Consider the following 576716-nt stretch of genomic DNA (forward strand, 5'->3'; position numbering starts at 1 on the left):
ACCAGTGTGCCTCCAGCTGTTGCAAAAGTAGTTTTGCAACAGCTGGAGGTTTGCCCCTCCATGTGAATGTACAGGGTACATTCACATGGAAAGGTTTACAGTAAGTTTCCTGCTTCAAATTTGAGCTACGGCAAATTTTCTGCCGCAACGCAAACTCCTAGCGGGAAGCTGACTGTAAACCCGTCTGTGCGAATGTACCCTAAAAACACTACACTAATGCATAATAAAGGGTAAAACACTACATATACACCCCCTTACACTGTCCCACCCCAATAAAAATGAAAAATGTATTGCAGTGTTTCCAAAACGGATCCTCTAGCTGTTGCAAAACAACCACTCCCAGCATTTCTGGACAGCCACTGACTGTCCAGGCATGCTGGGACTATAGCAATAGCTGGAGGCACCCTGTTTGGGAATCACTGGCGTAGAATATCCCTATGTCCACCCCTTTGCAATCCCTATTTTAGTTCTCAAATGCGCATGGTGTTCTCTCACTTTGGAGCCCTGTCATATTTCAAGGAAACAGTTTAGGGCCACATAGGGGGTATTTCCGTACTCAGAAGAAATTTAGTTACAAGTTTTGGGGGACTTTTTCTCCTTTTAACCCTTATGAAAAGGAAAAGTTGGGGTCTACATCAGCCGGTTAGTGTCAATTTTTTTTTTTTACACTAACATGCTGGTGTTGCCCCACTAGAGGTAAAAGGGAAAAAAAAGACCCCCAAAATTTGTAACGCAATTTCTCCTGAGTACGGAAATTCCCCAGATGTGGACGTGTACATTTGAGGCCTTAATTGGTGATTTGCATAGGGGTGGCTGATTTTACAGCGGTTCTAACATAAACGCAAAAAAAATAAATACCCACATGTAACCCCATTTTGGAAACTACACCCCTCATGGAACGTAACAAGGGGTATAGTGAGCCTGAACAACCCACAGATGTTTGACAAATTTTTGTTAAAGTTGGATGGGAAAATGAAAAAAAAAAAAGTTTTTTTTACTAAAATGCTGGTGTCACCCTAAATGTTTCATTTTCAGAGGAAAAAAGCCCCCCAAAATTTGTAACCCCATTTTTTCTGAGTAAGAACATATCCCATATGTGGATGTAAAGTGCTCTGCTGGCGAACTACAACGCTCAGAAGAGATGGAGCGCCGTTGGGCTTTTGAAGAGAAAATGTGTCCGGACTTGAAGGCCACGTGTGTTTACAAAGCCCCCTTAGTGCCAGAACAATGGACCCCCGACACATGTGACCCCATTTTGGAAACCACACCCCTCATGGAATGTTATGAGTGGTACAGTGAGCATTTATGCCTCACAGGTGTCTGACAGATTTTTGGAACAGTGGTCCGTGAAAATGAAATATGTAATTTTTCGTTTGCACAGCCCATTGTTCCAAAGATCTGTCAAATGCCAGTGGGGTGTAAATGCTCACTGCACCCCTTATTACATTTTGTGAAGGGTGTAGTTGCCAAAATGGGGTCACATGTGGGGGGGGGTGCACTCTCTCTCTATAAGCTCAATGGTTCTCCTTCTCTTCTGAGCATTGTAGTGCGCCAGCAAAGCACTTGACGTCCACACATGGGGTATTTCCATACTCAGAAGAAATGTGGTTACAAATTTGTGGGGCATTTTCTCCTATTACCCCGTGTAGAAATGTAAAATTTGTGGAAAAAACTGCATTTAGTGAAAAAATAAATAAAATTAATTTACACTTCCAAATTTAATGAAAAGTTGTCAAACACCTGTGGGGTGTTTAAGCTCATGGGACCCCTTGTTAAGTTCCCTGAGGGGTGTAGTTTCCAAAATAGTATGCCATGTGGAAGTTTTCTTGCTGTTCTGGCACAATAGGGGCTTCCTAAATGTGACATGCCCCCCAAAAAACATTTCTTTCCATTCTGAGCCCTCTAGTGCACCCACAGAACGCTTCACATACACATATGAGATATTTCCTTATTCGAGAGAATTTGGGTTACAAATTTTAGGAAGATTTCTCTCCTTTTACCCCTTGTAAAAATTCAAAAACTGAGTCTACAAGAACATGCGAGTGTAAAAAATGAAGATTTTGAATTTTCTCCTCCACTTTGCTGCTATTCCTGTGAAACACCTAAAGGGTTAACACACTTACTGAATGTCATTTTGAATATGTTGAGGGGTGCAGTTTTTATATTGGGGTCATTTGTGGGGTTTTTCCAATATAAAGGCCCCTCAAATCCACTTCAAAGCTGAACTGTTCCCTGAAGAATTCTGATTTTGAAAATGTTGTGAAAAATTGGAAAATTGCTGCTGAACTTTGAAGCCCTCTGATGTCTTTCAAAAGTAAAACATGTCAACTTTATTATGCAATCATAAAGAAGACATATTGTATATGTGAACCAATATATAATTTATGTCCATTTTCCTTATAAGCAGAGTTTTAAAGTAAAACAAAATGCAACATTTTCTAATTTTTCATAAAATTTTCTTTTTCATAAAATTTTTTCACCAAGAAATGATGTAAGTATCGACATAATTTTACCACAACCATAAAGTAGAATATGTCACGAAAAAACTATCTCGAAATCATAATGAAAAGTAAAAGCATCCCAGAGTTATTAATCCTTAAAGTGACAGTGGTCAGATTTGCAAAAAAAGGGCTGTGTCCTTAAGGTGAAAATGAGCTGTGTCCTTAAGGAGTTAAATGCTTTATTTTTGTCATTTATTGCCCCCTTAACGTTCTTATTCATCCATATTGGTTTTCTTTTATTTCTGACCCTTTTATTCCCATAAGGTATATACCTCTTACAGTGAGAATTTAAGATATTTTTTTAAAAGTCTCACATTTAGTGTCAGTATTCTTGTTTTTGAGGACATTATCCCAATTTATATTGTTAAAGGCTTCTCTGAGTTGATCAAACTTTGTCATCTTAAAATTAATTGTTTTTGTGGCCCCTCGAGAGATTCCCATATTGAAGAACAAGTTATAATGTATTATATTATGATCACTATTTCCTAGGTGTCCTTCTACTTGCACATTAGTTACTCTGTCAGGTCTGTTGGTTAATATTAAGTCTAGTAGGGCACCCCCTCTGGTCGGGCCCTGCACCATTTGGGACAGATAATTGTCTTCAACTATAGTCACAGGACTCAGTCTCCCAGTTTATATCAGGATAGTTAAAGGAGAACTCCAGAATATAAAAATTGTCCCCCATACTGCCGGCAGTAAAAAAATAAAGATGTACATACCTTCCTCCACTCCCCCAGGGCCTCCGGTAACCGTCTCCAGTCTCCGCTTCGATCCTCTTCCTGGTTGCTGGTGACCTCTTCCTGCGGCAGTGTGACGTTTTCGGCCCTGGGAGCAGGTGCCGGTGTAGCAAAGAATTGTGTGTCTTGAAGCGTTCTCACATTGACGCTCAGCCTATCGCCGGCTGAGTCGGGACTTCACTGCGGCTGGTGATTGGCAGTATGACTCGCCGACCACCAGCAACCAGGAAGAGGATTGTGGCGGAGAGCGGAGCAGTTACCCGAGGCCCCGGGGGAGCAGAGGAAGGTATGTACATCTTTATTTTATTACTTCTGGCAGTATGGGGGACAATTTTTATATTCTGGAATTCTCCTTTAAAGTCCCCCATTATTATCACCTCATTTTGATTTGCTGCCTTGTTTATTTGCCTCAGTAATTGATCTTCCCTCCAGTTACAATATTAATTGGTTCTAGGACGACCACTGTATGTTTTAACCATTGTATGTTGAATTGTATGTTGAGACCATAACTCTATGGAAACCTGGTAATTGTTTCTGAAGCCCCAATATGTCATCTAAAAATAGGAAAAAGTGAGGATTAAAGAAAAATAAGTAGATAACTAATATAGATAAAGCAAATTCTTACATATAAAAGTAAGAAAGATCTGCTGGAAGTTGTAATCACTGTCTATTTAGAGGACAGGAGCTTCTTCAAGGTCCTGTACAGAACACACAATGTCCTAAAAAAGTACGGTAACTTAGAGCCGCCCTCACCTGGAGCAGCTGTCTCTGGCACAGGTAAAGAGTAGTACAGAACATGCAATACCTCCCTGTACTGTAGGGGGCGCTGCCAGGCAGCCAGTCAGTGCGTGCACTTCAGTAATACAGGGGTTTTACCAGTTAAATGTCCATTCTGATTGGTCGGTTATTACGGGTATAGACATGTTTTGCTGATCTGGGCTGTCCGTTGCATTGTATGCTGAGTCTGGTTTCAAGTTACAATGGTCCAGAAAGGTCCATTGTATGTTGAAACTTCTGTATGTTGAGGCCATTGTAACTTGAGGGATCACTGTATATCTCTCAGTACAAATGCATTGGAAATATTTTTCAATATGCACTGTCAGAATGAAAACGTTTTTATATGTTGTACATCTTGGAAAAACATTAATCTTTCTTATATACTTTATAAGAAAGTGTTGTCTCCTTCCTTTTCATAGAAATAATAGCTCATCAAAAGACCAGCAGCATAATCTTTGTCCCAGCTGAAGCACAGGCATGGACAAATTCCAGAAAATGAGGGTGGGACTAGCACTCATCTGTGCTCATTCCTGTCCTGTCTATCAGACTCCTGTCTGACAACAGAGAGCAGGGGGTTACAGAGCAGCCTACAGTGATGGGAGGAAGAGACCTGGCACAGCAGACTCAGGGAGGAAGTGAATGCATGGCGAGTGAGGGTGGGCTCATTGCCTGCCTCAAACATGCCCCTTCCTGAGCAGTGGATGTCAGAATGAGTGAGCAGCAGGACAGAGGCATTAGTGAGACAAATACTAGACACATAAAAAGATATGTAATGCATCTGCATGACCTAGTGAATAACATATATAAGCAATATTTTTCTCTGATATGTCACATAATGTATCAGTTTAGACCCAATTTTTCTTCATGGTAAAACCCTTAAATACTGTTAAAGCTGAATATGTGATTTTCTACAGCAGTAGATTTACAAAAATGGATACAGATCACAATATACATTTTTACATTTATTTACCTTTTATTCAGTAGCTGTACTACTCCAATGAAGGCAAATGTGTCCGGATGAATAGTGGAAACAGTATAAAATTGTGAATTTTTTAAATCTGGTCTATGTACAAAAACAAAAAATATACAGTATTATTATCAAGTGCAGTGGTCTTCAACCTGTGGACCTCCAGATGTTGCAAAACTACAACTCCCAGCATGCCCGGACAGCCGTTGGCTGCATTGGATGCATTGCTCATCATTAAAGGGGTACTCCGCCCCTAGACATCTTATCCCCTATCCAAAGGGGATAGGGGATAAGATGTCAGATCGCCACGGTGCCGCTGCTGGGGACCCCCGGGATCCCCGCTGCGGCACCCCGCTATCATTACAGCACAGAGCGAGTTCGCTCTGTGCGTAATGACGGGCGATACAGGGGACGGAGCCGCGTGACATCATGGCTCCACCCCTCGTGACATGACGGCCCGTCCCCTTAATGCAAGTCTATGGCAGGGGGCGTGACGACCGCCGCGCCCCCTCCCATAGACTTGTATTGAAAGGGGCGGGCCGTGACATTGCGAGGGGCGGAGCCATGACAAAACGATGCTCCGGCCCCTGTATTGTGCGTCATTACGTGCAGAGCGAACTCGCTCTATGCTGTAATGATAGCGCAGTGCCGCAGCGGGGATCCCGGGGCTCCCCAGCAGCGGCACCGCGGCGATCTGACATCTTATCCCCTATCCTTTGGATAGGGTATAAGATGTCTAGGGGCGGAGTACCCCTTTAAGTATTTTTCTAGCATTACTGGAGCGAGCTGCACTTATCCAGATATGTGATTTCAGTGTAGAAAGCTGCTGACCCGTCCCCAGCCCATCCACCCCTCAGTCTTTAGCAGAGATGTTACATTGCTCTTTTGACCCTGATTTGATTATCAATCAACCTGACTGGAGTTTGGTCCCAGTTTCTCCTGGCTTAGCATTTTAGTCTAAACAAGTGCTTGGATCTAAAAGCAGGAAGAAAAAAAAAAAAAAAAACTGTGACCACTCGCTAGATGAAAAAAGGGCCTTATATTTGTAGTTAATCAACCAAGTAGTCACAGAGGCATGTACAGGAATCTCACCGGATATACAGAGAATAGAAGAATAAATACAGCAGATTGATTTGTGATTGCTTTATTGTAAAGTGCTGTGAAATCTGTTGTCGCTGTAGAAATAATAATAATTATTAATATTTACCGTATTTTTCGCCCTATAGGACCCACCGGCCTATAAGACACACGCAATTTTAAAGGAGGAAAATCTTGAATACAATGTAAAGTATAGGACAGTGATCTTCAACCAGCGGACCTCCAGATGTTGCAAAACTACAACTCCCAGCATGCCCGGACTGGTATAGGAGGTAATACTCACGTGTCCCCGCCGCTCCGGACCCGTCACCGCTCATCACCGCTGCCCTGGATGTCGCCCTCCATCGCTGTCGCCGCATCCCCGGGTGTCCCCGTCGCTCTGGAACATCTCTGCTGCCCGGTATCCTCGCTGTCCGTCGCCGCCATCACGCGACGACGTGATGACAACGAAGGAGAGTGCTGGCCATGCAGGGGATCCCGGCACGGAGCAGACACCAAGGAGGCAGGTAAGGTCCCTCCCGGTGCAGCCGGGTTAGTGTCACTTTCCCTTTAGACGTGGCAGTCAGCTTTGATCGCCACGTCTGAAGGGTTAATACAGGGCATCACCGCGATCGGTGATGTCCTGTATTAGCCGCGGGTCCCGGCCTTTGATGGCCGCTGGGACTGACCTGATAGGACAGGGGTTTAATGTGTATTCGCCGTATAAGACGAACCAACTTTTCCCCCCCAGTTTTGGGGAAGAAAAAGTGCGTCTTTTTACGGTATACATTTTCTTACATCATGTTGCAATGTAGGGTTAAAGAGAAGCAAATCCATTAGAACATTATAGGTGGTCAAAATTGGGCAGTTTCAAACATACATACTTTATTAAAATAGTTTGAGATTTTTTTTAAGCGGTACAATTATAGAAAAGCATATAACATGGGTATCATTTTAATTGTATTGACCCACAGAATAAAGAAAACATGTCATTTTTACCATAAAGTGTACAGCGTGAAAACAAAACCTTCCAAAATTTGCTAATTTGCGGTTTTCTTTTCAATTTTCCCACATAAATAATATTTTTTGGGTTGTGCCATACATTTTATGGTAAAATAAGTGATTTCATCACAAAGTAAAATTGGTGATGCAAAAAACAAGCCCTCATACAGGTCTTTTTAGATTTTTAGATTTTTAGAAGGCGAGGAGGAAAAAACAAAAATGCAAAAATAAAATTGTCCTTAAGGGGTTAAGGCTAAATGGAAAGGTGGCCAAGATTACAGAAACTATTGAATTAGTCTTCTCATTGTTTTCATTGCACTATAGAAGTGAATTTGCGTAAGAGAAACATCAAAGCTAACTGCACTGTGCAGTTTCTGTAGTGCCCAGTGTATGAAACAGCACAGCTTGCTTTGCTTCTCTGTTTCCATAACTTTCCTTCACTTTTATGATAATTTCCTAAATAGCGGAAAACAACGAGCTTGGCTGTTTTCGTAACCTCTCAGTTTAGTCTGTGTCTGAATTGGCATCAGGAAACTGCCTTTTCAAACAGGACAGGGTTAGGGGACCCCTGTTCTTTGATAGGTATGGATCTTAAAGGTGGCACCCACATCGATTAGACTTATAAAATATCTTGTGAATATGCCATATATGTCTTACCCTGTAAGTATATGTATAATACACATCTCAAATACCTATTAGAAGAACAAGGATCATCTAACCCCTGCTCTGCATGTCAAGCCTACATGACTGTCTCCTATAACACTTTAGCTTAGTGAACCATACACTTTTACAGCTACTTTTAGAGATCTTCTTCTCTATACTGCCATTGCTGGTCACTTTGCCTTGCAGAACAAGGGTTAAGGCATCCTATTCTCCTCATAGGTGGAATCATCACCTAATACACATTCATTGCAAAAATCTCATGCAGACAATGGACACAGACAACAGAGGACCCTTGTGCAAAACTGCATGGTTCCCCTTTGATTTCCAACATCCAACTGACAAAGTTCTCATTGTTTATTATAGCTCTGTTGACTCTGCCTAACCCTCACAAATGTGTCTGATAGACTGGAAACCATTAGGCTACATTCGTACTATGGAATTTCCACCCTCCCGGAGCAGCAGTCTTCAATGAGATTCTACTGCACCATGCACACTGCAGAATTACAGGCTATGTTGATAGAATGAATACTTCTCTATGAGAAAAACCGTGTGGACAGCATTGCAGTCAATGGGGATGGTGCATGTCTGCGCAGTTCTGGTGCTAATGGATTTCGGCAGCGCCCACTACAGACAGAGTCTCTGCCTGGAATATCTCCAGGCAGAGTCTGTAGTGTGAATGTAGCCTAAGTAAGTCATAGGAAAATTGAGTGCAGTTCTTTACATCTGGTAGTTAGTTTTGTAAGGTAGCAGTGTCCCTATTGGGCACCTGTCTAACTACACACATGGGTATGGATATGCCATAAATGTCTAAAAGGAAAAACTTCTTTGAGGCTATTTTTTCCCAATTTTTTGCCAAAATGGAAAAAAAAAACATTGCAGTCAGATGTTAGTTGAAAGTCAATAGGGATTTATGAAACTCCAAACCCACTTGACATTTTTTAAATCATCTCACAAAAAAAGTGCATCTTGGGAGTGCTCAATGACAGTGTAGTTGTGGTGTTTTTTTTTTTCATCAGAAAAAGAAAGAAAAAAAATCAAGTGGAAACTAAGGGCTTGTTCTCTTTGTTCACCATCATACTTTGGTATATGGAGCTCCATAGGCAAGTCCTTCGGAATGACGGGAGTTTAGAGGTAAAAAAAATTGTGCATGCACTTTTTTCTCCACTAAACTCTGGTAAACTACCGGATCCCTGACAGCCCCATTCAAGTCAATGGGACCCATCAAGACCCAGAGGTGACCCAGTGTTGTCAGTTGTGCTCCGATCCATTTTGGGGCTATTCGGTGCAAAAAGAAAGAGCTGAAAGGACCCAGAATGGTATGGAGCACAATGGCAATGTGAACCAAAAAACTTTTCAGTAAACTAATACAGTGAAGTAAAATAATCCAGAAGATCTCTCTGCTTGTAAAAATATTGCACCCTGTAGAAGCACTGAAAAAATGCTTCTTCCTAGGAGGATGCCAAATGTTTGCACTATTTTTTTCCAGTAAACTACCAGATCCCTGACATACCCCATTCAAATTAATGGGCTCCTTGAAGACCCGGTGGTGACCCAGTGGTGTCAGTTGTGCTTGGGTCTGTTTTAGGGTCATTCAGCGCAAAAAGAAAGAGCCACACAGACCCAGGACAGAGCAATGTATACCTAGTCTTAGCTTAAAAAAATGTTAAAAAATAAAAAACTAACAAACCCTTTTCCGTAAACAATTATAGTAAAGTAAAAGGATGCCAAATATCTGCACTATTTCTTTTTTTTTTTCCGGTAAACTACCGGATCCCTAACGTACCCCATCCAAATCAATGTGATCCGTCGAGACCCGGTGGTGACCCAGTGGTGACAGTTGTGTGCCAACCAGTTTTTGGCCCATTTGGACCCAGAATGGGATGGAGCACAACAACAATGTGAACCTAGCCTTCGCCTATCAAAAATTAAAAAAATCCTAATCAAAACTTTTTAGTTAACGAATACACTAAAGAAAATGTTTCCAGGAGATCTCTCTTCTTGTAAAAATGTTGTGCCTGGTAGATGGACTCCGGCACTGCTTCTTCTTAGGAGGATGCCAAATCTATGCACTATTTTTTTTCTCTGGTAAACTACTGGATCCCGACAGACCCCATAAAAATTAATGGGATCGGACAAGACCCAGTGCTGTCAAACAGACCCAGCATGGGACAGAGCACAATGGCAATGTAAACCTAACCGTAGGTCCTGTATTTACGGACAGCAATGCACTTCCGAGCGGAATCAGCAGAATCATTAAACGGGTCAATATTCTGTGGATGCCAGAATAGGGATTTCTGTTTCTGCCGCATGTGAACAGTCCTTCCGTAGAAGGACTCCGACACTGACAAAATGCTCCATCCTAGAAGGAATGTCAACTCTATGCACTATTTTTTTCTCCGGTTAAGTTCCTGATCCCTGACAGACCCCATTGAAATAAATGGGACTCTGCTGCAGCGGAATTTCCAAGCAGAATATTCCTGTGGAATTAGGCTTGAAAATTCCATCATGTGAACATGGTTTTATCCTAACAAATACTTACAAAGCCTAACAAGAAACTTTTCAGTAAAAAAAAGTAAAATGATCCCAGAAGATCTCTCTGCTTGTAAAAATGTTGCACCCCATAGAAGGATTCCAGCACTGACAAAATCAAAATGTCTCTTCTTTGGGTGGGTTCACACTACGGTTTGTCTCCACGGTTTTCTATCAGGTATTTTAGTCAAAACCGTATTCCTCAAAACCGGACCAAACTGTATGCAACCATGTGCTTAAAAAGAACCCAGTTTTTGACCATATACGGTTTGAAAATTGCGTGTCTGGTTGCATGCGGTTTCATACGGTTTTAACAATTACATCAAATCCGGTTTTAAGATTTTTGTTATTTTTTTAAATAAAGTGTCAATTGTTCTATTTAGAATACTTTATAATCGAAATGTGCATGTGCAAAGTTAAAAACCATATAGGGAAAACAGGATTGAACCATAGACACATACGGTTCACTACACTACTCATTGACTTCCATGTTATAAATCCATATACGGTTAAATTACGGTTTTTCACCCGGACCAAAAACTGTGGTAGAACATGGTTTAGAGTACGGGGGAGGATGTATTACAAACAAACTGCATGCAACCGGATGCATCAAGTTGCATACAGTTTCCAATGCATTGTCAATGGAAACGATTTCAGATATGCTTGCAAACAGTTTCAAATATGAAACCGTACATGGAAACCCTGGGGACAAACCGTGGTGTCAAATCTGTGCACTTTTTTTTTCCTCTGGTAAACTACCTGATCCCCATCAGACCCCATTCAAATCAATGGGATCTGTTGAGACCTGGTGGCGACTAAGTTGAGTCAATTGTGCTCAAATCTGTTTTGGGGCCGTTCGGCGCAGCAGTGTCCCGAACAGACCCAGAACGGAGAGGAGCACAACAGCAATGTGAAGCTGGTCTTAGCTTAAAAAAAAAAAAAAACATACAAAAGTCTAACGAAAACTTTTCAGTAAACTAATACAGTAAATTAATGTATAATGATTCCAGAAGATCTCTCTGCTCGTAACATTTTTTACCCTGTAGAAGGGCTCCGGCGCTGACAAAATGCTTCTTCCTAAGAGGATGTCAAATCTATGCACTATGTTTTTCTCTGGTAAACTACCTGATCCCCGTCAGACCCCATTCAAATCAATGGGATCTGTTGAGACTTGGTGGTAATTGTGCTCCAACCCATTTTGGGGCAGTTCGGCGCAGTGGTGTCCCGAAAGGATCCAGAACAGAACGGAGCACAACGGCAATGTGAACCTGGTCTTAGCTGAAAAAAAATAAACTTACAAGAGCCTTATGAAAACTTTTCAGTAAACTAATACAGTAAAGTAATGTATAATGATTCCAAAAGATCTCTCTGCTCGTAAAAATGTTGCACCCTGTAGAAGGGCTCCAGTGCTGTCAAAATGCTTCTTCCTAAGCGGATGCCAAATCTATGCACTATTTTTTTCTCTGGTAAACTACCGGATCCCCATCAGACCCAATTCCAATCAATGGGATCCGTTGAGACCTGGTGGTGACTCAGTGGATTCGATTGTGCTCCGACCCATTTTGGGGTCGTTCGGCATGAGGGTGTCCTGAACGGACCTGGAATGGAACGGAGCACAATGGCAATGTGAACTTAGGCTTTTGTAAGTTTTTTAATTTTATTTAAGCTAAGACTAAGTTCACATCGCCGTTGTGCTCCATTTCATTCCGGGTCCGTTCGGGACACCCCCACGCTAAACGGCCCCAAAATGGGTCAGAGCACAATTGACTCCACTGGGTCACCCCCAAGTCTCAACTGATGCCATTGATTTGAACGGGGTCTGACGAAGATCCGGAAGTTTACCAGAGAAAAAAATTGTGAATAGATTTGGCATCCTCTTAGGAAGAAGCATTTTGTCAGCACCGGAGCCCTTCTACAGGGTGCCACATTTTTACGAGCAGAGAGATCTTCTGGAATCATTATACATTACTTTACTGTATTAGTTTACTGAAAAGTTTTCTTTAGGCTTTTGTAAGTTTTTTTTAATTTTATTTAAGCTACGACTAACGAAAACTTTTCAGTAAACTAATACAGTAAAGTAAAGTAACGTATAATGATTTCAGAAGATCTCTCTGCTTGTAAAAATGTTGCACCCTGTAGAAGGGCTCCAGTGCTGTCAAAATGCTTCTTCCTAAGCGGATGCCAAATCTATGCACTATTTTTTTCTCTGGTAAACTACCGGATCCCCGTCAGACCCAATTCCAATCAATGGGATCCGTTGAGACCTGGTGGTGACTCAGTGGATTCGATTGTGCTCCGACCCATTTTGGGGTCGTTCGGCACGAGGGTGTCCTGAACGGACCTGGAATGGAACGGAGCACAACGGCAATGTGAACTTAGGCTTTTGTACGTTTTTTAATTTTATTTAAGCTAAGACTAAGTTCACATCGCCGTTGTGCTCCGTTCCATTCCGGGTCCGTTCGGGACACCCCCACGCCAAACGGCCCCAAAATGGGTCAGAGCACAATTGACTCCACTGGGTCACCCCCAAGTCTCAACGGATGCCATTGATTTGAATGGGGTCTGACGAAGATTCGGAAGTTTACCAGAGAAAAAAATAGTGAATAGATTTGGCATCCTCTTAGGAAGAAGCATTTTGTCAGCACCGGAGCCCTTCTACAAGGTGCAACATTTTTACGAGAAGAGAGATCTTCTGGAATCATTATACATTACTTTACCGTATTAGTTTACTAAAAAGTTTTCGTTAGGCTTTTGTAAGTTTTTTTTTTTATTATTTATTTAAGCTAAGACTAACGAAAACTTTTCAGTAAACTAATACAGTAAAGTAAAGTAACGTATAATGATTCCAGAAGATCTCTCTGCTTGTAAAAATGTTGCACCCTGCAGAAGGATTCCAGCACTGACAAAATGCTTCTTCCGATGAAGATGCCAAATCTTTGGTTTGCTATGACCTGTTACATAAAGCCTTGGGATTGGCTGCTATGGGATGGAATGGAGAGAAATCAATAGCACTGGGATGGAGCTGGTTACTGCAGAGTACTTCAGGCACTCACAAGCTTCGCTCATTACGAGAGAACAGGCTGAGCCTGACATGACTTCCTCCAACAGCAAGTGAGCACAGGCTGCAAGACACAGGGAGATGTGAAGAACACACTGTCAGCTCCACCAGGATCACAGCTCCGGACGCTGCCTACCCTGCACTCACGTGTTTCTTTTTTTTTTGGCCATTTCTACCTGTGCCTTCACATCTGTATCTCATTATTAATATATATATTTTTTATTCTTCTTCCTGGATATCATGCACTCAATGCTGTACTCAAACGTACTCCTCGTGCTGCTCAACGCCATCCTCTGGGTGCACGGCTATTCCGATACGCGCGTAGTGAGCGGTGAGTAACGCGACAGCATGTGCTCTGCAAACTTTGCACGTGTGCTTGCCGAAGTTTGCCTGTGGTTGGCTTATTATGGCTCAATATTTAGAATTTTTGTAATACGTTTACAAACAAATATCTACAATAGTGTCTCCCTACTTGATACACTATTGGGGGATCGACCCTTTAATTAAGGAGGGAAAATATTGTAAGGGGTGATTCTTCCTCGTGTAAATCCTTTGTAAAAATGAACAATGTTATGGAAAATAAGATGATTGGGAGTTAGGAAATATATCTCGCTCTTATGGAATTGTTGTCATTTGATTTCTCCCTTTTCTTATGGGATCGGGGGGTAGGGTGGGCCGGTTGTAGGGAAAAAATAGGAAATGTGGAAGAGGAATGTTTTGTTGGTTTATACAGTAATGTAGTGAAAAATTGAAGATCGGATGTGTAACACTAATGTCTATATCTTAATCAGCATTGACTCCAGCTGTTGCAAAACTACAACTCCCAGCATGCCCGGACAGCCTTTGGCTGTCCGGACATGCTGTGAGTCGTAGTTTTGCAACAGCTGGAGCCACCCTGGGTGGGAACCACTTGTCTACAACTCTGCCTTTGCTATATATATATATATATATATATATATATATATATATATATATATATTAGTGTATATATATGTGTATATATATATATATATATATATATATATATATATATATATATATATATCCTCACCCAGTCAGCTACCCTAAACCCTAGCCCTGCTATGTCTATGTGTATGAGTTCACGCCATATGATGGCACAGTCATAATTTTGTTACAATGTTTAGTCCAGTCTTCTGAATGGTTACTTGATACTGTTCTGAACGCGCAAAACTGTTACATTCAGCGTGGTTGGATCTCTGTAGCTGCAGATGTACAGTAGTGACTCTCCAGCTGTGGAAGACTACAACTCTCTACATGCACTGACAGCCAGAGACATTATTAGGTGTCAGTCTGCAGAAGTATCCCATAAGTGCGGTGTTCCCCAACCTGTAGCTCTCCAGCTGTTGTTGGAAGACTACAACTCTTATCATGCCTGATAGCCAAAGGCATGGCTATGTCAGTGTAGTTACAAATGTATCTCAAAATAATTTTTCACCAACTTGCGGTTCTCCAGCTGTTTCCAGACTACAACTCTCATCATGCACTGACAGCCAAAGACATAAGTAGGTCTCTCAATCTGCAGATGTACCCCATAAGTGCTGTGTTCCCCAACCTGTAGCTCTCCGGCTGTTGCAAGACTACAACACTTATCATGCATTGACAGCCAAAGGCATGGTTGAGTCTCTCTTCTTGCAGATGTATCTTTAATGCAGTATCCCCCATACTGCAGGACTTCAACTTATGGAAAAACCACAACTCTCATCATGCTTTGACAGCTGAATGCATGGTTGAGTCTCTGTGCTTGCAGTGGTCTCCAAACCTGTGGCTCTACAGCTGTTGCAAACTACAACTCCCACCATGTAACAGCTGGAGATACACAGATTGGGGAACACTGCACTGTCAAACTAGGGATATATATATATATATATATATATATATATATATATATATATATATATATATACACATTATTTATAGATCCAAGGTAAAGTTGTAGACCAGTGGTTCCCAACCAGGGCGCCTCCAGCTGTTCGGAAATATCACAAAATTTACCCCACATTGAATTAAATGGGGATTCTGCTGTCCCATTCTCATCTGCAAAAACATTGTTCCTGTCTTTAAATTTTGCAGAATTTTGGGCAGAATCCCATTGGATTCTGGATATGGGCAACATTTTGTGTTTTTAGCTCAAAGAAATTCCTAAAAAATTCTAAAGCAGAATGGAATTTGTGCAGAATAGCAGAATTTCCGCCATGTGAACATAGCCCAGACCCATCTGCAGGTACCAAGAACCAACCATTATTTTTCCTGCCAAGGCATGATGGGAGTTGTAGTTTTGCAACCGCTGCAGAGTCACAAGTCAAAAAGAACTGCACTATGGGGATAAATCTACAGGTACAAGAGATCCCACCATGAAGTTGACGGTCAGGACATGATGGGAGTTGTAGCAACAGCTAGAGAGGCTGGGGGACATTGCAATAATAGTAGCAGTAGTTGTCTACACACTTTTATGTAGTTACAATATCTTGGTGAGGGATTGCTAAAGTTATGAACTTCAGAAAGTTGAGACAAGCAGGGACTAGACCAGTGTTTCCCAACCCATGTGCCTCCAGCTGTTGCAAAACTACAACTCCGAACATGCCCGGACAGCCGAAGGCTCTCTGGGCATGTTGGGAGTTGTTGTTTTTCAGCAGCTGGAGGCACATGGGTTGGGAAACACTGGACTAGACCCTTCCCAAGTACAGTGATCCCTCAACTTACAATGGCCTCAACATACAATAGTTTCAACATACAATGGTCTTTTCTGGACCATTGTAACTTGAAACCAGACTCAACATACAATGTACAGACAGTCCAGATCTGTGAAACGTGTCAATGGCTGGAAGAACTGACCAGAATGGGCATTCTTCCAGCATTCTGAAGTGTATGCACTGACTGATGGCTGGTAGCGCCCCCTACAGTACAGGGAGGTATTACATGTTCTGTATTCTATACCTGTACCAGGGTTACTGCTCCTTTGGACAACAGGTGAGGGCGGCTCCATCTTACTTTTTTAGGACATTGCATGTACTGTACAGGACCCGGAAGAAGCTCCTGTCCTCTACATAGACCAGTGTTTCCCAAGCAGGGTGCCCCCAGCTGTTGCAAAACTACAACTCCCAGCATGCCCGGACAGCCTTTGGCTGTCCGGGCATGCTGGGAGTTGTAGTTTTGCAACAGCTGGAGGCTCCCTGCTTGGGAAACACTGACATAGACAGTGATTTACAGCTCCCAGCAGATCTTTCTTACTTTTATATGGAAGGATTTGCTTCATCTATATTAGTTATCTATTATTTTTCTTTAATTCTCACTTTTTCCTATTTTTGGATGATATTTTGGTGGCTTCAGAACCAATTACCAGGTTTCCATAGAGTTCTGGTTTCAACATACAATGGTCATCCTGGAACCAATTAATATTGTAACTTGAGGGACCATTGTACTATATCAGTCGCTTGTGTCAGATGCAGTGGTTTTACACAGGACTGCACTAGCAATGCAGCAAATGACAAACTCGTTCTGCTACATCTGTATACCAATGCTTTACTTCTTCTTTAAGGACTTTTATAGCACCGTCCTTAGTTTTAATACTGTACGTAACAGGTAGCAGCTAAAAGTCAAGAGAGTTAGATATCAAATTGAACTCAAGACTAAAGATGAAGCTAGTCAGCTCTGCTACATCTGTGCTGGGAGTAGTTGAGGAGATATAGCGACTTCATTAATAAACTGCAGAATCCAGCAGAACTGTCAGGCGACGTCTGCTCCAATATTAAAATAAATTTGGCAGCTGCGGGCAGCTCTCTCCGCATAATGTATAGGTAAGAATTGGCCATTGTAATGATCTGTTGGCTATCGTCGTATGCTGAGTGGGTGGAGGGCTCGGGGCAAATGACCAAATTCTCCATTCTGCAGATCTATAGTAAACTGCTGCCAAAAGGGCTGCAGCGTAATGACATTTGTAATACTCTATGCTGATGGTACTATTTATGTTGTCACAATATTGGGGGAGATTTATCAAAATCTGTGCAGAGGAAAAGTTGCCCAGTTGCCCATAGCAACCAATCAAATCGCTTCTTCTTCAATTCTAACAAGGCCTATGAAAAATGAAGAAGCTCTCCACAGGTTTTGATAAGTCTCCCCCATTGGTTTTACCTGGCAACAAATGACCGCAGGTAATGTTTCCATCCAGGTGGAGTAAAGAATGACATCTTCTGGGTCAAGTCTTAGGTTCACACTGTGGAATTTCTGGGCAGAATTTCTGTCAGAGATCTAGCCGGCGGTACTAGGACCGCGTGGACTACATTGTTGTTCCCATAGATGGCAATGCATTTCTGAGCAGATCTCCCAAAAGATCCACCCAGAAATGCATTGCAGTCTATGGGGGCAGCAATGCAGTCTGCTCGGTCCTAGCACCGCCGGCTCGATCTCCGGCAGGAATTCTGTCCAGAAATTCTGCAGTGTGAACCTATCCTTAGGCTGGGTTCTGGTGCAGCAGAATCCTGAAGAAATTCTGGTGCAGCAGAATCCCATTGCTGGCAATTTGATTCCACACTGCGGAATTTCCTGCTAATCCATTAGCGGAATCCGCCTGGAACACATTGCCGTCTATAGGGACTAATTCAGTCGGTGCTGGTCGCACTCAGAATCTCCGACTTTGTCTTAGGCTACATTCACATCACAATTTTAACATACGGTTTTGTATCAGTCCCCTCCCCCCCCCCCAAAAAAAAAAAAAAAAAACGGGAAACAAAAAAACTGACAAAGCCGCATGTAATTTTATGTATATGGTTTTTATAATCCTTTCCACAGCCACCCGGGACTCCTTCAGCATCCCCCGGCAGCGGAAGTCTGCCAGTGGTGACTCTGCTGTAGCGCTTGTACTACTACTGCTATCATGGAACAGAGTCTGTTCCTTGTTGGGAGTTGTAGTACAGGGGTTGAGGGAACGATCACATCGGGTCTCACTCCTGAGACCGGCTGCAATCCTAACTTATAAACCAGGGAAGTGAGCAGCATGCCGCTCAGCTCCCCAGCCGGCCAGTCATGTGATTAATAGAACATCTCTGCACTGTAACTTCATAATCCCTGCCAGGAGCCCTGATTGGCCGGCACTGACTGGCCAATCATGGCTCTCAGCAGGGAATATGAAATTACAGTGATGTGATTTTATATTACTGGGAGCCGGTGGGGAAACAGAGCACAGTGCCGCTTGCTTCCCTGGCAAGAGCCGTCCTTCCTACTACTACTCACATTATGGAACAGACTCTGTTTCATGATGGGAGTAATAGTACAAGTGCTACTGCAGAGTTACCACAGCCGCAGGCAAACTACTGCAGTCGGGGGATGTGCAGAACCAGTCCCTCAGGGCTGCGGTACTACTACTACCATCATGGAACAGAGTCTGGGAGTAGTAGTAGTAGCACATTACTGAGGGATGGCTCCTGCACATTACTCAGCTGCAGGAGTCCCGGGCAGCAGTGTAAGTTTTTGTTTAGTTGATCAGTGAACACGGTTTGCTATACGGTTGTATGCGGTTTTCAAGTAGAAAACCATATACAATTGTATAGCAAAAACATGATGCGAATGCACCCTTTTAGGGTATGTTCATATGTGCGTATTTTGCGGCAGATTCTTTGCAGCTGATTTGCAACCCATTGAAGTCGAATCTACAGCAGATCTGCAGCAAAAAACATGCACTTGTGAATTGACCCTTAAAGTCAAGGGGTAGCAAAATCCTCTACAGAAAATCTCCAGCAAAATCTGCACATGAATATAGCCTAAGGGTACGTTCACATGGATGGATTGCCTATGGAATTTTGGGAGCATATTTTGCTACCATGTGTCAGCAGAAATTCTGCTATAGAGAAAGCTTTGCAGACTTTTCTTCAGACCTATTGAAGTCAATGGTAGCAAAATCCGCTACAGCAAATACGCTAAGGAAATTCCGCAGGTAATCTGTCCTTCTGAACGTACCCTAAGGGTGCGTTCAAACGAACATACTTCCTTGCAGCATGTTTCCCGCTGCGAGTCTGAAAAGGGTGAGCACTCCGCTGCCAATTCGCTACGCTTGTGTGAATGAGCCCTAAGGGTACATTAACACATAACTTATTTGGATTTTGATACCATTGACTTCAATGGGTTAGCGGAAAGTCCACAATAGTTACATATTAGCAGATTTTCCACAGACACATTGAAGTCAATGGTATCAAAATCTGCTGTGCATTATATATGTGTGAATGTACCCTTAAAGGAAATGTGCAGTGAAAAGAACTTATCCCCTATCCACAGGATAGGGGATGAGTGTCTGATCGCGTGTGGTCCGAACACTGGGACCCCCAAGATCTCCGGCAAGGGGCCCTGGCTCTGCCGCGGCTTTCACTTGCAGGAGGCATGTCGGCCGCAGCATGACGTTGTGGCCAACACGCCACCTCCATGTATCTCTATAGGAGAGGCAGGGATCCAGGGTTCATGCCTCCCCACCTCTTCCATAGAGCTGTATGGAGGAGGGGGCATTTCCATTGAGCTTGACTCTACGGGCATTAGCCGGTACACAGCACGCAATGCCAGGGGCCCCATTCGGGAGATGGCGGGGGTAAGGAGTTTCACATATATATGTGGTGTCCCGGTACCGTATCCTATCAGGTACCTGCGTGTGTGGGTCCCCTCAGCCAGAGTCCCTAGGATGTCGGGGTCCCCATTGTCAAGTTCACCCCTAGTCACCTCTCATCCAGATAGTTATTGCTCCAATAGCTTACTTAGGAAGCATGTAAATGTTATATAAATGCCCTATAAATAGTTAATTACCTGTCTACAATAACTGTCTACCTCTCAGCAGAGAGCACTGTGGTCAGACAGAAAAGAAATACACTTCCTCCGTAGTATAATTAGGTAGGATTTTTTTTTATAGAAGTAATTTACAAATCTGTTCAATTGTTTTTTTCCACTGGAGTACCACTGTAACACCAAACAAAAAAGTTAAAAAGTAAAACCAATGATAAATTCTCCCTATAAACTTTAAGAGAATGGATGTACCGTGACATGCAAAGCAACCAAGAAAGGGAAGGTTTGAAGAAGAGGGCAGGTCAAAGAGGTGCCATGTTTACTGTATTATAGGGAACCTATTACATTAAAGAGACAGTCTAATCTGCAGGGATCATGTTATAGAACAGGAGTTACAGGAGTAACAGATTAATATGTAGTTTGGGGGGGAAAGTTCATGTAAATCCCACCATAAACTGAGTAGGACTGTCCAAATGACTAAGAGCAGAGATTTCTATGAATACATGACAAGTTATCCTAAATCTTTTCCCATCAAACTGTATATTCTATTCAGCTTTTCCTACGCTTTAACATTCACACACCCTGACTGTACACTGTCATACTATGATAGTCACTCCCATTATTAAAATGAGGTCCCCCCCTATCTGACTGATTCCCTCAATTGCCAGACACTCATTTCTCAGGAGTGGAAGGGCCTATCAAGATGTTGTAAAAAGCTGTGTGATCAGAGAACCCTAAGCTATTTTATACAATTTTTGGGGGTTTGAATGTTCTCATTAAAAGGGGATTGGTATCAGGGTTGATGTTCCTGGAGCAATACGTCTAATGGGAAAGGATTTAGGTAGACTGGAAAAATGGTCAGAACTCTGACAACTGAAATTAAATGTAGATAAGTGCAAGATAGTGCACCTTTGGCCTAGAAACCAAGGGCATGGTAAAAACTATGTTATACAGACCTAACTCTCAGTATCTGAGAAAATGTGGGTCTTTATTTCAGAAGACTCAAAGGTAGGTGTAACACCCCATAGGTGTTGACCCACTGTGCCACAAGAGGCAGCTGGCCAGGCAGAATGGGTAAACTGATAATAAAGACGTTGCTTATATATATATATATATATATATATATATATATATATGTGGAATCAACATGGTAAAGGAGGAAAGGAGATTTAATAGGCAAAAAACTACCACAAGAGCTTCATATTAGAGGGAAAAGGTTTCTACAGTGATATCAGGAAGTGTTACTTTACTGAGACAGCCTTATGCATGATAGCCTTGTTCTCTTGAAGGTAGCCTGCTGCCAGGGGCCACTGCTTTAGCAAAAACTCAGAAGGGGATGGATGCATGGAATATCCTTCCTGCAGAAGTGGCCGCTGCAAATACAGTGAAGGATTTTAAGCTTCCATGGGATAAGCATAAGGCTATCCTTCATATAAGATAGAAATAAGCATAAGGCTATCCTTCATATAAGATAGAGCTAGGCATAAGGCTATCCTTCATATAAGATAGAGATAGGTATAAGGCTATCCTTCATATAAGATAGGGATAGGTATAAGGCTATCCTTCATATAAGATAGAGATAGACATAAGGCTATCCTTCATATAAGATAGAGATAGGTATAAGGCTATACTTCATATAAGATAGAGATAGGCATAAGGCTATCCTTTATATAAGATAGGGATAGGCATAAGGCTATCCTTCATATAAACATTATAAGGCTATCCTTCATATAAGATAGGGATAGGCATAAGGCTATCCTTCATATAAGATAGAGATAGGCATAAGACTATCCTTCATATAAGATGGAGATAGGTATAAGGCTATCCTTCATATAAGATAGAGATAGGCATAAGGCTGTCCTTCATATAAGATAGAGATAGGTATAAGGCTATACTTCATATAAGATAGAGATAGGCATAAGGCTATCCTTCATATAAGATAGAGATAGGTATAAGGCTATCCTTCATATAAGATAGAGATAGGCATAAGGCTATCCTTCATATAAGATAGAGATAGGCATAAGGCTATCCTTCATATAAGATAGAGATAGACATAAGGCTATCCTTCATATAACATAGGGATAGGTATAAGGCTATCCTTCATATAAGATAGAGATAGGTATAGGGCTATCCTTCATATTAGATAGGGATAGGTATAAGGCTATACTTCATGTAAGAGAGACATAGGCATAAGGCTATCCTTCATATAAGATAGAGATAGGCATAATGCTATCCTTCATATAAGATAGAGATAGGAATAGGGCTATCCTTCATATAAGTGTGGTGTTCCGGTACCGTATTGCATACCGTACCTTGTATGGTGATCCCCAAAGTCAGAGTTACTATGTTCAGGTAGGGTCCCCCAGGTGGGACAGCCCCTAATCGCCTCCTCCTTCTCTAATGTTTTTGTGTACATATTTAATAATGGGTATATTTAATATAATGCATTTTAGTATACTTACCTTTGTAGCGTCGCAGGACCTTTGGTCATGTGACTATGTTAATTCCTCTATGGTATGTTGGAGGACCTTCGGAGGTCCTTGGGTCACATGAATACCCATACCCCTTTGTAAAGATGATTGACAGAAATACTGGACCAATCAGCTTAAGGCCAGCCCCTGCCCATATAAGGGAGCTGTAGCCAATGATCGCTCTCTTGGGTTGCTGCTCTCGTGGATGCCGGACTATCAGGACGGATCTGCGCAACTTACAAAGACACTCTAGGCCTGAAGCCTGCCAGCCTCAGCCTCAATCAAACCGTGAGTCCTAAACTAAATCCCTGCTAAAGCTAGCGTGACTGCTGGACCTCAACTAAATCCCCTAAATCCAGCGGAACAGCGCAAATCAGTCTCTAAAACGCTTAAGGTCCCAACCACTGTCAATCTCTAAGAGACTTTACATGTCTCTAAGAGACTGTTCTGGTTATGAAGCTTGAATAAAATCTTCAGTAAAAGTTCCGAAAACTCTCCTTTTGTGGACATTCAACTATTGCATACCTCCCTATCGCTCTTGGGAAGGGTGGCGGTAGGACAAGCATTGCAGAGGAGCCCACACCCTGACGTCACGAATAGAAAGGGTTAATCAGACACCCTTTAAAGGGTTCCTGCCTATTGCACATATATCCCTAACCCCCTCCCTGCTTTAAATTTTTTTTTACTATATTAAAACTAACTTTTTGTCTGCATGGTAGCGTGCTCACTACCACATCACTGATGCCTGCAGGGGGAGACTTCCACCCTTAGTTCATCTACACAGGGTGCCTCCAGCTGTTTTACCACTACAACTCCATCTATTGGCTGTCAGGGCATGCTGGGAGTTGTAGTAGTGAAACAGCTGGAGGCACCCAGTGTAGATGAACCATAACTTAGTGCCATGCGGCGCTACGCCCGCCGCCGCATACCCCGTTCCCTCCGTCACACACCCACACACACCCCCGCATATCCAGTTCCCCCTGTCACAAACACATCCCCCCCTCCTTCTGATGCTTACTGATACTGCAGAGTCCGGCAGCGGGCGTGCAGGGGCAGCGGTGGTGACGACTTGTGCGGGAGGAGTGGCCTCCCAGCTAGTGGCCAGGGAGCCAATGCGCTCGCTCCCGCCTGTCTGATTGACAGGCAGGGAGCGAGCACAGTGTAAATGAATAAAGACTGATTGCCCGGCCGCAATCAGTCCGAATTCAGGCGTGATGTTACGCCAAGCTGCAGCCGGTCGCTAGGAGGGAGACCCCTAGTGGCCGGTTTTCAAACGTAAAATTCACCCTCAAAATGAAAAAAGAAATAATGAAAATATATTACAGATATGTTGTAGTACATAAGTACTACAACATATCAAAAAATAAAGTTGGTGACAGTGCCCATTTAATTACCGCACAGCTACAACCCATATTCCCTACACCAACCAGGCTATCACATAAGATAGAGATAGGCATAGGGCTATCCTTCAAATAAGATAGAGATAAGCATAAGGCTATCCTTCATATAAGATAGGGCCACATACTATTCATAGTATTCAGGATATTGGGAAGACTAGATGGGCCAAAGTGTTGTTATCTGCTGACATATTTCATGTTTCTATGTCCTCTATTTGGAGGGGGTGTTCACTTTAAAATTAGTGGAGGTCCCCGGCCATTCAACTATGCAATGAACTGCATGACAGCCTTATTCTCTTGAAGGTAGCCTGCTGCAGTTCTCTGGCCAGGGGCCCCTGCTTTAGGAAAAAGGGGACCCAGCTCAACACATGTTTTCCCCCAATTATCACAATGGGTGATGTCCCAGAGGCTGAAAAATCTAATGAAATTGGAAAACCCCTTTATCATGACACAGACTGTCTACCATCAGAGGCTAGATATGTCCAAACATAGAAGGCTGAAAAGCCATGTTTTGGCTAAGATCATCCTGAAGCAATGGCTGCAAACCCGATGGTAGATTTGTTGTGAAATACAATACAAGATAGGTGGTTACTTTGTCTTACTCTATGGTCATGTGCAGAGGCGTAGCTTGTAGCTTCTGGGCCCCATATGCCAGTTATAATACTGGTCTCTTATGGGGCAGCTTTGCTTTGGTGCCCCCTTAGGCACCAGGGTCCCGGGGCGACTGCTACCTCAACTACCTCTATAGCTACGCCCCTGGTCATATGCTGATGGTTTTAACAGATTTGTTGCAGATTTCGGCTGTTGACTATTGAAGTTAAATGGGAAAATCCACAGCAAATCGGAATCAGTTCTTTCTGGCATGGAAGTTCTGATTCCGGCATTCGCAGAAAGAATCCTCAAGTCTATTCTTTCTGCAGAGTTCAGTAAGGAAATGCTTTGCCGTCTATGAGATGGCACATTTCTGAGCGGTCCTAGCACCCGCTGGGTAGTCAAATATGTGGAATGTCTGCACCTGTTTTTCGTGTGGACATTCCGCTAATTTTATTTTTTGCCCATTTTGGCCATAGCCTTAAAAAAATTCAAAGACAAATTAAACTCTGCTACAACACTTTATTATTGTGTTCTATTGCTTTTTTTGGTCTAAATCTGCACATTTTATGAAATTTTGCGCTAATTGTATTTTTTTTCCGTTTCTTTTTTTACAAGTTCTAAATGCCATAATTTTGACCTTTTTTCCGCAAATGGTGCAAAATAACCCGCAAATCTGGACCACCTCCTGACCAGGTAAAAAGAAAATGACTTCACCTTTGGCATTTTTGCAGGCGGATTTAATTCTTTTTTGGACTTTAGCAATCCAAAAAAGTGATGGAGATACATTTTTTTTTTATACAATTTCGTAGGGTACCATAAAAAAAAAATAATAATAAAAAAGATTTTTAACGAAATGCATCTTTTTTATTACAACATTTTTATTAATTTTTAAACAGAGATCAATTTATGTTTTCTGGCAGGGCACTAAAAATGTAGCCAACAATAATAAAAATGTAGTGTGTGTGTTTTCCCTTTTTTTTCTTAATTTTTTACATTTGTTAGGTAGTATTCCTACTCCCAGCATGAAACACACTATTCCATGATGGGAGTAATAGTACCTGTACTTATTGACAGAACGCCCAGGGTCTGTTTAGATTCTTCTGCATAATGTATATATGCAGCCAGCCTCTCTTCTATGGTCCCCTGCACTGTCGTATGTATACACCTATTCAGATAGATGCAGAGAGCTGTGATTGGCCAGATGGATCCAGCCAATCACAATTCTCTGTGTATATATACGTCATTGCAGGGGACCATAGAAGAGCGGCCGGTCGCATCTATACATTATACAGGAGAATCACAGCGGGTGTCAGGAGTGACATCTGCTGTGATCTTACCTTAACTGCAGGTACCACTGCTCCCAACATGGAACACACTCTGCTCAGTGCTGGGAGCTGTAGTACCTGCATTAATAGACAGATCGCAACAGGTGTCAGGAGTTGCACTCGCTGCGATCTGTCTATTAATGCAGGCACTACAGCTCCCAGCATGGAGCAGAGTGTGCTCCATGTTGGGAGTAGTAGTACCTGCAGTTAAGGACAGATCACAGCGGGTATCACTCCTGACACCCAATGTGATCATCCTATCTATTGCAGAGATGTGGAGCGGCTCTATACAGCACATCTCTGCACTATACTCTGGCCAGAGGTGTGAATAGAACATCGCTCATTCATATTTCCCTCTGAGAGAGGTGATTGATTGCAACCATCCGGCCAATCACCACTCTGGGCGGAAAATATGAATGAGTGATATTCTATTAACATCATTGGCCGGCCCGGAGTACAGAGCAGAGATGTGAGCGATGTATAGAGCCGCTCCACATCTCTGCTATATTATGGACAATTGCATCAGGCGATATGTCTATTAGTACAGGTACTACTACTCCCATCATGGGACAGTCTGTTCCATGCTGGGAGTAGTAGTACTACCTAAAAAATAATAAAAAATAGAAAAAGGAAAAAAAGTGAAACACACACACTATATTAACAATTAATAAAAATTTTGTTATCCCCCCAAAAATGTGTTAAAATAAATATTTTCCCATTCCTACTGCTTCCTTTTATTTATTTATTTATTTTTTGGTACTCAACACATTTTGAAAAAGAAAAAAAAAAAACGCCAAAGGGGCCAAAAATGCAATTTCCACTCAAATGCAAAAACGCCGGAAAAAACGTCAGACACTGGAAATTGCTCTGACGTTTATCCTGGTGTTTTTTTCTGTGAAAAAAATGCAGGAAAAAAATAAGTAGTGGAATCCTAGCCTTAGAAGCAGGATAAACATGATCTTAACCCCTTAAGGACCGGAGGTTTTTCCGTTTTTGCATTTTCGTTTTTTGCTCCTTGCCTTTAAAAAATCATAACTCTTTCAAATTTACACCTAAAAATCCATATGATGGCTTATTTTTTGCGCCACCAATTCTAATTTGTAATGACGTCAGTCATTTTGCCCAAAAATCTATGGTGAAGCGGGAAAAAAAATCATTGTGCGACAAAATTGAAAAAAAAAACGCTGTTTTGTAATTTTGGGGGCTTCCGTTTCTACGTAGTACATTTTTCGGTAAAAATGACACCTGATATGTATTTTGTAGATCCATACGATTAAAATGATACCCTACTTATATAGGTTTGATTTTGTCGGACTTCTGGAAAAAATCATAACTACATGCAGGAAAATTAATACGTTTAAAATTGTCATCTTCTGACCCCTATAACTTTTTTATTTTTCCGTGTATGGGGCGGTATGAGGGCTCATTTTTTGCGCCGTGATCTGAAGTTTTTAACGGTACCATTTTTGCATTGATAGGACTTATTGATCACTTTTTATCCATTTTTAAATGATATAAAAAGTGACCAAAAATGCACTATTTTGGACTTTGGAATTTTTTTGCGCGCACGCCATTGACCGAGCGGTTTAATTAATGATATATTTTTATAATTCGGACATTTCCGCACGCGGTGATACCACATATGTTTATTTTTATTTTTATTTACACTGTGTTTTTTTTTTTATTGGAAAAGGGGGGTGATTCAAACTTTTAATAGGGGAGGAGTTAAATGATCTTTATTCACTTTTTTTTTCACTTTTTTTTTGCAGTGTTATAGGTCCCATAGGGACCTATAACACTGCACACACTGATCTTCTATGTTGATCACTGGTTTCTCATAAGAAACCAGTGATCAACGATTCTGCCGGATGACTGCTCATGCCTGGATCTCAGGCACTGAGCAGTCATTCGGCGATCGGACAGCGAGGAGGCAGGAAGGGGCCCTCCCGCTGTCCTGTCAGCTGTTCGGGATGCCACGATTAGCCGCGGCTATCCTGAACAGCCCGACTGAGCCAGCCGGGAACTTTCACTTTCACTTTTAGCCGCGCGGCTCAGCTTTGAGCGCGCGGCTAAAGGGTTAATAGCGCGCGGCGCCGCGATCGGCGCTGCGCGCTATTAGAGGTGGGTCCCGGCTTCACTATGACGCCGGGCCCGCCATGATATGACGCGGGGTTACTGTGTTACCCCGCGTTATATCAGAAGAGCAGTACCAAGGACGTACCGGTACGTCCTTGGTCCTTAAGGGGTTAAAATGGAGTAGAAAATGATCTTGGTGCAGATCTGCGCGAAATGTATCATGGTCACTGTGACAATATGATAAATTTGGAGCTGCACCGCCCAAAAAAAACATCTAGATAAACCACAAAAATTATCTAGCCAAGACCATTTTTCATAAATAACCCCCTGTGTCTCTGTGATCTCAATATCTGCTTACTGGCATTAAAGGGGTACTCCGGTTGGAAACTTTTTTTTTTTTTTAAATCAACTGGTGCCAGAAAGTTAAACAGATATGTAAATTACTTCTATTAAAAAAAATCATAATCCTTCCAGTACTTATTAGCTGCTGAATAATACAGAGGAAATTATTTTCTTTTTGGAACACAGAGCTCTCTGCTGACATCACGAGCACAGTGCTCTCTGCTGACATCTCTGTCCATTTTAAGAACTGTCCAGGGTAGGAGAAAATCCCCATAGCAAACATATGCTGCTCTGGACAGTTCCTAAAATGGACAGAGATGTCAGCAGAGAGCACTGTGCTCGTGATGTCAGCAGAGAGCTCTGGGTAATGACACACAAAACGTTCCGCATGCTCCCCGCTGTCTGTGTCACTCCCTGACCTGTAGATGTCTCTTTGCAACTAAAGATTAAAGAGTCCCTGTTTGATGGTGAGTGCCGTCTTCTAGTCTTCTTTATGTCCGGATTCAGTTGTCACTTTGGCATGGCCAACACCATAAACGTTGTATGGAGATCCTACCCCATCTCTGGGACTTAGACCCCTCCTGACCCCTGGGTGCAGCACTGGTTAGGTATATGCATGTAACCCTCTACACTGAAGCCTATGTGAGTTGTGGAGACCACCAGGTTAACAAATGGTTTCTCCACTTGCTCTCGGCTGGATACGATGAGCGGCCATTAGGTAGTGAGTGATGGAGGCCCTTCAGGAGGCCCCAATGCACATTTCTTCCCTACATTCTAGTCCTGGCTTCAAGTGTGGGTAAGTAAGGAACTTAGAGGACTTCTGTTATAGTAGCAATAGTTCAGATGAGTGAATCCTGGAGCTGTATAATTCTACCCAGAAGATGACTTTTCAGTTTGGACCACCTTATACAAAGTTCTGCCTTTGCATAAATGCAATTATACATATATTACAATCCTATCCTAAGAACCAGAGCCTCAATAGTAAACCGGCAGATCCCATATGTTCAAGCTGGGTAATCTGAAGATTGGATCTGCCAAGCTCACAATTCTGCTCATAACATATTGCATCTCAGAATATTCATTCCTATGATGAGTATTATTTGTGCACATGAATATATCTTCCCTTTCCATGTAGGTTATTTCAGATCCCAACACCTGAGTATTCGGAGTGAATAAACACCATTACATTAACTCCTGTGGCTGCAGATGTAGCATTCAGCACATCCAAGCCAAATCCATTTATGATCTGAGCTGAGTTTAAGAGCGGAGATTATTTTGGTGGCTTGCGGGGACTGTATTTCTGTACGTACAGTACAAGCTGCATCGCTTACCTGTTTTTTTTAATAGCATGTGGATTGAATAAATCTCCTATTTGCAGATCAACATTTTTCGGTGTCTCCTGTAGGCAGTTGTAGGGTGGTAATGTAAATCCGCTCTATTCTTCCACCTCGACTGCAGTGCTCGCCCATGACATCATAAAGAATGAGAAGTGATGATAATGCACTTTGTAGAGATGCAATTACTTTAAGTATATATTGGGCAGGAAAGATGCAAGCTAATCTTGTTAGCCGCCATTTAACGACCAGTGTATTAATCATAGCCATTATACCGTAATGACTGCTGTTTACTGCGTTCTATCTGCTTTTTTTTTTTGAGACGGCTGCTATTTGTATGAACGCTTGCTAATCCTTTTACTTGTGTATCACACAGCTATAGCAGACGCTCTCTAATGCTATGGTTCCAAAGAAAGGCTTATTCACTGGCGTAAATTGTTACTGTCCCGTGTTTGGAAACTACATTTATTAATGATTATGTATATTCCTCCAGATAGAAAGCGAACAGGTCTCTGGGTGAGGCAAGTGATGCGAGACAATCCACCAAAATATTGGCACCATGGACATCTTAAAGGGGTACTCCCGTGGAAAACTTTTTTTTTTTTTTTTTTTTAAATCAACTGGTGCCATAAAGTTAAATAGATTTGTAAATTACTTCTATTAAAATATCTTAATCCTTCCAGTACTTTTTAGGGGCTATATACTACAGAGGAAATGCTTTACTTTTTGGATTTCTCTGATGTCATGACCACAGTGCTCTCTGCTGACCTCTGCTGTCCATTTTAGGAACTGTTCAGAGCAGCATATGTTTGCTATGGGGATTTTCTCCTGGTCTGGACAGTTCCTAAAATGGACAACAGAGGTCAGCAGAGAGCACTGTGGTCATGACATCAGAGAAATCTAAAAAGTTTTAATAGAAGTAATTTACAAATCTGTTTAATTTTCTGGCACCAGTTTATAATAAAAAAAAAAAAAAAAAAAAAGATTTCCATGGGAGTACCCCTTTAAAGGAGCTGTCCAGTGAAAAACAACTTATCCCTATCCATAGGACAGGGTATAAGTGTCTGATCACCAGGGGTTCCGAATACTTAGATCCCCCCATGATCTTCAGAACAGGGCCCCGACTCTCTGCACATCCTTTTTTGTTGTTGGACCAATAGAACTTTGTAAGAACACCCTTCATTTTAACAGAAAATATACTGTAAAACTGTAAAAAGGTGAGGGGAAGCCCTATGTTGTAGTTTCTGTACAATATTACAGAATATACTGTTTATTGAGCATGCAGACTTTATAGAGGGGAATCTCTTATTTTAGACTACTCTTCTTTAGTCAAAACAGTCACTTCAAAGATGCCACTTTCACAATGTCGCTATATTCATTGTCCATTGGACTGCTGGAGATATCCAAGCCCAGAGTAGAGATGGTGTAATAGGGGAGGAGACCTTTTTGATGACTGGGACTTGTGTTCCTTGCCTGTGTCCCACTGGTCACTGTGGCTCAAGGGCTTCCACAGGGACTACCCACTCATGGTGGGCTAGAACAGTGACAATGGAGCTATGCAGTGTCTACACAGATGGCAATTGAGATGGTCTTGGTGTTCAGGTGCAGGAAATAGGCCAGAAAATGTAATAACTTAACCCCTCAATGACCACGGACGTAAATGTACGTCCTGGTTTGGTGGGACTTCCCACACCAGGACGTACATTTACATCCTGTGTATGACCGCGGGCATCAGAAGGGCAGGACCAGCCCGGGGACCAGCCCGTAATGGCCGACATCCGCGATCGCGCAGATGTCTGCCATTAACCCCTCCGATGCCATGATCAATACAGATCACGGCATCTGCGGCATTGTGGCACTTTGATTGGATGATCGGATCGCCCGCAGTGCTGCCGCGGGGATACGATCATCCAGCATGACAGCCGGAGGTCCCCTCACCTGGCTCCGGCCATCTCCCGGGGTCTTCTGCTCTGGTCTGCGATCGAGCAGACCACTGAGCAGTGCTGTGTCTTATACCTAGCACTGCACAGTATTAGCAATCAAAGGAATAATAATAAACATATTTAATAAACATATTTGGTATCGCCGCGTGTGTAAATGTCTGAACTATGAAAATATAATGTTAATGATCCTGTACGGTGAATGGCGTAAACGTAAAAAATTTAAAATTCCAAAAATACTACTTTTTTGTCACATTTTATAAAAAAAAAAAATAATAAAAAAATATCTAAAAGTTTTATATATGCAAATGTGGTATCTAAAAAAAAGTACAGATGACGGCGGAAAAAATGAGCCCTCATACCGCCCTATATACGGAAAAATGAAAACGTTATAGGTGGTCAAAATAGGGCGATTTTAGATTACTGATTTTGTACAAAAAGTTTAAGATTTTTTTTAAGCGGTACGAAAATAAAAAAGTATCTAGCCATGGGTATCATTTTAATTGTATAGACCCACAGAATAAAGAACACATGTCATTTTTACTGTAAAGTGTACAGTATGAAAACAAAACCCTCCAAAATGTGCAAAATTTTGGTTTTCATTTAAATTTCCCCCCTAAAAAATTTTTTTGGGGGGTTCACCGTACATTTTATGGTAAAATGAGAGGTTTCATTACAAAGTAAAATTTGTCACTCAAACAACAAGCCCTTATATGGGTCTTTAGATGGAAATATAAAAGAGTTATGGATTTTAGAAGGCGAGGAGGAAAAAATGAAAATGCAAAAATAAAATTGGCCTGGTTCTTAAGGTGAGAATGGGCTCGGTCATTAAAGGAGTACTCCGGCGCGCACTTTTTTCCTTTTATCCCGTCCAGGCTGCAAAATTAAAGAAAATACATTTTCTCTTACCTGCCAACGAGCCCTCGGAGCTCCGGTACACTCCGGTACAGGTGTTCGGTCCCCGGGCTGTATTCTTCTTACTTCCTGTTAGCCCGGCACGTCACACGGAGCTTCAGCCTATCACCGGCCGCAGCGATGTCCCGCCTTGGCTGGTGATAGGCTGAAGCTCCGTGTGACGTGCTGGGCTAACAGGAAGTAAGAAGAATACAGCCCGGGGACCGAACACCTGTACCGGAGTGTACCGGAGCTTCGGGGGCTCGTTGGCAGGTAAGAGAAAGTGTGTTTTCTTTTATTTTGCAGCCCGGACGGGATAAAAGGAAAAAAAGGGGTTAAAGGGGTACTCCGGTGAAAAACTTCTTATTTTTTTCCCTGCTCAGCAGGAAGTTGTATTTCTTCCTGGAGTTCTTTTCTGTCTGACCACAGTACTCTCTGCTGACACCTCTGTCCATGTCAGGAACTGTCCAGAGTACACCGTACAAGAAAATCCCCATAGCAAACTTCTCCTGCTCTGGACAGTTCCTGATACGGACAGAGGTGTCAGTAGAGAGCACTGTGGTCAGACTGAAAATAATTCCAGAAAGAAATACAACTTCCTCTGGAGCTTACAGCAGCTGATACATACTGGAAGGATTAAGATTTTTAATAGAAATAATTTACAAATCTGTGCAAAACTTTCTGGCACCAGTTGATTTTAAAAGATTTGTTTCCCCTCGGAGTACCCCTTTAACATTTCTCAGTTTTACAGGGAAAAACATTTCCACAAACAGAGGCACAGTTTCTTGAACAACATATACATGGTTAAAAGCTGGAGTAGCGTAGCCCACAAAGCTCCTGTGTACTAGAGTTCCTGAGATTTGTTCTCCTTAATCTAGCCCCTTTGGTTGTTGCAAGAAGTATTTATTCACACGTGATACTGTGGTTCCTAATAGTGGGGTCTGGATCTTGAGGGTTTGTACATTGGCAGCCACATGGTACAAAGCCTTGCCAGGAGCTCACTGAGGTCCTAGTGACTATCTTAGATAGGACCAGGTTGAAGTAATGTCCAGGACAAGTTTACAGCTGGTGCAAGTACCCAAATTATCCTGGACTTTGGACAAGGACTTACACAGAGAGAGAGGTTATTATTATATCTCCACCAGACTGTACTCGGAAAGGATCGGAGCTAGATGTATGTGTGTATGCATCAACTATGCTTGGTAGAACTGTAGTTAAGGTGTAAAACTGTGAAAATATTTTAAAACAAAATAAATAACATAAACATATGTCCTTTAAAGGGGTACTCCTGTGAAATTTTTTTTTTAAATCAACTGGTGCCAGAAATGTAAACAGATTTGTAAATTACATTGATAAAAAAAAATCTTAATTCTTCCAGTACTTATCAGCTTCTGTATAATACAGAGGAAGTTATTTTCTTTTTTCATTTCTTTTCTGTCTGTCCACAGTGCTCTCTGCTGACACCTCTGTCCATGTCAGGAACTGTCCAGAGCAGGAGAGGTTTGCTATGGGAAATTGTTCCTGCTCTGGACAGTTTCTGACATGGACAGAGGTGTCAGCAGAGAGCACCATAGACTATCTCTGTATAATACAGCAGCTGATAAGTACTTGAAGGATTAAGATTTTTAAATACATTTAATTTACACATCTGTTTAACTTTCTGGCACCAGTTGATTTAAAAAAAAAAAAAAAAAGTTTTTTACAGGAGTACCCCCTTTAACCCCTTAACGCAGAATAGCAGGTATACCCATCGGCTTCTGAAGTACGTTCGCGCAGAGCGAAGGGTATACCAGCCGTTCACATATTTGCAGCTGCTGCTGCATCCCGGGGGCTGAACTTTTCACCTCCGGTTGTCTCCGGCAGGTCAGAAGTTCTGCTTAACCCCTTCGCGCAGAGCTTCGCATTTACATGATGGACAACGGAATACCTTCGCACATTCCACCGTATAAAGGCGCCATTCATTAAGTGTGCATTCCCGCGGCGCTGATGCCATTTGATTAACCTGATCAGCGATCGGGTGTGCAGGAGTGGCGATCCGGAGGTCCGGCAGCGGCGATGGCGGGTACATGGCGATGGCGGGGGTAAGGCCCCCCCCAATCGCCATGCACCCGTCGTCGCCGCGGCCGGACCTCCGCCCACATGTGGAAGTCCAGGGAGAGTGGGGCACAATGGGGTGAGAGGGAAGTCCTTGCTTACGCGGGGCGGCATGTGGGGATCCGGCAGGCTGCGGAGGAATCTGACTGGCCGGTCAGTGGTCAACGGTGGCCCTCAAGAGCATGCAAAAACTACAACTCCCAGCATGTCTAGACAGTCTGGGCATGCTGGGAGTTGTAGTTTTGCAACATCTAGAGGACCACTGTTTGGAGACCACTGTGTAGCAGGAAACTCACTGCAAACCCGTCAGTGCGAATGTACCCTAAAAACACTACACTACACTACACTAACACATAATAAAGGGTAAAACACTACATATACACCCCCTTACACTGCCCCCCCCCCAATAAAAATAAAAAACATTGTACGGCAGTTTATCCAAAACAGAGCCTCCAGCTGTTGCAAAACAACAACTCCCAGCATTGCTGGACAGCCTCTGACTGTCCAGGCATGCTGGGAGTTAAGCAACAGCTGGAGGCACCCTGTTTGGGAATCACTGGCGTAGAATACCCCTACGTCCACCCCTATGCAATCCCTATTTTAGTCCTCAAATGCGCATGGCGCTCTCTCACTTCGGAGCCCTGTCGTATTTCAGGGAAACAGTTTAAGGCCACATATAGGGTATTTCCGTGCTTGGGAGGAATCGTGTTACAAATTTTGGGGGGCTTTTTCTCCTTTTACCCATTATGAAAAGGAAAAGTTGGGGTCTACATAAGCCGGTTAGTGTAAAAAAAACAAACATTTTTTTTACACTAACATGCTGGTGTTGCCCCATACTTTTTATTTTCACAAGAGGTAAAAGGTAAAAAAAGACCCCCAAAATTTGTAACACATATTTCTCCTGAGTACCGAAATACCCTATATGTGGGCGTAAAATGCTCTGCGGACGCGCAACAAGGCTCAGGAGTGAGAGCGCACTATGTACATTTGAGGCCTAAATTGGTGATTTGCACAGGGGTGGTTGATTTTACAGCGGTTCTGACATAAACGCAAAAAAAATAAATACCCATTTTGGATACTACATCCCTCACAGAACGTATTAAGGGGTACAGTGAGGCTGAACACCCCACGGGTGTTTGACAAATTTTTGTTAAAGTTAGATGAGACAATGAAGAAAAACATTTTTCTTCACTAAAATGCTGGTGCTACCCAAAATTTTTCATTTTCACAAGGGAAAATAGGAAAAAAGCCCCCCAAATTTTGTAACCCCATTTCTTCTGAGTAAGAACATACCCCATATGTGGATGTAAAGTGCTCTGAGGGTAAACTACAATGCTCAGAAGAGAAGGAGCGCCATTGGGCTTTTGGAGAGAAAATTTGTCCGGAATTGAAGACCACGTGTGTTTACAAAGCCCCCATAGTGCCAGAACTATGGACCCCCCCACATTTGACCCAATTTTGGAAACTACACCCCTCATGGAATTTGATAAGGGGTACAGTGAGCATTTACGCCCCACAGGTGTCTGACAGATTTTTGGAACAGTAGACATTTTATTTTTCATTTGCACAGCCCACTGTTCCAAGTATCTGTCAAATGCCAGTGGGGTGTAAATGCTCACTGCACCCCTTATTAAATTCTGTGAGGGGGGTAGTTTCCAAAATGGGGTCACATGTGGGGGGGTCCACTGTTCTGGCACCACAGGGGGCTTTGTAAATGCACAAGGCCCCCGACTTCTATTCCAACCAAATTATTTCTCCATAAGCTCAATGGCGCTCCTTCTCTTCTGAGCATTGTAGTGCGCCAGCAGAGCACTTGACGTCTACACGTGGGGTATTTCCATACTTAGAGGAAATGGGGTTACAAATTTTGGGGGGGAATTTTCTTCTATTACCCCTTGTAGAAATTTGGGGAAAAACATGCATTTTAGTGAGAAAAAAATTCATTTACACATCCAACTTTAACTAAAAGTCGTCAAACACCTGTGGGGTTTAAAGGCTCACTGGACCCCTTGTTACGTTCCCTGAGGGGTGTAGTTTCCAAAATAGTATGCCACATGGGGGTTTTCTTACTGTTCTGGCACCATAGGGGCTTCCTAAATGTGACATGCCCCCCAAAAACTATTTCAGAAAAACTCAAAAAACAAAAACTCCAAAATCCAATTGTTGCTCCTTCCCTTCTGAGCCCTCTAGTGCACCCAGAGAACATTTCATATACACATATGAGGTATTTCCTTACTCGAGAGAAATTGGGTTACAAATTTTAGGAAGATTTTTCTCCTTTTACCACTTGTAAAAATTCAAAAACTGGGTCTACAAGAACATGCGAGTGTAAAAAAATGAAGATTTTGAATTTTCTCCTTCACTTTGCTGCCATTCCTGAATATCATTTTAAATACTTTGAGGGGTGCAGTTTTTATAATGGGGTCATTTGTGGGGTATTTTTTAATATGAAGGCCCCTCAAATCCACTTAAAAACTGAACTGGTCCCTGAAAAGTTCTGATTTTGAAAATGTTGTGAAAAATTGCTGCTATACTTTGAAGCCCTCTGATGTCTTCCAAAAGTAAAACATGTCAACTTTATGATGCAATTATAAAGTGGACATATTGTATATGTGAATCAATATATAATTTATTTGGGATGTCCATTTTCCTTATAACCAGAGAGTTTCAAATTTTAAAAAATGCTAAATTTTCAAATTTTTCATCAAATTTGGGAATTTTTCACCAAGAAATTATGCAAGTATCGACAAAATTTTACCACTAACATAAAGTAGAATATGTCACGAAAAAACTATCTCGGAATCAGAATGAAAGGTAAAAGCATCCCAGAGTTATTAATGCTTAAAGTGACAGTGTTCAGATTTGCAAAAAAGGCCTGCATCCTTAAGGTGAAAATGATCTGCATCCTCAAGGGGTTAAGCATGTTGTTGGCTTCTAACTGGATGGATGAGCAAATATGAGGTTTTCCTCCAGCTATTTAGGTTCATTCAGTTTAGAAGAAGCAATGGCCATAAGAGGTCCTCACATAAAGCCACCAGCATATGGTCTAGTGGTGACATTGGGGTCTTTTTGGTTACAGACGTTCATTTAGTAGGAGTTCATCTACCAACAATCTGGTGCCTTAGACTGAATGCTTTACTTTGTAGATGCCAATATTTTTTGTCTAAACAGCACAGTAATGATTTGTAGCCATATCTTGTCAGGTAAATCATTGTCAATAGTAAAAAGAATAATAATAATGATTGGGGAAGTACACAAGGCTGACAACATTTCCTTAGTAAATGTTAGTAGGCTTTAACACTGATTTACTGTTTGTAACACCTCAGCCAGAAAACTTTTTGCAGATAAAAATTTTACTTAAATTAAAGAGTACCTGTCATGATCTTGTCAAATGTTATAATCCTCCCAGTTCACTGCCCCCATCATGATAAACCTCCCCCTGCCTTTATTTTTATAATTGTTTAGTTTTCTAACTTGCTATTGCACTGTATTTTCTGCTCAACCTCAGTCAGATTCACAGACTGGGAAGGGGCATTACCGAGCAGGCGTGACATCATCTGAAGCCATACAGGGGAGAACTTCCTCCCTCACTCTGCTACACACAGCCCAGAGCAGCTCAGTGTGAGATGAGCTATAATTTGCTGAGGCTGCACACACACCCTCAGCATTCCAGATTGCATTTCCAGGCCAGCAGGAGTCCATAGTCTGTACAAGAGATGGGGAGAAATGTGATCTGGACAAATAGAGAGACACCTAGTGGCAGTTTTTTTTAAACACAAATAAAACATAAAAAACTTTTTTTTTTTTAAACAAAGTACATTAGAAAGATTTTTATTTACCATAAGGAGTGCAATAGCAAAAATGTGTTTTTAAGAGAGTGCCCATTTAACCTTTGCTAATCTGAGAGGTCATTATTTATTCAAATCCTTTCAGTTTTAAATAAATATTAAGAAAAAAGGATACTGGGCTAATATACCAGGGTGCATTGTGGACCATTCTCTGAACACAGAAAAGGGTGGCCACAGAAACGTCATATACCCTTTACCTCACCTTTACCATTTAGGGTTACCAACACCATGCCTAAATGTCCCCAGAAAGGAACTGACACATTGTATAAATGTACCCTCAATTTATCCTGATCTAATTATTGTAATCCTATATTTGCAACCTACTAACAAACCCAATAACATGATATATATTTCAGCCTAATTGGCATCCTGGTACCCTCATCAGACATTCTGCCCATACATAGCATGTAAAGTTTTGGGGACCTGTTGCCTATTTCTCATCTCATGGGCTTCAAGTTATAACTCAGTTGTATAGTGAGACAATGGACATTATGGGGAATGTTCCCATTAATGCCAGGCAGCAAGCCATTCTGCATTAGGTGATAAGGGGATTTTAGTACATACCTGTCAGCTATCTGGAGTTTGGTCTCATAAACTACACATCCCATAGTTCCATGCTTGTAAGTGTGAAGTTACATTCCTCCCTGCCACCCATTGCAGCACAAATGAGCTGCATCCATTCAAAAGACCCAGTGTTTTCTAATCAGGATCCCTACAGCTGTTGCAAAATAATCTCTTTCCCACCCAACGGTCGCTCCACCCATTGAAGCAGGACTGGCTTCCTTTGCACAACTGCCTAGTGATGTCAGGTCTCAAAGCACTGCATCCTGGGAAATCCCGAGTCCTGAGTAATTTTGTATGCTGTTAATAATAAATATTGGGAAGAAAATCACAAAAGAATTGCGAGACCACTGTCACACATAGGTACAGACACTATATTATAAACTACAGTAACTTTACAGCCCCTGTAGCATAATCAAATTTAAAAAGAATCACGGAATACCCCTTTAATCAAGTATCAGTACAATATATAGTAATGATATTTACCACTCCTCACTTAAGTGCCAATATTTTGCTGGAAATCTTGGGCAATTTTTTTTTTTTTTTGGATTGCTGTGTAACCTGATCCTCCCTCCTGCTCAGTATTTGGCCAAGGCTAGATGGTCTTGGGTTGCAATCTTCCTGTCTCATCCTCCACATTAGGTTGCATTGGTGACCAGAGCCTCCCGATGATGTCAGGCTTATCTGAAGGTAGGTTCCTCCATATGGACACTGCCTATGATTGAGGTATAATCTCTTTAGGTTCAATTTGCCTCTTGGTTTTAGGTTTGATCTGTCGATCCAGTACTAGTACCTCTAGTCCTGTTTTCTGATCTTGCTTTACTCCTGACTACATTTTCAGATTCTCCTCTTCTTTATTTTGGCTGCTACTCCAGTCCAGTTTATAATCCTTGCTGTCCATGCATGGCAGTACCGCTACCAATCTAAGACTATGTTGAAGACCACGACCTAGGGTTCCACCTGCATCAAAGTCCACTTGCCCTCAAGGAGGGTTAAAGAGGTTGTCCAAAGAAGCCTGTCCCAGTAATTGACTGAGTGGCAATTGATGTATTCTGCCTACCCCGGTTTCCTCCTTTCTCCTCCTTCTGCTTCTGGGGCCCAATACATCCCATTGCCAATCTCTATCTGAGGTGGTACACAAGTGATTGGCTGAGCGGCAATTGACATATTGACCCTAGCACCTGGAAGAGGAGAGCACCAAAGATGATGAGCAGCCTTATCAGAGGCAGCGGGGGAGTGTGGACAGTATGTACAGCTTTGTTTTCTATAACATACATCCAATGCATCTTTAAAAAAAAAAAAAAAAAAGCCCCCTTCCATTAGGCAACCCCTTTAAGGGTAAAAAACGAAGGGATCCCTTAGACTCTCCACCCTAGTCTAACCAGCGTAAATCTGACTGGGACTTCATGGGTCAGCTATAAGTAGATAAACAATGACAAGTTAAATGGGCACGGTCAGATACAATAAGTTTTTATATTTTATAAAATATGCAAAAATAATATGTTTTGCAATTGTTTTCATCAGAAAATTTTCAGTATTTCATATTGAAAAAGCCAGTGAAAAAAGTGGCGACTAGGGGTCCCCCTGCTTCCTAGGACAAATATCAGTGCTGCATTATCCAGTGGTCATCGACATGTTATGGACACAATAATGAGTGATTGACAGGGCTGCAGGCAGGTCCAGAGCTGCTGTACTTGCTCCTGGCCCTCTGTGAGTCAGAGCAGAGTGAGGGAGGGGGAGGAGTCATCACAGTGAGAAGAGAAGGACACGCCTCATGCCTCTGCAAGGACAGAAACCTCAATGAGCAATGATGGCAAGTAAATAAAGGTAATTCTGAGAGAAATATTGGTCATAGACATAGAAATAAAGGTACTTAAAAAAATTACATCGTTGTCCTTTGATCAAAATAATCTAGTTTTGCCATCTATGACACAGGCACTAAAAATGTATAATATTATTTATTATTATGTAATTCCTCATAGGTCCTTAGTTCAAATAATCCTAGGTGCCCATACAGAACAAGAAAATACAGAACATGTATGTGTGAGCCTCCCCCCCCTCTGGGGGTTGGCACTGAGGAGAGTTCTGTGTTAGTCAGTTATATTTACCCCACTTATTCAATAAACTATATTTGAAATGTTTCTTTTTTCAGCCTTTGTATAAAATCTGACAGGCAGGTGCGCCAAGAGCAGTATCGTGATGACTAACATACAGTGCACAAAGCAGAGGTTCACTTGACTTGATGTATCAGAACCCGCTGTCAGCAGTAATGCAATAGCTTTTATCAAAATGATGAGAATGATGTGAAAAGATCCCTTCTTGTTTTCATGTATGGAGACTATGAATACATCTCTTTATAATGCGGAAATTGAGAAATCTCTTCACACCATTCACAATGCTGATAATACAGTTTGTGGACAATTTCACCATCCCCACAGAGAGTTTGTAATAACAGAAAGATATGATATATATATATATATATATATATATATATATATATATATATATATATATATATATTCTGCATATCACTATTTTATCTTTCAAATTCTAATAATTTAAAACCTAATGGAATAGCACTGTATGATAATTGTTTGTATTGTTTTTAGGGTAGGGTCACACATATTTACAGCATCTTATACACATTTTGCTATGAGCAGACACACAGGGCTTTCCTGCTGCAGCCCTGTGTGTGCAGTAAGGTTTGGAGGTGGGCCCGCCTCCAAACCTTACTGCACACACAGGCCTCTGGCAGGAAAGCCCTGTGTATTTGCTCATAGCAAAATTCACAGCGTATTTCCCACAGCCCTGTGTATTTTTCACCACGTGAAATACGCTTCGTATATACTATGTGTGACCCTAATCTTAAAAATATATCTAATTCAACTTTAAACTATCCAGCACCACGGTAATTAATTTGGGGAATTTCACAAATTTTACTAATTTACTGTAAAATGTTGCTACTTTTCCCATCTCTTGCCAAATTTGGAAAATGTTGAGAAAATCAGGAGTGGTTTCCAAGGAGATGTATTTTAGACTTATTTATTAAGAAATAGATGAAGATGGTGAACATTTTTATGTGCATCTACAGTCTGTCTGCTCATAGCAGGAATGTTAAAATGCACCAAATTTCTTAAGCAGCATGGTATACTTAAGATACCAAACTTCATCATGAGTCACTCCTGCTCTTTAATTTAGATTGGCGTAAATATTCCATTATTGTTACCCTTCGTAATACGTAGAAGAAGTAGTGAATTAGTACACAATCTATGAGGACAGGTCTTGAAGATGAAGCTTTAAAGGGGTTATCCACCATAAGGTGATTTTAGTACGTACCTGGCAGACAGCAGTGGACATGCTTAGGAAGGATCTGCGCTTGTCTTGGGGCTAAATGGCTATGTTGTGAGATTACCATAACACTGTAGCTAGCTTTTTCTGAACTGGTATTTCCTGTTTGAGTTTTCTTCTTTGCCTACAAATCCCATAATTCCATTTTCCTCCCTCCCACACATCAGCCACCCTACCCATTGAAACATAACTGAGCTGCTTCCATTCAAAAGACCTGTGGTTTTCAATCAGGGTGCCTACAGCTGTTGCATTAGTTGCAGATTGATCTCTCTCCAACCTAGCAATCACTCCACCCATTGAAGCAGACAGGCTCCCTGTCATCAGCTGACTTGTGAGGTCAGGTCTCGGCCACATTGCAACCTGGGTAAAATCTGAGACAACAGTCATTTTGTATGCTGTTAAAAATAAATATTGGGTTGAAAATCAAATAAGAATTGTGAGAAAACCGTCACACTCCGGTACAGACACTATATTATGAACTAAACTAACTTTACAGCCCCTGTATCATAGTCATATAAAAAAAAGTTCCTGGAATACCCCTTTAAAGAGATTCTCCACCCCTAGACATCTTATCCCCTAGCCAAAGGATCTCGGCTTTGGCACCCCAGACATCCGGTGCACAGAGCAATCTTCGCTCCGTGCCGGATGACTGGTGATGTGGGGCGGAGGCTTGTGATGTCATGACCATGCCCCACTCATGATGTCACAGCCACACACCCTCAATTCAAGTCTATGGGAGGGGGTGTGACGGCCGTCACGCCCCCTTCCATAGACTTGCATTGAGTTGGCATGGCCGTGATGTCAAGAGCCTCTGGAGCTGCACCCGACACTCTAAACAGATGCTGGGTGCAGCAGGAAGATCGCGGAGGTCCCCAGCGGCAGGACCACTGCGATCAGACATCTTATCCCCTATCCTTTGGATAGGGGATAAGATGTCTAGGGGCGGAGTACCCCTTTAACTTCTTTTAAGAACAAATACGAAGCTGATCATTGTGGATCTGGCTTCAGAGGCCCCTGGTGATTCTGCAGTAACAAGAAGCAATCAAAAAGCCCCCTCTACGCCAAAATGGTACCAATACTGCAGATCACAGCGTAAAAAAAAAAAATCCCTCATAAAGCCCTGTAGCCCGAATAATTAACAGATTTTAAACTATTTTTGTTTCCATTTGTTAACAGTAGTAAATCAAACAATATGTAAATTGTAAATTTGGTGTAAATCAGGACAATGTATAGAGCAGAAACATGTTTGAGTATAGGAAGGAAACAAGTAAGGTGAAGCATTCCTCTGTGCAAAGTTGTACAAAGACCTTACTGCTCTTAAAGGGGTACTGCAGACAGAATTAAAGGGGTACTCCCCCAAAAACATTTTATCCCCTATCCAAAGGATAGGGGATAAAATGTCTGATCGTAGAGATACCACCAGCCACCGGAACACGAAAGCTTGGAGCTTCCGAGTTTGTGCTGCCACACCATTCCCCCTCCATTCATGTCTATTGGAGGGGGCATGATGGCTAGTATGTAGACGTCCTTCCTCCTCCTATAGACATGGCAGCTGTAGTCGCCAGTCATCTGGCACGGAGTGTAGTTCGCTCTGAGCACGGATGACTGGGGTGCCATGCCGGAAACCCCACGATCAGACATATTATTGCCTATCCTTTGGATAGGGGATAAGATGTTTTTCAGCGAAGTACCCCTTTAACTTATCCACTATCCACAGGATAGAGGATAAGTAGCTGATCGCTGGGGGTCTTTCCGCTGGGGTCCCCCACGATAGTATAAAGGGAACATGCAGCTTAACTAGATCCACCGAGCCTTAGTGCCCCACCACACCTAATGCATTTCGAAAGCTTACTATAAAATATGGTGATGCACAAACTATGTTAAAAAAAAAAAAAACAATATCGCCAGAGTCACATATTTAAAGTGCCCTAGGTCTGTGACCTTGAACCCTTAAATGGTGTTTATAACTGTATCATAAATTGCACAGCACTCTTAGCCTGTAAATATTTTTATCTATATATATAAAACTCAACGTGTGTGTGTGTGTGTATGTGTGTATGTATATATGGTAAGGCCTGCGCAGCTGGCCTGTAATTGTGGGAGGAGCGGGATGACCATAAGAACCCACGGCGCTCCCCTTCCAATGACGCCGTGGGTTCTTCGCTACGTCAGCTGACTCCGCATCAGCTGACCGGAAGTGGTCAGACGTCTTCCTCCACGCTCGGATCTTCGCTGGTGAGTAGCTGGGGACGCCGGGGGATGTGCCGTTAGGCTGCCTGGTCGCGCAGGCGACCGGTGGACAGCCCGGCTTTCCCCCAGGTATCCCCGGCACATTACTGTGTGCTCCTTAAACGTTCGGGATGTGGTCCCGGTATCCTGGCGGCAGGCCTCATCTGCCCGCCCCCATGCCTGAAGATCCTCATTCTCCCTGCTCCTGTCAGCCGCCCTCTGTACCTACGCCGCGTTCCACCACTCCCCCCCCCCCACCTCCCGCACTATCACGCACTACGGGGTGTTCATGGCAGTTACGTCACAGGCGCAGCACAACAGGTCCCCCGAGACTGCTGTGGACACCTTAGGGTGGCAGGGAAGTCAACCTTCCAGGTCCCTTTCCGGCATAGCAACACCTCCTCATATATGACCACTGTCACCGTAAGTGTTAGTATACTGGCCATACTGAACATCTACCGCACTCACCCCTCGACTATGTTCAAGCCGCAGGTTATCAGCACTTGCTACCATACTTCACTTAGCTCAGCTTACGGAGCAATTTTAGTTTATTGCTAGTATTCCCATTCGCATGTCGTATACATACGCATTCAATCTTACGCGCCCTGTCATACTTACCGTTCGTAGATATTAAGCTATCATGTTCCATATGATTAGTCTTACGCCTATAGATGCTTATGCTAGTTTATCCAGTATGACGTTCATGAGTCTTTGTTTTAATAGGTTCATCGCCTACGTCTCTACGCAGCAAACCAAGCCAGTTAGTTCGGTAGGTTAGATTCATGTACGTCCATATTTCACTTGACTAGAGTTCATTGGTTGGCCATGTGTTTGCAGGTTCAAGTTGTTGCCAGTTTTTCTGGACCTTGGGGTTCTCTGACTCTGTGTTTTAAGCTCATCTGCTGTTCCGCCATTTAGGCAAGCGCTGAGTTTCCTCAGGTTGAATCTTTGGTGTACCTTCCGGGCAGTATAGCAGTTTATAAATCACACTATAAGCAGTCAGTAGCCTCTAGTCACCCCCCTTTTTACGCACATGTGTTGGTGTTGTACATAGCTCCCTATTAGCGCGGCAGCCTTCTGTCCACTTCTCTCATATCGGTATGATAGTTGCACGAGATTACTGTCCGTGGCAGTAGCCATCTAGTCACTTCCTTCATGTGTGCACTTTGTCATCAGGTGGTGTCGTGGCATATTTGGTAGTTTCCCGGATATAATTCTTAGTTGGTATTCTTCTCCGGCCGGGCACGCATTTCTGGTTGTTCCATCAGGCAGTTCGTGATATCTGCCTCAGGTATGTAGTCAGCCTGGTACTAAGAGGTTACATTGGTGATATATGTGATATGCTATAACTAAGTTTCTTCGCAGTAATCAGATCCTGCTTAAATTCTGCTGCCACCCGGTTCATAACCCATCCTCGCCCATTGTCAGCATCATCCACTAGGTTGGTATAGTGGTATCTTCCCACGTACCTGAAACAGTACTAACCCTGTCTCTTCCATTTAGTTCCCTGGCCTTCACGTTGCCTGTATCCTTTCTTAGACTCCGGAACTTAGTTCACAGGGACATAAGGTGTGTATTTCCTTGGGTTAGGGTCATACAGAGCAGAGTTGGTCATCCCAGATTTTAAGGTGTGTAATTTTCCCTTTAGGCTCAGTCGGGTAAGAGTTGTACATTATTATCCAAGTGATCACCTCATGAACCTGACACGTCTTCAGGTTGTGATTACTTGTATTGTCGGTGCACCTCTTTCACAGTGTAGTCACGTTTTTAAAAATGTAATTCATGGTGTTCTGGGTTGTTATGGTACTCGTATAACGTTTTGCACTTGCCACCGGGCACATACTCATCTAGGCCCAGTTACGCATACAATTCTCATCCGACACGTCTTCGGATACTTTCCCTCTGTCCTTGTTTAGACGGTCAGGTATGTTATAGGTAAGGTGTGGTGTCATGGTGGTCAACTTCTTAGTTAAATCTAGTTGTAGCTTGTTGCAAGCAGGTTATTTAGTATCGGTTTGGGTTATTTTCCAGAATGTCGCACGCATCTGTCATTGACGATTCCGCTTCGGTACTGGAGAACGCAGCCAGAGGTTCCGATCAAGCTAGTGTCCCTTCCCTGAGAACATGGACTATTCCCAAATTGACGGCAGAGCTGGTCAGAAGGGGCATCCCCTTCCCAGCTTCTGCCCGCAAGGCGGAATTGTACAGGATCCTCACTGCAGAGTCCGCCGGGCACAGCAGTGAAGAAATTTCCATGTCCACTATTCAAACTTCACTTACACAGTTGCATGCCATGATCATTAACCTAACCTCTGACATGAGCAACATGGAAAACAGGATGGATGCCATGGAGTCCAGAAATACAGGGTATGCCCTCTTTTCCAGGCATATTCTTTACGCCGCAGTTATGGCACACTTCAGACTGCTTAGTTGAGGTAAGAGTTGGTTGATAGGTTATTGGTAACAGTTGGTTGATAGGTTATTACTAGGGTTTTACGCATATCAGTCATGTAGCAACGACCACAAATGTATGTATGTATGTATGTTCCACAAAAACTTTCAAACGGCTAAAGATATTAACATGAAACTTGGCACACGTTACTTATATGTCAACAACAAACATAGGATAGGTGATTTAACCCTTACTCACCCCCATTTGCCAGGGGCGGGGCTTATGTTTAAAGTCCCCTGCAAGTCAATGGGAAATATATGTTACTGCATAACTTCCAAACGGCTGGAGATATTTCGATAATACTTGGTCACATGTTACTTATATGTCCACTTAAAATATAGGATAGTTAATTTAACCCTTAACTACCCCCATTTGTGAGGGTCAGGTTTTTTTTTTTAAAGTCCCATGCAAATCAATGGGAAATGTATGTTCCCATCTAATTTCCGTTAGGCTGGAGCTATTTCATTACCTGGTACACATATTACGAGTCAGGATATGAGGACGGGATGGGAGGTCGGGATAGGAGGACGGGATATGAGGACGAGATATGAGGTCGGGATAGGAGGTCGGGTAGGATGTCGGGATAGGAGGTCGGGATAGGAGTACAAGATAGGAGGACGAGATATGAGGACAGGATAGGAGGTCTGGATAGGAGGTTGGGATAGGAGGTCGAGATAGAAGGATGGGATAGGAGGTCAAGATAGGAGCTCGAGATATGAAGACGGGAAAGGAGGTCGGGATAGGAGGATGGGATAGGAGGTCAGGATAGGAGGTCGAGATAGGAGGATGGGATAGGAGGTCAAGATAGGAGGTCAAGATATGAGGACGGGAAAGGAGGTCAGGATAGGAGGACGGGATAGGAGGTCGAGATAGGAGGTCAGGATAGGATGTCAGGATAGAAGGTCGGGATAGGAGGACAAGATAGGAGGATGGGATATGAGGACGGGATAGGAGGTCTGGATAGGAGGTCAGGATAGGAGGTCGAGATAGGAGGATGGGATAGGAGGTCAAGATAGGAGGTCAAGATATGAGGATGGGAAAGGAGGTCAGGATAGGAGGACAGGATAGGAAGTTGAGATAGGAGGTCGAGATAGGAGGACGGGATAGGAGGTCGGGATAGGAGGTCAGGTTAGAAGGTCGGATAGGAGCTCGAGATTGGAGGACGGGATAGGAAGTCGGGATAGGAGGCCGAGATAGGAGGATGGCATAGGAGGTCAAGATAGGAGGTCGAGATATGAGGACGGGAAAGGAGGTCGGGATACGAGGTTGAGATACGAGGTTGAGATAGGAGGTCGAGATAGGAGGACGAGATAAGAGGTTGGGATAGGAGGTCAGGCTAGAAGGTCGGGATAGGAGCTCGAGATTGGAGGACGGGATAGGAGGTCGAGATAGGAGGTCGGGATAGGAGGTCGAGGACGGGATAGCAGGACGGGATAGGAGGACGGGATAGGAGGACGGGATAGGAGGTTGGGATAGGAGGTCGGGATAGGAGGTCGGGTAGGATGTCGGGATAGGAGGTCGGGATAGGAGGATAAGATAGGAGGACGAGATATGAGGACAGGATAGGAGGTCTGGATAGGAGGTTGGGATAGGAGGTCGAGATAGAAGGACGGGATAGGAGGTCAAGATAGGAGCTCGAGATATGAGGACGGGAAAGGAGGTCGGGATAGGAGGATGGGATAGGAGGTCAGGATAGGAGGTCGAGATAGGAGGATGGGATAGGAGGTCAAGATAGGAGGTCAAGATATGAGGACGGGAAAGGAGGTCAGGATAGGAGGACGGGATAGGAGGTCGAGATAGGAGGTCAGGATAGGATGTCAGGATAGAAGGTCGGGATAGGAGGACAAGATAGGAGGACGGGATATGAGGACGGGATAGGAGGTCTGGATAGGAGGTCAGGATAGGAGGTCGAGATAGGAGGATGGGATAGGAGGTCAAGATAGGAGGTCAAGATATGAGGATGGGAAAGGAGGTCAGGATAGGAGGACAGGATAGGAGGTTGAGATAGGAGGTCGAGATAGGAGGACGGGATAGGAGGTCGGGATAGGAGGTCAGGTTAGAAGGTCGGATAGGAGCTTGAGATTGAAGGACGGGATAGGAGGTCGGGATAGGAGGTCGAGATAGGAGGATGGCATAGGAGGTCGAGATAGGAGGTCGAGATATGAGGACGGGAAAGGAGGTCGGGATACGAGGTTGAGATAGGAGGTCGAGATAGGAGGACGAGATAAGAGGTTGGGATAGGAGGTCAGGCTAGAAGGTCGGGATAGGAGCTCGAGATTGGAGGACGGGATAGGAGGTCGAGATAGGAGGTCGGGATAGGAGGTCGAGGACGGGATAGCAGGACGGGATAGGAGGACGGGATAGGAGGACGGGATAGGAGGTCGGGATAGGAGGTCGGGATAGGAGGACGGGATAGGAGGACGGTATTGGAGGTCAGGACAGGAGGTCGAGATAGGAGGTCGGGATAGGAGGTCGGGAGGTGGGGTCGGGATATGACAACAATATATGAGGACTGCATATGAAGTCAAAAGCTTCCTCCTTTGTTTATTTTCCTCCCCAAAAATTATTAGGAAGGAAAAACCGGGCAACGCCGGGTACTCAGCTAGTAAATACATAAAACACACTTCACATATAAATATATATATATATATATATATATATATATATATATATATATATATCACTCTAGCATGGAACAATGCTAGTAGACCCCATAGGACACTGCGAAAGGGCCTTTATATTGCTCTTGCAAAAATCCCAATGCTCTGTGTGTATCAACCCTGGCTTCAGAAATATCACACTCTTGATATTTAAGTTATTATATATGCTGTTTAAGTTTTATATTGTTGTCTATTTTTATACTGTAGACATGGACTGTATTAATGTGATATAGAGTCATTTCATCAGCATTAAAAAAAATCCAAATGGACAGCTGGTATGACGGAAGGAGAATCATCTGTGGTAACCAATCATAAACCATTCTGAAAAATTGGATAAATGAATTTGACTAATAAGAACTAGAAAACCCAATTACTGGAGTAGTATGGATGAGATCCCAGGTAATTAGTCATAAATTCTATTAGGATCTTTGGACAAACCTATTACTGAACATATAAACATGAATGACTGCAAAGAGGGGCTCAATCAAATAAAGACAAGTACATGTAGAAACAATATGTGACGCACAAGACAGAAAATATAAGATTAAAGAATAAGTATCTGTGCCAGAGGATAAAGGATGAAAACACACACCCAATAAAAGGCAAATGATAAGACATTGCAGGAATATACCTACCATTTGTATACAAAATACTGTATACTTATATAATTCTTATATTATTCTATAGTAAACCTTGGCACTCAGCTGGCACTAGCTATGGGAGCACTCTTATATTATTCTACAGTGAACCTTGGCACTCAGCTGGCACTAGCTATGGGGGCACTCTTATATTATTCTATAGTAAACCTTTGCACTCAGCTGGCACTAGCTATGGGGGCACTCTTATATTATTCTATAGTAAACCTTGGCACTCAGCTGGCACTAGCTATGGGGGAACTTTTCTTATATTATTCTATAGTAAACCTTGGCACTCAGCTGGCACTAGCTATGGGGGCACTCTTCTTATATTATTCTATAGTAAACCTTGGCACTCAGCTGGCACTAGCTATGGGGGCACTCTTCTTATATTATTCTATAGTAAACCTTGGCACTCAGCTGGCACTAGCTATGGGGGCAATCTTCTTATATTATTCTATTGTAAACCTTGGCACTCAGTTGGCTCTAGCTATGGGGGCAATCTTCTTATATTATTATATAGTAAACCTTGGCACTCAGCTGGCACTAGATATGGGGGCATTCTTCTTATATTATTCTATAGTAAACCTTGGCACTCAGCTGGCACTAGCTATGGGGGGGGGGGGCACTCTTCTTATATTATTCTATAGTAAACCTTGGCACTCAGCTGGCTCTAGCTATGGGGGCAATCTTATATTATTCTATAATAAACCTTGGCACTCAGCTGGCTCTAGCTATGGGGGCAATCTTCTTATATTATTCTATAATAAACCTTGGCACTCGGCTGGCACTAGCTATGGGGGGGGGGCGCTCTCTTCTATCTTTGATTGCACTATTAATGCATGTATTCGGATGCTGCTGTTATAGTAGGTACTATAGATATTATGGACCTACAGTTTGTGTTCTGTACAGTATTATTTATTTGTACAGTATTGGAGAGATATACATGTACAGATGTATCCACCGTTACCTTTCATCGAATTTAGCTAAAAAGGTTATCCAGCCCCCAAAAAGTATCCCTATCCACCGATTAAAGGATAAGCATCTGATCGCCAGTGTTCGACTGTAGGAGTGGTAGAAGGCAGGAAATCTATGCACTTTCTATGGGAGCACCAGAGATATCCGAGTGCTGACAATGCGCCCAATACACCCAATACAACATCACAAACTCAGGTTTTTGTTCTAAGCTAAACATATTGAGACACATATAAGCCATTTGTACAATATGACAGCATGTTTATAGTGACATTAGGGGAGATTTATCGAAACCTGTGCAAAGGAAAAGTTGACAAGTTGCCCAGAGCAACCAATCAGATCACTTCTTTAATTTTTCAGAGGCCTTTTCAAAAATGAAACAAATTAATTGGTTGCTATGGGTAACTGGCCAACTTTTCCTCTGCACAGGTATTGATAAATCCCCGCCATTATTATTTAACTTTACAATAAAATCACTGTTTCCATGTTTATTTGGCAGTGGTCTGTACAGTATGATAGAAATGTACAGTAAAGTACATACAAGTACAGTACTTGTGCTTTACCTGTAAAATGACAATGGCTACATTACTGTACCTGTACCAGCTAGAAGGGCTGTGGTACAGTTGGCAGCAGATACATTGATATGCATGACAATATCAATGAACCCTTTTAAAAAAAATGCTGCATACATCCCTGAACACATACCAATAGGAAACCTAAAATTCACTGTACAGTCAGTAATTTAGCCCCAAGAGGATGCAGGACATACATGTACTTCCTGCTGTTTGCATGATCAATGAAGCAAGCGCAGGAGCTTACAGCAGCCGGGGACCTGCCGCTAATGGTGGTCAGCAGCAATCACGCCATTACCTCTTCAGATGCTGTGATCAATGCAGAATCTAAAGCATTAGGGGTACTTGTGAGTGATCGCGGGGGTCTGATTAGTCAAGATGGGGGCCAGAGGTCTCCTTTCCTGCTCTGCGCCGCTCAGGGGATCCTCAAGTATAGTCTGCCTCCTGGCAAATCCCCAAGATCAAGTGGATTACCGAGATTACTGATCAGTGCTATGCCTTTGCATAGCGCTGAACAGTGATAACAATCAAAAGATGGCTAGAAACAGCACATTATGGGGACTTGAAAAATAAAAAAAATAAAGTAATAAAAAGTTTTAAAAAATGTGAATAAACCCCCCCCCCCCCCCCAACTTAAATCACCCTTTTTCCCATTATACAAAAAAATAAATAAATAAATAAACTGATTTGGTTTTGCCATGTGTGTCTGAACTATTAAAATATAATGTTAATGAACCTGTATAATGACTGGCGTAAACATTAAGAACTATTTTTTTTGATGATGTCACATCCCAGAAAAATTTTTAAATAAAATGTGATCAAAAAGTCACATATATGCAAAAGGAGTATCGATTAAACCTTAAAATGTTAACGAAAAGAAAACATGAGCCTTTTTATACAGAAAATTTTAAATTTACTTACTTTGTTTTAACCTCTTAAGGATGCAGGGCGTACCTGTACACCCTGTGCCCGGTCCCGGTATATAACGCAGGGTCCTGCCGTGACCCTGCGTCATACCGGGTCGGTCCCGGCGGCTAACAATAGCCGGTGCCCTGGGCTAATAGCGTGCTGCACGCTATTAACCCTTTAGACACGGCATCTAAAATGAAAGTAAAAGCTTTGCAGCAGCTCAGTCGGGCTGATCGGGACCATCGCGATAAAATTGCGATGTCCCGATCACCTAGCACACGAGCGGAGGTCCCCTCACCTGTCTCTGTCGCGTCTGATCGGTGATTGATTGCTCCAAGCCTGAGATTCAACCGCCTATAACACTGATCAATGCAAAGCTATAGCTTTGCAGTGAACAATGTAAAAGATCAGTGTGTGCAGTGTTATAGGCAGTGATTCTAAAAGTGATGCCTGTAATCTGCATGTCATACTGAATTATTTCACTACCCCAGCACACTCCATATGCGTGTTAGAACAAAGCAAAGTGTTCTACACCCCTATTGAGGCTCTCTCTAGGCCAGAAATAGCTGTTTTAATATAGATTTGCCGCAAATAAATTCGCATCGAACCACATTTTTTCAGAAAATTTGTTGAATCGGGTGAATCACATTTTTCAAAAGTTCGCTCATCTCTAGTCCCCATATCTATTCCTCATTTCTAATCCTCATATTCTGTGCTCAGGTGGGGCTGAGTTGTGGTAAAGATATTGTAAGCTGAAAATTAAATTGGTGTTGCTTAAAGAGTGGGCGTGTCTTTGCAAGATGAGGCATGAAATGCGGGGAGGGTGTGGCTTGCCAGCCGGACTGACACATTCACCAAGAGATGCAGAGTGGAGTTTGTGGAGTAAGGCACCAAAAGTCCTATATTCTTGCAATGGACTTCAAATTAAAACTTGACATCCTTCACATATGAGGGTAGGTGTAACACTCACATTTCAGAAGACAGGAATAATGGTGGATGTGGATCTGCTGGACCTGTGTGGCAGATGACTCGGACCGTACCAGGGAGTGGAGTCTAAGGTGCCGCTGGTTTTCACCAGAGCCCGCCACAAAGCGGGATGGACTTGCTGCGGAAGGCAGCACCCAGGTCGCTACACCTGGCACGGCTTGACCACACAGGCGGCTGAGGAGATGCGAGGCACATGAGGGATAAGGCAGCTCATAGTCTGGAGAGCAGAAGGTCAGGGCAGGCGACACACTAGCGTAGTCAGGACATAGCAGGAGTTCAGTAGGCAGGCGGCAGAGGAGCAATGTCAAAGTCACAAAGCAAGGGATCAGATACATGGCAAGGCTTAATTTATCTATCCTATGTTTGTTGTTGACATATAACTTTGTGTATCAAGTTTCATGTTAATATCTTTAGCCATTTGGTCGTGATGCTGGAACATACACACACACACACACACACATACACACACACACATATGCACACACATATGCACACACATATGCACACATACACACACAAACATACATTGTCCCTCATTTACTAAGAGTGGAGTGTAGGTTTCTTTGTGGATTTTAATTCCCTACAATTTATTTTCCACGGTATTTACTAAGGTTTCCCTACAGTTTCCACTTTCCCTACACTTTGCTTTTTTTACACATGCTCTGATCTGTCTGGTTTTCCACAGCTGAAATCCACTACATTTTCTGTGGAAACCTTAGTAAATATGTTGGGATTTTGTGAAAATGTCGGGAACGCACCCCTTTTCTGTGACCATGCCCCCTTTCCCCGACGGTCACGCCTCTTTTTTGGGTTTTCTTAGCAAAATGGAGAGTTGGGTGGGGTTTTTTCAATTCAGGCGCAATTTCAGGTGCAAATTCTGGCGCAGACAGAATTTCAGGCGCAAATTCTGGCGCAGACAGAATTTCAGGCGCAATGCGCCCGAAACTGGCGCACTACCCAACAAAACATGTCGGATTTGCAATAGTAAATGAGGGCCATTGAGTTTTATATATTATATATATATATATATATATATATATATAAATATATATATACATACACATAGATTAAAGATGTTATTACAAAGTGAAATTGACCTTGCAAAAAACAAGTCCTTATGTGGGTCTGTGGATGAAAAATGCCCACAGGGTCCTAAAGGCCAAATGGGCTGTGTCCTTTAGGGGTTACAATAAATAAATGTTACATACGTTAGTAGTACCTATAGGGGAAGATCATATGATATTTATTGTCCTCAGATATTGTTTGCTCTTTAGCTCAGCTCTATTAGGGCAAAACTTTGATCTGTGACTACAGCTTAGCTCGGGTGTCTACAGCATGAAGAGCTGATTACTATTACAGTAAGGCGGGGATCACACAGAAATTACACATGGAAATTCCGGTGTAGCAGAGTCCCATTGCTGTCAGTGGTATTTGGCTGCACCATTCAAACTCCTACACATTTCCCGGACTGAGTTTCCGTTGCTGAACGAATGATCTCGGTCATTCTTTTGGCATAGTCCGCTTGGCATGCATTGCCGTCTGAATTAGTCGGTGCTGGTTACATTTACAATCTCCAGGCGGAATTTTTCCAGCTGGAGATCTTGTAGTGTGATCCTAGCGAAAGGGTGGGAGGATTAAAAAAGTGCAGTATACTAAATGCTAAAAAAAATATATACTGAGGTGATTAGACCTTAATAATAGGGCGGCTGGGGGGGGGGGGGGACACTTTTTCTTAGGATATTTAACTCAATATAATTAGTCTAAAACTTGGAAAGAACCCCAATTATTACCCACAGTACTTGCCCTAATATTTCTATGCCTGTCTTAGTTGCTCACCTGCCTCTATTTCTTATTTCTCATCAATATGCAATGAAGTTACACCCAAGAGACATGAGATATCAAACATTTTGCAATGAGGTGATTGAACATAAATGTGGCATATTTGCTATGCTTTCTATGCTCTTGGGTACAAGAATCAGCATACTAAAATTGATGTAATCATGCTTTCAGAATACACATGTATTTAGGGTTACCAAATAGAACATGATAAGCAATTGTAAAATATATGTGGTTGGAAAACTAATTTTTATGCTCCTGAAGATATTGCTCAATGTAACTCATTCATAGATGGAAAGCCACAGCATGCCTTTACTGATCTAGAGTAGAGAAATATAAAGAGTAGGAGCAATGCAAGGGTCTACTCACATCCATATTGAATGCTATCTATGAAGCCTCCATTGCAGGTCCAATCATATTTAAGGGGAAAACATATATATATATATATATATATATATATATATATATATATATATATATTAAATCAACTGGTGCCAGAAAGTTAAACAAATTTGTAAATTATTTCTATTAAAAAATCTTAATCCTTCCTGTACTTATCAGCTGCTGTATGCTCCACAGGAAGTTCTTTTCTTTTTGAATTTCCTTTCTGTCTGACCACAGTGCTCTCTGCTGACACCTCTGTCCATGTCAGAAACTGGCTAGAGCAGGAACAAATCCCCATAGCAAACCTATCCTGCTCTGGACAGTTCCTGACATGGACAGAGGTATCAGCAGAGAGCACTGTGGTCAGACTGGAAGGAAATTAAAAAAGAAAATAACTTCCTGTGGCGCACACAGCAGCTGATGAGTACTTGAAGGGTTAATATTTTTTGATAGAAGGCATTTACAAACCTTTTTAACTTTCTGGCACCTGTTGATTTAAAAAACAAAATTTCGACCGGAGTACTCCTTTAATGGGGAAACAATAAATACCTTGATAGAACTCAATGGACTCTTTATATTATAGATTGATAAGGTCCATTGGACGTCATTGTCTTCCATTGTGTGACATATCTGCAACTGCTTGCACTTCACAACACAGGTGTTAATTCAGTCTTCCATGATATGTGGTACATTGGTGCCAGGTACTAACTTCTGGTGTAGCAATGACTTAACAATGTCTATTATTGGGGTACACAAGATCTTGGTTTGCTATGGATTGAGTTTAATTTATTTGTAGCTCCCTATTCTAGTATTATCTAGCAGTGTCCATCCTTTCGTTGATGTAGAGTTAACCACCGCCATGTTACAATGTTTTGTACATCAAAAAAGTTTGTATATTTGTAAGAATGACCTAGACCTAGAAAGTACAGTGTATATATAGGTCTGGGCTTCATCCAACCTATAAAAATTGAAAGGGTGCAGTTGCCTGTGGATGTGACACGCAGCGTTTACAACACCATCAACGTAAAGGTTTAGAGCCGTACTTGATACTGCTGTAGATTGGTGGAAAAGGTTTACAGCAGTTTCCCAATGGGTATTAACTATTGTAAAAGCTGAAACTGAAGTGGTACAGCACAAAGACACTTGTCTGTGACATTTCAACGCTCCCTTGGTACCCATTGTCTACTGACCTTGACGCACAATGTATTTTATGGCGGCCTTCATTTGCACTATAGGCCTTCAACTGTAAACAGTTGTTCTGTATTACTAAATGGATAAATTATTTCCTAACTGCACTTAAAACGTGAACTTTTTTGCTCCCCTATAATGGGTCCTAGAGATGGTTAACAATAAGTTGACTCTATAGAGTAATAAGCATATCAGACAAAGCCCATGGACAAGACTTACTCTGTTATTTCTATTTTTAATCAATATGACCCAATGCAAATTTCATGCAAAGTGGAGCTCCCAAGAAGTGCTATTCCTTTTTTACAATCCAGGTTTCCCACCCTCTGGTTCTACCCTATTTGAAAAATGTACACCATTTAAAGGGACTTTGTCGGCTAATATTTATGATATGAGCAGAAAACATTGTCATATAGGTGACAAGACAATGACATCAAACACACCTGTGTTAGTAGTTCCGCATATAAGAAATCAGAAAAAAACCCTCCTGAAACACCCCCTCCCTTCTCATTCATCCCCTGTTGCTGTACTCTATGTCAGAATAAAGATTTTCCCTGATTTATAAATATACCTGGTGACTAGTGCTCTGTTCTTTCTGTTAGTTTCTATACCTAGTCTTGATGAGTTTGTTACAACTTATAAAATAATACAAGAGAGATGGGAGCGCAACTTAACATAAGGCAGGATGCTACTAAGTGTGTCAAGCTTAGACAGAAAAAATATTTTTGTAGGCACTATATCATAACAGCCCAAAGGCCAAAATCAAACATAAACACCGAACACAGAGGCCAAAATTGTGGTATAAAACATAGCAATTCTTTATTAATAATCTATTAAAAACATAGAAAAAATGGTATATTAAAGCAGAATACACATACAAATAGAACAAGGTGAGTATATCATAAATAGGTAAAGTGCACTAGGATGTAAGGATCAGTGTCAACATGATAATGAGACACTCACAATGTGCACGCATAGAGTGTATCGGGTACACTGCATATAACTATTGACAATGCATATAGCTGGGAGTATACAGCAATCAGCGAAAACGCGTTTGGGGTAAGGAGAGGTATCTTGTATGTGGGTGCATGGCCTGATTTGTTAATTCTAATACAATTTTCTATCCTTGAGAAGTCTATTATTGCTGCATACCTTTAGCCATATGTACTGTTAATAGTTACATGCAGTGTGTTTGATATACATTGCTGTATACTCCCACCTATATGCATTGTCAATAGTTATATGCAGTGTGCCCGATACACTCTATGCGTGCACATTGTGAGTGTCTCATTATCATGTTGACACTGATCCTTGTATCCTAGTGCCCTTTACCTATTTATGATATACTCACCTTGTTCTATTTGTATGTGTATTCTGCTTTTATATACCATTTTTTCTATGTTTTTAATAGATGATTAATAAAGAATCGCTATGTTTTATACCACAATTTTGGCCTCTGTGTTCGGTGTTTAAGTGTGTCAAGCTCAAACATTATCCAAGGTAAAGAAAAAGAAGAACACTATTAATCATAACACGCCAAAATCCAAAAAATTATAAAGATATTAGCAATTCCACCTTAAAAAAAAAAACACACTTAACCCCTTAAGGACCAGGCGATTTTACACCTTAGGACCAGAGCATTTTTCGAACATCTGACCACTGTCACTTTAAACATTAATAACTCTGGAATGCTTTTAGTTATCATTCTGATTCCGAGATAGTTTTTTCGGGACATATTCTACTTTAACATGGGGGTAAATTTTTGTGGTAACTTGCATCCTTTCTTGGTGAAAAATCCCAAAATTTGATGAAAAAATTTAAAATTTTGCACTTTTCTAACTTTGAAGCTCTCTGCTTGTAAGGAAAATGGATATTAAAAAAAAAATTTTGGATTCACATAAACAATATGTCTACTTTATGTTTGCATCATAAAATTGACAAGTTTTTACTTTTGGAAGACACCAGAGGGCTTCAAAGTTCAGAAGCAATTTTCCAATTTTTCACAAAATTTTCAAACTCGCTATTTTTCAGGGACCAGTTTAGGGTTGAAGTGGATTTTAAGGGTCTTCGTATTAGAAATACCCCATAAAAGACCCGATTATCAAAACTGCACCCCCCAAAGTATTCAAAATGACATTCAGTCAGGGTTTTAACCCTTTAGGTGTTTCACAGGAATAGCAGCAAAGTGAAGGAGAAAATTCACAATCTTCATTTTTTACACTTGCATATTCTTGTAGACCCAATTTTTTAATTTTTACAAGGGGTAAAAGGAGAAAATGTATACTTGTATTTGTAGCCCAATTTCTCTCGAGTAAGCACATACCTCATATGTCTATGTAAAGTGTTCGGCGGGCGCAGTAGAGGGCTCAGAAGCGAAGGAGCGACAAGGGGATTTTGGAGAAAAAACACATGGCATACCATTTTGGAAACTAGACCCCTTGAGGAACGTAACAAGGAATAAAGTGAGCCTTAATACCCCACAAGGGTTTCACGACTTTTACATATGTAAAAAAAAAAAAATGTTTCACTAAAATGTGTGTTTCCCCCCAAATTTCACATTTTTGCAAGGGTTAATAGCAGTAAATACCCCCCAAAATTTGTAACCCCGTTTCTTCTGAGTATGGAAATACCCCATGTGTGGACGTCAAGTGCCCTGTGGTCGAACTACAATGTTCAGAAGAGGAGGAGCGCCATTGAGCTTTTGAAGAGTGAATTTGTTTGCAATGGTAGTCAGGGGCCGTGTGCGTTTACAAAGCCATAGACCCGTAATGACCCGGAATCTCGCAAATCGCAAGTGTGAATTAACTTGCGATTTGCGCCAATGGCCGACATGGGGGGGTCTGATGACCCCCCCTGGGCATTTGAGCGGGGTGACTGCTGATCGATATCCGCAGTCACCCCGTTCCGGTCCCCACCCGGCGCGCGGCAGGGACCGAAATTCCCACGGACGAACGCGTACGTCCTTGGTCCTTAACTACCAAGATGCTTAGACGTACACGTACATCCATGGTCCTTAAGGGGTTAAAGCTAGCTCAAAACAGAGCAAAACTGCAACATGAGGGAGCACTGTTGCTTACCCTCTAAGATATAACATGTCTCACAAATAAGCAAATGTAAATGTGACAAGCTGGGCTGCAATGGCTTGAGATGGTGGCGTGTGGGGTCTCCATAACAACCAACAGTTCAAGACGCCAGGGTAGCATTGACTTCCATGCTCTAAGGTTAGATAGTTTTGTTGGCCAGGCGCTGGGAACAATAATGACCACAGATGCAGTGTTACAGAAAACTATATTTTACTGAGGCAGGAATGATTGTAATCCTTAACAGTACAGATCGAGCAGGGGACATGCAGAGTAACCCGTAGGAGCATTTTGCCTTGCTGAGACTTGTAGTGGATTTACTTCCTACACTTGACTGACTTAGGTATTGAAGACTTTAAACTTGGAACATTAGACTTTTAGCTGGAGACATCTAATGCAGGCTAGGGTTCTGCAAAATGTCCAATTAAAGCTACACCGCCAGGGTATGAACTAGCTTTTGGGATACAGCTTCCAGAGGCTTTCTACTGATTTTATTCTGGACTAGCACTGTGTGACCCATCCACTCACCAACTCCTGTTACCCATAGCTAGTAATTACCGACTCCTCCTATGCGGGGAACACCTGCAATGGGTGGTACCTAATACTGGGCAGCCACAGCACATACCTTAAGCCCATTCTAATGTTAAGTAGAGAAAACAGATATATTCATGTAGACTATAGCTTTATGTGCCAACGTAAATTTCCACAAAGTAGATATAAAATAATGATTTTCTTCAGGCTTAAAGGGGTATTCCAGGCAAAAACTTTTTTTTTATATATATCAACTGGCTCCGGGAAGTTAAACAGATTTGTAAATTACTTCTATTAAAAAATCTTAATCCTTCCAATAGTTATTAGCTTCTGAAGTTGAGTTGCTGTTTTCTGTCTAACTACTTTCTGATGACTCACGTCCTGGGAGCTGTCCAGCTCCTCTGGGGATATTCTCCCATCATGCAAGGGATATTCTCCCATCATGCACAGCTCCCGTGACGTGACATCATCATTGATGTCACGATGCCGGCTGGCAGGAGGTGGATCCTCTGTGCCAGAGAGGGATTGGCGTGGACCGTGCTAGTGGACCGGTTCTAAGTCACTACTGGTATTCACCAGAGCCCGCCGCAAAGCGGGATGGTCTTGCTGCGGCGGTAGTAACCAGGTCGTATCCACTAGCAACGGCTCAACCTCTCTGACTGCTGAAGATAGGCGCGGTACAAGGGAGTAGACAAAAGCAAGGTCGGACGTAGCAGAAGGTCGGGGCAGGCAGCAAGGATCGTAGTCAGGGGCAACGGCAGGAGGTCTGGAACACAGGCTAGGAACACACAAGGGAACGCTTTCACTAGGCACGATGACAACAAGATCCGGCGAGGGAGTGCAGGGGAAGTGAGGTATACATAGGGAGTGCACAGGTGAACACACTAATTAGAACCACTGCGCCAATCAGCGGCGCAGTGGCCCTTTAAATCGCAGAGACCCGGCGCGCGCGCCCTAGGGAGCGGGGCCGCGCGCGCCGGGACAGGACCGACGGAGAGCGAGTCAGGTACGGGAGCCAGGGTGCGCATCGCGAGCGGGCGCCACCCGCATCGCGAATCGCATCCCGGCTGGAGGCGGTATCGCAGCGCACCCGGTCAGTGGATCTGACCGGGGCGCTGCAGTAGCGAGGGTGTAGCGAGCGCTCCGGGGAGGAGCGGGGACCCGGAGCGCTCGGCGTAACAGTACCCCCCCCTTGGGTCTCCCCCTCTTCTTGGAGCCTGAGAACCTGAGGACCAGACTTTTATCTAGGATATTGTCCTCAGGTTCCCAGGATCTCTCTTCAGGACCACAGCCCTCCCAGTCAACCAAAAAAAAGGTTTTTCCTCTGACCTTTTTGGAGGCCAGTATCTCCTTTACGGGAAAGATGTCCGAAGAACCGGAGACAGGAGTGGGAGAAATAAGTTTAGGAGAGAAACGGTTGATGATGAGTGGTTTAAGAAGAGAGACAAGAAAGGCATTAGGAATACGAAGAGAAGGAGGAAGAAGAAGTTTGTAAGAGACAGGATTAATTTGGCACAAGATTTTGAAAGGACCAAGATAGCGTGGTCCCAATTTGTAGCTGGGAACACGGAAGCGGACATATTTAGCGGAGAGCCATACCTTGTCTCCGGGAGAAAAAATGGGGGGAGCTCTTCTTTTCTTATCAGCAAACTTCTTCATGCGTGATGAAGCCTGTAAGAGAGAATTTTGGGTCTCTTTCCATATGGTGGAAAGATCACGAGTTATTTCATCCACCGCGGGCAAACCAGAGGGCAAGGGAGTAGGGAGGGGGGGAAGAGGGTGACGGCCGTACACCACGAAAAATGGGGATTTGGAAGAAGATTCAGAGACTCTGAAGTTGTACGAGAATTCGGCCCATGGAAGAAGATCTGCCCAGTCATCCTGGCGGGAGGAAACAAAATGCCGTAAATAATCACCCAGGACCTGGTTAATTCTTTCTACTTGCCCATTGGATTGAGGATGATAAGCAGAAGAAAAGTTTAATTTAATCTTGAGTTGTTTACAGAGAGCCCTCCAGAATTTAGACACGAATTGGACGCCTCTATCCGAGACGATCTGCGTGGGCAACCCGTGAAGACGAAAAATGTGTACAAAAAATTGTTTTGCCAACTGAGGCGCTGAAGGAAGACCAGGAAGAGGAATAAAATGTGCCATCTTGGAAAATCGATCAACGACCACCCAAACAACAGTGTTGCCACGGGATGGGGGTAAGTCTGTAATAAAGTCCATACCAATCAGAGACCAAGGCTGTTCGGGGACAGGCAGAGGATGAAGAAGACCAGCAGGCTTCTGGCGAGGAGTCTTATCCCGGGCACAGACAGTGCAGGCCCGCACAAAATCAACAACATCCGTCTCCAGAGTCGGCCACCAATAGAAACGAGAGATGAGTTGCAAGGATTTCTTGATGCCCGCATGGCCTGCGAGATGGGAGGAGTGACCCCATTTGAGGATTCCGAGGCGTTGGCGTGGAGAGACGAAGGTCTTCCCTGGAGGAGTTTGCCTGATGGAGGCTGGAGAAGTGGAGATAAGGCAGTCAGGAGGAATGATGTGTTGCGGAGAGAGCTCTACTTCCGAGGCATCCGAGGAACGAGAGAGAGCATCGGCTCTAATGTTCTTATCGGCAGGGCGAAAGTGAATTTCAAAATTAAACCGGGCAAAGAACAGAGACCACCTGGCCTGGCGAGGGTTCAGCCGTTGGGCAGACTGGAGATAGGAGAGATTCTTGTGATCGGTGTAAATAATAACTGGAAATTTTGATCCCTCCAGCAGATGCCTCCATTCCTCAAGTGCTAATTTAATGGCCAGTAGCTCTCGATCCCCGATGGAGTAGTTCCTCTCCGCCGGAGAGAAGGTCCTAGAAAAAACCCCACAAGTAACAGCATGCCCAGAAGAATTTTTTTGTAGAAGAACCGCTCCAGCTCCTACTGAGGAGGCATCAACCTCCAATAGGAAGGGTTTAGATGGGTCAGGTCTGGAGAGCACGGGAGCAGAAAAAAAGGCAGACTTGAGCCGTTTAAAGGCGTCTTCCGCTTGAGGAGGCCATGACTTAGGATTGGCATTCTTCTTGGTTAAAGCCACGATAGGAGCCACAATGGTGGAAAAATGTGGAATAAATTGTCTGTAATAATTGGCGAACCCCAAAAAACGTTGGATAGCACGGAGTCCGGAGGGGCGTGGCCAATCTAAGACGGCAGAGAGTTTGTCTGGGTCCATTTGTAGTCCCTGGCCAGAGACCAAGTATCCTAGGAAAGGAAGAGATTGACATTCAAACAGACATTTCTCCATTTTGGCATAAAGTTGATTGTCTCGAAGTCTCTGAAGAACCATGCGGACATGCTGGCGGTGTTCTTCTAGGTTGGCAGAAAAAATCAGAATATCGTCCAGATACACAACAACACAGGAATATAAGAGATCACGAAAAATTTCATTAACAAAGTCTTGGAAGACGGCAGGGGTGTTGCACAGGCCAAAGGGCATGACCAGATACTCAAAGTGTCCATCTCTAGTGTTAAATGCCGTTTTCCATTCATCCCCCTCCCTGATGCGGATGAGATTATAAGCACCTCTTAAGTCCAGTTTGGTAAAGATGTGGGCACCTTGGAGGCGATCAAAGAGTTCAGAGATAAGAGGTAGAGGGTAGCGGTTTTTTACCGTGATTTTATTAAGTCCACGGTAGTCAATGCAAGGACGTAGGGAGCCATCTTTTTTGGACACAAAGAAAAATCCAGCTCCGGCAGGAGAGGAGGATTTGCGGATAAACCCCTTTTTTAAATTTTCCTGGATGTACTCAGACATAGCAAGAGTCTCTGGGGCGGACAGAGGATAAATTCTGCCCCGGGGTGGAGTAGTGCCCGGTAGGAGGTCAATAGGACAGTCATAAGGCCTGTGAGGAGGTAGAATATGAGCTTGTTTTTTGCAAAATACGTCAGCATAGTCCATATAGGCCTTAGGGAGACCGGTTACAGGGGGAACCACAGGGTCACGGCAGGGAGTAATGGGAACCGGTTTAAGGCAGTCCTTGAAACAAGAGGTACCCCAGCTCTTGATCTCCCCTGTGGACCAATCCAGGGTTGGGGAATGGCGTTGAAGCCACGGTAGTCCAAGGAGAATTTCAGAAGTGCAATTGGGGAGGACCAAAAACTCAATTTTTTCATGATGAGGACCGATGCACATAAGGAGGGGCTCCGTGCGGTAACGTATGGTACAGTCCAATCTTTCATTGTTAACGCAATTGATGTAGAGGGGTCTGGCGAGACTGGTCACCGGGATGTTGAACCTGTTGGTGAGAGAGGCCAAAATAAAATTTCCTGCAGATCCGGAATCCAAGAAGGCCATAGTAGAGAAGGAGAAGGTAGAGGCAGATATCCGCACAGGCACAGTAAGACGTGGAGAAGCAGAGTTGACATCAAGGACTGTCTCACTTTTGTGCGGAGTCTGCGTACGTCTTTCCAGGCGGGGAGGACGGATAGGACAATCCTTCAGGAAGTGTTCGGTACCGGCACAGTACAGGCAAAGATTCTCCATGCGGCGTCGTGTCCTCTCTTGAGGTGTCAAGCGAGACCGGTCAACTTGCATAGCCTCCACGGCGGGAGGCACAGGAACGGATTGCAGAGGACCAGAGGAGAGAGGAGCCGGGGAGAAAAAACGCCTAGAGCGAACAAAGTCCATATCCTGGCGGAGCTCCTGACGCCTTTCGGAAAAACGCATGTCAATGCGAGTGGCTAGATGAATGAGATCATGCAGGTTAGCAGGAATTTCTCGTGCGGCCAGAACATCTTTAATGTTGCTGGATAGGCCTTTTTAAAAGGTCGCGCAGAGGGCCTCATTATTCCAGGATAGTTCAGAAGCAAGAGTACGGAATTGTATGGCGTACTCGCCAACGGAAGAATTACTCTGGACCAGGTTCAGCAGGGCAGTCTCAGCAGAAGAGGCTCGGGCAGGTTCCTCAAAGACACTTCGAATTTCCGAGAAGAAGGAGTGTACAGAGGCAGTGACGGGGTCATTGCGGTCCCAGAGCGGTGTGGCCCATGACAGAGCTTTCCCAGAGAGCAGGCTGACTACGAAAGCCACCTTAGACCTTTCAGTAGGAAACTGGTCCGACATCATCTCCAAGTGCAGGGAACATTGTGAAAGAAAGCCACGGCAAAACTTAGAGTCCCCATCAAATTTATCCGGCAAGGATAGTCGTAGGCTGGAAGCGGCCACTCGCTGCGGAGGAGGTGCAGGAGCTGGCGGAGGAGATGATTGCTGAAGCTGTGGTAGTAGCTGCTGTAGCATCACGGTCAGTTGAGACAGCTGGTGGCCTTGTTGCGCTATCTGTTGCGACTGCTGGGCGACCACCGTGGTGAGGTCGGCGACAACTGGCAGAGGAACTTCAGCGGGATCCATGGCCGGATCTACTGTCACGATGCCGGCTGGCAGGAGGTGGATCCTCTGTGCCAGAGAGGGATTGGCGTGGACCGTGCTAGTGGACCGGTTCTAAGTCACTACTGGTATTCACCAGAGCCCGCCGCAAAGCGGGATGGTCTTGCTGCGGCGGTAGTAACCAGGTCGTATCCACTAGCAACGGCTCAACCTCTCTGACTGCTGAAGATAGGCGCGGTACAAGGGAGTAGACAAAAGCAAGGTCGGACGTAGCAGAAGGTCGGGGCAGGCAGCAAGGATCGTAGTCAGGGGCAACGGCAGGAGGTCTGGAACACAGGCTAGGAACACACAAGGGAACGCTTTCACTAGGCACGATGGCAACAAGATCTGGCGAGGGAGTGCAGGGGAAGTGAGGTATACATAGGGAGTGCACAGGTGAACACACTAATTAGAACCACTGCGCCAATCAGCGGCGCAGTGGCCCTTTAAATCGCAGAGACCCGGCGCGCGCGCGCCCTAGGGAGCGGGGCCGCGCGCGCCGGGACAGGACCGACGGAGAGCGAGTCAGGTACGGGAGCCGGGGTGCGCATCGCGAGCGGGCGCCACCCGCATCGCGAATCGCATCCCGGCTGGAGGCGGTATCGCAGCGCACCCGGTCAGTGGATCTGACCGGGGCGCTGCAGTAGCGAGGGTGTAGCGAGCGCTCCGGGGAGGAGCGGGGACCCGGAGCGCTCGGCGTAACAATTGAACAGTTAGACAGAAAACTTCAGAAGCTAATAACTATTGGAAGGATTAAGATTTTTTAATAGAAGTAATTTACAAATCTGTTTAACTTTCCGGAGCCAGTTGATATATAAAAAAAAGTTTTTGCCTGGAATACCCCTTTAAGTGTCAAGAAGGCGGAGCTGAGCTGCTTCAGTACTGCAGTATTGTTTAGGATTTGGAGACAGGGCTAAGTGCCTTGTGTGTCAATCAACCATGACAGGGAGGGGAGTAGGACACAGGAGGCAAGTGATGCAATGGCACTTAGGCAGCTCAGCCCCACCTCCTTGACACTAGGGCTCAGGGAGAAAACCATAATTTTGTTTATTGTGGCCAACCCATCAACGCCAACAAAGGTATGTTTGATATCATCATCCTCTATCTGATGGTGCTTTTAGCTCAATCCATTTTAAAGGTATTTGGCACCCTGTGTTAGAAAGATGTCACTCTCCTAGAGGTTGATGGGCAGGAGACAGTTGGATAAGGAGATTCCCTGATGCCACAGAACAGGTGTACATTACTGCCCACTGGGGGTGACAGATTACTGAACTAGCTAGAAGGAGTGCAATGTCCAGCACAGATGGATCAGATCAGAGCAGTTTATTGTAAAATATAACTTATTAGAAGGACATAGTGGACAAAGGTGGCACGTTTAGGCTCGCCAACTGGGTCTTATTCTTAGTCTTAGATTACTGAACTGTAGCATGGGAAAGAAAAAAGAAGACTGTAGGGAGGCAGGATGGCAAGCAAAAACAAGTCACAAGGCAAAAAGCTTATGGTTCTCTGCTCTGTTATCATGATGATTTATAACTGTATCTGCATCCTGAAGATGCAAACATAACTGAAAGTGGCGCTGGGGCATGTGTCCTGAATCCCAGAGTGGACTCTCTTTCTCTGCAGGGCCTGATCACAGTTGCACTCTCTGAGCCTGTACTTAGGCTTCTTTATCTAAAAATAAAGCAGCTAATTTATATTTTTCGACCTCCGTTGCCATCTAGAGGCCTGTGTTAGGAATCTGACATTTTGAGACAAAGACTGCAGCTAAGTAGTATCATAAAATGCACTGTGTGGACAAACACGTTCCATTCCATCAGTGAAGAGCCGTTCGGCTTTCTATTTCTTGTAAATGACCTTTCCTGTTGACACAGTTCTGTTCCTTTTATGCTTTTTCCACCTGCCTCCTCCTGTTTTTAATCTAACTTCTTCACTTCGAACAACACATTTTGGATTTCCATTTATGTAAATTCTCATCGGCAACCTCCATTAACTTTCTTCTGAGGTGATTAGTCACAGCTGTGCTCAATCCTATATTAATGTAGTGTTACACATTAAATTTCATGAGGTAATGTACAACCTAACCTCGAGAAGGCTCGCTATCAGCTTGAATCAATTATTTTACTACGTACCCCCCGCTTCTGTGGAGCGCGATAGGCCGCCATGTTTTATACGCAATTGCCTCCGGTGAGTAGTCTGTCACAAATGAGCTGAGTCATAAAGTTCAAGAAAAAAAAAAAAAAGGAAAGCGAAAAGGACTAGACGCATCTAATGTGGATTGTAAAGCGCCAGAGATGGACGGCCAAATATTATAAAAATGTTGTAATTGGACAAGGAGCTAATTTATGGAGAAGAATCCATTTTGGTCAATCAATGTTTAATATACAGTATGGAGCAGACGCCAGAGATGCGGACATCTTTTCCACTTAAAAGCTACTGTAAAACTGCCATGACTAAGACTCTTGGCTCGCGAGGCACTGTCATATAACACATTGAGGATCTTTCCCAGATAGAGATTTTTGGCGACGGGTGTACGGTCTCATTTGCAGAAATTCAGAGGCTCATAATTATTCTGGTCATATTTACAATAATTGGCAAAAAAAGTGCTGAGGGAATCGCTTCATTCCTGGACGCGTCGCATCTGTCTTACGTCATGTTCTTGGCAGCAAGATTTATGGAAGACTGGAAGTGCTGCACTTATATATGCTAAGATTAACAACCCTGCCTAAACAAATTGCAAGCTTTTAAAGGGGTTTTCCACTTTCAGTTGTACACGCCTCATTACGATACATATTACATTGATGTATCCTTCGGACCCCTCCTGTATTAACTCTAACTTATATCTTCTACATGGCCAATTGCATTAACACTATTGTATATGTAGTTTGGTAGTGTAAACAGAGGAGTATTATCAGACAGGAGAGAGCACAGAGGAGTTCTATCAGACAGGAGAGAGCACATATGAGTCCTGTCAGACAGGAGAGAGCACTGAGGAGTACTATCAGACAGGAGAGAGAACAGAGGAGTACTATCAGACAGGAGGGAGCACAGAGGAGTACTATCACACTGGAGAGAGCACAGAGGAGTCCTGTCAGCCAGAAGAGAGCAGAGAGAAGTGCTATCACACAGGAAAGAGCACAGAGGAGTGCTATCAGACAGGAGAGAGCACAGATGAGTACTATCAGACAGGAGGGAACACAAAGGAGTCCTATCAGACAGGAGAGAGCACAGAGGAGTCCTTTCAGACAGGAGAGAGCACTGAGGAGTACTATCAGACAGGAGAGAACACAGAGGACTGCTATCAGACAGGAGGGAGCACAGAGGAGTACTATCAGAAAGGAGTAAGGACAGAGGAGTACTATCAGAAAGGAGGGAGCACAGAGGAGTACTATAAGACAGGAGAGAGCAGAGAGGAGTACTATCAGACCGGAGAGAGCACAGAGGAGTACTATCAGACAGGAGGGAGCACAAAGGAGTCCTATCAGACAGGAGAGAGCACAGAGGAGTCCTATCGGACAGGAAAGAGCACATAGGAGTACTGTCAGACAAGAGAGAGCACAGAGGAGTCCTTTCAGACAGGAGAGAGCACTGAGGAGTACTATCAGACAGGAGAGAGGACAGAGGAGTACTATCAGACAGGAGGGAGCACAGAGGAATACTATCAGACAGGAGAGAACACAGAGGAGTCCTGTCAGACAAGAGAGAGCACAGAGGAGTGCTATCATACAGGAAAGAGCACAGAGGAGTGCTATCAGACAGGAGATAACACAGAGGAGTCCTATCAGACAGGAGAGAGCACAGAAGACTGCTATCAGACAGGAGGGAGCACAGAGGAGTACTATCAGACAGGAGAGAGGACAGAGGAGTACTATCAGACAGGAGGGAGCACAGAGGAGTACTATCAGACAGGAGAGAGCAGAGAGGAGTGCTATCAGACAGGAGATAGCACAGAGGAGTACTATCAGACAGGAGAGAGCACAGAGGAGTCCTATAAGGCTGGGTTCACACTACGTTTTCTCCCATACGGGAGCGCATACGGCAGGGGGGAGCTAAAACCTCGCGCTCCCGTATGCCTTCGTATGCGCTCCCGTATGTCATTCATTTCAATGAGCCGGCCGGAGTGAAATGTTCGGTCCGGTCGGCTCATTTTTGCGCCGTATGCGCTTTTACAACCGGACCTCAAACCGTGGTTGACCACGGTTTGAGGTCTGGTTGTAAAAGCGCATACGGCGCAAAAATGAGCCGACCGGACCGAACGTTTCACTACGGCCGGCTCATTGAAATGAATGACATACGGGAGCGCATACGAAGGCATACAGGAGCGCAAGGTTTTAGCTCCCCCCTGCCGTATGCGCTCCCATATGGGAGAAAATGTAGTGTGAACCCAGCCTAAGACAGGAGAAAGCACAGAGCAGTGCTAGCCCACCCTCACTTACTAGACTTTGTCCATAACTGTGCTTCAGCTTGGACAAAGTTTGGTAGCAACACAGGAACAAGGAAGGTAAGAGAAAGTGTATTTTTTTTTTTTTTTTTTTTAACTAACCCTCTCCCTGAACAGAATTTTTCCCCAGACCCCTTTAAGTATTACACATTTCTCCCTGAAATCAATGGGTTATCTGGGAAATGTGTGGATGTAGCAGGAATTGTTAAGTAGTAGACTAATACTTGTAAGTGCTTTCTAGCTGACTAATGTACCTTTACCCCCCCCTGTATTAACTCAATCTTCATCCCTAATAGGATATAAAACCTTTTTTTTACTGATTTTCTGAATTTTAAGAATGACACATAATATGCAGAAATCCATTAACTAAGAAATTAAGTAACTTACTGATCGCGTTATTTGTGAAGTCCTAACTTGAAAAAAAGAAGTTGGAACTCCCCTTTAAGGACACCAATTGCACTGATATTTAAGCATACTGCCTAAAAAATATAATATCTGCTGATATAATCCTCCAAAAATAATAATGCTGCAGTATTAAATGTGAAGCCAATGCATTATGGATGCCGGTTATTTATTACTGTTGTCATTAAATCCTAATATAATGTAATTAAATGCATCTAGTTAGCTGTGTGAGCCATCTGATGCTGAATCACTGCGGCATCACTCATTCCTGGACTGTCTACAGATAATGATGAGAAGTGCAGTCATGGCCATCAATCTTATGGTATTACACTCAATAAAATGCCTCTGCTTTGTATTAAACATATTGTTAAACGGTGTTTTGCGAAGCAAAACTTGTTCACCGCCATTACATTTAATAGTATGTCTACATAAAGGCCACATGTCCTCTCTGTATATATGAAGATTTTCCGCATATCTACGTGGGTGACAAAGTTCAAGAGCACTTCCACTCAAGTGTTTATTTTCTCCATAGGGGGCAGTATTATATTAGATAAAAAATAAAAAAATAACCATGTGCAGTTAGGCTTCTCTAGTCAGGGGCTTGTATTGTCAATATAGGGATATGTCGGCACTTCCGTGGAATCTGCGGTGGTGCACAAGGTAGGAATCTGTGGTGGTGCACTTCTGTGGAATCTGCAGTGGTGCACGAGGCAAAGCCACAGGTAAAAGAAAGATGATACCCAGCACTCACCAGTGATGCACAGTGAAGATGTATTATGCCATGTATTATGCCATAGTGTATTATGCCATAGTGTAGTAGGCAGACAGCTGAGGAAGGTTCCCATGCTGAAACGCGTCCTTGTACTACACTTTGGCAAAATAAATCTTCACTGTGCATCACTGGTGAGTGCTGGGTATCTATCATCTTTCTTCTACCATAAGCTTGTATTGGAACCAGAAATTAGAAAGTAATATACAGTATGTGCATAAAACAGTTATCATGTCTGTAATGTCCATCATGTTCTATACTGTACTACTACTACTACTCCTACTATTACCCCTACACAGCCACACATCTCCTGCGTTGACCACCATATTCAGCTGCCACTGGGAACCCTACCTTGTACAGGGTAAATAGAAAAAAAAAATAAACCCATGAGACCTTAGAGTACAATACATGACTTGTCAGGGCCATCAGGGCACTTTCAATTCGGACTAAATACTGTACAATATATTTAGACAAAACTAATTTTTCTAACTGCAGATTCTAATAAACCGGACCAAACCAACTTTTTGGTGTTTCTTTCATCTCTTGATGAATACAAAACATAGTAATGCTTTTGAAGTGGCTCACTAAAGTCTTCTATGCTTTCCTATACAATTACAGAATGTGGAAGAGGGGGATAGGGGGCACTGATTTAAATGTTTCCATGATTTGGTTAATAATAGTAGTAACCTACATGATATACTGTCTTTTCCTGTCTATTACTCTACCTGTGGTAGATCCTTGCCGATTGTCTCACAGCTGATCCATCTGGATCCTCTAATCCTAAATCCCAGCCCTGAAATATTTTTGTCTGTAAAAAGAAAAATAAATCCTGACTTGTGCAGTTCTTTCTGAATTATAGTGTATGATCTGAGCATTTAAACTCAGTACTATTCCTTGTATATCTTTGATACCATGTTCTAGTATAATTCCTACTTTCTGCTAGAACAGTTAGTCCAGGGTTTACATAGGGACATTGCAAGGACATTGAGGCTTAGTTTGGCTGCTGTTATGTTCAGAGGAAGATCTAGAGAAAAGATCAGGGACAGCAAGTTAAGGACAGTTGTTGTTTTTGCCTTTGATCAACATACAGTGATCCCTCAACTTACAATGGCCTCAACATACAATAGTTTCAACATACAATGGTCTTTTCTGGACCATTGTAACTTGAAACCAGACTCAACGTACAATGCTATGGAATCTGTAAAATGTCAATGGCTGGAAGAACCGACCAATCAGAATGGGCATTCAATGGTAAAACCCCTGTATCCCTAAAGTGCATGCACTGACTGGTGTCTGGTAGCGCCCCCTACAGTACAGGGAGGTATCACATGTTCTATACTGCTTTTAACCTATGCCATGGTTAGCTGCTCCTTTGGACACCAAGTAAGGGCGGCTCCATTTTACTTTTTTTTTTTAGGACATTTCGTGTACTGTACAGGACCCTGAAGAAGCTCTTGTCCTCTACATAGACCAGTGTTTCCCAATGAGGGTGCCTCCAGCTGTTGCAAAACTACAACTCCCAGCTTGCTCGGACAGCCAAAGGCTGTCCGGGCATGCTGGGAGTTGTAGTTTTGCAACAGCTGGAGGCACCCTGGTTGGAAAACACTGAAATAGACAGTGTAAGGACTTGCTTTATCTATATTAGTTATCTACTTATTTTTCTTTAATCCTCACATTTTTCTATTTTTGGATGACATTTTGGTGGCTTCAGAACCAATTACCAGGTTTCCATAGAGTTAAGGTCTCAACATACAATGGTTTCAACATACAATGGTCGTCCTGGAACCAATTAATATTGTAACATGAGGGACTTCTGTATTCTGCTATATACCTATCATTGTCATCAGCATCATCATTCCTTTTTTCCATCATCCATTCCATTATCTGTTCCATTCGGCTATTAGTGAATTACTATTTTTGTTCTTGTTATTTGTCAGTTTTGATAAGTGCTTTGCATGTATTTTTTCTGACAAATTTTCCTGCTCTACTGTAAGTCCTGTGGGTATCTGAGTACTGCAAATCACCATACTCTCAGTGTTGTATTCCATATACATTTTTGATGTCATCATTATTGCATTCCCTTTTTAATATTAAGCCTAGTCAATGTATATCCATGTCGAAACATATTTGGCACAAAGTATGAAGGGCTGCAGTGAATTGCATTTCCACAAGGAACTGTATTATTCTAAAAGATTTGCGCTACAGTAGAAGGATTCCATTGTTTTCAGATCTAATTTTGCAGAGTATTTCTCTCTAGACCGCATAGTGGTTTGGTGTACTTCCAGAAGTCAAACCATTTATATTTGATAAGACACTAGAGATCTCTTCTCGGTTTATTGGTTAAAGTAATTCTGACAAGAAATTTTATGCACGGATGGTCGACGGTCTTTAACGTATAAGTGAAGAAAGCTCAATTTTAATTTTTCATCACTGCGATTTTCATAATTGAAGTTTATATAAATGAGGCATGAAATCTTTAAATAGGTTTTTGCAAGGTGTATTGTCCACTTCCAAAAGGTACAATGGAAATGATGCACTAAAGATACGGCAAACCGTAACAACAGCTCAGATATCACATTTCCTATTATATTATGTTTCATAACAATATACCGGTACTTTTTCAGTGTACTAGAGCTGACAATTTTTTTCCTGCTTCATCTGTTTGACACTGTATTCAGGATAAAGTTGTGAGATATATATATATATATATATATATATATATATATATATATATATATTGAAAGATCTTTATCGGGTTATATAAAAATTGAGGTTAACCCCAAATTTTATATAGGAGGAGACCAATTTTAAAGGTGTTATCCCACACCACAGGAACTTGTCACAAAGTCCACTTTTGATGCTGCAGCATTCCAGAGTAGAATTTTCTACAGAGGACAGGGTTATCTCAACCTCCAAATCGTTTTAACACCCAGTTACCAGCTGTCTTCAGCAACTGTGCTGATCTGGACTTGTTTGAAAAACCAGACAGCAGAATGAAATACCCCACTGCCAATCCTGCCTTTTATTTACCAAGGGAAAATATAACAATCCCCAACAATTATTCCTATCACTGTCTCAACATAATATAATGTATTATAGCCAAGGTGTGGGGATTCATGGGAGAAACAAAAACTTTATTTACCCCTCCTGTCACTCCCAGTCCAGTGCTGCTCTGCTTAGGAGTCCCCAATGAATGTATACGATGATGTCTTGTATACTGCGCAGCAGTGTTTACATGACACTAGGGAATAGTGATCATAATATAATACATTATAACTTGTTCTTCAATAAGGGAATCTCTTGAGGGGGCCACAAAAACAATGAACTTTAGAAAGGCAAAGTTCGATCAACTCAGAGAAGCCCTTAAAGGAGTATTCTAGTGCAGACTATTCCTCCTCCATTGTGCAAGGGCTGTAAAAAAGTAGAAAACAAACTTTCACTCACCTTCGTGTGTTCCCCCGGAGTGCTTCTACAGCTGATCAGTCCACCGGACCCGTCTTCTGCCTTCTTCCTGTGCATGGATCGACACATGGCGCTCAGCCTATCACCGGCCACAGCGATGTCCCACCTTGGCCGGTGATAGGGTGAACACCGTATGACGATCCGTGCACAGGAAGAAGGCAGAAGAATGGATCAGAGGACTGATCAGCTGTAGAAGCGCTCCGGGGGAATGCAGGAAGGTGAGGGAAAGTTTGTTTTCTATTTTTTTTTCAGCCCGGGCATAACAGAGGAGGAATAGTCTGCACTAGAATACTCCTTTAACAATATAAATTGTGATAATGTCTTTAAAAACAAGAAAACTGCCACTAAATGGGAGTCTTTTAAAAATATCTTAAATTCTCAATGTAAGATGTATATACCTTATGGGAATAAAAGGGTCAGAAATAAAAGAAAACCAATATGGATAAATAAAAATGTTAAGGGGGCAAAAAATGACAAACATAAAGCATTTAAACTACTAAAACAGGACAACAGTGAGGAAGCATTAAAAAGCTATAGAGAAAAAATGTAAAATATGTAAAAAAAAAAAACTGATAAAAGCCGCAAAAATAGAGACAGAAAGACTCATTGCCAAAGAGTAAAACTAACCCCAAAATGTTTTTTAACTATGTAAAACGCAAAAAGATTAAAAATGAAAATGTTGGCCCTTTAAAAAATTATGAAGAAGAAATTATAAACGGGGATCAAGAAAAAGCAAATATATTAAACACATACTTCTCCACTGTATTCACTGAGGAAAATTAAATGGCAGGTTAAATACAGCGGGATAAGGTAAACTCCCCAGTACAGGTCACCTGTCTAACCCAGGAAGAAGTACAGTGCCGCCTACCAAAAATCAAGATAGATAAATTGCCAGGTCCTGATGGCATTTGCCCCTTTGTTCTAAAGGATAGTATTACAGAGAGGGTCAGATAGCTGTGTGTTGCCTCATACATTGCAACAAGCTGCCTCAACTTCATAAACCTTAGCAGAGGAGGCAGGAATAATTTTTCAGCGCAATTCTCTGTCTTTGTTCCACAACAAATCATCTGCTGGTTATACTAGTCTGAATACGGTATAAAACATAGCAGTCCATTCCTAATAGTCTTTGACAGAGTGCAAATTTGTGTTTAGTTTAGTACACAGGTTTTTTGTGCTGCAGTACTGTTGTGTAATGCTGGTGTTGTGCAAAAATATGCTTTTTAAGTCTACTGTACCGGATTTTTCTGCCCTCATAAGTGCATAATACCAAATACGTACATCTAAAAAGTGTACTATTTTGTACCTGTTAATCTGTCAAGGGCCTAGATACTGTAAAAGTCCAGGCAAAAGTAATCACCGGCTGGTGGTTTACAAAAATACGTATTTTAAGTGTACTGTTCCGCATTTTTCTGCCCTCATAAGTGCATACCACATACGTACATCTAAGTAGTATACTATTTTGTACCTGTTAATCTATCAGGGGCCTACATATTATGAAAGTCCAGGCAAAAGTAATCACCGGCTGGTGTTTTAATAAAATAATTTTTTTTAAGCGTTACTATACAACATTTTTCTGCCCTTATAAGTGCATACCTGATACCACATACCTACATCTAAGTAGTGTACTATTTTGTACCTGTTAATCTGTCAAGGGCCTACATACTGTGATAGTCCAGGCAAAAGTACTCACTGGCTGGTGTTGTACTCAGGTACTTTTTCAAGTGTACTGTAGCACATTCAGCTTCTGCGCCATTGGATGAGCGGGCACATTCTGTTGTCTCCTGGACATGGCTTTGCTGATGGATTGTTGGCTGAATGACTGACTCGAAGTAGGAGGAGCAGGAACATCTGGAGCGACAGAAGATCGGTATGACACACAGCTCCCTTCAGCTGAGGTGGTGGAGCCTTGGCTGGCTGAAAGAGGGAGCGGCGTGCCACTGGGGGATGCAGCTGGCTGGACCACCACATCGGAGCCACGGTTCTCCCAGGCCACTTTCTTGTAACGCTGTATATAATGACGTAGGGCTGTGGTGCCAACATTTGGAACCTGGCCATGCTTCACCTTCTGCCGACACATCTTGCATGTGGCCAGGTTATCCTCCTCCAGATGCTTGATGAAAAACTACCACACCGCCGAATAGCTGATTTCCCCCCCCCCAACAGTCTGCACTGATTGACTGCTACGGCCTCCAACTCCAGGAACCCCTGTTTCACTACCTCCCGGGAAGGTAGGCTGCCGCGAAGCAGGTGGTCTACCCAGGGCATGTTTGGCTCCAGACATTCTTTCTGCCACCATGCTGACTGCCAACCATGCTACCACCTTGCTGGCTCAGCTGCTGCCTCACGAGCAACCAGCAACCCTCTTCTCCTGATGATGATGATGATAAAGCCCCTTCTGCACCCGGCTCCCAAGTGTGATCCGCTTCATCATCATCATCGAGTTGTGACTGCATGTCACTGATGTCTTCCTCAGCTGTGTCTGCTTCAGGAGCCTGAATGCTCACAACACCCCCTCCCACGCCACTCTCCTCATCACTACTTGGATGCCTACTGTAGGAAGTGGCAGATTTCTCCTCCAATTCTTGGATGGGCAGTAGCTGCTGACTGTCCTCTAGATCGTCCTCACTAAATAGTGGAGCTGAACCCACAGCATAAGATACTTCTGTGGGGGAGGGAACAGCATAGAACAGAGGCAATGGGAGGATAGGGACTGCTTGCAGGCCATGCCAACTGAGGGTTGTGTCTGAGGAACCCACTGACTGTTGACTGGAGACGTCAGATGTCACTTGTGATGAAGTGAATGACCGTGTTAACCAATCAATGACGGCAGATGGGCTGCTGGTCGAGACACGACTGCTAGCTCAGGCCTCTCACGGGAGCTCAGGCCTCTCGCTGCGACTCCTGCTGCCACTCGCCCCTAGTCTGCTGCAACCTCTGCCTGGTAAATTTAGACCTCTGCCACTCCTCTGTGCACTTCTCTGCCTGACAGTGCGTATATGAGAGGAGTACAATACACTCCACTACGCTTAAAAAGGTATTTGTGTACAACACCAGCCGGTGAGTACTTTTTTCTGGCCTTTCACAGTATCTAGGCCCTTGAGACCTCAACAGGAACAAAATAGTACACCACTTAGATGTACATATGTGGTATGCACCTATGAGGGGAGGACAATGTGCTATAGTAAGCTTAAAAAAGTATGTGTGTACAACACCAGCCGGTGAATACTTTTGCCTGGCCTTTCTCAGTATCTAGGCCCTTGAGAATTTAACAGGAACAAAATAGTACACCACTTAGATGTAGGTATGTGGTATGCACTTATGAGGGGAAAAGAATGCGCTACAGTACACTTAAAAATGTATTTGTGCACAACACCAGCAGTACACACCAGTGCTGCAGCAAACAGTCGCTCTGTTCTGCACCCAAAATTGCACTTTCTCTCTCAATCTCACTCCCTTACCTATCAGTGCTTCTAGGCAGGATTTGTGCTTGAGCTGAATTTCTGCTGTTCTGTGCAACACACTGTGCAACACTCTGCTCTCTGTCCCTCTCTGTAATAGAACGCTGTAGACAGTGACTGGGAGGTAAATCGCTGCAGTAAGTGTGATTTTCTGTGCAACACACACTGCTCTCTGTCCCTCTCTCTCTGCAACAGAACGCTGACTTGACTAGGAGGGGAATCGCTGCAAGAAAAAAGGTTTTTCAACACACAGTGCTGTCTGTCTCCATCTATCTCTCTGCAGTGAAAGGCTGAAGTAGCAGCCACAATATGGCTGCTGATTAAATAGTGCTGTGACATCACAGGGGTGACTAGCTGCTGATAGGCTGCATACTGCATGTGATTCAGGGTCATCCCGTCTACCCTTGTTCCGGCCTTCCAAGGATTTCTTTCCTCATTTCATCACATGTGGATCTGCCATTTTAGATGCACTGGAGCCTGAACCGCACTAAATGGAGCATAATTAAGCGATTCACACAAATTGCAGCGATATTCACATTCGTTGTGAATCAAATTTTCCTGAAATTCGTAACTAATTCGGATTCGTCAGATTCCATTTGCTCCACCCGAGTTATTATCCCCCTACTGGTAGTGGGCAGATAGTTAAAGTTAATGCTCTGTTAAAAGGGTCTGGGAAAAGGACCATTACCCTCTTTTTCCAAAGAAGAGTGATGGTTCAGGCTTAAACTGAGTATTAACTAGAGAACCTGTTATCAGGGTGTTTTACACCCTAAACTGGTTAAAACCCAGTTGTAAGTTTATTCATAAACCACGAGAGGAACTACACAACATAAAGTTCTAAGGAAAGATGCTTCATACATAAAGCATACCTATCATTTCAGGTTACTTTGTGTGTTTACATGAGGAGCAGCACTATTTCTGGCCATCTTATAACTTGTATATGGTATTCTTCAGTAGATTTCTGCTCTGCAGGCTTCATCTATAATTTGCAGTTCTCCCAGAGCTGGTGGGCAGAACTCCCTCCTCCTCCATAGACTTGCATTGCCTGTCTTGCAGACACAGGACAATACAATTGCTTGAAATACAATCTCATTGGAGAGGGGTAAGAGGAAAATAGCTTGATTACAGGAAAAAGAAACATTTTTGTCTGATAAGATATATTACAAAATATCTTGTGTTTACTTGTACTATGGATCTATTCAAAGTTTGTTCAAATGACAGTCTCTTTTTAATGGATAATACAATTATTTGCAGATTTTTTGTACCAACTGAAATTGCCAAGTAAAATAATGTTGCACCTTCTCCTCATCTGCACCCACCCATTGCCTGCACCCATAACAACAAGGGAACTGGACACCTGTCATTAACAGCACACAGGGGCACACCCTAAGGTATCCCACCTACATTAACAGGCCCACCATTGCAAAATCCTGTATGTGAGATGGTGGCAACATCACGCGTAGCACTTTTGATGCCCGAGTAGTACCACAGTTCCCAGCCAGCCTAGTGCAATAACATCACCCCCAGCTCGCCACAGTTATGCTGGTGATTGTATTAGACTATAATATTTTGCACATACTGGAAAACACATTGGAGCAAATTGTCTTTACCGCCCATTGGTTGGCTTGCCTTACACCAAGAGTCAGTGGAAATTTTTTGCAATTTGCACTGTGTCCGATTTCAAGGAATGTCTGTTTCCATCAAGCCAGACTTCTGGCCTATTGAGTATCACCACCCTCCCATATACTTAAAGGGGTTCTCCGGCCCTACGACATCTCATCCCCTATCCAAAGCATAGGGGATAAGATGTCTGATCGCAGGGGTCCCGCCGCTGGGGACCTCCGCAATCTTTCATGCAGCACCCACCTGTCTCAGCTGCACGGAGCGATGATAGTGCCGGGTTTGAAGGCTCAGGACCATGGGGCTGGAGTATTGTGACATCACGACTCTGCCCCCTTGTGACGTCACGCACCGCCCCCTCAATGCAAGTCTATGGGAGGGGGCGTGATGGCAAGGGGGCGTGGTCAGACATCTTATTCCCTATCCTTTGGATAGGGGATAAGATGTCTTAGGGCCTGAGTACCCCTTTAATATACTGTTCACATTTTTGGGGGTTTGTGTGTCTCAGGATATTCCTTTCTTACTACCATAAAGAACAGTTTTTATTTTTTTTTTGGTTCTACGTAATGTACTTATTTTTCCTGTGACTGTATAAATCAAGCATGAAAATGTAGATTTGTACAATCTGATCATATAAACATATCTATTATTTTTGGATATTTTATACATACTTCTCCCTAAAGCTAAACATAAAACAGCTCTTGAATCTCAGCATGTGCGGTATACTTTGTAAGATGTTAGACCTCTTTATGACAAAGTTAATATTCTTAGAAGCCGTATCAAAGAATTGAATGTTTGTCAGATATAAGGTTCACCCCGAGGAAACTAGAGATAGCACGCAGCTTTCAATTCACAACACTGCAGGCCAATGAAATATGTATATATCACCATCAACATTACTAAGAAAGATATTCTGATATGAGTTTCAACGTTAATTGGAAATTTTAAGTATACATAAAAACATTTATCATATATCACATCATGTTTATAATGTGTGTTCTTTAAAGGTGTTTCTCCATAATGATGGAATGTCACGTCTCACAACAACCACTGTCCCTGCCTACGTGGACGATCCATCCTAAACAGTGAACTTGTTGATGGTCCCTACAATTTTTAAAGGGGTTCTCTACCCCTAGACATCTTATCCCTTATCCAAAGGATAGGGGAAAAGATGTCTGATCGCGGGGGTCCTGTGCCGGATGCCGGATCAGGCGCCAGAGGCTCGTGACGCCCCCTCCCATAGACTTGCATTGAGGGGCATGGTCGTGACGTCACAAGTCTCTGGAGCCACAGCTGGCGTTCTAAACGAACACTGGGTGGTGCAGGGAAATCGCGAGGGGTCCCAGCAGCGGGGCACCCACAATAAGATGTCTAGGGGCGGAGTGCATGAGACGTCAGGAAAGTCAGACAGGCCAGGCCAGCAACATATGGGCAGGGTAGTATCAAAAGTAAAGAGAGAAAGAGATTAATAACCTAGAGGGAAGCCCAGCGCAAAATCAAAAGTCAAACCAGGAGGATATCACGGAACAAACTCAACAGACAAAGGCAAGACCAGGTTACAAGCAGAGGTCAGGTCCCATCACAGAAAAATGACTGTGACAAGAATGCTGGTGAAGGCAAAATCCACAATAATGGCCACAGGCAAAAGACACAGAGCAGTTTAAATATCCCGCCGCTTGGTAGTGTTAGTGCCAGCACCATAGCTGATTGGCTGGCACTCACACCTCCTCATTGGCTAGTCCAGCCACGTCAGGGCTGCCTCCAAGATGACGAGGGACACATCGACCACCGGAGAGATAATCATAGCCAGCGATGGAGCAGGGCCAGGTAAGTTTGTTCCAGATAAATGTTTGGTGGGGTACTTACTGCTTTGATTGCCAGTGATCCCGATTCACAAGAATTGGGGTTCTGAGTGACCCTGTTTGTGCCACATACTTGACTGCTACTCTTAAAACCCTTCTAATCACAAGATCCAGGGATTGCTGAAGTGATTTTTATACATTTTGTTAGTTTATACCATTTTCCACAGTTTGAAGGTGATTTTATGGCATTGGGAAACATCTTTTAATAATATAATTCTTACTGTCTGCAGACACCTTTAGGGGGAGCTGAGGAGCTTACAGAAAACTGCTTTAAGGTGGGGTCAAAAGTAGTGCACCTGCAGCGTATCTCATGCTGCGGATACACCAACGCCAGTCACTGGAGCAAGCTCCCAGGGGGCTCGCTGTAGTGACTGCATCAGTGCATCCGCAGTGTGAAATACACATGTGCTACGAGTGACCTTACCTTTATCGTTGAGTTCAATGAGAGTATTAAACTGTTTATTTTATTGTAACAATGCTTTTGGGGTCATGTAATATTTTAGTCAGTGTTTCTAGCCAAAACCAGGAGTGCATCTGTTTCTATATTTTGAACCCGCCCCTGGTATTGGCTACAAATACTGACCAGAACACGGCAAAAAGGCTATACAGCATAATCGCAATAAATCTATATAGTAGGTTTTTTACAGTAATATTTGATAGTTTAGTGTGATACATTTTATATATTGTTTGGCAGTAACTATTGTTGGGCGTAAATATTCGCATTTCGATTTTTATCGTGAATATCGCAAATTCGCAAATATTACAAATATTCACTATTTTACGCATATGTGAATATTCACATATTCCTTCTTTTCACTTGTGGGCCAATAAATATGATGCAAATACACTTGTCAGAGGTTATCAACAACATTCCTAGCAACCAATAGTAAAGTTGTCCCCCCCCCTCACTGTTTTCTTCCTCGAATACGCGAATATGCGAATATGGGAATATAACGAATATGTGAAATTCAAGAATATAGGACGAATATTTGTCTATATATTCGTGAAATATCGCAAATTCAAATATGGGCAATGCCGTTCATGACTAGCAGTCACTATGTTTTGCTATATGGGACAATACTTCCTATGGTTCACTATGGCTTCCTATGGCTGTAGTAATACACTCTAATGTTCACACGTCGAATCCACATTGAAATTCCGAACGAAGATTCTGCTCCAGCAGAATCCCCTTGAATTGTGCACACAGCAGAATTTCCGTGCCAGATGTTTCCAGCAGGGAAATTCTGTTTTCGGTGTCCACAGAAAGAATGAACTGTGTCCGGAATGTCTGCACTCAGATTTTGCGTGCAGACATTCCGTCATGTGAACATAGCCTTAGTTGACAGTGTTTCAATATTACAGTTATTTTCTTGTACATGTGAAACTCCACAAGCTTCTTCATAGTTTGTAATCAATGTCTAAGCAGAAGGTAAAATACTAAAAGTGTCTAAACCTCATTACAATTTGTCAAGATAAAAAAGTGTATGAGGGCAACTATTTGCCTATTCTAGCGCTGCAACCTTAGTCCCCAATATCTTGGCAGGAATCTCAGGGAGATAGATAACAGTAATGAGAATAACCCTTGGGTCATTCTCACTGCTGTGGTCTCCCAATTCACAAAACCTTGCACAGCGTGTATTGCTATGACTGCCAGGGGCAACCCCACTGTTTCTCCTGTAGCCTTGGTATTGATATACAACCTTTAGTATGCCAAGCATGAATAATATTGCGGCAGTAGAGACAAAATAGTTAGATTTCACTGTTGAGCATGTCATTTGAAATAGATAGATGCCCTTTCATGAACACGCATGCATGCGATACCAATTGATCAGGAGTATTCAGGTGTAGTCTCTTGGAAGCTAGAATCAATAGTAGTCAGGATAGCGCTGCATTGTTTTTTAGTGGAGAATTTCAATGTTATTTACGGGAGAACAAGAAAGAGAAGAAGTTTTATCTTTTTTTTGAACAAGGGCATCATCCTAAAGAAGATAACGCCAGGGCTAAAGTGTGTAAAGCATGGTATTACATGGCATTGCAATATGTTAGTTCTGCATTCAAGATTATTGATGATCATTAAATTGATTTACTGTAAAAATGTTGGGCACAGCTAATCACAGGTTAACGCAAATATGGATCCTACATAGAATCTATTATTGCCCTAACACAAAACGGGGAAACGACTGGACTCCATATACCATATGTGGTGGGGGTGCACTGAAATGAGAAAATATTGGAATGATGTTGTCACGATACCGGCTGGCAGGAGGTGGATCCTCTGTGCCAGAGAGGGATTGGCGTGGACCGTGCTAGTGGACCGGTTCTAAGTCACTACTAGTTTTCACCAGAGCCCGCCGCAAAGCGGGATGGTCTTGCTGCGGCGGTAGTGACCAGGTCGTATCCACTAGCAACGGCTCAACCTCTCTGACTGCTGAAGATAGGCGCGGTACAAGGGAGTAGACAGAAGCAAGGTCGGACGTAGCAGAAGGTCGGGGCAGGCAGCAAGGATCGTAGTCAGGGGCAACGGCAGGAGGTCTGGAACACAGGCTAGGAACACACAAGGAAACGCTTTCACTGGCACAATGGCAACAAGATCCGGCGAGGGAGTGCAGGGGAAGTGAGGTATAAATAGGGAGTGCACAGGTGAACACACTAATTAGAACCACTGCGCCAATCAGCGGCGCAGTGGCCCTTTAAATCGCAGAGACCCGGCGCGCGCGCGCCCTAGGGAGCGGGGCCGCGCGCGCCGGGACAGGACCGACGGAGAGCGAGTCAGGTACGGGAGCCGGGGTGCGCATCGCGAGCGGGCGCCACCCGCATCGCGAATCGCATCCCGGCTGGAGGCAGTATCGCAGCGCACCGGGTCAGTGGATCTGACCGGAGCGCTGCAGTAGCGAGAGTGTAGCGAGCGCTCCGGGGAGGAGCGGGGACCCGGAGCGCTCGGCGTAACAGTACCCCCCCCCTTGGGTCTCCCCCTCTTCTTAGAGCCTGAGAACCTGAGGAGCAGACTTTTGTCTAGGATATTGTCCTCAGGTTCCCAGGATCTCTCTTCAGGACCACAACCCTCCCAATCGACTAAAAAAAAAGTTTTCCCTCTGACCTTCTTGGAGGCCAGTATCTCCTTTACGGAGAAGATGTCCGAGGAGCCGGAAACAGGAGTGGGAGAAACAAGTTTGGGAGAGAAACGGTTGATGATGAGTGGTTTAAGAAGAGAAACGTGAAAGGCATTAGGAATACGAAGAGAAGGAGGAAGAAGAAGTTTGTAAGAGACAGGATTAATCTGGCACAAAATTTTGAAAGGACCAAGATAGCGTGGTCCCAATTTGTAGCTAGGGACACGGAAGCGGACATATTTAGCGGAGAGCCATACCTTGTCTCCAGGAGAAAAAATGGGGGGAGCTCTTCTTTTTTTATCAGCAAACTTCTTCATGCGTGATGAAGCCTGTAAGAGAGAATTTTGGGTCTCTTTCCATATGGTGGAAAGATCACAAGTTATTTCATCCACAGCGGGCAAACCAGAGGGCAAGGGAGTAGGGAGGGGGGGAAGAGGGTGACGGCCGTACACCACGAAAAATGGGGATTTGGAGGAAGATTCAGAGATTCTGAAGTTATACGAGAATTCTGCCCATGGTAGAAGATCTGCCCAGTCATCCTGGCGGGAGGAAACAAAATGCCGTAAATAATCACCCAAGACCTGGTTAATTCTTTCTACTTGCCCATTGGATTGAGGATGATATGCAGAAGAAAAGTTTAATTTAATTTTGAGTTGTTTACAGAGAGCCCTCCAGAATTTTGACACGAATTGGACGCCTCTATCCGAGACGATCTGCGTGGGCAACCCGTGAAGACGAAAAATGTGTACAAAAAATTGTTTTGCCAACTGAGGCGCTGAAGGAAGACCAGGAAGAGGGATGAAATGTGCCATTTTGGAGAATCGATCAACGACCACCCAAACAACAGTGTTGCCACGGGATGGGGGTAAGTCTGTAATAAAGTCCATACCAATCAGAGACCAAGGCTGTTCGGGGACAGGCAGAGGATGAAGAAGACCAGCGGGCTTCTGGCGAGGAGTCTTATCCCGGGCACAGACAGTGCAGGCTCGCACAAAATCCACGACATCCGTCTCCAGAGTCGGCCACCAATAGAAACGAGAGATGAGTTGCACGGATTTCTTGATGCCCGCATGACCTGCGAGATGGGAGGAGTGACCCCATTTGAGGATTCCGAGGCGTTGGCGTGGAGAGACGAAGGTCTTCCCTGGAGGAGTTTGCCTGATGGAGGCTGGAGAAGTGGAGATCAGGCAGTCAGGAGGAATGATGTGTTGCGGAGAGACCTCTACTTCCGAGGCATCCGAGGAACGAGAGAGAGCATCGGCCCTAATGTTCTTATCGGCAGGCCGAAAGTGAATTTCAAAATTAAATCGGGCAAAAAACAGAGACCACCTGGCCTGGCGAGGATTCAGCCGTTGGGCAGACTGGAGATAGGAGAGGTTCTTGTGATCGGTGTAAATAATAACTGGAAATCTTGATCCCTCCAGCAGATGCCTCCATTCCTCAAGTGCTAATTTAATGGCTAGAAGCTCTCGATCCCCGATGGAGTCGTTCCTCTCCGCCGGAGAGAAGGTCCTAGAAAAAAAACCACAAGTAACAGCATGCCCGGAAGAATTTTTTTGTAGAAGGACCGCTCCAGCTCCTACTGAGGAGGCATCAACCTCCAATAGGAAGGGTTTAGATGGGTCAGGTCTGGAGAGCACGGGAGCCGAAGAAAAGGCAGACTTGAGCTGTTTAAAGGCGTCTTCCGCTTGAGGAGGCCATGACTTAGGATTGGCATTCTTTTTGGTTAAAGCCACGATAGGAGCCACAATGGTAGAAAAATGTGGAATAAATTGTCTGTAATAATTGGCGAACCCCAAAAAACGTTGGATAGCACGGAGTCCGGAGGGGCGTGGCCAATCTAAGACGGCAGAGAGTTTGTCTGGATCCATTTGTAGTCCCTGGCCAGAGACCAAGTATCCTAGGAAAGGAAGAGATTGGCATTCAAACAGACATTTCTCCATCTTGGCATAAAGTTGATTGTCACGAAGTCTCTGAAGAACCATACGGACGTGCTGGCGGTGTTCTTCTAGATTGGCAGAAAAAATCAGGATATCGTCCAGATATACAACAACACAGGAGTATAAGAGGTCACGAAAAATTTCATTAACAAAGTCTTGGAAGACGGCAGGGGCGTTGCACAGGCCAAAGGGCATGACCAGATACTCAAAGTGTCCATCTCTAGTGTTAAATGCCGTTTTCCATTCATCCCCCTCTCTGATGCGGATGAGATTATAAGCACCTCTTAAGTCCAGTTTGGTAAAGATGTGGGCACCTTGGAGGCGATCAAAGAGTTCAGAGATGAGAGGTAGGGGGTAGCGGTTCTTTACCGTGATTTTATTAAGACCGCGGTAGTCAATGCAAGGACGTAGGGAGCCATCTTTTTTGGACACAAAGAAAAATCCGGCTCCGGCAGGAGAGGAGGATTTGCGGATAAAGCCCTTTTTTAAATTTTCCTGGATGTACTCAGACATAGCAAGAGTCTCTGGGGCAGAGAGAGGATAAATTCTGCCCCGGGGTGGAGTAGTGCCCGGGAGGAGGTCAATAGGACAGTCATAAGGCCTGTGAGGAGGTAGAGTCTCAGCTTGTTTTTTGCAAAAAACATCCGCAAAGTCCATATAGGCCTTAGGGAGACCGGTTACAGGGGGAACCACAGAGTCACAGCAAGGAGTACTGGGAACCGGTTTAAGGCAGTCCTTGAAACAAGAGGGGCCCCAACTCTTGATCTCTCCAGTGGACCAATCCAGGGTTGGGGAATGGTGTTGAAGCCAGGGTAGTCCAAGGAGAATTTCGGAAGTGCAATTGGGGAGGACCAAAAACTCAATTTTCTCGTGATGAGGTCCGATGCACATTAGGAGGGGCTCCGTGCGGAGACGTATGGTACAGTCCAATCTTTCATTGTTAACACAATTGATGTAGAGGGGTCTGGCGAGACTGGTCACCGGGATGTTGAACCTGTTGATGAGAGAGGCCAGAATAAAATTTCCTGCAGATCCGGAATCCAAGAAGGCCATAGTAGAGAAGGAGAAGGTAGAGGCAGATATCCGCACAGGCACAGTAAGACGTGGCGAAGCAGAGTTGACATCAAGGACTGTCTCACCTTTGTGCGGAGTCAGCGTACGTCTTTCCAGGCGAGGAGGACGGATAGGACAATCCTTCAGGAAGTGTTCGGTACCGGCACAGTACAGGCAGAGATTCTCCATGCGGCGTCGTGTCCTCTCTTGAGGTGTCAGGCGAGACCGGTCGACCTGCATAGTCTCCACGGCGGGAGGCACAGGAACGGATTGCAGGGGACCAGAGGAGAGAGGAGCCGGGGAGAGAAAACGCCTCGTGCGAACAAAGTCCATATCCTGGCGGAGCTCCTGACGCCTTTCGGAAAAACGCATGTCAATGCGAGTGGCTAGATGAATGAGTTCATGTAGGTTAGCAGGGATTTCTCGTGCGGCCAGAACATCTTTAATGTTGCTGGATAGGCCTTTTTTAAAGGTCGCGCAGAGGGCCTCATTATTCCAGGATAGTTCTGAAGCAAGAGTACGGAATTGTACGGCGTACTCGCCAACGGAAGAATTACCCTGGACCAGGTTCAACAGGGCAGTCTCAGCAGAAGAGGCTCGGGCAGGTTCCTCAAAGACACTTCGAATTTCTGAGAAGAAGGAGTGTACAGAGGCAGTGACGGGGTCATTGCGGTCCCAGAGCGGTGTGGCCCATGACAGAGCTTTTCCAGACAGAAGGCTGACTACGAAAGCCACCTTAGACCTTTCAGTAGGAAACTGGTCCGACATCATCTCCAAGTGCAGGGAACATTGGGAAAGAAAGCCACGGCAAAATTTAGAGTCCCCATCAAATTTATCCGGCAAGGATAGTCGTAGGCCTGGAGCGGCCACTCGCTGCGGAGGAGGTGCAGGAGCTGGCGGAGGAGATGATTGCTGAAGCTGTGGTAGTAGCTGCTGTAGCATCACGGTCAGTTGAGACAGCTGGTGGCCTTGTTGCGCTATCTGTTGTGACTGCTGGGCGACCACCGTGGTGAGGTCGGCGACAACTGGCAGAGGAACGTCAGCGGGATCCATGGCCGGATCTACTGTCACGATACCGGCTGGCAGGAGGTGGATCCTCTGTGCCAGTGAGGGATTGGCGTGGACCGTGCTAGTGGACCGGTTCTAAGTCACTACTGGTTTTCACCAGAGCCCGCCGCAAAGCGGGATGGTCTTGCTGCGGCGGTAGTGACCAGGTCGTATCCACTAGCAACGGCTCAACCTCTCTGACTGCTGAAGATAGGCGCGGTACAAGGGAGTAGACAGAAGCAAGGTCGGACGTAGCAGAAGGTCGGGGCAGGCAGCAAGGATCGTAGTCAGGGGCAACGGCAGGAGGTCTGGAACACAGGCTAGGAACACACAAGGAAACGCTTTCACTGGCACAATGGCAACAAGATCCGGCGAGGGAGTGCAGGGGAAGTGAGGTATAAATAGGGAGTGCACAGGTGAACACACTAATTAGAACCACTGCGCCAATCAGCGGCGCAGTGGCCCTTTAAATCGCAGAGACCCGGCGCGCGCGCGCCCTAGGGAGCGGGGCCACGCGCGCCGGGACAGGACCGACGGAGAGCGAGTCAGGTACGGGAGCCGGGGTGCGCATCGCGAGCGGGCGCCACCCGCATCGCGAATCGCATCCCGGCTGGAGGTGGTATCGCAGCGCACCGGGTCAGTGGATCTGACCGGAGCGCTGCAGTAGCGAGAGTGTAGCGAGCGCTCCGGGGAGGAGCGGGGACCCGGAGCGCTCGGCGTAACAGATGTATACATGGAAATTGGTAGGAAGGTGGGAGGGGAGATTAAGATATGCCTAAAGATGGCCATGCTTGGTGGAGAAGGGGAAAATCAGGATCAAAGAAAAGAAAGTAGACATAAGGTAACCAGAACTCTCTTTTATGCTAGATTGCTGATAGCAAGAAGGTAGATATCCCCTAGGCCCCCGGACGTTAAAGCTTGATCAGAAATATCCACGTATTTAGAAACATATGCAAATGAAAGGACTGGAAGGGGAAACTAGGAGAGGTTTAGCTTTTTAAATTTAATTTAAAAAAATTTTTCTTTCTTTTTTTTTTTCTTCTTTTTTTTCACACTTCACTGCAGCAAGGGGGAGGGAATGGGGGTGTAGGGCGGGAAGGGAGGGTTACATTTTTGGTTTTGGTAATCTAACCAATAACGATAAAACAAATATGAAAAAAAATGTATATCTATATAAAAAATTATTGATAGTATGTGGGGGACTGGCGTACATAGGGGTAGCAAGAATGTATGATAGGGATGTCAATAACACAATGGGCTGAGTGATGGAGATACTGGGGAAGCAATATGTAGACCATGGGCAGCCCATGGAATAATACCAGTATATCAGGTAATCTAGGGCAGTGAAAGGGTTAATGTCAGTATCTCCGGTGGTCTTGGTCAGTCAAATGATTAAAGGGGTACTCCGGTGACAAACATTTTTTTTTCATATCAACTGGCTCCAGAAAGTTAAACAGATTTGTGAATTACTTCTGTTAAAAAATCTTTATCCTTCCAGTAATCAGCTGCTGAAGTTGAGTTTTTCTTTTCTGTCTGACCACAGTGATCTCTACTGACACCTCTGTCTGTCTCAGGAACTGTCCAGAGCAGAAGAGGTTTGCTATGGGGATTTGCTCCTGCTCTGGACAGCTCCTGACACAGACTGAGGTGTCAGCAGAGAGCACTGTGGTTAGATGGAAAAGAACAACTCAACTTCAGCAGCTGATAAGTACTGGTAGGATTAAGATTTTTTAATAGAAGTGATTTACAAATCTGTTTAACTTTCTGGAGCCAGTTGATATGAAAAAAAATACTTTTTCACCGGAATACCCCTTTACAGGAGTTATCCACTGTAAAGTGATTTTAGTATGTGCCTGCCAGACAGTAACAGACATGCTCAGGAAGGATCTGTGCTAGTCTTGGGGCTAAATGGCTATGTTGTGAGATCACCATAATGCTGTGGCTGTCTTTTTTGCGAACTGGGTATTTCCTGTTGGCGTTCATTCTCTCAAACTACAAATGCCATAGTTCCTTGTTTGTGTGAGGTCACTTTTCTCCCTCCCACACATTGATACACAAATGAGCTGCATTCCGTTTAAAAAAAAAACATTGTTTTCTGACCAGAGTGCCTCCAGCTGTTGCAAAAATATAATTAGTTGCAGATTTCTCCCACCCATTGAAGCAGGACAGGCTCCCTTTACACAAGTGACTAGTGATGTCATTTTTCGGCCACAGTGCAACCTGGGAAAACCTGGGACATGAGTAATGTCAAAGGTACATACACTATATGATGAACTACACTACAGCCCCTGTAGCACAGTCAAATAAAAAAATCCTGGAATACCCCTTTAATTTCCCTAAGATCCCTGGTGGAGGGAAGTGGAAAGGTGCATACCCGGGGCTAATTCACCTCTTCAGGCTCTAGCATTGTCCTAGCTGCAACAGGAGGCTGAACACTGATGGTGCAGCTTCCTGCTTTCTCCCTGAATTGATCATAGAAATGAGGGTAGGGAGGGCATAGAGAATACCGAACAACTGTAGCTATATGACTGCACATTCCTTATTGTGATTTAAGAGCACTCAAACAGATCATTTCTGGAAGTTTCCAAATGAAGGCTTATCATCTGAATACCAGTGGGGTGCCAAAACATGACACCCCTGCTGATCAGCTGTTAAGCAGAGCCATTGTGTAAATCTAGATGCTTCTGGGTGTCCAAATGCTCATTCTCACTCCTTGTTCTCATTCCCATTCTCATATCCCATCCTCCTTCCCATTTGCATATCCTGTTCTCATATCCCATCCACATATCCTGTCCTTATATTTCATCCTCATATCCTGACTTAATTTCCCAACTCATACTCGACCTCATAATCCCTCCTCAAATCCCATCACCCGCACTAACTTTTCTTTACACCTTCCTGCCGGACAGTCAACAGGATGTTTAAAAGTCCCGGACAATCTCATCAGCCCCAGAGTAACATGATTATGAGATGTACCAGCAGTCTGAAAGACTTGCATAGGACTTCAGGGAAAACTCCCCACCCTCGCATAAAGGGGGTTAATTTATCTCTACTATATTTTTAGTTGACATATAAGTAACATGTGTTCTGAATTTCATTGACATTTCTCCAAGTGATGCAGGAATATATATGTATAGATGTCACCCATGTGAAATTATTTTATTCTGACTTTTATTCCGTATTTTTGCTATAGGTCGGAAGGTTTGCTATGCAGAATATAAGCATCCATGCTACAAAATTGCTTATTTTCAAGACTTAGCAGCACGTGTTGGCTACCATCAGGCCCGTCAGGTGTGTGAAGGGGAAGGAGGCCATCTTCTGAGCATTGAAAGTGAAGCCGAGCAAAAACTCATCCAGAGAATGCTACAAAATCTTACAAATTCAGGTTCTGGAAAATCTGATGGGGATTTCTGGATTGGACTGTCAAGAAATCGAGAATCCATGGCTTCTTCTGGAGCTTGTCCAGATCTCTATAAATGGGATGATGGTAGCCCCTCCCAATTCAGGTAAGAAAGCCAAAGATCTTTATAGTGTAGCATAGAGCATAATGTAGATGTTCTTGCATATGCCTTGTGCCTACCTGTTTGAGCTGTTGTGGCTGGCATGAGTTTGAAGCCATACTGGATGCAATTCCACAGTCAAATGTAGCCAGCATTAGGAATGTATTCATGAGGGTGTGGCATTTGATCATTGCACCTGGTAATTAATCAGGCTGCTGCATCAGAAGATGACCCAGGTAAACTCATTGAACTCAGTTCACATTGTGTGCAGTGTAGATTATGCATTTTCTTATTTAAAGTGCATATTGAATAAGAATTGTTATCATGAGATTAAATAGATTTGACCTATAAGTACCACCGAGGTGTTTTATGTAGATTTGACGTTTTTAGATTGATAGATTTTTTTACCGCATTTTTTACACATCTTCACTTCATTTTGGCTGCTGCTGCAATTTTTAGAAATTGCTAAAATGGGGAATTTAGGGAAATCGGAGCAAAAAGCAGAAACATGATGGGCCTCATTTACTAAGCCAAACCCAACAGTTTTTATCTGGTTTTGTGGACTAAATTTAGGTGAACACCTGTGTGACACTTTTTGTGACATGTTTGGACAAAAAATAGTCAACATTCTCACAAATCACTTGGAAAGTTGGAGAAAACCCTACAAAGGGGCGTAGCGTAATCCGACATTTTTCAAAAATCACTCAGTTTTTGTCCAAAACCTGCCGAAAGGCTAGAATTTCACTGAGATTTTTGGCCTGCATTAGGATGCAGTAGGGATGTAAAAAATTTATTTAACTAAAAGTTTTTTTTTTATAACAAAATTTAAATAATTTTTTTTATAAAGTGTGCGTGCGTTTAACTTTTTTTTCTCTTTTTTAATTACATTTTTTAGGTAGTAATACTACTCCCAGCATGGAACACACTGTTCCATGATGGGAGTAGTAGTACCTGTACTAATAGACATATCGCCCCAGGTGTCAGTCGTGACACCTGATGCGATCGTCCATAATATAGCAGTGATGCGGAGCGGCTCTATACAGCGCTCACATCTCTGCACTATACTCCGGCCAGTGATGTGAATAGAACATTGCTCATTCATATTTTCCGCCCAGAGTGGTGATTGGCCGGATGGTTGCAGCCAATCACAGCTCTCAGTGGGAAATATGAATGTCAGTGGCCGGCCGGAGTATAGTGCAGAGATGCGAGCGCTGTATAGAGCCGCTCCATCTCTGCAATAGATAGGATGATCGCAGCGGGTGTCAGGAGTGACATCCACTGTGATGTGTCCTTAACTGCAAGTACTACTACTCCCAACATGGAGAACACTTTGCTCCATGCTGGGAGCTGTAGTACCTGCAATAATAGACAGATCGCAGCGAGTGTAAATTCTGACACCTGTTGCGATCTGTCTATTAATGCAGGTACTACAGCTCACAGCATGGAGGAGAGTGTGCTCCATGTTGTGAGTAGTAGTACTTGTAGTTAAGAATAGATGACACCCGCTGTAATCCTCCTGTATAATTTATAAATGCGGGCAGCCGCTCTTCTATGGTCCCCTGCACGGCCGTATATATACACATATTCATATTTCCCACAGAGTTGTGATTGGCTGGAACCATCTGACCAATCACAACTCTCTGCGGGAAATATGAATATGTGTATATATACGTCAGTGCAGGGGACCATAGAAGAGTGGCCGCATCTATACATTATAAAGGAGGATCACAACAGGCGATCTGTCTATTAGTACAGGTACTACTACTCCCATCATGGAACAGTGTGTTCCATGCTGGGAGTAGTAGTACTACCTAAAAAAAGTTGGAAAAAAAGGGAAAAACACGCACACACTACATTTGTATTATTGTCGGCTACATTTTTAGTGCTTTACCCGCCCACATAAATTGATCCCTGTTTAAAAATTTATAAAAATTTAGTAATAAAAAAGAAAAATTCTGTTTAATACAATTTTTTCCATCACTGCTGTATCTTTTTTATTATTGTTTTTTAATGGTACCCTACGAAATTTTAATAAAAAAGGTATCTCCATCGCTTTTTTGGATCACTAAAGTCCAGAAAAGAATAAAAACCGCTGGCAAAAATGCCAAAGTTAATACCAACATGGTGTTTGTCTTTGCATTTTTGCTCTCCCATAGACTGCTATGAGAGGAAAACGCCACAATTTCTATGCAAAAACGCCAAATTAGGTTTTGTCGGGCATTTTGAAAAACCAGCCTCTGAGCCCAAAATTTATGAAAAACGCCAAAAGGATTAATAAAATGCCAAACTGAAAAACACCAAGTGGATTTGGCATTTTGCAGTTTACTATTGACATGCAGCTAACATCTGGAGTTTTTTACGGCGTTTTTGCAAAAAAAAAAAAACCTCAGTGGAATTCCAGCCAAAAAGCAGAGAAGAGTGAATTTTGAAAATCCGACTGCCAGAGGCTGGTGCAAAAACAGGTAAAATGGTCAGTTTTTCCCCCAGCATGGTTCTTATGGGCAATATGCATAAACTAGGTAAACCAAATTAAAAAGACAGGTTCACATAACTCAAATTTTATCGGAACTTATATTCCTGACTTGATAGGATATATGAACAAATATGTAATTTTATACCTTAAACGTGTGGAAATGTTACTGCTTACTTTGATGTTTGCATTGTTACATGGTAGTACATTCTAACTTTATCTGTGATTTATTCAATATTTATTATACAACTTAATTTGTAGGATTGCTAACATAATGTCTCTTGCCTCAGATTTTCACAGACCTGAGGAGCCACTGTTGTTTATTTCCATATTTATTTTGTACCTTCCGGTGTGGACAAAAAAAAACCTTGTGTGCCCAAAAAAAGGACATCTTAGTAAATAACACACGAAAAAAGAAGAGGACAACAAAATTAAAATAAAAAATGACAGACAAAAACCTACACTCTTAGTAAATCAGGGCCAATATGTGAACACATCCTTTGGGGGAGTGTATTTGATCCTGTAGTTCATAGGAAGTGATTTTTTTCTTCTTTGTGTGGGTCAGGATGGTGATCACATGACCCAGGTACAGTAATGGATGCAGCTGTGCTGGAATAAAACAAATGTCGATGTATGACTAGTGTTGGTGAGTGTGCTTATGGGCAGAAAAAAAAATAGCAAAAACCTGGAGTGCACTGACTAAGTTTGTCTTCTTCCTACACCAGTGTTTCCCAACCAGTGAGCCTCCAGCTGTTGCAAAACTACCACTCCCAGCATGCCCGGACAGCCAAAGGCTGTCCGGCCATGCTGGGAGTGGTAGATTTGCAACAGATGGAGGCAGGCTGGTTGGGAAACACTACCTTATACATTCTGACACCGTCTACTTTTAGTGATGACCTCATCAGGACACTGTATTGAGTAGGACAGGGGTGGTGCTGTAGTTGGAAGAAATTAGCTCTGTTTTTTTTTATTTTTTATTCCTGAAGAACCCCTTTAAGCATATTGACGGGGATTTATTAAAACCTGTCCAGAGGAAAAGTTGACCAGTTGCCCATAGCAACCAATCAGATTGCTTCTTTCATTTTTCAGAGGCCTTTTAAAAATGAAAGAAGCAATCTGATTGGTTGCTATGGACAACTGGTAAACTTTAATTTATTACAGGCTAAAGACAAATATCTAAAGATGTCAGCATATAGCTGCCATTACATTGTCCATAGATTATGAGGTTAAAGGGGTACTCTGGTGATCGAATTCTATGTAAAATACACTCAGGGAGCGGGTAAGAAAAAGTCATTAACCAGAGTACCCCTTTAAACTCTTCCCCTTGTGCTCCCCTCATTGTTCTCCTCCTATGGCTTTTGTAATTGTAAACACTCTCTTAGCTATACGGGGACCGGATCCGGCTGGGGGGAGTTAAAACCTGACACTCCCGTATTTTAGCCTGACCTGGCCCCCTTCTCATTAATTTGACCGGAGTCACTGTTTGGCTCATTTTTGCCCCGTATCCGGTTTTGTGACTGGACTGAAAACCATGGTATGCTGCTGGGATACAGGACCTTTGGAGGTCCTTGGGTCATGTGTTACCCACAAATCTTTGTAATGGTGATTGACACAAGTATGGACCAATTAGCACTAGTCCAGCCCCTGCCCATATAAGGGAGCTGCGTCCAATTATCGCTCTCTTGGGTTGCTGCCCTCTTGGATGCTGGACTAACAGGATGGTTCTGCGCAACTTTCAAAGACACGCTGGGCCTGAAAAACCTGCCGGCCTCAGCTGAACCAAAACTGTGAGTTCAAATCTAAATCTCCGCTAATGCTAGCGTGACTACTGGACCGCAACTAAACCCCTAAATCTAGTAGAACAGCGCATAGAACTAAAAGACTCTAAATGTTAAAGTCCCAACCTTTGTCAATCTCCAAGGAAAGCAGTTGTTATGCTTAGAGACTGTTCTGTTATTGAAGGTTGCAGAAATTCTTCAGTAAAAGTTAATCCTGTTTCAGAAAACTCTGTGGTTCTGGACAATCTATTATTTTATACCTCCCTATCGCTCTTGGGAAGGGTGGCGATAGGACAAGCGTTACTGAGGAGCCCTCAACCTGGCATCATGAATAGCAAGGGTTAACATACACCCTTTAACTACAGCACAGCTACGCTCCCCATACCCTACATCCCCTAGGCTATCACATGAGAATTACATGGAAGATGCAGACCTCTCACCAGCAGATGGCAGACAGCATTACATACAGTGGTCTAATAGGAGAGGAAGTAGGAGGGAAAGATTCACACACTAGAGCAGCAAGTGACCAGAGGTTGGCACCGATTGCTTTAAGTGCCCAGCATTTTCATCCCTTTAATTATTCCAAAGGGTCAGAAGAGTCACAGTTCCTCTTAACATTTCATCATCGGGCCTGTTGGAGGGTGTATGGCAGTGTTTCCCAACCAGGGTGCCTCCAGCTGTTGCAAAACTACAACTCTGAACATGCCCGGACAGCCAAGGGCTGTCCGGGCATGCTGGGAGTTGTATCTCCACATGCTGCTGACTGGAGCAGAACTGTTCTGCTGTGCCAATCCCTATCCTAGTTATTATAAAGGAAAATGATCAGAGATGGTGCGTGTATATCAGAGATATATATGAATGTAAGTGTATATGTGTGAGTGTATTTGTGTCACAGTGTGTTTTTTTTTTTATGTATGCATGTAATGGCTCTAAATGGCATAAAATTCCCTTGTCCTTGACTACTGTCTTTCTTATAAATCAGGATGAACAATGCTGTTTTTTTGTTTTTCCTCCACAGGGCTGTAAATATGTACACAAAACAAACAAAAAAAACTTTTTTATTTTTATTTTTTTACATTGCAATAGTTCCTATAAATGTTATACAACAACAGTTTAGTACATCAGGGCTTGACAAATTTGTTATGAATCTAGGAGTCAGCAAAAAGTTAATATCCAGGATGCAGCTCATCATGTAACGTCACATAACTATGCAGTGGGACGTTATGTGATGTTATATTAGTGCCCCTCATCTCTTCCTGTGTTACAGTTATTGGTGCCCCTCATCTCTTCCTATATTACAGTCATTAGCCCCTCATCTCTTCCTGTGTTACAGTTATTGGTGCCCCTCATCTCTTCCTGTGGTACAGTCATTTGTCCCTCATCTCTTCCTGTGTTACAGTTATTGGTGCCCCTCATCTCTTCCTATATTACAGTCATTAGTCCCTCATCTCTTCCTGTGTTACAATCATTAGTGTCCCCTCATCTCTTCCTGTGTCACAGTCATTAGTGCTGTCTCATCTCTTCCTGTGTTAGTTATTAGTGCCCCTCATCTCTTCCTGAGTTACAGTTATTGGTGCCCCTCATCTCTTCCTGTGTTACAATTATTGGTGCCCCTCATCTCTTCCTGTGTTACAGTTATTGGTGCCCCTCATCTCTTCCTGTGTTACAGTTATTGGTGCCCCTCATCTCTTCCTGTGTTACAGTTATTGGTGCCCCTCATCTCTTCCTGTGTTACAGTTATTAGTGCTGTCTCATCTCTTCCTGTGTTACAGTCATTAGTCCCTCATCTCTTCCTGTGTTACAGTTATTAGTGCCCCTCATCTCTTCTGCCCCTCATCTCTTCCTATATTACAGTCATTAGTCCCTCATCTCTTCCTGTGTTACAATCATTAGTGTCCCCTCATCTCTTCCTGTGTCACAGTCATTAGTGTTCCTATCTCTCCCCTGTGTCAGTCATTGGTGTCCCCTCATTTCTCACTGTATCACAGTCATTATTGTCCCCTCATCTCTCCTGTGTCACAGTCATTAATGCCCCTTCTCTCTCCCTGTGTCTTTACTGTCCTCTCATCTCCCTGTCATTAGTGTTCCCTTCATGTCCCCCTGTGTCACAGTCATTAGTGTCCCTTCATCTCTCCCCTTTTGTGAAAGTCATTAGTGCCCCCTTATCGCTCCCTGATTTACAGTCATTAGTGTCCTCTCATCTCCCTTATTTCACGGTCATCAGTGTCCTCTCATCTCTCCCCTATGTCACAGTCATTAGTGTCCCCTTCATCTCTTCTTATGTCATAATCATTAGTGTCCCCTTATCTCCCCATCTCCTGTTTGTTACAGTGCTTACTGTCCCCTCATATCCCTCCATTACTGTCCTCTCATCCCTCCTCTATGTCACAGTCATTAGAGTACCTCTCATCTCTTCCTGTTTCATAATCATTTGCGCCCCCTTATCTCCCCCTGTGTGTAACAGTCATTACTGTTCCCTCATCTCCCCCTGTTTGTCTCAGTCATTACTGTTCCCTCATCTCCCCCTGTGTGTCACAGTCATTACTGTTCCCTCATTTCCCCCGTTTGTCACAGTCATTACTGTTCCCTCATCTCCCCCCTGTTTGTCATAGTCATTACTGTTCCCTCATCTCCCCCTGTGTCATAGTTATTACTGTCCTCTCATCTCCCCCTGTGTGTCACAGTCATTACTGTTCCCTCATTTCCCCCATTTGTCACAGTCATTACTGTTCCCTCATCTCCCCCTGTTTGTCACAGTCATTACTCTTCCCTCATCTCCCCCTGTGTGTCACAGTCATTACTCTTCCCTCATCTCCCCCTGTGTGTCACAGTCATTACTGTTCCCTCATTTCCCCCGTTTGTCACAGTCATTACTGTTCCCTCATCTCCCCCTGTTTGTCACAGTCATTACTGTTCCCTCATCTCCCCCTGTGTGTCACAGTCATTACTGTTCCCTCATTTCCCCCGTTTGTCACAGTCATTACTGTTCCCTCATCTCCCCCTGTTTGTTACAGTCATTACTGTTCCCTCATCTCCCCCTGTGTGTCACAGTCATTACTGTTCCCTCATTTCCCCCGTTTGTCACAGTCATTACTGTTCCCTCATCTCCCCCTGTTTGTTACAGTCATTACTGTTCCCTCATCTCCCCCTGTGTGTCACAGTCATTACTGTTCCCTGATTTCCCCTGTTTGTCACAGTCATTACTGTTCCCTCATCTCCCCCCCTGTTTGTCATAGTCATTACTGTTCCCTCATCTCCCCGTGTGTCATCGTTATTACTGTCCTCTCATATCTCCCTGTGTGTCACAGTCATAAGTGTTCTCTCATCTTTAAGAAAAAAAAAACAAAAACAAAAAAAAACCAACCAAACAAACATACTGTTTCACTTACCTCCACCTCCGTTCCCAAACTAATCCACTGTTTTACCTCTGATGTTCAGCATCAAATGTCTTTGGTCGGCACTCTGGTGTTCACCAGTGTCACCTGCTGTACGCTGCTCCTGTAACATGGGAGTGCCGACTGCGGGGAGAGCAGGGGATCAGTGCAAGAACGAGATGGAGGTAATTAAAAAAGTTTTTAGGACGGACACTCCTTATTGAAAAGTACTGTATCACATCTAGTGAGCACAACAACTACTCTCAACATGAATTCAATTCTTCCATGTACATCAGTGGTCTCCAAACTATGGACCTTCAGATATTACAAAACTACAACTCCCATCATGCCCGGACACCCAACGGCTGGGAGTTGTAATTTTGCAACATATGTCGTGACATTATTAGATGGGAATATTCTTTTATGTAACATATAATTTTCTGATGAAACTTTCTTTCTAGTAATATATGAGATAAAGTAGTTGTGTATTTTGGCAGGAACTGGTATGCGGACGAGCCGTCTTGCGGCAGTGAAGCGTGCGTGGTCATGTATCATCAGCCAACAGCAAATCCTGGTATTGGAGGTCCATATCTTTACCAATGGAATGATGACCGGTGTAATATGAAGCACAATTTTATATGTAAATACCCTCCAGGTAGGGGAATTACCAGTTTTTTTTTATTTTAGAATGCTTCTTATATTTAACTTGTTTTTTTTTTCTTTTGTCCTTTACACTATTTTGTCCATTTTATGTGTATGTTTTCTGGTCTTGTATACTATAAATACAGATAATTTGTTATATTATAAAAAGTTCTGTGGCTTACTAAGATACTTAAAGGAAAACTGTCAGCTTGCTCCCCCCCCACGCTAACCAGCGGTACTGGCTGATGGGGGAGGGGAGCTGATCAGTTTGATGCTTACCATGCCCAAATCCGCTGTGCCGTTCGGCTGTAATCTTCTATATTTGGTATATACCAATGAGGCGATAACTGGCACTGAGGGGATTAGTGGCACTCTGACGTCAGTGCCGCTGGCCGCTGCGCTGCTCAGATCATCAATATTCCTCCCCTCTCACTTCATTACAGAGCGGGGAGAAGAGGGAGAGGCGGAGAGAGGGGAGGAATATTGATGAGCTGGGCGGCGATGCGGCCGGCGGTATGGACGTCAGAGTGCCAATTAGCCCGGTTGGTGCCACCTGGCACCTCATTAGCATATACCATAAATAGAAGATTACGGCGTGGCGGATCCAGGCACGGTAAGCATCAAACTGATCAGCGTCCCCAGCACTACCAGCCAGTACAGCTGGTGAGTGCGGGGGGATAAAGCTGACAGTTTTCCTTTAAAGGGGTGCTCCAGAGGTAAAAAAAAGAAGGTTTTGTTTCTTCCGAAGTACCCCTTTAATATGGAGAATGTCAGGGGACCTACTTCTATGGCCCAACCAACCCCAGAAAAGAAGTGGAGCATCAAAGCAACATGGCAGTATGAATGGGGAAGGGGAGGGGGGGGGGCACCCGTCCTACTATAAAGCAGGAAAAATAAGCATTGTACACATCACCATTTTTCTCACTAAATACTGTTTCTTTGGGACAACAATACCTGCTGATTCCAGTTCTTTTTGAAGCTCTTCACAAGTGTCCTCGGCTCTTGGACAACTATTCTGATCATTCTCTCTCCTCTGTCAATCTTGTGAGGAGAACCTAGTGAAGGCAAATTTATGGTGAAATGATTGTCTTTCCTCTTCTGTATTATGTCCGCAAACAGTGCTTACTGGAGCATTCAGAAGATTAGAAATGCGCCTGTAACCAATGCCATGGTAATTTTTACAACAATTAGGTTGTGAAGGTCCTGAAACAACTCTTTGCATTAATCCATCATGAGATGTATCTTGTGTAACACCTTGGCAATGTGACCTTTTTGTAGCCATCATTAGGGACTGAACCGGCTGATTTTAATTTGCACTGACAAGGGGCTGGATTGCTTTTTAACTACTGATAGATTTCAGCTGTCCTCTTGGTTTTCCAGGCCTTTTTGCACCTCCCTTTCTTCCTGTGTTCCATACTTTGTTTCTGGTGTTATTTTTACATTATAACACATAACTTAATTTATGAGCTCATTTGTTTTGGTTTATTTGTAGGTATGGATAACTTGGGTTGTTACCAACATCTGGTGAAAATTTGATGTCAAATGTTACCAATATGGGCAGCCTATACATGGCTTCTGTTTATAATAGCATTTCTGAATTCATTTTTGAAAGGAAAGTTTTACAATCTGTCAGATCCCTTTGAGCCAGTGGGGTGCAGTCAGGGTTATGGTATTTTTGACTACAAGAAACAAGATAAAGACTGTACTGTCAAAGATATCAGAAAACTTGGCAGAACCCAAGGGATCCCATTAATGTGAGTGTACACAGAACTTAACTGTCGTGTGAAGGTCAGTTGATGCCATTTTCAGACAGGGCTCTTTACCTCTTAGTAACTTATACTGTGACGCACATAACATTTAGTGCAATACACGTTATATATCAGATGGCTTTCTATAGTGATGACTGACACCTCAGTCCCTGTTCTCAGTGGTCAGCACAAAACCATTTTATCACATAAGATTAAATTTTGATTATCATATTTCAGTCCTGTAAACATTGGCAAAAACTCTTTAACCCCATAGTGTTTTGGGCTATAAATTGGTGGTTAATTTTTTTAGCCGTACAAGACTATATCATTTGTGGAAATTCAGCCCCTGGGACCCCTATAAGGCAGCAGTTCAAAGGTGATGAGTGGCTGCAGTACTAGGCACAACCACACCTGCATTATGTGGCACTGTGTCTGGATAAGTACAGTGGTCCCTCAACATACGACGGTAATCCGTTCCAAACGGACCATCGTTTGTTGAAACCATCGTATGTTGAGGGATCCATGCAATGTAAAGTATACGACAGTGGTCTACAAGCCAACGGCTGTCCGGGCATGCCGGGTGTTGTAGTTTTGCAAAATCTGGAGGTCCGCAGGTTGTAGATCACTGTTAGAGAAAGTTGTACTCACCTGTCCCCGCCGCTCCGGACCGTCACCGCTCGTCACCGCTGACCGGGATTTCGCCGTCCATCGCTGTCACCGTGTCCCCGAGGTGTCCCCGACGCTCCGGCAAGGCCTCTGCTTCCCCGGCAACCACGCTCTCCATCGCCACCATCACGTCACTACACACGCCGCTCCTATTGGATGACGGGACGGCGTGTGCAGCGACGTGATGACTATGATGGAGAGCACCGACGATGCAGAGGATCCCGAAGAGGATGCGCCGGAGCCCCGAGGACAGATGAGTGACCATCACCGGAGCCCACGGGGCACCGTAAATGGCTATCCGGTGGCAGCTGAAGCAGTCAGCGCTGTCGGATAGCCGTTTATGCGATGGCCCGACATAAAAAAGTATCGTATGTTCATGCTGCCTTCAACATGCGATGGCCTCTGAGAGGCCATCGCATGTTGAAATTATCGTATGTCGGGGCCATGGTATGTCGAGGGGTCACTGTAATTAGAAACATGGAATGTGTCGGCAGATAAGAACCATTTGGCCCATCTAGTCTGCCAAAAATTCTGAATACTATGAATAGTCCCTGGCCCTATCTTATATGAAGAATAGCCTTATACCTATCCCACACATACCACCTCTACAGGAAGTATATTCCATGCATCCACTACTTTCTCAGTAAAATAATACTTCCCGATATTATTGCAGAAACATTTACTCTCTAATGTAAAACTATGTCCTCTCGTGATTGTCTTAAAAATAACTGCAACATCCAATCAAGCACTGTGACTCCATTGTGTTGATTTTTGGGTGCCCCAGGGGTTGGACTTCCATCAGTCATGTATTGATGGCCTTTTTGAAAACTGTCCATTAATTTAAAGCCCTGATCAGCTCTAATGCCAGAAATGCTATGCTGTCCTTAAGTGGCTTTCTCCAAAAAGTCAGTGTTTTACTCCAACTAAAAGTCTTGGAAACTGACTGGGAATGCATTCCAAGCCAGAGATCTCTCCAGAAGGAAAGAACGCCCATCTGCAGGCAGCTGTTTCAGGGTTTTGCCCCTCATCAGTACAGAGCAGTGTAAATTACCCTTGCACTACTTTTTTTTTCTTTGCAGTTCTTTTCTTTTTAAATTTATTTTCTGCCTGACCACAGTGCTCTCTGCTGACACCTCTGTCAGTCTCAGGAACTGTCAAGAGCGGGAGAAAATCCCCATAGCAAACCTATCCTGCTCTTGACAGTTCCTTAGACAGACAGAGGGGTCAGCAGAGAGCACTGTGGTCAGACAGAAAATACATTTAAAAAGAAAAGAACTGCCTGTGGAGCATACAGCAGCTGATAAATATTGGAAGGATTAAGAGTAGAAGTATAATTTGGAAATCTGTTTAATTTTCTGGCACCAGTTGATTTAAAAAAAATGCTTTTCACTGGAGTACCCCTTTAACTAAAACAAAAATAAAATAGGTCATCCATTTTTTTTAAATTTGTATTATATTTTATAAACATAACCCGTTACCTATTTAGCTCCACAATAAATTTATAGGACCTGTAGTACAAAGCTCAGTCCCTGCATGGGGAGCCGTCTGCGCTCTCGGCACGCTCATTGTAATCCAGTTTATTTGGCATGACACAGTAAGTGTAAGAGAAATGAGTGCTTGTTACACGGAGCTAACTGAGTTCTACACCTCTTGGGCCATTCTCTTTTCTTTAACAGAAAATATCCTAGAGAAAGAATTAGGAGACAGAGCAGAGCCAGATTATGGTAAGAAACTAAAAGCCTTCCAGTTATACAGCAAGTATCCAGTGATTCACCAGGCGAAAGGATAACTCAATTATTCTGGACATATTTATGGCTGAATATAAAGATGGAGAAGTAATCTCATAGAGGATAATAATTGTGCATGGTTTTGAATGTTCCCTTCTGGTTTGTTATAATTGAATTTCCAGACTTGATGTAATGTGACGGCGAATCCAGATTTTTTTTTTATAGCTTGTTTATATAGTCAGGCCTTATGAGATCAGATGTGTAAAATAAATAAATAAATATATATATATATATATATATATATATATATATATATATATATATATATATACACACACACACACACACAAACATTATCAAAAGTAGGATTTATGGTGAGATCCACCACATATGGGCCTGATGTCTTCTGGTAAAAGAATTTACCTACAAGTCAATATACAGTAGCCCAGTTCATCATTTGAGAAGTTACATGCCTTCTGAAAAGTTGTGTTAAATGGGTACTCCGCCCCTAGACATATTTTCCCCTATCCAAAGGATAGGGAATAAGATGTCTGATCGAGGGGGTCCCGCCACTGGGGACCCCCGCAATCTCGGCTGCAGCGCCCCAGATATCCGGTGCATGGAGCGAACATTGCAGGGCGGAGGCTTGTGATGTCACAGCCATGCCCCCTCAATGCAAGTCTATGGGAGGGGGCATCACGCCCCCTCCCATAGACTTGCATTGAGGGGGCGTGACTAGGATCCCACGAGCGGGCGCAGCCGTGACATCACAAGCTTCTGATGTTGCACCCGATGCTCTAAACAGGGTGCAGCAGGGAGATCGCGGGGGTCCCCAGCAGTGGGACCCCTGCAATCAGACATCAATTGGAATCCTTTACATAATTTGCACAAAGGTAAAGGTAGATACAACAATATCATTAATTCTCTACCACAATGACTGTTACCAAACTGGTTTACGTAATTCTCCCCAGTACATATGCATGTCCACCTACAACAAGAATGTTTTTGTTACCATTGCATGCACAGGACATATCATTAGTAAGATCAGATATCTGTTGTGAAATTACCTGTAAGAAATAGACCCTACCGGCAGGACTTTGCATTTAAAGTCATCTTCAAATGCACTGGGATCCCATCCATCAACTTTGCTTTAGAAGCAGTGGAGGCCTCTTCCTGTGTACAGTGGCTAGAGGAGCTCATGAGTGCACATCAGGCTCCCTGCCCTGACTTATCTCGGCCCATTCATCATGTCTGACAATTGCAGTCATAGAAGCTAGGAGCTCTGAGACACAAAAGCAAATGACCTGCCTTTGACCCCAGCCAGTCCACCAGTAATCCAGGAAGTGTGATCGGACAGCAGTAGCAGAGAGAGATAATCAGGGGAGATGAAACAACCCCTTCAACTACTGTCCAGGAGTGACCTCTAATAATTATAACCCTAAATACTTTCCCTCACCCTTACTACACAGCATGTGGATATAGATGACTGACTACACATGGAGAAGGACCTGTGGCTACTCCTATACTTGAGATGTACCTATATGAAATAAATCATCATTTGTCAAATTGTTGATCATTTGCACATCTCTCTAAGACTCTGTTGACCTCTACATTACATCGCGGATTCCATCATATTCTTCCAAACCACAGTACTATTACTCTGAACGCAACAATGCAGATGTGAACAGAGCTTAATAACAATCGAACTACTGCTGCTATTAATGCTATGACTACTACTAATAATATACTATGTTTTCTGACTTCCAGACCCGCTGTCTCCTGTGACAACAGATATAACATTTGCTACGGGCAAACCAGAGGACTCCTCTCATGTATACGTGGCTGAAACAGGTGATTTGTTTCCATTAACTTCAAACAGCTCAGCTGAAATTCATTTGTGTGGGTAAAATGCTTTCTTCATTTTCCAATAAGAGCAGCAGCATGCAGTAAATATTCCAGTAATATAGTTGTCAGGCTGAAGAAAAGCAGCAGTGTGCGCTGTATCTCCGAGCGGTAATTAAGGCTGTGATAGCGGACGATCATTTATTAATTATCAATACTTTTAAGGGCTGGAATAAATATTCTTCTACTGCTGTTTAAGCAGAGAGCATTAGATACGAGCAGCAAACTGTGGCGTGGAACAATTGAGTGGGAAGGTCGATTGTTAATATTTTTGTTTGCTTTTTTTTTCTCTTTTTATCTTCTAGGAATTATGCCAAACCTAATCTATGTTATTATACCCACCATACCGCTTCTGCTGCTGATACTGGTGGCTTTGGGGACCTGCTGTTTCCAAATGCTACATAAAAGGTACAGACTGTCGCCTCACTAATTTTTGCTCGCACTGTTGTAAATCAATTCCCTCTTGGAACTTGAGGTGTTTTAGGTCATCGTAATTTAAGTCAGAATCCGATAATTGGGATGGAGGCAATGGCCATAAATTAGGGCTCTGAAAGGGAGGATCTTTACTGGAAGCTTCTTATTCTGAAATAAATGGATTCAGGATTATATTTGAATTAAATATCATTTATACTATAAATCTGTAAGGGAACAATGAGTAGAATACAATGAATACAGTGAAGATGTTGTGTTTTGCGCTACGAGGAAGGATAGAAAAAAAGTATCTATCTATCTCATATCTATCTACCGTATATACTCGAGTATAAGCTGACCCGAAAATAAGCTGAGGCCCCTAATTTCACCCCAAAAACCCAGGAAAAGTTATTGACTCGACTATAAGCCTAGGGTGGGAAATATATCATCCCCCCATGCAATCATCCAGATCCCCGTCATCATTAGTGTTGAGCGGCATAGACCATATTCGAATTCGCGAATATTCGCTAATAAATGGACGAATATTCGTCATATATTCGCGAATATTCGCATATTCGTTATATTCTCGCTTTATTTTCGCAAAATTAACATATGTGAATATTAGCATATACAAAATTAGCATATGCGAAAATTAGCATATGCGAATTTTCGCATATGCGAAGTTTCGCACGCCAGTCTCACACAGTAGTATTACAGCCTTCTTTACACCACACAAGCTGGAAGCAGAGAGGGGTGATCACTGTGATGTGTACTGTGAAAAAAAAAAAAAAAAAAAAAAAAAAAACGAATATTCGTAATTACGAATATATAGCGCTATATTCGCGAAATTCGCGAATTCGCGAATATGCGATATTCGCGAATAATATTTGAATTGCGAATATTCGTGAGCAACACTAGTCACCATCCAGATCCCCGTCATCATCCAGACCCCCGTCATCATCCAGACCCCCATCATCTACCCCCCCTTCATTATCCCCCCATGTCATCATCCCCCTGTCATCATCCAGACCCCCGTCATTAACACCCCCTCATCATCACCCTGTCATTATCACCCCCGTCATCATCACCCTGTCACATCATCACCCCCGTCATCATTCTCCCCCCCTTCATCATCACTGCCTGTCAATCCCTTCATCAGTGGTCTTCAACCTGCGGACCTCCAGATGTTGCAAAACTACAACTCCCAGCATGCCCGGACAGCCATCGGCTGTCCGGGCATGCTGGGAGTTGTAGTTTTGAAACATCTGGAGGTCCGCAGGTTGAAGACCACTGCGGCCTTCATCATCATCCAGACTCCCCTTTAGTTTTCTACTCACCTCCCCTTGGTGGGAAGGAAGGGTGAGTTGGTCCGGGCCATCTATGCTACAGGGACCTTCCGGTGGGGTGGGCTGTCCATTTTCACCAGGAGGCCCTCTTCTCCGCTCCGGGCCGGCCCCAGACTAGTGACGTCGCCTTGACGACTTGACATTCATGCGCAGGTACATCTGCTGCGCACGGACGTCCCTGTGCGTCGTTGTCAAGGCAACATCACTAGTCCGGGGGCCGACCAGGAGCGGAGAAGATGGCCTTCCGGTGAAAATGGACAGCCTGGAATGACTAACCCTCCCCACCGAACGGTCCCTGCAGCATAGATGGCCCGGACCAGCTCGCCCTTCCTTCCCAATGAGGGGAGGTGAGTAGAAAACTAAAGGGGGGTCTGGATGATGACAAAGGCCGCAATGGTCTTCAACCTGCGGACCTCCAGATGTTTCAAAAATACAACTCCCAGCATGCACGGACAGCCGATGGCTGTCCGGGCATGCTGGGAGTTGTAGTTTTGCAACATCTGGAGGTCCACAGGTTGAAGACCATTGACAGGCGGAGAGTTCACTCGAGTATAAGCCAAGGGGGGCGTTTTCAGCACGAAAAATCGTGCTGAAAAAGTCGGCTTATACTCGAGTTTATACAGTATCTATCTATCTCATATCTACCGTGTTTCCCCGAAAATAAACCCTACCCCGAAAGTAAGCCCTAGCAGTATTTTCAGGGTGGGCTGCAATATAAGCCCTACCCCCTGAAAATAAGACCTAGGCCAGGGGTGATCAACTGGCGGACCATGGTCCAGATCTGGACCGTGGCCGCCACTAATGCCCACAGACCCGACTCCCCCCCCCCCGCCCTCCTTTGGCTGGTCCCATATCTCAGTGTTTTCCAACCAGGGTGCCTCCAGCTGTGGCCAAACTACAACTCCGGGCATGCTGGGAGTTGGCCACAGCTGGAGGCACCCTGGTTGGGAAACACTGCCATATCTAACTATCTATCCTACACCTTCATACCGTACGGAAGCTGCAGCGGGACCTCCTTCTGTTGCTTAGCAGTCGGGGGCAGGGACGCTGTCACTTTAAAACATCGGCGCGTATGCACGGACAACGTCACGGACGTGTCCCTGCCCCTGGCTGCTAAGCAACAGAAGGAGGTCCCGCCGCCGAGAGCTGCAGCTTCCGTACGGCATGAAGGTGTAAGGTATGGTAGTTTATTATGGCAGAGGGGTGGGGGGCACTGTAGGAGTGTGGAGGACGACGGGGGAAGGGGTGGATGGGGGGCTGTAGCAGTGTGGAGGATGGGGGGGGCTATAGCAGTGTGGAGGATGGGGGGGCTGTAGCAGTATGGATGATGGGGGGGCTGTAGCAGTGTGGAGGATGGGGGGCTGTAGAAGTGTGGAGGATGGGGGGCTGTGGGAGGATGGGGGCTGTAGCAGTGTGAAGGATGGGGGCTGTGGGAGGCTGTAGCAGTGTGGAAGATGGGGGGGGTGCGGCATCCTGCACACTGCTACAGCCCCCCATCCTCCACACTGCTACAGCCCCCCCATCCTCCACACTGCTACAGCCCCCATCCTCCACACTGCTACAGCCCCCCATCCTCCCACAGCCCCCCATCCTCCACACTCCTGCAGCCCCCCATAAATAAATAAGTCCTACCCTAAAAATAAGCCCTAGCGTGTTTTTTTGGGGACTAAAATTAATATAAGACCCGGGCTTATTTTCGGAGAAACACGGTATCTAACTATATTCCATAGTAACATATGTTAAAAGGTTTAAAAAAACACAAGAGTCCATCTTGTTCAACCTAGAACCCCATGAGACTGATGTCATTTGCCCCATGACAGAGGAAACATTCCTTCCCGACTCCAATATGACATCAGAATAAATCCCTGGATCAACGCTGTATTCCCATAAATCTAGTATCCATAACCTGTAATATTATATTTTTCCAGAAAAACATCCAGGCCCCTCTTGAACTTGTTTATTGAATCAGACATCACAACATCATGTGGCAGAGAGCTCCATAGTCTCACTTCTCTTACAGTAAAGAATCTCTGCCTGTGAGGATGGTGAAACCTTCTTTCCTCTAGACGTAGAGGATGCCCCCTTGTCATGGTTATCGGCCTAGGTATGAAAAGATCACTAGAAAGATCTCTATACTGTCCATTCATAGGTTTGTACATTGTAATCAAATTGTCCCTCACGCCTCTTTTCTTCAGACTTAATAACCTCAAGCTTAATAACTAGGGATGAGCGAATCGAATCTGACAAATCTTAATTTGTTACGAATTTCAAAAAAATTCTAATTGCAACAAATGTGAATATCGCCGTGATTCGATATCGCTTTATTAAACTTAATTTAGTGCGGTCCAGGCACCAGGGCATCTAAAATGTCGGATCCACATGTGACATGGGTCAATGAATCCTGGGTAGGCGAGAACAAGGGTCGGCGGGATGACCCTGAATCACATGCAGCATGCAGCCTATCAGCAGCCAGTCACCCCTGTGATGCCACAGCCCTATATAATCAGCAGCCATCTTGCAGCCAGTCACTTCAGCCTTTTGTTGGAGAGAGAGAGTGTGACAGACAGCAGTGTGTGTTGCACAGAAAAGCATTTTTACAGCAGCAATTCACCTCCCAGTCACATCAGCATTCTATTGCAGAGAGGGACAGAGAGCAGTGTGTTGCACAGAAAACATTTTTTACAGCAGCGATTCACCTCAAGCCCAAATCCAGCCTAAAACCACTGATAGGAAAGGGAGTGAGACTGAGAGAGTGAGTGCAGTTTTGGGTGTAGTACACAGCGACTGTGTGCTGCAGCACTGGTGTGTACAACAACTGAAAATCTAATAGTAGCCAGCCAGTTAGGGTGAGCAGAGCACTAAAAGCATATTGTACTCTATTAAGTGTAACCTGTGCGTACATCTAAGTGGTGTACCATTTTGTTCCTGTTAAAGTCTTAAAGGCCTAGATACTGTGAAAGGCCAGGCAAAAGTACACACCTGCTGGTGTTGTAGACAAATACTGTTTTAAGCGTACTGGAGCGCATTGTCCTCCCCTCATAATTGCATACCACATACGTACATCAAAGTGGTGTATTATTTTGTTCCTATTAAAGTCTTAACCTCTTAAGGACCAAGGACGTACCGGAGCATCCTGAGTCCTTTCCCTTTCTATAACGTGGGGCCACGTCATAACGCATCAGGCCTGGCCTCTAACAACGGCCGGGACCTGTGGCTAATAGCACTGTGAATACTGTGAAAGGCCAGCCAAAAGAACACACCTGATGGTGTTGTAGACAAATACTGTTTTAAGCGTAGTGGAACATATTGTACTCCCCTCATATACGCTCTAAGTATGTGAGGCAGAGAAGTGCCAAGACGTGCACATAAGAGTGACAGAGGCCTAAATTCATCAGGCAGAGGTCGCAGCAGATTAGGGGCGAGTGGCAGCAGGAGTCGCAGCGAGAGGCCTGAGCTTATAGTATCAGGTTGCGGTCGTGTCTCTACCAGCAACCCATCTGCCGTCATCAATTGGTTAACACGGTCATCCACGTCATCACAAGTGACATCAGACACCCCCAGTCAACAGTCGATGGTTCCTCAGACACAACCCTCAGTTGGCATGACCCGGAAGCAGTCCCTGTCCTCCCATTGCCTCTCTCCTGTGCTGTTCCCTCCCCCCACAGAAGTATCTTATGCTGTGGGTTCAGCTCCCCAATTTAGTGAGGACGATCTAATAGAAGACAGTCAGAAGCTACTGCCTAACCAAGAAGTGGAGGAGACATCCGCCACTTCCTCTGCCTGGAGGACAAGTAGTGATGAGCAGAGTGTCGTGGGAGGTGGTATTTTGAGCATTCAGGCTCCTGAAGCAAACACTATTGAGGAACCTAAAGAGGACATCAGTGACGTGCAGACACAACTCGATGATGATGAAGCTGATCACACTTGGGAGATGGGTGCAGAAGGGGCTTCATCATCATCAGGAAAAGAGGGTTGCAGGTTGCCTGTGAGGCAGCAGCTGAGCCTGCAAGGTGGTAGCATGGTTGGCAGTCAGCATGGTGGCAGAAGTGAAATGTCTGGAGCCAAACATGCCCGGGAAAGACCACCTGCTTCACGGCAGCCTACCTTCCCGGAAGGTAATGGAAAAGGGATTCCTAGAGTCGGATGCAGTAGTAGTCAATCAGTGCGGACTGTTCCTGGGAAAATCAGCTACTTGGCGGTGTGGCTGTTTTTCATCAAGCATCCTGAGGATGTTAACATAGCAACATGCAAGATGTGTCGGATGAAGGTGAAATGTGGCAGGGTCCCAATGTTGGCACCACAGCCCTGCGTCAACATATGCAGCGTCACCATAAAGCGGCCTGGGAGAACCGTGACTCCAATGTGGTGGTCCAGCCTGCTGCCTCACACAGTGGCACGCCGCTCCCTGGTTCAGCCAGCCAAGGCTCCACCACTTCAGCCAAAAGGAGCTGTGTCATACCCATCTTCTGTCGCTCCAGATGCTCCTGCTCCTCCTACTTCGTCATCATTCCGCCAGCAATCCATTGGCAAAGCCATGTCCAAGAGACAACAGTGTGCGCCCACTCATCCAATGGTGCAGAAGCTGAATGTGCTCTTGTCCAAGTTTCTGGTGCTGCAGTCCCTCCGTTTTCAAGTGGTGGACTATGCACCTTTCAGAGAACTGATGGCTTGTGCCGAGCCGAGGGGGAGTGTCTCAAGCCATCATTTCTTTGCAAAGAAGGCAATACCCGCCCTGCACATTTTTGTGGAACAGAAGCTGGGTCAGTCCTTGAGCCTTTCCGTGTGTACCAAAGTGCACGGCATCACCGACATCTGGAGCTGTAACTATGGTCAGGGACAATACATGTCCTTTACAGCCCACTGGATAAATGTGGTTCCTGCACAGGCACAACAGCAACTTGGACAGGTCACGCCGCTTCCTCCTCCACGCTCTCAGGCCTTTGGTCCTGTGATAGTGTGCGACTCCACCTCCTCATCCTTCACCGTGTCCTCAGCCTCCACTGCACGGACAAGTCTCAGTGCCCCCCCCCCAGCATAGCATGTGTGCAGGGCACGGCGGTGTCATGTTGCTCTTGGTGACTGACAATGGGAAGAACATCTTGTCTGCGCTGCGACAAGGAAGCCTGAGAAATGCGCCCTGCATTGCACGTGTTCAATCAGGATGTCTATCAGATGGGGGAAACACTTCAGGAACTGCTTGACAACCAAACAATGGGAAGGAAACTTTTCATGCACTTCAGCCACTCGTACACAGCAAAGCACACCCTCCTTGAGCTGCAGCGTCAGAACGGTATCCCACAACATAGTCTGATTTGCGAAATTCCACACGTTGGAATTCAACCCTCCATATGTTGGACTGAACAAAGAAAAGCCATCACTTCAATGTCAACCAGTGGCAGCTCATACGCAACACCTGCTGTTTGCTCAGGCCCTTTGAGGAAGCCACATTATTAGTCAGTCACCAGGTTTTCGGTATGAACAATGTCATTCCACTGCTTAATTTACTACAACATGTGTTGGAAACAATGGCTGGTCAGGGTACTGGAGATGTGGCGCCTACATCTCACGGCCACATGAGCTCTGTAAGGGCTGTACTGTAGGAGGAATGGGAGGGGCACAGTGGAGCACAGTATATGTTTCACAAGATGGGCAGTTTTTCTAGGAGAGGAGGAGCAGGCGCAGCCAAGGGAGCTAGAGGGTTATAAGGAAGGCGAGACAGAGGACCCAGACACACCGTGGAAGTAGGCAGTGGAGATGGAGGCAGGGAGTCCCTCCAAGTCACTTCCACAAATGGCACAATGTATGCTCACTTGCTTGCATAGTGGACGCCGAATTGTCACCATTCGGCAGTGGGATGACTTTTGGCTCTCCACCTTATTGGTCCCTCGCTACTGGCACAAAATAGGGGCCTTTTTTACACCCACTAAGAGGGAGGACAAACTGACCTACTACAGAGAGATCCTACGTAGTCAGTTGGCCGATGTCTATCTGCGCCATCGTCGATACTCTCACAGGTCTGACTTGGGGGGGCCCTCTGTGCTCACATTCCACTGCCATGGCTGCTGCGGTGGGGTGGCAGAAGCAGTACCAGCTCAATCAGCAGCAGCTAATGAGTAGCTTTCTTCACCTGCATAGTGAAGCAACTCATCAGCAGCAGGTAGACCTGGAGTAGGACCTAAACCAGCAGGTGGTGGCATACCTTGACATGACCATGACAACACACCTTAAAGATCTGCTTGATTTCTGGGCAGCCAAACTTGATTTGTGGCCGCAACTAGCAGAGTTTGCCCTGGAAAAGCTGTCCTGCCTGGCCAGTAGTGTGCCACCTGAGAGCGGGTGTTTAGTGCAGCAGGGGCCATGGTAACCCCAAGGAGAACTCGTCTGTCCACGAAAAATATGGAGAGACTAACCTTTGTGAAGATGAATCAGGCATGGATCAGCCAGGATTTCCACCCACCAATGCCTGATGCATCAGAGTAAATTGACCATGGTGCCACACCAACACTTCACAAATAGTGATAGTGCTAAACATATTTAAGGTGCTGCTCCCCAGTTACAGACATTTCTCCGCATCAGAACACAGCCGATACCTCCACTCTGGGTCATTCAGCCACTATATGGTCTCCTCATGCTGCCGCCACCTCCACGCTGTGAAATTCAGGCACTATATGGTCTCCTCATGCTGCCACCACCTCCACGCTGGGTCATTCAGCCACTATATGGTCTTCTCATGCTGCTGCCAACTCCAGGCTGTGTCATTCAACCACTATATGGTCTCTTCATGCTGCCGCCACCTCCACACTGTGTTATTCAGCCACTATATGGTCTCCTTATGCTGCTGCCACCTCCACGCTTGGTCATTCAGCAACTATATGGTCTCCTCATGCGGCCGCAAACTCCAGGCTGTGTCATTCAGCAACTATATGGTCTCCTCATGCTGCTGCCACTTCCACGCTGTATCAATTAGCCACTATATGGTCTGCTCATGCTTCTGCCACCTCCACACGTTGTGACATTCAGCCACTATATGCTCTCTTCATGCTGCTTCCACCTCCACGCTGTGTCATTCAGCCACTATATGGTCTCCTCATACTGCCGCCAACTCCAGGCTGTGTAATTCAGGCTTTATATGGTCTCCTCATGCTGCAGCCACCTCCACGCTGTGTCATTCTGCCACTATATGGTCTCTTCATCCTGCCGCCACCTCAACGGTGTATCATTAAGCCACTATATGGCCTCCTCATGCGGCCGCCAACTCCACACTTGGTCATTCATCCACTATATTGTCTCTTTATACTGCCGCCACCTCCACACTGTGTCATTCAGCCACTATATGGTCTCCTCATGCTGCTGCCACCTCCACGCTTGGTCATTCGGCCACTTTATGGTCTCCTCATGCTGCTGCCTACTCCAGGTTGTGTCATTCAGCCACTATATGGTCTCCTCATGCTGCTGCCACCTCCACGCTGTTTCATTCAGCCACTATATGGTCTCCTCATGCTGCAACCACCTCCACGCTGTGTCATTCAGCCACTATATGGTATCCTCATGCTGCCTCCAACTCCAGGCTGTGTCATTCAGCCACCATATGGTCTCCTCATGCTGCCGCCAACTCCAAGCTGTGTCATTCAACCACTATATGGTCTCCTCATGCCGCCGCCACCTCCATGCCATGTCATTCAGCCACTATATGGTCTCTTTATACTGATGCCACCTCCAAGCTCTGGCATTGTGCCGCTTTGCAACAGTGATTCTAATAGTGACACCGCTGATCTGCATGTCATACTGAATAACAGTATTATTTCACTAACCCAGCACACACCCTATGAATGTTACAGCAAGGCAAAGTGTTCTATACCCCTTTTGAGGCTCTCCATAGGTCAGAAATAGCCGTTTTTAATAGCGATTGACCGCAAAAAATTCGGACTGAAACAAATCTTTTTGGAAAATTGGGCAAATCGGCTGAATCAAATTTTTCAAAAATGTGCTCATCTCTATTGATAACCTGTCTTGGTCCTTTAATCCTCCATTCCATTAATTATCTTGTAATCTTGGCCAGCTCCAGCCATCCTTTTCTCTGGTCTGCCTTCTCGCAGACCAGAGGAGTAGACTGCCAGACTGCTGATAGTACTGATCAGTGCTATGCTTATGCATAGCACTGAACAGTACTAGCAATCTATTGATTACTATAAATAGGCCGCTATGGGGACATGAAAAAAAATGTTTATTTTTTTATTTTTATTTAAATGTGAATAAGCCCCTACCCCAATTAAAAATACAACCCCCTCCCCTTTTCCCCTTTTTACAAAAAAAAGTGTAAAGAAAATTTTAACATATTTGGTATCGCTGTGTGTGTTAATGTCTGAGCTATTAAAATATAATGTTTTAGATCCCGAACGGTTAGCAGTATAAATGAAAAAATAAATAAATTAAAAAAATGGCTGCATTTTGATCACAGCGCATCTCAGAAAAATGAAATAAAAGTAAACAAAAAGTCACATGTACACAAAAGTGGAAACAATAAAGTCTACAGATCAAAGCACAAAAATAAGCCCTTATACAGCCCTGTATATGTAAAAATTTAAAAGTTATAGGTGGTCAGAAATCATGTAACCATGGGTATCATTTTAATCATATTGACCCGCAGAATAAAGAAAACTACAGCATAAGAACAAAAACTTCCAAGAGTTGCAAAAGTTTAAATTTCCCCTTTAAATTATAGCTTTTTGGTTGCACTATATTTTTTATGGTAACATGAAATTACTATTATTAATTACAAAGTAGAATTGGTGGCACAGAAAACAAGCCCATATATGGGTCTATGGAATGAAAAATAAAGAGTAGGAAAAGCAAAAATTTAAAAATGAAGTTGGCTGTGTCCTCAAGGGGTTAAATATAAGAAATTAGGGTCTGTCTAGCATGGTACTTAAAGCAAAACTCTCATCAGTGTCACCGCATTAACCTGTTGGTACAGATGTTTAGTGCAGGTCACACTCATGGCAACAATACTTACCTGTCCTTGTTCTGTGGTCCTGTTGTCCCCCTATCTTCCTTCATATCTTTCGCATACCAGTGGCGGGCTTGGGGCATGGGTGGAGCTTCTTGAAGTCACCGCTGCTGTTTCCCCAAACCTGCTCACAGCGGGTACCGGCAGAGAAGCAGCAGTAGTGAAATCAGGAAGCTCTGCCCATGCCCCAAGCCCACCTTCAGAATGTGGAAGATATGAAGGAAGATAGGAAGACAACGGGACCACAGAACATGGACAAGTAAGCATGGTTGTCATCAGTGTCACCCGCACTAAACCCCTGTACCAACAAGTTAGGGTGGTGACACTGATGACTTTTTTTTTTTAATTCCTACAAAACTCTAGGGTAGTATCTGTTGTTCTGTCTACACCTACATCTTCTGTTCCCCTATGTCTTCACATGTACCAGTCTTTCTCTAATAAACCCTGTATTCCTTGATTCCCATACAGAGGCACTGATTCAGTGATTTGTCTCTAGCCCCGCCTGCCTTTTTCAGTATCATCCCTGTAATATTTCATCTCTTTGTATCGGTTTTCTAACTTTTAGCAAAGAACGTTCAAAGACCAGCCCGACTCAATCTACCCTGTGGATTTCCAAAGCCCCGAGGAGCGATATCACTATGGAAGTTTAAGAAAACAATGACTCATATCACCACAATGCAAGAAACAAAAAATGTATCACAATGTATTTTCTGGATCACTAAACTTTAAAGCATCAGCTTGGAATGACTTGCTATCTCAGCAGCATCAGTATTCTGTTCAGCAAGAAGAACTATTGGCTCCCCCTTGAGGCACATTTTAAGAACACTTTTGTAAAACTCATGTTTGATTCATCATAAACCGGAATCTGAGTCTTGCTCCATTTAGAATGAAGAAGCCTATGCTTATTTTGCTGGTTAAAAATCTTCTACAACCATGCGGCCGAGGAAACGGACAAGTCCTCTTTCAATTTATACGTAGAAATGTTCGGTATGTTTGACACAGTTTGCAAAGAGAATGGTCGATTTTATTATCATGGTCCTTCTGTATTGTACTTTTTGATGAACATTAAAGTCTATTGCTATGAATGTGTATTATAAAAAGCAACAACCCTAATTTATCTTTGCATAAAGATTTGATAGAAACATTGTGTTTGCATGTGTCTACCTGTTTTATCATTGCAGTATATGACGACACATTACAGCGCAAATCTAGGGAATGCATTAGGGGGGATTTATTATTTATGTAAAAAATTGCACAATTTATTTATTTTTTTAATTTACACAGTTTTTTTTAGCCAGGCGGATTTATCATCTGCACAGATTTTTATGCAGTGCACAACCTGCAGCACAACTGTGTGCTTTCCCAGTTGCTACGCAAAATTTCTTACATGGCGCATGTCACATCTTAAATCTGTGCAAATGACAGGAAGACCCTGGATAGTGCAAAGAACAGTGAAAAGCTCACACACACAGTCCTTCACCAGCCAGTCACTGGAATATATTTGCGCAAAAATTATTTTTGTTCAAATGAAAAAGTCAACACACCAACCAGTGCATCGGCTAACCAAACCAAGAAAAATGACTTAACTAGTGCAGACAATATAAAAATAGCTCTAAATTAGATGATAATTGTGACACAAGTTGGTGCGCAAGAAAAAAAAACACACTGTATGTGCAATTTTGCAGACACGCCCTAGTTGTTAAATTACCCATCTGTCTAATTTAAGAAATTGTGCACAGAACATAATAAATCACATGAATTTTTAAGGATACACACAAGGGGAAAAAATATGCAACAGCAAACTTACCACATGCTTGTATTCTTGCAAATACTTCATTCATGTTCTGTGCACATATACAGATGTCTTTTTTTACCCCTTTTTTGGGCCATATTGAATTACTCCATTTGCTCCCAGTTCCTTCTCTACTAAGTGTCACCATATAATGCGCAGTGACAGGGACGTTTGAAGGAATTTGGGGGCCCCAAGCAAAATAGACATGGAGGCCCCCTCCACCCCCTCCCCACCTTACGCACGCAAAGCCTACAAAGCCTCTGAAATGCAAAACTCTGTGCACCTCATATATATATATATATATATATATATATATATATATATATATATATATATTAATAATGCCCCTACATATAATAATTATAACCCGTCCTGTTCCCCCCACATAATAATATTGGCCTCTGTCCTGTGCCCCTCGCACATAATGCCTCTTGCGCTGTGCCCCTCACATTTGATGCCCCCTTGGGGGCATTATACGTGAGGGGCACAGGACATGGGGCATTATATGTGAAAGACACAGGACAGGGGTTATTATAAGTGAGGGGCACATGTCAGGGGGGCATTATATGTGAGGGGCATATGACAGGGGGGCATTATAAGTCAGGGGCACATGTCAGTGGGGCATTATATGGGCACATGACGGGGGGGCCGTGTCATGTGCCCCCCACATATAATGCCCCCTGTCTTGTGCCCCTCACATATAATGCCCGCCTGACATGTGCCCCTGACTTATAATTCCCACGTTATCTGGCCATCACTTATAATTTGCCCTTTTCTGTGCACCCCCCCCCCTGTTTTACTAATGACTCTGTACCATAGCGCCCGAGCAGCTCTCTCCAGCTGTCACCTTTCTCACACGCTGCTCTGTTCTTGCAGTGTGAGCCGCAGGGACGTGATATCCGGGCGCAGGTGTGATGCTGTGATGTCATCACGCGGCCTGCTGGAGATGGTGTCCCCGCTGCTTACACTGCATGAATGGAGCAGCGTGTGAGAAAGGTGAGGGAATGGTGGAGCGGGACAGCTTACAGCTCCTGCTCCACCATGCTATAGGACAGGAGGGGCAACAATCTCTGGATATCTGGATCCACCACTGGCCGGAGGCAGAGCGGCAGAGCGAGCTGCTGAACCGGGATAGGGGCAGGAGGACAGCCTGGCAGAACAAGCTTCGCCTCTGCTCGGGGCCCCGGGCCAGCTCAGGGCCCCAATCAATTGCTTGGTTTGCCTGTCCTGTAGTGACAGGCCTGTGCAGTGATGACCAGAGCTGAAAAGAGGAGTCTACAGAAAAGGAGCCAGGAGTGAGGGGAGGGGAATATCAACCAGGGTCTGATCTGGGATCTAAATTTTGGGGGCTTTATCGCAACTCTAATAACAAATGGTCTCTTAGATCACTTTTGTGGCTAATACGGCCAATCAGAATCTTCCTCTATTTTTCAGAGCCCTTTTTGAAAATTATGACGCAATATGATTGGTTGCTCCACTTTTCCTCTGCAGGTTTTGATAAATTTCCCCCCAAGTTTTCACTATATAACATTTAGACAGTTTTAGTATATCTGGGTCAAAATTCATCAACATGAACATGAATATATGTTATGGAGACCACAAAACATCATAGGAAGGGTTACCCCTAACAACATTGCATTGTATCCTGTAGTGTCATGGATCCTATGATTACATTAGTGCTATAAGATATTCTTTTCTTTTGTCTTTGTTTATCTAAACTCCTTTAAGCTTATTGGGAACTTCATCTCCAGGAGATAAAGTTAATTGGAGCCATATTGATTCGGTATAAGCCGGCGGTACTAAGGACTGCATCTACTTTCCATTTTACATTACATATTGGGAAAAACGTGGGAAACCAGATAACCAGAAAAGTTTTATTATACAGATACCGAGGACATATTTAACTATTTATTTTGAGGTCTAGGTCTGGGAAATAATGAATTCCTGACATTCTTTGGACATTCTTATTGTCGTATGATGGCACATTATGCCAAATGTCAAACTTAGCACTGCTACTTATGTATAGTACTGTATGTTAATATGAAAGCCCAGCAGTGAAACACTGGCCCTCATTTACTAAGAGTGGAGGGTTTTATTCCGGAGTTTTTTCAATATCACTCATCTTTTTTTTTTCAGGCTTATTTACTATTCTGTCGCACATAACGGTTATTTTTCTGTCGCACGTTTATTTGTGTCGCACTAGTCAATTGTGTCGCACAAACTCTGAGCTAAAGAAATTGGTTGTGTGGGTCAAAATGGTTTAGACTTGTTTGTTTAAAAATGTTTCCATGAATCAAAAGTATTCATGTGTTATCATTTTTCAAACATTACAACAATTATCCTTGTTTATCAGCTTGGGTGTTAAATAAATTTAAACCTAATATTGCAAATGTGTTAATAAGAAAAAAATATATAAACATTAACTATCACAAAAGCATTCAATATTTTATTCATAAAAGTGTTGAACTGTACAAAATGTTTTCAGGTTATAAAACAAGTTACTTTCACAAAAACACAATGGTAAACAGTCCCTTGCTTGAAATCACTCCATTTTTGGAATTTCACTCTTGGCTGTCGGTTATTGTGTGAGGCAAACTCACACTATTTCTCGAGTGATTGTGGAAGTACTCCAAGTATTTTTTTATTTTTGTATAAAACCCCCATTTTTGTATAAAACTCCCATTTCCGAGTGAAAAAAAACCACTCCGTGTTTTCTAAAGTGTCAGCTGTGCGACTAAAATGTGGTCACATAAATAGCCGCACAGATGTTGCGACTAAAATTTAGGCGCCATTAATGAGAAAATGAGGGCCACTGTGTATACTGCTAGATACAAACAAATTCTCAATTGTTTGAGCACTACCATTTATAAGAAGTAGCAGTCAACTGGTTCAGTTGTAGTCACAATTCTTATGTGAGCTTTGCCCTGTAGCAGCATACAAAATGAGTATTGTCTCAGCTTTTCACAGGTTGCTGTGCAGCCCAATAAATTACATCACTAGTCAAGTGTTGAATGGGAGCCTTTCTGTATTTCAGAGGGTGGAGCAACCGCTGGGTGAGAGGTAGATCATTCTCCACAGGGCTGCAGGGCATAGTAGTTTCAATCACAGCATGCATGCATGAGTGCTAAGCTGTGCTGAAGTGGGGGGATGGATGATGGGAGAGAGGGAGAAAAGGGACCTCACATTTACAAACAAGGGATCCTGGTAATTGTAGTTGGAAAGAGGGGACTCCAAAATGAAATAGCCATTTCACAAAAAGAAAACAGCAGCTTTATGGTGGACTCAAAACATAGCCATTTAGCCACAAGACAAGCACTGATCCTTCCTAAGCATTTCCATTAATGTCTGGAAGGTAAGTACTCAAATTTCCTTATATTGGATAACCCCTTTAAGCCTGATGACAGCCTCTGGGGCCCTACCCATAAACTTCAAAGCTCAGATAGGACACTATCCATTCATTACCTGATCACATTAGCAGTTCCCTGCAGAATGTCCACTATAAAGGCACAGAAACATAAAAACATAGAAACATAGAATGTGTTGACAGAACCATATGGCCGATAGGAGCACAGAGGAGACCTATCAGACAGGAGAGATCATGGAGGAGTGCTATCAGACAGGATAGAGCACAAAGGAGTACGATCAAAGAGGATAGAGCACAGAGGAGTACTATCAGACCGGAGAGAGCAGAGAGGAGTACTCTCAGACAGGTGAGAGCACAGAGGAGTACTATTAGACCGGAAAGATCATGGAGGAGTGCCACCATACAGAAGAGAGCACAGAGAAGCACTATCAAAGAGGAGAGAGCACAGAGGAGTACTATCAGACAGGAGAGAGCACAGAGGAGTGCTATCAGACTGGAGAGAGTACAGAGGAGTGCTATCAGACAGGAGAGAGCACAGAGGAGTACTATCAGATAGAAGAGAGCACAGAGGAGTACTATCAGACAGGAGATAGCACAGAGGAGTGCTATAAGACAGGATAGAACACAGAGGAGTACTATCAGACAGGAGAGAGCACAGAGGAGTACTATCAGACAGGAGAGAGCACAGAGGAGTACTATCAGACAGGAGAGAGCACAGAGGAGTACTATCAGACAAGAGAGAGCTCAGAGGAGTACTGTCAGACAGGAGAGAGCACAGAGGAGTACTATTAGACAGGAGAGATCATGGAGGAGTGCTACCAGACAAGAGAGAGCACAGATGCGTACTATAAAAGAGGAGAGAGCACAGAGGAGTACTGTCAGACAGGAGAGATCATGGAGGAGTCCTATCAGACATGAGAGATCATGGAGGAGAACTATCAAAGAGGAGAGAGTACAGAGGAGTACTATCAGACCGGAGAGAGCAGAGAGGAGTACTATCAGACAGGAGAGAGCACAGAGGAGTGCCATCAGACAGGAGAGAGCACAGAGGAGTGCTATCAGACAGGAGAGAGCACAGAGGAGTACTATCAGACAGGAGAGAGCACAGAGGAGTACTATCAGACAGGAGAGAGCACAGAGGAGTACTATCAGACAAGAGAGAGCTCAGAGGAGTACTGTCAGACAGGAGAGAGCACAGAGGAGTACTATTAGACAGGAGAGATCATGGAGGAGTGCTACCAGACAAGAGAGAGCACAGATGAGTACTATAAAAGAGGAGAGAGCACAGAGGAGTACTGTCAGACAGGAGAGATCATGGAGGAGTGCTATCAGACAGGAGATAGCACAGAGGAGTCCTATCAGACATGAGAGATCATGGAGGAGAACTATCAAAGAGGAGAGAGTACAGAGGAGTACTATCAACCGGAGAGAGCAGAGAGGAGTACTATCAGACAGGAGAGAGCACAGAGGAGTGCCATCAGACAGGAGAGAGCACAGAGGAGTGCTATCAGACAGGAGAGAGCACAGAGGAGTACTATCAGACAGGAGAGAGCACAGAGGAGTACTATCAGACAGGAGAGAGCACAGAGGAGTACTATCAGACAAGAGAGAGCTCAGAGGAGTACTGTCAGACAGGAGAGAGCACAGAGGAATACTATTAGACAGGAGAGATCATGGAGGAGTGCTACCAGACAAGAGAGAGCACAGATGAGTACTATAAAAGAGGAGAGAGCACAGAGGAGTACTGTCAGACAGGAGAGATCATGGAGGAGTGCTATCAGACAGGAGATAGCACAGAGGAGTCCTATCAGACATGAGAGATCATGGAGGAGTACTATTAAAGAGGAGAGAGCACAGAGGAGTACTATCAGGCCGGAGAGAGCAGAGAGGAGTGCTATCAGACAGGAGAGAGCACAGAGGAGTACTATCAGACAGTAGAGAGCACAGAGGAGTACTATCAGACTGGAGAGAGCACAGAGGATTTCACAAAAAAAAAAAGCAGCAGCTTTATGGTGGACTCACAACATAGACATTTAGCCACAAGACAAGCACTGATCCTTCCTAAGCATTTCCATTAATGTCTGGAAGGTAAGTACTAAAATTTCCTTATATTGGATAACCCCTTTAAGCCTGATGACAGCCTCTGGGGCCCTACCCATAACCTCCAAAGCTCAGATAGGACACTATCCATTCATTACCTGATCACATTAGCAGTTCCCTGCAGAATGTCCACTATAAAGGCACAGGAACATAAAAACATAGAAACATAGAATGTGTCGACAGAACCATATGGCCCATAGGAGCACAGATGAGTCCTATCAGACAGAAGAGATCATGGAGGAGTGCTATCAGACAGGATATAGCACAAATGAGTACGGTCAAAGAGGATAGAGCACAGAGAAGTACTATCAGACCAGAGAGAGCAGAGAGGAATGCTATCAGACAGAAGAGAGCACAGAGGAGTACTATCAGACAGGAGAGAGCACAGAGGAGTATTGTCAGACAGGAGAGAGCACAGAGGAGTACTATTAAACCGGAGAGATCATGGAGGAGTGCCACCATACAGGAGAGAGCACAGAGAAGTACTATCAAAGAGGAGAGAGCACAGAGGAGTGCTATCAGACAGGAGAGAGCACAGAGGAGTACTATCAGATAGAAGAGAGCACAGAGGAGTACTATCAGACAGGATATAGCACAGAGGAGTGCTATAAGACAGGAGAGAGCACAGAGGAGGGCTATAAGACAGGAGAGAACACAGAGGAGTACTATCAGACAGGAGAGAGCACAGAGGAGTACTATCAGACAGGAGAGAGCACAGAGGAGTACTATCAGACAAGAGAGAGCACAGAGGAGTGCTATCAGACAGGAGAGAGCACAGAGGAGTACTATCAAACAGGAGAGAGCACAGAGGAGTACTATCAGACAGGATATAGCACAGAGGAGTGCTATAAGACAGGAGAGAGCACAGAGGAGGGCTATAAGACAGGAGAGAACACAGAGGAGTACTATCAGACAGGAGAGATCACGGAGGAGTGCTACCAGACAAGAGAGAGAACAAATGAGCACTATCAAAGAGGAGAGAGCACAGAGGAGTACTGTCAGACAGGAGAGATCATGGAGGAGTGCTATCAGACAGGAGATAGCACAGAGGAGTCCTATCAGACATGAGAGATCATGGAGGAGAACTATCAAAGAGGAGAGAGTACAGAGGAGTACTATCAGACCGGAGAGAGCAGAGAGGAGTACTATCAGACAGGAGAGAGCACAGAGGAGTGCCATCAGAGAGGAGAGAGCACAGAGGAGTGCTATCAGACTGGAGAGAGCACAGAGGAGTACTATCAGACAGGATAGAGCACAGAGGAGTACTATCAGACAGGAGAGAGCACAGAGGAGTACTATCAGACAAGAGAGAGCTCAGAGGAGTACTGTCAGACAGGAGAGAGCACAGAGGAGTACTATTAGACAGGAGAGATCATGGAGGAGTGCTACCAGACAAGAGAGAGCACAGATGAGTACTATAAAAGAGGAGAGAGCACAGAGGAGTACTGTCAGACAGGAGAGATCATGGAGGAGTGCTATCAGACAGGAGATAGCACAGAGGAGTCCTATCAGACATGAGAGATCATGGAGGAGTACTATTAAAGAGGAGAGAGCACAGAGGAGTACTATCAGGCCGGAGAGAGCAGAGAGGAGTGCTATCAGACAGGAGAGAGCACAGAGGAGTACTATCAGACAGTAGAGAGCACAGAGGAGTACTATCAGACTGGAGGGAGCACAGAGGATTTCACAAAAAAAAAAAAGCAGCAGCTTTATGGTGGACTCACAACATAGACATTTAGCCACAAGACAAGCACTGATCCTTCCTAAGCATTTCCATTAATGTCTGGAAGGTAAGTACTAACATTTCCTTATATTGGATAACCCCTTTAAGCCTGATGACAGCCTCTGGGGCCCTACCCATAACCTCCAAAGCTCAGATAGGACACTATCCATTCATTACCTGATCACATTAGCAGTTCCCTGCAGAATGTCCACTATAAAGGCACAGGAACATAAAAACATAGAAACATAGAATGTGTCGACAGAACCATATGGCCCATAGGAGCACAGAGGAGTCCTATCAGACAGGAGAGATCATGGAGGAGTGCTATCAGACAGGAGATAGCACAGAGGAGTCCTATCAGACATGAGAGATCATGGAGGAGAACTATCAAAGAGGAGAGAGTACAGAGGAGTACTATCAGACCGGAGAGAGCAGAGAGGAGTACTATCAGACAGGAGAGAGCACAGAGGAGTGCCATCAGAGAGGAGAGAGCACAGAGGAGTGCTATCAGACAGGAGAGAGCACAGAGGAGTACTATCAGACAGGAGAGAGCACAGAGGAGTACTATCAGACAGGAGAGAGCACAGAGGAGTACTATCAGACAAGAGAGAGCTCAGAGGAGTACTGTCAGACAGGAGAGAGCACAGAGGAGTACTATTAGACAGGAGAGATCATGGAGGAGTGCTACCAGACAAGAGAGAGCACAGATGAGTACTATAAAAGAGGAGAGAGCACAGAGGAGTACTGTCAGACAGGAGAGATCATGGAGGAGTGCTATCAGACAGGAGATAGCACAGAGGAGTCCTATCAGACATGAGAGATCATGGAGGAGTACTATTAAAGAGGAGAGAGCACAGAGGAGTACTATCAGGCCGGAGAGAGCAGAGAGGAGTGCTATCAGACAGGAGAGAGCACAGAGGAGTACTATCAGACAGTAGAGAGCACAGAGGAGTACTATCAGACTGGAGGGAGCACAGAGGATTTCACACAAAAAAAAAAGCAGCAGCTTTATGGTGGACTCACAACATAGACATTTAGCCACAAGACAAGCACTGATCCTTCCTAAGCATTTCCATTAATGTCTGGAAGGTAAGTACTAAAATTTCCTTATATTGGATAACCCCTTTAAGCCTGATGACAGCCTCTAGGGCCCTACCCATAACCTCCAAAGCTCAGATAGGACACTATCCATTCATTACCTGATCACATTAGCAGTTCCCTGCAGAATGTCCACTATAAAGGCACAGGAACATAAAAACATAGAAACATAGAATGTGTCGACAGAACCATATGGCCCATAGGAGCACAGAGGAGTCCTATCAGACAGGAGAGATCATGGAGGAGTGCTATCAGACAGGATATAGCACAAATGAGTACGGTCAAAGAGGATAGAGCACAGAGAAGTACTATCAGACCAGAGAGAGCAGAGAGGAATGCTATCAGACAGAAGAGAGCACAGAGGAGTACTATCAGACAGGAGAGAGCACAGAGGAGTACTGTCAGACAGGAGAGAGCACAGAGGAGTACTATTAGACCGGAGAGATCATGGAGGAGTGCCACCATACAGGAGAGAGCACAGAGAAGTACTATCAAAGAGGAGAGAGCACAGAGGAGTGCTATCAGACAGGAGAGAGCACAGAGGAGTACTATCAGACCGGAGAGAACAGAGAGGAGTGCTATCAGACAGGAGAGAGCACAGAGGAGTACTATCAGACAGGAGAGAGCACAGAGGAGTACCATCAGACAGGAGAGAGCACAGAGGAGTACTATCAGAAAGGAGAAAGCACAGAGGAGTACTGTCAGACATGAGAGATCATGGAGGAGTGCTATCAGGCAGGAGTTATCAAAGAGGAGTCCTATCAGACAGGAGAGATCACAGAGGAGTACTATCAGACAGGAGAGAGCCCAGAGGAGTACTATCAGATAGGAGAGAGCACAGAGGAGTTCTATCAGACAGGAAAGAGCACAGAGGAGTTCTATCAGACCGGAGAGAGCACAGAGGAGTACTATTAGACTGAAAAGAGCACAGAAAAGTACTAGTCCCGCCTTCACTTACTGGAATTTGACCATGTGCCTCTGCTGGGACAGAAATCATGCTGCAGCCTGACAGGATTATGGGGGAGATTTATCAAAACCTGTCCAGAGGAAAAGTTGCTGAGTTGCCCATAGCAACCAATCAGATCGCTTCTTTCATTTTTAAAAAGGCCTCTGGAAAATGGAAGAAGCGATCTGATTGGTTGCTATGGGCAACTCAGCAACTTTTCCTCTGGACAGGTTTTGATAAATCTCCCCCTATATTCTTGATGATATAGGGACCCCTAGTGGTCATATTTTATAAGCCATGATTTCTATAAAAAGGAAATAACATTTTCTAATGATGTATACTAGAAATGTTAATGTTTTGCCAAGATGTACAACATATAAAAAGTATTAGTATCTGACAGTGTCCAGTTAAGTGACCTGCAACCTCCGTGACTCCTATAGATACGTGCTAAAGTTTACAATATACAATAATAGTCCAACTCAGAAGTAAATAAAAATTCAAGAACGAACAACATAGACCTGTAAAATTATGGAACCCAGCAAATAAAAACTTTATTTTTCTTATGTGTCGCCTGGTTAGTATCTAGATTAAAGTGCAAATTACACTTTTAATTGGATTTATATTCTTCATATCAACAAAAGCATTCAAATCCTGTTATTATCCTCCACCCCTAAATTCTAAAATCATAGGGTTACTAGTATTCTAGTAGTAGTATTATTCCTCAATTTAGTATGTGTGGTAACAGGGGGTTGTTACCCTAGGGGCAGATGGCATAAACCCCTTGCATTTATGATGCCAGGGCATGGTTTATTCTCAATACCACCCGAAGATATTCCGCTAGATCCTGGACTAGGTTCGGGGGCAATAATGACTCAGACTCCAAGTTACGGATAACGGTAGCTTTACTGAGGGTAGACAGTTGGTAAAGTCTATACAGTTCAGCCAGGGCCCGCGTAGATGACCAGTGATTCAGAGACCTTAGGGGCTTGCTGGGACTTGTAGTAGAGATGGTCAATTTAATGTTGGCCATGTTGACTTGACAAATGATGACTGTGACTGACTTGACTGATGACTGGCAAAACTGAGACTGTGGCTTACTTGTAGCTGCTTGTGGCTGCAGACTGTACTTGAGGCCTTCTATGACTCTGGACACTCTCTAGGACTCGACTTGACCTCAGCAAAGACTTGTAAGGAAAGAGAGAGAGCTAGCTCCACCCTGGGCTTATCTGGGGGAGACCATCAGGGAGCCCATAGGCCACCCTTGGGATCACCCGGTCACTGGTAGCACCTGGGCAACAATCACACGACAAGTCACAAAGTGACAACGCTTTCTGAACACATTACATGGTATAATACATTCAAAATATATTTACATGGGATGACAGATGCAAGGGGGGCCTGGGCACACTTTAGGGAGGCTGCCTGACAGGGCAGCAAGGGTACGGGGTAACACCTCCCGTACTGGACCACCACATATGCAGATAATTATCTACAGATAATGTGAGATAATTGTGGGCTTAGTCATAGACGAAATTTTTTTAATGTTTTTTCATGTGTAAGAAATGCTGTACAGTCAGCATAGTCATGATATGAATATAACAGCTGACAATTACATCGCAAATTGACAAAGTAGCAATTTTTTTAGAAAACGTGCTATATCTGGTGTCCAAGTATTTATTGTTTTTAGTTCTGAATGCGTATCCACTGGCCAGCCTTCCAGTTGCGTTCGAACGTTTAGTTCCGAATGCTGTGCGCGTGCTGCGGGGGTCGACCACGCCCCCTCGTCCCATCATGCCATGCCCCCTCAATGCAAGTCTATGGAAGGGGGCGTGGTGTCTGTCACACCCCCTCCCATAGACTTGTATTGAGGGGGTGTGGTTTGACAGCACAAGGTGGCGTGGCCAACCCCCACAGCCCCACGGCAATCGGAAATAAATGTTCGAACGCAACCGGAAGGCTGGCCAGTGGATGCCCCTTTGGGTTTGAGATGACCACTGCATATGTTCTATGGGCTTTCAATAGAACAACTGCATACAGTATATACATATACAACTATACAATAAGAATGTAAGATCACAAAACAAAATCACAGTAGGTTTTTCTACTGAGGTTTTTTTGTACATAAATACAAGCATGCAAGGTGGCTTTTTGTTTTGGCCAATTTGCTGAATTATTCGAAAAAATTTGGTTAGATCCGAATTTATTTGTTGCAAATTTCTATTGAAAATGGCTATTTTGGGGCTATAGAGAGCATCAATACGGGTATATACCACTTTGCCTTTCTATAACACGCATAGAGAGTGTGCTGGGGTAGTAAAATAATACTATTATTCAGTATGACATGCAAATGATATGCATCGCTATTAGAATCACTGCAGCAGAGCAGCACAATGATGAGACCAAAGGGCAGCACAATGAAAGAGCCTGGAAGTGGCAGAAGCATGACGAGACCATAGGGCGGCATAATGACAGAGCCTGGAGGTGACAGCAGTCTATGTAGGCCACAGAGCAGCACAACGACAGAGTCGGGAGGTGGCAGCAGCCCATGTAGGCTGCAGAGCGGCACAATGACAGAGCCTGGTGGTGGCGGCAGCAGCAGGAGGAGATCATATGGCGGCAAAATGACAGAGCCCAGAGGTGGCAGCAGCAGCATCAGGAGTCCAGAAAGTGACCCGGTGACAGAGTGGGGCAGTGGTTGGCAATACCAGTACCCGCTGATGAAGGTGGGTAAAATAAGAAGCACTTGTCATCAGATGTGTGGCATCAGGCGGGTGGCAGGATCAGAATAGTAGCTGGGGCAGGTAGGCGGAAGAAACCGATCTCTTTTGTCAAAGTGTTGGTGTGGCACCATGGATAATCTAGTCTAATGCATCAGGAATTGGTGAGTGGAAATCCTGGCTGATCCAAGCCTGATTCATCTTGACAAAGGTCAGTCTCTCCACATTTTTGGTGGACAGGCATGTTTTCCTTTGGGTTATTATGGCCCACTCTGATGCCACACTACTGGCCGGGCAGGACAGCTTTTCAAGGGCAAACTCAGCTAGTTGCGGCCACCAATCCAGTTTGGCTGCCTAGAAGTCCAGCGGATCTTCAATGTGGGTTAGCAGGGTCATGTCTAAGTATGCCACCACCTGCTGTTTCAGGTCCTGCTCAAGGTCTAACTGCTGATGATGATTGGTAGCTTCACTATGCAGGTGAAGAATGCTACTCATCAGCGACTGTAGACTCAGGCTGGTGCTGCTGCTGGTATGGAGCTGGTACTGCTCCTGCCACCTCACCCCTCCCCAGCAGCCATGGCAGTGGAAGGTGAGCGCAAAGGGCCCCCCCGAGTCAGAACTGTGAGAGGATGGACGATGGCCTACGTAGTAGGTCAGTTGGTCCTCCCTCTCAGTGGGTGTAAAAAAGGCCCCCTCCAACAAGGATTAGAGCCAGAAGTCATCCCGCTGACAAAATGGTGACAATTCAGCAGACACTACGCAAGCTAGTGAGCATGCATTATGCCATTTGTGCCAGTGACTCATAGCGACTCCCTGCCTCCATCTCCACTGCATACTGCCACGGTGTGTCTGGGTCCTCTGTCTCGTCTTCCTCGTCACCCTCTAGCTCCTCTGGCAGCTCCTGTTCCTTCTCTCCTGTCAGCTGAGTAAGAAAACCACCCATTTTGCTACCCATTGCCTGTGCTCCACTGTCCCCTATCTCCTCCTCCTCTTTCAGTTAAGCCCCCACAGGGCTGACAAATACAGTAGCTTCCCCAAAGGTGACATGTGTGAGCTGCCACTGGTTGACATCAAAGTTATACAGGGGAGTACCCCTATCCTCTGGGATCATCAAGTAATCATTGATGGCCTTTCTCTGTTAGTATAGTTGGTTGAACATATGGAGGGTGGAATTTCAATGGGTGGAAACATCACATATCAGACTATGTTGGGGAATGCCTTTCTGATGCTGCAGCTCAAGGATAGTGGGCTTAGCGGTGTTCGAGTGGCTGAAGAGCATGCAAAGTTTCCTGGCTATTTTTAGGATGTCTTGCAGATGGGTGGAAGACTTAAAGGACATCTGTAGTGCTCTGACCTTTATCCCCTATCTGAAGGATAGGGGATAAGTTTTAGATAGTGGGGGCTCCGAGCTATGGGGCCCCCCGCGATCTCCTGTACAGGGCCGCGGCAATGTAAAGGAAAGGGGGCGTTTTGTCCCCACATGACGTGGCAGCTGGCACTCCCCTCCATGTATCTCTATAGGATTCATGGAGGGACATGCCGGCTGCCGCATCATGTGGGGACGGAACTCCCCCTTTCCTGTACATTGCCTCTGCTCCGTACAGGAGATCGCGGGGGGGCCCCAGCGGTCAGACCCCCCGCAATCTAAAACTTATAAAGTTCAGAGCACTACAGATGTCCTTTAAGGAACCACTTGACGACCAAATTGAACATGTGTGCCATGCAGGGTGCATGGTTCAGGCTTTCTTGACGCAGCGCAGACAAGATGTTCTTCCCATTGTCAGTTCCCATGTCTCCCATTTTCAGTTGTCATGGAGGAAGACATGATTTGATTTCTTGACGAATCATTTTGAGCAGTTCCTCCCCTGTGTGACTCAGTTCGCCAAGGAAAACGAGGTGAAGAACAGCGTGACACCGCCGAGCCCTGCACACTTGGTATGCTGGAGGGGCACTGTGACTTGTCCGTGCAGTGGCGGCTGTGGACATGGTGGAGGATAAGGATTCAGAGTCGAACATTGTCGCAGGACCAACGGCGTGAGAGCAAGTAGGCGGAAGTGGTGTGACCTGGCCAAGTTACAGGTATGGCTGCGCGGGAACCACTTTCACCCATTAGGCTTTAAAGGACATGCATTGTCCCTGACCGTAGCAACAGCTCCACGCGTCAGGGCTGCCATGCACTTTAGTACACAGCGACAGGCTCAAGGATTGGGCCACCTTCTGTTCTTCATATTTTTGCGGGGCTGGTGTTGCCTTTTTAAAAAAAAAAAGAAATTAGGGCTTGGGACTCTCCACCTCTGCTTGGCACAAGCCATCAGTTGTCTGAAAGGTGCAGAGTCCACCATTTGAAAAGGGAGGGAGTGCAGCACCAGCAACTTGGACAGGAGCACATTCAGCTTCTGCACTTCTGTCTCTTAGAAATCGCTTCAGTGATGGATTGTTGCCGGAATGACTGACGAGAAGTAGGAGGAGCAGGAGCATCTGGACCATCAGAAGATGGGAATGAGAGATAGCTCCCTTTGGCTGAGGTGGTGGATCCTTCGCTGGCTGAAACAGGGAGCGGCGTGCCACTGGGTAATGCCCCGGTTTCTGCAGCAGGCTGGACCACCGCATCAGAAAACGGTTCTCCCAGGCCGCTTTATGGTGACGGCTGCTGGGTAGCTGGTCGAGACTCAACCGCTAGCTGATACTGGGAGCTCAGACCTCTCGCTGTGACTCCTGCTGACACGTGCCCTACTCTGCTGCGACCTCTTCCTGATAAATTTAGGCCTTTGCCACTCCTCTGTGCACGGCCTGGCACTTCTCTGCCTGACATACTTGTAGAATAGTGGTGTGCGTATATATTTTACATTTTACAGAGCAATACGCCCCTAAACGGTTGCAACAGAAACTTGCGGAACACTCAGTGTGTGTATGTAGATCCCTGCTTTTAAACTAACAGGCCACTATATGCTTTATACAGTAGACATGTACAACAGCGGAGTGCTTATATACTTTACTTTTTTTTTAGAGTAATACGCCCCAGTACAGTTGCACCAGAAATAAGCGTAACAATCTAGTGCGTAAGTATTTTAGTGGTTTTACACTTACTTCCCTCTATTAGCTTTAACCAGAAAAAAACATAGAACTGCGGAGTGCGTATATATTTCAATTTATTTAGAGTAATACGCCCCAGTACAGTTGTACCATAAATAAGCGTAACAATCTAGGGCGTAAGTATTTTAGTGCTTCTACACTTACTGCCCTCTATTAGCTTTAACCAGAAAAACGTAGAACTACGGAGTGCGTATATATTTCCCTTTTTTTAGAGTAATACGCCCCAGTACGGTTGTACCATAAATAAGCGTAACAATCTAGTGCGTAAGTATTGCAGTGCTTCTACACTTACTGCCCTCTATTAGCTTTAACCAGAAAAAACGTAGAACTACGGAGTGCGTATATATTTCCCTTTTTTTTTAGAGTAATATGCCCCAGTACGGTTGTACCAGAAATAAGCGTAACAATCTAGCGCGTAAGTATTTTAGTGCTTCTACACTTACTGCCCTCTATTAGCTTTAACCAGAAAAACGTAGAACTACGGAGTGCGTATATATTTCCCTTTTTTTAGAGTAATACGCCCCAGTACGGTTGTACCAGAAATAAGCGTAACAATCTAGCGCGTAAGTATTTTAGTGCTTCTACACTTACTGCCCTCTATTAGCTTTAACCAGAAAAAAATTTGAATTGCAAAGTGCGTATATATTTCACCTTTTTTTTAGAGTAATACGCCCCAGTACGTATGCGGAGTGCATATATTTTTCATTTTGTTTTTTGAGTAATACACCCCAGTATGGTTGCACCAGAAATAATCATACTCTCTCTCTCTCTCTCTCTCTCTCTCTCTGAACTGTCCCTGCCTACACTATGGTTGCTTGCAGTCTTTGAATGGGGATTGCTCCCAGTTCTGAACTCTATTGGCTGATCTGCATTGCCAGTAACGGTGATTAGTGACCACACAGTGTCTGCTCTCTCTCTAGCCAGAATGAATCCGGGCTTGAAGTTAATGGATGCACCACTGTAAATATCTGCATTGTCAGTAACGCTAGTTAGTGCGCACACACAGTTTCTGCTCTCTCAGCAAATAGGGAAATGCATGTCTTTGGCAATGGCTGCTGAATATATAGAGCTGCGAAATCACAGGGCAGGCTGGCTGCTGATAGGCTACATGCCGCCATGTGATTCAGGGTGATCCCGCCTACCCACCTTCCCACTTTCCCAGACTTCCTTGCCCCATGTCCTCACATGTGTAGCCGCTATTTTAGCCCCCTGGCCTGCACAAAATGGTGAATGAAGTGATTCATTACCACAAAGCACGAGGAAATTCTAATTTGTTGCGAATAGAATTTTTCATGAAATTTGGAATGAATTTGACTTTGTCATCTCTAGTGGCTTCTATTGGACGGAGGGAGCCCAGTTCTGGCCCTATCTTTCTTGCTGCTTGGAATGTGGGTAGGGCTCCCCACCCTAGAGGAACTGCATTATTAGACAAGCTAGGGGTTGAGGAGTTGGCTCAAGAGTCATAGAAAGAGGATGCATGGGAAAACAAACACCAAGTCCTTCTGACAAAGCAAGGCACTGTAAATAGGACCTAATTTTGATTTATCCTCTGGTCCCCTTCTCCTCTATTTATGACACTAGCATCTAAAGAACTATGGGTTTCATATAGATACAACTTTACCAACTATAGACCACTACTACAAGAGGACATGGTTTCTGCAGTAATATGAGGCTTCCTGCAGAAGTGGTAGCTGCAAATACAGTGAAGAAGTTTAAGCTTGTATGGGATAGGCATATATAAGATAGGGATAGACATAAGGCTATCCTTCATATAAAATAGAGATAGGCATATGGCTATCCTTCATATAAAATAGGGCCAGGGACGATTGATAGGATTCAGATTATTGGGCAGACTAGATGGGCCAAATAGTTCTTATCTGCCCACATATTGTATGCTTCTATGAATGACTCTTCAGTCTACAGCAGCAGGAGAGGAGAGCAGGCTGTCAGCGAAAGATGGACTCTCCAGAGAAAAGACAAGGGCAGTTTTATACCATCTATGGATTCCCGATTGCTGTACACATAGTACTCAATAAGAGCTGTGTACACAGCTTTGACATCAGCATTTAAAGTGTTAATAGCCTACCATGACAGTCACCACATGTTGGCTATTAGTGGCAGCCCTCCGCTACTGAAATCAGCTCGGGGTAGCCAGGTATGGAGCAGGCTTGAGTCAGGAGCCCACTGCAGACACCCTTAGTGGCACTACAGATTGAAACCTTCATGGATCACTTAGCGTAGCACAAATGTAAATTTTACATATGCTACATCTGTACCTTATGTATTTATTTTTTCCCATACTTACTTTGGGATCTTAACTCGTTAAGGACACATGACGTACCGGTACGTTATGTGTCTGCTCCCGATCTATAACGCGGCCGGGACCCGTGATCGCGGTGCCGCATGCTATTAACCCTTTCGACGAGGGCGTTCAAAGTGAAAGTGAAAGCATGCTGGTTAGCTCAGGGAGCTGTTCGGGATAGCCGCGGCAAAATCGTGGCATCCCGAACAGCTTACAGGACAGCTGTAGGATCCCTACCTGCCTCCTCGCTGTCCGATCCCTACCTGCCTCCTGACTCCTCAGTGCCTGAGATCCAGGCATGAGCAGTCAAGCGGCAGAGTCATCGGTCACTTGTTTCCTATGAGAAACCAGTGATCAATGTAATAGATCAGTGTGTGCAGTGTTATAGGTCCCTATGGGAGCTATAACACTGCAAAAAAAAAAGTGAAAAAAAAAGTGAATAAAGATCATTTAACCCCTTCCCTATTAAAACTTTGAATCACTCCCCTTTTCCCATAAAAATAAAAACACAGTGTAAATAAAAATAAACATATATGGTATTGCCGTGTGCGGAAATGTCCAAATTCTAAAAATATATAATTAATGAAACCTCACGGTCAATGGCGTACGCGCAAAAAAAATCCAAAGTCCAAAATAGTGCATTTTTGGTCACTTTTTATATAACGAAAAAATGAATAAAAAGCAATCAATAAGTCCCATCAATGCAAAAATGGTACCACTGAAAACTTCAGATCACGGCGCAAAAAATGAGCCCTCATACTTCCCCATACACAGAAAAATTTAAAAGTTATAGGGGTCAGAATATGACAATTTTAAACGTATTAATTTTCCTGCATGTAGTTATGATTTTTTCCAGAAGTACGACAAAATCAAACCTATATAAGTAGGACATCATTTTAATTGTATATAACTACAAAATAAAGATAAGGTGTCATTTTTACCGAAAAATTTACTACGTGGAAACGGAAGCCCCCAAAATTTACAAAACAGCGTATTTTTTTTTTCAATTTTGTCTCACAAAGATTTTTTTTTCCGTTTCATCGTAGATTTTTGTGCAAAATGACTGATGTCATTACAAAGTAGAATTGGTGGCGCACAAAATAAGCCATCATATGGATTTTTAGGTGCAAAATTGAAAGAGTTATGATTTTTTAAAGGTAAGGAGGAAAAAACGAAAATGCAAAAACGGAAAAACCCTCGGTCCTTAAGGGGTTAAAGTAATCTTAGTTTAGAATAGTTAAACAAAAATAGAGAAACAGAAAAATAGCCGCATGTCCACTGTTTGTATTTTGATCTACTTGCTTCTCAGTATAATTTCTAACATTTTGATCAAAAAGTACAAGCCCACTCGCCACGTCAAGGCCACCTAGTCAGAATGGGTCCCTAACCTAGCACTGTTATAGCGCTAGGCGGCGACCACTGCCTCTGCAACACCAAGCCTAAAGGGGGAACGACCCAGCAGCTAGGCAGTTTAGAATAGACATCACAACTTATGCTCTTATAACCCGATGTTCAAGGATTCAGGGATAAAGCTCACATATATCAATCCCCACAATGGCCATTTAGGAGGAGCAATTTAATCTATGTGTCCAGGTTTGTATATGCTCCATTGTATCAGGTTGTTCCATTGTAACACGTCCAACATAATGTGTGTAGGAACCAACCCAAAACTGACATGTCCCAAATTGTGTGAACAAATATCCTGCACATTCAGAAAGGTGAAGCATTGTGAAATATTATTCAGCGTGAATGTTTCCTTTAACATTGTGGAATTATTACAGAACAAATATATTTTGTGAATAACTGAACAGATTGAACTTGAGGTTTTCACAAGGGCACAGCACATTCAATATACCGCATGTCTGTTACAAGTGGCTCCGCGGCCAGACATGCTGGCCGCAGGTGCACGTCTACCCCACCGCCCCGTGCTGTCTCCAGCAGGGGGGGGCACTTCTGTCACCTTACCGGGCTCTGCTCTCAGCCTCCCGGACGGTGGACATGCTCTCCGCTGCGTTCCTCCACCTTCCTGTGCCACATTATTCCTACGCTGCCTGAGGGGACTAGTCGTACCAGGGGTAGCTACCTGGGTGCCGCCTGCCGCAGCAAGACCTTCCTGGCGGCTCTGGTGAAAACCAGTGGCACCTTAAACTCTGCTTCCTGGTATGGCCCACGCCATAAACTTAGTGGATCCACTTAACCACAGCCGTAACAGTAAGATCCAGCCATGGATCCGCTGAGGTGCCTCTGCAGGATGTTCCACACCTCTCTTCTATTGTGGCCCAGGAGTCTCAGCAACTTGTGCAACAAGCGCAGCAGCTAAATCAACTGTCTGCAATTATGCAGCAGCTCCCTACAGTCCAGCAGCAGCAACTACAACAGCAGCGACCAGCTCCAATGCTTCCCTTGGACCCAAACTTCGTTTAAACTGCCGATAAAGTATGAAGGAGACCCTAAATTGTGCATCAGTACTCCATGCATGTCAAACTCATGGCCGTTCAGTTTATGACTGAGTGTACCAAGGTGGCTTTTGTGGTTAGTCTGCTCTCAGGCAATGCTCTGGCCTGGGCCACTCCTCTCTGGGACAGAAGCGGCCCGGTGACTACAAACCTGCAAGCTTTCCTTGCAGAATTCTGCAGCGTCTTTGAAGAGCCTGCTCAGTCTTCCTCTGCCGAAAATGCTCTTCTGAACCTCCACCAAGGGGATTCTTCTGTTGGCGAGTATGCTGTCAAATTTTGTACCCTGGCCACTGAACTTGATTGGAATAATGTAGTCCTTTATGCCACCTTCAAAAAAGGTCTTTACAGCAGGGTCAAAGATGCTTTGGCCGCACGGGATCCTCCTTCCACCTTGGGTGAGCTTATTCTTCAATCCACTCGTATTGATGTGCGCTTCGCCAAGAGGCAAGAGGAAATTTGTCTTGAGCGTGAACCTGCTCAAACTCTTTGTTTCCCTTGACTGGCACTAGTGTTCCAGGGGACTCCTCTGTCACCTGCCGAACCTCCTGTTGAAGAAGCTATAAAAGTGGACCCCGTTCATCTGTCACAGCATGAGAGGTCCCACCGACTTGAGGAAAATCTTTGCCTTTATTGTGCCAGTCTGGAACATTTTCTCAAAGACTGTCCTCTTCGTCCTTCTCGTCCAGGAAACACACGCACCTAGGGTACGTTGGAGAGGCATCCCTAGGTGAGAATATCTCCTCTCCTCATGTGTCTATGCTGGTCCAAATCTATACCTCTTCTGGGACTTCGTTTCATGCCTCTGCTTTCTTGGACTTTCATCAATGCATCCTTGTTCCACAAGTATTGTCTTCCAGTGTCACAGCTCTGCAAACCCCTATACATTTCCTCCATCAACGGTGAAAGTTTGAACTTCGCGGTACAATACAGCACAGATCCTTTGACCATGCATGTTTTACGGGGTTTTACACAAGGAGACAATCGTGTTCAATGTGCTTTCTTTTTATTCTTCTGTGATTCTCTTGGGTTTACCTTGGTTGCATTTTCCCACACCGGTTCTCAATTGGCAAACAGGAGAAATTTCTCGCTGGGGTCAAGGCTGTCAGAAACACTGCCTGTTGGCACCACAATTGAAGCGCTCTCTTTCTTCATTCACCTTGTTCTCTGCCAGGTCTGCCCTCTATTTTTCAGGACCTTGCTGATGTTTTTTGCGAGAAACAAGCCGTCTTCCTCCACATCGACCATATGATTGTCCTATTGAGCTTTTGCCTGGAACCACACCTCCCCGGGGAATAATCTATCCTCTCTCAGTGCCAGAAACACAAGCTATGTCTCAGTATATTAAGGAGAACCTCCAGAAAGGTTTTATTTGGAAATCCTCCTCTCCTGCCGGTGCTAGACTCTTTTTTGTGGAGAAGGAGGGCAGTTATCTTTGCCCAGGCATTGACTACCGTGGTCTAAAATTACCATCAAGAATCAGTATCCTTTACCTCTCATTTCTGAGCTCTTCGACCGTCTGCGGGGCGCCAAGCTCTTCACCAAATTGGACCTGTGAGGAGCATATAATTTAATCAGGATTCGAGAGGGAGACAAGTGGAAGACGGCTTTTAATACACGTGATGGACACTTCTTAGTGATGCCGTTTGGACTCTGTGATGCCTCAGCTGTCTTCCAAGAATTTGTAAATGACATCTTCCAGGATATTCTTTACACTTGTGTGTCGTGGTTTATCTTGATGACATCTTGATCTTTTCTCCCAACTTGGAGGTGCATCGCACTCATGTGCGCCAGGTCTTACGTCGCCTGCGGAATAATCATCTTTATGCCAAACTCAAGAAATGACTCTTAGAAAATTTGAGTCTTCCATTCCTGGGTTACATTGTCTCTAGCCAAGGCCTTCAGATGGATCCATGTTGTCTTCGGTACTCAATTGGCCATGATCTTCTGGCCTACGGGCCATACAACATTTTCTTGGATTCGCCAACTATTATTGACAATTCACTCCACATTTCTCCTCCTTGATTGCTCTGATTGTGGCTCTCGCCAACAAAAACTGTAATTCCAAGTTTTGGTCCACAGAAGCTGAAAAGTCTTTTACCCAATTGAAGTCTGCCATTGCTTCTGCACCTGTTCTGTCTAGACCCGACCCAGAAAAGCCATTCTATCTTGAAGTAGATGCCTCATCAGTAGGAGCCTGCGCCATCGTAACTCAAAAGTCCTCCACGGGTAAGATGGTGACTTGTGGTTTCTTTTCTAAGACATTCTCTCCTGCTGAGAGGAACTATTCTATTGGAGATTTGGAACTCTTGGCAAATAAGCTTGCCTTAGAGGAGTGGTGTCACTTATTGGAAGGATCTACTCATCCTGTCAGTATCTACATGGACAATAAAAATCTTTTATATCTTCAGTCTGCACAGCGTCTCAACCCCCGGCAGGCCAGATGATCTCTTTTCTTTTCCCGGTTTAACTTCTTTATTCATTTTCAACGTGCGGACAAGAATGTTAGAGCTGATGCTCTCTCTAGAGCTTCTGATGTAAAAGGTTTGGACTCTACCCCTTGGCATATTCTTCCTCCTGAACGAATGATTACAGTGGCGCCTGTTGGTTTTCAGCAACTTTCTCCAGGGAAGTCTTTTGCGTCTGAGACGCAAAGTCTTTTGCGTCTGAGACGCAAAGTGTTGTTTTGGGGCCATTCTTCTTTACTAGCCGGACATGCTGGAGTACTGAAGTCCATTCAAGTGATCTCCCGTCATTACTGGTGGTCAAATCTGGAGCGTGAGGTCACTGATTTTTTACGTTCCTGTACGACCTGTGCCCGTGACAAGACTCCTCAGCTCAAGCCTGCGGGACATTTACTTTCTTTGCCTATCCTGGAGTGCCCTTGGTCACACATTGCTATGGGCTTTGTTTCGATCTGCCTCCCTCCTGTAACAACACAGTCATTAGGGTGGTCGTTGATCGTTTTTCCAAGATGGCTCTTTTTGTTTTCTTCCCTTGACTTCCTTCTGCTCCACAACTGGCGGATCAACTCCTTCGGCATATCTTTAGTTGGCATGGCAAACTTTGCCTCTGATCATGGGATTGGCTTGTTTGCAAATTCTAGTGGGCTCTCTGCTCTCATCTCAAGATCAAGCTTGACTTCTCTTACGCATACCACCCCCAGTCCAACGGACAGGTAGAGAGGGTGAATCAGATTCTCAGAGATTGTCTTCATCATTTTGTTTCTGCTTGGCAATACGATTGGGCCAACCTGCTTCCTTGGGCTGAGTTTTCATATAACCATCGGGACTCTGAAGCTACTGAAACTTCCCTGTTCTTCATTGTCTATGGCCATCACCCTCATCATCCTCTTCCTCTAACTGTTCCTTCAAAATTTCCTGCTGTGGATATTCTGTTACGGAACTTTTCTTCCATTTGGCAAGAAACTCAGCACTCTTTAATTCTTGCATCCTCCCGCATGAAGTCGCAGACTGACAAGACAAGAAGACCTCCTCCGATCTTTTAACCTGGAGACAAAGTCTGGTTGTCCACCAAGTATATTCATTTTAAGATTCCCAGCTACAAACTGGGTCCCCGCTTTTTGGGCCCTTTCAAAGTCATGCAATGCATTAATCCTGTGTCTTACAAACTCCATCTGCCTCCTTCTCTACGCATTCAGAACTCATTTCAGGTCTCTCTCCTCAAACCCTTTATTCTTAATCATTTTACTCATGGGGATGTCTCTTTCACTCCTGTCTTTAGTTCCTCTGACATCTTTGAAGTTAAGGAGATATTGTCCACCAAGATCGTCAGAGGAAAACACTTCTTCTTGGTGGATTGGAAGGGGTTCGGGCCTGAAGAAAAGTCTTGGAAACCTGAGGAGAACATACTGGACTAAGGTCTGATTCATCTTTTCCTGTGGCCCAAAAAGAGGGGGAGACCTGGGGGAGGGGGTACTGTTACAAGTGGCTCCGTGGCCAGACATGCTCCACTGCCCCGTGTTGTCTCCAGCACTGGCGGCACTGCTATCAGCTTACCGGGCTCTGCCCGCAGTCTCTGGGCCAGCGGACACGCTCCCCGCTGCGTTCCCGGCTCTATCACTGCCGACGCATGCGTACCCGCCTCTTAGGGCATGTGCACGCCGGCTCTCTGAGAATGAATGGACCAGCGCACCAATAATTGACCCTATAAGTAATTCTCACTTCCCCTTGATCCCTGCCGGATCTTTGTGCCTAGTTAGCCTAAGAGAAAGTGTTTCCTGTGTATTGCCTTGCCATGTATCTGACCCCTTGCTACGAATTCTGACCTTGCTCCTTTGCCGCCTGCCTGCTGACCTTCTTGCTACATGATCTGACCTTGCTTCTTGCCACCTGCCCTGACCTCCTGCCTGTCCTAACTATGTCTGTGCCTCTACCTTCCTGCCACATTATTCCTTGGCTGCCTGATGGGACAAGTCGTACCAAGGGTAGTGACCTGAGTGCTGCCTGCTGCAGCAAGACCATCCCGCTTTGCAGCGGGCTCTGGTGAAAATCAGTGGCACCTTAGACTTCGCTCCCTGGTACTGCCCACGACATCAACCCCACAAGTAAGTGGATCCACCTAACCACAGCCGTAACAATGTCCCTCTTATCATAGAAATGCTGAAACTGCGCTTTTAGTAAAAGAATGCTGGGAAAAAATTCTCCTGGAATTACTTTCCTACATTAAAACCTAAATTCTTTAGCCTAATAATTACCATAGACCGGAAATAAGTTGCTGGGAAAATACATTGTGAAATAATTCTATTTCAAGATTGTTCCTTAGTATATTGGTTCTCATGAAGGCAATGGAGTAGACTTGCTCATAGCAACCAATCAGATGGCTTCTTGCCTTTTTAAAAAGAAATGCTGGAATCTGATTGGTTGCTATAGGTAACTGCTCCCCTGTTCTTTTTCTCCAATATCTTTTTAAATTGAGATTGGAGTATTTTTTTTAACCATTAAGTGATCTTCTGAAGGGGGATTGATGCTCATGAGAATAACTAACCCTTAATGTTATAATGTATGGAGGGCAACATTTTTTTTCAAGCTTTATCCATCCAGGGCAATAATTCAGGTCATGATGGACCATTAGATTAAGTTTATGCCTTTGCATCTGGCACTTGTTGCTACATCACTGAATAAACACCAGTCTACATAGACCAATATCCCCCATGCGTGCTATGTACTGTACTGCAAACTGTATAAGAGGTTAGAGTGCAGTTAGATCCAGTGACTCACAGGTAATGACCTCTTGCTGTCGTTCCTTTTTCTTTACTCTCTATCTGGCTCAGACCACAATGGAGACTTCTTCCAACCACGACTCATCTCCACAGAATCTGCCAGACAACAAGCATCTTCTGCACTTTTCCAACACATTCACTACCTTTTCCCTTCGTCGTATGGCACCCCAAACAAACATTTTATAGGGATATAATCTACCATAACTTCTTTTCCCTGTCTCTTACATTGATATTAAGATTTATGGGTGTTTTGATGTACTCAGAGTAAAATTTGTGCACCTAATAAGGCTGCTACAATCCCAAATTATAGGCATCATAGGGTACCTGTGGTCTCTGACCTTAAAAGTGATGTTTTTACCTAAAGCAGATGGGACATTCAAAGTGTATCGATCGTTAGCAAAACATTTTTATATAATGTACATAATACCATATTATACATATGTGTGTAATGTACATTGGTAAAAAAAAATGTGAATATTTTTCCTTTTCTACCTTTTCCCTCAGTGCCCAAAATAATGTTTCCCTTAAAGGGATACTCCAGTGAAAAACTTTTTTTTTTTTTTTAAATCAACTGGTGCCAGAAAGTGTATCAGATTTGTAAATTACTTCTATTAAAAAAATCTTAATCCTTCTAGTACTTATTAGATGCTGAATACTACAGAGGAAATTATTTTCTTTTTGGAACACAGAGCTCACTGCTGACATCATGACCACAGTGCTCTTTGCTGACATCTCTGTCCATTTTAGAACCTGTCCAGAGCAGCATATGTTTGCTATGGGGATTTTCTTCTTCTCTGGACAGTTCTTAAACTGGACAGAGATGTCAGCAGAGAGCACTGTGGTCATGATGTAAACAGAGAGCTCTGTGTTCCAAAAAGAAAAAAAAATTCTCTGTAGTATTCAGCAACTAATAGGTACTAGAATGATTAAGATTTTTTAACAGAAGTCATTTACAAATCTGTTCAACTTTCTGGAACCAGTTGATTTAAAAAAAAAAAAGTTTTCCACCGGAGTACCCCTTTAATGCCCTGTGTAGTATAAGGGACTAGATAAGTGTGCTGGTGGGAAGGGTAGGGGAATTAGGTTGTGGGTATCCCCCCTCCACATTAGATAGATACCTTCAGTAGATAGGTAGGGGATCCCCCTATTGGCAGAACCCCAATATATATATATATATATATATATATATATATATATATATATGTAGTTAGGGTAAGGTAGGTAATCCACAACCCCCCTATAGGTAGATGCCACAGATAGGTTAGATAGATAGAAAATTCCCCAGAAGGTAACTATCCCCCCCCCCACCACCCCCCATTAGGTTGATGTCCCAGGTAAGTAGATAGGTAGTAGATGCTCCAAATAGGTAGAAAGATAGTAGATGTCCTGCTTGTCCTCAGTGCACAGAGCCCTACTTGTCCTTAGTGTACAGAGCCCATCTTGTCTTTAGTGCACAGAGCCCTGTTTGTCCTCATTGTACAGAGCCCTGCTTGTCCTCATTGTACAGAGCCCTAATTGTCCTCATTGTACAGAGCCCATCTTGTCTTTAGTGCACAGATCCATGCTTGTCCTCAGTGTGCAGAGCCCTGCTTGTCATCAGTGTACAGAGCCCTGCTTGTCCTCAGTGTACAGAGCCCTGCTTGTCTTTAGTACACAGAGCCCTGCTTGTCCTCAGTGTACAGAGCCCTGCTTGTCCTCAATATACAGAGCCCTGCTTGTCTTTAGTACACAGAGCCCTGCTTGTCCTCAATGTACATAGCCCTGTTTGTCCTTAGTGGACAGAGCCCTGCTTGTCCTCAGTGTACAGAGCCCTGCTTGTCTTTAGTACACAGAGCCCTGCTTGTCCTCAATGTACAGAGCCCTGCTTCTCTTTAGTCCACAGAGCTCTGCTTGTCCTCAATGTACATAGCCCTGTTTCTCCTTAGTGGACAGAGCCCTGCTTGTCCTCAATGTACAGAGCCCTGCTTGTCCTCAGTGTACAGAGCCCTGCTTATCTTTAGTACACAGAGCCCTGCTTGTCCTCAATGTACATAGCCCTGCTTGTCCTTAGTGTACAGAGCCCTGCTTGTCCTCAGTGTACAGAGCCCTGCTTGTCCTCAGTGTACAGAGCCCTGCTTATCTTTAGTACACAGAGCCCTGCTTGTCCTCAATGTACATAGCCCTGCTTGTCCTTAGTGTACAGAGCCCTGCTTGTCCTCAGTGTACAAAGCCCTGCTTGTCCTCAGTGTACAGAGCCCTGCTTGTCCTCAGTCCACAGAGCCGGGCTTGTCCTCAGTGTACAGAATCCTGCTTGTCCTCAGTGTACAGAGCCCTGCTTGTCCTCAGTGTACAGAGCCCTACTTGCCCTCAGTGTATAGAGCCCCGCTTGTTCTCAGTGTTTAGAGCCCTGTTTGCCCTCAATGTACAGAGCCCTGTTTGTCCTCAGTGCACAGAGCCCTGTTTGTTCTCAGTGTACAGAGCCCTGTTTGTTCTCAGTGTACAGAGCCCTGCTTGTCCTCACTGTACAGAGCCCTGCTTGTCCTCAGTGTATAGAGCCCTGCTTGCCCTCAGAGTCCTCCTTGTCCTCAGTAAAAAGAGCCCTGATGTTCCACCCACACTTCCTGCATTTGGCCTTCTCACAGAGACACACAGGCAATACCTGCAGGGACAAAAATATGCACATTTTTTTTTGCCATTGTGTATTACAAATATACATAAAATGTTATTGTCTACATTATATAAAAAGTTTTTACTAATGACAGGTACACTCTCTAAGTAGGTAACCAAAGAGGGGCCCTAGTGGCCCAGTATTATCAGGGTATACAGGGACAGGGACACATAATACCAGTCCAATCTGTGTTTCTTGTTAAAAACAGATTGGGGGAATTGTTAAAAAGAACACTCCACTTATGGTCCAAAATCTTCCAAAATTCAGCTATATACAGAGAAAAAAGAGAAATTTCCAAAATTACAATGGGCCACACTATTTCAGCTCAGTCTTTCCACAATGTGCAGTGTTGGCTAACCATCACTTCTAAGAATAGACGTGATATAGCATGTATCCAAGTCAAACATGCAACCAGCAGTTAATATAAAATAGCTAAAAAGTTAAAGGAAATACACTCAACAAAAAGACTCAATGCTAAATTTCTATCCTTTTCTTAAACTCCCATACACATATCTGTGTAGTTTTTAATGACATTTTAGATTTCTTAAACTAGCTGGATACCATCCAATATCCTTCCTGTCAGTAGTAGTTGAAGTCTGACTATTATACTAATTTAGTTAAATTTCTTGGAAAAATTGTGACATTATTAGGCATTACAATACAACCAATGCGCACAATACATGCAGAAAGCTCCACTATGAGACTAAATTGCACCATTTCCCATATGTTATTTTCGATACTAACAGCTTTGGAATTGGTTTCAGATCTTAATGGAACACTTTTATAGTACAACTAAAATTCCATTACTTAAAACTTATATCCAGTTACATGTGCAAAATGTGTAAAAAATACAATGTTATATTCATACTGCTAGTGAGTTGTCAAAGAAGAAGGGAACATAAATGAACACGATGAAAGGAACTGGATGTCTCATTGTGGACCGAATTGCAGAACATATTAACTCATTGTTGTAGATGATTGACTTTAAAGGGGTACTTCGTATGGAAAAAAAAAATTATATTTTAAAATCAACCGGTGCCAGAAAGTTATAAAGATTTGTATATTACTTCTATTTAAAAAAAATCCTCCATTCCTGTACTTATCAGCTGCAGTATGCTCCAGAAGACGTTTTGTAGTTCTTTCCAGTCTGACCACGGTGCTCTCTGCTGACATCTCTGTCTGTGTCAGGAACTGTCCATAGCAAACCTCTCCTGTTCTGGACAGTCGCTGACACAGACAGAGGTGGCAGCAGAGAGCACCGTAGTCAGACTGGAAAGAACTACACAGCTCCTCTGTAGCATACAGCAGTTGATAAGTACTGGAAGGATCAGGATTTTTAAATAGAAGTCATTTACAAATCTGTTTAACTTTCTGGCAATAGGTGATTTTTTTTCCTCCCCACCGGAGTACCCCTTTAAGAAAATTATTACTTCAAAAACATTTAGTGTGACATAGAGCTGTGATGAATTAGCCAAAATACTTGAAGAGGTACTCCGGTGCTTAGACAGCTGTCACGCCCCCTCCCATAGGCTGCATTGAGGGGGCAGAGTGTGATGATCCGTCCCCGTGATCGACAGTAATTAGACCCAGAGCGAACACGCTCCGGGGACTGATTCTAACGGGGTGCGGTGTGCAAGATCACGGGGGGCCCCAGTGGTGGGACCCACGCGATCAGGCATCTTATCCCCTATCCTTTAGATAGGGGATAAGATGTCTAAGCGCCGGAGTACCCCTTTAAGGTCATTCGAGCCTTCCTAGGAGAGCAATACAGAACCCAGTAAGGGTCATTAAAATTCTATAGTCCACACATGACTTCAGCTTTTACTTGGCTACAGTGACTACAAGGAATCCAAGCACTCAGGCCCTCACAGTGTATCCCGGCAGCAAATCCCCTACAGCACCCCCTTTGGAGAAATAAAACATTACTTCTCCTTGGCTACAGTGTGGAATTAAGAAGCAGAAAACAGAAGAGGACAATACCTTCTGTGGGCTAGTGGTACCCAAATGAGACTCTCACCTGAAGTAAACCTTGGGTTCAGGCATGTGACCCCTGTAGTTGGGGTATATGGAAGATCCGGGGTTAATGGATGTGGTCCGAATGGTGTGATAAAGCATCAAGTATAGTAGTATATTGAAGAAAAAAGAAGATGGCACTGCAGTGGCACTACCGCAGCACCATCTTGTTTTTCCTTTGATATCCCTTTGGATACAGTAACTTTTCAGAGTCCCAGCACTTAGACCCTCACAGTGTATCCTGGCAGTAAGTGTTCAAATCCCCCACAGTGCCACCTTAGGGAAAATGAAGCATTACTCAAAGTAATAGGTTGGCCATGTATAATAATGCAGAGCCCTCCAGACTGAGAAACGATGGGACTCTCTTTGTAACAGCCTTTTACTGTGTCTAATAGATCTCTAAATAAGGCTGGGTTCACACTACGATTCGACCATACGGTCACCGGATCCGGATTCATCTGAATGAGCCGACCGGAGTCAGACAGTGACACCGGTTGCCTCATTTTTGCCTGTATCCAGTGTTTTATCCTTACCTAAAACTGTATCCAGTGTTTTATCCTTACCTAAAACTGTTTCCAGTGTTTTATCCTTACCTAAAACTGTTTCCAGTGTTTTATCCTTACCTAAAACTGTTTCCAGTGTTTTATCCTTACCTAAAACTGTATCCAGTGTTTTATCCTTACCTAAAACTGTATCCAGTGTTTTATCCTTACCTAAAACTGTTTCCAGTGTTTTATCCTTACCTAAACCTATAACATGGTTTTAGGTCCAGTAACAAAACCAGATATGGGGCAAAAATTAGTCTATCTGACTCCGGCTGGGAGAGTGAAAACCGGGCACTCTCGCATCCCAGCCAAACCTGGTGACCATATGGTCAAATTGTAGTGTGAACCCAGCCTAAATAATCTCCCTTGATAAACTTTTCTAATGTAGTACAGTATTTGAACATAGGTTCTCTAAACCAGAAATCACTTGAAATCAACATAACTTAGCACAAAGGAAGCCAATTTTTTGTAGGTCGTGTTTACCTATGCAGGAGTCAGTTTGCAGGTGCTTATTGTTCAAAGATTTTAAAATAGTAAAATGTAAATCATGTGACATAACTAAATAGATAAAACGTATTGCTATAATTCTTAGCAAAAACAAATATTCCATCCTCGTATTAATATCAGATCATGCCATGTCCGAATTGTTCGATAAGAGCTTAAATAAAACAGATAAAGTAACCGACCTCTAGAAGAGAACATCTGTTTCATAGAAAGACATTTTGGATCAATATAAATGTCAAGGAGAACAAAGCAGCTCTTCTCTTCAGCTCTAGTGGCTGCCGGGATTGTTATAGGATGGTAAATGCTCAATTCAAGGTTTTTTCTCTGCACATAATTTTCCTCTGTCCTTTACAAGTTCTCTAATCAATTATCAAATATCTATCTATTTATCTATCTCATATCTATCTATCTATCTATCTATCTCATATCTATCTATCTACCTCATATCCATCTATCCATCTATCTATCATCTATCTGTTTGTCTGTCTAATATCTATCTATCTATCTGTCTATCTCATATCTATCTATCTATCTATCTATCTCACATCTATCATATCTATCTATCTATCTATCTCATATCTATCTATCTATCTATCATCTATCTGTCTGTCTGTCTAATATCTATCTATCTATCTAGACACAGTCCAAATAGAAACAGCACATCCAGAAAAATAGTAAGAATATAGTAGGTTGCAAGTGTGTCTGGAACTTCGGTCTCCCCAATTCCCAGTCCAAATAGTACAAATAGATACAGCACACCACAAAATTGCAATCACAGTGAACAGTTTATTCCATGATGTATCAAAGAAAATGTTTCGGTGACCTCACGCCACTATCTATCTATCTATCTATCTACCTCATATCTATCTATCTATTTATCTATCTATCTACCTCATATCTATCTATCTATCTATCTATCTATCTATCTATCTATCTGTCAAATATCTATCTATCTATCTCATATCTATCTTTCTTTCAGCAACAGCAAATAGATAAAGACAGCACTTCAAAAAGAAGATGGGCTGTCCGCATTCCTGGAACCTGGGTCCACTGGTTCCTCAATCCAGAGAAATAAAGATGATGCAGCACTCCACAAATATGCAAAAGGTGGTTGTTTATTCCATCATGTGCAAAGACTTGTGTCTTTGCACATGATGGAATAAACAACCACCTTTTGCATATTTGTGGAGTGCTGCATCATCTTTATTTATCTTTCTTTCTATCTATCTAACCATCTACATATCTATCTACCTATCGTATATCTGTGCTATTCTATCTATCATACATGTATATCTATTTGTTTGGACCATAACCATAGGGACACAAGCTTTTCTGTGTTCCCAAAGTTTTGAATAATGTGGCTGTCAAAAGATCCTAGAAAACAAAGGATATGCCATAACTAAATAATGGGTGGGTGAAGATATAGGGTCAAAGATGGAGCAAAATTTAATTTAACAGTCTGATAAATTTTAACTTCTTTCCTCAGTCTTCCCAGGAGCAACCACACTATACCCCAGACACATCCACTTTGAGACACATTTGCATGAACCCCACCTTAATGTAATTCATATTATGCTGGAGGGACACACACAGTCCTGCATTTGTAACTTGGCCAACAAGGCCAAGGCCTAGGGGCACACATTATCAGGGTGTGGAGGCTGAGGACAGGATCATCTTTTTTTAAATTTTTATCTTTGATGAGTGTGTGACATTACTTCTCCGGAAGGGGGTCGGCCTCACACTCACACATAGGAAGGATTTGCAACAATCTGATCATACCACCAGCTCAGCATCATCCAATAAAGGAGGCAGATAAGTCTTCAATCACCATTACGGTAAACCTGCCAAACCGTAACGGTGGTGGTATGGTGGTGGATGGATGCTAAGTGTCACCAAAGCTCCTGGCTTTGGTGAGGCAAGAGCCGATATTTTTCAATGTCTGTACTGCAAGGCAGTCTGGCACTATGTTGTAGTATTGCTTTAAGGCTATTCCGGGACGGCTCTTACCGGGAATGGCCAAGTGCAGGGTGGGGGTCATCCCCCCGCAATCCAGGCCAGGGGGATTTGACCATTTGCAGCTCACAGTACATGTGGAAGCTGTGTCTCGAGTTCTTCCCTCTGGAAGCCCTAAGAGTGGAAGCTGCTAAACCGCCTAGCTGGAGGCTAGGAAAAGTCTTGCTTAGGGCCGCAGGGCATGAACTCTGGTGTGAACAAACACCAAGGAAATTCAGGTGGACTTTATTGTGTTTTCCTTTTGTTCTGAGTTTAAAGTCTGTTTTCTGTATGCTGAAGTGTGAATAAAACACTGGACTTTGATTTAAGAACACTGTCTCCTTACCTCAATACTGCAACTGCAACTAATTGCAAGAGCGAGACATCACATTATATATATATATATATATATATATATATATATATATATATATATATATATATGTATTGAGGCCGCCCCCTACTGGAGAAGTGTGGCCCATGTGTATAAACTATAACAAAAATAATGTTGGTATAGCATCAATTGCTAAAACAACATAATATTTGTCATAGTTTATACACAAGGGAGGTTTTGTGGTGTTTTTTTGACATTAGGGGTTTTTGTGTTTTTTACCTTATATCTTTACTAAAGGTTATATTTTTAAGAAGTATGTCTCTATCCCAGTTTTTTAAGGTGTCAAACAGATACATGGTGTCATGGTGCATAGCAGTCGTTCTAAAATAAAGTAATTCTAGGGCTATTCTAGGAGCTATTGAGCACCATTTGTACATAGGGAAAACCGATAAATTGCATCAAGATTTTATTTGTCTTGACTGAGAAGTGTATACATACCTGTCTTTTTATTTAAAAAAATATTTTTTTATAGGTTTTCACATAGTAACATAGAAATCAGATATACTAAAGGGGTACTCCGGTCCTAGACATCTTATCCCCTATCCAAAGGATAGGGGATAAGATCTCTAATCACGGGGGTCCAACCTCTGGCATCCAGACATCCGGTGCACGGAGCAAACTTCGCTCTGTACGGATGACTGGCAATGCTGGGCAGAGGCTTGTGACATCATGGTCATGCCCCACTTGTGACGTCATGGCCATGCCCCCTCAATGCAAGTATATGGGAAGGGGTGTCCCTCCCATAGACTTGAATTGAGGGGACGAGGTCGTGACGTCACAAGCCTCCGGTGCTCCGGAACTGCACTCAACGTTCTTTTAGAGCAGAGAGATCGTGGGGGGTCCCAGCGGTGGTACCCCCACAATCAGACATCTTATCCCGTATCCTTTGGATGTCTAAGGGCTAAACCCCTTCAATGTGAAAGGAAGTGATGAGCAATAACATATACTATACTAGTACTCTATAGTATATACTAGTAGTGTACAATAAACATAGTGATGTCTAAGATCTTAAACTTCCTTTGGAAGACTGAAAACATAATGCCACATTCCGCAGGTCTAATGTGACATACCTGTCTTAGATGGAACAACAATAAAGAAATAAAGTTTTAGGGATCCCTGGAGCTATGGGATTTTCTTCACATTCTTACCTGTTTCCCAAGAATACATTCTCTTCAGCCTGCAGCTTGGCACTTCACTTACTAGCCTCTTTGTACACTGTCTTCATCTACCTACTTGATTCCACCTCCTACCTCAGTTTAGTCCATGCCTTCTGTGGGAACCAACTAATGGATCCTTGTCCTCTCTACTAAAGATGTGAGTGGGGAATTGTAAGTTTCCTTACAGTTTATGCTTCCTGTTCAGTGTGAAGATTCCTTTTTGTCATAGTTTAGAGTGGCATGGAAACAACAAAGAGAACAGGGACTACTATTATTTTGACAGGAGTCCCTATTCCTGATAGTAAATAGCAAAGGTCTATGTATATGTACTTACTGTCTGTTCATGACAAGGCGGGACAATCTGTACCTGACCCAACGAGTGTAGGGCAGAAGCTGAATCGGCTGTAAAATCCAATATAAATTTGATGGCTGATCTGGACAAAACCTTTTAAATCAAATCTCTATAGGTTTGCTCATTGTTATTTCAGATTAAGAAGCATACTTTACATAGGGACACCTGAAAATCTAAAGGCCATTGTACATACAATACATGGAGAGGAACTGGAAATGGAATAAATAATGGCAGCGAGATTAAATAGGTAGCAACATATATTGATACCTAGGATATATTTAGCATGTATTGGGAAATCTTTACTGGGAACCAGTGGGTTGCTTTAAGTAAGTTTGGCAAATTGCAAAGTGAACTTCTTTGCACTTGGACTCAGGATATTTCAAACAATGGCTTCAGTATGATTGTTGTGAGATAACTGAATTGAGTAGAAAAGAAAGAAATGTTCTCATTCCTACTCAATTTAGGGCCAAAGTAAGTTCATGTAAGTCTCCATCTTTGAAGTGACTACTTTGTACTTTAGGTCCATGAACAATAACTTCAAAGTGAATCGCTGTCAGAGGTGACCAAGGCAAGAACACGACTTAACAGATTTATAAAAAACTTGATGACTAAATAAAGTCTAGTAGAAGTAACAAAATATACACAACTCTATTCAAATAGTAAAGAAACATAACACAATAGTAATTAACACATGGAATAGGATATAACATAACACATCACAACAAATACTGTATTTCCCCATGTCTTTAAGATGGGTCTGTTGGGAACATGCTGAATATGGTGCCGCTAGAAACACCTCTAGAAATGGCTTATTTGTGCCATATTATGAGCCCTATAACTATTTTGTTTGTACTCTAACTTCAATTTATGGCCAACAAGAATAACATTTTATTTAATATATCTTATGTTTAAAGGGGTACTCTGGTGGAAAACTATTTTTTCATATTAACTGTTCAGAGCAGGAGCGTATCCCCATAGCTAACATCTCCAGCTCCAGAAAAGAACATCATAACTTCCTCTGGATCATACAGCAGCTGATAAGTACTGAAATGATTAAGATTTTTTATAGAAGTAATTTACAAATCTGTTTAACCTTCTGGAGCCAGTTGATAGGAAAAATAAATGTTTTCCACTGGAGTACCCCTTTAATGTTATCAAGGGCATGCATACTATAAAAGCATAAAAGCAGACCATATGACTGCTAAAGAGTCATTGAAGAAATGAGGACCAGTGCCAATAAAGATAAATAAGAGATAAATAAGGGAAAGATAGATAAATAAAGAGAAAGAGAGAAAGAAGAAGAAGAGAAAGAGAGAGAGACAGCGAGAGAGAATATAAAGATACTGGAAAGATGAATAAAGGAATTATCGTAATGCAACTTTGGTAACACTAATATTACAGTAAACATGCAATAAAATATATGGAACCATTCATGATAAGCTACTACCTCAAGGGTGTCAGAATGAATCAATATGGGCATCAGTGAAGATGTATCAATGAAGAGATATCAATAATGTGATATTAATGAACATAATAAAACCTATATACCTACAAAATTATAAGCAGGGAAATAAATCATTGCAAATTGATTATTTTGTAGGAATGAAAAATGGACAATATTCTTGAAATTTCGCAAAGCTATCTTTACAGAACAGAAATTATCAGCATTTTGAAAGGTCTCAATGGTCTTAACATTGTACATATTCAGGAAAGGAAGAGAGAAAGAAAATCTGATTTAAACAATAGACAACTTTTGATGAAGGAGTCACCTTAAAGGGGTTATGCAATGTAAGGTGGCTTTAGGAATTAAGTGTCATAAAGTAATGGGCATGCTTACCAAGGATCTGTGCTTGTGTTGGTGGTAAATGGCCATGTCCTGTCTCCCCAATCATGCTGCTGGCTTGTTTTTGGGAACTGGCTACTTCCCATTTCTGTAGCCTCCCTCAGACTACAATCCCCAGGATCCTTTGTTTTAAGGTGGGAGGTGACTCATTTCCCTTTCAACACATTGGTTGTCCCACCCATTGCAGCACAGACATGCTCTTTTTTGATCACATGACCTGCCCAACATCACCTGACACACAAGCTGTGGATCTGTGTGAAGATGAATGCAAACACATGTGCGCTGCTAACATCATCAGGGGGCTGGTTTTACACATGACAGACAAAGCAGCCAAGACCCCTTTTAGCTCCTGACTTGTGATGTACATGACAGGGTGCCTCCAGCTGTTGCAAATTTACAGCTCCCAACATGCCCAATCAGCCAAAGGCTGCTCAGGCTTGCTGGAAGCTGTAGTTTTGCAACAACTGGAGCACCCTGATTGGGAAACATTGCTTTATAGGGGTGTATTGGGATTTGTGGTAGTGTTGCTCGTGAATATTCGCGATTCAAATTTTATTCGCGAATATCGCATATTCGCGAATTTGCGAATATTCGCGAAAATAGCGCTATATATTCGTAATTACGAATATTCATTTTTTTATTATTTTTTATTTTTATTATTTTCACAGTACACATCACAGTGATCATCCCTCTCTGCTTACAGCTTATGTGGTGTAAGAAGGCTCTAATACTACTGTGTGAGACCGGTGTGCGAATTTGCGCATATACGAAAATTTGCATATGCTAATTTTCGCATTTGCTAATTTTCGCTTATGCAAATTTTTGTGTATGCGAATTTTCGCATATGTTAATTTCCGCACACGCAAATATTCGCATATGCGAAAATAAAACGAGAATATTACGAATATGCGAATATTCGCGAATATGACGAATATTCGTACATATATTCGCAAATATTTGCGAATTCGAATATGACCTATGCCGCTCAACACTAAATTGTGGTCATTTGAATGTTAGACAGAGACATTTATTTATTTTACTTTTTATATCCTAATCCTAATGTTTTTTTTATCCTAATCATTTTTCATTTCTACATTAATGAATTTATAAGAACTTATTCCCTTTTGTAGATCATTTTATAGATAATTTTGCTGGATTGACAATGAAGTTGTGACAAAACATACTGGGAAAAAGTTTTGAGTTTAACCAATGTGAATTCATCTATTCAATTCACAGATTTTAACAAAAATGTATCTAATATTTTAGTGGATTGCATATGACTGTCAAACTTTAAAGGAGTCCTCCGGGATATGAAAACCCTAAGGATAGGGGATAAGTTACAGATCATAGGGAGGGGGGGTCCAACCGCTGGGGCCCCCGGGATCTCCCATACGTGGACCCCGTCTTTGCCATAATAGCCAGAGAATTCCAAATGCAGCGCTCCGGCTCTCCCATAGAGATGTATTAAAAATCTTAATCCTTCCAGTACGTATTAGATGCTAAATACTACAGAGGAAATTTTTTTCTTTTTTGAACACAGTGCTCTCTGCTGCCATCACGAGCACAGTGCCCTCTGCTGACATATGTTTGAGCAGCATATGTTTGCTATCGGGATTTTCTCCTACTCTGGATGGTTCTTAAAATGGACTGAGATGTCAGCAGAGAGCACTGTGGTCATGATTCAGCAGAGAGCTCTGTGTTCCAAAAAGAACAGAATTTCCTCTGTAGTATTAAGCAGCTAACAAGTACTGGAAGGATTAAGATTTTTTAATAGAAGTAATTTACAAATCTGTTTAACTTTCTGGCACCAGTTGATTTAAAAAAAAAAAAAAAAAAAAAGTTTTCCACCGGAGTACCCCTTTAAGCATTCATGGGATAAGCATAAGGTTATCCTTCATATAAGATAGGGCAAAGGACTATTGATATGATTAAGATTATTGGGCAGACTCCTCTGTCCTCTCTCTTGTATTATAGTTCTCCTCTGTGCTCTCTCCTGTCAGTATTCCTCTGTGTTCTCTCCTGTCTTATAGTACTCCTCTGTGCTCTCTCCTGTCTTATAGCACTCCACTGTGCTCTCGCCTGTCTCAAAGTACTCCTCTGTGTTCTCTCCTATCTGATAGTACTCCTCTATGCTCTCTCCTGTCAGATAGTACTCATCTCTGCTCTCTCCAGTCTGATAGTACTCCTCTGTGCTCCCTCCTCTTTGATAGTACTCCTCTGTGCTCTCTCCTGTCTGGTAGCACTCCTCAATTATCTTTCCTGTCTAATAGTACTCATCTGTGCTCTCTCCTGTCTGACAGTACTCCTCTGTCCTTTCTCCTGTCTGATAGTACTCCTCTGTGCTCTTTTCTGTCTGATAGCATTCCTCTCTGCTCTCTCCAGTCTGATAGGACTCCTCTGTGCTCTCTCCTCTTTGATCATACTCCTCTGTGCTCTCTCCTGTCTGATACCACTTCTCCATGATCTCTCCTGTCTGATAGGACTCCTCTGTGCTCTCTCCTGTCTGAAAGTACTCATCTGTGCTCTCTCCTCTCTGATAGTAATCCTCTGTGCTCTCCCCTCTTTGACAGTACTCCTTTGTGTTCTCTCCTGTCCTGTCTATCAGACTCCTGTCTAACAACATAGAGGAGGTGGTTACAGAGCAGCCTGCTCCGCTTAAATTCCGGGAATGCTTTTTTATTTTTATTGTAGATGCCGCAATCAACTTAGATTGTGGCATCTAATGGGTTAATGCTGGGCATTACTAGAGTCGGTGATGTCCGCCATTAGACATGGGTCCTGGCTGTTGATAGCTGCCGGGACCACCTTGCTGTAATGCGGGGTTGACTCGTGAGCCAGCGTCAAAGCAGGGGAGCGGGTGCTGGGCATCTTTAACAGGATAAGCATAGAATTCCCTTTCATCACTTTAAGGTTGACTTCTCTCAAGGGCTTTTTCTTTTGTAGGATGAGGTAAAGTTTTCATTTGTTGACAATGGGCCTCATGTACTATTGCAGTTGCGTGTAAATATTGGTGAAAAAAGTATGGGGAAATGCATTTCACTTTATGTCATGTTTTTCCTGTAATTTCCCCATTGTGGCAAAACCAATTATGTTACCTGTACCAATTATTGCATTTTTTATTTTATTGGGCAGACTAGATGGGCCAAATGGTTCTTATCTGCCGACACATTATATGTTTCTATGTTTCTTTCCACACATAAGATGACTGCTGAAAAAAGTCAAGAAATAAAGGCAAAAGTAATTACTTTTACATTGGGACTTGATAACACATATTTTTAAATATTAATGGGCTGTCTCCATTGTCACCATTAAGCATAACAAAGACTCCTTTCATGAGTGTCTACAAAATTACAGTTCTCCTGCCATTACCTGTGTGCTTTCTGCCAAATTATTAGTTTTACGAAATTGGCAATGTTCTTCATTTTTCCATTCAAAAGTGAAGTGACTTCACAGTCATATCAATCATTCACGCCTCAGAATGACTCTTAACAAGGGAACAGAAAGTCTCTGATTGCAATCAAAAAGTTTTCACTAGTTACAGCAGTTGCCAAAATATTCTTCAGAATTGAACAAAAAGGAGAGAAGGGAAACATTTTTGGAACCAGGTGTTGAAAATAGAGATGAGCAAACTTACAGTAATTTGATTCGTCACCAACATGGTCCTGTCTGACTACAGCATCAGCTTTGTCCCAGCTGAAGCACAGACTGGGACAAAGTCCAATAAGTAAGGGTGAGACTAGCATTCCCCTGTGCTCACTCCTGTCCTGTCAATCAGACTGCAGCATTAAAACAGAGAGGAGGGATCATAGAGCAGCTTGCAGTGATAGGACAAAGAGATCCAGCCCAGCTTACTCAGGGAGAAAGTAAATGTGTGAGTGAGGACGGGCGGGCTCAGTGCTTGCCTTGGACACACCCTTTCCTGAGCAGTGGATGTCAGTATGAGTGAGCAGAAAAATGGAGGGATTTGTAAGCCAAATGCAGAAGCTAGAAACCTAAAAAAAAGACATGTTAAATATCTGTATGACCTAGTAACATTTAAAAGCATTATTTTGGCATTATTTAAATTTTTTGGAAAGGAAAAAATAAATTGTGCTGGTGAATGGTATTTGGCAACCACCCCAGACATAATGTGGCTTGAGCCTAGTGTCCTCAAACCCATAGGAGTTCTCCTTTGAACGTATGTATCAAACTCATTTGATTGGGCAGTTGTTTACTATGGTTGCCTCTGCTAGTTATATTTGGATTACACAGTCCCATGCATCTCTAATAGCAAAAGCAACGTCCCATGGACTATCGTATGTACCACAAACTTTTTTAACTTGCACGCAAATCACACCTTACGCCTTAAGAGTAGGGTAACGTGCCATATTTTGCTGCATATTTAAATTGAGCAAAAATAATTTCTAATTACATTCCTGCAAGGGCACAGGGAAAGTCACTAAAGGACTATTATGTCACCATTGTCTCTACCTTACTGAAGTGTATGCTGTAGGTGACGCCCGCCAAGGGCGATTGGTTCTTCCTTACCAAGTGCAAAGGAAAGGAAGGAATAGTCATGTAGTGGGGTCAGAACCAAATGGGCATGCCAGTAACAAAATCCGAACCAAAAGTGTGTAGTAGGAAGAGACAAGGTCAGAGCCAGGAGGTAATATTAGGTGCAAAGTCTATTCAGAAAGGATCAGGGGGAGGAGTTTGTCTTTATGAGTAATCGAGTCTGAAGGCCGCATTGTGGGAGGATATACGGGAGGGAAACCATAATAGGGAGTCATTATGGGTAGAAATATATGTAGATAAAAAAATTCTGATAGGGGTTTGCTATAAGCCACCAAACATAATGGAAGAGGCAGAAGATCAATTACTGAGGCAAATAAACAAGGCAGCAAATCAGAATGATGTTATAATAATGGGGGATTTTAACTATCCTGATATAAACTGGGAGACTGATACCTGTGAATCTCATATAGGAAACAGGTTTCTGACTATAGCTAAAGACAATTACCTGTCCCAAATGGTGCAGGGCCCGACCAGAGGGGGCGCCCTACTAGACTTAATATTAACCAACAGACCTGACAGAGCAACTAATGTCTAAGTAGAAAGACACCAAGGAAATAGTGATCATAATATAATACATTATAACTTGTTCTTCAATATGGGAATGTCTCGAGGGGCCACAAAAACAATGAACTTTAGGAAGGCAAAGTTCGATCAACTCAGAGAAGCCCTTAACAATATAAAATAGGATTATGTCCTCAAAAACAAGAATACTGACACTAAATGGGACACTAAATGACTCCACAGATGCAGGCACTGGGCAGAAAAGCGTCATGGTCGCGGTGGAGCAACGGATGGTGGGGGGGTGACTCCGTCATGGCACGCCCCTTGTGAGTGGCACCCGGGGCGGGCCGCCCCCGACCCCCCCCCCTCCTTGGTACGCCACTGATTGATGGGCTGCAAGTTATATACCATAATTAGAACTTCCCCTTGACATTTTGTTAAATATTTGTCTAATTCATTTCAATAGGCATATCTTTTTTTCTATTTTTTTCTATTTCAAATGAAAACAAAATATTGTAATATAATATTTTTATTACATTTTAAAAGCATATAATTTTTTTTACTATACCAAAATATACAATATTTGATTTGAAGCATGTCTTCAAACTATATTTCAGAATATGTGCTTATGGAAATATAGAAATTTCAAGCTGACAGCTCTGCTTATTAAGACACAAAAATAACTGCAAATACATTGTTAGCAAAATAATTAATGCTGAAACTTTTTACTACAAAATGATTGATATTGTACAATTCTACATAATTGATTAATTGCCTCTAAATGATAAAATTATATATCCAGTCTGAAAAAGTAGTCACTCGGGCATACACTCCAGGTCGATTTGGTTGGGCACATCCAATGCCAAATGAGGTCACACCTACCAAAATCCACTGATTTTCCACTTGACACATAAGGGGTCCTCCAGAGTCACCCTAAAATGACAAAGAGACCAGGTAATTAATTAAATGTAAAATATATATCCACTGCTCAAAAAAAGTAAAGGGAACACTTAAACAATACAATGCAACTCCAAGTCAATCACACTTCTGTGAAATCACACTGTCCACTCAGGAAGCAATACTGAGACAATCAATTTCACATGCTGTTGTACAAATGGAACAGACAACAGGTGAAAATTATAAGCAATTAGTAAGAAACCCCCAATAAAGGAGTGGTTCTGCAGGTGGGGACCAGAGACCACTTCTCAGTTCCTATGCTTCCTGGCTGATGTTTTGGTCACTTTTGAATGCCGGCGGTGCTTTCACTCTAGTGGTAGCATGAGACGGAGTCTACAACCCACACAAGTGGCTCAGGTAGTGCTGCTCATCCAGGATGGCACATCAATGCGAGCTGTGGCAAGAAGGTTTGCTGTGTCTGTCAGCGTAGTGTCCAGAGCATGGAGGCGCTACCAGGAGACAGGCCAGTACATCAGGAGATTGTGAGGAGGCCGTAGGAGGGCAACAACCCAGCAGCAGGACCACTTCCTCCTGCCTTTGTGCAAGGAGGAGCAGGAGGAACACTGCCAGAGCCCTGCAAAATGACCTCCAGCAGTCCACAAATGTGTCCACTCAAATGGTCAGAAACAGACTCCATGAGGGTGGTATGAGAGACCGACATCAACAGGTGGGGGTTGTGCTTACAGCGCGACACCATGCAGGATGTTTGGCATTTGCCAGAGAACACCAAGATTGGCAAATTTGCCACTGGCACCCTGTGCTCTTCACAGATGAAAGCAGGTTCACATTGAGAACGTGACAGACGTGAAAGAGTCTGAAGACGCCATGGAGAACATTTTGCTGCCTGCAATATCCTCCAGCATGACTGGTTTGGTAGTGGGTCAGTAATGGTGTGGGGTGGCATTTCTTTGGGGGGGCCGCACGGCCCTCCATGTGCCTGCCAGAGATAGCCTGACTGCCATTAGGTACCGAGATGAGATCCTCAGACCCCTTGTGAGACCATATGCTGGTGCGGTTGGCCCTGGGTTCCTCCTAATGCAAGACAATCCTAGACCTCATGTGGCTGGAGCGTGCAAGCAGTTCCTGCAAGAGGAAGGCATTGATGCTATGGACTGGCCCGCCCTTTTTCCAGACCTGAATCTGATTGAGCACATCTGGGACATCATGTCTCGCTCCATCCACTAATGCCATATTGCTCCACAGACTGTCCAGGTTTTGGCGGATGCTTTAGTCCAGGTCTGGGAGGACATCCCTTAGGAGACCATCCACCACCTCATCAGGAGCATGCCCAGGCATTGTAGGGAGGTCATACGGGCACGTGGAGGCCACACACACTACTGAGCCTCATTTTGACTTGTTTTAAGGACATTATATCAAAGTTGGATCAGCCTGTAGTGTGGTTTTCCACTTAGATTTTGAGTGTGACTCCCTTTCCAGACCTCCATGGGTTGATAAATTTGATTTCCATTGATAATTTTTTGTGTGATTTTGTTGTCAGCACATTCAACTATGTAAAGACGAAAGTATTTCCTACGATTAGTTCATTCATTTAGATCTAGGATGTGTTATCTTAGTGTTCCTTTTATTTTTTTAACCCCTTAGGGACCGAGCTCATTTTGACCCTAAGGACCAGAGCATTTTTTTGCAATTCTGACCACTGTCACTTTAAGCATTAATAACTCTGGGATGCTTGTACTTATGAGAATATTTTTTCGTGACATATTCTACTTTATGTTACTTGTAAATTTTCGTCGATACTTGCATCATTTATAGGTTAAGAATTCCAAAATTTCATGAAAAATTTGGCATCAGAAATTACACATGTTTTTACTTTTTGAAGACATCAGAGGGCTTCAAAGTATAGCAGCAATTTTCCAATTTTTCAAGTAAATTTCTAAATCTGAATTTTTCAGGGACCAGTTTAGTTTTGAAGTGAATTTGAGGGTCTTTATGTTAGAAATACCCCATAATGGACCCCATTATGAAAACTGCACCCCTCATCATATTCAAAATGACATTCAGAAAGTTTGTTAACCCTTTAGGTGTTTCACAGGAATAGCAGCAAAGTGGAGGCAAAAATTCAAAATCATTTTTTACACTAACATGTTCTTGTAGACCCAAAATTTTTATTTTTACAAGGGGTAAAAGGAGAAAAAGCCCCCCAAAACATTTAATCCAATTTCTCTTGAGTAAGGAAATACCTCATATGTGGATGGAAAGGGCTTTTTGGGTGCCCTAGAGGGCTCAGAAGAGAAGGAGCGACAATGGGATTTTGGAGAGCGAATTTTGCTGAAATAGTTTTTGGGGGACATGTCGCATTTAGGAAGCCCCTATGGTGCCAGAACAGCACAAAACACCCGACATGGTACACTATTTGGGAAACTACACCCCTCAAGGAACGTAACAAGTGGTACAGTGAGCCTTAACACCCCACAGGTGTTTGACGACTTTGCGCTGAAGTTGGACATGAAAATATATATATTATTTTTTAACTAAAATGCTAATGTTACCCCAAATTATTCATTTTCACAAGGGGTAATAGGTGAATATGTCCCCCAAAGTTTTAAACACCATTTCTCTCGAGTAAGTAAATACCTCATATGTGGATGTAAAGTGATCTGCGGGTGCACTAGAGGGCTCAGAAGGGAAGGAGCGACATTGGGCTTTTGGAAAGCAAATTTTGCTGAAATGGTTTTTGGGGTGCATGTCACATTTAGGAAGACCCCATGGTGCCAGAACAGAGAAAAACACCCCACATGGCACACTATTTTGGGAAACTACACCTCTCGAGAAACATAACAAAGGGTGCAGTGAGCATTTACTCCCCACTGGCATTTGACAGATCTTTGTAACAGTGGGCTGTGCAAAGGAAAAATAAAATTTTTAATTTTCACGGACCAGTGTTTCAAATATCTGTCAGTCACCTTTGGGGTGTTAAGGCTCACTATACCCCTTGTTACATTCCATGAGGGGTGTAGTTTCCAAAATGGGGTCACATGTGGGTATTTATTTTTATTGTGTTCATGTCAGGACCGCTGTAACCAGCAGCCACCCCTGTGCAAATCACCAGTTTAGGCCTCAAATGTACATAGTGCGCTCTCAATCCTGAGCCTTGTTGTGCGCCCGCAGAGCATTTTACGCTCACATATGGGGTATTTCCGTACTTGGGAGAAATTATGTTACAAATTTTGTGGGTTTTATTTCCTTTTACCTCTTATGAAAATGAAAAGTATGGGGCAACACCAGCATGTTAGTGTAAAAAAATATTTTTTTTTTACACTAAAAGGCTGGTGTAGACCCCAACTTTACCTTTTCACAAGGGGTAAAAGCCCCCCAAATTTGTAGCACAATTTCTCCCGAGTACGGAGATACCCCATATGTGGCCCTTAACTGTTGCCTTGAAATACGACAGGGCTGGTTGGGATTAGGAAGCACCGAGTTAGGTAACAGACTACTGCAGTGTTTCCGCACCAATGTCTGTTTCCTAACTCAGTGTTTCCCAACCCATGTGCCTCCAGCTGTTGCAAGACTACAACTCCCAGCATGCATGGTCTGTCAGTGCATGCTAGGTGTTATAGTTTTGCAACAGCAGGAGGCACACGGGTTGGTAAACACTGAGTTAGGAAACAGAAAATGTTTACCAACCAGTGCGCCTCCAGCTGTTGCAATACTACAACTCCCAGCATGCCCAGACAGCCGAAGGGCATGTTGGGAGCTGTAGTTATGCAACATCTGGAGGAGAACAGTTTGGAGACCACTGTGTAGTGGTCTCCAAACTGTAGCCCTCCAGATGTAGCAAGACTTCAACTCCAAGCATGCCCAGGCATGCTGGGAGTTTTAGATCTGCAACATCTGAAGGGCCAGATGTTGCTGAACTACAACTCCCAGCATGCCTGGACAGTCTCAGAATGCTTTGAATTGACATCTGGAGCACTGCAGTTTGGACACCACTGTATAGTGGTCTCCAAACAGTGCCCTTCCAGATGTTGCAAAACTACAACTCCCAGCATGCTGGGATTGTCCAAGCATGCTGGAAGTTGTAATTCGGCAACATCTGAAGGGCCAGATGTTGCTGAGCTACAACTCCCAGCATGCCTGGACAGTCTGGGCATGCTGAGAGTTGTAGTTTTGCAACAACTGGAAGGACAGTGGTCTCCAAACTGTGGCCCTCCAGATGTTGCAAAACTACAACTCCCAGCATGCCCAGACAGCCAAAGGCTGTTTGGGAATGCTGGGAGTTGTAGTTTTGAAACTCCTAGATGCAGCAGTGAAGATCACTTTACGGCAATCTTCACTGCTGCATCTGGGAAACCTCTGCCGCTGCCTCCACTTGCCTGCGCCTCCTCTCAGCCACCGTTCCATGGTCCCTGGTCCCCGTTTGAAGCCAGGTAACCGGCACACCGCCGCCATCTTCCCCCGCTCTGCCCCGACATCCATCCCTGCGATTTGCCGATCATTCCTGAGCGGCCAATCGCAGAGGATAGGAGGAGGTGGCACCCCTGCCACCTCACTCCTAACCTTTAGGATGATCGGGGCTGTCTCCGATCATCCCTATTTTCCAGGCTATGGGGTCATCAGAGACCCGATCAGCCCGGAATCGCTGCAAATCGCCAATCTGAATTGATCAGGACTTAGTATTGATCAGGACTTAGTAAAAATATATTCATGTAAACATAGACATAATGTAAAGTAACATTTCTGCATTTCTCGTACTTTTGTTTTTCATTAGTATTGTGGATCAATGGCACTTTGGATGATGGTACTTTTGAAAAAAAAAAGTGTTGAGAGGGATTTTCTCAATATGTCAAGTGCCTAATTCGGGAAAATAATGTGGTATAACCATATAGTGGTATTTTTTATTTATTTATTGATGTATTATGAGGCACTGATAGAAATGGTGGTTGGGATTTCTATATTTTCCAGGTACCTGTTGCATATGAGCACTAGGTTTCAGGAAGCCCATATCTTAACTCAGGCAAAGCTGGGTGAGATATGGGAAATCCAGGAAATAGTTAAAATTCCAGGTAAGACTTAAATGGGCACTGTAAGAGACAAAAACTTTTGATATGTATTTCATACTGAAAAAGCCAGTCAAACAACTGCCCCCCCCCCTGCCTGCTTGGACACATACTAGTCCTGCTGTGTCCATACATCATTACCTATGTCATGGAGACACTTCCTTGATTGACAGCTATGAGCGCAGGGCTCACAGCTAGAGGAAAAATCCTCCCACTGTCAGCTTGTGTCCCGCTACTGTCAGTGAGGACAAGCTTGGAGTTGTAGTTTTGCTAATGCTAGGTAAGATGTGAGCAGACAGCATACTGAGGGAGGGGGCGGAGACCTGCACAGTGAGGCCACACCCCTCCCTTTGAGAGGAATTCAGACTAGTGAACTAAATAAAAAGTGTAATAAAAAAATAAATAAAGGTGCTGAACACATAAAAATTAGATGTCCATGGTCAGGATTAGGTACTGAGTGATATATTTAAAAAAAGAAAAATTTGTTGGATCTGACTGGTACCCTTTAATTTTCTAGAGAATATGATAAATCCTGTTATCGGGCCTTGATTTTTATAAGATGAAAACCAGGTTTTAGTGGTGAGGCCTTTCATACCCTTCCTGGGCGGAGCATGTATATGCGCTAAGGGGGGGAACAAATTTAAATGCGCTGCGGGGGGCAAGACATGTACCTCCCAGTGATTCTATATATCTTTCCCCACCACAGCGCTTCTATTTGAAAACCCCGCCGGGAGCCTTGAATGGCTCCTCAGCACTGGCCATTCAGGGCTCCCATCGGGGAATTTAAAAATAAAAGTAAAATACATCGTACATTGCAGGGGAGTGAGCGGGAGGCTCCCCTGTTTAATAACTTATAATTGCATCGTGTCTCAGAAGTGAGACCCAGTGCAATCAATCCCTCAGCCCCTGTACTACAACCGCCATCATGGAACAGAGTCTGTTGCAAAACTACAAGTACCGGCATGCACAGACCGTGCATGCTGGGAGTTGTACTTTTGCAACAGCTGGAGGCACACTGGTTGGGAAACACTGAGATTTCACACCAGTGAGCCTCCAACTGTTGCAATACTACAACTCCCAGCATGCTACAACTGTCAATGCATGCTGGGAGTTGTAGTTTTGCACTATCTGGAGGCAAACTGGTGCAGAACCACTTAGTTTGTCTATTACCTATCTCGGTGTTTCCCAAACAGTTTGCCCCCAGCTGCTGCAAAACTATAAGTCCCAGCATGTATCAACGGACTGTGCGTGCTGGGAGTTTTAGTTTTAACTCCCAGCATGCCCTTTAGCTGTGCATGCTGGGAGTTTTAATAATGCAACAGCAGTTGGCACACAGGCCTCTTCTCCTGCTGCTGCCGCTGGATCACTGCAAATGTAGATCCCGCCACCCCCTCCAGATCTTGAAGCCTCCGGACCACGGATCCCACTGCCTTCGGACCTCAACACCTACGGACCCCGGACCCCGCCTCTGAGGTGAGGCCTGCGCCGCTCACCCAACACCCGACCCTAGCAGGAGCTGTGATTGCTCGGTCTCGGCCGACCAATCACAGCGATTGTGAAGTGGCACCAGTGCCACTTCACTCCTGCTGGGGAAGGGTGATTGGTGGTATGTCAGACACCACCAATCACCCTTATTTTCTGGGTCACCAGTTCACCGGTGACCCGATTGACCCCCCTGGGCGATATGTTGGAGTGACTGCTGTTAGATAACAGCAGCCATCCCTGCCCGATCACCGCATTCAGAGATGCAGTGATCCAGGAACACAGCGCTGTAAATGTGCGGTGCTGTGCGCTGTCCTTAAAGGGTTAAGGACCATTTTTTTAATTTTATTTTTTTATTAATTTATTTTTTTATTAATTGTACATTATTCTTTTTTGGAGCACTCATTCTCAAAGTCCTAAAGCTTTTATAGAGTCACCTACACACCCATATACATTTTTTTTAACCCCTTAAGGACCAAGTTCATTTCGACCTTTAAGACCAGGCCATTTTTATTTTTGCATTTTCGTTTTTCCTTCCTCAGATATAGCTTGCCCCACCAGTTTTTTTCCAGGGCTTGCAAGCTTGGCGCATAGCTCAACAAAAATGGCACAGAATTGTAACTATTTGGCACAAACAATTTAAAAAGTGGCGCAATTTTTTTTAACCATATATAAAATAAGGGGGGTCTTTGAGAGTCCAAAGTAAATTAATAATTAATGTAAAAGAAAAAGGAGATGAAAAATACATCAATCTTTGAATATGCCTGCCATAGTTTTCTGTGAAATTACTGGTCTAAAACAATGAGACAACTAGCGCACGTGTTCATGATCACTTTATGTACCACAGTGGATCACCATATTTGGCGGCCATATTGGATTGCACAATATTCTGCAAACATAGTTTTCTCTAAAATAACTGGTCAAAACAGTATGAAAATTAGCGCACATGTCCGTGGTCACTTTCTGTGCCTCAAGTAGTCACCAGATTTGCACAATATTTAGCATGCATAGTGTTCTCTGAACTTGATGGACAGAACAATGTGAAAATTAGCACACACGTTCATGATCACTTTCTGTGTCATATTTATTAACATGGATTGGCCACCATATTGGATTTCACCATATTTTGCAAGCATACTTTTCTCTTAAATTACTGGTCAGAACAATGTGAAAATTAGCAGACATGTCCACGATCACCTTCTTCACCATAGGGGGTCAAGGTAATCCTGTGCTATAACCCGGCTGTGCTGCTTGGACACCTGTATTGCTGCTTGCAGCTATATTTTTGTATTTGTTGTTGCCTGTAGCTAAAGGCTTCATTTGTTTTGTTACTGAAAAATAAAAGCAGGGGAAGCCTGGTTTAGAGGGAACCTGATATCAGTGTCTCCCACACTAGTCTGTTGGTACAGGCTGGTAGTGTAGGTGACACTGATGATAATCATACTCACCTATCCCTGATACCATGGTACCATTCACCCATTCATTTCTTCATTTGGGCGGGAGGCTTGGCACTCCAGGAGCATGCTGGCGTTGGGCAGTGTTTTCCGACCAGGCGACCTCTAGCCGTACCAAACTACATCTCCCAGCATGCCTGGACAGCCGAAGGCTGTCCAGGCATGCTGGGAGTTGTAGTTTTGCAACGGCTGGAGGCATCCTGGCTGGGAAACGCTGTTCTAGGAACCAGGGACGTGCACAGACATTTTGGGGGGGGGGGCAGGGTCTGAACTAGAAAAAAAAAAATGGCCACTTGTTATAATTATTTATATAAATGCCCTTATAATGATGTCAGACTGTTCAGGGCACTTATGGGAAGAACGTCAAAAGGGCAGGGGCTCAAGCCCCCTTTCTAGACAACCTGTGCACGTTCCTGCTCGGAGCTATTAAACTAAACTCTACTCATTTCTGCTGCATTTATAAATGTAAAAGTTACTCGATAGAACATTTCTGTACAGTCACGGTGACAAATGTCCAAATGCCTCCAAAACATTATTATTAACTCGAATAGGTACAATTACGGGATTTATGTTACTCTGTACACCAAACATTGCGGGAAAACATGTTCAACACCTCCTTATACTAAATGACTGCCATAAATTGAATACTTTACATTGTAGGGTATTCTTATATTGTTCCTCGTCGGTCTAAGCCATAAGGTATGATAGTATCTTTGAGAAACTATTCTTCACAAACTGAATCTACCGCAAAGATCTCCAATATTTCTTTTTCTTTTTTATCTTTATATATATAAATATATATATATATATATATATATATATATATATATATATATATATAAAAGGAGCTATTTTTGTTGTGAATACTGTGAGGTCATTATCGGGAGGTTTAGAAAGCACATTATAGTTATGCTAATTTTCATTCATTGTTATGCATTGTAAGGCTCCCAGTATTCTGTTACCAAGATGAAATCAATTGTCATTGACTTGCAGGCCTCCAGGGACGCAGGCGCTGCTATAAGGGCTAGCTGTGCATTTTTTGGGTATTAGCTGAGATTAACTTACTGTACATTTACTGCCTGTAATTGATTGGCGGTATGGTTGCCTGCAGAAGCTTATATGTTTTCGGACTTTTTGTCATGTAAATGAAGTTGCATTCCAATCACACACATACATAGATAAATATAAATATATATATATATATATATATATATATATATATATATATACACACAGGGTGGGCCATTTATATGGATGCACCTTAATAAAATGGGAATGGTTGGTGATATTAACTTCCTGTTTGTGGCACATTAGTATATGTGAGGGGGAAAACTTTTCAAGATGGGTGGTGACCATGACGGCCATTTTGAAGTCAGACATTTTGAATCCAACTTTTGCTTTTTCAATAGGAAGAGGGTCATGTGACACATCAAACTTATTGGGAATTTCACAACAAAAACAATGATGTGCTTGGTTTTAACGTAACTTTATTCTTTCATGAGTTATTCACAAGTTTCTGACCACTTATAAAATGTGGTCAGAAATATGCAATATGCAATATGCAATATGCACTTCAGCCACTCGTACACCGCAAAGCATACCCTCCTTGAGCTGCGGCGTCAGAACGGTATCCTACAACATAGTCTGCTTTGTGATGTTGCCACACATTGGAATTCCACCCTCCATATGCTGGACCGAGGGTTATGAGGAAGGCGAGACAGAGGACCAAGACACACCGTGGCAGTATGCAGTGGAGAAGGAGGCAGGGAGTCCCTCCGAGTCACTTGCACAAATGGCACGATGCATGCTCACCTGCTTGCGTGGTGACAGCCAAATTGTCACCATTTGGCAGCGAGATGACTTCTGGATTTCCACATTGGAACCTCGCTACTGCCACAAAATAGGGGCATTTTTTACACCCACTGATGACAAAATGAACTACTACAGAGGCACTCTATGTAGTCAGTTGGCCGATGCCTATCGGCGCCATCGTCCATCCTCTTGCAGGTCTGAATTGGGGGGCCCCCTGTGCTCACCTTCCACTGCCATGGCTGCTGGGGAGGGGAGGGGTGGCAGGAGCAGTATCAGCTCCATAAGCAGCAGCCTGAGTCTACAGTCGCTGATGAGTAGCTTTCTTCACCCGCATAGTAAAGCAACTCATCAGCAGCAGGTAGACCTGGAGCAGGACCTGAACCAGCAGGAGGTGGCATACCTTGACATGCCCATGCTAACACACCTTGAAGATCCGCTGGACTTCTAGGCAGCCAAACCTGATTTGTGGCCACAACTAGCAGTGTGCCATCAGAGCGGGTGTTTAGTGCGGCAGGGGCCATAGTCACCCCAAGGAGAACTCATCTATCCATGAAAAATGTGGAGAGACTGACTTTTGTGAAGATGAATCAGGCATGGATCAGTCAGGATTTCCAACTACCAATGCCTGATGCATGAGAGTAGATTCACCATGGTGCTACACCAACACTTCACAATTATGGATAGTGTCAAACAGATTTAAGGCGCTGCTCCCCAGTTACAAACATTCCTCTGCATCAGACCCTTTTTTTTAACCCACCTTCATCACCGGGTACTGGTATTGCCACCCACCGCACCACCCTGTCACGGGTCACTTTCAGGACTCCTGATGCTTCCGCTGCCTCCTCCTCCAGGTGTCTCAATTAGCCACTATATGGTCTCTTCTCATGTGGCAGCCAACTCCAGGCTGTGTCATTCAGCCACTATATGGTCTCCTCATGCTTCAGCCACCTCCAGGCTGTGCCATTCATCTAGTATATGATTTGCTGATTCTTCAGCCAGCTCCAGTCTGTCATTCAGCAACTACATGGTTTAGTGATGCTGCTGGGCCTTGGACATTACCTATAAATGTTTATGGTATCACGAGGTACCATACATCTTCAATGTAAATTTCAAAATTCATCTTTTATTCTTATAGATTGTGAGGCCCTATTGTCTCCTCATATGCCACCAACTCCAGACTGTGCCATTCAGACATCATATGGTCTCCCCATGCTGTCACAAACTCCAGGCAGTCATTCAGCCACTATATGGTCTCCTACTACTGATGTCACCTCCAGGCTCTGTCATTGCTCTGCCATGTGACTCCTTGTTAGATTTTGTCCTTTGTACCTACACGCCAGAGCCAGGGACACTAAAACTTGGGAGTTAAAAGTTCAATTTCAAAACCCTCAATTTCAATTTAAAAATTTTAAATTTCTATTTAAAATTCTTAAATTTCAATGGTCTCCTCATGCGTCAGCCACCTCCAGGCTTTGCCATTCAGCCACTATAAGGTCTCCTCCTTCTGATGCCACCTCTAGGCTCTGTCATTGTGCTGCCATTTGACATGTGACTCCTTGTTAGATTTGGTCCTTTGTACCCAGACGCCGGGGCCCCGGACACTAAAACTTGGGAGTTAAAAGTTAAATTTCAAAACTCTCAATTTCAATTCAAAAATCTTACATTTCTATTTAAAATTCTTAAATTTCAATTGCCTCCTCATGCTTCAGTCAACTCCAGGCTGTGTCATTCAGGCAATATATGGTTTACTGATACTGCTGGGCCTGGGTCTAGGAATAAAAATGTTGGAATGGTAACACTAGGTACCCAAAATCTTTGGTTTAATCTTTGGTTTGAATTCATCTTTTAATCTTAGGGATTGCAAAGCCCTTGTGTCTACTCATGCTGCTTCCAACTCCTGGCTGTGCCATTCAGACACTATATGATCTCCTCATGCTTCAGCCAACTCCAGGCTGTGCCATTCAGCCACTATATGGTCTCCTCATGCTTCAGCCACCTCCAGGCTGTGCCGTTCAGACACTATACGATCTCCTCATGCTTCAGCCAGCTCTAGGATGTGTCATTCAGCCACTATATGGTCTCCTCATGCTGCCAACACCTCCATGTTGTGTCATTCAGCCACCATATCGTCTCCTCATGCTTCAGCCTCATCCAAGCTGTGTCATTCAGCCACTATATGGTCTCCTCATGCTGCCAACACCCGCACGCTGTGTCATTCAGCCACTATATTGTCTCCTCATGCTGCCAACACCTCCACGCTCTGTCATTCAGCCACTATATGGTCTCCTCATACTGATGCCACCTCCAGGCTCTGTCATTGTGCCGCTCTGCGGCAGGGATTCAAAAGCGATACCTGTAATCTGCATGTTATTCTGAATAACGATATTTTCCTATTTCCCTACCCCAGCAAACTCCATATGCATGTTAGAACATAGCAACGTGTTCTACACCCCTATTGAGGCTCTCTGTAGGCCAGAAATAGCGTTTTTAATATAGATTTGCGAATAAATGCGGATCGAACCAAATTTTTCCGAAAAATTCAGCGAATCGGACGAATCGAATTTCTTAAAAGTTTGCACATCTCTATTGTATGGGCACTGGTAATGATAAAATATTATGTGAGATGCTTCATCCAGAATTTTCTGTGATTTACAATTTGGCACACAAATCGACAATTTTGGCGCAAAGAAATTTAGTATGGCGGTATAAAAATTTGGGGCATGAAACTGCTTTTGGCACGAAAGAAACAAACAAACAAAAGTGGCATGAAAATGAACTCTCACATATTTTCATACTTTTAAAGCAGCACAAGAGACCTTTGAACATGTGAGGAAAAAAAAGTGTGATTAAAAAATGGCTGATAAAATTAAGAGATAATTAATCCATCATAAAATAAAAATTAAGCTGTCATAAAAAATAAATAAGCACTAAGATCTAAGATCTGTTTCAGAGTTCAGTAGCAACAGAGTTCAATTGAGTTCAATTGTATCAATAGTGGCAAGAGATGTAGTTGCCGGCTCCGATTTCAACAAAGTTCGATGCAGTTCAATTAAGAGAAGTGGCTACCAACTTTACAAGAATTTATCAAAGAAAGGTGCCGCTGACTGAAAATTTCCTACAGTGCACTGTGGGATTAATAGTATGGAAAAGTTTTGATACCTTGTTTCAAACAAGGAAACAAGGTATCAAAACTTTTCCATACTATTAATCCCACAGTGCACTGTAGGAAATTTTCAATCAGCGGCACCTTTCTTTGATAAATTCTTGTAAAGTTGGTAGCCACTTCTCTTAATTGAACTGCATCGAACTTTGTTGAAATTGGAGCCGGCAACTACATCTCTTGCCACTATTGATACAATTGAACTCAATTTAACTTTGTTGCTACTGAACTCTGAAACAGATCTTAGTGCTTATTTATTTTTTATAACAGCTTAATTTTTATTATTATGATGGATTAATTATCTCTTAATTTTATCAGCCATTTTTTAATCATTTTTATTTCTTGGTATACCTGGAGCAAGGGCCCTGCCCGGGTATACTTTACTATTGTCTAATAAATTTTATTTATATTTTTACTGTTTATTCTCAGTTTTTTTTTATTTTTTATTCTTATATATATTATTTATTATTTATTTCATCTGTGGATGGTCGCTCTGTGCGCATACCTGCTGGTCCATGCGTATGTCCATATGGTCTATGTGTGGGTGGGTTGCTGTGCGCATAGACTGACACATCCAACTTTTGTACATTTTTGTTATTTATTTATATTCTATTAATTTTCTATGACACTTATATTTTCTTCATCATATCCTTTACACATAATCTCTTTTTTGTCCTCCTCTTTCTACCACTTCCTTTCCCCTTTCTTGCCTTTTTTACTTTCCCATCTTCCTCTTGTCCTTTTTTTTTCTGCTATCCCTAGAGGACTGGTATACATCCTTTGTATTCTTTTGCTGCCCAATTAAAAAAATGGCCCACAAGGGCCAAAGCACAACTCAGGAGAAGGGCCATGAACCCCCTCTCCTGAAGATAGGCACCACCCTTAGAACAATATGTATGCATATATATGTATCTTAAGAAACTCCAGCCGATGAGATGAAAAAATGTCAGGGCAAAAACTTGATGATAGGTACGAGTATATAATACAGTCTACAATTGGGATATAGTAACAAAAACCACAGAAATTGCACAGATCCCTAGGCAATAGTTAGTATATGTAAACAATATGTACGTGTAACAAATACCACAGAAATGGCACAAATCCCTGTTACATCTGTCTGACTCAGTAAAGCTGCCGTTGTTCCGCAACTTGGTGTCAGAGTCATTATTTGCCTAGCCCAGGATCCAGCGGTATTCCTACAGGTGGTGTAGAGGATAAACCAAGTCCTGGCATCGCGAACACAAGAGGTTAATGCCATCTGCCCCTATCTAGGGTAATTCCATCTGCCCTCATCACACCCTTACCGCAACTGACACCTCCGTGTCACGACAGATCTCATTGATTTAAAAGGAGTCCGTCAGGTTTTTGATTGGGCGACGAACCTCCATTTGCCGGAGCACAACGGCCGTGTGAACGAGCACTTAGTTTGAATTCATTCTGAGCTGTTATACTCCAGTGCTGAATTCACAGTTCTGCTGGTTGTTGTTGGAAACTAAATAAAAAAAAACAAATTTGACTGATACCCTTCTCACAGCTAAACCCCCACAATGCTCCAGGAGTATTCATTGTTGTTACTATTTTTCTTCATTGAAACTAAAATATACTGATAGGTCAATGACCACCTTTAGCTCTACTGTTTACAATGCTTTAGGGCCTGTTCATACTTCAGAGATTTTCATGGACTTTCCAAGAGGAAATTTTAGGCAGATTCAGCTTGCAGGAGGCTCCTATGGATTTCAATGGGATTTCCACTGTGGAAATGCTGCAATCTGGATTTCAACAAAGGAATGAACATGTTTATTCTTTTGGTGCAATTCTGCGGGAAATGGCATTTTTTTTCTAAGATTAAAGATTAAGTTCTGCAAAATTCTGCATGGAATAACTCTGAGCGAAAACTGTGTAATGTAAACAGGACCTTCTTGTTTGTCTTTATTTTATAATGTGTTAAGGAATAATAGTGTAGCATGTGGTATGATGTATAGTGCAGGGAGACCCGTTCTGTATGTCGTACTGTTGCGTTATATACAGTAATTTTATTAATCTCTTGTGCGCTGCTTTCTAGCCTATGCTGCATCACACTACATAGTATGTATATTTATGATGAAATCTGACTCACGCCCCCTCCGATAGACTTGTATTGCGGGGCGGGACATTACATCACAAGGGGGTGGAGTCATGATGTCACAATACTTCGGCCCCGTAGTCGTGACCCAGCAGACTCTGAGGCTGCAGCGTTGCGTGAAGCTCCCAGAGGTGGGTGCTGCATGTGAGAAAGCGGGAGTCCCCAGCGGCGGGACCCCCGCAATCCTTTGGATAGGGGATAAGATGTCTTAGGGCCAGAGTACCCCTTTAAGTATAGATGATCACTTATGTGTCCGATTATGTCTGATCCCGTAAACATATTGTCACAGCTTTTAGAAATAGTACTTCTTGTGCCATTTCATTACCACCTTGTGCCATTTCATCAGCACCTTGTGCCATTATTTGAGCCCCTGTGGCATTTCAGAGGTTTGCGTGTCTGCACGGGATTTTGTGAGACCCGCTGCATGCATGTTCTGTGACTGCCCACTTCCACCCACAACAACCTCATTACCACCCGCATGTTTATTTTTAATTGTATCCCGTAGGACCCGCAGAATCCCAATCCCAATTCAGGGCTCTATTATAATGGTCCAGAAAAGACAATTTTACTGTATGTTGAACATATTGTAACCTGACATATTGTAAACATGAGTTTCATTTGAGATCTATGGAATAGGTTACCCCTTATGATTGCTTATACCTGGCATGTATCGATTCCTCCTTCATCATACCCTGCACAGATCATGGCATTGCTGATATTATATTCTGGCATTTGCTGTTGACATTTGCCATTGGATATGAGGGGAACTTTAGCCTCCTGTAATATATTTGGAACGGGACCTGATGAGAAATAGGAGAAATAAAACAGTTAAGAATTAATTTCTCAGCCATAAAAATTCAAGGTGGGAAGCCTGGTCACATGTATCATTGCAGGCAATGCGGATAATTTAATTTCAAGCTGTCCATCTCTACACAACGTATCCATCGAATCAGCATTTCCCAGCGGTTGTGCTTTTAAATTGGTGGCCTGATTGTGAAGCGGGTCAGTAATTACCGGCATTTTATTATCATGGATGTAATAAACAGTGCCGCTTTATAGGGTTATTAAAATATCATTCCTCACATAAATTCTGATTTAGAAATACAGCATAATAAACTCCATTGCCATGTTGATGAGATTGTTAGTGGGAGGGCTTTTTTTTTTTCTTTACTTTTTTTTTGTTTTGTTGACTAGAAATGTTTATAGACATAATGCAAGGAAATAGAATTCGGACAATAGACATTCTTGCTGCATTGCAGGCCGGCCTTCTCACCTCTCCTGGATTTATGCACTGTTTCAAATGGATTTATATAAGTCTTAAACGAAAAAAAATGCATTTGTAGATATTCCTTTAAAATCTCACATACTGCATGTCTTAGGCCTGGTTCCGCTAAAGGAAATTCAGTTGGGAATTCCGCTGCATAAAGGGTGGTGGTAACATCCAGGTGAATGGGTTTTCGTAAACCCGGAGTTTCCAAAAGAAAATTTCAGTAAAACTGCTTAGTGCTCTGGCAGAATCCACTCTGCAGACATTGCCGTCTATGGGGAAAGGCAATCTCTGCTCAGTTTTAGCTCCCACCAATTTACTCGGCGCTGGAAGCACTCGGAATCTCAGCCAGGCCGGAAATTCCGAAGTGTAAACTTGGCCTGCATTAATTTTTTATCAGATTCCACTCAGATTCCACTGCCTTTCAGCAACCTCCTTTGAAGTGAAAAATCAGTAAAAGAGGGATAACATGAAAAGGGAGTTATAATAGGAGTAGCAGTGTGGCTTCTTACTTGCTGTACCAGGAACGGATCCGGCTGGGAGATGGGAAAACTGGGCACTCCCGTATCCCAGTCGGCCACGGCCCCACGTCATTCATTTGAATGAGCCGACCAGAGTCAGATAGTTACTCCGGTCGGCTCATTTTTGCCCTGTATCCGGCTTTGTGACCAGACTTAAAACCGCAGTATACTATGGTTTTAAAGGGGTACTCCGCTGATAGTGGAGGATAGGGAATAAGATGTCTGATCTCGGGGGCCCGCTGCTGGGGACCCCCGTGATCCCCCATGCAGAAGCCAATACCTCAGCATCCCGGAGCTTAGTTTTCTCCGAGGCTGATGACTGGCGGTACAGGGGACGGGGCATCATGACGTCACCACCCGCCCCCTCGTGATGCCATGCCCCGCCCCCTCAATACAAGTCTATGGGAGGGGGCATGACGCCCCTTCCATAGACTTGCATTGAGGGGGGCGGACGTGACATCACAAGGGGGTGGGGCCGTGACGTCACAATGCCCTGTCCCCTGCACCGCCAGTCATCAGCCTCGGAGAAAACTAAGCTCCTGGCTGCTGAGGTACCAGACTGCTGCATGGGGGATCGCGGGGATACCCAGCGGTGGACACCCGCGATTAGATATCTTATCCCCTAACCTTTTGGAGTACCCCTTTAAGTACGTTCACAAAACCAGATACAGGGCAAAGATGAGCCAGCCAGAGTTACAGTCTGACTCCGGTCGGCTCATTCAAATTAATGAGATGCAGGCTGGGTCCAACTGGGATATGGGAGCGCCGGTTTTCCCATCTCCCAGCCAGATCCGGTCCTCGTAAGTAAGAATCTAGAGCAGTATTCTCCAAACTGTGGCAAAACTACAACTCCCAGCATGCCTGGACAGCCAACGGCTGTCCAGGCATGCTGGGAATTGTAGTTTTGCTACATCTGGAGGGCCACAGTTTGAAGACCACTGCCCAAGAATATAGACTCTATATGGTAGCACTGTAAGTTCACACTAAGGAGCATCATGTATCAACATATGGTACTGCCTTGAGGCAACAGATTATCCCCTACACAGCATGTGTTGGAATATGCCCTACCATTTTTCTTAAAGGAAATCTGTCAACCGTGTCAACTGCACTAACCTGTTGGTACCAGGTGACATTGATGACAACGGTACTCACCTTGTCCCGTTTCGTGGTGGGGATCTTCGATAATCTCTTCCATTAACTCCGCTCCGGGCACCCTTTGGGGCACTGGCAGAGCTTACTGACATCACCGCTGCTGTTCTCTCACAGCGGGACCCAGCAGGGAGCAGCAGCGGTGATGTCACTAAGCTCCACCCATGCCCCAAGCCGGCTGCTGGGACTGGAGCTAACGGAGAATGTTACTGAAGATCCTGCCACAGAATGGGACAAGGTGAGTACCATTGTCATCAGTGTCATCTGCACTATCTGTCGGTACACTGGTGAGGATAAGCAAAAGGCCAATCTATTAAATTCCCTCTTTTCTACAAGATTTACGCAAGAAAATACAATAACCAATGATAGAATTAGAGCAAATGTAAATTCTCAACTAAATATCACCTGCTTAGCCAAGCAAGACATGTAGTGCTGCCTAAAAGGAGAACAATCATGCAGGACAACTTACTCCTTAAAGGGGTACAACACCCCTAGACATCTTATCCCCTATCCAAAGGATAGGGTATAGGATGTCTGATCGCGGGGGTCCCACCGCTGGGGAGGGGACCCCTGCAATATAGCATGCAGCACCCACCTGTTACTGCTCCGGAAGTGCTGGAGGGTCTGGCTCCCGACCACGGGGACAGAAGATCGTGACTCCGCCCCGTGTGATGTCGCGCCCCACCCCCTCAATGCAAGTCTATGGGAAGGGACGTGACAGCCAAGGGAAATATTAAAATACAAGATACGTGTTGGTGAGGTCACATGACTTTTTGCCTCACCGGTAGAGCAGCCCAAAAGGACAATTTTCTGCTGAAACAAGTTTAATATTATTCAGAAAACAAAAGCGGAAATTATTTTGACAGTTATTTATGCAGATATAGAAAGTTTTCTATTAAACAAAGGTAGGATACCAAAAAAAAAAAAAAAAAGTGATAATTTATAAATATAGCTCCAGGCAGTACAATATCATTAGAGGTGTAGAGCCGTGTGTGACAAGAGTTCAAACGTGTTAAGACAGAAGTGCAATAAATATCAATTTGACAAGTAAGATTTAAAAAAATAAAGAAATATATATATATATATATATATATATATATATATATATATATATATATTTTTTATTATTTTTTTTTTCTGTATAAACTGATAAACCCCTTTCTTTTTATTACAGTACAGTATTTTCCAATCAGGGCGCCTTCAGCTGTTGCAAAACTACAACTTCCAGCCCGGACAGTCTTTCGCAACGCGTTGTATACATGGTTAAAGGGGTACTCCCATGAAAAACTTGTTTATTTAAATCAACTGGTGCCAGAAAGTTAAACAGATTTGTAAATTTCTTCTATTAAAAAAATCTTAATCCTTCCAGTACTTATTAGCTGCTCAATACTACAGAGGAAATTCTTCTCTTTTTGGAACACAGTGCTCTCTGCTGACATCTCTAACCATTTTAGGAACTGTCCAGAGCAGCATATGTTTGCAAAGGGGATTTTCTCCTAATCTGGACTGTTCTTAAAATGGACAGAGATGTCAGCAGAGAGCACTGTGCTCGTGATGTCAGCAGAGAGCGCTGTGTTCCAAAAAGAAAATAATTTCCTCTGTAGTATTCAGCAGCTAATAAGTACTGAAAGGATTAAGATTTTTTTTAATAGATGTCATTTACAAATTTGTTTAACTTTCTGGCACCAGTTGATTTAAAAAAAAAAAAAATCCACCAAAGTACCCCTCAAAATCTTCATTCTTACCATCCCTGAGGGACAGAGGGGTAAGGATATATGATTAAAAAGTCTCCCCCACCGGCCCTGTAAGTAATACCTGAGCGGGGAGCTATACTTACCTAGTCCCGGTCTTCTCTGCTTTAATCATGCCTTTTAGCATGATTGACAGCCTTTATCACTGCTTTGCTTTCTAAGCAAATGGAGCAGAGCGATGACATGGGCCGTGCTTGAGCTGTCAATCATTTAATTTATATCCTCACAATCAATTTTTCTAATCTGTTGACAACAAAACTTAATCTGATGACAACCATACTTACCTGGTCCTGTTCCATGCTCCGGCCCTCCTGCTATCTTCCTCCGTTGTTTTTGTTTCAGGACCGACTTAGAGCATGGCTGGAGCTTCCTGATATCACCGCTGCTGTTTGCTAGCAGTTGGACCCAGCAGTGAAGTTGCAGCAGTGACGTCAGGAAGCTCCGCCCATGTTCCAAGTCAGCACTGGAATGAAAACACCGGAAAAAGATAGCGACAGAATGGGAGCATGAAACAAGTCCAGGTAAGTATAGTTGGCAATTTGTTGGCAATTCTCTGCATTAACCTTTTGGTACAGAAAGGTAGTGCAGGTGACACTGATGACAGATTTTCTTTAATGCTGGCAGAGAATTGCCATAATCTAATTTTTTTATATTGAAAAAATTTATTGATTTCATACACATTTAGAAATTACCTTGGCTTTCGGTCCGTCCCCAGCCAGCAATGGAACAGTTCAGTTCTGGTGGAAATATGTCCTGGCTCTCAGGCAGGCATATTGGTTGTATATAATCTGTAAACATTGTATATAAAAGTTAGACACAAAGGGTGTCACCCAAATAAATGGAATTCAGGAATCTAAAATCTGTGCTCATTGTCTGTGACATAACAACTTAGTATTATGGCAAACTTGTAGGCATTTAACAGACAAACACAACAAGTAAAGTTTTAAATATATATATATATATATATATATATATATATATATATATATATATATATAATATAAGAAAAGATACAGCTCACCATCTCTGTAGTGGTTAGCACAGACTTGTCTGTTTTAGGTGCACGAGATAGCATACGCTGCTGCAGCGCGGACAAATAGCATAGAAAAGTCCAAGTAGGAGTGACTCCACCAAGGAAGAGGATATCCAACACTCAATGGAATAGAAAAATTTTAAAAATCCATCTTTATTGTTGCTATATATTGAAACATGTCCGGTGGACTCAGACACATAAAAAAAACAATGTTTCTTTTCCTCTTTCAACTTTGAAAAAGGAAACTAAACGCGTCAGTTTTTATGTGTCTGATTCCGTCGGACATGTTTTAATATGGAGCAACAATAAAGATGGATTTTTTTTTTACTTTTCTGTTCCGTTTTTCTTTTCCATTAAGTGCTGGATATCCTCCTCCTTGTTGGAGTCACTCCTACTTGAACTTTTCTAAGTAAAGTTTTACTTAAAATTCAGATGTCTTAATTCTCCTTTTTTATTTAGTTTTGTAGGTTATAGAGTACTTGTCACCGACATTTTTTTATATGTTGTTTATTATCCTCTAATGAACAACTTATCAATTACATTCCTATTTTTTTTTAAAGTTTATTTATACAATTTTTTTGCTTTCTAAAAAATGGCCTCTAGGGTCTCCCTACATGTCCCGGCCGCAAGTCTTGTGCCGGCCTGGCATGAGTCTGAACTCTGTCAGTACAGCCGGGACACTGAGAAGCACAATGCAGATCCCTGCCTGTCAATCACGCAGGCGGGAGCAAGCACTGTCCCCGCAGCATGGCATGCTCCTGACATGGCCGGCCGTGTCAGCAGGCTCCACCCCATTGCCGGCTGTATGTCAGTGTAGCACAGTGCTGCACAGAAGAGTGCAGCATAGAGGAAGAAGGGCAGAAGTGAAGCCAGGCACTCCCCATTCCTCCCTCACACAGGCACAGAGCTGTGAGCAACAAGACAGGGCTGAAATAAGGGTTGACAAAAAATAAAAGCTGGATTAGTGTCAGGAAGAGTCAGGGACAGATCGGGGGGGGGGGGAATTAGGTACAAATAGTTCATGATAGGTACTCTTTAAATATATCAATTCAGAAATGACAATGCCACAGATGAGGTGTAAACAGACTCACCTACTGTTCAGTTTGCATGCAACATTTCGGAGGACTGCCCCTTAGTCATGAGAAAATTAACATAAAGTCTGAATTGTGAGTAAAACTTTACTTGTTGTGTCTATCTATTAAATGCCTAAATGTTTGTCATGATAGCCCTACCTCTTGGATTTATCTCTGAGGGTTTTAACAGAATCCGATAGCGCTCTGACCTCTACCTAATCAAATTGTACAGTACACATCTGCTTTTCTACTCATATTAAAACTTTTCTTCATCTCTATTTTTGTAATCCTGCATAACGCCTGTAATGTTAGTGCTCCTCCTATTAGTTAACTTTCCTTCCCTGCTTCGGTCCCACTTCCTGACCACATGACTGTCTGCATCTCATAGTACTGCTATCTAGTTCAGAAGTCACTTTTCATATGCATCTCTCACAACGAGAGTGTTATTCAGGTGCATAGGGAAAAGGACTTACAGTCCATACAGCCATAGCTGTGAGAAGTGGACAGTCACAATATGACTTGTAGCCATAAAACGAAGCTGCTCAATAAGAGAAACATCACTGTGATTCAAGGGGTTATCTGGCGAGGAGAGTGGGTTCTAACTATGCCCATTGTGTGGGATATAAAGAAAATAAGTGTGTACTTACCTCTAGCGCTCCTGTGATACCTTTGGTGTCCTGATCTAGTCCCCGGGTGAGATCGTCTTCCTGAGCTGCAGAAAGACTGTTGGGCCCAACAGTCTTGCTGCAGCTCAGGAAGGCGATCGCATTGGGGGACTAGAGCAGGACACTGGAGGTATCACAGAAGCGAGAGCAGTAAGTACACACTTATTTTCTTTTTATCCCACACAATGGGCATAGTTAGGAATTCCCCCTTCTCCACTCCCGCCAGATAACCCCTTTAACTATATTGTGTTACTGCCGGACAGTAAAGAACAAAATTATAGGACTTTTCTTTTAAATTCCGGATTTGTTGTTCATTTTTATGAAAAGGGAAATTATACCGCATCACTGAGCAGATTTTTTATTCTAGGAATCAGATACAATTTGATAACAATACTGGTAAGAGAATATAAATTAATTCTTAACAATAGATAAGGACAACTATGGTATTTATGTATACGTAGATAGATAGATAGATAGATAGATTATAATTTGGGCTATGCCCGTATGCATCTTTCTATTGCGTAGACTTTATTATACAGTGGTCTGTAGAAAAAGAAATTGTAAGCTTTCCAGCAACTAAGCCAAATCTGCAAGAACTGCTGAGAAGAATACAGACACTAGGCAACCATGCTGAAGAGGTGCTCAGTGCACTGAGATACACAGGTGAAGCAAGTCAACAAAGCACAGTCTAGAGCGAGAATGTTATGACCTTCTGACACCATAAGTGTTTGTGTGTATCGGCCATGAAAACTAATCCTATTCTCACACTGTGTGGCCGTCATAAACCAACCTCCGCAAAACAATTTCTAGAAATATAGATTTTTGTGGCTCGGCTGTTTGAGCTATTCAGATTCAGTGCTCCAAGACCGAAATATGCGTTCCAGCTGTATGTTCACCCTATCATCAGGCACATATACAGTACTTTTTTCTATTTCAATCTATGAAGCTTTCAATTTATCATAGTATAACAAATGTATTGTTCACAGATTATAATTCTCTATGATGTAGGATTTATCTCTATTTTTAGTTGTCTTTCTCCAAGGTAATAGTTTCAGACCTCCTGAGCCACACCAGAGAGGCAGCGGGAGATCAGGGAGGTAAACAAGTGGCTCAGAAGCTGGTGTAGGAAGGAGGAGTTTTGGCTCAAGGAGAACTGGGCCGACCTCTCTGGATACCGGCTCTACCGTAGGGACGGGCTGCACCTCAATGGGGAGGGTGCAGCTGTGCTTGGGGAGAAGATGGCTAGAAGGGTGGAGGAGTGTTTAAACTAGGGACTGGGGGGAGGGAACCTACAACATAGAGCGGGAAGATAGTGTAGATAGAGAGGGGGGACTTATTAATGTACCTGGGAGTGGAGCGGAGGGAAGGGTTAGAATAGTTACTAGGGATAGGCTTCATAGGAAGAAAAAATATACACCATTGAATTGCATGTTGACTAATGCCTGTAGTGACCAGTGTCGGGCAGCTGCTGCCAAGGCAAATAAAATCATGGGGTGCATCAATAGGGGCATAGATGCCCATGACAAGGAAATAATTCTACCGCTGTACAAATCCCTAGTTAGACCACACATAGAATACTGTGTACAGTACTGGGCACCAGTGTACAAGAAAGATATAGTGGAGCCTGAGAGGGTTCAAAGACGGGCAACCAGAGTTATACGGGGAATGGGAGGACTACAGTACCCAGAAAGATTATTCGAATTAGGGTTATTTAGTTTAGTAAAGGAGGCTTAGGGGCGACCTAATAACTATGTATAAATATATTAGGGGACCTTACAGAGATCTCCCCCATGATCTATTTATACCCAGGACTGTATCAATAACAAGGGGGCATCCTTTATATCTGTAGGAAAGAAGGTTTCTACACCAGCACAGACAGGGATTGTCACAGTGAGACTGTGGAATTCTCTGCCAGAGGAGGTGGTCATGGTGAACTCTGTAAAATAATTTAAAAGGGGTCTGGATGCATTTTTCAAGAATAATAACATTACACGTTATGGATTCTAGATCTTTATGGACAGAAGGTTGATCCAGGGATTTATTCTGATGCCATATTTGGAGTCGGGAAGGAATTATTACCTCTAGTATGAGGATTTTTTTGCCTTCCTCTGGATCAACTCAGTAGGGACTGATTAGGGATAAAGTTTGAACTTGATGGATTATGGTCTTTTTTCGACCTTATGAACTATGTTAATGTTTTTGGGCTTCTTTTTATCTGGTAGTAATATATTTAGCCTGTCGGGGCATGCCAATGGGCAAAAGAGCTTTGATAGAAGGAACCAAACGTGTAACTGGATTTACTCTATAATATTATCAGGGCTGCTTCAAGTATTTTTGCCACTCTTGGCAAAACCTCATGTTGCCGATAGCGAGGAGCTCCATGCAGCCATAACACCATAGCCCGCCACATGTCATTACCTCCTCCTCCTATGCCTACGCTATTTAACACACTTAGGCTTTAGGCTCTGGATTTACTTGGCGGGATGCAGGTCATAGCTGCCTGAAGAGCGCTGACAAAATCCTAGGTGCCAGCAGCAAATTATCCGTCGCGACCAGTAGGGGCATTTATCATTGTCTTTAGAGCTGTTTTTGTGTGTGAATCTGTCTCTATTTAGGCGCAGCGCTGCACCTCAGGCTATTTTGTGTGCCTTTTCCATTTACACCTTTTTTTAAAAAGAGCGTACAGGCCAGATGTTAAGGGTTAGTCTTGTGCAGTGGTAATGAATTTATCAACTGTGACTTTTGCAAAAAAGTCACAAAACCCCCAATGACCCAAAATTCTACTCCAGCCCAGTTTTTTGGTGTATGTGGAGAGTGACATTTCAGAAAATGTGTATCCTCCACAAAATGTATCACATGCCCTGCGACCATGTAATAAATGTCATAAATAAATAATACATGTAATAAAGTCACGCAAAAATTAAATAAATAAATAAATAAACTAATGAACTAAATCACACACATCTTATGTCCCCCCTGGTCTCCCTGGGATTTGTCGAGCCCTGCACTTTGCACATGACTTGCTCACTGCATACACTATATACACAGCATGCACACTGCATCCACTAACTTTCACTACTCCTCTCTTGTTTTAGGATCTTGCAGGGCCTTAATCATGTTACTGTGTGTGATGTCACCAAAGGGCCTGCACTCTTCAGGTATGTCACAGATGACAGTAAGTGCAGTAATTTTTTGCCATTTTTGCAGTGATTTACCGTATATACTTGAGTATAAGCCGACCCGAATATAAACGGAGGCCCCTAATTTCAACCCAAAAACCCAGGAAAAGTTATTGACTCGACTAAAAGCCTAGGGTGGGAATTACATCATCCCCCCATGTCATCATCCCCCCTGTCATCATCCAGACCCCCGTCATTAACACCCCCTCATCATCACCCTGTCATTATCACCCTGTCATTTTCACCCCCGTCATCTTCACCCTGTCATCATCACCCTGTCATCATCCCCCCGTCATCATCCAGACCCCCGCCATCATCCCCCTCTTCATCATCACCGCCTGTCAATCCCTTCAATTCAGTGGTCTTCAACCTGCGAACCTCCAGATGTTGCAAAACTACAACTCCCAGCATGTCCGGACACCCATCTGTGCTGCAGGGACCGTCCGGTGGGGAGGATAGGGGATAAAATGTCTAGGGGTGGAGCACCCCTTTAATAGGGCATGTGGCTGTGTGAGCTTGTATGTGTTAACATCCCACACTGGTTGCTGACATACAGTCATAGTATGAAACCACTCAAATTTGCATAGAGCAAATGGTTTCATAAAGGATCCCACAGGGTTCATGTTACTTACTATATAGATTTTATCCAAGTTTCTTATCAAAAATCAGCTAGTAGACTACAGTCGACCTCATACAATCCTATAGGTCTGACTACTTACCATCTTTACAACTAAGGGGGTACTTCACCTGAAACGCATCACTTGCTGTCCTGATGTGTCCTATATAGTCATATGTCTATGTCAGTGTTTCCCAACCAGGGTGGCTTCAGCTATTGCAAAACTACAACTCCCATTATGCTGGGAGTTCTAGTTTTGCAGCAGCTGGAACCACCTTGGTTGGAAAACACAGGTCTATATGATGGAGTAAACTTTAAAGATCATTCTTCTTTATTCTACTCATTGACCGACCTGTATAATTAACTTGTAGCTCTAAGTGCATCATGATGATATCACTATCTTTAGTGCGGCGGTTGTAATGTGGATTGATGACAATCTGATCGATTAATCGGCTTTCTGTTTGCGGATAGGTCAGGTTGGCGCTATTGTGCATTCCCAGTACGGCTTTCCAATTGGCTGGGATTAAATTCCTCCTGCAGATAAAAAAAAATAAAAAAACAATAAATAAACTAATTAAATAAATAAATATTAAATAAATAAATAAATATATAAATAAATAAATATTAAATAATTAAATAAGTAAATATATACATATTGAGTTCCTCCTGCAGATTCCAAAATTAAATAAATGTGTAAATAATTAAATAAATGTGTAAATAAATAAATATTAAATTCCTTCTGCTGATCACATTTTTTTAAAAATAAATAATAAATAAATATAAAATTCCTCCTGCAGATCACAAAATATAAATAAATAAATATAAATATATGTATATTAAATCCTGTGGATCATAAAAAAATAAATAAATAAATAGATAAATAAATGTAAATAAATAAATATTAATTTCTCCTGCGGATCACAATAAATAAATAAATATATATATATATATATATATATATATATATATATATATATATATATATATATATAAATAGATGCTTGATAAAGGCTATTGTTGCCGAAACGTTGTAACTTTTGGGGTGAATAAAGAAACCAGCTTATGAAGATCCTTGACCTATTGGTGCTGTGATTCCTGGACTTTGCATATATAAATAGATGAATATAAATAAATAAAATTACAGGACATATGACAAGTCTGACAGATTCCCTGTGTCTTATTTGTGCTCATCTCTGACCTCTTAAGCAGTACACCTAATTTGCGCTTTGTCTCGGATTAGGCGAGATGGTTTATTATAAATTGGAAAGTGCTTAATGTTTCCTCGCTGCGCCACAGGACACCCATTCCCTAACATAGAATTATCAGCAGATTCCTTGATTCCAGCCAGAAAACTATAAATTATAACAGTAGTGGGAACAACAATACAATTATGAAGGGGCTATTAACGTAATTATTATGATTCCTTAAACAGCTAAGTTAAAAATCTTGAGTCAATTAGTCATCGGCCCCATGACGCCAATGATTAGTATGTTCCATTCTAGAAACAATTGGTTTGAGAGATCGGTTCTTGGCACCTCAGTTTTGCAGGAGGAAAGGCTAAGTGCAGTAAACATTGCAGCTTGATATCTGCTTGGGAACCAAATGGGAAATCATTTGCATATCTAAAAAAAAAAAAGGCTTTATCTACTAACCACACATTTCCTGCAAATCGGTATTATATGTTAACCAAACACATGAATATAAATGACCTGAGCTCAGATTGGTCCAATAGTGTCTGTCGGAATATTAAAGTTCCTATACTGGATAAGTGAATACTAAGTGCCTGTCACATAGGCTGAGATTTTCTTTAATGGAGTATTATAGGTTCTAAACATGTCGTTTATAAACTTTTATTTTTTATATGACTGTGAACTTTCCTCTATATAGATGACTTTTTTCTTTATTCGTTTATAGTGAATCTGTCATGAGACTTACAGTATGTAAGAGCAAAATAGTACAGGGACAGGTCAGCTCTCCTATTACCCAAGATGTTGCAGAAAAATATAGCGGTGTTTGACTAATAAGAGTGGTGGGAAAATACAGCAGACACATGTTTTAGGAGTCCAGTGTATTCATGAGGACCGTGCTCCCTTATCTTTACGTCTGCTCAGTATGCAAATATAATGAAACCAGCCATAAATCTTTGCTAAAAGGGGCAGAACAGGCCAAAAATGGTAAAAGGAGTACACCAGACTATAAACAATAATAGTGTATCCTAGCTCTCACCTTGTCTCGCGCTCCAAGGTGCACAGATATCTGGGAGTAAACGGGGAGAAGGAACGTCCAAATGGTATACCAAGATATCGCCAGCAACTTTGGGCTTTAGTAAAATCTCTGTTTATTAGAAACTTATAAAATTCACACATCCAGCATCCATCAGATCAAGTATAAAAAGGTCTGACACGTTTCAACAAAAGCTTTAAAGGGGTTATCCACCATTAGGTGATTTTAGTATGTACCTGGCAGACATTAATGGACATGCTTAGGAAGGATCTGCGCTTGTCTTGGGGCTAAATGGCTATGTTGTGAGATTACCATAACACTGTGGCTAGCTTTTTGTGAACTGGTATTTCCTGTTTGAGTTTTCTTCTTTTGCCTTCAAATCCCATAATTCCCTTTTCCTCCCTCACACACACACATCAACCACCCCACCCATTGAAACATAAATGAGCTGCATCCATTCAAAAGACCAGTGGTTTTCAATCAGGATGCCTACAGCTGTTGCATTAGTTGCAGATTGATCTCTCTCCCACCAAGCGATCACTCCACTCATTGAAGCAGACAGTCTCCCTGTCATCAGCTGACTAGTGAGTCAGGTTTCGGCAGCATTGCAACCTGGGAACAACAGTCATTTTTTAAATATTGGGGTGAAAATCAAAGAAGAATTGTGAGAAAACTGTCACACACAGGTACAGCCACTATATTATGAACTACACTAACTTTACAGCCCCTGTAGCATAGTCAAATAAAAAAAAATCCTGGAAGATTTCTTTAATCAAGGACCGATGGTCTATGATTAAAGATTGTGGCCAAATGCGTGACTAATGATCTATGATTAAAGATTTTGGCAAAATGTACGACCAAAGGGGTATGATTAAGGCTTATGCTGAAATGCGTGACCATTGGTCTATGTTTAAGGCTTTTTTTTGGAAATGCTTGACATTTAGTGTATGATTAAAGCTTTTTGACAAAAGGCATGACCAATAGGAAATGATTAAGGCTTTTTCCAAAATATGTGACCAATGGTCTATGATTAAGACTTTTGCTGAAATGAGTGACTAATGATCTATAATTAAGGCTGTTGCCAAAACACTTAAACAATGGGATATAAATAAGGCTTTTGCTGAAACGTGTTACCAGTAGTCCATTATTAAGGCTTTTGCCGAAATGCGTGACCAATGGTCTATGATTAAGGCTTTTTCTGAAACTCATTACCAACCATCTATGATTAAGGCTTTTGGCGAAACTCATGACAAATGGTTTGTGATTAAGGTTTTTGGCGAAATGCATGACCAATGGTCTATGATTAAAGCTTTTGCCGAAAAGCGTTACCAGTGGTGTATGATTAAGACTTATGCCAAAATGCCTTACCTATGGTATATGATTAAGGCTTTAACTGAAACCAGTCAGACCTTTTTACACTTCTGATGGATTTTGGATTTGATTATAATAGTTTCTAATAAAGAGATAATTTACTAAAATTTTACTAAAATTTTACATTGCTGGAGGTATTTTGCTATACTATTTGGACCTGGGTTTCCAAACCAGTGTGTCTTCAGTTATTGCAAAACTACAATTCTTAGCATGCACGGACAGCAAAAGACTGTCAGGGCATACTGGGAGTTGTAGTTTTGCAACAGCTGGAGACACACTGGTTGGAAAAATACTGATTTAGAAAATAAACATTAATGTGTCTCTTACAACCCAAATGCCATCAAGTCTTTTGTGCAATCTTGGCTAAGAGGAGAGCGGACCTGTCCCTTTTCTATAATCTCCTTATATAGGGCAGAATACTTTGATGACAGACCTGCTTTATTTTTATCATACAGAAGCATATAAATCTGTAAATCAGGAAAGTTTGTAATATATTTTCTTTATCATAGCTGCAATTTTCTGAGCAGATCTGTTTGTACCTAAACCTGTCACCATTCCTGATATTGTTAAAAAAAATAACTTTGCCATAAAATGAAAATGACAAAATACAGAGTTCTAGAAAATGCTACTTCAGAAAAAGCTTTTACTAAAATAGACATGTCCTCCTCATGGGCTCTGGCAGATTTGGGCTCCATAGAATTGTACAGAGATATAAAACAACATCCATAGATCTCTGTTGGTCCATGTTGTACCTCCAGATATCCTTGAACTTATGTAGCGGCATGCAGAGGTTTTAACCTACCGGACTTTAAGGCCTTGTTCACACAGCAGACTTTCCGAACAGAAAGAGTCCCATTCTTTTCAGTGGGATTCTGCCTCAACGTGCACACAAAGGAGTTTCCATGGCGGAAACATCTGCCGCAAAAATTCAGATTCCGGCCTCCACAGAAAGAATTAACAATGTTAGGCCAATGATGAAGAGGGTGTTTCCCTCGAAACGTGTAATCTGTACCCCACATTTTATTATTTTTATCTAATAAAGTGGTCCCTGCCAAGGGATCAATGTTTGCATACTCCTGTCTCCATTGAAATTCTTGGACAAGCATCCGCAGTGCCAGGGCGATAGGTTTTCTTCTTCCCGTTTTCTCTGAAACATCCCCAGGATTGGAATATTCCGGCTTTCTGTGAGCTCCCGGCTTCAGCAGCAGATCTCATCTTATGGTACCCTATACAATAGGGTGACAGGTGCATTTATTCATCTCTTGAGGTGAGCGGCGAGCCACTAGAAGCGTCAGCAGCCCCGACATCTAGTTTCTCTCTCTCTTACTGGGGGTAATACACGAGGCGCCATCTGTGCGGTCTCTTTTTTTCTTTACTCATCTCGATTGTTAGGCCATGTCGGTGCCACTGCCTTTCTAATGGTGCCCGGTCCCTTCACCTGGTTCATAAGAAAGGCAGTGGCGGGGATTGTATCAGGAGAGTACACTGTCCTAATTCTATGTATAATTTTTTTTATTTTTTATGCAGAGACTCTCCACTAAAAACAAAAAATAAATTACTGGACATCCACTATAAAGGCAATTGGTCATCTTTTCATGCTGCTTTAACTGGTGGTCCCTGGGGGCTTCTGCCTAGCCAGCAGGCCTTTATTGATATATCTCTTTCTTTATCCAAATAGGAAGAGATCTATCAGTTAAGGCAGGTGGGGCAGGGAGAGGCCACTGGGGAATCAAATCACAAAAAAACCCTAAGGGTAAGCCAGGCATCAAAAATAAAAATAAATCACAAAAAAACTCCAGGGCAAGAAGGCTCAAGGGCAAAAAAGACGACTTTATCAGAAACTACCCCTAAAACATAATTTTTATTGTTAACTATATATGCTTTGTCAGACAGGAAGGGTTAACAGATGCTCAGTACATACAATCACTTAAAGGGGTACTGCAGCTAGAATTAGATCAGCTACTTCTCCCCTATCCTATGCATAGGGTATAAGTTAATTTTGGCTGCAGTGTTTCTTTAAGAAAGATTTTTTAGGAGTTATGTCAATTCTTTCTGAGGAATCTGCTTAGAAATGCATTGCTGTGTATGGACGCGGAGCATATAAGTGCATGTTTTGCCAGCGCCTGCTGTCTGCGGAATCTCTGCCTGGAAATTTTCAGGCCGGATACAAGCAAATGCTTGTTCGTTGGCTGACTTAAAGGAAAACGGTTATTCTATTCACCCACACGAAACCCAATACACTAAGTTATAAAGCAGGTGAACAGGAGACCGATGCAGGGTCTCTGACTAACATACGTACCTTCAGTCTGGCGCCCGGTCCCTCATAAGGTCCGCTTCTTTCTTCGGCGAATTGCGCACTGGAGGAGGGCCCACCAGGTGAATTTGAATATTCATGGGCGCTGGTCACATGAGCGCTCAGTAGGTGCCGTTTTCCTTTAAGTTTGGATGTACACTGATAACAATTAATTTAAAGGAGCTGTACAAATGATCCAGTAATGGTTTTTATTGACAGGTATGCTTAAACTCTATGCTTGGATCAGGCTCCTTTCACACTGCCGTCAGAAGATAGCGGGAGAAAGATTTGTGCTTGCAACATCTTTTCTCCCGCTATCTTCCTTCGGAATAACAGCCACAATAACAGACGTCAGAGAATCCCATTCAAGGGAATGCATCCTCTGTGCCATTTATGACTCCCGTTGGGCTCCATCACGGTCGTTAAATGAAAGAGAGAGCCTTAACGGCTGTTTTCTCACCAGTCTATCACATGTAAGCATAAAAAAGGCAAAACAACTGAAAACTAAAGCTTACCCATAGACACAATGAGCAGCAGACACCAGCCACTCGTTGTCAACCAATGAAGCTCCACATACTTGTCTTCCATTAAAGTAAAGAGACACAAGCCAAGGCCATGCCCCTACTTCAGCATTGGTGCCACCTACTATTTTGGAAAGGTTCACTCTTCTTCTTCTTCCACATTCTAAAGGAAAATTTGTTGAAATATTAGTGCCCAGCTACATAAATATGAATTAGCTTTAGTTGCATTGGCAAAGGGTTATTTAAAGCAGATCCACCTACAGAACATTATTTCAAGCTTTAGAGGTCCATTTAGTATCTTGTGGAACTTTCTCTGTTAAAGGGGCTGTACAGCGATTTATTTTTACTAGGCCATAATGGGCTAAAAACATTTAAAAAATGTGTACCAGCCTGTCTTGATCTTAGACATTAGAAGTGCCAGGTATTGTTTATTGTATAGTGTAATGTTTGTTGTAAAATTTAATAAAAATATATATATAAAAAAAAAAAGTGCCATTGAAAAGACAGTGGCAATGTGTTGCATCAGGAGGGTGCAATTTTTTATTTGCTATGCAGAGCACTTTAAAAAAAGAAAATAAATAAAATTTAAATTTAAATAAATTACTGAACAGCCACTTTAAAGGAATTGACCGTCTTTTCATTCTGCATGAACTGGTGGTCCCAGGGGTACCTTATGATTGATAAATCTCTTTATTTATCCAAATGGGAAGAGATCTATCAATCAAGGCAGGTGGGGGCAGGGAGAGGCCACTGGGAAATCAAATCACAAAAATCCCTAAGGGTAAGCCAGGGACCACAACTAAAAATAAATCACAAAAAAACCCAGGCCAAAGAAGCCCTGTGGTAAATAGACCCCTTTATCAGAAACTACCCCTAAAACATAACTTTTAATGTTAATGATATATCTTTCACTGGACAGGAAGGAGTTCATTTTTATTAATTTTTTATTTTTATTTTTCAAATTAACTGGTTCCAGAAAGTTATACAGATTTGTAAATGACTTCTATTAAAAAAAATCTTAATCTTTCCAGTACTTATCAGGTGCTGTATGTTCCAAAGGAAGTTGAATTCTTTGTTGCTGTTCTTTTCAGTCTGACCACAGAGCTCTTTGCTGACAACTTTCCAGAGCAGGAGGGGATTTCTGTGGGTATTTGCTCCTGCTCTGAACCGTTCCTGACATGGACAGAGGTGTCAGCAGAGAGCACTGTGGTCAGACAGAAAAGAACAACAAAAAATTCCTCTGTAGTATACAGCAGCTGATAAGTACTGCAAAGATTAAAGGGGTATTCCAGGCAAAACCTTTTTTTATATATATCAACTGGCTCCGGAAAGTTAAACAGATTTGTAAATTGCTTCTATTAAAAAATCTTAATCCTTCCAATAGTTATTAGCTTCTGAAGTTTTCTGTCTAACTGCTCGATGATGATGTCACGTCCCGGGAGCTGTGCATGATGGGAGAATATCCCCACAGGAACTGCACAGCTCCCGGGACGTGAGTCATCAGAGAGCAGTTAGACAGAAAACAACAACTCAACTTCAGAAGCTAATAACTATTGGAAGGATTAATATTTTTTAATAGAAGTAATTTACAAATCTGTTTAACTTTCCGGAGCCAGTTGATATATATATATAAAAAAAATTTGGCCTGGAATACCCCTTTAAGATTTTTATATAGAAGTAATTTACAAATCTGTTTTACTTTCTGGCACCAGTTGATTTGAATTTTTTTTTCTCCCACCCTAGTACCCCTTTAACATGTGACATAAAATCACTTAACAAAGAATATCAGGAGGTTCACTCATTGTTATTTGTATCCTTTCTTATCTACAGCTCATATATATGACCAGAGGTTTCCATGGTAAAAGATAACAAACCCTCTGTAGTCATCTCTTTTAACTTTTAACTTTCATCAGTCCTCCACATTACATTACATTTCGTAGGTTCGTAAGATGAGACAGATACAGTAGGTGGCTATCTAACTGCAGGATCAGACTACACAAGGTTTGTTTGTTGTCTGTTTCTGTGGAAACTTATGACCATGTAAAGACAAAATTACTGAACATTTTTAAGCAAATTTGCGCAAATTTTAATATTAGATGCATTCATGCAATACATTATATTTGGTTTTGTAGAGTATATATAACCTTATAAAGTATACATCTTATATATTTTTTATGGTGGGTGGTTTTATGCTGTTGCAGTCAAATATTGAATACCAGGCTGTCAGAGATTGCTGGACTCCCAAGAGAAGACAGGAACAGTTTCCACGGCCCCTTGTGTTAGGCCATCATAGAAACATACTGAGCGGTAGGCTGTATGCTTCCTGTTCAGTAAACACTCACTGTGCTGCACACAGAACACCTGACCCAGTGAGTGTCAGAGGGTAAGTGGTGATGGTAACAGCACCACCACTTACCTCCAGGTAGCACACTATGTGGTGGTTTATGTCCAGGTGGAACTGTGCGCCTGGTCCAGTAAATGCAAAATAAATGTATGCCTGCTGCTCAGTGAGTACAGCAGCAGGGACATCTGTCTTTTACAGGAGTCCCTGCACCATGTACAAATTTGCTTAAAGCAAATCCCTCCAAATTCATATTGAAATAAAACAGAACAAATGTGTTACATTTAAAATTGATTCACTCATCTCTAGATGCATATATTGTACATAAGATGGTTTGCAAAGTTGCTCATGTTTTCTTTTATATGCACTGGAATGATAACATTGGTTGGCCATTGTTGATATCCTTAAAAGGGTACTCCACTTCTAGAAATGTTATACCCTTTCCAAAAAGCTGTCATGCCCCTACCGCATTTGAAACCCTGGCAGAGCTGACCCGGAGATTGCAGATGGGGGGTCCCAGCAGTTCACCCACCCATCAGACATGCTATGTTGTATCCTTTGGATGGAGTTCCCTTTTAAGGGAAATATATAGCAGATTATTCATTATAGTCTGGTTTTATATTGCTAGATAGGATCCAATGTACTAGCTATTCTCATGGACATAGAACCATAATATAGACATGCACATACCCGTAGACATGCAAGTAAGTAATACCTACCTCTGGGGTTGCACTCAATGTAAATAACACTATCCTTATCACAAGAGTTACTGTAATAGAAAAAAAAGATAAATTGATAAGTGTTAATATCTCTTTAGAGAATGAAATGACCATATTCTTGTTCCTCACTTAAAATATCTGTTGAATCCCTGATGCTGTATTACATGATTTATCATCGGCTGCAGTAAAGAGTGGTTAGCAAGCCACTTGTATTTTTGCATTCACCCACTTTACTTAATCGGTTATTCTTTGTGACTAAGTATTAAAATAAATCACTGATAAAAACAAGAAACAGAAGAACTGAAGAAAAATGCAAACAATCTAATAACATACTTTACAAACTCTGCACATTGATGTGACGTTCTGAAGCCACCATGTTGTGGCAGCACATTACAGGGACTGAAGATGCAATTCAGAAGGTTTCCTCTACTGCATTACTGAAAACAGATTATCATTTATTATATATATTCATTGCCTCCTACCAGTCTCTTTCTCCTGAAGTCAATCAATCATTCCTGTTATGGCTCATTACAGTTCTTTAAAAACATAGCCGTATGAAGCCATACTGTTCTACCTATAGAAGTTGACCACACTGCAAGATACAACAGCTCAGATGTATGTAAATATTTGTGAAAAATAGACACATATATATATATATATATATATATATATATATATATATATATATATTTTTTTTTTTTTTTTTTTTTTCCCCTTCAAAACATAAAGGGGTACTCTGGCGCTTAGACATCTTATCCACTATCCAAAGGATAGGGGATAAGATGCCTGATCGCTGGGGTCCTGCCGCTGGGGACCCCTGTGATCTTGCACGCCGCACCCCATTAAAATCAGTCCCCGGAGCATGTTCGCTCCGGGTCTGATTTCTGTCGATCACGGGGCCGGAGCATTGTGATGTCAAGGCACCGCCCCCGTGTTATGTCACGCTCCGCCCCCCTCAATGCAAGCCTATGGGAGGGGGCATGACAGCTGTCATGCCCCCTCCCATGGGCTTCCATTGAGGGGGCGGAGCGTGATGTCACACGGGGGTGGCGCCTTGACGTCACAATGCTCCGGCCCCATGATTGACAGTAATCAGACACGGAGCGAACACGCTCCGGGGACTGATTTTAACAGGGTGCGTCGTGCACGATCACGGGGGTCCCCAGCAGTGGGACCCCCGCGATCAGGCATCTTATCCCTTACCCTTATGTCTAAGCGCCGGAGTACCCCTTTAATGACAAGCTGAGTAAATTTAGCTTCTCACAGGAATTCATCTCCTTTTTGATCCAGAAAAAATGTGGAGACCTGAAGTCTAAGAAACTCTGCATAGGTGTGAATAGTTACGAAGTACTGCTGATTAGGGATAAAAATAATTTATTTGCCAGCCCACGGTGGGACGAACAATATTTCCAACTATTAAATATGGTACTAGAAAGGCATATCCGGAGCTTTTATTATATATGGCTAGAGTTTCCTTTACAATCCCTTCAAAATGAGTCCTCACATGACCCATGTGCATTGATCCCTGCCCGAACTGTATCCACTGGGTAAACCTTACCCAATAGGGGAGCCATGTCAAGTATCCCCACAAAGAGCAGTTTATAGAGAACCCATATATTATGTGGGTGCCTGGTTTGTGGTGGAAGATTGAGGTGTCTTCCCATTTCCAGGACCTAAATTTGTAAATGAGGAAATAATATGCCACAGAAAATAATATTGCTCTTATTTCTTCTCCATGTTCCGTCCAGAGATCGACCCGGGGTTCTCATCTGCCAGAAATCTGTGGTGTGCTTATATAGGGGATCAAGTCTAACTTGCTATAAGGCATCATTCCTCCCCAAAAAAAGTCCCCTGGAATAGAATTCAATACTTTCTGTAAATTAAGTTTCTATATTTTTCCATTTTTATTTCAGATTGGATGGAAGGTGGTGGCAGTGATTTATTAAGTTTTAACATATGGGTGGTGTTAAAGAAGGATTTTTTTTAGAATTATTTGTGGTCTAGTGCATACAAATAGGGATTTTATAGATTTGCCCTACTACCTACATTACGTCATTCGTTACACCTACTGTGCCTTGGTTTTTTAGTGCCACACTTTATTGGATGCAATGTATGTCTTTAGGGACTCCAGGTAAGTCAGTATAAGCTCTATAAACATAACTATGAGAACCTATAGGGAACACATTATCTGATGGGTATAAATAAACAAAGGTACAACCAAAGGTATGGGGATAACCAACCAAAGCCAATAACAAAAGCTTAAGGTTGAATCTCCATTGTATCCACAGAATAGAGGATGACTAGTTTATTGGTGGGATCTGGAAATTATGTAAACAGCTAGCTTGAGGGCCTATGCTGTTTTCACAACTTCTGCTAAATTAAATGGGAGATCAGCAAATTGCATAATGTTTTCACTTTGGCTGTTGCAAGCAGACTGAAAGAAAGGCTAGGAGCTAAAATTAAAACCTGTGTATGGTGTCAAAAAGCATAATAAAGCAACTATCTAGTTTAATGTTATTAGCCAAAGTGCACAGAAATGTCCTTTTAGCTGTGTTGTTTGGCTTGTAGCTGTGACATCTTGTTACAGGCTGTGAATCCAGAGAGCTCCTATCCCTCCTCCACACCCCCTCCTGTCTGCTGGGATGAGATCTATGATATGAAGGGGAGCATGTTTTACTGCTCATTATATTTATGACTCATTAGATAAGGTAGCAGTGAGCCTGTTATAAAACTACTATGAATGAGAATGGCTTCCTGCTGCCTTATCTAAGTCATATATTTTAATAGTAGTAATAGGGTAGTAACGGAAACTCCATACTTAACATCACTGGTCTTGTCCTGAGCAGACAGGAGGGAAAGAGGGAGCAGGGGCGGAAGCTCTGCATTCAGAGAGTGTGACATGATGTCACAGCTACAAGCCAGATTGCTCAGCTAATATGGAAGATCTGTGCACTATGGCTAACACAATTATATTAGTAAGTTGTTTTATGATACTTTTTGATACCATACCCTGTTTCTTTTCTTTTGCTAAACTATGCAACAACAACATGAAATACGGAAACATTTATGCATGTCAAATGCATAACAGAATTTAGTCAAGAAGGGTGCTCTTCACAACAGAGATGTTTCACAGTATTATTATCTTTCCCTAAGTCTCATTTAAGTAATTAAGTGGTTAATAATGCTACAGTTTTTACCGCTGCCGATAGACATGAAGCCACTGAGATAGACATGATGTCCTTTAGTTTCTCTTAATACACATTAAACTGTCCATAAACACTGCTGACAGCTACCTCTTGCATTTCTGTAAGGCATGTTATCTGTATATACAGGGAGGGGGATAAGTAGCTGACAAACATGTCTATTGTCACCAAAACATGGGTTGATTAAGGTATAAATCCAATTTGTTTGATCCCTGTTTCCCCAGTGGGAGATGTTGATAAGTCACAGACATCTGATTGTTTAAAGCTGGCCATACACATAAAATAGGTTCCAGCTAAAAGCTGCTAGACTTTAGAGATGCTAGACTCATTTATACAGCTATAATTCTTTAGTAATAAAAAGAAAATAAGTTGCCAGAAACCTCTGACAGTGGCTGATCTCCCGTGGGAACAAGTAATCGGCATGTTAAAAATGTCAACAAAATCTAAATTCAAAATCCCCAACATACGCTGGCAGGGAAGATTGAATAGACACTCATAAACATTGGATCAGTGGTCAATCTCATCAAAATGTTGTGGTTTTACCAATATATATTCTTTTTTTTATCATCACCTTATGAATAATATTGTAATATTCTAACGTCTTTGGACAACATTGGATCTATATGATTTCTAGAGCCTTTTATGCCTCTGGATTGACAGACTTATGCGAGTCATTATTATATGGATAGAAAAAGGTACCTGATTATGAGTAATCAGTTTACCATGGCAGAATTAACCACTATCATTAAAATACATATGTAATTCATGTCATCATCTTCACCTGCTTTCTAAAGTTAATTTGGTTTCCAGCAGCAGTTTGTAGCTTTTGCCATAGTCACAGTTCCATGCCAGGATTTGTTTTATCTGGTTTGAGGAGTTTCTCAGCCTATTGTAAGGTGAACTCAGGTGTCTGATGATGGGAGGTCCAACCAATGGGATCCCCCAAAATCTCCAGCCGTGTGCTCCGGTGTTCTGAGGATTTTTGTTCAGAACATTGGCTCTCCTCCTGCACGGAGTAGCAGCGGTTGACATGCCGCCTCAATGCACTGTCTATGGAAGAGCCGGAGATATATGAGTACAGCGCTCTTGTATCTCTGGCTTTTCCAAATCCTGTGGATCTGAAATAAGAACAAAAGTACCTGAGGTCCCCTGTAAGGATTTAATTGCTTTTAGGTTCTGGCTATTTTGTCTTTTTTTGCCATTTTCTTTTTGCGTGTTTTTGTCTTGTCCAGTCTGTCTTTATGTGGAGCATTTTAACATCTGAAATTGGAGAGTATTTCTGATGAAGTGCAGAGGTTGTAGGTGCTCTGGTCTTGCTGTAGTTAGATTGCTCCTCATTTACACTGTTGTTCTGTTTATATGATGTATTCCACCATCTGTTTATTGTTTGCATATTGTAATGCATAAGACTACTACTGCAATTGTCTCCTGTCATCCTATGGTGAGTTGCTATTTACTGTTTGTTGTTCCTGACATTGATATGTGATTGCATGAATTCCTAGAATGACTGTCTTCTCGTTTCCCTTTATGCCTACCATGAGTCCTGTTGGCATCTGAGTTCTGGAAGCTATTATTAGAATCTAGAAAAGGTGGTTACAACAGGTGAAGCCTGGTTCAGCAGTTTAGCAACCTGTCAATGTTGTTACATGTTAACATGAAAATACATGCTGCCAGATTATTACCTCTTATAGTCCTCATTGAATATATCCCATCTCTGTTTGGTAGAATAAGACTTATTGAGGCAGCAGAACACACAACTCTAAGTATAGTGATGTCGCGAACATAAAATTTTCGGTTCACGAACGGCGAACGCGAACTTCCGCAAATGATCGCGAACCGGGTGAACCGCCATTGACTTCCATGGGCAGGTGAATTTTAAAACCCACAGGGACTCTTTCTGGCCACAATAGTGATTTAAAAGTTGTTTCAAGGGGACTAATACATGGACTGTGGCGTGCTGGAGGGGGATCCATGGCAAAACTCCCATGGAAAATTACATAGTTGATGCAGAGTCTGGTTTTAATCCATAAAGGGCATAAATCACCTTTTATTCCTAAATTCTTTGGAATAACGTGCTTTAGCCCCCTTTAGGCAGCACATAGTTAGAGCCCCCTTTAGGCAGCACATAGATTCCCCCATATTAGGCAGCACATAGTTAGAGCTTTCCTTTAGGCAGCACATAGAGCCGCCTTTAGGCAGCACATATTTAGATCCCGCCTTTAGGCAGCACATAGATTCCCCCATGTTAGGCAGCACATAGTTAGATCCCCCCTTTAGGTAGCACATAGATTCCCCCATATTAGGCAGCACATAGTTAGAGCCCCCTTTTAGGCAGCACTGGTTTTATTTCACAGCCAAAAAAGGTATTTTTTATTTTTTATTTGAACAACTGTCACACCAAATGTGATTTGCACTAGTGTGACAATGAGCAAAAAAGGTTGCCAGCGGAGTTCCCCTTCTAAGCAGAGATCCCCAACCAGGGTGCCTCCAGCAGTTGCAAGACACACGGATTGAACTTATAGCCCTTTTAATACTGTAGTTAGTTGCTTGAAGGAACTTAAGTTTTACACTGGCGTACCCCAGCCTCCAGCTGTTGCAAGACACACGGACTGATATTTGAGCCCTAAAAAGGGCTTTTTTGGGTGCTGTCCTTAAAGCAGATGTTAGACTAGTGCTTTAGGAGTAAAGTGGACCCCGAATACACCACCTAGCAGCAACCTAGCTATAGATTTCCCTATTACAGCAGGAGCAGCTTCTCTGTCCCTCCACTTTCTAAGTCTGCAGCATGCCGAATGAAGGTAAAATAGCGTCCGTGCAGGAGGTAGGAGGGTCTGGAAGGGAGGGACTGCTGCTGATTGGCTGTAATGTGTCTGCTGACTCTGACTCACAGGGTCAAAGTTTACCGCAATGTTAAAGTATAGGGGGTAAATCGAACTTCACACATGTTCGCCCGGCGATGCAAACGCGAACATGCTAAGTTCGCTGGGAACTGTTCGCCGGCGAACAATTTGCGGCATCTCTATCTAAGTAGCTGCTTATTGCATTTCTTGCATTGAAAAGGTTTATGGGGGGGACGTTATACTTCTGCACACAGGAATATCATACTGTAAATAATTTACTTAAACTCGTGAACAGTTTATATCAGACTGCACATCAATTTAATGTGCAACATTAAGCGAGAATAAAGTAAAATGACAAATAATTTTCCTTTTTATGCAAGAAAAAAATTCTAATACAATATCCCAGATGTGTGTGCGTGTATATATATATATATATATATATATATATATATATATATATATACACATACAATGCTCAAAAAATAGAGGGTACACTTAATCAACACAATGTAACTCCAAGTCAATGACACTTCTGTGAAATCACACTGTCCACTCAGGAAGCAACACTTATTGACAATCAATTTCACATGCTGTTGTGCAAATGGAACAGGCAACAGGTGTAAATTATAAGCAATTAGCAAAGGAGTGGTTCTGCAGGTGAAGACCACTTCTCAGTTCCTATGCTTCCTGGCTGATGTTTTGGTCACTTTTGAATACTGGCAGTGCTTTCACTCTAGTGGTAGCATGAGATGGCGTCTCCAACCCACACAAGTTACTCAGGCAGCTCATTCAGGATGGCACATCAATGTGAGCTGTGGCAAGAAGGTTTGCTGTGTCTGTCAGCGTAGTGTCCAAAGCATGGGGAACTACCAGGAGACAGGCCAGTACATAGGAGATGTGGAGGAGGCCATAGGAGGGCAACAACCCAGCAGCAGGACCGCTACCTCCACCTTTGTGCAAGGAGGAGCAGGAGGAGCACTGCCAGAGCCCTGCAAAATGACCTCCAGCAGACCACAAAAGTGCATGTGTCCACTCAAACTGTCAGAAACATACTCCATGAGGGTGGTAGGAGAGCCCAACATCCATAGGTGGGGGTTGTGCTTAAAGCCTAACACCGTGCAGGTGCATTGCCCGACGCCCGGGATTTAGCCCTACTTCGTGCAAGCAGCGCTAAATGCTGGTGTAATGAAGAAAACTGTGCCCTGTAGCGGAATGTGACCCTCCGCACAGGGACACAGTTTTCTGCTTTGCATGCCGCTCCCTCTCATTACATTCCCACTACCCTCCCTCAACTGTGTCCCTATGCGGAGGGTCACATACCGCTTCATGGCACAGTTTTCTTCATTACACCGGAAGGCTTCCCTTACCCCGACCTCCTCCGCGTCTCCGGTTGGCTGGCGGCCCGAGTCTGAAGAGGGAGGTCGCACATGTAACGTACCTCCGCAGACCCGCACAGGACGTCAGTGACGTCACTCGTCGGGCCGCCGCCAGAGAGAAAAGAAGCGCAGCGCAGGTCAGGTAATGTTGTGTATGTGTGGGTGTCTGTGTGTGTGTGTGCATGTGTGGTTGTCTGTGTGTGTGTGTGTGTGTGTGCGCATGTGTGGTTGTCTGTGTGTGTGAGTCGGTGGGGGGAGGGGGGATGGGGGAACGACAATGCTACCAAATTTGGGGAACCTCTTACTACCTAATGTGGGGAAACTGCTTCTTCCTAATGTGGGGCTATACTGCACCTAATGTGGGGAGCTATACTGCACCTAATGTGGGGAGCTATACTGCCAACCTGATGTGGGGGAGCTATACTGCACCTAATGTGGGGAGCTATACTGCACCTAATGTTGGGAACTATACTGCACCTAATGTGGAGAACTATACTGCACCTAATGTAGGGGAACTATACTGCACCTAATGTGGGGAGCTATACTGCACCTGATGTGGAGAACTATACTGCACCTAATGTGGGGAGCTATACTGCACATGATGTGGGGAGCTATACTGCACCTAATGTGAGGAGCTATACTGCACCTAATGTGGGGAACTATGCTGCACCTAATGTGGGGAGATATACTGCACCTAATGTGGGGAACTATGCTGCACCTAATGTGGGGAACTATACTGCCAACCTAATGTGGGGGAGCTATACTGCACCTAATGTGGGGAGCTATACTGCACCTAATGTGGGGAACTATACTGCACCTAATGTGGGGAACTATACTGCACCTTATGTGGGGGAACATTATACTGCACCTAATGTGGGGGAGCTATACTGCACCTAATGTGGGGAGCTATACTGCACCTAATGTGGGGAACTATACTGCACCTAATGTGGGGAACTATATTGCACCTAATGTGGAGAACTATACTACACCTAATGTGAGGGAGCATACTGCACCTAATGTGGGGGAACATTATACTGCACCTAATGTGGGGGAGCTATACTGACAACCTAATGTGGGGGAGCTATACTGCACCTAATGTGGGGAGCTATACTGCACCTAATGTGGGGAACTATACTGCACCTAATGTGGGGAACTATTCTGCCCCTAATGTGGGGGAACAGTATACTGCACCTAATGTGGGGGAGCTATACTGCACCTAATGTGGGGAACTATACTGCACCTAATGTGGGGAACTATACTGCACCTAATGTGGGGGAACTATACTGCACCTAATGTGGGGGAACATTATATTGCACCTAATGTGGGGGAGCTATACTGCACCTAATGTAGGGGACTATACTGCACCTAATGAGGGGGAGCTATACTGCACCTAATGTGGGGGACTATACTGCACCTAATGTGGGAAGCTATACTGCACCTAATGTGGGGGACTATACTGCACCTAATGTGGGGAGCTATACTGCACCTAATATGGGGGAACTATACTGCACCTAATGTGGGGAACTATACTGCACCTAACGTGGGGAACTATACTGCACCTAACGTGGGGAGCTATACTGCACCTAATGTGGGGAGCTATACTGCACCTAATGTGGGGGAACTATACTGCATCTGATTAAGGGGAACATAGGACTGATTAAGGGCCAGGGGAATGATTAAATATTAAAAAAATATATTTGTTACAAATATTTTTTTCCTCTTTGTGTATGTTTATGGGGTAATAAGGGGGGGAGAGTGGTGCCACAAGGTCAGCTCGCACAGGGCGCCTGAACACCTAAGGCTGGTCCTGGCAGGTTGTTTGGCATTTGCCAGAGAACACCAAGATTGGCAAATTCGCTAATGGCATCCTGTGCTCTTCATAGATGAAAGCAGGTTCACACTGAGCATGTGACAGACGTGATAGAGTCTGGAGATGCCGTGGAGAATGTTCTGTGCCTGCAACATCCTCCAGCATGACCGGTTTGGCAGTGGGTCAGTAATGTTGTGGTGTGGCATTTCTTTGGGGGGTCGCACAGCCCTCCATGTGCTTGCCAGAGGTAGCCTGACTGCCATTTGGTACCGAGATGAGATCCTCAGACCCCTTGTGAGACCATATGCTGGTGCGGTTAGCCCTGGGTTCCTTCTAATGCCAAACAATGCTAGACCTTATGTGGCTGGAGTGTGTCAGCAGTTCCTGCAAGAGGAAGGCATTGATGCTATGGACTGGCCCACCCATTCCCCAGACCAGAATCTGATTGAGCACATCTGGGACATCATGTCTCACTCCATCCACCAATGCCACGTTGCCCCAGACTGTCCAGGAGTTGACAAATGCTTTAGTCCAGGTCTGGGAGGACACCCTCAGATGACCATCCGCCACCTCATCAGGAACATGCCCAAGCATTTTAGGGAGGTCCTAAGGGCACGTGGAGGCCACACACACTACTGAGCCTCATTTTGACTTGTTTTAAGGACATAAGTTGGATCAGCCTGTAGTGTGGTTTTCCACTTTGATTTTGAGTGTGACTCAATATCTAGACCTCCATGGGTTGATAAATTTGATTTCCATTGATATTTTTGTGTGATTTTGTTGTCAGCACATTCAACTAAAGTATTTCATACGATTAGTTCATTAGTTCATTCATTCAGATCTAGGATGTGTTATCTTAGTGTTCCCTTGATTTTTTTGAGCAGTATATATATAGATTATATAAAACTATCTATATACCATATATATATATATATATATATATATATATATATATATATATATATACACATATATCTATTTCTCTATTTGGATGGACTTTGATCAGGTTTGGACACTGGCACCATAATCATACTATACTAAGCAGTGCTGCAACTATTTTTTTTCTAAAATATATATATATATATATATATATATATATATATATATATATTCATTTATTTTTTTACAGGCATTTAATCTTTAATAAATAGCACCCTTTCATTTTCATATTTACATTATCCAGATACATATCAGATTATCAGTAAATTCTCAATATACTGAGATGCCTATGCACATTGGTTCCTGTAGGGGATACATCTGCAAATCCCCAGAACCTTCTCTGTTCTAGGAACCACAATATGTACCGAGACTCTCATTCCTTCCTTTGCCCAGTTTCTCACAGATTCTACAACACGTTGCAAAAATCTCATAAAAAACAATAATTCAGCACATCCTCTTGCCAGAAGTAGCTCAGTTTACACCCTACCGCCACCCATTCCGACATTCAGGCAGAATTTCCAGACAGCATACGCCCAGCTTTACCAGGCAGGATTCAGCTCTACTACATCTGGATATCTGAATTTACTGATATTCCATGTGAGACGCCATCCGAAATAACATGCTTTATTATATTGGCCACTAGAGATCAGTAGATCCTAAAGAATATGTCTGCATTATGGCTCGACATTAGAGCGGCTTACACAGAGGTTAAACTACGGCACAATGCAAAGCATGTATTGTATTCCCACATGTATTGAGAATGCTGCAATGTTATTGCAGAATAGAAAGTAAACGCAGGAGGCGAAAAGAAAGCAACGGTAATCAATAGGCTGTTCACACATACACAGGAGTCTGTGCCAGGGCCTTCCCATTGTAAAAAATAAATAAATAAATATATAAAAAACAAATCAGACAGATAAGACTTACGTAGAAACACAACTATAGTCAGGATGATAATAACAACAGCACAAAACATAAATAAACACAATCAAATAAATAAATAAATATAGGCAAATAGAATAAATAGATACACAAACAATAATAAAAATAATAAAAAAAAATACAGCCTGTAATGAACATAAAGGAAGTTTTTAGTTAGGCTGGGTTCACTTATGCCCAGCATCTGGCTCAGTGAACCCAGTTTTAAATCTCAACGCAACTGATGCTACAACTGTTGACCGTGCATCAGTTGTTTAGCAATTGGCATCCATTATTTCTGAATGCTGGACAGGAGAATGCAGCAAGATGCGTTCCCCTGCTGGTGACAGTCCGGTGTCTCCAACAACCGGCGTCCAAATTAATACGTTGAAGGATTGTGAATTGACCTATTTAAATGAATGGGATCAGTTCCACCATCAATTTCCCCCCGGTGCACGTGGGAGGGAAACACTGCCAAACAACTAAGGCTGGGTTCACATATTTCCGGCATAGGTGAACTCAGCTTAGATCTCGATTTAACTAATACCACAACTGATGACAAGTTGTCATCAGTTGTATGACATCCGGCGTCCATTGTTTCTGCACGATGGACAGGGGAACACAGCAAGCTGCATTCCCCTGTCTCATGCTGTCCGTCGGGTCCAACCATCCTGCATCAAAATTGGGATGCTGAATGATTGTGAACTTTTTCCATTCAAATGAATGAGACCAGTTCTAGTATCAGTTTCCCTCTGGTGCACGCCTGAGGGAAACTATGCTGGACAACTGACATCTGTGACCCAGCCTAATATATATATATATATATATATATATATAATGTGATGACTCGCTCTTGCAGATAGGTGTGGATGCAGTATTGAGGTAAGGAGACAGCATTTTTAAATCAAAGTCCAGTGTTTTATTCACACTTGAGCATACAGCAAAACAGTCTTTAAACTCAGAACAAAGGAAAACATAACAAAGTCCACCTGTATTTCCTTGGTGTTTGTTCACACCTGAGTTTGTGCCCTGTGGCACAAAGCTAAATTTTTCCAAGCCTCCAGCTAGGCTGTTCAGCAGCTTCCACTCTAGGAGCAACTAGAGGGAAGGACTCCACACACACCTTTCTCTTGCTCTGTGAGCTGCAAATAGCAAATCCCCCTCAGCTGGTGAGGCTGCCTAGCTTTAAGGCCAACAAAAGGCGGCCTGGATTGAGGGGAATGACCCCCACCCTGCACTTGGTCATTCCCAGTAAAAGCCATCCTGGAGTACAGACACTGAATAAATAACGGCTCTTACTTCACCAAAGCCAGGATCCTTGGTGACACATAGCGTCCATCGACCACCATACCCTTCACCTTCTCACAATATATATATATATATATATATATATATATATGACTAATGTACTAATATTGCCTGTAATATTCCCTGTAATGAAACAGGGAAGCACCAAGAATTCGCTATGTCTCAGAAGATAGTGATTCAACGGCATTAGTTGGGGGAATTTGATTTTGCTAACACAATTTGTTGTGTTAATCTCCTCCCTTTTCTCTCTTATCAGCAGATAATTGAGCTAAATGGAAATAGCTGTACAGCGCCCAAACTTAATACACACATCATCTTAACAAAATCAATTTTCGTAATAAACCGAGCGCACTCGCTTTTTTTTTTTCCCGCCAGGGCCATGTGAAAGCCGACGGATTTCAGTGAACAATGGGCTCTAAATCGAAAAAAAAAAATAAAAAAAAATTGACAAGTTTGTCACACTGATCTGGATGGGCAGGTTTCCATGGCGACAGATAAAGCAACCATAGTCCTATCTACAGTAACGTCGATTTAAAAAAAATAAAAAATGATGATCCTTTGAACAATTGATAGATTAAATTACTAGAGGAGAAAAGATAAAAAGGCTTCATGCTCCAGATCTTAAACTCGGAAAGCTTATAATATAGTGAGCTATAAAAAAAAAGGTTTTATATCCTATCATATATAGCATGCATAGAACAAATCTTATTTGGGTTTTATTGGAAATGCTGAACATGGTTTCTCTAGGAGAATAGCAAGAGACAAAGTTTTTAAATAATAAAAAAAATGAAAATATTTGTACAGTTGTTTCTCAACTTAAAATGACCTCAGGTTACAATATTTTTGGTCTTTTCTGGATCATTGTAACTTAAAACCATACACAATATACAATGCCACAGACATTCCAGATCGGGGAAACTTTTCAATGGCTGGAAGAACTGATCGATCAGAATGGGCATTCACTGGTAAAACTCCTGTATTACTGAAGTGCATACACTGACTGGTGTCTGGTAGCGCCCCCTACAGAACATGTTCATTACTACTCTTTACCTGTGCCAGGGTTAGCTGCTCCTTTGGACACCAGGTGGGGCTCCATTTTTTTTTATTTTTATTTTTTTTTGGCACACTATGTGTACTGTACAGAACCCAGAAGAAGCTCCTGTCCTCTACATAGACAGTGATTTACAGCTCCCAGCAGATCTTTATAACTTTTATATGTAAGGATTTGCTTTATCTATATTAGTTATCTACTTACTTTTATTTAATTCTCACTTTTTCCTTTTTTTTGGATGACATTTTGGTGGCTTCAGAACCAATTACCAGGTTTCCATAGATTTATGGTCTCAGCATACAATAGTTTCAACATACAATGATCGTCATGGAACCAATTAATATTGTAACTTTAGGGACCACTGTACAAGGAAGGAAGTCTAAGGAAGGACTCCAGCACTCCCATAGGAAGATAAAAAATGTATAAATGCTTTATTTAATCATTCTTAAAATAATGTCCTGGTGGATTACAAAAATTGAATAAAAACTGACGCATTTCGTAAAGTCTTTTCTTGCCTTGGAAAAGACTTTACGAAACGCGTCGGTTTTTATTCAATTTTCGTAATCCACCAGGACATTATTTTAGGAAAGATTAAATAGAACATTTATACATTTTTTTTATCTTCCTATGGGAGTGCCGGAGTCCTTTCTTAGTCTTCCTTCTTGAATAGCTACCACATATGGCTGTGTGTTTCGGATTCGACACGTCTGTCAGCAAGCAGGGTGAGCTAAATATCCATTTATTTTTTCTTACTGTACAAAGAAACCTTTGTGAGACTTCTATCCAAAATTGCACTGAATGGTCTTCTTGAACAGGGCCAATGTACATGGGATATAGGGGTGAAAAATATGTCAAAGAATAAGCTGGTGTAAAACAGAGGCTATCTGCTCAAAGAGGGCATCTGCCAAAGTCAGGCTTGTGTTTTGTATCCGGGGACCAGAGAAAAGAAAATATTTTGGTATTGCTTTGCTATCTTCTTGGTGCTATATGGAATCCACCGTTGTCCTTTAGAGATGAACCCTAGGCTGGTTATGAATCATGGTCCAAGCCTCTGCAAAATAGGAACTTCATGTAGCCCACGATCACTATGCATGTTGGCCAGCTATCTCACATGTATAGGGTGCCCTCACTTTTTCCACAAGGCATAGAAGATAAGCCAAATAAGCCATTGCTAGAGGTGTCTGACAGTGTCAAAGATGACCAATTATTTATTAAAGGAAAACTGTCAGATATTTTCTCCCTCACTATCCACAGTACTGATGGATAGTGCGGGAGACACTGATTAAAACGAGCCCTACCTTACCCAGATCCGCCCGTCCGTTCGCCCGCAATTGTGGTTTTCTTCTATGTGTATATTTTGCTGTAACTGGCACGGGCTTCTGCACTGACATCAGCACCGCTTATGAATATTCATCCCCCCTCCCTCCAGTTCTCCCTCTCTTCGCCGCTCCTAACTGGAGGGAGGGGAATGGATATTTATAAGCGGGGTTGATGTCAGTGCAGAAGCCCCACCTGTGCCAGTTACAGCAAGATATACACATGGAATAAAACCACAATTGCGGGTGAACAGCCGGGCGGATCCGGGTAAGGTAGGGCTCGTTTTAATCAGCGTCTCTCGCACTATCCACCAGTACTGTGGATAGTGCGGGAGAAAATATCTGACAGTTTTCCTTTAAATGAGTGCTTCCCTTGAAAACATTTTTTTTTAAATCAACTGGTGCCAGAAAGGTAAACAGATTTGTAAATTACTTCTATTTGAAAATCTTAATCCTTCCAGTACTTTCAAACAACAGACTGCACACCAATTAGGTCCTGTACACGACCGATCTATTCAAAATGACCTCTAAACCAATAATCAATAATTAATAACACCAGCTGACCTACACCAGTGATAAGAGGTGGCTTAAAACATAACTTTTAATTGTTATTCTCAAATAAAAGATTCATATAGTACAAATAGTGCCGTTCTGTGCATGTACCCAATGATCCTTATACCAGAGTAATACTGCTAAAAGAAGAAATCAATATTCCTTCACTGCGAGAGTGCGCGCCGCCGCTATACTCTATAGAAGTCACGGAACAGGCAGCCAATTGGAGGTGTTGAGATAGGCCCACATTGGCACCAGACTCTAGGAGATATATCCATATGGCTTTCTGTTGATAATTTTATATATCTAAGTACTGCAAACAAGAGGCCATCGCATGATATGCGCATTGGCATGCTGTGGCCCCTTGTGTGAGTCCGTTCAGGTGAAACTTATCCTGACGGTCTTCTGAGATTGACTCCTATGTTATCTCCCCTGATGACGTCGCTGAAAAAGGCGATAGAAACGCGTTGGGTATATCAGTCACCACTTTGGGAGTATTTGTATGTTGAATGACCACTAGTTGGTTAGTTGGATGTGCTTGTATAACACTATAGCACTCCCTACTTGGATATTACTAATGAAGGAATATTGATTTCTTCTTTTAGCAGTATTACTCTGGTATAAGGATCATTGGGTACATGCACAGAACGGCACTATTTGTACTATATGAATCTTTTATTTGAGAATAACAATTAAAAGTTATGTTTTAAGCCACCTCTTATTACTGGTGTAGGTCAGCTGGTGTTATTAATTATTAATCCTTCCAGTACTTATCAGCTGCTGTGTGCTCCACAGGAAGTTCTTTTCTTTTTGTAATACATTCCGTGAAAGATATGAAGAAGAAGAGGGCACTCACCCAAATCTGATAAATCAAGTAGATTTATTCATGGCAAACAGTGCAGCGTGTGAGACAAAGACAGGACGGACGGGTTCAGCCTGTGTTCACCTGCTGAACCCGTCCGTCCTGTCTTTGTCTCACACGCTGCACTGTTTGCCATGAATAAATCTACTTGATTCATCAGATTTGGGTGAGTGCCCTCTTCTTCTTCATATCTTCCACGGAATATATTTCATGAATTGTATCTACAAGAGTGAGCACCACACACTGATAGTGTGTTTCAGATAGTAGCGGTGAAGCGCACGCCACGCTGTAGAGTGGGATTAGTACCAGGAGACTACAGCTGTTGTCCAAGTGTTTGTTTCTTTTTTGCTATATTGTTGGTCTTTTCTTTTTGAATTTCCTTTCTGTCTGACCACAGTTCTCTCTGCTGACACCTCTGTCCATTTTAGGAACTGTCCAGAGCAGGAGAGGTTTGCTATGGGGATTTGCTCCTACTATGGACAGTTCCTAAAATGGACAGAGGTGTCAGGAGAGAGCACTGTGGTCAGACAGAAAGTATATTCAAAAAGAAAATAATTTCCAGAGGAGCATAACGCAGCTGATAAGTACTGGAAGTATTAAGATTTTTAAATAGAAGTAATTTACAAATTTGTTTAACTTTCTGGCGCAAGATGATTTAAAAAAAAAAAAATGTTTTCCAGTAGAGTACCCCTTTAAAAATTGGATGGCAGTGATCTCCAAACTGTGGACCTTCAGATGTTGCAAAACTACAACTCCCAGTGCTGCGAGTTGGAGTTTTGCAACATCTGGAAGTCTAAAGTTCAGAGACCACATCGTATGGAATCTTTGATCAAGACAAGCTCTGTATAATCAACTTGGAAAATTACGGTATTTGACAATTCCCTAGTATATTCTGGTAGATTATATAAATGACATTTCTATTGATAAACTCAACTGGATGAGTAATATTCTATCGTTACGCTGAAAATGGCTTCCTGGTTGCAGATTTCAGGATGTGGATAATATCAAGTTCAAACAGTTTGCCTCTTGGGGCTCTAATAAAATGTTAGACAGCAATGCTGAAACTAGCCGTCCTATTTATAAGTAAGGAAACAACAACAGTAGCAGCTATTGCAGGGAAAACATTAGCTCTAAGGCCTTAAAGGGGCACTCCAGTGGAAAACATTTTTTTTTTTAATGAACTGATGGCAGAAAGTTATACATATTTGTAAATGACCGTATTTTTCGTCCTATAGGACGCACCGGCGTATAAGACGCACCCAATTTATAGGTGCAAAATCTAAAAAAATTAAGATTTTGAACCCAATAGTGGTCTTCAACCTGCGGACCTCCAGATGTTGCAAAACTACAACTCCCAGCATGCCCGGACAGCCGTTGGCTGTCCGGGCATGCTGGGAGTTGTAGTTTTGCAACATCTGGAGATCCGCAGATTGAAAACCACTGCATAGGAGGTAATACTCACGTGTCCCCGCCGCTCCGGACCCGTCACTGCTGCCCTGGATGTCGCTCCATCGCTGCCGCCGTGTCCCCGTCGCTCCGGAACATCTCTGCTGCCGGCCGGGTATCCTCGCTATTCGTCACCGCCATCACGTCGTTACGCACGCCGACGCACGTACGCGACGATGTGGTGACGAGGAAGGAGAGCGCCGGCCATACAGGGGATCCCTGAAGGGAGAAGACACCGAGGAGGCAGGTAAGGTCCCTCCCGGTGTCCTGTAAGCACTAACACGGCTATTCAGTTGGACTGTTCGGGACCGCCGCGGTGAAATCGCCGGGTTAGTGTCACTTTCCCTTCAGACACAGCGGTCAGATTTGATCGCCACGTCTGAAGGGTTAATACAGGGCATCACCGCGATCGGTGATGTCCTGTATTAGCCGCGGGTCCCGGCCGTTGATGGCCGCAGGGACCGCCGCGATAGTGGTGTATTCGCCGTATAAGACGCACCGACTTTTTCCCCCCAGTTTTGGGGAAGAAAAAGTGCGTCTTATACGGCGAAAAATACGGTACTTGTATATAAAAAAAAACGTAATCCTTCAAGTACTTATCAGTTGCTGTATGCTCCAGAGGATGTTGTGTAGTTGTTTTCTGTCTGACCACAGTGCTCTCTGCTGCCACCTCTGCCCGTGTTAAAAACTGTCCAGAGCAGGAGAAGTTTGCTATGGGGATTTGCTTCTGTTCCTGACATGGACAGAGGTGTCAGCAGAGAGCACTGTGGACAGACAGAAAAGAACTATACAACATCTTCTGTAGTATTTAGCAACTGATAAGTACTGAAAGGATTAAGACCTTTACAGTATATAGAAGTAATTTACAAATGTGTTTAACTTTTTTGGTACCAATATATTTAAAAAAAAATGTTTTCCACCGGAGGACCCCTTTAACCCCTTCATGACCCAGCCCATTTTCACCTTCAGGACCTGGGCATTTTTTGAACATCTGACCACTGTCACTTTAAACATTAACAAACATCCAGCTGTTGCAAAACTACAACTCCGAGCATGCCCTTTGGCTGTCCGTGCATGCTGGGAGTTGTAGTTTTGCAACAGCTGGAGTCACACTGGTTGCGAAACACTGAGTTAGATAACAAACTGGTGTTTCGCAACCAGTGTGCCTTCAGCTGTTGCAAAAACTACAAATCTCAGCATGCAGTTACAGCAGAAGGGCATGGTGGGACTTGTAGTTATGCAACAGCTAGAGGCATACTGCTACAACTCCCAGCATGCCCTTTGGCTGTCCGTGAATGCTGGGGGTTGTAGTTATCTAACAGCTGAAGGGACACTGGTTGCAAAACACTTGAAAGTTTATTACTTAACATAGTGTTTCCAAACCAGTGTGCCTCCAGTTGTTGCAAAACTACAACTCCCAGCATGCCCAGACTGCCCAGGCATGCTGGAAGTTGTAGTTCGGCAATATCTGAAGGATCAGATGTTGCCGAACTACAACTTCCAGCATGCTTGGGCAGTCTGGTGTGCTGAGAGTTGTAGTTTTGCAACATCTGGAGGTCCACAGTTTGGAGACCACTGTATAATGGTCTCCAATCTGTTCTCTTCCAGATGTTACAGAACTACAACTCCCAGCATGCCTGGACAGACTGAGCATGCTGAGATTTGTAGTTTTGCAACATCTGGAAGAGCACAGATTGGAAACCATTATACAGTGGTCTCCAAACTGTGGACCTCCAGATGTTGCAAAACTACAACTCCCAACATGCACAGAAAGCCAAAGGCTGTCTAGGCATGCTGGGAGTTGCAGTTTTGAAACTCCCAGAGGCAGCGGTGAGATCTCTTTATGGCGATCTCACTGCTGCCAATCAAGATGCCGCCCTGCTGCTGCAAACTCACTGCGGGGACGCACCACCGCCTGACCGCCTGGAGGACACGGCTCGTGCCGGGACCGCTCGGGACACCGCATTGCCGGGTAAGTGATGCCGGGGGACGGGTAAGGGACACTTAGCAGAGCGGTGTGTGTCCCGATCCCCGTGATTGGGACTCACACACCCCGCTGCTAAGTATTCTGATAGTGAAACGCTGCTATCAGCTAGTCAGATTTGACTAGCTGATAGCAACGATCGCTGGAGGGGGGGGATGAAACCCCCCGTGGTTGCATGGTAAGATGGCTGGCTATCAGTGATAGCCACCATCTTTCCGGGCGCTGCGGGATGCCGCGAGTAGTGGCAAAAATGTTCATGAAGTACCTGGTATGTCATGGGTCGGGAACACCTTCCCACTCATGACGTACAGGTATGTCATAGGTCGGGAAGGGGTTAAAGGAAATTTACTTTATTTTATTTTTATTTTTTAACCAATTAAACCATATACTGATACATTTTTGTAGATTGTTTTTATTCTATTTTCTGCTTGTGATTATGGGGGCAGCCATCTTTCCGTAACTGCTTTTCACAGCATTAAGAGATAACCTTAAAGGGGTTCTCCACCGTAAGGTGATTTTAGTGCGTAGCTGGCAAACAGTAATGGACATGCTTATGAAGGATGTGCACTTGTTTTGGGGCTATGTCATGAGATTACCTTAACACTGTGGCTAGCTGTTTGTGAACTGGTATTTCCTGTTTGACTTTTCTTTTTTTGACTACAAATCCCATAATTCCATCTTCCTCCCTCCCACACATCAGCCACCCTACCCATTGAAACATAAATGAGCTGCATCCATTCAAATCAGTGTGGTTTTCAATCAGGGTGCCTACAGCTATTGCAGATTAATCTTTCTCCCACCAAGCGATCCCTCCACCCATTGAAGCAGACAGTCTCCCTGTTATAAGCTGACTAGTGATTCAGGTCTCGGCCGCATTGCAACCTGGCAAAACAGTCATTTTGTATGCTGTTAAAAATAAATATTGGAGTGAAAAATCACAGAAGAATTGTGAGAAAAACGTCACACACAGGTACAGACACTATATTATAAACTACACTAACTTCATAGCCCCTGTAGCATAGTCAAATAAAAAAAAATCCTGGAATACCCCTCTAACAGCTGCCACATTAGGACATTAGGACCTGTAGTCTTAAGCTTTCCTAACACTGTCTTAATGTCCTATGATACAGAGAGAGGGTGTGGAATTTATCACTGCATCTGGTCATCTATAAGGCTGCTGGTGCTGAAGTTCAGCCAGGTCAACTGAATGAACTTGCGAGTTAGTTGAGGTCAGTTCACATAATGTGTAATTTTGATGAGTTATTTTTTATTCTCTTTTACTATTTTAGAGAAATATTGCTATGAGGTGAAAGAGATTTGAACTATAATCACAAGTGATGTGTTTGTTGAATATATTAAGTTTTTAGGCTGTATTTACATGTTAAATTTTTATAAATTTTGCTGTATTTGTTAGCTGTGCTAAAAATGATTTTCCAAAAGTAAAAATGACTTTTTTTTTACCTTGATTTGTACTATTGCAGTAAAATGGCACAATTTTGATGGAATATTAGGAAATTAAGGCAAATTCTCAAGCAATTCAGGGGAGGTGTGTAGTTACAATAGCTACTTTATTTATATAACATACCTATTCCATAGTGTTGTACACTCACTTTTTGTCCCCGTCTACATTAAGGCTCTAAATAAACCTATTAGTATATTTTTGAGTGTGGGAAAAAACCCTCGTTAGCACAGGGAGAACATACAAACTCATTGCAGATGTTCTTCTTGGTGGGATATGAACCTAAAAGCAAAAGTGAAAAGCAACAGTGCTAACCACTGAGGTACCATGCTGGCAGCAGCATACAGATAGAGCTGGGATGGGAGGGGTCTGGAAGCAAGCAGGAGCAATCTGATAGATGATGATGTCATCTTGTAGATAATAGCAAGTCAGCCGACCTGCGACTGACCATTGACTTATTAAAGACTGTCATTTTCTGTGGGTCAGGCTAGTGAACATATGACCCAGTTACAGTAATGACATGTATGGATTCAGCTGTTCTGGAATAAAGCAGATGATGCTGAAGGACTAGTGATGTTGATGGCAGAAAATACATTTGTGCCATCCTCCATTGCTTTTCATCTTACACAGGTATTCAAGAGGAAATAAGACCCCTACTAAAGGGGTGCTCCAGTTTTCTTAACATTTTGTTCAGAATGCTCAGAGCCAGAGGCCGTGATCGTGATGTCACGGCCATGCCCCCTCCATTCAGGTCGATGGGAGGGGGCGAGTCGGCTGACATAAATGGAGGGGGCATGGCCGTGACGTCACAACCACTGCTGCAGAAACCCGGCATTTGTTTAGAGCACCGGGTGCTGTGGGTAGGGGGATAAGATTGCTAGCAGCGGAGGTCCCCTTTAAATCATGTGTATATCACTACTTTGAAAACAAACATGTGCAACTCAGTGTTGACAGGTGAAATTGCTGCAAGGACATTTACAGACCAAGCAAAAAGCCTCATGCGTGTTACAGGGACTTAGTTTGTATCAACAAGTTGATATGGGCTGAGTCTGAATGGCAATAAATTGATATAAATGGGTACATACACAATTGTAGACCTGCATTCTAAAGTGCATTGTTATTAATTTACAATATATGTAGGAATTGTAAGGACATTTACAAAGCATTATAGGGTATTCATAAGGACAAGCACACATTTACTGCCTTTTCTAGCTACTAAAAAGTGTTTTATATCTATGTAAGTGGTATACAATTGGAACACACTAAAAATATTCTTAGGGAAAAAGAATACTTACTGTGTGGCTCCCAAGGAGTAAAGTGGTAATTCTGTGCATCATCATTTAACTCTTTCCATCCTGGTATGGGTGCAGAGCGCTCAGCCCAGTGACTAGGTAAGGAGAAGGGCAGTAAGCAGCAATCTATTTAGATCATCCCATAATATTTGGCCCCAGAAGAGTCAAGCAGCGTTTCACAGCATCACTACTTAACAATAGGCAGGATTGTCGCTTAATTTGCTTCTGGCTGACTGAGCAATGTATGCCTCCTGCTCAGACCAAGCTGGGCCAGCGGCTGTATAGCCATGCACCCAACTCAGGAGTCGTCTGCTCTTGAGCGGTAAACCACTGTTTTAATTACGGGAGTGCAGGCTCTTATACAGTAATCAGCAGTGCACTTTGCACTCATGTTTAGTGTAAGACTGGCGGGGGTAAGTGATGTTGCGATGCATCGCCCCTTAGCTCTTTACAATCTGTGGGCCAGGCACTCTGCACTCAACCCATGGAGTGTAGAACCCACACATTTAGTGCAAGTTCAGTAGCATGTCTGCTACCCATGTTAATGGGTAGTAAATCAGCTGCAGTTTCACACTGCTAAATTCGCTGCACGGAGACTGTAGCTTATGCAGTACGTGTAAATGTTCCATAAATAAGCAAACACTTGATTGCTTGTACAATACACTGCAATTCTATAGTGTTGCAGTGCACTGTATCTTCCTGGATCTCTTAGTACACACTCCATCTTAACTGAATGGCACCCCAGAATCATGTTGCAAAAGGTAGGCAATTGAATGACAAAGGGCCCACCCTCCACTGTTTAACCACCTATCAACCCACTGACTGCAGCATAGCCACACCCCCTGGAAAACATGTGACTTATTACATATTGTCTCTGGTTGCATGGAATGCCAGGAAAAGTCAGAGACAACAGTAAAATAAATACACTTGCACTACACCACTTCCAGGTGAGGGTCTTTTTCATTAAAATGTGACAAAGCGGAGCACAGAGGTAATAAGAGGTTTATTGGGTAGTCTAGATGGGCTAAATGGTTCTTATCTGCCGACACATTCTATGTTTCTATAAAATTATATTACACAGTATTATAACTTGGCATCATAGGCTCAAAGGCTGACAAAATAAAATCCTGGTTCAACCCCTTAGAGAGTTGTTTTGGGTAAAAAAGAAAAAAAATCCTGGTTCAACCCCATAAAACTGTACCTCAATCGTTTCTATGACCAGATCGTAGTTTTCTGAGTTTAACACAGTAAGAAGCATGGCATTCTATGATAAAACATAGGGTTGCCAAATTTTCGTTTATTTTTATTTTAACCTAAGATATGTTGAAAGGTTTTCAAAGCTGCCATTCCCTATATACTATCCACGCTCAGAAAATAGAAAAAATCTGACTTCTTTCTGCAATATACAAACAAATAAATAATGACCAATGGAGGCCTCGTCGTCTTTGAGGGGGAGAGCAATCTAAAACTCTTGTCCCTTTCTTCGACCCACCCAAAATGAATCTAAATGTAGCTTTTCGTAATTTCATTTAAACATTTTTTCTTTATTCATCTGGTAAGAAACAATGAACAATAAAAGTACAAAATAAAGGCAACATATCATTATTATTTTATGCTATAGAACAGTTGTTCTCTGTGTAAAAAAAATAAGATGACAGAATAGTGTAGGCTGTTATATTTGCATAATAGCATAAAATAATGTAAAACATATTCAGAGGTAAATAAGGAAAAAGAATTATGATGGAAAAATATAAGGGAAAAAATGGGGAAGGGGGCACATTACTGTGACACTTGGGGATAGTTTAGCATCAAAGTCTCATCTATGCATGTGGCACAACATCACTACTTAAAACATAGCTAACCATCAAGGGCAAATTATACTTTTATTAAGGTCCCTCCTCAGAACTCTGACATAAGTAACATAGTAACATAGTTAAACAAAGACCAGAGTCCATCAAGTTCAACCTATAACCCTAATGAGTCCCTACTGAGTTGATCCAAAGGAAGGCAAAAAACCCTCATACTAGAGGTAAGAATTCCTTCCTTCCAAATATGGCAGTCAGAATAAATCCCTGGATCAACGTTCTGTGCCTATAAATCTAGTATCCATAACCTGTAATGTTTTTACTCTCCAAAAATACATCCAGACCCTTTTGAGCTATTTTACAGAGTTCACCATGACCACCTCCTCCGGAAGAGAATTCCACAGTCTGACTGCTCTTACAGTAAAGAACCCCCGTCCGTGTTGGTGAAGAAACCTTCTTTCCTCCAGATGTAGAGGATACCGCCTTGTTATAGATACAGTCCTGGGTAGATCATGGGAGAGATCTCTGTACTGCCCCCTTATATATTTATACATAGTTATTAGGTCTCCCCTAAGCCTTCTTTTTTCTAAACTAAATAATCCTAATACTGATAATCTTTCTGGGTACTGTTACCCTGGTTGCCCGTCTTTGAACCCTCTCCAGCTCCACTATATTTTTCTTGTACACTGGTGCCCAGTACTGTACACAGTATTTTATGTGTGGTCTGACTAGTGATTTGTACAGCGGTAGAATTATTTCCTTGTCGTGGACATCTATGCCCCTATTGATGCACCCCATGATTTTATTTGCCTTGGCAGCAGATGCCCGACGCTGGTCACTACAGATACATTTACTGTTAACTCTCTGCTTCTTGAGATGCCTTTTGGATGCCAGTTCTCTTGGGATGCACTACCTTACTGTCTCTTAGGCTGGGTTCACATATGTCTAGCATCCAGCATAGGTGAACTCAGCCTAAATCTCAGCGCAACTGGTGCCGCAACTGATGACAACCTGCATCAGTTTTTATCAGTTGTCTGGTCTGCTCGATCTCAGACCAGAGCAGAAGACCCCTTGAGTGGGCCGGAGGCAGGTGAGGGGACCTCTGGCCACCATACTGCATTATCGGATCCCCGCGGCAGCTCTGCGGGCAATCCGATCATCCATCTTAGTGACTGTACTGCTGCAGATGCCGTGATCTTTATTGATCATGGCATCTGAGGGGTTAATGGCACACATCAGCAGGACCCCAGCGATCAGACATCTTATCCTTTGGATAGGGGATAAGATGTCTACGGATGGAGTACCCTTAACCCCTTCCCGACCTATGACATACCTGTACGTCATGGGTGGCAAGGTGTTCCCGACCCATGACATACAGGTACGTCATGGACATTACTGCCGCTACTCGCGGCATCCCGCAGCGCCCGGAAAGATGGTGGCTATCACTGATAGCCAGCCATCTTACCGTGCGACCACGGGGGGTTTCGTCCCCCACCCCCCCCAGCGATCGCTGCTATCAGCTGGTCAAATCTGACTAGCTGATAGCAGCGTTTCGCTATGAAAATACTTAGCAGCGCGGTGTGTGAGTTCCGATCACGGGGATCGGGACACACACCGCTCTGCTAAGTGTCCCTGACCCGTCCCCCGGCGTCACTTACCCGTCGGAGCGGTGTCCCGAGCGGTCCCGGCGTCCTCCATGCGGTCCCGGCGGCGCTGCGTCCCGGAGGTTAGTTTCCGGCAGCAGCAGGGCGGCATCTTCATTGGCAGCAGTGAGATCGCCGTAAAGCGATCTCACTGCTGCCTCTGGGAGTTTCAAAACTGCAACTCCCAGCATGCCCAGAAAGCCTTTGGCTTTCTGGGCATGCTGGGAGTTGTAGTTTTGCAACATCTGGAGGTCCACAGTTTGGAGACCACTGTATAATGGTCTCCAATCTGTGCTCTTCCAGATGTTGCAAAACTACAAATCTTAGCATGCTCAGTCTGTCCAGGCATGCTGGGAGTTGTAGTTCTCTAACATCTGGAAGAGCACAGATTGGAGACCATTATACAGTGGTCTCCAAACTGTGGACCTCCAGATGTTGCAAAACTACAACTCCCAGCATGCCCAGACTGCCCAAGCATGCTGGAAGTTGTAGTTCGGCAACATCTGATCCTTCAGATATTGCCGAACTACAACTTCCAGCATGCCTTGGCAGTCTGGGCATGCTGGGAGTTGTAGTTTTGCAACATCTGGAGGTCCACAGTAGTTTTGCAACAACTGGAGGCACACTAGTTGGGAAACATTGTCCGTTTCCTACCTCAGTGCCTCCAGCTGTTGCAATTGTTGCAAAACTATAACTCCCAGCATGCACTGACAGACCATGCATGCTGGGAGTTGTAGTTTTGCAACAGCTGAAGGCACACTGGTTTGGAAACACTAAGTTTGGTTGCAAAACAATTGAAAGTTTATTACTTAACTTAGTGTTTCCAAACCAGTGTTCCTCCAGCTGTTGCAAAACTACAACTCCCAGCATGCACGGACAGCCAAAGGGCATGCTCGGAGTTTGCAACAGCTGGATGTTTGCCCCCTCCCCCCAATGTGAATGTACGGGGTACACTCACATGGCCGGAGGTTTACAGTGAGTGCTGCAAGTTTGAGATGGCGCAAATTTTGGGCTGCAGCTCAAACTTCCAGCGGCAAACTTGCTGTGAACCTCTGCCCATGTGACTGTACCCTAAAAACACTACACTAACACTAACCTAAAATAAAAAGTAAAAAACACTACATATACACATACCCCTACACAGCCCCCCTCCCCCCAAAAAATGAAAAACGTCTGGTACGCTACTGTTTCCAAAACGGAGCCTCCAGCTGTTGCAAAATAATAACTCCCAGTATTGCCGGACAGCCATTGACTGTCCAGGCATGCTGGGAGTTTTGCAACAGCTGGAGGCACCCTGTTTGGGAATCACTGGCGTAGAATACCCCTATGTCCACCCCTATGCAAATCCCTAATTCAGGCCTCAAATGCGCATGGCGCTCTCTCACTTTGGAGCCCTGTCGTATTTCAGGGCAACAGTTTTGGGACACATATGGGGTATCGCTGTACTCGGGAGAAATTGCCTTACAAATTTTGGGGGGCTTTTTCTTCTTTAACCCCTTATGAAAAGGTGAAGTTGGGGTCTACACCAGCATGTTAGTGTAAAAAAATAAATTTTTTACACTGACATGCTGGTGTTGCCCTATACTTTTCATTTTCACAAGAGGTAAAAGGGAAAAAAGACCCTCTAAATTTGTAACGCAATTTCTCCTGAGTACGGAGATACCCCATATGTGGACGCAACTTGCTCTGGGGGCGCACAACAAGGCCCAGAAGGGAGAGTGCACCATGTACATTTGAGGCGATTTGCACAGGGGTGGCTGATTGTTACAGCAGTTCTGACAAACGCAAAACAATAAATATCCACATGTGACCCCATTTTGGAAACTACACCCCTCACGGAATGTAATAAGGGGTGCAGTGAGCATTTACACCCCACTGGTGTATGACAGATTTTTGGAACAGTGGTCTGTGAAAATGAAAAATAAAATTTTTGATTTGCACAGTCCACTGTTTCAAATATCTGTCAGTGGGGTGTAACGCCAGTGGGGTGTAAATGCTCACTGCACCCCTTATTAAATTCCATGAGGGGTATAGTTTCCAAAATGGGGTCACATGTGGGGGGGGTCCACTGTTCTGGCACCATAGGGGCTTCCTAAATGGGACATGCCCCCCAAAAACCCTTTCAGAAAAACTCACCCAACAAAATACCATTGTCGCTCCTTCCCTTCTGAGGCCTCTACTGCGCCCGCCGAACACTTTACATACGCATATGAGGTATTTCCTTAATCAAGAGAAATTGGGTTACCAATTTTAGGGTGATTTCTCTCCTTTTACCCCTTGTAAAAATTCAAAAATTGGGTCTACAAGAAAATGCGAGTGTAAAAAATGAAGATTTAGAATTTTCTCCTTCACTTTGCTGCTATTCCTGTGAAACACCTAAAGGGTTAAAACACTTACTGAATGTCATTTTGAATACTTTGGGGGGTGCAGTTCTTATAATGGGGTCATTTATGGGGTATTTCTAATATGAAGATCCTTAAAATCCACTTCCAACCTGAACTGGGCCCTGAAAAATTACGATTTTGAAAATCTTGAGAAAAATTGGAAAATTGCTGCGGAACTTTGAAGCCCTCTGGTGTCTTCCAAAAGTAAAAACTTGTCAATTTTTTTATGCAAACACAAAGTAGACATATTGTATATGTGAATCAATATGTAATTTATTTGGAATATCCATTTTCCTTACAAGCAGAGACTTTCAAAGTTAGAAAAATGCTAAATTTTCAAAATTTTCATGAAATTTTTAGATTTTTTACCAAGAAAGGATACAAATATCAGTGAAATTTTACCGATAACATAAAGTAGAATATGTCATGAAAAAACAATCTCGGAATCAGAATGATAAGTAAAAGCATTCCAAAGTTATTAATGTTTAAAGTGACAGTGGTCAGATTTTCAAAAAATGCCCAGGTCATGAAGGTGAAAATGGGCTGGGTCATGAAGGGGTTAAAGGGGTCCTCCGGTGAAAACCTTTTTTCTTTTAAATCAACTGGTGGCAGAAAGTTAAACATATTTGTAAATTACTTCTATTAAAAAATATTAATCCTTCCAGTACTTATTAGCTGCTGAATGCTACAGAGGAAATTCCTTTCTTTTTGGAACACTGATGACATCACGAGCACAGTGCTCTCTGCTGATATCTCTGTCCTTTCTAGCAACCATGCAGATGTATGCAGATGTATGCAGATGTATGCAGATGTATGCTAAGAGCAGCATGGTGGCTCAGTGGTTAGCACTGCTGCCTTGCAGTGCTGGGGACTTGGGTTCAAATACCCCTAAGGACAACAATAAATACAGTGGTATTATTATTGTTATAATAATGTCAGCAGAGAGAACTGTGCTCGTGATGTCATCAGGGAGCATTTCAAAAAGAAAAGAATTTCCTCTGTAGTATTCAGCAGCTAATAAGTACAGGAAGGATTAAGATTTTTTAATAGAAGTAATTCACAAATATGTTTAACTTTCTGCCACCAGCTGATTTAAAAGAAAAAAGGTTTTCACCGGAGTACCCCTTTAAGGATACATAGATTGAAGCCATATTAGAGTGAAATACCATGTACTAAATACTTTATATGCATTTTCTGGATCTTTGTAGTATTGGAGTTGGTTATTATCCTCCACAGATGCGTCCACCAAAATCTTTTCACAATTTTTCACAATACAAATTCACCACATTCTCATAACATGTTGGCAAAACCTCAACAGGTTGCAATACAAACACTGGCTGATCAAGTATAAATAGACACATGCAGCATAAATAACTCCCGACAGAGTAACAAGAAACATTTTTCCCCCCAGAGTTAGTAATCTTGTGCCATTCATCTCAGGCCATATTAAGCCAAGAGGAGGGACACATTTGTATACTTTATTGATTTTACTCAATACAATATTTTCTAATTTTGTTTGTTTTTGGATGACTTGACCTTTAAGGAAACAATTGTTATTCGATAGAAGAAACCTTCCCGCTTATCTCTTCTGTATAGTCGCCCATCTATTTATAGATAATTACATATGTAAACGAAGACACAAAAATCCCAACCAATCTACAAGTCTTTTTCCCAAATCATTTGTGAGTCAAATGCAATTCATGATAAGATATGCAAAGAATAAAATATGCAAATGTGTCCCATTGTTTATGATTTATAAGCTCAGATCGGCAGCATTGTTCTAAAGCACATGCCGTAGGAAGACACGGTACAATGACATGTACAGTGGAAGAAAAGATTTGATTTTTAACGTATTATATTATGTCTGTTCTAAGAATATCACATAAGTGTGTCACATTTGTTTAAAGGAGACAATTGAATGATAGATTCCCAAGGCAGAAAAGAAACAGAGAGAAAGAACCTTTTTGTGATCAAAATTGTACAAGATATTTATAGGTATCGTGATATTTGAAATGATATCTAAAAGTTAATAAAAAAGAACATGGTCGAGGTTGAAGCTATTAAATTAGTGGTTGTTAAACAGACTGGCAGCGCTCTATGCTGTTTCTGTGTTGCACTACTATGAGCATTGATACATGTAGTACAGTGTGCATCGCTGCTCATTTCTGTTAGTGAGTGCCATGTGTAATGCATACAGTATTTGTGCATCACCACTAAGTCAGCGATGATGCATACAGTATAATGGGCATTGCTGCTCATTTTACATTCACTGGGCCAGTGTGAGAGCACCCAGCCTGTTGAATGTATTGTACAGTAAAGTGAGTGTCGATACATACTGCTGCCACCCACTTCACAGTTGGGCCTTGCATGCTGCTCTATGTGATGTCGCAACCCCCACTGTGGGAACCCAGCATTCTAAACATAGAATGCTTGGTGCTGCATGGAGATTTCTAGGGGCAGAGTACCCCTTTAACTATTATATCTATTCATTTGGACATTTAGGTAACATTAAAGGGGTACTCTGGTGAAAACTTTTTTTCTTTTAAATCAACTGGTGGCAGAAAGTTAAACATATTTGTAAATTACTTCTATTAAGAAAATATTAATCCTTCCTGTACTTATTAGCTGCTGAATACTACAGAGGAAATTATTTTCTTTTTGGAATGCTCCCTGATGACATCACGAGCACAGTTCTCTCTGCTGACATTATTATAATAATAACAATAACACTTTATTTATTGTTGTCCTTAGTGGAATTTGAACCCAAGTCCCCAGCACTGCTAACCACTGAGCCACCATGCTGCTCTTAGCACACATCTGCATACATCTGCATGGTTGCTAAAAAGGACAGAGATGTCAGCAGAGAGCACTGTGCTAGTGATGTCATCAGTGTTCCAAAAAGAAAGGAATTTCCTCTGTAGCATTCAGCAGCTAATAAGTACTGAAAGGATTAAGATTTTTTAATAGAAGTAATTTACAAATATGTTTAACTTTCTGCCACCAGTTGATTTAAAAGAAAAAAGGTTTTTACCGGAGTACCCCTTTGATGTATACCCAGCCAGTGCAAGGGTTATGAAGTCAGCATAAAGTGCTCTACATATGCAGTGGGGAGGAATCGTTAATTTCTAACGATGATTTGTTTTCCCTTAGTCCTAACAGTAGCACAGATGGGGTATTCTACCCCCCGCGAATTGGTAGGACAGATGGAATTTTTATTGATTAATAAACTAATTAACAAAACACACCCACAATACCCTGTATAAAGGAGGGGTCACCCTCTGTCCCCTTGTGTTGTAACAAGAAGAACTGAGACCTAAAGAAAATAATAATAATAATAATACTAGGGAGGGAAAGTTGTGCTACTGTTAGGACTAAGGAAAAACAAATTATCGTTAGAAATTAACGATTCCCTTATGTCCTAACCAGTAGCACAGATGGGGATATGGCAAGCAGAATACCCTATGAGGGAGGGTTCTCATGCCTGGCGGCAGATAATACTGACCGTCCAAAGGAAGAGTAATCGGCAACTCTACTATCAAGCCTGTAGTGGGTGATAAAGGTGGAGAGTGAACTCCAGGATGCAGCCTTGCATATGTGTTCCAAGGGAACTAAATTCCTTTCCGCAAAGGAAGTAGATACAGACCTGGTAGAATGAGCTCTTACGAACTCAGGAGGCTCCATGTTCTGAGATACCATAGCTTCACAAATGGCATTTTTTACCCATCTACTGATGGAAGGTTTAGAGGCTTTGTGACCCTTCCGGGCCCCTGCAAAAAGGATTAGAAGATTTTCTTCCTTCCTAAACAGCATAAATCTCTCTAAGTAGATCCGGAGACATCTCGAAATATCGAGGCAATGCAGGCCTCTTTCTTCGTCAGTGGATGGACGTGGAGCTAGGACTGGAAGAGAAATTATTTGAATATGTTCTGGAAAGATGGTACTTTAGGGATAAAGGATGGAATAAATCTCAGTAGTACCCTATCTGGCAAGAATTTTGTATAGGGTTCAAACGCAGAGAGCGCTTGTAATTCACCAATTCTCTTGGCAGATGTTATAGCCAGTAAAAATGTTGTTTTAATGGTAACAAACCTCATGTCCACGTCCTCCATAGGCTCAAAGGGAGGAGATGACAGTCCCTTGAGTACGACTGATAAATCCCAAGTGGGAACTGATTGTATAATTGTAGGTTTCAACCTTGAGGCCCCTCTCAAGAATGTTTTGATCAGTGGGTCTTGAGATAAAGGCTTATTAATGTAAGCAGAAATGGCCGAAACTTGGACCTTGAGAGTAGAAGGAGACAAATTCTTGTCTAGTCCATCTTGGAGAAAGCTGAGAATGGTAGGAGCAGCTATATCTCTTCCAACTTGCTTTTTGGAGCACCAAGATTGGAAAATTGTCCAAATTCTTTTGTATGTTTTATTGGTTGACTCCGCTCTGGAGTGTGAAAGTGTTTTCAAGACCGCACTGGAAAGCCCTTCTAAATGTGGAAGGGACTGATCAACCTCCAGGCTGTCAGGTTGAACATTTGAAGATTCGAGCAGCTGTGCGTGTCCCCCGACACTAATGCTTGCTCTGGGGGAAGCCTCCAATATTGTCCCCGACTCATCTGAAAGAGTTGGGTGAACCAAGCTCTCTTGGGCCAAAATGGGATTATGGCTATGACGGATGCTTGGTCTTGCCTGATCTTCATCAATACCCTTGGGATCAAGGAAATTGGAGGGAAGATGTAGGCCAGCCTGAACCTCCACGGGATTGAGAAAGCATCTATTGCCACCGGGTTGTCTTCCCTGTAAAGGGAACAGAACCTCTCCAACTTGGAGTTGAACCTCGTTGCCATGAGGTCTATCTCTGGCACACCCCACCTGAGCGTTATCTCTCTGAATATGTCTGGGTGGAGAGACCACTCTGCGGTTAGGAGTCCTCTGCTCAGGCGGTCGGCTATCATATTGAGGGATCCTCGAATATGAACCGCGTACAGGTGGGTGAGGTTCCTTTCTGCCCAATCCAAGATCAGACCCACCTCTCTGAGGAGGTTTTGTGACCGAGTGCCTCCCTGCTTGTTGATGTACATCACAGCCGTCATGCTGTCGGATTGGATCTTGACAGCTTTCCCTTGGAGGACAGAAGCAAAGTGCAGCAATGCTAGCCTGATTGCACGAATCTCCAGGAGATTGGAGGTTAATAGTTTGTCCTGAGGAGACCAAGCACCTTGCACTGTCAGATCCTGAAGATGCGCTCCCCAACCCACAAGGGATGCGTCGGTAGTAAGTATGATCCAAGAGGGTTGGATCAGGGACCGGCCGTCCTCTAGGTGAGACCACCAGCTCAGAGAAGAACGGGTTGCGCAAGACAGGGAGTGACACCTGTTCAGGCCGGATGGCCGGTGATTCCAAATGGCAAGAACCTCTGCTTGGAGAGGGCGAAGATGCCAAAGAGCCCAAGGTACCGCATCTGCGGTAGCGGACATAAGTCCCAACATCCGCATGAGAGTGCGAATGGACACTTTCCGGGATATTAAAAGATGTTGAGCCGATTCTTGAACCCGGAGTTTTCTCTCGGGAGTGAGGTAGAGTGTCATTGAGATTGTATCGACTATGAAGCCAAGGAATCTCACTGATGTTGTCGGGAGGAAATTGGACTTGGCCCAATTGACTATCCAACCCAACTGATGAAGGAAGGATACGGCTAGCTGGAGATGTTGGGACAGGATCGTTTGCGATGGAGCTCTGAGGAGCCAATCGTCTAGGTAGGGAACAATGCTGAGCCCCTGGAGCCTTAAAGCAGCTACCACTGCCACCACAACCTTGGTAAATGTGTGAGGGGCAGAAGAGATCCCAAACGGGAGGGCTACAAACTGGAGGTGTTTTAGAACTCCCCCTACCTGAACAGCGATCCTTAAATACTTCCTGGATGCAGGATGAATAGGGATATGGAGGTAAGCATCCTTTAAGTCCAGGGTGGCCAGGTAATCTCCTGGCGAGATAAGGTTGACCACAGACTGAATGGTTTCCATGCGAAAGCGTTTGTGCTTTACAAACTGATTGAAAAATCTTAGATCTATAATCATCCGCCAGTCTCCTGTTAGCTTGGGAACAAGGAAGACTGGGGAATAGATCCCTGCCCCCAAATCCGGTGTAGGAACTTCCTCCAGGGCACCTTTCTGGATATACTCCAGAATGTAAGACTCTAGAACCAACTGCTTGACTGGGGGAAGAACTCTTGTTTGCACATACCGGGAAGGAGGAATTGATACAAGATCTATTGAATAACCAACTGAAATTATTCTCAGGACCCAAGGATCCTGAATAAGTAGAGTCCAGGCATCTAAAAAATGATGTAGGCGGCCGCCTACAGGAATATGGGGGGCAGGATGGGAAACTGGAAAGGTCAACCCGGCAGGGAACCCAGAGCTTCCTAGAAGCCCATAGTCAGAGTCTTCTCTCCTTGGGACCACGGGAGCGCTTACCTCCCCGGCGTTGATTACCCCACTCCTTCTGGGGTCTAGGTTGGGCAGCTGATCTGTCCCCAAAACGCCTGCCCCGACCGCAAAAGGACTGCTGAGGAAGGGACTTTCCCTTTTTGTCAGACAGGCCCTCCATTATGCGGTCCAACTCTTTACCAAACAAAATGCCGGGTTCATAGGGCATACTACAAAGAGTATGCTTGGAGGAGTTGTCAGCCTTCCACGGCTTTAACCAGAGAGGACGTCGTCCGGTGGAAGACAAGGCCATAGTCTTAGAAGCCAGTTTTAGCTGCTGGATAGCAGCATCGCAAAGAAAATCCATGGCCAGATTGGCCGTTTTGAAGGAGGCCAAAATTTCGTCTCTAGGGACCCCCTGGTCTAAATCCGCCTGAATGGAGGAGAGGCGAGTCTTCAGGAAGTTTGCCACTTCTGAACTGCCAATAGAGACTGAAGCTGAAGCAGCTGCTGTCGAGTAAGAGCACCTAAAAGCGCAATCAGCCTTTCTGTCCATTGGATCCTGGAGGGAAGACCCATCCTCTGAAGGAACCAAGGTTCTCTTGGACATTTTAGCAACCGCTATGTCCACTTTGGGAACAGGGCCCCATGAAGCCAGCTGATCTTCCCTAATGGGAAACATGGTCTTGAAATGTTTGGACAAGACCGGGCCTTTTTCAGGCTTTTTCCATTCTGTCTTAAGTACAGACAATAGGGTCTCGTCCGCTTTAAAGGCCCTAGGCCCCTTAGAGGCGGAGGAGGAAGCTTCCCCGGGATCAAAATCCTGGTCCCCCGACCTGATGGATCTCAAAAGTCGCTGGGTTTTTTCCAGCGGAAAAAAATAAGAAATGGTCTCTTCCTCATCGGAAGAGGATGATGTAGGATCTTCTTTATCCGGTCCCATAGATACATCCATTCTAGGGGGAGAGGCCGGTCTGGGACGTTTCTGAGCAACCGCTTGCTTTAATTCCTTAATGGATGCATGCATAGCAGACATATTCGTGGAAACCCACACATACATATCTTGCACAGTAGGTTCCGCCAGCTGGGAGGGTAGAGTCTTGGTCCTACAAGGTGGACATCTAGAAAATTCATAAGAATCTTCTAGGGGAACACTACAATCATGACAAGTGAGGTGTTTCCGCTTGGAGGTCCTTTTCCCAGGACCTTCACGGTCAGCGGAGCCTGCCGTAGACATAATCTGAGGAAGATATTGATATTATTATTAAGCAAGCTCAGAGAAAAAAATACTCATAAAATCTAAAGCAATGAAGAGACTACCGAAAAGCAGCCAAGGCGCGAGTGAAAAATAAGTCACAATACTTTCCACAAGGACAGTACAGACCTAAGATCACAATCTAAAAAAAGACAGATACGTGGACAAGCCAATGCATCTGAGCTCAAGGAGACTGAGCTGTACTCTCGAAGGGATTAAATACCCTTCAAAATTGGCGCCTAGAGGAAGCTCCGCCCACTAGGGCGGAGCAACCTGAAAATAATTTATTTTAATAAAAAAATCTATATCTAAATGTAATATCTAAAAAGTGTCTGGGAGAGATTAATCCCCACGCCTGGGGAAACGATATTTACATTGGAAAAGTTGTTCTTTTCTCTTTTTTTTTTTGAAAGGAGGGGAAGTGACGTAAGACACCGCTGACGTCACTTCCGCCGGCCCGAGATGCGGTGCTTAGCCGCACATAGAAAGGAAGAAAGAGCCGGGCCGGTAGGCGGAAAACCTCAGAGCCAGGTCGGCTTCAGAGGGATAGCCATGGAGAGAGCCTGCTCGAAGGTGAGCAGAGCTAACTATAATTTTTTCCCTACAGCCGCAGAAGGCTGTTCAAGGGGAGCCAGTAACTGGCAGTGAAAAAAGAGAGAACACCTCCTAAGCACGGAGGGTCACCATCTGTCCCACTGTCCGGGAGGACAGAAAAAAACACAAGGGGACAGAGGGTGACCCCTCCTTTATACAGGGTATTGTGGGTGTGTTTTGTTAATTAGTTTATTAATCAATAAAAATTCCATCTGTCCTACCAGTTCGCAGTAGAATACCCCATCTGTGCTACTGGTTAGGACGTAAGGGAAACTAACACTCCTGTCAGTGAATATCAACCACAGCTCAGTAGTCAAAGGCTTCCTCTCTAGGTCCATCATCAGCCCCGCAATGCAATCACAGGATGTTGATGGGTTTCCAAGACAGCTTGGGGGATAAAGAAGACACCTACATCTGCCTTTTGAAAAAGTATTGCAGTGTAGTATTAAAGCAATCACAACTGCATGATCACGTCCCTGGACATAAAAAAATAAAAAAAAATTAAAAATAAATAGAAAGGAAAATGTCTAAAAATGTTTTTATAATATATATATATATATATATATATATATATATATATATATATATATACATATATATGAATAATCTCCTTTAACAATATGTTTCATACTGTTAAAAATGTGAAACATTACATATTATTGGTATCACCAGAAACAAAGCATCCAATAATATAAAGTATTGGTGGTATTGCTGATTTTTATTTACATTTTTTTTTTTAAATGAAACTCTATATTGTTATTAAAAAATATTTCTCAGCCCACACAAGGACAAATCATGTTATGGCTGCGACCATGGAAACATTATGGCTCTCAGAATACAATGATATATAAATACTGTAGCTGCATCTTCAGCATGCAGTCTGGGTAGATTGATATATATATATATATATATATATATATATATATATATATATATAGTTTTAGGGGAAAATATTCATTATTACTTGCAATTAGTGTTGCTCTCGAATATTCGCAATTCAAATTTTAATTGCGAATATCGCATATTCGCGCATTTGTGAATATTGCGAATATAGCACTATATATTCGTAATTACGAATATTCGTTTTTTTTTGCATATGCAAAAATGTATGTGCATATTCGTGAATATTGAGCCCTCCCTTCTTTAACCCCTTAAGGACCAAGGACGTACCGGTACGTCCTTGGTCCTGCTCTCCTGATATAACGCGGGGTTACACAGTAACCCGCGCCATATCATGGCGGCCCTGGCGTCATAGTGAAGCCGGGACCCCGCCTCTAATAGCGCGCAGCGCCGATCGCAGCGCTGCGCGCTATTAACCCTTTAGCCGCGCGCTCAGAGCTGAGCCGCGCGGCTAAAAGTGAAAGTGAAAGTTGCCGGCTAGCTCAGTCGGGCTGTTCGGGATAGCCGCGGCTAATCGCGGCATCCTGAACAGCTGACAGGACAGCGGGAGGGCCCCTACCTGCCTCCTCGCTGTCCGATCGCCGAATGACTGCTCAGTGCCTGAGATCCAGGCATGAGCAGTCATGCGGCAGAATCGTTGATCACTGGTTTCTTATGAGAAACCAGTGATCAATGATGAAGATCAGTGTGTGCAGTGTAATAAGTCCCTATGGGACCTATAACACTGCACAAAAAAAAGTGAAAAAAAAGTGAATAAAGATCATTTACCTCCTCCCCTATTAAAAGTTTGAATCACCCCCCTTTTCCAATAAAAAAAAAACACAGTGTAAATAAAAATAAACATATATGGTATCACCGCATGTGGAAATGTCCAAATTATAAAAATATATCATTAATTAAACCGCTCGGTCAATGGCGTGCGTGCAAAAAAATTCCAAAGTCCAAAATAGTGCATTTTTGGTCACTTTTTATATCATTTAAAAATGAATAAAAAGCGATTAATAAGTCCTATAAATGCACAAATGGTACCGTTAAAAACTTTAGATCACGGCACAAAAAATGAGCCCTCATACTGCCCCATACAGGGAAAAATAAAAAATGTATAGGGGTCAGAAGATGACAATTTTAAACGTATTAATTTTCCTGCATGTAGTTATGATTTTTTCCAGAAGTCCGACAAAATCAAACCTATATAAGTAGGAAATCCTTTTAATCGTATGGACCTACAGAATAAAGATAAGGTGTCATTTTTACCGAAAAATGTACTACGTAGAAACGGAATCCCCCAAAAGTTACAAAACGGCGTTTTTTTTTTTTCAATTTTGTCGCACAATGATTTTTTCTTCCGTTTCACCGTAGATTTTTGGTCAAAATTACAAATTACAAAGTAGAATTGGTGGCGCAAAAAATAAGCCATCATATGGATTTTTAGGTGCAAAATTGAAAGAGTTATGATTTTTTAAATGCAAGGAGCAAAAAACGAAAATGCAAAAACGGAAAAAACCCCGGTCCTTAAGGGGTTAATGGTATAGGGAACTATGACTAGTACATTAACTCTGTGATTTTTTGCCCGTTGAAACCAATAGGCCCGTTGTGGTCTAGGGGGATCTCATGGCATGTAAAACAGTAATATAAGCAGGACTGTCTTGGCAGCACAGTGGGAGACCACCATTGGTTCGAGTCCCGGGGTCAAACAAAGTGTTACAGTGTTGTGGTTAAACATTACTTTCCTGGAAAAGCTGCTGCGTTGCCCATAAAAACCAATCAGATTGATTTCTTCATTTTCAGAGGCCTTTTCAAAAATGAAAGAAGCTATCTGATTGGTTGCTATGGGCAACTGCACAACTCTTCCTCTACACTGGTTTTGATGAATCTCCCTCTATTCGTCCATATATTTGCGAAATTCGAATATGGCCTATGCCGCTGATCACTACTTGCAATTAACTCATTTAAATTAAAGTGGGCTGAGGAGTCCAGTCCTTGTCCTAGTAAGTGAGGAGTGTTAGTCATAGTCCTAGTAAGTGATTGACACTGTCTATTTACACCAAACCGTCATTTTATTAGACACACCCATGTAGTAATGAGTAGGGCCTCCTTTGGCCTTCAGAATGCAGAAACTTGTCTTTGCACATATTCCACTAGAGATTTTCTCTAAGCATATTGGCCCATGTTCACAGTAGCACTTCTTGCCGTACTTGAGATGCTAATATGCTATGAACTACCCCTTCTACCTCATTCCAGATAAAGATAAAGATTTGAGGACTGAGACTGCCACACAAGAAAAGAACATTTGCTGTTAAAGGGGTACTCCCCTGCCCCAGCGTTCGGAACATTTTCTTCCTAACGCTTGGAGCGGGCAGTGGGGGTCGTGACATCACATCCACGCCCCCTCATGATGTCAAGCCATGCCCCCTCAGTGCAAGTCTATGGGAGGGGGCGTGGCAGCTGCCACGCCCCCTACCATAGACTTGCATTGAGGGGGCATGGTGTGACATCACGAGGGGCGTGGCCATGACATCACGACCTCCTTCGCCCCCACCCAGCATTCTAAACGAACGCTGGCTGCTGCAGAGAGATCATGGGGTTCTCAGCTGTGGGACCCCTGCAATCAGACTTCTTATCTCCTATCCTTTGGATAGGGGATAAAATGTCTAGGGGCGGAGTACCCCTTTAAGTTCCTGGAACCAATGTGTGGGACATGGAGCATTGTCCTGCTGACAGTGTTCTTCTGCCAAATAATTAGCAGCTGCCAGGAAAGGATGAACTTGGTCGGCCCCAAAGTCCAAACGTGCACCCATGGATAGAAAAAGACCCAGGATGCACCATTTCACCACCTCCATCAGGTTCACTATTACAAAACCTCCACCAACCTCTCCTGCTGCAAGTACCAAATTGTGATCTGCCCAACAGCATGACACAGCAGATATCTGGATTCACTTGACCAGGTGATGCCTTTTTTTTTTACTGCTAAGTTACCCAATTTTTCAGAACTTTTCCCTACTAGACTATTGCCTTTCTCATTCCCTTAGACATCAATAGCCCATCTTTTGCGAAGATTTGTATGATCAGACATTTTACTTGGAGCACACACATTTTGTTTAGCTGTAATATTACTGATGATGTACTGTCTGTTCATAAGAATGATTCTTGATGTCCTCCTCTGACCTTTTTTGCCCACAATTTGTCCTCAGGATCCCCTTTCGCTGTATGTTTTTACTCGATTACACTATTCTAAGGTATACTCTTATAAAAATCTCACAATGTCAGCTGTTTTCAAAATCCTTAAACAGTTTTCAGGATGAGGCCTTATTTAAAATTGCTCAGATCAATCGATTTTTCCATTATAATGTTTTTTTTTTTACTGAAACTAATCCCTGACTTTATTTTATGCTGCAATCCAGGACCACAAGTTCCGTGGTCCCGACAAAGGGGTGGTGTTTCAAATTCAGTATAATGCTAAGTTCCCACTTGTTTTTACTGGCTTTTTTTTTACCTGAAAAAAATACCACAAAAACTTCCTCGTTATTTTTCATTCCCCAGGTGCATTTTTTTGTGGTGTTTTTTTTTTTTTTTTCATAAATAGTGGGTATTAGTTTTGAAATTTTTTCTTTGGCATATTTTCCCCTTGCATTTTTATGACGACTTATGTGATTCTTTCATCATGTGATTCAAGGATTTCTACTAAAGAAATGGGGGGGGGGGGGGGGGGGAGAAAAAACGCCAATGCTAAACCCAATTTGCATTATTTTTGTTCCCATAGACTTCAATGGAAGAAAAATACAAATATTTTGTCAAAAAAAAAAATGCTTAACATGCTGCAATTTTGGAAAACTGAGGCTGAGCCCAAAACCACATAAAAATGTCAAAGATGAATGAAAAAACAACAGAAGAAAAATACCAATTAGCCTCTGCATCAATTTCACAAACACACATGCCCCAAAAAAAGAAAAAAAAAATTAGAAACCTAGCCTAAGGGTGTAGGATTCAACTCTTCTTGCTGACCATAGAGCAGAATTTCAGGTGTCAAAAGAGGATGGCTAAATGTATTACAGAGGTAAAGCATACCGTATATACTCGAGTATAAGCCGACCCGAATATAAGCCGAGGCCCCTAATTTCACCCCAAAATCCCAGGAAAAGTTATTGACTCGAGTATAAGCCTAGGGTGGGAAATACATCATCCCCCCCTGTCATCATCCAGACCCTCATCATCATCACCCTGTCATCATCCCCCTTTCATCATCAACGCCTGTCATCATCCCCCCTTCATCATCCCCTTGTCATCATCCCACACCCCCTTCATCATCCCCTTGTCATCATCCCACCCCCCCCTTCATCATCCTCTTGTCATCATCCCCTTGTCATCATCCCCACCCCCCTTCATCATCCCCACCCCCCTTCATCATCCCCTTGTCATCATCCTCTTGTCATCATCCTCTTGTGAACTATCCGCCCTCAGTGGTCTTCAACCAGCGGACCTCCAGAGGTTTCAAAACGACAACTCCCAGCAAGCCCGGGCCGCCATCGGCTGTCTGGGCTTGCTGGGAGTTGTAGTTTTGAAACCTCTGGAGGTCCGCAGGTTGAAGACCACTGCGCCCTTCGACATCATCCAGCCCCCTCTCACCCCCTTTAGTTCTGTACAGTACTCGCCTCCGCTCGGCGCTGGTCCGGTGCTGCAGAACTGTCTGGTGAGGAGGTCGTCCGGTGGGATACTGGTTCCGGGCTGCCATCTTCACCGGGGGCGCCTCTTCTCCGCGCTGCGGGCCCGGAATAGAGACGTTGCCTTGACGATGACGCAGAAGGACGTTGGTAATGAACGTACCTCTGCGTCGTCGTCAAGGTAACGTGACTATTCTGGGGCCGGGCCCGAAGCGCGGAGAAGAGGCCTCCCGGTGAAGATGGCAGCCTGGAACCACTATCCCACCGGACGACCTCCCCATCGGACAGTCCTGCAGCACCGGACCAGCGCCGGTCCGCAGGTTGAAGACCACTGAGGGTGGAGAGTTCACTTGAGTATAAGCCGGGGGGGAGTGTTTTCAGCACGAAAAATCGTGCTGAAAAACTCAGCTTATACTCGAGTATATACGGTAATTTAAAACTTCATTGCATTCTGTAGCTGATGATCCAAAACAGTAAAAGAATAAATATATCCACAAAAATAACAAAATCATACAATGTAGAGCAAGAACTAGTGAAATACAGTACATGAAGAATAAAGACTAGAAACAGCACCAGCAAAAGACAAAACATTTACAGCACTAATCTATGCTACAGTTGTTCTATTAATACATTCCTGGGTAACCTATGACTTGCTTACATTAGTAATTCATTGTTGGAACATACAGTATCATAAAATAAGGCACTTGGTGACCCTACATCTGAAGACATCTTATTTAAAGAAACTACAAAACAAAAGGCATAAAAGCATTTAAAGTGTTGGGTCAAAATGGCCACAGCAGGATTCATCCACATACAGTTTTTAAAAGCAAATGAAATCTATAGAAATCCTTTAACAGGATATAACTTTTCTAAATACATTAAAAAAATAATATATATCTATATATATATATATATATATATATATATATATATATATATATATATATATAGTTAGAGATGAGCGAATCGAAGAATTTCTGAATTTCCTGAAAAATTCGATTCATAACGAATCCGAATATTGCCGCGATTCGATGAAACAAATCGCTTCATTAAACTCCATTTAGTGCGGTCCAAGCTTCAGGGCATCTAAAATGGTAGCTCTGCGTCTGAGGACATGGGGCAAGGAACTCTGGGAAGGCGGGTAGGCGGGATCACCCTGAATCACATGCAGCCTATCAGCAGCCAGTCACCCCTGTGATGTCACAAACCTATATAATCGGCAGCCATTGCTACAGCATTTCAGCGATTTATTGCAGAGAGAGCAGTGTGTGTGCTCCACAGAAAAACAGCTTTATAGCAGCGATTCACAACAAGCCCAAATCACTACAGAAAAGTAGTGACAGGGAAGGGAGAGAGAAAGTAGACTTTTGGGTGTACAACACATTGATTCTGTACTGCTGCACTGGGGTGTACAACAACTTTAAAGCTAATATGGACCAGGGTGAGTAGGGTGAGTACTAAAAGTCATAGTCACCTGCTTTTAGTGCCTAATACAGGTTGCATAGTGGAGTGTATTGTCCTCTCATAAGTGTAACCTGTGAGTACATTGGAGGTTGTATACAATTTTTTTTCCTATTAAACTAATTTGGGCCTAGTTACTATGAAAGGCCAGCCAAAGCTACATACTTGTTTTTGTAGCCTAATATCGTTTTAAGCATAGTGGAGCGTATTGTTCTCCTCTCGTAAGTGTAAACTGTACGTACACCTACGTGGTGTACGATTTTTTTCCTGTTAAACTAATTTGAGCCAGTAACTGAGAAAGGCTAGCCAAAGCTACATACCTATTTTTGCGCCACTGTGCGGCAGTGATTCTAATAGCGATACCTGTAATCTGCATGTCATACTGAATAACAGTATTATTTCACTAACACAGCACACTGCTAATGCGTGTTACGACAAGGCAAAGTGTTCTACACCCCTATTGAGGCTCTCTGTAGCCCGGAAATAGCTGTTTTTAATAGTAATTTGCTGCAAATAAATTTGGATCGAACCAAATTTTTTCGCAAAATTTGGCGAATCGGCCGAATCGAATTCGCTCATCTCTATACAGTGATCCCCTGACTTACAATGGCCCTGACATACGATCATTTCCACTGTATATAGTATCTATGACAATTTTGTTCTAGTTTATAAAAAAGAGGGGAGGATGTCATACTTACAAGGTCATGAGAATTCAGTTCCTACCTGGGTTGAAAGCTTAGGCTGCCATCAGTGGCTTCAGTTAATTTTACATAATGCCCATTTGCACTTGTCTGGATGGCCGCTGTTGTGTTTACAGTCCTACAATAAATGTTTTTTGTTAGTAAATCAGAGATAAATAATAATCCATACAAAGTAGAGTACAACTGGCACTACTGCCTCCTGTTACTCGGATGCTTAAATGACTCTTACAATCTTACAGCCCGCCCAGCTGATGCTGTGTTATTGCGCACTCTGCTGCTCTGCTCCACGCTACACTCAATTTCCAGACTCTCAGAGCAGAGCGCTCATTCCCCCAAAGGCTCTCACGTCATGGAAGGAGACTTTCTGGGAAGTGAATATTCCAGCGAGCCGGCTCCCTGTCTTCATTGTGCGCTGGAGCGCTATATAATTAAAAGAAAAAAAGCTGTAGAATTGGTGCGGATTTGGAGTGGAACTGGTGCGGAAATTCCACATGCGAAAATTCATAAGTGTGGGGGTCTATAGGGCTTTTATCTGGAGCGGAATTCCGCCCGTGTAAATAGACCCCAACGGAGACCTAAATAGACAAGAGAGGCCACATTGATTTAAATAGAGACAGCAGTCATAAGTCCCATTTTCTCTACAAAAGTGAAGCCTGTATTTTTGGCAACTTATATGTTCAATGCATAGCATAAATGTGTCAGAATGAACACTCCTTAAAAATGTATACAAAATGAAGAAATATAAAAGATAAGAAAAATAAATGGAAGGTAGGAATTATGTCAAGATGTGCTCAAATGTGCGTATCTCACACTGCTCAAAAAAGTTAAGGGAACACTAAGATAACACATCCTAGATCTGAATGAATGAACTATTCATATGAAATACATAGTTGGGACAGGGACATAATACTCCCCCTTTATAAAGCATTGGTACGGCCTCACCTGGAATATGCTGTTCAGTTTTGGTCGCCTGTTCATAAAAGGGACACTGCGGAGTTGGAAAGGGTGCAGAGACGCGCGACTAAACTAATATGGGGCATGGAACATCTTAGCTATGAGGAGCGATTAAAGGAGTTACAATTGTTTAGTCTTGAGAAGAGACGTTTAAGGGGGGATATGATAAACGTATATAAGTATATTAATGGCCCATACAAAAAATATGGAGAAAAACTGTTCCAGGTTAAACCCCCCCAAAGGACGAGGGGGCACTCCCTCCGTCTGGAGAAGAAAAAGTTTAGTCTCAAGGGGCGACACGCCTTCTTTACCGTGAGGACTGTGAATTTATGGAACGGTCTACCTCAGGAACTGGTCACAGCAGGAACAATTAACAGCTTTAAAACAGGATTAGATACATTCCTGGAACAAAATAAGATTAATGCTTATGAAGAAATATAAAATCTCATCCCTTCCCCAATATCGCGCCACACCCCTACCCCTTAATTCCCTGGTTGAACTTGATGGACATATGTATTTTTTCGACCGTACTAACTATGTAACTATGAATGTGCTGACAACAAAATCACACAAAAATTTACAATGGAAATCAAATTTATCAACCCATGGAGGTCTGGATATGGAATCAAACTCAAGATCAAAGTGGAAAACCACACTACAGGCTGATCCAACTTTGATGTAATGTCCTTAAAACAAGTCATAATAAGGCTCAATGTGTAGTGTGTATGGCTCCACGTGCCCGTATGACCTCCCTACAATGCCTGGGCATTTTCCTGATGAGTTGACGGATGGTCTCCTGAGGGATGTCCTCCCAGACCTGGACTAAAGCATCCACCAACTCCTGGAAAGTCTGTGGTGCAAAGTGGCGTTGGTGGATGGAGCAAGACATGATGTCCCAGATGTGCCCAATCCATAGTATCAATGTCTTCCTCTTGCAGGAACTGCTGACACACTTCAGCCACATGAGGTCTAGCATTGTCTTGCATTAGGAGGAACCCAGGGCCAACTGCACCAGCATATCGTCTCACACGGGGTCTGAGCCTCTCATCTCAATACCTAATGGCAGTCAGGCTACCTCTGGCAAAGCACATGGAGGGCTGTGCAGCCCCCAAAAGAAATGCCACTACACATCATTACTGACCCACCACCAAACCGGTCATGCTAGAGGATGTTGCAGGCATCAGAATGTTCTCCACGGCGATTCCAGACTCGTCACGTCTGTCATATGTGCTCGGTGTGAACCTGCTTTCATCTGTGAAGAACACAGGGTGCCAGTGGATCTTGGTGTTCCCTGGCAAATGCCAAATTTCCTGCACGGTCTTGGGCTATAAGCACAACCCCCACCTGTGGACATCGGGCCCTCATACCACCCTCATGGAGTCTGTTTCTGACCGTTTGAGTGGACACATGCACATTTGTGGCCTGCTGGAGGTGATTTTGCAGGGCTCTGGCAATGCTCCTCCAGAGGCGGAGGTAGCGGTCCTGCTGCTGGGTTGTTGCCCTCCTATGGCCTCCTCCACGTCTCGTGATGTACTGGCCTGTCTCCTGGTAGTGCATCCATGCTCTGGACACTATGCTGACAGACACAACAAACCTTCTTGCCACAGCTCGCATTGATGTGCCATCCTGGATGCGCATCACTACCCTAGCCACTTGTGTGGGTTGTAGACTCTGTCTCATGCTACCTCAAGAGTGAAAGCACCGCCAGCAATCAAAAGTGACCAAAACATCAGCCAGGAAGCATAGAAACTGATAAGTGGTCAGTGGTCACCACCTGCAGGACCACTCCTTTATTGGGGGGGGGGTGTCTTGCTAATTGCCTATAATTTCCACCTGTTGTCTGTTGCATTTGCACAACAGCATGTGAAATTGATTGTCAATCAGTGTTGCTTTCTGAGTGGACAGTGTGATTTCTTAGAAATGTGATTAACTTGGAGTTACATTGTGTTGTTTAAGTGTTCCCTTTATTTTTTGACCAGCGGGGCTGTCTAGAATAAGATGGCCCCTAGAGATCAAGCCAGGTTACTGGGAGGTTAGTGAGAGGGGTTTTTCAGAATTACATAAATGTGGCTGCTAGAAGAAGCAATAGCGAAACACGTGTCGGGGTAACGTGCAGCTTTGTCTGCTGTGTACAATGTTTACTTGAATGCACTTTCCCCTAGTAGCTGCAGTTTTTCTTTTGTCTATAAATATAAGTATTGTTATTAATGCCCATATCTCTGTGTGTTACTGCTGGCTTTTAACTACACTAAGTAATGCATTATGCAGACCACACTGCACTGTGAATGCCTTATATATTTCTTAAATTTCAATGGGTTTGGATTTGTATGTGTATTTAACCCCTTAAGGGTATGTTCACATGGATGGATCCGCAGCATATTTTACGCTGTGGATCTGCCGACAATGGATCCCTACATTGTGCCTTAAGTTGTGCCTGCTCGTAGCAGTGATCCTTTGCTACCAGCAGACATGCTACATTGTGCGAGTTGCCGTGCTCATGCACAGTGTACTCGCACACATCGCGGCCACTCCCCCTGCTCCCTGAGCTAGGCCGAGAGCAACCGCGATGTGTGTGAGTATACTGCGCATGCGCGCGGCGACTCGCACATCACAGCGTGTCTGCTCGCTCGTAGCGGCAAATTGCCACTGTAAGCAGGAACAGATGGAGGCACAATGTAGGGGTCCATTGTCGGTGGATCCGTCCATGTGAACGTACCCTTAGGATGCACAGATTGTCATCAGTTGTGGCATCAGTTGCGTCGAGATGTATGCTAAGTTCACCTATGCTGGATGCCGGACATGCACCGGAGGGAAAGTGATGCTAGAACTGATCCCATTCATTTGAATGGGAAAGTTCACAATCATCCAGTGTCTCACTTTTGACGCCGAATGGTTGGACACGCCGTCCAGAAACAATGGACTTCAGATGTCACACAACTGATGACAACTTGTCATCAGTTGTGGCATCAATTGCGTTCACCTATGCCGGATGCCGGACATATGTGGACCCAGCCTAATTGTTGTTTTTTATATCTCATTCACGTGGAAAAAAAGCAATAAAAAGAATATTATAAATTCACATCATTACCATTATTGTTGCAGGTGACCTATAGGAAAGTTACAGAAAAGTTAAGTAACATTAAATAGGGCTGATCTGGGGTTTGTGACTCAGATTTTCTTAAATATCCAAGATGATTTGCCTACAGCTAAACTGTGCCTTGTGAACATACCCATCCAGTTAGCTGTGAGGTCACATATCTGACAGAGGAGTGGAGAGAAATAACATTCACTTCCAAGAATAACCAGCAGAATTTTAATAGTAGCTCTGTATGTGAATGGGCAAAACAGCAGGACATAACTATTTATGACCAAAAACCCAGTGAAGCAAAGTCTGTACAAAGCTGCTCAAAATGTTATTTAGATTTTGACTGCTTTTAAAGCAGAAATATCCCTTAAACTCTATAAACTCTCCTCAATGACTCTAATATAGAAAAAGATTACCCCTCGCGATCTTCGTGCACTCACCCCGGTGTTCTGAACATTAGGTTCAGAACGCTGGGTTCGGTTGGCCGCGGTCATAACATCATATCACACCCCTTGTGATGTCACGCCACGCCCCCTCTATAGAAGGGGGCCTGACAGTGCTGGGGCTGTTTCTTCTTATGTTTTCAATTCCAAATTAGAAGTACAGCTTCCGGCTGGCAGATCTCAAGCAGATGTGCCATAACGCTCAACACTATCTTTGCCAATATAGCAATTTAATTCAGGTAGCCTAGATCTGCAGCTTTCAGCGAATGCCAAGACAACAGCACATAAAAGCCCAAGGATAGAGAAACATAGGCAATTGAAGTGCACAACTTTATTTGATTAAATATTCAGTGTTTACTTGTGCTTACTATCAGCTGGGATTTCATGTAAACCAATAAAACTGAAGTTTTCCTATTACTGGTTATATATATATATATATATATATATATATATATATATATTATACACGCAAACACACACACACACACACACACACATATATATATATATATATATATATATATATATATATATATACTCTCGGTTTTTCTACCAAAATTATAAATATTGCTTTAAGTGTTTTAAACAGTAAGTTTATTTTTCTAACTATATTTGTGGAATTTTCGTTCACCTTCGAACAATATTTTTGAAGTATTCAAACAAAAGTTTTTTTCTTAATTATGGCCGGGATCAACTTAGTGTGTAGACTGGCAGAAGAATTGATTAAATAGGATAACTAGCGCAGGCTTGAGGTTATTTTCGATTTGCAAAATATATTCCAAATAATGGCTTTTTCAGCAAGAAGGTTGAATTTTGCTGGGAGCTCTGCCTTGTCACTAATCCTACTGTAGTGCGGCTCTTGAAGATAATACCACATCGGCTCATGTAAGCTCAGGTGTAAAAAAAAAAAAAAGTTTAATTTAAATGGAATGACCACTATTCTACCTAGCTAATAAGCAGCAAGATAGCTTGACATTTACTCAAAAACTCATAATATGTCCTATCCGAGGCTCAGAGATATGACACATTGGCAATGGCGTACATTTATTTATCTACATTACTTTATTGGGTAAAATTATATATCGCACATATCTAGTATTTTTCTTAAAAATAATTTATCTTGGGAATTTTCTACTGTTTTACAGACACCGGTTAGCCTCCTTTTATGTTTTTATAAATTTATTGCCACCGAACCTCCGGCTTCTGTGAAATAATGAAAGGGATTTAATGCTGAAGTTATTGGAGTCAGTTTATCAGAATTATTTATCTGAGTATTAAAGAATTGAAATCCTGCAAGAGCTGAGAAGTGTTTAGAGGCCGTCTGTATATTCTAAAGGGAAGAAACTGAACACAATGCACCTTTATATATTAATCATTTATATATTAATCATTTATATTGCTCTTATAGTCCTGCTTCACAGGGCATCTATATGCTCCGACGGGACAAACGGACAAGAGTTCTTTTAATGATTCAGCCCCATTAGAGTTACAGGGGATACATCACTACAATATTTATTATATTGATCAGGTTTTATTCAATCATTGCTGGTATATTAATGTAACTGACCAGAATATAATCCTGAAACATTAACCCTAACCATTGAACCATTCTAGTAGATAAATAAGTTACATTTGCTGTTCGTACAAGCTCAATAATTAGCTTTGCTGTTTAGACTGTCACATAACCAACAGAGTCATCTCATTATCATTTAAAGGGGTACACTGGTGGAAATCATTTGTTTTTTTTTAATCAACTGGTGCCAGAAAGTTAAACAGATTTGTAAATTACTTCTATTTAAAAATCTTAATCTTTCCAGTACTTATTAGCTGCTGTACACTACAGAGGAAGTTCTTTTATTTTTTTTAATTTCCTTTCTGTCTGACCACAGTGCTCTCTGCTGACACCTCTGTCCATGTCAGGAACTGTCCAGAGCAGGAGCAAATCCCCATAGCAAACCTCTTCTGCTCAGACAATTCCTGACATGGACACAGGTGTCAGCAGAGAGCTCTGTGGTCAGACAGAATAGAAATTCAAAAATAAAAGAACTTGCTCTGTAGTATACAGCAGATGATAAGTACTGCAAGGATTAAGATTTCATACTAGAAGTTATTTACAAATCTGTTTAACTTTCTTGCACCAGTTGATTTAAAGGGGTACTTCGGTGAAAAACTGTTTTGTTTTGGGTTTTTTTTCAAATCAACTGATGCCAGAAAGTTAAGCAGATCTGTAAATTGTGAATTCGGGTAGAAAAACAGACATGGTGCACATCTACAATCTTGTATAATGATCTGATTGCTTCTCAGCATAATATCAAAAACTAACAGGTTGTTAGTATACATTTTTGATCAAAAAGTACAAGCCCACTCGCCACGTCAAGGCCACCTATCCAAAGTGGGTCCCTAACGTCCCTAGCATAAAATGGCGCAGCACCGGGCGGCGACCACCACCGCCGTGACACCAATGCCCACAGGGGGGGAACGACCCACCGGCAGAGTGGCCCCAATGCCACTCAAACCAGTCTACTGTAAATTACTTCTATTAAAAAATCTTAATCCTTCCAGGACTTATCAGCTGCCGTATGCTCCACAGGAAGTTGTATTTCTGGAGTTGTTTTCTGTCTGACCACAGTGCTTTCTGCTGTCCATACCTCTGTCCATATCAGGAACTGTCCAGAGGAGATCCAACAGATCCTGTATACTACACCACACAGGAGAGACGACAGATACTCTATATTGCACTACTTAGTAAATTTGACAGGTATTCAGTATCCCAGCACATAGGAGAGCTGAAAAGTCCTCTGTCTGTTTTCTTATTAGTTTGGCCAAAAAAAAGACTATAGGCATACACAGTGTCATATCAATTGTCAAAACAACATGTTATAGCTTATAATGTTTTTTTTTCTAAAACTAGCTTTATCCTGGCTCCTGATAAACCATATGCTTTGTCTTACTGTAACCAGCATGCTCACTCGCTGTTATTGGTCTCCGTTTCATATGCTACACTGTGAATACCTGCATCCCACATGGAAACAGCTGGAGGTATGATCTAGAGAAAAAAGTGACAACTTAAAATTGCACATTCTGCTAGTAAAAAAAAAAGACTCTCAAGGGAAAAGGTAATTCTGGTTCTACAAAATATTCTTAAGTTGTAAAATCTTAAAGGTATTCTGTCAGCTCTATTTTCTGCTAAGAGCTGCATGGTACATGGTTGGATAACTGTTTGGGTACAAAGAAAAGCAGTTCCTTTCCTGGAGCTGATGGTGGTTGCAGAATTTATGAAGTTGTCTTCTCATTTCTCAGCCAAGTGTCAAGGAGGCGGGGTCGGTGATTTGAAGTGCTACAGCCTGGTATATCTTTCACTTTTTTGACTGACATACAGGGCAATGTACATCAACCACTGAAAAGTAAAGGTGAGTAGAAGGCATGCCAGGCTGTGGCAGCTTTCCTCCACCTCCTTGGCACTATGCTGAGAAAGAAAAAGGCGATATCATAAGTATGGCAACCTCCATCAGCTCCACGAAAGGTACAGTTTTCTTTAATATCCTAACAGCTATCCAATGGTGTCTACAACTTTTAGCTGCAGATACAGCTAACAGATTCCCTAAAATATTTATAGTAAATGGATTTAAAAACGTTTTGGGAATTTTTTTGATCGGTATTTGGTTACTTTAATAATTACAATAATAATCTTTATATAGTTCCATCATAATTTGTGGCCCTTTACTTTTATAGATAAAATAAGACATTACTGATGCATGAGGCCAGGTAGAAAGTGGTAGAAAAACCAGGTAGAAAGTGGTAGAAAGTTAAAGTGTATAAACATCCAGTTATTCCTACCAAAAAACAAAACAAAAAAAAAAACAAAAAACCTTTATAGATGATAGTGCAGTTTTGGATTGTGAAGATTGTTAGTAGATCTAAGAGCCTGAATAGGATGAGAGATAGAGATGAAGTAAGGCTGGGTTCACATATATCGGGTGTCCGGCAGAGTTTCCCTCCGCCAGGCATCGGAGGGAAACCAATGCTAGAACTGATCCAATTCATTTGAATGGGACAGTTCATTATAATCATCCAGTGTCTCAATTTTGACGCTGAATGGTCAAACAGTTGTGTGGTATCCGACGTCCATTGTTTCTGGACAGCGGACAGGGGAACGCAGAAAGATGTATTCCCTTGTCCACTGTTCAGAAACAATGAACGCTGGATACCATACAACTGATGACAATTTTATTAAGAAAATGTATCTCATCCATATGTATGTATGTACCTGTCTATCTCATATTATTTTATCTATCTATCTCATATCTATCTATCTATCCATCCATCTCATATCTATCATCTAGCTATCTATCTCATATCTATCTATCTATAATTTCTTTCTTTTTTTTTTCTTTCTTACTTTCTTTATTCTATCATATCTATCTATCTCATATCTATTTATCTCATATGTATCATCTATCTATCTATAATTTCTTTCTTTTTTTCTTTTTTTCTTTCTTACTTTCTTTATTCTATCTATCATATCTATTTCTCATATCTATATATCTATCATATCTATCTCATATCTATCTCATATCTATTTATCTATATATCTACGGTATTTATCTTTCTACCCCATATCTTTCTTTCTTTCTTCTATCTTTTTTCTCATATCTATCTATCTAATCACAATAGCTAATCTAACTAATCATCTAGTTTCTAAATTATTATAAATGGATTTCCCTAAGTAATCGCATTCTTACAATAATGTCCAGTAACCATCTAAAAGGGTAAATCTTCAAATAACTTAATATTTAATGTCAGTGTAAAAAGATAATGTATCCGTAAAGAGTGCATGAAACATTTTCAAACCGTACAACTTTGCTTATGAACAAAGTGATTTCCCTTGGTTACATTTGAAATAAATGGCTTGGAGCAGTACAAAATCCTAAAATACAATGTTAAGAAGACTCCTGAAGGTCAAATAATAAGAATTCACATAAGACATATTACTAATAGGAAAGATTAGTTGGAATATTAACAATTAATGAATAATAACGGGTCTGTAGTTTTACTGATGTTTAATTCCCTTTCAAGCTCTCTCATTTTTTGTCAATTAAGTTTTTCTGTAATTAAATATTAAAAAGCAGGGAAAAAAATAAAGAAAGGAGTTAATTACATATTTAGATCAAGAAATATGTTAATTTTCTCAATTAATCACAAAATGTCCATTTAAAGCCGACTAAATCGACTGGCTGCTACTGATATTTCTCTAGTCTTCCTGAGCGAGAGAAGATGAAAAGAAATGTAAAAAGTTAAATGACTCGAGGGGGTCGGTAACATTAATATTACTTAAAATAGTTTATTGTAGAAAAAATTATGTATCAGTAGTGTACAAGAAGTCATTTTGAAGAAAATTTAATTAATGGAGAGATGGAGCGATTATTTATTGACGCTATTAAATAAATTAAAATATGTATCTTTTTTATACTTTTATACTTTAAATAATAATATATTGAATCTGAAGTAATAAAACCAAAATTAGTTATTTGCTTCAGCATCCAGATGACCCCCCGATATGCAGAGTTTGACAGACAAAAATTATCAGCTGTTCTTATGGCTGAGAGAGGCATAGTGGTGCTGTACATTGGGGTCGACGGCTTGTTGCCAGAGCGAACTATAAGTAGAGCGACACATGGAGGGCATTTTCTTGACAGTGAGCATGTAAAGAATGTAAAAGAGAGGAGAGGAGAAACCACCGACCATGCCTGTGATATTTCTGTGCCCTATCCAACACATCCACATACAGTGACCCCCCAATCTACAATGGCCCCGACATACGATAATTTCAACATGCGATGGCCTTTTGGACCATGTTATGACCCTGCACTTACCCAGAACAGGGCTGCTTTTTCCACATGTATCTATCTATCTATCTACAAATTTAGACAAAGCATCAGTACAGATGTGGGTGCCAGCAGGTATGTGGCCTTAACGGAGTATTTTTATTATTTGATTGTGCTACAGGGGCTGTAAAGTTTAGTTCATAATATAGTGTCTGTACCTGTGTGTGATGGTGATCTCACAATTCTTAAGTGATCTTTGCAACAATGTTTATTTTTAACAGCATACAAAATTTCATCTCAGGTTGCGGTCCGAGACATTACATCACTAGTCAGGTGTTCAGAGGGAGCCTGTCTTTGCTTCAATGGGTGGAGCGATCGCTGGGTGAAAGGAGATCATTCTGCAGTAAATTGTAGTTTTGCATGGAAGGTAGCACACCTGTGCTTCAATGAATGGGGTGGCTGATGTGTGGAAGGGAGAAAAGTGACCTCACACCTACAAATAAGGTATTATGGGATGTATGGAAGTTTGGCGGAGGGATTTTCAACAGGAAATAGCCATTTCACAAAAAGATAGCCACAGCATTATGGTATTTAAATGCTATTTAACCCAAAGACAAGCATGGATCTTTAAGAAGCATGTCCATTCCTGTCTGGCAGGTGCATACTGAAATATTTCCTCAGCAAAATAAACACGGGTGCAGGTTGGTACAACCAGGGCAAGGCTCCCAAGTAGACAAAGGAATTCAGCAGCACTCGGATTTCAGATGAGTTGGTGTTAGGCTTTATTCATAAAAAGAAAGCAACATTTTGACCATCTGACATGTTCTTTGTCAAGCAAGTGACAAGTGTACAAGTGTCTCTTTAAATAGGAAGTGCTACAGTGACATCATCATACAAATTCTTACATTTAGATATCAAAACAATGCAATCTACAGTGATCACAAACTCCATACAAAACAATCAGTGCATTAAAATCACATAGGACACCATAAGGGTGAAAGACTACAAGAGATTGCATAATCCATATAATTGTGGTGTCCCGGTACTGAACTTGGTCCCGTACCTTTGTCGTAAGTCCCCACAGTTAGAGTTCCTCCATGCTTTTGGGGCTCTCTTGGTGGGTTAACCCCTAGTCGCCTCATAATGCTATTCAAAAATGTATATATTTAATATATTTTCTCATAGTGTAATACATGTACGGGACCTTAGGTCATGTGATCTCTAGTAAATTGTGTTATGCTAAGGTTCAAGGACCTTTGGGTCATGTGTTATGTCCATAATGATTTAGGTCAGGACTGACAGGTTTGCTAAATCAATGAGCTTTGATCCTGCCCCCTTCATATATAAGGGGCTGCTGCCACTTAATTTGCTCTCTTAGTTCCTGGTTGCAAAGCAAGCAACAGGTCTTTTCCAAGCTCTCTTACCTCCTGGAGATTGAAGAAAGCACATCCGTATCATCTACTACAATTCAAGCTAGACGTGAAGCCTATTCCTTCAGCAGCCACGAAACCTGAGTTAATCCAGCTCAACATCTACAAATCCTGTGTGACTACTAAACCCAAATTAACCCCTAAATTCAGTAGCACAGTGGCTAGCAAAATCCAAGCTCATTCTACTACAAAGTCCCAGAAAACCTGTGAGGAGCCTGTACCACGGTCCTCTTGTAAAAGACTGTATATTATCTGCACTTGCATAAAATCTGCAGTAAAGTTATTCCGAGCTTACTTCAACTCCTGCTGTGGACAATCCTTTATTCCTACCTATCGTTCCTGGGACAGGTGGTGGTAGGACATATACATAGAGGAAGCCCGCACCCTGGAGTCACGACAATCAAGGGTTAATGCTACACCCTGCATCACTACTCTGCAACACCCCTGTACACCCTACACCCCTACAGCTCACCACATAAACATGATCAGATAAATAGTGTATTATGTGAACAATGGACGTAAAAACACACTGCATAATGTATTACTGCTCATATCCGTATCTGGTGAGTGTGGCCTCTTTAGTATATATCTCCTCCTTGTTTTTACGCCCACTGTTCACACAATGCACTATTTATATGATCATGTTTATATGGATTATGTAATCTCTTGTAGTCTTTCACCCTTATGGCGTCCTATGTGATTTTAATGCACTGATTGTTTTATATGGAGTTTGTGATCACTGTAGATTGCATTGTTTTGATATCTAAATGTAAGGGTGTCTTTTGGTCCTCACCGAACCCTGTAGTGACGTCACTGCACAGCCGGAACCATCCGGCAAACTCCTAAACTGGAGGTACCACGGTTGAGACGCTACCGGCCGGGGCGTACTCTCACGACTCTGTAAAAACCTCCGTTCCTCCAACAAGTGCCAGCAAGCACTAAGAATATCATCGCATCGCAGGATTTCGCAGGCACGGAACAACTTCAGGAAACCTCAGGTACTACGCACATACCGGACTTGGATATATACATTCGCACACACACCGATGCGCATTTTGTTTATGACTAACCCACACTGAAAGCTCTGGGTACATACTGCCGCACATAGTGTATGTCACTTTATCAAATTGAGGATCATTTTACTATACCACAGAATCACATCGCAGCAAAGTGATACAAACTGCACATTCTGTTGTGAGATATATGTACTCTTGCCCCCATATAAAACAAGCTAGGAACACTAGGGGAGCTATACACTGCCAGTGCAATATGATATATGTATTTTACCATTTGTCTCCTACCTAGGTTCCTTTATCAACACTATCTTATGCACTTTTCCGCCAGCTCTGCGCTATACTATGCACCTTATGCACAATGTTTGCCCCTCCTTTTAAGCAAATATTTGACAATTTTATACCTTTATGCCACTCTTTGACACAATTATATATATTTTTCCAGCCAATGAAAAAACACCCAGTCACGTATGAACTTTACTATCAGCTGTCGACTGTAACACCATTTCCAAGTATGCTATAGTTCCTCTGTCATAAGTCCCACTCAGCGCTTTTTGTTTTCTTTATATATAGTATATATCTCTTTTGTATGAGATACAGGGACTCATACGCACAATATAGCAGCAGTTTGGGCACACCGTTTCTTATTACCCGTGCTAGTGTTATATACTATTTCGTAAATGTAAGAATTTGGATGATGATGTCACTGTAGCACTTCCTAGTTAAAGGGACACTTGTTACTTGCTTGACAAACACCATGTGAGATGGTCAAAACGTCACTTTCTCTTGATGAAGAAAACCTAACACCAACTCATCTGAAATCCGAGTGCTGCTAAATTCCTTTGTCTATCTATCTATCTATCTAGACAAAGAATAAGTCAGCCAGCACTTTAGTTGATACCAAACTATTATATGGACCTGGCCTACAGGTGCACGCTACTAGGCTAGATATACAGCAACAGAAGAATGCAGCAGCACACTGCCAGCACAAGGATATAGGTGCAACATGAATATGCAGTTAAAACATGGAGAGCTATACAGCTATGGTGTAATAGATGCAAATGTGAAACTATGAAATAGTGAGGCACTTAGCTCGCAAATTTGTCTCCGCCGGCGGTCAAATAGCTTGGACCGTCCCACCGCGATAAGGTAGCCTCCTGGGACGGACCCTACACTGTGAATATGCCTCTGTGTGAACAGTTCAGTAAGCATGGCAGGATCTGGAACATCCAAGCCACCTTATATACACCTGATAGAGGTGGGTGGGGTGCAAGGCCAACATGGAGGTAGCCACTCCCCAGTATGTGCAATACAGACAAAGAATAAGTCAGCCAGCACTTTAGTTGATACCAAACTATTATATGGACCTGGCCTACAGGTGCACGCTACTAGGCTAGATATACAGCAACAGTATAGTTTGGTATCATAGTTTGGTATCAACTAAAGTGCTGGCTGACTTATTCTTTGTCTGTATTGCACATACGGGGGAGTGGCTACCTCCATGTTGGCCTTGCACCCCACCCACCTCTATCAGGTGTATATAAGGTGGCTTGGATGTTCCAGATCCTGCCATGCTTACTGAACTGTTCACACAGAGGCATATTCACAGTGTAGGGTCCGTCCCAGGAGGCTACTGTCACGATTCGGCTTACGGGTTGTGGATCCGCTGTGTCAGCGAGGGATTGGCGTGGACCGTGCTAGTGGACCGGTTCTAAGAGGCTACTGGTTTTCACCAGAGCCCACCGCAAAGCGGGATGGTCTTGCTGCGGCAGTAGCAACCAGGTCGTATCCACTAGCAACGGCTCAACCTCGCTGACTGCTGAGAAGGCGTGGGACAGAAGGACTAGGCAGAGGCAAGGTCAGACGTAGCAGAAGGTCGGGGGCAGGCGGCAAGGTTCGTAGTCAGGATGGATAGCAGAAGTTCAGGTACACAGGCTTTGGACACACTAAACGCTTTCACTGGCACAAGGCAACAAGATCCGGCAAGGGAGTGCAAGGGAGGAGATCAGATATAGCCAGGGAGCAGGTGGAAGCCAATTAAGCTAATTGGGCCAGGCACCAATCATTGGTGCACTGGCCCTTTAAGTCTCAGAGAGCTGGCGCGCGCGCGCCCTAGAGAGCGGAGCCGCGCGCGCCAGCACAAGACAGCAGGGGACCGGGACGGGTAAGTGACCTGGGATGCGATTCGCGAGCGGGCGCGTCCCGCTGTGCGAATCGCATCCCCGACGGCCATGACAGTGCAGCGCTCCCGGTCAGCGGGACTGACCGGGGCGCTGCAGGGAGAAAGACGCCGTGAGCGCTCCGGGGAGGAGCGGGGACCCGGAGCGCTAGGCGTAACAGTACCCCCCCCCCTTAGGTCTCCCCTTTTTTTTGTCCGGTAACTGCCTCCCCTGGGATGAGGACACCGGGAAAGAATGGAGGGTTTCCTCAACGGGAGGCAGTGCAGCAGGAGTTGGAATGGGGAGGGAGGGCAGAAGGTGAAGCTTGGCACGGGGCAGGGTGACACAAGGACGGGAGCCATGAGGAGGCACAGAGGCTTGCCTGACGGGACTGGGAGGGGGGGAGAGGCACTTCCTATGGCAGGCAGAGTCCCAGTTCTTGATCTCCCCGGTGGTCCAATCAAGGGAGGGGGAATGAAGCCGGAGCCATGGCAGACCGAGGAGGACCTCAGAGGTACAGTTGGGTAGGACGAAGAGCTCAATCACTTCGCGATGGGGTCCGATACACATCAGGAGGGGTTCTGTGCGGTAACGCACAGTGCAATCCAGTCTGGCTCCATTGACCGCGGAAATGTAGAGCGGCTTGACGAGACGGGTCACCGGGATGCGGAATTTATTCACAAAAGACTCCAAAATAAAATTCCCGGAGGCACCAGAGTCCAAGCAGGCCAGGGCTGAGAGGGAGGAGTTGGCTGAAGGAGAAATCCGCACGGGCACCGTGAGACGTGGAGAAGCAGACTTAGAACCAAGAGACGCCACACCCACGTGAGCTGGGTGCGTGCGTGCGTTTCCCAGACGTGGAGGACGGATAGGGCAATCCACCAAGAAGTGCTCGGTACTGGCACAGTACAGACAGAGATTTTCTTCCCTACGGCGATTCCTCTCTTCCTGGGTCAGGCGAGACCGATCCACTTGCATGGCCTCCTCGGCGGGAGGCCCAGGCGTAGACTGCAAAGGATGCTGTGGGAGAGGTGCCCAGAGATCTAAGTCTTTTTCCTGGCGGAGCTCTTGGTGTCGCTCAGAAAAACGCATGTCAATGCGGGTAGCCAAATGGATGAGTTCTTGGAGGTTGGCAGGAATCTCTCGTGCGGCCAGCACATCCTTGATGCGACTGGATAGGCCTTTTTTAAAGGTCGCGCAGAGAGCCTCATTATTCCAGGATAGTTCTGAAGCAAGAGTACGGAATTGTACGGCGTACTCGCCAACGGAAGAATTACCCTGGACCAGGTTCAGCAGGGCAGTCTCGGCAGAAGAAGCTCGGGCTGGCTCCTCGAAGACACTCCGGACTTCAGCGAAGAAGGCCTGGACTGTGGCTGTGGCAGGATCATTGCGGTCCCAGAGCGGTGTGGCCCGAGACAAGGCCTTTCCTGAAAGAAGGCTTACTACGAACGCCACCTTAGACCGTTCTGTAGGAAACAAGTCCGACAACATCTCCATATGCAGGGAACACTGAGACAAAAATCCACGGCAGAGTTTAGAGTCCCCATCAAATTTGTCCGGCAGGGACAAGCGGAGGCTAGGAGCGGCCACTCGCTGCGGAGGAGGTGCAGGAGCTGGCGGGGGAGATGGTTGCTGCTGTAGCAGAGGCAGAAGTTGCTGTAACGTGGCGGTCAACTGCGACAGCTGCTGTCCTTGTTGGGCAATTTGCTGCGATTGCTGAGCGACCACCGTGGTAAGGTCAGCGAGACTTGGCAGCGGCACCTCAGCGGGATCCATGGCTGGATCTACTGTCACGATTCGGCTTACGGGTTGTGGATCCGCTGTGTCAGCGAGGGATTGGCGTGGACCGTGCTAGTGGACCGGTTCTAAGAGGCTACTGGTTTTCACCAGAGCCCGCCGCAAAGCGGGATGGTCTTGCTGCGGCAGTAGCAACCAGGTCGTATCCACTAGCAACGGCTCAACCTCGCTGACTGCTGAGAAGGCGTGGGACAGAAGGACTAGGCAGAGGCAAGGTCAGACGTAGCAGAAGGTCGGGGGCAGGCGGCAAGGTTCGTAGTCAGGATGGATAGCAGAAGTTCAGGTACACAGGCTTTGGACACACTAAACGCTTTCACTGGCACAAGGCAACAAGATCCGGCAAGGGAGTGCAAGGGAGGAGATCAGATATAGCCAGGGAGCAGGTGGAAGCCAATTAAGCTAATTGGGCCAGGCACCAATCATTGGTGCACTGGCCCTTTAAGTCTCAGAGAGCTGGCGCGCGCGCGCCCTAGAGAGCGGAGCCGCGCGCGCCAGCACAAGACAGCAGGGGACCGGGACGGGTAAGTGACCTGGGATGCGATTCGCGAGCGGGCGCGTCCCGCTGTGCGAATCGCATCCCCGATGGCCATGACAGTGCAGCGCTCCCGGTCAGCGGGACTGACCGGGGCGCTGCAGGGAGAAAGACGCCGTGAGCGCTCCGGGGAGGAGCGGGGACCCGGAGCGCTAGGCGTAACAGCTACCTTATCGCGGTGGGACGGTCCAAGCTATTTGACCGCCGGCGGAGACAAATTTGCGAGCTAAGTGCCTCACTATTTCATAGTTTCACATTTGCATCTATTACACCATAGCTGTATAGCTCTCCATGTTTTAACTGCATATTCATGTTGCACCTATATCCTTGTGCTGGCAGTGTGCTGCTGCATTCTTCTGTTGCTGTATATCTAGCCTAGTAGCGTGCACCTGTAGGCCAGGTCCATATAATAGTTTGGTATCAACTAAAGTGCTGGCTGACTTATTCTTTGTCTGTATTGCACATACGGGGGAGTGGCTACCTCCATGTTGGCCATGCACCCCACCCACCTCTATCAGGTGTATATAAGGTGGCTTGGATGTTCCAGATCCTGCCATGCTTACTGAACTGTTCACACAGAGGCATATTCACAGTGTAGGGTCCGTCCCAGGAGGCTACCTTATCGCGGTGGGACGGTCCAAGCTATTTGACCGCCGGCGGAGACAAATTTGCGAGCTAAGTGCCTCACTATTTCATAGTTTCACATTTGCATCTATTACACCATAGCTGTATAGCTCTCCATGTTTTAACTGCATATTCATGTTGCACCTATATCCTTGTGCTGGCAGTGTGCTGCTGCATTCTTCTGTTGCTGTATATCTAGCCTAGTAGCGTGCACCTGTAGGCCAGGTCCATATAATAGTTTGGTATCAACTAAAGTGCTGGCTGACTTATTCTTTGTCTGTATTGCACATACGGGGGAGTGGCTACCTCCATGTTGGCCTTGCACCCCACCCACCTCTATCAGGTGTATATAAGGTGGCTTGGATGTTCCAGATCCTGCCATGCTTACTGAACTGTTCACACAGAGGCATATTCACAGTGTAGGGTCCGTCCCAGGAGGCTACCTTATCGCGGTGGGACGGTCCAAGCTATTTGACCGCCGGCAGAGACAAATTTGCGAGCTAAGTGCCTCACTATTTCATAGTTTCACATTTGCATCTATTACACCATAGCTGTATAGCTCTCCATGTTTTATCTGCATGTTCATGTTTCACCTATATCCTTGTGCTGGCAGTGTGCTGCTGCATTCTTCTGTTGCTGTATATCTATCTATCTATCTATCTATCTATCTATCTATCAATCTATCCCATATCTATCTATCTCATATCTATCTATCTATCTCATATCTATCTATCTATCTATCTATCAATCTATCTCATATCTATCTATCTATTTCATATCTATCTATCTATCCCATATCTATCTATCTATCTATCTATCTCATAACTATCTATCTATCTATCTATCTCATATCTATCTATCTATCTCATATCTATCTATCAATCTATCTCATATCTATCTATTTCATATCTATCTATCTATCTATCTATCCCATATCTATTTATCTATCTATCTCATAACTATCTATCTATCTATCTCATATCTATCTATCTCATATCTATCTATCTATCTTATATCTATCTATCTACAACCCAAAGAAGAAGAGCAGCACTCCTAATGTTGTGCAGGGGTGCCCGCTGTAACTTGGTCCTGGCTTAGAACCTCCAGTGATATAAACAGATACACAGCGGCAACTCCAGTAGGTGAAAAAGTTGGTTTCTTTATTCACATAATGTGATGCAACGTTTAGGCTTGCTCATCAAGCCATTTTCAAGCTTGAAAATGGCTTGGTGAGCAAGCCGAAACGTCGTATCACATTATGTGAATAAAGAAACAAACTTTTTCACCTACTGAAGTTGCCGCTGCGTATCTGTTTGTATCTTTCTATCTCATATCTATCTATCTCATATTTATCCATCTATTTCATATCTATCTATCTCATATCTATCTATCTCATATTTATCCATCTATTTCATATCTATCTATCTATCTATCTATCTCATATTTATCCATCTATTTCATATCTATCTATCTATCTCATATTTATCTATCCTATATCTATCTATCTATACACAGTTTATTATTTAAAAAAAAAATCATAGAAATAGACCTGAGGCCTTTATAAGGAGATATAATTTTAGCAGACTTACTATTACGAATGTACAAAAATGTTGGTGCAATTTGCACTCAAAACTGGCGCATATGACTTTTCCCAAAATAGTGTTTATTAGTATAGATTTTTTCATGTGATTCAAGAATTACTATTAAAGAATGTGGGGAAAAACACCAGAAAAGATGCTCGCATACATCTACACATGTGTTTTTTTGCTTGTGTACATGTATGTGAGCATCTTTTTTTTGGGAGAAAGAACATCACAAAATCAGAGAAAAAAATACATTATATGCTGCCATATTGAACTGTTGACACTGAGCACAAAAAAATGCACCAAAGGGAGAAAAAAAACACACAACATAAAAGAAAATACAATATGGGTGTCACGATGCCGGCTGGCAGGTAGTGGACCCTCTGTGCCAGAGAGGGATTGGCGTGGACCGTGCTAGTGGACCGGTTCTAAGCCACTACTGGTTTTCACCAGAGCCCGCCGCAAAGCGGGATGGTCTTGCTGCGGCGGTAGTGACCAGGTCGTATCCACTAGCAACGGCTCACCTCTCTGGCTGCTGAAGATAGGCGCGGTACAAGGGAGTAGGCAGAAGCAAGGTCGGACGTAGCAGAAGGTCGGGGCAGGCAGCAAGGATCGTAGTCAGGGGCAACGGCAGAAGGTCTGGAAACACAGGCAAGGAACACACAAGGAACGCTTTCACTGGCACTAAGGCAACAAGATCCGGCAAGGGAGTGCAAGGGAAGTGAGGTAATATAGGGAAGTGCACAGGTGAAAACCCTAATGGGAACCACTGCGCCAATCAGCGGCGCAGTGGCCCTTTAAATCGCAGAGACCCGGCGCGCGCGCGCCCTAGGGAGCGGGGCCGCGCGCGCCGGGACAGAACAGACGGGGAGCGAGTCAGGTAGGGGAGCCGGGGTGCGCATCGCGAGCGGGCGCTACCCGCATCGCGAATCGCATCCCGGCTGGCAGCGGGATCGCAGCGCCCCGGGTCAGAGGACGTGACCGGAGCGCTGCAGCGGAGGGAGTGAAGCGAGCGCTCCGGGGAGGAGCGGGGACCCGGAGCGCTCGGCGTAACAGTACCCCCCCCCTTGGGTCTCCCCCTCTTCTTGGAGCCTGAGAACCTGAGGAGCAGACTTTTGTCAAGGATGTTGTCCTCAGGTTCCCAGGATCTCTCTTCAGGACCACAACCCTCCCAGTCTACTAAAAAAAAATTTTTCCCTCTGACCTTTTTGGCAGCCAAAATTTCCTTGACCGAGAAGACGTCCGAGGAGCCGGAAACAGGAGTGGGAGGAACAGATTTGGGAGAAAAACGGTTGAGGATGAGTGGTTTGAGAAGAGAGACGTGAAAGGCATTAGGGATACGAAGAGAAGGAGGAAGAAGAAGTTTATAAGAGACAGGATTAATTTGACACAAAATTTTGAAAGGACCAAGATAGCGTGGTCCCAACTTGTAGCTAGGGACACGGAAGCGGACATATTTAGCGGAGAGCCATACCTTGTCTCCAGGGGAAAAAACGGGGGGAGCTCTTCTTTTCTTATCCGCGAACCTCTTCATGCGTGAAGAAGCCTGTAAGAGAGAATTTTGGGTCTCTCTCCATATAATGGAAAGGTCACGAGAAATTTCATCCACAGCGGGCAGACCAGAGGGCAAGGGGGTAGGGAGGGGGGGAAGAGGGTGACGGCCGTACACCACGAAAAATGGGGATTTGGAGGAAGATTCAGAGACCCTGAAGTTATACGAGAATTCGGCCCATGGAAGGAGATCTGCCCAGTCATCCTGGCGGGAGGAAACAAAATGTCGCAAATAATCACCCAGGATCTGGTTAATTCTTTCTACTTGTCCATTGGACTGGGGATGATATGCAGAGGAAAAATTTAATTTAATCTTGAGTTGTTTACAGAGAGCCCTCCAGAATTTAGACACGAATTGGACCCCTCTATCCGAGACAATCTGCGTAGGCAACCCGTGAAGACGAAAAATGTGTACAAAAAATTGTTTAGCCAACTGAGGCGCAGAAGGAAGACCAGGAAGAGGGATGAAATGTGCCATTTTGGAGAATCGATCAACGACCACCCAAATAACGGTGTTGCCACGGGAAGGGGGTAAATCAGTAATGAAATCCATACCAATCAGAGACCAAGGCTGTTCGGGGACAGGCAGAGGATGAAGAAAACCAGCGGGCTTCTGGCGAGGAGTCTTATCCCGGGCACAGATAGTGCAGGCTCGCACAAAGTCCCCAACATCCGTCTCCAGAGTCGGCCACCAATAGAAGCGGGAGATGAGTTGCACAGATTTCTTGATGCCCGCATGACCTGCGAGATGGGAGGAGTGACCCCATTTGAGGATTCCGAGGCGTTGGCGTGGAGAAACAAAGGTCTTTCCTGGAGGAGTCTGCCTGATGGAGGCAGGAGAAGTGGAGATCAGGCAGTCAGGTGGAATGATGTGTTGCGGAGGGAGATCAACTTCTGAGGCATCCGAGGAACGAGAGAGAGCATCGGCCCTAATGTTCTTATCGGCAGGACGAAAGTGAATCTCAAAATTAAATCGGGCAAAGAACAGAGACCACCGGGCCTGGCGAGGATTCAGCCGTTGGGCAGACTGGAGGTAGGAGAGGTTCTTGTGGTCGGTGTAGATAATAACAGGAAATCTTGATCCCTCCAGCAGATGCCTCCATTCCTCAAGTGCTAATTTAATGGCTAGAAGCTCTCGATCCCCGATGGAGTAGTTCCTCTCCGCTGGAGAGAAGGTCCTAGAGAAAAAACCACAAGTGACAGCATGCCCGGAAGAATTTTTTTGTAGAAGAACAGCTCCAGCTCCCACTGAGGAGGCATCAACCTCCAATAGGAAGGGTTTGGAAGGGTCAGGTCTGGAGAGCACGGGAGCCGAAGAAAAGGCAGACTTGAGTCGTTTAAAGGAGTCTTCTGCTTGAGGAGGCCAGGACTTGGGATCAGCATTTTTTTTGGTTAAAGCCACGATAGGAGCCACAATGGTAGAAAAATGTGGAATAAATTGCCTGTAATAATTGGCGAACCCCAAAAAGCGTTGGATAGCACGGAGTCCGGAGGGGCGTGGCCAATCTAAGACGGCAGAGAGTTTGTCTGGATCCATCTGTAGTCCCTGGCCAGAGACCAAATATCCTAGAAAAGGAAGAGATTGGCATTCAAACAGACATTTCTCAATTTTGGCATAGAGTTGGTTGTCACGAAGTCTCTGAAGAACCATACGGACATGCTGGCGGTGTTCTTCTAGATTGGCAGAAAAAATTAGGATATCGTCCAGATATACAACAACACAGGAGTATAACAGATCACGAAAAATTTCATTGACAAAGTCTTGGAAGACGGCAGGGGCATTGCACAGTCCAAAGGGCATGACCAGATACTCAAAGTGTCCATCTCTGGTGTTAAATGCCGTTTTCCACTCGTCCCCCTCTCTGATGCGGATGAGGTTATAGGCGCCTCTTAAGTCCAATTTAGTGAAGATGTGGGCACCTTGGAGGCGATCAAAGAGTTCAGAGATGAGGGGTAAGGGGTAGCGGTTCTTAACCGTGATTTTATTAAGACCGCGGTAGTCAATGCAAGGACGTAGGGAGCCATCTTTTTTGGACACAAAGAAAAATCCGGCTCCGGCAGGAGAGGAGGATTTACGGATAAAGCCCTTTTTTAGATTCTCCTGGACGTATTCGGACATGGCAAGAGTCTCTGGGGCAGAGAGAGGATAAATTCTGCCCCGGGGTGGAGTAGTACCCGGGAGGAGGTCGATAGGGCAATCATAAGGCCTGTGAGGAGGTAGAGTCTCAGCTTGTTTTTTGCAGAAAACATCCGCGAAGTCCATATAGGCCTTAGGGAGACCGGTTACTGGAGGAACCACAGAGTTACGGCAAGGGTTACTGGGAACCGGTTTTAGACAGTTCTTGGAACAAGAGGACCCCCAACTCTTGATCTCCCCAGTGGACCAATCCAGGGTTGGGGAATGAAGTTGAAGCCAGGGAAGTCCAAGGAGAATCTCCGAGGTGCAATTGGGGAGGACCAAAAGTTCAATCCTCTCATGATGAGATCCGATGCTCATAAGAAGGGGCTCCGTGCGGAAACGTATGGTACAGTCCAATCTTTCATTATTTACACAATTGATGTAGAGGGGTCTGGCGAGACTGGTCACCGGGATGTTGAACCTGTTGACGAGAGAGGCCAAAATAAAATTTCCTGCAGATCCAGAGTCCAAGAAGGCCACTGTAGAGAAGGAGAAGGCAGAGGCAGACATCCGCACTGGCACAGTAAGACGTGGAGAAGCAGAGTAGACATCAAGGACTGTCTCACCTTTGTGCGGAGTCAGCGTACGTCTTTCCAGGCGGGGAGGACGGATAGGACAATCCCTCAGGAAGTGTTCGGTACTAGCACAGTACAGGCAGAGGTTCTCCATACGGCGTCGTGTCCTCTCTTGAGGTGTCAGGCGAGACCGGTCGACCTGCATAGCCTCCACGGCGGGAGGCACAGGAACAGATTGCAGGGGACCAGAGGAGAGAGGAGCCGAGGAGACGAAACGCCTCGTGCGAACAGAGTCCATATCTTGGCGGAGTTCCTGACGCCTTTCAGAAAAACGCATGTCAATGCGAGTGGCTAGGTGAATAAGTTCATGTAGATTAGCAGGAATTTCTCGTGCGGCCAGAACATCTTTAATGTTGCTGGATAGGCCTTTTTTGAAGGTCGCGCAGAGGGCCTCATTATTCCAGGACAATTCTGAAGCAAGTGTACGGAATTGTACGGCATACTCGCCAACGGAAGAATTACCCTGGACCAGGTTCAACAGGGCAGTCTCAGCAGAAGAGGCTCGGGCAGGTTCCTCAAAGACACTTCGGATTTCCGAGAAGAAGGAGTGTACAGAGGCAGTGACGGGGTCATTGCGGTCCCAGAGCGGTGTGGCCCATGACAGGGCTTTTCCGGACAGAAGACTGACTACGAAAGCCACCTTAGACCTTTCAGTGGGAAACAGGTCCGACATCATCTCCAGATGCAGGGAACATTGGGAAAGAAAGCCACGGCAAAACTTAGAGTCCCCATCAAATTTATCCGGCAAGGATAAGCGTATCCCAGGAGCGGCCACTCGCTGCGGAGGAGGTGCAGGAGCTGGCGGAGGAGATGACTGCTGAAGCTGTGGTAGCAACTGTTGTAGCATAACGGTCAGTTGAGACAGCTGTTGGCCTTGTTGCGCTATCTGTTGTGACTGCTGGGCGACCACCGTGGTGAGGTCAGCGACAACTGGCAGAGGAACTTCAGCGGGATCCATGGCCGGATCTACTGTCACGATGCCGGCTGGCAGGTAGTGGACCCTCTGTGCCAGAGAGGGATTGGCGTGGACCGTGCTAGTGGACCGGTTCTAAGCCACTACTGGTTTTCACCAGAGCCCGCCGCAAAGCGGGATGGTCTTGCTGCGGCGGTAGTGACCAGGTCGTATCCACTAGCAACGGCTCACCTCTCTGGCTGCTGAAGATAGGCGCGGTACAAGGGAGTAGGCAGAAGCAAGGTCGGACGTAGCAGAAGGTCGGGGCAGGCAGCAAGGATCGTAGTCAGGGGCAACGGCAGAAGGTCTGGAAACACAGGCAAGGAACACACAAGGAACGCTTTCACTGGCACTAAGGCAACAAGATCCGGCAAGGGAGTGCAAGGGAAGTGAGGTAATATAGGGAAGTGCACAGGTGAAAACCCTAATGGGAACCACTGCGCCAATCAGCGGCGCAGTGGCCCTTTAAATCGCAGAGACCCGGCGCGCGCGCGCCCTAGGGAGCGGGGCCGCGCGCGCCGGGACAGAACAGACGGGGAGCGAGTCAGGTAGGGGAGCCGGGGTGCGCATCGCGAGCGGGCGCTACCCGCATCGCGAATCGCATCCCGGCTGGCAGCGGGATCGCAGCGCCCCGGGTCAGAGGACGTGACCGGAGCGCTGCAGCGGAGGGAGTGAAGCGAGCGCTCCGGGGAGGAGCGGGGACCCGGAGCGCTCGGCGTAACAATGGGTATGACATTTCATGTTGTCCTACTAGCTAGCATGAGTCATAAGCGTTTTTTGGCGGAAAAAAAAAAAGCCAAAGTGGTAAGCATGGCGTTTATAAAGCAAACAAATAAAAAAAATTGTATGTCTAATTCTAGCCAAATAGTCACAGTAAATATATAAATCTGATAATTTATTGGTTAAGCATTTCTTCATTAATTTATTCCGTAATTATGTTTCGTTGTAATAAAACACATTTGGATATGTTTTTTTGCAATTTTCGCAGCTATTTCTATTCATTGGAAATGTATTTTAGTTTGTTTTCTTGATGCTGAGGCAGAAAGCACAAAGGAGTTTGTAATTGCAATAAAGTAGAGAATAAAAAGCAAACACTGAAATTAATGTTGCCATAGCAATATTTCCAAAACTGACTATATCTATGTTTATATGGTGGACATTATTATCGTGACGCCACGACTCTGCCCCGTCGTGCCATCACACCCTGCCCTCTCAATGCAAGTCTATGGGAGGGGGCGTAACGGCCATCATGCCCCTCCCATAGACTTGCAATGAGGGGGTGGGGCGTGACATCACGAGGGGGCAGACAGAATCGTGACATCACGATAATCTTTCCCCGTGGTTAAGAGGCAAAAGACTGTGAACCTCCAGCGCTTCCGGCAGTACTTACAGGTGGGTGATGCATGCTAGATTGCGGGGGTCCCCAGCGGTGGGACCCCTGCAATCAGACATCTTATGCCCTATCCTTTGGATAGGAGATAAGATGTCTTGGGCCCGGAGTACCTCTTTAAGTCTTCATGGTAAACTAAATGAGAACACTCAATGCCAGTCTTCTGCATCTTAAAGGGGTACTCCGGTGGAAAACTTTTTTTTTTTTAAATCAACTGGTGCCAGATAGTTAAACAGATTAGTAAATTACTTCTATTAAAAATCTTAATCATTCCAATAGTTATTAGCTGCTGAATACTACAGAGGAAATTATTTTCTTTTTGGAACACAGAGCTCTCTGCTGACATCATGACCACAGTGCTCTCTGCTGACATCTCTGTCCATTTTAGGAACTGTCCAAAGCAGCATATGTTTGCTATGGGTATTTTCTTCTACTCTGGACAGTTCTTAAAATGGACAGAGATGTCAGCAGAGAGCACTGTGGTCATGATGTCAGCAGAGAGCTCTGTGTTCCAAAAAGAAAATAATTTCCTCTGTAGTATTCAGCAGCTAATAAGTACTAGAAGAATTAAGATTTTTTTAATAGAAGTAATTTACACATGTGTTTAACTTTCTGGCATCAGTTGATTTAAAAAAAAAAAAAAAAAAAAAGGTTTTCCACTCGAGTACCCCTTTAAGCTTACAGGATACTGTCTGAAATAGTGCATGATGTTTAGACAAAAAGGTAAGGTATAATTTTACACTAGAGAAAAGAAAGTAAAGGTTTGGGTGATATTTTGCTTTTGATAGAGTTGACATGTTTATTTCAAGGTATAAGTTATTATTTTTGAAAAAACTGAATTTGGTTCAGAGAAAAACTACCGTATTTCATCTCAAAATTCAAAAAAATTCCTTTCCTGTCTAAACCACTGTACATAATATGTTGGCCCTGATTAACTAAGTGTTGTTTTCTTTGTAGCTTTTTTTTTTTTCTAAAATATATTTTTTTCACAGCATTTACTAATGTTTCCCTACATTTTGCACTTTTTCACACATGCTCTGAGCTGTGGAGGTTTCCTCTGAAAGCTGAAATCCACCACATTCTCTGTAGAAACTTTAGTAAATATGTTGGGATTTTCCAAAAATGATAGGGACACCCCCCTTTTTGGCAACCTTGCCCCCTATTCCTGATGGCCAGGCCCTTTTTGGTTTTTCTCAGTGAAATTGAGAGTTGGTCAGTTTTTTTTTTTTTTTTATTCTAGCGCAGACAGAATTTCTGGCGCAGGGCGCCAGAATTTACAATGATAAATCAGGGCCATTGTATCTTCTGTAAGAGACACAAGAAACCAGGTTACTGGTATTGTAGATTGCTAAAGGGGTACTCAAGAGGGGTTAAAAAAATGTAAATCAACTAGAGCCACAAAGTTATACAAATTTGTAAATGACTTTAATGTAAAAAACTCAAACCTTCCAGTACGTACCTGTTTAGACAATAAAATAATGCTTTTGCATTTTAAAATTAAATTGTTGTTTTCTCATACACATTTCCACTATATATCCCTATATATTCCACACATACTCACTATTCACTACATGTATGTCCTTATACAATTGCATAATTTATTTTGGTTCAGGCATCTCCCTTTTACCATACCAGAAGACAACAGGGAAATTCAAGAAACCATTTGCATTTGTGCAAAAGATAAACTGTCTTAAATGACTTTCACCACATTTTTTTATATGTTTTACACACATTTTTGGGTCTTACTTTAGAAGGGATGTGACTTAATGGGAATTGGGCATTAATACCAAAACTTTTAAATGAAACCAGACCCCCAAAGTGAGTTGTATACCAACAAACCCCAAGACTTAGCTTGCTCTTAGACGAGACTCCAACATTAATTCTCATCCCTGACCCCTACTGTAACAGGTGTGTCTGGCTCTGGCAGCAGTTTCAACCCCTCCTGAATTGGGCTGCAGCATTGATCATTGCAGTGACTACACTTGGGTCAATCAGGAGGTGTGGACGATGAGCCAATGACATCTGGCCTTGGTGTCTACACCTTTTTGAAGTGGGCTATTATAACCTTAGATTGTCCTCTACACATTGCCTGTGATAGAGGTTCTTCCTTGCACTGGTTCTGTATCTATTGTGTTACTCTGTATCCTGCATTTACTACTTTAGCTTATGATCTGACTACCCTTCTTCCTTCTGATTCTGCACCTCACCACTATCTTGGTTTTGACTTGACTTGGTTGACTTCTCTTTATTGGTTTGTGGTGGTCTGTCCCAAGAGGACTGGCCTCCAAAAGAGAGTTCAAGAAGCTTAGTGTGAACCAGTGTTCTGAAGAGGGACCTCAGTAAAATAATAACTTGCCCTGGAAGGTTAACTAGAGTTAAAGAAGCTACATAGTGCGCCATGCATGGACTCAACATTTAAATTTCTGCTGTCATCTTAAAGCTGAATAAAGTGCTTTGTTTGGATTGCCATTTGTTTCTAAGCTACTTACTGTATTTAACACTCAGCACCACTAAACACCTCTGTAGAGTAGTAGTGTGGATGATGCAATTTTGGTTCCATCACAACAAATCTCCTTTCTTCCGGCCTTGTTGCACTTAAGTAATATAGCTGCCCAATTTGTCTGCTTCACATTTAGTAAAGTCAAACTATGGATGTGCTGATCAAGTAAGGCTCTATTATCTCCTCAATCTTCATATCAATAACTTCCTTAACTAAAAAGGAGCAGGTTCACTGGACACTGTGCAGCCTGCACTGGCTGATTAATAAGGAAGCTGACTATTTTACTTTTTAGCGCTCGCTTTGCAATGCAGAGGAGAGGGAGGGGCATTGCCTGTCTCCTTCTCTCTCTCTTTCTGTCTGTAATGTGGCTCCTGCCCTCCTCTCTTGAGGATTTGATAGCAATGTCCTCTTCCCCTGAGGATTTGATAGAAATGCCCTTCTCCCTTGAGGTTTCGTGAGCTAGAAATTGTGCCATGCAGCCTGTGAACTGCTACAAATCTCATGTGGATTTCTATAGATAACAAGATAAAAAGCCAAATCAAGGAGAAATATGTCAGAATGACAGTATTGACTTAGCTGACAGTTAAGCTATCTGCAGGTATGGAGATGACATATGTATCCTGGGTTGGTGCTTCCTCAGTGGAGTATGCAGCTTTCACTGACTGTGCTGGTTAGTGGAGGAGCAGAGTAAAGTCCCTCCTGACTACTGCTCTACCAATTATGATTCATTTTGCACTGCAGAGAAAACGGAAAAGCATTGCCATCCCTTCACCCCTTTAAATACATTAGTTATATTACTAGTGATTCAAACAAGAAGCTGAAATTAGGGTTTGGAGTATACTTTAGGAACCAATCAACTACATATATATTTCAAATATACTGACCTATGACTCCCTGTATAGTCAGATCCAGCAGACATTCACCTCTATATGTCTCCTAATTCATTACATTATTTTGGTATATTAGTAAAGCAGGACAGATAAAGACAGATTGGCTGCAGGGTCAGATAAGGCGGTATTTGTTGTTACCATGGAGATTCAACGAATTTCACAGCAGTTACAGACAAAAAACAGTAGGAAATTTTTAATGAAGACTATTTGTAAAGCTGCTCCTTTTTATTTAAGATACAGTGATTTAATTTAATACAACATGAGTCTGGTAGATAAATACTTCCTAGTAGCAATAAAGTATGACTCTGCTAGAGAACAACAACCGTGATGATGAAAATGATGTCATTTTACCTTGATGTCTTCTAAAAGACTAAAAGAAATCTATGAAGGGGAATAAAACTCTTGAAATATCACATATACTACAGCACTACAGCAGCACCAAAATATTACTATATCAATATATTGGGCGAAAGAAATTTAGTGCATATATATATATATATATATATATATATATATATATATATATATTCTGTATGTTTTTGACATCTTGCTTGTTGCCTGAAAGCATTGCCTCGGGTAGCCTCAAAGGCACAGTCCGTGAGTAGAATTTAACTCACGCTAAGCTGATATATCCTTCAGTATGTTAGTAGCAAATGATCCATGAACATGGGCTATTCCTAAATTGGATATTATCACCTTATGACCCAATTGCTAACATTCTAATGTAACAAGTCTAAAAAAAAAAAGCAATATACTCAGAAGAAGCAGCTGGGAGGCATTTACATGAGTGCACCACATCTTTAAAACAAATGGCTTTTTATCAATTTCCTTAATACTGAGGCAGATCATCCTACTTTTTTTTATCATTACAGCACCCATTGATAAGTAGCAAAGTTGTAGAAAGGTGATTTGCAAGCTCTCCAGGGCTCGGATTTTTTTTTTTTTTTTTTTTTTTACAAGAGCCTCTTAAGCTAGAAAAATTTTTCATAGGGTCTTGTCTCTGGTTGAAATACATGGCAGAATTAAAAATGTGTCTCAATTTACCTATTATGTATTTCCTAAGGACCGGAGGTTTTTCCGTTTTTGCATTTTCGTTTTTTGCTCCTTGCCTTTAAAAAATCATAACTCTTTCAAATTTACACCTAAAAATCCATATGATGGCTTATTTTTTGCGCCACCAATTCTACTTTGTAATGACGTCAGTCATTTTGCCCAAAAATCTATGGTGAAGCGGGAAAAAAAATCATTGTGCGACAAAATTGAAAAAAAAACGCTGTTTTGTAACTTTTGGGGGCTTCCGTTTCTACGTAGTACATTTTTCGGTAAAAATGACACCTGATATGTATTCTGTAGGTCCATACGATTAAAATGATACCCTACTTATATAGGTTTGATTTTGTCGGACTTCTGGAAAAAATCATAACTACATGCTGGAAAATTAATACGTTTAAAATTGTCATCTTCTGACCCCTATAACTTTTTTATTTTTCCGTGTATGGGGCGGTATGAGGGCTCATTTTTTGCGCCGTGATCTGAAGTTTTTAACGGTACCATTTTTGCAGTGATAGGACTTATTGATCACTTTTTATTCATTTTTAAATGATATAAAAAGTGACCAAAAATGCACTATTTTGGACTTTGGAATTTTTTTGCGCGCACGCCATTGACCGAGCGGTTTAATTAATGATATATTTTTATAATTCGGACATTTCCGCACGCGGTGATACCACATATGTTTATTTTTATTTTTATTTACACTGTGTTTTTTTTTTTTATTGGAAAAGGGGGGTGATTCAAACTTTTAATAGGGGAGGAGTTAAATGATCTTTATTCACTTTTTTTTTTCACTTTTTTTTTTGCAGTGTTATAGGTCCCATAGGGACCTATAACACTGCACACACTGATCTTCTATGTTGATCACTGGTTTCTCATAAGAAACCAGTGATCAACGATTCTGCCGGATGACTGCTCATGCCTGGATCTCAGGCACTGAGCAGTCATTCGGCGATCGGACAGCGAGGAGGCAGGAAGGGGCCCTCCCGCTGTCCTGTCAGCTGTTCGGGATGCCGCGATTAGCCGCGGCTATCCCGAACAGCTCGACTGAGCTAGTCGGGAACTTTCACTTTCACTTTTAGCCGCGCGGCTCAGCTTTGAGCGCGCGGCTAAAGGGTTAATAGCGCGCGGCGCCGCGATCGGTGCTGCGCGCTATTAGAGGCGGGTCCCGGCTTCACTATGACGCCGGGCCCGCCATGATATGACGCGGGGTTACTGTGTAACCCCGCGTTATATCAGAAGAGCAGGACCAAGGACGTACCGGTACGTCCTTGGTCCTTAAGGGGTTAAAAGGTTGCTGAATCAGAAATTAAATCAGAAATAAATAAATAAAAATCTCCAGGCTTACTGGCTATACAAGTGCTGATCCTGTTCACGTGCTCATCCCCTTAAGGACCCGGGGCTTTTCCGTTTTTGCATTTTCGTTTTTTCCTCCTTACCTTTAAAAAATCATAACAGCGTAATTTATTTACACTGTATTTTTTTTTTCAATGGAAAAAGGGGAGTGATTCAAACTTTTATTAGGGAAGGTGTTAAATGATCTTTATTCACTTTTTTTCCCCACTTTTTTTTTTTTGCAATGCTATAGCTCCCATAGGGGGACTATAACACTGCACACACTGATCTTTTACATTCTCATAGGAAACCATTGATCAATGATTCTGCTTGACTGCTCATGCCTGGATCTCAGGCACTGAGCAGTTATTCGGCGATTGTACACCAGGAGGCAAGGTAAGGGACCCTCCTGCTGTGTTACAGCTGTTTGGGATGGTGCGATTTCGCCGCGGACATCTTGAACAGCCCCCTGAGCTAACCGGCAATGATTTACTTTCACTTTAGATGCAGCATTTAACTTTGAGCGCCGCATCTAAAGGGTTAATAACACACGGCACCGCGATCAGTGCCGTGCGCAATTAGCCACAGGTCCCAGCCGTTGTTAGAGGCCGGGCCCGACCCACCGTTGCCCCGCGTTATAGAACGGGAGCAGACTCATGACTTACCGTTATGTCATGGGTCCTTAAGGGGTTAAAGGGAATATGTTATCAGTGTCCCCCTGCACTAACCTGTTTAGCTGTAACCGATCAGCTGAGTGGACAGTGGGAGAGCCCTTATCTGCCTCCTCGCCTTCCAGTCGGTGCTCTGATGCTCCCAGCCAGCCATGGCAGGCTGGAACAGCAGAGCACCAATAACACTGATCAATGCTGAGCCAAATGATTGCATTTCATAGTCCCCTATAGGGACAAAAAAATAAAAAATAAGAGTGTAAAAAAAAAAAAAGTTAAGAAATGTGAATAAGCCCTCCCTAATAAAAGTTTGATTCACCTCCCATTTACTATTTTTTAAATAAAATAATGTAGTAAAAAATTATCATAATAATTTGTGGTACTGCCGTGTGCGTTAATGTCCGAACTATAAAAATATAACGTTAAACCGCACGGTTCATGTGTACAAGTAAAAATATACTGAAGTCCAAAATTTGCACTTTTTTGGTCACTTCATATACCATAACAAAAATAATAAAAGTGATCAAAAAGACCAACGTGTAGTTGTAATATTTTTAAGTAGTAAAATAAAATGAAACCTACATATATTGGGTATCTTTGTAATCATATAGACCTACAGAATAAAGACAAGAAGTAATTTTTACCGAAAAGTTCACTGCGTAGAAACGGAAGCCCCAAAATTTCCAAAATGACCTATAATGTCTGTTTATTTGTTTTTGTATTTTTCTGTTTAGGCGTGTATTCACACATTGGGTTGTTCTGAGCAGTTTGCTATTCTCCCTGGATTGGGGGATAGTTAATGTTCTTAACCAATAAGAACTCAGGTGTTGTTATTTATACCAGAGTTCCTTCTCCTGCATTATCTGCTGGTTATTTGTGCAATATGCTAGTATGATGTCTGTTTTATGATGCACCTTGCTTTTGTCTGTCTAGTATTTATCTGAGTTTTAGCCATGGTTATTCATGTTTGATATAGCTTTTAGTCTGCTTGGTTTTATAGGACATCTGTTGGTTTTTAAGATTATATATGTCCTTTCTGCTTAGTTTGTGTTCACACTGTGAGTCTAGTCTAGTGTTACCTGTGCTCTGTATGTTATATTCCTGTTTGGTATCCTGGAGTCTATTCAGACTCATACGGTTCTAGTCTTGCTTGTAACCTGTGCTCTGTATGTATTAATTCCTGTTTGGTATCCTGGAGTCAATTCTGACTCATCCAGTTTCCAGTCTAGTGTTCTATATATTATAATTCCAGTTTGGTATCTTTGAGTCTATTAAGACTCCTCCGGTTTTGGTTTAGTGAGTATTCTGAACACATGGTGTGCCCCGCTGGCTAGTAGTCTATTTGGATTTTGTATTGCTGTCTACTCCTTTTGTGGAGTGGGGAGTCCACTTCAGTGTCCCAGTGTGAACAGTGTCTTATGTTAGTTCTCTATATTCTGCCCTGTTTGTATAATTATATTATATCTGGTTGTCTGGTAGTTTTCCCGTTTCTGTTTCTGGCCTGTGACCGACTATGTATATTATTTGTTTTTACACCACTGCACTTTAGCGCAGGGAGGGACCAGCTCCAAGTTATTTATCCACTGTTGGATGGGCAAGTAGGCAGGGAGAGTATATATAGGGACAGCTTAGGGCTCACTCTCCCTGTCCACCCAGTCAGTCATGACATGGCCTTTATTTAAATTTCATCCCACAAATAAGTTTTTTTTTGTTTCTCTGTAGATTATGTTATAATAAAGTAAATTATGTGATTACAAAGTACAAATGGTGACACAAAAATCAAGCCCTTACATGTAGGTGCAAAAGTGAAAGCATTATGATTTTTAGAAGGGGAGGAGGAAAACACCAAAGTGCAAAAATGAAAATTGGCCAGATACTTAAGGCCAAAATGGGCTGAGTCCTTAAGGGGTTAAAAGGTCACTGTTGTTTCAACAATCTTGGCATAACTCAATAATACAGGCGAAAAGAAACCTTTGTAATATATCTTTCTCCTCTTATCAAGCTGATTACCTATCCACCACCTTTCTACACCTTCATTCACTCTGTAAAAAAAAAGTTACATGCTGCCCATACAAGTCACTGGACAGGGAAGGGGTACAAAGTGAAATGGGAGGGGTACTGGTTCAGACAGTAAGAATTGCTGCTAAATGTACAGGAGCATGGACTCTTGTCAAGGTGACTCTTGTTTTTAAACCTGTCCGGCAAGGCATAAAAAGTGTCTAAAATACATAGGTCTAGCACATGATATGTATTCCACTTTTAGGATTAAAATTGAGCGAGAATTCCGGTGTATTTAGCTTAGTAAATCACACCCATTGTTTTATGAATGAAAACCATGAAACAATACAGACATTTCCAATAAGATAACAAATGCATTTCTCTTACTCTAAAACTTCTCACTTACTTAGCTGCTGAATCATTCTAAAAGGACTGCACCTTGTACAAGACAATGGAACAACATATGAAATAAGGATTTATGAGGCTTTTTAGGCATGAGACACCTACAGAATTGGGAATGCTGTACTGAGTGGTATAGACAATTTTTTATAAACTGACCTGAAAAAAAAAATATATATCAAAAACACATGGCACAAGGTGATTATATAACCATAAAGAAATATTTTTCAAGCTGGAACTAAACAACCTACTTTTTTCTATTTAAAAGTAAGTGCATTTGTTTACTACAGCCAGATTACAATATGGAGTCCCTTGAGGGTCATCAAGTTTTAATAGATCCAGCTAATTCTAGATTCCTTTCTCCTGGCATTCTATTTTTGTATCTTTCTACATTAGTTTGCCTCATCTTCTAATGTGACTGCTCCTAACTGATTTTCTATATTTGTAAGACCATGACATTTTCTTAAAGGGGTATTCTGGGATTTTCTTTTATTTAACTATGCTACAGGGGCTGTAAAGTTAGTGTAGTTCATAATATAATGTCTGTACTTGTATTTGATGGCTGGTCTCACAATTCTTATGTGATATTTGCCCCAATGTGAATTTTTTGCATTTTAGGCTTTTCCCAGATTGCATTGCAGCCCAAGACATTACATCGCTAGTCAGGAGTTGAAAGGGAGCATGGCAGTGCTTCAATGGGTGGAGTGAATTCTGGGTGGGAGAGAGATCATTTTCAACAGGGTGTCAGACATATTGGGCTAAGTCCAACATGTAAGACTCCATTTTGTCTCTGACAAATCATCTCTAAATGAAGTTTAAACTGCTCCTTCAGATATCACTTGAAAAAAAAACATTACATTGTGTAACTTGAATTATGCTTACATCAATTCTAGCACGTTCCCAATTCTAAAGGTTACGGCCAAATTTCATGGTAAATGAGACCAGGAGGCCGCTATGGTCTAACAAAGCCAAAATATATGACTGTTGTTGACATACTGGTGGAGATCACACGTCTCATTATTTCTGTGTGGTCACTGGTAATTTATCCTGTAGATGGGCACTATCTGCAGGGGAATTAGCACAGTGCTGTCATGGGGGTCTTCCTCTGTCCTGGGGAGGCCATATATACCCATTGGTTAAGAAGTCTGTACCACGGGGTCTACTGGATTGACAGCAAGAGATCATAAAAGCACCTGGGAACAGGAAGTAAGGCGGTCAATGGGAACAGAGGACACCAAAAGATGTCATGAGGTAGTAAGCCACCCGCCCCAAGGGGGGGGGGGTTTACATGCCAAGATGAGGGCCCTAAGAGACTGTCCCAGGTGCTGCTGTGTGTCCTGGAAAGATACCCAGTAACCAGTAACATAGTTACGTATTATGTCTTTCCCTCTTTTCTTTGTTCCTATAAACAATACCTATGTTGTTACATGCAACTGGTAACAACAAGTTAACTTCTTAGATGGTAAGAATCAGCGTTAATACGTGGATGTCATTGTGGCAATTGAGATGGCAAATAGATATATTAAATCTCCATTTAGAGATTGTAGTATGTTTAGTATATATAGATATAATACAGTTATTCAGTATGGCATGCAGATTACAGGCATCACTATTAGAATCACTGCCGCAGAACGTTTGGATGTGGCAGCTAAGAGACCATATGGCGGCAAAATTGAAGAGAATAATGAGAATTTTTACGTAATTTTTATTTAATTTAATTTGAATTTATTAACATTTTTTGAGTTCCCATTCTCGTGAGCATCGAACTGGCGGTCCAGGTGAGATACCTCCTGTTTCAGCCCATAGTGCAAATGTTTCATTTAATTAGTTATGATTCATTGTTATCGCTCTATCGATTTTTTGAAATTTAAATTTAAGATTTAATAATAAAATGTGTGGTTACAAAAGACCAAATCCAACAAGGAGTCACATGTCACATGGCGACACAATGACAGAGCCTAGAGGTGACAGCAGCATAAGGAGACCATCATTTGGCAGAATGACACAGCCTGGAATTGGCCGCAGCCAGAGGAGACCATATAGTGGCTGAATGACACAGCCTGGAGTTGGCCTAAATTCTTGGAGTTGGCCTAAATTCTTCAGCTAGAGGTTGCAGCAGAGTTAGGGTGTATGCCAGCCGGAGTCGCAGCGAGAGGTCTGAGCTCCCGGTGTCAGCTAGAAGTCATGTCGCGACCAGCAAACCAGCAGCTGTGATTGATCGTTCACTCGGTTATCCATTTCATCTCAAGTGACATTCGACACCCCCAGTCAACAGTCGGTGGGTTCCTCACACTCAACCCTCAATTGGCATGGCCCTCATATGGCTGCTGCCACCTCCAGGCTCTGCCATTGTGCTGCTCTATGGTCTCCTCATGCTATTGCTACCACCTCCAGGTTCTGTCATTGTGCCGCAATATGGTCTCCTCATGCTGATGCTGCCACCTCCAGGCTCTCTCATTCTGCTGCTCTATGGTCTCCTCATGCTATTGCTACCACCTCCACGCTCTGTCATTGTGCTGCCATATGGTCTCCTCATGCTGATGCTACCACCTCCAGGATCTGTCATTGTGCCGCCATATGGTCTCTTCATGCTGATGCTACCACCTCCAGGATCTGTCATTGTGCCACCATATGGTCTCCTCATGCTGATGCTGCCACCTCCAGGCTCTCTAATTGTGCTGCTCTATGGTCTCTTCATGCTGATGCTGCCACCTCCAGGCTCTATAATTGTGCTGCTCTATGGTCTCCTCATGCTGATGCTGCCACCTCCAGGCTCTATAATTGTGCTGCTCTATGGTCTCCTCATGCTGATGCTACCACCTCCAGGCTCTCTCATTGTGCTGCCATGGATACTGCAACACATAATTAAGGTGCTGGTCCCCAGTTTCAGAAATTCCTTGCCCTAGGGTCACTTTCATGACTCCTGATGCCACCTCCAGGCTGTGTCATTCAGCCACTATATGGTATCCTTATGCTTCAGCCACCTCAAGGCTGTGCCATTCATGGCACAGCCTTGATGTGGCTGAAGCATAAGGATACCATATAGTGGCTGAATGACACAGCCTGGAGGTGGCATCAGGAGTCATGAAAGTGACCCTAGGGCAATGGTCTCCATATATTAACTGTATATTGTAGGAAACATGTGGGTATCCTTGAATTACTCTTCCAGCATTATTGCCATGTTGATACCAGACCAGTAATAAAAGGAATATTGCCAAGGACTAGCAGAAACAGGGAACTGTGGATACTGACCATCGGCTGTTGGAATTGACTGACTATCCCTGGTAGTAAATTTACCATTTTGAAGTTCTTCAGTTCCAGTAGGCTTTAAGTTGTTCATTCTTTGTTGTGGTTCTTCAGTTGCAGAATTGAGTTGTATCATGTTTTCCTGTTCCTCCGATGAGCTATTGTCACTTGAACTCACAATACTCATATTGTCATCTAATAAGGACCCTTTTCTTCAGAGAATGTATCTATCATTTTATTATTTTGAATGTCAGGTGGTATTGTGACAATTTTTGTGACGCACTGGGGTCTCCTCATGCTTCAACCAACTCCAGGCTGTGCCATTCAGACACTATATGGTATCCTCCTACTGATGCCACCTCAAGGCTCTGTCATTGTGCTGACATGTGACATGGGACTCCTTGTTAGATTAGGTTCTTTGTACCCACACGCCGGTTCCTGGGCCACTAAAAATTGGGAGTTAAAACTTCCATTTCAAAGTCCTCAATTTCAATTTCAAAATCTTAGATTTCTATTTAAAATTCTTGTATTTCAATGGTCTTCTCATGCTTTAGCCACCTTCAGGCTGTACCATTCAGACACTAAATGGGCTCCTTATGCTTTCCCCACCTCCAGGCTGTGTCATTCAGCAATTTTATTGTTTTCTGATGCTACTGGGACTGGGACTGGGATATTAACTCCAAATATGTTCTGGTAGCACTAGCTAACATAAATGCTTAATTGAGATTTCAAGATTGATCTTTCAATGTAAGGGGTTATGAAACCCTCTTGGGTACTGCTGATGCCTGCTCCTGACTGCTCCTGTGTCTTTCAGGAATTACTTGGTTTACTGATGCTTGTGGGTTTGGGCCTTACATTTTTGGATGTTAAGCACAAGCTAAATACATGCTTAATAGAAATGTCAACATTGATCTTTCAATGTAAGGGGATATGAAACCCTCTGGTGTACTGCTGATGCCTGCTCCTGACTTCTTCTGCGTCTTTCAGGAATTACTTGGCTTACTGATGCTTCTGGGCTTGGGCCTTACATTTTTGGATGTTTAGCATGAGCTAAATACATGCTTAATAGAAATTTCAACATTGATCTTTCAATGTAAGGGGTTATGAAACCATCATGGGTACTGCTGATGCCTGCTCCTGACTGTGTGTTTCAGGAACTACTTGGCTTAGTGATGCTTCTGGGCTTGGGCCTTACATTTTTGGATGTTTGGCGCTAGCTTAAATACATGCTTAATTGAGATGTCAACATTGATCTTTCAATCTTTGGGGTTATGAAATCCTCTTGTGTACTGCTGATACCTTTTCCTGACTGTGTCTTTCAGGAACTACTTGGCTTACTGATGCTTCTGGGCTTGGGTCTAGGTAATTTCCCAGCAGCATGAGGAGACCACATAGTGGCTGAATGACACAACATGGAGGTGGCGGAAGCATGAGGAGACCATATAGCCTCAATAGGGGTGTAGAACACTTTTTCTTGTCCTAACACGCATAGGGAGTGTGCTGTGTTAGTGAAATAATGCTGTTATTCAGTATGGCATGCAGATTACAGGCATCGCTATTAGAATCACTGCCACAGAGCATCTGGATGTGGCAGCAGAGAGACCATATGGCATCAATATTTAAAAGAATAAAGAGAATTTTTATGTAATTTGAATTTAATTAAATTTGAATTCATAAAAAATTTTGAGTTCCCATTCTGGTGAGCATCGAGCTGGCAGTCCTCCGCCAGGCGAGATACCTCCTGTTTCAGCCCCTGCCTCTCAGCACCCCCCTGACTGTTAAAGTGCGAATGTTTCATTTAATTAGTTATGGTTCATAGTTATCACTCTATCGATTTTTTGAAATTTAAATTTAAGATTTAATAATAAAATGTGTGGTTACAAGAGACCGAATCCAACAAGGAGTCACATGTCACATGACGACACAATGACAGAGCCTAGAGGTGACAGCAGCATAAGGAGACCATAATTTGGCAGAATGACACAGCCTGGAATTGGCGGCAGCAAGAGGAGACCATATAGTGGCTGAATGGCACAGCCTGGAGTTGGCGGCAGCATGAGGAGACCATAAAGCCTCACAATCCATAAGATAAAAAGATGAATTTTCAAATTTAAATTGAAGATTTATGGTAGTTAGTGCTACCATAAAAATGTTTAGGTAATGTCCCAGCAGCATGAGGAGACCATATATTGGCTGAATGACACAGCCTGGAGTTGGCGACAGCATGAGGAGGCAATAGGGCTTCACAATCCCTTAGATTAAAAGATGGATTTTCTAATTTAAATTGAACATTTATGGTAGTCAGTGCTACTATAAAAACTTTTAGGTAATGTCCCAGCAGCATGAGGAGACCATATATTGGCTGAATGACACGGCCTGGAGTTGGCGGCAGCATGAGGAGGAGACCACAGTACCTCACAATCCCTAAGATCAAAAGATGAATTTTCAAATTTAAATTAAAGGTTCATGGTAGCTAGTGCTTCCATAAAAATGTTTAGGTAATGTCCCAGCAGCATGAGAAGACCATAAAGTGGCTGAATGACACAGCCTGGAGATGGTGAGAGCATGAGGAGACAATAAGGCTTCATAATCCCTAAGATTAAAAGAAGAATTTTCAAATTTAAATTGAAGATTTATGGTAGCTAGTGCTACCTTAAATATTTTTAAGTAATGTACAAGCAGCATAAGGAGACCATATAGTGGTTGAAAGACACAGCCTGGAGTTTATGGCAGCATGAGGAGACCATATATGTTACGCCAAGCGCTCCGGGTCCCCGCTCCTCCCCGGAGCGCTCGCTACACTCTCCTCACTGCAGCGCTCCGGTCAGATCCACTGACCCGGGGCGCTGCGATACCGCCTCCAGCCGGGATGCGATTCGCGATGCGGGTAGCGCCCGCTCGCGATGCGCACCCCGGCTCCCGTACCTGACTCGCTCTCCGTCAGTCCTGTCCCGGCGCGCGCGGCCCCGCTCCCTAGGGCGCGCGCGCGCCGGGTCTTTGCGATTTAAAGGGCCACTGCGCCGCTGATTGGCGCAGTGGTTCCAATTAGTGTTATCACCTGTGCACTTCCCTATATCACCTCACTTCCCCTGCACTTCCTTGCCGGATCTTGTTGCCATCGTGCCAGTGAAAGCGTTTCCTTGTATGTTCCTAGCCTGTGTTCCAGACCTCCTGCCGTTGCCCCTGACTACGATCCTTGCTGCCTGCCCCGACCTTCTGCTACGTCCGACCTTGCTTCTGTCTACTCCCTTGTACCGCGCCTATCTTCAGCAGCCAGAGAGGTTGAGCCGTTGCTAGTGGATACGACCTGGTCACTACCGCCGCAGCAAGACCATCCCGCTTTGCGGCGGGCTCTGGTGAAAACCAGTAGTGACTTAGAACCGATCCACTAGCACGGTCCACGCCAATCCCTCTCTGGCACAGAGGATCCACTACCTGCCAGCCGGCATCGTGACAATATAGTAGCTGAATGACACAGCCTGGAGTTTTCAGCAGCATGAGGAGTTCATATGGTGGCTGAATGACACAGCCTGGAGTTTGCGGCAGAATGAGGAGAATATATGGTGGCTAAATGACACAGCCTGGAGGTGGTGACAGCATAAGGAGACCATTTGGTGGCTAAATGACACAGCCTGGAGTTTGTGGCAGCATGAGGAGACCATATAGTAGCTGAATGACACAGCCTGGAGTTTGTGGCAGCATGAGGAGAACATATGGTGACAGAATGACACAGCCTGGAGGTGGCACAGCAGCATCAGGAGACCAGAAAGTGACTCGGTGACAGAGTGGTGCTGTGGGTGGCAATACCAGTACCTGGTGACGAAGGTGGGTGAAAAAAGGTCTGATGCATAGGAATGTTTGTAACGAGGGAGCAGCACCTTAAATATGTGTTGCACTACCCATATTTGTGAAGTGTTGATGTGGCACCATGGTCAATCTATTCTGATGCATCAGGCATTGGTGGTTGGAAATCTTGGCTGATCCATGTCTGATTCATCTTCACAAAGGTTAGTTTCTCCACATTTTTCGTGTACAGACGAGTTCTCCTTGGGGTGACTATGGCCCCGACGCACTAAACACCCACTCTGATGGCACACTAGAGGCCAGGCAGGACAGCTTTTCCAGAGCAAACTCTGCTAGTTTCAGCCACAAATCAAGTTTGGCTGGCCAGAAGTCCAGCGGCTCTTCAAAAAGTGTGTTGGCATGGGCATGTCAAGGTATGCGACCACCTGCTAGTTCAGGTCCTGCTCCAGGTCTACCTGCTGCTGATGAGTTGCTTCACTATGCAGGTGAAGAAAGGTACTCATCAGCGACTGTAGACTCAGGCTGCTGCTGATGGACCTGGTACTGCTCCTGCCACCCCACCCCTCCCCAGCAGCCATGGCAGTGAAAGATGAGCACAGAGGGCCCCCTGAGTGAGACCTGCTAGAGGATGGATGATGGCGTCTCTATGCAACGGCCAACTGACTACGTAGGATGTCTCTGTAGTAGGTCAGTTTGTCCTTCTTCCCAGTGGGTGTAAAAAAGGCCCCCATTTTGTGCCGGTAGCTAGGGTCCAATAAGGCGGAGAGCCAGAAGTCATCCCTCTGCCGAATGGTGACAATTCGGCAGTCACTATACAAGCAACTGAGCATGCATCGTACCATTTGTGCTAATTACTCAGGGGGACTCCCTGCCTCCATCTCCACTGCATACTGACACGTTGTGTCTGGGTCCTCTGTCTCGCCTTCCTCATAACCCTCTAGTTCCTCTGGATACTCCAGCTCCTCCTCTCCTGTCAGATGACTAGAAAAACCTCCCATTTTGCGAAACCTAAACTGTGTTCAACCGTGCCCCTCCCCCTTCCTTCTCCTCCTCCACTTAAGCCCCCACCGGGGTCATCTGAGATGTAGGTTCCACATCTCCAGTACCCTGACCAGCCATCGTTTCCAACATGTGTTGTAGGAAATGAAGCAGTGGAATGACCTTGTTCATCCCGTAATCCTGGCGACTGACTAATAATGTGGCTTTCTCATAGGAAACCATTGATCAATGATTCTGCCGCTTGACTGTTCTTGCCTGGATCTCAGGCACTTAGCAGTCATTCGGTGATTGGACAGCGAGGAGGCAGGTAGGGACCATCCGGCTGTCCTGTAAGCTATTTGGGATTCCGCGATTTCATTGCGGCGATCCCGAACAGCTACCTGAGCTAACCGGCATTACTGTACTTTCACTTTAGATGTGGTGTTCAACTGTGAACACCGCGTCTAAAGGGTTAGTAGAGTGCGGCACCACAATCAGTGCCGCACGATAGTGGGTCCCGGCCGTTGTTAGAGGGCGGCCCGACCCACGCCGTCGCCCCACGTTTTAAAACGGGAGTAGACTCATGACGTACTGGTACGTCATGGGTCCTTAAGGGGTTAATAAAGGAAATAACATTTTCCGATTTTATTAGTGTATTGCAAACATTCCTCCATAGTCTGTATACCCGCATCATGAGGGATGCGGATATACGGGCTTTCGACGTCAATTGATGCCAAGGAGTAATGAGGGCTCCAATCGAACTATTTCAAACAATGAATTCAATCTCCTATGTCTCTTAAAAAAGAAGGAATTTCTTTTATTATTGGGGACACCAGCCAGTCCAGGTAACTGGATTTGGCTTCAGTCACTGAGCCGATCCCCGCCATGATCGAGCGCTCAGGGGTCGGCTCAGTGGCTTATGGATTTTTGGGAGAATGTATCAATGGAGAAATTTCGGTTGCGATGGGATTAATTTTTCTGCATTTTTTTCGGAAATCACTCCCTTGTCTAAGTGATTACATAATAAAACCCTTAATTTTTCTTTTATTTTATGAGTTGGATTGTGGGTTAAATTCTCATAAAAAGTGTTATCATGAAGTTGTCTTTCGGCTTCAAGATCGTGGCCAGCCTCATACCAAATGACCATCGCTTCTCCCTTGTCAGATTTTGATATTAAAATGTCGGGATTGAACATTAGGTTTTTTAGTGCTGAGCAATTCCTCTTTAGATAGATTAGGAATGGGGGAAGGATAAACCAAGGCTTTTATATCTTTTAACACATTCTTGCTGAAAATATCAAGGGGGCTTCCCGGAGCAACTGGAGGATTAAAAGATCTTTTTTTTGCCTCCTAAAAAATGGGGTCGAGGACATGTCCTCATCAGTATTATGAGCATGGGTCAAATCCCCAGAAAGTTCTGCAAGAATATGGTGTACAATCTACTTCATACTGTGTAAATTATTTTACAATAGTGAAACGCAAAGGGTCTATTTTGCATGGATCATCTCCCTCACAATTCACTGCTTGAACATCTTTATTTGTGTAAAAAAATTTTTTTTTAGATTTAATCTACGAATGGCTTTAAAGAAATCTATCTCGAAGTCCTCATATTTGAAGGGCTCTGTTAAGCCGTAATTTAGTCCCTTTTCCAACGCTGACAAACAGGGTGTAGATAAATGTATGTCCGTTAAATTCACAAACAATGATTCCCTCTTTATTGATTCCAGGAGACACTCTTTTTCCTTTTCCACAATGGAATCTTCGCTGATCTCTTCTCCTCTGTTTTTCCTCCTCCTTTTACAGCCCCTCGTCTTTTCCTCCTAAAAAAACGGGATTAGCATTCATCGGATTAGCAATGGTTTCTTTTGTGTTACTGACTTTGTCCGATCCACTAGATTCAGATTCCGTAGTTAGGAAATCTGTAGTCAACTTTTTTTGTGCGTGGTATTTTCTGTGGCCTCTATTCACATACTGATTTTTTCCACGGCGTTTCCTAGAGATTTCATTTCCTGAAGTAACTTTAGCCCTGGTGAATATTGCTTTAGTTTCAAAGTATTTTTTGTCTTGCATATATTTGTCTCGTTTAATTTCTTTTAAAGGGGTACTCCGGCCCTAAGATATCTTATCCCCTATCCAAAGGATAGGGGATAAGATGTCTGACCGTGGGGGTCCCGCCGCTCGGGACCCCCGCAATCTTGCATTCGGCACCCACCTCCCATAGACTATTGTCTTCATCACAAGCAGCAAGGAACTCTGGGTTGTTTGCAAATTGGGATGGGTGCTTCTAAATGCAAAGCCCTCTAGGTGTGCGTTTACACTCTGCATAAGCTATTAAAGATTGTATTGTCCAGAATAATGGGGTTTCTTTTTCTGCAAGTGACTGAACTTTGTATTGCGAGGTTTTAGTACTTAATACTTGCCATTCGTCCTGTGTCTCACATGCAGTAAAAAACACCCTTGCCTGTGTTCTACCTGTGCTGATAGCTGTGTCTATGGACGCATTGGTGATTTCCAAGTCCATTTTGCTAGGGGTGTTCCAACCGCATGCCTCAGACATGTGTAGGTGAGAGATCCAACAACAAGCGCATGATGAGAGTAAAAAGAAACGTTTGGCACCGCTAGCTACTCCTCCATTATGCAATGTAAATAGACAGCGTTTAGCAAGTGTGTTGGTCTGTGTGTAATATCGATCGAGGCGGTGCTCTTATCCCAGAAGAACAAGACTTCATCATATGTAAGCAATAGAGGACATGCAGGTAATTCACTCACCACCAGTCTTGATCGAAGAAATAAATTGAGGCTTTATTGAATTCAGAGCATGTGTCATCATCATCATCAACAACAAGTGTCTGCACGTCACTTATGTCCTCCTCAGGTTCCTCAACAGTGTCTGCTTCAGGACCCTGAACACAGGCTACACCACCTCCCACATCCCTCTCCTAATCACTACTTGCCCACCTAGCGGAGGAAGCGGCGGATGTCTCCTCCACTTCTTGGCTGGGCAGTAGCTGCTGATTGTCCTCTATTAGATTGTCCACACTAAATAGTGGAGCTGAACGCACAGAATAAGATACTTATGTAGGGGAGGGAATAGCATAGGACAGAGGCAATGGGAGGACAGGGACTGCTACCGGGCCATGCCAAGTGAGGGTTGTGTCTGAGGAATCCACCGACTGTTGACTGGGGGTGTCAGATGTCACTTGTGATGAAGTGGATGACCGTGTTAACCAATCAATGACGGCAGACGGGTTGCTAGCTGATACCAGGAGATCAGGCCTCTCGCTGCGACTCCTGCTGCCACTCGCCTCTAGTCTGCTGCGACCTCTGCCTGCGCCTGATGAATTTAGGCCTCTGCCACTCCTCTGTGCATGTCCTGGCACTTCTCTGCCTGACATACTTATTGGGTATATGAGGGGAGTACAATACGCTTCACTATGCTTAAAACATTATTTGTCTAGAACAGCAGCAGGTGTGTACTTTTGGCTGTCCTTTCACAGTATCCAGGCCATTGAGACTTTAACACAAACAAAATAGTACACCACTTAGATGTACATATTTGGTATGCCATTATAAGGGAATAAAAATGCACCACAGTATGCTTAAAAAGGATTTGTTTACAACACAAGCCAGTGAGTACTTTTGCCTGGCCTTTCACAGTATCTAGGCCCTTGAGACTTTAACAGGAATAAGATAATACACCACTTAGATGTACGTATGTGCTATGCACTTATGAAGGCAGAAAAATGTGCTACAGTATGCTTAAAAACATGTTTGTGCACAACACCAGCAGTATACACCAGTGCTGCAGCACACAATCGCTATGTACTACACCCAAAAATGTACAGCTCTGTAATAGTACACTGTAGATGCTGAATCACTGCTGTAAAAAGCTTCTGTGCAACACACAGCGCAGTCTGTCCCTATCTTTCTCTCTGCAGTGAAAGGCTGAAGTAACTGGCCGCAATATGGCTGCCGATTATATAGGGCTGTGACATCACAGGGGTGACTGGTTGCTGATAGGCTGCATTCTGCATGTGACTCAGGGTCATCCCGCCTACCCTTGTTCACGCCTTCCCAGGATTCCTTGCCCCATGTCCTCACATGTGTATCTGCCATTTTAGATGCCCTGGAACCTGGACCGCACTAAATAGAGTTTAATGAAGCGATTCGCGTGATAAAATCTCAGCGATATTCACATTAGTGTTGAATCAAATTTTTCATGAAATTCGTAACAGGTTTGGATTTGTCACATTCGATTCGCTCATCCCTAGTTATATTGATTTAGGATACATATATGTATAACCTTTGTCTTTATATACTCATTTTGTTTATTGATCATAACCAATAAATCTGCATAGTTAATAATACCTATGTGTTATTTCATGATATTGCAATACATACCACCATAGTGTAAATCAATGAGCTTTAAAATATTCTGGGTAAATATTCAGGCCCAGAGATATGAATTGCATTATAGATAAGATAAGATCACATATATTAAATTACTGGTGGCTGCAGGTCATGATGTCACAATGACATAATGACTGCCCACCATAGCGGGATAGACACAACATTCATATGGGGGTCATCCTGTGGGGGGAACTAATCCTATGTTGAAAGCCTAATTGGCTGCATTTGTGGGAGTGGTGTGGGATATAAAACCACACCTCTCCAACAGGTAGGGGCGTGTATATCGTTGGCAGTAGTTCTCTTGTAGGCTACTGTATTAGGTCTCACGTTCCCGGAGAGTTAGTTGGTGGTTTCTGTGTCGGTCCTATCCCCCGTCCTCTATGAGGTTTTTAAGGTAAGCGCCGGTTCCCGGCTTCTATGTGTCCTGTTTATCCCCAACCCCACTGCTCCCTGTCAACGTTGTTCTGGGGCAGGGTACTGCTCTCCTCGCCAAGGCCGCCCTCCCCCCACGTTCCCGGACCCTCCTGCCGGCTTTGCTGCCGCTCCCGGGAGTCCAGGAGTCCCTGGTCAACAGCAGGGCTCCGCCCCAACCTGGTTCTCCTTCGGCCTGGTGGCGCCGCCGGCCAGGGGCGGGGAGGCATCTTCATGCTGGTCCCGCTGCTCCGTTCCCTCACGTCGCTCGCTGGCTCCGGTCGGCGCCGCCTCACGTCACTCACCGAGGGGAGGCCGGCACGGGTGCCGATCGGTGTATTCGTCCCACCGGGCCTCGCGCTCCTTCCCCTCTCCAGTCTCACGGTGTGTCCTAGACATGGCGGGGAGACGGGAGGGGAGGGTCACGACTACACACTGCACGGGGGAGGGGAGGGTCAGGGAGCAGCCCGGTCTTCAGGCCTGGCGGTGGCAGGCGTTCGCCGCCGGGCCCAGGGAAAAAAATAAATAAATATATATATATATATGTATATTGTACATAAAGGGGAGGAGTTTTTGTTTTGGGGTATTGCTGCATATGGGGGTCTCCCCTGGGAGACAGGGCATGTAAAAGACTATAAAACAAGAGGGTAAAAGGCATGCATGCGCTCTCCTGGGGCAGCACATAAAAAATCCAGGGTGCCACTTCTCGCCTGGGCCACCTGCACAGGGCCTCAGTGAGTTCAGTGAGCGCAGGGCTTCACGCCAACTCAAAACACAGGTCTCCATGATCTCCGTAGCAACGGGCCCACAACTCATGAATGCTCCACGTTGTTGCTCAGTTCCCATGGCTACCAGACCTCACCAGTGGCTCCCTTCAGCTCAAGGCAGGGAGAGAATTGCGTACTCACACAGTACCACTCGTAATTTCCTTTTTCACGGTCGCTACTGGAGACCGCACATCTACTATGCTTCCAAAATGGCCAAGGCTCTCGCGTTGTCCCTACAGCTCAGAACAGCAACAGGTCAGTTCCCGTGTCTAGTAGCTAGGTGAAGTTGAGTTAGTCGCAAATTCATTAGTTTTTCTTTTCCCCACCGGCACCCTTCACTGGCCCGGATAGGTTTGGCCTGAGGTATGTCCCATCGCTCGGACATTGAGGATGCCCTCTCCATTCCAGAGACCCCCACCAGGGCTTCGGACCGGGGCAGCATGCCGTCATACCGAGTATGGACCATTCCCAGGTTGATGGAGGAGTTAAGGAGAAGGGACATCCCCTTCCCAGCCTCAGCCAGGTGAACTATATAACCTCCTCACTGCCGACCAAGCCCCCAGGGGCAGTCAAGAAGCTGTCCAGGCTCAGGCGTCAAGCGCCTCGCTGTCCCAGCTTCATACTATGATGGCAGACGTCCTAGCGTCAGTCGCTGGCTTCCAAGCCAGACTGAACCTTATGGACACCTCCAAGAGTAGTGTATCTGCTCCCACTACAGCAGCTCCCATGGCTTGTACCTCACAGGCTACGCCTACAGGTACACCACAACTCCCACCCAACATCACCCCGGCGCATCTCATCCCGGCGCCCATTAAAAAGAGATCCTAGAGGGCAAGGATGTCAACCTTGCGTCCCTCCTGATCGCTACGACAGACATCAAGGACACCAAGACTGTCGCCTGTGGTGAGCTGGCGGTGACATTCAAAAGCAAGGACGCCAGGCTCAACAGGTCCTTGAACGTCACCGAATTTGTCCTTGCATTTGGCCTCTTTAGGGACGTCATCTGCTCGCACAGCCCTAGCCGCAGGGTCGAGTTAGACCTGTATCTGCACAGAGTTATCCAGATGGCTCATAAATACGGGGGCACTACGTTTTATGATTACCAAAAATCCTTCTCGGCCAAAGCAGCTGCAGCTTACGCCGAATTCAACTATACAACTAACTGGGGGGTCGTTGATACGGAGCTCTATTGCGATCACTTCGCAGGCATGAAAGCTCCGTCCTGCGCTGTGTGCGGACTCACCTCCCACTCAGCCAACTGGTGTCCTAGGAGCAGCGACCCAGGGGAGCCTAGCTCCAGCAGGGGCCCCAGCCCCCACCCACACCTCTGCTCCTCAGAGGAACACAGGCGCTCTAGACAGGCTGGGCAGGCCGGTGAGGTCTCTGCAACAACTTCATTTTCTCCTCCTGTCAATACAGCAACTGCAGACTCCTGCACATATGTCTCACCTGTTACAGAGCTCATCCCAGCTCAATCTGCTCCCAGAAGGGCTCTCAGACGTGACTAGACGTGGTGCAGGTCCTGGCCGGGGTCCTCGCCTTTCACCCTGATCCCAACTGGGTCAGTTGGTTGGTGGCTGGGTTCTGTGACGGATTCCACACAGGCTTGGTTGCCCTCCCACAGTGTACCTATGAATGTCACAATTTGGTGTCAGCCCTTGCTGACACAGAGGCGGTGTCCAGTCTGATCATGTCAGAGCTGGAAAAAGGATTCATGATCGGTCCTTTTGACACGCCTCCTTTCTGCACTTGGAGAGTCAGCCCGCTGGGGCTCGCTACCGGGAAGTTCAATAATAAAAAGAGGTTAATATACGATCTCTCAGCTCCTTATTCGTCTGTCATACCCAGCATCAATGCTTTAATTCCGTCAGAGGAATTCTCAATGAAGTATTCATCCATTGACCAGGCCATACAAATCATCCTGCAGTTAGCGAGGTACACCTGGTTGTCAAAAGCAGACATAACCGATGCTTTTAAATTACTCCCTATTAGGCCAGACCTCTGGCAGTGGCATGGCTTTAAATGGCTAAACAAATATTACTTTGCCACCAAACTCACTTTTGGCGCAAAGAGTAGCCCTTGGCTTTTCGATCAGTTGGCCACAGCCCTTCACTGGGCACTCCAAAATGTCACCAACTGCCAACACACCATACATCATTTGGACGATTTCTTGCTGCTTGAACACCCCAAACATACTCCAAGTAACCTTTCCTCACTGCTGGCTTTGTTCAAAGAGATTGGCGTCCCTGTCGCTCCACACAAAACAGAGGGTCCCTCCACCCAGCTTGTCTTCTTGTGTATCATCCTGGATACCGGGAACATGCAAGCGAGACTACCATAGGACAAACTGGCCAGAATCCGGGAGCGACTACACAGCCTCTCCAGGTGTCGTACGGTCTCTAGGGTCGAGCTTCAAAGCCTCCTGGGAATGATGGCTTTAGCCATGAGGATTATCCCTCAGGGGAGAGCATTCATTTCCAGGCTCCTGGACCTTCTCCCCTCAGTCTCTGGCCAGAGGCAGACTATTCACATTGACAATGAAGCCATGGCAGATCTACTTATGGGGGACCAGTTTTTAGACAAATTGAATGGGGTGTCTTTCTTTACTCCTGGAGCATCAGAACTGTCCCCCACTGTGCGGTCCGATGCTTCTGCACTCGGGTTCACAGCTATACACGAGAATCAGTGGCTGGCAGGTCCTTGGCCTCCAGAGATCGGCAACATTCCCGGTTTCAAAGAAACCTCTGCACTGTTCGAGATATATCGCATTGTAGTGACCGCTGCAGTGTGGGCACGGTTTTGGAGTAACACGACTGTTCGCTTCATATGCGACAACACGGCCACAGTCGATATACTAAACAAAGGGCGCTCTAAGTCCCCCCACATCATGCGCTTCGTCAGGAAGTTCGTGTTGCTAGGACTCGAGCACAACTTCCACTTCTCAGTCGAACATATTGAGGGCAGGTTAAATGCTGACGTGTTCAAGAAGCTGGGTCGTTGGAGTTCTGCTTGCTTTGATGTGCCCGACCCTTCAATGGAAATGGCAAATGTTTTTAAGATACTGGCTCTGTAAACTAAATAAAATCAAGTTGCACCCTATTTCTGACTTTTTGCCCTCTATAGGCGTACCCACGGTCGCGGTACTTTGGGCACACTTCAACTGCTGTTTCCTTACTTCTTCTTATGTTCCAGGTTCCATAGGAATTCAAGGTTAGGTCGGTAAGTCATCCAAATCATGTTTTCTCCTTAGGTTATTCATTCACGGCTCTTTGAGCAACGACCACAAGTTGAAAGCCTAATTGGCTGCATTTGTGGGAGTGGCGTGGGATATAAAACCACACCTCTCCCACAGGTAGGGGCGTGTGTCGTTGGCAACACCCACCCTACCCTCCCTTTTTTCCTTCTTTCGAGACATACACTATCATAAACCCATGAAATCAAATCATATTAGGGTATGCCCTCTATAGGCGTACCCACGGTCGCGGTACTTTGGGCACATTCAACCGCTGTTTCCTTACTTCTTCTTATGTTCCAGGTTCCATAGGAATTCAAGGTTAGGTCGGTAAGTCATCCTAATCATGTTTTCTCCTTAGGTTATTCATTCACAGCTCTTCGAGCCACGACCACAAATTCAGGGAGTTACCCACAGGGATGATTTACATACGTATAGGGGTCTCACTGCATAATCTATCTATCTATATATCTATCTATCTAGTGGATTCTAAGCTTATTGTTTCCCTATCATTATATGTATATATATATATATATATATATATATATATATATATACATATAGCAACAGAAGAAGGAAAGCAGCACTTCCAGGCAATCAAATGGTAGTCAAATGGGGTCCAACACGCATCCAAAACAGCAAGGCGACTGCGGCACACAAATTCGTGAAAAAATATAGTTGTGTATATTCCATGAACAAGAGCGACGTTTCGGTGTTCCCACAACACCATTCTCAAGCTAAATAACAGTGATCCAACAGGATATTTATACATACAAGTGCAAATCAATTACAATCAATCAGTGTACATAATCATACAAAATACAAATTCAATTAATACAAAAGCATAATAAAGTGCAAGAACACGTACATAAAATTGTTAAAAATGTGATAAGGGGTATATAAAATACCCAGATATAGTGATTAATATAATAAAATTACCACACACTTGTGTAGTATGATTAAAAACAGAGAATGGTCTTATGATAATCAATTACAAACATGTGTGCTTATTAATATAAATTAATACTTATGTTTGGAGAAGGCGGGATGTTCAAGACACTCCACATGCATATAAGTGTATGTCCGCCATATCAGCATGGGTGATTATACATTGCGGCTGCGCCGCATTCTATGTAACTATAGTAACAGATGTTGTGAGGAAATGTGACCAATCAGATGGCGCCCCGTCTCCTTTCCCACAGTGCTTCTGTGGCGGTCACCTGATCGGTTATGCTTTTGTATTAATTGAATTTGTATTTTGTATGATTATGTACACTGATTGATTGTAATTGATTTGCAATTGTATGTATAAATATCCTGTTGGATCACTGGTATTTAGTTTGAGAATGGTGTTGTGAGAACACCGAAACGCCGCTCTTGTTCATGGAATAAACAAAACGTTATTTTTTCACGAATTTGTGTGCCGCAGTCGCCTTGCTGTTTTGTATATATATATATATATATATATATATATATATCTATATCTATATATACCGTATTTATCGGGGTATACCACGCACCGGCTTATAACACGCATCCTCATTTTACCAAGGATATTTGGGTAATATCCTTGGTAAAATGAGGGTGCGTATGTGTGTGCATGCGTATACACTGTTTCTGACCCCGCAGAAGCCCCCAGGAAAGGCAGGGGGAGAGAGGCCGTCGCTGCCCGCTTCTATCCCCCTGCCTTTCCTGGGGTCTAGAGCCCTGCTGCCGCCGCTTCTCTCCCGCTGGCTATCTGCGCCGCTGCCCGTTCTCTCCCCCTGGCTATCGGTGCCGCTGCCCCATTGCCGGCGCCGATAGCCAGGGGGAGAGAAGCGGCGCCAGCAATGGGGCAGCGGCGCCGATAGCCAGGGGGAGAGAAGGGGCAGCGGCACCCATTGCCGGCGCCGCTGCCCCGTTGCCTCCCCCATCCCCGGTTGTATAATTACCTTGTTGCCGGGGTAGGGTACACGCTGCTTCAGGCCTCCAGTGTGCGTCCCCTGCGTCGTTGCTGTGCACTGCACGGCGCAATGACGAGTGACGTCATTGCGTCTCGCAGCGCATAGCAACAACGCAGGGGACGCACACCGGAGGCCTAAAGCAGCGCGGACCCGACCCCGGCAACAGGTAATTATACAACCGGGGATGGGGGAGGCAACAGGGCAGCCGCTGGGCCTTCTCTCCATCTGTCTGTCAGCGCTGGCAATGGTGCAGCGGCACCGATAGCCAGGGGAGAGAATAGGCAGCGGCACCGATAGCCAGGGGGATAGAAGTGCCGGCAGCAGGGCTCTAGACCCCAGGACAGGCAGGGGCAGAGAAGCCGGCAGCGACGGCAGGTCTCTGCACCTGCAAAGCCGCTGCAGTTCATTGATTTAAAGCGCCCGCTTTAAATCATTGAACTGCAGCGGCTTATCTGCGTATAACACGCAGATAGACAAAATTTTAGCCTAAAAAGTGCGTGTTATACGCCGATAAATACGGTATATATATATATATATATATATATATATATATATATATATATATAATGACTCAAATGTATTTTATAATTGATTTAAACACGTGGATCACATGCACATAGGACTCTAAAAAAAAATGTTGTATATAAATTCTTTATAATTCTTTATTTTTTTCTTTCCCATAGACTCTAGAAACTCCATCCAAACCTGATCTCCTCAAATGACTAATGACTATGCATAAATAAATAATGAATATGTATAAATGACTAATGAGATAAATAGAGCTGGGTTGTAGTAGAAAGCGTAGCCATGCAGAGTAAGAAGGATGGTAAGAAAGGCAAAGACCAGACCCCAGCTAGATGAATCTCAGAATTTTTACAATTCAAAATGCAGCCCTTCCAGACAGCTTGACATGGTAATGATCCTGTTCAAAGAGGCCACTGTCATTAGGCAGTACTACTACCATTAAGGGGCATACTTGGTCTGCAACAACATTAAGATAGGTGGAACATATCAAAGTGACATCCACATAAAAGCCAGGGGATGTCAGAATATCCCACTGCCTCTACTGACTGGCTTTCTTTCTCAGACTGCATCTTGGAGCCTTCTCAACAAGTGTGCCCATCTAAATTACTCTTCCATTACTCATTTGTCCAGTTCTGATGCTCGTGTGCCCATTGCAGCCACTTTAGGAAGCACAAAAGGGTCAGCATGGACACTCCAACCAGTCTGTAGCTATGCAGCCCCATACACAGGAACTGAATTATTTTTGACACCTTTCTATAATAGCAACAAGCATTAACTTTGTCAAAAATCCATTCTCCAGTAACTCTTGTGTACGCTACAACCAGATGGACCAGCCCTCGCACATCCAATCATATAGACCAGCCCTCGCACATCCAACCAGATAGACCAGTCCTCGCACATCCAACCATATAGACCAGCCCTCGCACATCCAACCAGATAGACCAGCCTTCACACATCCAACCAGCTAGACCAGCCTTTGCTCTTTCACCTCATCAATGAGACTCAGATAATGGGTTCTGTGGTTGGTTTGTTGTCCTTGCTTCTGGTATGGAGTAACCATTGGCTTCTATGAACAACCCCCAAGACCTTCTGCTTTAGAGATGCTTTGGCACTTAAATATTCTTCTTTTAACCCATCAGCTTCAAGAACGGACTGTTTATTTGCTGTCTTATATATTCCAATACTTGATCGGTGCCAATGTCATGATAATAAATGTTTGGAGCCATCTGCTTCCTGTTTCGTTCTCTGCAAATGCAGCCACCACAACTACCACAGGGGCTTCATATACACGATGCTCTTATTTGTACTGTATTTACACCAGAATAGTGTACATAATTTGCTAAATTCTTCCTGCTGTATTGGAGTTCAGCATTTTAGGACCATAAAATTATACATTTATTGTACCATCAATAAAAAATTCCTAACAACCATTTGCAATGCTTCTGTGACCAAGACCAGAATTCCATCAAGGCTTGTACCCCAGTCACTGATGCCTGGTGAATGAAGGGGGTCCCACCTGCCACTGTTCTAGAATGTATTATGGAAAGAAACATGGTGCATTAATATTGATGCTGTTAACTTCCCTGAAAAATTAATAATTTTATTTATTTATTAAAGAGTATCAATTTTATTAATGTATGCGTTTGCCTGCCCACCTATAAGTAAGTGCTGAAAATAAATGATAACTAGAAATTGCATTGTGATATCTCTGAATGGGAAATTGATTCTCGGGACTATGAGTGAGCTGTAAAATGTCATCCATCTATACAGGAGCCAAGCATTCCTCCCTTTCTAATATACAGTATATGAACATTGTTTGCTCATTTGAAGCGGCGATGAAAGGCTGCTTTATTGTTTGTGTAGTGCGAGTATTTATTGTCTAGACTTCTCATCTATCAGTCTAATTACGGAGGCTTCCTCTATGATCCCAAACTCCATTCTGAGAGGAATGTATGCATGATACTGAACGTATGCTGGGATTTTGTTTATGGATGTCAGGAGCATCTATTGTTCTGCAAATGAGTCAAGCATCTGTATTAGCTGTTTTAGGAATTGATGAGAATGTGCTCAAATACCATATTGTCATCCAGGGTAAACACAGGCTGTGGCATTCAATGACCTTCTATGCCTGTATTCCCAGGGACACCAAAAAATAAACAAATCAATAGCACATTCAAGTACTGAAAGTGCCATTTAATCTACTGCACTCATTAAATCTGCACAGTGCTACTTACTGGCATGTGGGGCCACCTTCATTCACCAGGCATCAGTGACTGGGGTACAAACCTTGATAGAAATCTGGTCTAGGTCACAGAAGCATTGCAAATGGTTATTGGGAATTTTTTATTGATGGTACAATAAAGGTATAATTTGATGATCCTAAAACGCTGAACGACAAGATACAGTGGGAAAAATGTAGCAAATGATGTACACTATTCTGGTGTAAATGCTGTATAAATAAGAGCACCGTGTATATGAAGCCCCTGTGGTAGTTGTGGTGGCTGCATTTGCAGAGAACGAAACAGGGAGCAGATGGCTCCAAACATTTATTATCACATATTTGGTTCCTATGTTTGGTTCCTTTTTAATGTTAAAGGGGTTTTCCGGCCATAGACATCTTTTCCCCTATCAAAATGAAAGGGGATAAGATGTCTGATCGTGGGGGGCCCGTCGCTGGCATTCTGTTCCGGGCTGATGCTCCAATCTTGGAAACCTATGAGTTTCCAGTATTGGAGACGTGACATCACACCACGCCCCCTCCATTCATGTCTATGGGAGCGGGTGTGATGTCACAATGGGGCATGGCGTAAAATCACGTCTCCAATCCCGAAAACTCAGAGATTTCCGAGATTGGATCAGCAGCACGATCAGACATCTTATCTTATATCCTTTGGATAAGGGATAAGATGTCTAAAGCCGGAATACCCCTTTGATCACAACAAAAATCACCCAAATGGCCCTGACTTAAAATTTACATACTTTGCAATGTTTGGCCTTCTTGTAGACGCACAAGGTGTCAAACACACACACAAGGTGCCCAACACACACACATACAAACTTATAAATGACAATTAAATCTTAATTTACCACACCTGTTGCTTTTTAACTTGCAAATATTGTCTATGCATAAATAGTCAATGAGTTTGTTAGCTCTCACGTAAATGCACTGAACAGGCGAGATATTGAGCCATGGAGAGTAGAAAACCACTGTCAAAAGACTCAACAAGAAACAAAGTAATTACACTTTATAAAGATTGAAAAGGCTATAAAAAGAAATCCAATTCTGGAAAAAGACAGCACAGTTGTTTCAAGGAGCACAATACAACAAAACTTGAAAAAAAAATAAATAAATAACTGAGCAGTCCAGTCAAGTTGCCAGAAAGAAGCCTTCACTGCTCCTGGTAACAATATACTTGACAACACCTTGACATGCGTCACAGCTTTTGGTACACTGTAATTTGGAGTGACAAGACCACAATAGAGCTTTATGGTCACAACCATAAGTGCTATGTTTGGTCAGTATGTTTTTGAAGTAGCAGTTGCATCTGGACTCTGTTGAGTGAGTAGACCCAAAGGTCTATCCACCATGTAAGAAGGCACTAATAAAAATGGCTCAATGTAGGTGGAGAAATTACAGATTTTGAATTTAGGCCCAGTCACATCTAATGTCTGATGCTGCACCACTGTACACTACTAAGATCTTTGGATAACATGTCCCCTTCTGATTTCTTTCAGATGTGGTGTTGTCAGCTAAAATGTACATATTGATATGTATGGTGATTTTAGTCCACAAAAAGTCTTACTGAAAACAATGCACCTGACGGAAAAGACACAGACATGTATTGTTTTTCATCCCTCAGTACCCCAAAACAGGAGAGCTAATTTGTATAATTTATCATGGAGCTTTGTCTGAACAATAGGTTTCCATACACCACTGAGGCTGTTGTGGGCGGTCACAGAACATACAGTCACAGGTGGGTGAAAGAGCATGAGGGGGTGATGAAATGGCACTTGGGGTACTACATAAAAGCTGTGATAAAATTTTCGCTTGAGATCGTGGGATTGGACACATATGTTGCAGGAGTGGGTGAGAGTGGAAAACACATCTTGTGGGAGCGGGGGGGGGGGGGATAATAGTCAGAAATCCAGCATAAGTGGTGAAAGCAGGATTACGAAAACAGTTCCCAGGGCTCCAGAATCCCCCCCCCCCTCCCTAAATTAAAATGACTCTAGAGTGTGATTGGAAAAATAGTTTTAGGAATATCAACATACATATAAAATATCAACTTTATAAAAAAGCTTTTGAATTTTGTACACATACCCTAGTCCCAGTTGATGACATATAGTGTTAGAGATTTCTTCCATCCAGAGATCTGCACATGCCGTACGCCATTCTCCCTGAACCTTGATCTGAACCTTTCCGCTGGAGCTGCTGTTGGAAAGTTGCACTGAGAAAAATAAGGACAAACAACAAGAAATCTGTCAGTCATCTCGGAGATATCTAAGAAACTAATGTTTTACACCTAAATTACCTAAACTAAAATCTAAATTTTCTTCTTTTTTTCTGAACCACAGTAAAACGTACTCGATTACTTTTGTATATTAAACACCGCTTTTCAAGCTAAACACTGAGTTACTATCAGTAGACATTCAATCTCTTCTTTAGCCCTTGAGGATGCAGGGCCATATAAGGGCTTGTTTTATGACTTGTTATCCTTAAGTTTTTACATCCGGTATTTCACCCTAACATGAATCGTCACCAAAGGGATGTTCTGCTACTACCAGCCAGGCCTACAGATACACCATCGGCTATGATTCCAAAAAAGTTTTTTTAATGTTTATAAAAGATATTGCTTCTTCACTATTTTGAGACACTTGATTATACATTTTTTTAACATTATAGATTTATTGAATTTTTCAAGCAATAATACAAAAAAGAATAAGCAAGTATGAGTAAGGCTGGGTTCACATATATCACGTGTCCGACATAGTTTCCCTCTGGTGTCCACCGGAGGAAACTGATGCTAGAACTGATCCCATTCATTTGAATGGGACAGTTCACAATCATCCAGTGTCTTAATTTTGAAGCTGGATGGTTGGACATGCCGGAGGGCACCGGACAGAGGAACGTAAATCGCATTTCAAGGTGTAATACCTCTTTATCAATGTGAGTGGGTTCAAAATGCGTTTTTTTAACTTTGGCTAATAAATATTGTTATTTTATACATCTGAACGTTTGATGAACGTTTGTGCAGCAGATCGCGCCTGGCCAGACCCGGGAAAACCTTTTCATCCAAGTTCCAGTAAAAAGCATATGAAGTCCGCTAGTTCAGTGGGTTTTTAAACAAACTGGTAGTTACCATGGTACCACATGTCACCTTAACGTTGACATTAACTTAGTCTTTAAACCACTTTAAAAACTAGTTGAATACAGTCCGTGGTGACCCTAGCAGTGTTTTACAAAGCTGACTTATTCTGCATATAAGATGTTATCACACTGTTTTGAATCTATCCTATGGGATTCAGTTTTTATTATGAAGGGTATGTGGGTAAAGCTATCTACCGTATACATATCAGACGTGTCTCGGCAGAACCCACCAACTATCTAAGGAACATGGAGGCCTAAAGGATTGAGCGTGTTAGATTTTGACTGTCCGCACTCAAAGGAATGGACTGCTGGGTGTTATATCATCTACAGACTAGTATTTCAGCAGATGATTTGTTGTGGAACAAAGAGACAGAATTGCGCTGAAAAATTATTCCTGCCTCCTCTGCTAAGGTTTATGAAGTTGAGGCAGCTTGTTGAAATGTATGAGGCAACACACAGCTATCTGCCCCTCTCTGTAATACAATGCTGAAGAAAGTGACTGGGAGGTTAATGGCTGCAGTAATTATCCTTTTCAGTGAAAACACTCCTCTCTGTCCACCAGAACGCTGATATGACTAGTATGTGAAACGCTGCTGGAATGAGTTTTTCTGTGTAACACACACAGCAATGTCTGTCCTATCTCTATGCAGTGTAATGAATGATATGACGAGCCGCAAAATGGCTGCCGAATATATAGGGCTGTGACTGGCTGCTGATAACATGCATCCTGCATCTGATTCAGGGTCATCCTGTCAACTTCCCTTCCCGCCTTGCCAGCATTCCTTGCCCCATGCACTGACATGTGGATCTGCCATTTTAGATACCCATGAGCCTGGACCGCAGTAAATGGAGTTTAATGAAGTGATAGAATTGGGCTGAGGGACCCACTCTAAATAGGTTGCCTTGACGTGGCAAGTGGGCTTTGTACTTTTTGATCAAAACGTATATACTAACAACCTGTTGGTTTTAGAAATTATGCTGAGAAGCAATTAGATCATTATACAAAATTTTTGATGTGCGACCATGTCTGTCTTCTACCTGAATTCACATTGTGTTTTCTTTTTTACATGTGTCTGCACTCTTCCCCACCCCCTCAGCCCAACCCTATATAAGTAGTAGTTAGCTACACATGGGCCATTTCTTTCCTAGCAGCCTCCCAGCCTCCCAGTCTGACTGGGAGAGCATGGTAAGTGAGCTGTAGCACCCTGTTCACACTGTTGTGGTGCTTTGCGGCGTCTGTTGCTGCCGTGGTGCTGTGTCTGTGGGGAGGTGCAACCCATTGACTGGTTTGAGTGGCATTGGGGCCGCTCTGCCAGTGGGTCGTTCCCCCTGTGGGCACTGGTGTCGCGGCGGTGGTGGTCGCCACCCAGTGCTACACCATTTTATGCAAGGGACATTAGGGACCCACTCTAAATAGGTGGCCTTGACGTGGCGAGTGGGCTTTGTACTTTTTGATCAAAACGTATATACTAACAACCTGTTAGTTTTTGAAATTATGCTGAGAAGCAATTAGATCATTATACAAGATTGTAGATGTGTGACCATGTCTGTCTTCTACCTGAATTAACATATATATATATATATATATATATATATATATATATATATATATATACTTTCTTATTATTAAATGAATGTGGGGTCACTATCTGACCCACATAAGGTGCAAAGATGCAAAGCTTAATAATAATGGAGACTGAGATGTTAGGCCAATTCACCTCAATCTCAAATAGCCACGACAAAAACAAACTGTTAGCATGAAGTGAGGGTTCAATAGAGACTTATAGTGACAAAAATCACAGTGCCACAGTGAAGAAGCTGGAGCTTTGTCAGATACAACCCTCATGAAGAAAGGAGGGGGGCAGTAATAGCCAAAACTAGTGCACAAGTCCCCCTAACTAACTTATATTAAACACATGGACAAATCAATATTCAAATTGAATAACATGTGAAGAATGTAATATACCATACGAGAAGCTGAAAAGACACCATAAGTATCAAAAAATACAACTAAAAATGAATATAAATAGATAAACAATACTATGCTGTAGATAATGTTCATACACACTATTTTGCCAAAGTGACATAACTGGCCCCAAACACATTGAGCCATATAGAAGGACAGGTAGATCCCATAGGGGCAATTTTAACCTTCTGAGGGTATTGTGATCACATCATCCAATAAGGGTATATATAACAGATCACCCTCAAAGTCACAGTTATAGGAGTAGTAAAGTCAACTTCGCATATTTGGGTGCGTTCAGAGAATGATGACGTACATAAATGATGTTGACAAATACAGTTTCTCACATCGCCGAAAGGAAGGCATCACGGTAGGAAGGGTTTTTAATTGCTGTATGTCTGTCTCATCCATTGCCATCTGGATATCCCGAACATGCTCTCGGATGAATTCTCGGGTCATCATAGAATGCATGTGCTGATGTTTGGAGAACGGTATTGGCGGAGGTACTCTTTTGATATCGGTCGGTCTGAATATATCTATCTGTGTCCACAAGAATTCTTGTGGACACAGATAGATATATTCAGACCGACCTATATCGTAAGAGTACCTTCACCACTACCGTTACACGCATCATCAGCACATCCATCCCACCTTGTCAAGAATATCCCAGTGGGCCAATTCCTGAGAGCTAGACGGCTATGTTCTACTGAGGAGAAGTTTGAAGCTCAAGCTAAGGACCTAAAGAAAAGGTTTCAAGAAAGAGGATACAGCAATAGGAGCATCAAACGGGCGTATTGTAGAGCAAAGAACAAGGGACGTACCTCCTTATTGTACCCAAGCAGAGTAGCCGAACTGAAGACAGAACAGTTGAGATGTGTTCTTGATTTTTCATCAAGAATACAGGCAGTGGATATTATGAAACAACACTGGTCTATACTCCTTACCGATCCAATTTTAACTCGTGTCATACCATCTCGACCAGCAATTACGTACAGGCAAGCAAAAAATCTTAAGGATATGTTGGTGCATAGTTATTATGTACCCATTGAGACTATCCCGATTTTTGGCACTAGTAGGCTGAAATGGGGTAATTCTGCCTGTGGTAGGTGTGTGGCATGCAGTAATATGGATAAAACCATCCATTTTTCTGATGCCTCTAAATCTAAGAACTACGAAATTAGACATACAATTAACTGCATCACAAAGGGTTTTATATATGCTGTCACATGTCCTTGTGGTCCTACATATATAGGTATGATGACCCGGGAATTAAGACGTTGCATCCAGGAGCATGTTCGGGATATCCAGATGGCAATGGATGAGACAGACATACAGCGATTAAAGACACTTCAAACTCCAGCATAATTGCGATGCATCACTTCTATGCTTCTGTAGAATTGACCACGTCCCTAATGGTCCAGGACAAGGTAATTGGCCTAGGACCCTTGCCCAGCGTGAGACCCTCTTGATCTTTGAACTTGGAACGATGACACCTCAAGGGCTCAATGAAGTCAACAGATATACACCATTCTTGTAATTTGACGCCTTTAGCAACCTTTGTGCATATACATCCTTTTTGGATTTTTAATTGGGTTGTTTAAAAAAAAAAAAAAAATTCCTCCTTCTTTCCTATATTGTTTTCAGCCTTACCGTGATGCCTTCCTTTTGGCGACGTGAGAAACTGTATTTGTCAACATCATTTATGTACGTCATCATTCTCTGAACGCACCCAAATATGCAAAGTTGACTTTACTACTCCTATAACTGTGACTTTGTGGGTGGTCCGTTATATATACTCTTATTGGATGATGTGATCTCAATACCCTCAATAGGTTAAAATTGCCCCTATGGGATCTTCCTGTCCTTCTATATGGCTCAATGTGTTTGGGGCCAGTTATGTCACTTTAGCGAAATAGTGTGTATGGGCATTATCTACAGCATAGTATTGTTTATCTATTTATATTATTTTTGTGTTGTATTTTTTTTATACTTATGGTGTCTTTTCAGCTTCTCTTATGGTGTATTACATTCTTCACATTATACAATTTGAATATTTATTTGTTTCAAATAAGTTAGTTAGGTGCACTAGTTCTGGCTATTACTGCAGCCCTCTTATTTTCATGAGGGTGGTATCTGACAGAGCTCCAGGTAATGTATTGGCATATCACGTTCTTAACTGTGGCACTTTAATGTATGTCACTATTGCACCCTCACTTCATGCTCACGGTTTGTTTTTGTCATGGTTGTTTGAGACTGAGGTGGATTGACCTCACATCTCAGTCTCTATTATTATTAAGTTTTGCACCTTTGCACCTCATGTGGGTCAGGTAGTGACCCCACATTCATTTAATAATAAGAAAGTTATATATATATATATATATATATATATATATATATATATATATATATATATATATATATTTATTTATTTTTATGTATATGTATATTTAATTTTAACACTATTTTTCACCTTAACCTATGATTTATATTCAGATTTCCCTGAGGATTATTTTCTGAAATATTGTGTCCAGAAATTTCTGGTCTCATATTCATTCACATTTTTATAATTTTTATATTATTTATTACTACTAAATGTAGTAGGGTATTTTCATGGTTTACTACCATATTATTAATTGATTAATAATTTATCATGTTCTAAAAAGCATTGTATTTGGCTCTTGTATGTTTATTCAGTTACTGTCATGCACTTTATTGTTGTACTTGTCTGTATGCCATTACAACCTGTATCTTGTCACTGTTATGCACTTCACTGTTGTACTTACCTGTATGCCATTATGACCTATATATACTTTTGTATACCCCTATTTACATTTCATATTGTATTTTGCAATCTGTCTATGTTCTCACTATGGAGTGATCATTATGAAGTGATGCAGTGCCGTGGGGATGCCCCATCTCTGCCCCCTCTCTGACACCATGCCGATGTTGGTGGGAGGGTGTTGCCGGGGTGCTCCCGTGGCATACGCACACTGCCCGCTCCCACCTCTTTCTCTCACGTGCTGCGTATTCGTTGCCGTGGGATGCCACCCCGGCAACTCCCTCCACACCATCGGCTGGTGTCAGAGAGGGGGCTGGTCTGGGCGTTCCCTCGATATGTTCTTATGTCCGGTCTATTCCTCCCCCTTCATTATGCACTGCTGGCAGATACAGAGGTGAGCTTCTATGTTACAGTTACATATTATGGATGCGCTACGGGACCGCAGTCCTTTATTCCGCATCCTGTTTACACTTGTTTTGGGTTTTGATTATGATAAAGGGTTGCAAGTTTTGTTCTGATGATGTCTTATCCTGCTCTGGTAATGACCTGTGGCAGGGTGTTGCCCTACTTTGACCATGCCCGGAAGAAGCCTTGAGCGAAACGTTGGGTGGCGGAAGCATACACATCTACCCGGTCCACTTGGTAATGATTGTATTTATTCAATTTGTTTTTTGTGTTCCCTGTATTTTTATCATTTGCAACTTCTTCTTTGATACTCCACTAGAATGCAATTTTAGCACTTTTTGCTGCTACCTTCAGCATTTTGAGCCTTTTTGTTGAACACTACTTATGTCTGCCACAGTAATACTAACATTGTAGTCACATCTTCCATGTATGCTTCCATTTCTGTTCAGTTTTCCATCAGTTACACTCTCTTTCTATGTGTAATTTTATTTAAAAAAAAATAATTCTATATAATCAAGTGTATTAAAGTGAAGTTTTACTTATCCCCGATCCTGTCTAATTTTCACTGTATGACCCCTTTAATGGACTTTTTTCAAACTGGTGAATTGTATAACTACCATATGTATATAGACACTGAGCCAAAATGAATCTCAGGGGATTTGATCATCTCTAGTGGTGGCTTATTCTTTTCTCTTATTAAAAAAAAAAAAAGATATCTGAGCTAAGGTGGACTAGTATGTATATGGTGGATTCAGAAGGAATAGCTTTTGGTTGAATGAGCATCCGGCTTAAAGCAAGCTAACATATAGGTCAAGCTCGAGAATAGTGTTTTATTATCTGTGCATGGGACCATGTTACAATTGTACCCCAAATCATTATGGGACCATGTAACAATTGTACCCCCTATTATTATAGGACCATGTAACAATTGTTCCCCCTATTATTATGGGATCATGTAACAACTGTATCCCCTATTATTATGGGACCCTGTAACGATTGTACCCCTTATTATAGGACCATGTAACAATTGTACCCCCTATTATTATGGGACCATGTAACAATTGTACCCCATATTATTATAGGACCATGTAACAATTGTACCCCCTATTATTATGGGACCTTGTAACAATTATATCCCCTATTATTATGGGACCATGTAACAATTGTACCCCCTATTATTATGGGACATGTAGCAATAGTACCCCCTAATATTATGGGACCATGTAACAATTGTACCCTCTATTATTATGGGACCATTTAACAATTGTACCCCCTATTATTATGGGACCATGTAACAATTGTACCTCCTATTATTATGTAACAGCAGTACCCCTTATTGACAGGGCACTGTATAAAAAAATCTTACCACATTTTGCCTCATCAGAACCATCTGGACAGTCGGCGTGTTTATCACAGACGCTGCTCAATGAGACACATTCCCCACTGTTACACTGGAAGGAAGACGCATTACAGGGCTCTGCAAAAAAAAGATTTACATTAGTTATCAGATAGAATAATTACATTGGGATGTTACATTAACGTTTATTTTTAGCAAGCTTTTATAACATTAGTAATCTGATTCTCATCGGTAAGCCTGAATAACTCCATTATTCCTCCATAAGTGTCCTATTCTACTTTTCATCTCGGCTCATGGCAGACCCAGTCCAGTGCTTCCCATTTAACATTACTGAGGTCCATGCTAGATCTGCTGTATTACGAAGTTGTAGCAAATTCATTCTCCAAACTTTTCTTAGATCTGCTTCTCAGTGCCAATTCAATTTCATTTCACAATAGGTGCAAGTCTAAATTTGCCCAGAAGTGATTGACATTTTTCACACTTTTACAGTTTCATAACTGAACACATTTAACATTTTACGTAAAATGCTGATTTTCTTTTTTTTGTGTCTTTTTTTTTCATTATTCCGCTGTTTTGAACTCGAGTCAAGAGTGAGCGCTGCCGCACAGAATCACATCTTGTTTACTTACGCTCTATTATAAAAGAGAATTAGAAAACACAGTCGTAAAATGCCCTAAATCTTCTTTATTTCTCTCTCTTTTTCTTACTTTCTGATCTTCCCGGCTCATGAATAGGATATGTAATTACTTAACTATTGTGACAATTGAAAGGCTGAGCAGTACTGTATCTATGATAAAATGTATTTTTATTTTAATCTTATTATACACTATTATCAAGATCTCTATAATCAAAGCTATGAATATATATAAGTAAAGCTTTTGTGCAAGAAAAGTTTGTTGGCCCTAAACTGCATTCTAGAAAGTCATTCAATACATACAGTGGGCAAAAGTCTATTAGGCAGATAGCAATAGTCCCAAATTAGGGGCAAAATTCCTTCTAAACTCCCAAATATGGCAGGGAGAATAAATCCCATCTCCAAAAAGGGAAAAACATGTTTTTGCTCTGCCTGCCCTCTTCATAGTTTCTCTTAAACTGCCTGCCCTCCTTATTCCAAACCCAGGGAGGACAACCCCCCACTTCCATTACCTGTATCCAGTGCCATCTAGGACAGACTTTACTTCCCTGGTGCGGCACATAATGTCTGTTTAGAAAATATTACATTTTGGCATGCATCGGCACTGTGCAAGGGAGTGCTGGAGATACTCAAGTACAGCACTCTTGTATCTCTGATGCTCCCATAGAGAATGCATGGAGCATGTGCCGTCACCCCATTCCATGCACAGGGAGAGACAGAAACCTGTAATGGACATTGTAGTAGTTAAAAGAGGTCAGATCCCCCACTATCCTGCAGATAGGGGGATCTAAACTGGTGGAATACCCCATTAAGCTCCTTTTCCTAAGACTATGGACATGAAATCGTTTATAAGCACCTTCTACTTACCACTAACTGCGAAGGTGCACCATTCCACTGGGTCTTCACTTGTTCTTAACTCCTTCCCGAACCATGACATACATATACGACATTGGTCAGGTCCGCATCATAACCGGAGATGTCCGCAGTTGATATCTGCGGTAATGACGGACATCGAGATCGCTCCGATGTCCATCATTTAACTGATTAAATACAGTGATCTGTACATTTAAACATTAAATGCAGCTATTTCCTGTTGTCTAGTGGTGCCATAGCTTCTTGCAATGTAATCATTGGGGGGCTATGGGTTGCTAGAAAAGCCTGATGCCTTGCCATGTCCTCAATGTCTTCCCTGGCTCTGTGATTGCTTTTGGCTCCCTTCGGCAGCCCTAAGCAATAGAACACAGATTTTATGGATCAATGTAATGCAATAGCATTACATTGATCTATGTAAGCCATCTAATGATGACTTATGATAGGCCCCTATATTTGGTATGGCCACATGCATAATTGTCCGAACGAAGAACAGCGTAAGCGCAAAAAAATCCAGACGGCAAAATTGCAGATTTGTGCTTACATTACATCCCAAAAAATGTAATAAATATTGATCAAATAGCAAGAACTAAGCAAGAGTAGTATAGCTAAAAACTACAGCAAAAACCCTAGCACAGATCCAGAGGTGGGGAAAAAAAAAAGTTATAGGGGTGAGAACATGGTATTGCACAGTTTTATTTTTATTTTTAAAGTTTTCCCAAAATTTTTTTAACCATAAAATGAAACAAAAGTTATTCAAGTTTAGTATCAATGGAATTATACTAACTCACAGAATAAAGATAGCATGTCGAATTTACTGTATTTTTAATATGAAAAAATTACTGCCCTGTAAAATTGTGCAATTCCATTTTTTTTTTACATTTTGCCCTACATATACGGTAATTTTTTTTCTGTCTTCGTAACACATTGTATGATAAAACAATAGTATATCAGTGAAAAGTACAACTAGTCATGCAGAAAATTACCCCCAATACAACTTTCTCAGTCGAAAAACAATTAAGTTATGGGTCTTAGAAGGTAAGTAGGAAAAAAACATGAGCCATAAAAAATAATTTGCTGGGTCATGAAGGGGTTAATCTATCAACCTGATCCATGGTATGTTGAATCTGAGCCCCAAGAAGCCTTTGTACCATTGTGCAATCCTGGTCTTTGTGATTCATGGCCCTATTTGTACCCAGCACCTTCTCTGTCCTGACCTTACTAGAGCAGACATTTTGTTGGCTGTTTTGTCGCTATGCCTGAAATAATATTCCTTAAACTATTGCAAAATTATTGGGGTATGCTAGATCAGACATTCTCTCTGACACTCTTTATTCTACCTTCCTTTGGTTACCCAACTAGCTGCCTTATTTTGCTGTACTTCCACGCTACTATCTTCTACTGTATCTGCCCTATCGAGTGCATGCTCAATGAGAAGACTTCTTTTAGGTGTTGTGTAAATCTCATTGTGGCAAGTTGTCCCTTTACATCCATGACCTAGGCTTCCACATATGCATTGGCCATCATGTACAGCAATATGCATTCTCAAAAAGCTATTGAAAGACTGAATACTGTACATTGCTTAAAGGGGTACTCCGCTGCTCATCGTTTGGAACAAACTTTTCTTAACACTGGAGCCGGTGCCGGAAGCTCGTGACGTCATAGCCCTGCGCTTTCATGACCTCACACCCTACCCCCTCAATGTAAGTCTATGGGACATCCTCCCTGACACCCTTTATTCTACCTTCCTTCGTTTACACAACTAGCTGCCTCATTGTCCTATACTTCCACGCTACTATCTTCTACTGTATCTGCCCTATCGAGTGCATGCTCAATGAGAAGACTTCTTTGCGTGTTGTGTAAATCTCATTGTGGCAAGTTGTCCCTTTAGATCCATGACCTAGGCTTCCAAATATGCATTGGCCATCATGTACAGCAATAGGCATTCTCGAAAGCTATTCAAAGACTGAATACTGTACATTGCTTAAAGGGGTACTCCGCTGCTCAACGTTTGGAACAAACTGCTCTGAACACTGGAGCCAGTGCCGGAAGCTCGTGACGTCATAGCCCCGCACCCTCATGATGTCACACCAGACCCCCTCAATGCAAGTCTATGGGATGGGGCGTGACTGCTGTCACGCCCCCTCCCATAGATTTGCATTGAGGGGGTGGGATGTGACGGCATGAGGGGGCAGGGCTATGACATCACAAGCTCCCGGCGCCTGCTCCAACGTTCCGAACTGTTTGTTCCAAATGCTGAGTAGCGGAGTACCCCTTTAAGACATATACATATGGCTGTGCGAATTTTGAAGAACATAGCACAATAGTGTGCCACTATCTTTAATTTATTTTATTTTTCTTACGTGCATATTAGTAGGTATAGTATAACCACCTCTGTATCTAAATATACCTATTTTACTTTCACTCTATCTACCTGTCCAACCCATATTAAAATACAATAACTTTACTCGCTTAATAGAGATATTTAGTGCATACTATACAACGGCAGCTGTATTATACTGTATTACCCTATATACTTTTTTTTTTCTTTTCATACATCATTACCAAATATAATCATCCTCCTATTGATAATCATTTCTGCTATCCAGCCACCGTTGTTGATGATATATGAAGCAGAAAGAATAAGCTTGACTTTTCTCAGCTACATTAACTACAAAGGAGCTGAAACAGCACAAAAGAAGGCATATTTTGGCTGAACAAAGTAAATGCATTTCAGAAAAGAGAGGAGGACAAATTAAGGAAATATATAGTCACGCAACACCTAATATGTCTTCTTGAAAAGAATATATCTCTGAAGGGACACATTTGTTTCAGCCTGAGTAGATTGCTACATTAAAAATGCCTAAGCATGAAAAGGCAAATTACTTCACACATTGTGCATAAATGAACTTCAAAATTGTTTAATTTCATTTTATTCTTCTGTCTCTTTCTGCACTTTGCGGAGATACCAGAGAAAATGTCATATTGCAATAGGCTCACCATTGTGTGTGTATACAATCATGTGCATGTCAAGAAAGTGACAGATAAGAAATAAGTATGAGCTCTGTTATTGCGTGATTTTTTAAAAATATTTTCCAACTTTTTATCATCTATCTACTGTATCTATCTACCGATTGATCTCTTTCTCTATCTGAAAAGGTAGAAGTTTGTCAGCACATTCTGATACACAACCATTGTATGAAATAAGTACACAGGTGCACACTGTTGTGGCTGAACCTCAAATACAAGCAAAAGAATTACAGCAGCACACTGCTAGCACAAAGCTATATATGAAATATGACATGTTTAACTTAGTAATACTGCTATGGTGAAAAATAGAGGTTCTTAGCTTTTTGCATTGCACATGTGAAGGGGCGAGTGGCTGCCTCCATGTTGGTTTGTGCACCCCACCCATTTCATTAGGTGCAGGATATGCCAGACCTTACATGCCCAGATATTGAGGCTCAGTGCTAACCTAGGAGAGGCATATTAATAGTGTAGGGTCTGTCCCAAATGAGGTCACATTATCATGGTGGGATGGGACACACTCTTTGGCCAAATGGTAAGCTAAGAACCTCTATTTTTCACCATAGCAGTATTGCTAAGTTAAACATGTCATATTTCACATATAGCTTTGTGCAAGAAGTGTGCTGCTGTAATTCTTTTGCTTGTGTTTCTATATCTATCTATTTCTATGTCTATCTATGTGTCTATCTCATATATATCTATGTATCTATCTAACAATGGAAGGATGAGTGCAGCACACCAAAGTATCAAAATGAAAAAGTGACTTTTGTTGCATGAACAGGCAAGTGTGAGGTTTCAGTGTTGTAACAACACCATTCTCAAGCCCTTGAGAATGGTGTTGTGAGAACACCGAAACGTTGCACTTGCCTGTTCATGGAATAAAATTTACTTTTTTTATTTTGATACTCAGGTGTGATGCGGTCATCCTTCCATTGTTAGTATCCATTTGGACTCGAGACAGGGGTCCCTATTGATCTGCCTGCACCCAATTCCTACGTTTTTTCTGGAGGCACTGCTCTAATGCCAATTTTTATCTATCTATCTATCTCTCTAGGCATTACTTTACTTTAAATAGATTTAGTTTGGCATCTTTACCCCCCTACACACATACACATTTGAAAACAACCAATAACAGATGTATTCACCCTAACTTTTCCTTTTGTTTAGCTGCATATCAATGTATCAGGAAACATATTCAAGACAATACCACTACAGCCCTCCTTGCTCAGAACTGACAGAGGTTTTACTAGCAGTTTCCACTTGCTAGCAAGGGTAAACAATCATACATTTTGCAATTGGGGATGACTACACCCCTTTGTATGTAACCATAACCCATTTTCTCAAGCCACACTGTGGTCAGGCAATAAGGAAATTCAAAAAGAAAATAACTTTCTTTGCATCATACAGCAGCTGATAAGTACTGGAAGGATTAAGATTTTTTAACAGAAGTAATTTACAAATCTGCTTAACTTTCTGGCACCAGTTGATTTAGAAAAAAATGTTTTCCAGTGGAGTACCCCTTTAAGACAAAAACCCCATCCTTCACGTAAGGGGGTAGGTTAGGGTTAATTGAACTATCATATTTTTTTTTTTTTTTTTACATAAAAGTAACATGTGTACTAAGTTTCATCAAAATATCTCTAGTCATTTGGAAGTTATGCTGGAACATACATTTCCCATAGACTTGCATCGAACTTTAAACAAAAATCCCGACCCTGGCAAATGGGGGTGGATAAGGGTTCATTTATCTATCCTATGTTTTTAGTTGACATATATTGTATCAGCTTGTATCTGTGGCTGTGGCTTGTAACGACATAAAATACGTTTCCAATAGTAAGTAATGGAAACATTTCATTGTTATTTTGGAAACTGCAATGCAACTACAACACAAATTTTCACTTTTACAAATTGGTAAGTTATAAATGGGCCAGAATACTTACATATTAGCTATTAGTACATTTTCACACTGACCAGTAGCTCAACTTCTTTTACAGGTAGTGACTGTGACTGTTACATCTACGGAATCCCAACTATACTCAAAGCACACACCGTGGGTGCCCTGATAAAACCCCTGTATCTCATCTTTTCTTCTATCTATTTATCTTTCATCCCATTCATAGGTCTCAAAGGGAATTGAATATTCAAGAATCATTATTTAAAGTGAATCTGTCACGTAGTCTCATATGGCATAACTTATTACAGCACCAGGTAGAAGGTAAAAAGTACCTTCACAGTCATACCTATAGATTTGTGGCATTCTGTTTGTAATTGCCAAGCAATTTGTAATTTTTTATTTATGTTAAAGAGGAGCAATTGCCCACAGGGCAAGGCCAGTCATCTAATGTGTCCGTCACATCCATATCCCCTACAGCACACACCACAAAGACTGTCAATCAAATGCAGGAGGAAGATGCAAAGTGCAAGGGGGATGGAAATGTAGATACAATTTATTTTATTTTTTTATTTAATTATTTGTTCATTTTTTTATAGGGCACTTGGTTCCAGCACTGAAGCCAAATTGTAAACCAGCACTGTGATACTAAATTATCAGATTCTCTTTAAAGGATCATGTCCAGACTTTGAAGATACATAGATATATATCATCTTCTCTGCAGCTCAGATGATGAATTCAAGTGATAAATAATAACTATACTGAACTATGTGAACTTTTGTACACATGCAGAAAAGCTGAGTTTGTATTTTATGTTTCCTCTAGAGATGAGCAAATTGAAGCTGACAAATCCGAATTTGTTACGAATTTCATGAAAAATTTGATTCTGCTGATCATCCCGCCTACCTGCCTTCCCGCCTTGCCTTCCCCCTTGCCTTCCCAGAGTTCCTTGCCCTATGTTCTCACGTGTGGATCCGCCATTTTAGATGCCCTGGAGCCTGGACCACACTAAATGGAGTTTAATGAAGCGATTTGCGCGATAGAATCGCAGCGATGTTCGCATTCGCTGCGATTCTATCGCGCAAATCGCTTCATTAAACTCCATTTAGTGTGGTCCAGGCTCCAGGGCATCTAAAATGGCGGATCCACACGTGAGAACATAGGGCAAGGAACTCTGGGAAGGCAAGGGGGAAGGCAAGGCGGGACGGCAGGTAGGCGGGATGATAAGCAGCCAGTCACCCCTGTGATGTCACAGCCCTATATATTTGGCAGCCATATTGCAGCCAGTTATTTAATTTACTACACTGCAGAGAGATAGGATGGACAGCCTGTGTGTGTGTGTTACACAGAAAAGTATTCTCCAGTGGAGGTTCACCTCCTAGTCACATCAGCGTTCTGGGGGACAGAGAACAGTGCATTCTTCAACTGAAAAGGATTTTTACTGCAGCCATTTACCTCCCAGTCACTTTCTTCAGCATTGTATTACAGAGAGGGGCAAATAGCTGTGTGTTTCCTCATACATATCAACAAGCTGCCTAAACTTCAAAAACCTTAGCAGAGGAGGCAGGAATAACTTTTCAGCACAATTCTGTGTCTTTGTTCCACAACACATTATCTGGTAAATATACTAGTCTATAGACGGTATAATACCCAGCAGTCCATTCCTAATAGTCTTTGACAGAGTGAAATTTTGTGTGTAGTACACAGCTTTTGTGTGCTCCAGCACTCTTGTGTACTGCTGGTGTTGTGTAGAAATATGTTTTTTAAGTGTACTGTATTTTTATGCTCTTATAAGTGCATACCACATACCTACATCTAAGTAGTGTACTATTTTAACCTTTTAATCTGTCAAGGGCCTAGATACTGTGAAAGTCAAGGCAAAAGTAATTACCGGCTGATGTTTTACTCCAAAATGTTTTTTTAAGCATACTATTGCACATTTTTCTGCCCTCATAAGTGCATACTCCATATATACATCTTAGTAGTGTAATATTTTGTACGTGTTATTCTGTCAAGGGCCTAGATACTGTGAAAGTCCCGGCAAAAGTACTCACCAGCTGGTGTTGTACTCAAATACTTTTTTTTAGCCTACTGTAGCTCATTTTCCTGCCCTCATAAGTGCATACCACATATGTACATCAAAGTAGTGTACTATTTTGTACCTGTTAATCTGTCAATAGCCTAGATACTGTGAAAGGACAGCCAAAAGCACACACCTGCTGTTGTTCTAGACATATACTGTTTTAAGCATAGGGAAGCGTATTGTACTCCCCTCATATACACACTAAGTATGTCAGGCAGAAAAGTGGCAGGAGGTACACAGAGGAGTGGCAGAGGCCTAAATTCAGCAGGCAGAGGTCGCAGCAGACTAGGGGTGAGTGGCAACAGGAGTAGCAGCGAGAGGCCTGAGCTCCCGGTATAAGCTAGCAGTCATGTCTCAACCAGCAACCCATCTGCCGTCATTGATTGGTTAATACAGTAATCCACTTAATCACAAGTGACATCTGATACCCCAGTCAACAGTCGGTGGATTCCTCAGACACAACCCTTAGTTAGCATGGCCCAGGAGCAGTCCCTGTCCTCCCATTGCCTCTGTCCTATGTTGTTCCCTCCCCTACAAAAGTATCTTATGTTGTGGGTTCAGCTCCCCTATTCACTGAGGACGATCTAATAGAGGACAGTCAGCAGCTACTGCCCAGCCAAGAAGTGGAGGAGACATCTGTCGCTTCCTCCCCTAGGCGGGCAAGTAGTGATGAGGATAGTGACGTGGGAGGAGGTGTTTCCAGGGTTCAGGGTCCTGAAGCAGACACTGTTGAGGAACCTGAGGAGGATATTAGTGATGTACAGACACTTGTTGATGATGATGAAGCCGATCGCAATTGGGAGCCAGGTGCAAAAGGGGTTTCATCATCATGATCAGAAGAGGGTTGCAGGTTCCCCATGAGGCAGCAGCTGAGCCAGCAAAATAGTAGCATGGTTATCAGTCAGCATGGTGGCAGAATTGGAAATTCTGGAGCCAAACGTAAACGGGGGAGACCACCTGCTTTGTGGCAGCCTACCTACCCAGGAGGTAATGGAACAGGGATTCCAGGAGACGGCAGCTGTAGCAGTCAATTAGTGCAGACTGTTGGTGGGAAAATCAGCTACTCGGCGGTGTGGCAGCTTTTCATCAAGCATCCGGAGGTTAACATAGCCCCATGCAAGATGTGTTGGCGGAAAGTGAAGCGTGGCCAGGGTCTCAATGTTGGCACAAAGGCCCTGTGTCAACATATGCTGCGCCACCATAAAGCAGCCTGGGAGAACCGTGGCTCTGATGTAGTGGTCCAGCCTGCTGCATCACCCAGTGGCAAGCCACTCCCTCTTTCAGCCAGCCAAGGCTCCAGCACCACAGCCGAAGGGAGCTGTGTGTCATACCGTCCTTTTGTCACTCCAGATGCTGCTGCTCCTCCTACTGTAAGTCAGTCATTCCACCAACAATCCATCGGCGAAGCCATGTCCAAGAGACAACAGTATGTGCCCACTCATCCAATGGCACAGAAGTTGAATGTGCTCCTGTCCAAGTTGCTGGTGCTGCAGTCCCTCCCTTTTCAAGTGGTATACTCTGCACCTTTCAGAGAACTGATGGCTTGTGCCGAGCCAAGGTGGAGAGTGCCGAGCCGTCATTTCTTTGCGAAGAACTCAGTACCAGCCCAGCACAATTTTGTGGAAGAGAGGGTGGGCCAGTCCTTGAGCCTGTCAGTGTGTACCAAAGTGCATGGCAGCACCAACATCTGGAGCTGTAACTATGGTTAGGGATAATACATGTCCTTTACAGCTCACTGGGTAAATGTGGTTCCTGCACAGCCAGAACACCAACTTGGGCAGGTTACGCTGCTTCCTCCTCCACACTCTCCGGCCTTTGGTCCTGTGACAGTGTGCGACTCCGCCTCCTCATCCTCCACCGTATCCTCAGCCTCCACTGCCCAGACAAGTCAGCAGTGGCCCTTCAGCATACCATGTGTTTAGGACACGGCGGTCTCACGCTGTTCTTCACATGGTTTGCCTTGGCGAACGGAGTCACACAGGGGAGGAACTGCTAAAAGTAATTCATGAAGAAATTGGAGCATGGCTTACTCCACATAAACTGGAAATGGGAACCATGGTAACTGACAACGGGAAGAACATCTTGTCAGCGCTGTGACTGGGAAGGCTGAGCCATGCACCCTGCCTGCCACACGTGTTCAATCTGGTTGTCAAGCGGTTCCAGAAGTGTTCCTCCCATGTGCAAGACATCCTAACAATGGGAAGGAAACGTTGCATGCACTTCAGCCACTCGTACACCGCAAAGCACTCCCTCTTTGAGCTGCAGCGTCTGAACGGTATGCCCCAACAAAGTCTGATTTGCGAAGATGCCACACATTTAAATTCCACCCTCCATATGTTTGACCGACTATACGAACAGAGAAAAGCCATCACCGATTTCTTGATGATCCAAGCGGATAGGGGTACTCTCCTGTGTAACTTCAATGTCAACCAGTGGCAGCTCATACGTGACACCTCCCGTTTGCTCAGGCCCTTTGAGGAAGCCACATTTTTATTGGCAGGAACAGTACCAGCTCCATCAGCTACAGCCTGAGTCTACAGTCGCTGATGAGTACCTTTCATCATTCGCATAGTGAAGCAACTCATCAGCAGAAGGTAGACCTGGAGCAGGACCTGAACCAGCAGGTGGTTGCATACCTTGACATGATCATGCCAACACACTTTGAAGATCCGCTGGACTTTTGGGCAGCCAAACTTGATTTGTGGCTGCAACTAGCAGAGTTTTCCCTGGAAAAGCTGTCCTGCAAGGCCAGTAGTGTGCCATCAGAGTGGGTGTTTAGTGTGGCGGGGGCCATAATCACCCCAAGTAGAACTCGTCTGTTCACAAAAAATGTGGAGAGACTGACCTTTGCAAAGATGAATCAGGCATGGATCAACTAGGATTTCCACCAACCAATTCCTGATGCATCAGAGTAGATTGGCCATGGTGCTACACCAACACTGCACAAATATGGATAGTGTCAAACAGATTTATGGTGCTGCTCCCCAAGTTACAAATATTCCTCCCCATCAGACCTTTTTTCACCCACCTTCGTCACTGGGTACTGGCATTGCCACCCACCGCACCACTCTGTCACTGGGTCACTTTCAGTACTCCTGATGCTGCTGCTGCCACCTCCAGGCTGTCTCATTAAGACACCATATCGTCTCCTTATGCTTCAGCCAACTCCAGGCTGCGCCATTCGGCCTTTTTATAGTCTCATGCTTTACCACCTCCAGGCTGTGCCATTCAGCCACTATATGGTCTCCTCATGCTTCAGCCAACTCCATGCTGTGCCATTCAGCCACTATATGGTCTCCTCATGCTTCAGCTAACTCCAGGCTGTGCCATTCAGCCACTATATAGTCTCCTCATGCTTCAGCCACCTCCAGCCTGTGCCATTAAGCCACTATATGGTCTCCTCATGCTGCCACAAACTCCAGGCGGTCATTCAGCCACTATATGCTCTCCTCATACTGATACCACCTGGTAGTGTAGTCTTAAATTTCGATTTCAAAATCTTCAATTTAAATTTTAAAATTCATCTTTTAATCTTAGGGATTGTAAAGCCCTATTGTCTACTCATGCTGCCGCTAGCTTCAGACTATGCCATTCAGCCACTATATGGTCTCCTCATACTGATGCCACTTCCCAGGCTCTGTCATTGTGCCATCAAGTGACATGTGACTCCTTGTTAGATTTGGTCCTTTGCAACCACACGCCGGGGCCCGGAGCATTAAAACTTGGGAGTGTAATCTTAAATTTAAATTTCAAAATTGTGAAGCCCTATTGTCTACCCATGCTGCTGCCAGCTCCAGTGTTTGCCATTCAGCCACTATATGGTTTACTGACGCTGCTGGGCCTGGAACATTACCTATAAATATTTTATATTAGCTCTAGTTACCATAAATCTTCCATTTCAATTTTAAAATTCATCTTTTAATCTTAGGGATTGTGAAGCCCTATTGTTTACTCATGCTTCCACCACCTCCAGGCTGTGCCATTCAGCCACTATATGGTTCACTGATGATGCTGGGCCTGGTACATTACCTATAAATGTTTTATATTAGCACTAGTTACCATAAATCTTCCATTTCAATTTTAAAATTCATCTTTTAATCTTAGGGATTGTGAAGCCCTATTGTCTACTCATGCTGCCGCCAGCTCCAGGCTGTGTCATTGTGCCACTATATGTTCTTCTTATGCTTTTGGAACCTTAAATTAAACTTTAAAAATGTTAATATATCTAAAATCTTCAATTTAAAATTTCAAAAATATCTTTCATCTTCTCTATTTTTAGGCCCTGTGGTCTTGTCAGGCTGTTGCCACCTGCAGACTGGGTCGTTCTGCCATTATATGGTCTCCTCGTGCTGCGGCCAATTCGTGGCTGTGTCATTCTGCAATATTATGGTCTCCATATGCTGCTGGCACCTCTAGGCTCTGTAATTTTGCCGATATGAAACTCCTTGTTGGATAGGGTTTTGTGGTCATACAGTATTAGTTCAAAGTAAACACAGGGACATTAAAGTTTTAACCTTTTAAATTTAAAACAATCAATGTAATCTTTTCAAGACTGAGGCCCTATGGTCGTCTATGTCATATTACCTGTGGAATTATCACAAGAATCCAATGAAACAGCTTGAAGCGATAACAATGAACCATAACTGATTAAATGAAATATTCGCACTTTCATAGTCAGGGGGGTGCTGAGAGGCAGGGGCTGGAACATGTGGTATCTCACTTGGCGAAGGACCGTTAGCTCGATGCTCACCAGAATGGGTACTCAAAAAATGTAAATAAATTAAAATGAAATTAAAATTACATACAAAATCTCTTTAGTCTCTTCAATTTTGACACCATATTGTCTCCCTGCTGCCAAATCGATGCTCTGCAGCAGTGATTCTAATATCAATGCCTGTAATCTGCTATCATACTGAATAACACTTATTTCACTAACACAGCACACTCCCTATGCGTGTCAGGACAAGGCAAAGTACTCTACACCCCTGTTGAGACTCTATGTAGGCCAAAAATAGCCTTTTTAATTATAGATTTGCCGCAAATAAATTCGGTCCAAAACAAATTTTTTCGAAACATTTGGCTAATCGGACGAATCAAATTTTTCAAAAGTTCACTCATCTCTAGTTTCCTCTCTTGAGTTTCTAGTTAATAACATATAAATAAATGTAATCAGATGATAATATTTGTATTTTATTCAATAGTTTTTTAATTCAATTTAGGAAGAATTGAAAATCAAGCAAAAGAGATTTTATGGTTTGAATCACATTGGTTAAATAGGCAATTGGTTTATTACATTGTAATGGCAGATTAAAGGGTAACTCAGGTGGAAACAAGTGAAAAACAAATGTTTTCAAATCAACCGGTGCCAGAAAGTTTGTAAATTACTTCACTTAATATTTCAAAATCTGAAGCCTTCAAGTACTTATCAGCTGCTGTATGCTACAGAGAAAATTGTAAAGTTCTTTTTCAGTCTGACTACAGTGTTCTTTGCTGACACCTCTGTCCATGTCAGGAACTGTCCAGATAAGAAGCATATCCCCATAGAAAACCTATCCTGCTCTGGACAGTTCCTAACACAGACAGAGGTGTCAGCAGAGAGCACTGTTGTCAGAATGGAAAGAACTTCACAAACTTCTCTTTAGTATATCTGTAATATACAGCAGATGATAAGTACTGGAAGGGTAATACTTTTAAATGGAAGTAATTTACAAATCTGTTTAGCTTTCTGGCACCAGTTGATTTAAAAAAATAAAAATAAAATATTCCACCAGAGTTCCCCTTTAAGTCTATACATGTACCCTCTCAGGGGGGTGCTGATTCTTATTGAAGACACCCAGTGGTGTATGGAGAATTATTATCAGTTAAATGATAGCGAGAAGGAAGTAAACTATATCTCATACTGGTGTACAACAAAAATAGAAAAACATAGCCGCACATCCACCATTTGTATTTTAATCTACTTGCTCCTCAGCATAATTCCCAAAACTAACAGGTTGTTAGTATACATTTTGATCAAAATGTACAAGCTCACTTGCCACGCCAAGGCCACCTTATCAGAGTGGATCCTTAACCTAACACTGGCGTATCGCTGGGGGGCGACCACTGCATCCGCAACACCAAGCCCACAGGGGGAACCACCCAGTGGCCAGGCAGCCCCACTGCTGATCGACCAAGACCCCAGCTCTGGGTCACACCACCCCACAGACAAAGCATCACAGCAACAATGGACGCCACAGAGCACCACACCATTGTGAACACCTACCATGTGCTCCCTGCCAGAGGGCTGGGAGAATGCTAGGAGGGAACCCATAGGCAGTCTCCTGCTAATTAAAAATGCCTGGGCCCAATGGGTGGAGTGGATTGCTGTCCATGGAAGGCGTTTTTAATTTGCAGGAGATTGCATATAGGCAGGGAGCACATGGTAGGGATTCACACTGGTGTGGTGCTATGTGGCAATCATTGTTACTGTGGTGCTTTGTCTGTGGGGTGGTGTGACCTGGAGCCAGGGGCTTGGTCGGAACGCAGTGGGCTTGGTGTCACTGTGGCGGGGGTCACTGCCTGGCGCTACGCTGATGTTTGGTTATGGACCCACTCTGAAGAGGTGGTCTTGACGTGGTGAGTGGGCTTGTACTTTTTGATCAAAATGTATACTAACAGCCTGTTATTTTTTTAATTTGTGCTGAGAAGCAATTAGATCAAAATACAAATGATGGATGTACGGCTATGTTTCTCTATTTTTGTTGCACACTAGTATGAGATACAGTTTACTGTATCAGTGCCCCCCTGAGAGGGTACAAGTGTAGACTTCATCTGCCATTACAATGTAACAAACCAATTGCCTATATAACCAATGTGATTCAATAATATGAGATTTTTTTCTTTAACCCCTTTAAGGGGTACTCCGCCCCTAGACATCTTAACCCCTATCCAAAGGATAGGGGATAAGATGTCAGATCTCCAGGGTCCCGCTGCTGGGGACCCCGGGGATCGCTGCTGCAGCACCCGCTATCATTACTGCACAGAGCGAGTTCGCTCTGCACGTAATGATGGGCAGTACAGGGGCCGGAGCATTGTGACGTCACGGCTCCGCCCCTCGTGACATCACGGCCCGCCCCTTTCAATACAAGTCTATGGGAGGGGGCGTGGCGGTCGTCACGCCCCCTCCCATAGACTTGCATTAAGGGGACGGGCCGTGATGTCACGAGGGGCGGCGCCATGACGTCACGCTGCTCCGTCCCCCATATCGCCCGTCATTACGCACAGAGCGAACTCGCTCTGTGCTGTAATGATAGCGCAGTGTCGCAGCGGGGATCCCGGGGGTCCCCAGCAGCGGGACCGCGTCGATCTGACATCTTATCCCCTATCCTTTGGATAGGGGATAAGGTGTCTAGGGGTGGAATACCCCTTTAAGGGTTGGGCCTTAAGGACTCGTTTTTTTTTATTTTTTTAAGTTTTTGTTTTTTCCTCCTTGCCTTCAAAAAAATTTATATTTTCATCCACAGACTAGTATGAGGGCTTGATTTTTGAACACCCAGTTGTCCTTTGTAATTACATCACTCATTTTACCATGAAATGTATGGCGCAACAAAAAAAATAAGAAAACCACAATTTAGCAAATTTGGGAAGGTTTCGTTTTCATGCAATACACTTTATGGTAAAATAGACATGTTTTATTTATTCTGTAGGTCAATAGATCACAGACCAGAGCAGTAGATGCCAGGAGATGGACGGAGGCAGGTGAGGGGACCTCAGTCCGCCATTACAGATGATCGGATCGCTGCGGCAGTGCTGCGGGCTATCCGATCGTCCACATTAAGTGCCGCCCTTCTGCAGATGCCATGATCTGTATTGATCACGGCATCTTAGGGGTTAATGGCGGACATCTGCACGATTGCGGATGTCCCCCATTACAGCGGGTCCCTGGCTGCTATCAGCAGCTGGGACCTGCCGCGCACGACCCAAGCATCACTCCGATGCTCGCGGTTATGTATAGAACGTAAATGTACATCCTGGTGTGTTAAGTACCACCTCACAGGACGTACATTTATGACCTACGTCGTTAAGGGTTTAAAGGAGATCTGCAGCAAACAAACAACTTATCCCCTATAGTGCTGTGCGCTATTAGCGGCGGGTCCCGGCTTCACTATGATGCCGGGCCCACCGTGAAATGATGCGGGGTTACCGTGTTATATCACGGGAGCAGGACCAAGGACGTACAGGTACGTCCTTAAGGGGTTAAGATTAGTAATATCAAAATATACATGTTCATATTTGGGAATTGGCTATTGTTTTACAAGGACAAATCACAATTATATTGTGATTTCTGTAGCATAAACAGAGACACATAAGCAATGATACACTTCATGCTGTCAGCTAATTAGTGATAAAAAAAAAACATCATAATATTTTGTAACCTAATTAAAACTGACAAGATCTCATGTTCAAAGTTATAAAACATTTCCTTCATCAATTAGGAAATATTGTCTTAGAAATACTTTCTCTATATTAAAAACTATTTACATCTCAATTTCATTCCGTAGAACATCAGTCATAGGGGTTTGTGTCATCTTGACTGGCCCCAGCCATCTGTTCTATTAGACATAATAGGCAAAGTGTCTGAGTGTGTGTGTGTGGGGGGGGGGGGGGGGGGGGGGCTGGGGTTTGTAGTATGAGCATGTCGGCCTTCCCCCAACCCTCCCTGCACTGCATGATGGATATGCAGGGCTTGGCTTCCTGCTGTGCATGTCAATCAGTCAAGGAGGAAGAGGTGTGCATACTATGACCCAGAAAAACCACTTCAACTCTGAGTGTAATCTAGAGCTGACAGATTACCTTCACTTCATAAAGGAGTTGTTGAAATGAGAGAAGCCCTTTCATACTTCTTCTTTTAATAATTATTCTTGCCTACCAGCAAGCCACTTTTATAAGCCAAAAATCAACATAATCGGCTTTGTAAATCGTTAAACCTAACCAATCCTTAATCATGGCCGTTTGGAGTGAGAAAATGTGTTGAGTGTTGCACATTTTAATTTTTTTTTCTACTTCAAACAAAATAATAAATGTGTTGCCCATTCAATGAGTAAAAATTTTGGCACAGTTGTGGCAAATTTCTTAAACATAATAAGTGAACCTATGTGTGCAACCATATATTGCCTCTGCAATGGACCCATGCTACTGAAAAATGTAATCCATACAGAAATACCTCTGTCATGATTACGTCACGTAAGGCAGGGAAGAAGTGTGCCCTTACTTTCCCAAAAGCCTCTTTCCCTGTCTTTCACAGACACTCTAGGGGTGAATCACAGCTTGAAGCCGGGCTTTAGAGTCAAAATAATAAACAGAACTATACTGTACATGTCAAAAATACGACAACCAACCAACAAACAGGACTGAGGACCGAATACACAGCAGGAATGCTAAATAACAACCCTATACAGATCCAAGAAAAACTTCAAAAGCCAAACTCCATAAGATGGAGGAATACGGGTCAAGATTCTAAACAAGAATACTAAATACCGAACACTGGACTGAGAACAAGAAGTATACAGGACTAATACGAGCACTAAACAGAACTGAAAACAGAATACAATCTGACCAAGTCTAACCAAGGTCCACTAAATATATACAAAGCATAACACTAAAATCCAGAGCAAAGTACAAACATAACAAGGCTTAAATCTAGACACACCAATACAGGATGAGAAGCCATGGATGAAATCATGTGCACAGACTGAGGTTCTATGTGAAACATAATGCAATTAGCAGCAAGGAATACTAGCAAAGCGGGGGTCTAAATAACCCCACTCAGGAGCCTATTGGCTGGAAACATTAACACTATCCTGACCAATGCACAAAACATGAAAAAACAGGTCAGGCATGAGAAGCAGGTGTGAATACACATGAACACAGAAAAACACAGAATACAGACATTACAGACACTAGGAGAATGTATTCACGATGGTGTATGCCACTATGTTTTCATGCCCCACCCCCAATGCCATATAGAGGTACAGTAGTACTCAATACACCCTTACACTGTAGGTGCAGTATTTTAGCTCAGTGCAACTCACAGATTGTGTGCATGGGCCATATAGGCACTTGCTCATTTCGTAGAGTGACGCAGGACATAAACGACGCAGGACGTAAATGTATGTCCTAGTGCAGTGGTACTTAACGCATCAGACTCCAAACAATGAAAGTCTCTGTGTAGATACTTGTTAACACCCAGGTGTGGATATTCACCAAGTCCACAATAGAATCATAAAGATACAAAAGCTTGGGCTGTATATATGTTCATAAAAGAATTCCAACACTCACGATTAGAAGATTCACCTTCTTTTGTTTATTCGAATGTTTCCGCAGTTTAAATCAGCTTACAGATGGTGTGTCGGCAAACATCCAATCTAGCAGAGGTCTTTACACACTATTTGGGAGCCATCAGGGTCTGACACGACGTTTCGGGGGACCGCCCTCTTACTCATGCGGGACAATGATGGCTCCCAACTACTGTGTAAAGACCTCTGCTAGATTAGATGTTTGCCAACATACCATCTGTAAGCTGCTTTAAACTGCGGAAACTTCAGAAACTTAACACATCAGGACATACATTTACGTCCTATTCATGACCGCGATCATCGGAGCGATGCTCGGGTCGTGCATGGCAGGTCCCAGCTACTGATAGCAGCCAGGGACCCGCTGGTAATGGCCAACATCTGTGATTGGGCGGATGTCCGCCATTAACCTCTCAGATGCTGTGATCAATACCGCTGAAATCCGATCATCCAGAACTGCAGACGGCGGTCCCCTCACCTGCCTCCGCTGCTTTCCATGGGTCTTCTACTCTGCTCTTAGATCGAGCTGACGAGAGTAGAAGATGACCGATAACACTGATCAGTGCTACGCCTTATGCATAGCACTTGTCACGATTCGGCTGGCTGGAGGTGGATCCTCTGTGCCAAAGAGGGATTGGCGTGGACCGTGTTGGTGGACCGGTTCTAAGTTGCTACTGGTATTCACCAGAGCCCGCCGCAAAGCGGGATGGTCTTGCAGCGGTGGTAGCAACCAGGTCGTATTCACCAGCAATGGCTCAACCTCTCTGACTGCTGAAGATAGGCGCGGTACAAGGGAGTAGACAAGAGCAAGGTCGGACGTAGCAGAAGGTCAGGGCAGGCAGCAAGGATCGTAGTCAGGGGCAACGGCAGGAGGTCTGGAACACAGGCTAGGAACACACAAGGGAACGCTTTCACTGGCACAAGGGCAACAAGATACGGCGAAGGAGTGCAGGGGAAGTGAGGTATAAGTAGGCAGTGCACAGGTGATAACACTGATTAGGCCTGCTGCGCCAATCAGTGGCGCAGTGGCCCTTTAAATTGCAGAGACCCGGCGCGCACGCGCCCTAAGGAGCGGGGCCGCGCGCTGAGACAAGACAGACGGGGAACGGGTCAGGTACGGGAGCCGGGACGCGCATCACGAGCGGGCGCCTCCCGCGTTGCGAATCGCATCCCGGCTGGGAGTGATATTGCAGCGCACCCGGTCAGCAGGTCTGACCGGGGCGCTGCGAATGAGAGGATGCAGCGAGCGCTCCGGGGAGGAACGGGGACCCGGAGCGCTCGGCGTAACAGTACCCCCCCCCCCCCTTGGGTCTCCCCCTCTTCTTAGAGCCTGAGAACCTGAGGACAAGACTTTTGTCTAGGATGTTGTCCTCAGGTTCCCAAGATCTCTCCTCTGGGCCACAGTTCTCCCAATCCACCCAAAATTTTTTTTTTACCTCTGACAATCTTGGAGGCTAGAATCTCCTTCACAGAGAAGACGTCAGACGAACCGGAAACAGGAGTAGGAGAAACAACTTTGGGAGAGAAGCGGTTAAGGATGAGTGGTTTAAGGAGAGAGACATGGAAGGCATTGGGAATACGGAGAGAAGGAGGAAGAAGGAGTTTGTAAGAGACAGGGTTAATCTGGCACAAGATTTTGAAAGGACCAAGCTAGCGTGGTCCCAGTTTGTAACTGGGGACACGAAAGCGGACATACTTAGCGGAGAGCCATACCTTGTCTCCGGGAGCAAAAATGGGGGGAGTTCTTCTTTTTTTATCAGCAAATGTTTTCATCCGGGATGAAGCCTGTAAAAGAGAATTTGGGGTCTCTTTCCATATGGTGGAAAGATCACGAGTCACTTCATCCACAGCGGGCAAACCAGAGGGCAAGGGAGTAGGGAGGGGAGGAAGAGGGTGAAGGCCGTACACCACGAAAAATGGGGATTTAGCAGAAGATTCGGAGACTCTGAAGTTGTATGAGAATTCGGCCCATGGGAGAAGATCTGCCCAGTCATCCTGGCGGGAGGAAACAAAATGCCGTAAATAGTCACCCAGGACCTGATTAATTCTTTCTACTTGCCCATTGGATTGGGGATGATAAGAAGAAGAGAAGTTTAATTTGATCTTGAGCTGTTTACAGAGTGCCCTCCAGAATTTAGACACGAATTGGATGCCTCTATCCGAGACGATATGCGTGGGCAAACCGTGAAGGCGAAAAATGTGTATAACAAATTGCTTTGCCAACTGAGGCGCTGAAGGAAGGCCAGGAAGAGGAATAAAATGTGCCATCTTGGAAAATCAATCAACGACCACCCAAACAACTGTGTTGCCACGGGATGAGGGCAAGTCCGTAATAAAGTCCATACCAATCTGTGACCAAGGCTGTTCAGGAACAGGCAGAGGATGAAGGAGACCAGCAGGCTTCTGGCAAGGAGTCTTATCCCGGGCACAGACAGTACAGGCCCGCACGAAATCAACAACATCAGTCTCCAGAGTCGGCCACCAATAAAATCGAGAGATGAGTTGAAAGGATTTTTTGATGCCCGCATGGCCTGCGAGGTGGGAGGAGTGTCCCCACTTGAGAATCCCGAGACGCTGGCGTGGAGAAACGAAGGTCTTCCCTGGAGGAGTTTGCCTGATGGAAGCTGGAGAAGTGGAGATCAGACAGTCCAGAGGAATGATGTGTTGCGGAGAGGCCTCTACTCCAGAGGCATCAGAAGAACGAGAGAGGGCATCGGCCCTAATGTTCTTGTGAGCAGGGCGAAAATGGATTTCAAAGTTAAAACGGGCAAAGAACAACGACCACCTAGCCTGGCGAGGGTTCAGTCGTTGGGCAGACTGGAGATAGGAGAGATTCTTGTGATCAGTGTATATAATAACTGGATATTTTGATCCCTCCAGCAGGTGCCTCCATTCCTCAAGCGCCAATTTAATGGCCAGTAGTTCTCGATCACCAATGGAATAGTTTTTCTCCGCCGGAGAGAAGGTCCCAGAAAAAAAACCACAAGTAACAGCATGCCCGGAAGAATTTTTTTGTAGAAGAACTGCTCCAGCTCCCACTGAGGAGGCATCTACCTCCAATAGGAAGGGTTTAGATGGGTCAGGTCTGGAGAGCACTGGAGCAGAAGAAAAGGCAGACTTGAGATGTTTAAATGCGTCTTCTGCTTGGGGAGACCAGGACTTAGGATTGGCATTTTTCTTGGTTAGAGCCACGATAGGGGCCACAATAGTGGAGAAGTGTGGAATGAATTGTCTGTAATAATTGGCGAACCCCAAAAAACGTTGGATAGCACGGAGTCCGTAGGGGCGTGGCCAATCTATCACGGCAGATAGTTTATCTGGGTCCATTTGTAGTCCCTGGCCAGAGACCAAGTATCCTAGGAAAGGAAGAGATTGACATTCAAAGAGACATTTTTCCATTTTGGCATAAAGTTGATTGTCCCGAAGTCTCTGAAGAACCATGCGGACATGCTGGCGGTATTCTTCTAAGTTGGCAGAAAAAATCAGAATATCGTCCAGGTAAACCACAACACAGGTATATAGGAGATCACGAAAAATTTCATTAACAAAGTCTTGGAAGACGGCACGGGCGTTGCACAGGCCAAAGGGCATGACCAGATACTCAAAGTGTCCATCTCTGGTGTTAAATGCAGTCTTCCATTCATCCCCCTCCCTGATGCGGATGAGATTATAAGCACCTCTTAAGTCCAGCTTGGTAAAGATGTGGGCGCCTTGTAGGCGATCAAAGAGTTCCGAGATAAGAGGTAAGGGGTTGCGTTTTTTTTACCGTGATTTTATTAAGTCCGCGGTAATCAATGCAAGGGCGTAGGGAGCCATCTTTTTTGGACACAAAAAAAAATCCAGCTCCGGCAGGAGAGGAGGACTTGCGGATAAACCCCTTTTTTAAATTCTCCTGGATGTACTCCGACATGGCTTGGGTTTCTGGAGCAGACAGAATATAGATTCTGCCCCGGGGTGGAGTAGTACCCGGGAGGAGGTCAATAGGACAGTCATAAGGCCTGTGAGGAGGCAAAGTCTCTGCTTGTTTTTTGCAAAAAACATCAGCATAGTCCAGATAGGCCTTAGGAAGACCAGATACCGGGGGAACCACAGGGTCACGACTGTGAGTACTGGGAACCGGTTTAAGACAGTCCTTGTGACAAGAAGTACCCCAGTTCTTGATTTCTCCTGTGGACCAATCAAGGGTTGGGGAATGGCGTTGAAGCCACGGTAATCCAAGAAGAATTTATGTAGTGCAGTTAGAGAGGACCAAAAATTTTTCGTGATGGGGTCCGATGCACATTAGGAGAGGTTCCGTGCGGTAACGCACGGTACAGTCCAATCTTTCATTGTTAACAGAATTGATGTAGAGGGGTCTGGCGAGACTGGTCACCGGGATGTTGAACCTGTTGATGAGAGAGGCCAAAATAAAATTTCCTGCAGATCCGGAATCCAAGAAGGCCATAGCAGAGAAGGAGAAGGTAGAAGAAGATATCCGCACAGGCACAGTAAGGCGTGGAGAAGCAGAGTTCACATCAAGAGCTGTCTCACCTTTGTGCGGAGTCAGCGTACGTCTTTCCTGGCGGGAAGGACGGATAGGACAATCCTTCAAGAAATGTTCGGTACCGGCACAGTACAGGCAAAGATTCTCCAAGCGGCGTTGTGTCCTCTCTTGAGGTGTCAAGCGAGACCGGTCAACTTGCATAGCCTCCACGGCGGGAGGCACAGGAACGGATTGCAGAAGACCAGAGGAGAGAGGAGCCGGGGAGAGAAACCGGCTTGTGCGAACAAAGTCCATATCCTGGCGGAGCTCCTGACGCCTTTCGGAAAAACGCATGTCAATGCGGGTGGCAAGATGAATAAGTTCATGCAGGTTAGCAGGAATTTCTTGTGCGGCCAGCACATCTTTAATGTTACTGGATAGGCCTTTTTTAAAGGTCACGCAGAGGGCCTCGTTATTCCAGGATAATTCGGAGGCAAGAGTACAGAATTGGATGGCGTACTCGCCAACAGAAGAATTACCCTGGACCAGGTTCAGCAGGGCAGTCTCAGCAGAAGAGGCTCGGGCAGGTTGCTCAAAGACACTTCGAATCTCCGTGAAGAAGGAGTGTACAGAGGCAGTGACAGGGTCATTGCGGTCCCAGAGCGGTGTGGCCCATGACAGAGCTTTCCCAGACAGAAGGCTGACTACGAAAGCCACCTTAGACCTTTCAGTAGGAAACTGGTCCGACATCATCTCCAAGTGCAGGGAACATTGCGAAAGGAAACCACGGCAAAACTTAGAGTCCCCATCAAATTTATCCGGCAAGGATAATCGAAGGCTGGAAGCAGCCACTCGCTGCGGAGGAGGTGCAGGAGCTGGCGGAGGAGAAGATTGCTGGAGCTGTGGTAATAGCTGCTGTAGCATCACGGTCAGTTGAGATAGCTGGTGGCCTTGTTGCGCTATCTGTTGCGACTGCTGGGCGACCACAGTGGTGAGGTCGGTGACAACTGGCAGCGGGACTTCAGCGGGATCCACGGTCGGATCTACTATCACGATTCGGCTGGCTGGAGGTGGATCCTCTGTGCCAGAGAGGGATTGGCGTGGACCGTGTTGGTGGACCGGTTCTAAGTTGCTACTGGTATTCACCAGAGCCCGCCGCAAAGCGGGATGGTCTTGCAGCAGCGGTAGCAACCAGGTCGTATCCACCAGCAATGGCTCAACCTCTCTGACTGCTGAAGATAGGCGCGGTACAAGGGAGTAGACAAGAGCAAGGTCGGACGTAGCAGAAGGTCGGGGCAGGCAGCAAGGATCGTAGTCAGGGGCAACGGCAGGAGGTCTGGAACACAGGCTAGGAACACACAAGGGAATGCTTTCTCTGGCACAAGGGCAACAAGATCCGGCGAGGGAGTGCAGGGGAAGTGAGGTATAAGTAGGGAGTGCACAGGTGAGGATACTGATTAGGCCTGCTGCGCCAATCAGTGGCCCTTTAAATTCCAGAGACCCGGCGCGCGCGCGCCCTAAGGAGCGGGGCCGCGCGCGCCGAGACAAGACAGACGGGGAACGGGTCAGGTACGGGAGCCGGGACGCGCATCGCGAGCAGGTGCCTCCCGCGTCGCGAATCGCATCCCGGCTGGGAGTGATATTGCAGCGCACCCGGTCAGCAGGTCTGACCGGGGCGCTGCGAATGAGAGGATGCTGCGAGCGCTACGGGGAGGAACGGGGACCCGGAGCGCTCGGCGTAACAGCACTGAATAGTATTAGCAATCCAATGATTTCTATAAATAGTCCCCTATGGGGACTATTAAAGTGTAAAATTAAAGATTAAAAAAAATTTGAAAAATCCCCTTCCCCAATAAAAATGTAAATTGTCCCATTTTCCCCATTTCACCCCCAAAAAGTGTAAAAAAAAAATAAAAATCATAAACATATTGGGTTTTGCGTAAATATCCGATCTATTAAAATATAATGTTAATGATTCCGTACAGTGAACGGCGCGGACATAAAAAAAAAAAAAGAAAGTCCAAAACTGCTGCTTTTTTTATAATATTTTATTCCAAATTTTTTTTATAAAAAAATCTATTAAAAGTTTCATATAAGGAAATATGGTATCAATAAAAAGTACAGATCACGGCGCAAAAAATTAGCCCTCATACTGCCGCTTAAAAGGAAAAATGAAAAAGTTATAGGTCTTCAAAATAGGGGGATTTTAAACATACTAATTTGGTAAATAAATTAACAAATAAACAGTAATAGAAAAATATGTAATCATGGATATCATTTTAATCGTATTGACCCAAAGAAAAAAGACAGACATGTCATTTATACTGTAAATTGTACGGTGTGAAAACGAAACCTTCCAAAATTTGCAAAATTGTGCTTTTCCTTTAAATTTCCCCACACAAATAGTATTTTTTTGGTTGTGCCATACATTTTATGGTAAAGTGAGTGATGGCATTACAAGGGACAACTGGTCGTGCAAAAAACAAGCCCTCATACTCGTCTTTGGATGAAAATATAAAAGAGTTATGATTTTTTGAAGGCAAGGAGGAAAAAACAAAAATGTAAAAATCCTTAAGGGGTTAAACACTTAGGCAAAAACAATATAAATATTCCCACTTTTTAGCTTGGTTTTGCTGTAATTGCTGCATTTTAAAAATATTTTGAGTCAAATGTTCCCTATGGAAAGCCATATCTTAACCATTTTTACATTTAGTTTTAACAGCTGCTTCTTCTTATCAATTTAATACTAAAAACTAAATTTAAAAAAAGTAAATACAACTGCAACATAACCACCGGGTATTTTTCAATAGTACTAAAAGACAACCCACTCTATATACCAGCCATATCTAAACTGTACTTTGTGAATTGGTTATTTACAAAATTCTGTTCACTGTGATGTGAAGGGGTCTTTGTAGTTTGTTACCAAGGCAACAAAATTGCTTCAAAACTACATGTGTATGTATCCTAAAATAATCAATGATTACCATAATACAAGTTATTTCCTAATTGTTTTCATGTTTTTAAGTTTCCTTCAATTTTGTCATGAAAGTTCTATTTTATTTCCAACAGATACTTATTTTCTTGGCCTCTGTTAAGGTTCAGAGTTCTTCAGTACAATACATGCTCTATTGCATCCCCATTATCTTGTATTGTCAACTGGAATCACACCATTTCACATAGCCAATTAACTAGAATTGCAGTTCACTGCTATAGTACTTAACTTAATTTGTAAGGTGACTTCATTGGATTATAATTCCTTATCATTATGGGTTATAAGCAAAGTTCCACTCCATAAATCAAGATAAATAAATGGTACAATAGAGCATAAAAGGAACGCAATAACTACTGCTCTTATCATAATGTTATCAAGCAGACTATCACCATGTAAAGCATCAGAGATGCAGCAAAAAAAAGTATTTCTCTCTGTGGGATAAATTCAGTCTGTCATCCAGTTCCTGACATAGTCTCTGTTCTTTTCCTACAGAAATATAAACTCCTTACTCGACACTGCCAAGCTGCTGAAGTATCAGTAAGTCTGCCCGGACCTTAGTCACTGTTTATCTATTTATCTATTGATTACCAGACTATGCTAGGGCTGGTAGTACCTTAGTAGGTAGTGTCTCCGGTGACGAGCTAAGATCCTCAGCTGTGCTCCTCTTCCGCTTAGAAATTGTGAAGCCCAGGCCCGGAGTGACACTCTTACCCTCAACTAATTACTGACCCCTGCAATGTCCCGCCTCGCCAATGTTTGGCTAAGGGGCAGTGTAACACTCCGGGTCCTGATATCCTCTGGTAAGTGAAAGATGGCTTTTTAAAATGCACTTAACTGCACAAGTCCCCAAAAGAAATCTTCCCGCTGTATAACCCCTTTAATTCTCTACTATGTATTTATAGAAGACTCGGTTATCCTGAGATTTGTAGGACCTCAGTGCTTCACTGTGTATTTATTTATTTCTACATTATGCTAGGATTTGTATTGCCTTGTGTTTTAACATGTAATTATTCATTTCTAGCTTGATTTTACTAAATTGAGCAGAAGAACAGATGTTATCAGATGCTATCAGCTTTACCCTTTCCATTCATTTGCACTGTGCTGACATACAATTATATTAGATATATAAAATGATATCTGAACAGGGTATAGAAAATCTCAGACTATCAACTGCACCTTGTATGTTGCCACTGTGGGGTACTCTGCCCCTAGACATCTTACTCCCTGTCTAAAGGATAGGGGATAAGATGTCTGATTGCAGGAGTCCTGCAGCTGGGACCCCCTTGATCTCTGTGCAGCACCTGATGTTTATTTAGAAGGCTGGGTGCGCCCGGCGGGGGTTGTGACGTCACGGCTACTCCCCCTCCTGACTTCACGCCACGTCGCCTCAATTTAAGTCTATGGAAGGAGGCATGGCAGCCATCACGTCCCCTCCCATAGAGGGCCAGGGTGTGATGTCAAAAGGGGTGTGGCCATGACATCACGACCCCCACCGCCCGCTCCAAGCATTTGAAACAAAATGTTCTAAACGCTGGGGCAGCAAAGTACCCCTTTAAAGATAGGATATGAAGTATAAACATCAATATTTATACCTTACATTGTTTTGATAACCATGCCAAAATAAAAACACCCCTTTTTAACCTCAACTGGTATTTTGGGGTGAGAAATTGTGAGTTCTGCTTGTAACATCATCAGATTAGTAGTACATTTCCCTGCATTGTCTGCAGGGTGATAATACTTTACAGAGTGTTGTTGTAGACCCATACAACTATTTACTGTATGGTTGGTCCTGTTAGTCCCTGTCCGGCTCTGTGCCATGCACAACCCATTTTGAATAATCTCACAGCAAGTTAAAGTATGTTCACACTGCGTAATTCCTGCAGAATTCCACGAGCGCAATTATGAGCAGTGAACACTAACATCAGTGTGAATGGGTCTTCTGCAAGAGGAATTTCAGTGACAGAAGTCCACTAGCACTACAGAGCCGTCAATGGTGACGGTGCCGTGCCACACGGTTCTACCGACAAAGTATTTCATCGGATGCTGCCAGATGGAATCTCTGCTCGTGGAATTCTGCAAGCGGAGATTCCTCAGTGTGAACATACCCTTAAAAGGATTTAAGAATTGTCCATTTTTTTGTTGTATTATAGACTTTATATTATTTTATGTGAACATTGATATATCCAAATAGTTTACAAAGTCTCTCTTCTCTTGTTCACTTGACTAGTAAAACACCATTACAGGAGGTTTATAAAGCAGTACCAGTGGTGATATGTAGTGTTGAGCGGCATAGGCCATATTCAAATTCGCGATATTTCCCGAATATATGGACGAATATTCGTCATATATTCGCTAAATTCGCATATTCATAATATTTGCGTTTTATTTTCGCATATGTGATAATTAGCATATACAAAAATTAGCATAAGAGAAAATTCACAAATGCGAAAATTAGCGCACCAGTCCTCACACAGTAGTATTAGAGCCTTCTTTACACCACACAAGCTGGAAGCAGAGAGGGGTGATCACTGTGATGTGTACTGTGAAGAAAAGAAAAAAAAAAAGAATATTCGTAATTACGACTATATAGTGCTATATTCGCGAATATTTGCGAATATGCGATATTCGAGAATAAAATTTGCATTGCAAATATTCGTGAGCAACACTAGTGATATGTTATTTCTTATATATTTATACTTTTTAGTTTCATTCCTCCATGTTGGCGACCAGTAAAATAACATATACTGTAGTTGTGCCATCTGTTACAACCTCAATTATTAATAAACTCAGAACATAACAATTTTAGTGAAAAGCTTTTGTACTCAAGATCTATCTTTTCCTGAACTAAAAAGAGAACAATATCAAAAAAAAGCATCACAATGAACCGTCCCATAGGAAGTAGCCTAAGCGCAGCAGATGACCCTCACCTATGAGCACACATCCCTTGAGTCTACCTAAGACTGAATACAACAGACATAACAATGCCTCAGCAACAACAAATACATTTTTCAGCGCCAGCTATTATCTCGAGCCCTAATTGACAGAATATCCACTAATCGAGGTTACCGGCATCACATTTATATTTGTCACTTGTAAATATTGAAAGATAAAAGCTTCTTTTTCATACAGTTCAACATAGTATGTAGGAATGAGTGGTTTATTGTCTTTATACGAAATAAAGAAGTGACATAAATCTTAGCTCACCCTTGCAATAAAACAGTAATAGTGAGGCAGGACATTGTGTAGAACACCAAGGACCATAAGGATGAGAACATTGACGACAGACAAAGATGCTTTGAAAGACCTATTGCATAATCTGCTATTGTATCCTCTGTATAACAAGTTTACATGGTTATTTTTTGACTAGCCCCTTCTAATAAACTGTAGGTGTTATGCATACAAGCTAAAGAAAGGCTTTATTATGTATTTACTGAATATGCATGGTATTTTTTTTTTTTTAATTAAAACACTGAAATAAAAATATTGTTCCCTTGTTTAAACCTAGTTAAATACCATGAAAGCCTCATAAGTGTTTGTTCTCTGTTCTATCAAATAATAGCTGTTCTATCAGTCCAGCTAGTGAGTACATTAAGGATGGAGCAGGTAAAGCATGCACATTTCTCTCCATTAAACTATATACGAGTTACAGAAAAAACAAAATGTGTTTATTGAGCTGTTCCCATGATTCCTGTAGACTGTAATGGAGAGGAGATTCTGGTAGCATCTCTTCTTTGATAAGTTTTGATAGATGGAGACCTGGGTATTGGGACACTATCGCCAACACGAAGAGGAAGGAGAACTTATCATTTGTGACCATCTCTCCTCAAAGAGTGTTTGGTGTACAGACAGATTCATAGAAAGTCTCAACTCTTCTCTTCCAAAAGAGGTAAATGGGATTTGTCCTTTTCTGACACCTATAACTTTTTTATTCTTCTGTATATGGGATCTATGAGGGTTAATTTTTTTGCGCCGTGATCTGTAGTTTTAATTGGTACTATTTTTGTTTTGATGGGACTTTTTGATTGTTATTTTTATAATTTTTTTTCTGATATGTGATGGGATTAAAAATTTGTATTTTTGATGTTTGATGTTTTTTTCATAAACATTATATTTTAATAGTTTGAACATTTATGCATGCGCTGATGCCAAATATAATATTATTATTTTTTTTTTAGTACAATGGGAAAATAAGGGTAATTATTATTTATTTTTTTATTAGAGGAGGTGGTTTTATAGAATTTTAGAAACTTTTTTATCTTTATTTTCAATTTAGTTTTTTTCCCCCTATAGGGACTTTGATATGCAATCATTAAACTGCATTTACTGTATAATTCTATGCATATAGCATAACATTATACAGCACGATTAGCTATCCACTAATCTAGCCTGGCTAAGCCAGGTTACATCATTTAGATTTGCAATCAGCAGCAAAAGGCAGGTAAGGGGACCCTCCTCCGCTTACCGAACCCCCTCGATTATGTTGCGGGGGTTCTGTTAGCCCCTCTGAGTTACCAGAGATCTTTTACTTTCACCTTAGAGTGAAAGGGTTAATGACTGGCAGCGGTGGGATCGCCGCTGCTTGGCATAAGTAGTGAGTGTCCGGCTACTGATAGTACTAACACTGTTCTGAAGCCAACGCAGCTCCTGCGCTTGCTTCAAAGCCGTGTAAGGATTCAGGGCATACAGGTGTGCCCTTGGCCCTTAAGTACAAGGATGCAAGGGTATACCTGTACATCCTGAATCCTTGACAGGTTAAAAGAAAATTACATGTTGTAGAGATATGTGAAAAGTTTTTATTAGTTGAGTTCTGAGTATTCAGATCCTTACCGATTGCTAGAAGGAGTGGGGAGAGAAGCATATGAGTGACCAAGAGGGTCCCATAGACTTGCATTGGGAGTCTATCTTGATCACAAGGCACAGAGCTTTGAGAGATTGCACTTGGAATGCAATTTTTTTGGTTCATTCTAGTGATCAGTCAGGGTCTGAACAACTAGCCCTTGACCATTTAAAACTTTTGACATGTCTCTCGCTATAGTTTAAATAAAAAAAAAAAAAATTAAACATATTTTTGGTTTTCAGATCATGTCTTTTCTAATTTTGCCTTTCATTAACAAGATTTTTAAATAATCCTAAAATCTTGCATATTTAACCTTAAAGGGTAACTCTCATTAAAAACTATTTTTTGCGATTGCACTCCTTATAGTAAATGTAAAAATATTTGTAATATACTTTTTTTTTTTTTTTTTTTTTTTTAATTAAGTTTTCTATGTTTCATATGTGCTTAAAAAATCTCAGGAGCACATTTTCCCCCATCTCATACACAGACTTTGGACCGAAGTCCAAACACAGGAAGTGCAGCCTGGAGTGCTGAGGGGTGTGTGTCCAGGCTCATCCAATTATAGCTCCCCGCACACTTAACTGCCATATGCTGTTGGTTGGACACCCCCCCCCCCTCAGCACTCCAGGCTGCACTTCCTGTGTTTGGGCTTCAGTCCAAAGTCTGTGTATAAGATGGGGGAAAGTGTGTTCTTGAGTTTTTTTAAGCACAATTAAAACATAGAATATGTATGTATGTATGTATGTATGCATATATGTATGTATGTGTGTGTGTGTGTGTGACAGGATCATTCCAAACCTGCCCTATTAAAGGAATAGAGTCTTTTCCAATCAACCATGCCCCTTTTTGGGTTTGTCGGATCTCTGGGTGCAGACACAATTTGTGAAGTCCCTTCTATTCAGTGTATGAATATTGTTTCTGGGCTCTTCTCTGTCAAGTGAATTGGACTGGCCTATTCTTCGGTAGTAATCACATGGCCATAATACTGCTTACTGATGCAGCCATTTTGTTTTTAATTACTGGCAAAAAAACTATGGCAAAACTGTGCATAAAAATACACCCAACTTAATTTACACAACAGCCTTAGAGTTAAAGAGGCACTGTCATTGTTAAAAACTTTTCATATATTGCAGGACTCATTATAATATGACATTTCACAATATACACCTGTTACATTTTTTTTACATTTTCACTTGAAAATCAAGCTCAAAATAGCCGCCACTAGGGGTCACCTGTCTTTTAGCCAGACAGACTAGTCTAGATTTTACAGCATACTGGATACCGGCCGTAAAGCATACCGGTATCCAGTATAGGAGATTTTTTATTGTGTATGCAAAACTACAGATAAAGGATGTGTGGACATGCTGGGAGCTGTAGTTTTTCAACAGCTGGAGGCAAGACTGCTCTAACACAGTTATTTACAAACATTGCAGCTTCAGTTGTTACTAAACTTCAACTCCCAGCATGCTGAAATAGTCAAAGCTTTCTCGGACTCCTGAATGACAAAGAAGGTGATCAGACATTCAGGAGTCTGTGAAAGATGAATGACACAAATAGTGACAGCTATGCTGAGCATTCAGCTTTACTAGGAGAAGATAAAACAGATAGAACATGTATTCATAAAAATGCTGTACTTTTATCTAAAAAAAATCCTTGCACTCATTTTATAAAGATCTATTCTTATATTTATACATTTTATACTGTTATGAATTCACCATAATGTCTTCTGATTACTGCAGGCAAGCTCCAAGTATCTTCCTCTGTTTAACATGTAAAACATTAAACCAGAGAGGAAAGGGTTACAGAGTAGAGTACTGATTGGCTGACTGCCCAGGCTTGCTCATGTGAGGGAGACAGACTGACACGCCCCCTCCAGCCTGCACAATGAAAAAGTAACTCACCAGCAGATAAATGCTTATATCTCTGGATATACAGGTCCGAGACACATAAAAATTCTATGCACATGATCAGGATTGTGTCCTGAGTAACATATCACTTTTTTCTTTTTTTTTTTTGCACTATGACAGGTACGCTTTAAGTAAACTGACTTAAACATCCTACCTTTCTGTTTACAACATCCTGCCCATCTACAACTACAACTAACAGGCTGGAGACATAGGAAGAGATTTATCAAAACCTGTGTAGGGGAAGAGCGGTGCAGTTGTCCATAGCAACCAATCAGAACGCTCCTTTCATTTTTCACAGGCCTTTTTAAAAGCAAAGAAGCGATTTGATTGGTTGCTATGGGTAACTGCATTTCCCTTCCTCTACACAGATTTTGATAAATCTCCCCCATTGGTCTCATGATAGGTGGAACTTTTCTCATGAGAGGAAGACATTTATTGCATATCATGTGGATGTGAAATTTTTGTTTCAGACAGGAATACCCCTTCATTTCAATGGCTGTGCGACAAGAACTAGAGGACTTATCAGTGTCAAAAAAAATGACCACTGACAAAAAGAGAACCACAGGCTGTATGTGATATTGCAGCTTAGTACCATTAAAGTGAATAAAGCTAAAATTATAATACGACACACAACCCAAGAACAGATGTAGTGCTGTTATTACAAGAAATTAGCTGTTTTTCTATTCCTGGATAATCCCTTTAACAACAATGCATTCTGAATGGATGTCACGCTTCAGTATCACCCAAAATTTATGTTACCCCCCCCCCAGACAATAGAATCCTCGCCCGCTATACCTGTCTGCGAAACCTTCCTCATGTCTCACAGCTTACAGAAGACCATTCATTAGAAACCCCCATCGCTTTTGTTTTTAGTATCCATCATATGTTCCTCTCTTTGCCAGCCCTTTTGCTAGCCGTGCTGTGATATAAATAATTTTGTAATAGAACTGAATTTTCTATTTTCTATCACTGACAGAAAACAGCATGTTTTGCAGATCAGACACTTCTATGTTACATTGTGCTATAGCAAATGGAAAGCCATCTGTTCTAACTTGAAGTAGATAATTGTGAATATTTCCATTCACGTTTTGTTTGTAAAAATATTAAAACAAAAAAAAAGGAGAAGGAAAAAGAAAAGGTTTCACCTGATGGCACCTCCCGCCCTCTCAATGCAAGTCTATGGGAGGGGGCGTGACTTGCATGGAGGGGCAGGTCGTGATGTCATGAGGGGCACGGCTATGACGTCACGAGCTCTCGGTGCCGGCTCCAGCATTTGTCTCAAACATTGAGCAGCGGAATACCCCTTTAATGATAGGATTTCCTATTCCAATCATTAAAATATACTATGCCTGAATTATTTCTATAAAGCATATGCAGAAGTAATGTGTAAATATTTTTATTTTGACCCCAGGGCATAAGGGTGCCCAAGTGTCCTCCCACCATCAATCTGGACCATAAATAATGTAACTGAATTATCCAATAACCATAGGCAATATTGATGTTCATCAGAGTGACATTTCCACCATAAAGATGTAATGGCTTAAGGCAGCCATGAGATTATGATGCAGCCATATGTCTTAATCACTACATGCGGGAAGACCAGAAAGTGATTCTGTAACTTGAATTACACCTACCAATTGCCAACACAGTCTAGCAGGGATAATTGTTCCCATTCAAAGCATACCTATGCAAATAGGTATGGTAACTTTAATCCAAATAGAAAAGGTTTATACAATTTATAAAAGTGTCAGAGAGGTGTGGTCCGCTTTGCCTCAGGGCTGCAATGCCTCTGTCATCTGACGTCACACCGTCTCCTCCTGTTAATTGACCCACAAGGCTCATCTGTCAGCAGTTACCATGTGTAGATTGCCATCTGTGAGTGCATGCGCAGGAAATATACAGAGGGCCGTGGCTCACAGTCGAGCCCTGTGAGCCAATAAACAGGAGGAGAGGGAATGACATCAGAGAAGAGATGTGTTGTGGCCCTGGGGCTTAGCGGACCTTGGCCATGCCTCTCTGACACTTGTGAACTGTCTGTAATAAATCCATCAAACCAACTTACAAAGGTATGCCTTGCCTGTGGCAGCTTAGAAGGTGTGATTCAAGTGACAGATGCACTTAAAAGGGATTTGCTTGGCATGATGGGAATAAAAAAGAAGCCACACAGTCTCCTGCCGCTGCCATTTTGATTGAGCCTAGTCCAGGCCAGTGACTGCTTACTCCTTGTTCATGTGACCTTTCATCCCTACAGGAAATGCAGTAAGGGCTGCCCTGATGACTTGTGGTTCAGGCAGCATGAAAGTGTTTGATCACATATACTGATCATACGTCTTCTTGATTCTACACAAGCAGGGTTTACAGGGAAACATCCTGCAGGTTATTTCTGCTTTATTCTACTTCATTCTCCAGAATGTTTATGCATGGGACCGTGTCTACACCTTTTAACAATTACGATAGAACTAAATCGGGCTGCCACCTGTCCCCTTTGATATTCATTCTGTCCTGAGTACCACCCCTTTGTGGATTACCATAGGTAGTCGTCTCCTAACTGTGTGCTTACATGTCGACAATGTAATTTTGACTGTAACCAATCCAGCGGTTTCCCTGAAGAGAACGTTATGAATCTTACAAACTTTTAGTAACATCTCATATTATCAGCTAAACTAAGGGTTTTTTGACCTTCTCTTTTCAAGCTCAATGATGTTCCCTTTTTTATACAGTCCAATTGGACATGTGACAATCAGCCAAATCAGAAATTTTGTGGATGTGAACATCAACTTGCTGCCGATTGCTCTACCGATATCATAGGTTATTGATCAGTTCTTTCACAACTTGCATATCATCTTATGATTTAATTATAGGGCATATTTCTATTAGCCTTGTTTTAGGGGTAGTCCAAGGAACTAAACTTTTGCCAAAGGCTAGGACACCTGCGATCTCTTGTACAGCGCCACGACTCACACGTCCTCAGCGCATTCCATCCCCAACGTTCCTAGACAGATGCAAGTGACGGCCCGCTCAGCTAATCATTGACCACATCGATGTCCAACCTCATCCAGTGATTGGCTGAGCGGCCGCCACTTGTGTCTGTCTGGGAAGGTAGGAGCATGTGTACGCCTGTGGATAGGGAATCTGTCTAAAAGTCCCGTTCCCTGGACTACCACTTTAAAGGGGTACTCTGTTGGAAAAATTCTTAATTCTTCCAATACTTATCATCTGCTGTATGCTCCAGAGAAAGGTGTGAAGTTATTTTCAGTCTGACCGCTGTGCTCTCTGCTGCCACCTCTGTCCATGTCAAGAACTGTCCAGTGCAGGATAAGTTTGCTATGGGAATATGCTTGCACTCTGGACAATTCCTGACACGGACAGAAGTGTCAGCAGAGAGCACTGTGGTCAGACTGAAAATAACTTCACCACTTCTTCTGGAGCATACAGCAGCTGATAAGTACTGGAAGGGTTTACATTTTTTTAATAGAAGTAATTTACAAATCTGTTTCCCTTTCTAGCACCAGTTGATTTGGAAAACTGATGTTTTCCACTGGAGTATCCCTTTAAACTAGCAACACATAGAGTAGGTGAGAAGAACCTTTTGCCAATCATATATTTATTTATTTTTTTCGGCCATGGGCCAACTCCTCCTGTTGATTTATAAACAGGGCTTACCTGACAGTGCAGGCCATGTGTAAAAAGCCAATAAACCATAAATGTGTATTACAGAGCATGCATGGTAAGTCTGCTAGTGATTTGGAATCTCCTTGACTTACCTTGTGCGCACCACAATACACATGAATGACACATACGCTGTGCATGAGCCTTCAGTGTGACTTCAAGACTCTGAATTACTTCTAAAGACTCTTTTTTTGTAAATGCTCCTGGCTCTAATATTTCAATCTTTTTTATTTTTTTTAATATTTGTATTTATTTGGCTATTTCATAATTTAAAACTTTTTTTGACAAAACAGGGACAAAACAGGCCTGAATCTCCATACTTCACAATTATATCCTACATATTTCTCTAGAAATAGAAAAATCCATGTACAGTATCAACATCTGGAAATCACTCTCTGACCTAAAAACCTTGACTCTTGACAAATATCTATATTCACCGACTTCAGAGACAAACATAAACTCTTAGACTATGAAAAGAAGTAAAGAAATAGGTTGCGTACCTGGCATGCCAAGGCGATAACCGGTTGTAAAATTTGCCTCAAATCCTTGTCTTGTGGTAGAGCTGTCTGATGTAAAATAGACGGTCATGTGATTGGTTGTGGAGAAGACGTCGGGCACCTGATTTGTCCCTGTATAAACGGCTAAAGAAAAAAAAAAACATTTATAAGGGAGAAATTTATATGGAACATCATGTGGAGCTTATAATGAAGTATACAGAATTGGTATGTTACCCATCCAGAACACCTTAAGGACACATACATAAAAATTGCTAAAAAAATAATAAAGACACATGCAATAAAAAATACAAAAAAAAAATATGCATACAATACAAACAAACAAAAAATTATAAAAATAAGAATGAATTAATAAAGACACACACAATTAAAAATAATAATAAAAAAATTATAACACATTAACACATACAAAAAAAATTCAACGAAAATATGGTACTGTATGGAATTTCACAAGTGACACAGAGGGAATTGTACAGGATGTTTCAAGGCAGTGGTCTCCAAACTGCAGCCCTTTATATGTTGCAAAACTACAACTACCAGCATGCCCGAACAACCAATGGGAGTTTTAATTTTGTAACATCTGGAGGGTCCCAGTTTAGAAACCACAGTCCTAGGGTAACAGTTTGTATATAATTATGAAGCCTAACTGTTGCAAAACTACAACTCCCAGCATGCCCAAAGAGACAACGGCAGCCCGGGCATGCTGGAAGTTGTAGTTTTGCAATATTTGGAGGGCCCAAGTTTGCAGATTACAGTTATAGGGTAGCAATCTGTATATAATTATGCAGCGGGCTTCACATAACTGAGCCGGCCACGAGCGTAAGTCGTTAAGGTGTTAATGAGAACGGCTATATGGCGTCTCTCATTATGGTTATGAGATCTGATGAGTTTTGAAATCTGACAAGAACAACATCTGTTTTCATGTTTCATGCATGAGAACCTCACTTAGGAAACCCCCCAAGACTATACTAAGAATTATAAACCATTCCTGTGAAAATGTCCATTGGGGAGATTTATCAAAAGCTGTGCAGAGGAAGAGTGGTGTAGTTGCCCATAGCAACCAATCAGATTGCTTCTTTCATTTTCCACAGGCCTCTTTAGAGGCATGTATCTGAAGCCGGGACCTGGGGCTAATAGCGCGGGGCAGTGATTGCTGTGCTGCGTGCTAATAACCCTTTAGACACGGCGTTCAAAGTTGAACACCGCATCTAAATCGAAAGTGAAACCTTCCCGGCTGCTCAATGGGGCTGATCGGGACCACCACAGTGAAAATGCGGTGTCCCGATCATCTGGGACACGAGCGGAGGTCCTCTTACCTTCCTCCGGCGTGTCCCTTTGGCGATTGATTGCTCAAAGCCGGAGATGCAGGCTTGAGCAATCGACCGCCGATGACACTGATCAATGCAAAGCTATGGCTTTGCAGTGATCAGTGTAGAAGATCAGTGTGTGCAGTGTTATAGCCCCTTATGGGAGCTATAACACTGCAAAAAAAAAAAAGTGTAAAAAAATTGTTAATAAATGTCATTTAACCCTTTCCCTAATAAAAGTCCAAATCACCCTTCTTTTCTTGTAAAAAAACATGTATATAAAAATAAATATAAACACATGTGGTATCGCCGCATGCCTAAATGTCCGAACTATACAAATATATCATTAATTAAACCGCACGGTCAATGGCGTACGTGCAAAAAAATTCCAAAGTCCTAAATAGCATATTTTTGGTCACTTTTTGTATAATGAAAAAATGAATAAAAAGCGATCATTACAAAAATGGTACCCCTAAAAACTTCAGATCATGGCGCATAAAATGAGCCCTCATACCGCCCCATACGCGGTAAAATAAAAAAGTTATAGGGGTCAGAAGATGACAATTTTAAATGTATACATTTTCCTGCATGTAGTTATGATTTTTTCCAGAAGTACGACAAAATTAAACCTATAAAAGAGTATCATTTTAATCGTATGGACCTACAGAATAAAGATAAGGTGTCATTTTTACTGAAAAATGTACTGCGTAGAAACGGAAGCCCCCGAAAGTTACAAAATTGTGTTCTTTCTTCAATTTCATCACACAATGAATTTTTTTTTCCGTTTCACCGTAGATTTTTGGGTAAAATGACTGATGTCACTGCAAAAGTAGAATTGGTGGCGCACAAATAAGCTATCGTATGGATTTTTAGGTGCAAAATTGGAAGGGTTATGATTTTTAAAAGGTAAGGAGGAAAAAATGAAAGTGCAAAAAACGGAAAAACCTGTGGTCCTTAAGGGGTTAAGGTCAAAACAGGCTAAGGAGTAAAGGGGTTAAAGACCTTTTGTAATATGGTTGATTAAAATGTTTTGAATGTTTATAGGAAATATCTCATTGATGTCCCAGTAGGTATGGGGACCCCTAGTGGTGTTTTTTTTTCAGAAGCAGTTTTCTTGTAATGGCCAGTCCGAAGTGAGGGCCATTACAATATCTCTTTGGGAGAGCCGAAGATAGCCGAAGGGCTCTCCCAAAGAGATATATAGCGAACCCCGCTTTGGGCAGGAGTCATGACACAACACTGCAGGGGAGTCGGGCTCCATAAAGGAGATCACAGGGGGGCCCAGTGCTTGGACGCTCCGTGATCTAAAAGTTTTTATGAAAAATCCACCACTAGGGGTCCCCATACCTAATGGGGCACTAACCAGTCCTTGAGTCATGGACAAGAAATGATTCATGGACAAGGCTACATGAGCAGACATACCAATCACATGCCACCACCACCAGGGAGGGACACGCCTCCTCCTACCACACACCAATCACCTAACACCACCACAAGGGAGGGACTCGTCCCCTTCCCCTAAGAGGATTTCTGACACTGTGAGCTAATAAAAAAAAAAAAATATGAAATGCCAAATGCTTAAGCTGCTGCCGGATAGCAGCTTAATGTTCCCCGTGTGGTGCGGTAAGTATTACTTACCCCTCCATGATGCTCCGGGGTGCCCTCCGGGTCCAGCGCTGGTCTTCCGGTGTCTTCTCGGCCCTCTCCGATGACGTCAATACGCTGCTGCGCAAGTCATCCAATAGGAATGGCGTACGCAGTGGCGTAATGATGTAGCTATGCAGGCCCAGTAAGGCCTTGCGGAAGAAAGAGGACCGGAGAAGACAGCAGAGGACTGGAGAAGACAGCAGATGACCGGAGAAGACAGCGGAGGACCGGAGAAGACAGCGGAGAGCCCGGCGGAGGCCCGGGGACACCATCTCGAGTGGCGGGGACAGGTGAGTACAGCTTCCTATACTTTACATTGCACAAATCCCTCAACATATGATGGATTCGACAAACAATGGCTCGTTAGGAAGAATTATCATCGTATGTTGAGGGACCACTGTGTGTATATATATATATATATATATATATATTTTTTTTTTTTATTTTTTTTATATTTTTTTTTATTTATTTTTTTTATTAATTTTTTTTTTTTTTTTTTGAGGAATAAAAATTAAAAATTAAACACATTTTTTTTTGGGGGGGAAGGAACTGACAGGTACGCTTTAAGTTAATTATCAAGACTGATGGAACGACTGTATTATTTGACATCTGATAAGAGTGATGGTTAAATAAATAAATTTAAAAAAAAGCTTTATTTATAGCAGAAAAAGCTACAAAATCTATAAAAAAATTATAGTAATAAAAAATGAACAAAAAAAATTGCAAACATTTCTTAATATTCTCTCTAGGCAAGTCCTTTGAACCTTATCCAGCACTGGGGTTTGCCGGGTCATGGAGTCACATAAACATGTACATTCTCCATTTTCTGATGCTATTATTTTGCCGTGTTAACATGCAATACACCACTAGACTTTCAGGCTATCTCCGAGTCTCACATCTTCTGAATGATAATTTTCCAACATGCCTTTTTTTCTAAGAAATGAACAAATCAAAGGAGCGCTGAACTTTGTGACCTGCTTTTTATGTGTTGAAGTTCAGCCACAAACTCTGCACTTCAGTGTCTGGTGGTTTGTTTCAGTTCTTCATCGGTGACAGCATGAAATCCGGCAGCTAACTGTTACTTTGCAATAATTCATAGCACTCGAAAGAAATCTACCGTATACAACAAAAGCTTCCGAAATCCGAGATCTCAGTGCAGAGTGGATACTTGCCCAGCAACAACGAATCTGCTCCTCTGCCGTCTCTCACTTCAACAACATCGTATATGTTCTCGAGATCAAACGCTTGAAAATGCAGTTGAATATTGTGGCCTTCGGCAGCGTTTAGGTACCATATACCTGGGACAAAGGAAATAGAAATTGGGTATAACAAGGCAGTAATATTTATTTAATTTGACAGTCATTAAACTAATAATATAAATAATTTAATATATGTATGTATATTTTTGATTTGTTTATTGGATGTTGCCATATAAACCATATTTCTCAAGCAATCAGTCTTAATTAGTTGCTGCTGTTTCAATAAACTTGGCATAAATGAATAGTACAGGTGCAGTATCCCAGTACAGATCTTGCTTCCATTGAAGTACTTGGTGGTCATATGGTTGCATTGTTGTTGCAGTGTGTCATAATTCTTGTCTCTCTACATAATGTTTTGGGATGGGAAAGGGATACTGTATAAAATGGACTCCTGCAAAGACCATTAGTTTTCCAGAAAAAGATGCGGCTGTTGCTGAGGGAATATCAAACTATTAAGCCACGCCCCTGCTCTTTGCTGTCACCTCTGTCCGTGTCAGGAACTGTCCAGAGCACGATCAAATCCCCATAGTGACCCTCTCCTGCTCAGCAGAGAGCACTGTGGTCAAACTCTAAGGATGTTCCCCATTTAAAAGAAGAAAAACTACCATAAGAGGAAATAATGTTACAGTAGAAAGGTTAAGGTTTCTGCAGTAATATCTGGAAGTATTACTTTACTGAGAGAGTAGTGCCGGGGTCGGAATCCCCTGGCAGGTGTGCCACTCATGGCGCGCGGGGTGCTTTTTAGTGGCACGCGGGGCTTGCTCCGGTCTGAGAGGCGCTCGCTCCACTAATGGGGATCTGGGACATTTTCCCCGGTTCCCCAGGCAAGCGAGCGCTGCTTTAAGCTGTGTGGGAGAAGAACACAGCCAGCTTGTGCTGCCCTGCCTGCGCTATAGATGAGCAAATATTTTATTAATCCTGGAATCTGCAGAGCAGAGGGGGAAGCGGGAAGGGGGGGGAGTGAAAGTGATAATGGGGGGGAAGGTAGGTGCAAGTGATAATGGGGGTGCAAGCGATAATGGGGGGGAGGGGGTGCAAGTGATAATGGGAAGGGGGCTGCAAGTGATAATGGAGGGGTGCAAGTGATGATGGGGGAAGGGGGGTGCAAGTGATGATGGAGAGGTGCAAGTGATGATGGAGAGGTGCAAGTGATGATGGGGGGAAGGGGGGTGCAAGTGATAATGGGGGAAGGGAGTGTGCAAGTGATGATGGGGAAGAGGGGGGGTGCAAGTGATGATGGGGGTTGCAAGTGATGATGGAGGGGTGCAAGTGATGATGGGGGAAGGGGGGTGCAAGTTATAATGAGGGAAGGGAGTGTGCAAGTGATGATGGGGAAGAGGGGGGTGCAAGTGATGATGGGGAAGGGGGTGCAAGTGATGATGGGGGGTGCAAGTGCTGATGGGGGGTACAAGTGATGATGGGGAAGGGAGGTTCAAGTGATGATGGGGGGTGAAAGTGATGATGGGGATGCAAGTGATAATGGGGGTGAAGGGGAGGTGCAAGTGATAATGGAGGAAGGGGGGTGCAAGTGATGATGGGGGGTGCAAGTGATGATGGAGGGTGCAAGTGATAATGGGGGGTGCAAGTGATGATGGGAGGTTGCAAGTGATGGGGGGTGCAAGTGACGGGGGGAAGGGGGTGCAGGTGACAGAGAGGGGGTGACGGCGAGGGGGATGCAGGTGACGAGGGAGGGGGATGCAGGTGACATGGAGGGGGATGATGATTTGGATGACAAGTAGCACTGGCTACTTGCCTACCTGGCTACCACAATTACCTGCCTGGCTACCTACCTTATTCATTTCCTGGCTACATACCCACCAATTTAGCCACCTGGCTACCTACCTACATAGCTACCTAACTACATACAGTCCAATCCAAGAGGCTGCACTCCCAATAGGCTGTGTCCGGGTGCCTGCTGTGTCCGGTCTGGGTCAGGAGCCACAATAGTAGCAATCCAAAAAAGATAGTGGCACTCCAGTAGATGAAAAAAGGTGAAATTTATTGAATACAAACGTGAGGCAACTATTGCCTCACGTTTGTAAGCAATACATTTCCCCTTTTTCCATCTACTGGAGTGCCACTGTCTTTTTTGGATTGCTACCTACCTACATAGCTACTTACCCACATAGCAACCAAATGACCTAACTACCTACTTGCTACCTAACTACCTACCTATCTACCCAGGTACCTACCTACATACATAGCTACCCATTTACCTACCTTGCTACCTACCTATGAACTTACCTCCATATCTACTTACCTACCTGCAAGGCTACCTACCTACCTACTTATATCAAAGGAAAATCGTAGCTCACCAAAGTATAAAGTGCAGAATTCAGTGGAGTTTAGGAAAGAGGAACGATGCTGACCGTAAAATACGTTAATTTGTATGTCAGTTAATGTAACTGTATGTATATTATTGCGCAACAAGTCTAGGGTCTGATCCTCCTGGGGTCTGTATTAAGTAAGGGGGGGGGGGGTCTGTATTGTGGTGGGTGGTTCTGGCCTCTGTATTGTGGTGGGTGGTGATTCTGGGCTCTGTATTATGGTGGGTGGTGATTCTGGGGTCTGTTTTATAGCGGGACTGTTTCTGGGGTCTGCATATGGTGGGGACTGATTCTGGGTTTTATATTATGGTGGAGCCTGATTCTGGGGTCTGTATTATGGTAAGTGGTGATTCTGGGGTCTGTATTATGGTGGGTGGTGATTCTGGGGTCTGTATAATGCAGGGTGATGATTCTGGGGTCTGTATTATGCAGGGTGGTAATTCTGGGGTCTGTATTATGGTGGGTGATGATTCTGGGGTCTGTAATATGGTGGGCACTGATTCTGGGGTCTGTATTATGGTGGGTGGGGATTCTGGGGTCTGTATTATAGTGGGGTCTGATTCTGGGGTCTATATTTTGGTGGGTGGTGATTCTGGGAACTGTATTATGGTGGGTGGGGATTCTGGGGTCTGTATTATGGTGGGTGGTGATTCTGGGGTCTGTATTATGGTGGGATCTGATTCTGGGGTCTGTTTCATGGTGGGTGGTGATTCTGGGGTCTGTACCATGGTGGGCGGTGATTATGGGGTCTGTATTATGGTGGGTGGTGATTCTGGGGTCTGTATTATGGTGGGTGGTGATTCTGGGGTCTGTATTATGGTGGGGTCTGAATCTGGGGTCTGTATTATGGTGGGGTCTGATTCTGTGGTCTGTACCATGGTGGGCGGTGATTATGGGGTCTGTATTATGGTGGGTGGTGATTCTGGGGTCTGTATTATGGTGGGTGGTGATTCTGGGGTCTGTATTATGGTGGGGTCTGAATCTGGGGTCTGTATTATGGTGGGGTCTGATTCTGTGGTCTGTATTATGGTGGGTGTTGATTCTGCTGTCTATATTGTGGTGGGGTCTGTATTATACAGTTCTGAGTTAAAATGGTTGTTCTCACTGTCATTTCCTTACAGCAAGAACAATATATAGGGACAGTTGTGTAGAAAACCAGAACTGTGACAAACCACACCCACAGCAAGCCACACCCACATCATGCCACACCCACAGCAAGCCACACCAATTTTGCCAGCACACTAAGCGACTTCAAAGAAAATTTGGGCACAGCACTACCAAAAGGTTGCCTACCCCTGGAGTAGTGGATGCATGGAATAGCCTTCCTGCAGAAGCGGTAGCTGCAAATACAGTGAAGGAGTTTAAGCAAGCATGGGATAGGCATAAGACTATCCTATATATAAGATACGGATAGGCATAAGGCAATACTTTACACAAAGTCCAATGCTAGTAAAGTAGATCTGGCACTCCCTGTGCATGTAGTCAATAGTCCATTAGCAGGAGGGGTTACCTAGCTGAAGTCTATACAGTGATTTACCTTAGAAGAGATGCTCTATTGTAGAAGGTACATCCAAATTCTTGCACAATGTGAACAGAAGTCAATGGCACTCACCATCCGGTTTCTTCAAGTTTATTACAGCGTTTTCACTGATGAACACGAGACAAAAGACAGGGAGATATCACTAGGTGCGGAGGGAGGAGGAATGCAACAATTGTTTTCTACGCTGCAGCTTACTTTCTCAAGCATATGTCGTCAAGTATTTAACTACAAAAACTCCTGAGTCGAATTGCAACACACCTGTGTAGGAGGGGCAAGTGACGTAACTTTGTGATACAATTAAAACTGTGAAAAAAAACATACATATATAAATAAATACACTAAATGGGCTCAGGTTATTCCTGTCATCCAATCCCAGAGGGCCGAGTGCTTCTAGTTATAAAATCCATTTAACTTTGCAGCGGAGTAGTACGTTTTGTCTATCTCCTCCCATCTGCGGAGTCTGGACCCGTTCCAGCCCTGCAAATTTTAGCGTGTGGCCATCATTCTTTCATGTGGGTGATGAATCTTAGAGCCCCATTGCCTGTTTTTAACCCCTTAAGGACCGGGGGGTTTTCCGTTTTTGCATTTTCGTTTTTTGCTCCTTGCCTTTAAAAAATCATAACTCTTTTTAATTTTGCAACTTAAAATCCATATGATGCCTTATTTTTTGCGCCACCAATTCTACTTTGTAATGACGTCAGTCATTTTGCCCAAAAATCTACGGTGAAACGGAAAAAAAATCATTGTGCGACAAAATTGAAAAAAAAAAACAACGCAGTTTTGTAGCTTTTGGGGGCTTCCGTTTCTACGTAGTACATTTTTCGGTAAAAATGACACCTTATCTTTATTCTGTAGGTCCATACAATTAAAATGATATCCTACTTATATAGGTTTGATTTTGTCGTACTTCTGGAAAATATCATAACTACATGCAGGAAAATTAATACGTTTAAAATTGTCATCTTCTGACCCCTATAACTTTTTTATTTTTCCGTGTATGGGGCGGTATGAGGGCTAATTTTTTGCGCCGTGATCTGAAGTTTTTAACGGTATCATTTTTGTATTGATAGGACTTATTGATCATTTTTAAATGATATAAAAAGTGACCAAAAATGCACTATTTTGGACTTTGGAATTTTTTTGCGCGCACGCCATTGACCGAGCGGTTTAATTAATGATATATTTTTATAATTCGGAAATTTCCGCACGTGGTGATACCATATATGTTTATTTGTTTATTTTTATTTTTATTTACACTGTGTTTTTTTTTTTATTGGAAAAGGGGGGTGATTCAAACTTTTAATAGGGGAGGAGTTAAATGATCTTTATTCACTTTTTTTTTCACTTTTTTTTTGCAGTGTTATAGGTCCCATAGGGACCTATAACACTGCACACACTGATCTTCATCATTGATCACTGGTTTCTCATAAGAAACCAGTGATCAACGATTCTGCCGCATGACTGCTCAGGCCTGGATCTCAGGCACTGAGCAGTCATTCGGCGATCGGACAGTGAGGAGGCAGGTAGGGGCCCTCCCGCTGTCCTGTCAGCTGTTCGGAATGCCACGATTAGCCGCGGCTATCCCGAACAGCCCGACTGAGCCAGCCGGCAACTTTCACTTTCACTTTTAGCCGGGCGGGTCAGCTCTGAGTGCGGCTAAAGGGTTAATAGCGCGCGGCGCGCTGCTTCAATATGACGCCAGGCCCACCGTGATATGACGCGGGGTTACTGTGTAACCTCGCGTTATATCAGGAGAGCAGGACCAAGGGCGTACCTGTACGCCCTTGGTCCTTAAGGGGTTAAAGAATATAAATGCTCCCTAATTCTCATTCTTAATTGTCTGATGTTTCTGCACACATAAAAAAAATCCACAAGGGCAAATTAGAACACAATCTACAAAAGACATACGGCATGTAACCAACTGTTTGTGAACATGACATAGCCTCCCACCCAAAAGGATCTGGAGGATATGTTCATGCTACAAAAATTGCAAAAACTGCAGGGGTGATTACCAGTGGGTCCGTATCCTGTCAACCAGTTTCTAGCGTTTTTACCTTCACTTTTTTGTTTCAATGTGTCTCCAATAGTAATGTTCTTTTTATATGTCACTAGCGGTTTACAGCTTGCTTGTAGATCTGGATCGGCTTCCAACATAAACCAATTTTTTACTAGGACCTAATTAATTATTCTGTTCATATTCGAGTTCTCAAAAGTCAACGTAAACCTTTTATTTGCAGCAGATTATTTTATTGGTTATTTTATCTTCTTCTTTAGCAGTATTGTTTTTTTCGTCTTTTGTAATTTATGTTCTAATTTGCCCTTGTGGATTTTTTTATGTTGGCAAAACCATCAGTCAATTAAGAATAAGAATTAGGGAGCATTTATATTCTTTAAAAACAGGCAAGGGGGCTCTAAGATAAATCACCCACATGAAAGAAGTACATAATAATGATGGCCACACACTAAAATTTGCAGGGCTGGAATGGGTCCAGAATCTGCAGATGGGAGGAAATAGACAAAACGTACTACTCCGCTGCAAAGCTAAAGGGATTTTGAAAGTAGAAGCACTTTGGGATTGAATGACAGAAATGACTTGAGCCCATTTTTGTGATGTATATGCATTGCAATAAGCGAGTTTTGTCTTTCTTTAGTGTATTTATTTATATATGTGTGTTTATTTACTTTTTCACAGTTGTACTTGTATTACAAAGTTACATCACTTGCCCCTCCTAAACAGGTGTGTTGCAGTCTGGCTCAGGAGTTTTAGTAGTTTAATACTTACCTGACAGAGTGATGACATACGTTTGAGAAAGTAAGCTGCGGTGTATGAAACAACTGTTGTGTTCCTCCTCCCTCCGCACCTAGTGATGTCTCCCTGTCGTGTGTCTCGTGTTCATCAGTGAAAACTCTGTAATAAACTTGAAGAAACTGGACGGTGAGTGTGATTGTTTGACCTCTGTTCACATTATACTTTATATAAGATAGTGCCAGGGACTATTCATAGTATTCAGAATACTGGGCAGACTAGATTGATCCAAGGCCAAGCAAAAAAACTAAGTGGCAACTTAGCCGAAGACAAGCAGGTTCTCCTAGAAACACTTAAAACTGTGTTGTTTAATGTGTAAGACGTTTGCATGCTTATGTTTTTAATTAGGACCGAAAAATAAAAAGATTTAATAATGTTTAATTTTTATTTAACTTCTTAAAGGGGTACTCCTCCCCTAGACATCTTATCCCCTATCCAAAGGATAGGGGATAAGATGTCAGATTGCCGGGGTCCCGCTGCTGGGGACCCGGGGGATCGCTCCTGCAGCACCTCGCTATCATTACTGCGCAGAGCGAGATCGCTCTGCACGTAATGACGGGCAATACAGGGGCTGGAGCATCGTTACATCACGGCTCCGCCCCTCGTGACGTCACGGCCCGCCCCCGTCAATACAAGTCTATGGGAGGGGGCGTGGTGGTCGTCACGCCCCCTGCCATAGGCCTGCATTAAGGGGACAGGCCGTGATGTCATGAGGGGCGGAGCCATGACGTCACGATGCTCCGGCCCCTGTATTGCCCGTCATTACGCACAGAGCGAACTCGTTCTGTGCAGCAATGATGGCGGGGTGCCGCAGCGGCGTTCCCCGGGGGTTCCGAGCAGCAGGACCACGGCGATCTAAAATCTTATCCCCTATCCTTTGGATAGGGGATAAGATGCCAGGGGCCGAGTACCCCTTTAAGGACACAGCCCATTTTAACCTTAATGACGCAGCCGTTTTTTGCAAATCCGATCTCTGTCACTTTAAGCATTAATAAATCTGGGTTATGAATTTGATTCCGAGAATGTTTTATTGTGACATATTCTATTTTATGATAGTGGTAAATTTTCGGTGATATGTGAATTTTTTCTTGGTGAAAAAAGAAAAAATGTCATGAAAATTTTGAAAATTTTGAAAATTTTGAAAATTAGAAAATTTTGCTGTTTTTTTTTACTTTTGAAACTCTCTGCTTGTAAGGAAAATTGAATTATAAATGAATTATATATTGATTAACATATACAAAATGTCTATTTTATGTTGGCATCATAAAGTTGACAAGTTTTTACTTTTGAAGACATTAATGGTATTCAAAGTTTAGCAGCAATTTTCCAATTTTTCACAATAATTTCAAAATCTGAATTTTTCAGCGACCAGTCCTGTTTGAAGTGGATTTAAGAGACCTTTCTGTGAGAAATACCATATAAATGACCCCAATATATAAACTAAACCCTTCAAAGTATTCAAAATGACATTCAGAAAGTTTGTTAACCCTTTAGGTGTTTCACAAGAATAGCAGCAAAGTAAAGGAGAAAATTCTAAATCTAAAATTTTTACGCTAACATGTTCTTGTAGACCCAATTTTTGAATTTTTACAAGGGGTAAAAGGAGAAAAAATCCCCCAAAATGTGTAACCCAATTTTTCTCGAGTAAGGAAATACCTCATATGTGGATCTAAAGTGCTCTGCGGATGCATTAGAGGGCTCAGAAAAGAAGAAGCCACATTTGGCTTTTGAAAAGCAAATTTGGCTTAAATGGCTTTTGGGGGGTATGTTGCATTTAGGAAGCCCCCATGTTGCCAGAACAGCAAAAAAAAAAAAAAAAACACATGGCATACTATTTTGGAAACTACACCCCTCAAGGCACATAACAAGGGGTACAGTGAGCCATAACACCCCACAGATGTTTGAGGAGTTTTCACTAAAGTTGGACGTAAAAATTAATAATTAGATTTTTTTCACTAAAATGCTGGTGTTACCCCAAAGTTTTCATTTTTACAAGGGGTAATAGAGGAAATAGCTCCCCAAATTTTTAAGACTATTTCTTCTGAGTATGAAAATACCCCATATATGGATGTAAACTGCTGTGCGGGTGCACTACAGGGCTCAGAAGAGAAGTAGCACCATTGGGCTTTTGGAGAGATAATTTGGTTGGAATAGAAGTCGGGGGCCATGTGCGTTTACAAAGCCCCATGGTGCCAGAACAGTGGACCCCCACATGTGACCCCATTTTGGAAACAACACCCCTCACGGAATGTAATGAGGGGTGCAGTGAACATTTACAGTGGCATTTGACAGATCGTTGGAACAGTGGGGTGTGCAAATGAAAAATAAAGATTTTCATGGACCACTGTTAAAAAAATCTGTCAGACACCTGTGGGGTGTAAATACTCACTGCACCCCTTGTTACATTACGTGAGGGGCGTAGTTTCCAAAATGGAGTCCCATGTGGGGGGAGTCCACTGTTCTGGCAGCAAGGGGGCTTTGTAAATGATCACGGCCTTCAATTCCAGCCAAATTCTCTTCCCAAAAGCCCAATAGAGCTCATTCTCTTCTGAGCCCTGTAGAGCACATCACTTTACATGCACATTTGGGGTATTTTCTTACTCAGAAGAAATCGGGTTACAAATTTTGGGGGCTTTTTTTACTATTTCCTCTTGTGAAAATGAAAACTTTGGGGTAACACCAGCATTTTAGTGAAAAAATCAAATTTTTCATTTTCATGTTCAACTTTAACGAAAATTTGTCAAACACCTGTGGAGTGTTAAGGTCACTATACCCCTTGTTATGTTCCGTGAGTTTTTTTTTTTTTTTGCGTTTATGTCAGAGCCACCAGAATTTAGGCCTCAAATGTACATGGTGCACTCTCACTCCTGAGCCCTGTTGTGCGCCTGCAGAACACTTTATATCCACATATGGAATATTTCCGTACTCAGGAGAAATTGTGTTACAAATTTTGGGGGTCTTTCCTTTTACCTCTTCTGAAAATGAAAAGTATTGGGCAAAATGACATTTTTTTACACTAATATGATGGTGTAGACCCTAATTTCTCCTTTTCATGAGGGGTAAAAGGAGGAAGAGCCCCCCCCCCACTTGCCTCTACCGCCAAAAATACCCTACGCCAGTATTTGCCAAACAAGGTGCCTCCAGCTGTGGCAAAACTTCCTGCATGCCTGGACAGTCAATGGCCGTCCGGCAATGATGGGAGTTGTTGTTTTGCAACAGCTGGACGCCCTGTTTTGGAAACGCTGCTGTACGAAACATTTTTCTTTTTTATTGGGGGTAGTAATTGTGTAAGGGTGTATATGTAGTGTTTTACTTTTTATTTTGTGGTAGTGTAGTTAGTGTTTTTTAGGGTACATTTACACGGGCAGGGGTTTACAGTGAGTTTCCCGCAGGGAGTTTTAGTTGCAGTGGAAATTTTGCTGCTGCTCAAACTTGCATTGGGAAACTAGCTGTAAACTCCTGCCTGTGTGAATGGGCCCTGTACATCCACATTGGGGGGGGGGGGGTTTGTTTACGGGCGCAAGCCTCCCACTGTTGGAAAACTCTCTAAGCATGAACTCACAGGCTGTGCATGCTTGGGTTGTAGTATTGCTACAGCTGGAGGCACACTGGTGGGAAAACACTGAATTAGGTAACAGACTAACTCCACTAACCCACCAGTGTGCCTCCAGCCATTTGCTGCCAGGCATCCTGGGAATTGTAGTTTTGAAAGATCTGGAGGGCCACAGTTTAGAGACCACTGCATAGTGATTTTCAAACTGTAGTCCTCCAGATCTTGCAAAACTACAAATCCCAGCATGCCCAGACAGCAAATGGCTGTCTGGGCATGCTGGGAGTTGTAGTTTTGCAACAGCTGGAAGTACACAACTACAACTCTCAGCATGCCCAGACAGCCGTTTGAAGCCGGGAATGCTGGGAGTTGTAGTTTCGCAACATCTGGAGGACTACAGTTTGGAGACCACTGTGTAGTGGTTTCTAAACTGTGGTCCTCCATATGTTGCAAAACTACAACTCCCAGCATGCCAAGACAGGCATTGGCTGTCTGGGCATGCTGGGAGTTGTAGTTTTGCAACTTGTAAGGGTGAGGGCACCTACCCCCGGCATCTTTGACGTCGCCAGACCTCTGGACACCCGCCGCTCCCGTCGATCCCGCCGCGCACCCGCCGAGTGGGGTTCCGGGGTGTTGGGTGGGAGTGGTCTCCTGCCAGACACCCCAGGACTTTAACTAATTAACCCAATCAGCGCCGCGGGAGCACCTATTTAATGAACGCCCTATATATACGGCGGACTGCGCGAAGGTATCATACGGCGTCCTGCGTCAAGGGGTTAATAAGGTAAGTAAAATTTCTTCAAACAGAAACAAGAATAAAAGTTCTGGCGAGCAAGGCCCTTACTTCTCAAAATTGTTAAGTGCTGCAGAATTTGAAAAAAAAAAAATGGATACGGTTTTATGTTTGTCCTTAATTAAATAGAGTTCTTCTTGTTCTATTTGTGGGAAGAACTTTTGGCGTGCACTGCACATGTGCAAACTGCAAAACCAAATTGTGCAAACCGGATGGAACCATACGCACATACAGTTCTGTACGGTTTCCATTGACCAGCATAAAAAAAAAAAAAAGAAAACTTATAAGGGTTGTATCTGGTTTTTCACCCGGACATAAAACCAAAGTAGACTACGGTTTTGTGTACGGGAAAAAACTAATAAAACCGTAGATGATGCAAAACGTACACAACCGGATGCTACGTTTGGCATATGGTTTTCTATAACACGTCTATACATGTGGTTTGAAAAAACTAGATGTGAATGCAGCCTTACTCCTGCTCATGTACAAGTAATTTTTATGTATCTATCACCAATATTTCACTAGAAAATAGCATATTACAGCTGCTCAATGTCTTTTTCCCACTTTGAAAGGGTGTGTCCTTCCCTTGCCTGCACTGCAATGACTCCTCCCCCCTCCCTCACTCACTCTGCTGACTTACTGCTCTAGGGAGCCTGGAGCCCTTCTCTGTAACCCTTTCCTCTCTGGTTTTATGCTGTACACACACACACACACACACACACAATGATTATTGGAGAATGCCTGTATTCTACCACCAAAGACAATATGGTGAGTGTATAACTAATATCTTCCTAAATTGCTGCAAAGGTTTAGTGCTAATCTATATGTTCCTATGTCCTATATCCATATTAATGTGTATCATCTCTTGCAGACCTGTAATGCTGGGACCCGTTTTGGAATCGTTGGAGTTTACAGTGTTTGGATAACTCCTTTTTGCAGCAGTGTTACCTTCAACTGTGTGCCTACAGCTTTTGCAAAACTACAGCTCATAGCATGCCCAGACATCCTTTGGCTGTCCAGGCTGCAGTTTTTCAACAGCTGGAGGCACATGTTTGGCAAAACACTATGTTACAGCAGTGTTGCTGCAGGTTGTGTTCCTCCCGCAGCCTTGTCAATCAGCCATCTCGTGTCCATGACCCCATGCTGCTGTGGGCCTCATCAGCATCCCAGGAGGTATGGGGACCCCAGGTGGAGTGTTTTCAGAGGTAGTTTTCTTTATTAAAATGTGAAAGTATATAACAAAAACTATTGTTTTGCCAAGATGTACAACATATAAAAAGCCAGTGCCCATTTAATTTAGCTTGACATTACTGAAATGTTGTCACATTTAATATAATTAATACAATTATCTTTATGTTCACCTTCCTTTGCTCTTCTACGTTGAACATAATGGACATACAGTGAGTCTCTTTTCGACTATACTAATAACTGTAACAGTAAGTACACTGTTTCCCACATTTTGAGAAATCAATATAAATAAACTCTACATTGAAACAATCTTCCCTCTCACTGATTTATACATTCTAGTAAAACCTTCTAGCCTACAGAACTAGGCACCGATAATTTGTGTATCCGACTATCAGGACTGAATCCTAATAGAAAAGTAAGTGGCTCAATAGAAAATTCCAGTCTACTCTTTTATGCATAAACCCTGCAATTTTTATTTTAGAGACTTTTGTGCTAAATGAATGTTAAAAATAATGGATCTGCAAAGGTTAGAGCACCATGTCAATGCTTACCGGCTGCGGGTGGTTTGAAAGATATTGGAAAGATAATCTTAGATTGTTCTATGGTATCTTACTGTCGAAGGCTTGTCAGCTTTATGAAAGGATAATTTATGTTAAGCACTAAGTTTTAATCTTTTATTCTGAGCAGCACTTTGCAAAAAAAAACATCTCCCATCTCCGAAACACAGACAGACAAAGAATTTCGGGTTATTACGTCTCTTATTAATGGCATGGGCCAGATGTGCTTTAGACAACTTTTTTTTATTTTTAATAAGAACATAATTTATTGGAGTTGAGAATAACTTGGTTCATATTGATGGAATGGTTAATGACTTTCCTAGGCTGAAATATAAAGTATTTGATAGAACGTGGCCACGGATACTACTTAATTAGCTTTCCCCAACTATCTTCCCTCATGCTTATGTAGAGAATGTATTACCACAAGACTGTTTTGTAATTATACCATTCGCACTCGGCTGCCGCACGGAAAAGACATATTTCAATATTTCGCTATGTGAATGGGAAAGGTTCTGCTTAGTGCTTCAGTTTCCCTATCTATCTTCCCTTGTGTATCCAAGTTCTTCTCTCAAATAAAGTTGAAAAAAGTTCTTCATCTTAAAGGCATAGTACTAATAGTATATCCCTTAGTTTGTGTCCACACGGTGTAAAATTTAAAGGGGTAGTCCAGTGGCGAAAAATTTATCCCATATCCTAAGGATAGGGGATAAGTTTGAGATTGCAGGGGGTCCGACCGCTGGGGCCCCCGCGATCTCTCTGTACGGGGCCCCGGCTCTCCGCCGAGATAGCGGGTGTCGACCCCCGCACGAGGCGGCGGCCGACACGCCCCCTCAATACATCTCAATGGCAGAGCCGGAGATTGTCGAAGGCAGCGCTTCGGCTGTGCCATAGAGTTGTATGGAGGGGGCGTGTCGGCCGCCGCTTCGTGCGGAGGTCGACACGCCCCCTTCCCGCGGGCTGTCGGGGCTCCGTACAGGAGATCGCGGGGGGCCCCAGGGGTCGGACCCCCCGCGATCTGCAACTTATCCCCTATCCTTAAGATAGGGGATAAGTTGTAAACCACTGAGTCACCACTGGACTACTCCTTTAATGTCTGGGTAGGGTCACATGCTCCATATTTTGCTGCATATTTGCTAGTGCATATTTTCAAACCTATTGAAGTGAATAGCTGCAAAATCAACACAACAAAATACGGCCAAAATGTGACCCTACGCTTATATATTCATTTTCTATTTGTATTTTTGCCCATAATTAAAAAAATAAATAAAATGTGACGCAAAAGACAGATTATGCGGCTGAAAATTAGTATGGAATATAAAATACAACGGCCGACTTACACTGTGTGAACATAACCTTAGAAAGGCATTTCTACATCAAAAGATGAACATAACCTCATAGCTATTTTAACTCCAACGCAGTTAAGAATCATGAAGAAGAAATTATGTATATTGAATGATAAGAAACCGCATAGTGGGAATGTGGCATAAAAAGTGAATGTATGATGGATGGTGAAAACCGCATAATGTGAATATGGTAAGAAAAAGTTTAGCACATGAGGGAGCACAGGCTGCCCTGTGCACCCTCATATGCTAACCATTTTTTGGGTTATGGGAGGGGGACCTCTTCTTGTCAGATCATGGGGGCCTTGGGATGTATCGCATTCTGTTTTGTGTGTGGTACATTGACTATGTCCTCATGGTCTGGCAGGGAGATGAGGCACAGTAAGGCAGAATTATCTCTGGATTGAAAAATAATAAAAATATCCATGTGATATATAATTACCATCATGCCCATATAGATTTCCTCGCTATCACATTAATCAGAGATCCATCTGGACTTATTCAAACAGACATGTACAAGAAACCTACATCCACCAATACTTATTTACATGCATCTTTCTCCCATCCACAGCACATGATTGATGCCATGCCAGTTGGACAATATTTAAGCGCTCGGCTTATTGTTATCAGAGATATCATTCCAATCTCTGGCTTATGATTTACGCAGAAGATTCAGAAAAAGAGGCTACAGTTAACAAAGTTTAAAAAGGACAGGAAAGAGAGCAATAGCCACCCCAAGACAAGAACTTTTGCAGCCAAAAGTGAGTAGTGATGATGCACAACCATTGAGATGTGTTACGAATTACAATTCACTGTGGGTAAACATGAAGAAATGTTTAGAAAAATATTGGTCTTTGTTGACAACAGATCCAGTTTTGAAGCAGTATGTAACTCTGAATCTTAAAGGGGTACTCCGGTGCTTACACATCTTATCCCCTATCGAAAGGATAGGGGATAAGATGCCTGAGACGCCAGAGCGGAGCGTGACGTCACACGGGGGCGGGGGCGTGATGTCACATGCCGTCGGCCCTGCGGTCGACCGTAATCAGACCCGGAGCGAACACGCTCCAGGGACTGATTACAAACGGGGTGCCGCGTGCATGATCCTGGGAGTCCCCAGCTGCGGGACTCCCGCGATCAGGCATCTTATCCCCTATCCTTTCGATAGGGGATAACATGTGTAAGCACCGGAGTACCCCTTTAAACCTATTGCCCACCATTTTGTTAAATATCACAACTGTGACTACTTACTCTTGAAAGTGAGAGGGATTGAATCTGTGAATCTAGGGATTAGTGGTGATAATGTTGGTAAAATACTAGCCAAAAAAGAAAGCCGATGGATCTGGACCCTGGAGCTCTTTGCTCCATTTCTCTGACTGTTTTGCTTTCCTCCCGTTGGTAAGCTACTTATGTGTTTTTAAGTTTAAGTATTTTAATTTACTTTATATTTTTTGTCCCAGAGTTCCTAATGCATTGTCGGTGTTATGTCGAGAATGTACATAACACCTGCAATCCATGCAAATTTTTTCCTATCATACTTACATAATTTGGTTTACACCATCTACCACCACATTTACACTATGCAGTTTTTCACTATCCAATATACACAATCTTTTTCATGATTCCTAACTGAGTTAGGACTCTTTCTTACCATATTCACATTATTTGGTTTTCACCACCCATCATACATTCACTCTTTATGCCCCATTCACACGATGCAGTTTCTTATCATTCAATATACATAATTTCTTCTTCATAATTCTTAACTATGTTGGAGTTATAATTGCTATGAGGCTATGTACAATGAAATATCTTTTAATGGGGGTTACACAGGTTTTAGGCCCTCCCCAGAGGTATGCATAAGACACTTTATTTTTTTTCAGAATTTAGTGTGGGGCAGGGCACGTACGCCGATCTCCTAACACGTGACACAGTGGTGTGTGGCGTCATGTTATCTGATCATGTGACCGCCTCTATGACGCAGCAACCGGAAGTCATTGGCAGTTGGTTTATTGCAGTAAGCGCACCAACATCAGCCCCGCACTCGGGTGAGATTATAAAATAACTATTTTGTGGCGGCAGCCCATTGGATATCATGGACAAAAATACAGTTTCCTGCTGTCGCTGCGGTGTATAGCACTTTAATATTGTTGTAACCATTGAATTTTAATGTAATCTCTTGTTTTACAGTGCAATTGAATTGTACGCACTTTGGGACATGCGTTATGTATTGGTGCTATGTAACTAATGAGTAGGCAATATGTATGACACTTGAGTGACACCCTACTTTTTGTTTATCCCCTTTCTGGGTGAAATTCCTCCATTTTTAATATATTATGTTTCAATAAAGTCTACAGATTTTTGCAATATATTCTCTGAAATTACTCAAACTTTTTGAGTGTTTAGTTCAGTTAGGAGGTCATATAGCACTTTTGGATTATGGGGTTTGATTGTTAATTGATTGTCAACATTATATTAGAGTAGATATTATTCCTTCACATTGCAGTCTGAGATAATTTGTTCTCATTTGCAAGAATGTTGCATCCTAAGTACAGCTGTGACCGACCATGACTTTTTTTTCTCAACGTGTTACTTACTCTAGACTTACATCTGTCCATCACCTGTTGCCAATAAGGGGTTATGGCCTTGGCATCCAGTTGGCAGAAAGTCCATGCTTCCTTTTGGGAGGTTAAGGATTAAGAACTATAGGTTACATTTGGCTCTATGCCCAGGTTTATTGAGTGCCAAAAATATTGAGTAGAATTCACCTCTTGGTCTATGATGAAGTTCTTTGGCCTTTATCAAAAAAGATGTAAGTTCTCTAATGTAACACTACGACTATTTATATTATCTTGTTTTACATCGACTATTCATTATTGCAAACTTCCATCTATAAAACTTGAACCTTCTCTTTGGCATATCTTATTATTAATTCAATACAATGGAATCTTATCTTGAAGTATTTATGAGACTCTGGTGAGTGCTTCTATAATGAAAGTATAAAGTGTCTTTTTTTTTACTGAACATTTTATAAAGTTAATTAAAATTTATTTATCTTGTCAAGGTCTTCCGAGTGCCATATCCAGTTTTGGTTAACAATCACTTTCTTTTACTATTTCATTCAAAATCCCAATCACTGGAAAAACGATACATTCGGATTCCTCCTTAACCCCTTAACCGCTAACTAGAACAAGCAGGGAGATAAGTGAACAGTCTCACGCTTCTCACTATCGAAATGTGTCTATGTGAGCTAGATGATCCTATAGACTTGACACAGAGTTGGAAGAGAACACAGCAAGTGTGCCCTTCTCCCCTCATCTGCTCTAGGTATGTTCCAGGTTTCTTCTTGTATGGTCAGCCTTCTGGCAGACCATACAAGTAAATCCCTGGTATCATTGATCAGTGCTATGTCTATGTATAGCACTGAACAATAATAGCAATCAATAGATTGCTATAAATAGTCCCCTATAGGGACTTGAAAAAAGATAAAACAAATGTCCAAACCATTAAAAAATAATGTTAATTATCAAAGACAGTGAATGATGTCATTGAAAAAAAAAATTAAAGTCCAAAATTGCTGATTTTTGGGATAAAAGTGATCAAAAGGTCATGAAGGCAAAAGGGGTACTGATAAAAAGAACAGATTTGGGGTCACAAAATTAGTCCCCATACAGCTTTGAATACAGAGTTTTTTTTTTTTTTAAAGGTGAATGGAGTAGGGCAATTTTAAACACACTAATTTTGCTTAAAATAATAGAATACTAGAAATAATAATAATAATAATAATAATAATAATAGAAAAGCATATAAATATGAGTATCATTTTAATTGTAGTGACTCACAGAATAAAAACAACATGCCAGGTTTACCGCAAAGTGCACTACGTAACCCCCCCCCCCTGTCCCCCCCTAAAAAAAAATCTGAGTTTTTTTTTCAATTCCCTGCCACAAAAAATATTTTTTTTTGTTTCTTTCGCTGTACATTTTTACATTTAATGGTAAAATGAAACATGTAATTACAAAAACAATTGTTCATGCAAAGAAAAAGCCCTCATACACTGCTCAAAAAAATAAAGGGAACACTTAAAGAGGTACTCCGCTGCCCTGTGTCGGAAGCTCCCCTCGCAACGTCAGGAAGTTTATTTTTCCGACGCTGTGTGCGGGCTTCCGTGTTCACGGCCGCCCCTCGTAACGTCACGCCCATCGTGCCCCCTTCCCATAGACTTTCGCTGAGGGGGCAGGCGTGATGTCACGAAGGGGGCGGGCGTGACATCACGAGGGGCGGCCCTGAACACGGAAGCCCGCACACAGCATTCGGAACAATAAACTTAAGGACGCTGCGAGCGGAGCTTCTGACACAGGGCAGCAGAGTACCCCTTTAAACAACATAATGTAACTCCAAGTCAATCACACTTCAGTGAAATCACACTGTCCACTCAGGAAGCAATACTGATTGACAATCAATTTCACATGTTGTGCAAAGGGAACAGACAACAGGGCGAAATTATAGGAAATTAGCAAGACACCCCTAATAAAGGAGTGGTTCTGTAGGTGGTGACCACAGACCACTTCTCAGTTCCTATGCTTCCTGTCTGATGTTTTGGTCAATTTTGAATGCTGGTGATGCTTTCACTCTAGTGGTGGCCTGAGACGGAGTCTACAACCCACACAAGTGACTCAGGTAATGCAGCTCATCCAGGATGGCACATCAATACGAGCTGTGGCAAGAAGGTTTGCTGTGTCTGTCAGCGTAGTGTCCAGAGCATGAAGGCGCTACTAGGAGACAGGCCAGTGCATCAGGAGAAATGTTGTAGGCCAGCAGTAGGACCGCTACCTCTCCCTTTATGCAAGGAGGAGCAGAAGAGGCACTGCCAGAGCCCTGCAAAATGATCTCCAGCAGGCCACAAATGTGCATGTGTCCACTCAAACGGTCAGAAACAGACTCCATGAGGATGGTATAAGGGCCCGACATCCACAGGTGGGGGTTGTGCTCACAACCCAACACCGTGCAGGACGTTTGGAATTTGCCAGAGAACACCAAGATTGGCAAATTCGCCACTGGCGCCCTGTGCTCTTCACAGATGAAAACAGGTTCACACTAAGCACATGTGACAGACGTGACAGAGTCTGGAGAAGCCTTGTAGAACGTTCTGCTGCCTGCAACATCCTCCAGCATGACCAGTTTGGTGGTGGGTCAGTAATGGTGTGGGGTGGCATTTCTTTGGGGGGCCACACAGCCCTCCATATGCTTGCCAGAGGTAGCCTGACTGCCATTAGGTCCCGAGATGAGATCCTCAGACCCCTTGTGAGACCATATGCTGCTGCGGTTGGCCCTGGGTTCCTCCTAATGCAAGACAATGCTTGACCTCATGTGGCTGGCGTGTGTCAGCAGTTCCTGCAAGAGGAGGATGTTGATACTATGGATTGAGCACATCTGGGACATCATGTCTCGCTCCATCCACCAACGCCACGTTGCACCACAGACTGTCCAGGAGTTGGTGGATGCTTTAGTTCAGGTCTGGGAGGACATCCCTCAGGAGACCATCCGCCACCTCATCAGGAGAATGCCCAGTCATTGTAGAGAGGTCATACGGGCACGTGGAGGCCACACACTACTGAGCCTCATTCTGACTTGTTTTATGGACATTATGTCAAAGTTGGATCAACCTGTAGTGTGGTTTTCCCCTTTGATTTTGAGTGTGACTCCATATCCAGACCTCCATGGGTTGATACATTTGATTTCCATTGATAATTTTTTGTGTGATTTTGTTGTCAGCACATTCAGCTATGTAAAGACGAAAGTATTTCATACAATTAGTTCATTCATTCAGATCTAGGATGTGTTATCTTAGTGTTCCCTTTATTTTTTTGAGCAGTGGATGAGTCTGTAGATGGAAAATAAAAAAGACTTATAACTGTTAAAAATGAAAATGTAAATATTTTACTTCTCAAGGCCAAAATGGTCTCCTTAAGGGGTTAAGAGCTTAATTCATGACAGAATCTTTGTTAAATATATGGAACCATTTCACATAGCATACACACAGCTTTCACATATCTTACCTTGTTTTAGTGAACAAATAAATTTATTTTCAAAATTGGTTTGTGCATATTTTTTTTCCACTTTATTTTTATTCTTTTTATTGTTATAGTTCCCTAATTCTTAGCATTGTAAATAAAGTTGATTATGTGTGTAAAGATAAAAAGCTAGAGTTTGATCTTCATCTGATGCAGTCAATCACATCTACTTCATTGAGTGCACTCGCATCCAATGTTTTCATGTACACGTACATCAGAATTTGGAAAGGACACAGCATAAATTGACTTGCAGAGATGGTTTTGAACGGTCTTCCAGTCAGTAGAAATTACATTATTTATCTCTAAATAAAGGTAAATGGTTTAATTAACACTACTATTAAAATTCAGAGCCTCCCAGAGTTCCTTTTACAATGAATAATGTCTAGAATTTCTTTTAATTTTTCTTTCTTTCTGCTTGTTTGTCAACAGACTATCCCCTTTCCTCCTTTTTGTGCTGATACAATAGAGGCTTTTTATGTCCATAGCCTCACTGGCTCAGTAAAAGCTACTCAACTACAGTATCTTAAATCATATCTGTCATTCCATGAAAAAAATTATGCTTCTGTATGTTACTCATTAGTTCATGTAGATGGTTTTCATGTCTTTCTTATGTGTCTAGCTTCTGTATTTGGATCACAAATTATCTGTTTTGCTACTCACTCATTCTGACATCCACTGCTCAGGAAGGGGCATATCCAAGGCAAGCACAAAGCCCACCCTCACTCACCATGCATTTACTTTCTCCCTGAATCTGCGGTGCTGTGTCTCTTCATCCAATCAGTGCAGGTTGCTCTGTAACCCCCTCCTCTCTGTTTTCAGACAGGAGTCTAATAGACAGGACAGGAGTGAGCACAGAGGAGTTCTGGTCATGCCCTCATTTCCCTGACTTTGTCCCAGTCTGTGCTTCAGCTGGGACAAAGATAATACTGCAACCGGACAGGATTATGTTTTGGGTGGTATAGGGACATCTAGTGTTTTTTTTTTATAATCTCTATCAAAAGTAGACAAACATTTTTATTATATATATATATATATATATATATATATATATATATATATATATATTAATATGTACAACATAAAAAAGTGCCCATTTAAAGGGGTATTCCGGCTGTAAACATCTTATCCCCTATCCTTTGAATAGGGGATAAGATGTATGATCGCAGGGGTCCCACCCCGTGGGACCATGGCGATCTCGGTGCAGCCCTCGGCATTCTGTGCTGGGCGCTGCCTCTGAGACGTGAATGGGATACCACGCCCCATCCATTCATATCTATGGGAGGGGGCGTAAGGGCCTTTGGACAGGGGAAAATATCTATGAAGCCGGAATACCCCTTTAAGTGTATGTTCCCAATGAATAGAAATGCTGTCGATTTTTTTGTGTTTGCGCATAAAAATCCATAGCTATTGTGATCTTATTGCAGAATGTGACCCCTTATTGAAAGAAATTGGAAAATTTTGCAATAAATTTGCAGCGTGTCTGCAGCATACATTGACATTTTGTTAATTTAAGATCAGAACAATTTATTTCCAGATTTCCTACAGATATTTTAGCCAGTATTTGGACAGGATTTTTGGAAATCCCATCCACTTTGCTGCTGGTATAACATGCAGTAAAATTTCCCCAAGTGAATCCATGGGAACATATCCTAACACAGAAATAATCTCTATCTTGACCTGTATCAATGTAGAAAGCTCTGGAGCAGCTGGTAAGCTGATCATCTTATGAATATGTAAAAAAAAAAAAAATTGTGGTAGCATATTTTGATACTTTGGACAATATTCTTGAACACAAATTGGGGCAATTTCAATGAGGTGAATCTGCATCTTGCATTTCTGAGGGGCATTCCCAAGCGGTTGGCTCGGAATAAGTAACATGAGCCTTATAACAGTGTATTTTAAATGTGTGCACTAAAATGACCAACTTACAAGCAGCTTTGTTGGGATAGTTCTGTGGATAGTTTGGGGAGCTAAATGTGCTGTTTGTTTCCCATAATTCAGCAGGTCCTCCACAGTCCGCTAAAAAAAAAAGAAAAAGAAAAATATATTTTAGTTACAATTAACGTTTTTATTTTGGCACAGCACATTAAAAGGGTAATTCAGCTTTTGTTTAGAGGCTCAAAAAGTGAATGCAACTTCTAGTGTCCTACTGTGTTATTCCACAAGCTTATTCTGTAGCCCTAGTCAGGTTATGTCCCCTGAACGGAATGTTTTCAGTATGTAGAATAAGCTAGCCATTCAATATTAACTGAATTATCACTTGAAAGGCCATGGACAACTTTGTAATCAAATTTTTTTTTTATTTGATCCAAGGCAAAAGGTTTAATTCAATATCTGCTTCTACTTTGAGTTCACGGCTTCTATGAAGACCTATGAGTTTCTATAGTTACATATAGAGATGAGCGAATTGAAGCTGAGGAATCCGAATTTGTTACAAATTTCATGAAAAATTCTTGTGAATCGCTTCATTAAGCTCCATTTAGTGTGATCCAGGCTCCAGGGCATCTAAAATGGCAGATCCACATGTGGGGTTATAGGGCAAGGAACGCAGGGAAGGTGGGAAGGCAAGGCGGGAAGGTAGGTAGGCGGGATGACCCTGAATCACATGCAGGATGCAGCCTATCAGTAGCCAATCACCCCTGTGATGTCACTGCCCTATATAATCGGCAGCCATATTCCGTCTCCACACTTCATGCATTACACTGCAGAGAGATAGGACGGACATCGCTGTGTGTGTGTTACACAGAAAAGCTTTTCACCTCCTAGTCACATCAGCTTTCTGGTGGACAGAGAGCAGTGCTTTTTTTCACTGAAAATGATTTTTATTGCAGACATTAACCTCCCAGTCACTTTCTACAGCATTGTATTTCAGAGAGGGGCGTGTGTTGCCTCATAAATTTTTAACAAGCTGCCTCAACTTCATAAACCTTAGCAGATGAGGCAGGAATAATTTTTCAGCACAATTCTGTGTCTTTGTTCCACAAAAGATAATCTGCTGGTTATACTAGTCTGTAGACATTATATTACCCAGCAGTCCATTCATAATAGTCTTTGACAGAGTGCAAATTTGGTTTTAGTACACAGCTTCTTTGTGCTACAGCACTGTTGTGTTTTTTTAAGCATACTGTAGCACATTTTTCTGCCCTCATAAATGGATACCACATACCTACATCTAAATAGTGTACTATTGTGTAGCTGTTAATCTGTTAGGGCCCTAGATAAGGGGTCTCAAACTCCCGACCCGCGGGCCAAAAATGGAACGAAAGTTTGTGGCCCGCACCAGGTATGTGTAATTTGTATTGCCCGACATCCGGGACATGCAGTTCCGGGCCCTGGGCATGTAACTTCTTCAGGCATTTAGCCCTGCTTTGGGCAAGCAGCGCTAAATGCCGGAAGGCTTCACTTACCCTGCCCTCCTCCTCCCGGTCTCCGATTGGCCAGCCGGCCCGAGTCTGATGAGGGACGTTGCGCATGCGACGTCCCTCCACAGACCCGCACAGGAGAACGTCAGTGCCGCCGGAGAGGAGAAGCGCAGCGCAGGACAGGTAAGTGTGTCTATGTGTGGGTGCATGTGGGTGTCTGTCTGTCTGTGTGGGTGGGTATCTGTCTGTCTGTGTGTGTGTGTGTGTCTGTGTGTGTGAGAGTTGGGGGGGGGAATGACAATGCTATCTAATGTGTGGAACCTGCTACTACCTAATGTGGAGAACCTGCTACTACTAATGCAGGGAACCTGCTACTACCTAATGCAGGGAACCTGCTACTACCTAATGTGGGGTACCTGCTACTACCTACCTAATGTGGGGAACCTGCTGCCTACCTAATGTGGGGAACCTGCTGCCTACCTAATGTGGGGAACCCCCAGAAATAGCACCCCCATCATCCGTCAGTTCATGCTATTACCACATGGGGGTAGGGGGAATGGGGAGGTTGCTGGTGGATGATGAGGGGCGCATGATGGGGCATTATATGTAAGGGACGCATGCGGCCCAGCCTCACCCAGCTGCTACCTCCAGTGGCCCCCAGATAATTTGAGTTTGAGACCCCTGCCCTAGATACTGTGAAAGCATATAAGGAGAAAAAGGGGGGAGACAGAGATGGCACTATATAGTGCCGATTATCCGTGATTAGTGGGAGTATAGGTTAGTATGTAGAAAACATGCTCACCTTTGCAGGTTGCGCTGAATGCATACGCAACACTGTTAAGCGTTTTGAGCAGGTTCTTTGGGCAGGTGCATCGGGAGCAGCTGGCCGTCGGTCCCATCGAGGACGGTGGATAATGCAGGGATACAGATGTGGAGGAAGGGAATCCTGACAGGGGTTCCCTTATTCTTCCAGTAGAAAACCGACTTCGGTACTGAGAGCGCTACACCGGTGGCGTGATGACACGGGAGTCCTGTGTCATCACGCCGCTGGTGTAGCGCTCTCAAAAAGTACAGCCAAAAGTACACACCTGCTGCTGTTGTAGACAAATACTGTTTTAAGCGTTGTGAAGCGTATTGTACTCCCCTCATATTCGCACTAAGTATGTCAGGCAGAGAAGTGCAAGGACGTGCACAGAAGAGTGGCAGAGGCCTAAATTCATCACGCGCAGGCAGAGGTCACAGCAGACTAGGGGCGAGTGGCAGCAGGAGGCGCATCAAGAGGCCTGAGTTACCGGTATTCGCTAGCGGTTGTGTCTTGACCAGCAACCCATCTGCCATCATCAATTGGTTAACGCAGTCATCCACTTAATCACAAGTGACATCATACACCCCCAATCAACAGTTGGGTTCCTCAGATCAGACACAACCCTCAGTTGGCATTGCCCGGGAGCAGTTCCTGTCCTCCCATTGCTTCTGTCCTCCACTAAAGAAATATCATATGCTGTGGGTTCAGTTCCACAATTCAGTAAGGATGATCTAATAGAGGACAGTCAGCAGCTACTGCCCAGCCAAGAAGTGGAGGAGACATCCGCCACTTCCTCTGCTAGGCGGGCAAGTAGTGATGAGGAGAGTGACGTGGGAGGCGGTGTTGCCAGCATTTAGGGTCCTGAAGCAGACACTGTTAAGGAACCTGAGGAGAACATCAATGACATGCAGACACTTGTAGATAATGATGAAGCCGATTGCAATTGGGAGCTGGGTGCAGAAGGGGCTTCATCTTCATCAGTAGAAGAGAGTTGCAGGTTGCCCATGAGGCAGCAGCTGAGCCAGCAAGGTGGTAGCATGGTTGGCAGTCAGCATGGTGGCAGAAGTGGAAATTCTGGAGCCAAACGTGCCCAGGGGAGACCACCTGTTTTGCAGCAACCTACCTTCCTGGGAGGTAGTGGAAAAGGGGTTCCTGGAGACGGCGGCAGTAGCAGTCAATTAGTGCGGACTGTTGGTGGGAAAATAAGCTACTCTGCGATGTGGCAGTTTTTCCTCAAAGAAATCGGAGCATGGCTTACTCCACGAAAACTGTAAATGGGAACCATGATGACTGACAATGGGAAGAACATCTTATCTGCGCTGCGACAAGGAAGGCTGAGCCATGCGCACTTTGGTTCAATCTGGTTGTCAAGCGGTTCCTGAAGTGTTCCGCCCATTTTCAAAACATCCTAACAATGGGAAGGAAACGTTGCATGCACTTCAGCCACTCCTACACCGCAAAGCACACCCTCCTTGAGCTGCAGCGTCAGAACGGCATCCCCCAACATAGTCTAATTTGTGATGTTGCCACACGTTGGAATTCCACCCTCCATATGTTGGACCGACTATACGAACATTCTAGCTTTGAGAAACCTATTCCTTTTTCTCCAATCCTTAATCACTAAAGTTTAACAAAGTAACATCTGGTGATAACAGCAGGAAGAAAGGAAAGCTATTTTTGCAAGCATAATACCTATTAAAGCAAATGTTTCATTTTATAACACAAATTATCTGGACAATATATAAAAGGCTACACTATTTTACAAAGGGGGTGTAGATGGTGCCATGACCTCAGTATAATGGGAGCTAATTTGCCATTTGCAGACAAGAATCCCTCTCACACATGTAGAATATATTCCAGCTAATATTTCTGATGAGTTCTTTAACTGCTTCCTTTTATCTTTCTTCTAGAACAATCACAGCGGATAATATCCCTCACTATAATTATACTGGTCATTGTTGATGTTTTCGCTTTCTTCTTACACTTCTTCTCTTGGTGATTCTACTAATTTGATTCTCTTTTAAGTGATTTCCAATTCTCCTCTATAATTGGATTTGTGTGAAAAATAATGAAAATATATTTGTTTGTTTGTTGTACAGCTTAATACTTTTACAAAAAAAGATCTCCTATTTCAGCTTGTATGCAGACTTCCATTATTTACTGAATTTTTCGATCTGAAGAATGTACACTCTTTCCTTCCAGGCTGGGCCAAAGAAACATTGGCTCAAATTTATCAAACTGTGTGTAAGAAAAAGTGGAGGGATTTTTCCACAGAAACCAATCACAGCTCAGCTAAGGAGCTCTGTTTAAGGCAAAGCTGAGCTCTGATTGTGTGCTGTGGGAGTATCACTCCACTTTTTCTTACACACAGTTTGATAAATCTGGGCCATTGTGTTCAGAACACCGGGGCGCCGAAACAGAGATCGCTGGGTTCCCAGCGGCAATACCCCCATGATCAGACATTTTATCTCCTGTCCTTTGGATAGGGAATAAGATGTCTAGGGGCGGATTACCCCTTTATTGTCTCTTTGGCCCAGCCTGAATGGAAATAGTATACATTCTTCATGCTCCCTACCACCGACATAAATGTAGGGGGTGTGGTGTGACATCATGACCATGGCCGCCCAAAACCAGCATACTGAACACAATGTTCAGAACACCGGGGTGCTGGCATAGAGATCGTGGGGGATCCCAGCGGCTGGACCCCGGCAATCAGACATCTCATACCCTATTTATTTGATAGGGGATAAGATGTTTAGGGGCTTAGTACCCCTTTAATGTATCTTTGGCCCAACCTGGAAGGAAAGAGTGTACATTCCTTAGATCGAAAAATTCAGTATCTGACGTGACATCACGCCATGCTTCCTCCATTCATGTCTATGGGTTTTGATTTTGGGGTGCTGGCACAGAGATTGTAGGGGGTCCCAGCGGCTAAACCACCATGATCAGACATCTTATCCCCTATCCTTTGGATAGAGGATAATATGTCTAGGGGCAGAATACCCCTTTATTGTCTCTTTGGCCCAACCTGAAAGGAATGAGTATACATTCTTCATGCTCACTATCATAGACATGAATGGAGGGGGTGTGGTGTGACAGCATGACCACGGATGCCCGAACCCAGCGATCAGTAGCGATGAGCCGCAGGGGCCATATTCGAATTTGCAATATTTTGTGAATATATTGACGATTATTCGTCCTATGTTTGCGAAATTCGCATATTCGCTATGTTCATTCAATCTTTTCATGCGAAAATTCACATGGAAAACGGACATAAAAATTTGCATAAAAATTTGCATGTGAAAATAAACGCAAAAAAAAAATAACATTCGTCATTACGAATATATAGCACTATATTCTGAGTATTCGTGGATAAGATGTCTATAGGCAGAGTACCCCTTTAACAACTCTGAGGAAAATGCAAAGTCATCAATAAAAGAATATTGTGGCCTTCATATATTTGAGTCTGAAATGAATGAGTAGAAATTAATTAGGGTGTGGAGTCTGTGCTGGCATCTGGCAACACAAGTGGAGAGGAAAAAGACCAAAGGATCCAGGCGCTGCTTCATCCAAAATTACATCAAAAGATGCAAAATGTTATTTTAACCAATGAGCTTTTACTGATACATACAGATTACAGGATTATTACGTGTTTCGGGGCTTGCTTGCTCCTTCCTCAGATAATCAAATAATGTGATCACCTGAGGAATGGGCAAGCCAGCCAGGAAATGCGTCATAATCCCGTAATCTGTATGTATCAATAAAAGCTCTTTGGTTAGAATATCATTTTGCATCTTTTGGAGTAATTTTGGATGAAGCAGCGCCTGGATCCCTTAGTCTTTGAACTCTTTGCTCAGTGGTCAGAACAGAGACTGAGTACCACTATACTGCTGGATCAGGTGACTGAGCCCCATTGTAGAGACTTTTTTTGCACAGAATTACAAGCTGCCATTGTTATTACCACTGCTGTTATTCCAGTATATGCCTCTAAGAACCACGGAGCTTTGTGGACATATATATGTTCCCTGTAACCATCAAGCTTTAAGTTTGCCTGCAGTGTCTATCAACCTTTTTTGCTACCCCATCTCCTTGGGAGGGTGGTCCCTCCTGCCTTTACCCTCAACAGATCAAGAATGTCATCATACCTCACATAGAGGGGTGGAGTCCAAGACCCCCACCCATGTTCTACTCTAGCTATAACCAAGCTACTTATTTCAAGCAAATTGTGGACAAAAAGCTACAAATCCTTAGCACATACATTGCAGAAACCTAAGGGTCAGCCTTGAATTTCTGCTTCTGAAATATGCAGTAGATTTTTAAGCAAGGTGTGAACATAAAGGACTTGAGGGAATTATTGAGGTAGAAGTCTACTTCTTATGTAAGCATTCTAATGTTGTATGGCTGGACAACAGATGTTGCCCCTGAGGACAGATGGATCTGGTGTTTTATTGGTGTAAAACTCCATAAACATAGCTGAGCCCAGATCACCCCTTTTTATGTATGTATACCATATGCACATATATCTGCTAAGAGTTACTGCACTTTCATCTCAAGATTCAAAGGGATTCTCCAGGAAGAGGAAAACAGAGCAGTTTTTTTTTTTTTTTTACAAAAATAGCACCACCCCTGTCCTCAGGTTGTGTATGGAATTTCAACTTGGCTCCATTCACTCCAAAGGAACTTAGCTGTAATACAACCCCAACTTGAGGAGAGGGGTGGTTCTGTTTATGGGATAAATAATCTCTGTTTTTTCTAATCCTGGATTGAACCTCTAAAGGGGTACTCTGCCCCTAGACATCTTAACCACTAACCGGCCGTTTGGGACCCCCACCAATCTTTGGCCCTGTACTTCAGCAATCACGCCCCCTCCCATAGACATGAATGGAGGGGGCATGATGTAACAACCTTGGTCTTCTGAAGCCGCCGTTCAGAGCATAAATCACCATAACACCGGGATGCTGGGCCGGAGATTAAGGAGGATCCCAACAACCGGACCCCTCGCGATCAGACATCTTATCCCCATCCATTGGATAGGGGATAACATGTCTAGGTGCAGAGTACCCTTTTAATGCTTAACCAGAATTTTCAAAATTCTCTTTTTTTCTATGTAACAAGTTTTACAGAACTTTATTTGCTACAACTTTATATTGCCTAGCTGCTTTGTGCATTTTCTATCCATGGTGGTTTATTTTCCAACTGTACAAATTAAAGAGAGGCTCCGGAGAGGTTCTGAGACCTTTTCTATCAGACAAACACTTATAATTCGCAATCTCTCAGCACAAAAGGATACAACCTTGAGAAGATTAGGAATGAAGAGACAGATATCATTGCCTACAATGAGTGACACATAATAACTAGTGATTACATAGACGGCAGGAGTAGGTGTTAGTAAGAGAAAAAAATATGACAAGGAAAAAAAGTCAGACAACGTTAATCTCATAAAAATGACAGATGTGCCGATTGTAATGTTGGAGGAATACACAGGATTTAATCAGCCTCATGTTTAGCACGGTTCTGTCAAACATGCTGGCAGGGATATTGTAAAATATTGTGCGTACTATACAATATCCTTATAATCCAAGGATCAAGGTAATTGACCAAGGGTATTGAATACAAGATGGCTGAACTGACCTTTTGAAACAAGTTAAATATATACAAGTTGCGCTTGCTGAATACTATAGATAGAATAGCTGAAGCTAAGAAGTATTTCATGACCATAACTGTCTATCATAACCATATGCTTACATGAGCAGACCTAAATAGAATATTTGGCTTGTAAGGAAGTGTTCAACATCCAATTAGAGTTTAGTCAATGGTATATAAGTTCAAGACTTCAAAGCTGAAAGAACAAAGGAAGCAGGCGGGGCCAAGCCAGACAAAGATAGCCTGAAGGAGGACATGAATGAACGCAGGAATGGATGAAGGTCTCCAGGAAATCCTGTACATCCCTTCAGCACAAGGAGGATGACAGCTAGAGGAAGCTAACAGAGACGGCCATCTAAAAAGGACATGTCAAGATGCATCCACCATGCTGTATGAAGTACTTAGGAAGAAATCCCAGCTGGTGAGACAAGATTTATGGACATGCCTACATAACCCTCCTACATTATTTACTCATGCTAAGGACTACCTTTATATGAAAATTTCTTGTTTTAAGTACTGTTTTTTTATACAAACAAAGAGCTCACTCTCTCCATGGTCAAACCAGGTTATAATTTAGCGTTCAAGTTATATTTAACATTTGGTAAGCCAGCCATTTGTCTTCGTCAAGCTTGAACAGGGGGAGAGGCGAACACATGCCATACTCAAGCTTTCGGAAGACATGAACCTAAAGGACCATTGGAGGACGCCAGGAAAAGTCAGCTGATGACTATTGCTGGAGATAAGACGTGCCAGACACAGAGAAGTGATCTGAACAGCCGTGCGAGCAAAGTAGGCTGATGGATACAAGTGGGCTATCTTGTGAGTATTGCTTTAATTTATTGTATCATGGCAATACAATGTTTTGTGCAAGTTCCAGATTTATCTTGTGATGAGATGGATTTAAAGACAGTATGGCTTAATCTATTCAGAGATTGTGAAACTAAGGACAAAAAATTTGAGAGAAAATGAATATCTGTAAATAGGGAAGTCATGAAATATTTCTCACATGATGAAAATATTCAATAACTATGTTAAAAAAGAATATAATAAGGCTGATAGCAGAAAATATATTGCTATACAGTATGATAGTGACGTAACAGGACAAGCTCAGAATATGTCTGTGCTGACACCTGATACTAATAGTATGTCTCAAGGAGATTTTACTACTCAGTGTAGTGGTGACTTAAGGGAAAAACAGTCAGCTGCTGTGCAGCTCGAAGTGACAGATCAATGCAAATAAAGGAACAGTTTTTAAATGTAAAAGAGCAAGCATATTTAATGCTTGCATTTCATGAGAAATTACATTTAGCAAGAAATGCAGAGATATTTGAATCACATGTAGCAAGATTTGGCCTCACACAGGAAAATATAAACAAACTTTTTAAACTATGGATACGGAAACAATTTGGCGAAGAGTAGAGGTCTTTCCAAAATAAAAATTGGCCTAAATTTACTGATATAAATAGGTTATCTGTACTTTGTGAAGGCTTACATGACAATCCTACTTATGAGCTGTTGACAACATTACGTGGCTTTGTGGAACTGGGCGTGATTTGCAAGCCAGACCGATGCACAAAAAGGGTAGAGAATAAAAGGGGTGGGGCTTAAAATGTGGGTTGTCTTTGTGAGATGGGGTGTGGCTTGCAAGCCAGATTGACACATTCACCAGGAGATGCAGAGCAGAGCTTGTGGAGTAAGGTACTGGAAGCCCCATATACTTGCATGGGACTTGAAACAAACACCCATCATTAAATAAGGGTGCAGTTAAGGGTTAATTTAACTATCATATATTTCTATTTGACATATAAGTAATATGTGTACGAGGTATTATTGAAATATCTCCAGCCGTACGGAAGTTAGGTGGGAACATACATTTCCCATTGATTTGCATGAGACTTTAAACAAAAACCCCGACCCTCACAAATGGGGGTAGTTAAGGGTTAAATTAACTATCCTATATTTTAAGTGGATATATAAGTAACATGTGACCAAGGGTTAATTTAACTATCATATATTTTTATTTGACATATAAGTAATATGTGTACGAGGTATTATTGAAATATCTCCAGCCGTTTGAAAGTTATGCAGAACATATATTTCCCATAGACTTGTATGGGACTTTAAACATAAACCCCGACCCTGGCAAATAGGGGTGGGTAAGGGTTAAATCACCTATCCTATGTTTGTTGTTGACATATAATTAACATATGTGCCAAGTTTCATGTTAATATCTTCAGCCGTTTGGACGTGATGCTGGAACATACACACAAACACACACATTGGCCCTCATTTACTAAGAAAATCGGGTTGTAAGTCTATGTTGCTTTCTTACCCGACTGCTTTTTCCCCCTGGTATTTATTATTATGTTGCATCCTGTTTGTCGCACTGGGTTTTGTTGGTTTTGGTTTCCAACTCCTCTGAGCTGTCGGGAAAAAATCCACAACAATACAACAAATTCGGGTTGGAAACCTTTATAAATACGTGGGAAAGCTCAGAAATGTCGGGTTACGCCCCTTTTTCGGGTTTGGGAGAACCCACATCAGGTCCGTCGGGAAAAAAATGTCGCATCGTGTCGCAGACTGGCGCAGACAAAGATGCGACAAAAAAACCCGACAAAAGAGGTCGGGTTTAGAATAGTAAATGAGGGCCATTGAGTTTTACATACATAGATTTATGGGCATAAATAAATGGTGTTACACTAAAAAAGGTGTCATATCTGAACAAACAGTGGTAAAACTGCTCCCTAGGTCCCCACAATAGTACTTTTTCCACAAGTCGGTGACGGACCCTCCTGGCTGCCCGATTGTGTCTGGGATTGGGTCTATCACCAAGCCTAAGTTGTCTAAGTTTGTAGATTGGTTATTTAGACCCTTGGTTACAGACATTACTTGCTTGGTGAAAGACACCAATGATTTCTAACAAGCAATTGAGATTACCACACGTCCACAACACTTTATTCTGGCCTCCATCGATGTGGAGCATTGCCTCCATCGACAGGGAGCTCCTCGTTCATGAGGGGAAGAGTGAAGATGTAACTAATGTGATGTCCCATTACAGGACATGGTCCTGCACTACACTTAGGCCCTGTCAGGTTGAGTCCTTCGGTGACTGTGGGGCTCTCCTGCAGTGTCCCCCCTGCTGTTATTATAGTGTTATTTATTGTAATGGGATTATAGTCAGTATATCAATGTATAGTCAGTCAGCAAATGTCTAAGGACCTGCGAAATGTCACATGTTATGTTGATGTTATCAAATATTACCCAAAGGGCACCAGGTTAACACATGACCGGCAGCTTGACCAATGGGCCTTGGCTCAGCCCCCTCTATATAAGGGGAGGCCATTACAATCCTCTCTTCTGCCATCACTCTTGCTGAGGAACAGTCGAGACCAGATGTCTCAGTGCTTGCATCCAGCTACCTGGAAGGCCTCAAATCTACAGTCATTCCAGTAAGTCAAGTCTATGTCTGCTGTCATTATCTACCATCTAGTCAAGCCTCAAGTCCATTATCTAAAGTCTATTACAAGTACAACTATCCCTAGCAAGCTGTGATGTCCTTCTGTGTTCCTGGCCACCTCGCTGGGATTCTGGCCTCTAGGTGTGAAGATAACACCTATCTGACCTCAGTAAAGCCTCCGTTAAACCATAACCTGTTTGTGGACTCCTATTTTCACTGCCTAGCTGTTGGAATAGCGGAGATACCGTTTGGGTGGTTCCAGTACCTAAAAACTACTCTGGCATCATGAACATTAAGGGTTAATAACACCTTGCCCCTGGGGTTAATACCATCTTGCCCCATCTACCTACACTGCTACACCCCGTGGTCCCACCATCACCGTGGGTCACCACACTAAATTTATATGTGATGCACTACAATTCGTGCTAAGCTGAAATGTGTTCCAGTTTGATGATGTCTGGTATGCACAGGTAAGGGTTGTGGCCATGGGTATGCACAGGTAAGGTGTGTGGCCATTTGGCCAATATTTATGTCACCACATTCAATAAAAAAAAAGTATGTATTAACCAATCAAAATCCTTTTATGAGCTCCATCCATCAGTATGGCTCGTAGTTGATGTATTTATCATCTGGACTGAAACAAAAGAGAGTTTTACAAGGTTTGTTGCCGCTTTTAATAACAACAATGACGAGAATCTTAAGCTTACCTCGGTAGTAACTGACTCCCAATTGGAGTTTTTACATATGCAGTTGACGAAGAATGCAGAACAGGTCAATATATCCTGATTCCATAAAAGCATGGTGCGTAATTCCATTCTGAAGTTTAACAGTTATCATCCTGCACATATAAAGACCTCATTTCTGTACAGTCAAGAGTGCAATTGCGTAGAATCACAAAAATGAAGAGATGTTTTGTGGGCAGGCTGAAGATTTGTACAACACAGGGGCGGACATATGCCTGTGCAACACTGCTCACTGTTCTACAGCCGGGGCGCATGATAGCACAGCAGACCGACCCAGGTCTGACAAGGGACGTTGCGCAAGTGACGTCCCTCTGCAGACCCGCCCAGGAGGACATCAGTGATGTCACTCATCAGGCCGCCACCGGAAAGGAGAAGCGCTGTGCAGAGCAGGTGAGTGTGTCTGTGTGTGTATGTGTGTGTGTCTGCCTGTGTGTGTATCTGTGTGTGTGTGTGTGTCTGTGTGTATGTCTGCCTATGTGTGTGTGTCTGTCTGTGTGTTGGGGGGGCTGTGCTACCTTATGTGGGGAATGTATGCTACTTATTGTGGGGAAAATATGCTACCTAATGTGGGGAACCTATGCTACCTAATGTGGGGACACCGCTACCTAATGTGGGGAAACTGCTACCTAATGTGGGGAATCTATGCTACCTAATGTGAGGAAACTATGCTAGGGGGAGGTTCCTGAACAATTGACATATTGGGGGGTCCAAGGCACATTCTTTGCACAGGGGCCCTCTGCTGTCTGTGTCTGCCCCTGGTACAACAGATAAGTTGCACAGAGTTACCCTTGGAAAACCCTAGATTTAGCCTTCACTAAAGCCAAATCCAAAACTCATACCTCACTGTTGAGAAAGGGTACCCCCACTGCCAGCAATAAAAGGTTTTCATTTACTTTCCGGTTTAGCCCTATGACCACTCAAATAAAATAAGTAATTAGTAGGCATTGGTGTATAATACAGAATGACATCAATTTACTGGAAATAAGTGCACAGAGAACTGTCATCTCCTTTAAAAGGTGCAAAAGCATAGGTAATAACCTCACCAGTAGTAGATTTTAGGATAAACCTAAAAAATTCAACTGGCTAGAAAATGTATCCCCTAAAAGAAATTACAAATGTCGATCCTGTAATTGGTGTTCTTTTGTTTGTACTGATAAAAATGTGAGTTTGGAAGGTGTTTCAATATGAATAAAAGACAGTGTTTATGCTGCCGCACCACCTTCCTTGTCTACTCCATTCTTTGTCCCTGTAAACGCTTCTATATTGGTTGCACCATTAGAGCTCTCAACATCCATTTTCCGAGAACATGTGTATTCCCTGAGAACGGGGAAAGGAGCACCCAGACTCATCACTCATGTGCAGGAATCGCACTGTGGTGACCATACTCACCTAAGATTCTTTTGCATAGAATGGGTGTTCCCAAGGGATGGCATGGATAAACTTAAGTGGTTGCTTCAGCAAGAAGCTGTTTGGATTTCAAAAACCAGCGCTTTAGGTAATCTGAGTATAAATGACCAACATGATTTGAGTGTTTATTTAGCACTGTGTTTTCTTGTTATAGAAGTGTTTTTACTAGTTTTCTACTTGGTTGTAACACCTCCTCCTCACCTGTGTCATGAGAGGTGTGAGATTTATACCTCCCCTTCCCCACAGGTGAAGGGCGTAGTCTGAATAAACACCAGAAGGTGTGAAACAGCCGCTGTCACTACAGTGTGTTTGCTTGGCATCTTAACCCAACCCTGCTGTATTTGTTTATCTGCACGTATAGAATAAATTCATGAAGCATCTGACATGGTGAGTGCCTCCTTATTTTTTGGGAATAAAGGTCTTCTAAATGAGGTGACCTTTAGTAGAGGTTTCACCATCTATGCCCCATTAATTTATGTCCATACTATGTACTTGTGCATAGACATACTGTATACCTGTCTATTATTGTATTAAAAATAAAGATTATTCAAGTTTATTTATGGAGAAAAAATATAAACAAATAAACAAACATATAGATAAATAAATAAGTAAAAAAAAATACTATGAACTTGTGCATAGACATACAGTATATCTGTCTATTGTATTAAAAATAAAGATTAATTATTCAAATGTATTTATGGAAAAAATATAAATAAATAAACAAACAAACAAACAGATAAATACATGAATAAATAAACATAACAAAAATAAAGATAAATAAATAAAACATCTATTAAGATTGAGCATTTACGATATAGAATACAGAAAGGCACATAAATATTCTCTTATCTAGAACAGAACACACATATTAGGCTGTTAAAATGCATTTGTTTGAAATAAGCCAAATTTACGACAATGTCAGGCATGAGGATGAAGAAATAGATCTTCCTACTGAAGCAATTATTAGCAACAATCATATAACAGTAAAATGCACAGCTCTGAATATTGTTAGTTATACACCAGAACAGCTTTGTTTTATGAATATAGGAGTGAGCGTGGCCAATTATTCTCCTTGCCTTCTCACACCAATCACTACTTCCATCTGTCAACATCACTGGTACTAAAACATGATTCAAATGCATGGCAGTGCCCGAGAATTGTCACAAGACATAATAATTACTCCAAATGCACACTCAATGACTTGCATGTAATTAAGACTAATGTAAAATTCTAACTACAATACACTTACATGGCTGAATGGTAGTAGTGGGAGGAGTAGGGACTCGAGTTGGTTCGACAACACCACTTTCATTGCACTTCCCAGCAGATAGTTTGATGTCATCTAATGCAATGTCACTAAAACCTGGATTCTTTATGGCCTCAAGTGCCACCTGGTGATTAAAAATTTGATAATTTATGGTAAAAAATCCCTGTCAGTAATTAGAAGCACAATACAAGTACAGATGGCAGAAGCACGTTGTCAGCTGTGCTTCACTCATATAAAAGCCTCTACAATATAATGGAGTTGGATTCTTCAAGCCATGAAGTTCAGCATTATGTTGCCTTTCGAAAAGACCATTGTACCATCTGGAGACCTTAGGAACAAAAAGGCAAAATCTGCACAGTGTGTATCAATGTAGCTTGAGAGACATCTTATAAAAAGGTTCCTCACAGACCTATGTGGGACATTTATTAATGGTACATAGCCATAAGCACTCAATAGTCCACCATAGAATACCCCAGTGTGGCATCATAGTCCATATTGCCTTTATGTACATTGTATGAATTCATAAAAAAACAAAACAAATGTCATAAAAAACGTAAGGTACATGGGGCTACAGGGAGGACTCTATAGGCACTTTATAATGGATCCATACACCATACAGTTATAAGTAACCCTTTTAGAACCGCTTGGATTTCTCTATTGATTATTAATTTAATGTGGTCTGATTGTGTTTTTTCATTGTTTGAACTAAAATAACGACCTAACTAAACTAATAACACACAAAAAGTGTGGTTGTACATTTTTTTTAACACATAGGGTAAACATCCACAGGGAAGGGAAGAAAAGTAGCACACTCTTAAAGGGGTTCTCCGGTGCTTAAACATCTTATCCCCTATCCAAAGGATAGGGGATAAGATACCTGATCGCGGGAGTCCCGCCGCTGGGGACCCCCGGGATCATGCACGCGGCACCCCGTTTGTAATCAGTCCCCGGAGCGTGTTTGCTTTGGGACTGATTACTGGCGACTACAGGGCGGGCGGCGTGTGACATCACGCCTGCGCGGGTGTGTGATGTCACGCTCCGCCCCTCAATGCAAGCCTACGGGAGGGGGCGTGATAGCTATCACGCCCCCTCCCGTAGGCTTGCATTGTGGGGCGGAGCGTGATATCACACGCTGCCCGCCCTGTAGTCGCCAGTAAACAGTCCCGGAGCGAACACACTCCAGGGACTGATTACAAACGGGGTGCCGAGTGCATGATCCCGGGGGTCCCCAGTGGCGGGACTCCCGTGATCAGGCATCTTATCCCCTATCCTTTGGATAGGGGATAAGATGTTTAAGCACCGGAGAACCCCTTTAAATGTAATAACCTGGAGAGTCCCTATGTAGCAGTAATCATCACTATGAATAATTTTCTGCAGGATTTTTACAAAATTTTAGAAAAATTATAGACCCTTCCTTTCTATAAATGTGTTTTTATTCATCAATATTTCTGGAAAGCAGATCCAAACCATAATCTACCAACAATAAGGATAAAGTTTGGTGTGCAGTGCTCTTTATTACTCAAACATTGTGTTCCCCTTTGCTAAAAAAAAAAAGAAAACATTTTCCAAAAACGTTATGGAACATTTTTTTAATCTTGTCTTTAAGGCTAAGTTTCCACTATTTTTTTTTTTTTGCAAAACGCCAAGAAAAACGCCAATTCTGCCGCATGGCGTTTTTTTTGGTCAAAAAACACTGGGGCCAGATGTTAGCTGTAAGTCAATGAGAAATCACAAATTTTGAATTACACTTTGCGTTTTTTTTTATCCTTTTGCCGTTGTTTCACTTTTTCTGCGATTTTTCCCGCTCTTTGGCGTTTTGAAAAAAAAAAAAAGCTGTAGTTCCCTCAAACCGGTGTTTTTTTGTCAAAATCGTGGCGTTTTGCTCCAATAGAAGTCTATGGGAGTGAGAAAACGCCAAGAAAAACGCTATGTGGATTTTAACTTTGGCATTTGCAGGCGGTTTTTAATCTTTTTTAGACTTAAGCGATCCAAAAAAGTGATGTAGATAGCTGTTTTTAATTAAATTTCGTAGGGTACCATTAAAAATGTTTTTTCCAAAATATACAGTAGTGAAGGAAAAAATTGTAACTAACAAAATGTATATTATTGAAAAAAAAAACTATTACTTTTTAAACAGGGATCAATTTATGTGTGCGGGGAAATAAAAATGTAGCCGACAATTATAAAAATGTATTGTGTGTGTTTTTTTCACCTTTTTGCTTTATTTTTTAAATTTTATTTAGTTAGTACTACTACTCCCAGCATGGAACACACTGTTCCATGATGGGAGTAGTACTACCTGTACTAATAGACAGATCGCCCGCTGCGATCTCTCTGTATAATATATAGATACGGCGGCCGCTCTTCTATGGTCCCCTGCCCTGACGTATATTTACACTTATATTTCCCACAGACCTGTGATTGGCCAGATGGTTCCAGCCAATCACAGCTCTCTGTGAGAAATAGGAACATGTGTGGAACAATATGGCCGTGCAGGGGACCATAGGAGAGCGCCCGCTGCATTTATATATTATACAGAAAGATCGCAGCGGCTGTCAGAAGTGATACCCGCTGGGATCTTTCCATAACTGCAGGTAATACTACTCCCAACATGGAGCACACTCTGCCTCATGCTGGAAGCTGTAGTACCTGCATTAATAGACAGATCGCAGCGGGTGTCAGAAGTTACACTTGCTGCGATCTGTCTATTAATACAGGTACTACAGCTCCCAGCATGGAGCAGAGTGTGCTCCATGTTGTGAGTAGTAGTGCCTGCTTAAGGACACATCACAGTGGATGTCACTACTGCCACCCTCTGTGATCGTCCTGTCTATAGCAGAGATGGAGCGGCTGTATACATCGCTCACATCCCTGCTCTGTACTATACTCCGGGCCGGCCACTCATTCATTCATTCATCTTTTCCTCAGAGCTGTGATTGGCTGCAACCATCCGGCCAATCACAGCTCTGGGTGGGAAATATGAATTTCTGTTGACATCAGTGGCCGGAGTATAGTGCAGAGAGGCGAGCGATGTATAGACCCGCTCGCTTCTCTGCTATATTATGGACGATCGCATTGGGTGTCAGGACTGTCGGGTACTATCACTCCCAGCATGGAACAGTCTGTTCCATGCTGGGAGTAGTAGTACTACATAAAAAATTAAAAAAATGTATAAAAAAAAAAAGTGAAACACGCATTTTATTAAAACATAATAAAAATTGGGTTATAAAATATATACACTGCGTTTAATAAAAAAAAAATTCCATCACTGCTGCATCCTTTTTTTTTTTTTATGGTACCCAAGAAATTTTGGGTACCAAAAAAAAAAAAACCGCCAAGGTGCAATTTCCACACAAATGAAAAAAACGCCAGAAAAAACGCCAGAAAAAACGCATGATGACGTCACTTGCATTGGCGATTTTTCAGGCTTTTTTTTAATCCCTAAAAACGCAGTGCAGAAAACCAAGTGGAGACTTAGCCTCACAGCATTGTTTCTGCTGCTGCAGGATTTTGTGGAATTCCTCTTGGAATTTCTTGAAAAGGAAAATATTTGTTAGTAAGCAGGTTTTGTGTGCTTTTTGGTTAAAGAGCAAATCCCCTGTGAAACACACTCTTCCAATCTCATCTTCTTAATTTTAACACTATGGGGGAGATTTATCAAAACCTGTGCAGAGTAAAAGTTGTCTGGTTGCCCATAGCAACCAATCAGATCTCTTGTTTAATTTTTCACGGGCCTGCCTAAAAATGAAAGAAGCAAGCTGATTGGTTGCTATGGGCAACTGGGCAAGTTTTTCTCCCCTATGGCCGGCATTTATCATTGCAGTGTAAGTGAAGCCTTTTTCTACACCTTTTTTTGTGTGCTGGTAATGTGTAGGAGCACCAAATGTATTAAATGGTCACATTTTCTGAAATATCTCTCTTCACATACACCAAAAAGCTACGCTAAGTCTGGGCTGGTGTAGCTTTAGGGACTTTTCAGTGGCTTTTTCACAAAAAGGCGCAGTTCATAAAACCCTTCCATATCATGTGTATTTCCAAAATCAGTGGATTGCAACTCAAAATCAGCAGAAATGTGCAAACCAAAAGGCGCAAATAAACCCTGCTTGCGCCTTTTTTGCTCCTTTTGTAGACACAAAAAACAGTCAGAAGACAATGATAACTGTCAGCCTATAAGCTAGTTATTGTGTCATTATCACAAAAGTTTGCTTCCTTTTTTTTCTTTGCACTGTAGATGTTTACTCAATGGGGGACATGTATCAAAGATTTTACCCCTGTTTTGTGTATATTTTTTTGCGCATTTTTTTGTGCACGTTTTGGTAGAGCATGTCCTCCAGATGTGGCCGAATCAGGGTACCTTGGAGTGACATCTATAGTACACATGAATTTATTAACTGCATACTTTTTTTTTACACCCAATATAAGCCATCTTGGACTTAACGTAGCAAGATGCTCTAAATCATCTATTCTATTTTCCAAACAGTGGATTTAGGAGATCACTATATTTACCCGCAATTTATGAAGCTCATTGCGCTTGATTGATAAATTTAGCGCTTCTGCACATAATTTAGAGTTCGGGAAAAGGGGTAAAATGCTTCTGCCATACACAAATAATGATACATGTCCCCCAATGAGCTTAATAAAAAAAAAAAAGCAGAAACAGAAACAGAAAAAAAATGTGTTATTAGTTTAGAACAATTGTCAAAATCTCAGTTATAGATGAATGTACTCAGACCACATTTTAATATCAATCAATACAGAAATCCAAGTAATTGTTAGGTTCCTTTATATTTTCTTGCAACTAAAATATGGGCAATATAGTCATGCACATGAGGCTTCAGGGAGATTAAATACATTAGCCCTGATTTACTAAGAATGGAATGTTTATCTTGGAGTGATTTCAGGTTTACTCCAAGTATTTTTCTCCCATATTCAGTGGACTTTTAATTTTATTTTTGTTCAAATAGAAGAGCTGCAGTGGGGAAAGATGTATAGAATTGCTGGGGGGAATGTATATGTCTGGCTCCCCACAGCTTCTATATATCTTGCCCCCTGCTTCGCTATATGTCTTGTCCCCCACCGCAGGCGCATGTATATATATATATATATATATATATATATACTTATTCCCCACTATCTTATGCCCCCCGCAGCGCATGTGTATATATATACAGTATATATCCCCCAGCGCTATCATATATTTATGCCGCCCGCAGCGCGATCATAAGCTCCCCACAGCGCTATCATTCACAAGCATTCTATTAGCAGTGCGTCTGGTCGGGAAACTGCTGCCCAATGCACTGCTAAAAGAATCCTTGTCAATGATAGCGCTTCAGAGGCATATGTGTATAGATGTGCTGTGGGGACCAGATAACGCTACATGTCTGGTCCCCACTTCGCTTCTATACACATATGCCTCTGAAGTACTATGATTGACAAGCATACTACAGTGATCCCTCAACTTACAATGGCCTCAACATACAATGGTTTCAACATACAATGGTCTTTTCTGGACCATTGTAAGTTGAAACCAGACTCAACATACAATGTACAGACAGTCCAGATCTGTGATACCTGTCAATGGCAGGAAGAACCGACCAATCAGAATGGGCAATTTACTGGTAAAACCCCTGTATTACTGAAGCGTATGCACTGACTGATGTCTGGTAGCGGCCCCTACAGTACAGGAAGGTATTACATGTTCTGTACACTTTACCTGTATCAGGGTTACCTGCTCATTTGGACAAAAGGTAAGGGCGGCTCCATGTTACTTTTTTAGGACATTGCATGTACTGTACAGGACCCTGAAGAAGCTCCTGTCCTCTACATAGACCAGTGTTTCTCAAGCAGGGTGCCCCCAGCTGTTGCAAAACTACAACTCCAGCATGCGCGGACAGCCTTTGGCTGTCCGGGCATGCTGGGAGTTGTAGTTTTGCAACAGCTGGAGGCTCCCTGCTTGGAAAACACTAACATAGACAGTGATTTACAGCTCCCAGCAGATCTTTCTTACTTTTATATGGAAGGATTTGCTTTATCTATGTTAGTTATCTACTTATTTTTCTTTAATCCTCACTTTTTCCTATTTTTGGATGACATTTTGGATCTTTAGAACCAATTACCAGGTTTCCATAGAGTTATGGTCTCAACATATAACGGTTTCAACATACAATGGTCGTCCCAGAACCAATTAATATTGTAACTTGAGGGACCACTGTATTAGCAGCGTATCTGGTCGGGAAGCCGGTGTACGCTGCTAAAAGAATCCTTGTCATTCATGCTGTATGACTAAAAAAAAGAAAGAAAGAAGAAATAGGCACACAGTATTTATATAAATTTATAGAAAATGTCAAATGTATACTGACCACATTTCCAGAAATTTCATTTAATGTAATGTGTCCAAAATTCCAATTTGGGCCATAATTTCCTTCTTTATTAAAAATAACTTGTTCAGTATTATTTGTAAATATAATAAGAACAGACAAGCGATATACACTAATACCATACATGTGGTACCTGTGAATAAAAAAAAAAACGTAAAGGTTATAGGGATATTCCGGTATCAGAAAGTTGTATTTAAATAAGTCTATAACCTCAAGATACAGTATATGATCTATTAATATAGTGTTATCACAAATTGTACTGCCCTAATGCATGCCTTTGTGTTATTCACCCTAGACAGGAAGTTGTGTAGCCCTTTCATTGTCAGTGCGGAAGCTGCGTCATTACTTGTACTGCAGCAGGAACAGTGAATGGCAGAGAAATTAAGATATTAGTATTGTTAAAAGAGCAATGGCAACGCCCCCATTGCTAGTTTCTCAGAATTTGCATATATATATACATTATGATATCACCGCAACGGCTTGACAGATTGGGGTAAGAGATGCATTGTTAGAAAGAGGCTCACCCGCACTATAGGCATGTGTGAAAACTGCACCCCATTTTTACACTATGTAACGCTTTAGTTATAGTTTTCTGTCTAGGCCGCAATCTGGTTCAATTTTAATAAAAAAATAAATAAATAAACCTGACACACCACACTTTTGTTGTGTTTTATACACTTTATTGACAACTTTTAACGTTGCTCGATAAAGGGGATGGACTTCTATAAAAGGAGGTGTATGTGCCAAAAAAAAAAAAAAAAAGGCCAACTCCTAAAAGGTGCAAACACTAAACAGTCAGTAAATGCATAAAATTGTCAAAAAGCCTGAAAAACTTATTGGAAATCAGGTGCATTATGAGACTGTCCACTTTAAAGGGGTTCTCCGCTGGAAAAACATTTTTTTAAATCAACTGGTGCACCAACCAGTACAACATGGAACAACTGCCGAAACATGTCCATGAAAAAGAGTTTACCTAGAAGCATTGAACCACAGATTTGCATAGTTTATAAAAGACAAAAAATTCATTCAAAAAGTTTTTCCTGAGGAAAAAAAATTGAGATTGTAAGCTTAAAGGGGTTCTCCGGTGAAATTTTTTTTTTTTTTTTTTAAATCAACTGGTGTCAGAAAGTTATAACAGATTTGTAAATTACTTCTATTTAAAAATATTAACCCTTCCAGTACTAATCAGCTGCTGTATGTTCCACAGGAAGTTCTTTTCTATTTTGGATTTCTTTACAGTCTGACCACAGTGCTCTCTGCTGACACCTCTGTCCATGTCAGGAATTGTCCAGAGCAGGAGAGGTTTGCTCCTACTCTGGACAGTTCCTGACATGGACAGAGGTGTCAGCAGAGAGTACTGTGGTCAGACAGAAAATAAATAAAAAAAGAAAAGAACTTCCTCTGGAGCATACAGCAGCTGATGAGTAGTGGAAGGATTAATATTTTTAAATAGAAATAATTTACAAATCAGTTTAACTTTCTGACACCAGTTGATTTAAAAAAATAAAAAAAAATTCCACCGGAGTATCACTTTAAGCTTACACTCTCCAAGTTTTTCTTCTCAGGAATTTTTTTTCTGTATGAAATTTGAGTCTTTTATAGACTATGCAAATCTGTGGTTCAGTGCTGCTAGGTAAACTCTTTTCCATAGTCATGTTTCAGCAGTTGTTCCATGTTGTACTGGTTGGTGCGGGGAGTGTAACACTAGATATTTTTTATAGGGTTTCTCCTTCCAGAGTATTATGTCCACTGACTGTCATGCTGTCTATGACATCATCAAAAGACTGCAAACTACTGTCATCATTATTGCCTGTGGATTTGCCTTCCAGAGCACCACCAACTGCTACCATTGCTAACTATGACTTCACTATAAAGGGTATCAACACTTACCGAAGCAACCAGGCCCTTACAGCAGGGGGGCCCACATGCTCCCTTTACCACACTATTAATGGGCTTCATCTATGGGTCTCATAATAGACCCAGTTATACATTGTGTGGAGGAAGATTTCTCTGGTGTGGTGCTGATCTATTAGGAGGAGTGCTCACTTTGTCCACCCAACCATCCGAAACTGTCCTATGTAGAGGGAGAATGGGCAGAGCTTCAGGAAGAAGGATTCCAAGCCTGCACCTCCTTCTTGTACAAAGAAGTAGACAGAATCAGCACTCATCATTTAGCAATCTTCCTATTTATTCAAGCATCCATAGCAGGTAGTAACAGAGAAGGCTGGGGGTCTTCTCTGTCACTACCTGCTATGGTTGCTGACATGCATCTCATGTCTTGAATAAATAAAAAGATTGCTGAATGCTTAGTGCCGTCTCTGGTTAATTCTTTGTATCTGGATATAATTGTCTAGACTGAGCACCACCAGTGACAGCACTTTGAACCTGTACCGCAACGTGGTTGACCACCCCGTTCCTAATGATTGCAGAACCAAATTTATATGTCCCTACCTTACTTGCACCTCCTCCTTGGACTTCTGGCCCACAATCAAAGGTTTTTAGATCAAGTTTTAGATTTTTTCTAAGCCTAATACTTTGGAAGAAACCTCTATGTGCAACACAAGGCTATAAATAATAAATACACAGAAGGAAGTAATAATATATGGGGAATGTGAATAATTCACAACATCTCACGACTGATATGACCACAGACAAAAGCAGAAAAACAGGAATTTTCTCCTTAAAGATTGACGTCAGACGGAAGATCATTAATTAAGCCACAACGTTCATTAACATTCTATGCCCTGGTGATGGAACAGATTGTTTCTGCCAGTCAGTCTCATAAGAATCCATATTCAATGCAGGGATACTTGCATGGCATCTGTTGGAGTTAGGAGGTTTACACTGGTGACAACAAGTTGTACCTGGGTAGCATAGGCTTGACTAGCCGTCTGACAATTCTGGCCAATGCCAGGTGGACCATTGAACATTTAGCCAGTTGGCCGACATAATCCCCATTCACTCCTCTCTTTATTTAAATACTAACACAAAACGTTTGTCTGCTGCACAGTTATTAGCATTTTTTTTTTTTTTTTGCTTCTACGCTGTGCACTCTTCAGTAAAAATGACATCTCTGTTCTTTAGGTCTATACAATTTTAACAATACCCAATTTATAAAGGCTTTGTTTTATTTTACTACCTATAACTTTTTGAAAGAAAATTAGTATACTTAAAATTGTCCTCTTCTGACTTATACAGGGAGGGCTCACTTTTTGCTCCGTGATCTGTAGCGTTTATGGGTACCATTTTATGTTTTGTTGTGACTTTTTAATCACTTTTTGTTGTTTTTTTTTTTCTTGCATATAAATTTTTTTCTTGCATACCATACATATTTTTTCTTACATGTTTACACTATTCATCAAGCAGTGTCATTAACTTTCAATTATATTTAAATAGTCTGAACATTTCCGCATGTGGATATACCAGATATGTTTATGTTTTATGTTAACAATATTTTCTTTAAACTCTTAAGGACACAGGGCGTACCTGTACGCCTGTGGGAATTTCAGTTCCCGCCGCGCGCCGGGCGGGGACCGGGATGCCTGCTGATGTCATTCACCCCCCCATGTAAGTGATCGCCACAAAGCTCTGGTCAATTCAGAAGGGCGATTTGCAGTGATTCCGGGTCAATCGGGTGTCTGGTGACGCGGAAAAAAAGGTTGAATGGGGCTGTCCGAGACAACCCCATTCACCCTTACCCAGCAGGAGTGAGGTGGCATGGGTGCCACATCACCATCACGCGATTGATTGGTTGGAACGACCAACCAATAACTACTCTGCTGGGCGGTGATCGGGGCGTCGATCATGGAGGCGATTGGGGCCAGCGGGGGTCTCTTACCTCTCCCTGGTCCGGCAGGGGTCGCCTCAGGAGTGGTGGTGGAGACAGGAGCAGCAGGATCGGTGGCAGCAGCGGCGCCTGTCCTGGCGGCAGGATACAGCAGGAGGTGAGGCCTGTTCACCTCCTGCTGTTGCTTAGCAACAACTCTCAACATGCACAGCCAAAGGGCATGCTGGGAGTTGTAGTTTTACAACAGCTGGAGTTCCAACTACAACTCCCAGCATGCCCTTTGGTAGTCTGTGCATGCTGGGGATTGTAGTTATGCAACAGCTGAAGGCACATTTTTTCTATGAAAAAGTGTGCATCCAGCTGTTGCATAACTACAACTCTCAGCATGAACGGGAAGCTGAATGGCATGCTGGGATTTGTAGCAGTATGCCTCCAGCTGTTGCAAAACTACAACTCTCAGCATGCCCTTTGACTGTCAATGCATGCTGATTGTTGCAGTTTTGCAACAGCTGGAGACACATTGGTTGTGAAACAGAGTTTGTGTCCTAACTCAGTGTTTCACAGCCATTGTGCCTCCAACTGTTGCAAAACTACAACTCCCAGCATGCACTGACAGACTGTACATCCTGGGAGTTCTAGTTTTGCAACAGCTGGAGGCACACTGGTTGTGAAACACTGAGTTAAGTAACAAACTCACAGTGTTTTGCAACCAATGTGCCTCCAGCTGTTGCATAACTACAACTCCCAGCATGTATGGTCTGTCAGTGCATGCTGGGAGTTGTAGTTTTGAAACAGGTGGTGGTTTGCCCCCCCCCCCCCCCCCCCCCCCATGTGAATGTACACGGTATATTCACACGGGCAGGGGTTTACAGCGAGTTCTGCTGCAAGTTTGAGATGCGGAAAATCTTCCGCCACAGCTCAAACTCACAGCTCAAACTCACTGTAAAACCCTTCCCCCAGTGAATGTACCCTAAAAACACTACACTACACCTACACGAAAAAAAAGTAAAACACTACATATACATATACCCTTACACAGTCCCCAACCCCCCCCCCCCCCCGCACACCAATAGAAAAAAAAATACTTCTTATACGGCAGTGTTTCCAAAACGGAGCCCCCAGCTGTTGAAAAACAACAACCCCCAGAATTGCCGGACAGCCACTGACTGTCAAGGCATGCTGGGAGTTTTGCAACAGCTGGAGAAGCCCTGTTTGAGAATCACTGCCATAGGGTATTTTTGTGGCAGATGCAAATCCCCAAAATAGACCTCAAATGTGCATGGCACTCTCTCGCTTTAGAGCCCTGTCGTATTTGAAATCAACAGTTTAGGGCCACATATGGGGTATTTCCGTACTCAGGAGAAATTGCGTTACAATTCTTTTTTTCTCCTTTTACCCCTTATGAAAAAGTAAAGTTGGGGTCTACACCAGCATGTTAGTGTAACTAACATGCTGGTATTGCCCCATACTTTTAATTTTCACAAGCGGTAAAAGGAAAAAAAGACCCCCAAAATTTGTAACGCAGAATTACCCCATTTGTGCGTGTAAAATGCTCTGCGTACGCATTACAAGGCTCAGAAGTGAGAGCACACTTTGTACATTTGGGGTCTAAATTGGTGATATGCACAGGGGTGGCTGATTTTACAGTGGTTCTGACATAAATGCAAAACAATAAAGACCCACATGTGACCCCATTTTGGAAACTACACCCCTCACGAAATGTAACAAGGGGTATAGTGCGCCTTAACACCACACAGGTGTTTGACAAATTTCCGTCAAAGTTGTATGTGAAAATGAAAGAAAAAAAAATTCACTAAAATGCTGGTGTTACCCTACATTTTTCATTTTCACAAGGGAGAATAGAAAAAAAGCCCCTTAAAATTTGTAGCCCCATTTTTTCTGAGTAAGAACATACCCCATATATGGATGTAAAGTGCTCTGCGGGCGAACTACAATGTTCAGAAAAGAAGGAGCGCCTTTGGGCTTATGGAGAGAGAATGTGTCCGAAATTAAAGGCCATGTGTGTTTACAAAGCCCCATTCGGCCAGAACAGTTGACCCCCCATATGTGACCCCATTTTAGAAACTACACCCCTCACGTAATGTAATAAGGGGTACTGTGAGCATTTACACCCCACAGGTGTGTAATTCAATTTTTCATTTGCACAGCCCACTGTTCCAAAGATCTGTCAAACGCCAGGTGGGTGTAAATGCTCACTTCACCCCTTATTAAATTCTGTGAGGGGTGTCGTTTCTAAAATGGGGTCACATGTGGGGGGGGGGGGGTCCACTGTTCTGGCACCATGGGGGCTTTGTAAATGCACATGGCCCCCAACTTTCATTCCAACCAAATTCTCTCTCCAAAAGCTCCATGGCGCTCCTTCTCTTCTGAGCATTGTAGTTCGCCCTCTGAGCACTTTACATCCTCATATGGGGTATTTCCATACTCAGAAGAAATGGGGTTACACATTTTTGGAGGCTCTTTCTCCTATTACCGCTTGTGAAAATGAAAAAATTTTCATTTTCACGTCCAACTTTAGCGGAGATTTGTCAAACGCCTGTGGGGTGTTAAGGCTCACTCTACCCCTTGTTACGTTCCTCGAGGGGTGTAGTTTTCAAAATATTATGCCATATGTTGTTTTTTTTGCTGTTCAGGAACCATAGGGGCTTCCTAAATGCAACATGCCCCCCCTCCAAAAAAAATAAAATATTTCAGCAAAATTTGCTTTCCAAAAGCCAAATGTGACTACTTCTCTTCTGAGCATTGTAGTGCGCCCGCAGTGCACTTGATGTCCACACATGGGGTATTTTCATACTCAGAAGAGATGGGGTTGCAAATTTTGGGTGGGCATTTTCTCCTATTACCCCTTGTAAATATGTAAAATTTGGGGGAAAACCAACATTTTAGTGAAAAAAAAAATCATTTACACATCCGACTTTAACGAAAAGTCGTCAAACATCTGTGGGGTGCTAAGGCTCACTGGACCCATTGTTACATTCCTTGAGGGGTGTAGTTTCCAAAATAGTATGCCATGTTGATTTTTCTTCGCTGTTCTGACACCGTAGGGTCTTCCTAAATGTGACTTGCCCCCCAAAAACCATTTCAGAAAAACTCACTCTCCAAAATCCCATTGTCGCTCCTTCCCTTCTGAGCCCTCTACTGCACCTGCAGAACACTTTACATCCACATATGAAGTATTTCCTTACTCAAGAGAAATTGGGTTACATATTTTGTGGGGCTTTTTCTCCTTTTACCCTTTGTAAAATGAAGATTTTTCATTTTCTGCTTCACCTTGCTGCTATTCCTGTGAAACACCTAAAGGGTTAACATACTTTCTGAACGTCATTTTGAATACTTTGGGGAGTGTAGTTTATATAATGGGGTCATTTATGTGGTATTTCTAATATGAAGACCCCTCAAATCCACTTCAAATCTGAACTGGTCCCTGAAAAGTTCCGATTTAGAAAATTGTGGGAAAAATTGGAAAATTGACGCTGAACTTTGAAGCCCTCTGATGTCTTCCAAATGTCAAAACATGTAAACTTTGAAAAGATGAGAGAGGCCTGCAATTTTCATCATATGTATACCTCAACTATGAGAGACAGAATGAGAAAAAAAATCCATAACATCATATTGTCAGATTTTTTTTAAATGTATTAGCAAATTATGGTGGAAAGTAAGTATTTGGTCAATAACAAAAGTTCATCTCAATACTTTGTTATATACCCTTTGTTGGCAGTGACAGAGATCAAACGTTTTCTGTAAGTCTTCACAAGGTTTTTACACACTGTTGCTGGTATTTTGGCCCATTCCTCTATGCAGATCTCCTCTATAGCAGTAATGTTTTGGGGCTGTCGCTTGGCAACACAGACTTTCAACTCCCTCCAAAGGTTTTCTATGGGGTTGAGATCTGGGGACTGGCTAGGCCACTTCTGGACCTTGCTTAGGAAATGCTTCTTACGAAGCCACTCCTTTGCTGCCTGAGTGTGTTTTTGGGATTATTGTCATGCTGAAAGACCCAGCTACGTTTCATTTTCAATGCCCTGGCTGATGGAAGGAGGTTTTCACTCAAAATCTCATGATACATGGCCCCATTCATTCTTTCCTTTACACAGATCAATCATCCTGGTCCCTTTGCAGAAAAACAGCCCCATAGCATGATGTTTTCACCCCCATGCTTCACAGTAGATATGGTGTTCTTTGGATTCAACTCAGCATTCTTTCTCCTCCAAACACGACGAGTTGAGTTTTCTATCAAAAAGTTCTACTTTGGCTTCATCTGACCATATGACATTCTCCCAATCCTCTTCTGGATCATCCAAATGCTCTCTGGCAAATTTCAGACAGGCCCGGACATGTACTTGCGGGGACACGTCTGGCACTGCATGATTTGAGTCCCTGGCAGCGTAATGTGTTACTGATGGTAGCCTTTGTTAGTTTGGTCCCAGCTCTCTGCAGGTCATTCACTAGGTCCCCTCGTGTGATTCTAGGCTTTCTGCTCACTGTTCTTGTGATCATTTTGACACCATGAGGTGAGATGTTGCATGGAGCCCCAGATCGATGGAGATTATGCATGTCTTCCATTTTCTAATGATTGCTCCCACGGTTGATTTCTTGACACCAAGCTGCTTGCCTATTGCAGATTTTGTCTTCCCAGCCTAGTGCAGGTCTACAATTTTGTTTCTGATGTCCTTCAACAGCTCTTTGGTCTTGGCCATAGTGGAGTTTGGAGTGTGACTGTTTGAGGTTGTGGACAGGTGTCTTTTATATGGATAACAAGTTCAAACAGGTGTCATTAATACAGCAAAGGAGTGGAGGACAGAGGAGACTCTTAAAGAAGAAGTTACAAGTCTTGTTTGTAGGTGACCAAATACTTATTTTCCACCATAATTTCCAAATAAATTCTTTAAAAATCAGACAATGTGATTTTTTCTCATTATGTCTCTCATAGTTGAGGTATACCTAGGATAAAAATTACAGGCCTCTCTCATCTTTTTAAGTGGGAGGAATTGCACAATTGGTGGCTGACTAAAAACTTTTTTCCCCACTGTACATACGGTGTTCTGTGTGAAGGGGTTAAAATGTTACCTGTCATTTTGTGTTGCATCCATGCCAGATTCTGCATTGGCACAGAGATTCCGATGCAGCAGAGTCCCCCTGAATTCAACGGGATTCTGCTGCACTGTGCACATGGTGGAATTTCCATGCCAGATGTTTCCAGCACAGAAATTCCAGTTTCCGTGTCCCCACAAAGAATTAACACTTTTATTCTTTGTGCGAACACTGTTCGGAATGCATAGCTGTCTATGAGACCTCCGGCTCTGGCTAGGGACATTTCATTGTGCGAACTTAGCCTAACTATTTCTGGCCCTATATGTTTACTCCTCTTCCTATACTTATCCTTTACATCACTTGTCTTATTTTCCGTACTTGTATTGCTGTATTCCGTGTATATATATGTGACTTTTTAGATATTGTGGTTAACCATGCTGAATACATAGTTCTAAGTATTCTGGAAGGCTTGTATTTGTCATCATATTTTCTGTATATAAAAGTTATAAACTATTGAAGATTCTCACTTTTTATCTTATCTACAACAAGACATGAAAGGCTATGGAAAATACAGGATGTGTGAGAGCAGAATCAAGTTTTACTTGAGGTTCACACATGAGATGGCTTTGGGTGTTGATGCTTTATATGAAAGCTACAATGCTGTCATTTTGGTGCTCAAAGATTCGCAGTGTAGATGAATGAGCCATTGGATAACTGGAGGGATGTTCAGGATGAGGTTTCATCGCCGTTCTTTGTTTACTTAAGGATGTTCTTGAAATAATCAATAGAGCCAGCAGAGTAATTTAGGTAGAAGATAAAAACGTTCTGCTTAGCTAGGGTGTTGGGTTTTCTTATAAGAAACCTCAGGAAAGCATATTGCAGTCTTCATATCCCAAATGTCTGCAGGTAGGTGATATACAGATTAAAAATGTACATTTGCAGAACATTAGAAAATGAAACGTGTAAGGGGAAAGTTCCTTAAAGGAGTACTTCGGTGGAAAACTAATGTTTTCAAATCAACTGGTGCCAGAAAGTTAAACAGATTTGTAGAATGCCTCTTTTTTAACATTTAAATTCTTCCAGTTCTTATCAACTTCTGTATGCTCCAGAGGAAGTTGTTTAGTTCTTTCCAGTCTGACCACAGTGCTCTCTGCTGCCACCTCTGTCCATGTCAGGAACTGTCCAGAGCAGGAGAGGTTTGCAATGGGGATTTGCTTCTACTCTGGACAGTTCCTGACACAGACAGAGGTGGCAGCGGAGAACACTGTGGTCAGGCTGTAAAGAACTTCACAACTTTCTCTGGAGCATACAGCAGCTGATAAGTACTAGAAGGATACCCCAAATTAGACCGGTACTAGGGAAGGGGGGGGGGTTAGATCAGCTCACCAACTCTTCATAGATAACAGGTACAATTGTGTGTGGTCTGGAAGCACAGAAGCTTCAGGGAGCCGCTCCTCCCCAATGAAAACAGAAATTGGAGGAAGAAGATCCAGCTCCCGGTGGGAGAATCCAGTAAAACTTAACATTTAATAGTGCACATTAAAAAAGAGATGCCACAATAGGTGCAAGTGACATGTCGCTCATAAAACAGGAATGAAACTCCGACGCATTTCGAGCAGACGCTCTTAGTCATGGCACTGATACCATGTCACACGGGGGTTTATATACCTACTGATCAATGTCAGAACTCACCGAGAGCAGACCTCTCCGCCTCCAAAACACAGGAAATGACGTAATGGACTAAGAGCCGATCAGGTGAAGGCCGAGCAGGTGAAAGGTAATTGAGATTTCACAAAAGGGTGATTAACTCATTCCTAGCCAAAAGTGGCCCGTTGGACTACATAGTCATACAATATTTGTGTATGAAAGCCAAACATATGGCAAAATTGAAACCTCAGGCATCTTGTATGGCACCAGACAAAATAATATATTCCTAGCATTGCACATAAAAGTGTATATATATATATATATATATATATATATATATATATATATATATATATATATATGTGTAGGGGATCTAAAGTCTTAAGTGATGATTCACCTTGCATGTTAAAAAGGCATAAAAACCGGCCTGCAGGGACCATGGTTCAGGCCAAGTGTTGAAAAATGTATGGAGTGTCAATGCATGAAAAAATACAGTGTGAACACGGCTTGAAAAATGAAACAAAAATTGTCAGGTGAAATGTTCATAATTCTTGTTACGTTTAATACGCTCAACATAATTCAGAACTAAACAAAATAAGATAATCTTATAGTCCAGTTTGGAACCAGATGGACAGCATAAACTGTAGTATAAAAGTAGTGTGCTTATAACGGGGAAGAAATTTCTGGTGGAATGATCAGAATGCAGACATAAGCAATTATTGATATGCATAAACTAAGAAAATTCCAAATCTCTTGTAACAATATATGATTATGAAGGGCAGTATATCCAAGGTAAAAGATGGGAGAATCGATAGTAAATATATATATATATATATATATATATATATATATATATATATATATATATGTATGCACCGTTGTTCACACATCACAAGATATAAATCAAAAAAATCTAAAAAAATATATATATATTTATATGCGTGTTGAAAAAACGCATAGTGTGAACGGTGATATACAAAAAAAGTTGAACTTAAACATAGCCGTACATCAGAATATAGTATTACATTCCTGTAATCCATTCAGGATTACAAACATATATAATCAAAAAATCATGGAGAACGATATTACAAAAAAATCCCAAGAGAACAGAGTTCTATCAAATGTAAATAATACACACACGATTATAAAAATGATATCCCATGAGTGATGATAAACAGCGTTGATGTAAATGCATGGTGTGACTATGGTCCTATAACAGAGGACAAAGTCCTCAGATACTTGGGTCTGGATCATAATGCTGAAGACTTAATAAAAGTACATTAAGTCCTTCCTATAATTAAGACCCGAAGGAGCTCGGGTCTCCATTCTGAGGATCCAGAAAGCCTCCCTTGTAAAGAGGGCATGTAGCCAGTCAACTCCCCGTTTAGGAGGAGGGACTTTCTTTATGCCTTGGATGTATATGGTGTGGCTCTTCCCTTCATGTTTCTCCACAAAAAATGTCTGGTCAATCCAGACATAGAAGGGGAGGAGAAATTTATATGGGTGAACAGATGCTCATAAATACATCTTTTTAGCTTGAGACCTGTTGATCCTATATATTGCAGTTTGCATGGACTACATGTCACACAGTATACAACATATTCACTGTCACAATTTATAAAATTATTGATTGTATAACTGGTGCCAGTGGCCATGAACATAATCTGTTGAGAGGATGGCATTAGGATGCATATGTTACAGTGAGATCTACCACATTTATGGCTTCCAGTAGTGTGGAGCCATAAATGTCCATACAGCCCCACTACCCTTGACAAAGCTGATTCATTCAGCGAAACGTCGGGGAGGCTAGTAGCTAGGTATTTTTAACACAGTGATTACATGGGGATTGTTGTAAGATAGGAGCCTATGCTTGGGGACCAGTTGCTAAGGTGTGCTGTATATTAAGCATGCAGTAACAAGTGTATATCTGGACCCTAAAGTGTGCCCCTTTTAAGTGTTTAAAAAGCACAATCACTATCAATACCCCAATCTCACTGGAATTTTAAAACAAACACAAGGGGGGATTTTAAACAATAACTAATAAAGAGTGTTTTTAAGAGGGGTTCTAGTAAAGGGTTTTCCCCGCGAGGGGGCAACCCCTTAAAGGTTGTCACATAAATTGTTTTCACTGTAACCTCCAGGGACAGTAATTTTGTACTTTGGCATATAGAGGGGAGCACAGGATATACAAATGTCCTTACAGAGGGGAGCACAGGATATACCAACAAGAAAAAACTTGGATGCTGCACTAGATACCCTCTGGATTTGGAACTTCTCAGATGTCAGAGTAAAGGTTGATGGGTGTCCAATGATGGGGCAATCAGGGCCCCCTCGAATCTGTATTCTCCATCTAGGTGCAAATTCTTCGCTCTGGGGGTGACTGAGTGACTCTCGGTGCTCAGTGTAAGTCTCGTTGTATTGGTCTCCACGAGAGCCCAGTACCGCAGGCTCTCTTGTCAACCTGTGGGCTATGGCACTGACGACAGTGAGTGAAGACGGCACTGTGAAGGGGCAGTATCAATTCAGCTGTAAAACTGCAACTTTCAGTGATGACATCCCATCTGCTAATAGTCACATACAGTCTCATACACCATCAGTGATCAGTTTCCTCTTTGGTCAGGCATGCTCAGTTGCTCAGTTCTCCTTACACACAGTACATATATAGCCAGTTATACAGCAGCATGCAGAAGCTTCTAGAAGTACTTAATTCACTGCAATAAATATGTATGAGGAAGTCTAGCTGAATATTGAGTGACCAGGATGAGGTAAATATACTTGATATAAGATTATGTACTACTGTATATAGCTTCTATATTACAGCCTGTAATAGGGAAGAGTGAAGGATATCATTCTCTATAGGTGTATCTCCAGCTGTTGCAAAACTACAACTTCTGGCATGCCCGGAGAGCCAAAGGCTGTCTAGGCATGCTGGGAGTTGTAGTTTTGCGACAGAGGGAGGAACACTGTTTGGAAAACACTGCTCTATAAGAATAGGGCATGCTATGTTAGGAGTGAAGAGATAAGTTTACCATCATGAAGATTACATTCTCCTGAAGGATGGCTTACACTATGCAGCACAGGAATAAACATCTGCACTAATGACTGCTGGGAAATGAAACCCAGAGCAATCCATGTGACAGTCAGATGCTCCACCCACCGCACAGAAGTTTATATGAAAATGGTCAGGTCTGCATTATTTCATTTCAATGAAGCAACCTAACAAAATATCAAGTTTGCTGTGGAAAGGGAATCATGGCAAAACCCCTTTAAGCTTTTTTAACCTGATAAGGACCCAAGGCGTACCTGTACGCCCTGAGTCCGCTCCCGATCTATAACGCAAGGCCACACCTTGGCCCCGCGTCATAGTGGGTCGGGCCCGGCCGGGACACGTGGCTAATAGCGCGCAGCGTTGATCGTGCTGCCGCGCGCTATTAGCCCTTCAGACGCGGTGTTCAAAGTTGAACGCCGCGTCTAAAATGAAAATGAAACCATGCCAGTTAGCTCAGGGAGCTGTTCGGGATAGCCGCGGGGAAATCGCGGCATCCCGAACAGCTTACAGGACAGCTGGAGGGTCCCTACCTGCCTCCTCGCTGTCCGATCGCCGAATGACTGAGATCCAGGCATGAGCAGTCATGCGGCAGAATCATCGATCACTGGTTTCTTATGAGAAACCAGTGATCAATGTGAAAGATCAGTGTGTGCAGTGTTATAGGTCCCTATAGGAGCTATAACACTGCAAAAAAAAGTGAAAAAAAAAGTGAATAAAGATAATTTAACTCCTCCCCTATTAAAAGTTTGAATCACCCCCCTTTTCCCATAAAAAAAAACAGTGTAAATAAAAATAAACATATGTGGCATTGCCGCGTGCGGAAATGTACGAATTATAAAAATATATCCTTAATTAAACCGCACGGTCAATGGCATACGCGCAAAAAAATTCCAAAGTCCAAAATAGTGCATTTTTGGTCACTTTTTATATCATGAAAAAATGAATAAAATAAGTCCTATCAATGCAAAAATGATACCGCTAAAAACTTCAGATCACGGCGCAAAAAAATTAGCCCTCATATTGCCCCATACACGGAAAAATAAAAAAGTTATAGGGGTCAGAAGATGAAAATTTTAAACGTATACATTTTCCTGCAAACAGTTTCGATTTTTTCCAGAAGTACAACAAAATCAAACCTATTTAAGTAGGGTATCATTTTAACCGAATGGACCTACAGAATAAAAAGAAGGTGTAAATTTTACCCAAAAATGTACTGTGCAGAAACGGAATCCCTTTAAAAGTTACAAAATGGCGTTTTTTTCTTTTTCAATTTTATCTCACATTGATTTTTTTTCAATTTCGCCGTAGATTTTGGGGTAAAATGACTGACATCATTACAAAGTAGAATTGGTTGCGCAAAAAATAAGCCATCATATGGATTTTTAGGTGAAAGATTGAAAGAGTTATGATTTTTTAAAGGTAAGGAGGAAAAAACGAAAATGCAAAAACGGAAAAACCCCGGGTCCTTAAGGGGTTAATCAGGTTTCTTAACCCTTTGCATGCCTGTGCTTTATTTGATACTGATTATGCCCTTCTACTTCATGACAACAATGTTAAAATGAGGCTGAGCATGGATGACATTAAAGTTATGCACCCTCTCTTTAAATGTTTCTGCTGATGCTCATGTTAAGGTTTATAAGTAATATTTATTGTCTCCCAACTTGCAAAGTAGAGGGCTTGCTGTCAGAGACAGACAGATCACCCATAAAGAAGGTAGTTTTTGCCTCTTACCTGTCAGCAGAAATGAATCATGTGGCCCATTTAGTCTGCCCAATATCCTGAATACTATGAATATTCCCTGTTCATATCTTAAATGAAGGATAGCCTTGTGCCTATCCCATGCATGCTTAAACTCTTTCACTGTATTTGCAGCTACCACTTCTGCAGGAAGGCTATTCCATGCACCCACAACTCTCTTAGTAAAGCAATATTTCCTTATATTAGTGCATAAACCTTTCCCCTCTAATATAAAACTTTGTCCTCTTGTGGTAGTTTTTCTTCTTTCAAATCTCCTCTTCTCCTTTACCGTGTTGATTCCCTTTATGTATTTAAAAGTTTCTATAATTTCCTCTCTGCCTCATCTTTCTTCCCAGCAATACATGTTAAGGTCCTTTTACCTTTCCTGGTAAATGTTATCCTGCAGTCAATGAACTAGTTTAGTATCTTCTCTTAACTCTCTCCAATATATCTATATCCTTCAGGAGATGCAGCCTCCAGTACTGCACACAATTCTCCAAGTGAGGTCTCTCCAATGCTCTCTACAGTGGCATGAGCACTTCCCTCTCTACTGCTAATACCTCTCCTTATACACCTATGATCACTTCCCTCTCCACTGCTAATACCTCTCCCTATACACCCATGATCACTTCCCTCTTTCTACTGCTAATATCTCTCCTTATACACCCATAAGCACTTCCCTTTACTGCTAATACCTCTCTCTAAACACACATGACCACTTCCTTTTCTAATGCTAATACCTTTCCCTATTCACCCATAAGCACTTCACTCTTTCTTCTAATAGCTCTCCCTATACACCCAAGCATACTGCTAGCATTTTCTGCAGCACTATGACATTGTATTCCTACATTTTAGTCCTCTGTAATAACTGTGATAAAACAGACAATTTTATTTTATTATTATTATTTTTTTTTATATCACAAACAAGTTGTATTATAGCAATGGCATGAACATAAAGCCCTAAGTGTTCAGAAAAAAATATGTAAAAATAGATGACAATACAGTTGCACGTATTATATTTTTTTTAAGAAGTTTTTTTTTTCTGTTTAGATTTTAAGCTGATATCGCAACAATAACTTAACAATAACACCATCATAGAAAGAAAGATGTAAGAATTGTTTGAAAAACAAAAGAGAAAAAAACCTTATAGATTTTAAACACACTGTTGGTCTGTGTTAGGATAGGGACCAATGCTAGATAATACATTTATGTCTAATGTCTCTTCTATGTGTTATTTTAAATGATAAATTGTTCAATGAATCTTAAGGAAACATTTTTGTCCCCAAAGCTGAAGCTTCCAAGTCAAGTTTAGAGAACAGGCATGAAAGCCACTGACTTTTGTCAATTTAATTTTTCCTACAAAAGTGATTATGTGTTTATGCTGAATTTTTTGCTCTGGCTTCATCAACCTTTACCCTTCCGTTATCCACTACGAGCTGTGAAAATGGATTTTCCACAAAAAAACAGTATAAAGTCAGGAAAAAGAAGTAGATTAACAGATACACATCTTGAAGATCTTCTAAGAATTTCTAAAGAAAGACCTTCACCTGCCAAAAGAAATTATACTGTTCAATGCAATTTTGATGTTCCGGCAGCAGTTTTACTCCAGGAGAGAAAAATAAAACACTTAACCTGTAATTTTGGCCCAATGTTCAAAGATTTCGAAGATTTTGTGATAACATTAAGCTCAACTTTATTTGACATGTCACACTGTTCCAGTTCATCTATTTCGACTTTTATTGTTTTGACTTATGCCTTTTTGCATGATCTACTGACCGGTCCCTGACCAAAATATGTTGTACTTTCAAAAAAGGGATGGTGTATCACTTGGAGCAAATCCGGGTGTGCAGAAAATGGGCTTCAAATAAAGTAAACAATAACCATGATTCGGACCAGAATATTGAATATATATATATATATATATATATATATATAATTATTATTTTTTTGGAAAACAAATGGACGACCTCTTCATCAGGTCCTTCAGAGGTACTTCTTCTGTCCTTTATATCACAAAATTAAAGATAATGGTACCTTTTGTGCATTTTTTCTGTATATCTTTGAATAAAGTTGTGGTTTTAAACTTAAGATAAGTTCAAGCAATATTTTGAACCCCAGTTGAGCAATATATGTCTGTAAAAAATCTTATATTGCAATCATTTTCAGTTTTCATTTTTAACTCATTACTGGTTTTGCCTACTAATACTGGGAAAAACTGACCAAAGTATAAAAATGCTACATGTAGACCCAATGCAGGACAAAAAAACAAAACAAAAAAAATAAAAATAAAATTACCATTTTGGCATGCAATAAAATGGAAGAAAATGTCAGCAATCTTTACTGTTTGGTACTCAACATTTTTTTTTTTTTTAAACTTCTCTATTTATGTTTTTTGTCAATTTTTTTGTTAGAGGAAATATTAGTATGCAATTTGCAAAAAAAAAAAAAGTTCCAAATGGATGTATTTATTTGCACCATAAACTGCTAAGTAAATGAACCTCCCACTTATGTTATTGCTTTAAAATTACAGTAGTAAAATTTTAAATGAGAATTATTCGTCATTTTTCCATTGAGTTCAACTCAGTATTATTTATATAAAACATTTTTTTATAAAAAAAAAAATTCTTGGTATGTTTTTTTAACTATAACCATAGTTATATAAGTCAACCATAGTTGACTATAAGTCAAGAGTCAATGTAGCTTACAAAATAATTACCATATATGTGGGTATGTGTAAAACTAACTTACTATAATACCAATACCCTATTAAAATATAACCTTTATTATATCTTGTTAAAAAATATACTACAGATATTTAATCTCCAGCAGCCTGCTGTATATGCAAATATTAAATGATGCTCACATCAAGCTAGTATCTGTACATGTCATAGGTATGCACACTTGAAAAACAGATATATGCAGACAGGTTAACAATACAGTATAACAATATTGTTAAGTATCACTCACGTTTCTGCAGGCTGTATTCTTTTCAGTCCTTAGGGAGGAGACTGTCATGGGGTAGGATAAAGTTAGGATGGTATTTGGATGTGTATAATTATAATGGTTAGGGTAATCTAACTAACACTCCTACTGTATCCAAAATCTTACCCTACCTGACAGCGGGGGAAGCGCCCCCACTTCAACCATTGACTCTCCACTTCCTATGGCTGACTAAACAAAATGTATGCATACATATTGATACAAAGCCATTAATTATATATATATAATGATGCATCATTATGCAACACATCTATGTGTATAAAATAGTGAAAAAATGTTAAATAGATAAATCCTTCACCAGATGAACAAAATGAAAATAAGGAAAGATAAAGAAGGATAAAATTTCAACCTTTGGAATACCTCTACGCGTTTCCCCCCGGTAGCATCATGGTGGCCGGGGTTCCTCAGGAGGTTTTTACCAGGGAAGGTACTGTGTAGGTACAGATGGAGGCAATGTCACAGCAAAAAATCATTGATCCATAGATATTACCTGCACAGGGAGGCATGCATATAATCAAACTGGCATGCAGTGTGATTGTATGCATGCCTCCCTGTGCAGGTAATAACTATGGATCAATGTTTTTTTGCTGTGACATTGCCTCCATCTGTACCTGCACAGTACCTTCCCTGGTAAAAACTTCCTGAGGAACCCAGGCCACCATAAAGCTACAGGGGGGAAACGCGTTGAGGTATTCCAAAGGTTGAAATTTTATCCTTATTTATCTTTCCTTATTTTCCTTTTGTTCATTTGGTGAAGGATTTATTTATTTCAAGTTTTTTCACAATTTTATACACATAGATGTGTTGTATAATGATGCATCATTATATATATAATTAATGGCTTTGGATCGATATGTATGCATACATTTTGTTTAGTCAGCCATAGGGAGTGGAGAGTCAACGGTTGAAGTGGGGGCGCTTCCCCCGCTGTCAGGTAGGGTAAGATTTTGGATACAGTAGGAGTGTTAGTTAGATTACCCTAACCATTATAATTATACACATCCAAATACCATCCTAACTTTATCCTACCCCATGACAGTCTCCTCCCTAAGGACTGAAAAGAATACAGCCTGCAGAAACGTGAGTGATACTTAACAATATTGTTATACTGCATTGTTAATCTGTCTGCATATATCTGTTTTTCAAGTGTGCATACCTATGACATGTACAGATACTAGCTTGATGCAAGAGTCAATGTAGAAGCAAATAAATCATCAATACAAGTTCTGGAAAACTTTTTTTATTTATTAATTTAAATTACTGAAAATTATTTAAAGATGTTTTCTTGGCTAAAAATTATCTTAAAAAAATGTTGAGAGGAGCAGTTGTACTCTGTTAGAAAACATTAATACTAAACACATAAAAAGTTCGACTCTTGAACATCTATCTATTTCCTTCTCCCTGTTAATAAATCTTGAATGTGCTGCAAGGGGGAAAATGCTGCATTAAGCTAAAGAGCTGTAGCTTTAAATAGTTTGTCAAGTTAGGGGAACCCCCACAATCTTCATAAAGAGGCTCATCTTTCCCCACTGTTAGTGGCAGTGATGGTCTTGGCAGTGACTTCCAGCTCAGTCAATCACCAGCTGAAAATGGACAGAGCTGCGACAGGTGATTGACTGAGCGGGCCGTCACTGTAAAGGCAAGTTCATCTTGGAAGGTGGGAACTGGAGCCTTAGCGGGGAGAGACAGAGCCCCATTTCACAGATTGCAGGGGTCCTAGCTGTCGGACCCCCTGTGATCAGATACTTATAACTGGAGATAAGTTTCTCCATAACTGTAATATCCCTTTAATACTTTACACAAAACTTTTACAATAAGTGTGCCACTTTATGACACTCCATCATTATAATATAATGCCATATAATGAAGTATGTTATTCCAGCACCATTTCTCTTTGTCTAAAATCAATGGTATATATGCATACAGTAGAGCCACCATACAAAATGAAAGAAAGGATTCTTATGGCTTTGTACAACACAGAGCAACAATATAGCTGTGTACATGAGGTCTTAACTTTTATTTATTTTTGCTTTTTTATTAGAATGTGTCCTTATTTCTGTTCATACACATAGTATATTAACAATATAAAGATAATATCTATGCACCCACCCCAGTACCATCAGTGTTGTGCATAATTATTTCTATTCCTGCTATCAGTCTACTGGAACAACAAGAAGCAGCTAAAGCAGCTAAGACAGTCGATTCATTTGTTTGTACCATTTAGCAGAATTACTCTGCTTATTAACATCGCGCAGACTAGTTAACCTTTTGCATAATGTTTATTAAGTGTCTTTACGATGCATAATTTAGTTTTGTGGATATTATTTGACACAATTGATTTTATAGAACGTTCCTACTTACCAGAAGCTAAGGCACAAGTGTTCTAGAGATGGTGATGACATCAAAGGAAGACTAAAAAGTCGAATTCTTTGGCTAAATCCAGGTCCCAGTGGTGTTGATATATAGTAGCCTGGAAGAAAAGTATGAGCTCAGTTTTATACAAAGGCTAAAAAATTTGATGCATAATGTACTGTACATATCTATGACAATAAGAGATCATTCATACAGTACAAATGGGCCAACATGTCACTCATTATATAAAATATCAGGAATTATTTACTATGCTATATTCTAAGTGATTGAAGAGGTTATTCAGCTAAAATCTGTATTATAGTTTTTATTTTTTTTTATTTAGCTGGTCTACAGGATTTGTGAAATTAGTATAGTTCATAATATAGTGTCATAACCTGTGTTTGATGGCTGGTCTCACAATTCTTATGTGATCATTTTAGCAGCATTCAAAATGAGTGTTGTCTTTGCTTTTCCCAGGTTGCAGTGCGTCCCGAGACATTACATCACTAGTCAGGTGTTGAAAGGGAGCATGGCAGTGCTTTAATGGGTGGAATGACCACTGGGTGGTAGGTAGATCATTCTCCACAGGACTACAGGGAATTGTAGATTCAACAACAGCAGACATAGAAGGAAGCCTAGCTCTGGTGCAATGGATGGGGTGGCTGATGTGTGACCTCACACTTACAAACAGATCATTCCTAAGCATGTCCACTAATGTCTGGCAGTCAAGTACTAAAATCATCTTATGGTGGATAACCCCTATAAGGCATGTGACCAGGTGTCTGATGAAAAAAAAAAAAAAAAAAAAACTCTACTTACCCCTCTCGCTCCCCCAGAACCTCTGTTATAACTGTGCCCACTCTTTGCCACGCTTTACTTCCCATAGCCGCAGACAATAATTCACATTGCCATTCACCCAATAATTGGCCAAGGTGGTACATCAGACAGCCTGCAAATATGTCTTATATAATTTTTTTCTGGATAACCCCTCTAAATAGACAAAGCTGGAAATTACTTGTTGTAGAAACATATGCTTGGAGGTTGTGCTTGGAATCCTCTGTAAGGCACAGTATTCTCCATTAAAAGCAATACAGTGGTCCCTCAACATACGATGGTAATTCGTTCCAAACGACCCATCGTTTGTCGAATCCATCGTATGTTGAGGGATCCGTGCAATGTAAAGTATAGGAAGCTGTACACACCTGTACCCGTCGCTCCGGACCAGGTCCTCACCGCTCCCGATGCTGTCCCAGGGGCTCCCGCTGCTGTCCCGCTGCTCCGGTGTCTTCTTCGCGATCCTCCGGCTTCTTCCGCATCTTCTGCAGGGTCCGGGCCTCGCTTTCTGGTGACGTTATTACGCTGCTGCGCCGGTGCGGCGTGCGTAGTGACGTAATAACGACGCCGAAAAGCAAGGCCCGGACCCTGGAGAAGATGTGCAAGACACCGGAGGATCGCGAAGTGGACCCGGAGCAGCGGGAATAGGTAAGCGAACCTGCCAGGGATGCTTAAACTGCTATCCGACAGCAGCTTAAGCATTTTGCGCTGTCGGATAGCAGTTAATGCGATGGCCCCGACATATCAAAGCATCGTATGTCGATGCTGACATCGACATGCGATGGCCTCTGAGAGGCCATCGTATGTCGATTTTATCATATGTCGGGGCCATCGTAGGTCGGGGGGGGGGTTACTGTACTTCTAGAGGAGGATTGCTGGGCTTTTAGGTTCAGAGGGAGGCACTACAGGTACTCTCATGTGCATTATAGGCTTTTATTAGAGAATAATGTAAAGGTTCTCTTGTGTATGCCTTCACCTTATTTGTGTGAGATGAAGTGGCAGATATGGAATAGGCTTCATGTTGGAAGCACAGAGAATCACTTAAAGTGAATTTTTGAGAAAAATGATTACCATGAGACGAAAGTGATTTAGCCTACAATCACAACTGAGATGTTTTATGAAGATTTTGAATAATTTTTCAGCGATTCCCCAAAATGGTTGAAAAAATTATGTTTTTTTTAACCATATTTTGCACAATTGCTGTACAATATCTTAGTTTATGCCATAATTTTGACAAATCACAGCAAAAGAGAAAAAAACAGCAAGACATGCAATGTATGAATACATCCTTAGGGGAGGTGTATAACTACTATATATCCTGATCCCATAAAGATAACAGCAGCAGTATACAGATAGAGCTGGAGGGGAAGTGTATAACTACTATTTATCCAGATCCCATAATGATATCAGGTATACAGATTTAGGTGGTGAGGGAATGTGTCTTGGAGCTAGTAGGAAGGAATCTGGTAGGTGATGATATTATCCCATAGTTCACAGAAACATCATAAAATCTCTTGGGCACCACTAAAGTCATTTTCAAGGACTTAAAGGGGTTGTCTCACCAAGACACTTCCTTTTCATATTGCTTACTAAGGCATATTGTTACGCCGAGCGCTCCGGGTCCCCGCTCCTCCCCGGAGCGCTCGCTTCACTCTCTCCGCTGCAGCGCTCCGGTCACGTCCTCTGACCCGGGGCGCTGCGATCCCGCTGCCAGCCGGGATGCGATTCGCGATGCGGGTAGCGCCCGCTCGCGATGCGCACCCCGGCTCCCCTACCTGACTCGCTCCCCGTCTGTTCTGTCCCGGCGCGCGCGGCCCCGCTCCCTAGGGCGCGCGCGCGCCGGGTCTCTGCGATTTAAAGGGCCACTGCGCCGCTGATTGGCGCAGTGGTTCCAATTAGGGTAATCACCTGTGCACTTCCCTATATTACCTCACTTCCCTTGCACTCCCTTGCCGGATCTTGTTGCCTTAGTGCCAGTGAAAGCGTTCCTTGTGTGTTCCTTGCCTGTGTTTCCAGACCTTCTGCCGTTGCCCCTGACTACGATCCTTGCTGCCTGCCCCGACCTTCTGCTACGTCCGACCTTGCTTCTGCCTACTCCCTTGTACCGCGCCTATCTTCAGCAGCCAGAGAGGTGAGCCGTTGCTAGTGGATACGACCTGGTCACTACCGCCGCAGCAAGACCATCCCGCTTTGCGGCGGGCTCTGGTGAAAACCAGTAGTGGCTTAGAACCGGTCCACTAGCACGGTCCACGCCAATCCCTCTCTGGCACAGAGGATCCACTACCTGCCAGCCGGCATCGTGACAGTAGATCCGGCCATGGATCCCGCTGAAGTTCCTCTGCCAGTTGTCGCTGACCTCACCACGGTGGTCGCCCAGCAGTCACAACAGATAGCGCAACAAGGCCAACAGCTGTCTCAACTGACCGTTATGCTACAACAGTTACTACCACAGCTTCAGCAGTCATCTCCTCCGCCAGCTCCTGCACCTCCTCCGCAGCGAGTGGCCGCTCCTGGGATACGCTTATCCTTGCCGGATAAATTTGATGGGGACTCTAAGTTTTGCCGTGGCTTTCTTTCCCAATGTTCCCTGCATCTGGAGATGATGTCGGACCTGTTTCCCACTGAAAGGTCTAAGGTGGCTTTCGTAGTCAGTCTTCTGTCCGGAAAAGCCCTGTCATGGGCCACACCGCTCTGGGACCGCAATGACCCCGTCACTGCCTCTGTACACTCCTTCTTCTCGGAAATCCGAAGTGTCTTTGAGGAACCTGCCCGAGCCTCTTCTGCTGAGACTGCCCTGTTGAACCTGGTCCAGGGTAATTCTTCCGTTGGCGAGTATGCCGTACAATTCCGTACACTTGCTTCAGAATTGTCCTGGAATAATGAGGCCCTCTGCGCGACCTTCAAAAAAGGCCTATCCAGCAACATTAAAGATGTTCTGGCCGCACGAGAAATCCCTGCTAATCTACATGAACTCATTCACCTAGCCACTCGCATTGACATGCGTTTTTCTGAAAGGCGCCAGGAACTCCGCCAAGATATGGACTCTGTTCGCACGAGGCGTTTCGTCTCCTCGGCTCCTCTCTCCTCTGGTCCCCTGCAATCTGTTCCTGTGCCTCCCACCGTGGAGGCTATGCAGGTCGACCGGTCTCGCCTGACACCTCAAGAGAGGACACGACGCCGTATGGAGAACCTCTGCCTGTACTGTGCTAGTACCGAACACTTCCTGAGGGATTGTCCTATCCGTCCTCCCCGCCTGGAAAGACGTACGCTGACTCCGCACAATGGTGAGACAGTCCTTGATGTCTACTCTGCTTCTCCACGTCTTACTGTGCCTGTGCGGATGTCTGCCTCTGCCTTCTCCTTCCCTGCTGTGGCCTTCTTGGACTCTGGATCTGCAGGAAATTTTATTTTGGCCTCTCTCGTCAACAGGTTCAACATCCCGGTGACCAGTCTCGCCAGACCCCTCTACATCAATTGTGTAAATAATGAAAGATTGGACTGTACCATACGTTTCCGCACGGAGCCCCTTCTTATGAGCATCGGATCTCATCATGAGAGGATTGAACTTTTGGTCCTCCCCAATTGCACCTCGGAAATTCTCCTTGGACTTCCCTGGCTTCAACTTCATTCCCCTACCCTGGATTGGTCCACTGGGGAGATCAAGAGTTGGGGGTCCTCTTGTTCCAAGAACTGTCTAAAACCGGTTCCCAGTAACCCTTGCCGTAACTCTGTGGTTCCTCCAGTAACCGGTCTCCCTAAGGCCTATATGGACTTCGCGGATGTTTTCTGCAAAAAACAAGCTGAGACACTACCTCCTCACAGGCCTTATGATTGCCCTATCGACCTCCTCCCGGGCACTACTCCACCCCGGGGCAGAATTTATCCTCTCTCTGCCCCAGAGACTCTTGCCATGTCCGAATACGTCCAGGAGAATCTAAAGAAGGGCTTTATCCGTAAATCCTCCTCTCCTGCCGGAGCCGGATTTTTCTTTGTGTCCAAAAAAGATGGCTCCCTACGTCCTTGCATTGACTACCGCGGTCTTAATAAAATCACGGTTAAGAACCGCTACCCCTTACCCCTCATCTCTGAACTCTTTGATCGCCTCCAAGGTGCCCACATCTTCACTAAATTGGACTTAAGAGGCGCCTATAACCACTCATCCTCAACCGTTTTTCTCCCAAATCTGTTCCTCCCACTCCTGTTTCCGGCTCCTCGGACGTCTTCTCGGTCAAGGAAATTTTGGCTGCCAAAAAGGTCAGAGGGAAAAATTTTTTTTTAGTAGACTGGGAGGGTTGTGGTCCTGAAGAGAGATCCTGGGAACCTGAGGACAACATCCTTGACAAAAATCTGCTCCTCAGGTTCTCAGGCTCCAAGAAGAGGGGGAGACCCAAGGGGGGGGTACTGTTACGCCGAGCGCTCCGGGTCCCCGCTCCTCCCCGGAGCGCTCGCTTCACTCTCTCCGCTGCAGCGCTCCGGTCACGTCCTCTGACCCGGGGCGCTGCGATCCCGCTGCCAGCCGGGATGCGATTCGCGATGCGGGTAGCGCCCGCTCGCGATGCGCACCCCGGCTCCCCTACCTGACTCGCTCCCCGTCTGTTCTGTCCCGGCGCGCGCGGCCCCGATCCCTAGGGCGCGCGCGCGCCGGGTCTCTGCGATTTAAAGGGCCACTGCGCCGCTGATTGGCGCAGTGGTTCCAATTAGGGTAATCACCTGTGCACTTCCCTATATTACCTCACTTCCCTTGCACTCCCTTGCCGGATCTTGTTGCCTTAGTGCCAGTGAAAGCGTTCCTTGTGTGTTCCTTGCCTGTGTTTCCAGACCTTCTGCCGTTGCCCCTGACTACGATCCTTGCTGCCTGCCCCGACCTTCTGCTACGTCCGACCTTGCTTCTGCCTACTCCCTTGTACCGCGCCTATCTTCAGCAGCCAGAGAGGTGAGCCGTTGCTAGTGGATACGACCTGGTCACTACCGCCGCAGCAAGACCATCCCGCTTTGCGGCGGGCTCTGGTGAAAACCAGTAGTGGCTTAGAACCGGTCCACTAGCACGGTCCACGCCAATCCCTCTCTGGCACAGAGGATCCACTACCTGCCAGCCGGCATCGTGACACATATGAATATTACGGGGGTTTAAACTCCCCTCTATCTTATCAATAAACTATAGTCATTGAGCTTGGATTCCCATATTGTTGAGTGGATTTGGCAGTGGCTAAGTGACAGACAACAGAGGGTTGTAGTCAATGAAGTATATTCAGAGCAAGCTCTTGTCACCAGTGGGGACCTCAGGGATCTGTACTGGGACCAATATTGTTTAATATCTTCATTAGTGATATTACAGAAGGTCTCGATGGTAAGGTATGTCTTTTTGCTGATGACACAAAGATATGTAACGGTTGATGTTCCTAGGAGGATATGCCAAATGGAAAAGGATTTAGGCAAACTAGAAGAATGGTCAGAACTCTGGCAACTGAAATTTAATGTGGATAAGTGCAAGATAATGCACCTGGGGCTTAAAAACCATCAGGCAGAATATAGAATATTTGACACAGTCCTGACCTTAGTATCTGAGGAAAGGGATTTAGACTCAAAGGTAGGAAGACAATGTAATAGAGCAGCAGGAAACGCTAGCAGAATGTTTGGATGTGTAGGGAAAGGTTTTAGCAGTAGAAAGAGAGAAGTGCTCATGCCGCTGTACAGAACACTGGTGAGACCTCACTTGGAGTATTGTGCGCAGTACTGGAGGCCGTGTCTCCAGAAGGATATAGATACTCTAGAGAGAGTCCAGAGAAGAGCTACTAAACTAGTTAATGGATTGCAGGATAAAACTTACCAGGAAAGGTTAAAGGATCTTAACATGTATAGCTTAGAAGAAAGAAGAGACAGACATGATATGATAGAGACTTTTAAATACATAAAAGGAGTCAACACGGTAAAGGGGGAGACCATATTTAAAAAGAAGAAAAACTACCAAGAGGACATAGTTTTAAATTAGAGGGGCAAAGGTTTAAAAGTAATATGAGGAAGTATTACTTCACTGAGAGAGTAGTGGATGCATGGAATAGCCTTCCTGCAGAAGTGGTCACTGCAAATACAGTGAAGGATTTTATTCATGCATGGGATAAGCATAAGGCTATCCTTCATATAAGATAGGGCCAGGGACTATTGATAAGATTCAGTTTATTGGGCAGACTAGATGGGCCAAATGGTTCTTATCTGCCAACACATACAATGTTTCTATGTCATAAGAAAGAGCTATCGAAGGGGTATTCCAAGTTTCAGAAATGTTGCTGGGCCACACTGACAATAAAAAAAAAAACACACATACTAAGCTACCTTAGGAACCCCCTGTGAAGTCTCCTAATCCCCACTGAACAATCCGGCTGCTACTTCTGTTCAGCCAATCACCGGTATCCTGCTTAAGTTGGTGATTGACTGAGCAGACTGCCCCTGTATAAAACAAGTTTGTACCAGAAATAGCAGCTTCAGCTGGGGACCAGAAGAATTCACAGGGGAATACCCGACAGAGCAAGGTAGATAAGTATCTGTTTTTTTTTGTTCGTTTGTTTTGTTTCTATTTTTCAATTGTAATTTTGGCCCTAGCAACATCTAAAAAAAATTCTGGAAACCAGAATACCCCTTTATAAAGAGCTAATGTCACTGGCTGCAGCTTTTTTTTTTTTTTTTTTTTTTGGGGGGGGGGGGTATTATAAAGGGTTGCTGGGGATATCTGATGCAGAACCTGCAGTGATCAACTCATCTGACAAACCTTTTAACTCCCTGAGATGAATAATGTCAAAGCCAGAACTTTCAGGTATAACAGGGATAAAAAATCTCTGGATGATCGGCTCCAGCCGTTTATAGAAGGAAGTTCAAAGCAGACTGATATAATCAAAATTTCTTTTCTTCGCCTTGTCAGACCTCTTGTTTTTTAGGAGTTTTTCACAATTCAGAAAGATACATGGCAAATCTACCTCTCTATGATTTGTTTCGGTTTCGGAATTTTCAAGGTGTCCCTCTGCTTTTGTTTACACGATGACATTCTTAATAGATAGTTCGACTAATCTATCTCTCTCCTTCAATCTGTTCGCACAGTAATCCATGACAGTATATCTACAATATGTAACTGTTGTTGTCAGTTTCTTTCAAACACAACTGATTGTTGGGAAAATACAGACAATCGTGTGTTACCCGTTAAAATTGATTGAAGAACACAATTTATAGCATATAACGTTGTTCACAGTATTAAAATTAAGTGTAACTTATGCTTGACCAGAATTAATTATAAATATATCTCAAATAAGGAGATGGATCGTACATGAGTTGGACAGTTTGGTTTGGCACCAAGGGACCAATGATAATAGATATATACTATATTATATATATATATATATATATATATATATATATATATATATATTATACTATATTATAATAGATATATACTATATATACTAGATTATAAAAGCAGATGCAGTACCAGATGAATTTGTATGTACCTTTCTAGAGGGTTAGCTTAGTACAGACACCCCTGGTTATAAAAACATTGTAGAGAAATATTATATTCTATAGTACTATGATACTCGGAAGTTCAAAACAGACTGATTTAATCAAAAGTTTTTTTATTCTCCTTGTCAGAACTTTGTAACATAACTAAATAACAGGATACAGCCATCCGTGACATGATAGGAGCCCTATTATCATTACCCATGAACATGATCCTATTGTTCTACAAGACAGCGATGATATTAATTTGACAATAATTTATGTATTTTTAACAAGCTTCCTTCCAATCCCACTAGTTAGGCTCAGAAGAATATTCCTGTTTTAGTCGAAAAAACATAAATTGTCCACAAATTCACTTGCATATTTTTTTCTCTATATACAGTTCCAGATATTCTCATGGAGCCAATTTATCTAAATCAACCAGCTGCTTCAGAACTTTGTTCGTCCTATGAACAAATAGCGAGAGAATTTGGATTTGTTTTAAAACCACAAACATTAAGGATATTATAAACACACTTTACATTTGCTCTGATTTAGTTTTTTTGAGTACATTGCTGTCTGTTGCCCATTTTAATATGTTTTATTCTGCGCTTTCAAATCCAGGAAGCCCTTTCATTAAAACAGAATAGTTCATTCAGCCAAAGAAAGCTTTGCTTGAATAATTACTTTTTATTTGTAATTTAGGTTTCTTGTTTATTTTCTGGTTTTCTTGAAGTTTTGACAATTTGTTTTTGACATTTGTTATGGAACGCAATGAAGTAAATCTTAAAAATGCTGTTTTTGTCAGGAGTTGGACCTAACTTTCACATCCTTACCTACCTATTGGGACAACGTCCTGACCAAATGCTTTTGTACTGTACTAAATTACAGCATCCCTGTCATATCATAAAAAAAATAGTGCTTATATATGTTACTCACTAGGTCATGCAAATGCTTTCTGTGTCTTTTTATGTGTCTAACTTCTGTATTTGGCTCATAAATACCTCCATTCTGTTGCTCACTCATTCTGACATTCACTTATTAGGAATGGGCATGTCTGAATCAAGCACTGAGCCCATCCTCACTCAACATGCATTTACTTCCTCCCTGTGTCTGCTGTGCTGTGCTGGGTCTTTTCATCCAATCACTACAGGCTGCTGTGTAACCCCCTGTTGGAAGCCAACATTGGCCACACTAGTATGAATTTGATGCCTTTTTATGATGGATTTAAAGGGGAACTCCGGTGTATTTTTTTTTTCTGACAAATCAACTGGTGCCAGAAAGTTAAACAGATATGTAAATTACTTCTATTTAAAAATCTTAACCCTTCTAGTAGTTATCAGCTGCTGTATACTACAGATATGCTACAGAGAAATTTGTGAATTTCTTTTCTGCCTGACAACAGTGCTCTCAGCTGACACCTCTGTCCCTCAAAGTATTCAAAATGACATTCGGAAAGCGTGTTAGCCCTTTAGGTGTTTTAAAGGAATAGCAGCAAAGTGAGGGAGAAAAATCAAAATCTGCATTTTTTACACTAATATGTTCTTGTAGCCCCATTTTTTTATTTTTAAAAGTGGTATTAGGTGAAAAAGCCCCCCAAAATGTATAGCCCAATTTCTCTCGAGTATGGCAATGCCTCATATGTTGACATAAAGTGCTCGGTGGGCTCACAACATGGCTCAAGAGGGAAAGATCAACTGTGGGATTTTTTAAAATAAATTTTGCTGTCATGGTTTTGGGGGCTATGCTGCATTTAGAAAGCCCCCATGGTGCCAGAACTGCAAAATAACCCCCACAGGGCATAGTATTTTGGAAACTACACCCATAAAGGGACGTAACAAGGTGTATAGTGAGTCTTAACACCTTACAGGTGTTTAACGACTTTGCGTTTAAGTAGGACGTGAAAATGAAAAATTAGATTTTTAACACAAAAATTATGGTGTTACCCCAAATTTTTATTTTTCACAAGGGGTAATTGGAGACTATGGACCTCAAAATGTTAATCACAATTTCTCCCGATTAAGAAAATGCCCCATATGTGGATGTTAAGCGATCTGCTGGCGCACTACAGGTCTCAGAACAGAAGGAGCGCCATTGGACTTTTGGAGAGAGAATTTTGCTGAAATTGAAGTCGGGGGCCATGTGCATTTTGAGACCTCCCATGATACCAGAACAGCAGAAAACCCCCACGTGACACTATTTTGGAAATAAGACCCCTCCAAGGGTTACAGTGAGTAATTACACCTCATAGAAAAGTGGGCCGTATAAATGAAAAATTCGATTTTTAACACTAAAATGAAGGTGTTACTCCAAATTTTTCATTTTCACATGGTGTAATAGGAAAAAATGGACCACAAAATTTGAAGACCAATTTCTCCCGATTAAGAAAATGCCCCATATGTGGATGTTAAGTGCTCTTTTGGCGCACTACAGGTTTCAGGAAAGAAGGATCGCCATTGGACTTTTGGAGAGAGAATTTTGCTGAGAATTTTGGAAACTAGACTCCTCCAGGGATGTAAGAAGGTTTACAGTGAGTACTTACACCTCACAGGTTTTTTGAACAGTGGGCCGTAAAAGTGAAAAGTTAGATTTTTTATTCTAAATTGCTGGTATTAACCAAAAATTTTTATTTTTCACAAGTAGTGAGAGAAAAAAAGCTCCACAAAATTTGTAGAAAAAAGAAAGTTGCAATAGCAGTCTAGGTCAAAAAATTGAGGCTCTTAGTGCACTTTTTGATCAAAATGTTTTTTCCACAAAATTTGTAGCCCAATTTCTCCAGAATAAGAATATACCCCATATTTGGCGGTAAAACACTATACAGGTGCAAAACAGGGCTTAGGAGTGAGACAGCACCGATGAGATTTGAGGCTTAAAGTGGTGCTTTGCACTGCAATGGTTGAGATTCTGACATAAAATCTAAAAAAAAAAAAAACCCTGGCAAGTGACCACAATTGTGAAACTACACCCCTCAAGGAATATTCACATATAACGAATACGTGAAATTCGAGAATATAGGACGAATATTCGTCTATATATTCGTGAAATATAGCGAATTCGAATATGGGCAATGCTGCTCCTCACTATTGCTTAATAGCACAGCACAGTGTGCTAATATGTGTTGGTAAACATTGAGAATCTTTGTTGTGGTAGATTTGGACATATTAGTATAAATATAAATGACAGAACTGTATTTGTTTTTGATGTGTGTTTTTGTATTCTAATTGTTTTGTGTTTTTTTTCAGACTGACCACCATTGTCATGTGATGTCAGAGCAAGGATACTAACCTTTATGTTTATTCAACAGGTTATAAACTGTGAGACATGGATAAAGGAAACTGGTTATTCTAGTGTCAAGTGTATCAAGTGTATTTGGTCAATTCATAAATTTAAAGTCAACGTGGTTGTATCAATGAGATCAATTGTAAAGGGTCAATTGTTTGCAAACAATTAAACAAATCCCATTGGGATCAATAGGTCTTGCGCTAGCCTAATGTCTCTTGTAGTTGTATGTTTTTTAATTTTTTTAATGTCTTTTCTAAACAGGCCACGGTCTTCAATCAGGAACAGAAGCCTAAATAGATGAAATGTATGAATTGGGACCACTACAAATCTGGGAATCCCTTGTAAAATCTGTAGAGTCAATTAGACTAATTTACTTAGATACTGCCTAAGGATACATCATAAGGCAGATAAAAGTTAAGTTAATCTGATTGTTATGTTGTCTGTGTCCTGTTCATTGTTTATCAACGCGTTCATTCTTTGTGCGGACACGGAAAAAGGAATTTCCGTTGAATTAAATGGGAGTCTACTACAGCAGAAATTCCGTGTGAACATTCCAAGAAGAAGTCTGCACAGAATTCGGAATACGGAATAGGGACTGAGCCTATTGTTGGAGGATGCTACCACATTACCCAATGTCTAAAACTGGGATCCTAACTGCTGGGTCATCTGGGAGTGAGAAAAAGCATAAAGCATAAAGTCTTTCTCATAGTCTGAAAGCCGCTCACAATGTAAATGTAGACCATGTTGCTTTGAGTATCATCGCGCCAGGCCATACATTTACGTCCAATGACCTCAAGGGGTTGAGGATAATTTTTTGTTGCTGTTGTTGTTGATCAAAATATATCCAAAATTCATAAAAACAATAAAATTGCAACACTCTGTCTGCTTGTAGTCAGCCCTAAGAATAACTTTAGAATGTATACTGTATACTGTTCATATTATTAATGAGTTAAATAAATTAGGCTCCCCCTAGTATTGTACATCTCTTCATTGCAATGGCAAATGTGCCAAAATTCAGTAACATGCCTCTAAATCTCCACTGATTTTTTATTTTTTTTGCCCCATTTTGTGATTTATTTTTCATTCACTCCATTTACTTGTTTTATAAAGGAGTAGATCTTCTCTATAATTAAAATGTTGAACAAATATTCTGGACCTGAACTTTTTAGTCCATTGCTTTTGCTTACAGGAGACAAAAATAAACTGCACATGACCCGCTGAAAGCGGCATGAAGAATCATAAATCCGATTTAGTCTCAGCTCTTCCAAAATGATGACTTGATTCCATTATTATTAATACATTGTTTTTCTGTTTATGCATTTCTCAAGAATGTTATGTAACCAGAAACCAAAGTCAGACTGTCTGAATTTTCAGTCTTAATCTTCTTTTTCTCGGAAAGATAATATTTTAATAAAAACAAAAAAAGTCAAAGCAGATCCCAAACTATTTAATAATTTAGGGAAATATAGACATTGGGGATAATTTTGTTTTTCTGGTTATATAAATATTTTCAAGCACATGCTCTCTGTTTACTGGAAGATGGCTCCTTAATATTAACCCTACCATGGTGTATTATGCCTTGTGAACAGAACATCAATTCCCGGCACCCTACTGCTCCTTTCATTCACAGTTCAAGCAGATTTTATACAATCCCTACAGGCCATGTACATCAATCCTATGAATAATCCAGCAAAAATAATTTTAAATTTGGAGCATGGACTTGTATTCAATAACTATATAAACAGTGATACTCACACAACTGCCTTCCACTAACATGTGTTATGCTTTTCATATTAAATGCCAGAAACTTACAGTCTGGGAGCACTTTTCTACTTTTCCTTTTTTTTTTTTTTTTTTTTTTTTAAGAATATCATTGCTGTAAAGTGGTATAAAACTCTGAAAAAACGTAGGTATTCTGCTGTACAATTTAGGATATGGGTCTGCGCTGATGTCCAAAGGCCATGGTAATACAAAGGCGTAGTTGTGGACGGGAAGAACTGAACAAAAATTTACAGAGGGAAACATTAAAGGGAACATGTCATCAATTTAATGCTACCTGAACAATGAGTAATCAGGAATGTCTCCAGTGGCTTCTTCCTGCCTGCTTGACTTTTTTCAGAAGATTGGATCCATGCCTGATTTTTATGGTGTCTGGCCTTTGGTGTGTCTTCTAAGCTTACTTAGGTTACCTTTTACCTGCATTTTCTGGATATATTGTTTGGCTTTTAGTCCTGTCAATGCTTTCTGTCCTATTTATTTCTTAGCTAGCATTTAGTCTGTACTAGAGTTGAGCAAACTTCTTGAACTTTTCGGAAATCGCGAATTAGGTTCAGCTCTGTTCAACTCAAACTGGCAATTAAATAGGCCCCTAAACACATTTATAACACTACCTTACAGCTCTAAACCCCCAGTCTAACACTGTTAGGAATGTATTCAAGTAGTTTTAAAATGCTTTTAAGGCTTAGTTATGGTGACATGCGGTAATCCATGATAACTATTACAGCTCACCCATTTTTTAGGCTTATTCACACCACACACCAAAACAAAGTGGCATTATGTACCCCTGGTTGCCGGTAGATGCCTGCCGGTGTTAATTTGCACACATAGGCACGGTAAGACACAGTGGCTTTTTCCAGGGGTGCCAAAATGTCCCTTTTTTTTGTAGATGATGGGTTGTGTATGTGTAGGCCTTGCTTGAAAGAGGTTGATGGTGGATTGGTGTTACTAGTAGTATCCAGGGTACAGCAGGTGGTGGCTGACTGATGTTACTAGTGTAGAGCATGAAATGTCAATAGCCTACAACAGGGGATGATGGACTGTAAGTAGCAGGAAGGTGGTGGTTTTTAAATTAAATTTGAAAATGTTTCAATTAAGTTTTTTCAATGTTGAAATAAAAATAAAAATTCAATGATATGGTTCCTTGACTGGTTATGCTGACATACATGGGTTGGGTATGCGTAGACCTGGCTGTAACTACCAGCAGAACATGTCATAGTGGCTTACTGGAGAAAATTGTAGTTGTCTGCGTAAAGAAGCAGGTTGAGACACCTTGAGACCTATGCCTGGCTGGCTGCAGGGAAGTTGCAACAGCAACATTCAGTATGTCACAGTGGTTTGCTGTAGGAAGTGAAGTAGCCTGCATATAGCAGCAGGTTGAGAAAACATTGAAATGTATTTGAATTTGGCCAGCCAGGCGACCCAGGCCTGGCTGGCTGGAGGGATGTTGCCATAGCATCCTTCAGCATGTCACAGTGGTTTATTGGAGGAAGTGTAGTAGCCTGTGTAAAGCAGCAGGTTGAGAAACCATTAAAATAATTAGAATTTGGCCAGCCAGGTAACCCAGGCCTGGCTGGCTGAAGGGAGGGATGAAGGTTGCAATAACATCCTTCAGCATGTCACTGTGGTTTACTGTAGGAAGTATAGTACCCGGCGTACACCTGCAGGTTGAGAAACCATTGAAATTAATTTGAATTTGGCCAGCTGACGAAAGTCTGGCTGGCTGGAGGGATGTTGCAATAGCATCCTTCAGCATGTCACAGTGGTTCACTGGAGGAATTTGTAGTAGCCTGTATACAGCAGCAAGCTGAGAAACCATTAAAATAATTCAAATTTGGCCAGCCAGGTGACCCAGGCCTAGCATGCTGGAGGGAGAAAGGTTGTAATAGTAACCTTCAGCATGTCACAGTGGTTTACTGGAGGAAGTGTAGTAGTCTGTGTATAGCAGCAGGGTAAGAAACCTTTAGACCTATACATTTTGCCAGAGCCAGCCAGGTGGCCTAGGCCTGGCTGGAAGTAGCAGGTTTACAAAAAAATCAATTTGAATTTGGGCAGCAGCCCTGGCTGGCCACAGGGTTTTTTCAAAAGCAACCAAAATCTATTTGACTTTTACCCCAGAAAAATCAATTTGAGACAACAGCAATAAAGCAAAACTGTTGTTTGGCCATGTAATGCCCCCTGGCTATAGCTACTACTCCACTTATCAACCATGGCATGCACTGTTCTGCACACAGAAAGTTCATGGAGAGACCAACCCTCTCCACCCATGATTGTGATGGAATTATGTGCAAAATAACAGTCACTAGGTACATGCCACCTGGGCTGGGCACACCCCATTAGTTGCCTAAAGGCCATGGAGTCAACAAGATGGTATGAGAGAGCCTGCGCCACCAACAGCTTGGCCAGGTACGAATATAGGTTGACTACAACAGGGTGACTGAGTGAATTCTGTGGTTTGAAGGATATGGATTCCCCTATGGATAACTGATGGGATCGGGGAGGAGGAAGGCCTGACACAGATGAGGCAAATCATGAAAATGTGGTGCCTGTGAAAGAAGCCTGGCTGTTAGACAGTTGGGAGGGATCTGGAGGATCATCAGTAGCAGCATCAGCGTCTTCCTCCCGTTGTGGGGCGTCTCAACTGTCCCATGCGGCCTTGTGGTGATGCCCTATATGCCTTCTTAGATACGTAGTTCCTACACTTGGACCCTGGCCATGGCTTACTTTCTATTTGCAGAAATGACATATTGCCATGTTCTCTGCATCAGGTAAGGTAGAAAAGACGTTTCATGCATGAGAATATTGGACAGGGGCTGCAACACCTGACTGTGCCCTCAGGACCCAAACCTCCTTAGAACCCAAACCTGAGCTCATCAGACCAGCAGCCCTATGCCTGTTATATTTCACAGGTTTTCTTCCACTACCATTGCTACGCTCTTCTTCAATGACACTGCCACTACGCTCCTTCTCTGAATATGTCAGCTCTTGCCCAGGGGGTTCCCACGTCCTGTCAAACACCACATCATTATCAACATCAAACTTCTCGTCATCCACACCACTTCTCTCTGCATGGACTTTTTGGGCTCCTTGCTCCCCTTCAGCATAGCCACCTTGATACCTTACAGTATCCCAACCACACCTACTACCACCAGTCCCGCTTGTGCTAGGCTCAACCACTGATTCTACCTCCACCACCTCTCCAACACACACAGCCTGACTGTTCCCACACAACTCTCCTTGTGGCTAGTGCAATTCTTTTGTGTAGCAGCAGGGGGAGGCAAAGCAGACATGGGGAAGCACAGCATTTGAGTGTAGATGCGAAGGAATCCAATGACCAGTGGCTCGTCATCATATTGTCAGAGTATTCCTCCTCTGACAGAAATATTCCAGTAAGGCCAGATAATCCTGTGAAACCACATTACCTCTCTTAGGCAGTGAGAACTTGGGATGACTGACACGGCTGTCACTACTACTACACGACATCTGACTTCTGTTGCTGCTACCTGTTCTAGTACTGCCACAAACATTCTTACTGGCAAAGAACATTGCAGGGGTCGTCTGCCCTCTACCCTGTCCACCATCTCCTTTTCCAGACATCTTTTTTTTGTAACTTTTATTCTTTTTGGGTGAATTTTCACCAACCTACTTGTCAAATCTAAGTTTCAATGCTTTGAACGCTTTTTGCGAGCGATACCAGTACAATGAAAAGTGAAGGTGTTTGCGGAACAATATTAAATGCATCAGAACTGTATTAACATTGCAGGCTAGATATGTGTAACTTCAACAGAGTTTTTGCATGGCAGAGATGACAGCACAATGAGTACTGAAGGTGTTTGCGGAAATCTTTTATATTCACAACTGTGTTGACAGGCACAAAAAATAAAGGGAACACTTAAACAACACAATGTAATTTCAAGTCAGTTACACTTCTGTGAAATCACACTATCCACTCAGGAAGCAACACTGATTGACAATCAATTTCACATGCTGTTGTGCACATGGAACAGACAACAGGTGGAAATTATAGGCAATTAGGAAGACACACCCAATAAAGAAATGGTTCTGCAGGTGGTGACCACGGACCACTTCTCAGTTCCTATGCTTCCTGGCTGATGTTTTGGTCACTTTTGAATGCTGGCTGGGCTTTCACTCTAGTGGTAGCATGAGACGGAGTCTACAACCCACACAAGTGGCTCAGGTAGTGCAGCTCATCCAGGATGGCACATCAATGCGAGCTGTGGCAAGGTTTGCTGTATCTGTCAGCATAGTGTCTAGAGCATGGAGGCGCTACTAGGAGACAGGACAGCACATCAGGAGATGTGGAGGAGGCCATAAGAGGGCAACAACCCAGCAGCAGTATCGCTACCTCCGCCTTTGTGCAAGAAGGAGCAGGAGGAGGACTGCCAGAGCCATGCAAAATGGGTGATATGAGGGCCCGATGTCCACAGGTGGGGGTTGTGCTTACAGCCCAACACCATGCAGGACATTTGGCATTTGCCAAAGAACACCAAGATTGGCAAATTTGCCACTGGCGCCCTGTGCTCTTCACAGATGAAAGCAGGTTCACACTGAGCACATGTGACAGAGGTGACAGAGTCTGTAGACGCCGTGGAGAACATTCTGCAGCCTGCAACATTCCCCAGCATGATCAGTTTAGTGGTGGGTCAGTAATGATGTGAGGTGGCATTTCTTTGAGGGGCAGCACAGCCCTCCATGTGCGTGCCAGAGGTAGCCTGACTGCCAATAGGTACCGAGATGAGATCCTCAGACCCCTAGTGAGACCATATGCTGGTGCGGTTGGCCCTGGATTCCTACTAATGCAAGACAATGCTAGACCTCATGTGGCTGGAGTGTGTCAGCAGTTCCTGCAAGAGGAAGGCATCAATGCTATGGACTGCCCCCCCCCCCCATTCCCCAGACCTGAATCCGATTGAGCAACCCTGGGACATTATGTCCTGCTTTAGTTGCGGTCTGGGAGTACATCCCTCAGGAGAACATCCGCCACCTCATCAGAAGCATGCCCAGGCATTGTAGGGAGGTCATACGGGCACGTAGAGGCAACACACACTACTGAGCACCATTTTGACTTGTTTTTAGGACATTACATCAAAATTTGATCAGCCTGTAGTATGGTTTTCCACTTTGATTTTGAGTGTGACTTCATATCCAGACCTCCATGGGTTGATAAATTAGATTTTCATTGAACATTTTTGTGGGATTTTGTTGTCAGCACATTCAACTATGTATTCATTCAGATATAGGATGTGTTATCTTTGTGTTCCCTTTATATATATATATATATATATATATATATATATATATATACAGTACAGACCAAAAGTTTGAACACACCTTCTCATTCTGAGTTTTCTTTATTTTCTTGACTATGAAAATTGTAGATTCACACTGAAGGCATCAAAACTATGAATTAACTCATGTGGAATGATGTACATAACAAAAAAGTGTGAAAATATGTCATATTCTAGGTTCTAGCCACCTTTTGCTTTGATTACTGCTTTGCACACTCTTGGCATTCTCTTGATGAGCTTCAAGAGGTAGTCACCTGAAATGGTCTTCCAACAGTCTTGAAGGAGTTCCCAGAGATGCTTAGCACTTGTTGGCCCTTTTTGCCTTCACTCTGCGGTCCAGCTCACCCCAAACCATCTCGATTGGGTTCAGGTCCGGTGACTGTGGAGGCCAGGTCATCTGGCGCAGCACCCCATCACTCTCCTTCTTGGTCAGATAGCCCTTACACAGCCTGGAGGTGTTTGGGGTCATTGTCCTGTTGAAAAGTAAATGATGGTCCAACTAAAGGCAAACCGGATGGAATAGCATGCCGCTGCAAGATGCTGTGGTAGCCATGCTGGTTCAGTATGCCTTCAATTTTGAATAAATCCCCAACAGTGTCACCAGCAAAGCACCCCCACACCATCACACCTCCTCCTCCACACCAGCACACCTGTGAAGTGAAAACCATTTCAGGTGACTACCTTTTGAATCTCAACAAGAGAATGCCAAGAGTGTGCAAAGCAGTAATCAAAGCAAAAGGTGGCTACTTTGAAGAACCTAGAATATGACATATTTTCAAATGTTTCACACTTTTTTGTTATGCATATAATTCCACATGTGTTAATTCATAGTTTTAATTAACACTCTGAATAGGTGGCCTTGACGTGGTGAGTGGGCTTGTACCTTTTGATCAAAAATGTATACTAACAACATGTTAGTTTTTGATATTATGCTGAGAAGCAATCAGATCATTATACAAGATTGTAGATGTGCACCATGTCTGTTTTCTACCCAAATTCACACTGTGATTTCTATCCCCACCTTTTTTTTGTTTGAACATGTGCTGCACTCTTCCCCACCCCCTCAGCCCAACCCTATATAGGTAGTAGTTAGCTACACAAGGGCCATTTCTTTCCTAGCAGCCTCCCAGTCTGACTGGGAGAGCATGGTAAGTGAGCTATTACACCTTGTTCACACTGGTGTGGTGCTGGGCGGCGTCCATTGCTGCCGTGGCGCTGTGTCTGCGGGCGGGTGCGGCCCTTAGACGGGTTTGAGTGGCATTGGGGCCGCTCTGCCAGTGGGTCATTCCCCCCCCCCCCCCCCGTGGGCACTGGTGTCGCGGCGGTGGTGGTCGCCGCCCAGTGCTGCGCCATTTTATGCTAGGGACGTTAGGGACCCACTCTGAATAGGTGGCCTTGACGTGGCGAGTGGGCTTGTACTTTTTGATATTATGCTGAGAAGCAATCAGATCATTATACAAGATTGTAGATGTGCACCATGTCTATTTTCTACCCGAATTCATAGTTTTAATGCCTTCAATGTGAATCTACAATTTTCATAGTCATGAAAATAAAGAAAACTCTGAATGAGAAGGTGTGTCCAAACTTTTGGTCTGGACTGTATATATACAGTATATCTATATCTATATATATATATATATATATATATATATATATAGATCTATATATATATATATATATATATATATCTATATACATATATATATATATATATATATATATATATATATTTATATACTTCCCTTTTGGGGAGTAGTCTGGCTTAGCATAAATCCCGATCAGCTTTTTATATTCCTTAACAGGAGCCAAGCTGATACCACGGAACACTACCTGAAAAGGTGGTGTAATGAGCGGCTTTGCATATTCCTATATATATATATATATATATATATATATATATATATATATAGTTTAAAAAAAATTTAAACAAAGATATTTGGTATTGTTCCAGGTGGAAATGCCCGAACTATTAAAATACAATGTTAATGATTCCCTAATGGTGCACTGTAAACCAAATTTGCTGATTTTTAGTCTGATCACATCCTAGAAAAAAAAAGGAATAAAAAAAAAAATCAAATAGGCACATATATGCAAACTTACTGATAAAAAATAAAGATTGCGGCACCAAAAAATAAGCCCCTATACAGCTGCGCATATGGAAAAATAAAGATAAGAAAGTTATAGGGGGCCAAAATAGGACAATTTTAAACATTCTGATTTAGTAGAACAAAAGTTTCAGGTCAGAGAGTGCTTTAGTAGAAACATTACTGTATATTGAATAAGGGTGCATTCCCACGGGGCGTATACGCAGCGTATTTGAGCGTATTTATGGCAGCAGCGGGAAATACGCTGCGTATTCCTCGCTCTCTATACACACAGGGCTTTCCGGCGGCATCCCTATGTGTGCAGTGAGTTTTGGAGGCGGAGCCACGCATCACAGACATGCCGGCACCCGGCTCCGCCTCCAAAACTCATTACATGCATAGGGCTGCCGCTGGAAAGCCCTGTGTGTATAGAGAAAGAGGAATACGCAGAGTATTTCCCGCTGCTGCCATAAATTTTGTGCAGCGTCAAATACGATGCTTATACGCCCTGTGGGAACGCACCCTTAAGCTGAACTTACCAGACTCATTGCCAAATGTGTGGTCAGAATCCGGCCCAGAAAGTGGCGGATGATTTGGACCGCTGAATCTCTCCCATTCGGCATCGTCCTTTACATCCTGAATCCAGTAGCAGAACCCATCTTCAAAGTTGCAGTCTATCCTTTCTTCATCTTAAAATATAATAACAGATATGTAAAAGATATAAGAAAAGCTTATGTCCAATAAATTATGTAAATTCCTGAATTCAACAGATGTAATTGTTAAAGGTAAAATGTTGCAATGTGGCAATTACCACCTGCAGGATATACTTCAATATTCATTGTACTTGTTCAGCCAGACTCATTACATAAATATCATATAAAATATGTATAACGTACAGTGTAGAGGGTAATTTATTGATATATAGAACACTGAATCACATGAATATATTTATAATATTCAGCATACTCTAAATATCCAATAACGAACCTGCTACAATTATAGGGAAACAAAGACAGGGGTCACACAATGACATTTTTTACATTGATCTTATTTTGCTATGCAAAAATACAATCCATCAACTATATGGACTATTTATTTATTTATTTTTATATAACACTGTTAAAAGATTACCATATTCATTTATTTGCTTTCTGTACATTGGAATTCTTTAAGCTTAGTCATCAGTAGTATCAGGGTATTAAAGGGGTGTCCTACATCCAAAGCTATTTTTATTTGCCTATAAAATTAACATATATTGTTTTTTTGTGCTGAAAAAGCACCCCTCGGCTTATACTCGAGTAAACTCTTTGCCTGTCAATCCCTTCTCAGTGGTCTTCAACCTACGGACCTCCAAATGTTGCAAAACTACAACTCCCAGCATGTACGGACAGCCATCGGCTGTCCGGGCATGCTGGGAGTTGTAGTTTTGAAACATCTGGAGGTTCGCAGGTTGAAGACCACTGCGGCCTTCGTCATCATCCAGACCCCCCTTTAGTTTTCTACTCATCTCCCCTCGGTGGGAAGGAAGGGTGAGCTGGTCCCGGCCATCTATGCTGCAGGGACCGTCCGGTGGGGAAGGTTAGTCGTTCCGGGCTGTCCATTTTCAACGGGAGGCCCTCTTCTCCGCTCCGGGCTGGCCCCGGACTAGTGATGTTGCCTTGACGATGACGCACAGGGACGTTCATGCGCACGTACGTCTGCTGCGCATGGACATCCCTGTGTGTCGTCGTCAAGGCAATGTCACTAGGCTGTTTGCAACATCTGGAGGTCCGCAGGTTGAAGACTACTGATTATTGAAGGGATTGACAGGCGGTGATGATGAAGGTGGGGGAATGATGACGGGGGTGTTGATGACCGGGGGTCTGGATGATGACAGGGGGGGATGATGACAGGGTCATGGTGACGGGGTGAAAATGACAAGGTGATAATGACAGGGTGATGATGAGGGGGTGTTAATGACGGGGGTCTGGATGATGACGGGGGGATGATGACATGGGGGGGGGACGATGTATTTTCCACCCTAGGCTTATAGTCGAGGCAATAACTTTTCCTGGGTTTTTGGGGTGAAATTAGGGGCCTCAGCTTATATTCGGGTCGGCTTATTCTTGAGTATATACAGTATACTTATTTTCCTACCTTTCTGTGTTTTTCTAAGCTTTCCTTCTGCTTTTGATGCAACCTATCTGCTCTGTTGTTTTCATTGCCTCGTTGCCCAGGGTAAAAACCCTATTGTGCTTCCCTTATATTTGATCTTTTATTAAAATCAAATGTCATAGCCTCAATAGCATCTTGAGAACACTTTTGTTACGGCAAAACATGTCAAGGGAGGCATGCTAGTTACATTTTAACTTTACGTGTCAGAATGCCAATAGGGTGTACTACAGCGCCATTCATATTCATTCAACAGGGCTGCTCCTGTAGTTACGACTAGATACTTACACTCTGCCACTCCACTGGTTCAATCCTTTGTTCGTTTTTGGGTTTTTACATTTGATTATAATAAAAGTTAATTTTTAAGGGAAGCACAATAGGGGTCTTTACTCCGGGCTATAGCCCTGGGGTTAAGATTTGATTGCATAAGGGCATTTTTTGTTCTGCATCCTGTAACAGATGTAATGTCCGTTTATTTGTTTTTGCATTTTTCCGTTTCCCAGTCTTGTGTTCTGGACCTAATCTGTTAGTTATCTGTGTTCATTGTGAACAGTGTTCTATATTTATTTCCTGTTTGGTTGATCAGATTTTTGTCCTTTGTACTTGTATCTGTTTGTGAACAGTTTCCTATGTTCCTCATCAATTTGCCTGTTTATATTCTGTCCTGTTAATATTTGTATCCTTTCTAGTTTATCTGGTTGTCTAGTAGTTTTCCGTTTCTGTTTCTGGCCTGTGACCGACTATGTTTATTATTTGTTTTATGCCATTTCACTTTAGCGCAGGTAGGGACCGGCTAAAAGTAGGCAGGGAGAGTGTCACTAGGGACAGTTTAGGGCTCACTCTTCCTGTCCCCGCAGTCGGTCTTGACAGAATAACCAGCCTACCCACTTGCTCTGGTGCCCCTTTCTGTATACCTGAATTCTGTTTTAAGTGGACCAGATGCAAGGACCTCTTTGGCCTGTCTGCTGCAGTGATGGCATTCCTCCATTCGTGAGCCAAGCATCTGCGTCGCACAGATATATATATATATATATATATATATATATATATATATATAATTTTTTTTTTGTATATTTTTTGCTTGTTTTGTGTTTTTTTAGAGAGTCTGTGGCCCCTCTTTAACTCCTTAAGGACGCATGATGTAAATGTACGTCCTGGTGCGGTGGTACTTAACGCACCAGGACGTACATTTACGTCCTGTGCATAACCGCGGGCATCGGAGCGATGCCCGTGTCATGCGCGGCTGATCCCGGCTGCTGATCGGAGCCAGGGACCTGCCGGCAATGGCCGACGCCCGTGATCTCGCAGGAGTCCGCCATTAACCCCTCAGATGCCGGGATCAATACAGATCCCGGCATCTGCGGCAGTACGAGATTTCAATGAATGATCGGATCGCCCGCAGCGCTGCTGCGGGGATCCGATCATTCAGAACGCTGCATGGAGGTCCCCTCACCTGCCTCTGTCCGGCTCCCTGCGTCTTCTGCTCTGGTCTGAGATCGAGCAGACCAGAGCAGAAGATGATCGATAACACTGATCTGTTCTATGTCCTATACATAGAACAGATCAGTATTAGCAATCATGGTATTGCTATGAATAGTCCCCTATGGGGACTATTCAAGTGTAAAAAAAATGTAAAAAAACGTAAAAGTAAAAGTAAAAAAAAAAGTGAAAAATCCCCTCCCCCAAACGTCCGTTTTTTCCTATTTTACCCCCAAAAAGCGTAATTTTTTTTTTATAGACATATTTGGTATCACCGCGTGCGTAAATGTCTAAACTATTAAAATAAAATGTTAATGATCCCGTACGGTGAACGGCGTGAACGTAAAGAAAAAAAAAAGTCCAAAATTGCTACTTTTTTTATACATTTTATTAAAAAAAATTATAAAAAATGTATTAAAAGTTTTTTATATGCAAATGTGGTATCAAAAAAAAGTACAGATCATGGCACAAAAAATTAGCCCCCATACTACCGCTTATATGGAAAAATAAAGAAGTTATAGGTCATCAAAATAAAGGGATTATAAACGTACTAATTTGGTTAAAAAGTTTGTGATTGTTTTTAAGCACAACAATAATATAAAAGTATGTAATAATGGGTATCATTTTAATCGTATTGACCCTCAGAATAAAGAACACACGTCATTTTTACCGTAAATTGTTCTGCTATGTCACTGGTTACACTGTTATGCTGGGTTCACACTACGATTTGTATTTACGGTTCCCGTATACGGCTGGGAGGAGGGGTGGGCGGGGCTTAATCGTGGCACCCGCACTCAGCCGTATTCGGGAACTGTAGTTAATGTATGACTATGAGCCGACAGGAGTGAACCGCAGCCTCCGGTCGGCTGCTTTTTCGGCCGTATGCGGTTTCCCGACCGCAGGCAAAAACTTGGATCTGTACTGGGACCAATTTTGTTTAATATCTTTATTAGTGATATCACAGAAGGTCTCAATGGTAAGGTATGTCTTTTTACTGATGACACAAAGATATGTAACAGGGTTGATGTTCCTGAAGGGATATGCCAAATGGAAAAGGATTAGGCACACTAGAAGAACTTTGGCAACTGAAATGTAATGTGGATAAGTACAAGACAATGCACCTGTGGCGTAAAAACCCTAGGGCAGAATATAAAATATTTACCACAGTCCTGACCTCAGTATCTGAGGAAAGGGATTTAGGAGTAATTATTTCAGAAGACTTAAAGGTAGGAAGACAATGTAATAGAGCGGCAGGAAACGCTGGCAGAATGTTTGGATGTATAGGGAGAGTTATAAGCGGTAGAAAGAGAGAGAAAGTGCTCATGCTACTGTACAGAACACTGGTGAGACCTCACTTGGAGTATTGTGCAAAGTACTGGAGGCCGTATCTCCAAAAGGATATAGATACTCTAGAGAGAGTTCAGAGAAGAGCTACTAAACTAGTAAATGGATTGCAAACTAAAACTTACCAGGAAAGATTAAAGGACCTTAAAGGGTACCTCTCATCAAATAAACTTTTGATATATTTTAGATTAATGAATGTTGAATAACTTTCCAATAGAATGTTAATGAAAAATATGTTTCTTTCTATTGTATTTTTCCCGATCAGTTCTGTCAGCAAGCATTTCTGACTCATGCTGGAGTCCTAAACACTCAGAGCTGCCAGCCTGCTTTGTTCACAGCAAAACAGGCTGTGAACAAAGCAGGCTGGCAGCTCTGAATGTTCTCCTTTGTGAACAAAGCAGACTGGCAGCTCATAGTGTTTAGGACTCCAGCATGAGTCTGAAATGCTTGCTGCCAGGACTGGTAGGGAGACCCCTAGTGGTCATTTCTTCAAAGTGGAAAATGAAATAGAAAGAAGCATATTTTTTAATAACATGCAATTGTAAAGTTATTCTGCATACATTAATCTATAATACATCAAAAGTTTTTTTGATGAGAGGTACTCTTTAACATGTATAGCTTGGAAGAAAGAAGAGACAGAGGGGATATCATAGAGACTTTTAAATACATAAAGGAAATCAAGACGGTAAAGGAGGAGACAATATTTAAAAGAAGAAAAACTACCACAAGAGGACAGTTTTAAATTAGAGGGGAAAAGGTTTAAAAGTAATCAGGAAGTATTACTTTACCGAGAGAGTAGTGGATGCATGGAATAGCCTTCCTGCAGAAGTGGTCACTGCAAATTCAGTGAAGGAGTTTAAACATGCATGGGATAAGCATAAGGCTATCTTTCATATAAGATAGGGCCAGGGACTATTGAAAGGATTCAGAATATTGGGCGGACTAGATGGGCCAAATGGTTCTTATCTGCCGACACATTCTGTTTCTATATTATGTCCTGGCTCCTTTCCCTTTCTATAATGTGGGGCCATGGCTGGTCGGGCCCGTGTGGCACTGATCGCGGTGCCGCACACTATTAACCCTTTAGATGTGGCGTTCAAAGCTGATCACTGCGTCTAAAGTGAAACTAAACTACCCCCGGTTAGCTCAGGGGGCTGTTTGGGACCGCTGTGGTGAAATTGCGACATCCTGAACAGCTGTAGGACACGAGGAGGATCCCCTTACCTGCCCCCTGGTGTCCAATCGCCGAATGACTGCTCAGTGCCTATGGGGGCTATAACATTGCAAAAGAAAAAAGTGGAAAAAAAAGTTAATAAAGATCATTTAACCCCTTCCCTAATAACAATTTGAATCACCCCCTTTTTCCCATTTAAAAAAAAACCTGTGTAAATAAAAATAAACATATGTGATATCACCGCATGTGGAAATGTCCAAATTATAAAAATATATCTTTAATTAAACCGCGCGGTCAATGACAAACGTGCATAAAAATTCCAAAGTACAAAATAGCGTATTTTTGGTCACTTTCTATATAATGGAAAAATGAATGAAAAGCGATCAAAAAGTCAGATCAATACAAAAATACTGCTAAAAACTTCAGATCACAGCGCAAAATATGAGCCCTTATACTGCCCCGCATGCGAAAAAAAAAAAAATTTTAGGGGTTAGAAGATGATAATTTTAAACGTATAAATTTTCTGCATGTAGTTATGATTTTTTCCAGAAATATGACAAAATCAAACCTATATAAGTAGGGTATAATTTTAATTGTATGGACTTACAGAATAAATATAAGGTGTCATTTTTACCGCAAAATTTACTGCGTAGAAACTGAAAGCCCCCAAAAGTTACAAAATTGTGTTTTCTCTTCAATTTTGTCGCACACTGATCTTTTTTTTCCGTTTCATAGTAGATTTTTGGGTAAAATGACCAGGATTTTTAGGTGCAAAATTTAAAGAGTTATGACTTTTAAAGGTATGGAGGAAAAAATGAAAGTGCAAAAACAGAAAAACCCCTGGTCCTTAAAGGGGTTAAGGGCTTAATGGGAAACCTCATTGTTGGAAACCTCAATTAAACAAGAGTAGATTAATATCTAAAACTTCAAAGAGTAACTTTATATCATATTTATGCCAAAAGCTAGGACCCTCACCTACCAGCTGTTCTACAGGACTATGGTGGCCAGATGTACACAGTGAACCGGGCAGAAAGCAGTTGACTCTGTTCGCTATGTGGCAGCTTTGACAGTTTACTGAAACTAACATCCCATGACAGTGAACAGGAGCTGAGCTTTAATAACCCCATTCATACTGCAGATCAAGAATAGGTGATCAGAGGGTGTGCCAGGTGTCGGCCTCCTAACTCTAAAATATTAAAGCCCTATGCCAAGAATAGGCCCCATATATGTGGAATAAAAAAAACCTTTAATAAATGTAGCCAACTTTGATTTTCAGTATGAATAGGGGTCCAGAATACTGCCATAAATACCAAAAGGACACCCTTTAAAGGGAATCTGACAGCTCTATCTCTCTAATGGGACCACCAATCGAGTGAGTGAAACAATATTCATAGGCACTATAACCCTGTGTATGGGTTTTAGTGGGGGGGGGGGGGGGGCAAGCTGTCAGATTCCCATGAAAGGGGTTGTCCAGTGAAAGAAACAACCTTTGTATGGTTTCAAAAAGTATAATAAAGCAGCTTACTAATGTTATTAGCCATAATGTTATTAGCCAAAGTACATTTTTTACATGAGCTTAACTGTCTAACTTGTAGCTGTGACCTCATGTCACTCTCTCTGAATAAAGTCTGCTCCATTCCTATTCTCCCCTACCCTTCTGTCTGCTCGGGATAAGACCAGTGATGTAAAGAAAGGGTGCTGGTATTATCGCTCATTAGCTTTATGATTATATATTACAGCTAGAGCCTGTTCTGATATCAGAAATTTTTGGCCCCTTACACAGCTCAAGGCCTGCCCCCCTTCCCATATAGTTTATGTAGGCCCCTCTGTTAAAGGGAAATTTTGGGGGGCATTTTCTCCCATTACCCTTTGTAAAAATGGTAAATTTGGGAAAAAAACTGCACTTTAGTGAATTTTTTCATTTACACAACTGACTTTAACGAAAAGTCGTCAAACACCTGTGGGGTGTTAAGGCTCACTGGACCCCTTGTTACATGCCTTGAGGGGTGTAGTTTCCAAAATGATATGCCATGTGGGGGTTTTCTGCTGTTCGAGTACCATAGGGGCTTCCTAAATGCGACATGCCCCCCAAAAACCATTTCATCAACATTCAGTCTCCAAAACCCCATTGTTGCCCTTCCCCTTCTGAGCCCTCTATTGCGCCCACCGAACACTTGACATACACATATGCGGTATTTTCTTTACTCGGGAGAAATTGGGTTACAAATTTTTGGCTTTTTCTCCTATTACCCCTTATAAAAATTCAAAAACTGGGTCTACAAGAACATGCGAGTGGAAAAAATGAAGATTTTGAATTTTCTCCTTCACTTTGCTGCTATTGCTGTGAAACACCTAAAGGGTTAGCACAAACTGAATGTCATTTTGGATACTTTGAGGGGTGCAGTTTTCATAAAAGTTTTGAATTTTTCACAAAGAAATGATGCAAGTATCGACAAATATTTACCACTATCATGCAGTAGAATATGTAATGAAAAAATAGTCTTGGAAGCAGAATGAAAAGTAAAAGCATCCTAGAGTTATTAATGCTTAAAGTGACAGTAGTCAGATGTGCAAAAAATGACCAGGTCCTTAAGGTGAAAATGCCCTGGGTCCTAAACCCCTTAAGGACTCAGGGTTTTTCCGTTTTTGCACTTTCGTTTTTTCCTCCTTACCTTTTAAAAATCATAACCCTTTCAATTTTCCACCTAAAAATCCATATTATGGCTTATTTTTTGCGGCACCAATTCTACTTTGCAGTGACATTAGTCATTTTACCCAAAAATGCACGGCGAAACGGGAAAAAAAATCATTGTGCGACAAAATCGAAAAAAAAACGCCATTTTGTAACTTTTGGGGGCTTTCGTTTCTACGCAGTGCATATTTCTGTAAAAATTACACCTTATAATTATTCTGTAGGTCCATACGGTTAAAATGATACCCTACTTATATGGGTTTGATTTTGTTGCACTTCTGGAAAAAATCATAACTACATGCAGGAAAATTTATACGTTTAAAAATGTCATCTTCTGACCCCTATAACTTTTTTATTTTTCCACGTACAGGGCGGTATGAGGACTCATTTTTTGCGCCGTGATCTGAAGTTTTTATCGGTATGATTTTTGTTTTGATCGAACTTTTTAATCACTTTTTATTCATTTTTTAATGGTATAAAAAGTGACCAAAATACGCTTTTTTGGACTTTGGAATTTTTTTGCGCGTACGCCATTGACCGTACGGCTTAATTAATGATATTTTTTTATAGTTCAGACATTTACGCACGCGGCGATACCACATATGTTTATTTTTTATTTTTTTTACACTGTTTTATTTTTTTTATGGGAAAAGGGGGGTGATTCAAACTTTTAATAGGGAAGGGGTTAAATGACCTTTATTAACACTTTTTAAAAAAATTTTTTTGCAGTGTTATAGGTCCCATAGGGACCTATAACACTGCACACACTGATCTCCTATGCTGATCACTGGCGTGCATTAACACGCCTGTGATCAGCATTATCGGCGCTTGACTGCTCCTGCCTGGATCTCAGGCACGGAGCAGTCATTCGTCGATCGGACACCGGGGAGGCAGGTAAGAGCCCTCCCGGTGTCCGATCAGCTGTTCGGGACGCCGCGATTTCACCGCGGCGGTCCCGAACAGCCCGACTGAGCAGCCGGGTCACTTTCACTTTCACTTTAGAAGCGGCGGTCAGCTTTGACCGCCGCTTCTAAAGGGTTAATACCGCACATCGCCGCGATCGGCGATGTGTGGTATTAGCCGCGGGTCCCGGCCGTTGATTAGCGCCGGGACCCACGCGATATGATGCGGGATCGCGGCGCGATCCCGCTTCATATCGCGGGAGCTGGCGCAGGACGTAAATATACGTCCTGCGTCGTTAAGGGGTTAACCCCTTAAGGACCACAGGTTTTTTCGTTTTTGCACTTTCGTTTTTTCCTCCTCACCTTTTAAAAATCATAACCCTTTCAATTTTGCACATAAAATTCCATGTGATGGCTTATTTTTTGCGCAACCAATTCTACTTTGCAATGACATCAGTCATTTTACTCAAAAATCTACGGCGAAACGGAAAAAAAATCATTGTGCTACGAAATTGAAGGAAAAACGCCATTTTGTAGGGCCTTTTGGGGGCTTCCGTTTCTACGCAGTACATTTTTTAGCAAAAATGACACCTTATCTTTATTCTGTAGGTCCATACGGTTAAAATGATACCCTACTTATATAGGTTTGATTTTGTTGTACTTCTGTAAAAAATCATAACTACATGCAGAAAAATGTATTTGTTTAAAATTATCATCTTCTGACCCCTATAACTTTTTTTTATTTTTCCGCATATGGGGCAGTATGAGGGCTCATTTTTTGCGCCGTGATCTGAAGTTTTTATCAGTACCATTTTTGTATTGATCGAACTTTTTGATTGCTTTTTATTCATTTTTTCATGACATAAAAAGCGACCAAAAATACGTCATTTTGGATTTTTGAATTTTTTTGCACATACGCCATTGACCGTGCGGTTTAATTAATGATATATTTTTATAGTTCGAACATTTAGGCACGCGGCAATACCACATATGTTTATATTTATTTTTATTTACATGGTGGTTTTTTTTTTCTGGGAAAAGGGGAGTGATTATTATTATTAAGGAAAGGATTAAATCACATTGATTAACTTTTGTTTACACTTTTTTTTGCAGACTTATAGCTCCCATAGGGACCTATAACACTGCACACACTGATTGCCAGCACTGTTCACTGCAAAGCCATAGCTTTGCAATGATCAGCGTTATCGGCGGTCGATTGCTCAAGCCTGAATCTCAGGCTTGGAGCAATCAATCGCCGAGTGGACACGCAGTAGGCAGGTAAGAGGACCTCCGCTCATGTCCCAGCTTTTAACTGCGGTAGTCCCGATCAGCCCTGCTGAGCAGCCAAGCAGCTTTCACTTTCGTACCACTCCTCGCGGTCATGTACAGGATGTAAATGTAAGTCCTGGTACCACACCAGGACGTACATTTACGTCCGTGGTCGTTAAGGGGTTCAGCATAAAAATCTTGTCAGTAAACTTTAGTTAGCCAGACTTATGTCTAGCTAACTAACGTCTACTGGCTTGATAAAAATTTATGGTGGAAGATTTTTACCTAAAACATTAACCCATAAAAACAGTATAAACCTACCCTATGCTCTGCTACATCTGAAAAACACCATGCATTACCCATATGCGATAAATAAAAAATAAAAATAACTTTAAACAAAGTGAACCAACAGTTCAACTAAGTTCTTCCTTTTATTAACTTTAGTTCTACACGAACAATGACTCTTACCATACTTTACAATGTGATCAATTCCTAAACTATTTTTTCTAACACGAGCGGAGGATACAGTACATTGATTTGCATCTATGATTAAAGCTTACAGCGGGATTCGGTGACACATTCCTTTGTCGCATTGACAATTCATGTTTGACTAAGACATCAGCCTGAAATAGGGATTCTTTAAAAGTACAGAGCAGTAAATATAGACATATATTTATAACAATACAATACCTAATAAAATGGAGTAAGAAGTAGTTACTATAGGGAGTAAAAATTTACCCTCTGCAGAATTGTGTTTATTTTAACCTTCCATGGTTGCACGTATATTTCACTGGTAATGCTATTCCTTGGAATAAATCTATAGTGCTATATTTGTTTTAGAAGCACTTTAGGAGCCATAAAGAGGATAACTGATGGTATACCAATACCAACTTTAGTGCCCCACTATATAAAAAAGGTTAAAACTTGAATTTCTATTAACTCCACAATATAGTTTTATCACATGGAATCATACAGCAGCGTAATATCGGCTCAGCAGAGTGAAGACTTGAGCAATTTTAAATAAACATAAATAAAAGAAAAAAAAAGTAAAAAACTATAAGGCCATAACTCCAGTTTAAGTGACTTTTGATAAATCTCAACTGTGACTATAAAGTTTTGCCTTGTAAGCACTTAAAATATTGTTTCTGCAAGGATGTATGCTGGTGGAAAATGCTGTTCTCAATTTGCAATGTATATGAATTGAATATCAAAGGATAATCAGCTTTCGGGGCCGTAAAAATTTTGTTACGGCCACAGCCTGTGGGAGAATTGGCTTCCCTTCTCTCTCACCCTTTTGCACCGTAGTGTTAAAGTGGAATAAAACTCAAAACAAGGAATCCAATAATGTGCCTCTTCCCTTCCATCAGTACATTATGAAAAATCATGAATCTTAAATAAAGCATCTAAAATGTTCAATACTTTATATTTCTATTTGCTTTTGTGAACAATTTTCTTTACCCCTGCCAAAGATAAGTTTGCTGCCCTAACCCTGTAACCTTTACAATGGGCACATCAGAGTTACTCCCATCTGGCACTTAGAACCTGGAGCACATGTTTCACCAACGCCCTCTAGCTATTGAGCACTAACCTTGTTACACAGCTCTCTAGTCAGATAGATTCGCCTTTCTAAAGTCAAAGGAAGCTGTTTTTGTTGCTCTCAGAGAGAGAGAGACTAAATAGCAATCTTGCAGATATGATATATTTTTTAATAGCTGACAGAAATAAAACAAAAAATGATGCTACATGGAGAGCTTTCGAACCTGCTTAGGGATGTTCTTCTGGCAAAATATCTGAAGAAAAAAAACATGCATATACACTCACTGGCTGCTTTTTTAGGTTAACCCTCCTTTTATTCTTCATGGCATACTTACCGTGTATACTCAAGTATAAGCCGTCCCGAATATAAGCCGAGGCCCCTAATTTCACCTCAAAAACCCTGGAAAAGTTATTGACTTGACTATAAGCCTAGGGTGGGAAATACATCATCCCCCCCATGTCATCATCCCCCCCTGTCATCATCCAGACCCCCCTGTCATTATCACCCCAGTCATCATCACCCTGTCATCATCACCCCCGTCATCATCCCCCCCGTCATCATCCCCCTCGTCATCATCCCCCTCGTCATCATCCCCCTCGTCATCATCCCCCTCGTCATCATCCCCCCCCCCTTTATCATCACTGTCTGTCAATCCCTTCTCAGTGGTCTTCAACCTGTGGACCTCCAGATGTTGTAAAACTACAACTCCCAGCATGCCAGACAGCCATCGGCTGTCCGGGCATGCTGGGAGTTGTAGTTTTGAAACATCTGGAGGTCCGCAAGTTGAAGACCACTGCGGCCTTCGTCATCAACCAGACCCCCCTTTTGTTTTCTACTCACCTCCCCTCGGTGGGAAGGAAGGGTGAGTTGGTCCGGGTCGTCCATCTTTGGCCATCTATGCTGCAGGGACCATCCCGTGGGGAGGGTTAGTCATTCCGGGCTGTCCATCTTCACCGGGAGGCCCTCTTCTCCGCTCCGGGCCGGCCCCGACTAGTGATGTTGTCTTGATGCCAGTGCGCAGTCTGTTGCGCATGGACATCCCTGCGCGTCGTCAAAACGACAACTCCCAGCATGCCTAGACAGCCGATGGCTGTCCGGGCATGCTGGGAGTTGTAGTTTAGCAACATCTGGAAGTCCGCAGGTTGAAGACCACTGAGAAGGGATTGACAGGCGGAGATGGATGGCTGGGACCATCCCCTCACAGCTAAAGGCAGAAACATTTTTATGTTCACTCAAGTATAAGCCGAGGGGGGCGTTTTCAGCACTAAAAATCATGCTGAAAAACTCGGCTTATACTCGAGTATATACTGTAGGTTGACCCTCCTTTTATTCTTCATGGCATATTCTTTACAAAGAGCTGGAGACATTTCTCAGAGACTTTGGTCCACTTGGACATGACAAGTTCCTCCATATGGACATGATGACAGCAAAAAATTTCTACAGATTTAGATTTTGGCTGCACATTCATGATGATATTCTCCCGTTCCACCACATCCTAGAGGTGTTCTATTGCATGAGATCTGGTGACTAGACTTGTGCACTAGAAAAATGTTCGTTTAGTTTCTTTTCGTTTTTTCAGTTTGGAAAAAATTTCAGGTTCGGTAATACTTTCGGTTTTGATTTTTCGGATACATTCGGTATTCGGGTACATTCGGTAAACCTTTTTATTCTTTTTTGGACTTTAGCAATCCTAAAAAACTTATGGAGATACCTTTTTTTTTTATTAAAAACTCGTAGGGTACCATAAAAAATAATAATAAAAAAAGATACAGTAGTGATGGAAAAAATTGTATCTAACTAAATGTATCTTTTTGGTTATGAAATGTTTATAAATTTTTAAACAGGGATCAATTTATGTGAGCGGGTAAAGCACTAAAAATGTAGCCGACAATAATAAAAATGTAGTGTGTGCGTGTTTTTCACTTTTTTTTATATTTTTTTTAGGTAGTACTACTACTCCCAGCATGGAACACACTGTTCCATGATGGGAGTAGTAGTTACCTGTACTTATTGACAGATCGCCGGGGTCCCTTGCGATCCTCTTGTATAATGTATAGATGTGGCGGCCGTTCTTCAATGGTCCCCTGCACTGATGTATATATATATATATATATATATATATATATATATATATATATATATACACATTCATATTTCCCGCAGAGCTGTGATTGGTCAGATGGTTCAAGCTAATCACAGCTCTCTGTGTGAGATAGGAATATGTGTATATATACGGCTGTGCAGGGGACCATAGGAGAGCGGCCGCCACATTCATACATTATACAGGAGCATCACAGAGGGTGTCAGGAGTGATACCCGCAGTGATCTTTCCTTTACTACAAGTACTACTACTCCCAACATGGAGTACACTCTACTCCATGCTGGGAGCTGTAGTACCTGCATTAATAGACAGATCGCAGCGGGTGTCAGAAGTTACACTCACTTCGATCTGTCGATTAATGCAGGTACTACAGCTCCCAGCATGGAGCAGAGAGTTCTCCATGTTGGGAGTATTAGTACCTGTAGTAAGGGACAGATCCCAGCGGATGTCACTCCTCCTGACACCCGCTGCAATCGTCCTTTTGTGAATGTCGGGATCAGCTGTTCTCAAGGCTACAGAGCCGAGAGAACAGCTGACGCTGAGCCGTAGGTATACATCTTATATCTACTGCCCAGCAAGAACTTACAGTGAGCCTGCAATGTGTATACAGTATACACATTGCTGGCTCACTTAACCCCTTGCTGAGCTGTGCGCTATGCGCAAGTCCAGCAAGGAAAGAGTTAACTTACACTGCTTGACAGTGTAGGCTAACCCTTTGGGCGATATACACTATATACAGCTATCTATAGATAGCTGTATATAGTGTATACAGAAAACAAAGTCCGCTTACTTCCCTCAAGTACCGGGCAGGTCCGTGTAGCTCCGCCCCCTAGTGATGATGTCATTAGGGGCGGGGCTACAGAAGAGAACTAGGCTAGTTAATCTGAAGCTCTGTTCACATTGTCCGTTTTGTATAATGTGAACAGACCCTTCTGGCATTGTCTACCCAGACAGGGAGACTCCAGCTGTTGCTAAACTACAACTGCCAGCATGCCCAGACAGCCAAAGGCTGTCTGGGCATGCTGGGAGTTGTAGTTTTGCACCAACTGGTGGCTCCCTGTTTCGGTAGACATTGTATCATGGGTGCTCTCCCCAGCGGACAGCGCCAAAAATGTACTAACCAATTTTTTTGTGTTTTTTTTCTTCTCATTTCAGATCCGTGTATGCAGAGGATTACTGTGGATTCGATGGATTACGGCAGATAATTATTTTTTTCTTTTAATAAAATGGTTAACGAGGGCTGTAGGGGAGTGTTTTTTTAAATAAAATAATTTTTCCAATGTGTTGTGTTTTTTTTTAATTGAATTTTCAGGCTTAGTAGTGGAAACTGGTCTTATTAATGGAATCCATTACTAAGCCAGGGCTTAGCATTAGCCCCCAAAAACAGCTAGCGCTAACCCCCAATTATTACCCCGGTACCCAACGCCCGGAGTGTCAAAAATGGCACTCCTGGGCCTAGGCGGTAACAGGCTGGCATTATTTAGGCTGTTGAGGGCCAGTAACAATGGTCCTCGCCCACCCTGGTAACATCAGGCTGTTGCTGTTTGGTTGGTATTGTGCTGAGAATGAAAATACGGTGAACCCTATACGGTTTTTTATTTTTTTTTATTTAAATAAATACATTTAAAAAATGCATTTTCATTCTCAGCACAATACCAACCAAACAGCAGCAGCCTGACGTTACCAGGGTGGGCAAGGACCATTGTTACTGGCCCTCCCCAGCCTAAATAACGCCAGCCTGTTACCGCCTAGGCCCAGGAGCGCCATTTTTGATGCTCCGGGCCTGTTGGTACTGGCTCTTCCCGGCACCCCTGTGGCGGTGGGTACCGGGGTAATAATTGGGGGTAAGCGCTAGCTGTTTTTGGGGGCTAACGCTAAGCCATGGCTTAGTAATGGATTCAGTCAATAAGACAACTTCCACTACTAAGCCTGAAAATTCAATAAAAAATAAAAAACAACACATTGGAAAAATGATTTTATTTAAAAAAACACAGCCCTCGTTAACCATTTCATTAAAAGAAAAAAAAATTTGCCATAATCCAACGAATCCGCAGTAATCCTCTGCATACATGGATCTGAAACTAGAAGAGAAAAAACACAAAAAATTGGTTATGACATTTTTGGCGCTGTCCGCTGGGGAGAGCACCCATGATGCAATGTCTACCGAAACAGGGAGCCACCAATTGGTGCAAAACTACAACTCCCGGCATGCCCAGACAGCCTTTGGCTATTTGAGCATGCTGGGAGCTACAGTTTAGCAACAGCTGGAGTCTCCCTGTCTGGGTAGACACTGCTAGAAGGGTCTGTTCACATTATACAAAACGGACAATGTGAACAGAACTAGCCTTGTTCGCTTCTGTAGCTCCACCCCTAATAACATCATCACTAGGGGGCGGAGCTACATGGACCTGCCCGGTACTCGAGGGAAGTAAGCAGACTTTGTCTTCTGTATACACTATATACAGCTATCTATAGATAGCTGTATATAGTGTATACCGCCCAAAGGGTTAACCTACACTGTCCAGCAGTGTAAGTTAACTCTTTCCTTGCTGGGCTTGCGCATAGCGCACAGCTCAGCAAGGGGTTAAGTGAGCCACCAATGTGTATACTGTATACACATTGCAGGCTCACTGTAAGTTCTTGCTGGGAAGTAGATATACGATGTATACCTACGGCTCAGTGTCATACCGCTCACAAAAATTGATCCCTGTTTAAAAATTGATAAACAGTTCATAATAAAAAAGATACATTTCATTAGATACAATTTTTTCCATCACTACTGTATCTTTTTTATAATTTTTTTGTTATTAGAATGAACTCTTTACGTTCGTTTACAGATAACGAATGCATTTGTTATTTACCGCATGCATTCGGTAAATACCGAATGCATTCTTTATTTTGCTATTCGTATTATCGTGGCTATTAGGGAATGTTCAAAATATGTTTTCGTGCATTCGGAACGGTCCGAATGCCCGAAAACTGTAAAATTCGGTAAATTAGACATTTGTGCCGAACCGAATTGCACATGTCTACTGGTGACTGTGGAGGCCAGTGACCTCATTGTTCTGTATGAGATGATGTGATGTGACATGGGGCATTATCCTGCTGGAAGTATCATCAGAAGATAGGTCCACTGAGATCATAAAGTGATAGACATGGCCAGAAACAATACTCAGGTAGGCTGTGGCATTTAAACAAACTGAATTGATACCAAAGTGTGCCAAGAAAATTTCCCCCAAACAATTGCATTCCACTAGCCAGAACCATTTATACAAGGAAGGATGCCTCCATGCTATCATGCGGTTTACACCAAATCCGGACCCGGCCATCTGTATGGTGCAGCTGGAATGGAAACTTGTCAGACCAGGCAACATTCTTCCAGTCTCCCTTTGTCCAATTTTTGGGAGCCTGTGCTAATTGTTACCCCAGTTCTCTTCAAGTCCCTCTTCTTAGCGGACAGGAGTGGCAACCAGTGTCATCTTCTTCTGCTGTAGTAGCCCATCTGCTGCAAGGTTGGACCAGATGTGCATTTAGAAATGGTATTCTGCACACCGTGATTGCATCAAGTGGTCATTTGAGTTACTGTTGCCTTTCAAACATCTCAAACAACTCTGCTAGTTCTCCTCTGACCTTTGACATCGTCAAGGCATTATTGTCACTCACTGGATATTTTCTCTTTTTTGGACCATTTTCTCTGTAAACTCTAGAGATAGTTGTGTGTTAAAATCCATGCAGATCAACAGTTTCTGAATTAGGCTGGGTTCACACCACGTTTTCTTAAATACGGTTCCCGTATAGGGTTGGGAGGAGGGGGGCATGGCTTAATCGCGGCGCCCGCACTCAGCCGTATTCGGGAACCGTATTTAATACAAGTCTATGAGCTGACCGGAGTGAACCGCAGCCTCCGGTCGGCTTCATTTTCGGCCGTATGCGGTTTCCCGACCGCAGGCAAAAACGTGGTCGACCACGTTTTTGCCTGCGGTCGGGAAACCGCATACGGCCGAAAACGAAGCCGACCGGAGGCTGCGGTTCACTCCGGTCGGCTCATAGACTTGCATTAAATACAGTTCCCGAATACGGCTGAGTGCGGGCGCCGCGATTAAGCCCCGCCCCCCTCCTCCCAACCGTATACGGGAACCGTATTTAAGAAAATGTGGTGTGAACCCAGCCTTACTCAGACCAGCCCATCAGGTCACAACCAAGCCACGTTAAAAGTTACCTAAAACTTTTTACTTCCCCATTCTGATGCTCAATTTGAACTTCAGCAAGTTGTCTTGACCACATCTACATGTCTAAATGCATTAAATTGCTGCCATGTAATAGACTGACTAAATATTGAAGGGGAAGTGAGCTCCATAGCTCCTGCATTATGCTTATCCCCACCAATCCTAAAGATTGAGATATACACCATCAAAGGGATTTTCAATAAAAACGTTTTAATTCATTTGTGAAAATTGAACAATTAATGATCCAAAATGGGTCTGTCTGATATTTGATTTTTATAAATATTTTTATTTCAAATTTAAAAAAAAAATGATTTTTTTTTTTTTTTTGGGGGGGGGGGGGGGGGTATTCTTTTTTTAACTATAGAAGCATTTAGAAAAAAATGGGAAAAAAAAAAACAAATAAAGAAAACAACTCAGTTTTACATCATGCTAGTATAACCTATACTAGAAGGGAAAAGTCGCCCACAAGTCATGATCCAATAATAAGATTATGTTGATACATTTTTCCAAAACATTAAAAAAAATTCTTTCTGGGTGAAAAAGAAAATATGTATCTTTTTCTAACCAAAATATTATCTTTGGTGTTTTGGAGAGACAAAAATGAAACATCAGGAAAAAATTTTTTTTTTTTTTTTTTGCTTTTTTGCTTACAAATTCAACAGTGCAGCAGGCAGGCTTACATAATTTTAGAAATAGATGTCACAGAAGCCAGAACCTCAGGCTCTGATCTAAAGCTTGTGGGGGTCCAGCTCTGGGGAACATTACTAGGTAGCTACTTCTTTAAATGGAGATCACATATGCTGCATGATAATTATGTCTGGACTAAGGATTGTATAGAAGCAAGAGCATGACAAAAAAAATGTATGTGTGCTGTAAATGTCCTACTTTATGTGCTTGGTGACCCAAACACCGAAAAGCCAAGAAAAATCTTCTACAGTTTCCAAACCTAATTTTGTAAATTAAATGAGCACTCCAAGATCTGAAAACGTATCCCCTAATCACACGTCTCCTTTATGCAGACTGCCGGGCCCCATACGGGAGATCACGGGGGTCCCAGCAGTCAGACCCCTGTACAATCTGACACTTATCCTTTACCCTTAGGATAGGGGATGTGTTCAGATCCTGGAGTCCTCCTTTAATATGTCTTCCTTCTTTTACATGAGATACCACTGTTTTACTTCTTCAGTTCAGGTGACAGTTTCTACTGGTTGTATTAAAGAGTACTTGTCATCAAACCAGATTTTCTAAACTAACTCAGATTATATTCTCTAACTACTCCTAACATCCCTCTTGCCCTTAAAAAAATTTCTGAATTTAAAAAGCTCAGTATCATACCTTCAACTTTGCTCACATTGTGTGAGTTCCTGGCAGATGGAATTGGGTGTTCCCCAGCAGGGGCGCTGTCACTGAAGCCTGCGAGAGCTGTGCCTTGCCAAGCCCTGCATGCACTTCCTGCCAGGCCGGGAGGAGACTAAACTAACTGTTTGACTTGTGGCAGGGAACAGTACAGAGCCACCTAGTGGCCGCTTTTTCATTCACATTTTAACAGCAAGTAAATATCAAAGCGTCTTATAATTCCATAAGGAACAATATATTAAAAGTTTAGTTTGGTGACAGGTACTCTTTAAGCTGAGCTAATGTTGCTTGACCAGAGATAGTTGCTTGACCAGTGGTCTCAAACTTTGGCCCCACAAATGTTGCAAATCTTCAACTCCCAGCATGTTCTGCAACATCTGAAGGGCCACAGTTTGAGACCACTGATATAGAAAGTAATGAAAGTCCTATAAGTCTTCTTCAGCTCCATCAAAAATAGATAAGAGAAACCAAAAGTTTGTTCTACCAAAAGAATTTGAAAACCCTCCAATAAAAAAAAAAATTACATAGATGACATGTTTTCTGTAAAGAAAGGTAGGGTTTATATTGTTAATACTGATGAAGCACATTCCTGTCTAATGGTATGTCCACCTCATATACCAAAAATGTATGCTAGGTGTGGGTCCTACAGTAAGATTTGCCGAACTTGAATCAAATGATTTGGCTGTTAATTTTTATTTTTTTTGTCTTGTTAAGGTAGGGTCACACACAGCGCATCTGCAGCATATTTTACGCTGCGGATTTGCCAACGGCAGTCACAGAGTGATGGCAGAGCGAGCTCCCTACTGAGGCTGAGTAGCTCTGTGTGTCTGCTCGTAGCTGCCGATATTGCGGGGGCAGACACAAGCGGACACACAGAGCTGCCCAGCCTCAGCAGGAAACTCGCTCTACCATCACTCTGTGACTGCATTCAACACATCCACAGCGTAAAATATGCTGTTTATGCGCTGTGTGTGACTTTACACTAAGTAAATCTGCTTTCCAAATGTTTTGATTCCCCGGGTGGTCTGGAATAAGACTCTGGATTGCCTCATCTCAGATTTCTCTGGGGAGATGGAACATATGGAAAGTGGACTGACTATTTTTTACAAGACTGAATGAGTTGATGATGGATTCATTAGATTCAGGTTAATCAAATCTTATTGTGAACAAAACACACTATAAGGCACTAAGTTGAAATAAACCATAGGCCAAATACAATACTTTCACTAAATAAGAAAAGCCAAAATATGGTATTAAAAATTACAAATCTTTATTAAACATGTGTTTAGAAACATATACACACATTACATGGAACACAAATAAATAAAACACAGTATTCACGTACAGAGAAAATAGAGGTGAGTGTATCATAAATGACAATAAAGCACATACATACAGCAGGAAATGAGGGCCACTGTGATGGTTCACTCAGGGTGTGCAATCACTGGTAAGTGAGGCAAACCATATATAAAGAGCATTATACATGAACAATATAATCAGTGATAAGGTCGAGTATACAAGGCTGAAATGGAAAATGCAACGTTACAAGATACCTCACTTCACCCCAAACGCATTTCCGCTATCTGCTTTCTCAAGGGGCGCCCCTTGAGAAAGCAGATAGCGAAAAGCGTTTGGGGTGAGGTATCATGTGTGAGGGTGCATGACCTGACTTGTTTATCATAACGTTGCATTTTCCATTTCAGCCTTGTATACTCGACCTTATCACTGATTATATTGTTCATGTATAATGCTCTTTATATATGGTTTGCCTCACTTACCAGTGATTGCACACCCTGAGTGAACCATTATAGTGGCCCTCATTTCCTGCTGTATGTATGTGCTTTATTGTCATTTATGATACACTCACCTCTATTTTATCTGTATGTGAATACTGTGTTTTATTTATTTGTCTTCCATGTAATGTGTGTATATGTTTTTAAACATATTTTTAATAAAGATTTTTAATTTTTATACCATATTTTGGCTTTTCTTGTTCAGTGAAAAAAATTATCAAATCTTACCGTAGATGCTCTTAGCTCTAAATTCTACTACTGGGATTTACACCTATATTGTGAAAAATGCCCACCGACCTTTGCCCTATTCGATTATGTAGTGATTGGTTGCCGCTTTAAGGTAGTGGAAGAAATTAAAAAGTAATAGTGGTTCTAAAAGGAATGAGGCATATAAAAGACAGACTTATACTTTTGCTCCCTGCTGAATTCCTTATCACTTTGGCTCAAAAACTGCTGTGTGTGATGGGTAGCATAAGGCTGTGTTTCCACTGGGCAGTTTTCAGAAAAACTCCCACTACAGTTTTTGAACCAAAGACAGAAGTGGATCCATGTGGAAGGAGTAGTATTTCCCATTCTTTTTTAATACATTTCTGGCTTTGACTTAAACACTGAGGTAGCAGTTTTCCCCAAAAAACTGCCAACTGGAAATCTAGCCTTATGAAAGTAGCTGAGCGAGTGTGCTTGGCTGCTTACCGTAGTTCAAACGGAAGTGAATTAAAATAGCTGAGCACATGTATGACCAACTCTTCATTCATTCTCTGCCTGGATACAGCATCTGAGAGCCACCTCACCACAACAGGGACCCCATTGTTAAAAAAGATGCAAACCCTAAAAATGTAAATGCCATACATATTTGATTTGACAATACCCCATTTAGATGGGTTTTTCCAATGAACAACAAAGATGACCACATGGTAGAGTCCAGAACTGCAGTTCATTGGGTCTAAGTTAAGTCTTATGCAAATCCTGTATGTAATATACAGATACTGTAACTAAACATAACCCAATATGTGTAGCATGAGATGATAAGCACAACAACACAATTTCACAATATTCTATAGGGATATATGTATATATATATATATATATATATATATATATACTGCTCAAAAAAATAAAGGGAACACTAAGATAACACATCCTAGATCTTAATGAACGAACTAATCATCTGAAATACTTTAGTCTTTACATTACTGAATGTGCTGACAACAAATTCACACAAAAATTATCAATGGAAATCAAATATATCAAACAATGGAGGTCTGGATATGGAGTCACACTCATAATCAAAGTGGAAGACCACACTACAGGCTGATCCAACTTTGATGTAATGTCCTTAAAACAAGTCAGAATGAGGCTCAGTAGTGTGTGTGGCCTCCATGTGCCCGTATGACCTCTCTACAATGCCTGGGCATGCTCCTGATGAGGTGGCGGATAGTCTACTGAGGGATGTCCTCCCAGACCTGGACTAAAGCATCCGCCAACTCCTGGACTGTCTCTGGTGCAACGTGGCGTTGGTGGATGGGGCGAGACATGATGTCCCAGATGTGCCCAATCGGATTCAGGTCTGGGGAACAGGTAGGCCAGTCCATAGCATCAATGCCTTCCTCTTCCTCTTGCAGGAACTGCTGACGCACTCCAACCACATGAGGTCTAGCATTGTCTTGCATTAGGAGGAACCCAGGGCCAACCGCGCCAGCACATGGTCTCACAAGGAGTCTAAGGATCTCATCTCGGTACCTAATGGCAGTCAGGCTACCTCTGGCAAGCACATGGAGGGCTGTGTGGCCCCCCAAAGAAATTCCACCCCACACCATTACTGACCCACCACCAAACCGGTCATGCTGGAGTATGTTGCAGGTAGCAGAACGTTCTCCATGGCGTCTACAGACTCTGTCACGTGCTCAGTGTGAACCTGCTTTCATCTGTGAAGAGCACAGGGCACCAGTGGTGAATTTGCCAATCTTGGTGTTCTCTGGCAAATGCCAACAGTCCTGCACGGTGTTGGGCTGTAAGCACAACCCCCACCTGTGGATATCAGGCCCTCATACCACCCTCATGCAGTCTGTTTCTGATCGTTTGAGGGGACACATGCACATTTGTGGCCTGCTGGAGGTCATTTTGCAGGGCTCTGGCAATGCTCCTCCTGTTCCTCCTTGCACAAAGGCGGAGGTAGCGATCCTGCTACTGGGTTGTTGCCCTCCTACAGCCTCTTCCAGTTGCCTGTGTCCTGTACTGGGCTGTGTCTTGGTAGCGCCTCCATGCTCTGGACACTACGCTGACAGATATAGCAAATCTTCTTGCCACAGCTCGCATTGATGTGCCATCCTAGATTTGCTGCACTACCTGAGCCACTTGTGTGGATTGTAGACTCCGTCTCATGTTACCACGAGAGTGAAAGCACCGCCAGCATTCCAAAGTGACCAAAACATCAGCCAGGAAGCATAGGAACTGAGAAGGGGTCTGTGGTCACCACCTGCAGAACCACTCCTTTATTGGGGGTCTTGCCAATTGCCTATAATTTTCACCTGTTGTCTGTTCCATTTGCACAACAGCATGTGAAATTGATTGTCAATCAGTGTTGCTTCCTGAGTGGACAGTGCGATTTCACAGAAGTGTAATTGACTTGGAGTTACATTGTGTTAATTTTTTTGAGCAGTATATATATATATATATATATATATATATATATATATGTACATATATATATATATATATATATATATATATATAAAAGAAAAAATCCAACAGGAAGCATGAGGCGACACTCCAGCAATTTCAAGATAAAGAAGGTTCTTTTATTCACCCATAGTGCTAGCGACCGAGCTCCTGTTTCGCACGCTATACGTGCTTCCTCCGGAGGAAGCACGTATAGCGTGCGAAACAGGAGCTCGGTCGCTCATCACTATCCCCCTCACTACCCTCTTCCTCGGTTATATTGTAACGTGAGTATGCTTCAATAAAAGAAGACTATACCAGCTTAGATGGTGAGTTGCCGATTTCTTTGCTTCTCTTCAAGTGCTATGTGAAAATTCTTCTGTATCAGAGCACCACCAGCAGCACCCAGCTACACCGACACATATCCAACACGCAAGTTTCCTTTACAAACACATTGCTGTGCTAACTTCTATATGAACTGATCCTTAAGAATAGGCTTAACTCTTAAAGAATTAGGCTTAACTCCTAAAGACCCATTTTGGCCTTAAGGACCAGATCATTTTTTGCACATCTGACCACTGTCAATTTAAGCATTAATAACTCTGGAATGCTTTTACATTTCAATCTGATTCCAAGAAAGTTTTTTTGTGACATATTCTACTTTATGTTAGTGGTAAATTTTCGTCAATACTTGCATTATTTCTTGGCAAAAAAAAAATCTAAAATTTGATGAAAAATTTGAAAATTTGGCGTATTTTTTTACTTTTAAACTCTCTGCTTATAAGGGAAATTGACATCCCAAATAAATTATATATGGATTCACATACACAATATGCCTACTTTATGTTTGCATCATAAAGTTGACATGTTTTTACTTTTGGAAGACATCAGAGGGCTTCAAAGTTCAGCAGCAATTTTCCAATTTTTCACAAAAATTTCAAAAATTCGAATTTTTCAGGGACCAGTTCAGTTTTGAAGTGGATTTGAAGGGTCTTCATAATAGAAATTTAGAAATGCCCCATAAATGACCCCATTATAAAAACTTCACCGCTCAAAGTATTCAAAATGACATTCAGAAAGTGTGTTAACCCTTTAGGTGTTTCACAGGAATAGCAGCAATGTGAAGGAGAAAATTCAAAATCTTAATTTTTTTATATTCGCATGTTTTTGTAGACCCAGTTTTTGAATTTTTACAAGGGGTAAAATGAGAGAAATCACCCTTAAATTTATAACCCAATTTCTCTTGAGTAAGGAAATACCTCATATGTGGATGTTAAAGGGGTTATCCAGGAAAAAACTTTTTTTTATATATATCAACTGGCTCCAGAAAGGTAAATAGATTTGTAAATTACTTCTATTAAAAAATCTTAATCCTTTCAGTAGTTATGAGCTTCTGAAGTTTAGGTTGTTCTTTTCTGTCTACGTTATCTCTGATGACACGTGTCTCGGGAACCGTCCAGTTTAGAAGAGGCTTGCTATGGGAATTTGCTTCTAAACTGGGCGTTTCCCGAGACACGTGTCATCAGAGATTACCTAGACAGAAAAGAACAAGCTTAACTTCAGAAGCTCGTAAGTACTGAAAGGATTAAGATTTTTTAATAGAAGTAATTTACAAATCTGTTTAACTTTCTGGAACCAGTTGATATATATATATATATAAAAAAAAGTGTTTACCTGGAATACCCCTTTAAGTGCTCTGTGGGTGCACTAGAGGGCTCAGAAGTGAAGGGGCGATAATGGGATTTTGAAGAGTGAGTTTTTTTTATGGTTTTTGGGGGGCATGTCACATTTAGGAAGCCCCTATGGTGCCAGAACAACAAAAAATAAATAAATAAATAATAAACACATTGCATACTATTTTGGAAACTACACCCTCAAGGAATGTAACAAGGGGTACAGTGAGCCTTAACACCCCACAGGTGATTGATGACATTTTGTTAAAGTTGGATGTGTAAATGAAAAAAAAAATGTTCCACTAAAATGCTGGTTTTTCCCCAAATTTTTCATTTTTACAAGGGGCAATAGGAGTAAATGTCACCCAAATTTGTTACCCCATCTCTTCTGAGTATGGAAATAATGTGTGTACTTCAAGTGCACTGCAGTCGCACTACAATGCTCAGAAGGGAAGGAGTCACATTTGGCTTTTTTTAAAGCAAATTTTGCTGAAATGGTTTTTGGGGAGCATGGCACATTTAGGAAGCCCTTATGGTGCCAGAACAGCAACAAAAAGCCCCACATGGCACACTATTTGGGAAGCAACACTCCTTAAGGAACATTACAAGTTGTACAGTGAGCCTTTACAGTCCTACAGGTGTTTGACAAATTTCCGCTAAAGTTGGATGTGAAAATGAAAAATTTGATTTTTTTCACTAAAATGCTGGTGTTACCCCAAATTTTTTATTTTTACAATGGGTAATAGGAGAAAAAGCCTCCCAAAGATTTTAACCCTGTTTCTTCTGCGTATGGAAATACCCCATTTGTGAATGTAAAGTGCTCTGCGGGCGAACTACAATGCTCAGAAGAGAAGGAGCGCCATTGGGCTTTTGGAGAGAGAATTTGTTTGGAATGGAAGTCGTGGGCCATGTGCATTTACAAAGCCCCCATGCTGACAGAATAGTGGACCTCCCCACATGTGATCCCACTTTGGAAACTACACTCCTCACGGAATGCAATAAGGGGTGCAGTGAGCATTTATAGACCACTGGCGTTTGACAGATCTTTGAAAAAAAGGGCTGTGCAAATGAAAAATTGCACCATGGGGGCTTTGTAAACCCACATGACCTTCAATTCAAGACACATGGAGCTCCTTCTCTTCTGAGCATTGTAGTTTGCCCACAGAGCACTCTATATCCACATATGGGGTATTTCCATATTCAGAAGAAATGGGGATACACATTTTGGGGGGCTTTTTTCCTATTGCTCCTTGTGAAAATGAAAAATTTGGGCTAACACCAGCAATTTAGTGAACAAACTAAAATCACGTCCAAATTTACGAAAATTCTTCAAACACATGTGGGGTGTTAAGGCTCACTATACCCCTTGTTACATTCTGTGAGGGGTGTAGCTTCCAAAATGGGGTAACATGTGGGTGTTTTTTTTTGTCAGAACTGCTGTAACTATCAGCCAACCCTGTGCAAATCACCTCAAATGTACATGACATGGTGCGCGCTCACTCCTGAGCCCTGCTGTGCACCCGCAGAGCATTTTACATCCACTTATGGGGTATTTCCATACTCAGAAGAAATTGTGTTACAAATTTTGGGGGTCTTTTTTCCCTTTTACTTCTTGTGAAAATGAAAACTATGGGGAAACACCAGCTTGTTAGTGTAAAAAATGTAAATTTGTGGCCCTAAACTGTTGCCTTGAAGTGAGAGAGCGTCATGTGCATTTGAGGCCTAAATTAGGGATTTGCACTGGGGCGGACCCGGATGCAAGAATTAAGGGCCAGATGTTGCCAGACTACAACTTCCAGCATGCCTGGGCAGTCTGGGCATGCTTGGAGTTCTAGTTTTGCAACATCTGGAGCGCTACTGTTAGGGCATTACTGTATAGTGGTCTCCAAACTGTTCTCCTCCAGTTGTTGCATAACTACAACTCCCAACATGCTCTTCAGCTGTCTGGGCATGCTGGGAGCTGTAGTTTTGCAACATCTGAAAGGCCAGATGTTACAGAACTACAACCCCCAGCATGCCTGGCCAGTCTGGGCATGCTTGGGGTTGTAGTTTTGCAAGATCTGGAGGGATACAGCTTGGACACAACTGTATAGTGGTCTCCAAATTGTGGACCTCTATATGTTGCAATACTACAACTCCAGCATGCCCAGACAGCCTTTGGTTGTCTGGGCATGCAGGGAGTTATAGTTTGGCAACTCCTAGAAGGCAGCAGTGAAGATCACTTACCACTGATCTTCACTGCTCCCTCTACCACTGCCTCCCCAACCAGCTTCTTTACTGTCGCCGATCCCGCCACTGCCTGCCGCCAGTCCCACCCCAATCGCCGATTCCTCGCTGTCCGGCAAACCTGCTGCCATCTTCCCCCACTCTGCACAAACATCCAGGGGCGGGCAGAGCGGGGATTTCAACTTTAACCCTCTAGCCCCCAACTGCCATTGGTCAGTCAGTCCTAACCAACCAATGGCAGGGGATAGAAGGAGGTGTCACCCTGCCACCTCACTCCTATGCTGTCTGCTGTCTCTGACATCTCCGATCATTTCTATTTTCTTGGCTATCGGGTCACCACAGACCCGTTCAGCCTGGAATCGCCGCAAATCGCCGATCTGAATTGTCTCAGGACCCCCTCAGGCATTGTCACGGGATGCCTGCTGAATGATTTCAGCAGGCATCCCAGTCCGGACCCTGCCCGGCGAGCAACCGGGACTGGAAATATGCAGGGCATACAGGTAACCCCTGCATCCTTAAGTGGTTAAACTGCAAATAAATGTTATTTTCCACATGCATTTGTTCTACCATATTTTGTCAAATGAAAATACTTACTTGTCACATCATTGATGGTGAACACAGAATACATTCCTTCAAAACCACTAAAACCACTGGACATAGAATCGGTTGTAAACTCCACGGTTGCTTGGTTTGAAAAGATTCTAATAGTTCCAGGATTTGTTCCCCAAAGTGATGCTGTAAATAAAATGAGTAGCTTGGAATGATATTTATTGTTTAAAAATACATTTACTATACAACGATATACAATAGGTGCCATTGTCTCCATGAATAGCTGATGATTGTACATATCCTTACTCTAAATACTTTTCCATTCGGTCATTAACATCTGTATTGATAATTTCCAGAAACAACCAATTACCTATATTGCTAATAAAATTTTCATATCAACTCTATAAAATATTACTAGATATATTCAACAGTAGAGTCGAATGCATTTTAATCGTAGGAGGGGTCTTCATTGATTGAATAGCATTATTGTTGCATTAACATAATAAGACACATAATAAGACACATGCTGCATGGAAGCTGAGACATGCAGGCAATGGTGGTCTTAGAACCTTTGTTATATTATATTCCGCTAAAACAGGTTGTATTATTTGGTAGAATGAACCAAATTTAACACAGTGACATACTTCCAAAGGATGAGTTCCTATGTTTACAGATTTGAGAATTTGAGCACCACCAGTTCCCGTCTTTGAATCAGCATCTCTTGTTTTCATTCTGCTGCTATTTCATGTCCAGCAATCAAAAGTAGAATAAAGAGGGGACTCATCATTTAGCAGAATCACATATCTTTAATCTTCATCTTTGGGGCATATAAAAACAGGGCAAGGAGAAGGTAACAGAAAGCAGGAGGGGGGGGGTGTTCGGGACAACCGTTTTGTGTGTAATGACGCTGTCATGACCGAATGGCTGGACAAGGAGAGTGAGCCCTAAGCTGTCCCTAATATACATCATCAAATGGATAGACATCCGAAAATAAGACTTTCTCTGCCGCATCTCCTCAAAGGAATGAGAGTCCAGACCACACAGGATGGATCCAGGAACAATCCATCCTGTGTTCCTGGATCCATCCTGTGTGGTCTGGACTCTCATTCCTTTGAGGAGAAGCACCAGAGAAAGTCCTATTTTTAGGATGTCTATCCATTTGATGATGTATATTCTACACTGAAGTGACCTGGAGCCACTTGAGAAGGACAACCCGGCCAGCTGACCTCAGTCTTCATTATATTACAAGCACATTATGGTATTGCGCCCACAGCGCAATGTTTTCTGGTAAGCAGATTTAACCCTTGGTGGGGCACCCGCTTACTCTAACCTCTACACTTGGAGCGCACCTTTGTTTTTCTTTCTACTTTAAGCTGTCCCTAATAACACTCTCCCTGCCTACTTGCCCATCTGCCCTAAATGGTGGATCGACAACCACGGTGCCAGTCCCTACTTGAATTAAAGTGCAGTGGGCATAAAAACAAATAATAAACATAGTCGGTCACAGGCCAGAAACATAACAGGAAAACTACCAAACAACCAGACATACCAGACAGAATATAAACATACTAACAGGGCAGAATATAGTGTGCTAACAAACAGTTAACAAACCGAAATCCAGATAAACGGCAGATATGAATAAATTAACTAGATAAGGTATAGAATGAGTACACAGCAGAAACCACAAAATGCAGGGGATGAACAGAAAATAACAATGTTAAACACTAAACTGATCAGGAACAGAGGACACTGTTCACACTGAAAACATACAAAGAACAAACTAGACTCCCCACTCCAGTCATGGAGGGACAACAATACTAACTCCAGATAGACTTCTAGCCAGCGGGCACACTCCCCCATGTGATCAGTATACTGGCCTAGAAGGAAACAGAAATATAATACACAGAACACTTCAAAATAGTAGTCAAAACATAGTCAAAGTAGTTCAATCGCCAGCAACTAGAGTGCAGCAGAGCTAGGGTTTCAAAGCCACACCTGAGCTGCAATTGGATGAGAACATTAACTCTTCCAAGCACAGGAAGAATTAGAACAGAAATTGCTCAGAACACAAAAAGCTGTGTCTGAACAGACCCCAAAAACGGACATTACAAACGCACTTCCTCCTGCCAACGCGTCAACCCTCACCAGTCTCCTTGTTCCAGCCGCTGAAATACAGCCCCAAAGTATGATGCTGCCACCATGCTTCACTTTAGGGATGGTATTGGGCAGATCATGACCAGTGTCTGATTTACTCCAGACATAGAGCTTAGAATTCAGACCAAAAACTTCAATTTTGGTTTCATCAGACCTGAGAAACTTTTTTTGTAAACTTCAGTTGGCTTTCATGTGTCTTTTACTGAGGTTAGGCTTCTTTCTGGCAAAACTTCCATAAAGCCCAGATTGGTGAGGTGCTGTAGTGATGGCTGACTTTCTGGAAGTTTCTCCCATCTGCACACATGATCTTTGGAGCTTGAGTGACCAGTGGGTTCTAGGTCACCTTTTTTACATAGTTTTTTACTGACTCAGTTCAATGTGGTGGCACCTCTAGAAAGACTCTCTTGGGAGCCAGATCATCATAAGCATAAAAAAAAAAAAAAAAAAAAAAAAAAGAATCTGCATTTAAATAGCAAAATGCAAAGTTTCAGGGAACCACACCTTCTTTCTTGAATGGGACCAGATACAGTTCCCAACAAAGTCAGATGTCCAGGGCCACCTCTGAGCATGGAAAAGCTTAACATGGAATGCAGAGCTGTGCCAGTGCTGTGTCCCCTTCATTCAAACACCTATTGAGGGTCTCAGATCAGTCCCCTCTTCCCCATAAAGCGATGACATAATTTAGCTGTAACCCCAGTGGAGTTGGCTGTATTATTTGAAATGTCCAGTAAATGGCGGATGGAGACCACAAATGAACTAGTATGCTTTTAATAAAGACTGGAGCTGTGATCACATGATTAGCAGCCTTTTCATGAGAAATGATGGTGATTGATGGAGACTTTGGTCACATGATTGTGACATCACACAGGTCCTGTGCCCTGAGGATTTGCTGAGACGACCACAAGCTTAACCAAAGAAAATATGTGCTTCTAGCTGTGAGAGACTGCACCACAGAGACAGCACCTAGCTGAGAGAACTTGCTTCACACAGGACCACACTAGCTGAGAGAGAGAGACCTGCTGGCAGAGACAAGCACTGAGTCCAGAAATCTGGTGAATACAGTGAGAGGAGACTACTGCTGGACTAACCTGGTTAATGGTGTTGTGAGGTTAAGCCTAAAGCCTCTTCCCTGTTCCACTACAGGGAATCTGTCTCCTTACTCAAAGTAAAGACTCTGAGGTCCAGTGGCAGATATTACACAGCACAGGCTGCTTCACTGACGCTGCGGAGTAGGACTTAAAAGGGCCCCAACAATCCTATGTGCACCAACGGTCATTAGGGCGAAGATAAGGGGTGGGCTGCAGGTGCGCTAGTGGGTGGGTGAGGAAATTCCACATTGCATTCCTATCTGCGTAACACTATTGTATTATCCTATGTATGTTGTTCATTTGCTACTTACTATATAAAGTTAGTTCACATTAGGCCGTGTCAGTCTCATTGTACCAAGTATATTCCCAGTGGGACCCCACATCCCTACCCTGGATGTTCCACTGGGTGGAGGCACTGCTACAGACATGTACCCCAACTCCCAGACAGCAGAGGCTCAAGATCCTCCTGTGGGGCGTAGTGAGGTAGCTAGGGTAAGGGAACCCAGAGACAACAGGGGGTGCTCCCAAAAACCTGCTACATATGGAAGCACTGCTGAGATTGTAAATTGGGGTACAGCCAGCAAGAATAAGTTATGTCTCCAAGCCACAGAGTGGGCCCAGCAACGGAATGTACCATTACAGCAAGCCATAGTATTATGCCAAGTACCACCCTGGTGTGAGATGAGCCATGTCCTCTTGTGTATGGAAATTCAACTGGGAATAGAAATGGCGACTGTCAGGGATATCCTGCAAGATTCTGATGGCCAAACGTACATCTTAATATATTGTCATACAGATCTGTGAGACCATGAGAGGCCTATCAACATTAATTTGTATGGAGTCACAGATGAAGGATGCTCCTTAGTGTATGCCCTCCCTGATAAAAAAGAAATGGTCTCACCACAAAAGCCCTTTGGGTTAGGACCAAAAGACTATGATGCAGAAAAGCCCCGGACTCCCATCTCTGGAAAGGCCGGAGCCATTCTTAAAAAAGGTGCCGCCCTACTAGAGAACAGGGGATGATTACTCCTAAAACAGAGTTTTCCCCATCTCCAACATTACAGAAACAAGACAACCTTGTATTTAGTAGCACGTCTACAGGAAGTAGTTATGTATCTGACATACTACAAAAGCTCTCAGAGATCATAGTGACAGAAAACCACACCCATAGTTACCAAAAACTAAAGGTGTTTTCTGGGACTCAGCCTATCCCTCCAGGAGAAGAGCCTTTTGAGGTCTGGAAGGATAATGCTATGCAATTGTTGGAGGAATGGTCTTGTACTGATACCATAAAGAAACAGTGGTTGGTGGAGAGTCTTCGTTTTCCAGCTACAGACATGATAAGACTGTGCAAGGGAGTAAATGGACAAGCTACTGTGCAAGACTATGTGCAAGTTTTACAGGACACTTATGGAAAATCAGAAAATTTGGATGATCTGTTGGTTAAGTTCCTAACCACTAAGCAGAAGGAACATGAAAAAGGCTATATCAACCGTTTACAGCTATCGCTTGGAAAGTTACTCCATAAAGGAGTAGTCACCACCCCTGAGTTGGACGCTTGGCTATCTAAGCCAGTTATGATTCAGCTGAGTTGGATGATAAAGTTCTAAATGTGTCCACCTCCTCTACGAAAAGAGAAAGAGAATGCAGAACTGTAAGCCCTTAGGAAGAAGGTTGCTGAATTTTAGCTTTTATGCAAATCACCACCAGAGGGGGGGGGGGGGGGGGCAACACAGAAAGACTCCGAGGAAGCTGTTTCCTGAGGATTCACCCAGCCGAGGGGACTGCTTTAAATGTGGAAAGTCAGGGCATTTTCAGCAGGAGTGCCCTGCGAATTCCATGGAGGTAGATGTGGAGATGCTGGCAGCTGAGCTCGAGGAGACTCAAATGACCAGGTCTTGCAAGCGAAGGAAGAACAGGCCTACACATAGTCTACTCTTAGGGGCCAAGATTGGGCCTAAATCCTTGATACATGTGCAAGTGAAAGGAATTTGTGTTTCAGAATTGATAGATACACGGTCGCAAGTCACCATCATCATCAAACTGTGGGGGATATGAATCCCAAAGAGAGTCAAGTGTATCTGGATGACCTAATTGTGTTGGGGAGACACCAGAGGAGCACGAACAGAGGTTGTTGGAGGTGTTGGATCGGCTTCAAGCTATCAGTGGACAAATGCTGGTTTGCCCAGAACTCTGTCATTTACGTAGGGCACATAGTCTCTGCTGAAGGAATAGCCACAGACTCAGTTAAGATTGAAGCAGTGTTGAATTGGCCAAGACCCAATAACATCAGCAAATTGGGGTCCTTCCTTGGTTTCTGTGGGTACTATCGAAGGTTCGTGAAAGACTACTCGAAGATTGCTTGAGAGTTACTTGACCTGCTGAAGATTACCTCTGATGCAGGGGGTGCTAAGGCACCATGTCTTAAAGATCCCGTTGGAGAGAAATGGACTTCAGGATGTGAAGAGGCTTTTCTGACATTGAAGAAGAGACTTACAGAAGTTCCTGTCTTGGCGTATGCAGACCTTGAGAAACCATTTATCCTCCATGTGGATGCCAGTATGGAAGGCCTATGGGGTGTTTTGCACCAAAGTTATCCAGAAGGATTAAGACCAGTGGCTTACATAAATAGAAGTCTTATGGGTGCTGAGAAGAACTATCCAGTCCATATGTTTTAATTTATGGCACTCAAGGGAGCCATCGTGGATAAGCTGCATGACTATTTGTATGGAGCAACATTTGAAGTGAGGATTGATAACAATCCCCTCACCTACATTCAAACTACAGCCAAGCTGGATGCCACAGGACATAGATGGCTGGCTGCCTTGTCAAACTACAGTTTCAGCCTGAAATACAAGCCCGGCCTCAAGAATGTTAGTGCGGATACCCTGTCCTGCAGACCTGGACTCCCTCTTCACCAAGAAGAAGAAATCCCTGGACCGGGGGTGGGAGCCTTTTGTCAAATGTATGTGGTGGCTGAGAGTCAAGAGGAATTTGCTGAGCTAAAAGGGATAGACTCTATTAGTCACTCCCCAGAAGCAGTGCCCGAGGTGTTCCATGCTCCAGTCATGCTTCAACAGTGGTCAAGCATAACCAGAAGACAAGAGGAAGGCTCAAGCACAGGACTAGTATATTGGGAAAGTTCTCAGGGCAATGAAGACTAAGAATCCTAAATTGCTGACTTCTCTCCCTGTGAGTCAGAGAGAGTTATACCGAAGAGAATGGAGTCGACTATGCCTGGAAGATGAAGTCCTCTATAGGGTTGTGAAGTGTCATGATCATCCTGGCAGAAAACAATTGGTACTACCACACAGATACCGGGGACATGGTCCTGAGATGCCTCCACGATCAGCATGGGCCTCTCGGGGAGCACAAGACCTGTTGCCTAGTACAAGATCGGTTCTATTGGCCTCGCATGAGGGAACATGTCAAGCATCATGTAAAGACCTGCAGAAGGTGTATCCAGAGGAAGACCCTGCCTGTGAGAGCTGCCCCTATGGGTCATCTAGTGTGCATGGACTATCTCTGCATTGAAAACGACACAGCGGGGATTGGGAATGTGCTGGTGGTAACGGATAACCTCAAGATATGCTCAAGTTTTCCCCACGAAATATCAAAAGGCTGTGACTGTAGCCAAAGTCCTTTGACAGAAGTATTTTATACACTATGGACTACCCAATCAGATACACTCTGATCAAGGTAGAGACTTTGAGAGCAAGTTAATCAAGGAACTGTTGGACATGTTACACATGCATAAGTTCACAACCACACCTTATCATCCGGCGGGTGATGCACAGCCAGAACGGTTCAATAGGACCCTCCTAGACATGCGAGGGACTCTCAAGCAAGTAGAGAAACAATCTTGGAGTAAGCATGTGGAAGCCATGGTCCATGCATACAACTGTACAAGGCATTAATCTACAGGGTTTTCATCCTATATCCTAATGTTCGGAAGAGAAGTCTGATTACCTATTACCTATTACCTATAGATGTCTGGTTGGGAGGGTCTGCTGATGGAACAGATTCAACCTCACACTTTCAATGAGTGAGGAACCTCAAACAAAACCTTTATTGGGCCTATGAGTTGGCCACCCAAGTTGCAGCAAAAATGAAAGAATGGAACAAAAGAAGGTGTGACGCTAAGGTGAGACATTGGGAGATTTGAGCAGGAGATAAAGTTCTTCTCCAGAATTTAGGAGTGCCTGGAAAACACAAACTGGCTGACAGATGGAAACATTCCCTGTTTGAAGTTGTGTCTAAACTGAAAGGACTGTCAGTGTTCAACATCAAGGGCCCAGAGGGCCGAATAAAGGCTTGGCATAGAAATCCTCTGCTTCCAGTTGTGTATGCTGATGAAGAGGAAGAGAGTAGTTAGGAACTGGATGAAAATATAACAGAGAGTCCTGTGAATGGGGCAGAGGAGACAATGGGAAACCACAGTACAGAGGATCAGTGGTGGTCATCTCCTGCTGAGGAAACACAGCAATTGCCTCCTTTAACTCCTGTGGTTTCACAAAGTCCTGGAACCCCTCCTGGGTCACGAAGTTCTCCAAGGTTGCATTCAGAAAGTCCCTGTTTTGTGCCTAAAACTTTCCTTAGAGACTCTAGTTCGAGGGCAGGAGCCGAAGTTCCACATTTGCGCTGCCAAGACCCTCTCCCACAGCGATAACTGAGACACAGCACCAGAGTGCGGCAACCCCCTAGGGCCCTAGTTTAAGATAAAATAGGAGAGCCCAGTTATGCCCCACTGACACAAGCAGCATCTAAAATTACCACTTTCCTACATGCACTAGCTGAAGTGGTAGATGTTAGTCACTCTTTGCCCTATATCAATAGCTAGCTAGGATGTTACTGTGCTACTTGTACTGTATGTAGGATGTATATATGCTATATCTTGTTTTTTTTTTTTTGTTAGCCTCCTCACTAGGACTTGCCAGTGGAAGGGAAATATATTTTAAAGGGGGAGCATGTAACCACTGTGGAGTTGGCTGCATTATCTGAAATGTCCAGTAGATGGTGGATGGAGTCCACAAATGAGCTAGTATACTGTTAACAATGACTGGAGCTGTGATCACATGATTAGCAGCCTTTTCATGAGAGATGATGCTGATTGGTGGAGACTTCGGTCACATGATTGTGACATCACACAGATCCTGTGCCCTGAGGATTTGCTAAGACGACCACAAGCTCAGCCAGATAAAAGATGTGCTTCTAGCTGTGAGAGACTGCACCACAGAGGCAGCACCTAGCTGAGAGAACTTGCTTCACACAGGACCCCACTAGTTAAGAGAGAGGCCTGCTGTCAGAGAAGAGCACTTAGTCCAGACGTCTGGTGAATACAGTGAGAGGAAACTACTGCTGTACTGACCTGGTTAATGGTGTGAGGTTAAGCCTAAAGCCTCTTCCCTGTTCCACTACAGGACATCTGTCTCCTTACTCAAAGTTAAGACTCTGAGGTCCAGTGGCGGATATTACACAGCACAGGCTGCTTCAGTGACATTGCGGAGCAGGACTTCGAAGGTTCCCAACAATCCTATGTGCACCAACGGCCATTAGGGTGAAGATAAGGTGGTGGGCCGCAGGTGTGCTAGTGGGTGTGTGAGGAAAGTCCACATTACATTCCTATTCGTGTATTTTCCTATGTATGTTGTTAATTTGCTACTTACTATATAAAGTTAGTTCACATTTGGCTGTGTCAGTCTCATTGTACCAAGTATGTTCACAGTGAGACCCCACATCCCTACCCCGAATGCTCCACTGGGTGGAGGCACTGTCGCAGACATGTACCCCAGCTCCCAGATAGCGGAGGCTCAGGATACCCCTGCCGGGCATAGTGAGGTAGCTAGGGTAAGGGACCCCAGAGAAAATAGGGGGCGCTCCCAAAAACCCGTTACATAGCTACAAGCCAATACTTCATAAGTTTGAAATATTCCCTTAACATCTGTCTTGGACTTATGTCTTCATCTTAGGGTTTTGAAAGTTGGTTTAAGACAGTTCTTTAGAATTTGTCATTTTCCTCCACCATAATCTTTCAGTGTGGCTTCATATCTGCTTAAAACGGTACAACAAAACCTTGGGAAGTGAAACTATTAACATAATGCTATTTCAGACATGAAGCCTTTGTCTGACATTTAATTTGAAAATGAAAACCGCAGAACTTACCTCTTAAAATTCGGTCAGGTCCAATACCTTCATAAATATTTACGACGTCTAGGTAATTGTTAGTCTCAAAAGATGTGAAATTAAGTTTAATGTTAAAGCCGTTCTTAGCGCTGGAAATGAAAACAAAAACTATCAGCATAAGGGAAGAAGTATTGGAAATAATGTAAATTATAATTGAAGTATGTAAAATGTATTAGAAAATACTTGATTTGCAGTTGGCTGCAACCACATATTAAGTTTATAGTTTAAAAATGGACATAAAGACTAGACTGGAAGAATACTAATAGTAATGTGCCGAACAAATGAAAGAATCCTGCATAAGGAAATACAATGAGGAGGATGGGTAACTTTACTTCTTGTAAATAAATTAAAGACAGGAGGGGTCTGAAGCTGCAGCTCCACTTCTTTTTTACTTTTTGATAAACTCTGCTGAGAGATTAGCATGATCAGAAGCTGGGATAGCCCAGTGTATCCCCTAATGCTGTCCAGCCATGCTGGGAGTTGTAGTTTTACAACAGCTGGAGGCACACTGGTAGGGAAACACTGGGCTGTACTAAGATTTTACAGATGAAGAAGGGTTAAATGGATACTCCAGTTTGGAAAGAAGTATCCCCTATACACAGCACAGGGATAAGTGTCTGATTGTGGGGGGTCTGACCACTGAGATAGATAGATAGATTGATAGAGAAGATTAACATTGTCAACAGCCTTGTTGACTCTTTAAACAAACACTATTTTATAAAATCCATTATTCAACTGTCTAGTAGGATAGCACCTGTCACCATTTAGCCATGTTTTTCTGTGAAGCCTGCTCTCTTCAGGCCCAGCGGCAGCAGCATCATGTGCCACCTAGGCAATGGCTCTGAACTACACAGCATCTCCTGTCCTATCAGTTGCAGGAGCTCTGGTCTAGTCAGTGTGGTGCTCTGTGTTCTCTTACTGTTTATTCTGTTCTCCTGATCATTGCTTATACGTAACTGTCCCTTTGCCTTGTAATTTTGTACTTCATTGCTCTTCTTGGTTTTGACTTAAATTCTGGTTTAGAACTTAGTGTGAAATGTCGACTAGTTGGGGGTCAGTTGCCTAGGACAGATTAGTAAGTAGGAAGGAAAATTGTTTGTGGACAAGCTCTAGGCTGCACTATTTCCGGCCTGACATGCCAGGACCAAGAGCCTACCATTTACTGCTTCACTAGCAGTTCAGATTATAGATTGAATTAAAGCAGTACATATTGGTCATTAAAGGGGTACTTCACTGCCCAAGTCTTTGGGAACATTTTGTTCCTAACACTTGGAGTGGGCAGCGGGGGGTAGTGACGTCATGTCAACGCCTCTAGTGATGTCACGCCACACCCACTCAATACAAGTATATTGGAGGGGGCGTGAAGGCAACCATGTCTACTCCTAAAGACTTGCATTGAGGGGCCATGGCCTGATGACATGACCCCCGCCGCCCTCACCCAATGTTCTAAACAAACGCTGGCTGTTGTACAGAGATCTTGGGGATACCAGCTGTGGGACCCCCATGATCAGACATCTTATCCCCTATCCTTTGGATAAGATGTCTAGGGGCGGAGTACCCCTTTAAAGTCAATGGCCGATCCATGTAATATATGGACATTTTCTATTCACAGTGGCTAATCAATGAGGGTCCTTAAAGGGGTATTACAGGATTTTTTCTTTAACTGTGCTACAGGGGCTGTAAAGTTAGTGTTGTTCATAATATAGTGTCTGTATTTTTGTGTCATAATCACCTGCAACTCTTGTGTTATTTTTGCCCCAATGTTTAATTTAAACAGCATAAAAAATTTGTGTTTTGTCAGGTGTTCCCAGGTTGCAGTGCAGCCCGAGACATTACATCACTAGTCAGGTGATCAGATGGAGCCTGTTTGCTTCAATGGGTGGAGCATTGTAGAGTTATGTTTTGCACAACTTGAGGCACCCTGGTTAGAAAACACTGATCTATTGCATAGAAGACAGAACAGGTGTATTTCAATGGGTTGGGTGGCTGATGTGTGGGAGGAAGTAAAGTGACTGCAAATGTACAACCAAGGAATCATGGGACTTGTAGTTGGAGGAAAGGAACTAGGAAATAGTAATTTCACACAATGATAGCCTCAGCATTATTGTTGACTCAGAACATAGGCATTTAACTACACGACAAGCTTTGATCCTTCCTATGCATTTCCATTACTGTCTGGCAAGTAAGTACTTAAATCCTGTTAGGGTGGATAACACCTTTAATTGGGACCCTTTCTTTTTAACTTAAGGCTAGGTTCACATCACAATTGTACCTCCAAGGCATGTATACATCAGGAAACCCTCAAAATGGCATGCACAGGCGCCATTCATTTCAATGGCTCTATATTCAGCTATTGACTAAGTTCCAGTCATTTTCCGATTATATACAAGCTTTGAATTGGACCGATACTGGAAGTGCTGAAAGCCAAGTCAAAACTTATATACACTCAGAAAATTACCTGTTGTCACTAGGTACGTGTCTGTCCGAGCACAGATACATTGGCATTTTATTCAGACAGCTCCCTAACACTTTCTACACCTTGTGATGTAAACTCAAATTGTGGTAAGCCTAAGATTCATTAATAAGATATTTAAAAATAGGATTTCTATGAAGTTGTAAATGTGTAGCTACAACTTGATGTAACTTTACTTTGCTACTAAAAACTGGCCAGATAAAAGCTTTAATAATAAATGAAATATAATCAGAGAGATTTTTTTCCCTTTCTGAGATTCCTCTAAATGGATTCCATGCATTGTAATAATGTGGGCTGACTCATCAAGCCACAACATACTTTACACAACTTTGATGAATCAGCCCCATAGAAGCAGACGGCATGACTCTGTATCTTTTCTCACATGAAAGAAAATCCGTTCTTGGATGGCTGTGCCTTGTTATGTTCTACAAGCTGTTCACATAAACCTACCTGCTACTTGAAACAGCTCAGCATTTAGCATACTCAGTCAATAATTCATTGCAATACAAAATCACATGTTAAAATAAACTGATTCATTTTATGTCACCAGAACAAAGCCATGTAAGATCCCTGCCCTGTGTGCCATTTCTCATGCACAGTGATTGTTATTTAAAGGGGTTGTGCGCTGCCCTGCAGTTCAAAGCTCCGCTCACAGCGTCCGGAAGTTCATTACTCCGAACGCTGTGTGCGGGCTTCCGTGTTCGCAGTCGCCGGGCGTGACGACATGCCCGGCCCCTTCGTGACGTCTCGCCCGCCCCCTCAACAAAAGTCTATGGGAAGGGGGCGCGACCACTGTCATGCCCCCTTCCCATAGACTTTGGTAGAGGGGGTGGGCGTGACGTCACGAGGGGGCGGGCGAGACGTCATAAAGGGGCCGGGCATGACGTCACGCCCAGCGGCTGCAAACACGGAAGCCCGCACACAGGGTTCGGAGTAATGAACTTCCGGACGCTGTGAGCGGAGCTCCGAACTGCAGGGCAGCGCACAACCCTTTAAAGGGAAACTTCATAACATATGGTATTTCCCATCAAAAATATTTATCAGAGTCTGAGTAAAAATCTTTTTATATACAGTTTGCCAGAGATGAATGAGCCGAGCCCGGTTTTGCTCCAAACATTGGGGTGACAGCAGCTCACCAAACTTTCAAACATTGCCAGGTTTGGCTCACGTGGACCGGTCTGTTTACTAATACAGAGCTCCAGATTCCCTGTATAGACGTGTCCCTCTGTAACATCTACTAGGGGAAGCTTAGGAGCTTACTGCATACTTTTATCTTGCATAATTTAATGTATTCATATAATAATAATCTATATTTCTATAGCACCAGCATATTCTGCAGTACTTTACTATACAGAAACAAGAGGACCCTGCAGTAAGCTCCTAAGCTCTTTCTATTGGTGGCTGCTGTCATCAGAATGTTATCATTTAACCCAATGCCTGGGACTTTTTGATCTGTGCCAAGAAACAAAGCTTAAAGGGGTACTCCACCCCTAGACATCTTATCCCCTATCCAAAGGATAGGGGATAAGATGTCTGATTGCGGTCATCACGCCCCCTCCGATAGACTTGCATTAAGGGGGCAGGGCGTGCCGTCACACGGGTGCGGAGTCGTGAAGTCACGATCTTCCGTTCCCATGGTCGGGAGCCAGACCCTCCAACGCTTCCGGAGCAGTAACAGGTGGGTGCCGCATGCTATATTGCGGGGGTCCCCAGCGGCGCGACCCCCGCGATCAGACATCTTATCCCCTATGCTTTGCATAGAGGATAAGATGTCTAGGGGTGGTGTAGCCCTTTAGTCTCCATAAAGATGTTTCAAGAAATGTAGAAGTACTAAATCCAGACTTATTTTTGGTGTTTAAAGGGAAGCTTTCAGTGAAGTTATGCCGAGGTCAACATAACATAACAAGGACAGACAGGCTGTTTTCAGTGGTCTGTCCCTTATACCAGGACGTAGCATAGGTTTCCCCCTGAGGGTATGTTCACACAGACATGTTTACTGCTGAGGGTTTGAGATGCTGTAGGTGTTCCCTGGCTGATTTGTTGCTGCAGAAAATTCCCAGCTGTTTACTTTGACCTCAATGGGAGTCTGCTGTGGATTTTCCGCTGCAGAGAATCGGCTGCAGAACACTCACAGTCGCTCAAACCTACAGCGGGAAAAACACTCTTAACCTGCCTGTGAGATTTTTTTTCTGGTATGCTGCTTTCCCTGGGATGTAGTTTAGATTCTCCTGAACCCCACGTCATGCCTAGAAAGGCAGCATGAATTAAAGTGTAAATCCAGATTAGTGCAGAGAGACACAGCTCAGGCTGGGTGGCATTATTGCTGGGTGGTATTCTGTGCACGAATCCTTTTATAATGAGTGAAACTAGAAAGAATGAGAATGAATGGAACTTGCTGGACATGACACGTTTGCCTCAGCAATTGTGCCTCCCAGCGAAATCTCTCTCTCCGCACCGATCAGTGTAGAGCCGGTGCAAGAGCACTATGGACTTATACTTAATATTAACTTTAAGGATTGGCACAGCTTTTAAAGCATTAGGATTAGGCACCCTTCTTAAAATTTCAAGCAGGTGTCCGGCAAACTTGTCAAATGATATTAGTTTATCTTGCTATAGCTATGGTAATACAATGATTTATACTAATTTACAAGTGAAGAGCAGCTCACGAGCACAGCCTACTGGAGGATACCAAGGTAACCACTATGGCACCAATACCTACTGTGTCCAAAAAAACTAAAATGTATGCAAAGAAGTTTGGGGTCCTTCAGTGTTAGGTTTAGGTTATTTTAAACATATTATTATATTAGTTTATTATATAGTTATTACGGGACAATCACAAGTGCCCTGTAACTAGTTCTATATAACAGACATTTATTTTATGCATTTTTATTACTTTTACATTTTTAGGTATTATTATTAAATCATCTTTATTTTTATCTTGACTTTGTTGAATTAATGAAGGAACTTGTGTTCAGAATAATAATAACAAAATCTAGATTCACATTTCCACATTCCATGTTTGAGAGCTACCTGGAGGATCACAAACTTCTTTGAATGTAGTGATTTAAGCTTGTTTTTTGCAGTGTATAGTGAATATTTTTCATATTACTCTAAATATTGCTAATAAAACTGGCCTCTAAGGACTTTTGTGACCTACCATGTCAGAGTGGCTAATCTATTCTAGTACTTATCTGCACAATGACACAGATTAACTATTCTAAAACATCTGAATTCTAGCTTTATAGCTACAAAAATAAAAAATAAAAAAAATAGGGCCCTATCAGGGGACTTAACTAGGGTTTATGGTTTGGCATTAAGTGGGGAGCTGCCTAGCAGAAAGTCATCATGCTTTGGGATGCAATATTGGTAACTAATATTGTGCCAACAATTTGGTGCAAAATATTGGTGTAAAGCAATACCTTACAACACATACCTTATTATCCAACGACAGTGCAGGTTTGGCTCATATGGGTGGGGATAATTTTTGGAATGAAATGTCCCAGAATCCCTTGTTAATAAAAATTGTCCATCACATGGAGATTCTGAAAAATAAATTATTAAAAATGTTTTTAAGTTAAATGTCTCTACTTTTACATAAAAATAATAGAACAATGTATGTCTTTTTTATGATCTATAGATTTTATGATTTACATGATTATCATATTTCTTTTTATTTATTCATATTTATTTTATTTTCATATAATTTATATATTTTATGATTTACATAATTATCTTATCTATTTGTATTTATTTATTTATTTAACACAAAATGACAACCAATGACATCACAAAATATAAGCAACATTTTAAATAAGTCCACTCAAAAACTCGATCCACAATGGAAAGAAGAAAAGGGGCAATAAAAGATTGTGTTTGCAGGTATATATAAGCTAAACTTTTCCCATGCTTGTTCTAGTTATGTAAAAATTGTATTTAAAAGTAAACAGCCACAAAAAGATGTAAATATGTTTAATTTACAAAAGTTTTTTTTTTTGTATTTTGTGAAGTTATAATATTTCACCCCTTCAGACAGAATTCCATATATATATATATATATATATATATATATATATATATATATATATATATATATATAACCTCTGTGTGCTGCCCAATTGCTGATTTTCTTATATAGTAAGCCTAGGTAGATTATATAAGTACAATATAGCACTGTATATACTGATGAAATATTATCATTACAAAGTATAGTGGTACTATTTAAAACTAACTAAACTTTCAGATATAAAGTAAGTCCAATAGAAAACAGCTACCTGGCACTGGTTAAACAACAAGCTATCAATCACTTGCAGGTGTATCTTGAGATTCAGCGGTACATAAGACAATGTGGTGCTTCTTGTGTAAACCATAAATGTAAAAAAAATCTGGAACACTCACCTGATTCTTGATTGTAGGTTCTTTATTAACAAATATCCATAAGAATAAGATCTTTAAAAGTACACACAGGGGAGCGGAGGCATAGGCGTGCACTGGGCAAAAGTGTCTGTTTCACGCACAGAGGCGTGTCATCAGGCCCATCGGGTCACCGATGTGCCTGATGACACACCTCTGTGCGTGAAACGGACTCTGTCGCCTAGTGCACGCCTATGCCTCCGGACGCGACGGACCAAGGTAAGGGGGTCTCTGCTCGCATCCTAGCTGATCGGAACATCGCGATTTTTAGATATCGTCATTTTTAGACACGGAGATCAACTTTGATCGCTGCGTCTAAAGGGTTAATAGCGCACGGCACAATGATCGGTGCCGCACGCTATTAGCCAAGGGTCCCGGGTATAGTTAGCAGCCGGGAATGACCTGGTATGATGCGGTGTGGTTAATAAATAAGTTGCAGAATAGAGCATATCTGCTGATATAAATCCTAGAACTTCTTAAGAATATCGCAGGCAGAGAAGATTGTGTAGGAACTACAACTGAGTAGATTAGCGTCCGGTAGCTCTAAAAAGTTACAGCATTTATACTTGGGAAGTAGCAGACGTATTCTTCAAAATATATAAGGTTATACAATACAATTTTAAGTTGGTTAAAGTTACCCTGACCTTATCAAATAGATATTAAATATAACTTTGTCTAATCCTAGAAGATTCACAATTATTGCTTAAAGTTGAAACCGTAAAAAAAAAAAAAAAAAATTATAATAATCCAAACAAGTGAGTTTTTTCAAGAAAAGATAATACTTTTGGGACCACAATCATTTTGATTAAACTCACTTTAGCCATAAAAGAAGGATTATGTTTTCTCCAGATTTCTGTTCTATGTCTAATCATGGACAGTGTGGGACGGAGATTTAGATTTCCATAATCTCTAAGATTTTGACTGATGTTAATACCTCCTGTAGATAGCTAAACCGAGGTTTTACTGGAACCAACATTTCCAACCCTTGTTCAAGTTTACTCATCGTACGTAGAAAGCATTTGGTTCAAATAACATATAATAAATAACCTGAGAAATTCGCCAAAAATTCTAATTAAGAAATAATTATAAGAATTGATGTGTGTGGATTATATGTTTGTAGAAATATCTTTTGCAAAAAGGGAAATGTTATGGTGCCGTCACATATATGTGGTGATCCAGCCCAGTGCTGATCTGGATCACGGGCCACAACTGATGACAAAGTGCATCAGCTGTCTATGGTCCAGCACCCAGTTATTTTTTGCCGGCCAGACCGGAAAATCTATAAGATGTATCCCATGATCCTGCAAATGCTGTATTTCCTGCTCTTCCATAGAGATACATGGAGGAAGTGTTGGACACCGCTTTGTGCCGGCAGGAGAATGTGGGGGATTCCAGCGGTCAGACCCCCTGCAATCAAACACTTATCCCCTATGCAGCAGATAGGATATAATATGTTCTGTATCCAAGTTTCCCTTTAAATGAATGCCAGTTTGAGTTGAGATGGCAGACAGTAATAGTGGTTAGAAGTTAGTGTTAGGCAGCCATAGGGAGCTTCCATCTGATCGGACGATCAAGCCAAAAGTCCCATATCATCTTTTGAATATTTTGTAGTCCATAGTAGCTTAGCTCCACTTGATGTCATAATAGTAAGATTTTCTACTACCAATGAGAGATGAAAGGACAATCGGTTGAGTGCCAATAAGCAGGTATCAGGTATTTTGGATAAACTAATAGACTATGGGGTTGTCTCATAGCAGGTAACATTCTCTTGTATCCTTGTATTTCATGCAGTGACTTTTTATTATTATTATTATTATTATTATTATTATTATTATTATTATTATTATTATTATTAACTCTGCCTTTAATTTGTTTTATTGTCACTTAGGAAAAAAATATAGGCCCAGATTTATCAAACTGTGCTAGAGGAAAAAAATTGAGCAATTTTTCCACAGCAACCAATCACAGCTCAGCCAAATGGCTCTGGTAAAGTGAAAGCTGAGCTGTGATTGGTTGCTGTGGGAAAATCACAAAGGGGGACATTTATCAATGTTTGCTTATGTATTCCTTTTTTTAGTTATTTTTTTTTCTTACAATTTTTTTTGCTTATGTGCAACTTATTTATCAACTGCTTTCAGCCTGTTGATAGATTTCTTTCACATAAGCAATTTTCTTTTTTTGCTTTGGTAGTGGCTTTTTCTGCTCCATGTCTGAGCTGGAGTAAATTTAGTAGCTTTTTTCATGCAATGCGACTTTTTTGTGACTTTCGCACTTGATAAATCTTTGACCACTGCAAGTCAAAAATCACTTTTTGCTATGTTAAGCAAGATTTTTATTTTTTGCTTAGGACACTGAACAAGCAAAAAGTCGCAGAAAAAAGAGCATAGGCGCACGTGTGACAATTTTGCGACAATTTTAAGAAAAAAAAAACTACTAAATGATTGGATAAATGTCCCCCAAATTTTTTTCTCTCACACAGTTTTTGAAATCTGGGCCATTATCTTCTGTCACAGGAGTATCTCTACAAAATGATCCTGCCTCGCCACATTTGTCTCTCCTTAAGGTCCATGAGGGCTGCATCTCGGTACTTGTACAGATTCCTGGTCTTAGCAGTAAGACTACTGATCCCTTAATTATGGTAAAGTACTACTCTCCCATCTATAATTGGATTGACTTATGGAAGTTCACTGTAACCATCGTATAGTGGAACTCTTTGTGGCCCAGAGAGAAGAAGCAGACGATTCTGTGGTCTCCATGGACCACCTTCCTATCCACAGAAGACTATCAGACTTTATAGGTGAGAAAGAAGTACCATGGCACTCTAGGGTTCCAATGCAGTTAAAACTTCTTTATTGCGGCACCCAGGTTACATAGGTGGGATGTGAATTAAATCCAACAAGCGCTGGTTTCACGTCATGTGACGCATCATCAGGATGCCCTGATGATGCGTCACATGACATGAAACTGGCGCATGTTGGATTTAGTTCACATGTATGGGGTAGATGTATGAAGTGTCTACTCACTATAATCATACAGACTCCCAAGGAAATTATAATGGAATGGTAAGGGGGAGTGAGCTAAAACTTAACTTTTAATAGAAATGCTGTTAAGAAACATAGATATGTGCAAGATATATTATATTAACAAGGGATACTGATGATGCTCCCTTGCCAAAAGAGATGCAGAAATAACTCACAGTTAAGAGATTAATTATACTGTCTTCAATACGCCTAAAAATCACCCAGTCTGACCAGTCACAGTCATATCCCAGGCCGTCAAGCATATATAATTCTGCACAATACCCTACCCTGTGCGTTTCAGTCCACCTCAATAGGTGACCACATCAGGTGCTGTCTACAAATGCGTGCACAGAAACATAGGACCGTATGTCCTCATATCCAGACAATAATACAATACTGGGGCTGCAGATACAGTGGCAGCCCCAACATGACAGTATATAGAGTATTCAACAGTCAGGTTTACTGTTCTCAATCCTGTTGAAAAAATGTTCAAGAAAACATCTGATGGTCCCTGTAATAAAACACAAAAAACATACAGAGCACTGTGTTCCAAACTAGGAGCAGTACCTGTAAAGAGAAAGGACGATCCACTTACATGACAGATGTCCCAACCGCTTCACCATGTGCGCGCCCGCAGTGGCCGGGAGCTGTGCGATACTGTCGGCTGCCGGCACGCATGTGGAACAATAGCGGCGTCTGACTACATATCCGGTTCCAGGAGCAGTGGGCAGCACTGTGGGATTATTGCCTCAACCAACCCGGAAGCTCAGGTAAGGAGGCGTGCCCGCTCGCGTCATACTAAAATCATGTCGTGGTGAGCACAGCACATTAACCCCCACTGCCCTGGACTGTTAGTCGTAACGATACTCATTGGCAAAGTGTTTATATATAAAAAAAAGGCTTTAGAAGGCTCAAGTTTGTGGCACATTCAGATGGCTGGCTTCCTTTATGGCAGTTACAATCACATTTAGAAATCTCAAATTAATAAAAGCTTACAGGTAAAAGATATTTCTAAGCCCAAGAAAATATTAATCTTTACCTTAGAATATATTCTGTAGGTCTGGGTCAAAGAACCCAGGGGCTATTGATCGCAGGGCAAGAGGGAGGAGGGGGATAGGGGGTAACTAGTCAGGAATGGGGACAGGGAAAATGATATGGGCCTAGATTGCACCCTAGACAACCCTACGTTAAGCCCTAGGCGGGGTGGCCGCCCTAAAAAGGGCGGTCCGCTCTGGAACCTGGCCTAGATACCCCTGGAACTCCCTAACTAGAGGGTGAGCTGACTGAAGAGCTGACTACAGCTCCCACTAGCTGCCTAACTGGCATCCTCGTTCGCAATCCCTTGTCGGATGATCACTACAAGAAGCTAGTAACACAAAGTTGTACATTCATTCCCTTCGGATTTACAGTATCCAGCAAATATATCCATCTCGCCTCATGCTGTAATAAAAGTCTATGCAGGTCCCCACCACGTATGGAGGGCTTGATCTGTTCAATCCTTGCGAAGCATATTTGTTGTATATCCCCTTCATGCTTCTCATTAACATGCCGTGCCACTGCTGTGTCCCGTTGGTTTCTTATTCTTATGTCACCTATGTGCTCGAGCACCCTTCTCCGCAATTCGCAGATTATTTTTCCTACTTATGTAAGGTTGCATGAGCACTCGGCGACATAGATAACTGCCCTCGAACTACAGTTAATAAATCCCTTGATGCTATGTTTGCGGGCGGGGCTCAACATATTGTCAAAAGTACCTATCACTCTACACTGCGTGAGCTCAGTGTTTTGTTGCTTTGGTACCAAAAAGTTGTCCCTTGGGGTGGATTGAGCATTTTTGAAAGCTGGAATAAGGACCCGATCGGGGTAGCCTCTCTCCCTGAATCTCACCCTGAGATCGCCAGCCTGGGGTTTTAAAAGTCTCCTCCCTTGTCTCAGGAGAAACTGTTCGAGGAGAGGAGGAGACTTTTAAAACCCAGGCATGAGATCTTAGGGCGACATTCAGGGAGAGGGGCTACCTAGTTTGAGTCCTTATTCCAGCTTTCGAAAATGCTCAACCCACCCCAAGGGACAACCTTTTGGTACCAAAGCAACGAAACACTGAGCTCACACAGTGTAGAGTGATAGGTAAGTTTGACAATATGTCGGGCCCTGTGAGGCAGATACTCTAAAGATATTGGAGTATCCTTCAAATGGACAAGGACCTGGGCCCACTAGTTGGAGACTACCCTCACATAATTTACCGGAATGGGAGGAGCATTGGGGACATGGTTATGAGCAGCCACCTCCCAGCGCCCCAAACACCAGGCACTTGGCTAGACAAAAACAGGATCACAGGCTCACATAAATGTGGCCACTGCTGGGCATTTGCATTCATGAAGAAAACAATGAACATCATTATAGAAACTCCCACCCACAAACAGAACATCAAGGGATTATCAACTGTAGTTCGAGAGTGGTTATCTATGTCATTGAGTGCTCGTGCAACCTTAGATATGTAGGAAAAACAATCAGCGAATTGCGGAGAAGGGTGCTCGGGCACATTGGGGACATAATCAACTAACGGGACACGGCAGTGGCATGGCATGTTAATGAGAAGCATGGAGGGGATATACAACAAATATGTTTCGTGAGGATTGAACAAATCTACCCCTCCATATGTGGCGGGGAACTGCTTTGACTTTTATTACAGCGTGAGGCGAGAAGGATATATTTTCTGGATACTGTAGCTCCAAAGGGAATGAACAACTGTGTTTTACTTGCTTCTTGCAGTGATCATCCGACAAAGGATTGTGAACGAGGGTGCCAGTTAGGCAGCTAGTGGGAGCTGAAGTCAGCTCTTCAGTCAGCTCACCCTCTAGTTGGGGAATTCCAGGGGTATCTAGGTTAGGTTCCAGAGCAGGACCGCCCTTTTAAGGGCAGCCACCCCGCCTAGGAATAGGGCTTAACGTAGGGTTGTCTAGGGTGCAATTTAGGCTCATTAGGCCCATATCATTTTCCCTGTCCCCATTGCTGACTAGTTACCCCCTATCCCTTGTCGGATGGGAAACCACAGTGTTTTATTCCCCTTATTACATCTATCTCATCACAGCGAAGGCCCCCCTCCCCTTCCACCTCCCCCCTCTGGCCCTGCGATCAACAGCCCCTGGGTTCTCATACCCAGACTTACAGAATATATTTTAAGGTAAAAATTGATATTTTCTTGGGCTTAGAAATACCAATAAGCTTTTATTAATTGAGATTTCTAAATGATTGTCACTGCCATAAAGATTGTCACTGCCATAAATGGAGCCAGCATTCTGAATGTGCCACAAACTTGAGCCTTCTAAAGCCCTTTTATATATAAACACTTTGCCAATGGGCATCGTTAGGACTAACGGTCCAGGGCATTGGGGGTTAATGCGCTGTGCTCACCGCGACGCAATGTGAGTATGACGCGAACACTCCTTACCTACGCTTTCGGGTTGGTTGAGGCAATAATCAAAGAGCGCTGCCCACTGCTCCTGGAACCGGATATGTAGTCAGATGCCGCTACTGTTCCACATGTGCGCAGGCAGCCGACAGAATGGCACTGCTCCCCGCAACTGCGGGCGCACACATGATGAAGCGGTTGGAACATCTGTCACATAAGTGGATCGTCCTTTCTTTTTACAGGTACTGCTCCTAGTTTGGACCACAGGCTGATAGTGCTCTGTATGTTTTTTATGTTTTATTGCAGGGACCATCAGATGTTTTCTTGAACCTTTTTTCCACAGGATTGAGAAAAGTAAACCTTACTGTGGAATACTCTATATACTGTCAGCATTCATGTTGGGGCTGCAACTGTATCTGCAGCCCCAGTATTGTATTATTGTCTTGATATGAGGACATATTTTTCTGTGCACGCATTTGTAGACCGCCCCTGATGAGGTCACCTATTGAGGTGGACCGAAAAGCGTAGAGCAGGGTATTGTGCAGAATTATATATGCTTGACGGCCTGTGATATGACTGTGACTGGTCAGACCTGGTGATTTTTAGGCGTATTGAAGACAGTATATATCAGTGTCCGGACTAGCGGCTGGAGGTGTATCCTCTGTACCTGAGAGGCGATGACGCGGGTCGTACTGGGGAATCGGTTCTAAGCAGTTACTGGTGTTCACCAGAGCCCGCCGCAAAGCGGGATGGACTTGCTGCGGCGGTAACTACCAGGTCGTGTTCCCCAGTAGCGACTCGACCTCTCAGGCAGCTGAGACTGGCGCGGTACACAAGGACTAGACAGAGGCGAGGTCAGACATAGCAGAAGGTCAGGGCAGGCAGCAAGGTTCGTAGTCAGGGGCAACAGCAGAAGGTCTGGGTACACAGGCTTGGGAACACACTATAACGCTTTCTCAGGGCACAAGGCAACAAGATCCGACAAGTAAGGGAAGGGGAAGTGAGTATTTATGAGTAGGGAGGTGATTGGACTAATTGGGCCAAGCACCAATTAGTGGTGCGCTGGCCCTTTAAATCTTAGAACATTGGCGCGCGCGCGTCCTAGGGAGCGGGGCCGTGCACCCCAGGACAAGACAGCCAAAGAAGGAGGAGGAGGGTGAGTAGAACGGGGCGCGATCCGTGAACGGGTCTGACCCGCCACACGGATCGCGTACCCGCCGGCATGAACACAGCAGCGCTCGCGGTCAGAGATAGAGACTGGAGTGCTGCTGTTACTATAACGCAGCGAGCGCTCCGGGGAAGCCGCGGGACCCGGAGCGCTCGGTGTTACAGTATAATTTATCTCTTAACTGTGAGTTATTTCTGCATCTCTTTTGGCAAGGGAGCATCATCAGTATACCTAGTTAATATAATATATCTTGCACATATCTATGTTTCTTAGCATATCTATTAAATGTTAAGTTTTAGCTCACTTCCCCTTACCATTCCATTATCACATGCCACCTATCTAACCTGTGTTCCGAAATAAAGAAGTTTTAAGTGCATTGGAACCCTCGAGTGCTGTGGTACTTCTTTCTAATGGATGTATTAGTTGCTACTGACAACCAACTGAGCACAGACATTCCTGAAAGTGGAGTGAGTGAACATAACCTGTCCACCACTCAGGTGGTACCGACCCCTTTACTTCTCTTACCTGGATGCTATCGGACTTTGTTCCTTGCCTTTTCTCCCCTCACTAGGTTCTCTGTGTTTTTCACTACTCCTCTAGGCGATCTCTTTCCGCTATTTGCCTCTTTGCCACAATATCTCCTGTTTGTCCTCCGATAGTGGATGTTTGTCTTGTCTTCTTTGTGTGCTTGTATCCTCCTATGCAGGCTTTTTAATGCCCTTACTGTTAGTTTTTTTTTTTTTGTATTTCTGAATATGTGTAGACTAAAACTTAAAGGGGTACTCTGGTGGAAAAAACAAAAATTTTAATTTTTTTTTTTTAATCAACTGGTGCCAGAAAGTTAAACAGATTGGTAAATGACTTCTATTAAAAAAAATCTTAATCCTTCCAGTACTTCTTAGCGGCTGTATACTACAGAGGAAATTATTTTCTTTTTGGATTTCTTTTCTGTCTGTCCACAGTGCTCTCTGCTGACACCTCTGTCCATGTCAGGAACTGTCCAGAGCAGGAGAAAATCCCCATAGCAAACATATGCTGCTCTGGACCGTTGCTAAAATGGACAGAGGTGTCAGCAGAGAGAACTGTGGACAGATAGAAAAGAAATACAAAAAGAAAAGAATTTCCTCTGTAGTATACACCAGCTAATAAGTACTGGAAGGATTACGATTTTTTAATAGAAGTATTTTGCAAATCTGTTTAACTTTTTGGCACCAGCTGATTTAATTAGAAAAAAATGTTTTCCACCGGATTACCCCTTTAATTTAGCACACTTAAAATTGCCTTCACAAAACTGGACAAGCAAAAATCACACATGCTCAAAGAAAATGAATAATATACAAAGGTGTGCATAAAAGTCACACGACCTGTAATAAAAGTCCAATCAGTTAAAAGATTACACAGTCTATAGAGAAGAGGCGGCGCTCAGCACAGCAATAGCACTTGAGATAATCCCCTTATTGCAGGAGCATGCGGTAGCAGACACACTGTAGCCATAAGTAAAGGGAGGTGCAAGATCTATAGAAGGCACAAAACGCTGGCAGATATACCAGTGGAAGAAAGTACCGTATTTTTCGCATTATAACACGCACTTTTTCTTCCCCAAAACTGGGGTGGAAAAGTTGGTGCGTCTTATACGGCGAATACACGTCTATCGCGGCGGTCCCTGTGGCTATCAACAGCTGGGACCCGCGGCTAATACAGGACATCACCGATCGCGGTGATGCCCTGTATTAACCCTTCAGACACAGCGATCAAAGCTGACTGCCGCGTCTAAAGGGAAAGTGACACTAACCCGGCTGCTCAGTCGGGCTGTTCGGGACCGCCGCATCAAATCGCGGCGCTCCCGAACAGCTTACAGGACCTTACCTGCCTCCTCGGTGTCTGCTCCTTGCCGGGATCCCCTGGTTGGCCGGCGCTCTCCTTCGACGTCATCACGTCATCTCGCTCGCCATCCCGTCATCCAATAGGAGCGGCGTGCGTAGCGATGTGATGAGAGCGTGGATCCTGGGGAAGAAGACGTCCGGAGAGCCGGGGACACCCCGGGGGACGCGGCGACAACGATGGAGCGACATCCAGGGCAGCGGTGACGGGTCCGGAGCGGCGGGGACACGTGAGTATAACCTGCTATCCAGTGGTCTTCAACCTGTGGACCTCCAGATGTTGCAAAACTACAACTCCCAGCATGCCCGGACAGCCAACGGCTGTCCGGACATGCTGGGAGTTGTAGTTTTGCCACATCTGGAGGTCCGCAGGTTGAAGACCACTGTTGGGTTCAGAATCTTTATTTTTTTAGATTTTGCACCTATAAATTGGGTGCATCTTGTACGCCGGTGCATCCTATAGGGCGAAAAATATGGTAGATCACACTCACCATTCTTCTTAATCAAGTGGCTTCTTTATTAAGACTTCAAGGTGAGAATACAGTGAACACGGCCGTGCCGGGATAGGAGTCGGATGCCGGTGTGTATCAAGATGTGACAGCTGTTTCTTGGGTCACACCCACTTCGTCAGAACATTGGTTGTTTTAGAAGAATGGTGAGTGCGATCTACTTTCTTCCATTGGTATAGTAAAATGAATACGCCAAACCACAAGTAACAAAATATGCACAGATAAGAGGACATATGTATCAGACCCTAGCCCCTGTGGCTCAGGGAGGGACCACAGGGGGGGAATTGGGTATGGACCTAACTGGCCCTATGATGCCCCTAGGTTACCTGTACTTAGGCGGAGTCAAAGTCCTCATAAGGACAGCCCCGAACCAGAACCTACCCCTGTTAAAGCTGAAAGTCCATACAGATAACTAACTCGCTTCCTAGCAGTAGTTTAACTACCTAACTATGTGGGGCTATACCCTACTGCTTACTATATTACATTTTAAGCTTTTAGAAGCGTAGGTGAAGTACAAAAGGTATTTCCCATAGCAATATCATGCATAATTGTATGTCTCACATAGAAGAGGTAAAACAATATTAGCAGAGTTAGCCAAAAATAGGCAAATAATGACCCACATATATGATTGTGAATTACAGAAGATATCATGAAAACATACAATCTGTGGATATTCCCAAAAAGAAACCACAAAGAAGATGCCCTCTGGCTGATACTTATCTTTCAGATCTGTCTGTTATTTTGTAAAAAAAAAAAAAACAATAAAAAAAAAATATCTTCTGTTTCTTTAATGAATAGACTCAGTTTGTTTATACCAGAAGTTACAGAGCAGAATCAGTATCCGATAACATCTGTACGCAGTTTGGTTATTAGCATAAAAATCCTACTGGGGATGTAATTTTTCTATTATAATTGTGTTTTTTTTCTTTTTTTTCCTATGACGCATATGTCTGTGTCCATAGTTACAAAATTGTGTGGTTACAGCTTCCGAAAAATCATATACATGAGGGATTTTTTGCAATTGTTTTCATGTGCATTCTTCCTTCATTATACATGCTTTGATGCACATGTCTATCTTTTCAAAATGCGCATTGCTGTTCATGCACCTTTTTTTCTGCATATTTTAGATTCTTATTTTTTAACAATTTTTAAAACATTGTAAGTCAGTTCTATTTGTAATTGTTTAGTATTAGTTTTTTTCCATTATTATATTCCATTTATATCATAATAAATTTTTTAGATTTAGTATGTTGTTACATCTGTACCTCTTCAGATGTAAGACATCTGTCATATAAAAATTTAGGGTCAAGAAAGGGTGATATTATTCAAATGTAATGGATTATATGAATAGCCAATGTTATACTTACTCTTTTCTTTTAACTTTTCATGTTGTATATTTTGAAGGCAAATTGTACCGGCTGAAGAACGCCTTAGTGATTTGCTGGAATAGCAGAAAATGGCACCACTTTAGGCAACTGCTATGTCGGCAAAATGGTAAAGTAGAGCACTTTTCACCCCTCTTTTACAAACTATACCTTTCAGCAAAAAGTCTTTTTTATCCCTTTACAACCACAGGGAATCTAAAATAAAAAAAAGTGAACGAGACATACTGTGGAGCCTGAATTTGTTTAAATTAAATTACATGTTGTACCAGGGTGATTTCCTTTTTTTTTTTTTTTTTCTGCTTTTACATTTTTGGATGAGGATTTTATTTTATTTTTATTTTTTTAAATTTCAGTTCATTGTGAATCTAAAACCCAAGCAGAGAAGTTCCTTTAGATGGTTCACACACAGTATTTTGATCAGTATTTTTTAAAACAGTAATATATCTAAGACAGAGAAAACTAAAATAGAAAGATTTGCAAATGTTATTTTGTTTCAGACACATTCCTGGTTTTGACTAAAAAGACTAACCAGAATACTGATCAAAATACTGTTTGTTAGCCCAGTCTTAAAAACATTATACAAAAATTTTTTAAAACAGAGATAATTTCTTTCAAAAACCGCACCACCCCTGTCCTCAGGTTACATGTAGTATAACAACTGTCACGATGCCGGCTGGCAGGAGGTGGATCCTCTGTGCCAGAGAGGGATAGCGAGGACCGTGCTAGTGGACCGGTTCTAAGACACTACTGGTTTTCACCAGAGCCCGCCGCAAAGCGGGATGGTCTTGCTGCGGCGGTAGTGACCAGGTCGTATCCACTAGCAACGGCTCAACCTCTCTGACTGCTGAAGATAGGCGCGGTACAAGGGAGTAGGCAGAAGCAAAGTCGGACGTAGCAGAAGGTCGGGGGCAGGCGGCAAGGTTCGTAGTCAGGGGAGATAGCAGAAGTTCTGGTACACAGGGTTTTAAACACACAAAACGCTTTCACTAGGCACAAGGGCAACAAGATCCGGCCAGGAAGTGCAAGGGAGGAGGTTAGATATAGTCAGGGACCACGTGGGAGCCAATTAAGCTAATTGGGCCAGGCACCAATCATTGGTGCACTGGCCCTTTAAGTCTCAGGGAGCTGGCGCGCGCGCGCCCTAGAGAGCGGAGCCGCGCGCGCCAGCACATGACAGCAGAGGACGGGAACGGGTAAGTGACCTGGGATGCGATTCGCGAGCGGGCGCGTCCCGCTGTGCGAATCGCATCCCCAACGGCCATGACAGAGCAGCGCTCCCGGTCAGCGGGACTGACCGGGGAGCTGCAGGGAGAAAGACGCCGTGAGCGCTCCGGGGAGGAGCGGGGACCCGGAGCGCTAGGCGTAACAGTACCCCCCCCCTTAGGTCTCCCCTTCTCTTTATCGGGTAACTGCCTCCCCTGGGATGAGGACACCGGGAAAGGATGGAGGGATTCCTCAACGGCAGGCAGAACCGCAGGAGTAGGAATGGGGAGAGAGGGCAGAGGGCGAGACCTGGCACGGGGCAGTGTGACACCAGGACGAGGGCCATGAGGGGACACAGAAGCTTGCCTGATGGAACTGGGAGGGGGGGAGGGGCATTTCCTGTGGCAGGCAGAGTCCTTAATGACCTTAGGGGGACCGGATACAGGAGGAACCACAGGGTCACGGCAGGGAGTACTGGGAACCGGTTGAAGGCAGTCCTTGGAACAAGAGGGACCCCAACTCTTGATCTCCCCAGTGGACCAATCCAGGGTTGGGGAATGGTGTTGAAGCCAGGGTAGTCCAAGGAGAACTTCAGAAGAGCAATTAGGAAGGACAAAAAATACAATCTCCTCGTGATGAGGTCCGATGCACATTAGGAGGGGCTCCGTGCGGTAACGCACGGTGCAATCCAACCTGGCTCCGTTGACCGCGGAAATGTGGAGTGGCTTGACAAGACGGGTCACCGGAAAGCGGAATTTATTCACAAAGGACTCCCGAATAAAATTCCCAGAAGCTCCAGAGTCCAGGCAGGCCACGGCTGAGAGGGGAGAGCTGGCTGAAGTGGAAATCCGAACAGGTACCGTGAGACGTGGAGAAGCCGACTTGGCATCAAGAGACGCCACACCCACGAGAGCTGAGTGCGAGCGTGCGTTTCCCAGACGTGGAGGACGGATTGGGCAATCCACCAAAAAATGTTCAGTACTGGCACAGTACAGACAAAGATTCTCTTCCTTACGGCGATTCCTCTCTTCCAGGGTCAGGCGAGACCGATCCACTTGCATGGCCTCCTCGGCGGGAGGCCTAGGCGCAGATTGCAGTGGAGACTGTGGGAGAGGTGTCCAGAGATCTAAGTCTTTTTCCTGGCGGAGCTCTTGATGCCTCTCAGAAAAACGCATGTCAATGCGAGTGGCTAGATGAATGAGTTCATGCAGGTTAGCAGGAGTCTCTCGTGCGGCCAGAACATCTTTAATGTTGCTGGATAGGCCTTTTTTAAAGGTCGCGCAGAGGGCCTCATTATTCCAGGATAGTTCAGAAGCAAGAGTACGGAATTGTATGGCGTACTCGCCAACGGAGGAATTACCCTGGACCAGGTTCAGCAGGGCAGTCTCAGCAGAAGAGGCTCGGGCAGGTTCCTCAAAGACACTTCGAATTTCCGAGAAGAAGGAGTGTACAGAGGCAGTGACGGGGTCATCGCGGTCCCAGAGCGGTGTGGCCCATGACAGGGCTTTTCCAGACAGAAGGCTGACTACGAAAGCCACCTTAGACCTTTCAGTAGGAAACTGATCCGACATCATCTCTAAGTGCAAGGAACATTGCGAAAGAAAGCCACGGCAAAACTTAGAGTCCCCATTAAATTTGTCCGGCAAGGACAGGCGGAGGCTAGGAGCGGCCACTCGCCGCGGAAGGGGTGCTGGAGCTGGCGGAGGAGATGGTTGTTGCTGCTGTAGCTGCGACTGTACTTGCTGTAGTTGTGACTGGAGTTGCTGTGTCATGGTGGTCAAGTACGACAGCTGGTGATCTTGTTGCGCTATCTGTTGCGACTGCTGGGCGATCTGACGAGCTTGCTGGGCGACCAGCGTAGGGAGGTCAGCGACAACTGGCAGAGGAACTTCAGCGGGATCCATGGCCGGATCTACTGTCACGATGCCGGCTGGCAGGAGGTGGATCCTCTGTGCCAGAGAGGGATAGCGAGGACCGTGCTAGTGGACCGGTTCTAAGACACTACTGGTTTTCACCAGAGCCCGCCGCAAAGCGGGATGGTCTTGCTGCGGCGGTAGTGACCAGGTCGTATCCACTAGCAACGGCTCAACCTCTCTGACTGCTGAAGATAGGCGCGGTACAAGGGAGTAGGCAGAAGCAAAGTCGGACGTAGCAGAAGGTCGGGGGCAGGCGGCAAGGTTCGTAGTCAGGGGAGATAGCAGAAGTTCTGGTACACAGGGTTTTAAACACACAAAACGCTTTCACTAGGCACAAGGGCAACAAGATCCGGCCAGGAAGTGCAAGGGAGGAGGTTAGATATAGTCAGGGACCACGTGGGAGCCAATTAAGCTAATTGGGCCAGGCACCAATCATTGGTGCACTGGCCCTTTAAGTCTCAGGGAGCTGGCGCGCGCGCGCCCTAGAGAGCGGAGCCGCGCGCGCCAGCACATGACAGCAGGGGACGGGAACGGGTAAGTGACCTGGGATGCGATTCGCGAGCGGGCGCGTCCCGCTGTGCGAATCGCATCCCCAACGGCCATGACAGAGCAGCGCTCCCGGTCAGCGGGACTGACCGGGGAGCTGCAGGGAGAAAGACGCCGTGAGCGCTCCGGGGAGGAGCGGGGACCCGGAGCGCTAGGCGTAACAACAACATGGCACTATTTACTTCAGTGAAACTAAGCTACAAAGGAAAGGTGTAGCATTGCTTTTTGGAAGTCTTTTTTTTATTATTCTTTTCACATCTTTTTTTTTTTTACAAGAAACTAATGTTTGGGAAAAAAAAACTGGACTAAAATATAAAAAATAAAACCAAAGCACCACAAAAAAATTGGTTCAGATGTACTATTGCATATTCACCATAACTTTGGCAAAGTTTTCAACACTTTGTAGACAGATTACAGAAAAGGATCCTGGTTTCTGTAAAAGATATACAATAATAGAAAACTTTAGCACTAAATGTAGCAGATAAGATTAGCATGTGTGAGTAATATCTATGGCACTGCGTATATGTGACCTTATGTATGATAATCAAGTGAAAGACAACTTATCACCTGTCCACAGGATAGGGACACATTTCCGATCGTGAGGGTTCAAGCACTGGCATTTACAGTGACCTCTAGAATAGGACCCTGAGATGCTTTCTAGAGATGAGAGAAAAATTATATTTGGCCGATTCACAGAATTTTCCCCAAAAATTTTGTTCAGTCCGAATTTATTCGCGGAAAATCTGTATTAAAAACTGCTATTTCTGGAATACAGAGAGCCTTAATAGGGGTGTAGAACAGTTTGCTTTGTTCTAACACGCATGGGGAGTAAAATAATACTGTTATTCAGTATGAAATGCAGATTACATGCATCGCTATTAGAATCACTGGTGCAGAGAGTCTGTATGTGGCAGCAGGGATGGCATCAAAATTGAAGAGAGTAAATAGATTTTTTTAATGTCATTTTTATTTAACTTAAATTTAATTTATTTACATTTTTTGAGTACCCATTCTGGTGAGCATGGAGCTGGAGGTTCACCTCGAGGCAAGCTACCACCTGTTCCAGCCTGTGCTTCTCACTGCCCCCCCCCCCCCACTGTCTTACTCTTTTGTTTTATTTATTTAGTAAAGGTTCATTGTGATCGCTCCAACCTGTTTCATTGGATTCTTGTGATGATTCCACAGCTACTATATGGCGTTGATGACCATAGGGCCTCAATCTTGAAAATTAAGATATTGAAATTTAGATTACACTCCCTAGTTTTAATGTGCCGGGCCCCAGCATGTGGTTACAAAGGACCAAATCTAACAAAGAGTCACATGTCACATGGTGGCACAATGACAGAGCCTGGAGGTGCCATCCGTATGACAAGACCATATAGTGGCTGAATGACCATCTGGAGTTTGTGGCAGCATGAGGAGACCATATAGTGGCTGAATGGCACAGCCTGGAGTTGGCGGCAACATGAGGAGACCATATAGTGTCTGAATGGCACAGCCTGGAGTTTGCTGAAGCATGAGGAGACCATATAGTGGCTGAATGGCACAACCTGGAAATGGTGAAGCATGAGGAGACCATATAGTGGCTGAATGGCACAGCCTGGAGGTAGTGAAGCAGGAGGAGACTATATAGTGGCTGAATCGCACAGCCTGGAGTTGGCTGAAGCATGAGGAAAGCATATTGTGGCTGAATGGCACAGCTTGGAGGTGGTGAAGCATGAGGAGACCATATAGTGGCTGAATGGCACAAACTGGAGGTGGTGAAGCATGCAAAGACCATATAGTGGCTGAATGGCACAGCCTGGAGGTGACTGAAGCATGAGGAGACCATATAGATACTGAATGGCACAGCCTGGAGGTGGCTGAAGCATGGAGACCATAAAGTGGCTGAATGAGACAACCTGGAGATGGCAGCAGCATCATCAGGAGTCCTGAAAGTTACCCAATGACAGAGTGGTGCGGCGGGTGGCAATACCAGTACCTGGTGATGAAGGTGGGTGAAAGAAGGTGAACTTGGCATCAGATGTGTGGCATCAGGCACGTGAAAGGATCAGAATAGTAGCTGAGGCAGGTAGGCAGAAGAAAACAGTCTTTTTTTTAAAGTATTGGTGTGCACATGTAAGTATTGAGGATATGAATTACGTAAAACTTAACTTTTCTTAGGATAAAATATATGGACCCAAATGTTTTTTTTATCTAACAAAAGGAAAGGTGTGCAAAAAACACCATGTGCCCCCAATACTATATTTATGCAATGCAAAGACCTCTAAAAGGTGGAAGGGAACAACGCATGGTCCATTGTAACATTGTTGCATTGTAACAGGTGTAAACACTGCCATTTTCCATGGTTTTTAGTTTGAAATTGGGAGAGGTTCCTACGTGGGGCTGCCCTTTTCAGGACAAGTAACACTTGCCAAGAAGGGAATTAATAGTGCGAGAGTAGGGCATTACAAGGGAAGTTTTTACCCACACCTGTTACAATGGACCATACGTTTTTCCCTTCCACCTTTTAGAGGTGTTTGCATCGCATAGGTGGTATTTGAGGCACATGGTGTTTTTTGCACACCTTTCCTTTTGTTAGATTAAAAAAAAAAAACTATTTGGGATCCATATATTTTATCCTAAGTAAAGTTCCGTTTTACATAATGTATATCCTCAATACTTACTTGTGGTCTAATGCAGAGGAATTTCTGAAACTGGGGACCGTCACCGTAATTATGTTTTGCAGTGTCCATGGCAGCACAATGAGAGAGCCTGGAGGTGGTAGCATCAGCATGAGGAGACCATAGAGCAGAACAATTAGAGAGCCTGGAGGTGGCAGCATCAGCATGAGGAGACCATAGAGCAGCACGATTAGAGAGTATGGAGGTGGCAGCATCAGCATGAGGAGACCATATGGCAGCACAATGGCAGTGCCTGGAGATGGTAGCATCAGCATGAAGAGACCATACAGTGGAACAATGACAGAGCATGGAGGCGGAAGCATAAGCATTAGGAGACCATAGAGCAGCACAAAGAGAGAGCATGGGGGTGGCAGCATCAGCATAAGGAGACCATAGAGCAGCACAATTAGAGAGCCTGGAGGTGGCAGCATCAGCATGAGGAGACCATATAGTTGCACAATGACAGAGTGTGGAAGTGGTAGCATTAGCATGAGGAGACTGTAGAGCAGAATCAGAGAGCCTGTAGATGGCAGCATCAGCATGAGGAGTCCATATGGTGGCACAATGACAGAGCCTGGAGGTGGTAGCATTAGCATGAGGAGACCATAGAGCAGCACAATGAAAGAGCCTGGAGGTTGCAGCAGCAGCATGAGGGCCATGCCAACTGAGGTCTGAGGAACCCACCGACTAATGACTGGAGGTGTCGGATGTAACTTGCGATGAAGTGGATGACCAAGTGAACCGATCAATCACGGCTGCTGGATTGCTGGTTGAGACACGACTGCTAGCTGATACCGGGAGCTCAGACCTCTCGCTGCGAATCCAGCTGTCACGCACCTCTACTCTGCTGCGACCTCTGCCTGCACCTGATATATTTAGGCCTCTGCCACTCCTCTATGCACGTCCTGACACTACTCTGCCTTACATACTTATTGCATATATGAGGGGAGTACAATACGCTTCACTACGCTTACAACAGTATTTGTCTAGAACAGCAGCAGATGTTTACTATTGGCTGTCCTTTCACAGAATCTAGACCTTTGACAGATGAACAGGTGCAAAATAGTACACTAGTTAGATGTAGGTATGTGGCATGCACTAAGGAGGGCAGAAAAATGTGCTACAGTACACTTAAAAAAGTATCTGAATACAACATCAGCTGGTGAGTCATTTTGCCTGGACTTTCACAGTATCTAGGCCCTTGACAGATTAACAAGTACAAAATAGTACACTACTTACATGTACGTGTGTGGTATGCACTTATGAGGGCAGAAAAATGCGCTACAGTATGATTAAAAAACGTATTGGAGTAAAACAACAGCCAGTGATTACTTTTTCCTTGACTTTCACAGTATCTAGGCACTTGACAGATTAACAGGTACAAAAAAGTACACTACTTAGATGTAGATATGTGGTATGCACTTATGAGGGCAGAAAAATGTGCTACAGTACGCTTAGAAAAACATATTTTTGCACAACAACAGCAGTACACAACAGTGTTGGAGCACACAAAAGCTGTGTACTAAACCCAAAATTGCTCTCTGCCAACGACTATTAGGAATCGACTGCTGGGTATTATACCGTCTACAGACTAGTATAACCAGTAGATGATTTATTGTGGAACAAAGACACAGAATTGCGCTGAAAAATTATTCCTGCCACCTCTGCTAAGGTTTATGAAGTTGTGGCAGCTTGTTGAAATGTATGAGGCAACACACAGCTATCTGCCCCTCTCTGTAATACAATGCTATAGAAAGTGCTTGAGATGTTACTGGCTGCAGTAAAAATCCTCTTCAGTGGGAAAAAGCACTGCTCTCGGTCCCCCAGAACGCTGATGTGACTAGGAGGTGAAACACCGCTGGAAAAAGCTTTTCTGTGTAACAAACACATACAGGGTGCCTGTCTTATCTCTCTGCAGTGTAATGAATGAAGTGACTGGCTGCAATATGGCTGCCGATTATATAGGGCTGTGACATCACAGGGGTGACTGGCTGATGATAGGCTGCATCCTGCATGTGATTCAGGGTTATCCCGCCTACCGTTGTTCCCACATTCCCAGGATTCCTTGCCCCATGTCCTCACATGTGGATCCGCCATTTTATATGCCCTGGAGCCTGCACCGCATCTAAATGGAGTTTAATAAAGCGATTAGCGCAATAGAATCGCGGTAATATTCACATTCATTGCTAAACAAATTTTTCATGAAATTCAGAACAAATTTGGATTTGTCAGTTTCGATACACTCATCTCTAATGCTTTCCTATCCTGTGAATAAAGGATAAGTTGTCTTCCAATGGTCAACCCCTTTAAAGGGGTACTTCAGTTGAAAACTATTTTTTTAAATCAACTGGTGCCAGAAGTCATTTACAAACAGATTTGTAAATGACTTCTTTTTAAAAATCTTAATCCTTCTAGCACTTATCAGCTGCTGTATGTTCCAGAGGAAGTTCTTTTCTTTTTGAATTTCTTTTCTGTCTGACCACAGTGCTCTCTGCTGACACCTCTGTCTATGTTAGGAACTTTCCAGAGCAGGAACAAATCCCCATAGGAAACCTCTCATGCTCTGGACAGTTCCTGACAGAGACAGAGGTGTCAGCAGAGAGCACTGTGGTCAGACTGGAATGAAATTCAAAAGAAAAGAACTTCCTCTAGAGCATACAGCAGCTTATCAGTACTAAAAGGATAAATATTTTTAAATAGAAGTAATTATGCAGTGAGTGGAAGCTATGATCATCTCTTCCATCCATAATTGAAACATATTGTTAATTTATGTGCTCCGGCCGCACACGCTGGCCGTGAGCGCATGGTCCCGTTACCTGCTGCTGATGGCAGGGCTAAGATTTGCATCTCGGGATGCGCCCGCATGCGAATCCCAGTCCATTACTCACCGGGTGCTTCTCCTGCCCCCACCTCTGCCTCTCTGCTGCGGCGTACGTGTCCCCGTCCCCTAGGGCGGGCACGCAAAGGAGCTTTAAGATTTAAAGGCCCAGTGCGCCCATTAGTGTAATACACCTGTGGCTCATTGATAAATTCCTCCACCTCCCACACTTCCCTGCCGGATCTTTGTTGCCTTATGCCAGAGAGAAAGCATTCCTGAGAGTTGCCTTGCTGTGTATCTGATCTTTTGTTCTGTGACCTGACCTTGATCCTCTGCCACCTGCCTACTGATCTCCTGCTATATCCTGACTACGCTACTGTGCCACCTGCCCTGACCTCCTGCTATCCTGACTGTGAGCTGCCTTATCCCACCTGTGCCTCGCATCTCAACAGCCAAGCCGTGCCAGGGGTTGCGACCTGAGTGCTGTCTGCCACAGCAAGTCCATCCCACTTTGTGGCGGGCTCTGGTGAAAACCAGTGGCAACTTAGACTCTGCTCCCTGGTACGGTTCGGGTCATCTGCCACACAGTTCCAGTGGAACCACATCCACCAGTGTTCCTGTCTTCTGAAACATGAGTGTTACAGATATCAGAACATATGATACAGTATATCACTATCTCAGAGTAGCCTTGTAGTACACATTATTAGGTAGGTATCTTTAAAGTGAATCTGGCATCCTGTTCACCCGCACTAATCCCAATTAAATGAGTTATAGTGTGGGTAAACAGCTTTACAAAGAGGGGTCACTTAAATCTGTTGAGCATTTTCTGAGTCATGGCACTGTAATCTTCATGCTGCATAGCGCTTCATATTCTCTGTCCGCCCTGTCCCTGTCATTCATATACTAATGAATGCAGAGCACTCACCTGCAGCATTTATTACATAATAATTATGGGGCAGGATAGACGGAGAATATGGAGGAAGCAGGTGGGCTGGGTGAGCCAGCTCCCTGCCTCCATGGCGCACTGGAGCGCAATGCAGCAAGAAGATTACAATGTCATAACTCGGGAAATACTCAATAGATTTAAGTAAGTGACCCCTCTTTAAAAAGCTGTTTACCAGCCTTTTAACCCAATATATTGGGTTTAGTGCAAGTGAACATGGTGACAGATTCTCTTTAATGTTAGGAGTGATATAATGAGGCCTTAAAATGTCAGTACTTGGGCTTGTTTCCATGTGTGGTATAAAAACTACAGTATGACATAAATAGACTGCATGCTTGAATGTGAATATTGACTGTCTTATTTCTAAACGAACGATCATACAAGACTGCCTTGCTCGCATTGCAATTTCCATGATTTAGTCTCGCTTTAATAAAACTTTTCTCCAAACAAGTCAAGTACTTGAAGTTGGAACGTGCGGCAAACGTGTTTATGAAGTGTTGAAACCAGCAATAAGTGCCCAGTACAGCATTAAGTAATTGCCACGCTTAATATAAGAACATTAACTTTTAATTAGATTTGGGAGAAGAGCAGCTCTGCTCCTCCACCACATCTGATAAAACCATACAAATATAAAAGATACAATAATACTTTCTAGCTTTATGCTGGATTTTGTCGGCAGCTATTTGTATACACACCAGGCAAATGAAAGCACCTAAATAAGTAAGTGGAAAAAGTGACAAAGAAATTTGACTTGTAATCAAACGGCAGCGCGATATGTGTGCACCACAAAAGTATGCATTACTACCCCAATATAACTCCGCTGTGTTAAGGACAAGACTGAGCTTTACACGGCTAATAATAAATTAGCATTATTGCTATTTACTGCAAGAACAGCACAGTGCCCGCTGCATATACTGCCAGCTTTACTCACCACCATATATTGTCATATAAGTGTGTAGAAACAGAGGAAGTCTATAAAAAGGCAGATAAGGTTATACATTATAGATACTGCAACAAGCCCCCCCCCCCTCCTGCATCACAAGGCCGTCATTTTTACTTGTTTCATCATTTTATCATTCAGTCTCCGAAACCACAGATGATATGTAGTCTACCAAGTCACATTCATACATAGTGATTTTCATATATTACATTGTATATTTAAACGGCACACAGGGACTGGAAACTGTATGTCATGTAATCTAATTTACTTAGTGGTATTATTCTTTTTTTCTTTTAATATACTTCTTAAGATTGACAATATTATTATACCTTTAAAGGAGTATTGTAGTGAAATATAACTTATCCCCTACCCAAAGGGTTGTGGAAAGGTACAGTGGGGGTACGACCACTGAGACCCTCAGCGATCTCCTGACGCGATCTCATTCTGACCCCCCGCATTAAGCCGCGGTTGACATGCCCCATCCATGTATCTGTTACGCTGAGCGCTCCGGGTCCCTGCTGTTACGCCGAGCGCTCCGGGTCCCCGCTCCTCCCGGAGCGCTCGCAGCGTCCTCTCATTCGCAGCGCCCCGTTCAGACCTCCTGACCGGGTGCGCTGCGATATTACTCCCAGCCGGGATGCGATTCGCGACGTGGGACGCTCCCGCTCGCGATGCGCATCCCGGCTCCCGTACCTGACCCGTTCTCCGTCTGTGTTGTCCCGGCGCGTGCGGCCCCGCTCCTTAGGGCGCGCGCGCGACGGGTCTCTGCGATTTAAAGGGCCACTGCGCCACTGATTGGCGCAGCAGGCCTAATCAGTATCTTCACCTGTGCACTCTATACTTATACCTCACTTCCCCTGCACTCCCTTGCCGGATCTTGTTGCCATTGTGCCAGTGAAAGCGTTTCCTTGTGTGTTCCTAGCCTGTGTTCCAGATCTCCTGCCGTTGCCCCTGACTACGATCCTTGCTGCCTGCCCTGACCTTCTGCTACGTCCGACCTTGCTCTTGTCTACTCCCTTGTACCGTGCTTATCTCAGCAGTCAGAAAGGTTGAGCCATTGCCGGTGGATACGACCTGGTTGCTACCGCCGCTGCAAGACCATCCCGCTTTGCGGCGGGCTCTGGTGGATACCAGTAGCAACTTAGAACCGGTCCACCGACACGGTCCACGCCAATCCCTCTCTGGCAGAGAGGATCCACCTCCAGCCAGCCGAATCGTGACAGTAGATCCGGCCATGGATCCCGCTGAGGTCCCACTGCCAGTTGTCGCCGACCTCACCACGGTGGTCGCCCAGCAGTCACAACAGATAGCGCAACAAGGCCACCAGCTGTCTCAACTGACCGTGATGCTACAGCAGCTACTACCACAGCTTCAGCAATCATCTCCTCCGCCAGCTCCTGCACCTCCTCCGCAGCGAGTGGCCGCTTCCAGCCTCCGATTATCCTTGCCGGATAAATTTGATGGGGACTCTAAGTTTTGCCGTGGTTTTCTTTCGCAATGTTCCCTGCATGTGGAGATGATGTCGGACCAGTTTCCAACTGAAAGGTCTAAGGTGGCTTTCGTAGTCAGCCTTCTGTCTGGGAAAGCCCTGTCAAGGGCCACACCGCTCTGGGACCGCAATGATCCTGTCACTGCCTCTGTACACTCCTTCTTCACGGAGATTCGAAGTGTCTTTGAGGAACTTGCCCGAGCCTCTTCTGCCGAGACTGCCCTGCTGAACCTGGTCCAGGGTAATTCTTCTGTTGGCGAGTACGCCATCCAATTCCGTACTCTCGCCTCCGAATTGTCCTGGAATAACGAGGCCCTCTGCGCGACCTTTAAAAAGGCCTATCCAGTAACATTAAAGATGTGCTGGCCGCACGAGAAATTCCTGCTAACCTACATGAACTTATTCTTCTTGCCACCCGCATTGACATGCGTTTTTCCGAAAGGCGTCAGGAGCTCCGCCAGGATATGGACTTTGTTCGCACGAGGCGGTTTCTCTCCCAGGCTCCTCTCTCCTCTGGTCCTCTGCAATCCATTCCTGTGCCTCCCGCTGTGGAGGCTATGCAAGTTGACCGGTCTCGCTTGACACCTCAAGAGAGAACACGACGTCGCATGGAGAACCTTTGCCTGTACTGTGCCGGTACCGAACATTTCTTGAAGGATTGTCCTATCCGTCCTCCTCACCAGGAAAGACGCACGCTGACTCCGCACAAAGGTGAGACAGCTCTTGATGTGAACTCTGCTTCCCCACGTCTTACTGTGCCTGTGCGGATGTCTTCTTCTACCTTCTCCTTCTCTGCTATGACCTTCTTGGATTCCGGATCTGCAGGAAATTTTATTTTGGCCTCTCTCATCAACAGGTTCAACATCCCGGTGACCAGTCTCGCCCGACCCCTCTACATCAACTCTGTTAACAATGAAAGATTGGACTGTACCGTGCTTTACCGCACGGAACCTCTCTTAATGTGCATCGGACCCCATCACGAAAAAATAGCATTTTTGGTCCTCTCTAACTGCACTTCAGAGATTCTTCTTGGATTACCGTGGCTTCAACGCCATTCCCCAACCCTTGATTGGACCACAGGAGAGATCTTGGGAACCTGAGGACAACATCCTAGACAAAAGTCTTATCCTCTCAGGCTCTCAGGCTCCAAGAAGAGGGGGAGACCCAAGGGGGGGGGATACTGTTACGCCGAGCGCTCCGGGTCCCCGCTCCTCCCCGGAGCGCTCGCAGCGTCCTCTCATTCGCAGCGCCCCGTTCAGACCTCCTGACCGGGTGCGCTGCGATATTACTCCCAGCCGGGATGCGATTTGCGACGCGGGACGCGCCCGCTAGCGATGCACATCCCGGCTCCCGTACCTGACCCGTTCTGCGCCTGTGTTGTCCCGGCGCGCGCGGCCCCGCTCCTTAGGGCGCGCGCGCGCCGGGTCTCTGCGATTTAAAGGGCCACTGCGCCACTGATTGGCGCAGCAGGCCTAATCAGTATCTTCACCTGTGCACTCCCTACTTATACCTCACTTCCCCTGCACTCCCTTGCCGGATCTTGTTGCCATTGTGCCAGTGAAAGCGTTTCCTTGTGTGTTCCTAGCCTGTGTTCCAGACCTCCTGCCGTTGCCCCTGACTACGATCCTTGCTGCCTGCCCTGACCTTCTGCTACGTCCGACCTTGCTCTTGTCTACTCCCTTGTACCGTGCTTATCTCAGCAGTCAGAGAGGTTGAGCCGTTGCCGGTGGATACGACCTGGTTGCTACCGCCGCTGCAAGACCATCCCGCTTTGCGGCGAGCTCTGGTGAATACCAGTAGCAACTTAGAACCGGTCCACCGACACGGTCCACGCCAATCCCTCTCTGGCACAGAGGATCCACCTCCAGCCAGCCGAATCGTGACACCTGCTCCTCCCCGGAGCGCTCGCGGCGTTCGTCTCTGTGCAGCGCCCCGGTCAGACCCGCTGACCGGGAGCGCTGCACTAGTGTCACCGGCGGGGATGCGATCCATGTAGCGGGACGCGCCCACCCTCGGGTCGCATCCCAATCTCCTCACCTGCCCCATCCTCTGTCTGCTCAGTCCCGGCCCGCACGGCCCCGCTCTCTAGGGTGTGCGCGCACCGGCTCTCTGAGATTTAAAGGGCCAGTGCATCATTGACTGATGCCTGGCCCAATCAGTACCTGCACCTGCGCCAATTGTATATAAACCCACTTCCCCTTCCTCTCCTCGCCGGATCTTGTTGCCTTGTGCCCTGTGAAAGCGCTTAGTGTGTTCCCAAGTCTGTGTACCCAGACCTTCTGCTGTTGCCCTGACTACGACTCTTGCTGCCTGCCCTGACCTTCTGCTACGTCCAACCTTCTCTTGCCTTGTCCCTGTGTACCGCGCCTGTCTCAGCTGTCAGCTGGGGTTGAGTCGCTATTGGGTGGAACGACCTGGGGTTTACCTGTTGCTGCAAGTCCATCCCGCTTTGCGGCGGGCTCTGGTGAAAACCAGTAACCCCTTAGACTCCCTTCCACTGGTACGGCCCACGTCATCACCCCACTGACATAGAGGATCCACCACCAGTGTCCTCGCTGCATACCAGTCCGGATCCTGACAGTATTTCTATAGGCACTGCAAATGACCATTCACAGACCCAAAAGTATGATTTATTTTAACTTTCTAGCACCTATCTATCTGAGTCTACCAGACTGTGCCTTGTACAGAGCTGACAGATTTCCTTTAAATATCATCAATAGGTTTAAAGTTCTTTACTCATTACTATGATTATTATTAGTATCCTTTTATAAGGCTTCTTTCAACTTATTATTAATCCAGGGCTTTAAATATTCAGTTTCTATTCACAAAGCAAATGTAACCCCTTAACAATCAGGCCAAATCCATTTTTCTTTCTCACTTTCTAATAGCTATAACTCTTTTATTTTTACATCCATAGAGCCATATTGTAACACTCATGTTTCAGAAGACAGGAACTCCGGTGGATGTGGATCGGGTGGACTTGTGTGGTACATGACTCGGACCGTACCAGGGAGCGGAGTCTAAGGTGCTGTTGGTTTTCACCATAGCCCGCTGAAAAGCGGGATGGACTTGCTGCGGCAGACGGCACCCAGTTTGCTACCCCTGGCACAGCTCGACCACACAGGTGGCTGAGGAGATGCGAGGCACAGGAGGAATAAGGCAGCTCGTAGTCTGGATAGCAGAAGGTCAGGGCAGGTGGCACGGTTGTGTAGTCAGGACGTAGCAGGAGGTCAATAGTCAGGTGGCAGAGAAGCAAGATCGGGTCACAAAGCGAATTATCAGATACACGGCAAGGCAGAAACAGGAATGCTTTCTCTCAGGCTCAAGGCAACAAAGATCCAGCAGGGGAGTGAGGAGGGTGGAGGAATATATAAATGAGCCACAGGTGAATCACAATAATAAGCTTACTGGCCCATTAAATCTTAAAGCTCTGGCACGTGGCGAGCCCTAGGGGACAGGGACACAAGCACCCTAGTGGATGGGGCCAGAGACAGGTGTGGGGACAAGATTCTTCTGAGAAAACCGGTTTATGACAAGAGGCTTGAGGAGAGAGACATGGAAGGAATTAGGAATACGTAACGTAGCAGGTCGACAGAGTTTGTAGGAGACAGGGTTGATTTTTTGTAGAATCTGGAAGGAACAAAGGTAACGAGGACCGAGCTTGGAACAGGGGATCTTGAAGCGAATGTACTTGAAAGGCACATCATGTCACCAGGAGAGAAGGATGGAGGAGGTCTTCTACTTTTATCCTCTTGTGCCTTCATGCGTGAAGAAGCCTGAGATAACGACTGTCGGGTCTGTTGCCAGATGGTAGAGAATTCGCGGACCAGCTCATCAACAGCAGGCACACCAGAGGAGACTGGGAGAGGAAGAGGAGGATGGGGATGGAGTCCGTAGACAACAAAAAGGGAGACCACTTTGTGGACTCGGAAACCTTAGGATTATATGAGAATTCAGCCCAGGGAAGAAGGTCGACATAATCGTCTTGGCGAGCTGAAACAAAATGCCGAAGAAAAGTCTCTTGGATTTGATTAACCCTCTCCACCTTTCTGTTGGAATGAGGGTGGTACACCAAGGAGAAGTCCAGATTGATGTCCAGATGGTTACAAAGAGCTCGCCAGAACTTAGAGACAAGCGACACACCTCGGTCCGAAACGATATGCAGAGGAAGACCATGTAAACAAAAGACATTTAACAAGAAGTACTTCGTCAGCTGTGGGGCAGAAGGAAGACCTGGTAGAGGAATGAAATGAGCCATCTTGGAAAACCGATCTACAACGACCCAGATGACAGTGTTATTATGAAATGGTGGCAAATCGGTGATGAAATCCATGGCGATGTGGGACCAGGGAGTTTCACGCAGGGTTAAAAAGGCTGTAAGAGTCCTGCAGGTCTCTGTCAAGGAGTTTTGTCGCGGGCTCAAGTTTCACAGAAACAAACAAAAACAAAAAACTCACATTCAAGATGGGGCCACCAGTAATGCCGGGAGATAAGAAGTAGAGTCTTGCGTTGCGTATTCCAGGATGTCCTGCTGTCAAGGAAGAATGACCCCATTTCAGGACCTTGTGTCTCAATCTGGCGGGCACAAAGGATTTTCCCGGAGGAACTTGCTGAATCTCGGCAGGAGCTGCAGGAATCAAACGGTCAGGAGGAATAATATGCCTAGGCGTGGAGTCCAAACCAATGATGTCAGAGGACCTGAAGAGAGCATCTGCTCTGATGTTCTTGTCTGCTGGACAGAAGTGAATGAAGAAGTTGAACCTAGAATAGAATAGTGACCAGCTTGCCTGGCAGGAGTTTAAACGCTGAGCAGACTGAAGCTATAGAAGATTTTTATGGTCGGAATAGATGCTGACCTGATGAGAAGAACCTTCCTATAAATGTCGCCATTCCTCCAAAGCTAGCTTGACAGCGAGGAGTTCACGATCTTCAATGGAGTAATTCCTCTCACCAGGAGAGAAGGTCTTGGAGAAGAACCCACAAGTAACCGTCTTGTCCAGTTTTTTTTTTGAGTAAGAACGGCACCTGCTCCAACAGATGAGGCATCAACCTCCAAAGCAAGGGCCTCTCCAGATCAGGTCTTGTAAGCACGGGAGCAGAGGCAAATGCAGACTTTAAACAGGAGAAGGCCTCTTTAGCCTCTTGAGGCCAAGACTTAGGATTAGATGACTTCTTAGTGAGAGCCACAATTGAAGCAACCAAGGATGAAAAATGTGGGATAAATTGACGATAATAGTTTGCGAACCCCAGAAAGCATTGAATAGCACAGAGGCCCGAAAGACGAGGCCAATCCAATACTGCAGACAATTTATCTGGATCCATCTGCAGGCCCTGGTGAGAGACAATGTAGCCAAGAAATGGAAGGCTAGATTTCTCGAACAGGCATTTCTCCAATCTGGCGTAGAGATGATTCTTCCGTAGTCGCTGAAGAAACAGACGAACATGAGTACCATGCTCCTCAAAGTTAGAAGAGAAGATCAGGATGTCATCTAGGTATACAACAACATTGGTGTAGAGAAGATCATGGAATATATCATTGACAAACTCTGAAAAACAGCTGGAGCACTGCAGAGACCAAATGGCATTACGAAATATTCAAAATGTCCGTCACGAGTATTGAAGGCCGTTTTCCACTCATCTCCCTTGTGGATACGAATGAGGTTCTACGCTCCACGTAAGTTCAATTTGGAGAAGACCTTGGCAACACGTAGACGGTCAAAAGGTTCTGAGATAAGAGGTAGAGGGTGACGGTTCTTGACCGTGATTTTGTTTAGTCCCCTGTAGTCAATGCATGGACTGAGTGAGCCATCCTTCTTCCCTACAAAGAAGAAACCAGCTCCAGCAGGAGAATAGGATAAATCCCTTTTGGAGATTCTCCTGGATATACTCAGCCATGGCTTTGGTCTGAGGAACCGATATAGGGTATATCCTCCAACGAGGAGGAGTGGTACCAGGCCGAAAATCAATAGGGCAATTGTAAGGACGATGTGAAGGCCGAGACTCGGCCTGTTTCTTGCAGAAAACGTCAGAGAAATCTTGTTAAGGTGGTGGCAGACCAGGCAAAGGAGAAACGCAAGAAACAAATTCATGCAGAACTGGTTGGAGGCAAAGATTTTGACAGGATTGTTCCCAATGAATAATCTCTCCAGTTCTCCAATTTAGTTGCGGAGAATGACATTGCAGTCAAGGAAGGCCAAGAAGAATCTCTGAAGTACAGTGTGGCAGAACATAGAATTCAATCTTTTCTTTATGCAATACACCCACTTGCATGACAAGAGATTCAGTACGAAAGTGAACCATTCAGTCCAGATTTTGTCCATTAACAGAGGAGATGAACAAGGGCTTGGCAAGGCGTGTGACAGGAAGATGATACTTGTGGACCAAAGAAGCATCAATAAAGTCACCTGCTGATCCTAAATCCAAAAATGCTGTAGCTCTGAAGGAAAACTTCGCAGAAGCGAAGACTTGTACTGAAATAATTAAGTGAGGACAGGTGGTATTCACACCTAGGGACGCCTCTCCTGCATGCCCTAGGTGCAAGTGTTTTCCCGGATACTGTGGACGAACAGAACAGTTTTTGAGGAAATGTTCAGGGCTCGTTGTGATCTCTCCAGTTGCATAAGACGGGAACGACCCACTTGCATAGCCTCTCCGGCATGAGGCGCAGGAAACTGTAGATGTGAACATTGAAACACGGGTGCCTGGCGAGGATATCTCCATGATCGGGCACGTGCCATCTCTAAGCGCAATTCTTCCTGCCTCTCAGCAAAAATCACATCAATACGTGTGGCCAGGTGGATAAGTTCAGTCAGAGAAGAAGGAGGATCACGTGCAGCAAGGGCATCTTTAATCCTGCTAGATAGTCTTTTATTTTAATGTGGCACACAAGGCCTCAACATTCCATCCCCGTCTTGAGGCTAGAGTGTGGAATTGAACCACGCAGTCACCAACGGAAGAATTCCCTTGACATAGGTTCATCAAAGACGACTCAGCAGAAGAGGCACGTGCGGGTTCCTCACACAGCGAAATTCTGCCAGAAAAGCTTTTAAGTTGGAAGCTGCTGGATCACCGTGGTCCCAAAGTGGTGTAGCCCAGGCCAGGGCTTTGGTGGACAGTAGGCTAATGACAAAGGCCACCTTTGCACGTTCTGTCGGAAACAGTTCAGACATGAGCTCCAAGTGCATGGAGCACTGTGTAACGAAGCCTTTGCATGACTTGGAATCCCCATCATACTTGGAAGGTAAAGGCAGGCGTAGCTGGGAGCCAGGAGACACTGCAGGAGCTGGTGGTGGGAGTTGACCAGGTTGCGGTACCTGCTGCTGTTGCAAGGCCAAAAGCTGTTGTATCATAGCTGAAAGTTGAGAATGTTGCTGCACCTGTCGGGACAACTGCTGTTACTGACGTACCATAACAGAGGGAAGATCCGCAACTTCATGCAGGAGTACCTCAGCGGAATCCATGGCCGGATCTTACTGTAACACTCACGTTTCAGAAGACAGGAACCCTGATCCGTTGGACCTGTGTGGCAGATGACTCAGACCATACCAGGGAGCGGAGTCTAAGGTGCCGCTGGTTTTAACCAGAGCCCGCTGCAAAGTGGCACGGCTTGACCGCACAGGCGGCTGAGGAAATACGAGGCACAGGAGGGATAAGGCAGTCTGAAGTCTGGCTATCAGAAGGTCAGGGAAGGTGGCACGGTTGCGTAATCAGGACGTAGCAGGAGTTCAGTAGGCAGGCAGCAGAAAAGCAAGGTCGGGTCACAAAGCGAAGGATCAGATACACGGCAAGGCAGAAAAATAAATTATTTCTCTCAGGCTCAAGGCAACAAAGATCCAGCAGGGGGTGAGGGTGGAGTAATATATAAATGAGCCACAGGTGAATAACACTAATGAGCACACTGGCACTTTAAATCTTAAAGCTTCGGCGTGCGCGCTTCCTAGGGGATGGGGACACAAGCGCCGGAGCAGAGAGGCAGAGGCTGGGGCAGGAGAAGCACCAGGTGAGTGACGGACTGGGGCTCGCATGCAGGCGCGTTCCGTGATGCGAGTCCCAGCCCCGCCGGCAGCAGCAGGTAACGGGACCATGCGCTCACGGCCAGCGTGTGCAGCCTGAGTGCATAACGTCACACATATAAGTTTTTTTTGCAGAACCAATTGTATCTTGTAATGATATTCTTCAAGTCGCTAGGAGAGTCACTGGTGAAGAAGGATCTGGGTGTAATTGTAGATCATAGACTACAGAATAGCATGCAATGTCAGGCAGCTGCCTTTAAGGTCAGGAGGATATTGTCATGTATCAGAAGAAGCATGGACTCGCGGGACAGGGACAAAATATTACCCATTTCTAAAGCATTTGTACAGCCTCATCTGGAATATGCTGTTCAGTTTTGGGCACCAGTTCAAAAAAGAGACATTCTGGAAGTGGAAAGGGTGCAGAGATGCACAACTAAACTAATAAGGAGCATAGAATATCTTAGCTATGAGGAAATATTAAATTAATTAAACTTGTTTAGTCTTGAGAAGAGAAGTTTAAGGGGGGGATATGATCAATGTATAAAAGTATATAAATGGCCCATACAAAAAATATGGGGAAAAACTGTTCCAGGAAAAAAAAAAACTTAAAAGACAAAAGGGCACTGCCTCTGTCTGGCGAAAAGAAGGTTTAGTCTTCAGGATTGACACGCCTTCTTTACCATAAGAACTATGAATTTATGGAATAGTCTATCTCAGGAACTGGTCACAGCAGGAACAGGCTTCAAAACAAGGTTAGATATATTCCTAGAACAAAATTACATTAGTTAATTAATCACAATCCCTTTCCCCTTCATTCACCCATACCCCTTCCCTTCACCTTCTTGGTTGAACTTGGCGGACATGTATCTTTTTTCAACCATATTAACTATGTAACTATTAATTATTTGTGAGACAAAATTGAAAATTAAATGCAAGTTTTGAGGGGTTTCATTTTTACTTACCAGTGAAACTGACATGTAAAATGTATTCTATAGGTCAGTATGATTATAGTGGTACACCATTTATATACATTTTCTTTTATTTTAAATGTATCTTTTGATTCACCTACATTTCAATCTTCAGGCTGCTTGGTTCTGCAGAACCTGGTAAAATACCATCTGCCAAATAGCAGAAAGGAAAATGAGGGAGAATCACTTAACCTTTGGGAATCCTATAATGCATTTCAAACAGCTCTGCCAGTCATCAGAAGCCAGTATAGGGGCGATTTCAAAGCCACTATAAAAGCATATGAACAAGCTTTAGCAGCCATTTTAGACATAAGAGGTGTTAGGTGAAGATCTCTTTAAGGGACACTAAGCACTTAAGAAAACATGTAGGAAGAGGACCACACAAACATAATGGTACAGTTTTTATTAAACCTGTTAGTTACTACTTGGTACCATCCAATTACCCATAGCAGTACATGTTGCAGCAATATTATCTTTGCATTAAAAACAGCTCAGAAGTGAATAGATACACTCCTATGTTACTTAACAGTATTAAATAGGGCTTTTATGGCTCCTAGTCAGTGTTATACACATGTTTTCGGCTTTGGTGAAGTCCAGGTTCAGACATAACTAATTTAATCAGAACCAGAACTTTTATCCATAATTTGGTTATTGGCAGATGCAAACTTTTGACTAGTTTTCTCATCTCTACTTAGGACTGTTTTATAATGACCTCTTTGCTGCTACTGATTCTCAGAATGTAGGATTCCTCTTCTGTCTGTGCAGTGTATTGGAGACATCATAACAGTCCGTCCATATCCAATAGACCTTAGACAACTGAAAAGTTATATCATTACAACTTTTCACCTGCCCACATGTGCCCTTATCCTGAAAAGTTTTCTGAAAGTACCGGCACAAATAAATAAATCACAGCTTCCAACCAATACAGGCGACTGAGGTGTCTAGCAGTGTTTTTTAACTCTCCACATTAAAAACACATGCACACTCTGCACTCAGCCCGGTATGTATGGGAGAAATAGCTGTCAGCTAAACAATATCATTAATTAGATACTTTCATTGGAATAATAGATCTTTCTTCTCATATCAAACTTGTTCCCTTTCCACCATTCCTTACTGCTATTCATATCTGCTACTCTAAAAAGCATATCAGCTTTGTCCTGTGCCTGCAAGACAAGCAATACAAGTCTATGAAGGGGGGAAGGAGGGAGCTCTGCCCACAAACTCTGGGAGAACTGCAAATTATAAATGAAGCCTGCAGAGCAGAAATCTACTGAAAAATACTATGTACAAGTTATATAATGGCTAGAAATAGTGCTGCTTCTCATGTACACACACAGGGCAGCTTATCCTAAAAAGTCCCCTGAAATGAGAGGTAAATATATTTTAGTACTCTATGGGGAGATTTATCAAAACCTGTGCAAAGGAAAAGTTGCATAGTTGCCCATAGCAACCAATCAGATCGCTTCTTTAATTTTGCAGAGGCCTTGTTAAAAATTAAAGGAGCGATCTGATTGGTTGCTATGGGCAACTGGGCAACTTTTCCTCTGGACAGGCTTTGATAAATCTCCCCCTATATATTTTTTTATATTGAAAGTAGTAGCCACATATATGACTTAAAGGGTTATTCCAAGATTAAAAATGATCATCTATCAAGAGCATAGGTGATTAACAAATCATACATGCTCCCACTCCATTGACTCAGGAAAACAGGGACCAGAGGCTGGACTACAACTGGTGATATACTTATCACCTATCCTGTTCTAAATTTGGGATAAACCTTTTAACAGGGCAATAGTAAAACTGCAGATATACTGTATGAGAAAGTGTTACATTGCGGTTATGCACATGGGCAGACAGTAACTCTCACATTTCCTACACAGTGGTTGACTCTATCTGCTGCATCACAGCAATCATTATGCTAAAATTTTATTTTTATGCATGGAAAATTGGATAGTACATGAAGAAACAAAAGTGATACTGGGACTCATAGACTGGTGTTATTTATACAGTATAATCAAATCTAATGAACTCTGGAGACTGAAGCTCAGCTAACTAGAAAAGTCATATTTGTTCCACTACCTTCTATGGCTTTTTAAACATAAACAAAAATATTTCAGTTTACGTCTCATCTGCATCTGAATTACAGTATATTCTAGACTTCTGCACAGTATTTTTGCGCTATAATCTGTATTTTTATTGGTACCAATTTAGCATAGATTGCACTTTTGTTTTAAATAAGAAAAATTTTATTTTTTTACATTTATGCCATTCGCTGTTAATTTTCAACAACATTATATTAGGGCAATTTCACATAAGGATATACAATTTTTATACATTTTTTTTATTTTAAAATAAGAAAAGGGGTGATTTGAATTTTTTATGGTGGTGATTTTTTTTATATACAGTGGTCCCTCAACATACGATGGTAATCCGTTCCAAATGAACCATCGTTTGTTGAAACCATCGTATGTTGAGGGATCTGTGTATGCCCTATCCAAAGGAACCCAGCATTCTAAACAGGAGACGTGAAGTCCCACCACACCCCCTACATTTATACTGTCCAGAATGTCGGGCGCGGGGGGGTTGGGTAGGTGGAGTATTTTCACCTGTATTATATATGCTAATTATTGTATCACAAGATGATGCCTAATTAAACTGCTGATGTTCACATGCACTGTGACTTGAGAAAGGTGGTGTGAGACCACAGAAACGATGTCTATTTTTGCTACTCCGGTGTGCTGCAGCCGCTTCTTTCCTCTACTAATTTTTGGACCCAGGACCGGGGTCCCTGAGACCGATTGCACCCGCATACTTACTTTTTACTTTGAGTGTGCTGCTTCACCTTCTTCTATTCATATATATAATTTTCTAGGCATAATAACTTGTTTATCTGTATACTGTATAAATAAGTCATGCATTTACCAGGTAACAATTGCATAAGGAGGAAATGTTATCTTACCACCATTCTTTTACTGACCAAATTATGTATAGTGAGACCAATATTACCAATAATACCAGTATACAAGGAGGAATATTATCACCATACATATTACCGTCATACTGTTACTGACCAAATCCTATATACTAAGACCAACAATACAAGAATACCAATGTCACGATTCGGCTTACAGGTAGTGGATCCTCTGTGTCAGCGAGGGATTGGCACATGACAGCAGGGGACCGGGACGGGTAAGTGACTTGGGATGCGATTCGCGAGCGGGCGCGTCCTGCTGTGCGAATCGCATCCCCGACGGCCATGTCAGTGCAGCGCTCCCGGTCAGCGGGACCGACCGGGGCGCTGCAGGGAGAGAGACGCCGTGAGCGCTCCGGGGAGGAGCAGGGACCCGGAGCGCTCGGCGTAACAGTACCCCTCCCCCCTTAGGTCTCCCCCTTTTTTTGTCCGACAACTGCTTTACCTGGGACGAGGACACCGGGAAAGAATGGAGGGTTTCCTCAACGGCAGGCAGTACAGCAGGAGTGGGAATGGGGAGGGAGGGCAGAGGGCGAAGCCTGGCACGGGGCAGTGTGTCACCAGGACGGGGGCCATGAGGAGGCACTGAGGCTTGCCTGACGGGACTGGGAGGGGGGGAGAGGCACTTCCTATGGCAGGCAGAGTCCCAGTTCTTGATCTCCCCGGTGGTCCAGTCAAGGGTGGGAGAATGAAGCCGGAGCCATGGCAGACCGAGGAGGACCTCAGAGGTACAGTTGGGAAGGACGAAGAACTGAATCACTTCGTGATGGGGTCCAATACACATCAGGAGAGGTTCTGTGCGGTAACGCACGGTGCAATCCAATCTGACTCCGTTGACCGCGGAAATGTAGAGCGGCTTGACGAGACGGGTCACCGGGATGCGGAATTTATTCACCAGAGAATCCAGAATAAAATTCCCAGAGGCACCAGAGTCCAAGCAGGCCACGGCTGAGAGGGAGGAGTTGGCTGAAGGAGAAATCCGCACGGGCACCGTGAGACGTGGAGAAGCAGATTTTGAACCAAGAGACGACACACCCACGTGAGCTGGGTGCGTGCGTGCGTTTCCCAGACGTGGAGGACGAATAGGGCAATCCACAAAGAAATGCTCGGTACTGGCACAGTACAGACAAAGATTTTCTTCCCTACGGCGATTCCTCTCTTCCTGGGTCAGGCGAGACCGATCCACTTGCATGGCCTCCTCGGCGGAAGGCCCAGGCGTAGATTGCAACGGATACTGTGGGAGAGGTGCCCAGAGATCTAAGTCTTTTTCCTGGCGGAGCTCTTGATGTCTCTCAGAAAAACGCATGTCAATGCGGGTGGCCAAATGGATAAGTTCTTGCAGGTTGGCAGGAATCTCTCGTGCGGCCAGCACATCCTTGATGCGACTGGATAGGCCTTTTTTAAAGGTCGCGCAGAGAGCCTCGTTATTCCATGATAATTCGGAAGCAAGAGTACGAAATTGGATGGCGTACTCGCCCACTGAAGAATTACCCTGGACCAGGTTCAGCAGGGCAGTCTCGGCAGAAGAAGCTCGGGCTGGTTCCTCGAAGACACTACGGACTTCAGCGAAGAAAGACTGGACTGTGGCTGTGGCAGGATCATTGCGGTCCCAGAGCGGTGTGGCCCAAGACAAGGCCTTTCCTGAAAGAAGGCTCACTACGAACGCCACCTTAGACCGTTCAGTTGGAAACAAGTCCGACAACATCTCCATATGCAGGGAACATTGAGACAAAAATCCACGGCAGAGTCTAGAGTCCCCATCAAATTTGTCCGGCAGGGACAAGCGGAGACTAGGAGCGGCCACTCGCTGCGGAGGAGGTGCAGGAGCTGGCGGAGGAGATGGTTGCTGCTGTAGCAGAGGCAGAAGTTGCTGTAACGTGGCGGTCAACTGCGACAGCTGCTGTCCTTGTTGGGCAATTTGCTGCGATTGCTGAGCGACCACCGTGGTAAGGTCAGCGAGACTTGGCAGCGGCACCTCAGCGGGATCCATGGCCGGATCTACTGTCACGATTCGGCTTACAGGTAGTGGATCCTCTGTGTCAGCGAGGGATTGGCGTGGACCGTGCTGGTGGACCGGTTCTAAGAGGCTACTGGTGTTCACCAGAGCCCGCCGCAAAGCGGGATGGTCTTGCTGCGGCAGTAGCAACCAGGTCATATCCACTAGCAACGGCTCAACCTCGCTGACTGCTGAGAAGGCGTGGGACAGAAGGACTAGGCAGAGGCAAGGTCAGACGTAGCAGAAGGTCGGGGCAGGCGGCAAGGTTCGTAGTCAAGGTGGATAGCAGGAGTTCAGGTAACACAGGCTTTGGACAACACTAAACGCTTTCACTGGCACAAGGCAACAAGATCCGGCAAGGAAGTGCAGGGGAAGTGAGGTAATATAGTCTGGGGGCAGATGGAAGCCAATTAAGCTAATTGGGCCAGGCACCAATCATTGGTGCACTGGCCCTTTAAGTCTCAGAGAGCTGGCGCGCGCGCGCCCTAGAGAGTGGAGCCGCGCGCGCCAGCACATGACAGCAGGGGACCGGGACGGGTAAGTGACTTGGGATGCGATTCGCGAGCGGGCGCGTCCCGCTGTGCGAATCGCATCCCCGACGGCCATGTCAGTGCAGCGCTCCCGGTCAGCGGGACCGACCGGGGCGCTGCAGGGAGAGAGACGCCGTGAGCGCTCCGGGCAGGAGCAGGGCGTAACAACCAACATACAAAGAGGAATGTTATCACCATACATATTATCATCATACTGTTAATGCCCAAAATCTGTATACCGAGACCAATAATACCAATAATACCAGACAGCTGCGCCTGTCCTTTATACATGTTTGTTTTTCTATTTTGGTAAAATTCTATAAAAAAAACTATTGAAAGAAAAAATAAATTGACAAATAATACTGATACACCATGGCCACTACCACCATAGAATGACTAATGCCCCCACACTGCTATTGAATAATACAATATACACAGACAAATATTTCCCCCATACAGTGACCATATACAGGTAGATACCCACACTACACAGGCTCTGCAGACTGTATAAGTGAATTAAGTTACATTTAGAGACTTATGATAATGTCCTATCCAAGTGAATGACAGGTCATGTCTTCTTAGTTGAGAGTTGTTCACTTTTACTTTTCTTCTCCATCTGTCTGTTGGGCATCATGAAGACTTCTCCAGGCCAAGACTTGTCTCCACAGAATCTGCAAGACTAAGATTTTAGGTTCCTCGTTTCAGCACCATCCACACTTCTATCCCATCAATATTACCTTGCATAGCAATAGTGCTTCCATATGGCAGTTTAATCCTCTCTGTACCCCAATATAGCAGTTACCCCCCTCTGACCCCCTCATATAGTAATAAGTCCCACTCTGTGTCCTCATATAGCAGTTGGGGTCCCTATGTGCCCTCATAATGCAAGTAGTGCACCCTCTGTGCCCCATTTAGTTGTTAAGCCCCTGTATTAGCTAGGTACATTCCCTTTTCCATATTAGATCAGTAGACTTCTCTCTTCCTCCCTCCCTTGTATTAGGTAAATTGGTAGATAGGCAAGGTCCCCTCCCTTCATAAAGCTAGGTAGATTTCTTTTTTAAGATATCTACCTCTTAAATATCAGGTAGGTAGGTAGGTAGGCAGGCTTATCCACCATTCCTTCTTCAATATTAGCTAGGTGGAACTCCCCCTGGGTAGGTAAGGAGCCCCTCCCCATCTTTCTATTTCAATATTAGCTTAAATGATAGAACAGAAAAAAAAAACTCTATAGGCGCTGCTCCTCTTATGGACACACAGATTGCTGTTCAGATACAATTATTGAATAACCATGATTGCACATTTCGGGTCCTGACCCTTCATCAGATTAGCAATCTAATGAATGGTCAATACCAGGTATGCACAATTGGTTATTCAATAAATGTAATCCAAACATTAAGATCAACAGTCCATGTGTCCATGAGAGAGGAGTAGTGCCTGTAGAGTTTTTTTTTTTTGTTTCATCATATTGTCTACATCTGGATCGGCAGTCCCCATGCCCCACTAACCTATGGCTGACATCACCTCAGTGGATAGACTGTTTGTTCCCCATCTGCACCCTATCCCTTAGGTAGGTGGCTTCTACTCTCCTCCCCACTATTTAGTTGGCATTTCCCACCCCCCTCATCGCCTATATTAGCTATGTAGTATATTTAAAAACAATGAAAAATAACTTACCCGTACACCATGCCCACGCAGAGCCGTTCCACCTGCTCCAGCCTCCAGAAGGTCTATATCCAGGCTGCACAGAATGCTTTTCTCTAGGCGCCAGCAGCATGAGTATATGGCCACTGGCGCCATAACAGATGTGCTGTGTGGCCTCTCTGCTGTTTCTTGGTTGAAAGGCGGGGCTGGGAGTTTAGAGCTCTTAGTCTTAGTTCTGCCACTCAGCGGCCGCTGCACAGAAGATCCTGACACTAAGGTGTCACTGGGTAGTTGGCCAATTTGGAATTTTCCGGGTAGGCCAATTCTGCCCTGTGCCTAGGTAAGGTGGCAAACGTCACACAAAAAGGTGCTTAGGCACACGTGCAACTTTTTGTGTGCATATAGTAAGCAAAAAAGGCTCTAAGTACCGTGCTAAATGCCCCCCTATATTTTTTATTGAAAGGGTCTTCCAGGATTTTTCATTTGACCATGCTACAGGTGCTGTAGCTCATAAAATAGTGTCTGTGCCTATGTTTGATGGCTGATCCCGCAATTGTTATGTGATCTTTGTCCCAATTTTTTATTTTTATCAGCATACAAAATGAGTGTTGTCTCAGGTTTTCCCAGGCTGCAGTGGGACCAGAGACATCACTTCGCTGGCCAGGTGTTTAATGGGAGCCTGTCTGCTTCAATGGGTGGAACGGCCGCTTTGGAGAGTATTCTCCACAGCACTGCAGGTAGTTGTAGCTCATCTTAGCTGTGCTGCAATGGGTGGGGTGGCTGATGTGAAAAAAGGAGAAAAGTAACCTCACATATACAAACAATGGATCCTGGGACTTGTAGTTTGAGGGAAATAACTCCAACAGGAAATAGTCAGTTCTCAAAAAGAAGGCAGCACTACACTAACAACACAGCCATTTAGCCCCAAGACAGGCACAAATCCTTCCTAAGAATGTCCTTTACTGTCTGGTTGGTAAGTACTATAGTTACCTTATGGCGGATAACCCCTTTAAACTTCAGGTAGTAAAAGAAGCTTACTACTTCCCCCTTCACTGATATCACCACTTAACTGTACTTCCCGGGATTTCTTCACTTTTATATATAGTTAAAAACAATGACCCAGATGTATCTATCTGCCTGGAGCCTAAGCTGTCAGGTTTGGCCGATAACAACCAATCACAGCTCAGCTTTCACTTTACTAAAGCTTGTTAATAAAAGAAAGTTGACCTGTGATTGGTTGTTATGGGAAACATCAGACAGTTCAGGTTCCAGGCAGATAGATAAATCTGGGTAAATGCTTCATAGACATAACTAGAATAGATAATTTCAGTAAAACTCTTTTTGTTACACAAAGTAAAGTTGAGTCAGATATTTATAATTATGATAGGTTTCACACACCTTTTGCTTAACATAGCTGTGGAAATGGCACCCTCGTTTCTTGCTTTTCTACTTCTAATATTAGAACCAGGTGTCATTTTTTTTTAATGCAGTTGTTGCAGTAGGTAATGAGTTTGTGCAAATTCAATAGGTTAGCATGAGAAGAACATTACAGCAGCAAATTATGAGTGGTTATTACGACATGAAATGATATGAAAGTGTACAGACCATGAGGTTAATGACAACAATAACGGTGGTCAAAAGGCCATTGAGAGGAATGATTCCACACTAGGTGGCTTGTTTTTAAAGGGGTATTCAGGCTTAAGACATCTTATCGCAGGGGTCCCCCTGCTGGGACCCTTTCAATCTCCATGCAGCCCCCAGCATTCTGTGTCGGCGCTGCCCCAGAGACATGAGGTCACAACTAGGGATGAACAAATCGAAGCTGACGAACAAATTCCTTACAAATTTCATGAAAAATTTGATTTACAACGAATGTAAATATCACCTCAATTCTATCGTGAGAATCGCTTCATTAAACTCAATTTAGTGCCATCCAGGTTCCAGTGAGAAGGTGCAAAGGCAGGTAGGGGGGATGACCCTGAATCACATGCAGGATGCAGCCTATCAGTAGCCAGTCACCCCTGTGATGTTTCAGCCCTATATAATCGACAGCCATATTGCGGCTCGTCATAGCATTCATGACACTGCAGTAATGTACACTGTGTGTGTGCTACACAGAAAAGCTAATTACAGCAGTGTTTCCCCTCCTAGTCACATCAGCGTTCTGGTGGACAGAGAGCAGTGTTTTTTTCACTGAAAAGGATTATTACTGCAGCCATTAACCTCCCAGTCACTTTCTACAGCATTGTATTACAGAGAGGGGCAGGGAGCTGTGTGTTGCCTCAACATAAACAAGCTGCCACAACATAAACCTTAGCAGAGGAGGCAGGAATAATTTTTCAGCGCAATGCTGTGTCTTTGTTCCACAACAAATCTGCTGGTTATACTAGTCTGTAGACGGTATAATGCCCAGCAGTCTATTCCTAATAGTCTGTGAGATTGTGCAATTTTGGCATTAGTACACACCGATTAGTACACAGCGACTGTGTACTGCTGGTGTTGTGCAAAAATATGTATTTTTAAGTGTACTGTAACTAGTGTTGCTCGCGAACATTCGCAATTCGAATATTCGAATATCGCATATTCGCGAATTCGCGAATTTCGCGAATATAGCGCTATATATTTGTAATTACGAATATTCGTTTTTTTCATTTTTATTATTTTTTTTTCTTCACAGTACACATCACAGTGATCACCCCTCTCTGCTTCCAGCTTGTGTGGTGTAAAGAAGGCTGTAATACTACTGTGTGAGACTGGCGTGCGAAAATTCGCATATACGAAAATTAGCATATGCTAATATTCAAATATGCGAATTTTCGCGTGCGTTAATTTTGTGTTTGCTAATATTCACATATGCTAATTTTTGCATATGCGAATATTAGCATATGCGAAAATAAAACGAAAATATAACGAATATGCGAATATTCGCGAATATATGCCGAATATTCGTCCATATATTCGCGAATATTCGCGAATTCGAATATGGCCTATGCCGCTCAACACTAACTGTAACACATTTGTCTGCCCTCATAAGTGCATACCCCATACCTACATTTAAGCAGTGTACTATTTTGTACCTGTTAATCTGTCAAGGGCCTAGATACTGTGAAAGGACAGCCAATAATTCACACCTGCTGCTGTTCTAGACAAATACTGTTTTAAGCGTAGTGAAGCGTATTGTACTCCCCTCATTCATACAATAAGTATGTCAGAGTAGTGCCAGGACGTGCAAAGAGAAGTGGCAGAAGCCTACATTCATCAGGCACAGGCAGAGGTCGCAGCAAAATAGGGGAGTGTGGCAGCCAGAGTCGCAGAGAGAGGTCTGAGCTCCCGATATCAGCTAGCAGTCTTGTCGAGACCAACAACCCAGCAGCCATGATTGATCGGTTCACTTGGTCATCCACTTCATCCCAAGTGATGTCCAACACCCCCCAGTCAACATTCGATGGGTTCCTCAGACTCAACCCTCAGTTGGCATGGCCTTCATGCTGCTGCTGCCACCTCCAGGCTCTGTCATAGTGCTGCTTTATGGTCTCCTCATGCTGATGCTGCTACATCCAGGCTCTCTCCTTCTGCTGCTCTATCGTCTCCTCATGCTAATGCTACAACCTCCAGGCTCTGTCATTGTGCCGCCATAAGGTCTCCCCATGCTGATGCTGCCACCTCCAGGCTCTCTTATTGTGCTCCTCTATGGTCTCCCCATGCTGATGCTACCACTTCCACGTTCTGTCATTTCGCCACCACATGGTCTCCTCATGCTGATAATACCACCTCCAGGCACTGGATACAAATAAGAAAAAAATAAAATAAATCGACCGTGGCAGCAGGCGCTTAGGATCCCAAAAGAAGTGGTCACACTCAGGTCATAAAGTGGCAAAGTGCAGCAACTTTACTTGATGTACAGCAATAAAACAATGCCGCATTTTGGGGTGAAACTACCCCTTCATCAGATTGACTATCGTACATCAGTCAATCTGATGAAGGGGTCATTTCCCCCAAAAAACGTGTCATTGTTTTATTGCTGTACATCAAATAAAGTTGCTGCACTTTGCCACTTTATGACCTGAGTGTGATCACTTCCTTTGGGATCCTGAGCACCTGCTACCAAGGTCATTTTTTTTTTTTTCTTCTTATTTGTATCCAGTTTATCTACAGGACACCATCTGGCTGCACCTGGGACCTTTGGGCTGCACAGATCCACACCATCTTTAATAACCCCATACGGGGTGATACGCATATTTCCTATATGCTAAAGGTGGTTGGCTAATTTATAGAGCCTGCAACCCCTTCCCGCAAGGGAAAATCCCCCCTCCCTCTATCCAGGGTAATGCACGAGGCACCGCCTTCCGGTCTCTCCCACCCCCCCTTTCCACCTCCAGGCACTGTCCATATGGTCTCCTCATGCTGATGCTACCACATCCAGGCTCTCTCATTGTGCTGCCATGGATACTGCAAAACATAAATAATGTACTGGTCCCCAGTTTCAGAAATTCCTTTTTTAAGGGTCACTTTCAGGACTCCTGATGCTGCTGCATCCACCTCCAGCCTGTGCCATTCAGCCACTATATGTTCTCATCATGCTTTAGCCACCTCCAGGCTGTGCCATTCAGCCACTATATGGTATTCTCATGCATCAGCCACCTACAGGCTGTGCCATTTAGACACTATATGGTCTCCTCATGCTTCCACAAACTCCAGGCTGTGCCATTCAGCCACTGTATGGTATCCTCATGCTTCAGCTAACGCCATGCTGTGCCATTCAGCCACTCTGTGTTCTACTCATGCTTCAGCCACCTCCAGGCTATGCCATTCAGCCAATATATGGTATCCTCATGCTTCAGCCACCTCCTGGTTGTGCCATTCAGCCACTATATGGTCTCCTCATACTGATGCCACCTCCAGGCTCTGTCATTGTGCCGACAAGTGACTCCTTGTTAGATTTGGTCTTTTGTACCCACACGCCGGTGCCCAGGACACTAAAACTTGGTAGTGTTAGCTAAAATTTCAATTTCAAAATCTTATGTTTCAATTTCAAAATCTTAAATTTCAATGGTCTCTTCATGCTTCTGCCAACTCCAGGCTATGCCATTCAGGCAATATATGGTCTCCTCATGCTGCCACAAACTCCAGGCAGTCATTTAGCCACTATATGGTATCCTCATTCTGAAGCCACCTCCAGGCTCTGTCATTGTGCCGCCATGTGACTCCTTGTTAAATTTGGTCCTTTGTACCCACACACCGGGGCCCGGGACACTAAAAATCCCACACAAAAAATTTCAAAATCCTAAATTTCAATTTCAAAATTTGTAATGTCAAAATCTTACATTTCAATGGTCTCCTCATGCTTCTGCAAACTCCAGGCTGTGCCGTTCAGATACTATATAGACTCCTCATGCTTTCGCAACCTCAAGGCTGTGTCATTCAGCCAATATATGGTTTACTGATGCTGCTGAGCCTGGGACATTATCTATAAATATTTTATGGTAGCACTAGCTACCATAATTGTTCAATTTCAATTAAAAAATGTATCTTTTAATCTTAGAGATTGTGAAGCCCTAGTATGCTGCTGCCTGCTCCATGCTGCTGCCTGCTCCAGGCTGTGTCATTCAGCAACTATATGGTTTAGTGATACTGCTGGGCCTGGGACATTACCTTAAATTCCAATTCCAGGCTGTGTTATTCTTCCAGATTATGGTCTCCTCATGCTGCTGCCACCTCTAGGCTCTGTTATTGTGCCGCCATGTGACTACTTGTTAGGTTGGGTTTTGTAGTCACACAGTATTAGTTCAAAGTAAACACCAGAACATTAAAATTTGGAATCTAATATAAATCTTAAATTTTAATTTAAAAAAATCGATGTCATCTTTTCAAGACTTAGGCGCTATAGTTGTCAACGTCATATTACCTGTGAAATTATCACAAGAATCCAATGAAACAGCCTAATTAAATGAAACATTTGCACTTTTATAGTCAGGGGGCGCTGAGAGGCAGGGGCTGGGAGGACCGCCAGCCCGATGCTCACCAGAATGGGTTTCTCAATTTTTTTTATATATTCTAATTAAATTAAATTGACATTAAAAAAATCTCTTTATCCTCTTCAATCTTGACACCATATGGTCTGCCTGCTGCCACATCGACACTCTGCAGCAGTGATTCTAATAGCGATGTCTGTAATCTGCATGTCATACTGAATAACAGTATTATTTCACTAACACAGCACACTCCCTATGCATATTAGAACAAAGCAAACTGTTCTACACTCCTATTGAGGCTCTCTGTAGGCCAGAAATTGTTTTTTTAATGCAGATTTGCTGCAAATAAATTTGTCCCGAAACATATTTTTTTGGAAAATTTGGTGAATCGACCAAATCAAATTTTTCTAAAGTTCACTCATCTCTAGTTACAACCATACCCCTTTAAGTGCTTGGAGTGCACTGGTGGCTTATACTGTATCTAGAGGTTCAGAAAATCTCAGACATGTCATAGTCATGGCAAAAGTAGAGATGAACAAATCAATTTAGAACAAATAAAATTAGATTGGAAATAAAATTAAAAAAAATCTGTCAAACAAGGCAAAGCAGTAAACGAGCAGGGACATGTGTGAAAAACTGAAGTCCTTGCTCCTGTACGTATTGAGTGTTAGTCACACCAGAAAAAAACTGAGTGTATTGGAGAGAGCAAAATCAATAACATACAGCTTACAAGTTACTCCAAAGCTAAATCCACATGGACATATGAGAAGTCTGCCATACTCAACCAACTGGAATATTACCCTTCAAAGATACTCTTTGAAACAAAAATAATGTAGAAATGCCTAGGGAGATTTATCAAAACTTGTGCATAGGAAAAGCTCACCAGTTGCCCATAACAACCAATCAGATCACTTCTTTCATTTAAAAAAAAAAATCTGATTGGTTGCTATGGGCAACTGGTCCACCTTTCCTCTACACAGGTTTTGATAAATCCCCCACCATTTATGGGAGAGAGTTGTCCAAACCTAAGTAGAGGAAAAGTGGTGCAGTTGCCTATAGCAACTAATCAAATCGCATCTTTCATTTTTAAAAAGGCCTCTGAAAAATGAAACATTGATTATTGCTATGGGCAACTGGAACAGCCTCTCCTTACTTCTGATTTTTAGGAAGGTGTGCTGCAGGTCAGATATTAGACAGGGACTCAGTATTTTCCAGGCAGAATTTTGCAAAAATGTCAGTCCTTCTCTCTGCTTGGTCAGAAATCTCAGCCCCGCTCTCTGTTACCAGTCACCGCGGCTGTCATAACAAATCTCACTGCGTGTGGTTGCAGAGAGCAGATCTGGAAGGCACTGTAACTAGAAACAGAGAATGAAGCTGACAGCCACGATGACTGGGAGCTAAGAGCAGGGCTAAGATTTGTGACTGAGCAGAGAACGGGGCTGAGATTTCTGACTGAGCACAGAGCGGGGCTGACAGCCGCAGTGACTTGGAGCAGAGACCAGGGCTGTGCAATGGAGGCTAACATTTCTGCAAAATACTGAGTCCCCACCTAACAGCTGAGCTACAGCACACCCTCCTAAAAAACAATAGTAGGAGGAGTGTGTATGCAGTTCAGCCAATCACGCTGGGTGAGGTGACTCATAAGTCAGCTAGTGGAGTATAAATTCAGCGACAGGGTCTCCATTTTCTTCATTACACTGGCACATACTAAACACAGGACAATACCCACAATACAAATCAAACGAGGAGCACACAGGACCGCCCACCCATATGACCGTATGGGAAAACCTTCCTTCTTCCGGGTGTCCCATTACTTTCTACATAAATCTATTTATAAGTTCAGTTTAGAATGCAAAATGGGATCTAGCATGCCAAGTCTATGTATTATATGTAATAATGTGGCATATGAAGAGTTCCCCTTTAATGCCTAAATCTCAAAGGAGTAAACACACAAAATAAGGTAAAGACAATGATCAACTAGCAGCAGCCAGCATTGTGTGAGTTAATAAAACAAGCACTCCAGCCCAGTCTTGTGAAGCTGTAGAACCAAGACGAGTCATTAGTTTTACAATTCGACGCATCAGTAAAAGATCTTAGAGCAACACTAATACAAGAGAAACATCCTGTAGCGATGGCAAGTCAGACTCCGGTAATCACGCCGAGAGAGTATGTCAAATTGAAAAGGTACTGCTAGCTGCGCTATTTGGAAGAAAGTCATTTCGCAGCAATACATATAGTTGATATGTAGAGATGTACTCTGTGCCACTGGCTAAAAATCACAAAGACTTCCTCATTGAACCTTCCGAAGCAGTTAAATCTCGAGATTTGTATGAATGTCAGAAATGATAGCAACTGCAATGACTTACATATTGCCAGCTCACTAAGTAGGGCTTATCTGCCTAATACAAATAAAAAAAGACCAGAAAAAGACAGAGCCTATAAATATGCATGATTCCTCCTTCGCAGCAAAAGGGTACGGTAATAGAAATAACAAATAATCAGTAAAAAAAAAGATAAGCATGAGAAAGCACTTAAAGTAGTCTAACATAATATCAGAAGACATAAGTTACTAGATGTCTGGCTGAATTCAGAAATCTTGTCACAGGATCCTCTGAGGCTTGTGGAAATATACTCGATTGTTTGAAGGGGTCTGTCCCTAGGCACCTTACCCCTATCCCAAAGGGTTGTTCTAGCGTAATTTTTTTCACCCAAAAATAAATACAAAAAAGCTGATTTAAATAGGATTGAACGGCAGCCCAAGGAAAAAGCAGACTTCTTTTCTCCTTTAAAGGGGTACTCCACCCCTTAATATCTAATCCCCTATCCAAAGGATAGGGAAAAAAATGTCCGATTGTGGTGAGTCCGGCCGCTGGGCCCACCCTGCGATCTCCAGCCCAGCACCCTGGCGTTCTGAACATTTAAGTACAAAACGCCAACCGTGCTAGGCTTCCAGCAGGCGTGATCATCACTCCCCCTCCATTTATGTCTGTGGGAGATATATAGAGGGGGCATGACTTCTGTGGTTGCTTGTTATCCGGCATGGAGCTGAGTTTGCGTCAGGCAAGCAGATTACTGTAGTGCTGTGCTCAAGCGGCCAGACACCCTGCGATCAGACATCTTATCCCCCATCCTTTGGATAGGGGATTAGAGGTCAATGGGCGGAGTACACATTTAAAGAGTACCTGTCACCAAATAAAACTTTTAATATAGTGTTCCCTGTGAAATTAGCAGACACTTCGCAATTCACTTGCTTTTAAAATTATCAACATAAATATGTTTTTCCTCCTTACCTTTAAAAAAATCATAACTCTTTCAATTTTGCACGTAAATATCCATATGATGGCTTATTTTTTGCCCCACCAATTCTACTTTGTAATGACATCAGTCATTTTACCCAAAAATCTACGGTGAAACGGAAAAAAAAATCATTGTGAGCCAAAATTAAAAAAAAAAAAAAAAAAGCGCACGTTTGCAAATTGTGGGGGCTTCTGTTTCTACACAGTAAATTTTTCGGTAACAATGACACCTTCTCTTTGTTCTGTAAGTCCATACGGTTAAAATGATACCCTACTTATATAGGTTTGATTTTGTCGTACTTCTGGAAAAACTCATAACTATATGCAGGAAAATGTATACGTTTAAAATTGACCCTTATAACTTTTTAATTTTTCTGCGCATGGGGCAGTATGAGGACTCATTTTTTGCGTAGTGATCTGAAGTTTTTTGCGGTATCATTTTTGTATTCATAGGACTTATAATAAATTTTTTCTTGATATAAAAAGTGATCAAAAGACACTATTTTGGACTTTGGAATTTATTTGCACGTACGCCATTGGCCGTACGGTTTAATTAACAATATATTTTTATAATTCGGATATTTCCGCACGCGGCGATACCACATATGTTTATTTTTATTTTTATTTACACTATTTGTTTTTAAATGGGAAAAGGGGGATGATTCAAACTTTTATTAGGGAAGGGTTAAATGATCTTTATTCACTTTTTTTTTTGCAGTGTTATAGATCCCATAGGGATAACACTGCACACACTGATCTTTTACATTGATCAGTGGTTTCTCATAGGAATCCACTGATCGAGGATTCTGCTGCTTGACTGCTCATGCCTGGATCTCAGGCACTGAGCAGTCATTCGGCAATCGGACACCAGAAGGCAAGGTAAGGGATCCTCCTGCTATGTCACAGCTGTTTGGGATGCCGCAATTTCGCCGTGGCCCCACATTATAGAACAGGAGCGGACTCATGATGTACCGGTACGTACTGGTACATCCTGTAGGGGTTAAAATGTAATAGAAAAAACAGCCACTAGGTAGCTCTATTCTGTTCCCTGCCACAATTAATAGAGTGAGTTTTGTCTCCTCTGGTCCAGCAGGAGACCAAACTCAAGAAGTGTTTCTCTGCACGGAGCTTGATTGACAACTGCACAGGAAGTGAAAGCTCCACAGATTCTCACAGAAAGCTGCACAGACTGAAACTTGCAGGAGAGCCTCACTGATAGCAACACAGACCAGAACATGCACAGAGCTTGAGGTCTTCTATTCATCACGGCACTGCAACGATGTGAGGGCGGAAGTGATCCCCCAGCAGGCTTCAGTGATGTCATGCCTGCTGGGAAATTGCACGATGTGAGCAAGAAGAATGGTAGGATACTGATCTTTGTAAAGCTCTGAATAATGGGGTAATTTATGGGGTATTTCTAATATGAAGACCCTTAAAATCCACTTCCAAACCTGAACTGGTCCCTGAAAAAGTATGATTTTGAAAATCTTGAGAAAAATTGGAAAATTGCTGCGGAACTTTGAAGCCCTCTGGTGTCTTCCAAAAGTAAAAACTTGTCAATTGTTTGATGCAAACATAAAGTAGACATATTGTATAGGTGAATCAATACATAATTTATTTGGAATATCCATTTTCCTTACAAGCAGATAATTTCAAAGTTAGAAAAATGCAAAATGTTCAAAATTTTCATGAAATTTTTTGATTTTTTTACCAAGAAAGGATGCAAATATCAGTGAAATTTTACCAATAACATAAAGTAGAATATGTCACGAAAAAACGATCTCGGAATCAGAATGATAAGTAAAAGCATCCCAGAGTTATTAATGCTTAAAGTAACAGTGGTCAGATGTGTAAAAAATGCCCAGGTCCTGAAGGTGAAAATGGGCTGGGTCATGAAGTGGTTAAGGACCAAGGGCGTATACTTACGCCCTTGGTCCCGCTCCCGTGATATGACGTGGGGTCACACGGTAACCCCGCATCATATCACGGTGTGCCTGGCGTCATAGTGAAGCCCCCTGAATATGGAAAAATAAAAAAGTTATAGGGCTCAGAAAATGACAATTTTAAACATATAAATTTTCCTTCATGTATTTGTGATTTTTTTTCAGTAGTAATACAAAATCAAACCTATACAAGTAGGGTATCATTTTAACCGTATGGACCTAGAGAATAAAGATAAGGTGTCATTTTTACCGAAAAATTTACTACGTAGAAAGGGAAGCCCCTAAAAGTTACAAAATGGCCTTTTTGAAAAAATTTTGTTGCACAATGATTTTTTTCCCGGTTCGCTGTAGATTTTTGGGTGAAATGACTGACGCCATTACAAATTAGATTTGGTGGCGCAAAAAATAAGCCATCATATAGAATTTTAGGTGAACATTTTAAAGAGTTATGATTTTTTAAAGTTAAGGAGGAAAAGTTGAAAATGAAAAAACGGAAAAAGCCCCGATCCTTAAGGGGTTAAAAACGGCTATTTCTGGCCTACAGATAGGCTCAATAGGGGTGTAGAACACTTTGCTTTGTCCTAACATGCATAGGGAGTGAACTGTGTTAGTCAAATAATGCTGTTATTCAGTATGACATACAAATTGCAGGCATCACTATTAGAATCACTGCCGCAGAGCGTCTGGATGTGGCAGATTTTTTTAATATGATTTTTATTTAATTTAATTTAAATTTATTTAAATCATTTTGATTACCCCATTCTGGTGTGCATTGAGCTAGCGGCCCGCCGCGAGGCGAGCTACCACCTATTCCAGCCCCTCCCTCTCAGCGCCCCCTTGACCGTGAAAGTGCGAATGTTTCATTTAATCAGTTATGGTTCATCATTATCGCTATGAGCTGTTTCATTGGATTCTTGTGATAATTCCACAGGTAATATGACGTTGACGACCATAGGGCCTTAGTCTTGAAAAGATTGCATCAATTTTTTTTACATTTAAATTTAAGATTTATATTAGATTCCCAAGTTTATTGTCCCGGTGTTTAATTTGAACTAATACTGTATGACCACAAAACCCAATCTAACAAGGAGTCCCATAGTGGCACAATGACAGAGCCTAGAGGTGGCAGCCGCATCAGGAGACCATAATCTGGCAGAATGGCAAAGCCTGGAATTGTCGGAAGCAAAAGGAGACCATATAGTGGCTGAATGACAGCCTGAAGTTGGTGGCAGCATGGAGAGACCATAGGGCCTCACAATCCCTAAGATTAAAAGATGAATTTCAAATTTAAATTGAAGATTTATGGTAGCTAGTGCTACCATTAAACATTTTTTGGTAATGTCCCAGGCCCAGCAGCATGAGTAAACCTTACTAATAATGTGGCTTCCTCAAAGGGCCTGAATAAACGGCATGTGTCACGTATGAGCTGCCACTGGTTGACATTGAAGTTACACAGGAGAATACCCCTATCCGCTTGGATCATCAAGAAATCGGTGATGGCTTTTCTCTGTTCATATAGTCGGTCCAGCATATGGAGGGGGGAATTCCCACGTGTGGCACTGTCGCAAATCAGACTATGTTGGGGGATACTGTTCTGACACTGCAGCTGATGTAGGGTGTACTTTGCTGTGCACGAGTGGCTGAAGTGCATTCAAAGTTTCCTTCCCATTTTTAGGATGTCTTGCAAATGGGGGGAACACTTCAGGAACCGCTTGACAACCAGATTGAACATGTGTGCCATTAAGAGCGCATGGCTCAGCCTTCCTTGTCACAGCACAGACAAGATGTTCTTCCCATTGTCAGTCACCATGGTTCCCATTTTCAGTTTTCATGGAGTAGGCAATGCTCCGATTTCTTTACGAATGACTTTTAGCAGTTCCTCCCCTGTGTGACTCTTTTCGTCAATGCAAACCATATGAAGAACAGCTTGACACCGCCGTGCCCTGCACAGTTGGTATGCTGAAAGGGCACTGAGACTTGTCTGTGCAGTGGAGGCTGAAGACACAGTGGAGGATGAGGAGATGGAGTTGCACACTGTCACAGGACCAATAGCCTGAGAGAGTGGAGGAAGCGGCCTTACCTGTCCAAGTTGGTGTTGTGGCTGTGCAGAAACCACATTCACCCAGTGGGCCGTAAAGGACATGTATTGTCCCTGACAGTAGTTACAGCTCCAGACTTTGGCGCTGCTGTGCACTTTGGTACACACCGACAGGCTCAAGGACTGGCCCACCTTCTCTTCCACAAGATTGTGCAGGGCTGGTGCTGCCTTCTTCGCAAAGAAATGTCGGCTTGGGACTCTCCACCTCAGCTCGGCGCAAGCCATCAGTTCTCTGAAAGGTGCAGAGTAGCAAAAGTAGTAGGAGCAGGAGCATCTGGAGCAACAGAAGATGGGTATGACACACAGTTCCCTTCGGCTGAGTTGGTGGAGCCTTGGCTGGCTGAAACATGGAGTAGCGTGCCACTGGGTGATGCAGCAGGCTGGTCCACCACATCAGAGCCATGGTTCTCCCAGGCCGCTTTATGGTGGTGCAGCATACGTTGATGCAGGGCCGTGGTGTCAATAATGGGACCCTGGCCACGCTTCACCTTCTGCCGACACATCTTGCATGTGGCTATGTTACCCTCCTTCGGATGCTTGATAAAAAAACCTGCCACACCGCCGAGTAGCTGATTTTCTCACCAACAGTCCACACTAATGGACTGCTACCGCCGTCTCCAGGAACACCTGTTCCACTACCTCTCAGGAGGGTAGGCTGTCGCGAAGCAGGTGGTCTCCCCCGGGATGTTTGGCTCCAGAATTTTTACTTCAGCCACCATGTTGATTGCCAACCACGCTACCACCTTGCTGGCTCAGCTGCTGCCTCATGGGCAACCGGCAACCCTCTTCTCCTGATGATGATGAAGCCCCTTCTGCACCCAGCTCCCAATTGCGAACAGCTTCATCATCATCAACCAGTGTCTGCACGTCACTGATGTCCTCCTCAGGTTCCTCAACAGTGTCTACTTCAGGACCCTGAACGCTGGCAACACCACATCCCACATCACTCTTCTCATCACTACTTGCCCACCTAGCGGAGGAAGCACCAGATGCCTCATCCACTTCCTCGCTGGGCAGTAGCTGCTGACTGTCCTCTATTAGGTCGTCCTCAGTGAATAATGAAGCTGAACACATAGCATAAGATACTTCTGTAGGGGAGGGAACAGCATAGGACAGAGGCAATGGGAAGACAGGGACTGCTCCCAGGCCAAGCCAACTCAGGGTTGTGTCTGAGGAACCCACCGACTGTTGACTGGGGCTATCAGATGTCACTTGTGATGAAGTGGATGGCCATATTAACCAATTGATGACGGCAGATGGGTTGCTGGTTGAGACACGACCGCTAGCTGATAGCGAGAGATCAGGCCTCCTGTGACTCCTGCTGCCATTTGCCCCTAGTCTGCTGTGACCTCTGCCTGCGCCTTATGAATTCAGGCATCTGCCACTCCTCTGTGCACATCCTGGCACTTCTCTGCCTGATATACTTAGTGCGTATATGAGGGAGTACAATATGCTTCACTACACTTAAAAAAGTTTTTTGTGTACAACACCAGCTGGTGAGTACTTTTGGATGTCCTTTCACAGTATCTAGGCCCTTAAGACTTTATCAGGAAAAAAATGGTACAACACTTAGATGTACGTATGTGGTATGCACTTAGTAGGGCAGAAAAATGCACTGCAGTTCATTTAAACAAAGTTTTTGTGTATAACACCAGCCGGTGAGTACTTTTGGCTGTCCTTTCACAGTTTCTAGGCCCTTAAGACTTTATCAGGAATAAATTGGTACAACACTTAGATGTATGTTTGTGGTATGCACTCATGAGGGCTGAAAAATGTGCTACAATATGCTTAAAAAAGTTTTTTGTGTACAACACCAGCCGGTGAGTACTTTTGGCTGTAATTTAACAGTATCTAGGCCCTTGAGACTTCATAAGGAAAAAAATGGTACAACACTTAGATGTACGTATGTGGTATGCACTTATGTGTGCAGAAAAATGTGCTACAGTATGCTTAAAAACGTTTTTGTGCACCACACCAGCTGTGGACACCAGTGCTACAGCACACAGTCTCTGTGTACTACAGACAAAATTACTGACTCCCTTCCCTCCCTTCAATTTCACTCTCTTCCCTATCAGTGCTTCTAGGCAGGTTTTTGCTTGAGCTGAATTGCTGCTGTTCCTCTGTGCAACACACTGCTCTCTGAATCTCTCTATAATAGAACACTGTAGACAGTGACTGGGAGGTGAATCACTGCAGTAAGAATGCTTTTCTGTGACAAACTGCTCTCTGTCCAACAGGACGCTGACTTGGCTAGGAGGCAAATCGCTGCTGGAAAAAGCTTTACTGTGAAACACACAGGGCTGTCGGTTCTTATTTATCTCTCTGCAGTGTAAGGATGAAGTGACTGGTCGCAATATGGCTGCCAATTATATAGGGCTGTGACATTACAGGGGTGACTGGCTACTGATAGGCTGCATCCTTCATGTGATCCAGGGTCATCCCACCTACCCTTGTTCCCTCCTCCCCAGTATTCCTTGCCCCAAATCCTCACATGAATTTTTAAGGAAATTCATAATGAATTTGGATTCCTCAGATTCAATTCGCTCATCTCTACTTATATGCAAAATACAAATACAAGTGTAATATAGTACAGCAGCAGGTTAAACATCCCAAAAATTACCTATGCAAATAACAACAGATGGAAGTCAAAATCTTAAATACTGTAAAAAAGGTGTATGCTTTTTGCTTGGTGAATACTCTCTATGGTATGCTATTGTCACTTACTTTCTAGAAAGGACAGTAAGTAGCAATAGTGCATCACTAGTTACTGTTGAGGAACAGGGACACCTGTTAAAATGGCAGGAGTCCCTGCTCCTTTACTTATAGGGAAGTATGGATTTTCCTCTGCAGCCTCTAGTTACACCAGATTGGTTACTGGGGCACCACAGGGGAAAATGGCAGGTTAGGTCTAACCATAGACAGAAGCAGAAGTATTACATCACTTAGGGGCTGAGCGGTCAAGCAGTAGCCTATAATTTCTTGATTGATTTTCTCTTCACCAATTGAATGATCACCGACTGTTGGCTATACTTGTTGGAATATACCGTATTTATCGGCGTATAACACGCACTGGGGTATAACATGCACCCCCATTTTAACAGGGAAATTTAAGTAAGAAAGATAAAATGTAAAATAAATGACTTGGACTAAATGCCACATCATCCCCCCAACTTCCTTTTCTTCTGCACCTCAGTTTGGTCCCGTCCCCTCCAGTGCCACATCATTCCTTCCCTTTTATCAGTCCCTGTGCCATATTTACCCCTCTCATCGCCACCCCCCCATGTTTCATAATTTCCCTCTGTCATAGACCACCACTAACCATACAGACATTAAGCCTTTAGTGCCTCCCCCACCATCATTTCCCCCTGTCTCATCATCCCCCCACTCAGTCTAATCATGTCCCCATCATGCCCCCCTCATCATTCCCCCACCCTGTCTCATCATGTCCCCCATAATTCCCCCTCATCATCCCCCCACCCTGTCTCATCATGTCCCCCATCATTCCCCCCACCCTGTCTCATCATCCCCCCTCATCCCCCTCATCATTTCCCCCCATCATCCCCCTCATCATTTCCCCCTGTCTTATCCCCCCATCATTCTCCCCCCTCATCATTTCCCCCTGTGTCATCCCCCCATCATTCTCCCCCTCATCATTTCCCCCTGTCTCATCCCCCATCATTCTCCCCCCTCATCATTTCCCCCTGTCTCATCCCCCCATCATTCTTCCCCCTCATCATTTCCCCCTGTCTCATCCCCCCTCATCATTTCCCCCTGTCTCATCATCCCCCCATCATTCCCCCCCTCATCATTTCCCCATCTCATTATCCCCCCATCATGTTCCTCCTATGGCATCCAGTGGTCTTCAACCTGCGGACCTCCAGATGTTGCAAAACTACAACCTCCTGCATGCCCGGACAGCCAACTGCTGTCCGGGCATGCTGGGAGTTGTAGTTTTGCAACATCTGGAGGTCCGCAGGTTGCAGACCACTCTTCCCCTTTCCTTACTTGTCTGCGCTTCGGCTGTCTTGCGGGGTCAGTGAAGCAGATGAGTTACGGCCTCTCCTGGCTTCTCTGTGCGGCACGTCACTTTTCAGCGGAGACTACAGGAAATGAAAAGTGACGTGAGTGATGCCGGGAGAGGACGTAACTCATCTGCTTCACTGCCCGCAAGACCCCCGCCTGACCTGACCTGCCAAAGCGCAGACAGGTAAGGAAAATAAAACTATAAAAAGCAGGAAAGAGGGAATGATGAGCGAGGGGGAGGGAGGGGGAATGAAGTAAAAGTGAAACTCACTTGTTTTCTCCCGCACTATCCACAGGTACTGGTGTGGTGGATAGTGCGGGAGACGCTGATTAAAAGGTAGGGCAGATCCGGGCAAGGTAGGGCTCATTTTAATCAGCGTCTCTCGCACTATCCACCACACCAGTACCTGTGGATAGTGCGGGAAAAAATAAGTGACAGTGCGGGGAGGAGACACCGCTGGTCACTGATTTAAAGTGGCCGCGGCCGTGCTGTTAATACTTAACAAGTAGACGCTGCTGCGGCCGCTTTAAATCAGTGACCAGAAGATTTATCGGCGTATAACACGCAGGCAGACTTTTTGCCTTAAGTTTAAGTTTTAAAAGTGCATGTTATACGCCGATAAATACGGTAACTGGTCTGGTGGTCTGATAAGAGCCATGAATGGCACGACTATCTATATATAGTTTTGGCCACAGCAATTAAAATGTTACATGATTGTCCAATCAAATTAATGGCTTTCTATGTAATTCATTTGTAACACTGGTGGTAAGAGTCTGCTGGCGGTGCTTACCAAAACTTTGCCTGCAGTTCTCCTACCTTGCTTTAAGCTCCAAATGTCCTTCTCTCCTGAACTGTTGCATGCTGCAACAGTTTCTGTTGAATCCTATTAGGGATGAGCGCATGCACGAGCGGCTCCTAATTCCCTTTTCCCAGTAATCCCTGTCAGGAAACCACCTTTATAACTCTGCTCTATCCATTTCTGGTGCCTGAGCAATATTGTAGTCTCTATAAGCAAAGATGCCTGCTCTGCATTTTGTTCCTGTGTACCAGTATTTGAGCTGTCCCTAACTTGAATTTGCCTCGGCCTGATCCCTCTGTACCTTTCTGCTTCTCTACTGTATGATCCAAACTGTCTATAATGCATTTGTTCTCATTAAGCCTGCACTACTTGGCTGCATCTGAGCTTCTCAGCTCTGTTGTTCTACTAACTCTGCTCTACTATAACACCTACTCAGCTCTACTACATTGTAGGCTGCTTTTCTGCTACCCCCTACAGCGCCAACTTGCCCCTCCTGCCTATATTCCCAGAGCTTGGCACCAGGGTGTTCTGGCCAGCCAGGCTAGCTGCCACCTAATCGGAACCACTCTTGCGGTAGTGACCTGGTATTTATCCTGCAGCAGAATTCTAGCTTAAGTGTAGGGTCTCACGTAACGGATCTGCAGCATATTTAATCCTGTAGATTCGCCGGTGACCCAAGCCACAGTGTGCCTCCAGCTGTTGCCAACAACCGCCCCCATCAGAAAGCCCAGACTGCCTGTTTAAAAAAAACTAACTATGCTTACCTCCTGTGCTCCCCCTCTTCTTCTTGATGCCCAATTTGTCCCATTGCTGCTCAGCCAATCACTGGCTGCAGCAGTTTCCCACCTCAGCCAGTGATTGGCTGAATGGCACTCTTACGTATTGACCTCCAGCTCCAGGAAGTTGAGTGCGGTCGAGACTGGGAGTACCACACTACACCATATGATACCAAAAAGAGGCTTCCGGCTACCAAGCATGGTAAGTACAAATTTTTTGGTTTAAGCAGGCAGCCAAGGCATATATTTAGAAAAAAAAACTATTTTTGCCAGAAAACTCTTTTAACTATAAACTGTTCCCATTGAGATATTTTTGTGTAATAGGGTTTGTAGGTTAGTTTTATAGCAGTTACTGAAGGCAACCCAAAATAAAGATAAGGGTGCCAAAGGGGCATGCATTGTACAAGGGAAAGAATACCCTACCAAGATGATTGGTCAAGAAGGATCACATGACCAGTTTTATAATAAGCTACCATAAGGCCAATCACACACACCTATTGAATAAGTTGTGAGTGATGTGGTGCACAACATGCATCTCAAGCCAGTGGCGTTGCGACCCGGGTGCGGGGGGTGCGGCCCGCACCGGGTGACACCAACCTAATGGGGTGACACCAAGACACTCCGCAGCACCCACACCCCCTCCCCAGCTACACTGACACCCCCCTACTGTGCCCGACCGGCCTCCCATCCGTCAGCACCCCCCCCCTGTGCTGTGTGTGCGGTGCGCCCGTCCATTAGCAACCCCCCCCTTTCAGTGCGCCCGTCCGTCATCACGCCCCCCCCTCACCTTCACCAGTACTGTGCCCGGCCTCCGCTCCCACGTCTGCGCCGGCCTGACGTCACACCGCATGGCCGCGCAGGGGGACGTCAGTTACGTCACTCGCATTGCGCCCGGTGAGAAGGATCGCTGCGCTGGATGGGTGAGTGTGTGTATCTGTCTCTATCTATGTTTGTGTGTGTGACTCTGTGTGTGTGTGTGTGTGTGTGACTGTGTGTATGTGACTGTGTGTGTGTTTGTGTGACTCTCTGAGTGTGTGTGTGACTCTGTGTATTTGTGTGACTCTGTGTGTGACTGTGTGTTTGTGTGACTCTGTGTGTGTGTGTGACTCTGTGTGTGACTCTGTGTGTGTGACTCTGTGTGTCTGTCTGTGAGTGTGTGTCTCTCTGACTCTGTGTGTTTGTGTGTGTGTCTCTCTGTGTTGTATGTGTTTTTTTTTTTGTGTGTGTGTGCATGTGTGTGTGTGTGTGTGTGTGTGGGGAGACTTTGACGCATTGTGGGGAACCTGCGGCCTAATGTGGGGAGTCTATGCTACCTAATGTGGGGAGTCTATGCTACCTAATGTGCGGAGTATATGCTACCTAATGTGCGGAGTCTATGCTAGCTAATGTGGGGAGTCTATGCTAGCTAATGTGGGGAATCTGTGCTACCGAATGTTGGGAAACTGCTACCTAATGTGGGGAATCTGTGCTACCTAATATGGGGAAATTGCTACCTAATGTGGGGTAACTGGTACCTACCTAATGTGGGGAAACTGGTACCAAATGTGGGGAATCTATGCTGCCTAATGTGGGGAAAAGATGCTACCTAATGTGGGGAAACTGCTACCTACCTAATGTGGGGGAACTGCTGCCTGCCTAATGCTCCCCCCCCTGGCAGTAGCACCCTCATCATCCGCCAGCAACTACCCCCCCCCCCCAGCAGCACCTCCATCAGCAGATCCTGATGGTGGATGATGGCGGTACTCCTGCCAGGAGGATGATCCTGCCGATGGATGATGGGGGTGATACTGCCAGGGGGGATGGCCAGTAGCACCCTCATCATCCTTTAGCAACACCCCCCCCCCAGTAGTAGCACCCCGATCATCCACTAGCAACACCACCAATACCCCCCTCCCGTGGTAATAGCATCAGCTAACGGATGTTGAGGGGTGTTACTGCGGTTGTGGTATTATATTCAGAGGGTGCACTGTATGGCAACGTTACATTCAGAGGGCGCAGTTTGTGGTAGTATTATATTCAGAGGGCGCAGTTTGTGGTAGTATTATATTCAGAGGGCGCAGTTTGTGGTAGTATTATATTCAGAGGGTGCAGTGGGTGGTAGTATTATATTCAGAGGGTGCAGTGGGTGGTAGTATTATATTCAGAGGGCGCAGTTTGTGGTAGTATTATATTCAGAGGGCGCAGTTTGTGGTAGTATTATTAGAGATGAGCGAACTTACAGTAAATTCGATTCGTCACGAACTTGTCGGCTCAGCAGTTGATGACTTATCCTGCGTAAATTAGTTCAGCCTTCAGGTGCTCCGGTGGGCTGGAAAAGGTGGATACATTCCTAGGAAAGAGTCTCCTAGGACAATATCCACCTTTTCCAGCCCACGGGAGCACCTGAAAGCTGAACTAATTTATGCAGGAAAAGCCATCAACTGCCGAGCCGAGAAGTTTGTGACGAGTTGAATTTACTGTAGTTTGCTCATCTCTAAGTATTATATTCAGAGGGCGCAGTGGGTGGTAGTAATATATTCAGAGTGTACAGTATGTGTTGGTATTATATTCAGAGGGTACAGTATGTGATAGTATTATATTCAGGGGTACAGTATGTGATAGTATTATATTCAGGGGTACAGTATGTGGCAGATTAATATTCAGAGGGTACAGTATATGGTAGTATTATATTCAGAGGGTACAGTATGTGATAGCATTATATTCAGGGGTACAGTATGTGGCAGATTTATATTCAGAGTGTACAGTATGTGTTGGTATTATATTCAGAATGTACAGTGTGTGGTATTATTATATTCAGTGGGTATGGTGTATGGAAGGTTTATAATCAAAGAGTATAGTGTATAGTAGTATTATATTTAGAGGATACAGTGTCTGGCAGGTTTATAATAATAATTGTTTTCATATAGAGGATGAGAATGCGCTGACATAGTGAGGAGAAGTCTGGGCGTCACATTCTACAGACAGAAGTTTCAGCTGGACCAGGCGGTATGTACCATCTGAATTAGATAAGGAAAGACTATAGAGAAGACGTCACTGATATCATTGTACATTCTCCTCTCTGTGTCCTATCAGAGCTGTAGTCGCTTGTCAGTTCTACAGTTATGGTCAGTGAAACTACAACTCCCAGCATAACCTCACCACTGCATAAAGGGGTACTCTACTGGAAAACATTTTTTTAATCAACTGGTGCTACAAAGTTAAACAGATTTGTAAATTACTTCTATTTAAAAATCTTAATCCTTCCAGTACTTATTAGCTGCTGTATAAGCGATTCACAGGAAGTTATTTTCTTTTTTAATTTCTTTTCTGTCTGACCACAGTGCTCTGTGCTGACACCTCTGTCCATGTCAAGAACTGTCCATAGTAGGAGCAAATCCCGATAGCAAACCTATCCTGCTCTGGACAGTTCCTGACATGGACAGAGGTGTCAGCAAATAGCACTGTGGTCAGATTGGAAAGAACTACGCAACTTCCTGTGGAGCATACACTAGCTTATAAGTACTGTAAGTATTAAGATTTTAAATAGAAGTAATTTAAAAATCTGTTTAACTTTCTGGCACCAGTTGATATAAAAGTAAATGTTTTCCAGTGGAGTACCCCTTTAAGTAATTCTGGGAGCTGTATATTTAAATGGTGAAAACTTCTTTAACACTTTCCTATTCTGTGGCAACTGGTATATCTGATTATTATACTGGAATTTCTCACAATCCGCTACAACAGTGGTGTCTGTCACAACAGGCTAAAAACTTACTGGGGGGAGGGGGGAGGTATGGGGGTGACACCATTTTCTACCGCACCGGGTGACACCAACCCTAGCAACGCCACTGTCTCAAGCTCCTTTGTGCCATTTGAAATCCTGTATAACCGGCATGCTTTTTTTATCTCATTGTTTCTTGAAGGTTTTCGGTAAGATAACCTCAATTTTCTTTTATGTACTTATGTAATGATCTTCATTTAACATATCAGAAATACCATTACCTAAAACAACATTACTGGAATTATTTCACATTGCCGTCTTTGACATTGAATATATGGTACGCCCTTGTGATGTACAGTATTTATACTCACATCCGACAGTCTAAGGCAGAGATGTATCCAGGAGAGGTGCTTTAAAAAGATGGCTCGGGGATGAAAGCATAGAAAAGCTGTTACTTGGCGAGAATATAATTCCGTGCAGTCTCTGACCAATTGATCTTATGCTGTGTGGACATTTTGCTCTTTAACTAGCCCACTTCTTCCTGAATCCTGCAATATGTTTTCATGTCCCCATGAAATCTGATTTAGAAAGGCAGTAAATGGATTTGTAATATGATAAATTACATTGCAATCACTGGTGTATATATAGGACTTGGCTCTGTTATTCCCGCTGATCAGAAAAAAGAAAAAAAAAAAGTCTCCTTGTCGGAGGTTTTAGATCTCTCACTCCCTGTTCCTGACGGCTTCACACTAGTGTTCCAGGTCTTTTGATATTTTTGACATTTTTACACTTTACAATCTTTTTCACATTCTTTTGGAGTAATTTTTACCAGCATTGTTTTCCTCTTTAATTTCTTTGTTATAAAGCCAATAAATGCAGAACAGATTTACAATTAGACAATGAGTGCTATGTGCTCTTTGTAATATATGCATAATATGAATAATAACATTGGATTTGGAGTAATGTTTTAAAATAGAGGCTACCAGGAATGCATATACTGTATTCTAAATGGAGGGAACCTTCACCTCTACCAGCTGCATCTTCTACTGATTCTTTGGGGATAAATGCAGCTGCACCTCCCATAGACTTGCATTGAGAGGGTGTAACCATGACGTCACGAGCCTTCACCCCGCATCGCCAGTCATCCAGCACGGAACCAAGTTTGCTCCTTGCATCGGATGTCTGGGGTGCCACAGCCGAGATGGCGGGGGTCCCGCCGCTGGGGACCCCTGCTATCAGACATCTTATCCCCTATACTTTGGATAGGGTATAAGATGTCTAGGGGCGGATTACCCCTTGTCACGGAGAGCGCTCAGGTCCCACACCCTTACTGTGAACGCCCACCGTCTCCCACTCCCGCTGGGACCGCAATTTGCATTGCGGCATGTGCATGCGAATCGCGGCCAATTGCTTACCTCCTGCTGCTCGGCTCTCTGCTTCCCCGCGTGCACGCTCCCGCCTCCTAGGTCACGCGCTGCACCTTCTCTAGATTTAACTAATTGGTGTCTGGTCCATCTCATACGATATTTATGCCAGCTCCTCCCCCACTTCCCTGTCGGATCTTCAGTGCTCCTAGCCTGAGATTAAGAGTTCTTTTTGCCTGTTTGCCTCTTCCCATGTATCCAGACCTTCCTGCTATGTTATTTGATCAGGCACCTTTGCCTCCTGCCTTGACCTCCTGCTAAGTTTGACTATGCTTCTGCCTCTTCCTCTGGTACCTCGTCTTGCCCAGCTACCGGTGTGGTCGAGCCGTGTCGGGGGTAGTGACCTGTGTGTCACCTACCGCAGCAAGACCATCCTGCCTTTCAGCGGGCTCTGGTGAAGGCCAGTGGCACCTTAGACTCTGCTCCCTGATATGGTCCGAGTCATCGACACACAGGTTAGTAGGATCCACATCCAGCATCGTAACAGCAAGATCCGGCCATGGATCCGGCTGGGGTTCCTCAGCCAGATAATCCAGATCTCGCTTCTATCGTGGCGCTCCAGTCAAATCAGTTGGCCCAGCAGGCCCAGCAGTTGAGCCAGTTATCCACCATGATGCAGCAGTTGCTAACTGCTCAACAACAGCTGCAACAGCCTCAGCCTCCTCCTGCTCCAGTCCTGCCTCCCGCTGCTGCAGTCTTTTCTGGAACGAAACTCTGCTTGTCTCTTACAGAGAAATATGAGGGGGATCCCGAAGTCCTGTCGTGGTTTCATGACTCAGTGCTCCATGCACATTGAACTCATGGTGGAACAGTTCCCTACAGAACGAGCCTTTGTGGCCTTTGTTATCAGTCTCCTAACTGGAAGGGCTTTGGCCTGGGAAACTCCACTTTGGGACCACAGTGATACTCTCACAACCAATCTCCAGGCTTTCCTGAGGAATTTCAAGGTGTCTTTGAAGAACCAGCCCGAGCCTCCTCTGCTGAGACGGCACTGCTCAGTCTTTCGCAGGGCAACTCCTCTGTGGGCGAGTATGCCATTCAGTTTTGTACCCTGGCATCTGAATTATCTTGGAACAATGATGCCACTTTAAAGAGAAGACTTTCTAGCCACATCAAGGCTGTCCTTGCTGCCCCGGGAATTGACTACTACCCTGAATGAACTCGTACAGTTGGCATCTAGGATAGATATCTGTTTCTCTGAATGACGTGAGGAATTTCACAAAGAAAGGGAATCTGCATGACCTTGGTGCTTTCCTCGTCTTGCACCCGTCTTCCAGCAACCACCGTAACCTTCTACGATGCCTCCCGCTGTGGAGGCTATGCAGGTGGATCGCTCTCGGTCTCGGAGAAAATCTGGACAGTATCTTATTCTGCAAAGAACCCTTATCTATGCAAGTTGGAGTTCTGCATAAGGAAAAATTGTCCTTCTATGTAGTTCCACATTGTACCTCCACTCTTCTACTAGGCCTTCCCTGGTTACAACTACATGCCCCACATCTTGACTGGAAGACTGGAGAAGTACTTCGTTGGGGAACTTACTGCTATAACAACTGTTTCCATACCCTTCCGTCCAAGTTGGTGTCTCCTTCCACCCCTCTGCCCGGTCTGCCGTCTTTTCTTCAGGATTTTGCTGACGTCTTCAGCGAGAAACAAGCTGATGTTCTCCATATCAGCCTTACGATTGTCCTATTGACTTATTGCCTGGAACAACTCCTCCTCGGGGCAGAATTTACCCCTTGTCTGTTCCAGAAATTCAGTCCATGTCTAACTATATACAAGAAAATCAAAAGAAAGGTTTTATCAGAAAGTGATCTTCTTCTGCAGGAGCCAGATTCTTCTTTGTGGAGAAAAAAGACGGGTCTTTGCGACCTTGCATCGACTACCGCAGCCTGAATAAAATTACTGCAAAAAAACGCTATCCACTTCCATTGATCTCCACTTCCATTGTGTTATTTGATTATCTACGTGGTGCTAGGATCTTCTCCAAACTCGACCTATGAGGGGCCTATAATTTGATTTGCATCCATGAAGGGGATGAATGAAAGACTGCATTCAATACTCGTGATGGACATTTCGAGTATCTTGTGATGCCATTTGGGCTTTGTAATGCTCCAGCAGTCTTCCAGGAGTTCATCAATGACATTTTTTGTGACCTTCTATACTCCTATGTCGTTGTCTACTTGGAGACATCTATTCGCCCAATGTCCAGTCTCATTGCCTTCATCTCTGCCAAGTATTACAGCGTCTCTGAGAAAATCATCTCTATGCTAAACTTAAGAAGTGTACCTTTGAAAAAAACAGTCTTTCATTCCTGGGGTATATTGTCACCAGTCAAGGTCTTCAAATGGATCCCAACAAGTTGTCCGCAGTTCGGGATTGGCCAAGCAACAATGGTTTGAAAGCTATTCAGCACTTCCTTGGCTTTGCTAATTACTATCAGCAGTTTATTCCTCACTACTCCACCTTGTTTTCTCCCATCGTTTCGCTTACCAAGAAGACTGCTAATCCTAGGGTCTGGACTCCAGAGGCTGAAGAAGCTTTCAAACAGTTAAAGTCTGCCTTTGCTTCGGCTCCTGTTTTATCTAGACCCAATCCCAGCAAGCCATTTATCTTAGAAGAAAATGCTTCTTCGGTTGGAACAGGTGCAGTCTTAATGCAAGGCTCTGTACATCCGCTATCTATTCAGACCACAAGAACTTGCTCTCTCTCTCCAGTCTGCCCATTGTCTCAACTCCCAACAGACTCGTTGGTCTCTGTTCTTCTCCAGATTAGATTTCTTTATCCACTTTCGCCCTGCTGAGAAGAATCTTCGTGCTGACGCTCTGTCCAGACCCTGAGACGTACAACTCCTGATAGACCGTACATGCTGGGAGTTGTAGTTTTGCAACAGCTGGAGGTGTTTCCCCCCCCAAATGTGAACGTACAGGGTACACTCACATGGGCAGAGGAAACTACTGTGAACCCCCGCCCGTGCGACTGTACCCTAAAAACACTACACTACACTAACACAAAATAAAATAAAAAGTAAAAAACACTACATATACACATACCCCCTACACAGCCCCCCCCTGTTTCCAAAACGGAGCCTCCAGCTGTTGCAAAACAACTACTCCCAGTATTGGCAGATAGCCACTGACTGTCTAGGCATGCTGGGAGTTTTACAACAGCTGGAGGCACCCTGTTTGGGAATCACTGGCGTAGAATACCCCTATGTCCACCCCCATGCAAGTCCCTAATTTAGGCCTCAAATGCGCATGGCGCTCTCACTTTGGAGCCCTGTCGTATTTCAAGGCAACAGTTTAGGGTCACATATGGGGTATCGCCGTACTCGGGAGCAATTGTTAAAAATGTGGGGGGTATTTTCTGCTATTACTCTTTTTAAAAAATGTAACATTTTTGGGAAAACAAGCATTTTAGGTAATTTTTTTTTTTTTTTTACATATACAAAAGTCGTGAAACACCTGTGGGGTATAAAGGTTCACATTACCCCTTGTTACGTTCCCCGAGGGGTCTAGTTTCCAAAATGGTATGCCATGTGTTTTTTTTTTTTTTTTTTGCTATCCTGGCACCATAGGGGCTTCCTAAATGCGGCATGCCCCCAGAGCAAAATTTGCTTTCAAAAAGCCAAATGTGACTCCTTCTCTTCTGAGACCTGTAGTTTGCCAGCAGAGCACTTTTCACCCCCATATGGGGTGTTTTCTGAATCGGGAGAAATTGGGCTTCAAATTTTGGGGGGTATTTTCTGCTATTACCCTTTTTAAAAATGTAAAAATTTGGGGAAACCAAGCATTTTAGGTAAAAAAAATATATATTTTTTTACATATGCAAAAGTCGTGAAACACTTGTAGGGTATTAAGGTTCACATTACCCCTTGTTACGTTCCCTGAGGGGTCTAGTTTCCAAAATGGTATGCCATGTGTTTTTTTTGCTGTCCTGGCACCATAGGGGCTTCCTAAAGGTGACATGCCCCCAAAAACCATTTGTCGCTCCTTCCCTTCTGAGCCCTCTACTGCGCCCGGTGAACAATTAACATAGACATATGAGGTATGTCCTTACTCGAGAGAAATTGGGTTACAAATACAAGTAAAAATTTTCTCTGTTTACCCCTTGCAAAAATTCAAAAATTGGGTCTACAAGAACATGCGAGTGAAAAAATTAAGATTTTGAATTTTGTCCTTCACTTTGCTGCTATTCCTTTGAAACACCTAAAGGGTTAATACACTTACTGAATGTCATTTTGAATACTTTGGGGGTGTAGTTTTTATAATGGGGTCTTTTATGGGGTATTTCTAATATGAAGATCCCTCAAATCCACTTCAAAACTGAACTGGTCCCTGAAAAATAGTAAGTTTGAAAATTTTGTGAAAAATTTCTAAATTGATGCTGAACTTTAAAGCCCTCTGGTGTCTTCCAAAAGTAAAAACTCGTAAATTTTATGATGAAAACATAAAGTAGACATATTGTATATGTAAACCCAAAAAATATATATATTTTGAATATCCATTTTCCTTACAAGCAGAGAGCTTCAAAATTAGAAAAATGCAAAATTTTCATTTTTTTCATCAAATTTGGGGATTTTTCACCAAGAAAGGATGCAAGTTACCATAAAATTTTTACCACAAAGTTAAAGTACAATATGTCACAAAAAAACAATCTCGGAATCCGAATGATAACTAAAAGCATTCCAGAGTTATTAATGTTTATAGTGACAGTGGTCAGATGTGCAAAAAATGCTCTGGTCCTTAAGGTGAAAAATGGCCTGGTCCTTAAGGGGTTAAGAAAACTTGTTTTCTAAGAAAGTTTGCCATTTATCTTGCCTGTTGTTACTCTCTTTGCCCCAACCTTGTTTTCTTTAGTTGGAATAAAAAAGGTTTACATTCTAAGAGTTTTGTGTTGTATTTGACAACAACCATGGTTTTCCTCATACAATTTACAATATGTTTTTTTACAATGTTAATAAAACTTCTAATGGCCTTGTGGACACTGTACACTGACATATTACACATTTATAGGTCCTGTTGTCAGTTTTTTACTTTTATTGTCTGCTTTTTTGATGATGTATTGTCATGTAGCTATGTTGTATGACTTTCATTTACAAAATCCAATATAACCTGTAATTCTTATTTTAAAAGATTTGTAATTTCTGGTAAAATATGTTTTTTTTTTTTTGTTTTTTTTATTACATTTATTGCTTACATTTTATATTGATAGCAAGGAATGCTTTACTAGGCCTATAGCAAGTAACTAATATTTCCAATGTTTCCTAATATTTCCAAATTTTTTTCAAAGTACACTGGCATAAAGCAAGACATAAATAAACGAATAAATATAAAATAAAGAAAATACATACATATAAAATATTTAAATAAATAACTAACTAATAAAATGTCCGTTAAAGAGAATTTTCTTACGGTTCTGCATTTAAGTCTATGGGAAAGCAAAAAGTTAAAAGTTATAGGGTGCATACTCAAATAAAAAAAAAAGTTTACAATAATAAAAGTAAAAAGTAGTACAATGATAAAAAAAAAAAAAAAAAAGCTATGTTATCTATTAAAAACCTGAACTGTTTTATCAGGTTGTGCGCCAAAAATTGTGTCTGCGCAGAATTTGTGGTACAATGTGACAAAATAAACATACAAACCAGATAAACCCATCACGGGGTGAGGCCTGTCAGAACGAGGGTGAGGTTTTACAACTGGGCCTAGTTACTTTTAAATTCACGAAAAATCCTGGGAATAAATGGCTGGGAATTTCCACCAAGAAACAGCTGGTCAGAAAATGTTCCCGACTTGTAAATCTGTGAATCCCCATAAATAGAGCAGAATCCTGCATGTCTGAAGCAACATTTCACTTTAGTAAAAACCTGACACTCTTAATAAATGAGGGCCATTGTGTCAGTTTTACTATTAAGTGCACTGTGTAAAGTTTTTTTTTTTTTCAATTCCCCTTCCCCTTCCCGCAAATATTATTTTCTTGGTTTCACTGTTCATTTTACGAAATGAAAGATGTCAATACAATGTTCAATTGGTGACACAAAAAACAAGCCCTCATATGGGTCTGTGGATGTAAAAGTAAAACGGTTTTGTCTGTTAAAATGCAAAAGGAAAAACAAAAATACATTGGCTATGGTTTCCTTTAAGGGCAAAACCTGCTGTGTCCTTAAAAGGAATCTGTCAACATCAGCATCACTCGCACTGTCAAATTGGTATAGGCTTGTAGAGTGAGTTGTTCTGATGACCCACCGTTCCTGGTAGGGGGCTTCATTCTGCTTATATGCCCTTTTATAAATATGCCAATGGAAAAGTTTGGTGCACAGAGGTGTTCCCCACAATACAAAGAGCAATGAAGCACTTTGTGGTGCACTCCCCCTTTCAATCAGACAAAGGGGAAGTGCACCTTGAAATGCAACATTGCTCTTTGCATCATTTTATTAATTTTTAATTTAAAGTTTCAACAAACTTATTGATGATGTAACAATATAAAAGACTCCCGACAGATCATCCAGAAGCAGCACCATTTCCAGTGTATGTTTTCTACACTCCTTGTATTTACAAAATGATTCTAGAATAAAGTTAACATATTGTAAATTATGTAAATTAACTAAAGCAGGTCAGGTTCACATTAATAAATAAAGGCCATGATATTCTTGGATATATGGTGTGATGTCACCCGTTTTCACAACAATATGAGTTTGTGATACTGTCATTACCTGCATTTGCAGTATTTGACTATGTGTGGACACCTTACGAATGTTCTGTAAATTAAGCCTTTTGAGCGTTTTGATGAAAATTTGGAGTCCTTACAGAGCGCCCCCTACAGTACAGGGAGGTACTACATGTTCTGTACTACTCTTTATATGTGCCAGAGATAGTTGCTCCAGGTGAGGGCGGCTCCATTACGTTTTTTGGGGACACTGTGTGTACTGAACAGGATCCTGAAGAAGCTCTTGTCCTCTACACAGACAGTGATTACAGCTCACAGCAGATCTTTCTCACTTTTATATGTAATGACTTGCTTTATCTGTATTAGTTATCCAATTATTTTTCTTTAATCCTCACTTTTTCCTATTTTTGGATGATATTTTGGGGGCTTCAGAACCTATTACCAGCTTTCCATAGAGTTATGGTCTCAAAATACAGTGGTTTCAATATACAATGTTCATCCTGGAACCGATTAATATTGTAAATTGAGGGACCACTGTATTCTTGTTCTGGGGATAATTTGTTGTGATATATTGAGATTAAAGGTGCTATTATCGTTATGCGTCATATCGTCATGAGTTTAAAGGAGTTATTTGTTTTTGAAATTAGTATGAATTTTGTTATATGTCAAAGCAAAATATCTTTTTATTTGAGAGACAACATTACAACTATGATTGTTGGTCCAGTCAAACATAAAAAGATGCTGCATATTAGAACCCAGAGAAACTGGTGCAGTCAACAAGACTTCTCAAAATGATGAGAAAATATCTACTAAGATGCAAATCAAGAAGCATGAGCATCTGATCCAGCCATCATTGGATGGATGAGGAAATGGGAAATTACCTCAAGACACTTTACATCAGGGGTTAAGATTTTGAGGGCTACAGAGGGAAAAATCAATGAGAGAACATTATTTGGTGTCTACAGCCTGTGGCATAAAGGTGGTATGAAGAACACGAGACCTGGATTGTGTAAAAAATAATGATCAAGGCTCAGGAGGATAACATAATGTAAAACCTACATACATCCAGTTCAGCCTACAACCCTATCATGTTCCACCTATAGTATCCTATAGTGTTGTTACAGGGCAAGTAAAAAAAAAAAACACAAGGTGAAATGCTATTTTTTTTTCAATCTTCCTTCTTAAATACCTGGACCAACAACCCACCTCTGGAATCTATTGACTATAACCTATAATATTATACTATGCATTCAGACCACTTTCATTGTTTTCAAAATTACCACTTCCTTTGACAGAAAGTTCCATAGTTTCACTGCTTTTACAGTAAATAATCCTCTTCTTTGCTTGCATACATTGCAACTTTTGTATGTGTATGAATATAATAATACACCTTTCTATTTTTATTTCTATTTTATTAAATACTTAGGGTCAATATTTTCTGAAGTGCTCAATTCTGATGTTAGTTGCCTATAATATTCTCTGTCCTCGCCATTTATTTTTCATAGCTCAAACATACTAGGACTAGAAAGTAAGTGAATAGTGAAGAACTAAAAGAAATGCTCAAGCATGGGGTTGAACGCTCAAATAAACTTTCCTATATAGTAAAATTACTGTTATTATTCTGATCCGTCAGTAGTGGCTTTCACATTACAACCAAAATGACTATTATTATTCAAATATATTTACAATTATCATTAACTTATAATTCACATTTACTATACAAACAGTCCTCATCATGAGGATAAAATAATATAATTTATCTTGAGTATTTTGACAAATATATTTCTGAAAATGTAGAACCTACTAATAAAGGGGAACAAAAAATAAATAAATAAATAAATAAAAAAAAAATTCTCCATAAATGAATATCACAGATCCCTTCAGCATTTTCTCTTACCACATGTGCTGTTGAATTCATCCGAACCATCTGGGCAGTCAGGCAATCCATCACAATACTGAGACTCTTGTATACATGTTACAGCATCATTACACATTTTTTGGAAGGGTGGACAATGAGCTGTAAAAATATGTAATAAGATAATTTTCAGTATGGATTTTACATTAACATTTATATGTGAAATTGCACATTCTATTATTAAAAACTATCATGTATCAGGTTACAAAAATACTACTCACAATTCTATAAACACCATTTTGTAACATCGATTAGAAAACATCAATTTAGAGGTCATTGTTTATCCATTGTGGGTTTCGATGTGACTTACAGCTTCAGAGCAATAGCAGATACTTTCCGTGGGAAGTTTAATGGATACCAGTCATCACATTTCATATATGGGACCTTAAGGTGAATTGTTCAAACCTTTTTTAACACTATTTTGAGGTGCAACATTCTGTGTCAATTGATTTTGTAACATTTTCTATTTTTAAAGTGTTTGGAGTTTATAATTTTATTCTTTCTGATACAGAATGCAGCAGCTACTACTTAATGACATATAATGGGAAATGTATGCTGTAAGCCTCTCAGCACCCCTAGTGGTAGCAGTGTGTAGTCATACTTCTATCATTTAAAGGAAACCTGTTATGTCTATTTGCTGCTGAGAGCTGCACACACGGTTGGATAACTGTTGAAAAGAAAGAAAACTGTACCTTTCCTGGAGCAGATGGTAGTGGCCAAACTTAAATCCTCTTTTTTATTTCTCAAACAAGTGTCAAGGAAGCAGGACCAATCATCTCTAAAGGGGTACTCCACCCCTAGACATCTTATCCCCTATCCAAAGGATAGGGGATAAGATGTCAGATTGCGGGGGTCCCGCCGCTGGGGACCCCCACAATATAGCATGCGGCACCCACCTGTTTCTTGGCCATCACGCCCCCTCCCAAAGACTTGCATTGAGGGGACGGGACGTGACGTCACAAACTTCTGTTCCCGTAGATGGAACCCAGACCCTCCAGCACTTCCGGACATTAAACAGGTGGGTGCCGCATGCTATATTGCGGGGGGTCCCCGCGATCAGTCATCTTATCCTCTATCCTTTGGATAGGGGATAAGATGTCTAGGGGTAGAGTACCCCTTTAAGTGCCACAGCCTGGCTCTTTGCATGTCTTACCCTCCCAGCCCATCTCTGACTGATGTACAGGGCACTGTACATCGCTTATCACAGCATAACCTGTTTCAGACAGCTGCCATATGTTTAATAAAAATCTTTATCGGAGGGGGCATGGTGGCTGTGTACCAGCTGTCAAGCTCCCTCCCATAGACATAAATGGAGGGGGTTTGGCATGACATCACAATCACGGAAGCCCCAGGCTTCTGTGTCCGTAAGGTTGAAGCGCTGACCCAGTGATCACAGGGGTCCCAAGCGGCCAAACCCCCCATGATCAGACATGTTATCACCTTTCTTTTGGATAGTACCCCTTTTAACTCATTGTGACCCCAATAAGTATTATATGCATTGTATAGTTCATAATGAGTAATAATGTTCACTATTTGCTTTGTTAAAAAATAATCCCCCTCCCCCCAAAAAAATAAAAAAAAAACATTCCCATTTAACTGCCAGAGGGGGGGAGGATACTTATTTTGCCTTTTAGATATATTCCAAGAGCACAAGTGATGGCTGGATTGTGCTTCTTGAGGTATAGATAAGGCTAGCCTTACTATACATAGGCAGAGCTCTGAGCGAAGCTTCAATGTCTCTCACTAGTTTGTAGGGGATGGGCTATACTCCAGTACTTTCTAGAGTATTATACAGTATATCATATTATTAAAGGGGCATTCCAGGCAAAAACTTTTTTTTATATATCAACTGGCTCCGGAAAGTTAAACAGATTTGTAAATTACTTCTATTAAAAAATCTTAATCCTTCCAATAGTTATTAGCTTCTGAAGTTTTCTGTCCAACTGCTCAATGATGATGTCACGTCACGGGAGCTGTGTATGATGGGAGAATATCCCTTGCATGATGAGAGACTATCCCCATAGGAGCTGGACAGCTCCCGGGACGTGAGTCATCAGAAAGCAGTTAGACGGAAAACAGCAACTCAACTTCAGAAGCTAATAACTATTGGAAGGATTAAGATTTTTTAATAGAAGTAATTTACAAATCTGTTTAACTCTCCCTGTTGCGGCTAAAGAAGGCAAAACAATAGCATAAAGACTACCCTGTGTGAACCCACACCTTCAATGTAGTAATTCATAAACTTCCCCTAATTAGCTATTGTATGAAATATGCATGCTTTCCTATGACAAATATATGGGTTTTGCTCAAGTATTACAAATATCAACTTATTCGCCCAAAAAATTATCCTGTAACCAATAACAATAACCAATGACCAGCATTAGTTGATTTACACATAATAAGATAACCCAAAATAAGATATCCCCTATAAGATAGGGGATAACTTGCAGATTGATGGGGGGTGTGATCGCATGGACTACCACCAAATTTACAGAATGCAGTAACATTAGGGCCCCCAAATGAACTTGTACATGCATGATGCCCTCATTCTCTACAAGCCTTCCAAACGTTGCCCCCACCAATCCTATGGATAGAGGATAACACAATGGCTCTGTTTCTTACTAAAAGAAGCTGATTTTTTTTCTAATCTTGGACAATTGTTGGCTCCCCTCCAGTCAACCAACACAAGCATATAAAGTACATAAACGCCAACTTACTGACACAGTTTTGTTATTGGAGCCACATTATCAGCCCTGCCAATGATAACTTTTTATAAGCTACCGTCAGGCTGGTTTTGACGCATGCTTTTATGTAAATGTCAAGCTTTGTTTTTAAATATTAATATAAAACAAAGATAAAGAATTATATAGATAAAATAATATTGCTAAATAAAATCTCAAAGGGAAAAAAATCCTGCATTATGTCTATGCCGTTTTCATTAATACTCGTCTGTTCTATGCACAGAATAGAGACAGTGATTAAGAATTCCATAAAACAATTCAGCATTGACTCTTTAAAGAACAAAGGAGCTATAACCATGATGGACTAAAATGCTCTTTTATCTTATCTGGACTATTTATATAATGTTGGCTCAAACCGCAGAATCATTATATCGAACTAAACAAGAAAACACAATTATTTTAAAAGATGCTCTTAATTCTCAGCCATTATAAAAGAAACATTTGGGCCATTTGTTCTCTTACTAAATGGTTACCAAGTGAACAACTCTGAAGAGGCACTTTATACAGCACAAGCGTACGGAAAACATGAAGCATGATTACATTTCATTTGGAGAAATACATAAACCATTGTGGTAACCGCCAATATAGTTAAACTTTTCAATAGAAATAATTACTGTAATAATAATAATACCAACAACATGTGGGAGAAGAATATATATATTTAATGGGATATAACCAGGGACAGCTTTAGGTCTAAGTAAGTACTTCAGTGATGGAGTCATAGGAGGCCCCTTATGCCTCCAATTTGTCTCATCCACTCAGTAGATTATATACCAATAACGGTACATGTGGTACATAGAATACATTTACACACATCATTTCTAACATGGCTTTTACTGCTCTTTTATTTTATGGCATGAGTATATTTCCCAATAATTTTTTGTCCAGCAAAAGAAACAACCTGTGTATGGTGTCAAAAAAGTATAAAATAACAACTTACTAATATAATGTTATTGGCCATAGTGCACAGACTTTCTATAAGAATTGAGCTTTCTGGCTTGTAGCTGTGATGTCCCACCATACTATCTTAAAGCACAGCTCCTGTCCCTGCTTCACGCTCCCCCCCCCCTGTCTGCTGAGGAACAGACTATTGAGGTGAAGAGGGGGAGCTCATATTACTGTTTATTAGATTTTTAAAGGGGTACTCCAGGGGGAGTTTTTTTTTAAATAAATCAACTGGTGCCAGAAAGTTAAACAGATTTGTAAATTACTTCTCTTTAAAATCTTAATCCTTCCAGTACTTATCAGCTGCTGTATGCTACAGAGGACGTTCTTTTCTTTTTGAAGTTATTTTCTGTCTGACCACAGTGTTCTCTGCTGACACCTCTGTCCATGTCAGGAGCTATCCAGAGCAGGATAGGTTTACTATGGGGATTTGCTACTGCTTTGGACAGTTCCTGACATGGACAGAGGTGTCAGCAGAGTGCACCGTGGTCAGACAGAAAATGAATAAAAAAAATAGAAGAACTTCCTGTGGAGCATGCAGCAGCTGATAAGAGCTGGAAGGATTAAGATTTTTAAATAGAAGTAATTTACAAATATGTTTAACTTACTGGCACCAGTTGATTTTTTTTTTCCCACCGGAGTACCCCTTTAAAGCAGCAGAAGCTGTTTCTCATATAAGACATCAATTAACCTGTTTTGGCAGATATTACTTTAACTGAGAAAGGCTTCCTGCTGCCTTTTAATCTAATGAGCAGTAATATGAATTCCCCCTCTTCGCATCAATGGGCCAGTCCTCAGCAGACAGGAGGAGAGGGGAGAGGGGGAATGGGAGCTCTTTGCATTCACAGCATGTGCATTGATGTCACAGCTACAGTAGAGAGAAAACCCAGCTCATATGGGGAGATTTGGGCAAAATGGCTAAGAACATTATATTAATATGTTGCTTTATTATTCTTTTTGACACAATACGCAGATTGTTTCCTTCGTTGGACAAGAAGTTTAAGAATGCTTAAAAACCATCAAAAACAAAAAATATGAACATGAACTGAGAAAAGAGAAACAACTGCATGCTGCAAACCATTTTAGGCTGGGCTCACAATATGAAATTTCAGGCAGACATCCATTGCACAAGAGGAACCAACCGCATCAGCTGGCACTAGGAAACTTAGACATGTGGCATCTTTGTAGAGGGCAATACATTTCTGATCATTCATTCAGCAGAGTCAAAGTTAAAATTTCTGTAGTGTGCACGGTGCAGCAGAATCCCATTTCCGAGCAGAAAAATTCTTTAGTGTGAATGTACTGTAGCCTTACTGCCAGAAATGTAAGTGCTTTATTTGTTCACTTCAGCAGCCACGACTAGTTTATCTTTACATAATTGCATTTTTTTTGTGACAAATGAATAACTCTCACTTCAGCCACAATAGGCTAATGCTTCCTTCCCCCCCCCACCCCCCCCCCCCCCCGTAGCTAACTTATCAGCTTTGCTGTATGCACTGGGGCAGCATTAACAAGGTAGAAATAATTATTGCTATTTAAAAACTTTTTATTTTGATTTTACAGTAGCACCAGGGTCCTTGTACAGCTGCATAGGTTGCACACATTTCTGGATTTGCTCACTTCTGGTTTAAATAAAAAAAAAATTTAAAAAAACTTCAACACAACAGACTGGCTCAAAGGGAATTTTTAAAGTGAAAAAAAAATTGGTTCAGTCCAAATAAAATAAAAATACAAAATAAAAATGATTTGTTAAAATTCAAATTTTTTGACTCGTTCCTGCTCCTGTGCAATAAGTGGCCTGGAGGTAAGCTCTATATGTCGCAGTTTTCACTCACCACATGCCTTCATATAAGCCATAATCGGTAAAAATGTGCCCATATGTTTTTGTAGCTGCTTTTTTTCGGATTACCAACAAATGCATGCGGAAAGTAAAATGTGTGGCCTAATTTTACACTTTGTGAACATAGGCATAACCTTAGACAAATTCAATATGTCTAGACGCCTTTTTGACAGGTACAGATTAGACCCAATTATTCAGAGAATTTGTGACAGAGGGGGTCACTTGTTAACAATGCTTTTTCACATGATGGCCAGTGGTACATGCAGAGCCGGGGTACAGCGATGGGTACTCTGGTCTCTTGCACATACACGAATATCTTCCTAGCTATGCTTGAGAGTAAACTTATATTTTCCAGCCAGAACCCATTTACTTGATGTAAAATGTATCTTCGTTATGTTGACAATATTTTCGTCGTATGTGCTATTTCGGCCGACCTGTTTGCTTACTTTGTTCAATAGTTGAATACTGAAAATCAACAGAACATGTTTTTTACTTACCAAATTGGCAGTCAAGTTTTGTATTTCCTCGATGTGCGTGTTAAAACCACAGGTCATAGGAAGGAGATTATGCATAATTCCCTACTCCACTATAGGAGTTCTCACCCCAAGCACGTACATCCAGGTTTCCCTTACAGCCAGTTCCTCCATTTGAGAAGGATTAATAGTGAGGATGAACATTTCGAAAAACAAGCTGAGGAACTTAAACTAAGATTATTAGAACGTGAATATCCCCCTAAATTGATTGATGCAGCCTATCAAATAAAATAAAAATAAAAAGGTTTGTTACAAAGTAAGAAAAATCTATCCCCCAAGATGGTAAACAGAATAGGTTTGTATTCACCTTTAAAATTTCCCCCTGAATCAAGCAGTAAATAATGCGATACACAAGGAAATGACACTGAGGTAGAAGCAACAGCAAAAAATGTCCCATAATTACCTATAGAAAGAACACTACAATAGGAGGCTATGTAAAAATACGCACCAGAAAAAAATGAAAAAAGAAAGTCAAATTGGCTTCTTAAAGTAACCCCAAAAGGAAATTTTCCCTGCGGATACTGTTCTTTCTGTAGTCATAATCTGGTATCTCGCAGTTTTATGCTGGGTGGGACTGATATTTAGGTCCGTCAATTCATAACTTGCCGCAGTTCATTTGTGGCTTTTATTATGTGGGTGAAACAAAGAGGAAGCTGTTCAAATGAATAAGAGAACATTTTTATAGTTTACGTACATGAAAAGGAGTCCCAAAATTTATCATCCATATGCCCACTGTTCATAATGATTTATCGAAGCTTATGTTTGCAGGACTCGAGAGAATTGAATCTCATGGACAGGGGATAGATCGAGTTTAGAGATGAGCAAATCGAAGCTGATGAACCTGAATTCATTATAAATTTCATTAACTATTCGATTTGCAACAAATGTGAATATCGCCGCGATTCTATGGCGCAAATCGCTTCATTAACCCTTTAAGGACTGAGCACTTTTTCACCTTAAAGGGGTATTACGGGCAAAAACATTGTATCCCCTATCGAAAGGATGTCTGATCGTGGAGGGCCCGCCGCTGGGACCCCCCGCAATCTCCCTGCAGCAGCCGGCATTCTATGCGTAGCTGCATCTGAAGTTTCGGACACCTCCGGGCTTCTGAGACAGGGATGTGATGTCACTCCACGCCCCCTCCATTCATGTCTATGGGAGGGGGCGTTGCGGCCGTTATGCCCCCTCCCAAAGAAATGAATAGAGGGGGCATGGTGTGACATCACGTCCCCATCTCGAAAGCCTGGCTATTTCCGAAACTTCAGATGCAGCTACGCATAGAATGTGGGCTGCTGCAGGGAGATCGCGGAGGATCCCAGCAGCGGGCCCCCCATGATCAGACATCTTATCCCCTATCCTTTCGAAAGGGGATAAGATGTTTTTGCCCGGAATACTCCTTTAAGGACTGAGCCCTTTTTTGCAATTCTGACCACTGTCACTTTATGCATTAATAACTCTGGGATGCTTTTACCATTTATTCTGATTCCAAGACAGTTTTTTCGTGACATATTCTACTTTAACATAGTGGTAAATTTTTTGTCATTACTTGTATACTTTCCTGGTGAAAAATCCCCAAATTTCATGAAAATTTAGTATTTTTCTAACTTTGAAACTCTCTGTAAGGAAAATGGATATTCAAAATAAATTATATATTGATTCACATACACAATATGTCTACTTTGTGTTGGCATCATAAAGTTGACATGTTTTTACTTTTGGAAGACATTAGAGGGCTTCAAAGTTCATCAGCAATTTTCCAATTTTTCACAAAAATTTCTAAATTTGAATATTTCAGGGACCAGTTCAGTTTTGAAGTGGACTTGAGGGGCTTTCATGTTAGAAATACCCCATAAATGACCCAATTATAAAAACTGCATTCTCAAGGAATGTAAAAAGGAGTACAGTGAGCCTTAACACCCCACAAAGTCGGATGTGTGAATGAAAATCATAATTTTTTTCACTAAAATGCTGTTTTTCCCCCCCGAAATTTCACATTTTTACAAGGGGTGATAGGAGAAAATTCCCCCCCAAATTTGTAACCCCATTTCTTCAGAGTATTGAAATACCCCATGTGTGGACGTCAAGTGCTCTATTGGCACAATACAATGCTCAGAAGAGAAGGAGTCACATTTGGCTTTTGGAAAGCAAATTTTGCTGAAATGATTTTTGGGGGGTATGTCACATTTAGGAAGCCCCTATGGTGCCTGTCACGATTCGGCTTACAGGTAGTGGATCCTCTGTGTCAGCGAGGGTTTGGCGTGGACCGTGTCGGTGGACCGGTTCTAAGTAGCTACTGGTTTTCACCATAGCCCGCCGCAAAACGGGATGGTCTTGCAGCGGCGGTAGCAACCAGGTCGTATCCACCGGCAACGGCACAACCTCTCTGACTGCTGAGATAGGCATGGTACAAGGGATAAGGCAAGAGCAAGGTCGGACGTAGCAGAAGGTCAGGGCAGGCATCAAGGATCGTAGTCAGGGGCAACGGCAGGAGGTCTGGAACACAGGCTAGGAACACTCAAGGAAAGGCTTTCTCTGGCACAAGGGCAACAAGATCCGGCGAGGGAGTGCAGGGGAAGTGAGGTATAAGTAGGGAGTGCACAGGTGCAAGCTAATTAAGCTAATTGGGCCAGGCACCAATCATTGGTGCACTGGCCCTTTAAGTCTCAGAGAGCTGGCGCGCGCGCGCCCTAGAGAGCGGAGCCGCGCGCGCCAACACATGATAGCAGGGGACCGGGACGGGTAAGTGACTTGGGATGCGATTCGCGAGCGGGCGCGTCCCGCTGTGCGAATCGCATCCCCGACGGCCATGTCAGTGCAGCGCTCCCGGTCAGCGGGACTGACCGGGGCGCTGCAGGGAGAGAGACGCCGTGAGCGCTCCGGGGAGGAGCGGGGACCCGGAGCGCTCGGCGTAACAGTACCCCCCCCCTTGGGTCTCCCCCTCTTTTTGGGACCTGAAAATTCTTTAATCCGGAAGACGTCTGAGGACCCGGAGACCGGAGTAGCTTCCTCTAGGCATTTCACTTCAAAGGGTCCAAGGTAACGTGGTCCCAGATAAAAACTGGGGACACGAAAGCGGATATACTTGGCGGAGAGCCACACAAAAACAGGAGGAGCTCTTCTCTTTTTTCGGGCAAGCTTCTTCACCCGGGATGAGGCTAGTATGAGGAATTTTAGAGTCTTTTTCCAGACGGTGGCGAAGCCCCGGGAAACCTCATCAACAGCGGGCACACAAGAAGGCGTGGGGGTGGGGAGGGAGGGAAGAGGGTCAAGCTTGGCACGGGGCAGAGTGTTAACAGGACGGGGGCTGTGAGGAGGAGACACAGCATAGTCCAGATAGGCCTTGGGGAGACCAGGTAAAGGGGGAGACACAGAGGTTTGACTGACGGGACTGGGAGCAGACGTGAGGCATTTTCTGTGGCAAGAAGCACCCCAGCTCATGATCTCCCCGGTGGTCCAGACAAGGGTAGAGGAGTGGCGTTGGAGCCATGGCAGACCGAGGAGGACTTCAGAGGAGCATTTGGGCAAAACAAAAAGTTCCATGCTCAAGAGCAGGGGTTCTGTGCGGTAACGCACAGTGCAGTATAGAAGTAAATCTTCTTTCTTTCTGCGGCGAGTCCTCTCTTCAGGGGTCAGACGAGACCGATCCACTTGCATAGCCTCCTCAGCGGGAGGCACAGGGGTGGATTGCAAAGGATACTGTGAGAGAGGTGCTCCGAGCGGTGTGGCACATGGCAGGGCCTTCCCAGGCAGGAGACCACGGCAGAGTCTAGAGTCCCCATCAAATTTGTCCGGCAGGGACAAGCAGGGGTTAGGAGCGGCCGGTCGCTGCGGAGGAGTTGCAGGAGCCGGCGGAGGAGATGGTTGTTGCTGTTGCAGCTGCTGTGTCTGTGACTGAAGTTGCTGTATCTGCGGCAGCAGCTGCTGTATCTGTGACTGAAGTTGCTGTGTCACGGTGGTCAAGTATGCCAGCTGGTGATTTCATTGGGTGATCATTAGGGATTGCTGGGCAATCACCGTGGAAATGTCGGCAAGACTTGACAGCGGCACCTCAGCGGAATCCATGGCCGGATCTACTGTCACGATTCGGCTTACAGGTAGTGGATCCTCTGTGTCAGCGAGGGTTTGGCGTGGACCGTGTCGGTGGACCGGTTCTAAGTAGCTACTGGTTTTCACCAGAGCCCGCCGCAAAGCGGGATGGTCTTGCAGCGGCGGTAGCAACCAGGTCGTATCCACCGGCAATGGCACAACCTCTCTGACTGCTGAGATAGGCATGGTACAAGGGATAAGGCAAGAGCAAGGTCGGACGTAGCAGAAGGTCAGGGCAGGCAGCAAGGATTGTAGTCAGGGGCAACGGCAGGAGGTCTGGAACACAGGCTAGGAACACTCAAGGAAAGGCTTTCTCTGGCACAAGGGCAACAAGATCCGGCGAGGGAGTGCAGGGGAAGTGAGGTATAAGTAGGGAGTGCACAGGTGCAAGCTAATTAAGCTAATTGGGCCAGGCACCAATCATTGGTGCACTGGCCCTTTAAGTCTCAGAGAGCTGGCGCGCGCGCGCCCTAGAGAGCGGAGCCGCGCGCGCCAGCACATGACAGCAGGGGACCGGGACGGGTAAGTGACTTGGGATGCGATTCGCGAGCGGGCGCGTCCCGCTGTGCGAATCGCATCCCCGACGGCCATGTCAGTGCAGCGCTCCCGGTCAGCGGGACTGACCGGGGCGCTGCAGGGAGAGAGACGCCGTGAGCGCTCCGGGGAGGAGCGGGGACCCGGAGCGCTCGGCGTAACAGTGCCAGAACAGTGGACCCCCGAATTGTCGAATTGACATGGGGGTGTCTCAGGACCCCCTTCGGCGATATGCTGAGATGCCTGCTGAATTAATATTTTTTTATATATCACTCAGTACCTAATCCTGACCATGTACATCTAATTTTTATGTGTCTAACACCTTTTTTTTTTTATTACACTTTTAATTTAGCTCACTAGTCTGAATTCCTCTCAAAGGGAGGGGGCGTTGCCTCACTGTGCAGGTCTCCGCCCCATCCCTCAGTATGCTGTCTGCTCACATCTCCCCTAGCATTAGCAAAACTACAACTCCCAGCTTGTCCTCACTGACAGTAGCGGGACACAAGCTGACAGTGGGATGATTTTTCCTCCAGTTGTGAGCCCTGCGCTCACAGCTGTCAAGGAAGTGTGTCCATGATATAGGTGATGACGCATGGACACAGCAGGACTAATATGTGTCCAAGCAGGCAGGGGGGGGGGGGCAGTTATTTGACTGGCTTTTTCAGTATGAAATACTCAAAATTTTCTAATGAAAGCAATTGCAAAACCTATTGGTTTTGCATGCTTTACAACATATCAAAGGTTTTTGTATCTGACAGTGCCCATTTAAGGACTTTAAAACGGGGGCGTATGGATTCGCCCGCCGTCCTTAAGGGGTTAAACTTCATTTACTGTGGTCCAGGCTCAAGGGCATCTAAAATGGCGGATCCAGTTGTCAGTAAACTTGGCAAGGAACGCTGGGAAGATGGGGAGGCAAGGTGGGAAGAACATTAGGCGGGATGACCCTGAATCACATGCAGGATGCCGCCAGCAGCAGCCAATCACCCCTGTGATGTCACAGCCTGTATATTCGGCAGCCATTCTGAATAACAGTATTATTTCACTACCCCAGCACACTTCATATGCGTGTTAGAACAAAGCAAAGTGTTCTACACCCTTACTCTCTAGGCCAGAAATAGCGATTTTTAATATAGATTCGCCACAAATAAATTCGGATTGAACCAATTTTTTTTAGAAAAATTCAGCGAATCGGCAGAATCAAATTTTTCAAAAATTCGCTCATCTCTAATCGAGACAATATATTGATGAAAAAAGAAATTATCTGGATCAGTCGCCTGAATGAACTAGGTGCCTTGGGACTGAATGATAGGAACGCATGTTATCTGGTTTTAAAGGTGTGTCTTTGTATTTTGTTGAACAGTATTTACAAGTAGCTGTTGACACCCCCTGTTTTTGTAGAGCACCACCCTTGTGCCTATTTAATCATACCATACCTGTACCTTTGTGAGGCAAGAAAAAGCATCATGTGATACGAAACAGTTATGTCGTCTCAGCTCCCCCTGCACGTCTTTTCTCCCTGCACAACATCACAACCCAGCAATGTACATGCTTTTATGATGAGATTCTTCTAATAAAGCAAGACATTTTCCATGGAGGGTGAGTGCTTCGTTCTCTCTTCTACATATTGAATATTGTAATTAACTTGCCTTCTTACATTAAAGGGGTTCTCCACTGCTTTAACCTTCTTGGGGCAGTTAGGGAGTACTGTGGCTATATGTTATTACCCCTTTGTTTCCTGCTGGTAACGCTACTGTAGTTGGGTTATTTTTACCTTTTTTTCAAACCCGGAAGCTGGTTACTTCATTAGTTTGCTGGCTTTTTTCCACCACAGTTTTTTTTTTCAGCCGCCGCCATCTTTCCATCGCTACGTCACCCTGCAGGGTGTTGTGTTGGAGGCCAGCCTGCCCCACGCTCCATACGTGCCCGGCTCCCGCGCTGATGAATATTCCACCATCATAAACGCGGACCTCCTTCCTTTCAGCTTCTTATAAGCTGATTGCTGATTGGGCTGCTCGCGGTGAATTGGTTCCGTTGTTGGGCGCATGTGCAGTTCGTCCTCGGTCGGGAGGGTCATCTGCGCATGTGCCATTGTATTTTCAGCTTTGGGACTGACGCGCTGGGGTATTGTTAACACTAACCTTGCCAGAGGGGAGTCCCTGTGTGTTGGACAGCTCCTGAAGGTTTGCTAGGCACTCTCTGGCAGATGACCCTCCCGACCGAGGACGAACTGCGCATGCTCCCAACAACGGAGCTGATTCGCCGCGAGCAGCCCAATCTGCAACCAGCTTATAAGAAGCTGAAAGGAAGGAGGTCCGGGATTATGACGGTGGAATATTCATCAGCGCGGGAGGCAGACACGTACGGAGCGTGGGGCAGGCCGGCCTCCAACACCCTGCAGGGTGACGTAGCGATGGAAAGATGGCGGTGGCTGAAAAAAAACAGTGGTCGAAAAAAGCCAGCAAACTAATGAAGTAATCAGCTTCCGGGTTTGAAAATAAGGTAAAAAATACCCCAACTACAGTAGCGTTACCAGCAGGAAACAAAGGGGTAATAACATATAGCCACAGTACTACCTAACTGCCCCAAGAAGGTTAAAGCAGTGGAGAACCCATTTAAGCACCCCAGTCCAGCATTGTTGGGATCTTTTTCGCTCCGAGTTACATGCTGTATATTAACACCTGCTGTGCCAAGGTACTATTTTTTCTGATTACTATAACCTTAGACAAATACTGTCTTATTTTCCCAGAGCAACCAATCGAAGGTTAGCGTTTATCTCTCAAATTACTATCTTATATGTCTTTGACAGTTTAGAAAATCGGGGCCAGTGTACAGTGGGGCAAAAAAAAAAAAACATTTAGTCAGCCACCAATTGTGCAAGTTCTCCTACTTAAAAAGATGAGAGGCCTGTAATTTTAATCATAGGTATACCTCAACTATGAGAGACATAACAAGAAAAATAAATCCATAAAATCACATTGTCTGATTCTTAAAGAATTTATTTGCAAATTATGGTGGAAAATAAGTATTTGGTCAATAACAAAAGTTCAATTCAATACTTTGTTATATACCCTTTGTTGGCAATGACAGAGGTCAAACGTTTTCTGTAAGTCTTCACAAGGTTTTCACACACTGTTGCTGATATTTTGGCCTATTACTCCAGGCAGATCTTCTCTAGAGCGGTGATGTTTTGGGGCTGTCACTGGGCAACATGGACTTTCAAATCCCTCCAAAGGTTTTCTATGGGGTTGAGATCTGGAGACTGACTAGGCCACTCCAGGACCTAGAAATGCTTCTTACGAAACCACTCCTTTTTTGCCTGGGTGGTGTGTTTGGGATCATTCTCATGCTAAAAGACCCAGCCATGTTTTATCTTCAATGCCCTTGCTAATTGAAGATTCTCACTCAAAATCTCATGATTCGTGGCCCCAATCATTCTTTCCTTTTTTTACGGATCAGTCATCCTGGTCCCTTATCAGAAAAAAAGCCCCAAAGCATGATGTTTCTACCCCCATGCTTCACAGTAGGTATGTGCTCTTCAGATGCAACTCAGCATTCTTTCTCCTCCAAACATTACAAGTTGAGTTTTTACCAAAAAGTTCTACTTTGGTTTAATCTGACCATATGACATTCTCCGAATACTCTTCTGGATCATCCAAATGCTCTCTAGTAAACTTCAGATGGGCCCGGACATGTGCTGGCTTAAGCAGGGAGACATGTCTGGCACTGCATGATTTGAGTCCCTGGAGGTGAAGTGTATTACTGATGGTAGCCTTTGTTACTTTGGTCCCAGCTCTCTGCAGGTCATTCACTAGGTCCCCCCCCCTTGTGGTTCTGGGATTTTTGCTCACCGTTCATGTGATCATTTTGACACCACGGGGTGAGATCTTGTGTGGAGCCCCAGATCAAGGGTCATGTATCAGTGGTCTTGTATGTCTTAATTTTCTAATAATTACTCCCACAGTTGATTTGTTCACACCAAGCTGCTTGCCTATTGCAGATTCAGTCTTCTCAGCCTGGTGCAGGTCTACAATTTTGTTTATGGTGTCCTTTGACAGCTCTTTGGTCTTGGCCATAGTGAAGTTTGGAGTGTGACTGTCTGAGGTTGTGGACAGGTGTCTTCTATACTGATAATAAGTTCAAACAGGTGCCATTAATACAGGTAATCAGTGGAGGACAGAGGAGACTCTTAAAGAAGAAGTTACAGGTCTATGAGAGACAGAAATCTTGCTTGTTTGTAGGTGACCAAATACTTATTTTCCACTATAATTTGCAAATAAATTCTTTAAAAATCAGACATTGTGATTTTATGGATTTTTTTTTCTCATTATGTCTCTCATAATTGAGGTATACCTATGATGAAAATTACAGGCCTCTCATCTTTTTAAGTGGGAGAAATTGCACAATTGGTGGCTGACTAAATACTTTTTTGCCCCACTGTATTCTAAGCAAATTTTTAAGGCTCAAAAATACTTTTATTTACAATCCAACAAGCCTTATGTTTTCAAGCTTTTTTCTTTTGGAGTTTGTTAATGCATATATTGATCTACAGAGCATTTTACTTGTTTCTTTTTTCTTATTTATTTATTTTGACAGATTATTTTGACAGATTTATCGGCATTATATGCAAATACATTTTTCAAGTGTTCAAAAGTCCTGAGACATAAAAAAAATAATGGCAAAAACATATTGAAATGTGCGAAATAGGCATACATAATTTGCATTTTTGGGTGTGTAAACCAGTCACATTTTCAAAATAGGTACCATGCACTTTTGTTTATAAGGATTAATAGTCCAAAGGAGAAATACAATGATGTAAAACAGCCATATTTTAACCCCTTAAGGACCCTTGACATACGCATACGTAGAATTCTGGCCCCCGCCGCGCACCGGGCGGGGATCGAACCGGGATGCCTGCTGAAATAATTCAGCAGGCATCCTGTGCAAAGGCCCAGGATGCGATTTGCGCGATTCTGGGTCATTACGGGTCTATAAGGGGGATCACCCACGATCCCCCTGAAGGCATAGTAGTGAGGTGGCAGGGGTGCCACCCCTCCTATCCCTGCTATTGGTGGTCTAGACGCAACCACCAATAGCAGATCGGGGGCAGGGGGGGGTTAACTTTCGTTTTCCCCGTCCTGCCCACCCACAATAGGCGGGGCAGGAGAGGGAAACGACGGGGACCGGCGCCGAAGATCCACTTACCGATCCGGACGGGGGACGGAGGCTGCGGGCGACGGAGATCGGTGGGCGGCGATGACGTGCGGCTGGATCCGACGGAGGCCGGTGAGTTGCCTAGCAACATCTGGAGGGTACAGTTTGAGACCATTATACAGTGGTCTCTAACTGTAGCCCTCCAGATGTTGCAAAACTACAACTCCCAGCATGCCCAGACAGCTGTTTGGGCATGCTGGGAGTTGTAGTTTTGCAACAGCTGGAGGGCTACACTTTGAGACCACCATATAGTGGTCCCTATACTGTAGCCCTCCAGATCTTGCAAAACTACAACTCCTAGCATGCCCAAACAACTGTTTGCTGTCAGGGCATGCTGGAATTTGTAATTTTGCAACAGCTGGAGGACCACAGTTTGGAGATCACCTTGCAGTGTTCTCTAAAACTGTAGCCCTCCAGATGTTGCAAAACTGCAAATCCCAGCATGTCCAAACAGCAAACAGCTGTCTCGGTATGCTGGGAGTTGTAGTTGCGTACCTCCAGCTATTGCATAACTACATCTCCCAGCATGCCCTTCGGCGATCAGTACATTTTGGGAGTTGTAGTTTTGCAACAGCTGGAGGCACACTGGTTGGAAAGTACTGAGTTAGGTAACAGAACCTAACTGAAGGTTTTCCAACCAGTGTGTCTCCAGCTGTTGCAAAAGTACAACTCTGAGCATGCATGGTCTGTCAGTACATGCTGGGAGTTGTAGTTTTGAAACAGCTGGAGGTTTGCTCCCCCATGTGAACGTACAGGGTACATTCACACAGGCAGGCTTATAGTAAGTTTCCTGTTTCAAGTTTGGGCTGCGGCAAATTTTTCACCGCAGCGCAAACTCCTAGCGGGAAACTCACCATAACACGCCAGTGCGAATGTACCCTAAAAACACTACACTACACTAACACATAATAAAGGGTAAAACACTACATATACACCCCCTTATACTGTCCCCCCCAATAAAAATGAAAAACGTATTGTATGGCAGTGTTTCCAAAACGGAGCCTCCAGCTGTTGCAAAACAACAACTCCCAGCATTTCCGCACTGACTGTCCAGGCATGCTGGGAATTTAGCAACAGCTGGAGGCACCCTGTTTGGGAATCACTGGCGTAGAATACCCCTATGTCTACCCCTATGCAATCCCTAATTTGTCCTCAAATGCGCATGGAGCTCTCTCACTTCGGAGCCCTGTTGTATTTCAAGGAAACAGTTTAGGGCCACATATCTCCGTACTCGGGAGAAATTGCACTACAAATTTTGCAGGGCTTTTTCTCCTTTTACCCCTTATGAAAAGGAAAAGTTGGGGTCTACACCAGCTTGTTAGTGTAAGAAAATAAAAAATAATTTACACTAACATGCTGGTGTTTCCCCATACTTTTTATTTTCACAAGCGTTAAAAGGAAAAAAAGACCCCCAAAATTTGTAACGCAATTTCTTCTGAGTACGGAAATACCCCATATGTGGGCATAAAATGCTCTGTGGGCGCACAACAAGGCTCAGGAGTGAGAGCGCACTATGCACATTTGAGGCCTTAATTGGTGATTTACAGCAGTTCTGACAGGGGTCTGGCAGATTTTTGGAACAGTGGTCCGTGAAAATGAAAAATTAAATTTTTCATTTGTACAGCCCACTGTTCCAAAGATCTGTCAAATGCCAGTGGGGTGTAAATACTCACTGCACCCCTTATTAAATTCTGTGAGGGGTGTAGTTTCCAAAATAGGGTCACATGTGGGGGGGTCCACTGTTCTGGCACCACGGGGGGCTTTGTAAACGCACATGGCCCCTGTCTTCCATTCCAAACTATTTTTTTTCCAAAAGCTCAATGGCGCTGATTCTCTTCTGAGCATTGTAGTTTGCCCGCAAAGCATTTTACGTCCTAACATGGGGTATTTCCATACTCAGAAGAGATGGGGTAACACATTTTGGGGGTCATTTTGTTCTATTATCCCTTGTAAAAATGTTAAATTTTAGGGAAAACTAGCATTTTAGTGAAAAAAATAATAATTTTCACATCTAACTTTAATGAAAGTTGTCAAACACCTGTGGGGTGTTAAGGCTCACTGGACCCCTTGTTACGTGCCTTGAGGGGTGTAGTTTCCAAAATAGTGTGCCATGTGAGGTTATTTTTGCTGTTCTGGCACTTATTTTTGCTGTTCTGGCACTTTCAAAATTTGACATGCCCCCCAAAAACCATTTCAGAAAAACTCACTCTCCAAAATCCCACTGTCGCTCCTTCCCTTTTGTGCCCACTACTGCGCCCGCCGAACACATGACATACACATATGAGGTATTTTCTTACTCAAGAGAAATTGGGTTACACATTTTATGAAGATTTCTCTCCTTTAACCCCTTGTAAAAATTCAATAACTGGGTCTACAAGAACATGCGAGTGTAAAAAATTAAGATTTTGAATTTTCTCCTTCAATTTGCTGCTATTCCTGTGAAACACCTAAAGGGTTAACAAACCTTTTGAATGTCATTTTGAATACTTTGAGGGGTGCAGTTTTTATAATGGCGTCATTTGTGGGGTATTTCTAATAAGAAGGCCCTTCAAATCCACTTTAAAACAGAACTGGTCCCTGAAAAATTTTGATTTTGAAAATTTTGTGAAAAATTGAAAATTGCTGCTATATGTTGGAGCCCTCTGATGTCTTCCAAAAGTAAAAACATGTCAACTTTATGATGGAAACATAAAGTAGACATATTGTATATGTGAATCAATATATAATTTATTTGGAATATTCATTTTCCTTATAAGCAGAGAGCTTCAAAGTAAAAAAAAAAAATGCAAAAGTTTAAATTTTTTCATTACATTTTTGAATTTTTCACCAAGAAATGATGGAAGTATCGACAAAATTTTACCACTAACACAAAGTAGAATATGTCACGAAAAAACAATTTCGGAATCAGAATGAAAGGTAAAAGCATCCCAGAGTTATTAATGTTTAAAGTGACAGTGGTCAGATGTGCAAAAAATGGCCGTGTCCTAAAGTGAAAATTGACTGGGTCCCTAAGGGGTTATGGCATCATATGGCTATTTTGCGATGTGTGGGGGATACACCACCAAAACCTAGTTGTAATTTATTTATATAGTTCATGGAGAACTGACCAAGGAACGGCACCATTTATAAAGAAAAGATGGTTCAGTGTTGTAATTTCATGGGCAATGCCAGAATTTACTAAAACAGACATGTCAGGAGAATGGGCAGATTCATTTTAGATATTTTTTTTTTTTATCAAGGTGCTGTTTTTTATTTTCAATCTTAAAACTTCTGTTAATTTGAGCAGAATAAAAATGTATAAACTAATAAAAAAAAAAACTAATACAAATGGGTAAAAACTAACTCAAAGTCACTATGGAGAAAAGATGAATAGATAAATAGATGTACACATAAAAAAAAAAAAACTGAAATTACTCGAGGAAAAGGATTTTAAAGGCACAAAAACAGTTTAGTATACTTATTATAGCTCCAGCAGAAAGGTCCTTTGGCTGCATTTATCTTGCATTCAGAAATAATTCTACAATAAATTAATTGTATGACAGGACAAGTCTAAATTATAACAATTGAGCACTGAGTCTTACTTCAGCCATTTATAGCCGGATAAGAAATGTCACATTGTATTACGACTTGGTAGAGCAAAGTGCCGCAAGATTGGGTTTGAAATATCCGTACATCAGCATGTAAACTTTTGAAATTTCATATAGCGATATATTCGCTATATAATGGGGTATTCCAGGAAAATATCATCTGGCTCCAGAAAGTTAAACAGATTTGTAAATTACTTCTATTACAAATGTCTTAATCCTTCCAGTAGTTATCAGCTGCTGAAGTTGAGTTGTTATTTTCTTTCTGACAACAGTGCTCTCTGCTGACACCTCTGCTTATCTCAGGGACTGTCCGAAGTATTAGAGGTTTGCTATTTGAATTTGCTCCTACTCTGGACAGTTCCTGAGACAAGCAGAGGTGTCAGCAAAGTTTACTGTTGTCGGAAAGAAAAGAACAACTCAATTTCAGCAGCTGATAACTACTGGAAGTATTAAGATTTTTTAATAGAAGTAATTTACAAATCTGTTTAACTTTCTTGAGCCAGTTGATATAAAAAAAAAATAGTTTTTACCTGGAATACCCCTTTAACCAGGCATGATTATGCTTCATATATTTTTAAAGAATTGGGAAATGTTGTTTTCCTATGCTGCAAATATATATATATATATATATATATATATATATATATATATATATGCCTTTTATATATGGAACTTCTATATTGATTATATCAGATTTACCATTTTGCTGCAGTCAAGCAGAACGAGTCACATGGTGTCCTAAAACATCCAAGTATTAATCACCGCCATGCTCCCTTCCTACATTTTATGCTTTAAAATGAATGCAGTATTCCTCTAAATGAATGTTTATTGCTAAGTCACCGTAAGATGTGCTAACCTTTACTTATTCACATCATGGAAGTAATGTCATAATCTCATTTATCATAATAATGGGGCCCTAGATGTCAGGGTTTATTGTAATCTGTGGAGGGAGTTTTATTACTGTTTGTGCATGTAATAAAATTATTACCAGAGAAATTAGATGTAGCAGAGCCAAGTTTGTTTGTAGATCTATTATCTTCATTCACATTATAGCTAAGGTGTTTTCTTGAGTTGAGTACATTTTTCAAAAAGGTTGACTCGCCGGGCTGGCATACATTTTTGAAAAAGTTTTGTTTGTGGCGAACAGGTCCTTCACGAAAAGGCAATACACTAAGCGTCAAAACATGTGTATAACACTGACTAAGAGCTTTAAAGCCCTGTATAACACGGCTAGGGTCACCAGGGAATGTATTCAAGTAGTTTTAAAGTGGTTTTAAGGCTAAGTTAATGGTAAATTTAGGGCAACATGCGGTTACCAATGGTAATTGACAGCTTGTTTAAAAACAAACTGTACTAGTGCATTCTCTGTCCTATCCTCATCACTGAAGAATATGACAGTTGTGAGGACAGAACAGAAATTGCGTTGCCTGTGGATGAGGGATGGCTGCTAGACAGATAAGAGGGATTTGGAGAAGCAGCAGCAGTAAGGGTTTCTTCACATTGTGAGATGTCTTTACTGCCCTACAGGACCTTGTGATGCCCTCCATGTGCCAACCTACGTAGTTCCTATACTCTTACCCTGGCCACGGCTTAGTTTCTGTTTGCAGAGAAAATACAGTGCCAAGTTGCCTGTATCCATCCGGTAAGGTAAAATAATTTCCAAATGGCAGAATACCAGACAGGTACACCACCACCTGACTGTGCCCCTCCTTTGAAAGTTTTTTTTCTCAGGCCTACAGATGCAGCAGCTTCACCACCACCTGAGCTGATCAGAGCAGCAGGCCTACTTTTAGTACAGTTATAAGGTGTTGTGGCCCTACCTTGGCTCCGCTCTTCTTTACTGACAGTAGAACTTTCCTTCTGCTCTTAATGCGTCACCTCCTCATCACCAGGTTCCAACATCTTGTCAAAAACGACATCATCATCATCATTAAATTTATCTTATTGTCCCCGCCACTTCTTTCTGCATGAACATCTGATGTCTGATCATAGACTCCTTGCTCCACCTTAGCACATCCACCATGATTCCTTACAGTACCATCATTACACCTATGACCACCTGTCCCACTAATGCTTGGCCACTGCTTCCACCTCCACCACCTCTAAAACACACTCCAAAGGCTGACTGTCCTCACATGACTCCTACTCGTGGCAAATGCTATCCTTCTACTAAGCACTAGGGGGGAAAGCAAAGACTGAAATGATAAATCAGACCGCCTAGAAAGGACATTTCTACCATCCCACGTAATAGTAGATGATGAGAAATCTACTGAAGCCTGGCTCATTTTGATGTCATCAAAATCTTCCTCTTCCTGAGATGACAGAGAAGTAGTCAACCAATCCACTACTTTTGAATTTACACAAAATCTTGTGAATAAATGGATGAAAATTCCCACTAAATTCCACACTAATGAAAACACAACACTCTTTGTAAAACAGGGCCTGGTTAAACCCCAAAAATACAGGCAACTTAGCCCCAAATGCATATTCTAAGTTTACTATCAATGCAGACACAACTTTGCTATCAATGCAGACACAATTTGTAGATTACTGTGCCCCATTATGGCTCACAACTCGACAAAAGCAGGTCGGCTTCTCAATGCTTTCAATGAGTATTTATGTTAAACACAGATAGAAAGAAGAGTGGAGTACAGTTTTCTTTGTGTGTTTTTTTTTCCAGACAGGTGTCTTTTCACAGTATTCACTAATTTTTCTATACGTTTTTTTTTTTTTTTTTAACAACAGTTCTAGAGATGTCGCGAATTGTTCGCCCGGCGAACAGTTCCCGGTGAACTTAGCATGTTTGCGTTCGCATCGCTGGGCGAACATATGTGAAGTTCAATTCGCCCCCTATACTTTAACATTGCGGTAAACTTTGACCCTGTGAGTCAGAGTCAGCAGACACATTACAGCCAATCAGCAGCAGTCCCTTCCATCCAGACCCTCCTACCTCCTGCACGGATGCCATTTTATCTTCATTTGGCATGCTGCATGCTGCAGAAAGTGGAGGGACAGAGAAGCTGCTCCTGCTATAATAGGGAAAGCGATAGCTAGGTTGCTGCTAGGTGGTGTATTCAGGGTCCACTTTACTCCTAAAGCACTAGTCTAACATCTGCTTTAAGGACAGCACCCAAAAAAGCCCTTTTTAGGGCTCAAATATCAGTACGTGTGTCTTTAAACAGCTGGAGGCACCCTGGTTGGGAGGGAAGTGCTGGTTAAAAGGGGTACTCCAGTGTAAAACTTAATTTCCTCAAGCAACTAACTACAGTATTAAAAGGGCTATAAGTTCAGTCCGTGTGTCTTGCAACAGCTGGAGGCACCCTGGTTGGGAGGGAACCGCTGGTTAAAAGGGGTACTCCAGTGTAAAACTTAATTTCCTTCAAGCAACTAACTACAGTATTAAAAGAGCTATAAGTTCAGTCCGTGTGTCTTGCAACTGCACCCTGGTTGGGGACCTCTGCTTAAAAGGGGAACTCCGCTGGCAACCTTTTATGCTCATTGTCACACTAGTGCAAATCACATTTGGTGTGACAGTTGTTCAAATAAAAAATAAAATATACCTTTTTTGGCTGTGAAATAAAACCAGTGCTGCCTAAAGGGGGGCTCTAACTATGTGCTGCCTAATATGGGGGAATCTATGTGCTGCCTAAAGGGGGATCTAAATATGTGCTGCCTAAAGGGGGCTCTATGTGCTGCCTAATATGGGGGAATCTATGTGCTGCCTAAAGGGGGGCTCTATGTGCTGCCTAAAGGGGGGGGGGCTCTAACTATGTGCTGCCTAACATGGGGGAATCTATGTGCTGCCCAAAGGGGGGATCTAACTATGTGATGCCTAAAGGGGGGATCTGACTATGTGCTGCCTAAAGGGGGCTCTATGTGCTGCCTAAAGGGAGGCTCTACTTATGTGCTGCCTAAAGGGGGGCTCTAACTATGTGCTGCCTAATTTGGGGTAATTTATGTGCTTCCTAAAGGGGGGATCTAACTATGTGATGCCTAAAGGGGGCTCTAAGTGCTGCCTAAAGGGGGCTAAAGCACGCTATTAGAAATAATTTAGGAATAATAGGTGATTTATGCCCTTTATGGATTAAAACAAGACTCTGCATCAACTATTTAATTTTCCATGGGAGTTTTGCCATGGATCCCCCTCCACAGTCCAGGTATTAGTCCCCTTGAAACAACTTTTGAATCACTATTGTGGCCAGAAAGAGTCCCTGTGGGTTTTAAAATTCACCTGCCCATTGAAGTCAATGGCGGAACCGAAAATTTTATGTTTGTGACATCACTAAACAGTTCAAAATTGTTTGGTTTTCCAGAACTCAAATTCAACACATTTTATGTGAAAATCTTAGTAAATATTTCAGAGACATGCCGCTTTTTGTAGGGGACATGCTCCTTTTGTCAGGGTCACATCCTTTTTTGTCGAGGACACATCCCTTTCCACAGACTGACTCCCAAAAGTGGAGTGATGGTCAGGTTTAACCTCTTCAGGACGCAGGGCATATGGATACGCCCTGCATTCCGAATCCTTAAGGACGCAGGGCGTATCCATACGCCCGTGGGAATTCCTGTCCCCACCGCTAGCCGGTTGGGGACCGGAGCCGGATGCCTGCTGAAATCGTTCGGCAGGCATCCCGGCATATCGCACAGGACTGTCATTATGCCACCCCATGTCGGCGATGGCTGCAGATCGCTGGACAATTCAGTCCAGCGATCTGCGGCAATTCCGGGTCAATCGGGTCTCCAGTGACCCGGTGACCCGGAATTACTGGCTGATCGGGGCCGTCTCTGATGGCCCCAAAAAGCCAGAGCCTGCAGGGGTGAGGTGGCACTGGTGCCACCTCACGATCGCCCTGATTCGTCGGCCGGTTTACCGGCCGACCAGTCAGGGCGCCAG

At 43.0% G+C, this 576716-nt stretch overlaps 2 protein-coding genes across 4 annotated transcripts; one reads left to right on the forward strand and one right to left on the reverse strand.

Moving 5' to 3' along the window:
- Nucleotides 1-13305: 13305 nt before the first annotated feature.
- On the forward strand, nt 13306-119018 carry CHODL (chondrolectin). Of its 3 annotated transcripts, XM_056560868.1 has the most exons (8): nt 13306-13642; nt 92505-92817; nt 100931-101088; nt 105166-105213; nt 106984-107067; nt 107424-107526; nt 110896-110979; nt 118448-119018. In XM_056560868.1, exons 1-7 carry the CDS (start codon nt 13552-13554, stop codon nt 110939-110941), a joined length of 843 nt encoding a protein of 280 aa, XP_056416843.1. In that variant the 5' UTR covers nt 13306-13551; the 3' UTR covers nt 110942-110979; nt 118448-119018. The 3 variants fall into 3 exon arrangements, with proteins under 3 accessions (XP_056416843.1, XP_056416842.1, XP_056416844.1); XM_056560867.1 differs by lacking the exon at nt 110896-110979; XM_056560869.1 differs by lacking the exons at nt 105166-105213; nt 110896-110979.
- Nucleotides 119019-161849: 42831 nt separating this feature from the next.
- Nucleotides 161850-473620, reverse strand: TMPRSS15 (transmembrane serine protease 15). Its single transcript, XM_056560197.1, has 19 exons — nt 473610-473620; nt 472828-472937; nt 463469-463609; nt 434833-434982; nt 413539-413647; nt 392888-393038; nt 386511-386652; nt 371774-371863; nt 349583-349708; nt 345442-345582; nt 308248-308358; nt 300688-300814; nt 242139-242234; nt 197942-197991; nt 194876-195044; nt 188826-189007; nt 182600-182695; nt 177880-178019; nt 161850-162147 (listed from the first exon to the last, which is right to left on the reverse strand). The coding sequence occupies exons 1-19, from the start codon at nt 473618-473620 to the stop codon at nt 161992-161994; spliced, it is 2298 nt and encodes a 765-aa protein (XP_056416172.1). The 3' UTR covers nt 161850-161991.
- Between the last annotated feature and the right edge of the window lie 103096 nt (nt 473621-576716).

This window comes from Hyla sarda, chromosome 2, assembly GCF_029499605.1.
Source record: "Hyla sarda isolate aHylSar1 chromosome 2, aHylSar1.hap1, whole genome shotgun sequence".
NCBI classification, from domain to species: domain Eukaryota; kingdom Metazoa; phylum Chordata; class Amphibia; order Anura; family Hylidae; genus Hyla; species Hyla sarda.

What these genes read in the sequence shown, in the direction of transcription:
- TMPRSS15 (XM_056560197.1), bottom strand. An exon ending in ACCTGACCGAATTTTAAGAG is followed by an intron (nt 463,610 to 472,827) that starts GTAAGTTCTGCG and finishes TTTTATTTACAG; the next exon opens with CATCACTTTGGGGAACAAAT. An exon ending in CACTTGTGCCTTAGCTTCTG is followed by an intron (nt 393,039 to 413,538) that starts GTAAGTAGGAAC and finishes TTTTATTCACAG; the next exon opens with GTACCACATGTATGGTATTA.
- CHODL (XM_056560867.1), top strand. Translation starts at nt 13,552, where the DNA reads ATGCACTCAATGCTGTACTCAAACGTACTCCTCGTGCTGCTCAACGCC. An exon ending in CAGAGCAGAGCCAGATTATG is followed by an intron (nt 105,214 to 106,983) that starts GTAAGAAACTAA and finishes TCTGACTTCCAG; the next exon opens with ACCCGCTGTCTCCTGTGACA. An exon ending in TTCCAAATGCTACATAAAAG is followed by an intron (nt 107,527 to 118,447) that starts GTACAGACTGTC and finishes TCTAACTTTTAG; the next exon opens with CAAAGAACGTTCAAAGACCA.